The sequence below is a fragment of the Natrix helvetica genome (genome assembly GCF_964273705.1).
Source record: "Natrix helvetica genome assembly, chromosome: 16".
NCBI lineage: Eukaryota > Metazoa > Chordata > Lepidosauria > Squamata > Natricidae > Natrix > Natrix helvetica.
This window is the reverse complement of record NC_138563.1, coordinates 7,875,246-8,314,069: the sequence shown is the minus strand read 5'-3', so window position 1 is coordinate 8,314,069 and position 438,824 is coordinate 7,875,246. Positions and strand designations below refer to the sequence as shown.

The following is a 438,824-nucleotide window of genomic DNA, read 5'->3' as shown; positions in this document are numbered from 1 at the left end:
AAAATGCAACCCCCCCACGTACATCTACACCAACACCAGTAGATTTGGATGTCTTAGAGCAGAGGATGTTTGAGAAAGAGACAGAAGAGCAAAGAATGCAGACACAAAAAGAGGAGGAGGGGCAGGGTGCTGTAGGTGGAGTCGACCCCTCTGGATCTCTGTTGTGCTCCTTCTTGGAAGAAGGACCTTCTAAGTCTCTCACTGAAATGCCGATATTTAAACCTGTCGAACAACGTATTACCAGATCCACGACTAGACAAATGTTAGAATCTCATAAGCGCGTTGACCCTCAAATACAATGTGCTAAGAAAGAAGCTAAGAAGCAAACCGGAGCCATGGGAGGAGCAGGGCTGGAGATTGGTTTTGTGGAGAGAGATCTTCAGCAAATGCTTTCAGCGCTTCAGACCAGATCTAAAGATGCTTAAGCTATTATCTTGGAACGTGAATGGAATGAACTCTCCACAAAAAAGGAAAAAAATATTTTATTATTTGAAGCAATTTAATAATGATGTTGTTTGCCTTCAAGAGACTCATATTAGGCTGCAAGACCAGAAGTACTTAGTGAATTCAAAACTGGGAACATTTTATGCTGCCTCTGATTTGGTAAAGAAAAATGGTGTGGTGATATATATAAATAAAAGATTTTCAACTAAAGTTATAGAGGCAGATGATGCTGGTAGATATATAGCAATTCAATTTGATACAGACTTCGGTTCCATTTTGGTGCTAGGAATATATGCTCCTAACCAATGCCAAGAAAGTTTTTATAAGATGCTCCATTTAAAAATTTTAGACTGGAACTTTAAGAGTATTCTAATAATGGGAGACTGGAATGGAGTGATTTCTCCAAAGATAGACAAGAGTACAAAGACGAAATTCACTACCAAATTACCAAAGGCTTTTTTTGATTTACAAGACGATTTGAAATTAAAAGATGTTTGGAGGACACAACATCTAAATGAGATGGATTTTTCTTTCTATTCAGATAGACATAAATCCTTTTCAAGGATTGATTTCTTTTTGTTAACACCGGATCTACTTCCTAAAGCCAAGAAATCCAAGATTTTCGCCAGGTCACTTAGCGATCATAGTCCGGTGTGGTTACAAATTGAATTAGGGATGAGGCCAAGAAGGTCTTGGAGAGTAAATGAAAATTTATTTAGATATGAAAAAAATGTTGATGAACTTAAAAAACACATGAAGGAATTTTTCAGTTTTAATATGAATAAGGGCACTCCCATTGAAATAGTTTGGGATGCAAGTAAAGCTTATATGCGTGGGGTCCTGATACATATGAACTTTAAACACAAACAAATTAGACAGAAAAGGAGAATGGAATTGGAAGATGAAATAAAACGTAAAGAACAGCTGCTTATAATAAACCCGAATGACCAGGCGCTCCAGATGGCGCTAAAGCTGTTGAAAGATCAATTTCAGATGCTTATAGCAGAACAAACAGCAACCAATTTGCTATTTGCTAAACATAACACCTTTGCCAACGCTAATAAACCTGGTAGATGGTTAGCATATACTTTGAGAAGGAATATGAATGATAGAATTATTGATAAAATTGAGTTTCGAGGGAAGATGGTATATCAACAAGAGTTGATTAAAAAATCATTTGTGGACTATTATACTAAGCTATATGTACAGGATAATATACAGAACAAGTTAATAGATGATTTTTTGGAAGGAAAAAGGGTTGCAAAAATTTCTGTGCTTCAAAAGGCAAATTTGGAACGTCTTATAACCGCTGATGAGATCACTTTAGTTATAAATCAACTTAAATTAGCTAAGGCTCCAGGGACTGATGGTTTGACTGCAATGTATTATAAAACTTTACAACTGGAAATGATTGAATATCTTACACAACTATTTTGTAATATACAACAAGGAGGTAAAATACCTCTCTCATGGAAAGCGGCTTTTATCTCATTGATACCTAAAGATAAAGAGGGCCCTAAGAAACCAGAGGATTACAGGCCGATATCTCTTCTGAACACAGATTATAAAATATTTGCTAAAGTATTAGCCAACAGATTGATGCCGGTTATTCAAGAGATTATTCATCATGATCAAGCAGGATTTATTGAAGGCAGACATATGAAGGAGAATGTAAGGCAACTCATAGATTTAATTGACTATCTTGATAAGAATAAGCAGATCTCTGCAGTGCTGGTTTTCTTGGATGCAGAGAAGGCCTTCGATCGAGTGAATTGGAACTTTCTAACCAAGACTTTGGAAAAGATGGATATGGGACCACGATTGCGGCAGGCGATTGGAGCAATTTATCAGCAACAAAATGCACAACTTATTATTAATGGAAATTTGTCAACAACTTTCGAGATACAAAAAGGCACAAGACAAGGTTGCCCATTATCCCCATTGTTATTTATTTTAACTTTGGAAGTCTTGTTGAACGCAATTCGCGACTCAAAATCCTTAGATGGCATAGCTATCAGGCAAAAGGAATACAGAACTAGAGCATTCGCCGATGATCTGGTTGTTACCCTTTCACATCCTTTGAAATCAATAATCCAGATGAAAAATATCATAATAGAATTTGGCATGGTGTCTGGGTTTAGACTAAATCAAAACAAAACGAAAATGATGGTTAAAAACATGACAGAGACTCAAAGAAAGAGACTTGTAAGTTTAGCAGGTTTTGAAATAGTTTCTAAAGTTAAATATTTAGGAATACAAATTTCAGAATCAAACACAAAACTTTTCTCAAATAACTATGAAGTGTTGTGGCAAAAGATACAGAAAGATCTTGAAGCGTGGAAAAAGTTACAATTGTCTTTGCTTGGAAGGATCTCAGCAATTAAAATGAACATTCTACCTAGATTTATCTTTCTATTCCAGATGATTCCGGTGCTCAAGTCAGATAAAACCTTGTTAAATTGGCAAACAACATTAAATAAATTTGTTTGGAAGGAGAAAAAACCGAGAGTAAAGATGAAGATTATGTAAGATACACGTGAAAGAGGTGGCCTCAGACTCCCAAACCTTCGATTGTATTATGAAGCTGCGGTATTAACGCATGTAGCAGATTGGTTTGGGAAAACAAAAATGGAATTGCTCAATATAGAAGGCCATGATCTTGTTCTGGGATGGCATGCATATCTTTTTTATGAAGACAGGGTGGATAAAGTGTTCAACAACCATGTTCTCCGTAGTGCCTTGATGAGAATATGGAAGAAGCACCGGCCCAATTGGGATTATAAAATACCGCTTTGGTTGGATCTTGCAGACACCATGGGGATTACGAATATTAAGTCACTCGGGGGTTGTTTATATAAAGATGTGCTTATTGCTGATGGGGGCGAATGGAAGTTAAAAACTCTGGAACAGCTGTTGGAAGAAGGAATTACTTTAAATTGGTTACATTACATACAGCTTCAGAAGAGATGGGAAGAAGATCGCAGGGTCGGCTTTATGGATAAAGAAGTGGAACTGATTAAGCAGATAAAAGAGACTGGTCCAAAACAAGTTAAAAGAATATATAATGTACTGTTAGAAAGAGACTCAGAAAGTGAATTGGTTAAGGATTGTATGATTAAATGGGCTCAGAATTTTGGGGAAGTGGTTATGTTGGAAACGTGGGAAAAAATATGGGTTCAGAATGTTAAATTTACACAGTCACAGAATTTAAGGGAGAATTTTTATAAAATGTTTTACAGATGGTATTTAGATCCTAAAAAATTATCATGCATGTACCCAAATGTTCAACCAAAATGTTGGAGATGCGGGTGTCTAGATGCTACCTTTTTTCATGTATGGTGGACCTGCAACAAGGTTAAAGCTTTTTGGATAAAAATATGGTGGGTTATGCAGAATGTATTTAAGAAAAGAATACAATTCACTCCACAAATGTTTTTATTGGGTATAGTTAAGGATTTTACCAAAGGGGAAACAAAATTGGCCTTGTATATGGTTACAGCAGCTAGGTTGTTGATTGCGCAACATTGGAAAAAAGATTTTTTGCCAACAATTGATCAATGGATTCAGAAGGTGGCGGGGTCCGCTGAAATGGCAAAAATTTCAGCTTTCTTAAAAGCTCAGAAACAGGAGGATTACACACAGGAATGGGCAAAATGGATTGATTATATACAGAATAAATATCAGACTAGGAGTTATTATCTAGCCTTTAGGTAAGAATGTTTTGACCGTAGATGATCAGAGTAAATAGTATATGGGATGTTTGGAATTATTAGAGTGGTATACAGCGGAAGTCAGGGGGGTGGGTTTGTGCGGGAGGTGGGGGAGGGTTAGGGTGGAGGGTGGGGCAATATATATGTATGAATAAATTAGAAGATGGGACTAATGAAACATTGTTAGGCTAGGAGAAATTTATATTAAGGGTTATAGATGTTAAATTAGCTTAGAAAATGATCAATGTGTTATTATTAATTTAAGACTAATCTCTATAGTTTTTGTTGGGAGGAGAGGGGTTATGAGTAATCTATTTTAAGATGGGGGGTGGGGAGGGGGTAAAGTGTTTGGTATAATATTTGAATGTGAATTTTTGCGGGGGGGTATAGCATTTGTATGAGATTTATATTGTATGGAGGGGGGGGGTGAAAAGGGGGAAAATTTGTTTGTACAAAACTCTTTTAATAAAAAAAAAAAAAAAAAAAAAAAAAAAAAAAAAAAAAAAAGGAATATTGCATCCAGTTTTGGTTGCCATGATGTAAAAAAAAGATGTGGAGACTCTGGAAAGAGTGCAGAGAAGAGCAACAAAGAGGATTAGGGGACTGGAGACTAAAACATATGAAGAACGGTTGCAGGAACTGGATAGGTCTAGTTTAATGAAAAGAAGGACATGGGGGGACATGATAGCAGAGTTCCGCTATCTGAGGGGCTGCCACAAAGAAGAGGGGAGGGTCAACTTATTAAGAAACAATGGATGGAAACTCATCAAGGAGAGACGCAAACTGGAATTAAGGAGAAACTTCCCAACAGGGAGGACAATTAAACAGCGGAACAGCTTGCCACTGGAAGTTGTGGGTGTCCCATCACCGGAGGCTTTGAAGAGGAGACTCTGAAATAGTATATAGGGTCTTTTGCTTGTGCAGGGGGCTGGACTAGAAGACCTCCAAGGTCCCTTCCAGCTCCGTTATTTTCTTTATTGTTCAATAGTTTCCCAATGATTTTTCTCAGCTGTTCATCGCAGCTTGGAATATCCCAACCAGAACATATGCTCACGTCCCTCTGACCACGCGCAGAGTGCCTCCTACACTGAGCCCTGATATTGACTGCTGGGTTTCAACTGCGGGGAGACCTCGACATGACAATTGAGCCCAAAATTTATGTTGCTAAATGAGACACGTTGAGTTTCCCCCCCCCCCCAGTTTACGACTTTTCTTTGTTAGATGAATCACTGCAGTTGTTAATTTAGTCGCCCGGTCGTTAAGTGAATCAGGCTTCCCCATTGACTTGGCTTGTCAGAAGGTCGCAAAAGGGGATCGTGTGACCCCCCCCCCGGGACACTGCGACCGTCATAAATATGAGTCAGTTGCCCAATGTCTGAATTGTGATCATGGGACTATGGGGATAACGACCAGTGTTGTTAAGTGTGAAAAATGGTCCTAAGTCACTTTTCCCAGTGCCATCGTAACTGTGAACGGTCACTAAACTAACCGTTGCCGCATCCCCAAGGTCATGCGATCCAAATTCGAATTCTTGGCAATTGACTCATATTTATGACGGCCGCAACGTCCCGGGGTGTGTGTGTGTGTCACGCGATCAACTTTTTTTTGCAATTTCCTGAGAAGCAAGCTCAATGGAGAAGACCGATTCACTTAACAACCGGGTTCTTCGTTTAACAACTGCAACGATCCCGCTTAACCACGATGGGAAGAAAAGTCGTAAAATGGGGCGACATGCGCTTCACTTAACCAACGACTCGCTTAGGAATATAAATTTTGGGCTCAATCCAGGGGTAGGGTTAATGCCGGTTTGGTGCGCCAATTTTTTTTAACAAGGTCTGCGCGAGCGCACAACGTTAGAAAAGGGGGGGGATTACATTTTTGCAATGAAGATTTTTCCGCGCATGCGTAGAAGCGAAAATTGAGATGGCGGCGCTGAGGATAGAACCAGTTTGGGCGCGAGTCCAGCCAAGTTACTACCTATTCATCCGAATCGGTTACGAACCGGTACCGATCCCACCTCTGGCTCAACCGTGGTCGTAAGGTGAGGACTACCTGTACGCAAAATGAGTAGAGTTGGGTCATTTGGCTCAGATTTTTCTGCGTTGTTGCAATCCAGATTTGGTTGTTACCGACTGTATGAATTTGAGCTATTGCCCTGCAGCCAGCTAGGAGCTGGGATTGCGATATGAATTTGCATCATCTCCATATTTCAACACATTTTGTGTGCTTGGAATCACGATTTGGAGCGAGAAGGGTTTGTCTCACTTAGCAACATAAATCTTGGGCTCAAGCCGTAACTTGAGGACTAGCTGTATAAGCCCAAATGCTATTGTAAGGTATAAAGCTGTAAGCGATAAAGTAAAATGGAAAACTACAGCTTGAGTAAGAAGAAAATTCTCTACCCTTAGGGATAGACCTCCAGGCGCCCCCAAGCAGCCAAGACAGAGCTAAGCAGTAGTAAAGCAGTAGTAAGCTAAGAAGGCAAGAAACAATGGATGGAAACTCATCAAGGAGAGAAGCAATCTGGAATTAAGGAGAAATTTCCTGAGAAGTGAGAACAATTAATCAGTGTAATGACTTGCCTCCAGAAGTTGTAAATGCTCCAACGCTGAATGTTTTGAAGAAGAGATTGGACAACTATTTGTCTGAAATGGTGTAGGGCTGGATCTCCTGCTTGAGAAGGGGGTTAGACTAGAAGACCTCCAAGGTCCCTATTCTGATTAAGTCAGGCAAAGCACTTAAAATCCCTCTCCTCAATTCTGCAAAACATATGGCTCCCCCTAGGCCCTGGCAGAGATTCTGGTTTTCCAAGCTCTTCTTTTTTTTGGTGCCACCTTAAGGACTAGCAGCTTGATTCAAAACCGAGAGATAAAACTCAAGTTCCTATGGCCTGCAGGTTCGACATTTCTGCTGCTTTTCCGAAGCATAATTACAGGTATCTCGGGTATAATTGCTGGAGGATAATAACCAGCCACCTGCCGATTCGGCCAACGCAGCCGTTGGTACTCACCGCCACTTGATGGCTGGAACAAGAGAACATTTTCTTCATGGTGGCTGCTTCCTTTCCAGCCTCCCCGAAGGATCTTGCTCTGACCGGAGGCACAACGGATGGACAGCTCAGTCCATCTCTGGCCGGAGAGATTTTCCCAGGTGAGGAGGAACCCAAGACCGGTCAGAGTGCATCTCTGGAGCTGGTGCTGGTTGGAGATCCTGATCGGTGTGGCTGGGAGGGCGTGCTCGAGCTGCCTGAGGGCCTCGGCTGTGAGCTGCACCCAGCCTCCCGCACACCTGTTTCCTTGCTCAGCCAGGCCCGTACATGCCCCAGACTCTTCATGCCGGTTAATAGCTCTCGTCGCCTCGGTTGAAAGCGAAACGTCTTCGGACCCACCCACCCTCCTCCTCCTCCTCCTCCTCTTTCGGCTCTCTCCTCCTGGAACTAACCATCATCCAAGAGAAAAAGCCACAATTCACAGCTGCAGCTCTGAAAATCCTCCATCCCGGATGCAGGCAGAGAGCGGGAGAAGATTTGCAAAAGTTTCCAGAGCAAGAATCGACTCTCCAGCAGCTTCTTACCTATCAATCAATCAATCTGTCTGTCTGTGTCTGTCAGTTTGCCCCCCCTTCTATCATCCATCCATTCATCTCTATCATTCATCTATCTATCATCTATCTATTTATCATCTATATCTATCTATCTATCATCTATCTATCTATCTATCTATCTTCTATCATCCATCCACCTCTATCATTTATCTACTGTATCTATCTTCTATCATACATACATACATCTCTCTCATCCATCCATCCACCCATGCCTATCTCTACCTCTACCTCTACCTCTCCATCCATCCATCCATCCATCCCACCTACCTACCCAACCATATCTATCTATCTATCTATCTATCTATCTATCTATCTATCTATCTATCTATCTATCTATCTATCATCTATCTATCTATCTATCTATCTATCATCTATCTATCTATCTATCTATCTATCATCTATCTTCTATCTATCATCTATCTATCTATCTATCTATCATCTATCTATCTATCTATCATCTATCTATCTATCTATCATCTATCTATCTATCAGAATAGAGTTGGAAGGGCCCTCAGAGGTCTTCTAGTCCAACTCTTTGTGCAGGTAGGAGACCCTCTCCTCCTCCTCCAAATAATGGAAATCAAAGAGACCTTGGGGGTCTTCTAGTCCAACCTCCCACTCAAGCAGGAGACCCTGCACCATTTCTGACAGATGGCAGTCCAGTCTCTTCTTGAAAGCCTCCAGGGATGAAGCTCCCACAACTTCTGAAGGCAACTTCTCTTCCATGGGTTGATTGTTCAGAAACTTCCTCCTTATTTCCAGGTTGAATCTCTCCTTGTTCAGTTTCCATCCATTCTTCCTTGTCTGGCCTTCGGATGCTTTGGGAAATAGCTTGACCCCTTTCCTCTTCTCTGGGGAAGTCCCTCAAATATTGGAAGATGCTCTCCTGTCTCCCCTGGTCTTCTTGGCCTTTGACATCCTCGCGCCTGGCCGGAGGCAGTTTCAGGAGCCCTCTGAGATTTCCTAAGGCCTCTGACATCATCTCACTTTAAGAGCTAGAAACTTGGTTTAGAAAGCAAGCCGGGAAACCGGAAGACAAGCCTCAGCTCTGTACGCACCAGACTGGAATGCGTATGTGACGAGGATGGACTATCGGCCAGGAAGATCTTTGCCCGAGGCAACTGACATATCAGAATAAGAGAGCAGAATAAGTGTCGGAAGGGACCTTGGAGGCTTTCTAGTCTAACCCCCTGCTCAAGCAGGAGATCCTAGACCAGTGATGGTACGTAAACCAGTACCTCCCGGGCACACACACTCTGGGTAGACATGCGAGCTCATCTGGGCCTCAACCAGGAAGAGGCGCTGCGCAGGGAACATGTGCGCGCCAGAAAGGAAACTCCTGGTTGCTGGCGCCCACATGCGCGCCAGCCAGCCAGTCTTCCAGTTACTGCCACACATGCCCATGTGCCGATGAGCTGGCCAGCACACATGCTCGTGCGGGAAAATGGAAGCCCAGCGTACACACCAGCTGATAGTTGTGTGCCAGAAACCCAGAAGAGGAACAGGTGCCAGGCGACAAGGCTCCATGCGCCTCTTTGGGTACAAATGCCGTAAGTTCACCATCACAGCCCTAGACCATTCCAGACAAGTGTCTATCCAGCCTCTTCTTGAAAGCCTCCATTGATGGAGCACCCACAACTTCCGGTGGCAAGCAGTTCCACTGATTAACTGTTCTCTCACTGTTAGGAAGTTTCTCCTTAATTCCAGGTTGCTTCTCTCCTTGGTTAGTTTCCATTCATTATTTCCCCAAGTCTCTGTTTTAGGCCCAGTACTCTTCAGCATCTTCACCAGTGATTTGGATGAGGGAATAAATGGGGAACTCATCAAATTTGCAGATGACACCAAGCTGGCAGGAATAGCCAACACTCCAGAAGATAAAGGCTTAAGATACAGAAGGATCTTGACAAACTTGAACATTGGGCACTCTCTAATAAAATGAAACATAAACATAAAATTACTAATAAAAGAAAAGAAGAGAAAAGAAAAAAGAAAAAAAGAGGTGAGAAAAGAAACAATTAAATAAAATAATTAAAATAAATAAAAGAATAAAATAAAATAATTAAAATGAAATGAAATAAATCATAAAGTAAAAGAAAGGAAAAAAGAAAGGAAAATTACTAATAAAAGAAAAGAAGAAAAGAAAAGAAAAAAAGAGAAGAGAAAGTGAGAAAAGAAATAAGAAAATTAATAAAATAAAATAATAAAATAATAAAATAAAAGAATAAAATGAAATAAAATAATAAAAACGAAATGAAATAAATCATAAAGTAAAATAAAAGGAAATTACTAATAAAATAAAAGAAGAAAACAAAAGAGAAGGTGAGAAAAGAAATAAGAAAATAACTAAAAGAATAAAATAAAAGAATAAAAATGAAATGAAATAAATCATATAGTAAAATAAAACATAAAATAAAAGGAAATTACTAATAAAATAAAAGAAGAGAAAAAAGATAAAAGAATAAAAGGTGAGAAAAGAAAAAAATAATTAAAATAAATAAAATAAAAATGAAATGAAATGAATAATAAAAAATAAAAGGAAATAATAAAATAATTAACATAATAAAATTATATTAAAACAATTATATATATATATAATTTGTTTTCGTAGATTTTCACAGGTATAGGTATGCTGGTTTTGTTGTATTCGGGTCTTTTCCCGTGTAAGGTTGAGATTGTCTTTGCAAAGACAATTTCAATCTTACACGGGAAAAGACCCGAATACTGGTTATATATATATAAAATTAAATTAAAAAGAGATTTAAACTATGTCTCAAAAGGAATGTTAAAACATTTCTCCGTCAGCCCTAAAATGCTCTAAAAATGCCCAACTGTGGATCACTCCGCCATCTATTGGTTGAACTAAGTCATTGCAGCTATAAGTCATAGATCTTTTTACTCAAGCCAATTCTAACCCGTTCAACAACAGTTTTGGGCTTAACTCATGGACTTAATTAAAAGAATTAGCAGACTTTTATGCTTCTTCTGAGTTTACATAGTATGCTGAACTATGGTTTAGGTGCTTATGGGATAAGCCTCGATTGACTGACTTCGTTCAGTCCCGTGGATTACAAATGACGTGCCTGACTTCAGATAATCTATAGGTGTGATTGATGGCAGAAATAAAACAGATGATTGACAGAATAGGTACTGTAGCTAAAGCAGCGGTTCTCAAATAGTGGGGCGCGCCCCCCTGGGGGGGCGCGAGGCTCCGTAAAGGGGGGCGCGAAGGCTCCCTTTCCATCTGGGTGCAACGGCGGCGAAGGCGTGGGCGAGGCATAATATATCCCGCCTGGAAGTGGCAGCACTTCGGACTGTGGATTTTCATTGGAGCCGCGGGCTGGAGCTGTGCAAGAAGCCTGCTCGGGCGGGGGTGGGAGGGAGGGAAGCATGGGACCGCCCGTCTTCGCCACCGCGTAGCTCGCCTCCCCGCCAGCAGCTCCACCGCCAGCATTCCGTCTAGAAGCGGAAGCGCAACAGCCGCTGTTGGGGAAGGGACAAAGGGGCGGCGGTCGCCCGATCTTGCCACTGCCACCCCTTTGCCCCTGGTAACGGCGACTGTTGTGCTGCTGCTTCCAGCTGGGATGCTGGAGGAGCTGCTGGCAGGGAGGGAGGGAAGAAGGGGAGGAGGGAGTAAGGATAGACAAGCAAGAGGGAAGAAAAGAAAGCAGGAGGGCAGAAGGGAGGTGGAAGGAAGGAAAGAAAAGCAGACACGCCGGAGGGAAAGAGGAAAGAAGGCAAGCAGGCAGGAAGGAAGCAGAAGGAAGGAGGGAAGAATGGAACTGGAAGGGAGGCAGGGAAGGAGGGAGGGAGAAAGGAAGGATAGGAGGATAGGGAAAGAGGAAAGAAGGCAGGCAGGCAGAAGGGAGGGAGGTGCAAGGAAGGAAGGAAGCATAGATAAGCAGGAGGGAAAGAAGGCAGGCAGGCAGGAGGAAAGAGGAAGGAGGGAACTGGAAGGGAGGCAGGGAAGGAGGGAGGGAGAAAGGAAGGATAGGAGGATAGGGAAAGAGGAAAGAAGGCAGGCAGGCAGAAGGGAGGGAGGTGCAAGGAAGGAAGGAAGCATAGATAAGCAGGAGGGAAAGAAGGCAGGCAGGCAGGAGGAAAGAGGAAGGAGGGAACTGGAAGGGAGGCAGGGAAGGAGGGAGGGAGAAAGGAAGGATAGGAGGATAGGGAAAGAGGAAAGAAGGCAGGCAGGCAGAAGGGAGGGAGGTGCAAGGAAGGAAGGAAGCATAGATAAGCAGGAGGGAAAGAAGGCAGGCAGGCAGGAGGAAAGAGGAAGGAGGGAACTGGAAGGGAGGCAGGGAAGGAGGGAGGGAGAAAGGAAGGATAGGAGGATAGGGAAAGAGGAAAGAAGGCAGGCAGGCAGGGGGAAAGAGGAAGGAGGGAACTGGAAGGGAGGCAGGAAGGAAGGGAAGGAGGAAGGGAGGGTGAAAGGAAGGATAGACAAGTAAGAGGGAAAGAGGAAAGAAAGCATGTGACTACGGTGGGAGACGAGGAAAGACCGGTGTGCTATGTTATGCAGAGGTGTACTTATAACAATTTTATAGACAAATGATACTATTTACAGTCGCGCGCTGGGGGGGGGGCGCGAAATGTTTTCTTCTTCCTAGGGGGGGCATGACAGAAAATAATTGAGAAGCACTGAGCTAAAGGGACTTTTCCTGTACAAATATGGCTTCTGCCTCATTGATCCCACCACATCTTAGAGACTTTTTCTTTTAAGCGTTTTAATTTTAAATGTTTTAATTAAATTGGCTTAAGATACAGAAGGATCTTGACAAACTTGAACATTGGGCACTATCTAACAAAATGAAATTCAATGGTGAAAAGAGTCAGGTTCTACATTTAGGCAAGAAAAACAAAATGCACAGGTACAGTATAGGTGGTACCTTGCTCAATAGTAGTAACTGTGAAAGGGATCTTGGAGTCCTAGTGGGCAACCATTTAAATAGGAGCCAGCCATGCGCAGCAGCTGCCAAAAAAGCCCACACAGTTCTAGGCTCCATCAACAGAGGGAGAGAAACAAGATCCCGTGAAGGGTTAATACCACTTTATAAGGCCACACGTGGAATCCTGCATCCAGTTTTGGTCGCCACGATGTAGAAAAGATGTGGAGACTCTAGAAAGAGTGCAGAGAAGAGCAACAAAGAGGATTAGCAACTGGAGACTAAAATGTATGAAGAACAGTTGCAGGAACTGGGCATGGCTAGTTTAATGAAAAGAAGGACCAGGGGAGACATGATAGCAGTCTTCCAATATCTCAGGGTTTGCCCCAAAGAAGAGGGAGTCAAGCTATTCTCCAAGGCACCTGTGGGTAGGACAAGAAGCAATGGGTGGAAACTAATCAAGGAGAGAAGCAACTTGGAACTAAGGAGAAATTTCCTGACAGTGAGAACAATTAACCAGTGGAACAATTTGCCTCCAGAAGTTGTGAATGCTCCAACACTGGAGGTTTTTAAGAAGAGACTGGGCAATCATTTGTCTGAAATGGTATAGGGTCCCTGCTTAAACAGGGTGTTGGGCTAGAAGACCTCCAAGGTCTAGAGGTGGGTTCCTACCGGTTTGGCCGAGTAGGTTGTAACTCAGCCCGCAATGTCCCCAAACAGGTTCTATCAGCAGCGGCCCCATCTTGATTTTCTGTTCTGCACAATCTTTGTTGGTAACGTAGAAAAGCAGACGCCGACAGGAGTAAGGTTGTGATGAGAAGGCACCCACTCCGAGTATCTCTCCAGTGCTCCCTTTTATTGCCAAGCTTCTCGGAATAGCAAAAGCTCATTGGAAAGAAAATCCACTTGGCAAATACTGATTGGTTTACAAATACATGCTCTCCTCGTGAACAATTCATGATATAGAGACGTGACTCTCTACTAGTTAATATTCTGCTGCAGGGAATTTGATGTCTACGTGTAAATTCCATCGTACCTTCTTGTAAGCAAAGGATTAAGAGCGGAAGAAATGTGGACTTTGATTGATCACAAAGTATGGTTTGCCAGCTACTGAGTAACCAATTAACTCCACAATCTTCATTGCAAAAATGTAATTTTCCCCCTTTTCTAATGTGTGCATGCAGACTTTTTGGGGGAGGGAACAGTGCTCCGTGCGCCTTCGGCGTTGAGAGTCATGCCGGTCACATGACCACGGAAACGTCTTCAGACAGTGCTGGTTCTATCAACTAGTAATAATATATTTTACAAAGCTGAAAAAAACCAGCCACACAGCCAAGGTGGAGATCATAAATGATGTGGGATCACAGCTCTTTGCAACTTTTTTTTTAATTATTATTATTATATTTTTCTCAAAAAAAAAGCATATACACCACAGCTCCAAGTGGATTAAAAAACAAAGAGATGACAGAATAAATAAGCAAAGATTTGGCAAAGCGAGTCGAGTCGCCTCTGAAAGACGGAAAAAAGGGGCCCACTAAGGGCAGGGGTCTCCTACATGGACAACCTTAAGCCTAGTGGACTTCAACTCCCAGAATTCTGGGAGTTAAAAGTCCGCCAGGCTTCAAGTTGCCAAGGTTGGAGACCCCTGCACTAGGGGATTGCCGGGTAAGCATCTCTTCCACCTTCCCAGCCAGCCACTGACTACAAATGGGGATCTTGGTCTCTGCTCCTCCTGGCCCTTTGCCCTGGCCAAGGGTCCTCCGGGGAGACAAAGTGGCAGAGCAGCAGATCGGAGGGCGGTTGTGTATCTGACTACAAACGTGTGTGTGTGTGTAAGGCTCCTGGTTGGGTCTACTCTACAACTCACCGCAGCCGACTTGCCATTGGACGATTTGCTGCGGGACAGGAGTTACGCCCTTATTGAAGAAATAGTGAAGCATGAAAGAAATGGTGCCAAAGGAGGGACAAAATGAAATGCAAATGACAAACTTTAAAGTAATGTTTTCACTAAAATAATTAAATTGAATTGTTGAATTGTCCCTGCAGTGTGCGGTTCTGTGGCAAGTTGGCCATGGGAGTTGGCTGGGAGGAATTGGCCATGGTGAATTGGTCATGGGAGTTGGCTGGGCGGAATTGGCCATGAAGAGTTGGCCATGGTGAATTGGTCATGGGAGTTGGCTGGGCGGAATTGGCCATGAAGAGTTGGCCATGGTGAATTGGGCATGGGTTCTTGGCCATGGTGAATTGGGCATGGGAGTTGGCCATGGTGAATTGGTCATGGGAGTTGGCTGGGAGGAATTGGCCATGGTGAATTGGCCATGGGAGTTGGCTGGGATGAATTGACCATGAAGAGTTGGCCATGGTGAATTGGCCATGAAGAGTTGGCCATGGTGAATTGGCCATGAAGAGTTGGCCATGGTGAATTGGCCATGAAGAGTTGGCTGGGATGAACTGACCATGAAGAGTTGGCCATGGTGAATTGGCCATGAAGAGTTGGCCATGGTGAATTGGGCATGGGAGCTGGCCATGGTGAATTGGGCATGGGAGTTGGCTGGGATGAATTGACCATGAAGAGTTGGCCATGGTGAATTGGGCATGGGGGTTGGCTGGGATGAATTGGCCATGAAGAGTTGGCCATGGTGAATTGGCCATGAAGAGTTGGCCATGGTGAATTGACCATGAAGAGTTGGCCATGGTGAATTGGGCATGGGGGTTGGCTGGGATGAATTGACCATGAAGAGTTGGCCATGGTGAATTGGCCATGAAGAGTTGGCCATGGTGAATTGGGCATGGGGGTTGGCTGGGATGAATTGACCATGAAGAGTTGGCCATGGTGAATTGGCCATGAAGAGTTGGCCATGGTGAATTGGGCATGGGGGTTGGCTGGGATGAATTGACCATGAAGAGTTGGCCATGGTGAATTGGGCATGGCAAGTCGGACCTGGATGACTTGAGAATCTCCACAATCTACAACGCAGTGGTTAGAGTGCAGTACTGCGGGCTAATTCTGCTGACTGCCGGCTGCCAGCAGTTTGGCAGTTCGAATCTCACCAGGCTCAAGGTTGACTCAGCCTTCCGTCTTCCGCGGTGCGTAAAATGAGGATCCAGATGGTTGGGGGCAAGAGGCTGGCTCTGTAAACCGCTTTGAGAGGGCTGTAAAAGCACCGCGAAGCGGGATATAAGTCTGTGCTACTGCTATTTCTTCGATATTAGTGTCCGTCTTGTCCCCGCCACGAGCTGTCCGTGGCAAATTGGGCCATGTTGAGTTGGCCGTGGCGAATTGTCACAGACCCCTGCAGGGAATAGCTAAGAAAACTTCAGCTGTCCTGGAAAAAAAACATTCCCTTTGATTGGAAGGAAGCCGCACAACGCTCAGGCGTGGCTAACCAAGCAGTCTTCAAATTCATCCACAGCGCTTGCAAAATGCAAATTCTGCCTTCGCCACTGGGAAATCATGCAGGAAGTTAAATGTTGTGAGCGGAAAACTTTGCAAAATTACACTTTCCTTCATTCTATCTCACCCCCTCCGACTCCTCTGGCTGCATTGTCCCGTCTTCCCAAAGGTAGGACTTCCACACTGGGGGCTCCACCACCTGGCTGGCTGAGGAGGCCGGAGGGGAGGCTGGGCAGATGGACTCGGAAAGCTTCGAACTGAAAACACACACACACACATACAAACTCGGGGACACATACATAAATATATAAATAAGCTGTGCAACAGATGCACTGCCCCTCGCGCTTGCCCACACGTGGGTGCAAAGGACGTGCAACCTTCATTAAGTCCTCAGAAAAGGGGGCGTGGGGGTGGGGGGAGGTGGAAATACAGAGGAAAAAGATCTTTGGAGTTGCGTTATGTACAAAAACCGAAAATATATATCGTAAATATAGATATATATGTATATATATATAGAGAGAGAGATAGATAAGATTGATAGATCTTTTGTTCTCTGTACAGGGTTGGCTGGAAATACTTTTTAAGAGAGGGGTGGGAAATATGAGATCTAAAGTGTAAAAATATATATATATTGTAACAGCAATAGGCAATCCCTGGAAAAGCAGCCCCCACAGTAAACGAACGCTGGGATTTTTGAGGGCGGCAGGCAGTCGCTTGGTGCCTGAGCCCCCCCCCCTCCCAGGAGGGGGAAACACAGCGTCAAAGGGGAGCCCCCCCCCCTACAAGTCCACCCCGGGCAGGCAGGTGTCCCAACCAAACTCCCAAAAAGTCCACCTAGAAGATCCCCATCCCTCTGGTGGCACGAAGGCAGTTCTGGTTGGATTCCAGAGGCGTTTTAAAAAAAATAATCCGAATTTAGGAGTGTCCGAGAGGAGTCGTCTTCTCGGGGCTGCAGCCCGGCTTCACAGAAGTTGTGGGTCAAGCTTTGCACCTTGCGGCTCAAACCTCTCTGGCAAGGTGTTGTTGTGGCCCACCAGCAGACAGCGGAGCTGGCAGCAGATTCGGACAGTGAGGAGGTTGGGGGGAGGAACCTGGGCCAGTCCTGGAGTCTGGGGAAGGCTCGGACGAGGGCTCTGTGTCGGAGGCAGAGAGGGGGCCAGGGCCGTTTGACAGTTATCAGCTGCCTTCGGAGTCAGACATCAGTGTGGCAGAAGAAAAGCTGGAGCCTCTTCCCAGTGTGCGCATGCGCAGAGCTGCCAGGAGAAGGGAACAGCTAAAGAACAAGACCAGACTTGGGAGTAAAGGCACAGCTGGACGATGAGTGGCCCCTCCCAGAGGAAATAAAAGGGGAGCAACAGGGGAGTGGAGTTTGCAGGAGACCATCAGTTCGCTTCATCGGTTGGTGACTCTCCGAGACTCCTTGCTAGGTTCTGCAGAGATCGGCCTGGCAGCTCTCCAAGCCAGAGAAGGTCTGTGACTGTAAATCCTCCTTTGAAAGACTTTGCTGGATGTGAAGGAGCAGAATTCACAGTCAATTAATAAAAGGGTTTTTTTTTATCGGCACAAGGAGTTTGCTTCAGGCTCTTGGGAAGCCTCGGTCAGAACAGGTCTCCTCTGTAGCTTTATCACCCCCGAACATCCCGTCTCTTGGTAGAGATTTCCAAAAGGGAAGGTTTAGCTGGAGGGAGCCCAGAGGCAGGAACGGGACATTTCCCAGCCTGCTGGTGGGTTTCTGTCGCTCTTCCCAAAGAGCAGGCCTTTCCCCCTGGCTGCCTGGTGGGAAATTCTCCCAAGGATTACCCAAATTCTTTAGCAGACAGATGCTTCTTGCAACATTTCTCTCCTGATGGTGCAGCCTGGATCCTCCAGCGTTAACCCCAAAAGACCCGACAGAAAAGGGGGGAAAAAAATGTTTACATGGGCGGGAATAACTTTTTCGACGAAAGCGGCCAATGAAATCCAAATCAGATTTTGAAATTTAAAAAAAAAACTTTTTCTAAAAGAAAAAAAGAAAAAACCAACTTCGATTTTGAAATAACAAAATCCCAAAACTTTTTCTAAAAAAGAAATTCAAATTCGACTTTGAAATTAAAAAAAGGGGGGAAATTCAAATGAGGTTTCGTTAGGGGCATAGCCGCTTTTGGGGAGCCCGTGGCCCTTCAAAGGTAGCTGGGACTCACCGACTCGGTGTTATCGGCAGCCTGGAAATGCCTCCTGACCCTTCACCGGTAAAGAAACCATTTGTTATAATCATGATTCGTTGGACATACCCCTCTTATATCCTGTTTCCCCGGAAATAAGACCTCCCCGGATAAGAGGCCCAATGGGGCTTTTGAGTTGCATGCGCTAAAATAAGTCCTCCCCCCCGAAAATATGGAAATGCATGCGCGGCCTGTCCCCGCCATTTCTAATGCTTGCTTGCTGCACAAACAACACGAGGGGAGGAGGCAAGGATGGAGGGGGGAGAAGGGAGGGGGGGACATGCCCCAGGCATCCCACACGCCCTTACCTAATGGATACTCCCACCAGCCTGGCTGCCGCGCCCCTTTCTGTCTTGCTAAGGGCCGCCGCAAAAAGAGCGGAAGCCAAGAGCTGACCACGCTCGCCGCTTCCTGAAACCTCAAAACTAAGAAGACCTGCCCGTAAATGAGGCCAAGCGCTTATTTCGGGGATGAAAGGAAAATAAGAGCCACTGGGAAATAAGACCCTGTCTTATTTTCGGGGAAACACGGTAGACACCATCCTGCGTCACTTAGCCCCACCTGAGAACCCAGCGGAGGTTAAATCATAGTACTATAAAAAGGGAGGGAGGGAGAGAGAGATGGAGAGAGTGAGAGAGGGAAGAGAGGGAGAGATGGAGAGACGGAGGGAGGGGGAGAGAAAGGGAGAGAGGGATGGATAGGGAGGGAGAAAGGGAGAGGGAGGGAGAGAAACAGAGAGAGGGAGGGAGGGACGGAGGGAAAGAGATGACAGACCCCAGGAAGAGAGGAAGGGAGAGGGAGAGATGGAGAGAGATGGAGAGACGGAGGAGGAGAGAGGAAGGGGGAGAGAAAGGGAGAAAGAGGGAGAGAAATGGAGAGAGGGAGAGAAAGACAAAGGGAAAGAAATGGACAGACTGAGGAAGAGAGAGAGGGAAGGGGAGAGGGAGGGAAAGAAAGGGAGGGGGAGAGAAAGGGAGAGAGAGAGTGAGGGAGAGAAAGAGATGGAGCGAGGGAAGGAGGGAAAGAGAGAGATGGAGAGACAGGGGAAGAGAGGGAGGCAAATAGGAAGGGAGGAAGAGGGAGAGAGAGGGAGGGAGACAGAGAGGGAGGGAAAGAGAGGGAGGGGGAGAGAGAGTGAGAGAGGGGGGAGAGAGAGAACAGGGAGGAACAGAGAAGAGGCTGCTGGTCTTTTCTAAATACAGAAAATACACATTTAGTGATGGGGGGAAACACATTTTTTTCTTCTGCATCACTTGAGACCTTCAAGAAGAGACTGGACTGCCCTCTGTCAGAAATGGCGTAGGGTCTCCTGCTTGAGTGGGGGGTTGGACTAGATGACCTAGAAGGTCCCTTCCGACTCAATCTGTTGTTTTTTTAAATCTGTTATTTGGCTGGAAGGTTGGCCCAGAGCTTCCATAGGGATAATGGGGGCTCCTATTCCCACAACAGAGCTCTGAAATATCAGAAAAACAGAAAAAACCAACCCTGCAAACATTCCTAAGGGCGTCAATTGGTCTAGCCAGGATCCTTAAAAAAGAATATATCTATTTTTTGTTTTAATACGGAGGAGGAGCCGATTTCTGTGGTCCCGAAAAACGTTCTCACTTCAAAAACATTTTAACTTTCGAACTTCAAGCATGGAGCTTTAAACGCAGCGCTCAGAGTTGGTCAGGAAGCTTTCGACCCAGCGAACCTTGTGCCAAGTTTGAACCTGTGTGGACAACCTGTTCTGAGTTCAAGCCGTGCTGAATTTCAGATGCCCCCGAGGCTTCCCTCATGCTGCAACTGGAGATCATCCAATCCAGCCCACCTTCACTGGGGTTTCCAGATAGCGAAGAAAAAAAATCCGGGAGTTTTCTCTCAATTGGGACCGATTAGAGCGGTGGCTCGGGGTGCTAAGACGCTGAGCTTGACGATCAGAAAAAGGTCGGCAGTTCGGTGGTTCGAATCCCCAGCGCCGCGTAATGGAGTGAGCTCCCGTGACTTGTCCCAGCTTCTGCCAACCTAGCAGTTCGAAAGCACATTAAAAAATGCGAGTAGAAAAATAGGTACCACCTTTGGCGGGAAGGGAAAAGCGTTCCGTATGCCTTCGGGGGCGTTGAGTCATGCCGGCCACATGACCACGGAGACATCTTCGGACAGCGCTGGCTCTTCGGCTTTGAAACGGAGATGAGCACTGCCCCCTAGAGTCGGGAACTACTAGCACATATGTGTGAGGGTAATGGTTACTTTTACCTTTAGAGCAGGTCATTGAATGCCTTTTTAATGCTGGCTTAAGGACCCCATGATCAAAACCTAGCTGTGATTCTTTTGATTTGGAGACGGATCCCTCGGTGATCGCTAGGCTTCCGGGAGAGCTTCCATCTTTTTAAAAAAATGCCATGATTTTCCGTAAGACGGTGGCGCACCCCAAATAAAAACACCACCCATCCGTCTTCTCAGCCGCAGACACGTCGCCTCGGTGGCCGAAATTTCTGCCTTCCTCCGGAGAGGAATGGAGTCGTCCCCGTCCCCCCCTCCAAAGGGCGTCTCCACCTTTAGTCCAGAGAGATGATATCCGGCCGACATCCTGGGAGAGCCGGGCTGCTTCCCATGGCGCCATGGCTCTCCCGCAAGCTGGCCGTGGGCGAAGAGACCACACTGTTCATGCGGCTGCTGGTGGGGGAGCCGACCCCGCTGTGGGATCCCACCACGATGGGAGCCAGGGGGCTCATGAAATGCGGGGAGGGCCCCCGATACTGGAAGAAGTGACTCAGGGAGTCCTGTTCGTCCAGGGAGGTGATGACGGAAGGGTTGTAATGCTGCAAGAGGGAGAGAAAAACATCATTTGTTGCTTCCCCCCCCTCCCCCATCATTTAACGACCCCCATAATCCCTTGCAGAATTGAGTCTTGGGCAACTGAATGGAGCTGAGTGTTTACTGGCCAGATGCCTTTCGTGTCGCCAATGAGGAGTTTTGTTCGGCAGATACATTCTCATTGTGCCGAGGGAGAGAAATATCTGCCGCTATCTAGGACAGGGATGGCGAACATTTTCGACACCGAGTGCCCAAACAGGAATGCGCGTGCATTTGTGCGCGCTGGAGTTCCGGAAACCCGAAGACCAGCTGGCTGGCGCACGCATGCCTGCTTTTTGGCTGTTTTCAGTCTGGTTTGGGGGGGCTGTTTTCAGGCCATTTTTGAGCTGTTTTCAGGCTGATTTTTTTGCGCGCTGAAGTAATGCCGGCAGCAACCCACCCCTATTCCTGTTAGAATGCAGGATTGCAGGCTAACTCTGCCCACTGCCAGGAGTTCAATTCTGACTGGCTCAGTCTTCCCTCCTTCCAAGGTGGGTAAAACAAGGACCCAGATTGTTGGGGGCAAGAGGCTGACTCTGTAAATTGCTTAGAGAGGGTTGTAAAAGCCCTATTCTACTCTATTGCTATCACTACTCTATTCTTTTTTGAGCCAAGGACCCTGGCAATGGCTGTTTTGAACTCTGAACCTTCCAAGTCTTAAAGAACCTAGGAAAATTAGCTTGCTGGGCTATCACAGGAATGAAATACACTACGCTGAGAAAAAAAGACATCTCCAATTTTAATGACCGCTGTTGATTGAAAGGCAGAATGGGTGACTGGGAGATGGAAGGGAGGAGAGGAAAGCATACCTGATTTTCGCTTTGAAGGAAGGAAAACAAATCCAGACCTAGAGAAAGGGAAACGTTCATGGTAAAACGAACGTACTGGACTAGAGGAAAGGATAATATTTAAAAGACAAAACAAATGCAGGAAGTGGTGGGTGGGTGAAGACATTGAAATCACAGCCAAGTGCATACTGTCCAGATTCAACCCTCTGGGGGGATAATGAGCTTCCCCCACCCCCCACCCCTTGGGAAAGGCCAATCAGCTTTCTCTGGCTCCCTGGGTCAGAGTTCATCCTCTCCAGTGGCGGGATTCAAATAATTTAACAAACAGTTCTCTGACCGAATGACTGGCTGGGTGGGTGTGGCCAGGGTGTTTGACAGGCAGCACTCGGTCTCCTGCAACCCCCTGGGAGCAAAAACAGGTTGTGGGGAGGGGGGGCGCCCCACTAAGCCCCGTTTTGGGCCTAGTAGGCCTCCCTGCAGTTATTGAAGGGTCAGCCTGCGCTGTTCTCGCCTTCTCTCCACTCTCCGTGCTCTTGGATCAGGAGGGGGTGGTCCTTGCTCCTCGCCTGAGCTCTATCTCTCCTGTTCACTGCTTATCCTCTCTTGGACATCCTGCCCTGCTCCTCCCCCCGAATTAATTATCTGAAAAATATGGTACCTTGGATGTCCGAAGGGACGGAATAAGAAGGGTGGTAGTCAGACAGCTGGAGGCTGGAGAGGTAATCGCCGCCCACTGCAGCCATTGGAGGGCTCCGCAGCACGGAGGAAGGCTGGTGGTCTGTGTTTAAAACCCTGAAAGGAAAGGAAAGGTTAGCGGAGGCAGAAGGGCGTCTGGGTTCTGGGGGAGAACATTTGCAGCAGCCTTTGGGGGCCCATTCTATTTCTTTCAGGGAGGGGAAATTGAGGGTCAGATGCCTGTGGAAAGAGGAGCTGGGTGGGTGGGTGGGTGGGGTTTCCACTTTCATTTTTCATTGTTTTATTGAATTTTGGAATTTGGGGGCAGTTTTCAGCAATTGTGGTCAGATAATAGAATTATGAGAGAGATAAATTGTCTCTCAAACCTCAGCCACCCCACCCCAGACCGGGCCTGAGACTCCCAAAGACGATTTCATTCAAAACAATGGATTTCAAACTTCCAAAGAATATCAATCAATTAATCAATCAGAATAGAGCTGGAAGGGACCTTGGAGGTCTTCCAGTCCAGCCTCCTGCTCAAGCAGGGAAAGACCCTAGACCATTTCAGACGAGGGCCTGTCCAGTCTCTTCCTAAAAACTATTTATTATTATTATTTCTTGGATTTCTAGACCGCCCCCTCTCCCAAAAAGGGACTCGGGGCGGTGTACAGTCAATGCAGATAAAAATACAATCATAAAACAATTAAATGCATTTGGATGGAGGAGATAGGCTGTACAAGAAATAAATATATTCTAAAACCCTAAAAACATCCCCAATTAAAAACCCAAACCCAATTAAAATAAATCCCCGGGAGGTAAAACTAAGAAAGTGCCAGGCCAGCTGATTGAAATAGGTGAGTCTTTAACTTTTGACGGAAGGAACGGAGGTCGGTGGTGGTTCGAATGTCGGGGGGGAGGTCATTCCAGAGGGTTGGGCCCATCACAGAGAAGGATCTACTCCTAGGTGTCGCCCGCTGACACTGCCTAGCGGACGGCACCAGGAGGAGTCCCTCCCTGTGTGAGCGAATAGGTCGCAGGGACGTGTGTGGTAGGATGCGATCCTGCAGATATCTAGGTCCTATGCCATGGAGCGCTTTAAAGATAGTGATCAATACCTTGAAACGCACCCGAAAGGCCACAGGTAGCCAGTGCAGCTCGCGCAGGAGCGGTGTTACGTGGGAGTAACGTGTACTCCCCATGATAACCCGCGCGGCTGCGTTCTGAACTAGCTGCAGTCTCCGGATGCGTCCCAAGGGAAGCCCCATGTAGAGGGCATTGCAGTAGTCCAGGCGAGACGTCACCAGCGCATGAGTGACCGTGCGCAGGGCACTCCGGTCCAGTAGGGGGCGCAATTGGCGCACCAGGCGAACCTGGTGGAACGCCCCCCTTGCCACGGCTGCCACATGGTCCTCCAGTGACAGCTGGGCATCAAGGAGGACGCCCAAATTGCGCGCCCGCTCCACAGGGGACAGTTGTTCGCCCCCTATGGCCAGCGATGGTGTCAGCTGGCTGAACCGAGGTGCCGGTACCCACAGCCACTCGGTCTTGGAGGGGTTGAGTTTGAGTCTGTTGTCCCCCATCCAGACCCCGACGGCTTCCAAACACCGGGACATCACTTCGACAGCCTCGTTGGGGTGGTTTGGGGTGCTTCTTGTTTAGATAACGCTCCTCCAGGGATGGAGCGTTATCTAAACAAGAAGCTCAATTGTGCCAGGCAGCTGCACGTCCGGGCTTTAAAAATTAATCTATTTTGTATTAAGATTTTTATGGATCAAGGCCACTTCATATGTAAGGATGGGGAAAAGGGAAGGAGGAAGAGGGGGCCAGTGGAAGGAGTGAGGGTCAGAAGACAGGTTGAGAGGCCATTTCTCTCTCTCTTTCTCTCCCTCCCTCCTTCTGTCTCTCCCGTCTCTCCCTCCCTTTCTCTCCTTCCCTCCTTCTGTCTGTCTGTCTCTCTCTCCTTCCCTTCTTCTCTCTTTCTCCTTCTGTCTCTGTCTCTCTCTCTCTCTCCCTCCCTCCCTCCCTCTCTCTCTCTCTCGTAATAAATACATTAGCCTGATCAATTCACCCATGAGACTTAATTTTTTTAAACTCTTGAATCCACGGTATGGAGCCATTATGGGCACAAGCTCGTCTGTTTCACCTTCCTGGTCCTCCAAGAAAAAACGCAAATGATTTTTCTGCGGACTACCCAAGTTTTCTCGCCAACCACCAGATGGGGACCACTGGGCTAGAAGATCTCCGAGATCCCTTGCAGCCCAATGATTCTGTGTCCCAAGACCTCTCCCAACACGAAGTCTGGCTAAAAGAAATCAGCCAAGCCGGAGGAAGGGAAAGAGCACTCCAAGCCCACAGCCCCCCCTACCCTTTTGGTCCGGCTGATGGCGGGATGGCTGCAATGGCGACAGGACAGACTTTCTTGGCAGGGGGCTCCTCTTCGTCTGACGAGCTGTCCAAGGTCAGGTCAATCACCTCCACCTTCTTCTTGTTTTCGGGCAGCTGCTTTCCATCGGAGCTCACTGTGTACAGGGAGGCTGTAACACAACGACGACAATGCTCAAAAGTCGGCATTCAACATTCCAGGAATTCAGTGTTTGTTCATGACAAATGCCCCTCCCCACAGCGTCTCCTTACGTCTCAGTCCCCAGGTGTGCCTTGTGAAGAGGGGCGGGGCACTCTCCTGCCGAGTAGCCGGGTCAGCATGCGCTGTTCTCGCCTTCTCTCCACTCTCCGTGCTCTTGGATCAGGAGCGGGTGGTCCTTGCTCCTTGCCTGAGCCCTGTCACTCATGTTCACCGCTTAGCCTCTTATAGTCATCCTGCCCCCCTTCCTCCCTGCCTACAAGGCATCCCAATCCTGAAAGGCCCCAGCCTGACTGGGCCTGCTCCTCCCCATTTTCCTCCCAAGCCAACAAAGTCGCCCCCTCCATCTCCATCGGCTCCAGTTCCAGCTCGTCTTCCTCTGAATGGGGAGCATGGCACTTCAGATGGCTGGCCTTGCATGAGGCACAAATACCGGGACCCCAAAATGCTAAGTTGCCGGCCATTTAGAAATCACAAAGGCACAGCATGCAAACCTCAAATTGATCAGCCCGCCTTGCAGTTTAAGATTACCATGGTTAAAATAAGCCTTGGTGCAATGCAACTTAGTTGGGTTTCATGCAGTGGTGGGTTACAGGCGGTACACCCCAGTACAGGGGTACCGGCGCCTGCCCGAAGCACTGGGTACCATTCTGGTACAGCGCTCCAGAGAGCCCATCCGCCTGCCCGAGCTCTTTACCTGTGTTTGAGCTCTTGGGCGCTTCCGCATACGCGCACGGAGCCTGTGTGATGCTCCGCCGAGCAGCTGGAGCGTTGCGGAGGCTTGTGGAGGCATTGCAAGACATAAGTACACATGTCGGTCAGAAAGGTCGGCAGTTCGAATCCCTAGTGCCACGTAACGGAGTGAGCTCCCGTTACTTGTCCCAACCTAGCAGCTCAAAAGCACGTAAAAAATGCAAGTAGAAAAATAGGAACCACCTTTGGTGGGAAGGGAACAGCGTTCCGTGCGCCTTTGGCGTTGAGTCATGCCGGACACAGGACCCCGGAGACGTCTTGGGACAGCGCTGGCTCTTAGGCTTTGAAACGGAGATGAGCAGCGCCCCCTAGAGTCGGGAACGACTAGCACAGATGTGCGAGGGGAACCTTTACCTTTTACCTGAGGCCACTTGGAGGTTTATCTGTGTCCTTAGATAAATGGGTCCTTCCACACCCATTTGCACTACTCAGGTGACCCTGAGGACACAGGCAAATCTCCAAGTGGCCTCAAGGACCTTCTAAAAGGATGCAAATGACCAGCTACCTGCAAGGCGTCTAAATCCTTCTATTCCTCATCATCCAGTCAGAGCTGAAGAAGCTCCTTGGACAAGAAGCGAAACATCTTTAAAGACGACACAAATTAACCTCCAAGTGGCCTCAAGGACCCTCTTAAAGGATGCAAATGACCAGCTGTCTGCAAGGAGGATAAATCCTTCTATTCCTCATCATCCAGTCAGAGCTGAAGAAGCTTCATGGATGAGAAGCGAAACGTCTTCAAAAGAAAAAAAAACAAAAACCTACCAGAAAGTCCAGTTGCCTCTGCAAAGCCTCAAAGCACCTTTGGGAAATACTTCCCTGTAAGCAGCAGGTAAGGGGATGCACACATCTACATTTGCACAAGCGGTAGGCACTGTCTTGCACCAAAGACCCCTCTCTGCTCCTAACACCACACACACACACACACACACACACACACACACACACACACACAAATCCAGGGCCCTCCTTCCATGCCCAAGGCCCACGGCCAGCGGTTCAAAGCTGAGCCCTTTGCCTACCTTCCAGTCCATTGTAAGTGGAGGGTTGGCAAACCTCCTGGTTCTCCTTCTTGGGCTTCATGGGACACCAGGAACCGTCCTCCATGAACTGGATCTCATCGCAGTCCGTCACGGAGTTCAGGATCTCCATGAACAGCCTGAGAAGGGAGCGGAGCAATTCAGAAGTAGGGACAGTCTGATGAAAAGAAGGACTAGGGGAGACATGATAGCAGTCTTCCAATATCTCAGAGGCTGCCACAAGGAAGATGTGGGTCAACTTATTGCCCAAAGCACCAGAAGGCAGGAGAAGCAGCAAGGGATGGAAAGTAACCAGGGAGAGAAGCAATCTGGAATTGAGGAGAAACTTCCTAACAGGGAGGACAATTAACCAGTGGAACAGCTTGCCACCAGAAATCGGGGGCGGGCCATCACTGGAGGTTTTTAAGAAGAGACAGGACAGTCACTTATCTGAAATATTATAGGTTCTCCTTCTTGAGCAGGGGATGGATTAGAAGACCTCCAAGGTCCCTCCCAGCTCTATTCTATTCTCCTTCAAATGGGGCAAAACTCAATGAACAAATGTTTCACTTAGCAACCTGGGGCTGAATTGTGGCCATAATAATCGAGGATGACCTGTAGATGGCTCAAGCTTCCTTTTCCTCCAAATCGTACCATGGCATAAGACTGACCCGTCTGAGTGACACACACCCCACACACACCCCCAGATCTCGTCAATGACACCTAAGGGATCCTAGTAGCGATGCTTGGAGAGGGACGGGGGGGAGCTAGGATCTGATTGGCTATGGAGTTTCTGAGGCCCAACCCTCAGATTTCATTGGTTGCAAGTCACATCCTAGGCCTGCCAATTAAAACCGGTCCGGTGGGGACGGGTGAAGAGAGAGCAAAGATCTCCAGGTGGCCTCTTCTCCCAAGGGTCTCGTGAAAGGCAGCAAGGAGGGGAGGGAGCACAGGGTTTTCCCCAGCATTACCCGTCAATGATCAAGCCCTCGTAGGGCGCCTTTTTGTCACAGACGGGGCACGTCCAGGTGGGCTTCTTCTCGTTCATCTGCAGGTAAAGGGCGGCGTCAAAGCACTGCAGGTGGGTGCAGGTAAAGGCACGACAGGGGACGATCAGCCGCATCTTGCCCAGCTGGACGGGGGAGAAAGGGGTGGCAAGGGTCAGTTGCTTAAGAGGGACCAAGACCCCCCGGCCTTCCCCTCCGACGCGGCATCCTCGCCCACACCCGGTTTCCACCTTCTGCAGGCGCTCGCCCGTCCCTCCAACGCTGGGAACTGCCCCCCCCCCCCCCAAGGACATTCCAGTTCAAAATCAAAACAGAGTTATTACATCCGGAGAGCAGAGCAAATAAAAACACTCTGTGGATACCCAGTTAAAAATTCTAGAGCAGGGATGTCAAACTCGCGGGCCGGATGCGTCATGCGGGAGCCATGTCCAGCCGGGGTTTAGCGAAGGGGGGAGGGGAGTGGCGATACATCTCGCAAGGACGATGGGACGATGCGAGTTTGACACACCTGTCTTAGAATGAAATAATAAATAACAGAGAAAATCCTTTCAACAGTTCCAAGAAGGCTCCACAGCCACTTGCACGACTCAGGGGACCCTGAGGATACAGAAAAACCTCCAAGTGGCCTCAACAACCCTCTGAAAGGATGCAAATGACCAGCTGTCTGAAAGGAATATAAATCCTTCCCAGATAAACCTCCAAGTGGCCTCAACGACCCTCTGAAAGGATGCAAATGACCAGCTGTCTGCAAGGAGTATCAATCCTTCCCAGATAAACCTCCAAGTGGCCTCAGTGACCCTCTGAAAGGATGCAAATGACCAGCTGTCTGCAAGGAATATAAATCCTTCCCAGATAAACCTCCAAGTGGCCTCAACGACCCTCTGAAAGGATGCAAATGACCAGCTGTCTGCAAGGAATATAAATCCTTCCCAGATAAACCTCCAAGTGGCCTCAATGACCCTCTGAAAGGATGCAAATGACCAGTTGCCTGCAAGGAATATAAATCCTTCCCAGATAAACCTCCAAGTGGCCTCAACGACCCTCTAAAAGGATGCAAATGACCAGCTGTCTGCAAGGAATATAAATCCTTCCCAGATAAACCTCCAAGTGGCCTCAACGACCCTCTGAAAGGATGCAAATGACCAGCTGTCTGCAAGGAGGATAAATCCTTCCCAGATAAACCTCCAAGTGCCTCAATGACCCTCTGAAAGGATGCAAATGACCAGCTGTCTGCAAGGAATATAAATCCTTCCCAGATAAACCTCCAAGTGGCCTCAACGACCCTCTGAAAGGATGCAAATGACCAGTTGCCTGCAAGGAATATAAATCCTTCCCAGATAAACCTCCAAGTGGCCTCAACGACCCTCTAAAAGGATGCAAATGACCAGCTGTCTGCAAGGAATATAAATCCTTCCCAGATAAACCTCCAAGTGGCCTCAATGACCCTCTGAAAGGATGCAAATGACCAGCTGTCTGCAAGGAGTATCAATCCTTCCCAGATAAACCTCCAAGTGGCCTCAGTGACCCTCTGAAAGGATGCAAATGACCAGCTGTCTGCAAGGAATATAAATCCTTCCCAGATAAACCTCCAAGTGGCCTCAATGACCCTCTGAAAGGATGCAAATGACCAGCTGTCTGCAAGGAGGATAAATCCTTCCCAGATAAACCTCCAAGTGCCTCAATGACCCTCTATAAGGACTCTATAAGCCTCCTAAAGGCTATGCATGCCCTATTTTTGATAAAAAAACAGGCCCATTTTTGCAAAAAAACGGGCCATTTTCGGGAGGTCTGCAGAGTGCAAAAACTTTTTTTTAATTTGCCTCTTCAAAATCTTGGTGCGTCTTATAATCCGGAAAAATACGGAACATGGAAAAAAGGGACTTGTGACCATTTTTCACACTTAGGATCGTTGCCGCATCCCTGTGGCTCCGGGATTTAGATTTGGACGCTTGGCAACCGACTTGTATTTATGACGGTTGCAGGGGGGGAAACCAGATTCGCTTAATGACTGTGTGACTAATTCAACAACGGCAGTGATTCGCTTAAGAAATGTGGCCAGAAAAGTCACAAAATGGGGCAAAACTCACTTTAATGTCTTCCTTAGTGACATACGTTTTGGCCTCCATTGTGGTCATAAGTTGAGGACCGCCTGTGTTTACTTTCCAGCGCTTTGCAAAGCAGTGCTCATAGCAAACCATTGCTTCGCTTAAGGACTGCGGTGTTCGCTTAACAACGGGAGCGGCTGTTTTATGACCACTGCGTTCTAACAACCACCACAAAAAAGGGTACAAAATGATGTCAAGTCAACAACCGTTAAGAGTTTTAAATAGAGGACTACATTTATATAAGGATTCTGGAGCAGAAAACTATCCAACTGTAAATATGTTTTATGGGGTTTCTTCTTGGTATTAAGCAGATCAGATTCCTCCCCCCCCAAAAAAATATTAAGAGATATTAAGAGAGCAGACATTACCGGACACATGAGAGACACTCGCAAACTTGTGGTGGCAATTTCACTGTCAGGATCAGCTGTCAGCTTCTCTTTGACTGCAGGGGAAGGGGGGGAAAAAGCTTTTTTTAATCCTAAGTACAAATAATACACGTAAGAGAGTTATTTCCTGTATGGCATAACATACAGGGACTTATGACACGTATTAACATTTCACCTAGATTAAAAAAACACAATAAAATAGGAATGGCAAAAGGATATAGATAGATGTAGGTAGGTAGGTAGGTAGATAGGATAGCCAGCCAACCAGCCAGACAGACAGAGAGAGAGAGAGATCAATAGACACACTTTAGAGAGAGAATAGGAAGATTAGTAGATAGATAGATGATAGATAGATAGATAGATAGATAGATAGATAGATAGATAGATAGATAGATAGATAGATATGGATGGATGGGTAGGTATGTAGATAGGTAGATTAGATAGATATGAGAGAGAGAGAGAATAGAAAGATTAGTTGATGGATGGATGGATGGATGGGTGGCTAGATAGATCGATAGATAGATCGATAGATAGATAGATAGATAGATAGATAGATAGATAGATAGATCGATAGATATGGATGGATGGGTAGGTATGTAGGTAGGTAGGTAGATTAGATAGATATGAGAGAGAGAGAGAATAGAAAGATTAGTTGATAGACAGACAGACGGACGGACGGACAGACAGACAGATAGACAGACAGACAGACGGATGGCTAGATAGATAGATAGGTAGGTAGGTAGGTAGGTAGGTGGGTGGGTGGGTGGGTGGGTGGATGGACGGACGGACGGATGGACGGACAGATAGATATAGAGATATAGAGATGGAGATAGATAGATGATAGATAGATGGATGGATGGATGGATGGAAGAGAGAGAGAGATAATAGGAAGGAGAAAGAAATATGGATATGGATATAGATATATGTATATGTAGTCCTCGACTTACGATGACAATTGAGCCCCAAATTTCTGTTGCTAAGCAAGACATTGGTTAAGGGAGTTTTGCCCCTTTTTACGACCTTTCTAGCCACCGTTGTTAAGCAAATAATCGCAGCTGTTAAGTTAATAACACCGCGGTTAAGCGAATCTGGCTTCCCCATTGATTTCGCTTGTCAGAAGGCTGCCAAAGGCGACCACATGATGTTGGGACACAGCAACGGTCGTAACTATGAACCAGTTTGCCAAGCATCTGAGTTTCGATCCCGTGATCCCGGGGGCTGCTGAAACGGTTGTAAGTGTGAAAAACGGCCTTGACTCTCTTTTTTTCAGTGGCGTCGTAACTTTGAATGGTCCCTAAACGAACTGTCGTAAGTCGAGGACTACCAGTACCCTTGGCTTTGGCCCGGGGTGCTATAAAGGTAAGTCACTTTGTCTGCCATCCAATGCGGCTCCCATTCTACCGTGAATAGAGTTATTTTGAATGTTTTAAAACAGTTTCCTTGGTAAAATATTCAACAGACGCTAATTTAACAAGGCTTGCTTTGAATGCTTTGAATTCCCGCTGCTTGTAAACGCACACGAAACAAGGGTGGAATAAAAGGCCAGACCGGGCCGGGGGGGCGGGGGGGGGCGCAGAGGAAGCAGGGGTTGTTCTGTTCCAAGCTGGGAAAGTACAAACCGCCACCCCGGGCATGGAATAGCTGGCAGTGGCTTCTCCACCCATTTATGCAATGGCACAAATCATACAGAATACAGAATAGCAGAGATGGAAGGGACTTTGGAGGTCTTCTAGTCCAACCCCCTGCTCAGGCAGGGCATCCTATCCCATTTCAGACAGGTGGCGGTCCAGTCTTTTCTTAAAAGTTTCCACTGCTGGAGCACCTACAAGTTCAGGTGGCAAGCTGTTCCACTGGTTAATTGTTCTCACTGTTAGGAAATTTCTCCTTAGTTTTAAGTTGCTTCTCTCCTTGATTAGTTTCCACCCATTGCTTCTTGTTCTACCCTCAGGTGCTTTGGAGAATAGTTTGACTCCCTCTTCTTTGTGGCAACCCCTGAGATATTGGAATACTGCTATCATGTCTCCCCTAGTCCTTCTTTCTATTAATCTAGACATACCCAATTCCTGCAACCGTTCTTCATATGTTTTAGCCTCCAGTCCCCTAATCATCTTGGTTGCTCTTCTCTGCATTCATTCTACATCTTTATTTATAATATGGTGAACAGAATTGTATGCAGTATTCCAAGTGTCCTCTTACCAAGGGATTATAAAGTGGTGCTAACACTTAATGATGAGATCGTAGCATCCAGCCTTCTCAATTCCTGGCCAATAGATGGGGAAGAAATGGAGGGAGTGACAGATTTTCCTGGGCTCCAGGATCATTGCAGATGGGGATGGCAGACAAGAAATTAAAAGAGGCTTGCTCCTGGGGAGGAAAGTGATGGCAGATCTAGATAGCATCCTAAAAGTAGAGACATCACCCTGCCTATCAAAAGTGCGCCTAGCCAAGGCGATGGTTTCCCCAGTTGCCATGGATGGCTGTGAAGGTTGGGTCATAAGGAAGACTGAGCGCCAAAGAATGGAGGCCTTTGAACTCTGGTGCTGGAGAAGACTCCTGCATTGAGTCCCTTGGACTGCAAGGCCATCCAACCGGTCAGTCCTAGAGGAGATCAACCCCGACTGCTCTTTAGAAGGCCAGATCCTAAAGAGGAAACTCAAAGACTTTGGCCACCTGATGAGAAGGAAGAAGGACTCCCTGGAGAAGAGCCTCATGCTGGGAACGATGGAGGGAAAAAGAAGAAGAAGAAGGGGACGGCAGAGAAGGAGGGGGCTGGATGGAGTCACCGAAGCAGTCGGCCTGAGCTTCAATGGACTCCAGAGGATGGTAGAGGACAGGAAGGCCCAGAGGAACGTGGTCCATGGAGTCGGACACGACTTCACAACTAACACCACCACTTCATATGACCTTGACTTGATGTTAGCCTTCTGTTAATGCAGCCTATAACTACGTTGGCTTTTTTGACAGCTGCTATAAACGGCTGGCTCATATTTAAGGGATTGTCCACTATGACTCCAAGATCCCTCTCACAGTTACTACTATAGGGTGCCACCTATGCTATATACCTGGGCATTGGGCTTTCCTTGCTTAAATGTAGAACCTAACTTTTTTTTTCCACCACTCAATTTCATTCTGTGGGACGGTACCCTGGGTTCAAGTCTGCCATTTTTCAAGACCCCCCCCCCCCCCAGGCAGACCAGTGGAGGGCAGCTGCTGCTAGACCCTCAGTCAAAAGAAGCAGGCACTCACTCAGCGCTCGGGAGTGGTCTGGGTTCCGGATCCCCTTGGCCCTCAGCTTCTGCAGCAACGTGACCGAGGTCAGCTGCTTCACCAGGTAAACGGAGAGGGAGTAATTCTGCGGAGAGCAAACGCAGGATTAGGTCGTGGAAAAGAAGAGATATACTGAAAAGAAGCTGGGCCTGACTCAACGTTGATAAAATGAATGTATTTATTGAAGCAAGAGGCATCATACTGGGTTGGCTAGTTCCTTGAGTCATTTAAAGCAGAGTTTTAGAATAGAATAACAAGAGTTGTAAAGGGGCCTTAAGAGGTCTTCTAGTCCAACCCCCTGCTTAGGCAGGAAACCCTATACCACTTCAGACAAATGGTTATCCAATCTCTTCTTAAAAACTTCCAGACAAACGTAGATTAAGAGGGAAATTAAAGTGCGGCTAACATAATTATATTTAAAAAATTAAGAAAGAAAAAGATTAGATAGTCCTCAATTCACAACAATCCAATTAGTGACCGTTCAAAGATAGAATAGGATAGGGATAGGATAGGGATAAGAATAGAATAGAATAGAATAGAACAGAATAGACCAGACTAGACTAGACTAGACTAGACTAGACTAGACTAGGGAATAGAAAAGAATAGGGAATAGAATAGAATAGAATTCTGAATAGAATAGAACAGAGTAGAATTAGAATAGAAAAGAATTCAGAATAAAATAGAATAGAATAGAATGAATAGAATAGAATTCTGAATAGAATAGAATGGAATAGAATAGTTGGAAGGGATCTTGGAGGTCTTCTAGTCCAACCCCCTGCTTAGGCAGCAAACCCTATACCATTTCAGACAAATGGCTATCCAACATCTTCTTAAAGACTTCCAGTGTTGGGGCATTCACAACTTCTGGAGGCAACTTCTGTTCCACTGATTAATTGTTCTAACTGTCAGGAAATTTCTCCTTAGTTCCAAGTTGCTTCTCTCCTTGATTAGTTTCCACCCATTGCTTCTTGTCCTGCTTTGGAGAATAGCTTGACTCCCTCTTCTTTGGGGCAGCCCCTGAGATACTGGAACACTGCTATCCTGTCTCCCCTAGTCCTTCTTTTCATCAAACTAGACATACCCAGTTCCTGCAACCGTTCTTCATATGTTTTAATCTCCAGTCCCCTAATCCTCTTTGTTGCTCTTCTCTGCACTCTTTCTAGAGTCTCCACATCTTTTTTACATCGTGGCGACCAAAACTGAATGCAGGATTCCAAGTGTGGCCTTACCAAGGCCTTATAAAGTGGTATTAACCCTTCACGTGATCTTGATTCCATCCCTCTGCTTATGTAGCCTAGAACTGTGTTGGTTTTTTTGGCAGCTGCTGCACACTGCTGGCTCCTATTTACATGGTTGTCCACTAGGACTAAGAATACAAAACCTTTTCTGGCTTTGTGGCCTGGCCAGGTAGTGGGCTGTGGCCCGGGAATTGACGATTGGAGACCCCTCTAATTTAAAAATTAAATACCAACCCAGTTGCCAAGGGGCTGAATTTTGATCACCTAACCCGTGGAGACGCTGCCCCGGTCGTAAGTGTGAAAAACGACCCGAAGTTATTTTTTCCCCCAGTGTCGTCGTAACTTTGAACGGCCACTAAACGAACTGTTGCAAGTCGAGGACTACCTGAACGCCCATTGCAGCGTTTGGTGAGTGCCCCCACCGCCACCCCTTGCAGGCTTCCACAGGCCGGCTATGTCGCTTCCCAGCCCCACTTACCCTGCCAAATTCCGATGACCAGTTGACCACAATGGTGTTGGGGACTGTGGCCGAGAGGCGGACCAAGGGTGTGATGTTGATCGGCCGGCTCGGTCGCTTGGGTTCGCTGCCGTTTTTGGTGGGAGGGAGGTAACCCTGCAGGGGCAGAAGAGAACAGCTGCGGTCAAACCTATATGGCCCCACTACGGCCACGCTGACCCTCATCGCGATACACAGGCAGGCAGGATATATATGGCGTCAGGCCTGGAAGCCATCTTTACCTTGGGCCTACCACATTTTCTACTGTGGGAAACCGGGAGGGTTATGCAGAGGGTGGGTGATATGTAGCCATAACAGCATTCTTTCTCCAAAAGTCAAGGTCATCTGGCCAGGCAGCTACAATGAGGCAACTGGGAGGCATCTCCTGTTTTGGATGGTGCCTGATTGCGCCATGTGCGTGTTGGGCAGGGACTTGGACTTTCAACCGGGTGGGGAAAACTGGGAAGCTTTCCGATTGGGGTTTCCCCAGATGTGCCAAGATGACATCTGGAATAAAATGGGACTTGGAGGAAACTCAAGCCTCGGAGTCTCCTTTCGTTGGGGGTGTTCCTTGGAACCCTGGCAAATGGTTTGCTTCATTACGGTTTGTTGGATAAAGGAAAATGGGCTGGGTCCAAGCCTACATTAAGCCATAAATCAGGGTGGATAAAGATAGATTTTTTAAAAAATAAAAATAAAACTCAGTTTCTTAAAATTTACATTGGATTTTTTTTAGATCAAATTGATTTTAATAAAACGCTTTTGGAGTACCTATCTAAAGACGGCCTTCTATTTAAGATGACATTCATAATGTACGTTTATTCCGTGCGAAAGGAAGCTCAGTTAGGTAATCTTGGTAGATTCTGCAACGTTTACATAATTTGGGAAACTCCTTCAGCTGAGATAACACGCCCTGCATTATCGCAGTTTCCCAGTTAACCGTAAGATCGATCATAAAACAAAACTTCAGGAATGTTCCTTTACTCCCCTTGTTTTGCAAAATCTATATGCACTACAAACTCTCTGATTGTTTGAAGAGAAATGCATATGTACCACTGGACTCTTTAAGTGTGAGGAAGAAGGGCAAGCAGTAAAAATGAAAGGGAGACCTTCTAAGCAGATTAGAAATATAATATTAAAGGGCACCTGTCATTTCAGGTCCATCAAGGCAGCCCGTTAGCGGGCATCCGCTCACCTGCTACCCGCGATGTCCCTCCCCTTGTTGTGTCCCTGACGCATCACCAGCCGTCCCATTAAAGCGAATGGGACGGTCGGTGAGTCAACCGCGGGTCAGAGAAGGAGCCACTGTGGGACAGAAATGGCACAGTGGCTCTTTAAAAATTACGATTTAAATCGAGTTGATTTAAATCAAGCCTTTTTACTAGCGATTTAAATTGTGATTGATTGATTGATTTGAAAGTATTTTTACTGTAGAGTTTTCTTCGTTTTAGATCGCAGTTTCAGCTTTGCAACAGCGATATACTGGTTATATTCCACATTTTTTTTACATTATGCATACCATTATGTCTCCTAGTAGACAGCATCTTGTTCATAACTATTGTTTCCATATTTCTAACATAAATCTTTACACAATTTATCATTCTAGGTATTTTATTTTACATTTTTATAACATCTTACCGTAATATTACTTACAATAAATATTATACAATACAATAGCAGAGTTGGAAGGGACCTTGGAGGTCTTCTAGTCCAACCCCCTGCCTAGGCAGGAAACCCTATTCTTCTATCATTATAGTTATACTTATTTCTAAATCATTCATCGCCTTTATTGTTAATTTTCTAATCTTTGCCTCTGCTAACTAACCAATTTATACTATACGTCCCAAATTAAATAGTCCAATTCTCCTTTGTCTTTAATTTCCATTGTCAAACCTGTCCATCTCAGCGCAATCTAATATTTTCTTTATTATCATTTCCTCTGGGTATCTTTTCATTTTTCCAATTTTGAGCATATACAATTCTGGATGCTGTTATTACATGTAGCATTAAGTATTAAGTAAGGGTTTCTTAATTATATTTTTCTGTTAACATGCCTAATAGAAATAGCCCTGGCTTTAAACCTATTTTTTGTTTTACCATTTCCTCTGGCCACTTTTTTTATCCTTATCCAACACTTTTTTGCCGATGGACAGGTCCACCACATGTGGTAGTATGTTCCCTGTGTCTGTTTGCATTTCCAATATCCTGTTTGGGAACATTTTTGCTAGTCTCGCTGGCGGTGGACACCGTCTATAGAACATTTTATATAGGTTTTCTGTTCTGACTCCCCTCTTCGTACACCAAAGCACTCCAAGACAAGAATACTGCTAGACAAAAAAGATTTTTTACCGACAATTGATCAATGGATTCAGAAAGTGGCGGGGTTCGCCGAAATGGCAAAAATTTCAGCTTTCCTAAAAGCTCAGAAGCAGGAGAATTATACACAGGAATGGGTAAAATGGATTGATTACATACAGAATAAATACCAGAGTAGGAAGTACTACGTAGCCTTTAGGTAAGAACGTCTAGACTGATAGATGATCAGAGTAAATAATATATGGGATGCTTGGAATTGTTAGAGTGGTGTATAGCGGAAGTCAGGGGGGTGGGTTTGAGTGGGAGGTGGGGGAGGGTTAGGATGGAGGGTGGGGTAATATATACGCATAATTAACCTAGAAGATGGGATTAATGAAATATTGTTACTTTAAGAGGAACTTATATTATGATTTATATATGGTCAATTAATTTAGAAGATGGGATTAATGGGCTATTGCCGCTCTAAGAGAAACTTATATTATGATTGGTGGGAGGTGAGGGGGTACAATATGTAAATGAGTAATTTACCTTAAGACGGGGGGAGGGGAGGGGGTACAGTATTTGGTACAATATTTGAATGAAAAAAAAAATTTAAGTTGGGGGGAGGGGAGGGGGTATAGTATTTGTATGTGATTTACATTATATGCTGGGGGGGTAAAAAGAGGGGGGAAATGTGTTTGTATAAAACTTTTTTAATTAAAAAGAAGTTCATAGAAATCAAGAATACTGCTAGACAATTTATTCACAGTAAATTAACACAATGACTAGACCTTGGCAGCAATCCAGACTTTCAAGATAAGACACAGGCACGAGAACGCTTGCGGAGCGTCGGTAGGTAAGTTGAACTCCGCAACCAGCCTCCAGGAAAGTCCCTCCTTAAATATTATCTTGAGGAGCCTAATTACAACCACCTGGGTCCAATTATCTCCTGTATCTGCATAGTTGTTCTCTACGTCTATCAGCCCTCCGTTGCCGGGCGTCCATGACCAACTCCCTTGTCTCCTCCCCACTGCTCCAAGGCATGACGTCAGGAGCAGACTCCCTTTGGCTTTCACCGCTGCTCCATGCCTCAGGCGCCTCCTGGTGGCCAACCAGCCTCTCTGATCCCTGCTCGGAGTCGGAACCCTGTCCAGGGTCCTCCACATCTTCCAGAGCTGACTCAGAAGGCCCCTCACTGTCGGAGTCTGGTGGCAGCTCCAACGGCTCCTGCTGGGCCACAACAGTTTTCTCTATATGTTCCTTCCCACAGTTTTTAAATCCGTGATTTAAATCGGCTCGATTGAAATCAAATCCACCCTGCCATAAACAGGGACAGTATCCCTCGGCTTCGGGGTGATCCAGGGTCAAAAATTCCCAGAGTCAGAAGGAGAGTTTTGAAGGAGACTAAAGGACTTGCAAGGAAGACAAGCAATTAATGTCCCCGGTGAATGATTAAAAAATGAGTTGGGCGAATTCGCGACATTGACGGAAACTTTGGATAATTCGCCGGAAAGCATGCTGTGCAAAAACCCGAGGGAGGTTGCATTTAGGCTTGTTTGGAAAACTATTTGAATTTCTTCCGCTGAGTTGAAAAAAGAACAAAAAGGCTCCAGCACCTCTCCACCAGCAATCAGCACCCAGTCTGCATCGTAGATTAATTCCAAGGTTAACTTCAGACCAACCAGCAAGTCAACAAGACCCCAATCAAGGAACTGCCAAAGAGCCATCAGTAAACACCCCAACCAAAGAATCTCTTAAAACCACCCACACAGACAGAATATAAACTGGCAGCAAACAGCACTCTTGCTAACCCTGATGATGTTACCTAGTTGGGTCATGAAACGTCTACACAAGAAAACAAGCAAGCTCAGAGAGCACCCAGGACCCCCTCGGAGGTGAGTGACGGCCCAACCCAACCCCATGGAATTCCCTTGCAAGGGGGCTAGCCGGACAATCTCTCTCTTCCCCACCCCAACCGAGAGAGCCTGCCCACCAAGGAAGGCTGCCCAATTCCCAGCTGGCTTGGGGCAGGTGGAATTGAACAGGGAGTCCCTGAGCTGGCTGCCTCAATCATCCGGTTTGAATGATTTTACTTTCAAGCGTGGGAAACACGAGAGGAGAGAGGATTGGTCTACTTACGGGCAAAGGGCAAAGTTTCCCGTTGATTTTAACAAACAGGTTGGGAGGGAAGTAATCCTCTTGCGGGCAGCTGGTTTCACATAAACAAAACCTGTAAAAGATGTGAAGGCGACAGCAGAAGGGTTAAGGGGAAGAAAACGCCAGGAGAAGCCCAGAGTCGACAGCCAGAATCCATGGAGAAAGCATTGACCAGTCACAGCCCAATAAACCTTGCGCTGTGATGGCGCATCTGGCCAACTGATTTTCGGCCTTGATTTTCGGCCGCTTTTTGCCCTCCGGAGTCTTCCCTGAAGCCTCCGGAGGGCAAAAAGTTCCCAAACCCGTTCCCAAACTTCCGGTTTGCGTGTCGGACCATTTTTCGCCCTCCCCAGGCTCCAAGAAAGCCGTGTGCACATGTGCAGGGCAACCGGGGGGGTGTTCCCCATTAAATTATGGGGGTGGGCTACACTCGCAAGCCCGCAAAAACATATGCTTGCGAACGACGATACGTCCGGGAGACTAAAATCAGACCAATGTGGAAATGGGAAAAATGACACTAGGTAGTAACAATAGAAATCCAACCAACTGTAAGCGAGCAGGGCTCCCTTGCATAGACCACAGAGGGTGGAAGATTTGAAGTATCGGTGTTTGCGCTGCATGATGTGGCTAGAGAAGAAGCAATGGATGGAAACTAATCAAGGAGGGAAGCAACCTGGGACATAAGGAGGCATTTCCGGACAATGAGAGCAATGAACCAGTGGAACAGCTTGCCACCAGAGGTTGTGGATGCTCCATCATGGGAGGCTTTTAAGAAGAGGCTGGACAGCCATTGGTTAGAGAGAGCAATTGCACTTAGACTTATACACCACTTCACAGTGCTTTATAGCCCTCTCTAAGCGGTTTACCAGTTCAGCCTCTTGCCCCCAACAATCTGGGTCCTCATTTTACCCACCTCGGAAGGACAGAAGGCTGAGTCAACCTTTAGGAGGAAGGAAGGAAGGAAGGAAGGAAGGAAGGAAGGAAGGACTAGCAATAGGACTTAGTCTTATATCCCGCTTCACGGTGTTTTCCAGCCCTCTCTAAGCGGTTTACAGAGTCAGCCTCTTGCCCCCCCAACAATCTGGGTCCTCATTTTACCCACCTCGGAAGGACGGAAGGCTGAGTCAACCTTGAGCCTGGTTGAGATTTGAACTGCCAAATTTCAGGCAGCTGGCAGTCAGCAGAAGTAGCCTGTAGTACCACTGCAACATATAGTATCCTTCCTTGGGCAGGCGGTTGGACTAGAAGACCTTCAAGGTCCCTTGGTGACGGATGAGTCAGGATCTCTCCTGCCACTAAATATTTTGCTGCTTTTTCAAACATTCTTTTAAATGAACTCTTTCTTACCTCAATTGCACCTGTACAGTATAATCACATTTGGCACCAGGTAAGATATCTCTGCATGGAGGGGAAAAAAAGAGAAGAGGCTTAAATTTGAGCCGGGAAATAACAAAGCGAATGTTGGAATCCCGTGAGTACGTATCCATAAAAATTAGACCTCTCGCCCCATTGGATGAACTTCTGTGACATCACAGAATGCTAGTGAGATGCTGACAATCAGTAGGTTGGATGAGAGCTTATCAGAACCACTGTAAAGGAAAAATACTGTGTTTTCCCCAAAATAAGACCAGGTCTTATATTAATTTTTCCTACAAAAGATGCATCAGGGCTTATTTTCTGGTTAGGTCTTATTTTCGGGGAAATACGGTACTAAATGCATCCATCTGGCTGATAATCTTAACTGGGGCTTACTTTGCAGAGTAGGGCTTATTTTACGAGCATCCTAAAAAATCACGCCAGGGCTCATTTTCCGGTTACCGTATTTTTCAGAGTATAAGACGCACCTTTTCCCCTCCTAAAAGAGGGTGAAAATTTGGGTGCGTCTTATACACTGAATGTAGCCCCACCCACCCACCGTCCCCCACCCTTTGGCCCCTGCCTCCCAGCAATTTACCTCCTTGCAACAAACAGGGAAAATGGGGCTTTCAGAGGCTGCAATAGGCTATAGCAATCCCTGCAGCCTGAAACAGCTGATGAGCAGGAGGCGCTTAAACTGAAACTTGCTGTTTGCTGCACGGAGCCAAATTGCTGGGAGGCAGAGGCAGATTTTTTTTCTTATGCTAATCAGGCTGTTTGCTAAGGAGGTACATCAATAACTACAAATGCCTATAGAATGTTCAAATTATTAGACTTATTTCTTAAAGACTGCTTTATTATTATTCTAGACAACTTAACAAAATAAAGAAGCTTTTTAAAATAAATGCTTGATCTGAAGAGATGCCCAGTGCTATTACATCTTCTTTTAAACAGCAGAGAATAACTATACTTCCAGAAAGCCACATCAATTTTAACAGCATCTGTACAAGTATAGTCTGAAATGTAACAGCGTCCTGTTGTCTAATTAGACCCTGATTTTGGAGTAGATCTATTTAAATAATTGGGAGGAGTTAGTGTGACATTTGAGAAAACTTTCTGGCATTAATATACTGCGTACATTTTTCCAATTCTTGCTATTTCTATGGGCCAGGCACATATGCACAGAAATATACCACAAACTGTGTATATTATCTGTACCGTTTGCTGTTTGCTGCAAGGAGGCAAATTGCTGGGAGGCAGAAGCGGATTTTCCCCCCTTGTTTTCCTCCCCAAAAGCTAGGTGCGTCCTTCGGGGCGTCTTATACTCCGAAAAATGCGGTATATTACGAGCATCCTGAAAAAAATCATGCTAGGGCTTATTTTCCGGTTGGATCTTATTTTCGGGAAAACTGGGTAGGTGGGTAGCGGCAAAGAGGATAGGAAGGATTGATTTTTTTAAATTTATTTTTTGATGGCTGTTGTTTGACATTCCAAACTTTAAGCCTGAAAAAAAAAAGTGAAAGGGTCAACAGAACGATGTTTCTCAACCTTGGCAATTTTGAAAGAGGTGTGGGCTTCCATCTGGCTGGGGAATTCTGGGAGTTGAAGTCCGCACCTCTTAAAGTTGTCACGGTTGAGAAACACGGCCCTAGAAGGTATTCCTAGAAAAGTCAGCCGCGGTGATGAAGAGGCCGGCCCATTTCTTCTAGGACGACTCAAAGGGTTTCGCACCAAGCAAAGTGGAAACAACACAAAATCCTTTTTCTGGCAGCATCATTGCTCCTGCGGGTTGCCAAGGCAAACTAACTCTTCGTCCTTCGTTGGGTTTAAGATAAGATAATCTTTGTTGTCGCTTTTTTCTCCGAACACGCTGGCACACATTGAAAAAAAAGATGAAATCCTGATGCCAACTCTCAAAACAATCTACCTACCTACCTACTCAAACATATGCTATACAAAGGTAAAGGTTCCCCTCACACATATGTGGTATTTGTTCCCGACTCTAGGGAGCAGTGCTCATCTCCGTTTCAAAACCAAAGAGCCAGCGCTGTCCGAAGACGTCTCTGTGGTCATGTGGCCGGTATGACTCAACACCCCCGAAGGCGTACGAAATGCATTTTCTCCCACGAACAAAAAAATGTATACATATGTAACAATTATATTTTTAAAACACACACACACCAACTTATTTTAGTCTGGAATGTGGACCTGATTGCAATTCCCAGCTATTCTCATCATAATATTGTATAGTTATATAACGATATATAACTATTTGCATCCTTTTAGAGCAGGGGTGTCAAACTACAGAAAAACCTCCAAGTGGCCTCAACGACCCTCTAAAGGGAGGCAAATGACCAGCTGTCTGCAAGGAGTATAAATCCTTCCCTTCCCCACCATCCAGTCAGAGCTGAAGAAGCTTCGTGGATGAGAAGCGAAACGTCTTCAAAGAAAAAAGGCAGAAAGTCCAATTTTTTCCTGAAAAAGCCCCTTTGGGAAAACCAGGACCTGGAGAACAGAGAATCCCCATAACAAATAACAAGAGAGGGGAAAAAGACCCCCTTACCTGGAAGTGAGAATCTGTTGCACCTGCTGAGGAGTGAGAGCGAAGGTGAAATGGGCTTCCTCGAACCTCTGGCTATTCACCGAAGCTGCAAGGAGAGAAGCACAGGTATCTTACCAGAAAAATACAGTAAAGGGACACCCCTGCTCTAGAAAGGATGCAAATGACCAGCTGCCTGCAAGGAGTATCAATCCTTCCCTTCCCCACCGTCCAGTCAGAACTAAAGAAGCTTCTGGGAGGAGAAGTGAAACGTCTTCAAAAGAAAAAAAACAAAGTCCAGTTGCCTCCTGAAAAAAGCACCTTTGGGATAACCAGGACCTGGATGGCTGAGAATCTCTACAGACTTTGAGCTATGTAATTTGGGATGGACACTCTTGGAATGGTGGGGGAGCAGGAATGGATTTCCAGAGGGAAAATTGCAGGCTACAGGAACCATTTGCACCACTCAGGTGACCCTGAGGACACAGATAAACCTCCAAGTGGCCTCAATGACCCTCTAAAAGGATGCAAATGACCAGCTGTCTGCAAGGAGGATCAATCCTTCCCTTCCCCACCATCCAGTCAGAACTGAAGAAGCTTCTTGGATGAGAAGCAAAATGTCTTTAAAGAAGACACAAATAAACCTCCAAGTGGCCCCAACGACTCTCTAAAAGGATGCAAATGACCAGCTGTCTGCAAGGAGGATCAATCCTTCCCTTCCCCACCATCCAGTCAGAGTTAAACAAGCTTCTTAGATGAGAAGAAAAATGTCTTTAAAGAAGACACAAATAAATCTCCAAGTGGCCTCAATGACCCTCTAAAAGGATGCAAATGTCTAATTGTCTGCAAGGAGGATCAATCCTTCCCTTCCCCACCATCCAGTCAGAGCTGAAGGAGCTTCTTGGATGAGAAGCAAAATGTATTTAAAGAAGACACAAATAAACCTCCAAGTGGCCTCAACGACTCTCTAAAAGGATGCAAATGACCAGCTGTCTGCAAGGAGGATAAATCCTCTCATTCCCCCCATCCAGTCAGAGCTGAAGAAGCTTCTTGGGTGAGAAGCGAAACATCTTCGAAAGAAAAAAGAAACAAAGTCCAGTTGCCTCTGGAAAAATAGCAACTTTGGAACAACCTGGAGGACTTGAGAATCTCCGTAGAAATTCCTACCTGGAAACATTCAGCCCAGCCCAAGCCTGCCCAGGTAGAGGACTCACCCAAAGTGGTGGGTTTGATGAGTTCGTCGTAAACGTCGTAGAAGGGCAGCCGGCGCATCTTCACGTCCGGATGGACCGGGTGGATGGGGGGGGACAGGTGAGGCACGTCGGCCTCGTGTTTGGAGCCCAGCATCGGCACGGGGGGCAGCATGCCGGCTGGCACTCCGGACGCTACTCCTCCGTTGTCGTAAGGCAGGTGGCACATGGCGCCTTGCGTCAACGCCGTGGCCGAGGGCAGCTGCCCGGCTTGGAGGTGGAGCATGGACAAGTCCGAAGGGGTGAGGATCTTGCGGGGGAAACGCCTCCGGTACAACTCCTTGATTTTCATCTGGACGGCGGAGCTGCAGCCCGACTTCAGCAACTGCAGCGCCTTGGTGAGTAGCTCGTGTTTCCGCCCGCTCTTGTTCCGCCCGGCGAAGCCCAGAAGCACCTGCAGCTCCGAGACGCGGAAGCTCATAACCATGTGCTGGAGGACAAAGGTAGATTAAGGGGACAATTAAAGTGTGGATAATGTAATTACATGAAAAAATCATAATATTAGATAGTCCTCACAACAGTCCAATTAGTGACTGTTCAAAGAGAATAGAATAGAATAAGAATAGAATTATAGAATAGAATAGGCAATAGAATAGTAGAATAGAATAGAATAAGAATAGAATAGGAGAATAGAATAGAAAATATGAATAGAATAGAATAGAGAAAATGAATAGAAAAGAGAAAATGAATAGAATAGAATAGGCAATAGAATAGGAGAATAGAATAAGAATAGGAGATTAGAATAGGAGAAAAGAATAGAAACGAATAGAATATGAATAGAAAAGAGAAAATGAATAGAATAGAAAATGAATAGAATACGCAAAAGAATAGGAGAATAGAATAGAAAAGAATAGAATATGAATAGAATAGAGAAAACGAATAGAATAGAGAAAATAAATAGAATAGAATAGGCAATAGAATAGGAGAAAAGAATAGAATAAGAATAGGAGAATGGAATAGGAGAATAGAATAGAAAAGAATAGAATATGAATAGAATAGAGAAAATGAATAGAATAGAAAATGAATAAAATAGAATAGAATAAGCAATAGAATAGGATAAGAATAGAATGTAAAAGAATAGAATATGAATATGTAAACATTTAACAATATAATACGATGTTGGTTATGTCATAGTATACATGTGGTTATTTGTTATGTAAATGAAAAAAAAAAACTTTATATTTAAAAACAAGAAACGAGGGGAAAAATTGGGACAGAAAAACAGGGATATGTTAAGAATCGGAAAATATGGTTATTAATACTGTACGATCGGTAGGGATTGGATATGTCTATGTACTGATAGTAACTATATCATGAAAAGGGATTAATGGGTAGGTAATTGGACTGATTATACAATCAGTGTAAATGGACATAAATTGTTGTTGTTGTAAGATCCCCCAAAACCCAACAACTTTATGGCAATGACTACTCCAGAAATGTCGCGCTGTGTCCAACGTTTCTAATGTTTACTTAATAAAAAACTTTTTATATATATTTTTTAAATGGGACAAACAACACACACACACACACACACACACAGAGGAAAGGAGCCAGTGGGGATGAATCCTGCCTGCTGTGAAGAAGCAGGAGAGAGAAAAAGAGTAGGGAATGGAGAAGGCTTGGCTTGTGGGTGAGCCCACTCCAAAAACTTTGGGAAAACCAGGATTCCCGCAGCCCCCCTCCGTATGCTGAGGAAGGACCCTCCTCTGGGGCAGGGTTTCTTCATCCAGGGCTTAATTGCAGAAACAGGGGGAGGGGGAGAGGGGCTGGCAGGGAATCTAGAAAATTCCATCCCTTTAAGGGGGGGGGCAACCAAGAGCCGCCTACGGGGACCCTGCGCAGAGACGACATCCCCCTGGCTTTAAAAGGCTGCTCAGAGGCATCGGTGCACCAACAGGTTAAGTTGAATTTACTCCCACCTAACAACGGGAGTAAACTGCTAGTACTAATCCCTTGATCCTGGAGACAGGTGGTCCTCGACGCTCAACAGTTGGCTTAAAGCTGGCACTGAAAAAGGGGACCTAATCTGACAATTTTTCACACTTATGTCCGTTGCGTCTCCCCACGGTTGTGCGATTTACACTCGGGATGCTTGACAAGGGGTTCGTCTTTATGACGGTCGCAGGGTCCCGGGGTCATGCGATTCCCCAAGCCAAATCAAGGAGGGGGGGGACCAGATTCACTTAACAACAGGATGTCTAATTGAACAACGGCAGCATTTCGTTTTAACCAACGTGGCAAGAAAAGTCGTCAAATGGGGGGCAAGCTCACTTAGCAACGCAGATGTTGGGCTCGATGGTGGTCGTAAGCCGAGGACCAGCTGTCTTCGTCAATCTGCTGAAGCCACAGTTGCCACAGTCACAACCCAAGCCACAACACAACACTGCGGGGATCCTGGCAACAATTTCAGACCCAAATGAAGAAATTGCATTCGGACTTAATGCTCTAACTGACTTCTCTCCTTGCAAGCAGTCCTCGATTTACAACAGTCCATTTAGTGACCGTTCAAAGTGACGACGCCACTGAAAAAAGGGACTTGCTACCGTTTTTCACACTTATGGCCCTCGTAGCAGCCTTAGGATCACCGGATCAAAATCCAGATGTTTGGGAGCCGACTCAAATTTACGATGGTGGCAGTGTCCCGGGGTCATGCGATCTGCTTTTGTGACGTGCTGACAAGGAAAGTCAACGGGGAAGCCGGATTCGCTTAACAACCATGCTACTGCAGTGATTCCCTTAACAACTGTGGCAAGAAAGGTCTTAAAATGAGGCAGAGTTCACTTAACAAATGTTTCACTTAGCAACAAAAATTCTGGGCTCAATTGTGGTCGTAACCCGAGGACTACCTTACTCAAAGGCAATTCGGAGATTCACTTAACAACCGTCACTCACAAATGCAATGATTCACTGAACAACCCCGGCGAGGAAAGTCATTAAATGGGGCCAAACGCACTTAACAAATGTTTCACTTCGCAACAGCAATGTTGGGCTCAATTGTGGTCGTAACCCGAGGACCACCTGTACTCAAAGGCAATACAGAGATAATCTTACCTTCCCTCCATCCTTATCTTGTGCCAAAAATCAAACAAGACCAATGAAACACCTGTTTAGAGGAGGGATTAGCCACTCAAGTCCAAAATTAAATAATGGGGAAACGGACTTTGAGAACTTTTTAAAAAATGGCCTAAACTTTGGGAGCTGGTGGGACACCCCCAAAATCACAGGTATATTTCATAGAGTCAACGGGCTAGAAGGGACCTTGGAGGTCTTCCTAGTGGAGCCCCTGGCAAAGGCAGGAGGCCTTATTCCATCTGGAACAAGTGGCTGTCCATTCCTTTCTCGATCCTGGTGAGAATTGACCAGCGGAACAGCTTGCCACTAGAAGCTGTGGATGGTTCATCACTGGAGGTTTTTAAGAAGAGGCTGGAGAGCCACCTGTCTGATATGGTGTAGGGCAGGGGTGTCCAAACTTGGGAACTTTAAGACTTGTGGACTTCAACTCTCAGAATTCCCCAGCCAGCCATGCTGGCTGGGGAATTCTGGGAGTTGAAGTCCACAAGTCTTAAAGTTCCCAAGTTTGGACACCCCTGGTGTAGAGTCTCCTGATTGAGCAGGGGGCTGGACTGGAAGACCTTCAATGTCCCTTCCAACTCTATTCCGATTGAAACTTATCAAGGAGAGAAGCAACCTAGAACCAAGGAGAACTTTCCTGACAGTGAGAAACAATTAGCCAGTGGGACAGCTTGCCACCAGAGATTGTGGCTGCTCCATCACTGGAGGCTTTCAAGAAGAGACCATCCATTGGTCTGAAGTGGTATAGGATCTCCTGCTTGAGGAGGGGGTCGGTCTAGAAGACCTCTGAGGTCCCTCCCAACTGTCATTCTATTAAAAAGGTCAAGCCACCAGGGGAAGAAATATCAGGAGGTGTATTCAAGTCAGAAATGAAGGGGGTTGAGTGGGTTGGACTAGATGCCCTCCAAGGCCCCTTCCAACTCTTTGTTCTCCTGTTATCCCACCAAGGCTCGCCTTGAACCCCGCTTTTCCCTCCCCCCTGAACTCCTGGGGTTGGACTCTTAAGGGGCGGGGGTCTCTCTCTAAGCCCCTCTTACACCCCTAGCTCTGCCATTTGCCTAGATTCTCCCCCCTCAAAAAAACCCTCACCCCATTTCATCGGAGGGGGGCTTTGTCCGAATCCATCCATGCCCACTTTTCTCCCCCTCCTCTATTCAGGGACCCCAGCCCCATTGAGGCCTCCCACCCCATTCGCAGCCCCCCCAACCCACCTTAACCTCCCTGGAATCCCCTCCCCAAAACACACACAATAACTCACCCCTCACCATTTGTGGGGGCCCTCTGGTCAAATCCATCCATGCCCACCGCCCTCTTTTCTCCCCCTCCCCAATTCAGGGACCCCAGCCCCATTGACACACCCCCACTGCCCCATTCACACACATCCCACCCACCTTAATTTCCCTGGATCCCCCCCCCCCCAATAACTCACCCCTCACCATTTGTGGGGCCCCTCTGGTCAAATCCATCCATGCCCACCGCCCCCTTTTCTCCCCCTCCCCAATTCAGGGAACCCAGTTCCCAGACTTGAGCCCCCCACCCACCTCAGCCTTAAGGTCCCTGGATTCACCCCCCCCCCCAACTCACCCCTCACCATCTATGGGCCCCTCTGGCCAAATCCATCCATGCCCATCTCCCCCTTCTTCCCCCCTCCCCAATTCAGGGACCCCAGCCCAGAGATGAGCCCCCCCCCACATCCCCATTCGCAGCCCCCCACCCACCCACTCCAACCTTAACCTCCCTGGATCCCCCTCCCTCAATAACTCACCCCTCACCATCTCCCCCTCCCCTAAAATCCATCCATGCCCATCTCCCCCTTTTTCTCCCCCTCCCCAATTCAGGGACCCCAGCCCCATTGACGCCCCCCCCACCGCCTCATTCGCAGCCCCCACAACCCAAACTTAACTTCCCTGGACCCCCCCCTCCCTCCCTCCCTCCCGGGACCTTTGCAGCCCCCTCCCCAAATTCGGTGCGAGCCCCCCACCCACGACTCCCACCCCCATTTCCCTCCCCCCTCTCCTCATTCCCCCCCCCGGGCTCGTTTCCCCCTCCCTCTCGGGCCCCCGCTCCCCGAGGATGATGGGCTTTGTAGTCCCGCCCCTCTGGTTTCCCTCCCCCCCCCCTCCCGCCCACCTTCAGCTCAGCCGCCTCCGCCATCTTGAGGCATCGTCGCCCCCTTCGGCCAGGGAGCGGGGGGAAATTCCGAGGCCGAGGGAGAAGCGCGCGACAGGCAGGCAGCCAGCAACGGCAGCGTAGGCCTTGGCCACGCCCCCTCTCCCTCCCTCCCACCTTTCCGAAGGGCGGGGGGAGGGCGACGGAGGAGGAGAGGGGGCGGGGCCTTTGGAAGCGCTGTACGGAAGGCGGCTTTTTAGGGAGCGTGGCCAAAGTGCCCACCGCGCGCCCAGGCGGAGGGAGGGAGGGATGCCCGCTTGGGGAGCAGCAGAAAGAACCGGGTGGCCCCGTTCACACGCGTGTTCGCTTCACGTGCGAAGAGAAAGGAAGGAAGGAAGGAAGGAAGGAAGGAAGGAAGGAAGGAAGGAAGGAAGGAAGGAAGGAAGGAAGGAAGGAAGGAAGGAAGGGGGAGAGAGACAAAGATAGAAGGAGAAAGAAAAAAAGAGAAAGATAGAAAGAGGAAGGAAGGGAAAGAGAGACAAAGATATAAAGAGAAAGTGAGAGAAAGAAAGAAAAAGAGAGAGAAAGATAGAAAGAAAAAGAAAGGAAGGAAGGGGGAGAGAGAAAGATAGAAAGAGAAAGAAAAAGAAAGAAAGAAAGAAAGAAAAGGATAGAAAGAGAAAGGAAGGAAGAGAGAGAGAGACAAAGATAGAAAGAGAGAGAAAGAGAGAAAGAGAAAGGAAGGGAGAGAGAAAGATAGAAAGAGAAAGAGAAAGAGAAAGAAAGAGAAAGATAGAAAGAGAACGAGAGAGAAAGTTAGAAAGAGAGAAAGAGAAAGATAGAAAGAGAAAGAAAAAGAAAGAAAGAAAGAAAGAAAGAAAAAGAAAAGGATAGAAAGAGAAAGGAAGGAAGAGAGAGACAAAGATAGAAAGAGAGAGAAAGAGAGAAAGAGAAAGGAAGGGAGAGAGAAAGATAGAAAGAGAAAGAGAAAGAGAAAGAAAGAGAAAGATAGAAAGAGAACGAGAGAGAAAGTTAGAAAGAGAGAGAGAGAGAGAAAGAGAAAGATAGAAAGAGAACGAGAGAGAAAGATAGAGAGAGAGAAAGAAAGAAAGGAAGGAAGAGAGAGAGACAAAGATAGAAAGAGAAAGAAAGAGGAAGGAAGAGAGAGAGACAAAGATAGAAAGAGAAAGAAAGAGGAAGGAAGGGAGAGAGACAAAGATTTGTTAAGTGACTTTTGCCCCCATTTTATGACTTTTCTTGCCACCGTTGTTAAGTGAATGATTGCATTTGTTAAGTTAGTAACATGGTCATTAAGTGAATCCGGCTTCCCCATTGACTTTGCTTGTCAGCTGGTTGCAAAAGGGGATCGCGTGAACCCGGGACACTGTCACCGTCATAAATATGAATCCGTTGCCAAGTTTCTGAATGTTGATTGCATGTTCATGGGATGCTGCAAAGGTCATAAGTGTGAAAAACGGTCGCAAATCCCTTTTTTCAGTGCCGTTGTAACTTTGGTCGCTAAATGAGCTGTTGTAAGTCGAGGACTGCCTGCATACTGCAAAAGTTACCAGGGATTGATAACCCTCTGTGTTTGCCTACTCAGGACCACGTTCCCTCCTCTTTTAATACAGCTAGCAATGCAGGTAGTCCTCGTTTTATGACCACACTCCAGACCAACATTTATGTTGTTAAGCGAGACAGTTAAACAGGCCTGGTGGAAAATGAAGGTGTTTAAAAAGACACTAGATTTGAGCACCATGTGCTATAAAACACATCTGCATATATATATATATTTATCGTGAATAAGCACCCACAACTTCTGGTGGCAAGCTGTTCCACTGGTTAATTGTTCTCACTGTTAGGAACTTTCTCCTTAGTTCTGGGTTGCTTCTCTCCTTGATTGGTTTCCATTCGTTGCTTCTCTTTTTCCCTTCGGGCACTTCTTTGCGTTTACCCTGTTGTGATAGCTCATGGGTTTGTGTTGTTACCTTAAAAAACACACACACCTTTACCTAATTTGGTGTAATTTACACTCAGGTTTCAGTAGCACTGGGTTAAATTCACCAGGCTACCTGTGAATTACCTCTATCACTATAGGTACCCCAAGACAAATTCCTTGTGTGTCTAATCACGTGTGGCCAATAAAGAATTTTAAAATTCTACATTTCAGCTCCACTTTAAAGGTAAAGATTCTCCTTGCACGTATGCGCTAATCGTTCCCGATTCCAGGGGGCGCTGCTCATCTCCGTTTCAAAGCCAAAGAGCCAGCGCTGTCCGAAGACGTCTCCGTGGTCATGTGGCCGGCATGACTCAACGCCAAAGGCCCATGAAGCGCTCTTCCCTTCCCACCAAAGGTGGGTCCTATTTTTCTACTTGCATTTTTCACATGCTTCCGAACTGCAAGGTTGGCAGAAGCTGGGACAAGGAACGGGAGCTCACTCCGTTAAGCGGCGCTAGGGATTCGAACCGCCGAACCTCTGATCCACAAGCTCAGCATCTTAGCCACTGAGCCACTGTGAACTTTTACTTTTTTCTACTTTTTACCTTTTACACTTTTACTTTTTTACTCTACTTTTTTACTTTACTGTAGGCACACGCAAAAAAGCTGGCTAGAGGATTTTGCACTTTTAAAGCCACGCATGCTCACATACACACATACACACCACGAGAGGCCAGGCTAACCCTTCTGAAAAGTGCTTGGATTCATGCAGGATTAACTTGAAGCCCACCCACCCACCTAAACACACACACACACCAAAAAAAATCCAATTTACATTACGGGAAACCTAAAAGCCAAGGTGCGCCCTTCTTAAGGCAAACCCCAGCTTCGAAAAGTCCCGCAAAGTTGGGCGGACTTTGGGTCACTGTTCCCAAAACGACGGGGCTGATGCTGCAGGATTGATGGCTCTGAATTGCTTCCTAAGTGAAAAATCATATTTTTGGGGGGGGAGGTGGGTTGGCCTGGGCTATTTTCACTTACCCTGTTCTCTTTAATGTCCTTTTTCCTCTTGGCTCCACCTGGCCTCTGCCAAGAAGCCTATTGGGGGACCCAGGGAGCGCTGGGTTTAAGGGTTTTTTGCACACACACCCCTCCAGTTGTAAGTCCACACCTTTTTTTTACCCTTAGCCTGCACAAAAGAGCCCATCGCCCTCTCTCAAGCCAGAGACGCTTTTTAAAGACCACTCCTCCAGCTGGTTCCTCTGTTAGCCAGAAGCAGGAAGTGACAGATCCAGGCAGTTAAAGACACTTTCACACACACACACACACACACACACACAAACACAACAAAAAGGTTTTATTCGCCAGTTGTGCCCCCTGCAGTTTGATTACCACACCAGCCGGACTTCGAGGCAGCTCTTAAATTGAGTTACTGGTTTAAAATATACCACAGCTCTCTTTCTTTCTTTCTTTCTTTCTTTCTTTCTTTCTTTCTTTCTTTTTTTCTTTCTCTCTTTTTTCTTTCTGTCTCTCTTTCTTTCTTTCTTTCTTTCTTTCTTTCTTTCTTTCGCCAGCCTTTGAGGCAGCTCTTAAATCGAATTACTGGTTTAAAATATACCACAGCTCTCTTTCTTTCTTTCTTTCTTTCTTTCTTTCTTTCTTTCTTTCTTTCTTTCTTTCTCTCTTTTTTCTTTCTGTCTCTCTTTCTTTCTTTCTTTCTTTCGCCAGCCTTTGAGGCAGCTCTTAAATCGAGTTACTGGTTTAAAATATACCACAGCTCTCTTTCTTTCTTTCTTTCTTTCTTTCTTTCTTTCTTTCTTTCTCTCTTTTTTCTTTCTGTCTCTCTTTCTTTCTTTCTTTCTTTCTTTCTTTCTTTCTTTCTTTCTTTCGCCAGCCTTTGAGGCAGCTCTTAAATCGAGTTACTGGTTTAAAATATACCACAGCTCTCTTTCTTTCTTTCTTTCTTTCTTTCTTTCTTTCTTTCTTTCTTTCTTTCTTTCTTTTTTTCTTTCTTTCTTTCTTTCTTTCTTTCTTTTTTTCTTTCTTTCGCCAGCCTTCGAGGCAGCTCTTAAATCGAATTACTGGTTTAAAATATACCACAGCTCTCTTGGTTACTTTCTTTCTTTCTTCCTTCCTTCCTTTCTTTTTTCTTTCTTTCTTTCTTTCTTTCTTTCTTTTTTTCTTTCTTTCGCCAGCCTTCGAGGCAGCTCTTAAATCGAATTACTGGTTTAAAATATACCACAGCTCTCTTGGTTCCTTCCTTCCTTCCTTCCTTCCTTCCTTCCTTCCTTCCTTCCCTCCCTCCCTCCCTCCCTCCCTCCCTCCCTCCCTTCCTTTCATTTATTCACAAACATTTTGAATACAGTGTATTGTCAGGGTATATCATTTACAAAAAAGCAAAGAACAAAAAGAAATATTAACACATATATTAAAGATAAAGGTTCCCCTCGCCCATATGTGCTAGTCGTTCCCGACTCTAGGGGGTGGCGCTCATCTCCATTTCAAAGCCGAAGAGCCAGTGCTGTCCGAAGAAGTCTCCGTGGCCACGTGGCCGGCATGACTCAACGCCAAAGGAGTATGGAACGCTGTTCCCTTCCCACCAAAGGTGGTTCCTATTTTCCTACTTGCATTTTTTACCTGATTTTGAACTGCTAGGTTGGCAGAAGCTAGGACAAGTCACGGGAGCTCACTCTGTTAGGCGGCGCTAGGGATTCAAACCGCCAAACTGCCGACCTTTCTGATCGACAAGCTCAGCCACTGAGCCACGGTGTCCCTTGATATATTATATTAATGGAATACATATATATTAATAACAATAATAATAGTGTAACAGAATAATTTTGACGAGATTTCTCCTTATGTTAGCTTTTTGTAATTCTCTTAATTCTGTTAGCATATTTATAATTATAAACCACCTTTGTATTTAATTCATGCATAGCAATAATCTTTCCTCATCTAATTTCTACCTCTTCTCTCTAACCACTGCGAGTTCCGTTACCGCTTCGGGCGAATCGATGCAAACCGGCTGTCGTGTCCCTTTAGACACGGCCTGGAGAGTTTTCCTCTGATTTTGAAGAAATAATAATAATACATAGCAATGGTCGTATTCTGCTAGTTCGCACCGGTTCGAGCGAAGTGGTAGTGGCGGCGGCACAAGGCTCCGCCCACAGACCTTCTGCATGAGCGCTCCCGCTACCGAACCGGTAGTGAAGATAATAGGATACCGTGACTGATACATAGGGTCACATCTGGTTAGGATTTGGACCAGAGGCCACTAGGAAATCCTACGACAGCCTTGTAAAACCAGGGAGGACAGCAAGGCAAGCCGCTTCCTTATTGTTACCGAGAAAAGTTTGTGGTTGTAGCCGGTGGAGCCGCGGGCAGGAAACTGACCTGGGGTGATCCCGAAAAGCTTGTGCAATAGCAAACTTTTTCCGCGATTGTTGTCAAGAAAAGAATCTGAATGAAATCAGCCAGGATCAAAGTTTGTGGCGGGGCGGGTGTGTGTGTGTGTGTGTGTGTGAGGAATTGTTCTCATGGTTTTTCCCTTCCTTTTAGAAAAGGTTCGGAGGAGGTAGTCCTCAACTTACAACCATTCCTTTGGCACGCCCGTTTCTGATCGCTTCTGGTAGGAAAAATCCAGAATGTACCCAGCGGGGCCTGTTCTGTTTCGCCCTTTTTTCATTCGTTCGACTTCACGTTCCCGTTTGCAATCTTTCTTCCTCTGTCCTCCACGGTGTCAGTGAAGAAACGACAGATAGTCCTCGACTTTACAACAGCTCATTTAGTGACCGTTCAAAGCTACACCTGCACTGGAAAAATAAGTGACTTAGGACCATTTTTCACACTTACAACCGTTATAGTATCACGCATGATCATGTGATTGAAATTCAGAGGCTTGGCAACTGGCTCATATTTATTTGTTTGTTTATTCCTTCCTTCCTTCCTTCTTTCAGTTAGTTGTTATTTAGTTATTTAGTTATTTAGTTATTTAGTTATTTAGTTATTTAGTTATTTAGTTATTTAGTTATTTAGTTATTTAGTTATTTAGTTATTTAGTTATTTAGTTATTTAGTTATTTAGTATTATAGTACCTCACATGATCATGTGATTAAAATCCAGATGATTGGCAACTGGCTCATATTTATTTGTTCCTTCCTTCCTTCCTTCCTTCAGTTAATTGTTATTTAGTTATTTAGTTATTATATTTTATTTATACCTTTTTTCTTTAATCAACATAAGTGATTGTTGAACAGTGTATTGTCTGAGTCCATTTGCTTTTACAGGCTGGTATTAATAATGATCCTAATAATAATGTATGATTTACTTATACATAATGTAAGGTTCTACATTTAGGCAACAAAAACGGAATGCACAGGTACAGTATAGGTGGTACCGTGCTCAATAGTAGTAACTGTGAGAGGGATCTTGGAGTTCTAGTAGACAACCATTTAAATATGAGCCAGCAGTGTGCAGCAGCTGCCAAAAAAGCCAACACAGTTCTAGGCTGCATCAACAGAGGGATAGAATCAAGATCACGTGAAGTGTTAATACCACTTTATAATGCCTTGTAAGGCCACACTTGGAATACTGCATTCAGTTCTGGTCGCCACGATGTAGAAAATATGTGGAGACTCTAGAAAGAGTGCAGAGAAGAGCAACAAAGAGGATTAGGGGACTGGAGACTAAAACATATGAAGAACGGTTGCAGGAACTAGGTATGTCTAGCTTAAGAGAAAGAAGGACTAGGGGAGACAGGATAGCAGTCTTCCAATATCTCAGGGGTTGCCACAAAGAAGAGGGAGTCAAGCTATTCTCCAAGGCACTTGAGGGCAGAACAAGAAGCAATGGGTGGAAACTAATCAAGGAGAGAAGCAACTTAGGACTGAGGAGAAACTTCCTGACAGTTAGAACAATTAATCAGTGGAACAGCTTGCCTCCAGAAGTTGTGAATGCCCCAACACTGGAAGTCTTTAAGAAGATGTTGGATAGCCATTTGTCTGGAACGGTATAGGGTTTCCTGCCTAGGCAGGGGGTTGGACTAGAAGACCTCCAAGGTCCCTTCCAACTCTACTATTGTATTGTATAATAATCATAATAAGGGACGCGGTGGCTCAGTGGCTAAGATGCTGAACTTGTCAATCGGAAAGGTCGGTAGTTCGGTGGCTCGAATCCCTAGCGCTGCGTAACGGCGTGAGCTCCCGTGACTTGTCCCAGCTTCTGCCAACCTAGCAGTTCGAAAGCAGGTAAAAAATGCAAGTAGAAAAATAGGAATCACCTTTGGTGGGAAGGGAAGAGCGTCCAATGCGCCTTCGGTGTTGAGTCATGCTGGCCACATGACCACGGAGACGTCTTCGGACAGCGCTGGCTCTTCGGCTTTGAAACGGGAATGAGCAGCGCCCCCTAGAATCGGGAACGACTAGCACTTATGTGCAAGGGGAACCTTTACCTTAATAATCATATTAATATATTATTTACTCATAAATAATAATAATCTTTCATCATTTAATTGTACATAGTAATGATCTTTTATCTTCTAATTTCAACTTCTATTATCTAACCACTGGTAGGACAAGTCCCAGGTTGAAAAAAATCCCGTTTCTTCCTTATCCTTTTTTTATAATGTCTGCCTATCCATCTCCGCACCATCTAGTATCTTTTTGATTTATACTCTCATCTGGTTCGTATTTCTGACGGACGCAGCGGCGAACCTTCTGACAAGCAGAATCCGTGGGGAAGAAGCCGGATTCGCTACGCAACGCTGTTACTCACTTCCACAACTGCAGGGATTCGCTTAACAACGGTGGCAAGGAAAGATGTGAAACGGGGCAACGTTCGCTTAGCACAGGGGTGTCCAAACTTGGGAACTTTAAGACTTGTGGACTTCAACTCCCAGAATTCCCCAGCCAGCATAGCTGGCTGGGGAATTCTGGGAGTTGAAGTCCACAAGTCTTAAAGTTTCCAAGTTTGGACACCCCTGACTTAGCAACTGTTCTCACTCCGCAACCTAAATTTGGTCGTAACTGGATAGCTTCCTGTCCTTGTGTTGGAAGAAATGTCCTTCTGGGCTCCGTTCCAAGTGGGGAGGAAAAAAAACACTTGAAACATGGAGGCTGCTTGGAAAGATGGTTTAATGGTGCTAGGTAGGGCCACGTGGTTTGAGATCCTGGGCAAAATAAGGGAAGAGATGCTGAGAGTCCCTGGGACTTTTGAATTTGAGCTTGTGCTCTGATTGGTTGCCCAACTCCCATGGGGCCATGCGGGGACATCTCTGTAGGCTTGTCCTGAGTCCCAAGCTTGGTTGAGTCTTGCTGGGTGATGGAACAAAGGGCAATGAAATGGCTCTGCCTGAAGGTAGATCTTTGTTATGTAGAATAGACATAACCCTTAATGGCCCATTGACAAAGGTGAGTATCTGCTTTCCTTTCATAAAGGTTTTTTTTTATGTTTTATATTCAAATACATGCACAAAGATACATTCTTTTAGATACTATTAACATCTATCTATTAACTATTAACATTTATCACTATCTTCTTACAAATATAGAAAACGCAGTTGGGCTCACTTTTTCGCCACCCCGTATCTCCATCTTATTTTACAACACATCTACTCCTTTCATCTTCACAACCTCCCTTCTCTGCTTTCTTCTTTCCTCCTGTCCTTCCTCTTTTCCTCTTCCCCTCCTCTCTCCTCCTCCTTCTTACCCTCTCTCCTCTTACGTCCCCTCCCTTACTTACTCTGCTTTACCTTTTTCTTTCTTTCTTTCTTTCTTTCTTTCTTTCTTTCTTTCTTTCTTTCTTTTCTTTCTTCTTTCTTTCTTTCTCTTTCTTCTTTCTTTCTTTCTTCCTTCCTTCCTTCCTTCCTTCCTTCCTTCCTTCCTTCCTTCCTTCCTTTCCCTTCTTTCCATTGTTGCCCTTGCTTATTTTCTTCCTTCTGCCTCCCTTTTAGGGGAAAATATTCTGCCCTTTTAATATTTCCTAGAATACCTCGTTTTCCGAGGAGACGGTTGGGAGCTAACTTCCTACATTTGCAAGCCCCGATCTCTGCCATTCCCCAGGACTAGAAACTTGCTCGTTCTCTTTTAAAGGGAAAGCCAACCAGCCTAGGAAGAAAAACCATTTCCTGTGTCTCGTTTCTCCTGCAGGCCTCTCTCTCTGTCTCCCAGCCAGTTGTTCTGCTTTCTAAATTAGGCAGGTGGCAGCGAACGAGTGTTGGGTTCAAAGCCACCTCTGCCCACGGACAACTCGCAATTCTCCGGTGCCAAAAAAAGGCTCGTGGGATGTCGAATGGATACACATGACGGCTTTTGTTTCCCCTGCACATTTTTTCCAAGATTCCTCACTCCCACAGCCTGGCCAGTTTTTCTACAGCCGGACGGCTGTTTGCCCCATACCGTGTCCGAAGACTGCCCCGATACCAGAGGTAGGTTGCTGCCGGTACGCATCGGTATGGGCATACCGTTAGTGGAAATCGGCCATACGTTTGCGTACTGTTAGTGGCGGCAGCCTGGCCACGCCCACGTACCGGTACCGACCCAGCTTCTCTGCCTTCCCGGAAGGTTCCTTGCTGTGATCTTTCGAGGGGTTTTCCCCCCACCCCCCAATTCCTCCCCAATGTTCTCAGTCTTCGAAATGAGGAATCCCGTCTTCCAGGATGACGTTGGCAGCCTGCCGGCACCGTGGTGGGATCTCCCCGGAGAGGGCCCGTTTTCTGCCAGAAAGGTAAGGAGGAAGAAATAGAACAATTGGATGAATTCTCTCACAATGCAGTCGGTCCTCGGCTAACGACCACAACTGAGACCAAAATTGATGTTGCTAAGTGTGAAGTCTGTCGAGCGAGTTGGCCCCATTTTACGATTTTTCTTGCCCCATCCAGCGGTGGCATTCAGTCAGTTCAGACCAGTTCGGGCCCACTGGTAGTGGTGGCCTTGGAGACCCTCCCTGGCGCCGTGCTGTCCTATTTAGCCACATTTTCTAAGCCGTGCACATGTGTGCAAGCCGCACACGCTCATATTCTCAGTGCATGGCGAACCGGTGGTAAAATTATATGAAAACCACCTCTGGCCACCACATCCGTTAAGTGAATCACTGGTACGGTTAAATTAGCTACCTGGTTGTTAAGTGAATCTGTTTCCCTATTGATGTTGCGTGTCGGAAGGTTGCAGAAGGGGGGGGCTGTCACAGGGGTCCTCGACTTACAGCTGTTTATTTAGTGACTCTTCAAAGCTACAACGGCAGTGAAAAATGTGACTTAGGAACATTTTTCACAGTTACGACTCTTGCTGCGTACCCATAGTAGTGTGATCAAAATTCAGGCACTTGGCAACTCATATTTATGACCGTTGCACATTTCCTGGGGTCACGTCGTCCCCTTTTGCGACAAGCAAAGTCTATGGGGAAGCCACTTAACAACTGACTAACTGAAGTTACCAACAAGTTACGAACTTATCAACTTTGGCGATTCGCTTAAGAACGGTGGCAAGAAATGTCACAAGACGGGGCCAAACTCACTTGACATATGGCCTCTCTTAACAACAGACATTTGGGGCTAAGTTGTGGTCGTTAGTTGAGGGCGACATACGTTGCGTTAAGCGCAGTGACTTTTGCCTTGGTTTTTGTGGCTTTGCATTTTGTGTGAACCCACATTGCTTGGAGGTTTTTTTTTTGTGGGGGTTGTGAATTCAGAACAGCTGATGAGAGTTTGAGAGCTGGCAGAGCAATCTTTAGATTAACAGATAGATTAACAGAGTTGGAAGGGACCTTGGAGGTCATCTAGTCCAACCCCCCAGCCAAGCAGACCCTGCACCATTTCTGACAGAGAGCAGTCCAGTTTCTCCTTGAAAGCTTCCAACTTCTGAAGGCAACTTCTGTTCCACGGGTTGATTGCACATCACCATCTCGGCCCCCCTCTGCCTGGACTGATGGCCAGCTGGCTGGCGTCCCCACTGAAGTTAGACCCATTAGAAGAAGCCACTCTGCTGTCACACACGCCCTGGTCTCCTTAAAGAAATGTTGTTGTTGCGAATTTTTATTTCATTTCCATTGTTTGTCCTGATGCATCTGGGGTCGCCCGCCTGTGTGCAAAGTTTGGTTGAAACTGCTCAAGGCGTTCCAGAGCTATGCTGGGACACACGCACGCATACGCACACAGCCAGTTTTATGTATGTGTATGTACGTACGTACATACATACATACATACATACATACATACATATATATGTTGTATTTGTGCTGATAAATAAATAAAGGGCATACCAGGGGTTGTAACATACATACATACATACATACATACATACATACATACATTAATCCAGTTTTAGACTAGACTAGACTAGAATGGATTGGAATGGAATGGAATCAGAATAGAATAGAATAGAATAGAATAGAATAGAATACAATACAACACAACACAACACAACAGAATAGAATAGAATACAATAGAATAGAATAGAATACAATACAGAAAAATGGGGAATGGGGATAGAATAGAATGGAATGGAATCAGAATAGAATAGAATAGAATAGAATACAATACAATACAATACAATACAATACAATACAGAAAAATGGGGAATGGGGATGGAATAGAATGGAATGGAATAGAATCAGAATAGAATAGAATATAGGAAAGAGAATGGGGTATGGGGATAGAATAGAATAGAATAGAATAGAATAGAGGCAAGAGAATGGGGAATGGGAATAGAATAGAATAGAATGGAATGGAATAGAATCAGAATAAAATAGAATAGAAGAGTATAGAATATAGGAAAGAGAATGAGGAATGGGAATAGAATAGAATGAAATAGAATAGAATCCGAATTGAATAGAATAAAGGAAAGAGAATGGGGAATGGGAATGGGAATAGAATAGAATAAAATAGAGGCAAGAGAATGGGGAAGGGGAATAGAATAGAATGGAATATAATCAGAATAGAATAGAATAGAATAGAATAGAATAAAGGCAAGAGAATGAGGAATGGGAATAGAATAGAATGAAATAGAATAGAATAGAATATAGGAAAGAGAATGGGGAATGGGAATAGAATAGAATGGAATGGAATAGAATCAGAATAGAATAGAATAGAATAGAATAGAATAGAATAGAATAGAGGCAAGAGAATGAGGAATGGGAATAGAATAAAGTTATCTTTGGTGCAGATGCTCTTAGCGTACATAAAGAAAAATAGAATACATTCATCAAGAATCATAAGATACAACACTTAGTGAGAGTCAAGGTTACTAATAAGGTATCAAATCGTATTAGGAAACAATAAAAACAATATAAATTGAAAGATACAAGCAACATGGTTATAGTCATAAGTGGGAAGTGATAGGTACTAGGAAGGAGAAGAATAGTAATACATTCTTTGTAAATTATTGACGGTGTTGTGGGAATGACTTGTTTTTTGGAAATTAGTTGGAATGAGTTTTCATTATTTTTATAAATACTTCGAAGCGGCGAACATACCTAATCCTTCTCTCTTCTCCTATATATTCTCCACAACAACAACAACAACCTTGTAAAGTAGGCCGGGCTTCAAATGACTGGCCCAAAGTCATTTTGCAATGTTCTTCATCCCCAGATTCCATAATTTTTTTCCAAACAGGCTCCCAAATTCCTAGAAAATGCAAAATGGCAGCTGGGGGTGGACACAGACAGACAGACAGACAGACAGACAGACAGACACACACACACACACACACACACACACACACACACACACACGGAGAGAAGAAGGGGGAAGCTCCATTCCTGGTTTTGCCCCACGGCTGTTATGGGAATGCCTGCCCCTTGCACCAGCCCTTCTGCCGTATACCACGAGATCTCAATATTTCTCACCCTGGCTGCCCACCCCATCCCACCCCACTTCCCCCCACCGTCCCATCTTAATTGGCATCGCATGGTCAACAGCTCCAGGCATTAAGAAGGAGGAGGGAAGTGTGAAATTGGAAGAGCTCTTGCAAGCACAGCTGGTTTCTGTTCTGAATTTGGAGTGAGAACATCTGGTTTTTTTTTTCTCGAACGGGATATTGTCTGTCTGGGCATTTATTTTTATTTTTTGCCATATCACGAGTTTTCTTGTTACTACAAGCTTCCTATCAGGACTTTTGATTAGCAGAATAACAGAATAACAGAATAACAGAGTTGGAAGGGACCTTGTAGGTCATCTAGTCCAACCCCTCCACCCAAGCAGGAAACCCTACACCACACGTTACTCCCACGTAACACCTCTCCTGCGCGAGCTGCACTGGCTACCTGTGGCCTTTCGGGTGCGTTTCAAGGTATTGATCACCATCTTTAAAGCGCTCCATGGCATAGGACCTAGTTATCTGCAGGATCGCATCCTACCACACACGTCCCTGCGACCTATTCGCTCACACAGGGAGGGGCTCCTCCTGGTGCCGTCCGCTAGGCAATGCCAGCGGGCGACAGCTAGGAGTAGGTCCTTCTCTGTGATGGGCCCAACCCTCTGGAATGACCTCCCCCCAGACATTCGAACCACCACTGACCTCCGTTCCTTCCGTCAAAAGTTAAAGACTCACCTATTTCAATCAGCTGGCCTGGCACTTTCTTAGTTTTTACCTCCCGGGGATCTATTTTATTTTAATTGGGTTTGGGGTTTTAATTGGGATGTTTTTAGGGTTAGAATATATTTATTTCTTGTACAGCCTATCTCCCCCTCCAAATGTATTTAAATGTATTTTATTGTTATGACTGTATTTTATTTGCATCGACTGTACACCGCCCCGAGTCCCTTTTTGGGAGAGGGGGCGGTCTAAAAATCTAAGAAATAAATAAATAAAATAAATATAGAATAGAATAGAAATAAGAATAAGGATAGAAATAAGAATAGAATAAAAATAAGAATAGAATAAAAATAAGAATAGAATAAAAATAAGAATAGAATAAAAATAAGAATAGAATAAGAATAGAATAGAATAAGAATAGAATAGAATAAAGTCCCTGGAGGTCTTCTAGTCCAACCCCCTGCTTAGGCAGGAAAACCTACAACACTTCAGACAAATGGTTATCCAACATCTTAAAAACATCCAGTGGTGCAGCATTCACAACTTCTGGAGGCAAGCTGTTCCACTGGTTAATTGTTTTCACTGTCAGGAAATTCCTCCTTAGTTCTAAGTTGCTTCTCTCCTTGATTAGTTTCCATCCGTTGCTTCTTGTTCTACCCTCAGGTGCCTTGGAGAATAGCTTGACTCCCTCTTCTTTGGGGCAGCCCCTGCGATGTTGGAAGACTGCTGTCATGTCTCCCCTGGTCCTTCTTTTCAGTGCCTTTATACCTTTAAGCGTTAACAAATGGTTGTAAATTGAGGAGTATCTGCAACAGCAAAAATAAAAACGTGAAGAAAAGCAGGACACCCACGATTAAATCAATCCGGCTTAAGCTGTAAGAGCTTTCAAGAAGAGACTGGACTGCCGTCTGTCAGAAATGATGTAGGGTCTCCTGCTTGGGCTGGGGGTTGGGCTAGATGACCTCCAAGGTCCCTCCCAAGGCTGTTAATTTGTTCATCTGATAAACCTGCTTTCTTTTGCAAAGCCAAACCCAGGATCTGTGCATTTGGGAAAGAGCAGAAGGGTTGTTTGCACGGACCCCCTGGAGGCTGAGCCCATGCACACCCAGCCTCCACCCTGTCTCCTGGCACCTGCGTGTGAGTTGGCACAAAACGTGGCATCTCTCTGAGTGCACAAGACGATGCTTACAGGCCTTATCTGGGCGTCTCCCCAGCCTCACCTGCCTTATCGCTGACCAGGTTTGTGATCTGATTTAACCTCTTGCAGGTGAGCCTCAGTCTGGGACATGCTGGCTCAGGAATTCTGGGAGTTGAAGTCCACCGTGAGTGGTCAAGGGGGCCGTCGCTGCCATCCCACCCCTCACCCCCTAGGGCAGGGGTGTCCAAACTTGAGAACTTTAAGACTTGTGGACTTCAACTCCCAGAATTCCCCAGCCAGCTGGCTGGGGAATTCTGGGAGTTGAAGTCCACAAGTCTTAAAGTTCTCAAGTTTGGACACCCCTGCCCTAGGAGTTGGTGGTGCTTTTGAATATGCCAAACCAAAGGACTGCCAGCCCCATTTTATCCATTTCTAGAATACAGGATATAGGGAAATAAGGGAGCTGGAAGATTTTTGGACAGAGAGGAAATCAGTCCATCAATCCAATCAGAATAGGGCTGGAGAAGGCACCTTGGAGGTCTTCTAGTCCAGCCCCCTGCTCCAGCAGGAGAACCTCTACTATTTCAATGAGAATACAGCTGGAAGGGATCTTGGAGGTCTTCTAGTCCAACCCCCTGCTCAAGCAGGAGACCCTCTACTATTTCAATCAGAATAGAGCTGGAAGGGACCTTGGAGGTCTTCTAGTCCAACCCCCTGCTCAAGCAGGAGACCCTCTACTATTTCAATCAGAATAGAGCTGGAAGGGACCTTGGAGGTCTTCTAGTCCAGCCCCCTTGCTCAAGCAGGAGAACCTCTACTATTTCAATCAGAATAGAGCTGGAAGGGACCTTGGAGGTCTTCTAGTCCAGCCCCCTGCTCCAGCAGGAGATCTTGTACAATTTCAATCGGAATAGAGCTGGAAGGGACCTTGGAGGTCTTCTAGTCCAACCCCCTACTCAAGCAGGAGACCCTCTACTATTTCAATCAGAATAGAGCTGGAAGGGACCTTGGAGGTCTTCTAGTCCAACCCCCTGCTCCAGCAGGAGACCCTTGCCTCATTCCACTCTAGCCTTTCCTTAAAAACCTCCAGGGATGGAGCAGCCACAACTTCTGGTGGCAAGCAGTTCCACTGGTTAATTGTCCTTCCTGTTAGGAAGTTTCTCCTTAATTCCAGGTTGCTTCTCTCCTTGATTAGTCTCCATCCATTGTTTCTTTGCCTTGCCTTCTGCTGCTTTAGAGAATAGCTTGGACCCCCCCCCCCTTCTTTGGGGCAGCCCCTCAAATACTGGAAGATGCTATCATGTCCCCCTTAATTCTTCTCTTCTCCTGACTTGCCCTGCCCAGTTCCTGCAACCGTTCTTCATATGCTTTAGTCTCGGGGACTTTAATAATCTTAGTTGCTCTTCTGAACTTAATTTCCAAGAGAATTTACCCCGCGTTTCTTCTCCTCCAGCTTTCCTCCATTCCACAAAGTCCTCGACTTACAACGGTTCATTTAGTGACTGCTCAAAGTCACAACGGCACTGAAAAAAAGTAACTTGCGACCGTTTTCCACGCTTACGACCGTTGCAGCCTCCCCACGGTCACCCGATCGAAATTCAGGGGGCTTGGCAGCTGGTTCATATTTATGACGCTTGCAACGTCCTGGGGTGACGCGATCCCCCTTACGTGACCCCCGTGTCAACGGGGAAGCCTGATTGACTTAACAACCGTGTTGCTAACTGAACAAACGCAATGATTCGCTTCACAACTGCTAAGTGGTGAAAAGGGATGAAACCCACTTAACGAATGTTTCGTTTAGCAACCTGTTTTGGGGGCGTTTTCGGCTGCTTTGCCGGCCGTTTGCGGAGTCTCTGGTGCCCACAGTTGTTTGAGGGCCGGTTTGGGGGCCGAAAAATGGCCTGAAAACGGACCGTGTCTCTGTGTGTCTGTGACTGGGTGTGTCTCTCTGTGTGTATGTTGTGTGTGTTGTGTGTCTGTATGTGTGTCTGTTTGTGGGTGTGTATGTGTGTTGTGGGTGTGTCTCTCTGTGTGTGTGCATCTGTGTTTGTGTGAATGTGTGCATGTGTGTTGTGTTGTGTATTGTGCGTGTGTCTGTGACTGTGTGTGTTGTGTGTCTGTGTCTCTGTGTTTGTGTGTTGTGTGTCTCTGTGTGTCTGTTTGTGGGTGTGTATGTGTGTTGTGGGTGTGTCTCTGTGTGTGTGTGCATCTGTGTGTGTGTGAATGTCTGTGTGGTTGTGTTGTGTTGTGTGTCTCTGACTCTGTGACTGTGTGTGTCTCTGTGTGTGTATCTGTGTGTTGTGTGTCTGTCTGTATGTAACTGTGTGTTGTGTGTCTGTGACTGTGTGTCTCTGTGTGTGTTGTGTGTGTTTCTGTGATTCTGTGTGTTGTGTGTCTGTGTATATGTTCTGTGTGTGTGTGTTGTGTGTGTGTGTGTGTGTGTGTGTGTTGTGGGTGTGCATCTCTCTCTGTGTGTGAATGTCTGTGTGGTTGTGTGTTGTGTTGTGTGTCTGTGACTGTGTGTCTGTGTGTGACTTTGTCTGTGCCTGTGTGTGTCTGTGACTGTGTGTGTTGTGGGTCTGTCTGTGTCTCTGTGTTTGTGTGTTGTGTGTCTGTCTGTGTGTCTTGTGTGTGTCTTGTGTCTGCATGTGACTCTGTGTGTGTTGTGTGTGTGTGTGTGTTGTGTCTGTCTGTGACTCTGTGTGTGTGTCTGTGGGTGTTTGTGACTCTCTGTGCCTGTCTCTGTGTGTGTTGTGTGTTGCGAAGCGGGCCAATCCACTTGGGGGAGCGAAGAAAAGCCTCCCATCCCGCCGAGGCGCTCCGGGGCTTCGGGCTTCCCCTGGAGCGGACCTTCCCTCCCCGCCTGCCGCTTCCCCGGCGGCGCAGCTGAGCCAGCCCAGCCCGAAGGGTTAAAGCCGCGCCGGGGACGGAGTGAGGCTCCAGCCGGCAGGCAGCGGCGCAGGCGAGGAAGGAAGCGGCGGCCGGAGGAGGAAGGAGGAGGAGGAGGCAGCAGCCTCGCCCGCCCGCCCGTTCGCTCGCTCGCTCGGCCGAGGCTCTGGAGGGCGCCTCCTGGGCAGAGGAAAGCCGGGCGAAGGTAAGGGGGAGCCGCCGGTGGGCTGGAGGGCTTTGCAGCCGGAGAGCCTCGGGGCGAGGAGGCTGGAAGTCCCGGCCCCCGCTCCGGAGACGCTTGCAAGCAGGCAAGGCGCCGTGTCTAGAGTCTCTGAGCACGGACAGAGTTTCCTTTTTCGTAAGGGAGCCGGAATAACAGAGTTGGAAGGGACCCTAGAGGTCTTCTAGTCCAACCCCCTAGTCCTTAGGGAATGGTAATAGGCTGTGGATAGCTTTTACACGCCGCCTCCCCTGAGCATGCACAGAGTGCTTTCCCACCTTGACTTTGAGTGCAGGCCGTCCTCGACTTACAGCGCTTCGTTTAGTGACGTTTCTTGTTAGTGCAGAGCTTCCTATGGGGGCGTTTTGTACCTGCTCAGAAACTATTGACTCCTACCACTCCTGATCCTGGAGACTAAAATAGAGGATAGTCCTCGACTTACAACAGTTCATTTAGCGACGGTTCAAAGTTCCGACGGCACTGAGTAATGTGGCTTAGGACCGTTTTTTTCACATTTACAACCGCCCCTTTTCATCATACGGTCAAAATTCAGATGCTTGGCAACCGCTTCATACTTACGACCGTCGCCGTGTGTCCCGAAGTTGCGTGATCGCCACCATCTGACGAAACCGTTTGGGGAAGACCGATTCACTTAACAACCAGATTACTAACTGACCAATCAGAATGATTCACTTAACAACCAGATTACTAACTGACCAATCAGAATGATTCACTTAACAACCAGATTACTAACTGCCCAATCAGAATGATTCACTTAACAACCAGATTACTAACTGACCAATCAGAATGATTCACTTAACAACCAGATTACTAACTGCCCAATCAGAATGATTCACTTAACAACCAGATTACTAACTGACCAATCAGAATGATTCACTTAACAACCAGATTACTAACTGACCAATCAGAATGATTCACTTAACAACCGTGGCAAGAAAGGCCTTAAAAATGGGGATAAAGCCCTCTTTAAAAAAAGGCCTCGCTTAACGACAGAAACCTTGGGCTCAATTGCGGTCACAAGTCGAGAACTGGCCGTAGTTGTGGATGAGAAAGTGGTATTGGAGGATTAGACCAAACATGGTGTGGTGTTTTTGTTTTGTTTTCCCTGCGGGAACTTCCTGGATCTGAGATAGTTGCCGTGTTTATATTTTTTTCTGTATTTGTTATTTTTCCCCCTAGTTTTTATCCCAAATTTGAGATGATAGGAAGCCTACGGAGGCTTGAGAACGGAAACGAGTTGGCAGGGAGTTTGGAGTTAATCGGTTTTTTCCAGTCTTCCAAATTAGGCTTCGATTTATGGTGTCAGGTGTGTGTTACGTGTGAAATTATTTAGAGGGTTAAACCACAGAGCCCATTGTGCTCAGCCGACGTAATTGCATGGGTGGACTGGCACAGGTGGGAGAGAGATCTAATCCTATAACAAACCTCTTTCTACTTTTTATTTAGCTCTATGAATTGTGTTACTTCTATTCATGCATTTTTACACAGCTGATTTTACTTCTTATATTTATTCTTTAACCATCGATAAAATGATCCCCATGTTGTATAATAATCACTTTGTTCTTTCTCTTTAATTGCCAGCATTAATCTGTTCATTTATGCGCGTTTTAATATTTTCCTAATCACATTCTCCTCTGTGGGAATCTCTTTGCTTTTCCAATTTTGTGCAAATACAATTCTAGCTAGCTGTAACTTTTTATTTTATTTTAATATAAACAATCCATCGTCCATTCAACAGTGTGTCCTCCGGGTACAAATATTTTGCGCAATAACAATTCAAATTTACAATCCTATTCATTATTTTATCCATTCCGGTTTAATACCAATATTTTAAAGATCTAATCCTATAACAAACCTCTTTCTACTTTTTATTTAGCTCTATGAATTGTGTTACTTCTATTCATGCATTTTTACACAGCTGATTTTACTTCTTATATTTATTCTTTAACCATCGATAAAATGATCCCCATGTTGTATAATAATCACTTTGTTCTTTCTCTTTAATTGCCAGCATTTATCTGTTCATTTATGCGCGTTTTAATATTTTCCTAATCACATTCTCCTCTGTGGGAATCTCTTTGCTTTTCCAATTTTGTGCAAATACAATTCTAGCTAGCTGTAACTTTTTATTTTATTTTAATATAAACAATCCATCGTCCATTCAACAGTGTGTCCTCCGGGTACAAATATTTTGCGCAATAACAATTCAAATTTACAATCCTATTCATTATTTTATCCATTCCGGTTTAATACCAATATTTTAAATATCTAATCCTATAAAAAAAACCTCTTCTTACTTTTTATTTAGCTCTATGAATTGTATTCATGCATTTTTACACAGCTGATTTTACTTCTAGTTCTTATATATATTCTCTAACCATCGATGAAATGCTTTCCGTATAATATAATAATCAGTTTGTTCTTTGTTCTTTAACCGATTCATTTCTACACATTCTAATATTTTCCTTTTGTCTTTTGGTCTGTGACCGTAAATAAATATTATTATTATTATTATTATATTTTCCTAGTCTTCTCTGTTGGAATCTCTTCGCTTTTCCAATTTTGTGCAAATACAATTCTAGCTGCTGTTATAACATGAGTAATCAAATATACGTTTTCTTTGCTATAACATCACAATCTATTTCATCACAATTCTACTACATCGCACAAACGAATGGCTGCATGGTTTTATTACAGACTAAGCCGAGACAGGATCAATATTGTGATTTAATACAGGTATTGCTTGACCTGACCACAACTGAGCCTGAAATTTAGGTTACTAAGTGAGACATTTGTTAAGCGACTTTTGTCAAGCTATTTTTATTTGTTGTTGTTAAATGAATTTGGCTTCCCCCATTGACGTTGCTGGTCCGAAGGTCGCAAAAGGGGATCGCGTGAACCCGGGACACTGCGACCGTCATAAATATGAATCCGTTGCCAAGCTTCTGAATGTTGATTGCATGCTCATGGGATGCTGCAAAGGTCATAAGTGTGAAAAACGGTCGCAAGTCCCTTTTGTCAGCGCCGTTGTAACTTTGAAGTTCACTAAATGCCCTGTTGTAAGTGAAGGGCTACCTGTACTCACTAGGCTATTCAATGAATTGTGCAAATCCAAACTCGTGGTTAAAGAAGTAAGTGAGCTGAGGGTGTTGTGATTGTGCTGACTTTTATAGTCTTGGGTGACCATGCAGGCTGACCACTGTGGGATCTGCCCGTCCAGGAGCTCAGCTCTTGGCTGTGCAGATCGAGGCCTACACCGGGGTGGCCCCCAAACTAGAGAATATTTCCTTTTTCTCTCTCTCCCCCCCCCTCCATTCTTCTCTCCTTCTCTCTTTCTCTCCCTCTGTTCCCACTCCCCTTTCTCTCTCTTTTCCTGCTTTCTCTCTCCCCCTCTGCTCTTTCTCACTCCCTCTCTCCCTCTTTCTTCCCCTTTCTCTCTCTCCTTTTCTCCTTCTTTCTCTCCCCCTATTTCTCCCTCCCTCTTTCCTCTCCCTCTCCCTTTCCCTCTCTCCTCCTCTTTCTCTCTCCCTCTCTCCTTGTCTCTCTTCCCCTTTCTCTCTCTCTGTCACTCCTCTCCCTTTCTTTCTCCCTCATTCCCTCTTTTTCTGCTTTCTCTCTCCCTCTCTCCTCCTCTTTCTCTCTCCCTCTTTCCTTGTCTCTCCTCTTCCCCTCTCTCCCTTCTCTCTCTCCCTCTCTCCTCTCCTTATCTCTCTCTCCCTCTGCTCCTCTTTCTCTCTCCCTCTCTCTCTTCCCTTTTCTCTCTCTCCGTCTCTCCTCTCCTTATCTCCCTCTGCCCCCTCTCCCTTCTCTCTCTCCCTCTCTCCTCTCCTTATCTCTCTCCCCCTCTGCTCCTCTTTCTCTCTCCCTCTCTCTCTTCCCTTTTCTCTCTCTCCGTCTCTCCTCTCCTTATCTCCCTCTGCCCCCTCTCCCTTCTCTCTCTCCCTCTCTCCTCTCCTTATCTCTCTCCCCCTCTGCTCCTCTTTCTCTCTCCCTCTCTCTCTTCCCTTTTCTCTCTCTCCGTCTCTCCTCTCCTTATCTCTCTCTGTCTCTCTTACCTGTCTCTCTCTGTCTCGCCTGATCTTCATTCTTTTGCAGGCTCTTAGTTGTAAATTTTAATTGTTAATCGTTTTGATGACTCGCTTTAGGTTTTAATTTGAATTTTGTTTTATTTTGAGAGCCATTGAGAACACTTGGAGGTTTATATGTGTCCTCAGGGTCATCCGAGCAGGGCAAATGGGTGTGGAAGACCCATTTATCTGAGGACACAGAAAAGCCTCCAAGTGGCCTCAATGACTCTCTAAAAGGATGCAAATGACCAGCTGTCTGCAAGGAGGATAAATCCTTCCATTCCCACCATCCAGTGAGAGTTGAAGAAGCTTCTTGGATGAGAAGCAAAATGTCTTTAAAGAAGACACAAATAAACCTCCAAGTGGCCTCAAGGACCCTCTAAAAGGATGCAAATGACCAGCTGTCTGCAAGGAGGAAAAATCCTTCCATTCCCACCATCCAGTCAGAGTTGAAGAAGCTTCTTGGATGAGAAGTGAAACGTCTTCCAAGAAAAACCAGAAAGTCCAGTTGCCTCTTGGGGAAAAAAAATCCCATTTGGAAAACCAGGACCTGGATGGCTGAGAATCTCCATAGAATATTCTTTATTGGCCAAGTGTGATCGGACACACAAGGAATTTGTCTCTGGTGCAGAAGCTCACAACGTACATATAAACAACAAGTAATGGGTTACCTTCACAATTACAATAATTGATCGTACATTACAAACATACAATTGATAAATCATAAGAAACCAAATAGGAGAAGATTGTAGGGAAAAAAATGAGAAGATGAGAAATGAGACAGTGCTGTGGGACTTACCGTATTTTTCGGGGTATAAGACGCTCCGAAGTATAAGGTGCACCTGGTTTTTGGGGAGGAAAACAAGGGGGGGAAAAATCTGCTTCTGCCTCCCAGCAATTTGCCTCCTTGCAACAAACAGCAAACAGTACAGACAATATACACTGTTTTTAGTGTTACATTTCAGATTATACTTGTACAGATGCTGTTAAAATTGATGTGGCTTTCTGGAAGTATAGTTATTCTCTGCTGTTTGAAAGAAGATACAATAGCACTGGGCCTCTCTTCAGATCGAGCATTTATTTTAAAAAGCTTCTTCATTTTGTTAAGGTGTCTAGAGCAATAATAAAGCAGTCCTTACAAAATAAGTCTAATAATTTGAACATTCTACAGGCATTTATAGTTATTGACTTGTCTCCTTGCAGCAAACAGCCTGATTAGCACAAGAAAAAAAAATCTGCCTCTGCCTCCCAGTTTCACTCTCAATTTCAGCAGGGGCCTCCCGCTCATCAGCTGTTTCAGGCTGCCGGGATTGCTGTAGCCTATTGCAGCCTCCGCAAGCCCCATTTTCACCCATTTGCTGCAAGGAGGTAAATTGCTGGAAGGCAGAGACCAAAGGGTGGGGGGACGGTGGGTGGGTGGGGCTACATTCAGGGTATAAGACGCACCCAAATTTTCACCCTCTTTTGGGGGGGGAAGGTGCGTCTTATACTCAGAAAAATACGGTAGTTGTTCAACAGAGTGATGGCACAGGGGGAGAAAAAACTATATGTCTGGTTGTTTTGCCGTGCAATGCCCTATAGCGCCATCCCGAGGGGAGGAGTTGAAACAGTTTATGTCCAGGATGAGAGGGGTCTGTAGATATTTTCTCAGCCCTCTTTCTGACCCATGCAATAGACAGGTCCTCTGTCTATTGGAAGGCAGGCTGGTAGCAATTGTTTTTTCTGCAGTCCTAACTATCCGTCTGTCCCTCTCTGGTTGCAATGCCAAGCCACGCAGTGATATAGAGGGGCAAACGAGAGACTCAATAACTCCTCTGTAGAAAATTAGGGGGGGGTTCAGCCTAGCATAGAAGTGGCTCAAGGGAAGCATGCGAGGAACCCCGAAGAACCAAGGGCAAAGTTGAATCTCCCAGGAGGTTGTTCTCGCTTATCTCTGCCCTTGCTGATTCCACTTTTCCTTCCCTCCCTCCCACTTGGAAGTCGAGAGATTTGCATTCTTGCTGAAGTGAGATTTCTCTTGCTGCATTCTTCTTTTCTGACAGCGACGTGTGATTAATTGCTTTTTCTTTTCACTTCTTTTTTTTTTAATTGTTAAATGTGTTGCAACACAGCTTGGCGGGAGGGAGTTAAAGTCTCCGGAGGGTGAAAAACAGCCGTATGGCCAAACCGGAACTCCATTCCTAAACTTCTGCTTTGCCCGTAGGGCCGTTTTTCGCTTTCCCTGAAGACTCCGGAGGGCAAAAAACGGCCCTACGGCCAAACCAGAACTCCATTCCTGAACTTCCGGTTTGCCCATAGGGCCGTTTTTCGCTTTCCCTGAAGACTCCGGAGGGCGAAAAACGGCCCTACGGCCAAACCGGAACTCCATTCCTGAACTTCCGGTTTGCCCGTAGGGCTGTTTTTCGCACTCCGGAACCTTCAGGGAAGCTCCAGAGAAAGCCTCTGGAGCCTGGGGAGGGTGAAAAAAGGATGCCAAAAGCAGGGAGGGAAGTGCTGGGGTCACGTGCAAAGCATTATGGGTGTGGGTACGCCTGCTCACGACCCCCCTGCGTTCCCTCCGCTTTTGGTACACGATCCAAAAATGGTTAGCCATCACTGTGCGAGTGTAATCAAAATCATCGCTTTGGGGATTGGGTGTTGGGTGCAATTGGAGGGGTAACCAGGTTTAGAGAATATCCCCCCCCAAAAAAAAACAATGGGGATCAAAAAGGGGTATCACATAACTTTGGGGGACACTGCGATCGTCATAAATAGGACCCAGTTGTCTAGATTTTGATCACGCAACCATGGGGATGCTGATAAGGTCATAACTGCAAAATGGTCTCAAGTCACTCTTTTCAGTGCTTTGCAACTTTGGACTGTCACTAAGTGAACTGTGATAAGTCGAGGACTACCTGTATTTAAAAAAAGTTTTTAAAAAGTTGAATAGGGCGTGATATTAATGGGCCCACGCATGCTGTCACTACCTCATTGTCAAGTCTTGTGAAGATGTGGCCCAGATGCTGGCTTGTCCCTCCCAGACTCCAGCTAAGCTGCCAAAGATGCTTTGGGGAGATTTTGGCACATTCTGGCTTAGTTCTAGGATTTAGATTTAGATTTTAGATGATTTTACATTTTAGATTTAGATTTAGATTTTAGAGTAAAGTAGAATAGAATGAAATAGAGATAGGATAGAATGGAAGGGGACAGACTTTCTGTTCTGTTAGATTTAGATTTTAGATCTTAGATTATTTTAGATTTTACATGATTTTAGATTTAGATTTAGATTATAGAGTAAAGTAGAATGGAATGAAATAGGGATAGGATAGAATGGAATGGAATGGAATAGAACAGAACAGAACAGAATAGGAACAGAACAGATTAGGAACAGAACAGAAACAGAAGAGAACAGAACAGAAACAGAAACAGAACAGAATTGAAACAGAACAGAATAGAAACAGAACAGAGTTGAAACAGAACAGAATTGAAACAGAACAGAATAGAAACAGAACAGAATTGAAACAGAACAGAATAGAAACAGAACAGAACAGAACATTAAGGATAGAATAGAATATTGGTAGGATAGGGCAGGGCAGGGCAGGATCTTGGAGGTCTTCTAGTCCAACCCCCTGCTCAAACAGGAGACCCTAGACCATCCCAGACAAAAGGGGTGTCCAGTCTCTTCTTGAAAACCTCCAGTGATGGAGCGCTCACAACTTCTGGTGGCAAGCGGTTCCACCGATTAATTGTCCTCTCACTGTTAGGAAGTTTCTCCTTTGTTCCAGGCTGCTCCTCTCGCTGATCAGTTTCCATCCCTTGTTTCTTGTCCTGCCTTCTGGGGCTTTGGAGAATAAGTTGACCCTCCCCTCTTCTTTGGGGGAGCCCCTCAAATCCTGGAAGACTGCTATCATGTCACCTAATGCAACCTGTGTGTGTGTGTGTGTGTGTGTGTGTGTGTGTGTGTGTGAATCGGTGCACACCTGCTTCTCTGATGGAGCCGAATGGGTCAGGAAGGAAGGCTTGCATGCTCCCCACAGCTCATCCGAGGGTGACGGGGAAGATCGTTGTGCTTGTCAAAATCATATTTTTGAATCAGATTTTCCATCCATGACCGTTCTCTGTTAAAAGAGGACAGAGGAATCCTCCTCCAAGCTACATCCCCTGAAATACCCTTGTATGGTTTTATTCATTCTGTTTCGTGGACTAAACGTTCCTTTTTGGGTGATGCGATCCACGCATCAGACTAAACATGAGCAATGATTTACAGACAGTGCCTCGGTTTCACAACGTTTAGATACAGATACAGATTAACAGAGTTAGAAGGGACCTTGTAGGTCATCTAGTCCAACTCCCCCTCCCCCTGCCCAAGCAGGAAACCTTACACCATTTCTGACACATGGACAGTCCAGTCTCTTCTTGAAAGCCTCCAAGGATGAAATTCCCACAACTTCCGAAGGCAACTTCTGTTCCATGGGTTGATTGTTCTCACTGTCAGGAAATTCCTCCTTATTTCCAGGTTGAATCTCTCCTTGTCTCCAGTTTCCATACATTGTTCCTTCTCTGGCCTTGGAGAATAGCTTGACCCCCTTCTCCTCTCTGGGGCAGCCCCTCAAATATTGGGAGATGCTCTCCTGTCTCCCCTGGTCCTTCTCTTCCCTAGACTAGCCAGGCCCAGTTCCTGCACCCATTCATCGTATTTTAGTCTCCAGGCCTTTGATCATCTTAGATAGATTCAGATTAACAGAGTTGGAAGGGACCTTTTAGGTCATCTAGTCCAACCCCTCAGCCCAAGCAGGACACCCTACACAATTTCTGACAGAGGCAGTCCAGTCTCTTCTTGAAAACCTCCAGGGATGAAGCTCCCACAACTTCCGAAGGCAACTTCTGTTCCATTATCAGGAAATTCCTCCTTATTTCCAGGTTGAATCTCTCCTTGGTCAGTTTCCATCCATTGTATCTTGTCTGGCCTTTGGGTGCTTTGGAGAATAGCTTGACCCCCTTCTCTCTCTGGCAGCCCCTCAAATATTGGAACGCTGCTCTCCTACCTCCCCTGGTCCTTGTCTTCACTGGACTAGCCAGTTCCTGCAACCGTTCGTGATAAACCATGATTTAAAAACCAGTGTGGCTCTCGCCATAAAAGCTGCCACCCATATTGTGAGCAGGGGGTGGTGGCAGTTGAGGGTCTGAAGGATTTGGGGAGCAAGAGGTCGGGCCAGGCCAGGTAGAGCCTCCAGCTTTGGGCCGAAAGCTGTGGGATATTTGGCTCCCTGCCTTGTGGGAAGCCATAAACCAATGGTTTATGGCTTTGTGGGTTGTGGAGAACCCAGCCAATGGTGGCTTGTGTAAAGAACCATGATATGGAAAGCCAGCAATGAGCAAAAAAGAATCGGGATTATAGTTTACGTTGCTGTTGTTAGAAAACATTACATATTAATGTTCTGCATTAAAGGAATGACCGGTCTCAGAAGAATAATTTGTGGCTCCAAAAATAGGAAAAAATAGGGAAATAGATTAAGATTATTACTTGTGCATAATTAATCAAATGAAATGTGTAATATATAAAGTTACATTTGAGGATATATGTTATCAACAGCAAAATAATGGATGGAAATAATATGTTAAACGCGATTAACTTGGAGAGGCAAATAATGGCATTGTCAAGATATTAAGAAGAAATTAAAACTGAGCGATTATGGATATGTAAATAAGATGACTGAAATGTAAAATGGAAATAGGATGTAAAGTGTACTATGCATAAATAGAAGTTGTAAAGTGGGAAGGGGGGGGGAACCTGGACAACCATTTGTTTATAAAGTTTCAATATGTAATAAAAAGATTAAAAAAACTTTGTTTGGAAAAAAAGAGATCTAGAGAGCTGTGAGGAAAGAATAAATATTTATTCCTAAAAGCAATAGAGTTTGCCTTTCAGGGCAGCCTGCCGAGAAATGCGGTACGGCAGCAAAATTTTATAAGGTGAGCTTGTCCAGGATGTGAAAATATTGATGTGCCGATTCTAGGCTAACACTCAAGGTGTGTGTGTGTGTTTATTCTTGTGAACTTGCAGTTCCTAATTTAATTAACGCTGTTTGTGTGTTTGCAGACCTTATCCTTTGATATGCAGATTAGGTCTGGGTAACTTTTTTTTGGGGGGGGTGAGGAAATTCGGGGTGGCTCAGACGGAATTCGGAAAATATTACACTGCAGGTAATGGACAGTTTGACATTAAAAATAAAGGACGCAGAAAGAATATTACTTAACATGGAAATAGAGTTTACAAGTGGTTAGAGATCAGAGGTAGATGAGGAAAGGTTATTGCTATGTATGAATTCAATGTAAAGGTGGTTTATAATTATAAATATGCTAATACAGGGGTGTCCAAACTTGAGAACTTTAAGACTTGTGGACTTCAACTCCCAGAATTCTGGGAATTGAAGTCCACAAGTCTTAAAGTTCTCAAGTTTGGACACCCCTGTGCTAATATAATTAGAATTGCAAATAGGCTAATAGAAAGAGAAATCTAGTTAAAATTATTCTGTTACACTATTATTATCGTTATTAATATGTCTGTATTATATTAATATAATATATCAAGGGACACCGTGGCTCAGTGGCTGAGCTTGTTGATCAGAAAGGTGGGCAGTTCGGCGGTTCGAATCCCTAGTGCCACGTAACGGAGTGAGCCCCCGTTCCTTGTCCCAGCTTCTGCCAACCTAGCAGTTCAAAAGCACGTAAAAAATGCAAGTAGAAAAATAGGAACCACCTTTGGTGGGAAGGGAAGAGCGTCCAATGCGCCTTCGGCGTTGAGTCATGCCGGCCACATGACCACGGAGACGTCTTCGGATAGCGCTGGCTCTTCGGCTTTGAAACGGAGATGAGTATCACCCTCTAGAGTCAGGAACGACTAGCACAGATGTGAGAAGGGAACCTTTTTAAGGAAATTTGCTAACTGTAGTTAGTTTTTAGCTTGACCTTCAATTGTCTAGCGGAGATGATGATTCTCGAGCCATGGTGCATTCAATTCACATTTTAAGGGAAGACGAAAAGGAAAATGCAAAGAATAAAATACGTTTGGATTATAAAACTTCTCTCATCCCGAATCATGGGTTTGCCTTGGAGCGATTTGGACATGGCTTGTATTTTCCTGCTGCTCTCTCTCCACACACCCTTTTTGGCTGCTTTGGGCTAAACTCTGAATCTGTTTATGGACTTGTCAGGATAAAAGCCTTCAAGGTTGCTTAAAGCCGAAGGATTCCTGATTGGAGAATCCGCTCACTCGCACTGAGATTAAGGAGACTCTGGAGATCCAGAGATTCTCCAATGGCCAGACAAGGAATAACGGATGGAAACTGACCAAGGAGAGATTCAACCTGGAAATAAGGAGGAATTTTTTGACAGTGAGAACAATCAACCCATGGAACAGAAGTTGCCTTTGGAAGTTGTGGGAGCTTCATCCCTGGAGGCTTTCAAGAAGAGACTGGACTGCCCTCTGTCAGAAATGGTGCAGGATCTCCTGATTGGGCAAGTGGGAGTTGGACTAGATGACCTACAAAGTCTCTTTGATTTCTATTATTTGGAGGAGGAGGAGAGGGTCTCCTACCTGCACAAAGAGTTGGACTAGAAGACCTCTGAGGGCCCTTCCAACTCTATTCTGATAGATAGATAGATAGATAGATAGATAGATAGATAGATGATAGATAGATGATAGATAGATAGATAGATAGATAGATAGATAGATAGATGATAGATAGATGATGATGATGATAGATAGATAGATAGATAGATAGATAGATAGATAGATAGATAGATAGATAGATAGATGATATGGTTGGGTAGGTAGGTGGGATGGATGGATGGATGGATAGGTAGGTAGGTAGAGGTAGAGGTAGAGATAGGAATGGATGGATGGATGAGAGAGATGGATGTATGTATGTATGATAGAAGATAGATACAGTAGATACAGATAGATACTGGAGCCTTTTAAGAAGAGACTGGACTGCCATCTGTCAGAAATGGTGTAGGATCTCCTGCTTGGCTGGGTGATTGGACTAGATGACCTACAAGGTCCCTTCCAACTCTGTTAATCTGAATATCTAAGATGATCAAAGGCCTGGAGAATAAAACAGACGATGGACGGTTGCAGGAACTGGGCCTGGCTAGTCTAGGGAAGAGAAGGACCAGGGGAGACAGGAGAGCATCTTCCAATATTTGAGGGGCTGCCCCAGAGAGGAGGAAGGGGGTCAAGCTATTCTCCAAAGCACCCGAAGGCCAGACAAGGAAGAATGGATGGAAACTGACCAAGGAGAGATTCAACTTGGAAATAAGGAGAAATTTCCTGACAGTGAGAGAAATCAACCCATAGAACAAAAGTTGCCTTTGGAAGTTGTGGGAGCTTCATCCCTGGAGGCTTTCAAGAGGAGACTGGACTGCCCTCTGTCAGAAATGGGGTAGAATCTCCTGCTTGGCCGGGGGAGGGTTGGACTAGATGACCTACAAGGTCCCTTCCAACTCTGTTAATCTGAATCAGCAGCCAGCCATTGGCCTTGCTGAGGCTTGGCCCCATGGCATCTGCAGTTCCCGCAGACTGTCCCAAAGGTGCTTTTGTAAAGGACTTTTTTAGTTTCCCCCCCCCCTTGAAAACACTTTTTCTTTAATTCTCATCCAAGAAGCTGCTTCATTTCAGCGAACTGAAGAAGCTCCTGGGATGAGAAGCGAAATGTTTTCAAAGGAGAAACAAAACCCAAGGAAGTCCAGTTGCCTTTTGAAAGTTGCCTACCATCAATCAATCAATCAATCAGATAGAGCTGGAAGGGACCTTGGAGGTCTTCTAGTCCAACCCACTCCTCAAGCTGGAAATCCTATAGCATTTCAGACAGGGGGTTGTGCAATCTTTTCTTTAAAACCTCCAGTGAAGGAAGCACCCGCAACTTCTGGTGGCAAGTTGTCCCACTGGCCAATTGTCCTCGCTGTCAGGAAATTTCTCCTGAATTCCAGTTGTAATGACCTGCATGATTGAGAATCTCCATAGAGGATCTGATAGACTGCTTTTGAACAGGGAGGCGTTGGGAGGCGGGGGGGGGGGGGGCTGATTATGCCCGACTGCCAGCAAGGAGATTTGGCCTGAGTAGCAAATGCCATGTGGGATCCAAGAGGCCAAGAAAGGACAGCTTGACCTTTGACAATTTCCCTGGCTGCCAGCTCATCTTTCGCAGCCACATTTTTTTTTTTATTGCAGTTGCTGGCGATAGTTTTATTTTGTTTGTTCGAGAAACTTTCTGGGCGGAGTTGTAAAGGCTCCCCACACCCCCTTTTAGTGCAGGGAGAGGCTGCCCAAGTTGTGCGGGAAAAGGCCGAGCGGCCACGAATCACACAACGTGACAGGCCAAGCCATTTTGTCTTTGCAAAAACCCTGATCTCTCTTTCAGGTCACTCTTTATCTCCAATATTTTTTTTTTTTACGGGTAGTCCTCAACTTATTGAGCCACAACTGAGCCTCACAATTGATAGAAAGAGAAGGAGAGAGGGTAGGAAGGGGAAGAAGAGAGGAGGAGAGGAGAAGAGAGGGAAGGGGACAGAAGGAAGAAAGAAAGAGGAAAGGAGAGGAAGGCTGAAAGATATGTAAAAGAGAAGGAGAGAGGGGAGGAAGGGGAAGAAGAGAGGAGGAGAGGAGAAGAGAGGGAAGGAGTGGGAAGGAAAGAGAAGGAGAGAGGGGAGGAAGGGGAAGAAGAGAGGAGGAGAGGAGAAGAGAGGGAAGGAGTGGGAAGGAAAGAGAAGGAGAGAGGGGAGGAAGGGGAAGAAGAGAGGAGGAGAGGAGAAGAGAGGGAAGGAGAGGGAAGGAAGGAAGAGGAGAGGAAGGCTGGAAGGGATAGAAAGAGAAGGAGAGAGGGGAGGAAGGGGAAGAAGAAGGGAGGAGAGGAGAAGAGAGGGAAGGAAGAGAGAAGACGAGAGGGGAGGAAGGGGAAGAGGAAGAGAGGAGGAGAGGAGAAGAGAGGACAGGGGAGAGAAGGAAGGAAGAGGAAAGGAGAGGAAGGAGGGAAGGCATAGAAAGAGAGGGAGAGGATAGCAGCGGGAAGAGAAAGAGAGGAGTAGGGGAGAGGTAAGGGAAGAAGGTAAGGAGAGGAGGAAGGAAGGAAGAGAAGGGAGGGAGGGTGAAAAGAAAAAAAAATAGGGTGGGGACAATGCAAAATAGATGCATGGTTTGGTAAGAAAAGCAAACGAGAATATCTATTTTAATCCTTTATATGAAATAATAAATATGCAAAAGTGATAAAGATAAATAAGAACAATAACTGTGAATGTACACTTGTACAAGAGAATAAAAAATAAAAACTTATTTAAAAGAAATAAGTTACGAAGTCAGAAATTTGTGAAGCGAGTTTTGCCCCCCTTTTAGCGACTTTTCTCGCCACGTTCGTTAAACGAATCACTGCCGTTCTTCAATTAGCGACGTGGTTGTTAAGCGAATCTGGCTTCCCCCTTTCTGACTGTGCTTCTCAGAAAGGTCGCAAAAGGGGATCACTCCAGACTCCGGGGACGTTACTGCCGTCAGAAGTGCGAGTCGGTGATCAAGCGTCCGAAGGTAAATCCCCTGACCCCGGGGATGCCACGACGGTCCTAAGTGCGAAAGAGGATCATAAAGTCACTTTTCCCAGTTGCCGTCGTAACTTCGAACCGTTGTAAGTCGAGGACTCCCTGTAGGGTAAGCCGCCCAGATGTTACCCTGTGGCCAGTGAAGCGGTCTAGAAGTCTGCTTTTTGCTATTATACGTCGACTCCAGTGGGAGCCAGTTTGGTAGAAGGGCAGAATAAAGATGCTTTTAAATAGATTTCCTCATCCCAGGAAGGATGATTGGACCGCAACTCCCACAGTCCATGCTGGCTCGAAATTCAGGGATTGATGGTGGGTGGGGAAAAGTTTCTTTTAAATAAATAAGGGCAGATGCATCACTTAATAGAAATTCCTCCCCCCCCCAACATATTACTCCATAATATCCCCCAATTAAAATTCTTAATCAGTGGGAGAAAAGAGAGCTTCCTGGGGATGCTACCCACATTCTCTACGTGCTCAGGAAAAAAACTTTATTAGTATATAATAAACTAGCCGATAATCCGGGTATTTATTTATAGGGGGGGGGGAATGTCCGAACCCAACCAGAGCTTGGCATTCAGCAGGTTCTGATCAGTTCAGGATGCGATGCTCCCCTTGAAGTGGCTGGCCCAGGATTCTAATTTAAAGGCAATTTAATTTCTACTAGAGCAGGGGTGTCCAAACTTGGGAACTTTAAGACTTGTGGACTTCAACTCTCAGAATTCCCCAGCCAGCGTGGGAGTTGAATTCCACAAGTCTTAAAGTTCCCAAGTTTGGACACCCCTGTACTAGAGGAATGAAATTGAAAGAGGATTAGGTGAAACAGAATAGAACCGGAAGGGACCTTGGAGGTCTTCTAGTCCAACCCCCTGCTTAGGCAGGAAACTCTATATCAGTTCAGACAAATGGCTGTCCAGTCTCTTCTTAAAAACCCCACTGATGGAGCACCCATAACTTCTGGTGGCAAGCTGTTCCACTGGTTAATTGTCGTCACTGTTAAGAAGTTTCTCCTTAATGCCAGGTTGCTTCTCTCCTTGATGAGTTTTCACCCATTGCTTCTTGCCCTCTGGTGCTTTGGAGAATAAGTTGGCCCTCCCCTCCTCTCTGTGGCAGCCTCTCAATTGCTAGAATAGGTTGCATCGCCAACCACGAAGAGTGGCCCTGTCTTGCTGTGTGTGTGTGTGTGTGTGTGTGTGTGTGTGTGTGTGTGTTTGTCATCCCCAAATGGCATTTTATTGGAGGAGGAGGAGTGTGTGTGTATGTGTGTTAACTTGTCCCATTTTTCCTTTTCCATCTGCCCAGTTGGGCATGGCTGCTTTCCTCTGAGTGATGTTGTCAAAACTTTTCCAAAGTTCCCATGGAAACATTTCCTCTGTTAAGATTTCAGATGACAATCCTTTTTTTTTTCCTCTCTCCGCCCCCTCCCTCAGGTCCCCCCCACCCTGATCACGCATGGGCTAATTTAGAAGAATGACACCGCTTGCCTTCGCCTTTGCAGATTGTCTCCTAGCTCCATTTTTAGACGGCGTTCTCGCCACGCAGCGCCCTGCCTTAGCCAACTTTGCCCACTGGCTAAGCCAGGGTGTAAACTTGGGTTGTTAAATAAGCCACAGCTAGCAGAGATGGCACAACAGTCTCTAAACTAGAAACCCTGGTTTGCAAACTGCAGTGCCTGCTTTTGTGCACGCCAGGCCAAAATCAAATAAATGGTATTATGGGCTAGCAGGTTTTGAATAGAATAGAATTTAGAATAGAATAGGATAGAATTTAGAATAGAATAGAATTTAAAATAGAATAGAATTCAGAATAGAATAGAATAGAATTTAGAATAGAATAGAATTTAGAACAGAATAGAGTAGAATTCTTTATTGGCCAAGTGTGATTGGACACACAAGGAAGTTGTCTTTGGTGCATAAGCTCTCAGTGTTCATATGGAGAATAAAAATACATTCATCAAGAATCATAAGATACAACACTTAGTGAGAGTCAAGGTTACTAATAAGGTATCAAATCATACTAGGAAACAATAAAAACAATATAAATTGAAAGATACAAGCAACATGGTTATAGTCATAAGTGGGAAGTGATAGGTACTAGGAAGGAAGAGAAGAATAGTAATACAGTCTTGGTAAATTATTGACACTGGCGAGGGAATTATTTGTTCAGCAGAGTGATGGCGTTTGGGAAAAAGCTGTCCTTGTGTCTACTTGTTCTGGTGTGCAGTGCCCTATAGCCTCGTTTTGAGGGTAGGAGTTGAAACAATTGATGTCCAGGATGCGAGGGGTCTGTAGATATTTTCCCAGCCCTCTTTTTGACCTGTGCAGTGTGCAGGTCCTCAATGGGAGGCAGGTTGGCAATAATTGTTTTTTCTGCAGTTCTGATTCTCCTCTGAAGTCTCCGTCTGTCTTGTTGGGTTGCAGAGCCAAACCAGACAGTTATGGAGGTGCAAATGACGGACTCAATCATTCCTCTGTAGAACAGAATCAGCAGCTCCTTGGGCAGTTTGAGCTTCCTGAGTTGGCGCAAAAAGAATATTATTTGATGTTCTTTTTGGATGACATTTTTGATGTTAGGTGTCCATTTTAGGTCTTGAGATAGGATAGAACCTAGAAACTTGAAGGTCTCTACTGTTGATGCTGTGTTGTCTAGTATCGTAAGAGGTGGTAGTATAGGAGGTTTTATTCTAAAGTCTACCACCATTTCTACGGTTTTGAGTGTGTTCGGTTCCAGATTGTTCTAATTGCATCACAAGGCTAGTTGTTCAACCTCCCGTCTGTGTGCAGATTCATCGTATCAGTATCCTATTAAAAAATAAATACTCCAGGTAGTAAGTACAGCGTTTGTCAACTTCAGCAACATTAAGATGCATGGACTTCAGCTCTGGGAGCCAACATGTCTTAAAATTTCTCTTGCCAAAATATTTTGTTTGAGGAAAAGCTCCTGGATGCATTTTAGCCTATCACATTTCACCATTAGCTAATTCCTGCACTGTGTAAATAATCCCCCCCCCCCAGTTATATTTTCACAAAGCACTTTAGCATTTAGCATATCTAGGAAAGATTGCTGAGCATTGTGCTATGACAATTACAATGCTCCTTTTAAGGAGGTTTTGTTCTGAGCGGGGAGGCGGTACCGAATAGATCAATCCATGTACTGGAGCTTGAAGAAAGCTTAAACAACGTTTAGTTAGTCCAGCCATCCGCTGGCCTAGGTAATCGTGTCTTACTGAATTTGCCCTGATTGTCTGAGTCCGCATGTGTGAACCTGGCCTTAGGCATAGGGGGTCTAAAACAGCGGTCACCAACTGGTGGTCCATGAGAAAAGTTTGGTGCTCTGCAAAAAAACTATTTGCATTTTTGATATTGCACTAAATCGGGGGTCCTCAAACTACGGCCCCTGGGATGGATACGTGCAATGAATACTTGTGTTGCTGCAGAGATTCTCCCCCTTGGGGGTCTTTTTGTGCAGGTCGGAGGGGGCAGAAATCCCGACTTGGGGTCTGCTTTGGTCTCCTGGTGGGGGGCTTTGGGCGAAGGCTGGAGGGAAGAGCCGCTGGTGGCGAAGAGCCGGAGGGCCTCGTTCCAGTGGGACTGCATCATGGCCTGGAACTGGCTGACCATCTCAGCCCACTGAGCCTCCAGGCCCTGGCACCTGGCCTTGCACTCCTGCAGGTCTTCCCTCTGCTTGGAAAGCCTATGCTGGTAGTCCTCAGTGAGGTGCTTCTGCTGAGCCTCATTCTCGGTCAGATCCAATTTGAACTGAGCTGCCTTGCCAACTCTTTCTCCTGGGGGCTGCTTAGCTCCAGCAACGGCTTCCTGTTGGGGCCCTAAGGAGCCCAAGCGGGGAGGCGAGGAGGGGCTGGGAGGGGAGGGGCGAGTAGTCACATGACTACCTAGCCACGCCCACCCAGCCGGTCATTAGGCAGATCCTATTAGTGCTCCGTGGGATTTAAAATTATGAATTTAGGGGTCCCTGAGGTCAGAAAGGTTGGGGACCCCTGGTCTAAAGCACTCTTGGTTTTCGTCTCAGTCATCCTCCTCCCCAGTTAAATGGAAATTAAGCCGTTAAAAATAGTAGCAGGTTTGTGAGAGAGCCAGGATTGCGATGAGTTTGGGATTGTGCCTAAATCGGCGTGTCTCAACTTCAATGATTTGAGAAGGGTGGACTTCATCTCGCGTGCTGGATGGGAAATTCTGAGAGTTGAAGCCCACCCATCTTAACAATTCACTGAGGTTTTGACGCACTGGCATAAACTGTGCTTTGCAAACCGGAGTAGCTTGGATTCATGCAGCCTGCTAAACTACACAGTTCCAAACTACATTCCTGCTCAATTTAGCTTCATTCACTACCACTAATGATGTTACCTAGTTGGGCCATGAAACGTCTGCAAGAAAACTACCAAGCTCAGAGAGCACCAAGGACTCCTCCTCCTCCTCCTCTCTACAAACACCTCTCACCTCTAGCACTGATGATGTTCCCTAGTTGGGCCATGAAACGTTTGCAAGAAAACCACCAAGCTCAGAGAGCACCAAGGGACCCCACGGTTCAACCCTGTGCTACAGAGATTCTCCTTTATTGTTAGTCTCATTCCTTCTGAATTTTTTCTCTACCGTTGTATGGACCTCACTTTAGTGTTGCTGTGATTCCGATGGTGTTTTTGTTTGTACTGAATGCTTTCCCCAGAATTTAAATCCACTTTTTGGTGTCATATCTATTGCTAGAGATTAAAAAAAAATAGGTGACAAGCATCTTTGCACGTGTTCCAGTGGGGTGCTTGCAATCCCAGATGACAAATAGTAGCTTGTGTCTGACAGTTACAACTCCTTTTGGAGGGGTACGGACATTTATCTGACACTTCCTAGAAATGTGGGGCATAGAAAAACAGCCCTCGTATTAAAGAGACACGGGGAAGCTTTGGGCATCATTGATCCAAGGCCCTGGCACGTGTTCCACTTGTGCAATTCTTTGTTTGCATTGAATTGTGTTGAATTCTGGATGCTTTCTAGGGGCTGAACAAAATTTACAGCTGTTGGAAGAAATGTCCTTCTGGGTTCCATTCCAAGTGGGGGGAAAGACACTGGAAACATGGAGGTTGCTTGGAAAGATGGTTTAATGGTGTTGGGCAGGACCACATGGTTTGAGATCCTGGGCAAAAAAAAGGGGGGGGGGGAAGAGATGCTGAGACTGCGTGGGTTTTATGCCCTCTCTGGGCTTTTGAATTTGAGCTTGTATTCTGATTGGTTGTCAGACTCCCATGCAGGGGTAACTTTGTAGGTTGTGTTTTGAGTCCCAAACTTGGTTGAGTCTTGCTGGGTGATGGAATGAAGGGCAATTAAATGGCTCTGTCTGAAGGAGGTAGATTGTTGTTATGTAGAAGAGACTGGCCCAGGCCCTTAATGGCCCATTGACAAAGGTGGGGGAAGGTGTGTGTGTTTCTGCCTCCCTTTTAGGGGAAAATATTCTGCCCTTTTTAATATTTCCTAAAATATCTCCTTTCCCTAGGAGATAGATGGGTGCTAACTTCCTGCACGAGAAAATGTCATTTAACAGATCTTACAGGATGATCTTACAAATCAGGGGAAAGCTCTTTGCGCTTCCTTTAAGAATGATGGGGATGAAAAAGCTAGCAACCTAGAGGGAGTCAAACTATTCCCCAAAGCACCTGAGGGCAGAACGAGAAGCAACTTAGAAGTGAGGAGAAATTTCCTGACAGTTAGAACAATTAATCAGTGGAACAGCTTGCTTCCAGAAGTTGTGAATGCCCCAACACTGGAAGGTTTTAAGAAGATGTTGGATAGCCATTTGTCTGAAACGGTATAGGGTTTCCTGCCTAGGCAAGGGGTTGGACTAGAAGACCTCCAAGGTCCCTTTCAACTCTGCTATTGTATTGTATTGTATTTACCTGAGGCATAATTTTTGTACCTGTGAAATGCCAGGAAGAGGTCAGGGCGTGATCAAGGACCAATTTTAAGGGTCCTCTTCCCTCCTTCTTGGGTTGTCCTGTCCTCCAAAAGAGACCTCAAAGTAAGACCCTCCAGAATCCAAATTTCTCTGTCCCCTTGTTTCTTGACTTCTGGGGGGAGGGGGGGTTAATGCTGATATCTGGAATATGGAATCCATATGGAATATGGTTATATGGAAGGAAAAGTCCTTTCCAGATGACAGTGCTAGAGGAGGAAAGGGGGAAAAAAGACAGAAAACAGGGGGGGGTGGGGGAGGCATGCTATTTTCTGTCGCTGGGAAGCAAGCATTAATGGCGCAAACTGCAGAGCCATACAGATGAAAATTCAATCATCCAGGCCAAAAGCACCTCAAAAGATTAAATCGTGACTACTGGACCAAAGCTTTATTAAAACTCAAACATTTTGTTACTCATCCGAATAACATCTTCAGTCAAAATAAAAATTTGGATAGTCAGAGAGTCGTTGGAATATCTGGTTATATACCCAGGTTTTTGAACGCACAAGTTCTTAGTTGAGTAACAAAAACATCTCAGTTTTAATAAATTTGGGTCCAGCTGCCATGATTTAAACTTTGGAGATATTTTTGGCCTGGATGATTGAATCTTCGTTTACACATTGCTTTCATTGTGGGGACAAACAGTCTGTACGGCAAGAGTTGGTTCTTTCCAACGATTGTCTATCCAAATTTTCATGTTGACTGAAGAAGTGACTTGGATGAGTAACAAAACATTTCAGTTTTAATCAACTTTGGCCATGATTTAACCTTTTTAAGAAACCTTTTCTGCAAAACTGCTGAGATTGGACTTGGTGATCAGAGGTTAAACCTGGGGGTGGGGGGGAAAGTGGCAGAAGGGAGGGCCTGTGATCTTTGTAGCCTGATCCAGCATAACTACCTGGGGTTTTTTTTGGTTAAATATTTTTTATTGTTTTATATCACACATTCCATTTATATGTTGAACAGTGTGTTTTCTAGGAGTCCAAGGTGTTAACATACAAACATCATCATAGTTATCATAATCGTATATATATATATATATATATATATATATATATATATATATATATATATATATATATATATATATATATATATATATATATATATATAAAAGAAGAAACAGACATTGCTAGTTTTCGTTAGCCACTGCTAACATCGCCAGAGTGCAAAAACCATTAGAGAGATGCATGCCTTTATACACTATTAATCAATTTGGCCATTGCGCGTGTGATAGGCTCATCCACCTGCCTCCCACCTGTAATTAACTTTGTTGTTTTTACATCATGCATGTTAAACGATGCTCCTATTTCTTCCTCCCCTAGTGGATGTGCGTATTATGCGCGCAATGGTCAAATTAATTAATAGTGTATAAAGGCAGGTATCTCTTTAATGGCTTTTGCACTCTGACGATGTTAGCAGTGGCTAACGAAAGCTAGTGAGCAATTTATTTTAAAGTTCCAGAGATCACAATGTCTGTTTCTTCTTATATAACTACATCTGCAACTCGTATTTTTAGGATAATTACACACGCACACACAATAATATACAAACAACTATGCGATAATATCAAACATTATTACAACGTATATTATCTTCCATTATAGTATCGATTACGCAACCATCAAAATATTCACTCATCTATTTTTCTTTCTCATGTAATCCACAATTCACACGAATCCACTCCTTTAACCTCAATATCTGTCATTTTAACTGCCTGGTTTTTAACCGGACTGCTGAATCCTGGAATCAAGATTGATGGTCTGATATGGAGAGAGAAAAGGTCGTGTAAACCCCCCCCCCCCAAACCCTGAGAATTGTTTCTGTTCAGATAGCAGAGTTGGAAGAGGTGGCTTTGAGGAAGTGGCTCGCTGCAAAGTGGGACTTGAAAATAGAAAACTAGACAGGAGGAGGGACAGTCGTGGGAAGTTCCTTAATTGGTTTTCTTTGGCACCGTGTCATGGGTGCATATATTTTAAAGAAAATGGCTTGGGTTAAATCAGGGGTGTCCAAACTTGGCAACTTTAAGACTTGTGGACTTCAACTTCCAGAATTCCCCAGCCAGCTCTGCTGGCTGGGGAATTCTGGAAGTTGAAGTCCACAAGTCTTAAAGTTGCCAAGTTTGGACACCCCTGGGTTAAATACATAAAGCAGTATTCACACATTGCCCTGAGTGCTAATGCAATTTATTTGTGGCTTAGTGTATTGTCCAAATCTAATCAATTAGGGATGGTATAACCCAGGTTTATGCTTTAATTTCAGCAGCCAGCCGGTGAATGATGGCTAAACAAGCCATGGTTTGATGTATTGTATGAACACGACATCGCCCAACATGTCAGGTGGAAATATTCATGGCTCAAATCGTTGGGTAGCACGTTGGGTAAATCTAACCAGTGTGGTTATCGCTTTTTATGTTGCGCAGATATTGGCAATTCAGAAAAGCCAAGTCCATGAAAACTCTGAATGTGTTTATTGTGAATATAGCTAGATATCACAACTCCTGTTCCAATGAACAGTTGTAACTGTTACAGCATCCCCATGATAGAATATAGAATAGGAATAGACAGAGACAAATCAATACACCCGCAGACAAAACAATAATTAGAAAGGTACTCGAATGTGCAGAGATGGGCAAAATGACCATGGAATTAAAAGAAAGAGAAGAATCTGGTTTCTATAAAATAAAAATAAAATTATATAGAATAGAATTTATAAGTGGCTAGAAAACAGAAGCCAAAAGAGGAAATAGAAGTCTTTGTTTGTGTTTTTTTCTAAACTAGTATTGAATAAAAAATAACCAAAGTTTACTAATTACTATCAAACTTAAAAGTATTGACCACAATGTCAATATAATGGTGAAATGAACAATTTATTATATTACAAGTGTTATTACATTATTACAGTTAAGTTAGAACCGATAGGAAGGCAATGTAGAATGGAGAACTACAAAGGCTAAACATGAATGCCGATACAGGAGGCTGTAGAACTATTTTATATTGTTATGTTTGCCTTGTTTTTTTTTCTTTTTTCTTGCGTGGTGTTTTCCCCTCCCCTGTTTTTAAAGGGATAAATGTTTAATAAAAACTATTTTAGAAAAAGAAGGAATAGAGATAGACATAGACATAAACCTTGGACGTCTTCTAGTCCATCCCCCTGCTCAGGGGAGAGACCCTACACCATTTATTAACAGAGTTGGAAGGGACCTTATAGGTCATCTAGTCCAACCCCCCCCCCCCCCCGCTTAAGCAGGAGACCCTACACCAGTGATGGCGAACATTTTTGGCACCAAGTGCCCAAACCAAAACGTGCGTGCATATGCGTACACATGCACGCCAGAGCACTGGAAACCAGAGGAACAGCTGGCCGGTGTGTGCATGACTGTTTTTTGGGTGGTTATGGTCATTTTGGGGCCATTTTCAGGCCATTTTTGGGGTTGTTTTTGACCCAAAAACCAACCTCAAAACAGCCCCCCAAAACCAGCCTCAAAATGGCCTGAAAAACAGCTGGAAAATGCCCCCAAAACTGGCCTGAAAAACAGCTGGAAAATGGCCTGTTTTTTGCCATTTTCCAGCGCCTGTGTATACCAGCTGCCCGAAGACCAGCTGACGGGGGTATGCATGCCTGGTTTTGGGTGGTTTTGGCCGTTTTTGGGGCCGTTTTCAGGCCATTTTTGGTCCCAAAACTGGCTTGAAAACAGGTCCAAAGCAGCCTCAAAACAGCTGGAGAATGGCCTGTTTTTCGGCTGTTTTTGACCCCAAAATTGGCTTGAAAACAGGCCCAAGCAGCCTCAAAACAGCCTGAAAACGGCCTGAAAAACAGCCTGAAAATGACCTTTGTTTGTTTGTTGGCTGTTTTTCAGGCCGTTTTCTGGGCTGTTTTTGACCCCAAAACTGGCTTGAAAACAGGCCCAAAGCACCCTTAAAACGGCCCAGAAAACAGCCGGGAAAACACCCGGACAAATGGGCTGTTTTGGGGGCATTTTCCGGGCCATTTTCCGGCACCTGTGAAAACCATTGGAAACCAGAAGTGTTTCTGGAAACCTGGTGAAGCACCATTTCTGACCAAGTCCAACCTCTTCTTGAAAGTCACAAGCTTGTGTTCCATGGGTTGATTGTTCTCTTATCACTACTACTACAAGTCCCCTCTCATACTTTCTATTTACACACCCATGGAGGGACTTATGCTGTAGTTGTTTCCTCAACCTTCCTTTGTGGGTGCGGAAGCGACAACCACTTCTGTTTTCAGGGCTGGGATTTCTTTCAGTTCTGATAGAAATTCAACCCAAACTGATATTTTTTTTGTCCCTCTCCTCTTATTTCTTCCTCTCTCTGCTGCTGCTGCTCTGCTTCACTGGAGTGGTAAAATTGTGCATTTTTTCCAAAGATGGCTTGGAGTTGCCCTCTCACGGCTTCCCCATCTTAGCCACAGTGACGCCATCTTGGCAATGCTTGGCCGCAGTGACGCCATTTTGTTTCCTCAAGAATGAGGCTTCCAACGCTGACATGAGGGAGGAACCATTTTGCTTTTTGTGTGTGGAGATAATGGCTTAATGTGAAAGCGTGAAACATCAGCCATCCAGAAATGTGATTTTGTTTGCGAGGGGTGTGTGGAAATAAATTCCTTCTTTATCTCAGCTGGGATAAAGTTGGATTCTTTACCCACGGCCATTTTCCACAACGCTGAGGTGGATTTTGGCAAGCTTTTTTTTTTTCTTACTCCCCCTCAGGCCACCGAGGGAGGATGGATTTGGCAAGAAAGTCAAATTATTTCCAACAAGCCTACGAAACCGGGATTTTAAAAGAAAAAAACCCCTAGTTCCTATATACACACACACACTTTAAAAATAGGGATGTGTGAAAGTTTCGTTTGAGGCAGATTTATATCAATTAGTGCTTAAAGTGGAGATGCTGCTGCTATTATTCCTCAGATTTGCCGTTTTCCCCGCATATTTTTAAGAAGCGGCTGCTTCAGTTGGATTTGAGGAAACGGTTTCTACTTTAGTGGCTTCTAAACCTTTCCACACCTTGAGAGGTTGGACTAGATGACCTACAAGGTCCCTTCCAACTGTGTTATTCTGTTATTTCATCCCTGGAAGCTTTCAAGAAGAAACTGGACTGCCATCTGTCAAAAATGGTGCAGGGTCTCCTGCTTGGTCAGGGGTTGGACTAGATGACCTCCAAGATCCCTTCCAACTCTTTTAATCCGTCAATAAATGGTGTAGGGTCTCCTGCTTGGGTGAGGGGTTGGGCTAGATGACCTACAAGGTCCCTTCCAACTCTTTTAATCTGTTAATGGTGTACGGTCTGCTTGGGCGGGGGGTTGGACTAGATGACCTCCAAGATCCCTTCCAACTCTGTTAATCTGTTAATAAATGGTGTAGGGTCTCCTGCTTGGACTGGGGGTTGGACTAGATGACCTACAAGGTCCCTTCCAACTCTGTTAATCTGTTAATGGTGTAGGGTTTGCTTGGGCAGGGGTTGGACTAGATGACCTACAAGGTCCCTTCCAACTGTATTATTCTGTTATTTCATCACTGGAAGCTTTCAAGAAGAGACTGGACAGAACAGTGTCGGATCCCCTGCTTGGGCTGGGGGTTGGACTAGATGACCTCCAAGGTCCCTTCCAACTCTGTTAATCTGTATTTTATTATATTTAGCTTTTTATTTAAAATCCTGCCTTTATTACTCTATGGGTGATTCAAGGGGACAAACATTCACAATACTAGTCCTTTCTCCTCCTATTTCCCCACAACAACCCTGTGAGGTAGGTTGGGCTGATAGAATAAGTAGCCCAAAGTCACTCAGCTGGCTAAGGCGGGACTAGTACTCTGAATCTCCTGGTGATTGGTCCAAAACCTCATGCCTAAGGGTGGATTCACTGTTCCCAGGCTGTTTTGCCCCCCAAATCACCCTCCCTGCCGCTTTATGTGCTCCTTTTGGGATCGTTTTAGCCTTTCACTAAGAGCACATTAAAAGCACACAAATGCACCAGCAGGTGCATTCATCATATAAGCAAAGAATGGTTAAGGTTAATCTCGGCCCCATTTTTGAGACACGGTATATTGTGCAAAACGGACTTCGCTTGGTCAGCTTATGATCTGATATATAAAAACAGGTGTGCGAATACAGGTCTCCTCGACTTTGCAACAGTTCATTTAGTGACGGTTCAGAGTTGAGGGACGCGGTGGCTCAGTGGTTAAGACGCTGAGCTTGTCGATCAGAAAGGTCGGCAGTTCGGTGGTTCGAATCCCTAGTGCCACGCAACGGAGTGAAAATAAAATAAAATATGAATGTGTGCCTGCTTGCTCTGATAAACGATGAACTAGAATAGAATAGAATTCTTTATTGGCCAAGTGTGATTGGACACACAAGGAATTTGTCTTTGGTGCACAGGCGCTCAGTGTACATAAAAGAAAAGATACATTTGTGACAAATCATAAGGTACAACACTTAATGATAGTCATAGAGTACAAGTAAGCTATCAAATTATATTTGGAAACAATCAGTATAAAGCATAACGATAAAAGCAACAGAGTTACACTCCTGCAGTCGAAAATGGGAGGAGGTGGGTGATAGGAACAATGAGAAGATTAATAATAATAGTAATGCAGCCTTAGTGGATAATTTGAGAGTGTTGAAGGAATTATTTGTTTAGCAGAGCGATGGCATTCGGGGAAAAAACTCTCCTTGTGCAGTGCTCTGTAACATCGTTTTGATGGTAGGAATTGAAACAATTGATGCGAGGGGGTCTCTGAATATTTTCACAGCCCTCTTTTTGACTGGCGCAATGTGCAGGTCCTCAGTGGAAGGCAGGTTGGTAGCCATTGTTAGTAATAAGATGTGATGAGTTTGGGGACCTTCAGTGGCAGCTTCATACCTTGGACCTCCAACTAACCACCCACACTGGAACCTAATGTATCCTTGTGAACTAGGCATAGCATTATGCATTCTATTATGTGTTGTGCAAACTCAAAAAGAAAAAAAAAAGAAGCTCCAGGAATAAATCATGATTTAAACCAGCGGTCACCAACTGGTGGTCTGTGGACCACTAGTGGTCAGCGATAAAATTTTGGTGGTCCGCAGAAAAACTATTTGTATTTTTTATATTGCACTCAATCAGGGGTCCTCAAACTACGGCCCCTTGGACGGATACATGCAATGAACACTTGTGTTGCTGCAGAGATTCTCCCCCTTGGGGGTCTTTTTGTGCAGGTCGGAAGGGGGCAGAAATCCTGACTTGGGGTCTGCTTTGGTCTCCTGGTGGGGGGATTTGGGCAAAGGCTGGAGAGAAGCGCCGCTGGTGGCAAAGAGCCGGAGGGCCTCGTTCCAGTGGGGCTGCATCATGGCCTGGAACTGGCTGACCAACTCAGCCCGCTGAGCCTCCAGGCGCCGGCACCTGGCCTTGCACTCCCGCAGGTCTTCCCTCTGCTTGGAAAGCCCATGCCCCTAGTCCTCAGTGAGGTGCTTCTGCTGAGCTTCCTTCTCGATCAGATCCAATTTGAACTGAGCTGCTTTGCCAACTCTTTCTCCTAGTGGCTGCTTAGCTCCAGCAACTGCTTCCTGTTGGGGCCCTAAGGAGCCTAGGCGGGCTCAGGCCAGGAGTGGCTGGGAGGGGAGGGGCGAGTAGAGGCCGGCGAGGTGCCCCTCGACATGAGTGACATCAATGTGGCCATGCCCACCCAGTCACATGACCACCTAGCCACGCCCACCCACCCAGGAATTAGGCAGGCAACCATATTAGTGGTCCGTGGGATTTAAAATTCTGATTTTAGTGGTCCCTGAAGTCCGAAAGTTTGGGGACCCCCCGGTTTAAACATTAAGAGCTGAACCTGTCCTGTGATTTGGGATGGTCTTCCTACTTTAGAAGCAAATGATTGTGAAAAGGGCAACTTGCTGCTCAGCACAATAGCTAAATTTTAACTTGTCACTTAGCCTCAAGACTGCAAAATTCCAGAACCCAAAGGACTGGCCTTATTTATAATGTGATTTTTCTCCTTTTTTTTCTCCCGCCCCTTCCTCTTCCCCAAAGCCTTCTGGTCTTTGGCATCCCTCCCCTTTGCAAGGCATGAACCCCCCCTCCGCCTCGGAAGTGCTCCCCTATGAATGCAACCCGAAACACCATTGCTTGTCAGCCGTGGAGCCGGGCCTCTCTTTGGCAGGAGACTGGGAAGGCCCTGAGGAGGAAGAGGAGAAGGAGGAAGAAGAAGAGAGCAGCCAGTTCTTGAATGTGCACATGCGCTGTCCACAGACCTTGAGAGGATCCTGTCACACTTACGATTCCTTCCGAAGGCATAGTTGGGAGCCCGGGAAAGTGCTGGAAGAAGACACAGATTTTGACCAGCGAAGGTAAACTATCGAAAAGCGGACTTCTCTATATGTTTTATGCTCTCTGAGATAATAACAGAGGTGGGATTAAGCAGGTTCTGACCAGTTCTGGAGAACCGGTAGCGGAAATTTTGAGTAGTTCGGGAGAACCGGCAAATACCACCTCTGGCTGGCCACGCCCCCATCTATTCTCTGCCTCCCGAGTCCCAGCTGATCGGGAGGAAGTGGGGATTTTGCAGTATCCTTCTCCTGCCACGCCCACCAAGCCACGCCCACAGAACCGGTAGTAAAAAATGTTGAATCCCACCATTGGGTAATAGGTAAGCAACATGGCCATTCTAGAGACCAGGGTGTCTCCAGAATAGAATAGGAATTAGAATTAATAGAATAGAGTAAGAAACTTCAGAATAGAATAGATTAAAATAGAATTGGAACTGGGATTCAGAATAGAATAGAATTGCAATTAGAATGAATAGAATAGAATAAGAAAATTCAGAATAGAATAGAATTGGAACTGGAACTGGAATTGGAATGGAATGGGATTGTAATGGGATTGAGAATAGAATAGAGTTAGAATTAAAATTAAAATTAATAGAATGGAATAGAATAAGAAAATTCAGAATAGAATAGAAAAGAATTGGAACTGGAATTGGAATGGAATGGAATGGGGTTCAGAATAGAATTAGAATTAATAGAATAGAATAAGAAAATTCAGAATAGAATAGTTGTGGAAGGGACCTTGGAGGTCTTCTAGTCCAACCCCCTGCTGAGGCAGGAAACTCTGTACCATTTCAGACAGATGGCTATCCAACATCTTCTTAAAGATTTCCAGTGTTGGAGCATTCACAACTTCTTGTTCCACCGATTAATTGTTCCCACTGTCAGGAAATTTCTCCTTAGTTTTAAGTTGCTTCTCTCCTTGATTAGTTTCCACCCATTGCTTCTTGTTCTGCCCTCAGGTGCTTTGGAGAATAGCTTGACTCCCTCTTCTTTGGGGCAACCCCTGAGATATTGGAACACCGGCTGGCTTGCTTGTGTGCGCTTGCGCAATGCTTCTGCCACTCATGAATTTCACTGCCTAGGAAAAAAAATGCTCTATACTAGTGTTTGGTTACCTTCCCCCCCCCCACACACACACTATTGCCCTGTGTGTTGCACCCCTTTCCATGTGTTGCGACAACAGTTCCCAGGTTTCCCAGCTAGCTTGGCCAAAGACTGAGCATTTTGGATGGGAAGGATGTGGGAAGGCTGGTGTCCTGTTTAAATTCTGCCAGCCATTGTTTGCTGGAGGGGAAAAGCAAGGCTTCGCCGGTGACTCAGAATTATCATGTCCTGTGCCCTCTTTTGCTTGCTTTTGTTCCATCTTTATCTACGTGTTACAGCTCTCCCTGATTTATGGCGGTCGGACTCCATTTTGGCTTTTGCCTTGCAAATAATGCAGCAGTTTGGGAGGGCTGTTTCCTAGGATATATTAAAAGAGCGGGCTCCATCCGGGACCTGCTTTCTGCTCGTGCCCTTCCTTTGCAAACATTAAACAAAATCTGACTCGATTGGCAGAGGATGGGGGAAGCTAAATTTATGAGAAGGTGGTGCTAGGATTGACCCTGGGTAAAAAAACAACAACAGCCAGATGGGATTCTGGGCCAGGGGATGACCTCATTCAGGAAAAAGTGAGTGAGAGGAGGTTGAATACATTATTCCATACTTCTGTGTTTGTTCATGGGAATGTGAAAAGGGGATGAAACTCAGCTTTCAGCTAAAGAAAAGAAAAGAAAAAAACCTCCCATGTTTCTAGTCCTTATTCACTCGGAGAATCTCCTCTTTTGATGAACATGCCCAGGAATGTTCAGGAATGGCAGGCAAAAAAGCCAATGCAATCCTAAACTGCATGAACAGAGGGGTACAATCAAGATCAAGGGAGGTACTAATACCAGTCTATAAAGCCTTAGTAAGGCCACACCTGGAGTCCTGCATCCAGTTTTGGTCCCCACACTATACTAAAGAGGTTGAGACTCTAGAAAGAGTGCAGAGAAGAGCAACCAGGATGATGGGACTGGAGACTATAACATATGAAGAACGGTTGCAGGAAATGGGCATGGCTAATATAGGGAAGAGAAGGACCAGGGGAGACAGGAGAGCATCTTCCAATATTTGAGGGGCTGCCCCAGAGAGGAGGAAGGGGGTCAAGCTATTCTCCAAGGCCACACAAGGAAGAATGGATGGAAACTGATCAAGGAGAGATTCAACTTGGAAATAAGGAGGAATTTTCTGACATGGAGAACAATCAACCCATGGAACAGAAGTTCCCTTCGGAAGTTGTGGGAGTTTCATCCCTGGAGGCTTTCAAGAAGAGACTGGACTGCCCTCTGTCAGAAATGGTGTAGGGTCTCCTGCTTGGGTGGGGTGGGGGGTTGGACTAGATGACCTACAAGATCCCTTCCAACTCTGTTCATCTGAGGAGTGAAAGTAAAACATGCATAGCCCCCATTTCTTTGTGGATCCATTTGTTAGATTCTCTCCTGCCTTTAAGTCATAAGTTCAAGGTGTTGTACAGCACATAGCGTACCTTCCTTTCGTTTTCCCCACCACAATAACCATGTGACAAAGGAGGAATTGCCCCATTCCCAAGAGGGCGTCCATGGCTGAGACAGGACTTGAACCCAGGTCTTTCCAGTGCCAATCCAACATTTTAAAGTCTGTACACTGTAAAGGCCTGTTATTAGTCTGGCTGCTAATTCTGTAAACAACACAACCTGAGCTTGTGTGTGTTGTCTGAAACCATTCTATTCTACTTTAAGGCCCTTTTTCATTTCAGAATAAGGCAACCCTCAACTTGCAACCACAATTGAGCCCAATATTTCTGTTGCTAAGAGAGACTACAACCTCCTCTTGCCACAGTTGCTAAGCGAATCACCACAGTTGTTAAGTTAGGAACATGGTTGTTAAGCGAATCTGGCTTCCCCATTAGAAGGTCACAAAAGGGGATCCCATGATCTTGGGACACAGCATCTGTCGTAAATATGAATCAGTTGCCAAGCGTCTGAATTTTGATCACATGACAATGGGGGGGTGCTGCAAAGGTCGTAACTGTGAAAAATGATTGTAATGTTGTAACTGAACGGTCACTAAATGAACGTAAGTCAAAAACTACCTGTACTGTCTTAAAACTATCTAACAAAATGAAATTCAATGGTGAAAAGAGTAAGGTTCTACATTTAGGCAACAAAAATGAAATGCACAGGTACAGTATAGGTGGTACCTTGCTCAACAGTAGTAACTGTGAGAGGGATCTTGGAGTCTTGGTAGACAACCACTTAAATAGGAGCCAGCCGTGTGCAGCAGCTGCCAAAAAAGCCAACACAGTTCTAGGCTGCATCAACAGAGGGAGAGAATCAAGATCACGTGAAGTGTTAATACCACTTTATAATGCCTTGTAAGGCCACACTTGGAATACGGCATCCAGTTTTGGTCTCCACGATGTAAAAAAGATGTTGAGACTCCGGAAAGAGTGCAGAGAAGAGCAACAAAGAGGATTAGGGGACTGGAGGCTCAAACATATGAAGAACGGTTGCAGGAACTGGATAGGTCTAGTTTAATGAAAAGAAGGACCAGGGGAGACATGATAGCAGTGTTCTAATAGCCAAGCTATTCTCCAAGGCACCTGAGGGTAGAACAAGAAGCAATGGGTGGAAACTAATCAAGGAGAGAAGCAACTTAGAACTGAGGAGAAATTTCCTGACAGTGAGAACAATTAATCGGTGGAACAGAAGTTGCCTCCAGAAGTTGTGAATGCCCCAACACTGGAAGTCTTTCAGAAGATGTTGGATAGCCATTTGTCTGAAGTGGTGTAGGGTTTCCTGCCTAGGCAGGGGGTCCCTTCCAACTCTGCTATTGTATTGTAAAACAAAAGCCATTTTCAGATGCTTATTTTAAAATGTTAATAAATGGACGGTAAGTATATTGGCTATCACATGATGATTGCATTTTTTTTCTTTTTAAAAAATGCATCAATTTTCAAAAATGCACAATCAATGCTAATCTAAAAGCAGATTCATGGCTTGCTTTGAAGACGGCATGTAATATGTCTCTGGCTTTAAACCAAACTTAAACTTAATTTTAAGCTAAATAAATATCTCCTTCCTCTGTCTGAGGAAAGCTAGAATAGCTTCCAGCTCTAATCATAGCAGAAAGACTTAAGCGATGGAATGTTTTAGGCTAGGACAAGAAAAAGGAACAAAAATAGGTCACAAAATGGAGGTTATAATGTTACAGTGCATAGAGAGTGAAAGATGATCTCCCTCTAAAAGAGCTGTGGATGCTGTATATAACTATAGAATCTTAGAGTTGGAAAGGGTCTTGGGGGTCATCTAGTCCAGCCCCCAGCTCAAGCAGGAGACCCTGTACCATTTCAGACAAGTGGCTATCCAGTCTCTTCTTAAAAATCTCCAGTGATGGAGCATCCACAACTTCTGAAGGCAAGTTAATTGTTCTCATTGTTAAGAATATTTCTCCTTAATTCCAGGTTGCTTCTCTCCTTGATTAGTTTCCATCCATTGCTTCTTGTCCTGCCTTCTGGCGCTTTGGAGAATTAAGACGACCCCCTCTTCTTTGGGGACAGCCTCTTAAGTCCTGGAAGACTGCTGTCATGCTTCCTTTGTCCTTCTCTTTAATAAGCTAAATATTAGCTCCCTCAATTGTTGGCCATATGATGTATACCAGTGATGGCTAATTTTTTTCTAAGGGTGCCATAATTTGTGTTTCTGCACGCATTATTGCGTGGGGGAGTTTTTGCCCTCCCCAGGCTCCTCTGGAGGCTTTCCTGAAAACTGGGGAGGGCGAAAACGACCTCCCCTGGCTCTTGGGAAAACCAAAAATCAGCTGGCTGGCAGGCACATGCACCCTGGAGCATGCGGGCAAATATGGCTCTGCTTGCCACAGGTTCACCATCACGGCTGTATGCTGTGTCTGTATGTGATACCATAGTCCAGGGGTGTCCAAACTTGGGAACTTTAAGACTTGTGGACTTCAACTCAACAAGGAGAGGGAGAGAGTTGAAGTCCACAAGTCTTAAAGTTCCCAAGTTTGGACACCCCTGCCATAGTCCATGGCATCTTTCCAGTATGGGAAAAGTTTACCTTGGCCTTGTTTATGGACCAAAGGGTTTTGTTGTAGTCTCCGTTGCTGGGATGCTAACCAGAGAAGCGAAGGTTGGCCAGGGGCTGCCTCTTGGCCCAAAGTTGAAAATGTGCTGTGCTTAGAAAGGCTCCCCCCCCTTCCCCCCCCCTTTTGTCAATATAGCGTGACTTCGTGGCATTCAGTGGCTGGATTTTTAAAACCTGATTTTAGTCATCGTGACGGAGCCGAGTGGATAGTATCTATGCCAATGACTCAGGAAGGTGTAGGATGAGAGTAGACCCAGGCAAGTTACTCAGTAACTTAAGTTGTTGGCTGTGCATGGAGGCTGTGCGGATCTGGATGGGGAGGAACAGGCTCAAGCTCAATCCCTCCAAGACTGAGTGGCTGTGGTTTCTGTCATCCCGATTTGTGCATCTTGTTCCATCCTTGACGATAGGGGGAGAAGTTTTAGCCCCCTCAGAGAAGGTTCGCAATCTGGGAGTCCTCCTGGATACGCGGCTTAGTTTAGAAGAACACCTGATGGCCGTGACCAGGGGGGCCTTTTACCAGGTTCGCCTGGTACGTCAGTTGCGCCCCTTCCTGGATCGGGATGCTCTGTGCACAGTCACTCATGCCCTCGTCCTTTCTCGCCTGGACTACTGCAATGCTCTCTACATGGGGCTGCCCTTGAAGAGCACCCGGAGGCTTCAGCTGGTCCAGAATGCGGCCGCGCGGGTTGTCATGGGGGTACCTAGGTGCTCCCATGTTACACCCCTTTTAGGCGGCCTGCACTGGTTGCCGGTTGTTTTCCGGGTGCGATTCAAGGTATTAATTATGACCTTTAAAGCGCTCCATGGCTTAGGCCCAGGGTACCTGCGAGACCACCTACTGCCACCAGTAGCCTCCCACCGTCCAGTACGATCCCACAGAGTTGGCCTCCTCAGGGTGCCGTCGGCCAGGCAGTGTCGGCTGGTGACCCCCAGGGGGAGAGCCTTCTCTGTGGGAGCGCCTTCCCTCTGGAATGAGTTCCCCCCCCGGAGCTTCGCATAATCCCCGACCTCCGGTCCTTCCGACGCGCCCCAAAAAGTTGGCTTTTCCAGGAAGCCGGCCTGGCCTGTTAATTTTATCTCATTTTAAATGTATTGTCTTTTAAATTTGGTTTGTTTTTTGGACTGTTTCTAATTTCCTTTTAACTTTTGTACTATGTGTTTTTTAATGCTGTACGCCGCCCTGAGTCCTTGGGAGAAGGGCGGCATATAAATCCAATAAATCCAATCCAATCTGAAGAAAGGTTTGTTTGAATGTGTTTTTTAAAAAGTTGTTATTAATTTATTTATTAAAGTTACAGGCTGCCCATCTCGTGGTTTGAGACAACTTGGGGTGATTTTTAATAGCCTATTGGAAATATAAGCTGCTTTTTGGGGGGGAGGGGTCTTTTTCAAGAGAGAAACAGAGCAGAAATATTTTGAGGAGCAAAATACCTTTTTGTCATACCTACCTTTTCCTCCTTTGCAATTAGTATCCAGACTGGCTGCAGCCTTGGGAGAGATGCATTATTCTGGTTGGCCCCATTCCCATTGGTCTTTTATAGAAGAGAGAGAGGGGGGGAGAGAGGGAGATAAGGAGAGGCGGAGAGAAAGGGGAAGAGGGACAAGGAGAGAGGGAGAGAGAAAGAGGAGAAGAGAGGGAGAGAGAAAGAGGAGAAAGAGAGGGAGGGAGGGAGGGAGAGGCGAGACGGAGAGAGCGTGGAGGAGGAGAGACAAGGAGAGGGAGAGAAAGAGGAGGAGAGGGAAGAGAGAGAGAAAGCGGGAAAAGAAGGAAAGGGAAAGACAGATAGGGAGAGGAGGAAAGGAGAGTCAAAGGGGGAGAGAGAGGAGGAGGAGAGACAAGGAGAGGGAGAGAAAGAGGAGGAAAGGAAAGAGAGAGAGAAAGTGGGAAAAGAGGGAAAGGGAGAGAGAGGGAGAGGAGAGAGGGAGAGAAAGTGGAGGGGGAGGGACAGAGGGAGAGACAAATAGGGAGAGGAGAAAGGGAGAGAGAGAGGAGGAGGAGAGACAAGGAGAGAGGGAGAGAAAAAGAGGAGAAGAGAGGGAGAGAGAAAGTGGGAAAAGAGGGAAAAAGAGAGAAAGAAAGAAAGAAAAAGAGAAAGAAAGACCTTCCCAAAGTCCAAAAGAGGGTTTTGTGTCTGTGCATTGTAGAAGGAGACCCCCTGCTATTCCATAGGAGCCAAAAATCCGGATTCTGCTTTTCAGATTACTACGTGGCATACCTTTGGGGGAAAGGGTAGCTCAGATCCTCAGATCCAGCTGATGAAAAATCTATACCTTTTGGGAGACTTTGTTAGTCTGAGAAGGGGCTCCTAGGAGACTCCCAATAGTGCTGGCTTGTATGTGATGATCCACTCTGCTGATTTGCAGTGGAGGTTTTTATTTTTTAATGGAGAACTCTCTCTCTTTTCGTTGCTTCGTCTTAGGTGACACCTGCTGGCTAAAAGGAGTTATAGTATCTCAACATAAATTGCTTTGCAGCACAAAGATGGTAGAATTTGGGGATGGGGAGTGTGCAGGCGCCCCACTTGACATTTTGAGTCCAACCCCCACCCCCCAAGCTGGAGACCCTACACCATCCCCGACAGATGGCAGTCCAGACTCTTCTTGAAGGCCTCCAGGGATGAAGCTCCCACAACTTCCGAAGGCAACTTCTGTTCCATTATCAGGAAATTCCTCCTTATTTCCAGGTTGAATCTCTCCTTGGTCGGTTTCCATCCATTCTTCCATGTCTGGTCTTCAGGGGCTTTGAAAAACAGTTTGCCCCCCTCCTCTGTGGGGCAGCCCCTCAAATATTGGAAGATGGCTATTGTCTCTACCCTGATTCTTCTCTTTCCTAGACTAGCCATGCCCAGTTCCTGCAACTCTTCATCATCCTGCATGCTTCTCTGCACTCTTTCTAGAGTCTCAACATCTTTTATTGAGTGTGGTGACACTTATTCTTCTAGGTGTGGTCTTACTAAGGCCACCTTCTTCTTCTTCTTCTTCTTCTTCCTCTTCCTCTTCCTCTTCCTCTTGCCCTCCTCCTCCTCCTCCTCCTCCTCCTCCTCCTCCTCCTCCTCCTCCTCCTCCTCCTCCTCCTCCTCCTCCTCCTCCTCCTCCATATCCATCATTGGACATTGGTGATTCTATTTTTATCAATACTAAGGCTTTACAGAGTGGTATTAGTACTTGATCTTGATTGTGTCCCTCTGTTAATGCAACTTAGAATTGTACTGATTGTTGATTTAGTGTTAATCTTGGTGTTAATCTCTGCTTACCAAGGATCCCACACTTCAACGATGAATACAAATATTCGATGTTTTGTGATGCATTAGTGCCATGTAACAGCCCTGCATCTCAACATGGAGGTTAACCAAACTTATTTTGAATGCCATTTTTTTCGTCTGTTTACGAAATGCACTGAATCACAAACTGTTTCAACCACATTTGAGCCTGGAATGTTACATGTACCCAGTCCGGGAAGTTCAGAGGGCCATTCAAACCCTCAAAAAGGCTCATTTGGATGATTTAACGTTAAGTGGAATCCCGTATTTTTCAGATTATAGGACGCACCTAGTTTGTGGGGAGGAAAACAAGAAAAATAAATCTGCCTCTGCATCCCAGCAATTTGCCTCCTTGCAGCAAACAGCAAACAGCCTGGTCAGCTTCAGCACAGCCTGATTTAGCATGAGGTGGATTGGCGGTTGGATCGGCCTCCTGGAATACCGATGATCAGCTGTTTCAGGCTGCAGGGATCGCCGCCGCTGCGCATCCCATTTTTGGCCTCCGTGCACCTCATTATAGGCCTCCCATTTTTTGAACCGGCCGAAAATTAGGTGCAAGGAGCCGGCGATAGGGGGTGGCAGCGATGCCCACAGCCTGGAACAGCTGATCATCGGTATTCCGGGAGGCCAGTCCAACCACCAATCAGCGGCTCAGGCTCAATCAGGCTGTGCTGCAGCTGATCAGGCTGTTTGCTGTTTGCTGCATGGAGGCAAATTGCTGGGAGGAAGAACCTGAAGGGTGGGGGCCAGCAGGTGGCTGGGGCTTTGGCAACATTGACTCTATAAGACACACAGACATTTCCACCCACTTTTGGGAGGGGGGGAGTGTGCCTTACAGTCCGAAAAATACAGAATATTCGGCAAAACATTTCTGCCTGCCTCCCCTCATTTACAAGGAAGAACAGGAATTTAAACAGTTTTTTTTTTTTTTAGAACGAGGGTACAAAAACTCTTCAGATTAAAAGCAGAAATGTTCCAAAAGCCAGCCAAGACAAATGCAATATTTGAACAGGAGGGGTGGATTGCCGGACTATGCAAAAGTTGCCCACTTATACCCTCCCTCCAAGTGCGGGAAAAACCTGTTCTATAGCTTTTTTTCAGAATGGGGAAAAGCAGATTGTATGCAACAGTCTCTGCTGATGTCACCAAACCCCCTGTGAGGTTTATTTAAAAATAAACGAGGGGAATGGATCAAATATATTTATGATATTTTTTTTGGGGGGGGGGAGTGTTTCACTCCTTAATAGCAGAGTCGCCTGAGTTGTTGGAGGTAGATTAGAGGTACGGTGCTGCCATTGGGATTACACTTTATGCTATGACAACTCTGTTAATTGTAGGGGTTGTGTTTGCACAGTGCAGTCAACTCAAGCCAGTCACGTGGTAGGTTAAGAGGTCTGCTGAGGGAGAAACCTGGGATGGTCATTGTTGAAACGGTTTCTCCCTTTTGCAAGTGTTTTTTTTGCGATTGCTCAGAATTGAGGTGGAAACATTATGGTGGGTCCCAGCGACTGGTAAATTGAAAGGAAATGTCTTGATGTCAATCTGGAAACAAGGAGAAATTTCCTGACAGGGAGAACCATCAACCCATGGAACAGAAGTTGCCTTCGGAAGTTGTGGGAGCTTCATCCCTGGAGGCTTTCAAGAAGAGACTGGACTGCCCTCTTTCAGAAATGGTGTAGGGTGTCCTGCTTGGGGTGGTGGTGGACTAGATGACCTATAAGGGCCCTTTCAATTCTGTTAATCTGTTATTCAGAAGTTGTGGGAGCTTCATCCCTGTAAGCTTTCAAGAAGAAACTGGACTGCCATTTGTCCAGAATGGCATAGGGTCTCTTGCTTGGGCTGGGGGTTGGACTAGAAGATCTCCAGGGCCCTTCCCAACTCTCTTATTCTGTTGGGATGCAGGAACTGGAGACTAAAATATACAATGAACGGCTACAGGAACTGGGCATGGGTAGTCTAGGGAAGAGAAGGACCAGGGGAGATAGGAGAGCAGCCTTCCAATATTTGAGGGGCTGCCACAGAGAGGGAGGAGTCAAGCTATTTTCCAAGGCACCTCAAGGCCAGACAAGGAACAATGGATGGAAACTGACCAAGGAGAGATTCAACTTAGAAATAAGGAGGAATTTCCTGACAGAGAGAACAATCAACCCATGGAACAGAAGTTGCCTTCGGAAGCTGTGGGAGCTTCATCACTGGAAGCTTTCAAGAAGAAACTGGGTAGCCATTTGTCAGAAATGGTGTAGGGTCTCTTGCTTGGATGGGGGGTTGGACTAGATGAGCTACAGGGACCCTTCCAACTCTGTTAATCTGAACTTTGTTGATCTGTTTCAGTTTAAGTTTGAAGGAATTGGCACCCGATGGACTTGACTCCACAGAGCAACTGGATGGGCATTCCTTGGGAAGGAGAGACCCCCGGCGAGCCCCTATTATTCATAGCAACAATGAAATGGGATCCCTCCTTTCTCAGGATGAAGAGGAGGAGGAGTATGGCCAGGGGATGTCTCAGGTAAGTTTGCCAGATTCCAGACAGATAAATTTAGAGAGTAAATTTCATAGGAATACACAGAGTAAAGCACAAAAAAAGCAGACTGAGGTTGATTCTAAACAAACTTGGCAAGTTGTAGAATTCGTCTGCTAGCTTAGATGCTCAGCAGAATAGAATAGAACAGAGTAGAATAGAGCAGAACTGCAAGCTGCAGTTCAGCCGTTCATATCTCACCAGGCTCAAGGTTGACTCAGATTTCTGTCCTTCCGAGATGGATAAAATCTGATATGTCAGGGTAAAGATTTAAGAGTTGATCAGCTGCTACAAGGATGTAATGCTGGGAATGAGTCAGCAAAGTTTTGGGGCTGATAACACTTTAAGAGGCTGTCATAAGGAGAGGCCCTGTTGGGGCGTATCTTTTTCTCCACGTGTGCTTCCGTGCTGTAATTGCTGTTTGTTTGAGGTCTGACTAAAGAATGTGTATGTATATATTCTTTGTAGATAAAACCACTATTTAAGTACAAATCTCCGTTTACTGTATTTGCCCCGGGTTGTCTCACATTATCACGCTGCACACTCTGACATGGTCTTCTCTTCAGGACTGTTGCAAGAGGAAGCAGGTCTACGGCTTGTCTCCGAGTTCTCCCTGCGGCCATCTGCCCAAGTCTGCATCCATGAGTGTCATCGACAGTTTCCCAGATGCAAACGGTGAGTCCCTACTGTAGACGGTCAAGACTTCTGTCCCTTGAGACATTCATCTTTGTTGTCACTGCCTTTAAAATGTTTCAAATCCCTGCCCATTCTAAACCAAGGGTCAGCAGGCTTTTAGATCATGGTTTCTAGGGTCATTTTTAAAATTACTTTTGGAAGTCCACGGACAACCCCCCTGGGGATGTCCCAGGTGGCCCAGCACCTGTAGGTGCCTTGCTACCATCCTGTAGCCTAGTTGGACTAGAAGACCTCTGAGGGCCTTCCCAGCCCTATAATTCTGTGTCCTAATCTAATGCCCACACTGCTTAGGACAGGATATTTAACAGAAAAAAAGATTAACAGAGTTGAAAGGTACCTTGTAGGTCATCTAGTCCAACCTCCCCCCCCCCCAATCCAAGCAGGAGACCTTACACCAGTGATGGTGAAGCTTTTAGACACTGAGTGAACAAACTGCGCATGCATGCCCAAACGGAAAGGTGCATGCACGCGAGCAAATGTGCGCGAACATGCATGTGCAGACAGGAGCGCATGAGCAGCAGAGACCCGAAGACCAGCTGGCCGGTGGGAGGCGGAGCATCCCAACACCAGCAGTGTGGCAAGAGGTCAGATTCTTTTTCTTTCGTGAGCTTCTGTTTCATTGTTTGCAGGGAAACAGAAGCTCACGAAAGAAACGCCACGCGGATCTGAACTGAGGCGTTGGCATGTGAGAGGGTTTGCCATCACGGCCCTATATAATTTCTGACAGATGGCAGTCCGGTCTCTTCTTGAAAGCCTCCAGGGATGAAGCCCCCACAACTTCTGGCAACTTCTGTTCCATGGGTTGATTGTTCTCCCTGTCAGGAAATTCCTCCTTATTTCCAGGTTGAACCTCTCCTTGGTCAGTTTCCATCCATTCTTCCTTCTCTGGCCTTTTGGTGCCTTGGAGAATAGCTTGACCCCCTTCCTCCTCTCTGGGGCAGCCCCTCAAAAATTGGAAGATGCTCTCCTGTCTCCCCTGGACCTTCTCTTCACTAGACTAGCCATGCCGAGTATTTAAAGATTAACAGAGTTGGAACGCACCTTGTAGATCATCTGGTCCAACCCCCACCCCAAGCTGGAGACCCTACATCATTTCTGACAGAGGGCAGTCCAGTCTCTTCTTGAAAGCTTCCAGGGATGAAGCTCCCACAACTTCTGAAGGCAACTTCTGTTCCATGGGTTGATTCTTCTCCCTGTTAGGAAATTCCTCCTTATTTCCAGGTTGAATCTTTCCCTGGTTGGTTTCCATTCATTCTTCCTTGTCTGGTGCTTTGGAGAATAGCTTGACCCCCTTCCTCCTCTCTGGGGAAGCCCCTCAAATATTAGAAGATGCTCTCCTGTCTCCCCTGGTCCTTCTCTTCCCTAGACTACCCAGGCCCAGTTCCTGCAACCGTCCATCGTCTGTTATAGCCTCCATTCCCCTCATCATCCTGGTTGCTCTTCTCTGCCCTCTTTCTAGAGTCTCAACCTCTTTTTCATACTGTGGTGACCAAAACCCTATTTGGAAGACCACCTATTATCCAGCAAACCTTAAAAATCTTATCCAGATGTTTAAAAGGTAAAAAGACAGGTGATTGGAAAGAGCTTCCTTTTGAAGTGGTGCTTATCTCTGGAATTTTCTTCCCCAGCAAAATGGCATCACTGTACTGGAGTTCTCAATTTCAGGTTGAAACATCCCATTTCATTGAAGGTTATTATTGGATGGACACTGTTATTTTAAATTGCAAAGTGCTGGCTTTCTTGAAGTCGTTGGAGATCAGTGCTATTTTACTTAAAACATGATTCTTTTTCCCCTCGGCAGGATTTTCTCTTTATGGTGATAACATCAGTCTGGTCAGTCGGTAAGTCATGATTAGCTTTTTGTTTGGGAGAGATCGATATTTGTAATTAAGCTGTTAATGTTAGAAGGTGTCTGCTGCAGTCCAATCCCTGGGGATCTGCAGATGTTTTGAAATCATAAACACCCATAATTCCTGTATTTCTGGGCATTATACCGTGTTTCCTAAAAACAAGACAGGGTCTTATTTTCTTTTGACCCCTCCCCCCCAAATATATAAGCACTTGGCCTTATTTTTGGGGAGGTCTTAATATTTTTGAGGTGCAGGAGGCGGCGAGTGTGGTCACCTCATGGCAGCTGCTGTGCTGCAATATTTTCAGAGAGGGCCTATTTTCAGGGAAGGGCTTATTTTAGCGCATGCGCTCAAAAGCCCGATTGGATTTATTATCCAGGGAGGTCTTATTTTCGGGGACAGAGGATAACGCCCATGAATTTGCAGGACATCAGAAACTTACATTTTACCAGATTTACCTTCTTGAACTTGAGACTGGAAACAGTTTTACTCAGGGGACAAGAACCCATGAAATCTAATTAAAAGTATTTATTACAAGAAAGGGTAAAATTACGCTGCAAGAATTCCAGCAATGCTGGAACTGAATTGGACTTGAATTGCTTTTAAGTCAGATAACCTATACAGGTATTCCTCGACTTACGACCACAATTGAGCCCAACGTTTTTGTTAAGTGAGACATTTGTTAAGTGAGTTCCCCTCCCCCCATTTTACAATCTTTCTTGCGACAGTTATTAAGTGAATCCCTGCGGTTGATGAGTTAGTAACCCGGTTGTTAAGTGAATCTGGCTTCCCCGTTCACTTGGATTGTCAGAAGGACGCAAAGGGGGATCGCGTGACCTTGGGACACAGCAGCGGTCGTAAATAGGAGCCAGTTGCCAATATCTGAATTTTGATCACATGACCATGGGGATGCTGCAACAGTTGTAAGTGTGAAAAACGGTCATAAGTCCCTTTTTTTTCAGTGCTGTTGTAACTTTGAACAGGGACTAAATGAACAGCCTAACTCTGCTGACTGCCAGCGGTTCAGTTCTGACCGGCTCAAGGTTGACTCAGCCTTCCATCCCTCCGAGGTCAGAAAAAGGAGGATCCAGAGTGTTGCGGTCAGGAGGCCGATTCTGTAAATTGCTTAGAGAGGGCTGTAAATCAGTGTGAAGCGGGATATACCGTATTTTTCAGAGTATAAGACGCATCTCCCCCCCAAAAAAGAGGCTGAAAATCTGGGTGCATCTTATACACTGAATTCAACCTTTTTGGCTTCCTGAAATCCCTCCCCCTTCACAAATATGGATGTGCAGAGGGATTGGGAGGTCTGCAAAATTGCAAAAAGTTTTTTTTTAAAATTTAAGTCTTCAAAATCTTGGTGCGTCTTATACTCCCAAAAAATACGGTAAGTCGTAAGTGTGAAGGATGGTCATAAGTCACTTTTTCAATGCTGTTGTAACTTCCAATGGTCACTAAGCGAACTCTTGCAAGTCGAGGGGTAGCTGTATTGTAAGCCACCCAGAGTTACCTTGTGGTAAGAGGAGTGGCCAGTAAATTGGATAAATCAATGCATAAATCAATATTAGTTAATTTTAAATTCTAGTATAGTTAGACCATGTATAATTGACAGTCCGGATTTTATGAGAGGTTTTATCTGTTATTTTATTCCAGAATTTTTAATTGTATATACTGTATATTTAGGGTTTTTATTTGTTCTGGACTCTGGTCTATGACTATAATAAAAATAATAATTATTCTCCTCCTCCTCCTCCTCCTCCTCCTCCTCCTCCTCCTCCTCCTCCTCCTCCTCCTCCTCCTCCTCCTCCTCCTCCTCCTCCTCCTCCTCCTCTTTCTTTGTTCTCTTCCTCCTTTCTCCCTTCCTTTTCTACTTATTCTCCCTCTCCTCCTCCTCTTTATTCCTCCTCCTCCTCCTCCTCCTCCTCCTCCTCCTCCTCCTCCTCCTCCTCCTCCTCCTCCTCCTCCTTCTTTGTTCTCCTCCTTCTTTCCCCCTTCCTTTTCTACTTATTCTCCCTCTCCTCCTCCTCTTTATTCCTTCTCCTCCTTTCTTCCTCCTCCTCCTCCTCCTCCTCCTCCTCCTCCTCCTCCTCCTCCTCCTCCTCCTCCTCCTCCTCCTCCTCCTCCATCATAAATAAATAAAAATAAAGGGACCGGATGGAAGAAATGGGATGTGAATGTTGCCGAATCTTAAGCTCTTTTCCATCTCTCCGTTGGCTCTGCTAATTTCCCAGAGAAGCTAAGCCAACAGAGATGCTTCTATGTGTCATCTCCCCAGCTGGTAATAGGAGCAGCCATCCTCCTGAGGTCACTGAGGGCTGCCAGTGGAGTTGCTCCCTCCCTGCTTCCTGGCCTGGGGGAACAATGACAACAAAAAGAGGTTTTGTTTGGTGGTGGTGGTGTGTGTATGTGCGTGTGTCTGTTTGCTGGCTTCTTCCATCCTTCTCCTTTCCTCATTTTGCTCTTCCCCCCCCCATGCTTTCAGCTTCAGCAGTGGGAGCTGCGGGCAGCTGGATACCAGCACGGTGGAGGCCGAGGACCAGGCTCACTGGCAGAAGGAAGAGAATGCCCTGGGTCGCACCCTCAGCTTCTTCAAGAAGATGACTGGGAAGTCAAAGGTGGGTCACAGGGGCTTTGCCCAAGCAGCAAAGGGTTGGTGTGTGTGTGTACGATGCCCTACTTTTCTGTTGTCCTAATAATGCCGATATACCGTAAATCAGATAGCAGGATCCAATCTGGGTCCGTCACTGGGACGAAAGCAGAGGTGGGTTCCCATCGGCCGAGCCGGTAGTGATTTCGCGGGCTGGGTAGCTGGAACCTGCAGCGACCTAGGCCTGCCACCCCCCCCCCGAGCCAGTTCTCCTACGGGGCCGCCGTCTTGATTTTCATTTTTGCGCATGCGCAGAACAATCGTAATTGCCCAAATTTAATTCCCCCCCCCCCTTTTTAACGTTTTGTGTATGTGCGGGCCTATTTTTCTGCAAATTTTTGCGCGCACCGAACTGGCAGTAATGCCAGGAGCAACCCACCCCTGGATCAGAGGTTTTGTCTTCCGACAAAACGGACTCGTGCTGGAGCCCATCCTCAGGGAATGTCTCTCTTGCATCTAGTGTGTTTCCCTGAAAATAAGACCCAACTGGAAAATAAGTCCTAGAATGGTTTTTCAGGATGCTTGTAATATAAGCCCTGCCCCCCCCCAAAATAAGCCCCAGTTAGGATGGTCAGCCAGATGGGTGCTTTTAGTACTGTATTTCCCCCAAAATAAAGACCTGACCAGAAAATAATCCCCAATGCATCTTTTGGAACAAAAATTAATATAAGATCCAATCTTATTTTTGGGGAAACACGGTAGCATCCTGCAACGTTATCCTGGGGCACTTATACAGGTAGTCCTCGACTTATCCACAGTTCATTTAGTGACAATCCAAAGTTACAACAGCACTGGAAAAAGTGACTTAGGACCGTTTTCCAGAGTTACGACGTTTGTCCCTTGCCCATGATCATGTGATCAAAATTCAGATTGGCGACTGGTTCACATTTATGACGGTTGCAGTGTCCCAGGGATAAGTGATCCCCTTTTACGACCTTCTGACAAGCAAAGTCAAAGCGGGAGGCCGGATTCACTTAACAACTGGGTTGCTAACTCGTGATCTCCGGCGATTCCCTTCAACAACTGTGGCAAAAAAAGGTCGTAAAATGGGGCAAAATTCATTTTACAAATATCTCACTTAACAACAGAATAGTAATAATAATAATGTTTGCTTATATATAATAATAATATTTCATCATTTACTTATACAGATCAATAATAGTAATAATAGCTATAATATTTGCGATACATTTTCAAATGTTCACTTGAACTGAGTTTCATGTTTAATGAATACAGTTTTATAGTAATAATAATAATGTTTGCTTATATATAATAATAATCTTTCGTCATTTACTTATACAGATCAATAGTCTTTTATCTTCTAATTTCTACCTCTTTTACCTAACCATTGATAAAAACAAATCCCATGTTGAAAAATATTCCGTTTCTTCCTTGTCTTTTATTTTTAATGTCAATCTATCCATCTCCGCACAATCTAATATTTTTCTAATTATATTTTCATCTGTAAACCACTTTCTCTCTGAGCTTGTTTGTTTTCTTGCAAGACGTTTTTCATTGCCTCTTTCTTTTTCTCACCTGTTTCTACCGGTTGGTTCAATCGAAATCAACGGTTAGGTTTTTATTTCACTCTTTGACAGGCTCAACTGGATGGGCCACTTCGTATATGCAAAAAGGTTTTTTATAGAATCAATAAATACAAACGAAAGCAAGTTTGTGGTCAGAAATGGCATTTTTCTGAGTTTTACCTCCAGAGGGCAAAGTAGACCTACTTGTGTCTCCATCCTTATTGTTCACATTTTGTCATAGTTTACTGAATGAATGAGTATTATGGGTCTTGACACATAACCTAAGCCATGGTTTGCTCAATACTTGGTAAAGAAATTGTTTGTTTGTTTGTCTAACATGTACAAGATAACAGGTGTAAGTATAAACATGGACATGAGCACAGGAAATGGGTACAAATAAATGGGGATGGTAGGCACGCTGGTGCGCTTATGCACGGCCCCCTTTATGGACCTCTTAGGAATGGGGTGAGGTCCACGGTGGACAGTTTGAGGTTGAAGCTGTGGGGGTTTGAGGATGTAACAACAGTCAGGTAGACCATTCCAGGTGCTGACCACTCTGTTGCTGAAGTCATATTTTTTGCAATCGAGTTTGAAGTGGTATAGAATAGAATAGAATAGAATAGAATAGAGAATTAGAATTAGAATTAATTGGAATTAGAATTGAATAGAGAATTAGAATTAGAATAGAGAATTAGAATAGAGAATTAGAATTAGAATGGAATACACTAGAATAGAGAATTAGAATTAGAATAGAGAATTAGAATTGAGAATTAGAATTAGAATGGAATACAATAGAATAGAGAATTAGAATTGAGAATTAGAATTAGAATAGAGAATTAGAATTGAGAATTAGAATTGAGAATTAGAATTGAGAATTAGAATTAGAATGGAATACAATAGAATAGAGAATTAGAATTGAGAATTAGAATTAGAATAGAATAGAATAGAATTTTTTATTGGCCAAGTGGGATTGGACACAAAAGGAATTTGTTTTTGGTGTAGATGATCTCAGTGTACATAAAAAGAAAAGATAGATTTGTCACAAATCATAAGTTACAATACTTAATGATCGCCATAGGGTAGAAATAAGCAATCAAATCATACTAGGAAACAATCAATATAAATCTACAAGCAACGAAGTTATAGACCTGCAGTCATAAGTGGGAGGAGATTGGTGATAGGAACAATGAGAAAATTTAATAGTAATGCAGACTTAGTGAATAGTTTGACAATGTTGAAGGAATCATTTGTTCAGCAGAGTGACGGCGTTTGCAAAAAACTGTTCTTATGTCTAGTTGTTCTTGAGTTTGTATCGGTTATTTGCCTGTGTATTATTGAGGTTGAAGCTGAAGAAGTCGTTGAGAGGCAAGACGTTGCAGCAGACAATTTTGTGTACCGTGTTTAGATCGAACTGCAGGCGGCAGACATTGTCCAAGCCCAAAATTGCGAGCCTGGTGGCATAAGGGATTCTGTTGTGAGCAGAAGGATGGAGGAATCTTCTCGTGAAATATACCTCTGGACCCGCTCAATCACGCTAATGTCCGATATACAGTGTGGATTCCAGGGGCACAATGACAAATTAAAAGTGATCAAAGTAAATCATGCAATAAATTCACCCAGTAGTTGGGATCATGCAATAAATTCACCCAGAATAAATCATTTTAGCGCTTGGAATCATATGGAAATTAGCTTATTCAGCTTAGACTCAAACTAGCAAACTGTATTATAATTTTAGTACAATGTGTGAATTCAACCCCTGGCAGCTTTTACGTTCGGCGACAGCTATGTTAAATGTGCCTCTTTATTTTATCTATATTAAATCTGAAAATAAGCCGTTGGTGTTGGAGGCAATAATAATGAGAGATGGAAAATCCTGGGGAGCCTAGTGCCTTATGGCAGGGGTGTCCAAACTTGGGAACTTTAAGACTTGTGGACTTCAACTCCCAGAATTCCCCAGCCTGGGGAATTCTGGGAGTTGAAGTCCACAAGTCTTAAAGTTCCCAAGTTTGGACACCCCTGCCTTATGGATACATCTATCTTCTTTATTTCCACGCCATTTTATCCAAACACATAGATGAAACGGAGTCTGTTTGTGTGTGTATGCACACATGGGAAAATCATATACAATATTTTCATCCCATATTATTCAGAGATTCCTTCCTTCCTTCCCCCCTCCCCTCCCTTTTCTTTCTCTTCCTTGCTTTTCCTTGCTTTTTCCTCTCCTTCCTACACTTTTTCTTTCCTCCTTCCCTTTCTTCCCTCCCTCCCTTTTCTTTATCTCTCTTCCTTGCTTTTCCTTGTTTTCTCCCCTCCTTCGTTCATTCTTTCCTCCTTCCCTTTCTTCCCTCCCTCCCTCCCTCCCTTTTCTTTTTCTCTCTTCCTTGCTTTTCCTTGTTTTCTCCCCTCTTTCTTCCATTCTTTCTTCCCTCCCTCCATTCCTCCTCATTTTCTCTCTTCCTTGCTTTTCCTTCCTTTCTCCGCTCCTTCCTTCTTTCCTTCCTCCTTCCCTTTCTTCCCTCCCTCCCTCCCTCCCATCTTCCCTTTTTCTCTCTCCTTCCTTCCTTCCTCCCCTCCCTCCCTTATTGTACATGATTTAAAAGTTGTGTTTTTGCTGCTTTATCAATATTATAAAACAGGCCTGGCTCCTGAATTTTTGCCGATGTTCAGTATGAAGAAATGAGAGATCAGATGGAATCCATAGCTCACCTTGGCCTAAGACTCCAGTCGTTTAATTTAAACGGTGTAGCTAGAATCACTTGTGCCACTGAGGGAGCTGGGCTGATTTCATGCCACTCAATTCCACTCTCCGTGTCTACTACTCAGAGGAGTTTCTGGGCTCCATCCTGCTGCTTTGATGGAAGAAAATGGGGGGGGGGAGGGAGGGTGTTCCAGGGCTTTGCCTGGTGCCCACCTGGCACCACGCCATTTGACGGAGCGTGATAACCTTCCCCAGCAGTGTGTGGCATTGAGGATTCTGGGAATTGTCATCCCAGCACAACTAAAGGGACCCAGCATGGTTTTGCGCATTTGATAGGGTTGGAAAAAAATCTTCTTGCAAAGATGCTGCTACCTTTGGCTGATCTTGAAAGGCCGAGCGAGGTCACGTTCAGTTAGTCCTTGGGAATCCTCCAGCAAGTCTGGGCAGAGTCTAGACGGAGAAGTGGGGAGGGGGGGAAACACCTCCCCAGCCTCTTGGAAGGAAGCCCTGGCAAGCCACTTAATGGGGGTCTGGCAAGCCAACTGCACAGCTAAGCCTGCGAAGGCTGCAGATTCACCCTTTGCTTCCTTGAAGTGTTAACGGTGGAGGCGTTTCCGGTAAAGAGTTACCAGAACTTAGTTGCTGTGGTTATAGTTTTGGATGGAACATGAAAGTTCCTTCCTTCCTTCCTTCCTTCCTTCCTTCCTTCCTTCCTTCCTTCCTTTCTTTCTTTCTTTCTTTCTTTCTTTTCCTCCCTCCCTCTTTCTTTCCTTTTTTCTTTCTTTTCTTCTCTCCCTTCCCCGTCCCTCTTTCTTTCTTTCTTTCTTTTCCTCCCTCCCTCTTTCTTTCTTTTTCTCCCACCCTCCCCCTTTCTATCTTTCTTTCTTTGTCACTGGACATTTTTAAGAAGAGATTGAACAACCATTTGTCTGAAATATAGAGTTCCTGCTTGAGCATCGGGTTGGACTAGAAGATCTCCAACGACCCTTCCTATTCTATTCTATTCTATTCTATATTCTATTCTATACTATACTATTCTATTCTTAGTTAGAACTTAGAACTTAGTTGCTGTATTTATAGTTTTGGATGGAACATGAAAGCTTTCTTTCTTTTACTTACTTACTTACTTACTTACCTTCCTTCCTTCCTTCCTTCCTTCCTTCCTTCCTTCCTTCCTTCCTTCCTTCCTTCCTTCCTTCCTTCCTTCCTTCCTTCCTTCCTTCCGCAATTTCAGCTAGGAGACCAGTGTGAGAAAAAGTGACACTTTCTTCATTCAGGAGAGGGAGCTGTTTCCTCAGAACTAAAAATGGCAGTTTGATGAAACTTTTTTCCCTGTGGGCAAAATGTGAAATGTTTCCAGAGCCTGACAGGCTTTCTGCCTCCATACGAGTGTCAGCCAGACGGGGTTCATCCCCCACCCACACCCCCGTGCTCTCTTTTCTGATTGGAAGCTCCACTCCTAATTGCAAATTTTATGGCAACTATTTTTCATTAACTCAGATTGTAGAGGAGGGTCACACCAAAAGCTGACCAACAATGTGTGTGTTTAGTTAATTATTAAATTTATATGCCACCCATTTCTCTGTTCGAGGCATCTCCGGGCGGCTTAAAGGTAAAGGTTCCCCTTGCACATATATGCTAATCATTCCCAACTCTAGGGGGCGGTGCTCATCTCTGTTTCAAAGCCGAAGAGCCAGCGCTGTCCAAAGACGGAACGCTGTTCCCTTCCCACCAAAGGTGGTTCCTATTTTTCTACTTGCATTTTTAGGTGCTTTCGAACGGCTAGGTTGGCAGAAGCTGGGACAAGTCACGGGAGCTCATTCCGTTAAGCGGCACTGGGGATTCAAACCGCCAATCTGCTGACCTTTCTGATCGACAAGCTCAAAGTCTTAGCCCCTGAGCCACCATGTCCCTTCCGAGCAGCTTACAGTGTAATAAAATGTTCACATGTATAAAACAATTTATAAACATAAAAACAGACTTAACACGGGTCCATCCCTTTGGTTGCTGGCTTGCAAGTTGGCAGGATTTCACACGGAGACAAGGGAGGAAGAGATTCCCCACCGACAGGATTAGCAGGTCATACAAAGCCTGCTGACTATGTTTGTCTGAATAAATCATGGTTAACAAGCTAGCTAAGTATGATGCATTGAGCTACACAGCAGGTGTGTATTTAATCCTTCCAAGCACAGCTGTTGGACCTGAACAGTGCAGCTGCCTCTGCCAATCGTTGACCGACTTGCCAAGAATTTGCAAGGGTATGTTGTGGCCTGCCAATGGACTGCGAAGCTGGCACCAGATTTGGGTAGGTTGGGGAGGAACCTGGGCCAGTCCTGGAGTCTGGGGGAGGCTCTGGTGAGGGCTCTGTGTCGGAGGCAGAGAGGGGGCCAGAGCCGTATGCCAGTTATCAGCTGCCTTTGGAGTCAGACATCAGTGAGGCAGAAGAACAACTGGAGCCTGTTTCCGATATGTGCATGCTCAGAGCTGCCAGAGGAAGGGAACAGCTAAAGTACAGGGGTCGCCTTGGGAGGAAGGACAGTGAATGATCCTTCCCAGAGGGAATAAAAGAGGAGCAACAGGGGAGTGGAGTTTGCAGGAGAGACCATTAGTTCGCTTCATTAATTCGTGACTCTCTGAGACTCCTGGCCAAGTTTTGCAGATCTCAGCCTGGCAGCTCTCCAAGCCAGAGAAGGTCTGTGACCGTAAATCCTCCTTTGAAAGACTTTGCTGGATGTAAAGGAGCAGAATTCACAGTCAATTAATTTTTTTGTCGGGACAAGAGTTTGCTTCAGGCTCTCGAGAAGCCTGGCCAGACCAGAGCAGTCATGTTGGAGGTAGGATCTCTGAACTTTGAGTCTCTGAGCCTGGGCTGACCCCCCCCTCTTGCGCAATAGAGAGAGAGAAAGCAGGAGAGGCAGGAGAGAGGGACAGAGAGAGAAAGAGGGAGAAGAAGGAAAGAGGGAGAGAGAAACTGGGAGAGGAGGGAGAGAGAGAGAGAGAAGGAGAGAGGAGAGGGAGAGAGAGAAACGGAGAGGAGGGGGGTAGAGAGAGAGAGAAAGAGAGAAGAGATGGAGAGAGAGAAAGTGGGAGAGGAAGGAGAGGGAGAGAGATGAAGGAAAGGGAGAGAGAGAAAGCGGGAGAGGAAGTAAAGAGGGAGAGAGAGAAAGAGAGAGAGAGAGGAAAGCTGCTTGACTACATTTTGCAGCTTTGGCTGTTCTTGGGGCGCAGCTGTTAAAATTCAGACTAGAACTTTCCTTTTTTTTTTTAATGATTAACCAGATTGTTGGGGGCAATAAATTGACTCTGTAAACCAGGGGTGTCCAAACTTGGGAACTTTAAGACTTGTGGACTTCAACTCCCAGAATTCCCCAGCCAGCTGCTGGCTGGGGAATTCTGGGAGTTGAAGTCCACAAGTCTTAAAGTTCCCAAGTTTGGACACCCCTGCTTTAGCCAAACGAAGTCTCCTATTTTGGCCTGCGTAATCCACGGATGGAAGGCTAGGGAAAAAAATGGCTGTATATTGGCCAGGTTGAAAAACTGGGGATGAAGGTGGAAGCTTGAAAAACAAGGTGACAACAGGGGCATTTCTTTTGATGTCATTTCGGCTGCTTGTGTGTGAATCTAGGAGGAAAAAAAATCCAATTAAAAAAACAACAAAGTTTAGCCCTCGGTTTCTACCCCAGTTCCTGTTCAGACACTGAGATCATTCGACACACTCATCATTTCCTTTGAAAAATAGAAACGGCGGAAGAGATTTTTTCCCCCGGGGAAATCCATGCGACGGTCTCCAGGATGCTGCCTTTTACTTCTTAACTGAACACCTCCCGTCACTGTTCAAGAAAGTCAACTCCGCTCTTTCTCCTTTTTCAATAATCAACACGTCAAATGAAACCAACGTCTGGCCTATAATTGTTCTACTTTATTTCTAATTTGGTCAGGGGTCACCTCAAATCTTCTGCCCAGTTCTGGGCATATGAAGGTGGATTCAGAAATATTGTGTTACGCTATGTGGTATGCTGGTGGCTCAGTGTCTGGGCTTGTCGATCAGAAAGATCGGCAGGTGGGTGGTTTGAATCCCTAGTGCAGCATAACGGAGTGAGCTCCCGTGACTTGTCCCAGCTTCTGCCAACCTAGCCGTTCGAAAGCAGGTAAAAAATGCAAGTAGAAAAATAGGAACCACCTTTGGTGGGAAGGGAATAACAGTGTTCCGTGCGCCTTTGGCGTTGAGTCATGCCGGCCACATGACCACGGAGATGTCTTCGGACAGCGCTGGCTCTTCGGCTTTGAAACGGAGATGAGCACTGCCCCCTAGAGTCGGGAACGACTTGCATATATGTGCGAGGGGAACCTTTACCTTTTATGGCATGCTGGCTTAACAGCCGTGCACAGAATGGCATTACAGAGGGGGATGAGCACAGCACCAAAAATTATGGGCTGCCCCCTGACACCCCTGGACGAAATCTCCAGGACTCACTGCCTCAACAGAGTGAGGAAGATCCTCAGGGATGATTCACACCCTGGAGTAAAGCACTTCTTTACTCTCCTACCAATGGGCGGGAGAGATAGAAGCATAGCCAGCCAAATGAATAGGCAGAAAAAGAGCTTTTATCCGTGGGCCGTCAGACTCCTGAATGCAACATAACACCACAATTAGGTTTAATATAATAAACTTTGCAGGGTCAACATGTTCATACCAATGTAGGATAATATAATGTTGGGCCGTCAGCAGATTCACTTAAGTCAGGGGTGTCCAAACTTGGGAACTTTAAGACTTGTGGACTTCAACTCCCAGAATTCCCCAGGCTGGGGAATTCTGGGAGTTGAAGTCCACAAGTCTTAAAGTTCCCAAGTTTGGACACCCCTGACTTAAGTGTTACTAACGCCAATGGATTCACTTAGCAACCATGGCAAGAAAGGTCGTAAAAAGGAGCAGAATCCACTCCCTTCTTGCTTAGTGATAATAATGTGGGGCTCAGTTTTGGTCCAAAGTCGAGGGCAAACTGTAATATGAAAAAAAAAGGTTTCAATCTTTCAGTTTAATACATAATATTAATGTCTCTTCTGTAGTTATTTTTATTTATGAATAGCAGAAAAGCTTTTTTCGTTTCCCAGTCTGACTTTTATACATCAGCGATTTCCCAATGGTCTCCTTCCCAAATGCTAAATACAGGTAGTCCTTAACGTACGGCCACAATTGGGACCAAAATGTATGTTGCTAAGTGAGACATTTGCTAAGGGAGTTTTGCTCCATTTCATGACTTTTCTTGCCACAGTTGTTAAGTGAATCACGGCCGTTGTTAAGTTAGTAACACAGTTGTTAAGTGGATCCAGCTGCCCCATTGACTTTGCTGGTCAGTAGGTCACTAAAGGGGACTGACTGCCGGCTGACTGCAATTTGGCAGTTCGAGTCTCACCTGTTCAAGGTCGACTCAGCCTTCCGTCCTTCCCAGGTCAGTAAAATGGGGACCCAGATTGTTGGGGGCAAAGAGGCTGACTCTGTAAACCGCTTAGAGAGGGCTGGAAAGCAGTGTATAAGTTTAAGTGCTCCTTCCTTCCTTCCTTCCTTCCTTCCTTCCTTCCTTCCTTCCTTCCTTCCTTTCTTCTCTCCCTCCATTTTCTCCTCCCTCCCTTCCCTCCTTCCTTCCTTCCTTCTCTCCCTCCCTCCCTTCCTTCTGTGGTGGTGTAGTGGTAATAATGCAGTATTGGTCCTGACCGGCTCAAGTTTGACTCAGCCTTCTGTCCTTCTGAGGTGGGTAAAATGAGGACCCAGATTTTTGGGGCAAGAGGATGACTCTGTAAACCGCTTAGAGGGGGCTGTAAAAGCACTGTGAAGTGGGATATAAGTCTAGGTGCTTTTGCTATTGCCCTCCCTCCCTCCCTCCCTCCCTCCTTCCTTCCTGTTAGAATGCAGTATTGCAGGCTAACTCTGCCCATTGCCAGCAGTTCGATCCTGACCAGCTCAAGGTTGACTCAGCCTTCCGTCCTTCCAAGGTGGGTAAAATGAGGACCCAGATTGTTGGGGGGCAAGAGGCTGGCTCTGTAAACCACTTAGAGAAGGCTGGAAAGCACCGTGAAGTGGTATACAAGTGCTATTGCTAAACTTCCTGCATAGTTCATACAACCACAGAATTCCTGAGAATTTGAGCTCAAATGTCAAGCCATAGACCTTTCTTGGGTGAAGCAAGCATTTCTGGGCTGCTTGGAACCGCTTTTCGGCGGTCGGTCTTCTCTCTGTAGCTCAGAGGATGAGAAAAACCTCATGGTGGAAACCAAGGGCCTCCTTGATCGCATTTCCTTCAAGAGAACTTTTTTTTTTTACATTTTTTATTTTTTTTATTCTCTTACATACCACTTTAAGTATACATTCACATAATTGTTATTCTTCTTTACATTTGTCATTCTTATACATTTATTATTTCATTTAATAGGTTATAATATAGAGTTGGGTTGCTTTATTTACCATCCCTTCTTCCTGTTGTAGCACCATCTTTCTTTTCTCCCTCCCTCCCTTCTCTACTTTCTTTCTTCCTCCTCTCCTTCCCCTTCCTTCTTCCCTTACCTTTCTCCTCCTCCTACTCTTCCTCTTCCCCTTCCTATCCTCTCTCCTTCTCTTCCTCTCCCTTCCATCCTCCTCTCCTTACCTCTTTCTTCTTCCCCCTGTCTTCCTTTCATTCTCTCCTCCTCTCTCCCTTTTCTCCCTCCCTCCATTCTCTTCTTTCTTCCTTCCTTCCTTCCTCCTCTCCTTCCCCTTCCTTCTTCCCTTACCTTTCTCCTACTCCTGCATTTCCCCTTCCCCTTCCTACTCTCTCTCCTTCTCCCTTCCATCCTCCTCTCCTTATTTCTTTCTTCTTTCCCCCCGTCTTTCTTTCATTTTCTCCTCCTCTCTCCCTTTCTTTTTCTATTGTTTTAGGTGTCTCTTTCAAATCTCAATTTATGTTTCCTTGGGATGGTATTTCTGCAAACCCAAATATAATTTGGTATCATTTCTTATTCCCTTACCTTCCCTAATTGATCCTATTAACACCCCGCCCCTTTATATCTCGCTCTTGAACATATACTTATATGTTTAATATTTTCTTTTCTGTTTTCCCATTGCTTGAAGAGAACTTGATACAAAGGTTTTGGTCCAGAAGCCAGTTCTCAGTTTTACACGTGAGGATGCAACAGCTTCCTAGGTCAGGGGTCAGCAAGCTGTGTGGCTCCGGAGCCGCATGTGGCTCTTTCATCCCTCTGCTGCGGCTCCCTGTTGCCGGTGGGCTCCACAGTTGATAGAGCTTTCAGTTAGGACAGGTGGAGGAAAAAGGATGCTGCGCTAGGAGGAGACTCTATGGTGGGGGAACTGGACTTCCGGTCGGCTCCAGAATTGAACAGGGTCTGTGTGTGTGTACTTCCATTTAGGACCCTTGTGCCTCTTTGAGTGTTTAAGGTTGCTGAACCCCGGCCTAAGTGATAGTGTGAATATGTAGCAGCAGCCCTCTTCATGGGACACGTGGCAGTCTGGAGTGACAGGTCTAGCCAACCTTAAAAGCTGCAGAGCGTGATTTTCAGTGAGGCTTTTGCTGGAAACCGCCTCTTGCCAATGATACTGGCTGCAGATTTTTGGAAAGAGTGGAAATCCATCAATCCAATCAGAATAGGGTTGGAGAAGGGACCTTGGAGGTCTTCTAGTCCAACCCGCTGCTCAAGGAGGAGACCCAATACTATTTCAATCAGAATAGAGCTGGAAATGGGATCTTGGAGGTCTTCTAGTCCAACCCCCTGCTCAAAGCATGAGACCCTAGATCATTTCAATCAGAATGGAGCTGGAAGGGACCCTGGAGGTCTTCTAGTCCAACTCCCAGCTCAAGCAGGAGACCCTAGATCATTTCAGACAAGTGTCTCTCCAATCCTTTCTTTAAAAAAACTCAAGTGATGGAGGAGCACCCACAACTTATGGTGGCAAGCTGTTCCACTGGTTAATTGTCCTCACTGTTAGGAAGTTTCTCCTTAATTCCAGCTTGCTTCCCTTCCTGATTAGTTTCCATCCATTGCTTCTTGTTCTGCCTTCTGCTGCTTTGGAAAATAAATTGATCTCCCCTCTTCTTTGTGGCAGCCCCTCAAATACTAGAAGACTGTTATCGTGTCCCCCCTGGTCCTTCTTTTCTCTAGACTAGCCAGACCCAAATCCTTCGACCGTTCTTCATACGTTTTAGAAATCTCATGGTGCTTTCAGAAATGAAACTGTGGGTCAGTGATGGAGAATTACAGGTAGTCCTCGCCTTATGACCATTTGTTTAACGACATTTTGTAGTTAGGACAGTACTTGAAAAAAGGCAGGGACGTAGAAGGCCCTCGGCTGTTGATGAAATCCAATCTCACCTCCAGCCCAATTCTGACCATTTGCAAGGCACTTCTTCTTAAATGCAAATAAAGTTAAATAATACTGTTTGGGAGCCTCTCGGGAGTGACAGAAAAGTCATAAATTAGGAGGAGAGAGATGAGCTGCGGACCTATGACCCATCCTCAAAGTTATGACTGTTGCGCCCCCTTCCCTGGTCACGAGATTGCAATTTGGGCACTGGGCATTTACACTAGTTGCAATGTCCTGAGGTCACGCAATCGTGATCTCTGGCCACCTCAGATGGCTTCCAGTGAACAAAGTCAAATGGGGGAAGATGGATTCACTTAACAACCACAGTGATTTATTTAACAACCATGGTAAAAATAGTAAAATCGGGAGCGATTATCTGTTGATTTTTTTTAAAATGACCGCATTGCTTAGTGATCAAGACAATTGTTTCCCTTTTAAGGTTGTTGACAGCCTCTTCTCATAAACTGCCAAATTTCTCAAGGGCTCGCATAATTTCTTTGTTGCTATATAGTGTTCTCCCCCTCCCACTTCTTTTATCTATATAAATTTCTCTGCTTTGCTCGCTGGAAAAGTTCTGCTTCGACTTATTTTTTTAAAAATTTTTAATCTGTATAGAAAAGGCTGTATGTATGTATGTTCCAGCATAACTCTGAAACACCTCGAGGAATTTCAACCAAATTTGGTACACAGATGATTTACCCTCTGAAGAGAAATACTGTGGGGGTAAGACACCCCTAACAACCCACAGGGTGTGTGTTCTGTTAAGATACAGCCTGTTGTGCCTTCAAATGGTTTCTACTGTACTGTAAAATGGCTACTGCTGTGCAGCGGAGTTGAGTTGTCATGATAATGGCTTCAGAGTACTCCACAAGGGGGCTCCCTCTGTTAAGGTGGAAAATGCAACATTAGAAATTACGTTTGGTCCGGTCATTTTCCCCCTATAAATAAATAAATACCCGGGCAACGCCGGGATATCAGCTAAAAATAAAATAAACAGCTCTAAAACGTTCCTATTTCAAGTTGTAAATTGTTCTCACCACTTTTGGAGCTGTGATAGCAGGAACAGGGAGGGGACAGAAAAAATATATATGTGAAATTTGCCTTTCCCAGCATTTTCACACAAACCTGCCTCAGTAAAGGAAACCGACAAGTTTCGCCCTGCATTGAATTGTGAAATCTATATTTAGCATTTACAAAATACGAACAGTTGAATGACAAGGTAGCGTTTCTAGGCAGAACTGCAGGGTGCGTTACAAATCCTTGTGCAACTCTTTGGTCCTTTGCTCACTTGTTATTACAGGTAGTCCTCAGCTTACGACCACAGTTACGGTTGTTAAACCAAGATATTTGTGAAGTGAATTTTGCCCACCTTTATGGCCCTTTAAAAAAAAAAACTACAATTATAATTTTGCATTAAAAAATTAAAAACTAGAAGCGTGACAGTACCAGTCAGTTTTACGCAATAATTATACAAACCGCAAAGCCCCCCGTTTCAAAACAGTGAGATGATAATATCACATAACTTTTATTTATGTACATCCTGCCTTTATGATTTTTACAAAGAACTCAAGGCAGCGAACATATTTTCCCCACAAAAAACAACCCTGTGTGGAGAGGACTGGACTGAGAGAGACTGACCGTCACCCAGCTGGAGATAGGCAGAGTTGAAAGGGACCTTGTAGGTCATCTAGTCCAACCCCCTGCCCAAGCAAGAGATTCTACACCATTTCTGACAGACGGCAGTCCAATCTCTTCTTGAAAGCCTCCAGGGATGAAGCTCCCACAACTTCCGAAGGCAACTTCTGTTCCATGGGTTGATTGTTCTCCCTGTCAGGAAATTCCTCCTTATTTCCAGGTTGAATCTCTCGTTGGTCAGTTTCCATCCATTCTTCCTTGTCTGGCCTTCAGGGGCTTTACAATACAATACAATAGCAGAGTTGGAAGGGACCTTGGAGGTCTTCTAGTCCAACCCCCTGCCTAGACAGGAAACCCAATACCATTTCAGACAAATGGCTATCCAACATCTTCTTAAAAACCTCCAGTGTTGGGGCATTCACAACTCCTGGAGGCAACTTCTGTTCCACTGATTAATTGTTCTAACTGTCAGGAAATTTCTCCTCAGTTCTAAGTTGCTTCTCTCCTTGATTAGTTTCCACCCGTTGCTTCTTGTTCTACCTTCAGGTGCCTTGGAGAATAGCTTGACTCCCTCTTCTTTGTGGCAACCCTTGAGATATTGGAAGATGCTATCATGTCTCCCCTAGTCCTTTTTTTCATTAGACATACCCAGTTCCTGCAACCGTTCTTCATATGTTTTAGTCTCCAGTCCCCTAATCCTCTTTGTTGCTCTTCTCTGCGCTCTTTCTAGAGTCTTTGGAGAATAGCTTGACCCCCTTCCTCCGCTCTGGGGCAGCCCCTCAAATATTGGGAGATGCTCTCCTATCTCCCCTGGTCCTTCTCTTCCCTAGACTAGCCAGGCCCAGTTCCTGCAATCGTCCATCATATGTTATAGTCTCCAGTCCCCTCATCATCCTGGTTGCTCTTCTCTGCACTCTTTCTAGGGTCTCAACCTCTTTTGTATAGAGTGGGGACCAAAACTTGATGCAGGAACTCTCAAGTGTGGCCTTACTCAGGCTTGATAGAGTCGTATGACCACGCTGGCTGTTGTGCCTAAAGCAGGACTAGAACTCACTGTTTCCTAGTCCTTGGCTCAAAATCACCCCGCCGGCTTTCCTGCCTAAGGCTAGAACTAGAACTCACCACCTCCCAGTTTCTAGCCTTTAATGTTTTGTTTTTATTCCCACCACGTTTTGGAGGTGCTGATGTCAAAAGTTCCCTCTGAGTTTAGCCTGCGGCCCTGCAGACAAACCGGGATTGAGTGCGGCTCCTGTCACGTCCCCCCTCCCCCCTGGCAAATTCTTACCCTTTTTTGCCCAGTTGTTACTCTCAGATCGGTATCTCTCAGTTTCCTTGAATGTCGCCAACTCTTGTTACGCAGCCTGTAAAATTAAGCACGCTCTTGAGAAGCCCACCAGTCATCTGCCGCCAATTGTAACATTCGCATCCTGCTTTGTGCCTTTGTTTTTGCTAACTTTGTGACCACGAATACATTCTAACTGTTCTCCCATTGGCAAACAAAGACACAGCTCCCCCTTAACCTCCCGCCCCCGCCTCTCTGGCCTTGTCCAGCTGCGGGCCTCCCCGGTTTAGCCCCCCACCCACCCACCCCCACATCGCTTTGTCCTCCTGTTTTAAACAAGTCTCCGATGCCATAAAAGTGCCAAATATTATTTAGTTTGTTAGTTTGTCACTCATGTACAAGACGACAGGGATAAGAATAAACATGAATAACATCCCAGGAAACGGGTACGAATAAAGCAGGCACGTTGGTGCGCTTATTTTATTTATTTATTTATTTATTTATTTATTTATTTATTTATTTATTTATTTATTTATTTATTTATTTATTTATTTATTTATTTATTTAATTTATAAGTCGCTCCCTCTCCACGAAGGGACTCGGGGCGGCGTACAATTAAATACACAAGCATATGGCACAGGAGGAGGTATATATATACATAAAACATTTTACAGTTCATAAATAACAATAGCCACAAAGTTAAAAGACAGTAACAATAAAGTTAAAAGACAATTAAAATACCCTAAAATTTACAATTTAAAATTGCCAGGGGGATTAGAGAATAAAGTTCTAATTAAGCCAGGCCGGCTAGTTGGAACAGGTGGGTCTTGAGTTTCTTTCGGAAGGAGCGGAGATCGGTAGTTGTCCTAATGTCGGGAGGGGTGGGAGGTCATTCCAGAGGGCTGGGCCCATCACAGAGAAGGCCCTACTCCTTCTCTTATGCACGCCCGCTTTACGGACCTCTTAGGAATGGGGCGAGGTCCACGGTGGACAGTTTGAGGTTGAAGCTGTGGGGGGTTTGAGGATGTAACCACGGAGTCAAGTAGAGCATTCCAGGCGTTGACCACTCTGTGGCTGAAGTCGTATTTTCTGCAGTCGAGTTTGGAGCAGTATTGAATGTTTGCGGGTGTGTAATTGAGGTTGAAGCTGAAGTAGTCGTTGACAGGTAGGACATTGTAGCAGACTATTTTATTTACTACGCTTAGGTTCAATCGTAGGCGGCGTAGTTCCAGATTGTCCAAGGCCAAAATTTCGAGCCTGGTGGCGTAAGGGATTCTGTTGTGAGCAAGAGGAGTGGAGGACTCTTCTCGTGAAATACCTCTGGACTCTCTCAATTATATTAACGTCCGATATACAGTGTGGATTTCTGGCAGACGAGCTGTATTCGAGGAGTGGTCTGGCAAAGGTTTTGTATGTGCTAGTTTGCAGTACAATATTACGGGAGAAGAAGCTTTGCAAAATTAGGTCTGCGGGCTGTGCTGTTTTCCACATTTCCGCTCTGCCGTTCCGGTCTTCCCGCCTAGGGCTGATGGATCCAGATTCAGATCTTCAGATAGTCCTCATCGGCCTTCACTCGTTCCGTCCTGCCATGTCCTGGGGCTCTGCTGATGCTCTGCCTGCCTGTCGCAAGAGCAGTTGGAACTCTTCCTCCCTGCAAAAAGGGAAGAATAGGGGGAGTTCAGTGGGAAGGACTAGTATTGTCCCTGGTCTCTGAGCTTGGTTGTTTCCTCACAGACATTTCATGACACAAACTAGGGAATATCATCAGTGCTAGAAGTGAGAGGTATTTGCAAGGAGGAGGAGTGGGGGAGGAGGAAGAGGAGGAGAAAGCACACTGAGAAGCCTGCCCATGCGCAGAGTTGCCAGGCGAAGGGAAGAGCTAAAGAACAGGGATCGAATTGGGAGGAAGGCCACAGGTGGACGATGAATGGCCCCTCCCAGAGGGAATAAAAGAGGAGCAACAGGGGAGTGGAGCTTGCAGGAGACAATTCGTTTGCTTAATTGGTTCGTGACTCTCCGAAACTCCTTGCCAAGTTTTGCAGATGTCGGCCTGGCAGCTCTCCAAGCCAGAGTAGGTCTGTGACCGTAAATCCTCCTTTGAAAGAGTTTGCTGGATGTGAAGGAGCAGAATTCACAGTCAATTAATAAAAGGGTTTTTTGTCGGGACAACAAGGAGTTTGCTTCATGCTCTCGAGAAGCCTCGGTCAGAACAGTAACTTCGAACGGTCACTAAACTAACTCTTGTAAGTCGAGGACTACCGGTATTCCTAGAAGATGCTAAATTAAAATATAGAAAGTCGCCAGAGGAAGGGACCTGGTTCAACCTCCTGCTCGAAACAGCAGTTCAATACCCCATAGCAGCCCTGAGGATTGCCTCTCAAACTTTTAAATGCTTCCAGTGAAGGCATTTCACCCCCATCCTCGCCCCCCACCCCTGTGCCCAGAGGCAGTTTTTTCCATTAGGGAACAGCTCTGCCATTAAGAGATTCTAAAGCCTCCTTCCTTGTAATTTAGATCTCTTTTATTTTTCTTCTTGTCTTTCTTCTGAAACGAACAATTCTGCTCCTGTTCTACACAGCAGCCCTTTTGGTACTTACTTACTTAATTTATTTGTCCAACATATACAAGATAACAAGTATAGTTAGAATATAATCATGAACAAAGGAAGGAAATACAGATAAACGGGGGCAGTAGGACAAGGTCTTAAGATGCTGAGCTGGTCGATCAGAAAGATTGGCAGTTCGGCGGTTTGAATCCCTAGCGCCGCGTAACAGAGTGAGCTCCTGTTTCTTGTCCCAGCTTCTGCCAACCTAGCAGTTCAGAAGCAGGTAAAAAATGCAAGTAGGAAAATAGGGACCACCTTTGGTGGGAAGGGAACAGCCTTCCGTGCGCATTTGGCGTTGAGTCATGCCAGCCACATGACCATGGGGACGTCTTTGGACAGCGCTGGCTCTTCGGCTTTGAAACGAAGATGAGTACCGCCCTCTAGAGTCGGGAACGACCAGCACATATGGGCGAGGAGAACTTTTACCTTTAAGACAGGGATGGTAGGCACATGAAGTATTTGTACCTCTTTATAATGCGTTGGTAATATTGCATCCAGTTTTGGTCGCCATGATATTTAAAAAAAGATGTGGAGACTCTAGAAAGAGGGCAGAGAAGAGCAACAAAGAGGATTAGGAGACTGGAGATTAAAACATATGAAGAATGGTTGCAGGAACTGGGTATGTCTAGTTTAATAGAAAGAAGGACCAGGGGAGACATGATAGCAGTCTTCTAATATTGAAGGGCTGCCACAAAGAAGAGAGGGGTCAACATATTCTCCGAAGTCCTTTTGAAGGCAGGACAAGAAACAACGGATGGAAACTAACCAAAGAGAGAAGCAGCCTGAAACTAAGGAAGAAACTTCCTGACAGTGAGGACAATTAACTGGTGGAACGGCTTGCCTTCAGAAGTTGTGGGTACTACAACACTCGAGATTGGACAACCATTTGTCTGAAATGATGTAGGGTTTCCTGCCTGAGCAGAGGGGTTGGACTAGAAGGCCTCCAAGGGCCACTTCCACCTCTGTTTTTTTTCTGTTATCCTAATTAAAACCTAGCAGGAATGAGGGCTGAGAGAGTTTACTTCTACAATATTCTACAGTACTTCTACAACCAACGGAACATAAGTTGCCTTCGGAGGTTGTGGGAGCTTCATCCCTGGAAGCTTTCAAGAAGAGACTAGGCTGGCATCTGGTATAGGGTATCCTGCTTGGGTAGGAGGTTGGACTAGATGACCTACAAGATCCCATCCAACTCTGTTAATCTGAATCTATCTAAGATGCTCAAAGGCCAGGAGGCTAAAACCTATGATGGACGGTTGCAGGAACTGGGCCTGGCTAGTCTAGGGAAGAGAAGGACCAGGGGAGACAGGAGAGCATCTTCCAATATTTGAGGGGCTGCCCCAGAGAGGAGGAGGAAGGGGCTGAAGCTATTCTCCAAAGCCCCTGAAGCCCAGATAATGGATAATGGATGGAAACCGACCAAGGAGAGATTCAACCTGGAAATAAGGAGGAATTTCCTGACAGGGAGAACAATCAACCCATGGAACAGAAGTTGCCTTTGGAAATTGTGGGAGCTTCATCCCTGGAGGCTTTCAAGAAGAGACTGGACTGCCATCTGTCAGAAATGGTGTCCTGCTTGGGTGGGGTGGGGGGTTGGACTAGATGACCTGTAAGGTCCCTTCCAACTCTGTTAATCTGTTAAATCCTAATCTTCGCCTGTGAAACTTTTGCAGGGAGGCCTCCCTCCTCTGTCTTGCACATTTCTCCTCCCACTCAGCGCTTATCATCCTTGCGGTAGCTAGCAGCGAGTCCTGCATCACAGAAAGGCTTCAAAAAAAAAAAGGGGGGGGGAAGGAGGAGATTGACTCAAGAGACAGCACCCCACTGGTAAACCCCCATCCCCTTCCGGCTTCCATCCTGCCAGCCTGTCGGGGATATAAACAAGATCTCCCGCTGTCTGTTTGTTGTTCCAGCAGATCTGTCCCAGTTCAGGAAGAGTCCAAGCAAGGCGGGAGCCTGATAAGGTTCCTGACACCAGCACAGCTTTGGTCCCAGCTGCAGAGACCGGAGGAAATCCCCCCCAAAAAATGTCCCCAACGGGCCGCAGAGGAAGTTTGGGTGGACCGATTGGGTTGAGTTTCCAGTGGCCTCTTATAAATAGCAGCGATAGCAACCTTGCGGCAGAAAGGAGGGGGAACCTCACCGACATAAGAGAAGGGATGTGTGGGGTGGAAGCCCAGTAAAAAGGGAGTCTCGTTGACTTACGGCCATCATTGGGAATTTCTGTCGCTAAGCAGTTCCTGCAACCGTCCATCGTCTGTTTGAGCCTCCAGTCCCCTCATCATCCTGGTTGCTCTTCTCTGCCCTCTTTCCAGGGTCTCAATATCATTTACAGATTAACAGAGTTGGAAAGGACCTTGGAGGTCATCTAGTCCAACCCCACTTCCAAGCAGGAGACTCCCTACACCGTTTCTGACAGAGGGCAGTCCAGTCTCTTCTTGAAAGCCTCCAGGGATGAAGCTCCCACAACTTCCGAAGGAAACTTCTGTTCCATGGGTTGATTGTTCTCACTGTCAGGAAATTCCTCCTTATTTCCAGGTTGAATCTCTCCTTGGTCAGTTTCCATCCATTCTTCCTTCTTTGGCCTTCGGATGCTTTGGAGAATAGCTTGACTTCCTCTTCCTCCTCTCTGGGGCAGCCCCTCAAATATTGGAAGATGCTCTCCTGTCTCCCCTGGTCCTTCTCTTCCCTAGACCAGCCAGGGCCCAGTTCCTGCAACCGTTCATTGTCTGTTTTAGCCTCCAGTCCCCTCATCATCCTGGTTGCTCTTCTCTGCCCTCTTTCCAGGGTCTCAACCTCTTTTTTATAGCGTGGGGACCAAAACTGGATGCAAAATCATAAGGTGTGCTTAGTTTGTCACACACGACTTCTCCTTCTTGGCTTTCTTTTTGCAAAATAAATGATGACATGGGGGTAATAATGTCACGTCCTGTTGTTTATCTGAAATTGTATTTATCTACTTTTAAGAACGACTAAGGACCAGATGATTTTTACTATAAAACCCGATACATAAAACTGTAGAACTCAAAGCGGTGTGCCTTCTTTTTCACACCACTGTTGTCTTCCCCATTCGGAAGTGCTCTGCTTAATGAGTAAGAGCTACACATACACTTTCTGTCTGGCCCAGTGGACAGCTTTTGCATTGAACCAGTATGACTCCTGTGCTGGCTGTACATCATGGTGATGATTCCCTTGAAAATAATTATGTGTTATGCCAAGGAGAACCACAGCCGCGTCATAGAGTTGGAAAGAACCCAGAGCTCATCTGATTTAAATATATCCAAGGAATGTTGTCCCTCGGTCAAGTTTTTACACATTGTTGTTTTAGTTGCGAAGTCGTGTCCAACCCATCGCGACCCCATGGACCACGTTCCTCCAGGCCTTCCTGTCCTCTGCCATCCTCTGGAGTCCATTGAAGCTCAGGCCGACTTCTTTGGTGACTCCATCCAGCCCCCTCCTTCTCTGCCATCCCCTTCTTCTTTTGCCCTCCATCGTTCCCAGCATGGGGCTCTTCTCCAGGGAGTCCTTTCTTCTCCTTACGTGGCAAAAGTACTTGAGACAGGTAGGTAGGTAGGTAGGTAGGTAGGTAGGTAGGTAGGTAGATGATAGATAGATAGATAGATAGATAGATAGATAGAGATAGATGATAGATAGATAGATAGATGATAGATAGATAGATAGATAGATAGATAGATAGATAGATAGATAGATAGATAGATGATAGATAGATGATAGATAGATAGATAGATAGATAGATAGATAGATAGATAGATTAGATAGATAGATAGATAGATAGTAGGTAGGTAGGTAGGTAGACAGAGATAGATAGATAGATGATAGATAGATAAATAGATGATAGATAGATAGATAGATAGATAGATAGATAGATAGATAGATAGATAGATAGAGGATAGATAGATATAGATAGATAAGAGAGATAGATAGATATGGATGGATTGATGGATGGATCGATAATTATATAGGTAGGTAGGTAAGTAGGTAGGTAGGTAGGTAAGTCAATAGGTAAGCAGGCAGGCAGACAGGTAGATAGAAGTCCCCTTTTCTTTTGCCCTCCATCTTTCCCAGCATGAGGCTCTTCTCCAGGGAGTCCTTCTTCCTTCTCATCAGGTGGCCAAAGCCTTTGAGTTTCCTCTTCAGGATCCGGCCTTCTAAAGAGCAGAAAGGATTGATCTCCAGGACTGACCGGTTGGATGGCCTTGCAGTCCAAGGGACTCAATGCAGGAGTCTTCTTCTCCAGCCCCAGAGTTCAAAGGCCTCCATTCTTCAGCCTTCCTTGTGGTCCAACCTTCACAGCCATCCATGGCAACATTACACACACCCAGATCGTTTAACACAAAGTTCCTCAATCTTTCCGGCTTTGCAGACCAGGGGGGAGGGGAGGGAGAGGGGTGGGTGGGTATGGCTCCACGCAAGCGGGGGCGGAAAGGGGGGCTCCCTCTCCATAGCTTAGGATGTGATACGAGATGAATGCCTGTAAATTTTGCTCAGCTTCTGTCAATATTTTGCAAGAATGATCGGGACCTTAGCTCCCTGTTGGGTTTGTAGTCCTTGAGGCTGCCCGTCCCTCCATCCTCCCTCCCTCTCCCTCCCTCCCTCTCTCGCTCTCTCCCTCCCTCCTTACCTCCCCTCTCTCTCCCCCTCCCTCCCTCCCCCCCTTTCTCTTTCTCTCTCTAACTTCATGTTGAGACACTGCAAAAAAAAAAAAATCCTGAACTCTGTGGGGTAGATGTAACCCAGCACCACAGAGGCAAATTGGCCGTGGCTTCAGGAACATATCTGGCAGAAGAATAGGGATTCCTGCTGTGGAAGAGGGGGAAAAACATCATTTTCCCATCACTAATGCTGCAGTCATGTAGCATTGGGGGGGGGGGGGATCTCCATCAGAGTTGCTAATGCTTCTGCACCTGTTCTGTGGGCTCAAGGGAAGGGACTCTGCCTTGGCAGCATCAGGAATCACAGCTGGACGTGGGGGGGGGGGGACCAAGCAAGGCCCATCCCAGAAGAGGAAACGTCCTAACCCAACCTTGAGCCTTCCAAAGGGTTAAAGATGGCAAAATATGTTTCCCTGAAAATGAGACAGGGTCTTACCCAAAATAAGCAGTTGCCTTATTCGGGGAGGGCTTATTATTTTTGAGGTGCAGGAGGCAGCGAGCGTGGTCCCCTCATGGCTGCTGATGTGTTGCAATATTTTTGGGGAGGGCTTATTTTAGTGCATGTGCTCAAAAGCCCAATTGGGCTTATTTTCCAGGGAGGTCTTATTTTCAGGGAAACAGGGTATCTATATTATATCTATATCTATCTATAATTCTGTCTGTCTGTCTGTCTGTCTGTCTGTCTGTCTGTCTGTCTGTCTGTCTGTCTGTCTGTCTGTCTGTCTATCTATCTATCTATCTATCTATCTATCTATCTATCTCTATTTATCTCCATCCATCCATCCAACTCTATATCTATCCATCCATCCATCCATCTCTATATCTATCTATCTATCTATCTATCTATCTATCTATCTATCTATCATCTATCTATCATCTATCTATCTTATCTATCTCCATCCATCCATGCATCCATCCATCTCTATCGATATCTATCCATCCATCCATCCATCCATCCATCTCTATCTATCTCTATCCATCCCTCCATCCATCCCTCCAACTATCTATCTATCTCTACCCATCCATCCATCTCTCTATATATCTATCTCTACCCATCCATATCTATCTATCTATCTATCTATCTATCTATCTATCTATCTATCTATCTATCTATCTATCATCTATCTATCTATGTATCTCTATCCCTCCCTCCCCCTCTCTCTTATCTATCTATCTATCTATCTATCTATCTATCTATCTATCTATCTATCTATCTATCTATCTATCTATCTATCTATATCTATATTTCTGTCTGTCTGTCTGTCTGTCTGTCTGCCTGTCTATCTATCTCTATCTATCTCCATCCATCCATCCAACTCTATCTCTATCCATCCATCCATCTCTATCTATCTGTCTACCTGTCTACCTGTCTATGTATTGACAGCAGCAAGAATTGTATTTGCACCATATTGGAAAAATGAGAACACCCCAACAGATGAAAATATAATTGGGAAAATATTGGATTGGCTACATTGACATTGAAACTAAAAGATAAAGGAGATGCAGAGTATTATTTGGTGTGGGTTATTTGTCTTCTGGGGTGCTGGCTATTCTTGCCAGTGTCATCTGCAAATCCCCTTCTATTCCCTCATCTAAGCCATTTATAAAGGTATTGAAGAGCTTATGAAAAAATAATAAAAATACAAGCCTTTTGCTGATTGCTTCGCATTTGCAGGTGTTCAGAATTCGTGCCCCTCACTCCATGAGCTAGTTGGCATTCCCTTCTCCTTTCTGCTTTTTGGCCTCTGCAGGCACAGCTGTTCTAGTGTGGGAACAGCCCTCCTTTTGCACGTGGAGGGCCCAGGGTGGCTTCCTCCTTTAGGATCATTTCACAGGATTTTTTACCGACTGTTGGCTGGTATTGAAAACAGATCTTAAAAGCAAGTTGAGAGGCTCCGATTAAGCCGTCTTCTGCCCTCTTCTGCTTCTCAGATCCCTGGTACGTTATTCTTTTCCCAGATGTGCATTTGTGGCTCCTGAAAGGGAGGCCAAGAAGCTGCTGTGGCAGAGAAAGGCCTGGTGACACCACAGATGAATATCTTTTGAGGCTGAGAGATAGTTGATGGGAGACAGCAGGGGCTGCTTCAATTCAAGAGGAGAGCTTGCTTGGCTGGCTGCCACTTAAGCAGGAAGCAAATACTAAATTTAAAATGGTACAAAGAAAAATCAGGGAAGCAACACCTTCTATATTTTGGCTGGTGGGGAGAGGTTGGGAAGGGAAGGGAAAAGCTTAAATGGTTAGGGGATAGAACAACAGTGTTGGAAGGGACCTTGTAGGTCATCCAATCCAACCCCCAGCTCAAGCAGGAGTCATGATACCATTTCTGACAGTCTTTTCTTGAAAGCCTCCAGGGATGAAGCTCCCACAACTTCTGAAGGCAACTTCTGTTCCATGGGTTCATTGTTCTCCCTGTCAGGAAATTCCTCCTTATTTCCAAGTTGAATCTCTCCTTGGTTAGTTTCCATCCATTATTCCTTGTCTGGCCTTCAAAGGTGCCTTGGAGAATAGCTTGACCCCCTTCCTCCTCTCTGGGGAAGCCCCTCAAATATTGGAAGATGTTCTCTTGCCTCTCCTGGTCCTTCTCTTCCCTAGACTATCCAGGCCCAGTTCCTGCAACCGTTCATCGTCTGTTTGAGCCTCCAGTCCCCTCATCATCCTGGTTGCTCTTCCCTGCACTTTTTATAGAGTCTCAATATCCTTTACAGATTAACAGAGTTGGAAGGGACCTTGGAGGTCATCTAGTCCAACCCACAGCCCAAGTAGGAGACCCTACACCATTTCTGACAGATGACAGTCCAGTCTCTTCTTTTTTTTTTTTTCAAAGAATTTTATTGGTTTTTTTAACATTTATAGGGGAAAAGGTAAATGGAAAGGTCTACAAATTTTGGCAGTTGCAAAGTGTGGCAGGCGCCCCCTCCCTCCATACTCATGGAATACATCTGAATATAAAACATTAATACATAATCATATGAAATCAGCATATTAATTCTAAAAATATTTTCAATCAGTTTATATATTGTAATATATGGTCTAGATATAGTTTCATTACTACTTTGGGTCTGTTTATAACAGTGTGATTTTCTATTTCATTTTTGTGATCTGAGCTTTCTTGGTATAGCCCCTTCTCCCCCCGCTGGCAGAGCTCCGGCCCCTCCCGTGTCCTGCATAACCGTTGAAGAGTCTTCTGTTTTTTCTAGGTTCGCTTTGTTTTTTTCCATAAAGGCCTGTGCCTCTATGGGTGTATTGATTCTAATTCTTGTCTCCTCCCAGAATATCAGCATACCTTCAGGCATCAACCATCTAAACCACACCCCCTTCTGGTATAATTTATTCGCCAATTGCGAATAATTTTTCCTTTTTTCCCTAATTTTCTTGGGGATCTGCTTCAGGATGGTTATTTCCCTGTCGTGGTATGTCAGTGCCTGCCCCCTTTGTACACCCAGAATTTCGTCTCTTGTGCTTTTTCTAAGAAATTTAATATGGACCTCCCTGGGTACATTGTGTGTTCTGGCATAAGCTGAATTCACTCTGTAAACCAGATCTATCTCCCATTCCATCTGTTGTTTTTCTTTATGTATGTATTCAGCTAGAATGTTAGTCATAATGTCCCTTATATTTTCCCCATCTGCTTCTATAACATTTTGAAATCTAAGATAAAAGGACATTCTCTCAAACTCTGTTTTCATTTGCTGGATATCAAGTTCCTTGTTCCCCCTCTGCACCGCTTCTACCCCTCCCCTCCCCTCCGCCACCCCACCCTCCACAAGGTCCAGTCTCTGTGAGTTCTTGTAGATTTGGACTTGATTCTCTTTAATTTCTTCCTTCATTTCCTTTAATTGTTTCTTGATTTCTTCCTGGCCCTGTAAAAGTTGCTGCAGCATTTGTTGCAAATCCATCTCTGTGCTCTTAGGTTGCATCAGATCTGTAATCTTTGACTGTGTGGCAGGACTGGATGTTGCAGATGTCGGTGCAGAAGTAGCAAAGCCAGGTTTTCCAGGGGGTGGTCTTTTTGGAGACATAGTTTATAAAGTAGAGAGATCAGTCAATATAGAGAATGGACAACTGGAGAAGTAGAGCAGAGTCCAGTCTCTTCTTGAAAGCTTCCAGGGATGAAGCTCCTATGACTTCTGAAGGCAACTTCTCTTCCATGGGTGGATTGTTCTCCCTGTCAGAAAATTCCTCCTTATTTCCAGGTTGAATCTCTCCTTGTCTCCAGTTTCCATACATTGTTCCTTCTCTGGCCTTGGAGAATAGCTTGACTCCCTTCCTCCTCTCTGTGGCAGCCCCTCAAATATTGGAAGATTGCTCTCCTGTCTCCCCTGGTCCTTCTCTTCCCTAGATAAGCAGGGAAGCACAGAAACAAAGATCATCTTTGCCATAAAATTAAGGGTAGAAGGTGCCCAGTGGGTTATATACCCCACGTACCCAGCCCATGAGAAAATCTATTACTTGGGGCATTTGCAATGAATAAAATGGAGAAGAGTCCTTTGAAATTAGAATTGTAGTTTTCAAAAACGTTGGTTGTTCTAAAGGAAACACATTCAGCAGTTCGATCCTCACTGAGGTCGACTCAGCCTTCCGTCCTTCCGAGGTGGGTAAAATGAGTACCCAGATTGTTGGGGGCAAGAGGCTGGCTCCGTAAACTGCTTAGAGAGGGTTAAACATTGTTCACATTGTAAAACATGGTGAATTCCTCCCTCATTCCTGTTTTCTTCTACCTAATTCCTCTCTATTTTTTCCTTCCTTCCTTCCTTCTTTTTCTTCCCCAATTCCTCCTCCATTCCTGTTTTCTTTTACCTAATTCCTCCCTATTCTTCCTCCCTCCCTCCCCTCCTTCTTTCCTTTTCTCCCCCCAAGTCCTCCCTCATTCCTGTTTTCTCCTACCTAATTCCTCCCTATTCTTCTTGCCTTCCTTCTTCCCTCCCTCCCTCCCTCCCTCCCTCCCTCCCTCCCTTCCTTCCTTCCTTCCTTCCTTCCTTCCTTCCTTCCTTCCTAAGATTTAGAGGCTGCACTGAAGTTAGTTTTGCAGCCAAATGAGCTTAGTGCTCCTGGATCTTCCTTGGCCTCAACAGATAATAAATAAGCCCTTTACTCTGAAGCCTAACAGATGCTCTGGAGAACTTCTGTTGGGCTTCCTGCAGGCAGAAGAATCCTGGCCAGGTGCCGGATATCCATATGGACACTTCTTAGTTATCTTTGAGAAACTGGATTGGTCTTGCTAGCGGGTGGGGCGGGGTGGGGGCTGCCTCCGTGGTCTCTTTGCGACTGAACAGAAGTATGGTGGGTGTCCTCCTCTCTAATGTTCCGTCCCTGAGTTAAATATAGCCCCCTCTCCCCTACGGCTGGTGCCCAACCCTTCCCCCTCCTTAAATGCTAGTAGTTGAGGAAGGCAATGGCTTGATTGTTTATTCGGCAAGAGGAGGGGAATGCCAAATCCCCAGAGTGGGAAAGGAAGGGAGGAGAAGGGAGCATTTGAGGATCCCCCATAATGCCCTTCTTCTCGGAAATTTTATTTGGAAAAAATGACACAGAGCTTGGTCTTTTTTTTTTTTTTTTTTGGAGCCAATCCCGAGAAGTTTTATACCCAAATATATTTCATTCTTTATTCTATTTCCATCGTCCTTTAAAATATCACTGGGAATCCAATGTTGAATGAGAGAATTAGTGTCTCCGCTAGATCACTGACGGTCAAGCTGCAACTAAGTGAATCAATTAAAATGAGCAAACTTCCTCCCACCCCCAAATAAGTTACCTAGACCCAATCCACATATCAAAGGATAAAGTCCGGAAACAGAGAGTTAATTAAAGTATGTCTCCCAGAGGAACTGCATGTTCACAAGAATAAATACACACACACACACACACACCCCTCAAATGTCACCCTCTCGCTAAAGACAAATTGTTTTTCTTTTAGGAATAAATATTTATTCTTTCCTCACAGCTCTCTGCACCTCATTTTTATTTATTCTTGCTCAGCCCACTGTTCCTCTACAAGAGTTTCTCTCCTCTGCCGGTATTCTTCCACAATGGCTCATTCCTTTTCTCTATCGCCCCACTGCTGGGCAATATTCTCAACCAGAAGCAAAGGGTGAGTTTTTTCCTAAGGGAAAAATGCCCATTTTACCAACCTCGCAAAGATGGAAGGCTCAGTCAACGTTGAGCTGGTGAGGATGGAACTATCGAACTGCTAGCAGTTGGCAGTCAGCAGAAGCAGCCTGCAGTACTGCATTCTCACCAGTGTTGGCGCCCCACCTCTTACATGCTCTTACTTGATGATCACGTGTCCTTTTTTTCAGTGCCATTGTCAAATTGGGTGTATAATGAACTCGTTGAGATGTTAAAAAAACGTGTGTGAAACTTTGGAGGGCAAGGATAAGCTAGGCATTTAGAGGGAGCACTCAGACCATAGGAAATAGGAGAGAAGAGAGTAAAACAGTTCACTCAATGAACTGTAGTAAGTCGAGGACTTGTGTAAAACGGGGGATGCTGGGATTGGCCGTCATAGCTATGGCAGAAGATTGGGAGTAGCGGGTGATCGCCAACGGAAAAAGCATCCACAGTGCGATGAGGCTGCAATACAAACCTAGTCAATAGATGAAGAGATGATTTTTTCCATCTTGCAAGAAGCAATTCTTCTGCATCGTTCAGACCTCACACTGAATGCTGGATCCATTTCTGGGCACTGCATTTTAAGAAGACCTGAACGAAAATACAATAGACTGACATTGTGTTAATTTTTATTCTGGTAGTTTAGGAGGAATCGTTCTTACTGTTTTGTAGGGTGCCCAGGGTTGTTACAATATTGGCAGTTACACTATATTGCCAAAAGTATTCGCTCACCCATCCACATAATCAGAGGCAGTTGTGAGCGAATACTTTTGGCAATATAGTGTATGTAAGTCTCTCAAATAAAGACACTTGTAAATGAGCCATAGGGGAAGATAGTGAGGGCCACCAGGGGATTGGCTGTTGAGATTGAAGGAATTCACAATGGTTTTCCAAAAAAAAGTTACCCATTAGCTTGGAGGGAAGCTGCCCTATGCCCTATGCCCTCAGTAAGTCACTTTGCTTAAAGGCCCAGCTAGAGAATGTTGATGATCTGATTGGCAGGTGATACTTTGGAAGAGGACTGGATAAAATATAACAGGGAGAATGTAAAGTCCTTTCCTTGAGAAAGGAAAAAGAATAGAAGGAACAAGGCTGGTCTAGGGAAGAGAAGGACCAGGGGAGACAGGAGAGCATCTTCCAATATTTGAGGGGCTGCCACAGAGAGGAGGAAGGGGGTCAAGCTATTTTCTAAAGGCCAGAGAAGGAATAATGGATGGAAACTGACCAAGGAGAGATTCAACCTGGAAATAAGGAGGAATTTCCTGACAGGGAGAACCATCAACCCATGGGACAGAAGTTGCCTTCAGAAGTTGTGGGAGCTTCATCCTTGGAAGCTTTCAAGAAGAGACTGGACTGCCCTCAGTCAGAACTGGTGCAGGGTCTCCTGCTTGGGCGGGGGGTTGGACTAGATGACCTCCAAGGTCTCTTCCAACTCTGTTAATCAGTATAGGATGGGAGTGAGCTGGCTTGGCAGAGATACACCTGAAAACCTCTGTGTGTTCTTGTGATGCATAAATCCAGCATCAACCAGCAGTACGATGCAAGTACCCAAATGGAGTCACATGTAATGGCCATGCAAAATAACCGGTGAAGGAATTATCTACTCCGCTTTAGCCAGACCTCACCTGGAATAGGGTACAGCCGTGATTCTTAACCTTAGCAACCTTTAAGAGGTCTGGACTTCCACTCCCAGAATTCCTCAGCCAGCTTAGCTCCAGGGGTTCAGGTGACATCCACTTGGGTGGGCAATGAAGTTGCGGGGGGGGGGGGGCATTATTGATTTATTCATTTGTTTTTTTTTGTTTGTCGAACATGTATAAGATAACCGATATAAGTATAAACACGGACATAAACACAGGAAATGGGTACAAATAAATGGGGACAGTAGGGATGGAAGACACGCTGGTGCGCTTATGCACGCCCCCTTTACGGACCTCTTAGGAACGGGGTGAGATCCACAGTGGACAGTTTGAGGTTGAAGCTGTGGGGGGGTTGAGGATGTAACAACGGAGTCAAGTAGCGCATTCCAGGCGTTGACCACTCTGTGGCTGAAGTCGTATTTTCTGCAGTTGAGTTTGGAGCGGTTTACCTTGAGTTTGCATCTATTGTTTGCCCGTGTGTGTTATTGTGGTTGATGCTGAAGAAGTCATTGAAAAGTAGGACGTTGTAGCAGACAATTTTTTGTACTAAGCTTAGGTCAGACCGTAGGTGGCGTAGTTCCAGGTTGCCCAAGGCCAACATTTCGATTCTAGTGGTGTAAGGGAGGGAAGAAGAAGGATAGCAATGGCCCTTAGACTCATATACCGCTTCACACTGCTTCACAGCCCTCTCTAAGCGATTTACAGAGTCAGCCTCTTGCCCCCCTCCCCTCAACCATCTGGGTCCTCATTTTACCCGCCTCGGAAGGATGGAAGGCTGAGTCAACCTTGAGCCGGTCAGGATCGAACTGCTGTCAGTGGGCAGAGTTAGCCTGCAATCCTGCATTCTAACAGGAAGGAAGGAAGGAAGGAAGGAAGGAAGGAAGGAAGGAAGGAAGGAAGGAAGGAAGGAAGGAAGGAAGGAAGGAATAGCTCTTAGACTTATATAGTGCTTCGCACTGCTTTTACAGACCTCTCTAAGTGGTTTACAGAGTCAGCCTCTTGCCCCCAACAATCTGGCTCCTCATTTTACCCACCTCGGAAGGACGGAAGGCTGAGTCAACCTTGGGATTTGAACTGCCGACCTACAGCTAGCAGTCAGCTGAAGTAGCCTGCAGTACTGCACTTTACCCACTACGCCACCTCGGCTCCCGTTCTATAAAAAACAGAAAAGCATGAAAACAAAACTTCAAAGGGACAAGGAATGTTGAAAATTGCTTCAAAGGTAGGGCAAAGGTTTCCTCTGCGGTGAGACCAGCCCCATGGCTCTGGGCACATCTGGGGAGGGGCGCATAGGACAACCCGCCGTAGCCAACTCCCCATGGGACAAAGTCAACACGACAAAATGTGAATCTGCCACTGTGTTTTTCTACATTTATTTGACTGCCTGCAGTTCGGCAGTTCAGATCTCACCAGGCTGAAGGTTGACTCAGCCTTCCGTCCTTGCGAGGTGGGTAAAATGAGGACCCAGATGGTTGCGGGAAATGTGCTGATTCTGTAAACCACTTAGAGAAGGCTGGAAAAAACTGTGAAGCGGTATATAAATCTAGACATTATTGCTATTTTTCCTTCCTTCCTTCCTTCCTTCCTTCCTTCCTTCCTTCCTTCCTTCCTTCCTTCCTTCCTTCCTATCTTCTGTCCTTCCTTCCTTCCTCCCTCCCACCCTCCCTCTCTTCCTTCTCATTCTCCTTCCTGGTGGCACAGTGGTGAGAATGCAGCATTTCAGTCTAACTCTGCCCATTGCCAGCAGTTCGATCCTGACCGGCTCAAGGTTGGCTCAGCCTTCCGTCCTTCCGAGGTGGGTAAAATGAGGACCCAGATTGTTGGGGGCAGAAGGCTGACTCTGTAAACCGCTTAGAGAGGGCTGGAAAACACTGTAAAGCGGTATATAAGTCTACGTGCTATTGCCCTTCCTTCCTTCCTGTTAGAATGCAGGATTGCAGGCTAACTCTGCCCATTGCCAGCAGTTCGATCCTGTTCGGCTCAAGGTTGACTCAGCCTTCCATCCTTCCAAGGTGGCTAAACTGAGGACTCAGATTGTTGGGGGGCCAAGAGGCTGACTCTGTAAACCGCTTAGAGAGGGCTGGAAAACATCGTAAAGCGGGATATAAGTCTTAATTGCTAGTGCTAGTGCTATTCTTTCCATTTTGGTGTATGGAAATCACGGTGAAGGAACAGTGACAGGTAATATACATTGCGTTGAGTTATCCTGCTTGGAATTCTCCCATGGCGAGTTGGCTGCGGTGAGACGGCCACGCCTGGTTGGCCACGGTACAATAGCCGTGGTGAGTTGGCTGCGGTGTGATCAGTGGTGGGTTGCAGGCGGTATGCCCCGGTACGGGCATACCAGAGCCTGCCTGGAGCACCAGATACCGCTCCGGTACGGTTCTCCGGAGGGCCCACCTGCCCGCCCAAGCTCCTTACCAATCTTTTAAGTCTTTAACGCTTCCACACACATGCATGGAGCAGCTGGAGCATTGCGGAGGCTCGTGGAGGCGCTAAGATGCATGCGTGCATCCATGGGGACACCGCCGGGCCCGTTCCAACCGTACCAATTAGAACAGGATACGGAACCCACCACTGGGCAAGACGTCCCATTCCGATCTGTGAGCCCCAGGCAAGACTCCGGAGCCACGTTTTTCTGCCTTTCCAGGAAGCCAAGAGAGTAAGAATGTAATATTTCGATTCGATTTGTCCCCTTTGGCTCTAACTTTGGCTCCTTTACTTTTCAGCCCCCCCCTTCCCTTTTTTTTTCTATTTAAAGCCGTAAATCTGAGCACAAGATACTCTGATAAGAGCTAATGGGTACGTGACCTTGATGTGGATTTAAAAAGGAGGAGCAGGAGGAGGGGGGAACTCAGCCAAAGACCCCAGGCCTGTAACAGCTGCTAGAAGAAACCACTGGTGCGGCTTGACCTCAGTCAATGATAGTCCTGGAAACTCAATGAGAAGGAAATTCCCATTGCACGAATGGCCACAGCCTTTGCAGTGGGGAGAGCCCTGTGGGGTGGACTGGAGATTTTGATCTCGCACCACCTACCCTGTTTCCCTGGAATTAAGACCTCCCCGGATGACAAGCCCAAGTGGGCTTTTGAGCACATGCGCTAAAATAAACCCGCCCCGAAAACATTGCAACACAGCCGCGAGGTGACCACGCTCACTGCCTCCTGCACCCCAAAAATAATAAGACCTCCCCGAAAATAAGGCCAAGGGCTTATTTCAGGGGTGAAAAGAAAATAAGACCCTGTCTTATTTTTGGAGAAACACGGTCGCCGTATGGAAAGTCCAGTTGCTTTTCCGGGCGGAGAAGTTCCCGTCTCTTCCTGCTCGCTCCAGTTTGCCCTAATTTGGGAAATAATAGCGAGGCGGGAAGCCAAGAAACGTTGGCCTCACCATCTGAACAATTTCCAGGAAATGTTGAACTCCGGTAAGTTGTGATGCTTCCTCCACAAGTGGCAAGTCGACCAGCGGTGCTTGAGGAGGTGCGTCAATTGTTTGTTGTGGGTGAAGATTACAATTGCTTTTTAGGTATTTGGGGAAATTCTAGCTTGTTTTATGCCTGTGAAGATTCTCAGTTATCCATAAGTCATAATCTGTTTTCCCGAAAATAAGACCTAACCAGAAAAATTAAGTCCTAGCATGATTTTTCAGGTTGCGTGTAATATAAGCCCTACTCCCCGAAATAAGCCCCAGTTAAGATTGCCAGCCAGACGGATGCATTTAGTACCGTATTTCCCCGAAAATAAGACCTAACCAGAAAATAAGTCCCTAGCACGATTTTTCAGGTTGCTCGTAATATAAGCCCTACAGTTCATATTGCGTTTGTGAAGGACGTGTGTCTGAGCTTGTTAGCCTAGCAATGTGCTACCTATAGTTTTCTAAGACGCCTGAAAATCCCTCTCCTCAATTCTGAAGGCCCTGGTCTCATATCTGCAGGGTTTGCAACTCCAAAAATCTTTTCAAAGTCATCAGACCTAGTTAGAACTTGAATGGAAAACTACCAGGTAATCCCACGGCTATCGGTTAGACTGGGGATATTCCACGTAGCATTTCCAAGAAAATAGCACGGATGCGTCCATGCGTTTTAGTATTATTTAAATGTCACCCGAAAATGGTATTTGTTTACCTTCCCATGTGATTATTGGTGGCATTCTCAGAGGATGGAAACAATAGTGGTTTGCAGATGTGTCTGCTCATCCAGAAAAAAAAGACGAAGGGAAGCTGGGATGGTAGGAATATATTGTGCCATTTTGGTTCCTCGTTATAGAATGAAGAAGGATAGCAGCCATCCTACAGTGATGGCTATGATGGGCTTTAAAAATACCACTTGTGCCCACTAGCTTTAAAGGGAAGCCACACTGGTGAACAGACCAATCCACTCTTTTGTAGTTGTTAGTTGTGAAGTTGTGTCCAACCCATCGCAACCCCATGGACCACGTCCTCTACCATCCTCTGGAGTCCATTGAAGCTCAAACCGGCTGTTTTGGTGACTCCATCCAGCCGCCACCTTCTCTGCCATCCCCTTCTTCTTCTTCTTTTGCCCTCCGTTGTTCCCAGCATGAGGCTCTTCTCCAGGGAGTCCTTCTTCCTTCTCATCAGGTGGCCAAAGTCTTTGAGTTTCCTCTTCAGGATCTGGCCTTCTAAAGAGCAGCCAGGGTTGATCTCCTCTAGGACTGACCGGTTGGATGGCCTTGCAGTCCAAGGGACTCAATGCAGGAGTCTTCTCCAGCCCCAGAGTTCAAAGGTCTCCATTCTTCAGCCTTCCTTATGGTCCAACCTTCACAGCCATCCATTGCAACTAGGAAAACCACAGCCTTGGCTAGACGCACTTTTGATTGGCAATCCTCTCTATATAGCCCAATTGTCTCAGCATCTGACAAACATTGAATCCAGAAATGAAGAAAAATTCATTTTTTAAAAACCTATTTAGTATTTAGGTTAGAAGACCATGAAGAAAATCCCAGCCATGGAATCTGAGAAGAAAAACGCATTGATCCATATTGATAATCTCAGAATCTGGCCTTGGGCGAGTAGCCACCACGACTTTCCGTTCCGTTCCTCTTCGTGCCAAGAGCTCAAAAGATACGCTTGCTTTGTAGGGTCGTTTAGCTTGAGAAGCCGTAGCTGGCGGGCTGAGGATTTGAACCCAGAGCTCATTTGCTTAACCCCCGACCCCACGAGGACGGGCCACGCATCCTCTTTCACAAAGTAAGACTGTGACCTCGAGAGTTGCTGGGGGTGGTGGATGCGGGTTCCTTGCATCTTGCTTCTAAGGAAGCAAACAGTGAAAGTGTGGCGTGCGATGATTGCTTCCCTCTGGCTGCTAAGACGCTCGGCAAGTGTGTGTCTGGGTGTGTTTGTGCGCCTCTGTCCTGGGCAGCTGTGGAAGAGCGTTCCTTGGCTGTGCAGCAGGGTGCCATGAATCACACGGCTGCTTTGAAGATCTGGAGCTGGGCTGCCTTTTGCATTTCTGCATCTCCCTCCTTGTGCTGCTACTGAGCTGCTCTTCCCCTGCCTTGCAGAGGCTGCTCCGAGTAGGAGCATCACTTGCAACGTGGAAACTCCACTGGGTCCCCTCCAACCTCTTGTGTTCTGATGCAATCTGCTCTACTTCTGGAACAGGACAGCCCTTGTTTGCCTCTCTCTTTACTAGGTGGTGTAAGAACAGGGGGGTTCTCCCCTCCTCCTCCTCCTCCTCCTCTGTGTCTGAGAGGAGGAGCAAAGCAGTTTGAATAATCCAACTTTTAGTTTTGAGCATGGCTAGTTAACTTCCTGCTTTGTGAGTTGGCCGTGTACAAAGGAAGGGCAAGCGTGGAAGGGGTCTTTCTCTCCTTTTTCTCTCTCTCTTTCGCTCGGTTTTTTTCAAGGAGGGACGACTTCATTCATCCACTCCTCCCTGCTATTTTCCTCCCGGTTTTTCTGTTTTTTTTTCTTTTATTTTGTTCTTTGGATGCTCCAAACTCCTCCTGCCATCCTAAACTAGCGGGAGACCCAACCCGATCCTTCCCAAGATTGTGGATTATGTCTCGGATAGAATCTTTGGCCAGATCTAAAACCGATCGGAAGAAAGAAAACATCTTGAAGGTTGGTTCCGCTTCTCATGTTGTTGTTGTTGTTGTTGTTTTTGGGGGGGTGTCTTTGTTTTAAGGACCTAAGGGAAGAGAAGCCCAGCTCTGGAGGACTTGTGAATTGTGGCGTAGACTTTCTTGGGGGGGATTTGGAAGCAACTGTGGATTGGATGCTTGCTTCTGGACTTTCCATTAAGCGCGTGTTCTTTCGGGGGTGGGGGGAAAGATCATCGGAAGGGAGGGTGGCTACGGCTTTCCAGACTGCAAAAAAAAAAAGCTTTTGTGGCTCCCCCCCCCCTCCTTCAGCCTTGCAAATGTGTAGATTCTTGGAGAAGTTTTATGAATTCATATCTCATGTGATTTGGGAGGGGGGAGTTGTTGGGGGGCTAGTTCCACTTAAGAGCCAGATTTTTATTATTCTTATTCTTATTGCGATTATTATCCTCTTCCTCCTCCTCCTCCTCGCTATTATTATCCTTATCCGTCTTATTATTCTTATTCTTATTATTCCCCCACACCTCCCCAGCCAAGGATCCTAATTTGGGACGGAAGCTCAAAATAAATGCGAGAGGGGCGAACGCAACAAGCCTGCTTGATTGAATCGGTGGAAAATTTTGCAGGTTGTTCAAAACGCCATGGGATCTCCCCCCCCCTTGAGCTGGATCACCGAAGCCCCCCCCTTGCCCCCACCCCTACCCCTACCCATCATCTGAAAATAAAACGAGTGTCTTTTGTGCCTTGCCCATCAGTCTCTCTCTCTCTCTTTCTCCTCTTGGGTAGCCGCCAAGACACAAATAGACGGATTTCGAAAACGGCTCCTCTCTCTCTCGCTCTCTTCCATGTGGTGCTGAAATCACCCTATAATTTTATTTTGCATTTTGAAAGCAAGGGCCTCTTCCCCTCCCATCCCCCCCTCCACCCCCCTGCTTCTGGTTTCACATCTTGCCTTGCCAGATGTCCCTTTCTTTGAAAGGGTTGCCCCAATTCCCCCAAACAATGGCGTTGTCTGTCGTTAGGCTATCAAAGGATGCCCCTCGCATGGGGGGGGGGGGAGAGTCGCGAAGGGAGCCCCGCAATTGTGCAAAACAGATCCCAGGTTTCCGGTTGGCCTCTTCCTCATTTGACTGTCTCTCTTTCGAGAGCCGGCTTGCGCCTCCTTTGTCAGTCAAGCCATCTTAACGGGCCGACATTGAAACAGATCCTGGTTTGTGCCGCTCAGCCCCTTCCCGCGTGGGACAAGGCAACTGCTGTCTTAACATTGGGCGTGCCGCTTTTAACCTGGAGGCCTTCCAGAAGCGAGCGGTGGAGGGTCTCCCCACCTGTTGGCACATGGGCCCGTGTGTGTGTGTGTGTGTGTGCGCGCACATTCCGAGATTTGGAAGGGGGGAGGTGTAACTCGTGGCCTTTCCCCAGCATCATGTGCTCCAGAGGGAGGCCTTGTGCGGTGGCCCATGCGGGCTGCTTTGTAGTCCCCAGGCTGCGTATCATTTTAGACTGCAATGCTTTTCCGAAATGGAGTAGTAGGTACAGGGAACACTTTCGGAAGTCGCTGCTCCTGGCCCAATGTACCTCTTAACCTCTGTGGTGAAGAGAAAATGAAGGGGGGGAGGGAACCGCATGGGCTGTCTTCAAAACCCTGCAGGCAGTGCTCAAATGATAAGAATAATCAGAATAGAGCTGGAAGGGACCTTGGAGGTCTTCTAGTCCAACCCCTTGCTCAAGCAGGAGATTCTATATCAGCTCAAGTGAATAACAGAGTAACAGAGTTGGAAGGGACCTTGGAGGTCTTCTAGTCCAACCCCTTGCTCAAGCAGGAGATTCTATATCAGCTCAAGTGAATAACAGAGTAACAGAGTTGGAAGGGACCTTGGAGGTCCTCTAGTCCAACCCCCTGCTCAAGAAGGAGAACCTAGACCATTTCAGGCAAGTGGCTCTACTTAAAAACCTCCATTGTTGGAGGCAAGTTGTTTTACTGCTTAATTGTCCTCCCTGTCTGGAAATTTCTCCTGAGTTCTAGGTTGCTTCTCTCCTTGATAAGTTTCAGTCAGAATACAACTGGAAGGAAGCCTGGAGGTCATCCAGTCCAACCCCTGCTCAAGCAGGAGACCCTGTACCAGTTCAGACAAATGGCTGTCCTGTATTTTCTTGAAAGCCTCCAGTGATGGCACACCGAGAACTTCTGGTGGCAAGCTGTCCCACTGGTTAATTGCCCTCACTGCTAGGAAGTTTCTCCTTAATCCCAGGTTACTTCTCCCCTTGATTAGTTCTTATGACTGCAATTGGGACAAGAATTTCTTTTGCTAAGCATGACGGTTGTTAAGTGAAGCATGCCTAAGGTTACAACCCTTTTACTACCACAGTTGTTAAGCGAATCGTAGGGTTGTTAAGCTTCTCTGGGAAGGTTGCAAGTGGCAGATCACGTGACCCTAGGATCCTGCAACGGTTGTAAATCCATCCCCTGGTCACATATTCCAATTTTGATCAGGTGATTGGAGATGGGGCAGCGGCCATAAGTGCGAGGACTGGTCCTAAATAACTTTTCAGTGTCGTTGTAACATTAAACGGTTGCTAAAGGACAGGTTAAAAGTTGTAGGTTACCTATACTAGAAGGTGAGCTATACATACAGTATACTATAAGATTAGTTTTGGAATACAACGGTTCATTTAGTGACCATTTAACGTTACAACGGCACTGAAAAAAGTGACGTTTTTCACGCTTGCAGAATTCCCCGTGATCAGACGCTTGGCAACTGACTCACATTTATGACGCTGTCAGTGTCCCCGGGTCACGTGATCCTCTTTTGCGACCTTCTGACCTTCTACAAAGTCAACGGGGGGAAACCAGATTCACTTCAACGACCGCGTGACCAACTTAACGGCAACGATTCGCTTAACCACCGTGGCAGGAAAGGTCGCAAAACGGGGCAAAACTCCCTTCCCAACAGTCCCACTTATCAAACAGAAATGCGGTCGTAAGTTGAGGACCACCTGTGTCATACTGCAGGGGTCACCAACCTTTCAGACCTCAGGGACCACGTAGATTCATAATTTTAAATCCCGCTAATGTCAATTTTTTAAAAAAGATCAATCGTATTTAGCGCAATATAAAAAAAAGGCAAGTAATTTTTCTGGGGACCACCAAAATTTCTTCTCGGGCTACCAGTTGGGGAGCACTGGTTGTAGCGGATCGTTTGGGAATGCCATTTTTCCTGCTACTTTTGTAAAGTTGGACTAACTCTTCTGTGTCAAAGTGGAATTTTGAATAGTTGTTGTTGTTTTTCCCAGCAGACTGGGACATTTGGAGAGTGGAGGGAAGAGAATCTATTCTCTTAGAACAGAAGGACGTACTGCGTCAATTCTTTGTTTTTTAAAGCATTGCCTTGGGGTAACCTTGTGAAATAGATAGATAGATAGATAGGTAGGTAGGTAGGTAGGTAGATTAGATAGATGGTAGATAGATAGATAGATAGATAGATAGATAGATAGATAGATAGATAGGGAGGTAGGTAGGTAGGGAGGGAGGGAGGGAGGGAGGTAGGGAGGTAGGTAGATTAGATAGATGATAGATAGATAGATAGATAGATAGATAGATAGATAGATAGATAGATAGATAGATTAGATAGATTAGATGATAGATAGATAGATAGATAGATAGATAGATAGATTAGACAGATAGATTAGATAGATAGATTAGATAGATAGATAGATAGATAGATAGATAGATAGATAGATAGATAGATTAGATAGATAGATTAGATAGATAGATAGATAGATAGATAGATTAGATAGATAGATAGATAGATAGATAGATTAGATAGATAGATTAGATAGATAGATTAGATAGATAGATAGATAGATTAGATAGATAGATTAGATGATAGATAGATAGATAGATAGATAGATAGATAGATAGATTAGATAGATAGATAGATAGATAGATAGATAGATAGATAGATAGATTAGATAGATAGATTAGATGATAGATAGATAGATAGATAGATAGATAGATAGATTAGACAGATAGATTAGATAGATAGATTAGATAGATAGATAGATAGATAGATAGATAGATTAGATAGATAGATTAGATAGATAGATAGATAGATAGATTAGATAGATAGATAGATTAGATAGATAGATAGATAGATAGATAGATAGATAGATAGATAGATTAGATAGATAGATTAGATAGATAGATTAGATAGATAGATAGATAGATTAGATAGATAGATTAGATGATAGATAGATAGATAGATAGATAGATAGATAGATAGATAGATTAGATAGATAGATTAGATAGATAGATTAGATGATAGATAGATAGATAGATAGATAGATAGATAGATAGATAGATAGATAGATAGATTAGATAGATAGATTAGATGATAGATAGATAGATAGATAGATAGATAGATTAGATAGATAGATTAGATAGATAGATAGATAGATAGATAGATAGATAGATAGATTAGATAGAGAGAGAGAGAGAGAGAGAGAGAGAGAGAGAGAGAGAGAGAGAGAGAGAGAGAGAGAGAGAGAGACGGATGCTTCCCTTCCTTCAGTTCTACAGAAATGATTTTTGGGGGGAGGGGAGGAGAAATGGTGGAGGTGGGGAGGGGGAGAGATTCTTGGAGCTGTGATTTATTCTGGCGTTAAGGGTGGCAATAAAGTCGGGATGTTGAATTGCAGTTATTTTTAAAACCGCTCCAACTGCCGAGCCTAAAATAGCTTTCCCATCTTCAAACTCTGTTTTTCTTTTGTTTGTTTTTTTAATCCTAAAACTTTTCTTTCTTTCTTTTAAGCTCACGGGAGACGGCAGAATAAGCCATCTCAGATTCAGGCGCGTATAGGGGTTGGAACCCGGGCGTGAAATTTGAGTCGGACGTTTCGGATGGATAAAGGAACAGCGGTTAAAAAAATAAAAAAATAAGCCAACTTTGGGGGAAACGCGTAGCTTGCAGACCTGGTGTTAAAATCCTTACAGGAATGAGGTGGGGTCGATTGTTCCTTTTCATTTTATGGAGAGGGTGGAATTTGTAGGCAAGTTAAACTGGGCTCCAACTATTGGAAGAAAATCTCCTTCTGGGTTCAGTTCCAAGCGGGAAAAAGACACTGGAAACATGGAAGCTGCTTGGAAAGATGGTTTAATGGTGGACAGGATCACATTGTTTGAGGCACTGAACAGGAAAGGGGGATCAGATGCTTCCAGATGTTGGGTGAAGAAGAAAAGAGGCAGAGATGCTGAAAGCCCCTGGTTTTATGCCCTCTCTGGCCTTTGATCTTCAGCTTGTATTCTGATTGGTTGTCAGACTCCCAGGGGGGCCATGCGGGGTCACCTCTGTAGGCTGTGAGTCCACATTTGGTTGAAGGTTGTTTCTTCCCAGGTGCCCTGTGTTGAGATGGGTAAAGGGATAATAGTATCGTGCCTTAATCCCATCACCCTGGAGCTGAAGGGGGAGATCTTTGTTATGTAGAGTAGACTGGCTCAGGCCTTTTAATGGCCCATTGACAAAGGTGGGGGCTATTAAGAGTCTGCTTCCTGCCTAAAAACATGTTTCTCCATTTCTGTTCCAGGGAAATAGAATATTCTGCCTTTTCAATATTTGAAAGTCTTGAGGGGTGGGTTTTAACTTCCTACACAACAAAGTCAGATCATTTGGGGTTCAGTTTTGGTGGGGGAACTAGAGCTACTTAGATGACGGTTGGTTTCTTCTCACAAGACCCAGAACAGCTACAAAGATACATACAGCTATAAGTATAATCTTTATTGTCATTGTACTTAAATACAGCGAAACCTCACTGGTGCAAAATTATAACAGAAATGAAAAAAGAAAGAAAAAGGAAAAAACAATCTAGCATGTGCATGGAGTGATTGTGGTTGTATTTAAAAGTCTCACAGCCCAAGGATAGAAAAAAAACACCTTACAAGAAGTAAGGTTCTACATTTAGGCAAAACAACCCGAAATGCACAGGTACAGTATAGGTGGTACCTGGCTCAATAGTAGTAACTTTGAAAGGGATCTTGGAGTTCTAGTGGACAACCATTTAAATAGGAGCCAGCCGTGCGCAGCAGCTGTCAAAAAAGCCAGCACAGTTCTAGGCTGCATCAACAGAGGGAGAGAATCAAGATCACGTGAAGTGTTAATACCACTTTATAATGCCTTGGTAAGGCCACACTTGGAATATGGCATTCAGTTTTGGTTGCCATGATATAATAAAAGACGTGGAGACTCTAGAAAGAGTGCAGAGAAGAACAACAAAGAGGATTAGGGGACTGGAGGCTAAAACATGAAGAGCGGTTGCAGGAACTGGGTATGTCTAGTTTAATGAAAAGAAGGACTAGGGGAGACTGATAGCAGTCTTCCAATATCTCAGGGGCTGCCCCAAAGAAGAGGGAGTCAAGCTATTCTCCAAGGCACCTGAGGGTAGAACAAGAAGCAATGGTTGGAAACTAATCAAGGAGAGAAGCAAACTTAGAACTAAGGAGAAATTTCCTGACACTTAGAACAATGAATCAGTGGAACAGAAGTTGCCTCCAGAAGCTGTGAATGTTCCAACACTGGAAGTTTTTAAGAAGATGCTGGATAGCCTTTTGTCTGAAGTGGTAGGGTTTCCTGCCTAAGCAGGGCGTTGGACTAGAGGACCTCCCAGGTCCCTTCCAACTCTGTTGTTCTATTCTAAGAGCTTCACAAAGCAGAAGAACCATTGGGCTTCAAAAGAAACCCCAAAAAAGTGTTACGTTTAATATAAATTCACCAAAGAAAGAAACATTTTTTTATATCTGAAAAAGAACTAGACATCGTAAACCACTACCTACTGTATACCTTGGCCAACAATCAAAAGTGATACAATAAAGGAAATTGAACGGCAGGTTGAATGTGGTTTCACGCATTGGGCAAGCTCAACGTAATTTTGAAGAATAACCTCCCCCTATGTCAGAAGACCAAAGTTTTCGATCAGGGGGTGCTACCTGCTCTAACATATGCCGGCGAAACCTGGACACTGACCTCACAACCGACACAAAGACGACAAGGGGCACAAAGATCACGGTAAGGGAAGGGAAGATAAGAAAACGTGGGTCAGAGAAGAAACGAAAGTATACGATGCCGTCAAGAGAGTAAAAGAATTGAAATGGAAACGGGCTGGTCCCATAGCAAGACGAACCAAGGGCAGGGGGGACCGAGGTGGTCGTAGAATGGATCCCACTGGATTAAAAGACGTCTAGACTGGACAGCAAACTTGTCCACAGAGCCTCCTGCTTGGACTAGAAGACCTCTAAGCTCCCTTCCAACTCTGCCCCAGGTAATCCTCGACTTAAAGTTCGCTTAGTGACCGTTCAAAGCTAGGACGGCCCAGAAACAAATGGGACGTAGGAGCGTTTTTTCCCACCGTTCCCAACGGTGGAGAACACGGCGTGTGTTGTGCCAACCTCAGCCACGGCGCTTTAACTCAGGTGGCGTTGCCAGGAAGCGCAGGACTTATGGGAGACCTCAGCTACACAAACACAAGGTTTGTTTCCTTTGTGCGAGGCTCCGGGGACCCACTGTTTTTTCCCCCCCTTTGTGTTCCGCAACAGACGAGGAGGCGTGAAGGGAGAAGAAGGATGCGGAGGTCGGGCCTCCCAGCGGCCATCAGGAGCGATGCCCGGCGGGGCTCCTTTTGACTTTGGGCCTTGTTGAGCCAACGCCTGTCGTGGCAGCGGGCGCTTCCTCTTTTCAGAAACGCTCGGGCGCTGCCCTTTTTGTGGCTTTCTTTTCCCGCCCAGCGTTCTTGCAAAACAATGGCTGTTGAAATCCGTTTCACAGTCTCTCCAAAGTCTTGTTTTTGTCGGGGTGAAGGGAGGGGGGGCTAATTGGACGGTTCCTTTAAGTCAGGGGTGTCCAAACTTGGGAACTTTAAGACTTGTGGACTTCAACTCCTAGAATTCCCCAGCCAGCCATGCTGGCTGGGGAATTCTGGGAGTTGAAGTCCACAAGTCTTAAAGTTCCCAAGTTTGGACACCCCTGCTTTAAGTTGATGGCTTCCCTTCTCGGCAGCCGCAGCTGGCACCCCCCCAATCCTCTCGGCCGCCAACCGGGGTGGCCGTTGATCAAGCAGATGTTTTCCATCCCTTTGGAGGGCTTGACGCGGAGACGGGAAAAGAGGGCCCTCGGACGGGGTGGGCTGAGGAAGCCTTTTGAACCCTTTGCAATTCAATGCGCTTCTGAGAACTTGTGGGCTTAATTGGTGCAATGTTCGTTTTCACACTTTGGTGGCCTTTGAAAAAGCGAAGAGGGGGGAGGGGAGTTGGGAAGGGGGCATCCGGTGCTTTTCTGTTTCTAGACTTTGTTCCTTTGTCCCAGAAATTGGGTCCCTCCAGCCCATGTTGGCGATTCATTCATTTGCCATAAAATCTGCTTTTGATGTAATTATCACAGTTGGAAGGGACCTTGGAGGTCATCTAGTCCAACCCCCACCCACCCAAGCAGGAGACCCTACACCATTTCTGACAGAGGGCAGACCAGTCTCTTCTTGAAAGCCTCCAGGGATGAAGCTCCCACAACTTCCGAAGGCAACTTCTGTTCCATGGATTGATTCTTCTCACTGTCAGAGTATTTCTCCTTATTTCCAGGTTGAATCTCTCCTTGGTCAGTTTCCATCCATTATTCCTTCTCTGGCCTTCAAAGATGCTTTGGAAAACAGCTTGACCCCCTTCCTCCTCTCTGTGGCAGCCCCTCAAATATTGGAAGATGCTCTCCTGTCTCCCCTGGTCCTTCTCTTCCCTAGACTAGCCAGGCCCAGTTCCTACAACCATCCATCGTAGGTTTTAGTCTCCAGGCCTTTGAGCATCTTAGATAGATTCAGATTAATAGAGATGGAAGGGACCTTGGAGGTCATCTAGTCCAGAACCCTGCCCAAGCAGGAGACCCTACACCAGATGGCAGTCCAGTCTCTTCTTGAAAGCTTCCAGGGATGAAGCTCCCACAACTTCTGAAGGCAATGTCTGTTCCATGGGTTGATTGTTCTCCCTGTCACAAAATTCCTTCTTTATTTCCAGGTTGAATCTCTCCTTCGTCAGTTTCCATCCATTCTTCCTTGTCTGGCCTTCTGGTGCCTTGGAGAATAGCCTGACCCTCTTCCTCCTCTCTGGGGCAGCCCCTCCAATATTGGGAGATGCTCTCCTGTCTCCCCTGGTCCTTCTCTTCCCTAGACTAGCCAGGCCCAGTTCCTGCAACGTCCATCGTCTGTTTGAGCCTCCAGTCCCTGTATCCCAACAGAAGAAGAGGACCCTAGAGATCTTCTAGTCCAATCTCCTGTTGAAGCAGGAGACCTTATACCATTCTGGACAAATGGGAATTGCTTGGCTATGCTCTATATTGGGGTGGGGAAAGGAAAGAGAGAGAGATGTCATCATTTTCTGAGTGCGGACCCTTGTTTTCCCAGAAGCCCTTCCATCTTTGCTCTGCTCAGAAAACATGGTTCTTTTTGCTAAACTCTGAACTGTGTAGCAAGTCAAACATGGAACTCCGTCTGCGCGACCCCCCCTAACTTTGATGGTCTTCAACGTAGGACTACAGTAGGGACCAAAATTCTTTGCCGCTAAGCAAGACGGTTAAGATTAGCTGGGCCTTATTTTACAACCTTCTTTGCCATGGTGGTTCAGTGTATCGGTTGAAGTCGGTAAGTGAAACAAGCGTTCGTTAAGAGAGTTTTCCCCCACCCCCTTTGATTTTGCTTGTCAGAAGCCAGCTGGAAAGGTTATAAGTGGGGATTGTTTGACCGCCGGGACTGTGCAACGGTCATAAATTCAAGTCAGTTGCCAATCCCCCCAATTTTGATCAGGTGGCCATGGGGATGCTGTAACGGTCATAAGTATGGAAAACAGTCATGGCGCTTTTTTCAATGAAGAATAGTTGCAAGTTGAGAACTAGCTGTAATTAAATCTCATTCCTGGTTAGTCTGGTAAGTGGTATGAACTCCATGTTTGAGCCTAAACTTCACCACTGAGCAAAGGTTTGGTTTTTAGATTTCATAGAAGGGACCATAGAAGTGCTGGAAGGGACCTCGGAGGTCTTCTAGTCCAACCCATTGCAAAAACAGGAGACCTTCTCCTCCTCCTCCGAATAATAGAATTGGAAGGGACCTTGGAGGTCTTCTAGTCCAACCCCCTGCTCAAGCATGAGACCCTCCTCTCCTTCTCCTTCTCCTCAGAATAATGGAGTTGGAAGGGACCTTGGAGGTCTTCTAGTCCAACCCATTGCAAAAACAGGAGACCTTCTCCTCCTCCTCCGAATAATAGAATTGGAAGGGACCTTGGAGGTCTTCTAGTCCAACCCCCTGCTCAAGCATGAGACCCTCCTCTCCTTCTCCTTCTCCTCAGAATAATGGAGTTGGAAGGGACCTCGGAGGTCTTCTAGTCCAACCCATTGCAAAAACAGGAGACCTTCTCCTCCTCCTCCGAATAATAGAATTGGAAGGGACCTTGGAGGTCTTCTAGTCCAACCCCCTGCTCAAGCATGAGACCCTCCTCTCCTTCTCCTTCTCCTCAGAATAATGGAGTTGGAAGGGACCTCGGAGGTCTTCTAGTCCAACCCATTGCAAAAACAGGAGACCTTCTCCTCCTCCTCCGAATAATAGAATTGGAAGGGACCTTGGAGGTCTTCTAGTCCAACCCCCTGCTCAAGCATGAGACCCTCCTCTCCTTCTCCTTCTCCTCAGAATAATGGAGTTGGAAGGGACCTCGGAGGTCTTCTAGTCCAACCCATTGCAAAAACAGGAGACCTTCTCCTCCTCCTCCGAATAATAGAATTGGAAGGGACCTTGGAGGTCTTCTAGTCCAACCCCCTGCTCAAGCATGAGACCCTCCTCTCCTTTTCCTCCTCCTCAGAATAATGGAGTTGGAAGGGACCTTGGAGGTCTTCTAGTCCAACCCATTGCAAAAACAGGAGACCTTCTCCTCCTCCTCCGAATAATAGAATTGGAAGGGACCTTGGAGGTCTTCTAGTCCAACCCCCTGCTCAAGCATGAGACCCTCCTCTCCTTCTCCTTCTCCTCAGAATAATGGAGTTGGAAGGGACCTCGGAGGTCTTCTAGTCCAACCCATTGCAAAAACAGGAGACCTTCTCCTCCTCCTCCGAATAATAGAATTGGAAGGGACCTTGGAGGTCTTCTAGTCCAACCCCCTGCTCAAGCATGAGACCCTCCTCTCCTTCTCCTTCTCCTCAGAATAATGGAGTTGGAAGGGACCTCGGAGGTCTTCTAGTCCAACCCATTGCAAAAACAGGAGACCTTCTCCTCCTCCTCCGAATAATAGAATTGGAAGGGACCTTGGAGGTCTTCTAGTCCAACCCCCTGCTCAAGCATGAGACCCTCCTCTCCTTTTCCTCCTCCTCAGAATAATGGAGTTGGAAGGGACCTTGGAGGTCTTCTAGTCCAACCCATTGCAAAAACAGGAGACCTTCTCCTCCTCCTCCGAATAATAGAATTGGAAGGGACCTTGGAGGTCTTCTAGTCCAACCCCCTGCTCAAGCATGAGACCCTCCTCTCCTTTTCCTCCTCCTCAGAATAATGGAGTTGGAAGGGACCTCGGAGGTCTTCTAGTCCAACCCATTGCAAAAACAGGAGACCTTCTCCTCCTCCTCCGAATAATAGAATTGGAAGGGACCTTGGAGGTCTTCTAGTCCAACCCCCTGCTCAAGCATGAGACCCTCCTCTCCTTCTCCTTCTCCTCAGAATAATGGAGTTGGAAGGGACCTTGGAGGTCTTCTAGTCCAACCCATTGCAAAAACAGGAGACCTTCTCCTCCTCCTCCGAATAATAGAATTGGAAGGGACCTTGGAGGTCTTCTAGTCCAACCCCCTGCTCAAGCATGAGACCCTCCTCTCCTTCTCCTTCTCCTCAGAATAATGGAGTTGGAAGGGACCTTGGAGGTCTTCTAGTCCAACCCATTGCAAAAACAGGAGACCTTCTCCTCCTCCTCCGAATAATAGAATTGGAAGGGACCTTGGAGGTCTTCTAGTCCAACCCCCTGCTCAAGCATGAGACCCTCCTCTCCTTCTCCTTCTCCTCAGAATAATGGAGTTGGAAGGGACCTTGGAGGTCTTCTAGTCCAACCCATTGCAAAAACAGGAGACCTTCTCCTCCTCCTCCGAATAATAGAATTGGAAGGGACCTTGGAGGTCTTCTAGTCCAACCCCCTGCTCAAGCATGAGACCCTCCTCTCCTTCTCCTTCTCCTCAGAATAATGGAGTTGGAAGGGACCTCGGAGGTCTTCTAGTCCAACCCATTGCAAAAACAGGAGACCTTCTCCTCCTCCTCCGAATAATAGAATTGGAAGGGACCTTGGAGGTCTTCTAGTCCAACCCCCTGCTCAAGCATGAGACCCTCCTCTCCTTCTCCTTCTCCTCAGAATAATGGAGTTGGAAGGGACCTTGGAGGTCTTCTAGTCCAACCCATTGCAAAAACAGGAGACCTTCTCCTCCTCCTCCGAATAATAGAATTGGAAGGGACCTTGGAGGTCTTCTAGTCCAACCCCCTGCTCAAGCATGAGACCCTCCTCTCCTTTTCCTCCTCCTCAGAATAATGGAGTTGGAAGGGACCTTGGAGGTCTTCTAGTCCAACCCATTGCAAAAACAGGAGACCTTCTCCTCCTCCTCCGAATAATAGAATTGGAAGGGACCTTGGAGGTCTTCTAGTCCAACCCCCTGCTCAAGCATGAGACCCTCCTCTCCTTTTCCTCCTCCTCAGAATAATGGAGTTGGAAGGGACCTCGGAGGTCTTCTAGTCCAACCCATTGCAAAAACAGGAGACCTTCTCCTCCTCCTCCGAATAATAGAATTGGAAGGGACCTTGGAGGTCTTCTAGTCCAACCCCCTGCTCAAGCATGAGACCCTCCGCTCCTTCTCCTCCTCCTCAGAATAATAGAGTTGGAAGGGACCTTGGAGGTCTTCTAGTCCAACTCTCTGCTCAGGTAGGAGACCCTCCTCTGAATAATAGAGTTGGAAGGGACCTTGGAGGTCTTCTAGTCCAACCCCCTTTTCACAAAGGTGGCCACCCAGTCTCTTCTTAAAAACCTCCAGTGATGGATCACTCACAACGTCTGGAGGGAAGCCGTTCCATTGTTTCTCCATTTTCTGGGACAAGGAACAAAGGCCAGACCTCATGTCTACAAACAGAAAAGCACCTGGTGGCTCCCTTCCCAACTCTGTAGATCCCAAACCAACAGTCTATTTGTGATACAGGTAGTCCTTCACTTACGACCGCAACGGGCCCCAAAATTAATGTTGCTAAGTGAGAAATGTGTTCCGCGGGCTTTGCCCCGTTTCACGACTGCTCTTGCCACTTTTGCTAAGTGATTGAGTGCAGTTATTAAGTGAGCAACCGTTCAGTTGTTAAGTGAATCTGGCTTGACCCATTGACTTGACTTGTCTGCAGATTGCAAAAGGGGAGGATTGCGTGACCCCAGGGGAATAAAGAGACCCCGTGGATTCAGTTGTGGTGGGAGATGTTGCTGTCTTTGTTACACCACCCAGTTGCAAACTTTTGTAGCAGAAGAAGAAGAAAAACAGTGGGGATTCCCTAACTATGGAGGGCTAACTTTAATGGGCAATCTGACCTTTATTTGGCTTTAAAAATGGTATTTCCTCCCTCCCTCCCTTCCTCCCTTTTTTCCTTTCCTTTTTCAACTTCTGTTGAGTCCTTATTTTTTATTTTCATTCCCCTCCCTTTTCAAGAACCTGGGAATGGTGCCATCTTCCCAGCCAGCTGCCACGTCATTTCACCAGTCATAAACCCTCAAAAGTCATTGTGGTTTTTGCCGGACAGTTGATAGAGGTGCATGCTTATGTATGGGGAGGGGTTTTTTGGGGTGGGGGGGGGGTGAGAGAGCAAGGGAAAATGGGCTGGGGTAGCCCCCATCTGCCCTGGCATTCAAATCTCACCCAGTGCCCAATGTTGCTTGGGGGCTGCATAAGCTCCCCTCTGTGTCTGTTGTTTTGCCAACTCTTCTTTCTCTCTGTTCTGACCGACGCTTCCCGAGAGCCTGAAGCAAACTCCTCGTTGTCCCGACAAAAAACCCTTTTATTCATTTTCTGTGAATTCTGCTCCTTCACATCCAGCAAAGTCTTTCAAGGGAGGATTTATAGTCACAGACCTTCTCTGGCTTGGAGAACTGCCAGGCTGACATCTGCAAAACTTGGCCAGGAGTCTCGGAGAGTCAGGAACCAATTAAGCAAACTAATTGTCTCTCCTGCAAACTCCACTCCCCTGGCGCTCCTATTTTATTCCCTCTGGGAGGGGCCATTCATCGTCCACCTGGGGCCTTACTCCCAAGTCGACCCCTGTTCTTCAGCTGTTCCCTTCGTCTGGCAACTCTGCGCATGCGCACACTGGGGACAGGCACTAGCTGTTCCTCTGCCCCACTGATGTCCGACTCTGAAGGCAGCTGATAACTGTCAGACGGCCCTGGCCCCCTCTCTGCCTCCGACACAGAGCCCTCCTCCGAGCCTTCCCCAGACTCCAGGACTGGCCCAGGTTCCTCCCCAACCCTCCTCACTGTCTGAGTCTGCTGCCAGCTCTCCTGGAACTTTCCCCTTCAAAAAAAGCATCTGTGCGCCAGGAAAGTAAATCTATTTTTTAATCTGTGAGTAAAGAGGTAAAGAATCCGTGTTGCTTTTTGGCCTGGGAATTATTTACTTTAGTCAAATAATCGCCATCCTTCTAGCCGTTGTCGATTTGCTGCAGGATGAAAGCCACTTCCACATGTTTCCAACCAAAGCGGGTCCTGAGCTTTCCTTTGCCAGTTGGGCCTGAAGAACAGGGAGTCCTCAAATTACGACCAGAGGGGAGCCTCAAATCTCAGTTGCTAAGGGATACATGGGTTGAGTGAGTTTCTTATCGATCGGAAAGGTCAGCAGTTCGGCGGTACGAATCCCTAGCACCGCGTAACGGAGTGAGCTCCTGTTACTTGTCCCAGCTTCTGCCAACTTAGCAGTTCAAAAGCACGTAAAAATGCAAGTAGAAAAATAGGAACCACCTTTGGTGGGAAGGTAATAACAGCGTTCCGTGCGCCTTTAGTGTTTATTCATGCCGGCCACATGACCACGGAGACGTCTTCGGACAGCGCTGGCTCTTCGGCTTTGAAACGGAGGTGAGCACCGCCCCCTAGAGTCGGGAACGGCTAGCACAGATGTGCGAGGGGAAGCTTTGCCTTTACCTTAGAACAGGGGTGTCCAAACTTGGGAACTTTAAGACTTGTGGACTTCAACTCCCAGAATTCCCCAGCCTGGGAGTTGAAGTCCACAAGTCTTAAAGTTCCCAAGTTTGGACACCCCTGCCTTAGAACTTTTCTCGCCACAGTTGCTAAGTGAATCACTGCCGTTGGATAAACTGGTAACACGGTTGTTGAGTAAAACTGGCTTTCCCGTTGACTTCGCTTGCCAGAGGTTCCTGGGACATGGCCACCGTCGTAAATATGAGTCAGTTGCCGAGTTGCATTTAGTTCTTTATCCCTGAAGAGTCAAAGGATCCAGGAAGCAGGTGAAGGCTCTCTGTTCCCAAGGTAACAAGCCTTGAGGTTGATCCCTAATCTCATCTGAAATCGGGGAATGGCATCTCTGCTAATAGAGAAGCTGCTAATGGAGTGCAGACTCCTGACAGGGAACGATCTCCACATGAAGACACCTGAAAGCTGAAAGCTAAAAAGAAATAGTGAAGAATAAAGAATCTACTACTGGTTGATTACTAGGTGATCACAAGGACAAGCACCCCCCCAAAAAAATATACAAAGAATGATCTCCTTCCTAATGTCACCTTCTCCTGGACCTGGAGAGAAGGACCAGGGGGGACAGGAGTATCTTCCAATACTCGAGAGGCTGCCACAGAGAGGAGGGGGTCAAGCTATTGTAGATGACCTACAAGGTCCCTTCCAACTCCGTTAATGTGTTAAGGAACTGGGCCTGGCTAGTCTAGTGAAGAGAAGGACCAGGGGGGACAGGAGAGCATCTTCCAAAACTCGAGAGGCTGCCACAGAGAGGAGGGGGTCAAGCTATTGTAGATGACCTACAAGGTCCCTTCCAACTCCGTTAATGTGTTAAGGAACTGGGCCTGGCTAGTCTAGTGAAGAGAAGGACCAGGGGGGACAGGAGAGCATCTTCCAATACTTGAAGAGGCTGCCACAGAGATGAGGGGGTCAAGCTATTGTAGATGACCTACAAGGTCCCTTCCAACTCCCTTAATGTCTTAAGGAACTTGGCAAGGCTAGTCTAGTGAAGAGAAGGACCAGGGGGGACATGATAGCATCTTCCAATATTTGAGGGGCTTCCCCAGTGAGGAGGAAGGGGGTCAAGCTATTCTCCAAAGCCCCTGAAGGCCAGAGAAGGAAGAATGGATGGAAACTGACCAAGGAGAGATTCAACCTGGAAATAAGGAGGAATTTTCTAACAGGGAGGACAATCAATCCATGGAATAGAAGTTGGGAAGTTGTGGGAGCTTCATCCCTGGAGGCTTTCAAGAAGAGACTGGACTGCCAACTGTCGGGGATGGTGCAGGGTCTCCTGCTTGGGTGGAGGGCTGGACTAGATAACCAGAAGGCAGTAAGGGGGGGGCGGGAGGGGATATTTTATTTTGTGAAAAACACGTAGGTTGGCATTTGAGTCATCCACCCTTTTTGCCATCTTGCCCGAATTGAAGAACTGCAAACAGAGGCGTTATTTGACCAGGCCAGCTGCCTAGAAAGGGCCAGGAAAGTAAAGAAACCCCATCCCCACCCCACCCCTCTATCATCCTACTGCTTGTAGACATTTGTGGAAGTTACAACTTCCCCTTTCAAAATAACAAACTTTCTTGGAACGTCCTTTGTTTCCCCATCAAGTCACTCTTGACCTTCTCCAAAGACGCTCTTCTCTAAAATGGAGCCTTTAGAATCGCACTGTTAAGAGGAGTGAGACTCAAAGTGGATTAGGTCAATCAGAATAGAGCTGGAAGGGACCTTGGAGGTCTCCTAGTCCAGCCTCCTGCTCAAGCAGGAGACCCTACACCATTTCAGACGAGTGCCTGCCCAGTCTCTTCTTCAAAACCTCCAGTGATGGAGCAGACGCAACGTCTAGTGGCAAGCCTTCCCACTGGCTCGTGGTTATAATTGTCAGGAAATTTCTCCTTAACGCCAGCTGGCTTCTCTCCTTGATGGGTTTCCATTCATTGCTTCTCCTCCTCCTGCCTTCTGGGGATTTGGGGAATAATTTGACCCCTTCTTCTTTGTGGCAGACCCTCAAATGCTGGGAGATGCTATCATGTCACCTCCAATTCTTCTTTTCTCTAGGCCAGACATAGAGGAGGCCACGCAGCTCCCGTGTTGCCCTCGATCCATGTGGCAAAGCAGAGACTTTCAAAAATACCTCTTTTTTTTCCTCTTAAAGAACAGTTTGAGCGTTAAAATATAAACAGGATGTCACTGGGGTGCATCCATTGTTTCTTGTCCTGCCTTCAGGTGCTTTGGAAGATGAGTTGACCCCCTCCTCTCTGGGGCAGCCCCTCAAACACTGGAAGACTGCTATCCTGTCCCCCCTAGTCCTTCTTTTCTCTAGAGCAGGGGTGTCCAAACTTGGGAACTTTAAGACTTGTGGACTTCAACTCCCAGAATTCCCCAGCTATTCTGGGAGTTGAAGTCCACAAGTCTTAAAGTTCCCAAGTTTGGACACCCCTGCTCTAGACTGTCCCTATCCAATTCCTGTAATTGTTCTTCATACGTTTTAGTCTCCAGACCTTTAATCATCTTAGTTAATCTTTCTCTTCTTTCCAGATCCGGTTACTTGGCCTGGTTTTATGTTTTATTTCTCTTTCCTGCTTTCTGTCTGGGCTCAGGTGATGTTGGTGTTAAAGATGCTGAAGATCAACGAGGTTTGAGCTCTTCTTCCCATCTTCTGCTTATGGCATCGCGGATTGCGTCCCCCTGTGTGCTCGCTGGATGAGAGCAATCGGGGCTGGTGCTAAGCCAGTGTTTGCTTAACTCCAGCAGTTGTTTGCTCAAAGAGCTAGACTTGGCTGGGTTCCCACAGCTACACTGACCCACCAACCATGATTTACAATCCACAGTGGATCCGCATTCACAAAGACCAGCAGCAAACACATGCAGGCTGGCTTATTGTGATGCCTAAAGCTCCCCTCTCCCCCTCTCTCACACACACCCACACACTTCCCCCAGAGCTCTTCCTGTCCAGTTCACTCTAAACGACGTCTTTCACTGCCTGGCTGCCTTCCCAATTGGTAGCCGGAGATGAACTGGAAAACACCGAACAACAATTGTGTTTGAGTAGTCCAAGCATTGGCGCCCCTTTCTCAGCAGGGGACATTAGGCAAGGGGGTGGGAGGTAGGCTGGAATGGGTGGGAGTCTTGCTTCTTGCACGGTTTGTGAGCACATGCTGGGGTGTGTGTGTTGCACCCTTTTTAATGGGGGAGGTAATGCCTTGGGGCCTGGCTGAAGAGTTGAGCAAACAGCCAGAATAGTGACTGTCTTACATACGTCCTTGTGTGCAGAACGTGTGAATTTCTCTCTCGCTGTGTTCGCACAACATACTTTGCAGAGGAACTTAGGTAATTCATAGGTAGCCCTCGACTTATGGCAACAATTGAGCCCCACGTTTCTGTTGTGAAGTGAGACGTTTGTAAAGTGGGTTTTGCAGAAAGAAAAGCGAGAGGGGGCTTCTACAGCTGCTCGATCGATGCTTCCCTTCTTCTCATCCAAAGGAGAGACTCTCCTTCCTGGAACCATTTCTTCATAAGTCTGTTCAGTTTGGCTTTATCCTTCGGGAATTTAGTATTCCGTTTTACCCGTTCCCCTATTATCATCGCAGCAATCCTAAGAATTTGACATAGAAAGTAACAGGCTCGAAGTCTTCTAGCACACGGCCAGCTCTGAAAAATTGAGCAGGGTCCGTTAATATTAGTACAGGAGACCCCCAGGAAATGCCAAAGTTGGAGGACAGACTAGGAGAATGAAGGAAAAATATACTCATCTTACTGTTGCTAAGAAAGCTACTCCTGTACCTGTACCTGAAGTCTTCAGGAATCGAACTGGGCACTGCAGTGCTTGGAGAGCATAATGCCAGATGGCTGGGTTTGTGCGATGGATTTGATGAAGTGTTTGGGCTCAGTCTGCAGGAGCCCATCCTGTGTCTGGGCAGGTTGTGTGAACCAGCCTGTCACCTTAGGAGTTTTGGTGGCTCATTGGTTAGATTGCAGTACCGCAGGCTCCTTCTACAGAGTGCTGGCTGCCTATAATTGGGCAGTTCAAATCTCACCAGGGTCAAGGTTGACTCAGCTTTCCGTCCTTCCGAGGTGGGCAAAATGAGAAACCAGATTGTTGGGGCAAGAGGATGACTCTGTAAACCTCTAAGAGGGCTGCAAAGCAGTGTGAAGCAGTATATGAGTCTAAGGCTATTGCTATCCTTCTCCCGCTCTCCCTCCCTCCCTCCCTCCCTCCCTCCCTTCTTTTCTTCCTGTTAGGATTGCAGGCTAACTCTACCCACTGCCAGCAGTTCAATCCTGACAGCTATTGCTATTGTTCCCTTTCTCCTTCCTTCCTTCCCTCCTTCCTTCCTTCCTTCCTTCCTTCCTTCCTTCCTTCCTTCCTTCCTTCCGTGGTGTGCAGTGGTTAGAATGAAGTACTGCAGGCTACTTCTGCTCCCCGACAGCTGCTTCCAATTTGGCAGTTCGAATCTCACCAGGCTCAAGGTTGAACGATTCAGCCTTCCGTCCTTCTGAGGTGGGTAAAATGAGGACCCAGATTGTTGGGGGCAAAAATGCTGACTCTATAAACTGCTTAGAGAGGGCTGGAAAGCATTGTGAAGCGGGATATAAATCTTAAGTGCTGTTGCTATTAAGCCAAAAGCCAAACCGGATGGTTAATATATTTGGACATTACACTCACAACAGTTACGCTTTGCAAAGTGAGGCTTAAAGCTGAGTGTGTTGTGTGTTGAGTGGGGTAAATGCAAATGCGGGTGCTAATACTCTGTGGCTTACAGAGAGCGTGTAAAACTCACCACGCTTTCGTAGGCCGGTTGGAGCCTGGCCAGAATGCCTATGGAATCATGCCATTCACCCTGTGGGTGGCTCACATCGGGAAAGTCTGCAGTCTCCTCTAGTTCTCTAGAACAGGGGTGTCAAACTCATCTGGCCCGCGGGGCCACCCTGGAAACAGTGAAGGACCGGGCCACGGCGCCTCTGCCAGCAAAAACGGAGCTCAGGTGGGCCACAGAGGGCTGCAGGAGGCCGTCGCAGCCGAAAACAGAGCCTAGGTGCCCTTTTTCATTGGCAGAGCACTTGGGCTACCCCAGGCATCCCTGGTACGAGTGACGTCGAGCTGGCCACGCCCGCTGGCCACACACACACCCTGGCTCCTGTGAGATCAAACACAATCCCGATAGTGTTCCTCAATGAAATCAAGTGAAGCGTGCCTCACATCAGCTCTTTTGAAGCGTTGGCAGCGTTTGGGCAATCTCTGCCCATCTGGAAAAACTGGCAGCATTCGAGCCAGTCCATGCCTGAACATCTCAGGGTGAGTTTGCCAAGCCGGCTAACAAGTCAGCCCGATGGAGACTTTCCCATTTACAAATCCTCGCGCCCACCCACAATCCCCTCCCGACCATACCTTCTGTTCTTATTACTCTTCTGACCTAGACTTCCCTAAAAAGCAGGAGGCAGAGTCCTGGTCCCGACAAAACCCCTTTTATTAAATGAATGTGAATCCCTCTCGTTCACATTCAGCCAAGGCCTGGCAAACAGTCTTTGAAAGGAATATTTATGACCACAGACCTTATCTAGCTTGGAAAGCTGCCATGCGAATATTTTTCCAAACTTAGTGCAAGGAAAGACTCTGGGTACAGAGTCTCTGAGATTCACGGACAGATCTTCACACTCCTGAAACGAATCTAACAACCGAACGAAGGAACTGTTTCCTGCAAACTCCCCTCCCCTGTCGCTCCTCTTTTATTTCCTCTGAGAGGGGCCCTTCATCGTCCACCTGTGGCCTTACTCCCAAGTTGCCCCCTGTTCTTTAGCTGTTCCCTTCGTCTGGCAGCTCTGCACCTGCGCACACTGGGAACAGGCTCCAGATGTTCTTCTGTCTCACTGATGTCTGACTCTGAAGGCAGCTGATAACTGGCATACGGCTCTGGCCCCCTCTCTGCCTCCGACACAGAGCCCTCCACAGAGCCTTCCCCAGACTCCAGGACTGGCCCAGGTTCCTCCCCAACCCTCCTCACTGTCCGAATCCACTGGCAGGCCACAACAACTATGATCTATCATGACATTTGCTTGCTGTGATATTGGACACTAGATTGAAACACATCCCAATGGCCTCCATCGGCCAACAAAGAGGGATCTTGTCCTCTTATCAGTGGATTCCTCCAGAAAGGATAAAAAGTTCTCGAGATATTGTTTTGTTGAGAGGGATTTGTTACAGAGAGCTTGTCTGTACAACAGTTACAACAGTTTGCTTACTGACCATCCGAAGTTACAACGGCACTGAGAAAAGTGTCTTATGACCATTTTCCACACTTATGACCGTTGCAGCATTCTCTCCCCCCCCCCTCCCGGGTCAGGTGATTTACATTTGGATGCTTGGCAGCTGGCTAATATTTACCACGGTCGCAGTGTTCCGGGGTCACGTTTTACGACCTCCGAACAAGCAAAGTCAAACGGGGGGAAACCAGATTCACTTAACCACCGTGGGACTTACTGAACAGCTGCAGGGGGCTCAGTCACCATAAGGAGAGGACCACCCGTGCATGCTTTTCTTTTAAAGATGATAGATCAGCCAAGTTGCTAGAGAGTTTTATTTACTTATTTTTTTTTCTGTCCTGTTCTTTTTGGGGTATTCTTTGATAGTTATAACTCATGGCTGATCTTTCACTTAAACATTTATTAGAATAGAAGAGCAGAGTTGGGAGGGACCTTGGAGGTCTTCTAGTCCAGCCCCCTGCTTAAGCAGGAGAACCTATACCAGTCATGGCAAACCTTTTCGGCATAGAGTGCCGAAACCAGAACGCCTAGTGCATGCCGAAGTGCCGGAAACCTGAAGACCACCTGGCTGGGAGCACATGCCTGCTTTTTGGGCGCTTTCATGGCGTTTTTTGGACCATTTTCAGGCAATTTTCCAGGCCGCTTTCAGGCAGTTTTTTGGCCCATTTTCAGGGTGTTTTTGGGGCGTTTTCAAGCCAAAACCAGACTGAAAATGGCCCTAAAATCAGTCTGTTTGGGGGGCGTTTTTCAGGTCATTTTCTGGCTGACATGGGTGGCATGCGTGCCATAGGTTCACCATCATGGGTGTAGGGTTTCCTGCTTGAGCGGGGGAGGGGGGGGTTGGACTAGATGACCTATAAGGTCCCTTCCAACTCTGTTAATCTCTTAATCTGAAACAAGATCTCTTCGCAACAGAAATTTTGGAGACTCCATCGTGATTGTGAGTCGAGGTCTACCCTAGTTAGAAGCTTGCCTATTGTGAATTAACTTCCCTCTGAACGTCGTGCCGGTGGTCAAACTATTCCACCTGGGTAGGGAGGGTGTGTCTTTTGCAAAACACCTTCTTTGCAAAATCTCCTGCGACTCTCCAGTACGGGAGATCTCTCCCCAAAGTAGTGAGGATTCGAAAACTGCTGGCTGCATTTTTCTCCAGTTGCTAGGCAGGGAGGGAAGGATGACAAAACAGCCAGCTTCTTCACAAGCTTCGCAGAAGAGCACAGCTGTGCTTGCCGAAATTTGTGTGGCTTCTGCTGCTGCAGCCCTTACAGAAGGGACAACTTCTTTTTCTCTCCCTTTCCCCCCCCCCCCCTTCGAATATTTGCTGAGACACATGACTCTTAAGTCAGCTCTTGTCAAAAAAATAATAATCAGCTCTCAGGACTGCATTATTGCACAAATATTTGGCAACAGGAAGTCCTCGTCTTCTTGCTTCTCCTTTCTTAGGGGAAGCTGCTGGGACAACCTTTCAATTTACTGAGCCCTTATCTGATCATGTGGGGCGCGGTGGCTCAGGGGCTCAGACGCGGAGCTTGTCGATCAGAAAGGTCGGCAGGTCAGCGCTTCAAATCCCTAGCGCCACGTAACGGAGTGAGCTCCCGTGACTTGTCCCAGCTTCTGCCAACCTAGCAGTTCGAAAGCAGGTAAAAAATGCAAGTAGAAAAATAGGAGCCACCTTTGGTGGGAAGGTAATAACAGCGTTCCGTGCGCCTTCGGCGTTGAGTCCTGCCGGCCACAGGACCACGGAGACGTCTCCGGACAGCGCTGGCTCTTTGGCTTTGAAACGGAGATGAGCACCGCCCCCTAGAGCCGGGAATGAATAGCACAGATGTCCAAGGGGAGCCTTTTCCCTTTACCTTTAATCTGATCACTTGGAGGGCTTGGAGATATTTGAATTCGGGGGGCATTTCTAACTAAGATTTTCTACCATTTGGGTTTACTTGCAGATCTACCGCAGTTTGGTGGTGGGTCTGTTTCGGCTGTTTCGGCTTAGAAAGTTGCATTCTTGGCTTTCTCCCTATTCTAGTTGGTTTCTGTGTCTGCGTCTGTCAACCAAGGATGTGGTCTAAATTCTTGGAGCTCCTAAATTGAATATATGATTTGTCACACTTTAAGCCAAAGACCACAGCCTGAAGATGGCGAGTGCGATCTCGCTGAAACGTTGCAAAGACAATCTCAATCTTACACGGGAAAAGACCCGAATACAACAAAACCAGCATATATATATATATATATATATATATATATATATATATATATATATATATATGTGTGTGTGTGTGTGTGTGTGTGTGTGTGTGTGTGTGTGCGTGTGTTGTATTTGTGCTGATAAATAAATAAAGGGAGACTAGTATAGATCCATTTCAAGCTGTTTATTTATCAGCACAAATACAACACAAATATAGAAAGGCAACATTAAAAATAAAAATATGGTTTTCTGCCTGGATGGTTTTCTGTAATGAGCCGAAGGACAGAAAGAGGGAGTAGTGAGCTTCCTCCCATATTTGGGCATACCAGGGGTTGTAACACAAATACATATGTAAAATAAAATAATAATAATAAATATGTGTGTGTGTGTGTGTGTGTTTTACAATCCCTGGTATGCCCAAATATTTATTTATTTATCAGCACAAATGCAACATACATACATACATACATACATACATACATACATACATACATACATATATACATACATATATGCCCACGCTTGAAGAACGTTGCAAAGACAATCTCAACCTTACACGGGAAAAGACCCGAATACAACAAAACCAGCATACCTACACCCGTGAAAATCTACATATATTTGTGCTGATAAATAAATAAAGGGAGACTAGTATAGATCCATTTCAAGCTGTTTATTTATCAGCACAAATACAACACAAATATAGAAAGGCAACATTAAAAATAAAAATATGGTTTTCTGCCTGGATGGTTTTCTGTAATGAGCCGAAGGACAGAAAGAGGGAGTAGTGAGCTTCCTCCCATATTTGGGCATACCAGGGGTTGTAACACAAATACATATGTGTGTGTGTGTGTGTGTTTTACAATCCCTGGTATGCCCAAATATTTATTTATTTATCAGCACAAATGCAACATACATACATACATACATACATACATACATACATACATACATATATACATACATATATGCCCACGCTTGAAGAACGTTGCAAAGACAATCTCAACCTTACACGGGAAAAGACCCGAATACAACAAAACCAGCATACCTACACCCGTGAAAATCTACATATATTTGTGCTGATAAATAAATAAAGGGAGACTAGTATAGATCTATTTCAAGCTGTTTATTTATCAGCACAAATACAACACAAATATAGAAAGGCAACATTAAAAATAAAAATATGGTTTTCTGCCTGGATGGTTTTCTGTAATGAGCCGAAGGACAGAAAGAGGGAGTAGTGAGCTTCCTCCCATATTTGGGCATACCAGGGGTTGTAACACAAATACATATGTGTGTGTGTGTGTGTGTTTTACAATCCCTGGTATGCCCAAATATTTATTTATTTATCAGCACAAATGCAACATACATACATACATACATACATACATACATACATACATACATACATACATATATACATACATATATGCCCACGCTTGAAGAACGTTGCAAAGACAATCTCAACCTTACACGGGAAAAGACCCGAATACAACAAAACCAGCATACCTACACCCGTGAAAATCTACATATATTTGTGCTGATAAATAAATAAAGGGAGACTAGTATAGATCCATTTCAAGCTGTTTATTTATCAGCACAAATACAACACAAATATAGAAAGGCAACATTAAAAATAAAAATATGGTTTTCTGCCTGGATGGTTTTCTGTAATGAGCCGAAGGACAGAAAGAGGGAGTAGTGAGCTTCCTCCCATATTTGGGCATACCAGGGGTTGTAACACAAATACATATGTGTGTGTGTGTGTGTGTTTTACAATCCCTGGTATGCCCAAATATTTATTTATTTATCAGCACAAATGCAACATACATACATACATACATACATACATACATACATACATACATACATACATATATACATACATATATGCCCACGCTTGAAGAACGTTGCAAAGACAATCTCAACCTTACACGGGAAAAGACCCGAATACAACAAAACCAGCATACCTACACCCGTGAAAATCTACATATATTTGTGCTGATAAATAAATAAAGGGAGACTAGTATAGATCTATTTCAACCTATTTAGGTCTCATCAGCTAGCTATACCCTTACTGGGAATCGAACCAGGGCTGTATTGTATATTAGACCGATGTAATTGCCACTAAGCCACAGGCTCTCTTCCTTACCCCTTTATTTATTTATCAGCACAAATACAACACAAATATAAAAAGGCAACATTAAAAATAAAAATATGGTTTTCTGCCTGGATGCTCCTCTGTAATGAGCCAAAGGACAGAAAGGGGGAGTAGTTCCCTCCCATATTTGGGCATACCAGGGGTTGTAACATACATACATACATACATACATACATACATACATACATACATACATACATACATACATACAAAACAAATTCTTGGAGCTCCCATTTCTGGTGTTTGCATCAGCATGGTTTTTTTGGGCCGCAGCCAGATCACGCCATCAGCCCTGCGCAAGCAATAATGCTGTAATTATTCTATGAATGCCTTGGAAGAGCATTGTTGAGTCTGAGCAGGCATATTGTCAAGTGACTCATGTCATTAGTTCAGAATAGAATAAAGAATGCCAGAGCTAGAAGGGACCTTGGAGGTCTGCTAGTCCAACCCCCTGCTCATGCAGGAGACGCCATTTCCATGTCAGGCAAGGCTATCCAATCTCTTTTTTCAAAGCCTCCAGCGATGGAGCACGCACAACTTGTGGATGTAAACGAATCCACTGGTTCATTGTCAGGAAATTTCTCCTTAGCTCTAGTTTGATCTTTCCTTGCTTAGTTTCTACCCATTGCGTCTTGTCCTGCCTTCAGGTTCTTTTGTTGTGGCCCACCAATGGCCAGAGGAGCTGGCAGCAGATTCGGATAGTGAGGAGGCTGGGGAGGAACCTGGGCCAGTCCTGGAGTCTGGGGAAGGCTCGGAGGAGGGCTCTGTGTCGGAGGCAGAGAGGGGGCCAGAGCCGTATGCCAGTTATCAGCTACCTTCAGAGTCAGACATCAGTGAGGCAGAAGAACAGCTGGAGCCTGTTCCCAGTGTGCGCAGGTGCAGAGTTGCCAGGCGAAGGGAAGAGCTAAAGAACAGGGGGCAACTTGGGAGTAAGGCCACAGGTGGACGGTGAAGGGCCCCTCCCAGAGGCAATAAAAGAGGAGCGACAGGGGAGGGGAGTCTGCAGGAAACAGTTCCTTCGTTCGGTTGTTAGATTCGTTTCAGGAGTGTGAAGATCTGTCCGTGAATCTCAGAGACTCTGTGCCCAGAGTCTTTCCTTGCACCGCACTGCGTTTGGAAAAATATTTGCATGGCAGCTTTCCAAGCTAGATAAGGTCTGTGGTCATAAATACGCCTTTGAAAGACTGTTTGCCAGGCCTTGGCTGAATGTGAACGAGAGGGATTCACATTCATTTAATAAAAGGGGTTTTGTCGAGACCAGGACTCTGCCTCCTGCTTTTTAGGGAAGCCTAGGTCAGAAGAGTAATAAGAACAGAAGGTATGGTCAGGAGGGGTATGGTCGCTACAGTGGCTCATTTGGGGCCAGCTGCCCGCCCGTGTCCCATAGCTGTTTATAACGCAACTGGCCAATTGCACACGCGTGCACAGCGCCTGTGCGACCACTGCCGAGCAGCTGGGTGTCGCAGGGCGGTGGCGTGTGCATGCATGTGCAGCGCACAGGCCCCACCAGGATGCCCAGCCCTTTGCGCAGCGTAGCAGTAGCGACGGGATCGGGAACCCCCCTTTGCTTCCAGCCCTGGGATTTCTATGAGCCTTTCCCCAGTCTCACCCCTTCTAGGTAGCTTGGGGCTCAGCTACCACATCTGGAGGGTGCCCGGTTGGGCGACGCTTCCTTGCGTTTGAGTGCCGAGGCATGCACGACAGGGACGGGTGGTGGGATTTCTCCGTCAGACCCACGGTTGTCATGGTTATTGGAAGCAGAGAAGGTACCGCAAAAGATGAACTGCCTGGCTGTCTTTCTTTCCTTCTCCCCCCTCCCTCCTCTTCGTTTTTCTCTCTCCGCCTCCTCCTCGTCGCATCGCCTCTTATCTGGGCTTTCCAAGCCGACTCACAACGTGGTGTGTCGGTTTTCTTTGGTGCCGTTCTCGGGGGTTGAGTCAGGCAGGAGGCTTCGGATGATTCAGTCGAATCCTCCTTGGGGCTAGGATGAGCTACCCGAGAGGTTATGAGGGGCAGCTGGCCCTTGGGATTTCGAGACCCCCTGGACACCCCCCTCCTGGCCCAGGGGGGGGCAGGAACGGACAGCGGCTGAACCAGAGCCAGCGAGGGACCGTGGGAAAGGTGTGTTGGGGGGGAGGGAGCGTGGGAAAGGTGTGTTGGGGGGGAGGGAGCGTGGGAAAGGTGTGTTGGGGGGGAAGGAGCGTGGGAAAGGTGTGTTGAGGGGGAGGGAGCATGGGAAAGGTGTGTTGGGGGGAGGGAGCATGGGAAAGGTGTGTTGGGGGCTTTTTCGTCTGGACTTTGGATGTGAAGAAGAGTCTGGAAGGAATTGGGGCTGATTAATTTCCTTAAGCGACTCGTTTCCACCGAAAGTTTGGTTCAGGGTTTGTTTTTTTTTCTTTTGAAGTATTTATAGCTTAAGTTGCTCCTTTGACTCATCAAATGTGCAAGAGCACATTTTTACCAGCCGAATTTATTTCTACTTGTGATAAAGAGGTGGGATTTGGCTGTTGGCTGGTTGGTTGGTTTTTAGGAGTTCATTTTCGGCTCGCTTGTTTGAGTCATTTGCTGAAGTTGGCCAAGCTTTTTGGCTTTCTTCCGAATTCCATAAATTCCATACGTAGATGTGGAAACGGGAAGTTGTCCCCGCTTTGGGTCAGTGGGCTGGTGCTGATGATCTTAGGGACCTTGGTAATTGGGGAGATCCCGTGTCTTTTACTGTACAGCTTTAGTTCCAGCAGCTAATTCTTTCCGGGCGAAACGGGAAACGGTAAGCATGATCTTGGATTGAAAATTATTTTAAGCAACGTTTCTCTCAAGTGAGTCTCTATATAAGAAGAAATGTGCTGCATAAAATTTGGATGATGAGATAGATCCGGAAGGTGGCTGTATTTCTGACCTCAAATACTTTCAGACGTTGGGGTTTGGGGAGAAAAGACCATAACATATTTTCATGTTGATCTGTTGGTACTTCACCCAATCCCAAAGGTAAAGATTTTACGTGCCCCCTCCCCAGGTGTGTCTGCTTCAAAAGGTATCTGCAAAATTAAATGTGTGGGTTTTTAAAAAATAGAATAGAATTCTTGATTGGCCACGTGTGATTGGACACACAAGGAATTTGTCTTTGGTGCATACAGAATGGAATAAGAATAGGAATAGGAATGGGATAGAATAGAATAGAATAGAAATCTTTATTGGCCACGTGTGATTGGACACACAAGGAATTTGTCTTTGGTGCATACAGAATAGAATAGGAATAGGAATAGGAATGGGATAGAATAGAATAGAAATCTTTATTGGGCACGTGTGATTGGACACACAAGGAACTTGTCTTTGGTGCATACAGAATAGAATAGGAATAGGAATAGGAATGGGATAGAATAGAATAGAATAGAATTCTTTATTGGCCACGTGTGATTGGACACACAAGGAATTTGTCTTTGGTGCACAGGCTCTCAGTGTGCATAAAGAATAAATAAAATAGAATACATTCATCAAGAATCAAAAAACAACACTTAGTGATAGTCAGAGGATACTAATAAGCAATCAAATCATACTAGGAAACAAATAAAACAATATAAATTGTAAAGATACAAGCAACATGGTTATAGTCATAAGTGGGAAGAGAGAGGTACTAAGAAGGAAGAGAAGAAGAATAGTAATACAGTCTTAGTAAATTATTTGACAGTGTTGTGGGAATTAGTTGTTTAGCAGAGTGATGGCGTTTGGGAAAAAACTGTCCTTGTCTCTAGTTGTTCTGGTGTGCAGTGCCCTATAGTGTCATTTTGAAGGTAGGAGTTGAAACAATTTATGCCCAGGTGTGAGGAGTCTCTCTGGTGTTAAATGCAAAAGGCACTCACCTGTGTGATGCTGCCCTACGTAAGCGATGGGGTAACAGAATGTGGGAATGCTTTTGGGGTGGCGGGAACCATCAGAATCCAGCAATTCAGGTCAAGTGAATCTTGTTCACCAGTTCCCTCCTGATAACCCCCTTTTTCTCTTCATTTCCTTTTCTTTCAGAACAAAGAGAAAGAAAGGATGAAGGAAGGCAAAGATAAGGACGCCCGCTACACCAACGGGCACCTCTTCACTTCCATTACGGTCTCCGGCATGACCATGTGCTACGCGTGTAACAAGAGCATCACCGCAAAAGAGGCGCTGATTTGTCCAAGTGAGTAAGCGTCTCCCGGGTCAGATTTTGCAACGTTTTCAGCCGAGCAAAAGTGTGCGCTCAACACTTTTGTAGGGGGGAACCGTTTCCCCAATTCTTCCTCCCCACTTAAATTTCCCTTAAGTAAAGATAAAGGCTCCCCGCGCACATCTGTGCTAGTCGTTCCCGACTCTAAGGGGCGGCGTTCATCTCCGTTTAAAAGCCGGAGAGCCAGCGCTGTCCGAAGACGTCTCCGTGGTCATGTGGCCGGCAGGACTCAACGCCCCCGAAGGCGCACGGAACGCTGTTCCCTTCCCACCAAAGGTGGCTCCTATTTTTCCACTTGCATTTTTTACCTGCTTTCGAACTGCTAGGTTGGCAGAAGCTGGGGAAAGCCTCCAGAGCCTGGGGAGGGTGAAAATGCCACACACACACACACACACACACACACACACACACACACACGCACACGCTGTGGTGCAGGAGGCTGAGTAGGCCACATACCTCATGGCTACTCCCACTGAGCAACTAGGCAGAGAACCGGTTTCTAAAACTTTTCAATCCACCATCTACTGTTTTAAGTGGGATGAAAGAGTGCGTTTATTTCCCCCCCCCCCCCCACTGTCCTTCAAAAGATATTTTAGCAAACTCAGCATCCGGAAACGCTGATTAACATCGGCTGTTAAGCCCTAAGCCAAGATAACAAGCCTGGTCACATACGGTATGTTTGCTTTATGTTAACACTTTTCTTCCCTGGAGACTGCAGGGAACGCTTATCCTATGACCCCAAGGGAGCCCAAAATTTCTGTGGCTAAGCGAGGCTGTTGGGAAGTAAGTTTTGCCCCGTTTTGGGACCTCGACAGAAATGTCTCACTTAACCACAGATATTTTGGGGCTCGGTTGTGCTGGAGGGATACTTGTATTTCTGGGTGACTTTTGCTGGGAAATGCAAATGCTTTTTAAGACCTTCATATGCCGGTCTTCTGTTACTTACAATCAATCAATCAGAATAGAGTTGGAGGTCATCTAGTCCAGCCCCCTGCTCAAGCAGGAGACCCTATACGCTTTCAAACAAGTGGCTGTCCAGTCTCTTCTTAAAAGCCTCCAGTGATGGAGCCCCCACAACTTCTGGTGGCAAACTGTTCCACTGGTTAAATTGTCCTCACTGTTAGGAAGTTTCTCCTTAGTTCCCGGTTGCTTCTCTCCTTGAATAATTTCCATCCGTTGCTTCTTGTCCTGCTTTCGGGTGCTTTGGAGAATAAGTTGACACCCCCTCTTCTTTGGGGCAGCCCCTCAAATCCATCCATCCCACCCATTTTCCTTCCTTCCTTCCATCCATCCATCCATCCATCCATCCCACCCTTTTCCTCCCTCCCTCCCTTCCATCCATCAGTCCATCCATCCATCCCACCCATTTTTCTTCCTTCCATCCATTCCACCCATTTTCTTTATTTCTTTTTCTTTCTTTCTTTCTTTCTTTCTTTCCATCCATCTATCCCATTTTCTTTCCTTCTTTCCATCCATTCCACCCATTTTCTTTCTTTCTTTTTCTTTCTTTCTTTCTTTCCATCCATCTATCCCATTTTCTTTCCTTCTTTCCATCCATCCAACCCATTTTCTTTCTTTCTTTTTCTTTCTTTCTTTCTTTCCATCCATCTATCCCATTTTCTTTCCTTCTTTCCATCCATTCAACCCATTTTCTTTCTTTCTTTTTCTTTCTTTCTTTCTTTCTTTCTTTCTTTCCATCCATCTATCCCATTTTCTTTCCTTCTTTCCATCCATCCCACCCATTTTCTTTATTTCTTTTTCTTTCTTTCTTTCTTTCTTTCTTTCTTTCTTTCTTTCCATCCATCTATCCCATTTTCTTTCCTTCTTTCCATCCATCCAACCCATTTTCTTTCTTTCTTTCTTTCTTTCTTTCTTTCTTTCTTTCTTTCTTTCTTTCTTTCTTTCTTTCTTAATCCTGCAATCTGTTCTTAGTATTAGTCTGCAGGCCTTTGATCATCTTAGTTGCTCTTCTCTGCACTTTTTCCAAAGTCTCAACATCTTCTCTTTTTTTTTGTAACATGGCAGCCAATACTGGATGCAGGATTCCAGGTGTGGCCTTACTCAGGCTTTGTAAAGCGGTACTAAGACTTCACCTGATTTTGATTCTATGCCTCTGTTTATACAACCAAGGGTTGACTTAGCCTTTTTGGCCACGGCCTCTCTGATGGGCCTGCAGGATTCCAGAAGCGGCGCTTCAAACAGAGCCTGGACAAGGTGAAAAACGTAAATTTTTTGGCCTCCTCCTTCACTCTGTTAAAAGGGATTTTCCAGTTGTTGCTGTTATTGTTTCTAGCTCTGGAGAAACCCGTGTTTTGGTGCCAGGATACTTCCTCCAGCAAAAGGGTTGGCTTTTTGCCACGTTCGACTCTCTAAGGTAGCCCTCGACTTAACAACGGTTCGTTGAGCGACCGTTCGAAGTTGCAAAGGCGCTGGGGAGGAAAAAAAGGGACTCGGGACGGTTTTTCACACTGACGGACTTTGCAGCGTCCTCCCATTTTCACGGATTCAAAATGCAGAGGCTGGGCAACTGGGCCTCACACACACACACACACACACCAGCAGATCAAGAGGTTGAGGGAGAGAAGGACCTCCAGGGACAAGGACAAGGATCCCTTTGCAGGTCCCACTGGTAACACAGTCAACCTGTTGGGCTGTGACCGGGGAGATGCGGGTTCATATCTCCAGATGGTCCTGAAATGCCTAGAATGGTTTGGGATATCTCTCCCCCTCCCTTTCCCCTCTCTCTCCCTCTCTCCCTCTCTCCCTCTCTCCTTCTCTCTCTCTCTCTCCTTCTCTCTCTTTATTTTTCCTTCTCTCTCTCTCTCCTGTCTCCTCCTCTTTTACCCCTTTCTCCCCTCTCTCCTTCTCTCTCTCTTTCCCTCTCTCTGCTCTCTCTTTCTTTCTTATTTTTCCTTCTTTCTCTCTCCTGTCTCCTCCTCTTTTTCCCCTTTCTCCCCTCTCTCCTTCTCTCTCTCTTTCCTTCTCTCTGCTCTCTCTTTCTTTCTTATTTTTCATCTCTCTCCTTCTATCTCTCTCCTCTCTTTTTCTCCGCTCTCTCCTTCTCTTTCCCTCTTCTGCTTCTCTCTTTCTTTCTTATTTCCCATTTTCTCTCTCTCCTTTCTTTTTCTCCTTTCTCCCTCTCTCTTTCCTTCTCTCTCGCCCTCTTCTCCTTCTCTTTCTTTATTTCCCATTCTCTCTCTCTCCTGTCTCTCTCCTCTTTTTCTCCTTTCTCCCTCTCTCTCTCCTCCCTTTCCCTCTTCTCCCTCTCTCTCTTTCTTTCTTATTTTCTCTTCTCTCTCTTCTTCTCTCACTCCTCTCTTTTCTTTCTTATTTTTCCTTCTCTCTCTCCTGTCTCCTCCTCTCTTTTTCCCCTTTCCCCCTTTCTCCTTCTCTCTCTTCCTCTCTCTCTCTCCTTTCTCTCTCTTCCTTATTTCTCCTTCCCCCCCTCTCTCTCCTTCTCTCCCTCCAGCCTATCTCTAGGGCTGTTTACTAAGCCTTCCCTTTATATCGAGTAGTCAGAACGAAGGGTATAAATGCAATAAATACCAGTAAGATAAGAACCAGTGATTCACAGGCCCTCTCTTCCTTGCCCGTGTTTATTTTTCTTCTTTGGGCCCTTTCTGAGATCTGTGCCGAAATTAGAGTCTCTCCCAATGCCTGGTCTCAGCTCTGTAGGCAGGAGAGAAAGAGTGTGAGAAACTGTGTGGGTGCCTCCTAATCCCAAACTTCTGTGTGAGCTGCCACAACATGGCAACGGCTTCTTCCTAAGCAGATAGCGCTGTTGGGATTTGATATAAAATCAGGATGGACGGGATTTGGGAAGGATGGATCTTCAGGGAGTAATTTAGGATGGAGGTGCCAGGTGGTGGAAAGGTGCTCAGAGATTAATCATTACTATGTTTCCCCGAAAATTAGACAGGGTCTTATTTTCTTTTGACCCCCTGAAATAAGCCCTAGGCCTTATTTTTGGGGAGGTCTTATTATTTTTGAGGTGCAGGAGGCCCCTTAACCTCGGCCAGTGGCCCGCAGCTCAACTGATCCAGAGATGGCCAGAAGTTCTGTCTCTGTTTCTGGCACACTCTTGCCAGCCCTAGCGTCCCTGCGCCTTCCGCTCTGTTTTTGCGGCCGCCACTAAGAGAAGGGGTGCGGTAGCAAGGGTTTGTGGGAGCAGCCTCCATGAGGCCGTTCCATGTGGATAGCAGGTGCTTGTGGGGCGTGTGGGGCATGTTGCCCCCCTTTCCCCCCAGGAAATAGCAGGGACTAGCTGCACATGCATTTAAATATTTTAGGGGAGGGCTTATTTTAGCGCATGCGCTCAAAAGTCCGATTGGGCTTATTATCCGGGGAGGTCTTATTTTCGGGGAAATAGGGTAGATTAAAAGTGACCTAATATAAAAAAAGAAATTTAGTATTTAATATTACATATAATTACGGCGGCGAGGATTGCCTTTGCCCAGAAATGGAAAAACAAATTAATTCCAAGCGAAGACGAAATAATAAGAAAGGTTATGGACTGTGCCGAAATGGACAAATTAACAAATGAAATCCAGGGAAAAGAAGAAACTGAATATTACCAGATATGGGATAGATGGTATAGGTCAGGGGTGTCCAAACTTGGGAACTTTAAGACTTGTGGACTTCAACTCCCAGAATTCCCCAGCCAGCTTGTGAAGTCCACAAGTCTTAAAGTTCCCAAGTTTGGACACCCCTGGTATAGGTGGATGGAGGAAAGAAACAAGGATCAATGAAGGAAGTCCATAAAGCCCAAAAATAGTAGTTAAGGAGAATTAACACATATTTATGTATCCAAGTGGTTTAAATTTACTAGAGGTAATCAGCCAATATAGCAGACAGAGGAGTAAGATAAGAGGGTTAAGAATGGTGAAATGCAAGTGAAATATAATAGAACGGGAAACAATAGAGCGATATCGATGACCAATATTTATCCTAAGCCCAGCTAGGTGGCAACAGATCATCCGTTTTTGGCTGAACTTAAAAATTAAGCAAATGGTTTGAGGTTAGTCAGGGGATCACCAGGAAATCCAGAGCTGGAGAATAGACAGATAGTCATAAAAATATCTCAGAGGAAGTCAAAAGTGGGAGAGGAGGGGAAGAAGAAAGGAGAGGACAGGGGGAGATGAGCAGAGAAGATAGGAATGGAATGGAATGGAGTGGAGTGGAGTAGAGTAGAGTAGAGTAGAGTAGAGTAGAGTAGAGTAGAGTAGAGTAGAGTAGAGTAGAGTAGAGTAGAACAGAACAGAACAGAACAGAACAGAATAAATAGAATGGAATGGAATGGAATGGAATACCAGAGTTGGAAGGGATCTTAGAGGTCTTCTAGTCCAACCCTCTGCTTAGGCAGGAAAACCTACACCACTTCAGACAAATGGTTATCCAACTTCTTCTTAAAAACTTCCAGTGTTGGAGCATTCACCACTTCTGGAGGCAAGCTGTTCCACTGATTAATTGTTCTCACTGTCAGGGAATTCTTCCTTAGTTCTAAGTTGCTTCTCTCCTTGATTAGTTTCCACCCATTGCTTCTTGTTCTACTCTCAGGTGCTTTGGAGAATAGCTTGACTCCCTCTTCTTTGTGGCAACCCCTGAGATATTGGAAGACTGCTATCATGTCTCCCCTAGTCCTTCTTTTCATTAAACGAGACATACCCAGTTCCTGCAACCGTTCTTCGTGTGTTTTAGTCTCCAGTCCCCTCGTCATCCTGGTTGCTCTTCTCTGCACTCTTTCTAGAGTCTCCACATCCTTTTTACATAGTGGCGACCAAAATTGGATGCAGTACTCTAGGTGTGGTCTTACTAAGGCTATATAGAGTAGTAATTAGTACCTCTCTGGATCTTGTTTCTCTCCCTCTGTTGATGGAGCCTAGAACTGTGTTGGCTTTTTTGGCAGCTGCTGCACACGGCTGGCTCCTATTTAAATGGTTGCCCACTAGGACTCCAAGATCCCTCTCCCAGTTACTACTATTGAGGAAGGTACCACCTATACTGTACCTGTGCATTTGGTTTCTCTTGCCTAAATGTAGAACCTGACTCTTTTCACCCTTGAATTTCATTTTTGTAAGAGAAATATCCGAAGCGCCGGGCTAGGTCCAGTCTTGCAGAGAGCTCCACGGCTGGGTCTGTGCCTTCCCCTTGCTTGTTATTTCACCATTGGTCTCAAGCCAGATTTGGCTGATTTCCCCTTGTTTTAATCAGTTCGGCTTGCGGGGCAAAGTTGCTTTTGTGTCCCAGGGGCCTTGGCAGCCAGGGGCCTCATCGTCTGGCTGAATGGCATCATTGTCTCCCTGGGCCCTTATCTGGGACAGTTCTTGGCTGGAGTTATAACTTTCCCCTTTTTCAACGGTGGGGGAGCCTCCTCTATGGCTGGAAAAAAACGGATCCTGTAGCCAGCATGCTTTAAAACGCTTCGCTTTCCCAACTGAAAAGCCCACGAAAATAAGCGATAGCTTTTGCAAGTGCCGTGATGTTATTAGCCACAGCAATAGCCCTTAGACTGATATACCGCTTCACAGGGTCTCTAAGAGGCTTACAGAGTCAGCCTCTCCCCCACCCCCAACCATCTCGGTCCTCATTTTACTGACGTCGGAAAGACAGAAGGCTAAGTCAACCTTTGTCCTTGCTGAGTTGACCCTGCAGTGTGTTGACCCTTGAGTTGGTTGCAGTGAGTGGGCCGTGGCAAGTTCTTGTGTAGCAGGTTAACTCACTGCTCATTGTCAGGAGTTCGTTCGTGGCTGGCTCAACGTTGACTCAGACTTCCGAAGTCGGTAAAATGAGGACCCAGATTGTTGGGGGCAAGAGGCTGAGTGTGTAAACCACTTAGGAGGGCTGTAAGGCACTGTGAAGCAGTGTATAAGTCTAAGTGCTATTGCTATTTTCCTTCCTTCCTTCCTTCCTTCCTTCCTTCCTTCCTTCCTTCCTTCCTTTCCATTCGACACTGACCAGCTCAAGGTCGACTCAGCCTTCCCTCCTTCCGAGGTGGGTAAAATGAGGACCCAGATTGTTGGGGGCAAGAGGCTGACTCTGTAAACCGCTTAGAGAGGGCTGTAAGGCACTGTGAAGCAGTGTATAAGTCTAAGTGCTATTGCTATTTTCCTTCCTTCCTTCCTTTCTTCCTTCCTTCCTTCCTTCCTTCCTTCCTTTCCCTTCGACACTGACCAGCTCAAGGTCGACTCAGCCTTCCCTCCTTCCGAGGTGGGTAAAATGAGGACCCAGATTGTTGGGGGCAAGAGGCTGAATGTGTAAACCACTTAGGAGGGCTGTAAGGCACTGTGAAGCAGTGTATAAGTCTAAGTGCTATTGCTATTTTCCTTCCTTCCTTCCTTTCTTCCTTCCTTCCTTCCTTCCTTCCTTCCTTCCTTTCCCTTCGACACTGACCAGCTCAAGGTCGACTCAGCCTTCCCTCCTTCCGAGGTGGGTAAAATGAGGACCCAGATTGTTGGGGGCAAGAGGCTGAATGTGTAAACCACTTAGGAGGGCTGTAAGGCACTGTGAAGCAGTGTATAAGTCTAAGTGCTATTGCTATTTTCCTTCCTTCCTTCCTTCCTTCCTTCCTTCCTTCCTTCCTTCCTTTCCCTTCGACACTGACCAGCTCAAGGTCGACTCAGCCTTCCCTCCTTCCGAGGTGGGTAAAATGAGGACCCAGATTGTTGGGGGGCCAAGAGGCTGGCTTTGTAAACTGCTTAGAGGGGGCTGGAAAGTACTGTGAAGCAGTATATAAGTCTAAGTGCTATTGCTATTTTCCTTCCTTCCTTCCTTTCTTCCTTCCTTCCTCTCCCTCCCATTCCCTCTTTCCTTCCTCTCCTTCCCATTCCCTCTTTCCTTCCTTCCTTCCTTCCTTCCTTCCTTCCTTCCTTCCTTCCTTCCTTCCTTCCTTCCCCTTCGATTCTGACTGGCTCAAGGTCGACTCAGCTTTCCGTCCTTCCGAGGTCAGTAAAATGAGGACCCAGATTGTTGGGGGCAAGAGGCTGAATGTGTAAACCACTTAGGAGGGCTGTAAGGCACTGTGAAGCAGTGTATAAGTCTAAGTGCTATTGCTATTTTCCTTCCTTCCTTCCTTTCTTCCTTCCTTCCTTCCTTCCTTCCTTCCTTTCCCTTCGACACTGACCAGCTCAAGGTCGACTCAGCCTTCCCTCCTTCCGAGGTGGGTAAAATGAGGACCCAGATTGTTGGGGGGCCAAGAGGCTGGCTTTGTAAACTGCTTAGAGGGGGCTGGAAAGTACTGTGAAGCAGTATATAAGTCTAAGTGCTATTGCTATTTTCCTTCCTTCCTTCCTTTCTTCCTTCCTTCCTCTCCCTCCCATTCCCTCTTTCCTTCCTCTCCTTCCCATTCCCTCTTTCCTTCCTTCCTTCCTTCCTTCCTTCCTTCCTTCCTTCCTTCCTTCCTTCCTTCCTTCCTTCCTTCCTTCCCCTTCGATTCTGACTGGCTCAAGGTCGACTCAGCCTTCCGTCCTTCCGAGGTCAGTAAAATGAGGACCCAGATTGTTGGGGGGCCAAGAGGCTGGCTCTGTAAACCGCTTAGAGGGGGCTGGAAAGCCCCGTGAAGCAGGATATAGTAAGTGCTACTGCTAGTGGGAAGTGTTATTTTCATCTTGGCTATTGTTGCCTTTGAAGTGCTCCAATGCCCTGGCCTTTTGGCAACTGGGCTATTCTCCCGTCCATCCGTCCGTCCCCCATGCTAATGCAGCAAAGCTAGGATGGGGCAGGACAAGAGGGGGGAGGGCAGCTTATGTATGTTGTGAGAACTGGGTCAACAGCACAATTCATCTCGTGCCTGAGAAAATATTTACAGACCCCTCACATCCTGGACGTAAACTGTTTCAACTTCTCCGCTCGGGATCCTGCTGTAGGGCATTGCATGCCCAAACAATTAGACACAAAGAGAGTTTTTCCCCCATGCCATCACTCTGCTGAACATTTCATTCCCACAGCTTAGGCCTAAAGATTTTTTACCCACGTAGTAGGGCTGTATTGCTTTTATCCTTCTCATCTGGTCTTCTTTCTCATCTTCTCATCTTTCCCTTTCCCTTCTCCTGTTGGAATCAATGATTTATCACGTGTTGTTGTATCTTATGATTATTGATTGTAACTGTGATCTATAATATGACCTATCACTTTCTTGTTTGTATGTACACTGAGAGCTTATGCGTCAGAGACAAATTCCTTGTGTGTGTCCAATCACACTTGGCCCCTAAAGAATTCTATTCTATTCTACTCTATTCTATTCGGAATCCTATTCTATTCTAATTCTATTGTTCTATTCTTATTCTATTTATTATTCTATTCTATTCGGAATCCTATTCTATTCTAATTCTATTATTCTATTCTTATTCTATTTATTATTCTATTCTATTCCATTCCACTCCACTCTACTCTATTCTACTCTATTTCTATTTCTTATTCCATTCCATTCTTATTTATTTTCTACTTTATTCTGTTCTGTTCTATTCTATTCCATTCCATTCCATTCTAATTTCTGTTCTATTCTTAATTCTATTCTATTATTTATTCTATTCTATTCTTAATTCCATTCCATTCTATTCTATTATTATTTCCATTCTACTCTATTCTTATTTCTGTTCTATTCTATTCTTAATTTCTTTCCATTCTATTCTATTCTATTGTCCCCAACCAATGCAAGCAGTGATTATGCTGATTCTATTCTATTCCATTCCATTCCATTCCATTCCACTCTACTTCTATTTTTATTTCTATTTCTTATTCCATTCCATTCCTATTTATTCTAGTCTAGTCTAGTCTAGTCTATTTCTATTCTATGGATAGAATCAAGATCATGTGAAGTTTTAATACCACTTTATAATGCCTTGCTAAGGCCACACCTGGAATACGGCATTCAGTTTGGTCACCACGATGTTGAAAAGATGTGGAGGCTCTAGAAAAAGTGCAGAGAAGAGCAACAAAAAAGATTAAGGGTCTGGAGGTTAAAACATATGAAGAACGGTTGCAGGAACTGGTTATGTCTAGTTTAATGAAAAGAAGGACTAGGGGAGACAAGATAGCATTCTGATATCTCAGGCGTTTCCACAAAGAACAGGGGGTCCCCTTATTTTCCAAAGCACCTGAGGGCAGGACAAGAAGCAATGGGTGGAAACTAAGGAGAGAAGCAACTTAGGAGAAATTTCCTGACAGTGAGAACTATTAACTAGTAGAACAATTTGCCTCCAGAAGTTGTGAATGCTCCAACACTGGAAGTTTTTAGGAAGAGATTGAACAACCATTTTTCTGAAGTGGTGTAGGGTTTTCTGAAGTGGTGTAGGCCTAAGCAGGGGGTTGGACTAGAAGACCTCCAAGGTCCCTTCTAACTCTGGTATTCTATTCTATTCTATTCAATGTCCACTCTATTCCATTCTATTCTTTCCCCTTTTCTCTTTCCTTTCCTTTCCTTTCCGAGACCAAGTATGTTGTTTTGGATTTTGCTCTTGGCATGTGTGACTGTGATCATGGCACTGAGCCATAAACCATGACTGTATCCCCAATGGACAGGTCAGCTTGTGGGAGAGGGGGGAGAGGGGCTTGCAGCGTCTCTTACTTGGCTGCATCAGGTTCTTCCATCTTCTCTTAAATCCAACTGGCAAATCACAGGGCCAATATCATTTACTTGATTTTATTTTATTTTATTTATGGAGCCGTAGTGGTGCAGAGCTACTTCTGCTGACTGCCAGCTGACTGCAATTTGGCAATTCAAATCTCGCCAGGCTCAAGGTTGACTCAGCCGTCCGTCCTTCTGAGGTTGTAAAATGACTCAGATTGTTGAGGGGCCAAGAGGCTGACTCTGTAAATCTTTTAGAGAGGGCTATAAAGCACTGTGAAGTGGTATATAAGTCTAAGTGCTATTGCCCTTCCTTCCTTCCTCTCTAATTCTCCTTTTTTCCTTCCTCTCTAATTCTCCTTTTTTCCTTCCTCTCTAATTCTCCTTCCTTCCTTCCTTCCTTCCTTCCTTCCTTCCTTCCTTCCTTCCTTCCTTCCCTCCTCTCTTATTCTCCTTCCTTCCTCTCTAATTCTCCTTTTTTCCTTCCTCTTTAATTCTCCTTCCTTCCTTCCTTCCTTCCTTCCTTCCTTCCTTCCTCTCTAATTCTCCTTCCTTCCCTCCTCTCTTATTCTCCTTCCTTCCTCTCTAATTCTCCTTTTTTCCTTCCTCTCTAATTCTCCTTCCTTTCTTCCTTCCTTCCTCTCTAATTCTCCTTCCTTCCCTCCTCTCTTATTCTCCTTCCTTCCTTCCTTCCTTCCTTCCTCTCTAATTCTCCTTCCATCCTTCCTTCCTTCCTTCCTCTCTAATTCTCCTTCCTTCCCTCCTCTCCTATTCTCCTTCCTTCCTTCCTTCCTCTCTAATTCTCCTTTTTTCCTTCCTCTCTAATTCTCCTTCCTTCCTTCCTTCCTTCCTTCCTTCCTTCCTTCCTTCCTTCCTTCCTGTTAGAAGACAGAATTGCAGGCTAACTCTGCCCACTGCCAGCAGTTTGATCCTGAATGGCTGAAGATTGACTCAACATTCCGTCCTTCTGAGGTCGGTAAAACGAGGACCCATATTGTTCGGGGCAAGAGGCCGACTCTGTAAATCGCTTAGAGAGGGCTGTAAAGACAATGTGAAGCGGTCTATAAGTCTAAATGCTTTTTGTTGTTCCTTTTATTAAATGTATATGTCACCTATCTAAGAAGGTGATTGTGGGCAGCTTACAAACAAAGAAACGGTTTTATGTCAACGCGAGGATGAGTGGAGAGCTTGGCAGTGCGGAAAAGCCCAGGGAGACTTGTTTTAACTCAGTTGGCAGCCAAAGGAAGAGAGATGTAACCAGGAAACTTCACATCCTCCAGGTACACTTTGGTGCACTGAGTGGCAGCCTTAAAGCCATTGCGGCAAAATGCATTTGACTCTGTTAGGTGGGAAAGGCTTTTTGCAAAGACATTCTCACTTCCTTTTAATGCTTGGAGTTCTGCCCCATAGTGGGGAATTAGCTTCCTCAATCTCAACTTTTCTTCTTCCGCAAAGAGAACATGACATCACTTCCTCTTCTGCTGTTGCCATGTGATTTTCCCAAACAGCTGCTTTGGCTACAGCTGCTTATTTTGAAAGCTTCAGCCTTGATCAAGAACGGAGAGAGAAGTTAGACTGCTGTTCAAAGTTGAAAACAACTTGGCAGTTGAAGGGAATCGGTTTAGTAAGCTTTCAAATGTGTTTACAAGAACTTAACAAAAGTTTAAAAATAACCAATATTTATACTGAGCCCAGCTAGGTGGCAACACATAATCCGCTTTTGGCTGAACTTAAAAATTAAGCAAATGGTTTGAGGTTAGTCAGGGGATCACCAGGAAATCCAGAGCTGGAGAATAGACAGATAGTCATAAAAATATCTCAGAGGAAGTCAAAAGTGGGAGAGGAGGGGAAGAAGAAAGGAGAGAGCAGGGGGAGATGAGCAGAGAAGATAGGAATGGAATAGAATAGAATAGAATAGAATAGAATAGAATAGAATAGAATAGAATAGAATAGAATAGAATAGAATAGAATAGAATAGAATAGAATAGAATAGAATAGAATAGAATAGAATAGCAGAGTTGGAAGGGATCTTGGAGGTCTTCTAGTCCATCCCCCTGCTTAGGCAGGAAAACCTATACAACTTCAGACAAATGGTTATTCAACATCTTCTTAAAAACCTCCAGTGTTGGAGCATTCACAACTTCTGGAGGCAACTTCTGTTCCACTGATTAATTGTTCTCACTGTCAGATAATTTCTCCTTAGTTCTAAGTTGCTTCTCTCCTTGATTAGGTTCCACCCATTGCTTCTTGTTCTACCCTCAGGTGCCTTGGAGAATAGTTTGACTCCCTCTTCTTTGTGGCAACCCCTGAGATATTGGAAGACTGCTATCATGTCTCCCCTAGTCCTTCTTTCTCTTAAGCTAAACATACCCAGTTCCTGCAACCGTTCTTCATATGTTTTAGCCTCCAGTCCCCTAATCCTCTTTGTTGCTCTTCTCTACACTCTTTCTAGAGTCTCCACATCCTTTTTATATGGTGGCGACCAAAACTGGATGCCATATTCCAAATGGAGCCTTACCAAGACATTATAAAGTGGTATTAACCCTTCACGTGATCTTGATTCTCTCCCTCTGTTGATGCAGAGCTGTGTTGAACTTTGTTGGCCTTTTTGGCAGCTGCTGCACATGGCTGGCTCCTATTTTATTTATTTATTTATTTATTTATTTATTTGAACGTATTAGTCGCCCCCTCTCCCCACAGGGACTCGGGACGACGTACAAAAGCAACAAACAAAACAATATCATATAGAGGAGGTAAAAATAAATAAATAAATTACAGTGCTTAGAAAAAGTTAAAACCCCAATAACATTAAAAATTTAAAACTAAAATTAACAGTTAAAAAATGACCAAGGGGTGGAGAAGTTGTAGAGTTATGCCAGGCCGGCTAGTCGAAACAGGTAGGTCTTCAGTTTCATACGGAAGGAGCGGAGGTCGGTTGTTGTCCTAATGTCTGGGGGGAGGTCATTCCAAAGGGTAGGGCCCGCCACAGAGAAGGCCCTACTCCTGGGCACCGCCCTCTGACACTCTCTGGAGGACGGCACCCGGAGGAGTCCCTCTCTGTGTGAGCGAATGGGTCGCAGGGATGTTTGGGGCAGGACACGATCCCGCAGATAACTAGGCCCTGTGCCATGGAGCGCTTTGAAGATGGTGACTAACACCTTGAAGCGCACCCGGTAGGCCACAGGAAGCCAGTGCAGCTTGCGCAGGAGAGGTGTTATATGGGAGAACCTCGATCTCCCCATAATTACCAAGGCCATACAAAAATGATGTTAACACTTCACATGGTCGTGATTCTAAAAAAGAAAAGGAAAGGAAAATGAGCAGAGGGGAGGGGAAAAGAAGAGAAGGAAAATGAAGGGAGGGGGTGGAGAAGAGAAAAAAAGAGAAATGAGAGCGGGAAGGGAAGAGAAGGAAAATGAGGGGGGAGGAAAAGAGAAGAGAAGACAAATGAGAGGGGGAGGAGAAGAAAAGGAAATTGAGGGGAGAAGAGGGAAGGGAAGAGAAGGGAAGGGAGAGGATCTCCTTGACTTTCAATCCATGTAGTAACTGTTCAAAGTTTATAATGTCACTGAAAAAAGTGACTTACAACTCGTCTTTACACTTAATGAATGTCTCCAACCAGCTTATATTCACACCAGTCGCAGCATCCCAGGGTGAGGTGTGATTGCAACCACTTGCAACCTTCCCAGCTGGCTTCTGACAAGCAGTGTCTATGGGAGGGAAGCTGGATTTTGCTTAACGTCTGGGGGGGGGCGGGGGTTGGACTAGATGACCTACAAGGCCCCTTCCAACTCTGTTAATCTGAATCTATCTAAGACAGCTACAAGCAATGGGCTTTTGAGAGCGGGGGAGGGGGAGGTTTGGCAAAGACATTGAGCCTCAGCCCAAATCTTCCCACCCTCTCAGCGCAGTCCGACATCCGTAAGCAGCTGTTTCTTTAAAACGCCACAAAAAACTGTCGGCAGCTCTCCCCCCCCTCCTGCCCTTCCCTTCCTTTCCCAGGACAGACATAATCAGGAAATGCCTCTCTGAACAGTCAAATTTGCTTCCTGTTCACATCGCTTCCTGCCAGCCTTGTGTTTCTCGACGGACGTTCTCTGAGTCACTGAATTGGTGACGGTGCCACGTTTCTCTCTCTCTTTTTTTTGAATATATATATTTGTGTTGTATTTGTGCTGATAAATAAATAATGGGAGACTAGTATAGATCTATTTCAAGCTATTTAGCTCTCCTTACGGGCATACCTTACTGGGGTTGTAACACACACACACACACACACATACATACATACATACATACATACATACATACATACATACATACATACATATATTTGTGTTACAACCCCTGGTATGCCCAAATATGGGAGGGAGCTCGCTACTCCCCCTTTCTGTCCTTCGGCTCATTACAGAGGACCATCCAGGCAGAAAACCATATTTATTTATTTATCAACACAAATACAACACACACACACACGCACACACATATATATATATATAATTTTTAAACACAAATAAGGATTGAGTACATGAACAGTGTGACACACACACACACACACACACATATATATATAATTTTTAAACACACATAAGGATTGAGTACATGAACAGTGTGGCATCTGGGTATCGTTAGTTTTGATACAAAAGAATAGAGAAGATATTGATAATATTAGTTATGTGAATCATACTCACATAATTATAATGACATTATCAATATTAAAATGAATGTTATTCTCATGTTAGTATTTGCTCCCCCATGTATATGTAATCCTTCATCATTTAATTAGTCAATATTTTAATACACATTAGCAATAGCACTTAGACTTATATACCACTTCTTAGTGGTTTTTACAGCCAGCTCTTAAGTGGTTTACAGAGTCATCCTCTTTCCCCCAACAATCTGGGTCCTCATTTTACTCGGTAGGATGGAAGGCTGAGTCAACCTTGAGCCAGTGAGATTTGAACTGCTGAACTGCAGCTAGCAGTCATCTGAAGTCACCTGCAGGGCGGCACTCTAACCACTGCGCCACCTCGGCTTACAATGCTAATAAACATAGTAATATTATTTAAGTATACATAATAAAAGAGGGACACAGTGGCTCAGTGGCTAAGACGCTGAGCTTGTCGATCAGAAAGGTCGGCAGTTTGGCGGTTCGAATCCCTAGCGCCGCGTAATGGAGCGAGCTCCCGTGACTTGTCCCAGCTTCTGCCAACCTAGCAGTCTGAAAGCACGTAAAAAATCCAAGTAGAAAAATAAGGACCACCTTTGGTGGGAAGGGAACAGCGTTCTGTGCGCCTTAAGCCACATGACCACGGAGACGTCTTTGGACAGCGCTGGCTCTTCGGCTTTGAAACGGAGATGAGCACCGCCCCCTAGAGTCAGAAACGACTAGCGCATATGTGCGAGGGGAACCTTTACTTTTTAATAAAACTACCTTTCAGCTTCTGAACTTTACATCTACATATTAATTTTGAAATATTATATAGGAACATGCATAATATTTTCCCCCTTTCTAGTTTCTCACCTCTATTCTAATGCTTAATAGAGCAGGTCTTATATTAGGAGGCATTCTATTTCTATGCGTCATCTCTTGCCCGCTTTAGAATTTCAGTTCTTGTTGATGTTTCCCATACTCCTCCCTTGGGATTTTGTATCTCCATACATCATTCATATTTGATCTAAATATTTCCTCTACATCTAGTGAATGGTACCACGTTTCTTTAGGCTACAACTGGAAATGCAGGACAGTCATATTCTGAGTGCTGAAGAAAAAGTAGAGATTTCCTAAACACCAATTGGATTGTTAAACCCTCTAATTCCAGGGATAAATCAAGGACAGTCTTAATCTTCCTTCCTTCCTTCCTTCCTTCCTTCCTTCCTTCCTTCCTTCCTTCCTTCCTTCCTTCCTTCCTTCCTTCCTTCTTTTTTGAACTATGGATTGGGGTCTTAATTCCAAATGCCACTCACTTGGTCTTCAGTCTTCCTTCTAAACTACCAATGAAGTAATGTACAGGTAGCCCTCAACTTACGACCACAATTGAGCCCCAAAATTCCTGTTGTTAAGTGAGATATTTTGTTAAGTGAGTTTTGCTCTGTTTTACGACCTTTCTCGCCACAGTCGTTACGCTGATAAGTTAGTAACATGGTTGTTAAGTGAATTTGGCTTCTCCATTGACATTGCTTGTGGTGCAGTGGCCTAGTGGTGGAGCTCTCGCTTCACAGTCAGAAAGCTGTGAGTTTGATTCTAGGTAGAGACAGATACCTCTCTCTCTGGGCACAATGAGAATGTACAGTATCTGCTGAACAAAACTCCGCCGTGGCAACAGGAAAGGCATCTGGCCAGTAAACCCTCAGCTCTATTCAGTTGCCCAGACTCCACCCCACAAGGGATTATGGGGTCGTTAAACAATGATGATAAGTTAGTAACTTGGTTGTTAAGTGAATTTGGCTTCCCCGCTGACTTTGCTTGTCAAAAAATTGCAAGAGGGAGTTGCATTACCTTGTAACAGAGCAATGGTCATAAATACGAATCAGTTGGCAAGCGTCTGAATTTTGATCACATGATCATGGGGATTGTAACTTTGAAAAACAGTCCCAAGTCACTTTTTTCAGTGCCGTTGTATCTTTGAACGGTCACTAAATGAACCATTGTAAGTCGAGGTCTACCTGTAATTTGGAAGGGAAATAAAATTCGTTTGCCTATTACAGTTTTCTCTAAGAAGCTGGTAGGGGTCTCTAAATTGGAAGGGATTATAACTCACTGGAGCCAACTCACCATAGGACCCTCGCAGCGGGACAGGAGTCATAATAATATCGAAGAAATAGTGGGATAGAATCATGAACGAAAGGATGCCAAAGGAGGGAGCGAATAAAATGTTGAAAGTTGAAAGTCACTTCTTTATTTATTTATTTTCTTTTTCTTTATTATGATTTTCTTCTTTCTTGCACTCCTTTCTAATCTCTTGATTTAAGTTTAGTTTATTTTACCTTTTACTACTGCTATCAAAAGGACGCGGTTGCTCAGTAGCTAAGACACTGAGCTTGCCAATCGGAAAGGTTAGCAGTTTGGCGGTTCGAATCCCTAGCGCCGCGTAACGGAGTGAGCTCCCGTTGCTTGTCCCAGCTTCTGCCAACCTAGCAGTTTGAAAGCACGTAAAAAATGCAAGTAGAAAAATAGGAACCACCTTTGGTGGGAAGGGAACAGCATCATGTGCGCCTTCGGCGTTGAGTCATGCCAGCCACATGACCCCGGAGACGTCTTCGGACTGCACTGGCTCTTCGGCTTTGAAATGGAGATGAGCACCGCCCCCTAGAGTCAGGAACGACTAGCACAGATGTGCGAGGGGAACCTTTACTGCTATCGAAATCCTGAATAAATTCCAACAGCAAATTTCATCAATCTAAATGAAAAATTCCATTCTAACTAAGTTTGTACTTCTCAGATCAATTGCTAATGATGCTTCACAGAGCCCTCCCGACTGCTATGCAAATATATTCTCAGCAATATATTCTCAGCAAAATATTTAAAAGAGAACCCTCACCCTGTCCAGATTTAAATTTGACTTTAGCCGCATATAAAAGCCACATATAGATGTTGAGACTCTAGAAAGTGTGCAGAGAAGAGCAACAGAGATGATGAGGGGACTGGAGGCTAAAACATACAAAGAACAGTTGCAGGAACTGGGCCTGGCTAGTCTAGGGAAGAGAAGGACCAAGGGAGACAGGAGAGCATCTTCCAATATTTGAGGGGCTGCCCCAGAGAGGAGGAAGAAGGGGGTCAAGCTATTCTCCAAAGCCCCTGAAGGCCAGACAAGGAATAATGGATGGAAACTGACCAAGGAGAGATTCAACAAGGAAATAAGGAAAAAAATTCTGACAGTGAGAGCAATCAACCCATAGAACAAAAGCTGCCTTCGGAAGTTGTGGGAGCTTCATCCCTGGAGGCTTTCAAGAAGAGACTGGACTGCCCATGTGTCAGAAAGGGTGTAGGGTCTCCTGCTTGGGTGGGGGTGGGGCGGGTTGGACTAGATGACCTACAAGGTCACTTCCAACTCTGTTAATCTGTTAAACTGTTCATATGTTATAAAAACACTCTGCCAGACAGAAAATGAGGACAGAAATTTCAAGAAGGGCTATTTCTCTTCCTAAGATTGATCGATAGACATATTTATTTATTTTTACACACACACACACACCTCTTCCAATATTTGAGGGGCTGCCACAAAGTGGAGGGGGCCAAGCTATTTTCCAAAGCCCCTGAAGGCCAGAGAAGGAATAATGGATGGAAACTGATCAAGGAGAGATTCAAGTTGGAAATGAGGAAGGAACTTTCTGACAGAACAATCAACCAGTGGAACTACCTGCCTCCAGAAGTTGTGAATGCTCCAACACTGGAGGTTTTTAAGAAGATGCTGGATAACCCTTTGTCTGAAGTGGTGTAGGGTTTCCTACCTAAGCAGGAGGTTGGACTAGAAGACCTCTAAAGTCCCTTCCAACTCTATTATCCTATCAGCTAAAAATGTTAACTGTGACCTAGCATGATCTAATGTAAGGTGTAAAAACAACAGGTGGACAAATGCAGGTATTATTTTATACTGAACTCGAGATGTGTATGTAGTCCTGGGAGCCAATCCTAGCCAATTAGGTTTTGCGGGGATGGATATTTATGGTTTCATGTCTGAAGGCACTCCTTCAAATCGCATCTATACAGCCAAAAAATCGCATCTATACTTCTTCTTCTTCTTCTTCTTCTTCTTCTTCTTCTTCTTCTTCTTCTTCTTCTTCTTCTTCTTCTTCTTCTTCTTCTTCTTCTTCTTCTTCTTCTTCTTCTTCTTCTTATTATTATTATTATTATTATTATTATTATTATTATTATTATTATTATGTTAATCTTTGGTGAGATTCGCAGCCTTTGGAGCTGGTTGGTAGCTCAACAGCTCAAGTACTAAATGGACAGCTCAATTATTATTATTGTTGTTGTTGTTGTTGTTGTTGTTGTTATTATTATTATTATTATTATTATTTTTATTATTATTATTATTTGCCTTTCCAGTGTAACTCAAAGGTGCTTTTTTTTCAAGAGGCAACTGGACTTCCTGGTTTTTCTTTGAAGACGTTTCTCTTCTCATCCAAGAAGCTTCTTCAGCTCTGACTGGATGGTGGGGAATGGAAGGATTGATCCTCCTTGCAGACAGCTGGTCATTTGCATCCTTTGAGAGAGTCATTGAGGCCACTTGGAGGCTTAGCTGTGTCCTCAGGGTCACCTGAGTAGAGCAAATGGGCATGGAACTGCTAAGAGGACTGTATTGTAGATTGGAGATAGAGGGCGTACATTGGGGAAACAAAACAGCCACTTCAAAAACACATGGCACAACATAGGAGAACAAACCCATCAGGACAAAATCCAGCAGTCCACCTGAATGTAAACAACAAAGGACTTTGAAGACGGCAAAGTCCACATTTGGGACAGAAAGGAACGCTGGTTTGAAAGAAGAGGGGTCACAGAGGCCATCTGTGTCAAAACGGAACAGCTCTCCTTCAAGAGAGTGGGAGGGATACGACAACACCCGCCTCCAGTCTACAATACAGTCCTTAAGTGACGACTATGTCTTCAAAGACAAAACAGAAAGTTCAGTTGCCTCTTGGGGAAAAAAAAACACCTTTGTGACAGCCTGGATGACTAAGAATCTCCATAGACATTTTCCAGGGTATCTTATGGCCCTGGGATTTCCTGGTGGTCTCCCACCCACCTGCTGATGAAGTTCAGCTTTAGGAGATGAGTCACGCACGCCCATATCTGTGTGTGTTTGTGTCTGTGTGCAACTGGATGTCCTTTGAGGTCCCTTTCTCAACCCCCCCTTTGTTTTTCCTTCCCAGCCTGCAATGTGACCATCCACAACCGTTGCAAAGACAGCCTGCCCAACTGCACCAAGGTCAAGCAAAAGGTAAGCAGGTAGAGAGAGAAAAAATGGAGAATCACCAGACGGACGGGGACTGTCAGGGGAAGTTCCACCCTGAACTAATGAGGTGTGGATCGTTGGCTTTCCAAGCAGCATATTTCGAATAAGCAGCAATAAAACCCGGAGCATAGTCTCATTAAAAACTACTTTCATATAAAAGAAAATAATAATACAAAACTTGCTATCTAAATCTTACGTTTTGGCAGAGTTATGTTGCCCACCCTCTCGGCAGGCGAGCGGAAGATCAGAAGGAAAGGAAAGAATGTGTGACGTATTATGTGACATGCGCATTAATCATTGTCAGATAAGAAACAATTCAGTCTACTGTATAACTCAGAATATAAGCACAAGCTGGCAAACTAATTAACGCAGTGACAGGGACTGCCATCTGCCCTTCCCATTGCCTCACCCCGATTGGACTTGGGAGAGCTAACTCCGGTTTTTAAATAACATACTCAAGTTTCAAACCCCTCCAGAAAAGTTTGGAAAAGGATCCTAAAACTAAAGACAAAGGCTAGATGGAAATTTCACAAAAGGACTTCATCGTTCTTTGAATTATCCTTAAGCAGAGGTGCATTCTTCCCTTGGCTTTACCATTGGAGAGGGTCGGGGATGGGAAAGGCTCTGTAATTCATTTGGCAAATCACAGAATTTATGTTTTAGAAATAATTTCTGTCCGGGAGCTTCCAGAGGACCTAGGAGGAATGAGGGCTGAGAGACAGGCTGAGCTTGAGAAAGTTTACTTCTACAATATTCTACAATACTTCTATAACCAGTGGAACAGCTTGTCTACAAATGCTTTACCTAATAATACCACTCTGTAAAGCCTCACTTAGAATCCTGCATCCAGTTTTGGTCACCACCTTACAAAAAAGATGTGGAGACTCTAGAAAGAGTGGAGAGAAGAGCAGTCAAGATGATGAGGGGACTGGAGGCTAAAGCAGACAATGAACGGTTGCAGGAACTGGGCCTGGCTAGAATCCACATCCTGTCCAGATTTAAATTTGACTTTAGCCACATCTAAAAGCCACATCTAAACGCTGTGACTCTGGAAAGAGTGAAGAGAAGAGCAACTAGGATGATGAGGGGATTGGAGGCTAAAACATACAAAGAACAGTTGCAGGAACTGGGCCTGGCTAGTCTAGGGAAGAGAAGGACCAGGGGAGACAGGAGAGCATCTTCCAATATTTGAGGGGCTGCCCCAGAGAGGAGGAGGAAGGGGGTCAAGCTATTCTCCAAAGCCCCTGAAGGCCAGACAAGGAATAATGGATGGAAACTGACCAAGGAGAGATTCAACAAGGAAATAAGGAAAAAAATTCTGACAGTGAGAGCAATCAACCCATAGAACAAAAGCTGCCTTCGGAAGTTGTGGGAGCTTCATCCCTGGAGGCTTTCAAGAAGAGACTGGACTGCCCATGTGTCAGAAAGGGTGTAGGGTCTCCTGCTTGGGTGGGGGTGGGGCGGGTTGGACTAGATGACCTCCAAGGTCACTTCCAACTCTGTTAATCTGTTAAACTGTTCATATGTTATAAAAACACTCTGCCAGACAGAAAATGAGGACAGAAATTTCAAGAAGGGCTATTTCTCTTCCTAAGATTGATCGATAGACATATTTATTTATTTTTACACACACACACACCTTTTTTATTTTTTTATTTTTACAAATAACTCATTTATTGGTGGGCATACCCAACGTATCTTCCTCCTCCTATTTTCTCCACAAAAATAACCCCTGCTGGCTTGGGCTAAGAGAGCGATTTGCCCCAAAGTCACCCAGCCAGCTTTCACAGCTCATCCCTGAATTCCTCGAATAAGCATTCCTGAAACATCGCTGGGGGACTTCTGAGCTCCTTGGTCTGAGTTTTGTCTCCTTGCTGTCTTTCTGATTTCTCCTTCCTTCCTTCTCTTGCCGTCCCCTGCAGCAGCAAAAGGCCGCCCTCCTGAAGAACACTTCGGCCTTGCAGACCGTGTCCCTCAGGAACAAAAGTGAGTGTGGGCTGGGGATTGCCTGCTTGCAGAACCATGTTGCCTAGCATGTGTGGCGTCGCCCATTTCTCTTCCGGGTTTCTGGCACGCATGCGCACGCAATGATCAGCTGGCTTTGTGCTTGCGGCAGTGCCAGAAACTAGAAGAGCTGGTGTTCTGTTTTCCGGCGTGAGCATGCGCAGCTAATCGGCCCATGCGCATGTGCAGCAGTAACCAGAAGACACGCTGGCTGGCATGCATGCACGCGCTGGAAACCGGACGTTCATTTTCCGGCATGCGCTTGCTCCCAGGGCAGCTCCTCTTCCAAGTCGTGGTCCCGACGAGCGCGCCCAAACCCCTTTTCAGCATTCGGTGCCGAAAAGATTTGCCAACACTGGTACGGACTGTTACAAAGGTAGTCCTCAACTTACGACCCCAAATGAGCCCAAGATTTATGTTGCTAAGGGAGAGTATGTAATGTAAGCTAAGCATATTTGCAGGATATGTGAATTTTTACGCCCCATTTTACGCCTTCTCTTGCCACTTCTGTTAAGTGAATCACTGCAGTGGTTCCAATTATTTATCACACGGTTAAGTGAACCAGTCAGAAGTCGCAAAAGGGCCCCCGGGACACTGCAACCGTCATAAATGTGAGTCAGTTGTCAAGCATCCGAATGTAAATCATGTGACCATGAAGGGGATGCTGCAACGGACGGTCATAAGTGTGAAAAATGGTGGTAAGTCCCCTTTTCCAGTGCCGTTGTAACTTTGAACGGTCACTTAAGTGAACCGTTGTAAGTCGAGGACTACCTGTATATAAAACCTTTATTGTGGTCATAGACCAGGGGTGTCCAAACTTGGGAACTTTAAGACTTGTGGACTTCAAGTTGAAGTCCACAAGTCTTAAAGTTCCCAAGTTTGGACACCCCTGTCATAGACCAACATAAGAAGGATGGGATGTAAAGAGTTTTAAAGCTAGGAAATATAAAATAAACAAAGAATGAGAATGGGTGCAAATTGAATTTTCCAATTGGGTGCAAATCGAAAATTGGGTGTTGAATTCCCTTCTCATCAGCTCTCGGGATATCTTGCCAACTCTTGAATATCAGATTGCCTTTCCTTTTTTTAACCACATCTTCAGCGTTGCTCTGCTTGGGTCCAGAAAAGGGAGAAAGGTTCTAGGTTTCCTTCAGCCACAGGACTTCTCTTTATTGTCACCCAGAGTATTTTTTTCCCCCCAGCTTGAAAAATGCAAAATAGCTTGAGTTTCAAAAGAACAGAAGTGTGTCTTCTAACCCTCACGGAATTATCTGTCCGTATTTTTTAGCCATCACAAGAGAGCGTCCCAATTCTGCCATTTACCCATCGGAGAGTTTTCGGCAGACCTTGCTGGGATCCCGCAGAGGCCGTCCCACCTTGTCGCTTTCCAAAAGTGTCTCCACTACAAACATTGCAGGGTAAGTTAATAAATTTTAAAAAAAGATAGTTTGTCTATGAAATTCAAGGAAAACACGTCTATAGACTGCTCTGAAAGTTGTAGGAAGTGGGCGTGTCTAGCCTAACAAAGAGAAGGACTAGGGGTGAAAAAACAGCAGTCTTCAGGGGTTGCCCCAAAGAAGAGGGAGTCAAGCTATTCTCCAAAGCACCTGAGGGTAGAACAAGAAGCAATGGGTGGAAACTAATCAAGGAGAGAAGCAACTTAGAACTGAGGAGGAATTTCCTGAGAGTTAGAACAATTAATCAGTGGAACAGAAGTTGCCTCCAGAAGTTGTGAATGCCCCAACACTGGAAGTCTTTAAGAAGAAGTTGGATAGCCATCTGTCTGAAGTGGTGTAGGGTTTCCTGCCTAGGCAGGGGGTTGGACTAGAAGACCTCCAAGGTCCCTTCCAACTCTGTTATTCTATTCTATTCATCATAGCAGTCTTCCAACATTTATGGGGCTGTCACAGAGAAGAGAGGGTCAACTTCTTCTCCAAAGCACCTGAGGGAAGGAGAAGAAGTAACAAATGGAAGCTTATCACAAAAATATCCATCCTGGAACTAAGGAGACATTTCCTGACAGTGAGAACAATTAACCAGTGCAATGGCTTCCTTCCAGAAGTTGTGGGTGGTCCATCAATGGAAGCTTTCAAGGAGAGATTGAACAGCCATTTGTCCAGAATGGCATAGGGCCTCCTGCTTGAGCAGGAGGTTGGACTAGAAGATCTCCAGGGTCCTTCCCAACTCTGTTATTCTGTTGGGATGCAGAGACTGGAGGCTCAAACATACGATGAACGGTTGCAGGAACTGGGCCTGGCTAGTCTAGTGAAGAGAAAGACCAGGGGAGACAGGAGAGCTTCTCCCAATATTTGAGGGGCTGCCACAGAGAGGAGGAAGGGGGTCAAGCTATTCTCCAAAGCCCCTGAAGGCCAGAGAAGGAAGAATGGATGGAAACTGACCAAGGAGAGATTCAACCTGGAAATAAGGAGGAATTTTCCGACAGTGAGAACAATCAACCCATGGAACAGAAGTTGCCTTCGGAAGTTGTGGGAGCTTCATCCCTGGACGCTTTCAAGAAGAGACTGATCAGAAATGGTGTAGGGTCTCCTGGTTGGGCAGGGGGTTGGACTAGATGACCTCCAAGGTCCCTTCCAACTCTGTTAATCTATATAGCTCACCTTCCACTGATGTCCTCCAGAACATCTGCCGGTTGGCCAGGGAGGATAAATGTTTTGTCCGCTGCACCTTGAAAAGATAGCTAGCAACAACAATCACTTGCGGTCACGCATTTTGCTTTCTTTTTCAGATCGTTCAATGACGAATCCCCTCTGGGCATCCGGAGGATCCTCTCCCAGTCCACCGATTCCCTGAACATGCGCAACCGAACCCTGTCCGTAGAATCCCTGATTGATGAAGGTGAGAAGAGGAGGGCTCAGATACAGTCAAACTGTATTTATTTCCATGCGCTTCATAAAAGTAGTTCAGGAAACACCCGAGGCATCAATCTGATTTCCTTTTTTTTTTTCCACACTAGAGGAAAGCAGGTGAAATACTAAAATTGGAAAGGTCAGTGGAGGCCACCTGGTCTGTCAGGGGAAGTTCCACCCTGAATTAATGAGGCATGGACCGTTGGCTCTCCTAGCAGCATATTTCCGAATAAGCAGAAATAAAACGCGAAGCAGGTTCTAATAAAAACACTTCAATATAAAAGAAATCTTGCTAACTCAATTAACTACATTTTTGGCAGAGTTATGTGCCTGCATCCTCTTGGCAGGCGAATGGAAGATCAGAAGGAAAGTAAAGAATGTGTGACGTATTATGTCTGACATGCGCATTAATCATTGTCGGATAAGAAACAGTTCAGTCTACTGTATAACTCAGAATAAAAGCACAAGTTGGCAAACCAATTAACGCAGTGACATGGTCCACCATCTGATCAGTGCAGGAAGCCCAATGAAAGCATCCCAAACAAGAGGGGGGACTCGAATAGGGGGACTTCCCCTCTTTCTGGACCCTGATTCCTTCATCAAACGGTCCTTACCGGTAGAGACAATTAAAACTTCCAAAGATACAATGGGAATCTGGTATTTATTTATTCATGCATTGATAAACCTCTTCAAGGCTGCTTTAAGCAGTGTCATACCTGCCCAAAAGCCGAAAACCTTTCAACGAAAATACACCCTTAGTTGGAAAAAAACGATGAAGCAGCATATTGATTTGAAACCTGAGATATTTTTGTTGGGCATCCTACTGGAAAAACATGACCCAAAAGATGATATATCTGGTTTGACATATATTAACTGTAGCTAGAATTGTGTTTGCGCAACAGTGGAAAAACGATGAGATGCCATCAGATGAGAGTGTAATTAAGAAAATATTAGAATGTGCAGAAATGTACAGGTTAACGCTCATTATTAAGGATAAAGAAGAAACTGGGTATTTCTTGACATGGGAGGATTTCTGCCGGTGGTTGGACAATAGAAACAGAAGTTAGAAAGGAGGAGATATAAAAAAAGAGGAAAAGTTAATGTGGATAGAATTGGATGATGACGATGTGATGTACTATTGTAATATTACAATATTACTAATATTACTATTATTATTATTAATAGTATTGTGATGATTATTATAACAAATATGTGGATTTTGATTGCCTAAAACCAAGATCTCACACTGTTCAGTGGAAATGGACATTAATACCCTGTTTCCCCCAAAATAAGACCCACCCGCAATTGGACTTTTGAGCGCATGCGCTAGAATGAGCCCTCCCCAAAAATATTGCAACACAGCAGCAGCCACGAGGTGACCACGCTCGCCGCTTCCTGCACCCCAAAAATAATAAGACCTTCCCGAAAATAAGCTTATTTCAGGAGGCAAAAGAAAATAAGACCCGGTCTTATTTTGGGGGGAAACACGGTATAAATAAAATAAATAAAACATGAAAAAAGAAAGAAAGGAAGCCTCCCAAACAGGAGACCGCCCTTCCTGTGCTTGAATAGGGGGACATGCCATCCTTTCTGGTCCTTAGTTCCTTCATCAAACAGTCCTTACTGGGGTAGGGGTGGGGGGGTCTTCCAAAGATACAATGGGAATCTGGTATTTATTTATTTGTGCGTTTATAAGCCTCTTCAAGGCTGCTTTAATGGGAATCTGGCGTCCAAAAGCTGCAACTGTTTCAATCAGAGTAGCATAAAGTAATGCAAGATTTAAAAAAATAGAATAGCAATTACAATCAAGACCACATTCCTAGTGTTACAGCATTCAAAGCCCAAAGGCTTTCCAGATCTCCAAAGTTTTACAAGTTTCCAGAAGGCTCCAGGAAAGTAGGGATTTCTCCTTGGGGGAAAACTCTTCCAGCCCCAAGGCATGGTTCAGCACATTCTCCTTGTTCCTCTTAACATTCGTTCGTTCGTTCGTTCATTCATTCATTTAATTTTTAACACACTTTTATTACTTTATAAGTAGCTCAAGATGGTAGACGTAGCTAATACTCTTCCCTTCTCCCATTTTCCCCACATGAGGTGAGTTGGCCTGAGAGAGAGTAACTGGCCCAAAGTCACCCATCTGGTTTTCATACTTAAGGCAGGACTAGAACTCACTGTCTCCTGGTGATTGGCCCAAAGTCACTCATCTGGTTTTCATACTTAAGGCAAGACTAGAACTCACTATCTCCTGGTGATTGGCCCGAAATCACCCAGCCGGCTTGCATACCTAAGGCAGGGCTAGAACTCACTGTCTCCTGGTGATAGGCCTGAAGTCACCCAACTGGCTTGCATGCCTAAAGCAGGACTAGAACTCACTGTCTCCTGGTGATTGGTCTGAAGTCACCCAACCAGTTTTCATGCTTAGGGCAGGACTAGAGTTTACCATCTGGTGATTGGCCCAAAGTCACCAAACTGGCTTTCATGTCTAGTGTGGCACTAGAATTCACTGTCTCCCAGTGGGAGCATCTCCCAGGCCAGCATTTTCACAACTACAATTAAACCGTCTCACTTCCTGCAACTTCAAGCCATTATTGTGTGCTGTGGAATGACAGAGAACAGCTTGTGACGGTCTCCTGCGTGGGATATTTTCACGTTTGAAGAAAGATGTAAATTCTTCGCTTCCTTCAGTCTCTCTTTCTCAGATCCGTCTCTCTCGATAAGACGGTGGCTCTTCTCTCAAACCTGCTCAGTTGGCCTGAATCCTTGAAATACGGAACCCAAAACCGGCTAGCGGGCTTGAATGGGGAGTTAAACAAACCAGAATCAGTGGAAAGTCTGTCTTTTCAGCTGGTGTTGCCACCCCAAAGATGCTCCCCCCCGCCCCTTCCAGAGGCAACTGAACTTTCTGGAGCTCACACCTGCCCAATGTCTGATTGTAGACCATCCTGTCCTTGAATGGCCAGATGGACTGGACATTTGAACTACTATAAGTCCATGTGTTTGCCATACGCTAAATCAGGGTTGTCCAAACTTGAGAACTTTAAGACTTGTGGACTTCAATTCCCAGAATTCCCCAGCCAGCATGGCTGGCTGGGGAATTCTGGGAGTTGAAGTCCACAAGTCTTAAAGTTCCCAAGTTTGGACACCCCTGCGCTAAATAAATGCATTTATTTAACGAAGAACTCTACATTTGCCTCTTCTTTCATTTCCTTCTTTAGGGACACGGTGGCTCAGTGGCTTAAGACTCTGAGCTTGTCGATCATAGAGGTCGGCAGTTCGATGGTTTGAATCCCTAGCGCCGGGTAACGGAGTGAGCTCCTGCTCCTTGTCCCAGCTTCTGCCAACCTAGCAGTTCGAAAGCATGTAAAAAATGCAAGTAGAAAAATGGGAACCACCTTTGGTGGGAAGGGAACAGCGTTCCGTGCGCCTTCGGCGTTGAGTCAGCGCAGCCACATGACCACAGAGACGTCTTCGGACAGCGCTGGCTCTTCTGCTTTGAAATGGAGATGAGCACCGCCCCCTAGAGTCGGGAACGACTAGCACAGATGTGCAAGAGGAACCTTTACCAAAAATTTCCTTCTGCCACTTTCAAGCCATTCATCTAATCCAGGGGTGTCCAAACTTGGGAACTTTAAGACTTGTGGACTTCAACTCCCAGAATTCCCCAGCCAGCTTGTGAAGTCCACAAGTCTTAAAGTTCCCAAGTTTGGACACCCCTGATCTAATCAGATTGTTTCAAACTTTCTGTCTGTCTTTGAGAGAATTGGAAAGCCTGTTCAAGGAAGAGTACAAACAGATAATGCAGAGCAATCTTGCAGGGGAAGACTTGGCAGGTTTCCTAGGGAAGGGCTGTGGGGAAAAAATAGAAGGCAGAGGTGGTATCTATAGAAACGTGGCACGTTGAAATCTCGCTGGTATATTTTATTTTTAATTTCAGTAACTTAGACTTTAGAAGGGGCCTTTGCTCAAAACACCCCCAAGCGAGGTTATCCAACCTTGGCTGGATAGCAACAGCGCTTAGACTTATATACCTCTTCTTCAGCTCTATCTAAGCGGTTTACAGAGTCAGCCTCTTGGCCCCCCAACAATCTGGGTCCTCATTTTACCCACCTCGGAAGGACGGAAGGCTGAGTCGACCTTGAGGTGGTCAAGATCGAACTCCTGGAAGTTGGCAGAGTTAGCCTGCAATCCTGCATTCTAACAGGAAGGAAGGAAGGAAGGAAGGAAGGAAGGAAGGAAGGAAGGAAGGAAGGAAGGAAGGAAGGAATAGCAATAGCCCTTAGACTTATATACTGCTTCACAGCCCTCTCTAAGCAGTTTACAGAATTGAACTGAATTTTGATCACATGATCCTGGGTCGTAGGTGTGAAAAACGATCCAAAGTCCCTTTTTTCCAGTGTCGGCGTAATTTCAAACGGTCGCTAAACGGACTGTTGTATCTCGAGGACAACCTGTAGACACCCTTGCTCTTTCTTTCTCCCCCCCAGGAGCTGAAGTCCTTTACAGCCAGTTGATGAGCGACTTTGAGATGGACGAGAAGGATTTCGAGGCCGATTCCTGGAGCCTGGCCGTGGACAACAGCTTCCTTCAGCAGCACAAGAAGGAAGTCATGAAGCGGCAAGACGTCATCTATGGTGAGCTGCTCCCCCCCCCATCAACATACGCCCCTCCCCAACGACAGAGGCCAACCCCCATTTTCCTAGGAAGCTACAAGAGGAAGAAACACCAGACAGTCCCCAAGCCATCAAGACCACAGCAGGGTTTCGTCCCATGCCTTCATTACATTTCTCTACCATGCTCTACATCAGTGTAAGCCTTGGGGAAATGAGCGCAACATTGAAAAAGTGTTGTAAAAACTTAAGCAGAGGAATGGGGGTGGTGAGTAGTGCAGTAGTAGTAGTAGTAGGGCGAGTAGTGAGGGTCCAACAACACCACTCTTTAACTTTAATGTTTACAGATTAACAGAGTTGGAAGGGACCTTGTAGGTCATCTAGTCCGACCCTCCCCACTGCCCAAGCAAGAGACCCTACACCGTTTCTGACCGAGGGCAGTCCAGTCTCTTCTTGAAATCCTCCAGGGATGAAGCTCCCACAACTTCCGAAGGCAACAGTGAGAACCATTAACTAGTGAAACAATTTGCCTCCATTTGTGAATGCAAAACAAGAAACAATGAAGCAACCTGGAATTAAGAAGAAACTTCCTAACAACAGCAAGGGCAATGAACCAGTGGAACTGCTTGCCACCAGAAGTTGTGGATGCTCCATCCCTGGACATTTTAAAGAGGAGATTGGACAATCATTTGTCTGGAATAGTACAGAGGGATGGCCTCCCAGGTCCCTTCCAGCTCTATTCTGATTGAAACTAACCAAGGAGAGAAACAACTTGGAATTAAGGAGAAACTTCCTAACAATGAGCACAAATAACCAATGGAACAGCTTGCCACCAGAAGTTGTGGGTGCTCCATCACTGGGGTTTTTAAGAGATTGGCCATCCATTTGTCTGAAATTGTACAGGGTCTCCTGCCTGAGCAGCGGGTTGAACAGGGGTCGACAATCTTAAACACTCAAAGAGCCACAAATGTCCTAACCGGAAGCCCCCTGTTCAATTCTGGAGCTGACCGGAAGTCCGGTTCCCCCACCATAGAGTCTCCTCCTAGCACGGCGTCCTTTTTCCTCTACCTGTCCTAACCGAAAGCCCTATCAATTGTACAACCGACTTGTGACAGGGAGCCACAGCAGAGGGACGAAAGAGCCACATGCGGCTCCAGAGCTCTGGACTGGAAGACCTCCAAGGTCCCTCCCAACGCCGTTATTCTGTTATTCGGGACACACGTGTGGTTATTCAGTTGCGAGATCCTCTCCTGTCCTTTATAGGGGGTTCTGGGCCTCCACCCCAGCCCCCCGTTTGTTCCCCGTCCGACTCTCTTCCCCCCCCCCGTCTCTCCCTCGCAGAGCTGATCCAGACGGAGCTGCATCACGTCCAGACGCTGAAGATCATGACCAACCTCTTCCGCAAGGGAATGCTGGAAGACCTGCAGATGGACGCCGCGGTGGTGCAGAGCATGTTCCCCTGCGTGGACGAGCTCAGCGAGATCCACGACGGCTTCCTGGCCCACCTTTTGCAACGGCGGAAGGAATCGCTGGCGGACGGCAGCAGCAAGAATTTTGTGATTAGCCGCCTGGGGGACCTCCTGATCCAGCAGGTACTGGAAGGGTCCTCCTTGGGAAGAGCTTCCCTTGCCTCCTTCCCCCCTCCTTTCTTACTATTCATTTGTACCCTGCCTGCATGATTATGTTATAATCAAGGCGGCAAACGTATCTACTAGAGGTAGTCCTTGACTTACAGCCGTTGGTTCAAACTTACAACGGTACTGAAAAAAGGGATTTACGACTGCAAGCCTCCCCATAGTCCTATGGTCAAAATTCAGATGCTCGGCAACTGGTTCATATGTATGACTATTGCAGCATCCCAGTGTGTGTGTGTGTGTGTGTGTGTGTTCCTGTGAGTCCCCTTTTGCGACCTTCTGCCGAGCCAAGTCAACAGGGAAGCCAGATTCCCTTAACAATTGTGTTAGAATTGAACAAGTGCGGCCATTCGCTTAACCACTGGGGCAAGAAAGGTCGTAAAATGGGGCGAAACTCAATCAGGTTTTCAGCAACGGAAAGTTTGGGCTCAATTGTGGTCGTAGGTTGAGGACCACCTACAACAACAACCCAATGAAATGAGTTGGGTGGAGAGATGGCGACTGACTCCAGGTCACCCAGCCAACTTACGTGTGTAAAGCAGAACTAGAATTCACCGTCTCCTGGTGATTGGTCCCAAATCACCCAGCTGGCTTTCATGCCTGAGGCGGAACTAGAACTCACTGTCTCCTGGTAATTGGCCCCAAATCACCCAGCTGGCTTTCATGCCTGAGGCGGAACTAGAACTCACTGTCTCCTGGTGATTGGTCCAAAATCACCCAGCCGGCTTTCATGCCTGAGGTGGAACTAGAACTCACCGTCTCCTGGTGATTGGCCCCAAATCACCCGGCCGGCTTTCATGCCTGAGGTGGAACTAGAACTCACTGTCTCCTGGTATTTGGCCCCAAATCACCCGGCCGGCTTTCATGCCTAAAGCAGAACTAGAACTCACCATCTCCTGGTTATTGGCCCCAAATCACCCGGCCGGCTTTCATGCCTAAAGCAGAACTAGAACTCACCATCTCCTGGTGATTGGTCCAAAATCACCCAGCCGGCTTTCATGCCTGAGGTGGAACTAGAACTCACTGTCTCCTGGTTTCTAGTTTGGTGCCTTTAGCACTACACCAAGCCAATCCTGCCTTCCAGTTTTCAGGCCCCGCTGCTGAGCAGATGAAGAAGGCCTACTCAGAGTTCTGCAGCCACCACACCAAAGCCGTCAAGCTTTACAAGGAGCTCTTCACCCGGGACAAGCGGTTCCAGCAATTCATCCGGGTAAGGTCTTCCCCTGTTTCTCCCGCACCCTTTCCTGATCCCCAGCCTGTTTCTGCAGCGGCCTTCAGCGGGGTCACAAACCAGAGGAACCCTTGCGCATCCTCTCCTTGCCTCCTCCTTCCTGGCAGCAGCTATTTTTACCTGCCCGCCAGCCTGCTTGCAAATCACCTGAGGATTCTCCCAGCGATTTGGTTGTGGGAAGCCGACAACCTCCCCTATAACCCTGGCATTTGGTTAGTGCCGAAATCACTGAGTCAACCGTCCCACCTGACAAAGAAAGGCTTGTTTTTGCCCAGAATAGACTTTACAGAAGCTTAAATGGTTGCAGAAGTAGCAAAGCCGAATCTGAGGTTTTCCCGTGCAAACAACGCAAAGCAAATTTTTTCCCGGCCAGTTATCTGCAAATATCCAATCAGGCTCTTGCATATTATTTAGTAAACAGGTTCTCAGTTCCCAGCTCTGCATAACCAATGGTTGTCCTTCACTAGCTGGAACTTCTCACGAGGCTAGGCTGGCCTTCCACCCCCCCATCTTTCTTACAGATCAACCTTCCCCTCCTCAGTTGCTAATGTCAGGCTGTCAGCTCGTGAGGCTTGAATAGCAGAGAGACAGCTTCTCTTAGTGACTGAAATTCCAGTCCCACTCGAGGACTACCTGTAGTCCTACGCGCAACCCTTTCAGGGCTTGTGCACGTCCTCATTTTATAGCGGTGACCGAAGCTTTGGGGTTCAGATCTGGCGTGAGATCATGTGGGTGAGATGGTGTACAGTCGTGGGCTGCATATCTTGTGGAGGGATTCTGGGTAATCCTCCTCCTGCCTCAATGTTTCTAGAAATTGTCACGCTCGACGGTGCTTCGGCGGCACGGGATGCAAGAATGCATTCTCCTCGTCACTCAGCGCATCACCAAATATCCTGGGCTCATCGATCGAATCCTGCAAAACTCCAAAGGTACCCGAGAGAGTGAGGCACAGGCGGCCTTTTAGTGTCTTGTTATGTTTTTTAAGGGAAAAAAAAACTTTCATTAACAGTTAATGACATCTATTTTTCAAATTTGTACTATGGGCTGTTTCTATCACCTAAGAAATATATTTCTAATATTTAAAGTATGGAATATGTAGTGTGTGTGTGTGTGTATAACATACATACGTGTGTGTGTGTGTGTGTGTGTTTAGTATATTGTGTGTGTGTGTATAGAGGTTAAATTAAACATTGCAGTAATCTTCAAATCCCTCTGTTAATCCATCTGATAGAAGCTGTTTTTCAGCCTATTTGTCCTTGTTTTTATTATCCTGTACCGGCTGCCGGATGGTAATAGTTCAAAAAAAAAAGGTTGCCCAGGATGAGATGGATCTTTAAGAATGCCTTAATTTATTATTTTCATTCTTTAAGAAGGAAAGCCGTGTGTCTGCCCCTCCTGGGCTGCGCAGCTGCCTCTGAATTGCCTGCAAATGTTGCTTTTCTCTCTTCTCCCTTCCGTCCCTTTCCGAGGCTCTCTCAGTGAATCCGCTAACGTTCTCTTTCTCGTCCCCCCCCCATCTTCACACCCCCCCCAGGGAACGAAGTGGATCAGAAAGACCTGAGCACAGCCCTATCGCTGGTCAAAGAGCTGATCTCCACCGTCGACCAGGAAGTCCACAATCAGGGGAAAAACGCGCGGCTGCAGGAAATCTACGGCCGGTTGGATGGACGGACCAAGGCCCACCTGCCCCGGGAGCGGGGGCCCTTCAGCAAGGAGGAGATGCTGCGACGGAAACTGGTCCATGACGGCTGCATGCTCTGGAAGACCCCCGCCGGGCGCTTCAAAGGTGGGACGGTGTTCTTGCTCGAGGGGCAGGAAAGACCCCCCCCTCCCCACCCCCCCACCCCCTCCCTGCCGTGGTTTAGCTTCTGAACTAAGGAGAGGCAGGTTCTGCAAACAGATTAAGCGAATTAATATATTGAGCCCAAAATTTCTTTGTTAAATAAGACATTTGTTAGGGTGAATTTTGCCCCGTTTTTATGACCTTCTTTTGATGACCTTCGTTGTGTTGTTAAGTGAATCACTGTCATTGATTTGTCCGTAACTTGGTTGTTAAGTGATTCACTGCAGTTGTTAAGTCAGTAACCTGGTTGTTAAGCGAATCTGATTTCCCCATGAACTTTGCTGGTCAAAAGGTCACAAAAAGGACCATATGACCCCGGGGACCCTGCGACCGTCATAATTATGAGTCGGTTGGCAAGCGTCTGAATTTTGATCGCATGATCGTGAGGATGCGGCAATTGTAACAACTGTAAAAAATAGTCATGTCACATTTTTCAATGCTGTCGTAACTTTGAAAGGTCCACTAAACAGATTGTTGTAAGTCGAGGACTACCTGTAGATATTTTGAGTTGAGTTCTATAGTGCTGTCTCCTTCTGTGAGGCTTTCTCTCTCTCTCCGTATTTAGGGTGAAACATGGAATAATCATGGCCGCTATCATTTACTCCTTCGTACGTCTATTTGACCCTGTCTTTTATTTATACAAATCAAGGAGATGTGCAGAAAGTCTTCAGCTATGCAGCATAGGTAGTCCTCAACTTATGACCACAATTGAGCCCAGAATTTATGTTGCTAAGTGAGAAATTCAGCAATAACAATAGCCCTTAGACTTATATCCTGCTTCACGGTGCTCTCCAGCCCCCTCTAAGCGGTTTACAGAGTCAGCCTCTTGCCCCCAACAATCTTACTGACCTTGGAAGGAGGGAAGGCTGAGTCAACCTGGAGCCAGTCAGGATCGAACTGCTGGCAATGGACAGAGTTAGCCTGCAATCCTGCATTCTCACCACTGGGAGGGAGGGGGGGAGGGAGGGAGGGAGGGAGGGAGGGAGGGAAGGAAGGAAGGAAGGAAGGAAGGAAGGAAGGAAGGAAGGAAGGAAGGAAGGAAGGAAGGAAGGAAGGAAGATAGCAATAGCGCTTAGACTTATATACCTCTTCACGGTGCTTTCCAGCCCTCTCTAAGCGGTTTACAGAGTCAGCCTCTTGCCCCAACAATCTGGGTCCTCATTTTACTGACCTCGGAAGGACGGAAGCCTGAGTCGACCTTGAGCTGGTCCAGATCGAACTCCTGACTGTGGGCAGAGCCTGCAATCCTGCATTCTCACCACTGGGAAGGAAGGAAGGAAGGAAGGAAAGAAGGAAGGAAGGAAGGAAGATAGCAATAGCACTTAGACTTATATACCGCTTCACAGTGCTTTTACAGCCCTCTCTAAGCGGTTTACAGAGTCAGCCTCTTGCCCCCCCCCCCCAACAATCTGGATCCTCATTTTACTGACCTCGGAAGGACAGAAGCCTGAGTCAACCTTGAGCTGGTCCGGATCGAACTCCTGACTGTGGGCATTCTAACCCCTGGAAGGGAAGGGAGAAAGGGAAGGGAAGGAAGAAGGAATTGGGAAGGAAGAAAAATAGCAATAGCACCTAGTCTTACGTTCCGCTTCACAGTTCAGCCAAACCAGACCGAACTGAGAGGATTTCACCCCTGATCTCCTATATTACCTTGTCCCCCTCTCCCTTGCAGACGTCTTGGTGGTGCTGATGACGGATGTTCTCATCTTCCTGCAAGAGAAGGACCAAAAGTATATTTTCCCCACCCTGGTAAGTGCCCTTTTATTTTTCAATCACCTTTTCCTGTGGTGAGATACCCAAGTCTCAAACTGGATGCCCCCTTGGCGCAGAATGCCCAGGTCTGTGGCTGTATTTAGAGTGTCAGGTTTCCGAAAGGTGCCCTAATTAATTCATGAGCCTCGAGCCAAGTTTCAAAAGAAATCCAGTCATTTATTAGGAGCACCATTTTGGCAGTACCCCATTGCAGTCAGATCTAAACCTCATTTGAATTAGGGCTGAACTTTGCCCCCGTTCCTTCCTCCCCTCAGTCTGTAGTAATCTGAGTAATCTGAGATCCGCCTCTAGCCGAAGGTGTGCGTGGAATGCAGTCCCCCCCTTTCCTCACTGTGGCAACTTTATGAGTTGACATAGAGGCGGGGGGGGGGGGCCAGCAACAGACCTTGTGGGATCTGGGATCGTCTTTGCTAGCAAGCGTTACAAACATTTTTAGCCTAATTGTGGTTGATCTGAAGAAGCTAAGGAGAAGTCGGTGATTTTGGATGGAAGACCACCAGGAAATCCCAGGGCTCTAGACGACCTTGGTAAAGAATGACGGTTGCTGGGGAAATTACATTGAGGAAACCAAGGATGGCTTGAAGGGGGCCTTTGCCCAGAATCCAAACAAACAAGGATCTGGGGATGTTGCATTTCACTTTTGAACAAGGGTGATGAATGAATGCCTCCCGGAGTGACGGGTGTCCCATCCCTGGAGGTTTTGAAGAAAAGATTGGACGGCCATTTGTCCAAGATGATATATGGCTATGATGGCAAACCTATGGCACGCCTGCCACAGGTCGCACACGTCAGAGGCATATTTGCTGGCATGCCAGCCGTCAGCCCCGGCGTGCGTGTGCCGGCCAGCTGATTTTCACCCTTCCAGAGAGTCAGGGGAGGCCGTTTTGCCTTCCCTGGGCTTCAGGAAAGCCTCCGGAGGCTTGGGAGGGCAAAAAACAGGTTCAACGGGCCAACGAGAACTTCCGGTTGGCTTTCCGGAGACTCTGGAGTTTTTCCTGGGGAGGGTGAAAAACAGCCCCAAAGAGCCAACTGGAAGTTTGGAAATGATCTGTTTCCAGCTTCTGGAGGGCCTCGGATGGGGGTCAGGAAAGCCTCCGGAGGCTGGAGTGGGCGAAAAACAGGTACAACGGGCCAACCGGAACCTCTGGTTGGCTTTCCGATGCCTCCGGAGGCTTTCCTGAAGCCTGATGAGTGCGAAAAACGGCCCCAAAGAGCCGACCAGAAGTTCAGAAACAATCCGTTTCCGGCTTCCGGAGAGCCTCCAGGGGTCTGGGGGAGGCCGTTTTCACACTCCCCAGGCTTCAGGGGGGGTTGCTCGGGCATGTGCAGGTGGGCGGGGCAGATTGAATTGGTGTGGGCACAGGCACGCTATTACACACCTGCACGCAATTTTGGCATGCTGTAAGAAAAAGGTTTGCCATCCCTGATATACGGTTTCTGGCCATGAGCAGAGGGTTGGACTGGAAGACCTCCAAGGTCCCTATGATCCTACCGATCTATCGACGCGTGGAGAGTCCGAAGGTGCTTCTTTCCTTTCAGGACAAGCCCGCGGTCATCTCCATCCAGAACCTGATTGTCCGCGATATTGCCAACCAGGAGAAGGGCATGTTCCTGATCAGCAACACTCCGCCCGAGATGTACGAGGTCCACGCTGCTTCCCGTGATGACCGCAACACCTGGATGAAGGTTATCCAGCAGAGTGTCAAGCTGTGAGTGTGTGTGTGTGTGTGTGTGTGTGTGTGTGTGTTGGGGAATCTTGCTTGGGCAGGTCATCTTTCCTCACATCCTCCCTAGGTTTGGCAGTAGGACTCACAGTTAAGCCGCGCAATTGTTGCAAGCTTTTTTTTCCCCTGCCAGTTCACCCTCACCTTTAAAAGGGTTAAAAAGCGGGGGGGGGAAGCTTCCGAGGATCCCGCGGCTGACAGCTGAGCTGCGCGATCCTCGGTAGCTTTTTTTTTTTTTTTACTACCGGTTTACAGAACCAAGGACAATTGTCCCTACCGGTTCTAGTTGTAGTTTGAACTATTGTAAGTTGAGGACTGTCTGTACTAGAGCTGGAAAGGACCTTACAGGTCTTCTCGTCCAGCCCCCTGCTTAAGCAGGAGACCCTGTACCCTTTCAGACAAGTGTCCACAGTCTCTTCTTTAAAAAATCCCGTCCCTTTATGTCCCGATTGGTTAACCTGATGTCCTTCCTGCTTGCCTCTCCTCTGCAGCTGCCCTGACAGGGCTGGCTTCCCCTTCATTGAGACCGAGAGCGAAGCCTCTCTCAGGAAGCTGAAAGGTAAGTCATTCCCAGCTTCCCCGGGCAGACTTTGTTTTTCCCTCCTGCACCTTGCCCTGGCAGTTACTGTTGTGGCTCACCAGCTGGCAGCAGAGTTGGCAGCAGGTTCGGACAGTGAGGAGGCTGGGGAGGAACATGGGCCAGTCCTGGAGTCTGGGGAAGGCAGGCTCTGTGTTGGAGGCAGAGAGGGGGCCACAGTTATATGTCAGTTATCAGCTGCCTTCAAAGTCAGACATCAGTGAGGCAGAAGAACATCTGGAGCCTGTTCCCAGTGTGCACATGCGCAGAGTTGCCAGACGAAGGGAACAGCTAAGGAACAGGGGTCAACTTGGGAGAAAAGCCACAGGTGGACGATGAATGGCCCCTCCCAGAGGAAATAAAAGAGGAGCAACAGGGGAGTGGAGTTTGCAGGAGGCAATTAGTTCATTCCTGCATTCTTCCCCATCTGAAAGATATCGGCCTGGCCACTCCCCACGCCTGAGAAAGGTCGGTAATTGGGAACTCTCTTGAAAGACTGTGGGTGAGGAAAGACTTTGCTGGAGAGGACTTCACTGTCAATGAAATAAAAGGGGTTTATCGGGACGAGGACGAGGCTTCGTGCTGCTGGGGAAGCCTAGGTCCGAACAGTTACCTTCGCTTCCTTCCTTCCCACAGATAAGATTCAGCAGTGCGACCATGAGATCGGGGCGCTACTAAGGGAGAAAACAGAACTCTTCGCGGAGCTCGTGGCCCTTCAGAGCGGCAGGGAAGACAACCCCTCGCCCTGGGGGAACCCCCGCGCTCTCTTCCGCACCGAGTCCTCAGACTCCTTGCATGGCGAGAAGCTGATCCAGGAAGCCATCAGGGAAGGTACCGTTCTCCCCACGCCAGAACATTGCAAGGGGGAGGCCTTCGTTTTTGAAGAAATGGGGCTCTAGATCAAGATGCTTACGGAGACTTACTCACTTTTGTTGCCAGGGGTTTAGACATTCATGGCTGTGTGTTGTGTTATTTTGAGGGGAGAGCACTTTTACCCTGTTATACAAGCTGTATACTCACTACTTTACATTGTAGCCAAGTGTCTGTCAGGGTTCCAAATAGCATCCAAAATTAAATCAGAGTCCAAGGCAAAGTATTGCTCAAAGTTCCAATTTATTAAGAGAGCCGTGTTGGGACATCTGGGAAACCCCGAATCTGAAAGCTTCCCGGTTTTCCCCACCCAGTTGAAAGTTCAAGATCTTGCCCCCCACACCCACAAGTCCATCGCATGGTCCAATCTCCCACTGCCACGCTGGCAGCTTCCACCCATCCAGATCCGGTCAGGTGCAGAAACAAAGGATGACCTTGGTTTTCTAGATGGAATTTTGTTTTGGCTACGTAGCATCTAACTCCGTATAATCCCCCCCGTCCCATTTTCCCACCACAGAAAAGGCATAGTAAAATAATAGAAAGTGTGGCAGGCCAAAGATCCATAAAGTATATGGCTGCAGGCCTGACAGTGTCATTTCTTCAGTGTTGTCACATGAAAGGATAGACTTAAATATTTACAAACTGTGAGAGGGTGTACTCACTTCTGTGATATGCTCTCTATATAAAACCACATGTTATTACAGAACAAGAGAAAGAGTATCTGTTTGTTAAATGTGTGTGTGTGTTTGTTTGTTTGTGTGTGTGTGTGTTCTGTCTCTCTTCACCGACAAAATGCATCTCCAGTGGAAGTTTTGAAAGATCTCGTCGCGGGACCCGCCTGGGATCCAGAGCAGAATCACACGCAGACTCCCGGCAGCTGCTCCAGCCCCAACCCCAATTACTCCGCAAGTAAGAGCCCCCCCACTTTCTTCTTCAGCCCACAGCTAAATCAAATCGCCATGGCTAACTCACTGGGCCAACTAGCCACAGGGCAAATCACTGTATTACAGGGGTGTCCAAAGTTGGGAACTTTAAGACTTGTGGACTTCAACTCCCAGAATTCCCCAGCCAGCATGGCTGGCTGGGGAATTCTGGGAGTTGAAGTCCACAAGTCTTAAAGTTCTCAACTTTGGAAACCCCTGCTGTATTAGCATGACTATCTAGCCCAGCGGTTCTCAGACTCGGCCCAGTGACGTTTCCGATTTATCTGGGAAATGGGTGCGTTGGCGGACAGCAGCCGAGGGCAAAATGGGAGCGAAACGGAACGCTCTGGGGGAAATGCGTCACTCTTTATTTTAGCGCTCAAATAAGATATTTTGCATTCATTTCCCTGGAACTGAACTCCCCTCTCCCTTCTTCTTCCTACAGACGGGGAGACTCGAATCATGAACGACGCTCTCGAGTTTACCAGGGTAGAGGCGGAGTCAAACCATCGGGTGAGTTTCGCGAAGCAGCTGGACAGCCGACGAGCCCCTTTCCCCGTTTCAGTGCTGCAGCCGGGCACGGCAGCTGCCTTCCTTGGAGAACTGCTGGGTCAGTTGGCCAGACTTCAGCCACTTTGGGGAACGGGCAGAACCTTCCACTGGCCATGCGTTATTTGCCCCGCGCAGAAGGCTTCCTGGGCTTTTTACGCCTTCTGCAAGAGCTCTTTTAAAAGAAGGCCAATTTTTTTTTTAAATCATTTTTTTTTTAACCAAGGAAGCTGATGGAAATCGCACCCCTTGAAATTCCATTAGCAACGCTTTCTCCCATCTTGGCGTCAGGGTAGTTGGGAAAAAAAGGCTTGTTGCTAGGAAGATTTGGGGCTTCTTCTGTTCGGATCTAGGCTTCCCGCAAAAGCACGAAGCAGAGTCCTGGTCCCGACAAAACCCCTTTTATTAAACGAATGGGAATTCTTCTCATTCACCTTCAGCCAAGGCCTGGCAAACAGTCTTTCAAAGGCGCATTTATGACCACAGACCTTATCTAGCTTGGAAAGCGGCCATGCGAATATTTGCAAATAAGGGGCTGTGCAAGGAAAGTCCGGGCACAGGAGAGTCTCTGAGATTCACGGACAGATCTTCACACTCCTGAAAGGAATCTAACGAACGAATGAACGAATTGTTTCCTGCAAAAGCCCCCTCCCCTTTCGCTCCTCTTTTATTCCCTATGGGAGGGGCCATTCACCGTCCACCTGCGGCTTTACTCCCAAGTCAACCCTGATTTCTTAGCTGTTCTTTTCTTCTGGAAGCTCTGCACATGCACACACTGGGAACAGGCTCCAGCTGTTCCTCTGCCTCACTGCTGTCTAGCTCCGAAGGCAGCTGATAACTGGCATATGGCCTCGACCCCCTCTCTGCCTCTGACACAGAGCCCTCCTCAGAGCCTTCCCCAGACTCCAGGACTGGCCCATGTTCCTTCCTAACCCTCCTCACTGTCCGAATCTGCTGCCAGCTCTGCGGGCCACCCCTGAGATGTTCAGCAGCTTTCTGTGGCCTCGCTGGGATGACTGGGAAATTGGTGGGTGGGGCGGGTGGTGGGGATCCAGCCGGAGGGAGGACCTGTCCTTGGGCCCATCGGGAACTGGAGAGGAGATCCTCACTCTTCCTGGTAGGAGGGGAGGGGAAATCCTCGGCCACCCTTCTGTTTTGAGCTGAGCTTTCGGTCCGTTTTGGCACTGTGGCCTCTCACGTGGCTGATGCCTTCCTCTCTTAGGACGGAAATGGCAACCAGCTGCAGGCCAGAGGAGTGCAGGAGGTGAGTTGGAAGTGTGCCTGAGGGAAGGGAATGCTGCAGGGATGAGAGGGAGGATGTGGGGCTTTTGCGGTGGGGTGGGATGCGGGAGGGAGCTTGGCCTGAACGCAGCCTTCTCTCCCCCATCTCCAGGAGATGCTGCAGCGCCTCAAGAGCCTCTATTCTCTACTCCATGGATTGCAGGTTAGACCCTCCTCTACTAAAGGGTTATTCAACTTACCTTCAAGGAATGGAAGGCCGTTAAGATGATGGCTCTCCCTTTAATCCCATCAAAAGCTGTACCCACGGGGCAACGTCTCTGAACTGGCACGCATGCCAAGCAGAGCAGCTGTCATGGCTGCCTCTCTCCTATCCAAGCTTCAGAAACTGACAGCCTGACATTAGCAACGGCGTTGGGGGGAAAATTGGACTGAGATTGTTGGGGGCAAATAGGCTGCCTCTGTAAACCGCTTAGCGAGGGCTGGAAAGCACTGCAAAGTGGTATATAAGTCTAAGGGCTATTGCTGTTGTTTAGGAAATGGACCCTCTGTTCACACCTTCTCCATCTCCGCATTCTTTTTGGCTGAACTTTTGCTGGATTGGTGCGACTCCCTTTCTGGGCCGGGCGCAAACGGTCCCCTTCCCACATCCACCCACATTACAATCCCTCCACCCTCGTTGCTAATGTCAGGCTGGCAAGATGTGAAGCGAAGCTAGAAGCAGAACGGCAGCCATGACAGTAAAGGACAGTTGGTTGGGGAGGGGAGAGAAGCCGCCTGCTGCCCTCTTCCTCTTTCTCCCCCAGGGCGTCGTAGCGCATCAGGACACCCGGCTGGCCTTCCAGGCGCCCGAGGCCGGGGAACGGCGGGAACGGCTGAGCCGCAGCAACTCCTGCAAAGAGGCCCCCTTGGCCGACCAGCAAAGCACAGAGCTCTCACTCTTGCAGAAGCAGCATGCCCTCTTGCAGCAGGAGCTCAACCGCTGCCGGCAGCTGGGCCAGGAGAAGGCCCAGGAGGTGGCCGTCCTGGAGGCCCGGCTGCGGGAGAGCGAGGGGGAGAGGCAGCGGCTGGAGCGAGAGGCGGACGAGGCCCGGAGGCAGCTGGCCACGCCCCGGCTGACTATGGAAGCCGTCTGGATTCGGAAGGGAACTGAGCCCCGGAGGCGCAGTTTGCCGGCTGGAGATGCTTTGTACCAAAGTTTCACCCCACCTCCAGTGAGTGCCAAAGGCTGGGGGGGGGGGAATCTTCCTCCTGTCCATGGGGCTGGCGTGGGGAGGCTCTGGGCTGCATTTGATCCTCTCCAGCTCCCCCAGGTTTTTCCAGCCAGGGAGCTGCGATCTGCTGCCAACTGCATTCTAGCTGCGGGCTCTGCCCTAAGGCCCAGCTATGGTGGTGCAACTTAATTTATTGTGCTTACATTCTTTCTGTCAGATTCTTTTTAAATTTGCCTTCAAAAAAAGACACTTGGAATGTCAAGGCAGCTAGAAGTGTGGAGTTCTTTAAAGAACAAAAAGACTGACTTTAATAGATTAACAGACTTGGAGGGGACTTTGTAGGTCATCTTGTCCAACCCCCACTCAAGCAGGAGACCCTTCACCGTTTCTGACAGAGGGCAGTCCAGTCGCTTGAAAGCCTCCAGGGATGAAGCTCCCACAACCTCTGAAGGCAACTTCTCTTCCATGGGTGGATTGTTCTCCCTGTCAGGAAATTCCTCCTTATTTCCAGGTTGAATCTCTCCTTGGTCAGTTTCCATCCATTCTTCCTTCTCTGGCCTTCGGGTCCTTTGGAGAACAGCTTGACCCCCTTCCTCCTCTCTGGGGCAGCCCCTCAAATATTGGAAGATGCTCTCCTGTCTCCCCTGGTCCTTCTCTTCCCTAGACTAGCCAGGCCCAGTTCCTGCAACCGTCCATCGTATGTTTGAGCCTCCAGTCCCCTCATCATCCTGGTTGCTCTTCTCTGCACTCTTTCCAGAGTCTCAACCTCTTTTTTATACTGTGGTGACCAAAACTGAATGCAGTACTCTAGGTGTGGCCTTACTAAGGCTTTATAGAGTAGTATTAGTAACTCTCTTGATCTTGACTGTATCCCTCTGTTAAATATTGGAAGATGCTCTCCTGTCTCCCCTGGTCCTTCTCTTCACTAGACTAGCCATGCCCAATTCCTGTAACTGTTCGTCGTCTGTTTTAGCCCCCAGTCCCCTCATCATCTTTGGAGGGGAGGGGAGAAGGCTGCTCAATGCATCAAACTCTTGGCTGAGCGGTCAAGAGCTGCAGAATCCTTCTGGGGCCAAAGGGGAGCGTTGCCTGGGGGGGTAGGAGAGGCCCATGCCCCCACCTTTCAGCCTCCCAGAGAAGCCGGGGCGTTGTACTTTATTTTTCATTCCTCCCGATGGGAGGAATTTGGAACAACCGTCTCAAGAAGGGATCAAAACCAAAACCAACTTTAGGAAAAGTTGATTTTTAGAAAGTGGGCCTTTAGAAAAGTGCCTATTCAACTCTATTCTGATGTATTTATTTATTTTCTGCCTCTGTTCTGCCCAGCAGCCCTTTTGGTACTTCCTTCCTTCCTTATTTATCTATTTGTCAAACATGTACAAGATAACAGGAATAAGAACAAACTTGAACAATAACGCAGGAAATGGGGTACAAATAAATGGGGATAGTAGGACAGGGACGGAAGGCACGCTGGTGCGCTTATGCACGCCCCCTTTACGGACCTCTTAGGAACGGGGTGAGGTCTACGGTGGACAGTTTGAGGTTGAAGCTGTGGGGGGTTTGAGGATGTAACCACGGAGTCAGGTAGAGCATTCCAGGCGTTGACCACTCTGTGGCTGAAGTCGTATTTTCTGCAGTGGCGTTTGATGGAGGGAAGCTGTTGAAGGCCCTTCAGCCAGACGGTTCTTCTCAGGCGCAGAGGGGTGGGAACGCATTGTAACTACTGAATCTCTTCCTTGGGGGGGCTTAACTCAGGGCTCTTCTTGCCCCTTTACTTCCCCACAGCAGAACCGAGTCGGAGAGCCCCTCTCGCCCGGCTGCCACTCCCTGCACCGGACCTTCCCCAGTGGCCAGCGGGAGGAGGTGGCCTTCCCTGGTCAACTGCAGGAAGAGGCAGAAGAACATCTACAGGTGCTGATGGAGGAGGAGGGCCTGGGCAACTCCCGCTCTCCCCCATCCAGCCCCAGAGGTGAGTCGGAGCACCTACCATGAGGCTGGCCCTCTTACCCAACCAGGTGAAGCCAGATACAGCTAGTCCTCGACTTACAACAGCTCATTGAGTGACCGTTCAGAGGGCGCTGAAAAAAGCGACTTAGCACTTTTTTTTCACACTTAACGACCATCGCTGCATCCCCGTGGGCACCTGATCAGAATTCAGAAGCTTGGCAACTGGCTCATCTTTACGACGGTCGCAGTGTCCCCGAGGGTCACACGATCCCCTTTTTACGACCTTCCGACAAGCAAAGTCCACGGGCAGGCCAGATTCACTTAACGGCTGGTTTACTAATTAAAACAAATGCAACGATTCCCTTAGCAACGGTGGCAAGAAATGTCTTAAAATTGGGGGCAAGACTCACTTAACCAATGTCTCACTTAGCAATATAAATTTTGGGCTCAGTTGTGGTCGTAAGGTGAGGACTTCCTGCTGCTGGCACAAGCCGAGAACCGCCAGGGGGCAGCCAGGTGCCACTTGGTTCCCTTAGGCAGGCACTTGGAATCTCGTCCTCCTGCCCCTCCCCCCTTCCCAGGTGAGTCCTGCTGTCCTAATGGTTTTTAAATCCCATTCCAATGAGTCACATAAATTAAATTTATCTGATAAGGAGACTGAGGATGAGTGACTTACTGGAACAGACTGTCTGTTTGCAGTATAATCTTCCATTCTCTGTTGCTTCAATGGCTTGGGTGAAGTGCTGTCTCCTTCCTTCCTTCCTTCCTTCCTTCCTTCCTTCCTTCCTTCCTTCCTTCCTTCCTTCCTTCTTTCTTTCTTTCTTTCTTTCTTTCTTTCTTTCTTTCTTTCTTTCTCCTTTTCCCCATTCTTAAAAATCCTGGCTTGGAGTATTGTTAAGATATATCTAAATAGGTAGCCACACTATAGGTGCTTGTGTAAAAAGTTCCGGTGTACATAAATTATATACATTATATTTATATATGGGAGGGACCATACCGCTTCCCTTTTTGCCTTTTAGCCCCACTCCAGGAGCCTTCCGGGCAGAAAAACCATTTTGTGTTGCATTTTTGCTGATAAATAAATAAAGGGAGACTAATATAGATCTATTTCAAGCTATTTAGCTCTCATCAGCTAGCCATGCCCTTACTGGGATTCGAACTTGGGCTGTTTTTACATGTTAAGTAGTTATATTAACCTCTAAGCCACAAGCTCTCCTCCCTTATCAGCTGAGCCAGGGGAATGATTAAGTGTTTTGTCAAAGCACTTTATATATATATATATATATATATATATATATATAGATAGATAGATAGATAGATAGATAGATAGATAGATAGATAGATAGATAGATGATAGATAGATAGATAGATAGATAGATAGATAGATGATAGATAGATATAGATATAGATATATATAGATATATATAGATATATATAGATATATATAGATATATAAATATATAAAGAGAGAGAGAGAGAGAGATCCCACGATGCATAAAGGCGTATATCTCTTCAATGGTAGTTTTTACACTTTGACGACGTTAGCAGAGGCTAACGAAAACTAAGTGGATAAAGAAAGACCTGTTCTGGATACTAAGATGGGGACCGGGGATATACATTTAATTAATTAATTAATTAATTAATTAATTAATTAATTAATTAATACAGAACGGGACTTTCTACGTTGTACACAAGGCAGAAGCACTGCAGTCTCGGCGAAGGCAGCGCTTCCACCACCCAGGAATGCCTCTTGCTGTTTTTTCAGATTTCCTGAGGATGCAGGATATTCCAGAGGAGGTGGAGAGCGTCCAGGAAACCAGCGCCGGTGACGGAGACCTCCTGGGCAGTTAGATGGCCCCAGATGTGGGGAGCTGCCTAGCACGGCCCGAGCCACCCAAGGACCTCTTGCTCCCCTGCCGGTCCCGTCCCTCCCTTTTCTTGGATCGAAGCCACATGCCAGGATGTTTCAGGGACGCGGGAGACCACCCCATGTGAACCTTGGGCTGGACTGGGGGAGGGAGAGGGAGGGGAGAGGGACACGCGTGTCCCAAGAGTGGGTGAAGTGCGGCCCGTTGACTTGCACATCCCCAGGGACCGTCGCCGGTGGGTCAACAAACGGGGCGGTAGGAACCTTCCTTTCTCTGGCTTCGTGTTACTGGATTCTGGGGACCATAAATGCCCGCCGGATCCCGATGAGTCGGGACTGATTGGAGCCCCTAACCCCACTCCTACTGTACTTCCTGCGGTTTAAGTTTTATTTATTTTGGAAACGGGTGGAAGCTGCCCCATCCTGATGGAAGATATTTTAAATTATTTTTTTTTAAGTTGTTTCTGCTTTTGTTTAACACTTTCAGGGGTTCTCTATGAACATTCAGGGCGGAGGAGTAGTGAGATTGCTGGTCAGCCCCTCCACCCCAAAAGAACCAGGAGAAGACCTTCCAATTTTGACATTAGGTGTGACTCGGTCAACTTGGGGAATCTGGATGTGTTTTTCGGCTTCACAAGCTACTTTGCCAGCCTGGTTTAGTTGAGGGAAGCTTTTTCCTTTTTTGAAATCCACGTTTGCCCACAAAAAAAGAAGGAGTTTTGACTGACTTCTCGCTCTTCCCCCAAGAGAGAAATAAATCGCTTTGCAAACATCCAATTCAGACTTCTTACCCACAGCATAAACTTGGTTAGCTTTAAGGCCTGTGTTTTCAATCTCTTAATTTTACTAAATGAGTTTTTGGGAAAATAGAGAGATTTGGGGGTCTGTAGAAATGCAGATGTTTCCACCTATGAGCACTCAATACCTGTGTGGAAACAATGTCATAATAAACGGCCGGTTAAAAATAAAAAAAACTAGAGATCTTTTTTTGCAAGCTAAATTGCAGTGAAGCCCCTTTTTTTCCACCAGGGAAGGAAATGTTTTCTGCCTGCAAGCCTGAATTCACCAAATTTGTGGAAACCTTTGTGGGGGAAAGTGTATTTTTGAGGTTTGATGGCTAATAACACCATTTTCTTTTGGAGTAGTACCATAAAATTATGTATCCATGGTATATATATTGATATATAATTTTATGGTACTATTTCCCTCTCCCCCCTCCCCAAAAAAGTGGTGTTATTAGCCATTAAATCTAAAAAATACACTTTCCCCCCCAAAAAAGATTTCCACAGTTTTGGCCTCTACTGTATATGTATTGCTGGTATTGCAGACCTATAAAAATCTGAATTTTCATAGCACAATCTCAATTGCCAAATAGAGATATTTCTCTATTTGGGAATTGAGATTGTGCTATGAAAATTCAGATTTTTGGGTGTTTTTTTTTAATTGGTGGGGGAGAGTAGGAGCAATGCCACAATTTTCAGGGGGGGTTTAGTGACATTTTTTAAAAATCAAAGCTTAGGGAGTTTTTTTCATTAAAAATACGTATCAGGGAAAAACATCAGGGATTAGAAATTGATTTTGAAATTGGCCTGAGTTCTAGCTTGATTGGAAACAAAGCTAGATGTGATTATTATTATTATTATTTACATTGCCATCGACACAACTTGCACACATGCTGAGCGTGGATAGCCCGAGTGTGCCTGGTTCGAAACAAATACCAAAAAATAAAAATAAAAACCCCAGGAGACCCTTTTCTAAAGATCTACTTTCTAAAAACCAATTTTTCCTAAAGTTGGTTTTGGTTTTGATCTCTCGTTGAGACGGTTATTCCAAATTCTCCCCCATTGGGAGAAATGAAAAATAAAAGTACAAGAAGGAAATGTGCAAATAGGGGGGTCTCTTGTTCTCTCTCTCAATCCTTGTACAATTTTTAAAAAATCACATCTCTCTAAGCTGCTATTTCGGCCAATTCCAGTCCCAGTTTCTGCAGAGAATAAATGTGTGAAAAAATGAAAAAAAAACTCAGCTTGGTGATGGAAATTGTCCGAGGCCTCTTCGGATGGCCAACAACCTTCGCCTTTATTGACGGAAACGCCCTCCAATCCGTATTTCTCTCGCTTTCGCCGTTTTTAAAATTCCTTTTCAACCCTTAAAAAAGAGATTTTTTTCCTTCTTTGATTGATTAAAACAAAAAAATCCCTGCGATTCTGACCAGTAACACCTCTTAACAGAAAAGGTTTAAAAAAGAAAAAGAAGAAGAAAAAAAAAAAGAATGTGCCACGAAGGACTTTTTTTTAAATAACAAAGGAGAGTGATTTTTTTTTTAATATAAATGTATATGAAGGAGATAAAAATGGTTTATTGTTTTTCCTGTTGATTTAACTTGTAAAAGAAAAAAAAGGGGGGGGGGACCAGAAAAGTTTAATTAAAAGATATCAAAACCGAGAATGCGTGTCCGCTTTGCTGAGGGGAGGGGGGGGATGCAGAGGGTTGGCGGTTGGGTTCAGTTTTTTAAAATGATCAGTTCTGTGGGCGTGGCTTGGTGGGCGTGGCTTGGTGGGCGTGGCAGGGGAAGGATACTGCAAAATCCCCATTCCCTCCCGATCAGCTGGGACTCGGGAAGCAGAGAATAGATGGGGGCGTGGCCAGCCAGAGGTGGTATTTGCCGGTTCTCCGAACTACTCAAAATTTCCGCTACCGGTTCTCCAGAACCGGTCAGAACCTAATGAATGCCACCTCTGTTTGGGTTGTTTCCTCCCGCAAAGGCCGAGGAGGACTGTGCGGCCCTTGGTGCTCTCAGAGCTTGCTTGTTTCCTTCCAGACTTTTCATGACCCAACTAGGTAACCTCATCAGTGCTAGAAGGCGAGGGGGCATACACCACGAAGTACATTCACCTTTTGACTGATCAATTTGGGGAAGGCAGGTTCGGCCTTTCAAGGAAGTGCAATATTGTACAAGAGAAGCAAAGCGTTGCGGGGGAGATTCTCCGGGGAGGAATGTGGCATCTTTGAGCTATAGAATTGTAGAGTCAAAAACGTGGCGTTGGTACCTTGAGGGTCATCTAGTCCAACCTTGGGGGGAAGTCTAGTGTTCTGTCCTCCATTGGGGTCATCCCACTTCAGAGCCTTATTTCTTAGGTCTCTTTCCGTGTCTCCCAGGGAAGAAATAGGGAAGGAAGTCTTCAGTATTTTTCTTCAGGAAACTCCAGGCTGGAGATGAAAACATTTGAAGAACGGTTGCAGGATTTGGATCTGGCTAGTCTAAAGAAAAGAAGGACTAGGGTGACATGATAGCAGTCTTCCAGTATTTGGGGGGCTGCCACAAAGAGGAGGGGTTCAACTTATTACTTAGAACAGGGGTGTCCAAACTTGGCAACTTTAAGACTTGTGGACTTCAACTCCCAGAATTCCCCAGCCAGCAGAGCTGGCTGGGGAGTTCTAGGAGTTGAAGTCCACAAGTCTTAAAGTTGCCAAGTTTGGACACCCCTGACTTAGAATAAGAGTTGGAAGGGACCTTGGAGGTCTTCTAGTCCAACCCCCTGTTTAGGCAGGAAACCCTACCCCACTTCAGACGAAGGAACATCATCTTAAAAACGCCCAGTGGAATAAAAACGTATTCTGCAAAGCACCCCGAGGGCAGGACAAGAAGCAACGGATGGAAACTAAGCAAGGAGAGAAGCAACCTGGAACTAAGGAGAAATTTCCTGACAGTGAGGACAATTAACCAGTGGAACAGCTTGCCACCAGAAGTGGTACGGGCTTCATCACTGGAGGTTTTTAAGAAAAGATCGGACAGCTACTTGTCTGAAATGGAGTAGTAGCCATGGGGTTTTATGGCAGATACTGGAGTGAGTTGTCATTCCCTTCTCCAGTGGATCATGTTTTGTCACCGAAGCAGTCGGTGTGAGCTTAAATGGACTCCAGAGGACGGTAGAGGACAGGAAGAATGTTATCCATGGGGTTTGCAGCTAACAACAACAGGCTCTCCTGCTCAAGCATGGGGCTAGACTAGAAGACCTCCAAGGTCCCTTCCAACTCTGTTCTATATTCTACTGTAGATATGTGTGACAAAAAAGCCAACTTCCCCCTTTTTAGAGAAACGTGGATGAAATTCTCACACTGCCCAAAGAGTAAGGCAGAGACCTAGGGCCTCTCTCTTCAGGGGAAGGACACTGCGGAAGTGTTGCAAAAGTTGTGCAGAAAAGCCACCGATGGTGGAAAGGACCAAGGCCTCGCGGGGAGACACGCCTGGCGTGCAAGATTATCTTCAGAAGTGGGGGGATTGCAAGCTACCTTTGTCGGTTTGCTGTTGTGCAGTATTGCAAGGAGATTGCAAGCGAAACCAATTTCTCCTTGAAGCATCAAAGCAGGCTGGGGAAACCAGCTGTGCTCCACTTCCTAAGTTTCTCTTCTCAGCTGTGTGAACTATAAAAGTTGAGGAAGAACCTGTCAGCCTGATGGACTTTGGTCTGTCATATCAAACACTGGAATCCAACATCGCTGACTGATTGGGTACACCGAGTTCAGCTTAGTTTGGTAAATACCGGACGATACTTATAAAAGTTTCCCGTGTGAACAGTTGTGGATGCAAAATTATAAATTAACCATGTCGGCCTCATACAAAGAAAACTTACATAAAATATTTCCTCGTTGGCATCTAGCACCAGCCAGACTGGCAAAAATTTACCCAAATGTGAGCCCCAGATGCTGGAAATGTAAACATGGCCACGGTCCATACTTCCACATGTGGTGGACTTGTCCGGAAGCGAGGAAATATTGGAGTAAAATCAGAATTTGGGTGCAAGAAATGACAGGCCTTCAAATCCAATTTAAAGCGGAGGTGTTTTTGTTAGGGATAATTAGAGGAACGTTTGGAAAGGAAATCAGTGATATAGGTGGTACCTTGCTCAGTAGTAGTAACTGTGAAAGGGATCTCGGAGTCCTAGTGGGCAACCATTTAAATAAGAGCCAGCCGTGTGCAGCAGCTGCCAAAAAAGCCAACACAGTTCTAGGCTGCATAAACAGAGGGATAGAATCAAGATCATGTGAAGGGTTAATACCACTTTATAATGCCTTGGTGAGGCCACACTTGGAATACTGCATTCAGTTCTGGTCGCCACGATGTAAAAAATATGTGGAGACTCTAGAAAGAGTGCAGAGAAGAGGAACAAAGAGGATTAGGGGACTGGAGACTAAAACATATGAGGAACGGTTGCAGGAACTGGGTATGTCTAGTTTAATAGAAAGAAGGACTAGGGGAGACATGATAGCAGTCTTCCAATATCTCAGGGGTTGCCACAAAGAAGAGGGAGTCAAACTATTTTCCAAGGCACCTGAGAGTAGAACAAGAAGCAATGGGTGGAAACTAATCAAGGAGAGAAGCAACTTAGAACTGAGGAGAAATTTCCTGACAGTGAGAACAATTAATCAGTGGAACAGAAGTTGCCTCCAGAAGTTGTGAATGCCCCAACACTGGAAGTCTTTAAGAAGAAAACACTGGAAGTCTTTAAGAAGATGTTGGATAGCCATTTGCCTGAAACGGTATAGGGTTTCCTGCCTAGGCAGGGGGTTGGACTAGAAGACCTCCAAGGTCCCTTCCAACTCTACTATTGTATTGTATTGTATATCATAATTCACAGATGGACAGCAGCAAGAATAACAGACGCCCAAAATTGGAAATTAGACAGCATACCCTCCGAAAACACGATAATTAAAAAAATAATGGATTGCATGGAAATGGTCAAATTAACTTTTAAACTGCAAGATAAAGAAGATAAAGAATATTATACAGCATGGGATAAATGGTATCAGTGGTTAGAGAATAGGAATCACGAATGAAAGTAGAATATTTATATATGTAAACATTAGGTTACAGGAGTTATAAATGTAAAGAAGAAATCGGTAAATGTAAAACGAATGGGAAGTAGGTAAGATGATAAACAAAATGGGATATCCTGATGTCTTAGGAATGGGAAAAATGAATGTTGAATTTGGTTTTTTACGTTTTGTTTTGTAAAAAGTTTAATTACAATTACTTATTCGAAAAGAAAAGAAAAAGTCTTCCATGCATGTTCCTTGGGCAAAATCTGCAATTTATTCCGAGCCAATGCATAGCGCATAAACTATAGCTATAACAACCTCTCTTGGTTGTTTCAAATATATTTCATTCGATTGATTGGTTTATTCATTTATATAGTAGAGCTGAGCCTTCCTTAGCAACGGGTGCTTCATCCTTAGATGTATTTTTATTAGGACTGAGGCTGTATTTGCACAATCTGTTACATTTTTATTAACTTCAGACTTGGTTCGTTTGCTGGGCGCTTGGAGTGTGTTGTGCAAATGGAGCTCACCGGTTGTTTTAATGAAATATATTGTGCAAACACAGAATTCGATTAATTCACTAGCTGAGTTTAAATAATGTCTCCCAAACAGACCAAAGTCAGGAACGAATTAACGAATTAATTTGTTCTAACAAGAAACTAAAGAAGCATACATTAGGTTTAGCTTTCAAATGGGCTGATAGAAGGATACGCCTACGGTGGGACTAGAACTCACCATCTCCTGGTGATTGGCCCAAAGTCACCCAGCGGGCTTTCATGCCTAAAGCAGGACTAGAACTCACAATCCTCTGAAATTCATCGTCTCAGGCCAACCCATCACTAGTGGGTTTAAAGATTGATGACCTCCAATGTCCCTTCCGACTCTGGAAAGTTAACTATATTTGGCCCTCTCTAACAAAATGAAATTCAACGTAGAGAGAAGTGAAGTCTTACACTTAGGCAAGAAAACCCCAAAGGACACATATAGAGACTGGGTGAAACCAGGTTTAATAGCAGTGACTGGGAGAGGGATCTGGGAGTCTTAGTGGACAACCAGCTAAATAGGAGCCAGCAGCCAAAAAAGCCAATGCAATCCTAAATTGCATTAACAGAGGGATACAATCAAGATCAAGGGAGGTACTGATACCACTCTGTAAAGCCTTAGTAAGGCCACACCTGGAGTCCTGCATCCAGTTTTGGTCCCCACATTATAGAAAAGAGGTTGAGACTCTAGAAAGAGTGCAGAGAAGAGCAACCAGGATGATGAAGGGAGTGGAGACTATAACATATGAAAAACAGTTGCAGGAACTGGGCATGGCTGGTCTAGGGAAGAGAAGGACCAGGGGAGACAGGAGAGCATCTTCCAATATTTGAGGGGCTGCCCCAGAGAGGAGGAGGTGGTCAAGCTATTCTCCAAAGCACCTTTGAACGCCAGAGAAGGAAGAATGGATGGAAGCTGAACAAGGAGAGATTCAACCTAGAAATAAGGAGGGATTTTCTGACAGTGAGAACCATCAACCCACGGAACAGAAGTTGCCTTCGGAAGTTGTGGGAGCTTCATCCCTGGAGGCTTTCAAGAAGAGACTGGACTGCCCTCAGAAATGGTGTAGAGTCTCCTGAAGGGAAGGGAGGGATGGGAAGAGAAGGGAAAGGAAGAGAAGGAATGGGAAAAGGAGGGAAGAGAAGGGAAAAGGAGAGAATGGAAGGGATGGGAAAAGAAGAGAATGGAAGGAATGGGAATAGGAGGGAAGAGAAGGGAAAGGAGAGAATGGAAGGGAAGAGAGAAGGGAAGGGATGGGAAGAGAAGAGAAGGGAAGAGGAGTGAAGAAGAGGGAAGGGAAGGAATGTCGGTGTCCCTCCCACCCACTCACCCAGAAATCTATATTTCTGTTTTGACTCTCATAACATTTTAATTAACTCTACAAAGGTAACCAAAAACTGGGTTTATTGTGTTTGCTCAAAACCGGATTACGGCTGTTTCTCCCTTGGGAAGGCCCAGGTTGTGACTTTGGCCTGGGTGGATCCTCCCCTTAAGTGCTCCGCAGTTCACAGCAGGCAGCCATGTAAAAACAAGTTCTGTTTTTAATTCCTCTGCAACAACACGGAACCTGGGAGAGCCATTTTCCGACCCGTCACCGCCACTTACAAGCCTCTGTGAGTGGAGCCCAAGCGGAGGCATCTGAGAAAGGCACCAGCAATAGAAATAGCACTTAGACTTATATACCGCTTCTTCAGCCCTCTCTAAGCGGTTGACAGAGTCAGCCTCTTGCCCCATACAATCTGGGTTCCTCCTTTTACCGACCTTGGAAGGACGGAAGGCTGAGTCAACGTTGAGTTAGTCAGGATGGAACTCCTGGTAGTCAGCAGAATTAGCCCCCAATGCTGCATTTTAACCACTGGGAAGGAGGGAGGGAGGGAGGGAGGGAGGGAGGGAGGAAGGAAGGAAGGAAGGAAGGAAGGAAGGAAGGAAGGAAGGAATAGCAATAGCACTTCTAAACCACTTCACAGTGCTTTTCAGCCCTCTCTAAGTGGTTTGCAGAGTCAGCCTCTTGCCCCCAACAATCTGGGTCCTCATTTTACCAACCTCGGAAGGACGGAAGGATGAGTCAACCTTTAGGAGGGAGGGAGGGAGGAAGGAAGGAAGGAAGGAATAGCACTTAGACTTATATGCCGCTTCACAAAGCCTTTATAGCCCTTTCTAAGTCAGCCTCTTGCCCCCAACAATCTGGGTCCTCATTTTACCCACCTCGGGAAGACGGAAGGCTGAGTCAACCTTGAGTCCTGGTGAAATTTCAGCTGCCAAATTGCAGGCAGCCAGCAGTCGGCAGAAGTAGCCTGCAGTACTGCACTCTAACCACTGGGCCACCAAGTCCAAATAGGGAGCCATTTGCATCCATCTACTAGATGATTTGCAGGTGGACTGTCCCAGAAAGTGGAGGTTTCATTTACAGATTTACAGATTTGGAAGGGGACCTTGTAGGTCATCGAGTCCAACCCCCTGCCCAAGCAGGAGACCCTACACCATTTCTGACAGAGGGCAGTCCAGTCTCTTCTTGAAAGCCTCCAGGGATGAAGCTCCCACAACTTCCGAAGGCAACTTCTGTTCCATGGGTTGATTGTTCTCCCTATCAGGAAATTCCTCCTTATTTCCAGCTTGAATCTCTCCTTAGTCAGTTTCCATCCATTATTCCTTCTCTGGCCTTCAGGGGCTTTGGAGAATAGCTTGACCCCCTTCCTCCTCTCTGGGGCAGCCCCTCCAATATTGGAAGATGCTCTCCTGTCTCCCCTGGTCCTTCTCTTCCCTAGACCAGCCAGGCCCAGTTCCTGCAACCGTTCATCGTATGTTTTAGCCTCCAGTCCCCTCATCATCCTGGTTGCTCTTCTCTGCACTCTTTCTAGAGTCTCATATTTAGCTTGGCTAATGTTCACAAAAGTCCAATCAACACACCTGAAATTTCTGACTTTTGGCTTCCTTGAAGCTTTTGTGTCCAAAACCGTCCTGGCAGGTGGCCTGGCCTGGCTCTTCGGCGATGGGTGTGGTGTTGTGTAAATACCCAGCGCATCCTCAACACACACATCCCTGCTGTACATTGCCCCACCTTGCCAAAGTCCTTCCTGACCCTTTTTTTTTTGCCAAAAGCAAAGATGTTGAACTTCAGCAGCATCAGGTGAGTTTCCCACCCAAGCATCCTCCTCCGAGGGAAAGGTATGGAGAACGTGTCCTTCCTTCCTCTTGGGTGCAGTTCAGAGATGCCTCTGCACACCTGGACAGCAGGAAACAAAGAGGAGCGTGTGTGTGAAAGATAAGCAGGAATTGAGAACTAGACTGGATCACAGAAGAGCAACAAAGAGGATTAGGGGACTGGAGACTAAAACATATGAAGAACGATTGCAGGAACTGGGTATGTCTAGTTTAATGAAAAGAAGGACCAGGGGAGACATGATAGCAGCCTTCCAGTATCTCAGGGGCTGCCCCAAAGAAGAGGGAGTCAAACTGTTCTCCAAAGCACCTGAGGGCAGGACAAGAAGCAATGGGTGGAAACTAATCAAGGAGAGAAGCAACTTAGAACCGAGGAGGAATTTCCTGACAGTGAGGACAATTAATCAGTGGAACAGAAAATGCCTCCAGAAGTTGTGAATGCCCCAACACTGGAAGTTTTTAAGAAGATGCTGGATAGCCATCTGTCTGAAGTGGTGTAAGTTTTCCTGCTTAAATAGGGTGTTGGACTAGAAGACCTCCAAGGTCCCTTCCAACTCTGCTATTCTATTCTATTCTATTCTATTCTATTCTATTCTATTCTATTTCTATTACTATTCCTATTCCTATTCCTATTCCTATTCCTATTCCTATTCCTATTCCTATTCCTATTCCTATTCCTATTCTATTCCATTTCATTTCATTCCATTTCTATTTCTATTTCTATTTCTATTCTGTTCCATTCCATTCCATTCCATATGTCTGGGAGAAGAGGAGGCCATGACTCACTGCAGGAGAAAACATTCATTCATTCTTGCACGCTTAAGAAACTGAAGCTGAGTTCCAATTCTAACGCCTGTCCCCAGTTGCACAGTTTTCATAAAGCCCCTTTGGAATTACGATCATGGGATTTGGCTCAGGTCCGAAGCAGCCTTCCTCACGGTCCAGAAGATGCTACTCCTCCAGCTGCAGCAGAGTCTGCTTTCTCCGCTACCAAGATGCTAGAGAAGGCCGTATCTTCCTTTGCTCCGCTTTGAGGATGGTGGGGGAGATTGGAGGGGCTGAGAGGCAGGACCTCCAGCGCCCCTTCCTCCCAGACCTTGTGGGAGGAGAACAGCTGGTAGGAGGCGATGGAGGACAGCCTGCGGAAGGTATCCTTCATCGCTTCTTGGAACTCCCGGCGGATGAGACAGTAGAAAATAGGGTTGAGGCAGCTGTTGACGTGAGCCAAGCAAGTGGTCAGCGGGAAGACGTAAGTGTGGAGGTAGTGGAAGGTGTCGTCCATGGGCAGAGCCCCGAATTTCACCAGAACGCCCCAGAGAGTGACCACGTGGTTAGGGACCCAGCAGACAAAGAAGCAGCTGACCACTAGGCGGACGGTGGAGGCAACTTGGTTATGCCGCGTTGGGCTGCGGCTGGGAAGGTGGTGACGTTTGAGGAACTGGAGGAGCCGGAGGTAGGAAGTCAAGATGACCACCAAAGGGATGACAAAGGCGAAGACCACCCTCTGGAGCTGGTAGATCCCCAAGTGATACGGGCTGGGGAATTGGAAGAGGCAGAGTTCCACCCCAGCAATCCGTTCCACTCGGGCGTAGATGGTTGTCGGCACGGTGGCTCCCACTGCCACGGCCCAAAGGCCGGCCGTGATGCACTTGGTCGCTCGGGGTGTCATCCTGAGCCCTTCCTTCATCGCGGAGACTACCGACCAGTAGCGGCTGACCGCCATGGCGGTGAGCAAGAAGACGTTGGCATAGATGCTGAGGAGGGTCAGGGAAGGGACGACTTTGCACATGGCGTGGCCGAAGGGCCACTGGAAATCCAGCGCCACCTCTGTGGCCCAGAAAGGCAGCATTAGGGAGAACTGGAAGTCGGCGGCGGCGAGCCCAAAGACCATGATGTTGATGGTGGCCACAGACCTCTCCTTCTGGATCCAGATCAGGTACATCACCAGGCTGTTTCCCAAGAGGCCCGCCGCGCACACCAACAGGTAGACCGTGGTGATGAAGATCCGTAGGCCAAATGAAACCTCCGGCGAGACCAAGGCGACGTCATTGCTGAACAAGTCCAATGTCCCCATCGGGGTGCCGTTTGCGACACTGACATTCCCAGCGGGATCCCCAAGCCCGTTCACGGTCATCTTGGGAGCCGAAACGGATTCCCTGAAAGGTGTTTTATCACAGGCCCTCTGATCATCGCACAGCTGACGCTGGGATGAAGCTGTCGTATTTTCCCAAGAAAGTATCTGTTCAGATCTTCCAGAAGGAGACTCTCTCCGGAGCGGCCCGCCTGCCTCGCTTGCAAGGAAATCGGAGGCGTGAGCACAAGGAGAGCAATAGCCCTTAGACTTATATCCCGCTTCACTGGGCTTCACAGCCCTCTCTCAGCGGTTTACAGAGTCAGCGTCTTGCCCCCAACCTGAGCAGAGTGGCGTGTTCTTCGCAAGCCCCGGCCTCTGGGACCTCGCGAAAGGCCCGCAGGAGACCCTGCTCGCTGACGGGCGGACGGGAGCCGGCCCTTTTGCGAAGGCTGGCAAAGAGCTTGTGGCCTCGGTGGCAAAGGTGGGAGGGCAGGAAGCAATCCAGCTTCTCTCTAGGAAGGAAGGAAGGAAAAACAAAAATGAAAGAAGAACAGAAGTTACCCCTTGGCCAGCGGTTCCCAGTTCTTGCTCCCCCTCCCTGCTTTCAGAAGAGAACAGAATCGATAGAGGTAGTCCTCGACTTACGACCACAGCTGAGCCCAACATGTCTGTTGTTAAGTCAGACATTTGTTTAATGAATTTTGCCCCATTTTATGTTCTTTCTTGCCTCCGTTGTTAAGTGAATCACCCCTGTTGTTAAGTTAGCAACAGCACTTAGACTTATATCCCGCTTCATGGTGCCCTCTCTAAGTGGTTTACAGAGTCAGCCTTTTGCCCCCAACCATCTGGGTCCTCATTTTACCCACCTCGGAAGGACAGAAGGCTGAGTCAACCTTAAGCCTGGTCAGATTTGATCTGCCAAACTGCTGACAGCCAGTAATCCTGGGGAAGGAAGGAAGGAAAGAAGGAAGGAAGGAAGGAAGGAAGGAAGGAAGGAAGGAAGGAAGGAAGGAAGGAAGGAAGGGGAGAGGAAGGAAGGAAGGAAGGAAGGGGAGAGGAAGGAAGGAAGGAAGGAATGGGAGAGGAAGAGAGGAAGGAAGGAAGGAAGGAAGGAAAATAGCAATAACAGACTTATATACTGCTTCACAGTGCTTTGCAGCCCTCTCTAAGGAAAGAGGGAGGGAGAGAAGGAGGAAGGAAGGAAGGAAGGAAGGAAGGAAGGAAGGAAGGAAGGAAGGAAGGAAGGAAGGGCAATAGCAGTAGCACTTGACTTATATCCCGCTTCACAGTGCTTTCCAGCCCTCTCTAAGCGGTTTACAGAGTCTTCCTCTTGCCCCCCCCAACAATCTGGGTCCTCATTTTACCCACCTCGGAAGGAGGGAAGGCTGAGTCAACTTTCGACCTGGTGAGATTCGATCTGTCAAACTGCTGTCAGCCGGTGATCAGCAGAAGTAGCCTGCAGTTATTGCACTCTTAACCACTGCGCCCCGCAGGCTCAAGGGTGCTGCTTCCAGGCCTCCAGTCTTCTCTTCCTTTTCACCCTTTTGATAAAAAAACAAAACCCAAGAAACTCCAGCTTTTAGCTTTCCTTTCAGTATCCAAATCCTCGCTGGAGCCGAAGCCGAGGACTTGCTGGAAAAAAGAGAAAGGGACCGTCAATCTGAGTCCGGGACTCGCTCGCCACACCTCGCTTGAGACCAAGGACGGCCTTTCTGCCAAGTGGGCAGGGCAAGGGAACTGCTTGTCCTTGCCTGGCACGCCCGTGGCACTCCCCTGATCTCCAACTGGACAGGCAAGCCGTTAATGGAGCGAGCTTCGGGACGCTAACCTGAAGCAAATATTTTCTAGGCGGGTTGATGCTGGCTACAGGTTGGTGCACAATCTGTTGTTATGACGTATGCCGGCGAAACACAAGACACTAACCTCACAATCGATACCGAAGCTACGAGTGGTGCAAAAGGAGATGTACGCTTGGCATCCCAAGACAAGATAGCAAGACCTCCATGTGGATTAGACCAGGGGTCACCAATCTTTCAGACCTCAGGGACCACTAAATTCATAATTTTAAATCCCAGGGACCACTAATACGATCTGCGTAATGACCGGGTGGATGGGTGTGGCCAACTTGATGTTTCTCAAGGTATTCCAAGCCCCCGAAGGCCAGAGAAGGAAGAATGGATGGAAACTGATCCAGGAGAGATTCAACCTGCAAATAAGGAGGAATTTTCTGACGGGGAGAACAATCAACCCATGGAGCAGATGTTGCCTTCGGAAGTTGTGGGAGCTTCATCCCTGGAGGCTTTCAAGAAGAGACTGGACTGCCATCTGTCATAAATGGTGTAGGGTCTCCTGCTTGGGCGGGAGATTGGACTAGATGACCTCCAAGGTCCCTTCCAACTCTGTTAATCTGTAAGAAACCAGATGCTGCCTTTAACCCAACAACTTCCATATTCTAGCCTCACTTCTTCTCTTGAATTTCCAATGGTTTTTTTTCTTTTCGTTCATGTTCATTCCACGTGAATCATATACAATTTACTTTCCACCAATGCTTTAATTTTCTCAATCTTAGCTTTTTAGGATTGTAACCAATTTTAGAAATAAAAGTCCCATTTTTTAATTAAATGGAATATACTGGGCTGCTTCTTCCTTTAGCGTGTTGAATAGCACCCTCTAGTGGTTAAAGAGAATAAGGTAAAGGTTCCCCTTGCACATATCTGCTAATCGTTCCAGAGTCCTGACTCTAGGGGGCGCTGCTCATCTCCTTTTCAAAGCCCAAGAGCCAGCGCTGTCCAAAGACGTCTCCGTGGTCATGTGGCCGGCATGACTCAATGCCAAAGGCGCACGGAAGGCTGTTCCCTTCCCACCAAAGATGGTTCCTATATTTCTACTTGCATTTTTTACCTGCTTTCGAACTGCTAGGTTGGCAGAAGCTGGGACCAGTCACGGGAGCTCACTCCGTTACGCGGCGTTTGGGATTCAAACTGCCAAACTTCCAACCTTTCTGATCGACAAGCTCAGTTATAATGTGGAATTGGCTAAGTGGGAAAAACTTTGGATATTTAATCGGAAACTAACAATGGCTACGGCGTATAAGAAAATCTTTATAAGATGTTCTACAGATGGCATCTCCCCCCAGCACGGCTCTCCAAAATGTTTAAAAATCTGGCCCCAAATTGTTGGAAGTGTAAAAAAACACCAGGCACTTTTTATCATATGTGGTGGACATGCAATGAGGCAAAAAGATATTGGAAAATGATTCAATCATGGTTGGAGCATGTACTAACTGCGGCTCGCATAACCTATGCACAATATTGGAAAAAAGAAAATACACCATGAGAGCCAGATATAATCAGAAAAAATTTGGCCTGTGTAGAAGCTGATAGGCTCACTCTTGAACTTAAAAATAAAGGGGAATCAGAATATTCTGAAGTCTGGAACTGATTTTATGATTGGTATAAGACAAGGTGACAAGACTGGAACAAACTGTAAATACTGTGATTGGACAGAAGGATAGATAATGCACTAAGTAGGCTAATAATCAATGGATGAGACTAATTGCATATAATGTGATTGTATGGTCACTTTGACTTCACGGTACTGCATTGTTTTAAATGTAAAAATAATAAAAATATATTTTTAAAAAATGAAATTTCTCCTTAGTTCTAAGTTGCTTCTCTCCTTGATTAGTTTCCACCCATTGCTTCTTGTTCTTCCCTCAGGTGCCTTGGAGAATAGTTTGACTCCCTCTTCTTTGGGGCAACCCCTGAGATACTGGAAGACTGCTATCCTGTCTCCCCTGGTCCTTCTTTTCATTAAACTAGACATACCCAATTCCTGCAACCGTCTTCATATGTTTTAGCCTCCAGGCCCCTAATCCTCTCTGTTGCTCTTCTCTGCACTCCTGTTTTCTTGAACAAGCCATAGTGTCACCGTGCTGTGGGTGTGAAAATTGGAAGGCTGGGTGGGATTTAGAGAAGAAAGGAATACACGCCTGGACATACGTGATGATAGCTTTATTAAGACTAACCGAATTAACAAAATCTTGATTCGTCTTCCCGAAGAGGATAGAAAAGAGGACGGAATTGAGGAGTGAGACAAAGGGACCCCATGTATGTCATGGAACAATTCCAGAAACTCAGAAAAGGTGAATTTGGACTTCAATGAACCATTTCATTCATGATTTGCAAACGGCCATCCATGGGATCTTGATTGGAAGAAACCAGGCTGCACCCATGAGGTTTCTTGGCAGCTGGACCCACGTTCAGAAGGATTTGCCCACGTTGTTCTCGGCCCGTGAGGTCCACCTCAGTCATCCAGATTAGAAACAGCTCGAGCTCAACACCTCCATCTCCTTCAGCCAAGGACGGGACCAGACCTGAAAGTTGCAGGTCAGTTTCTGGAAGGGAACAAAAGAGAAAAACCCAGAGAGTCAGTGCTTAAAGTAGGTTTCGTTAAAAATCTTGGAAACAAATTGAATGTGCTGACAAAAATGCTGTCCATTCTGACCCAAAAAGCAGGAGGCAGAGAGAGTCCTGGTCCCGACAAACCCCCTTTTATTGAACGAATGGGAATTCCTCTCCTTCACCGTCAGCCAAGGCCTGGTAAACAGTCTTTCAAAGGAAGATTTATGGCCACAGACCTTATCTAGCTTGGAGAGCTGCCATGTCAATATTTTCCCAAATGAGGCGCTGTGCAAGGAAAGACTCTGGGCACACAGTCTCTGGGATTCACGGACAGATCTTCACACTCCTGAAATGAACTAACGAATTATTGGACCATAAGGAAGGCTGAGCGCCAAAGAATGGAGGCCTTTGAACTCTGGTGCTGGAGAAGAAGACTCCTGCATTGAGTCCCTTGGACTGCAAGGCCATCCAACCGGTCAGTCCTAGAGGAGATCAACCCTGGCTGCTCTTTAGAAGGCCAGATCCTGAAGAGGAAACTCAAAGACTTTGGCCACCTAAGGAGAAGGAAGAAGGACTCCCTGGAGAAGAGCCTCATGCTGGGAACGATGGAGGGCAAAAGAAGAAGAAGGAGACGGCAGAGAAGGAGATGGCTGGATGGAGTCACGGAAGCAGTTGGTGTGAGCTTCAATGGACTCCGGGGGATGGTAGATGAGAGGAAGGCCTGGAGGAACGTGGTCCAAACTTGGTTTAGAGAAGTGGTTGCTAAGCTGAGACGAGGCAGACTTCCTCAATCCAGCTGCAAAAATAGAACCAGCATTTTGGCATCTAATCTCACCTCTTGCTCATCACGTGGCGCCAGCTCACATTTCTGGATCTCGCTGAAGGGCATTGGCCCACTGCTCTTTTCACACACGGTTTTCCCCACTTCCACCGTAAGATAGTATTTCATGCCTGAAACCACCTGGATTTTAAAAATAGGTACCATGAGAATTAGGTAATTACAGCAAAAAGTAAGAAGGATACATACCTTATGAACCCTGCTTAATTTCATCAGTTGCAACCTTGGAAGGATTATGTACCCTGTTTTCCCGAAAATAAGACTTCCCTGGATAATAAGCCCTCCCCAAAAATATTGGAGGACAGCAGCAGCCATGAGGTGACCACGCTCGCCGCCTCCTGCACCTCAAAAAGAATACGACCTCCCCAAAAATAAGGCCAAGTGCTTATTTCAGGGGTCAAAAGAAAAGAAGACCCTGTCTTATTTTCGGGGAAGTAAGGTAGTTTGAGAGCAAGAAGATCAGTTCAGCAGGAAATATTCTGTTATCAAACAGACCGTTTACAATTTTCAGTTTACAATTTTCTCAAGACACTTTAGAGCAGAGGTCCCCAAACTTGGCAACTTTAAGACTTGTGGACTTCAACTCCCTGCTGGCTGGAGAATCCCGGGAGTTGAAGTCCGTCCCTGCAACCCCTACCCCTAAACCTCCTCCAGCCCCCACCCTCCATTATCCCCTCCATCGTTTCCAGAGCTCTTTCCCAAAACCAGTGCATTGATGACGTTATCTAGCTTGGTAATGAAATGTCTTCAAGGAAAGAATCAAGCTCAGGGCCTATCAAGGACCCCAGCGACCCACTGAGGCTGCCCACCTACCCCGATTGTATCAGGGACACACATACCTGGGCCTCTGCCTTCATAATTCTCAGCTCCTTGAAATAGTTGGCGTTTTGGCTGCCCTCGTTGTATTGCTGCACGGCAAAGGCGGCGGCTTCCTTCACCCCCTCACTTGTGACGTCCTCGGGGAAAAGGCCCCCAGGTATTCCCACCTCCGCCAGCAGCATCGAGGGCAGCAGCAGGAGGGAGCAGAGGAGGAAGAGAGGGCAAGGCAGCTGGGAGCGCGCCATGAGGCTGGTGAGAGAGCAGAGAGAGAGACTGGCAAGGGCACAAGTAGAGCAAGCAGTCAACCCCGACAGTCGCACTGAACCAACCTGGCACGGTGGGCACAGATATAGTCCAGGGAGGGCAGCGAAGCCTGGGAATGTTTGCAGATCGTTATCTGACTCTTATTTGCCCATCATGATTTGCCCAGAGATCAAATATGAATTATTAAGTCAATAATGGGGAGATAAGAGCTGTGTTCATATGACCTGCTGATCCAACCCTGATATCGCCAACACACCCAACCCATAACCCCATTCCACCTCTTTTGCTGCCTTAACTGAGATTAGACTAACCATCCTGCACCCTGGTGAGTTGCTAGCCAGTTCACTACCAGTTCGCTCGTGCTCGCCTGCCCGCTCATGGGCAACGCTTCTGCGCATGGGCAGATGCGTCCGGACGGGTGGGCGAAGCCTCCCGCTGCCCCCACTACCGGTTCGGCTGAAGTGGGACAAACCAGGATCAACTCACCTCTGATTCTGCATGGTTTACATTTTACAACAATCCAACGTAACACATCTAATAGTCCATGGCAGTGCTTACACTAATTCACAGTAGTGAGCAGGGGGGTTGGACTAGAAGACCTCCAAGTTCCCTTCCAGCTCTATTCTGGCAAAGTCCCTGTAGATATTATTGCCTGATATTATTGATGGGCTGGCTGCTAAAATAAAGCAAGATCATGGCACACACTTGAAAGTAAATCAGGAAGACTGTAATTGGGGAAGGGTCTGTCTGCCAAGAACAAAGAATGCCAAAATATCGGCAAATACATCCCCAAAATGTTGGAAATGCGAATCAATACATGGAACATACTATCATCTATGGCGGACCTGTGAGGAGGCTAAAAAGTTTTGGAAAAAGATCCAAAAGTGGCTGGAGGCAATAACGGGATTTAAAATAGATTGGAAACTGGAAATTTTCTTATTAGGATTACTCCCTACAAAATACAAAAAAGAAATCCAGTACTTAATATTGCATATAATAACGGCGGCAAGGATTGCCTATGCCCAGAAATGGAAAAACAAGCTAACCCCAAGTGAAGAGGAAATAATAACAAAGGTGATGGACTGTGCCGAAATGGACAAACTAACTAAAGAAATCCAGGGAAAAGAAGAATCAGAATTCTATCAGATATGGGATAAATGGTATAGGTGGATGGAGGAAAGAAATAGGAATCCTAGGCGATAAATAAACAGAATGTGGTAGCTCTTATAGATTGCTGTCGGTGTTAAAATGTTTCTCCATTGAATAATATAAATACAAATGATTTTTGATAAAAGTACTTTCAAACAAATGTAGCTAAAGGAGAATGTGGGTATCGTCTTTGATTTAAAACGCACAATTTAATGTGAATGAAGTATAAAAAATGATTGTAGTAATGCACAGAACTCAAATGTAACCAATTGACATGCTAGCTGGCAGTTGTATTGAAGAGTGTTTTGTGTGTGTGTTATTCGTCTAATTAAAACAATTTAAAAAAAAAGAATGCTTATCAACAGGAAATATGCATGTGTAAAGCTTGCAGCAATTATGGGTAGTTAGAAAGTTGAGAAAAGTAACAAGAATTAGACAACTTGCAGAGCTAAAATAGAGAAAGCCTGCAGCAAATGAAATTTCTATTAGATAACTCCTGGGGCATTCATTAGCCAAGGTTTAGGAATGGAACAGCTATGGACCAATGGAGCAAATTGTAGAATTGTTACTAAAATGTTTACTAGATGTTATTTCTTGTTATCTCACCTTCACCCACCTTCTCCTTTAGTGAAAATGTATAAAGCTCACTTAATCCTTTGTTCTGGGTTCTTGGCCTTATTGACCAGGAAGACTTTTCCTTGGAGTTCTCCCATAAAAAGCAATCAGAAAACCTGCACCTCGTCTCTGGCGTCCATCATTGGCTTCGGCACCAGGCTCAGACCCGAATTGGGGACAACAATCTTGTCCCCCATCGCCAAAATGGTGTGTGTGGGGTGGTGGTATTAGGAAGCTTTGATTAAACGTGAAATAGCCGGTGGAACATGAAACCATGAAATGTGAAACAGCCTGTGATGGAAGAAGGAGGATCTGAGTTCCTGAAAACATCCCTGGTGAATTGGGTGGATGGTGCCACTTCTGGGTTAACACTTGTGAAATAGGCATATTGGCCTCTTTCCGTCTCAAAGGACGATGGGATCGTGCTCTGGAAAGAGGTCTTAACGCAGCATCTGGTGTGGCTAAGAAGCCCAATTGGGGAGTGGCGATCCCTTCCGCACGGAGGGCAGATGCATTCTGTCCCCTGCCCAGCGCCCAGATTTCGTTGGTTCCGGGACGGCCTCCTTGCCTCGGCAAGCATCTCTCCGAATTGGAGAAGGCCATGCTGTGTCTTTAGCCTCCAAGCTGAACTATCAGAGGTCAAAGTTTCCCAGCTCTTCATGTCCATTCCCAAGGCCTTTAGATCCCTCTTGCAGATATCCCAGTAAGGCAGCTGTGGTCCCCCTCTGGGGCGCTTTCCCTGCACTAATTCTCCGTAGAGGAATCCGACCATCGGCCATTCTCACAACATGCCCAAGCCAGCGTAGACGTCGCTCTTCCAATACTGTGGAGATGCTAGACATTCCAGCACGTTCCAAGACTCCTCTCTTTGGGACTTTGCCATGCCAGGAGATGCCAAGGATACATCGGAGACAGCACCTATGGAAGGTGTTCCACTCTCTCTCCTGCCAACATAAAGGCTCCAGGACTCCCTGCAGTAGAGGAATAGGCATGTCCTAAATAAATCAGTAAAAAGTCAGTAAAACCAATTCAATATCCCCCTTATTGTGGATTTACTATTAGAGCTGGGGTCTTTCTCCAGAGAGGTGGGGGGGAGACCTTCCTTCATAAAAAGAAGATCCATTTTGTGCGTCATTTTGGCAGAAAATGGCAGCACCGAGAGCCAGAATGAGTTTCCTACAGCATCTTGAGCCAAGTCATGGCATACATAGAATCCTTTCCAAGTTCCGGGCACGAATCACAGTATTAGGAAAGAAAAGAGCCATTGGCAACTTCAAATATTGTTATCAAGGTATTTTATCATCCAATATTGCCCGAATAACACACTGGAATGATAAATATTGCCTAAGAAGTATCTAATAGTAAGTACAGGGCGCTTGCTATGATTTACCCCCACCTGACCTGCTTTATGACCATGATTGATGGGAAATTGGAGGAGTCTTACAATCCTTGCCAAGTTTCAGGCACAAATTACAGAAGTGGAAAAGGCCATTGACAACTTCAAATATTGCGTTAATCAACATATTTTAACATCAAATATTGTCCAAGTGAGAAATATTGGAATGATAAACATTACCTAAGGCGTACTTAAATTTAAAAGTTCACAATTATTGGTTCAGGCCAAACCCCTGTGATTTCCCCCTACCTGCATCAGGTGTGTGATCCTGCCCGAGGTGAAATTGAAGGCACCATCCTTCAGCAACCTTAGAACTGTGAGGGGGGTACATGTTGCTGGCCCCCAGCAGCCCAAAGCTCAGGAGGAGAGAGCTGTCGGTGGGGGGGGGGAGTGCTTTTGCTTATCTTCATTTTGGGGGAAACTTCAACTTTGGTTTATCCCTTTGGAGTGAGATTCAAAGGGAGAGCAGATGATGTCATAGAAGTCCTCTGAAATTCATTGTTCGTCTTTAGAGGAATTGATTTCAATTCCCACCATCCCTTGACGAATGTATCTTGTCTTTTTATGCACACTGAGAGCTTATGCATCAGACAGATTCCTTGTGTGTCCAATCCCACTTGGCCAATAAAGAATTCTATTCTGCTCCTATTCTATGCTTCTCCTATTCTGTTCTGTTCTGTTCTGTTCTGTTCTGTTCTGTTCTGTTCTATTCTATTCTATTCTATTCCATTCTATTCCATTCCTAATCTATTCTATTCCATATTTATTATTTTATTCCTATTCTATTCTGTTCCATTCCATTCCATTCTAATTTCTATTCTATTCTATCCTATTCTAATCCTATCATATTCTAATCTGTTCCATTTTTACTATTCTATTCAATTATTATTTCTATTCTATTCTTAATTCCATTCCATTCCATTCTATTCTATTATTATGTCTATTCTATTCTACTCTATTATTATTTCTGTTCTATTCTATTCTTAATTCCATTCCATTCTATTCTATTCAATTATTATTTCTGTTCTATTCCATTCCATATTTACTATTTTATGCCTATTCCTATTCCATTCCATTCCATTCTATTCTAATTTCTATTCTATTCTATTCTATTCTATTCTATTCTATTCTATTCTATTCTATTCTAATCCTATCCAATTCTAGTTATTATCTAGCTATTCTGGAACAGCTTGGCACCAAAAATCTTGGGCGCTTCATCACTGGAGGTTTTAAAGAAGAGATTGGACAATCCTTTGTCTGAAATGGTACATGGTCTCCTGCTTGAGTAGGGGGCTGGACTAGAAGACCTCCAAAGTCCCTTCCAGCTCTGTTCCGATTGATTTCTTAGCCTGCATAGTCCTGCTTTTCAAGAGTAGGTTTTCCTCTTCTCCTTTTCTTTCCCTTCCTGGAACAAACAAACAACCAACCAGAATAGAGCTGGAAGGGAACTTGGAGGTCTTCTAGTCCAACCCCCCCCCCCCGCTCACTACTGTGAATTAGGATAAGCACTACCATGGATTATTAGATGTGTTACGTTGGATTGTTGTAAAATGTAAACCATGCAGAATCAGAGTGAGTTGATCCTGATTCGTCCCAGTTCAGCCAAACCGGTAGTGGGGGTTGCAGGAGGCTGCCCATGCGCAGAAGCGTTGCCCATGAGCGGGCAGGCGAGCACGAGCGAACTGGTAGTGAACTGGCTAGCAACTCACCAGGGTGTAGGATGGTTAGTCTAATCTCAGTTAAGGCAGCAAAAGAGGCGGAATGGGGTTAAGCGCTGGGTGGGTTGGCGATATCAGAGTTGGATCAGCAGGTCATATGAATGCAGCTCTTATCTCCCCATTATTGACTTAATAATTCACATTTGGTCCCTGGGCAAATCATGATGGGGAAATAAGAGTCAGATAACAATATGCAAACGTTCCCAGGCTTCGCCGCCCTCCCTGGACTATATCTGTGCCCACCGTGCCAGGTTGGTTCAGTGCGACTGTCGGGGTTGACTGCTTGCTCTACTTGTGCCCTTGCCAGTCTCTCTCTCTGCTCTCTCACCAGCCTCATGGTGCGCTCCCAGCTTCCTTGCCCTCTCCTCCTCCTCTGCTCCCTCCTGCTGCTGCCCTCGCTGCTGCTGGTGGAGGTGGGGGGCCTTCTCCCCCCATGCCTGTCACAAATGAGGGGGTGAAGGAAGCCGCCGCCTTTGCCCTGGAGGAATACAACGAGGGCAGCCAAAACCCCAACTATTTCAAGGAGCTGAAAATTGTGAAGGCAGAGTCCCAGGTATGTGTGTCCCTGACACAATCGGGGTAGGTGGGCAGCCTCAGTGGGTCGGTGGGGTCCTTGATAGTTCCCGAGCTTGATTCTTTTCTTGAAGACGTTACATTACCAAGCTAGATAACGTCATCAATGCACTGGTTTTGGGAAAGGGCTCTGGAAACGATGGAGAGGATAATGGAGGGTGGGGGCTGGAGGAGGTTTAGGGGTAGGGGTTGCAGGGACGGACTTCAACTCCCGGGATTCTCCAGCCAGCAGGGAGTTGAAGTCCACAAGTCTTAAAGTTGCCAAGTTTGGGGACCTCTGCTCTAAAGTGTCTTGAGAAAATTGTAAACTGTCTGTTTGGTAACAGAATATTTCTGTTACCAAAGAGATCTTCTTGCTCTCAAACTACCTTACTTCCCCGAAAAAAAGACAGGGTCTTCTTTTCTTTTGACCCCCCGAAATAAGCACTTGGCCTTATTTTTGGGGGAGGTCTTATTCTTTTTGAGGTGCAGGAGGCGGCGAGCGTGGTCACCTCATGGCTGCTGCTATGTTGCAGTATTTTTGGTGAGGGCTTATTATCCAGCGAAGTCTTATTTTCAGGAAAACAGGGTATATAATCCTTCCAAGGTTGCAACTGATGACATTAAGCACCGTTCAGTAGGCATGTATCCTTCTTACCTTTGCTGGGATTCCCTAAATCCAGGTGGTTGAAGGCGTATTTAATTATTTAACTGTTTTATATATGTATTTTATAACGCATTTTAGTGACTGTACACCGCCCTGAGTCCCTTTCGGGAGAAGGGGCGGTCTATAAATACGAATAATAAATAAATAAATAAATAAATAAATAAATAAATAAATGAGATACTATCTGACTGTGGAAGTGGGGAAAACCATACATTCACATTATACGCAATTAGTCTCAACCATTAACTATTAGCCTACTTAGTGCATTATCTATCCTTCTGTCCAATCACAGGATTTACAGTTTGTTCCAGCCTTGTCACCTTGTCTTATACCAATCATAAAATCTGTTCCAGACTTCAGAATATTTTGATTCCCCTTTTATTTTTAAGTTCAAGAGTGAGCCTATCTGCTTCTGCACAGGCCAAATTTTTTCTGATTATATCTGGCTCTGATGGTGTATTTTCTTTTTTCCAATATTGTGCATAAGTTATGCGAGCCGCAGTTAGTAGATGTATATTTAGATAAAGTGTTGCTTTCTTAAACCCCTCCGGTATTATGCCTAGGAGAAAAATTTCTGGTTTGAACAAAACGTTTTCTCCCACCATTTGCTTGAATCATTTTCCAATTTTATTTTTTTTTGCCCCATTGCACGTCCACCACATATGATAAAAAGTGCCTGGTGTTTTTTTACACTTCCAACAATTTGGGGCCAGATTTTTAAACATTTTGGAGAGCCGTGCTGGGGTAGATGCCATCTGCAGACCATCTTATAAAGATTTTCTTTATACGCTGCAGCCATTGTTAGTTTCTGATTAAATATCCAAAGTTTTTCCCACTTAGCCAATTCCACATTATAACCGAGCTTGTCGATCAGAAAGGTGGAAGTTTGGCAGTTTGAATCCCAAGCGCCGCGTAACGGAGTGAGCTCCCGTGACTTGTCCCAGCTTCTGCCAACCTAGCAGTTCGAAATTACGTAAAAAATGCAAGTAGAAATATAGGAACCACCTTTGGTGAGAATGGAACAGCCTTCCGTGCGCCTTCGGCATTGAATCATGCTGGCCACATGACTATGGAGACGTCTTTGGACAGCGCTGGCTCTTGGGCTTTGAAAAGGAGATGAGCACTGCCCCCTAGAGTCAGGACTCTGGAACGATTAGCAGATATGTGCAAGGGGAACCTTTACCTTATTCTCTTTAACCACTAAAGGGTGCTATTCAACACGCTAAAGGAAGAAGCAGCCCAGTATATTCCATCTAATTAAAAAATGGGACTTTTATTTTTAAAATTGATTACAATCCTAAGAAGCTAAGATTTAGAAAATTAAAGCATTGGTGGAAAGTAAATTGTATATGATTCACGTGGAATGAACATGAATGAAAAGAAAAAAAACATTGGAAATTCAAGATAAGAAGTGAGGGTAGAATATGGAAGTTGTTGGGTTAAAGGCAGAATCTGGTTTCTTACAGATTAAGAGAGTTGGAAGGGACCTTGGAGGTCATCTAGTCCAACCCCCCCACCCAAGCAGGAGACCCTACACCATTTCTGACAGATGGCAGTCCAGTCTCTTCTTGGAGGCCTCCAGGGATGAAACTCCCACAACTTCTGTCTTTTAGAATAACAGAGTTGGAAGGGACCTTGTCGGTTATCTAGTCCAACCCCCCACCCAAGCAGGAGACCCTACGCCATTTCTGACTGAGGGCAGCCTCCAGGGATGAAGCTCCCACAACTTCCGAAGGCAACGTCTGCTCCATGGGTTGATTGTTCTCCCCGTCAGAAAATTCCTCCTTATTTGCAGGTTGAATCTCTCCTGGATCAGTTTCCATCCATTCTTCCTTGTCTGGCCTTCAGGGGCTTTGGAGAACAGTCTGACCCCCTTCCTCTCTCGGGCAGCCCCCGAAATATTAGAAGATGCTCTCCTGTCTCCCCTGGTCCTTCTCTTTCATAAGACTAGCCAGGCCCAGTTCCTGTGACCGTTCTTCATGTTTTAGCCTCCAGTCCCCTCATCATCCTGGTTGCTCTTCTCTGCACTCTTTCTAGAGTCTCAATATCCTTTATAGATTAATGGAGTTGGAAGGGACCTTGCAGGTCATCTAGTCCAACCCAACCATTTCTGACAGAGGGCAGACCAGTCTCTTCTTGGAGGCCTCCAGGGATGAAACTCCCACAACTTCTGTCTTTTAGAATAACAGAGTTGGAAGGGACCTTGTCGGTTATCTAGTCCAACCCCCCACCCAAGCAGGAGACCCTACGCCATTTCTGACTGAGGGCAGCCTCCAGGGATGAAGCTCCCACAACTTCCGAAGGCAACGTCTGCTCCATGGGTTGATTGTTCTCCCCGTCAGAAAATTCCTCCTTATTTGCAGGTTGAATCTCTCCTGGATCAGTTTCCATCCATTCTTCCTTCTCTGGCCTTCGGGGGCTTGGAATCACTTGAGAAACATCAAGTTTGCCATGCCCACCCAGCCGGTCATTATGCAGATCGTATTAGTGGTCCCTGGGATTTAAAATTATGAATTTAGTGGTCCCTGAGGTCCGAAAGATTGGTGACCCCTGGTCTAATCCACCTGGAGGTCTTGCTATCTTGTGTTGGGATGCCAAGCGTGCATCTTCTTTTGCACCACTCGTAGCTTTGGTATCGATTGTGAGGTTAGTGTCTTGTGTTTCGCCGGCATACGTCATAACAACAGATTGTGCACCAACCTGTAGCCAGCATCAACCCGCCTAGAAAATATTTGTTTCAGGTTAGCGTCCCGAAGCTCGCTCCATTAACGGCTTGCCTGTCCAGTTGGTAAGAAGTTCAGTTAAGATGGTAGTCTTTCCGTCCTATACCTGATCTTTAAAACACACAGACACACACACACACCCAAAACAGTAGTGTGACCAAGGTATCAAGCCCGCCTAGCTCAACAAGTCAGTAAAATAAATGAAAGAGAATTGGCTTTATTGTAAAATTCTTGCTCATGGTGACACAATTTGGAGAGGAGAAGATACAAAATGAAGTGTATGTGTAACACCATAAACTTAACACCAGTAGAGATGAAAATTCATTCATTGTTCACACCAGTGTCAACAAAACAAAGTGATGAATCTCTAGGGCCTTTAGAGAGCCTATGAAGAGCAATTGAGAATATGGTGAAACAAGATCGAGGGCTAAATGTTAGGCAATATGTGTAATTTTTCCTTGCAGCCCTAGCTATTCATCGAAACTGAAGGAATATATCAGTAAATGTTTGTTCCCAGTCATTTGAGATGACCCATGGTTGCCAAATTTTTGAGATAGTTAATGTTCTCAAATCGCTAAGGCAAATTTTAGCAGAAGTTGGGTACACTTTAATGAAAATCACAGAAGAAAATGATGTTTTATCCGATTTCCGTCCATGCAACTTTTTATTTTATTTTACAAAGCTTCCTTTTGAGGAATAGCAATGTGTTTATTCATCCCCCTCCCCCATCTGTAAGTAAATAAGAGAGCTAAAAAAATATGAGATCCATCTTCCACTTTGGATTCAAAGAGAGAGAAATCTGCTTTTGCAGACATTGCTGCTTCTGAAGAGCCAAAATTGTGCTTTTTTTGTGCAAAACTTCACTTTAGCAGCAGCTCGGAATGACTTCAGTGTGAAAAGAAGCAGAAATAAACATGTAGTCCTCGCGTTACGACCACAATTGAGCCCAAAATTTGTGTTGCTAAGTGAAACGTGTTGAGTTTGCTCCATGTTAAGACCTTTCTAGCCACCGTTGTTAAGCGAATCATTCAATTTGTTACGTTAGTACCATGGTTATTAAGTTACGTTAGTAAAATGGTTCCCCCATTGAGTTTGCTTTTCGGAATCAAACTATGGGCCTGTTGCCAAGCGTCCCAATTTTGATCCCATGATCACGGGATGCTGCAAAGATAACTGAAAAATGGTCGTGTCACTATTTTTCAGTGCTGTGTCTTTCAACAGTCACTAAATGAACTGCCAATAGTATGAGAGGTTCCTGGTGTCCTATTCGTGCTGATGAAGAATTTTAATTCACCTTTATTTTTTTGGGTAGGACTTTGTTATGAAGTACCAATAGCCTGTAATTCATTTTCCAGTGGTTTTTAAGGCTGATCAGGGCAGGCACCGAGCGTTTTTCCTTTCCAAACACAACTACTTCAGAATTATTGCCAGTTGTGCAACTTTAATTACTTTGTGGTTAAGGATCAAAATTAACAAAACAATGATTTATTTATTTTTAAAAGATCGGAAAGTTTGCTTTTGAGGCTTGGCCGGTTTTCTCCTCTCTTCTTTTAAGTTCCAATGTAAATATTGACTATCGCTGAATTATTTGCATGGGTTGTTTACCCCGTTTTGTAATTATTTGGCCCTTCCTCAACTAAAAAAATATATTGGCTAAGTGGCGTTTATAGGTATAACAAAGGATCAGATTAGAAAGAGGTCCTGCTGGAGAAAATCTATTTGATCGCTAAAAGTTGCCCCCATGTTAATGGCAGATTTAAAAAAACAGGACTTTTAATCTTTCTTTAGCAAGGAAGTAATGTCTTATTGCTAAATTACATTAGCTGATAAAACAACATTGTAATTGCTGGAATTAAATTCACTCCCTCAACATGGCAAATCATTTTAAAAATATAAATACAATATTTACAAAAAGAGATACTTATGAAAAGGACTACTTCTTTTAAAAACTCAAACCAAATCATTTCCTTGTTTCACATATTTTTCTCTTCCACAAAGTTGGGATAGTCATGGGTTAAAAAGGACCACATGATCTCAATGGTCCCACTCAGTCACCTAGCAGAGAAAGACTCCTGGCCATTTGTTTTTGCCAAGAGTACGGAAGCTTAAATGGTTGCAGAAGTAGCAAAGCCAAATCTGAGGTTTTCCCGTGCAAACAACATAAATGGCAGTTCCCTTTTCCCTTCCGGCCATCCCCAGTTATCTGCAAATGTCCAATCAGGTGTTTGTATATTGTTTAGGAAACAGGTGGTCGGTTCCCAGTTCTGCATATCGATAGTTTAACTTGGCTGGCTGGAAATTCTCACAAGCCTCAGCTGGGCTTCCATCCCCCCCCTTCTTTCTTAGAGTCCAATCTTCCCCTCCCCAGTTGCTAATGTCAGGCTGTCAGCTTATGATGCTTGAATAGGAGAGATGAGGCCATGGGATTTAGAGAAGAAAGGAATACACGCCTGGAAATACATGATGATAGCTTTATTAAGACTAACCGAATTAACCAAATCTTGATTCGTCTTCCCGAAGAGGATAGAAAAGAGGACGGAATTGAGGAGTGAGACAAAGGGACCCCATGTATGTCATGGAACAATTCCAGAAACTCAGAAAAGGTGAATTTGGACTTCAATGAACCCATTTCATTCGTGATTTGCAAATGGCCATCCATGGGATCTTGTTTGGAAGAAACCAGGCTGCATCCAAGAGGTTTCTTGGCAGCTGGACCCACGTTCAGAAGGAGTTGCCCACGTTGTTCTCGCGCCATGAGGTCCACCTCAGTCATCCAGATTAGAAACATTGCGTGTTTATCAAGTGCAAGTTATTTCTCACTTTCAAGAGATGAAAGTTGCAGACCAGTGTCTGGAAGGCAACAAAAGACAAAAACCCAGAGTGTCAGTGCTTAAAGTAGGTTTTGTTAAAGTTCTTGCAAACAAATTGAATGTGCTGTCCAAAATGCTGTCCGTTCTGACCCAGGAGTCCCAAAAAAGCACGAGGCAGAGAGAGTCCTGGTCCCGACAAAACCCCTTTTATTGAACGAATGGGAATTCCTCTCCTTCACCGTCAGCCAAGGCCTGGCAAACAGTCTTTCAAAGGAAGATTTATGGCCACAGACCTTATCTAGCTTGGAGAGCGGCCATGTCAATATTTTCCCAAATGAGGGGCTGTGCAAGGAAAGACTCTGGGCACACAGTCTCTGGGATTCTTGGACAGATCTTCACACTCACTGAAACAAACTAACGAACGAATGAATTATTGGACCACAAGGAAGGCTGAGCGCCAAAGAATGGAGGCCTTTGAACTCTGGTGCTGGAGAAGAAAACTCCTGCATTGAGTCCCTTGGACTGCAAGGCCACCCAACCGGTCAGTCCTAGAGGAGATCAACCCTGGCTGCTCTTTAGAAGGCCAGATTCTGAAGAGGAAGACTTTGGCCACCTAAGGAGAAGAAGGAGAAGAGCCTCATGCTGGGAAGGATGGAGGGCAAAAGAAGAAGGGGATGGCAGAGAGTGAGGTGGCTGGATGGAGTCACTGAAGCAGTCGGCCTGAGCTTCAATGCACTCCAGGGGATGGTAGAGGACAGGAAGGCCTGGAGGAACGTTGTCCATGGGGTTGCGATGAGTCAGACACAGACGCAACTCCCAACAACAAATGAATAAAAATCATCCATGGTAAGCATTAAAACCTGGTTTAGAGAAGTGGTTGCTAAGCTGAGACGAGGCAGACTTCCTCAATCCAGCTGCAAAAATAGAACCAGCATTTTGGCATCTAAACTCACCTTTTGCTGATCAAGTGGAGGCAGCTTACATTTCTGGATCTCGCTGTATGGCATTGGCCCACTGCTCTTTTCACACACGGTTTCCCCCACTAGCATCATAAGATAGATTATTGTGTCTCCAATCGGCTGGATTTTAAAAATAGGTACCACGAGAATTAGGTAATTACAGCAAAAGTAAGAAGGATACGTGCCTACTGAACTGTGCTTAATGTCATCAGTTGCAACCTTGGAAGGATTATATACCCTGTTTTCCCGAAAATAAGACTTCCCCGGATAATAAGCCCTCCCCCAAAATATTGGAAGACAGCAGCAGCCATCAAGGTGACCACGCTCGCCGCCTCCTGCACCTCAAAAAGAATAAGACCTTCCCAAAAATAAGGCCAAGTGCTTATTTCGGGGGTCAAAAGAAAAGAAGACCCTGTCTTGTTTTCGGGAAGCAAGGTAGTTTGAGAGCAAGAAGATCAGTTCAGCAGGAAATATTCTGTTACCAAACAGACAGTTTACAATTTTCAGTTTGCAATTTTTGCAAGACACATTAGAGCAGAGGTCCCCAAACTTGGCAACTTTAAGACTTGTGGACTTCAACTCCCTGCTGGCTGGAGAATCCCGGGAGTTGAAGTCCGTCCCTGCAACCCCTACCCCTAAACCTCCTCCAGCCCCCACCCTCCATTATCCTCTCCATCGTTTCCAGAGCCCTTTCCCAAAACCAGTGCATTGATGACATTATCTAGCTTGGTAATGAAACGTCTTCAAGAAAAGAATCAAGCTCAGGGCCTATCAAGGATCCCACCGACCCACTGAGGCTGCCCACCTACCCCGATTGTGTCAGGGACACACATACCTGGATATCTGCCTTCAGAATTTCCAGGTCCTTGAAATATTTGGCGTTTTTGCTGGCCTCGTTGAATTGCTGCATGGCAATGGCGGCGGGTACCTTCAGCCGGTTATCTGTGGGGTCGATGGATACCAGCAGCACCGAGGGCAGCAGCAGGATGGAGCAGAGGAGGAGGAGAGGGCAAGGCAGCTGGGAGCACGCCATGAGGCTGGTGAGAGAGCAGAGAGAGAGACTGGCAAGGGCACAAGTAGAGCAAGCAGTCAACCCCGACAGTCGCACTGAACCAACCTGGCACGGTGGGCACAGATATAGTCCAGGGAGGGCAGCGAAGCCTGGGAATGTTTGCAGATCGTTATCTGCCTCTTATTTGCCAATCATGATTTGCCCAGAGATCAAATATGAATTATTAAGTCAATAATGGGGAGATTAGAGCTGCGTTCACATGACCAACCCTGAGATAGTCAACACACCCAGCCCTTAACCCCATTCCGCCTCGTTTGCTGCCTTAACTGAGATTAGACTAACCATCCTGCACCCTGGTGAGTTGCTAGCCAGTTCACTACCGCTTCGCTCATGCTCGCCTGCCCGCTCATGGGCAACACTTCTGCGCATGGGCAGCCTCCCGCCGCCCCCACTACCGGTTCGGCTGAAGTGGGACAAACCAGGATCAACTCACCTCTGATTCTGCATGGTTTACATTTTACAACAATCCAACATAACACATCTAATAATCCATGGCAGTGCTTACATTAATTCACAATAGTGAGCTGGGAGGTTGGACTAGAAGACCTCCAAGTTCCCTTCCAGCTCTATTCTGGTTGTTTGTTTGTTTGTTTGTTTGTTCCAGGAAGGGAAAGAGAAGGAGAAGAGGAAAAGCTACTCTTGAAAAGCAGGACTATGCAGGCTAAGAAATCAATCAGAACAGAGCTGGAAGGGATCCAAAACTGGATGCAGCATTCCAGGTGTGGCCTTACTAAGGATAATAATGGCTCTTGTTTTGGCCAAGGCCAACCTCATCTGCAGCTGCCATGGTGTTGCAGAAAATCAAGAAGGAAAGGGGCCCCTGAGAGGCTGTCCAGCCTGACCCAGTAAGTTCACTCCTAATGTCCAAATCTCACTTTACGTCCTACTTTAATGGTACACCTGGGCCGCCTTAGCCAACGTGTTACCCCCATTTTTCCATTTAAACCTCAGTATGTTCTTTATGGTTTTCAGATCAGAATCCTGCCTCTCTTCCATGAAACCGGACCATGGTTTGTTTGAACCCAGCCATTTGCCTTTGCAATCCATGGTTTACAGCTGTCTGGTTGGAGTGGATTAATACAGTGAAATGTGGTTAGGCTGGAAAGTCCTGCTAATAAAGTGATGGAGCCAATTACTGTAGCTAGTTGAGATTAATTGAGAAACCCACATATTAGCATGAGGTGCCAAGCGGATATTTCAGCCAGCAGGAATAACGTTCTCGCTGTGCAGAATATCTTTTTTTCCACATCCTATTGTCCTTGATTTTTACACCACATTACAAAAAAGATGTGGAGACTCTAGAGAAGAAGGAGAAGAGCAACCAAGATGATTAGGAGACTGGAGAGCAAAACATACGATGAACGGTTGCAGGAATTGGGTATGTCTAGTTTAATGGAAAGAAGGACTCTATTTTTCTACTTGCGTTTTTTACGTGCTTTCGAACTGCTGGGTTTCCAGAAACTGGGACAAGTCACAGGAGCTCACTCCGTTACGCGGCGCTAGGGATTCAAACTGCCACACTGGCAACCTTTCTGATCGCTCAGTGTCCTAGCCACTGAGCCACCACGTCCCTGTAAAGAGAATAACTGAATCATAAAACATCGGTAATTTATCCACCATCCAGTCCGAGCTAAAGAAGCTACTTGGATGAGAAGGGAAACGTCTTTAAAAAACAAACCAACCAAAAAATCCAGTTGCCTCTTGAACTAAAAGCACCTTTGGGATGGCACTGATGATGTTCTCTAGTTGGGCGATGAAACGTCTTGAAGAAGCCTAGCAAGCTCAGAGAGCACCAAGGATCCTGATGGAGACCCTCCACCTCCCAGCTGGTCACTCACCAAGCAATGGCAAAAAAAACCCTCAATTTTCTGACCCTCTTGTAAATGCCACCAGTTTGGAGGGCATTTGGGTCAATTTCTTGGATCCTCTTTCCATCCGGAGAATTCTTCAGGCTCCAGAAACCCACTTGGGCCCTGAAAAGATAGCTGGGTCTGCCAGACGCATCACACAACGGCAGAGTTTCCAGAACTCTGGAACAGAACCAAATTGCTTCCCCCTTCAGCATCTGGCAGCTGTTGCAGTTCCAAGCAAGAAGAATTAACCAGAGGTTGTGAGGGCTCCATTACTGGAGGCTTTGAAGGAGAGATTAGAATGGAATGGAATTAAGAATAGAATAGAAATAAGAATAGAATAGAATGGAATGGAATTAAGAATAGAATAGAAATAAGAATAGAATGGAATGGAATGGAATTAAGAATAGAATAGAAATAAGAATAGAATAGAATGGAATTAAGAATAGAATAGAATAGAAATAAGAATAGAATGGAATGGAATGGAATTAAGAATAGAATAGAAATAAGAATAGAATGGAATGGAATGGAATTAAGAATAGAACAGAATAGAACAGAAATAAGAATAGAATAGAATGGAATTAAGAACAGAATGGAATAGAATAGAAATAAGTATAGAATAGAATGGAATTAAGAATAGAATAGAATAGAAATAAGAATAGAATAGAATGGAATGGAATGGAATTAAGAATAGAAAATATGGAATAGAATAGAATAGGATCAGCATAGTCACTGCTTGCATTGGTTGGGGAGAATAGAATAGAATGGAATGGAATGAAATTAAGAATAGAATAGAACAGAAATAAGAATAGAGTAGAATACAATAGAAATAATAATATAATAGAATAGTAAATATGGAACAGAATAGAATACGGTTAGGATGGAATAGAATAGAATATAAATTAGAATAGAATGGAATGGAATGCAACAGAGTAGAATAGAATAGGAATAAAATAGTAAATATGGAATAGAATAGATTAGGAATGGAATGGAATGGAATGGAATGGAATGGAATGGAATGCAATAGAATAGAATAGAATAGAATAGAATGGAATGGAATGGAATGCAATAGAATAGAATAGAATAGAATAGAATGGAATGGAATGGAATGGAATGGAATGGAATGGAATGGAATGGAATGCAATGCAATGCAATGCAATAGAATAGAATAGAATAGAATAGGTGCAGAATAGAATTCTTTATTGGCCAAGTGGGATTGGACACACAAGGAATCTGTCTGATGCATAAGCTCTCAGTGTGCATAAAAAGACAAGATACATTCGTCAAGGGATGGTGGGAATTGAAATCAATTCCTCTAAGGACCAACAATGAATTTCAGAGGACTTCTATGACATCATCTGCTCTCCCTTTGAATCTCACTCCAAAGGGATAAACCAAAGTTGAAGTTTCCCCCAAAATGAAGATAACCAAAAGGACTCCCCCCCCCCCGACAGCTCCCTCCTCCTGAGCTCTGGGCTGCTGGGGGCCAGCAACATGTACCCCCCTCACAGTTCTAAGGTTGCTGAAGGATGGTGCCTTCAATTTCACCTCGGGCAGGATCACACACCTGATGCAGGTAGGGGGAAATCACAGGGGTTTGGCCTGAACCAATAATTGTGAACTTTTAAATTTAAGTACGCCTTAGGTAATGTTTATCATTCCAATATTTGTCACTTGGACAATATTTGCTGTTAAAATATTTTGATTAACGCAATATTTGAAGTTGTCAATGGCCTTTCCTAATACCATGATTTGTGCCCGGAACTTGGAAAGGATTCTATGTATGCCATGACTTGGCTCAAGATGCTGTAGGAAACTCATTCTGGCTCTCGGTGCTGCCATTTTCTGCCCAAATGGATCTTCTTTTTATGAAGGAAGGTCCCCCCCCCTTCTCTGGAGAAAGACACACAGTGACCCCACGTCTAATAGCAAATCCACAATAAGGGGGATATTGAATTGGTTTTACTGACTTTTTACTGATTTATTTAGGACATGCCTATTCCTCTACTGCAGGGAGTCCTGGAGCCTTTATGTATGGCAGGAGAGAGAGTGGAACACCTTCCATAGGTGCTGTCTCCGACGTATCCTTGGCATCTCCTGGCATGGCAAAGTTCCAAAGAGAGCAGTCTTGGAATGTGCTGGAATCTCTAGCATCTCCACAGTATTCGAACAGCGACGTCTACGCTGGCTTGGGCTTTGCGTGGGATGGTCGGATTCCTCTACGGAGAATTAGTGCAGGGAAAGCGCCCCAGAGGGGGACCAATTTGGCTACCAATAGGATGTGGAAATAAAGTTATTCTGCACAGCGTGAACATTATTCCTGCTGGCTGAAATATCTGCTTGGCACCTCATGCTCCATCACTGGAGGTTTTAAAGAAGAGATTAGACAGTTGTTTGTCTGAAATGGCACATGGTCTCCTGCTTGAGTAGGGGGCTGGACTAGAAGACCTCCAAAGTCCCTTCCAGCTCTGTTCTGATTGATTTCTTAGCCTGCATAGTCCTGCTTTTCAAGAGTAGCTTTTCCTCTTCTCCTTTTCTTTCCCTTCCTGGAACAACCAAACAAACAAACAACCAGAATAGAGCTCGAAGGGAACTTGGAGGTTTTCTAGTCCAACCCCCCTGCTCACTATTGTGAATTAATGTAAGCACTACCATGGATTATTACAGGTGTTACGTTGGATTGTTGTAAAATGTAAACCATGCAGAATCAGAGGTGAGTTGATCCTGATTCGTCCCACTTCAGCGAACCGGTAGTGGGGGCAGCGGAAGGCTCTGCCCACCCGTCCGGACGCGTCTGCCCATGCGCAGAAGTGTTGCCCATGAGTGGGGAGGCGAGCATGAGCGAACCGGTAGTGAACTGGCTAGCAACTCACCAGGGTGCAGGATGGTTAGTCTAATCTCAGTTAAGGCAGCAAACGAGGCGGAATGGGGTTAAGGGCTGGGTGTGTTGACTATCTCAGGGTTGGTCATGTGAACGCAGCTCTAATCTCCCCATTATTGACTTAATAATTCATATTTGATCTCTGGGCAAATCATGATGGGCAAATAAGAGGCAGATAACGATCTGCAAACATTCCCAGGCTTCGCTGCCCTCCCTGGACTATATCTGTGCCCACCGTGCCAGGTTGGTTCAGTGCGACTGTCGGGGTTGACTGCTTGCTCTACTTGTGCCCTTGCCAGTCTCTCTCTCTGCTCTCTCACCAGCCTCATGGCGTGCTCCCAGCTGCCTTGCCCTCTCCTCCTCCTCTGCTCCATCCTGCTGCTGCCCTCGGTGCTGCTGGTATCCATCGACCCCACAGATAACCGGCTGAAGGTACCCGCCGCCATTGCCATGCAGCAATTCAACGAGGCCAGCAAAAACGCCAAATATTTCAAGGACCTGGAAATTCTGAAGGCAGATATCCAGGTATGTGTGTCCCTGACACAATCGGGGTAGGTGGGCAGCCTCAGTGGGTCGGTGGGATCCTTGATAGGCCCTGAGCTTGATTCTTTTCTTGAAGACGTTTCATTACCAAGCTAGATAATGTCATCAATGCACTGGTTTTGGGAAAGGGCTCTGGAAACGATGGAGAGGATAATGGAGGGTGGGGGCTGGAGGAGGTTTAGGGGTAGGGGTTGCAGGGACGGACTTCAACTCCCGGGATTCTCCAGCCAGCAGGGAGTTGAAGTCCACAAGTCTTAAAGTTGCCAAGTTTGGGGACCTCTGCTCTAATGTGTCTTGCAAAAATTGCAAACTGAAAATTGTAAACTGTCTGTTTGGTAACAGAATATTTCCTGCTGAACTGATCTTCTTGCTCTCAAACTACCTTGCTTCCCGAAAACAAGACAGGGTCTTCTTTTCTTTTGACCCCCGAAATAAGCACTTGGCCTTATTTTTGGGGAGGTCTTATTCGTTTTGAGGTGCAGGAGGCGGTGAGCGTCATGGCTGATGCTATGTTGCAGTTTTTTCGGGGAAGTCTTATTTTCGGGAAAACAGGGTATATAATCCTTCCAAGGTTGCAACTGATGACATTAAGCACAGTTCAGTAGGCATGTATCCTTCTTACTTTTGCTGTAATTACCTAATTCTCGTGGTACCTATTTTTAAAATCCAGCCGATTGGAGACACGATAATCTATCTTATGATGCTAGTGGGGGAAACCGTGTGTGAAAAGAGCAGTGGGCCAATGCCATACAGCGAGATCCAGAAATGTAAGCTGCCTCCACTTGATCAGCAAAAGGTGAGTTTAGATGCCAAAATGCTGGTTCTATTTTTGCAGCTGGATTGAGGAAGTCTGCCTCGTCTCAGCTTAGCAACCACTTCTCTAAACCAGGTTTTAATGCTTACCATGGATGATTTTTATTCATTTGTTGTTGGGAGTTGCGTCTGTGTCTGACTCATCGCAACCCCATGGACAACGTTCCTCCAGGCCTTCCTGTCCTCTACCATCCCCTGGAGTGCATTGAAGCTCAGGCCGACTGCTTCAGTGACTCCATCCAGCCACCTCACTCTCTGCCATCCCCTTCTTCTTTTGCCCTCCATCCTTCCCAGCATGAGGCTCTTCTCCTTCTTCTCCTTAGGTGGCCAAAGTCTTCCTCTTCAGAATCTGGCCTTCTAAAGAGCAGCCAGGGTTGATCTCCTCTAGGACTGACCGGTTGGGTGGCCTTGCAGTCCAAGGGACTCAATGCAGGAGTCTTCTTCTCCAGCACCAGAGTTCAAAGGCCTCCATTCTTTGGTGCTCAGCCTTCCTTGTGGTCCAATAATTCATTCGTTCGTTAGTTTGTTTCAGTGAGTGTGAAGATCTGTCCGTGAATCCCAAAGACTCTGTGCCCAGAGTCTTTCCTTGCACAGCCCCTCATTTGGGAAAATATTGACATGGCAGCTCTCCAAGCTAGATAAGGTCTGTGGCCATAAATACTCCTTTGAAAGACTGTTTACCAGGCCTTGGCTGACGGTGAAGGAGAGGAATTCCCATTCGTTTAATAAAAGGGGTTTTGTCGGGACCAGGACTCTCTCTGCCTCGTGCTTTTTGGGGGAAGCCTCGGTCAGAACGGACAGCATATTGGACAGCACATTCAATTTGTTTCCAAAAACTTTAACAGAGTTGATATGCCCCAAACGTACTTTAAGCACTGACTCTCTGGGTTTTTCTCTTTTGTTCCCTTCCAGACACTGGTCTGCAACTTTCATCTCTTGAAAGTGAGAAATAACTTGCACTTGATAAACACGCAATGTTTCTAATCTGGATGACTGAGGTGGACCTCACGGGCCGAGAACAACGTGGGCAAATCCTTCTGAACGTGGGTCCAGCTGCCAAGAAACCCCTTGGGTGCAGCCTGGCTTCTTCCAATCAAGATCCCATGGATGGCCGTTTGCAAATCACGAATGAAATGGTTCATTGAAGTCCAAATTCACCTTTTCTGAGTTTCTGGAATTGTTCCATGACATACATGGGGTCCCTTTGTCTCACTCCTCAATTCCGTCCTCTTTTCTATCCTCTTCGGGAAGACGAATCAAGATTTTGTTAATTCGGTTACTCTTAATAAAGCTATCATCATGTATGTCCAGGCGTGTGTTCCTTTCTTCTCTAAATCCCATCCAGCCTTCCTATTTTCACACCCACAGCACGGTGACACTATGGCTTTTTCAAGAAAACAGGAGTGCAGAGAAGAGCAGCAAAGAGGATTAGGGGCCTGGAGGCTAAAACATATGAAGAACGGTTGCAGGAACTGGGTATGTCTAGTTTAATGAAAAGAAGGACCAGGGGAGACAGGATAGCAGTCTTCCAATATCTCAGGGGTTGCCACAAAGAAGAGGGAGTCAAGCTATTCTCCAAAGCATAGGAGGGAAGGACAAGAAGCAATGGGTGGAAACTAATCAAAGAGAGAAGCAACTTAGAACTAAGGAGGAATTTTCTGACAGTTAGAACAATTAATCAGTGGAACAGCTTGCCTCCAGAAGTTGTGAATGCTCCAACACTGGAAGTTTTAAAGAAGATGTTGGATAACCATTTGTCTGAAGTGGTGTAGGCTTTCCTGCCTAAGCAGGGGGTTGGACTAGAAGACCTCCAAGGTCCCTTCCTCTGTTCCGACCACCTGTTTCCTAAACAATATACAAACACCTGATTGGACATTTGCAGATAGCTGGGGATGGCCGGAAGGGAAAAGGGAACTGTCATTTGTGTTGTTTGCACGGGAAAACCTCAGATTTGGCTTTGCTACTTCTGCAACCATTTAAGCTTCCGTACTCTTGGCAAAAACAAATGGCCAGGAGTCTTTCTCTGCTAGGTGACTGAGTGGGACCATTGACATCATGTGGTCCTTTTTAACCCATGACTATCCCAACTTTGTGGAAGAGAAAAATATGTGAAACAAGGAAATGATTTGGTTTGAGTTTTTAAAAGAAGTAGTCCTTGTCATAAGTATCTCTTTTTGTAAATGTTGTATTTAAATTTTAAAAATGATTTGCCATGTTAAGGGAGTGAATTTAATTCCAGCAATTGCAATGTTGTTTTATCAGCTAATGTAATTAGCTGATAAAGGAGGAGAAATTTCCTGACAATTAGAACAATTAATCAGTGGAACAGAAGTTGCCTCCAGAAGTTGTGAATGCCCCAACACTGGAAGTCTTTAAGAAGATGTTGGATAGCCATCTGTCTGAAACGGTATAGGGTTTCCTGCCTAGGCAGGGGGTTGGACTAGAAGGCCTCCAAGGTCCCTTCCAACTCTACTATTGTATTGTATTGTATTGTATTGTATTGTAATTTAGCAATAAGACATTACTTCCTTGCTAAAGAAAGATTAAAAGTCCTGTTTTTTTTAAATCTGCCATTAACATGGTGGCAACTTTTAGGGATCAAATAGATTTTCTCCAGCAGGACCTCTTTCTAATCTGATCCTTCGTTATACCTATAAACGCCACTTAGCCAATATATTTTTTTAGTTGAGGAAGGGGCAAATAATTACAAAATGGGGTAAACAATCCATGCAAATAATTCAGCGATAGTCAATATTTACATTGGAACTTAAAAGAAGAGAGGAGAAAACCGGCCAAGCCTCAAAAGCAAACTTTCCAATCTTTTAAAAAAAATAAATCATTGTTTTGTTAATTTTGATCCTTAACCACAAAGTAATTAAAGTTGCACCTCTGGCAATACTTCTGAAGTAGTTGTGTTTGGAAAGGGAAAACGCTCTGCCCTTATCAGCCTTAAAAACCACTGGAAAATGAATTACAGGCTATTACTTCATAACAAAGTCCTACCCAAAAAGTAAAGGTGAATTAAAATTCTTCATCAGCACGAATAGGACACCAGGAATCTCTCATACTATTGGCAGGGAAAGAAACCAAATATATTTGTGGGTTCTTTCTTTGAACCATTCCAAATTTTCTCTGCAAACCCCCCTAAATGCAGTGGCAAAATATGTGGCAAAGACTTTGAACTTCCTTTGACTGCAACCTTTCTCTAGGTAATTTCCTAGATGGGAAAGAACATTGTTGAATAAGGTCGCTAGAGCCTGTGGTTGTGGCCCCAGTTGGCATCCCTCGTCTCGAAGGTGGACTGATCTTTCCTTGGCTGGGTAGGGTTCCTGCAGCACCATCTTCATGTCCTTGGCTGCCTTTGAAGAGCTAAACAATGTGAGGCACGAAACTATGGTGGTATCCCAGATTGGGAGGCTGGAGAGGAAAATTGGAGAAGAAGGAAGAAGGAGGAGGAAAGAAGGGAGGAGGAGGAGGGATAGAGAAGTTGGAGAAGGGACAGAGGAGGAGGAAGGATAGATAGGGAAGTTGGAGAAGAAGGGAGGAAGAAGGAAGGAGGAGGGATAGAGAAGTTGGAGAAGGGACAAAGGAAGAGGAAGGCTAGATAGGGAAGTTGGAAAAGAAGGAAGAACAAAGAAAGAGGAGGAGGAGGAGGAGGAGGAGGAGGAGGAGGAGGAGGAGGAGGAAGAAGAAGGCTGGGCGGGGAAGTTGGAGAACAAGGTAGAAAGAGGAGGAGGGAGAAGGAAGAATGAAGGAGGAGGTGGAAGCCTGGATATGGAAGTTGGAGAAGAAGGGAGGAAGGAGGAAGAGGGATAGAGAAGTTGGAGAAAAGATAAAGGAAGAGGAAGGCTAGATTGGGAAGTTGGAAAAGAAGGAAGAACGAAGAAAGAGGAGGAGGAGGAGGAGGAGAAGAAGAAGGAAAAAGAAGAGGAGGGGGAGGAGGAGGAGGAAGAAGAAGAAGAAGGCTGGGCGGGGAAGTTGGAGAACAAGGGAGAAAGAGGGGGAGGGAGAAGGAAGAATGAAGGAGGAGGTGGAAGCCTGGATAGGGAAGTTGGAGAAGGGAGAAAGAAGGGAGGAGGCTGAGGAGGAAGAGGAAGGAGGAGAAGGAGAAAGAGAAGCAGGAGACAAATCAACTTGCTAGCTGGCCTCCCTCACGCCTTTTCTTCTCCTGCTCTCAGTTCCCCACTCATCCTCCATTCCCATTCCAAAACAGACGCCTCCTCTAAAACATTTGTGCAGCCTTTAGAAGCAAAGAGCGCCAAGTAAGTTGACGATTTTTAAGACGTGAAGTTTTTTCTTCAGGGATACCAAGAAGATTGAGAATCCTTTGAGGGGGAAAAAGAGACGATAGGCATCTCAGAGAAGAAGATTTTGTCGTGCGAGGAAGGGCTCCAACTTCATCTACAACTTTTAGCAGAGCAACTGTGGGACTTTTTCCCCCCATGGATATTAACACGGCTGAGAGTTTCTGGAAGAAAAGAGACAGACATTCAAGAGAAGAAAAAGACTTTATACTATGAAGATAAGCTGGAGGGAGGGATTTAAAATTAACAACTTAATTAGTTCGGATGCATTTTTATAAGTTTGATATATGTATTGAAAGAAAGCTCTAGGGCAGTTTTGCATTTATAAAGTAAAGTAAATGTATGTTTTGCATCCTATCCCACCTTCCATCTAAGCCACTTTTCCTTCTCTCTCTCTCTCTTCTAGGTTTATTCCGGATATTAATTTAGTCTCCTCATGAAGAGTTTGTGGGAAATCACTCTAAACCTTTCAATGATTTCAATCAAGGCATTAATTTCAATTTTTGCTGTTTTAAGTTAGGTACATACACCTCCATATTTCACAGATTTTAGTACTGTATCTATGAATATCTGTGGAGTAGCAAGAAATGGGGACTTGAGCACTTTAAATTCAAATATTCAGTTGCAAATGATTTTGTAATGTGCTTATTTATTTAAACCTACGCAGGTAGTCCTCAATTTACAGCAGTTCATTTAGTGACCGTTGAAAGACACAGAACTGAAAAATAGTGACACGACCATTTTTCAGTTATCTTTGCAGCATCCCGTGATCATGGGATCAAAATCTGGACTCTTGTCAACAGGCTCCTAGTTTGCTTCTGACAAGCAAACTCAATGGGGGAACCATTTTACTAACGTAACTTAATAACCATGGTACTAACGTAACAAATTGAATGATTCGCTTAACAACGGTGGCTAGAAAGGTCTTAACATGGGGCAAACTCAACACGTTTCACTTAGCAACACAAATTTTGGGCTCAATTGTGGTCGTAACTTGAGGACTACATGTATATTTCTGTTTCTTTTCACACCGAAGTCCCTCCGAGCTGCTGCTAAAGTGAACTTTTGCACCAAAAAATGCACAATTTTGGCTCTTCAGAAGCAGCAATTCCTGCAAAAGCAGATTTCTCTCTCTTTGAATCCAAAGTGAAAGATAGATCTCATATTTTTTAGCTCTCTTATTTACTTACAGATGGGGGGGGGGATGAGTAAACACATTGCTATTCCTCAAAAGGAAGCTTTGTAAAATAAAATAAAAAGTTGCATGGACGGAAATCGGAGAAAACATCATTTTCTTCTGTGATTTTCATTAAAGTGTACCCAACTTCTGCTAAAATCTGCCTTAGCGATTTGAGAATATTAACTATCTCAAAAATTTGGCAACCATGGGTCATCTCAGATTACTGGGAACAAACATTTACTGATAGATTCCTTCAGTTTCGATGAATAGCTAGGGCTGCAAGGAAAAATTACACATATTGCCTAACATTTAGCCCTCGATCTTGTTTCCCCATATTCTCAATTGCTCTTCATAGGCTCTGGAAAGGCTCTAGAGATTCATCACTTTGTTTTGTTGACACTGGTGTGAACAATGAATGAATTTTCATCTCTACTGGTGTTAAGTTTATGGTGTTACACATACACTTCATTTTGTATCTTCTCCTCTCCAAATTGTGTCACCATGAGCAAGAATTTTACAATAAAGCCAATTCTCTTCCATTTATTTTACTGACTTATTATATTATATGTGGTGGACGTGCAAGAGCAGAGGTCCCGAAACTTGGCAGCTTTAAGACTTGTGGACTTCAACTCCCTGCTGGCTGGAGAATCCCGGGAGTTAAAGTCCGCAAGTCTTAAAGTTGCCAAGTTTGAAGATCTCTGCATTAGAGTCCATCCCTGCAACCCCTACCCCTAAACATCCTCCAGCCCCCACCCTCCATTATCCCCTCCATCGTTTCCAGAGCCCTTTCCCAAAACCAGGGCATTGATGACGTTATCTAGCTTGGTAATGAAACGTCTTCAAGGAAAGAATCAAGCTCGGGGCCTATCAAGGACCCCACCGATCCGCTGAGGCTGCCCACCTACCCCGATTGTGTCAGGGACACACATACCTGGGACTCTGCCTCCACAATTCTCAGCTCCTTGAAATAGTTGGCGTTTTGGCTGCCCTCGTTGTATTCCTCCAGGGCAAAGGCAGCAGCTTCCTTCACCCTCTCATTTGTGACGGGCATGGGGGGAGAAGGCCCCCCACCTCCACCAACAGCAGCGAGGGCAGCAGCAGGAGGGAGCAGAGGAGGAAGAGAGGGCAAGGCAGCTGGGAGCGCGCCATTAGGCTGGTGAGAGAGGAGAGAGAGAGAGAGACTGGCAAGGGCACAAGTAGAGCAAGCAGTCAACCCCGACAGTCGCACTGAACCAACCTGGCACGGTGGGGACAGATATAGTCCAGGGAGGGCAGCGAAGCCTGGGAATGTTTGCATATTGTTATCTGACTCTTATTTGCCCATCATGATTTGCCCAGGGACCAAATGTGAAGTATTAAGTCAATAATGGGGAGATAAGAGCTGCGTTTATATGACCTGCTGATCCAACCTTGAGATAGTCAACACGCCAAGCCCTTAACCCCATTCAGCCTCGTTTGCTGCCTTAACTGAGATTAGACTAACCATCCTGCACCCTGGTGAGTTGCTAGCCAGTTCACTACCGGTTCGCTCGTGCTCGCATGCCCGCTCATGGGCAACGCTTCTGCGCATGGGCAGACGCCTCCGGACGGGTGGGCGGAGCCTCCTGCTACCCCCACTACCGGTTCGGCTGAACTGGGACAAACCAGGATCAACTCACCTCTGATTCTGCATGGTTTACATTTTACAACAATCCAATGTAAGACATCTAATAATCCATGGTAGTGCTTATCCTAATTCACAGTAGTGAGCAGGGGGGTTGGACTAGAAGACCTCCAGGTTCCCTTCCAGCTCTATTCTGGTTGTTTGTTTGTTTGGTTGTTTGTTCCAGGAAGGGAAAGAAAAGGAGAAGAGGAAATGCTACTCTTGAAAAGCAGGACTATGCAGGCTAAGAAATCAATCAGAACTGAGCTGGAAGGGACTTTGGAGGTCTTCTAGTCCAGCCCCCTACTCAAGCAGGAGACCATGTGCCATTTCAGACAAACTGTCCAGTCTCTTCTTTAAAACCTCCAGTGATGAAGGGCCCAAGATTTTTGGTCCCAGTTCCGCTGGTTAATTGTTCTCACTCTTAGGAAGTTCCTCCTTAATTCCAGGTTGAATCTCTCTTTGATTAGTTTCCAACCATTGTTTCCTGTCCTGCCCTCTGGTGCTCTGGAGAATAATTTAACACCCCCCCTCTTCCTTGTGGCAGCCCCTCAAATACTGGAACTCTGTTATCATGTCCTCCCCTAGTCCTCCTTTTCTCTAGAGTAGCCATACCCAAATCCTGCAACCGTTCCTCATACGTTTTAGTCTCCAGGCCTTGGATCATCTCAGTTGCTCTTCTCTGCACTTTTTCCAAAGTCTCAACCTCTTTTTTGCAACCTGGGGACCAAATCTGGATGCAGCATTCCAGGTGTGGCCTTACTAAGGATAATAATGGCTCTTGTTTTTGCCAAGGCCAACCTCATCTGCAGCTGCCATGGTGTTGCAGAAAATCAAGAAGGAAAGGGGCCCCGAGAGGCTGTCCAGCCTGACCCAGTAAGTTCACTCTTAATGTCCAAATCTCACTTTACGTCCTACTTTAATGGTACACCTGGGCCGCCTTAGCCAACGTGTTACCCCCATTTTTCCATTTAAACCTCAGTATGTTCTTTATGGTTTTCAGATCAGAATCCTGCCTCTCTTCCATGAAACCGGACCATGGTTTGTTTGAACCCAGCCATTTGCCTTTGCAATCCATGGTTTACAGCTGTCTGGTTGGAGTGGATTAATACAGTGAAATGTGGTTAGGCTGGAAAGTCCTGCTAATAAAGTGATGGAGCCAATTACTGTAGCTAGTTGAGATTAATTGAGAAACCCACATCTTAGCATGAGGTGCCAAGCGGATATTTCAGCCAGCAGGAATAACGTTCTCGTTGTGCAGAATATCTTTTTTTCCACATCCTATTGTCCTTGATTTTTACACCACATTACAAAAAAGATGTGGAGACTCTAGAAAAGAGTGCAGAGAAGAGCAACCAAGATGATTAGGAGACTGGAGAGCAAAACATACGATGAACGGTTGCAGGAATTGGGTATGTCTAGTTTAATGGAAAGAAGGACTCTATTTTTCTACTTGCGTTTTTTACGTCCTTTCGAACTGCTAGGTTGCCAGAAGCTGGGACAAGTCACAGGAGCTCACTCCGTTACGTGGCGTTAGGGATTCAAACTGCCACACTGGCAACCTTTCTGATCGCTCAGTGTCCTAGCCACTGAGCCACCACGTCCCTGTAAAGAGAATAACTGAATCATAAAACATCGGTAATTTATCCACCATCCAGTCCGAGCTGAAGAAGCTACTTGGATGAGAAGGGAAAGGTCTTTGAAAAACAAACCAACCAAAAAATCCAGTTGCCTCTTGAACTAAAAGCACCTTTGGGATGGCACTGATGATGTTCTCTAGTTGGGCGATGAAACGTCTTGAAGAAGCCTAGCAAGCTCAGAGAGCACCAAGGATCCTGATGGAGACACTCCACCTCCCAGCTGGTCACTCACCAAGCAACGGCAAAAAAACCCTCAATTTTCTGACCCTCTTGTAAATGCCACCAGTTTGGAGGGCATTTGGGTCAATTTCTTGGATCCTCTTTCCATCCGGAGAATTCTTCAGGCTCCAGAAACCCACTTGGGCCCTGAAAAGATAGCTGGGTCTGCCAGACGCATCACACAACGGCAGAGTTTCCAGAGGTTTGGAACAGAACCAAATTGCTTCCCCCTTCAGCATCTGGCAGCTGTTGCAGTTCCAAGCAAGAAGAATTAACCAGAGGTTGTGAGGGCTCCATTACTGGAGGCTTTGAAGGAGAGATTAGAATGGAATGGAATTAAGAATAGAATAGAAATAAGAATAGAATAAAATAGAATAGAATGGAATGGAATTAAGAATAGAATAGAAAATATGGAATAGAGTGGAATGGAATGGAATAGAATATAATAGAAATAAGAATAGAACAATAGAATATAATAGAAATAAGAATAGAATAGAATAGAATAGAATGAAATGGAATGGAATTAAGAATAGAATAGAATAGAAATAAGAATAGAATGGAATGGAATGGAATTAAGAACAGAATAGAATAGAAAATATAGAATAGAATAGAATAGAATAGGATCAGCATAGTCACTGCTTGCATTGGTTGGGGAGAATAGAATAGAATAGAATGGAATGAAATTAAGAATAGACTAGAACAAAAAATAAGAATAGAGTAGAATAGAAATAATAATAGAATGGAATGGAATGGAATTAAGAATAGAATAGAAATAATAATAGAATAGAATAGTAAAAATGGAACAGAATGGAATAGAATAGAATAGGAAATTAGAATAGAATGGAATGGAACAGAATAGAATAGAAATAAAATAGTAAATATGGAACAGAATAGATTAGGAATGGAATGGAATGGAATAGAATAGAATAGGAGAAGCATAGAATAGGAGCAGAATAGAATTCTTTAATGGCCAAGTGGGATTGGACACACAAGGAATTTGTCTTTGATGCATAAGCTCTCGGTGTGCACTCCCCCCCCCCCCCCCGACAGCTCCCTCCTCCTGAGCTCTGGGCTGCTGGGGGCCAGCAATATGTACCCACCTCACAGTTCTAAGGTTGCTGAAGGATGGTGCCTTCAATTTCACCTCGGGCAGGATCACACACCTGATGCAGGTAGGGGGAAATCACAGGGGTTTGGCCTGAACCAATCATTGTGAACTTTTTAATTTAAGTACGCCTTAGGTAATGTTTATCATTCCAATATTTCTCACTTGGACAATATTTGATGTTAAAATATTTTGATTAACGCAATATTTGAAGTTGTCAATGGCCTTTTCCACTTCTGTAATTTGTGCCTGAAACTTGGCAAGGATTGTAAGACTCCTCCAATTTCCCATCAGTCACGGTCATAAAGCAGGTCAGGTGGGGGTAAATCATAGCAAGCGGCGTGTACTTACTATTAAATACTTCTTAGGCAATATTTATCATTCCAATGTGTTATTCGGGCAATATTGGATGATAAAATACCTTGATAACAATATTTGAAGTTGCCAATGGCTCTTTTCTTTCCTAATACCGTGATTCGTGCCCGGAACTTGGAAAGGATTCTATGTATGCCATGACTTGGCTCAAGATGCTGTAGGAAACTCATTCTGGCTCTCGGTGCTGCCATTTTCTGCCAAAATGACGCACAAAATGGATCTTCTTTTTATGAAGGAAGGTTCCCCCCACCCTTCTCTGGAGAAAGACACACAGTGACCCAAGCTCTAATAGCAAATCCACAATAAGGGGGATATTGAATTGCTTTTACTGACTTTTCAAGACCAGATTCGATTAAGATTAGATTTATTTAGGACATGCCTATTCCTCTACTGCAGGGAGTCCTGGAGCCTTTATGTACGGCAGGAGAGAGAGTGGAACACCTTCCATAGGTGCTGTCTCCGACGTATCCTTGGCATCACCTGGCATGGCAAAGTTCCAAAGAGAGCAGTCTTGGAACATGCTGGAATGTCTAGCATCTCCACAGTATTGGAAGAGCGACGTCTACGCTGGCTTGGGCATGTCGTGAGAATGGCCGATGGTCGGATTCCTCTACGGAGAATTAGTGCAGGGAAAGCGCCCCAGAGGGGGACCACAGCTGCCTTGCAGGGATATCTGCAAGAGGGACCTAAAGGCCTTGGGAATGGACATGAAGAGCTGGGAAACCTTGACCTCTGATAGTTCAGCTTGGAGGCTAAAGACACAGCATGGCCTTCTCCAATTCGGAGAGATGCTTGCCGAGGCAAAGAGGCCGTCCCGGAACCAACGAAATCTGGGCGCTGGGCAGGAGACAGAATGCATCTGCCCTCCGTGCGGAAGGGATCGCCACTCCCCAATTGGGCTTTTTAGCCACACCAGATGCTGCGTTAAGACCTCTTTCCAGAGCACGATCCCATCGTCCTTTGAGACGGAAAGAGGCCAATATGCCTATTTCACAAGTGTTAACCCAGAAGTGGCAAAAATCCACCCAATTCACCAGGGATGTTTTCAGAAACTCAAGTCCTCCTTCTTCCATCACAGGCTGTTTCACATTTCATGGTTTCATGTTCCACCGGCTATTTCACGTTTAACCAAAGCTTCCTAATACCACCACCCCACACACACCATTTTGGCGATGGGGGACAAGATTGTTGTCCCCAATTCGGGTCTGAGGCTGGTGCCGAAGCCAATGATGGACGCCAGAAACGAGGTGCAGGTTGTCTGATTGCTTTTTATTGGAGAACTCCAAGGAAAAGTCTTCATGGTCAATAAGGCCAAGAACCCAGAACAAAGGATTAAGTGAGTTTTATACATTTTCACTAAAGGAGAAGGTGGGACAAGGTGAGATAACAAGAAAAAACATCTAGTAAACATTTTAGTAACAATTCTACAATTTGTTCTATTGGTCCATAGCTGTTCCATTCCTAAACCTTGGCTAATGAATGCCCCAGGAGTTATCTAATAGACATTTCATTTGCTGCAGGCTTTCTCTATTTCTAACTGTCTAATTCTTGTTACTTTTATCAACTTTCTAACTACCCATAAGCATTCTTTCTTCTTTCTTCTTGGCAGACAGACCCTTCCCCAATTACAGTCTTCCTGATTTACTTTCAAGTGTGTGCCATGACCTTGCTTTATTTTAGCAGCCAGCCCATCAATAATATCAGGCAATAATATCTACAGGGACTTTGCCAGAATAGAGCTGGAAGGGAACTTGGAGGTCTTCTAGTCCAACCCCCCTGCTCACTACTGTGAATTAGTGTAAGCACTACCATGGACTATTAGATGTGTTACGTTGGATTGTTGTAAAATGTAAACCATGCAGAATCAGAGGTGAGTTGATCCTGATTCGTCCCAGTTCAGCCAAACCGGTAGTGGGGGCAGTGGGAGGCTCCGCTCACCCGTCCGGACGCGTCTGCCCATGCGCAGAAGTGTTGCCCATGAGCGGGCAGGCGAGCACGAGCGAACCGGTAGTGAATTGGCTAGCAACTAACCAGGGTGCAGGATGGTTAGTCTAATCTCAGTTAAGGCAGCAAACGAGGCGGAATGGGGTTAAGGGCTGGGCGTGTTGGCAATATCAGAGTTGGATCAGCAGGTCATATGAACGCAGCTCTTATCTCCCCATTATTGACATTGATCAAATGTGAATTATTTGACCATCATGATTTGCCCAGAGATCAAATAATTCACATTTGATCCCTGGGCAAATCTTGATGGGCAAATAAGAGGCAGATAACAATATGCAAACATTCCCAGGCTTCGCTGCCCTCCCTGGACTATATCTGTGCCCACCGTGCCAGGTTGGTTCAGTGCGACTGTCGGGGTTGACTGCTTGCTCCACTTGTGCCCTTGCCAGTCTCTCTCTCTCCTCTCTCACCAGCCTCATGGCTCGCTCCCAGATGCCTTGCCCTCCCTTCCTCCTCTGCTCCCTCCTGCTGCTGCCCTCGATGCTGCTGGCGGAGGTGGGAGTACCTGGGGGCCTTTTCCCCGCGGACGTCACAAGTGAGGGGGTGAAGGAAGCCGCCGCCTTTGCCGTGCAGCAATACAACGAGGGCAGCCAAAACGCCAACTATTTCAAGGAGCTGAGAATTGTGAAGGCAATGTCCCAGGTATGTGTGTCCCTGACACAATCCGGGTAGGTGGGCAGCCTCAGTGGGTCGGTGGGGTCCTTCATAGGCCCTGAGGTTGATTCTTTCCTTGAAGACATTTCATTACCAAGCTAGATAACGTCATCAATGCCCTGGTTTTGGGAAAGGGCTCTGGAAACGATGGAGGGGATAATGGAGGGTGGGGGCTGGAGGAGGTTTAGGGGTAGGGGTTGCAGGGATGGACTCTAATGCAGAGATCTTCAAACTGTGGACTTCAACTCCCGGGATTCTCCAGCCAGCAGGGAGTTGAAGTCCACAAGTCTTAAAGTTGCCAAGTTTGGGGACCTCTGCTCTAAAGTGTCTTGAGAAAACTGTAAACTGTCTGTTTGGTAACAGAATATTTCCTGCCAAACTGATCTTCTTGCTCTCAAACTACCTTACTTCCCCGAAAATAAGACAGGGTCTTCTTTTCTTTTGACCCCCGAAATAAGCACTTGGCCTTATTTTTGGGGAGGTCTTATTCTTTTTGAGGTGCAGGAGGCGGCGAGCGTGGTCACCTCATGGCTGCTGCTGTCTTCCAATATTTTCAGGGAAGTCTTATTTTCGGGAAAACAGGGTATATAATCCTTCTAAGGTTGCAACTGATGACATTCAGCACAGTTCATAAGGTATGTATCCTTCTTACTTTTGCTGTAATTACCTAATTCTCGTGGTACCTATTTTTAAAATCCAGGTGGTTTCAGGCTTCAAATACTATCTTACGGTGGACGTGGGGAAAACCGTGTGTGAAAAGAGCAGTGGGCCAATGCCCTTCAGCGAGATCCAGAAATGTGAGCTGGCGCCACGTGATGAGCAAGAGGTGAGATTAGATGCCAAAATGCTGGTTCTATTTTTGCAGCTGGATTGAGGAAGTCTGCCTCGTCTCAGCTTAGCAACCACTTCTCTAAACCAAGTTTTAATGCTTACCACGGATGATTTCTATTCATTTGTTGTTGTGAGGTGCAAAGTCGTGTCCGATTCATTGCAACCACATGGACCACGTTCCTCCAGGCCTTCCTCTCATCTACCATCACCCGGAGTGCATTGGAGCTCAGGCCGACTTCTTTGGTGACTCCATCCAGCCACTCCTTCTCTGCTGTCCCCTTCTTCTTCTTTTGCCCTCCATCCTTCCCAGCATGAGGCTCTTCTCCAGGGAGTCCTTCTTCCTTCTCCTTAGGTGGCCAAAGTCTTTGAGTCTCCTCTTCAGGATCTGGCCTTCTAAAGAGCAGTCAGGGTTGATCTCCTCTAGGACTGACCGGTTGGATGGCCTTGCAGTCCAAGGGACTCACAGGAGTCTTCTCCAGCACCAGAGTTCAAAGGCCTCCATTCTTTGGTGCTCAGCCTTCCTTATGGTCCAATAATTCGTTCGTTCGTTAGTTTGTTTCAGTGAGTGTGAAAATCTGTCTGTGAATCCCAGAGACTGTGTGCCCAGAGTCTTTCCTTGCACAGCCCCTCATTTGGGAAAATATTGACATGGCAGCTCTCCAAGCTAGAAAAGGTCTGTGGCCATAAATACTCCTTTGAAAGACTGTTTACCAGGCCTTGGCTGACGGTGAATGAGAGGAATTCCCATTCGTTTAATAAAAGGGGTTTTGTCGGGACCAGGACTCTCTCTGCCTCCTGCTTTTTGGGTCAGAATGGACAGCATTTTTGTCAGCACATTCAATTTGTTTCCAAGATTTTTAACGAAACCTACTTTAAGCACTGACTCTCTGGGTTTTTCTCTTTTGTTCCCTTCCAGAAACTGACCTGCAACTTTCAGGTCTGGTCCCGTCCTTGGGTGAAGGAGATGCGGGTGGTAGGCTCGAGCTGTTTCTAATGTGGATGACTGAGGTGGACCTCACGGGCCGAGAACAACGTGGGCAAATCCTTCTGAACGTGGGTCCAGCTGCCAAGAAACCCCTTGGGTGCAGCCTGGCTTCTTCCAATCAAGATCCCATGGATGGCCATTTGCAAATCACGAATGAAATGGGTTCATTGAAGTCCAAATTCACCTTTTCTGAGTTTCTGGAATTGTTCCATGACATACATGGGGTCCCTTTGTCTCACTCCTCAATTCCGTCCTCTTTTCTATCCTCTTCGGGAAGACGAATCAAGATTTTGTTAATTCGGTTACTCTTAATAAAGCTATCATCATGTATTTCCAGGCGTGTATTCCTTTCTTCTCTAAATCCCATCCAGCCTTCCTATTTTCACACCCACAGCATGATGACATTATGGCTTTTTCAAGAAAACAGGAGTGCAGAGAAGAGCAACAAAGAGGATTAGGGGACTGGAGACTAAAACATATGAAGAACGGTTGCAGGAACTGGGTATGTCTAGTTTAATGAAAAGAAGGACCAGGGGAGACAGGATAGCAGTCTTCCAGTATCTCAGGGGTTGCCCCAAAGAAGAGGGAGTCAAGCTATTCTCCAAAGCACCTGAGGGAAGGACAAGAAGCAATGGGTGGAAACTAATCAAAGAGAGAAGCAACTTAGAACTAAGGAGGAATATCCTGACAGTGAGAACAATTAACCAGTGGAACAGCTTGCCTCCAGAAGTTATGAATGCTCCAACACTGGAAGTTTTAAAGAAGATGTTGAATAACCATTTGTCTGAAGTGGTGTAGGCTTTCCTGCCTAAGCAGGGGGTTGGACTAGAAGACCTCCAAGGTCCCTTCCAACTCTGTTATTTTATATTTTATATTCTAAAACCTCTCACTAGAAAGACTTTGCTTTGTCCAGCTGGGGGAAATAGAGGTCTTCCATGGGCTTTTGCTTTGCTCTTCCATATGTCATGGCCTCATCTCTCCTATTCAAGCATCATAAGCTGGCAGCCTGACATTAGCAACTGGGGAGGGGAAGATTGGACTCTAAGGAAGAAGGGGAGGATGGGAGCCCAGCTGAGGCTTGTGAGAAGTTCCAGCCAGCCAAGTTAAACTATCGATATGCAGAACTGGGAACCGACCACCTGTTTCCTAAACAATATACCAGGGGTGTCCAAACTTGGGAACTTTAAGACTTGTGGACTTCAACTCCCAGAATTCCCCAGCCAGCTATGCTGGCTGGGGAATTCTGGGAGTTGAAGTCCACAAGTCTTAAAATTCCCAAGTTTGGACACCCCTGCAATATACAAACACCTGATTGGACATTTGCAGATAACTGGGGATGGCCGGGAGGGAAAAGGGAACTGTCATTTTACTAACGTAACAAACTGAATGATTCTCTTAACAACGGTGGCTAGAAAGGTCTTAACATGGGGCAAACTCAACACGTTTCACTTAGCAATACAAATTTTGGGCTCAATTGTGGTCGTAACGCGAGGACTACATGTATATTTCTGTTTCTTTTCACATTGAAGTCCCCCTGAGCTGCTGCTAAAGTGAACTTTTGCACAAAAAATGCACAATTTTGGCTGTTCAGAAGCAGCAATTCCTGCAAAAGCAGATTTCTCTCTCTTTGAATCCAAAGTGGAAGATGGATCTCATATTTTTTAGCTCTCTTATTTACTTACAGATGGGGGGGGGGCGATGAGTAAACACATTGCTATTCCTCAAAAGGAAGCTTTGTAAAATAAAATAAAAAGTTGCATGGACGGAAATTGGACAAAACATCATTTTGTTTTGTGATTTCCATTAAATTGTACCCAACTTCTGCTAAAATTTGCCTTAGCGATTTGAGAACATTAACTACCTCAAAAATTTGGCAACCATGGGTCATCTCAAATTACTGGGAACAAACATTTACTGATATATTCCTTCAGTTTCGATGAATAGCTAGGGCTTCAAGGAAAAATTACACATATTGCCTAACATTTAGCCCTCGATCTTGTTTCATCATATTCTCAATTGCTCTTCATAGGCTCTGGAAAGGGTGTAGAGATTCATCACTTTGTTTTGTTGACACTGGTGTGAACAATGAATGAATTTTCATCTCTACTGGTGTTAAGTTTATGGTGTTACACATACACTTCATTTTGTATCCTCTCCTCTCCAAATTGTGTCACCATGAGCAAGAATTTTACAATAAAGCCAATTCTCTTTCATTTATTCTACTGACTTGTTGAGCTAGGCGGGCTTGATACCTTGGTCGCACTACTGTTTTGTGTGTGTGTGTGTGTGTGTGTGTTTTAAAGATCAGGTATAGGACGGAAAGACTACCATCTTAACTGAACTTCTTACCAAATGTAAGCGCAACTCCTGGACTTGAGTCTTTCAGACCTTCTTTAACAACAAATTAGCAAATAAGTCAGGAATTCATACATCTTGTTTAGTCTGTTTGGCTCAGGATACAATACATCCCCTTAACAAATAAAACGAATAGATTTTGTCTTTTGTAATGCAAACAAACCCACATTTGCAATGTCCCCGCAAAAGAAGACATATTTGTAAAACAATCTTCATGTTTTGTCTGTAATATTTGTATAATTTACAGCTGCGTTTCGGTAACGATCCTACCATCCAACAACCTCAGCCTACAAAGCATCTTCAATTTTTACAATGTTGTGCTTTAAATTGTGTGCAATGCATTCCTTCAAACCTTTTATTCTGCCTGTATAGCAAAAAAATGCAGAAGGACTCCAGAAACTTGGTATAGAGCCCAAAACACCATAGGCAGGAACAGGTTAAAAAATAATAATACATGTGATTTTTTTTTAAATATATCACACAATAAAGCATTATACAAATTCCCAAATACTGTAAACTAAAAATAAAATAAAAAACACTCCCCCAATATTTTTCTGTTTCTTCTCAGTAGATACATATGTATTTCTTGTTAGAATATACATTTCTCGTTAGAGGAAACAGCTATCTTTCCAATGGGGGTCTCTAACATTTTCTTTTAGGGACAGAAATTGGCACCGTTGTCTACGAGAGTTCCACCCGACAGAAGAAGTGCTCAGTATTTAGACTGTGGGAGGGGATTGAAAAGAAAACCTGCACCATTTTTAAGAGTTCTGAATAGCATTCGGCGACTTTGACATTCAGAAAATACTTGGTCCATTTTTCGTTGGAGAGCAGGTGCTGGAACTCTTCTTCATCTCTGGAAGCTTCCACAAATTCTTTCAGGTGGTTGAACTGGATGAAGCACTTCGTACTGTCGATTTCCAGACCCTTTGCACGTAAGTACGATATACAGGCTTCCACGTCACTCCAGCTGGGCGTGTCACTCAGGGCCATCCAGGCGAAGCAGGAAAACTCTTGCAGAGACGCCATCCACATCTCCAGGTAGTCTATGCAATGACTGTAGAGGCAACGCACGGCCTCGGAGAAGGCATCGCACCCGGCCTCCAGGCCCTCCTTGCGCTTGTCGGCAAGCATCCCCTTCACCGTCAGGGACATGAAGTTCTGGGCTCGTCGGTCAAGTAGGATGGTGTGCACCGAGTCCAGCGTCTTCATCACTTCCACCAGGGAGTTGTTTTCCCGCTCCATCTCCTCGATGTGCAAATGGAAGGCGTTCATCAGGGAGTGCATGTGCCAAAGGTAGAGCTCGCCAAACTCGTGCTCAAAGAAGCTCTTGAGCACGGCGGGCGGGTTGCTCTGGCCCAAGAAGAAGGCCTTCAGGGCCGAATGCATCTGGAGCAACTTCGTGATGCCAGGGAACAAGGAGAGCCAGCGGGTCCTGCTGTGGGAGAGCAGCCGCTTGTATTCCACCTCCACAAAGTCGCAGTACTCTCGCAGGGGCTCCGTCCGCACCGCGTAGATGTGGAAGTACTGGTAGATCTTGAGGATGATGTTCTCAACGTCCACCTCGAGGGCGTCTGCCCCGTGGTGGATGCAGTTGTGCAAAACGTGGGCAGGGCAGCGCACCCCGATCAACGTCTCTCTCTGGAGGGATTTCTTCAGCCGGGCGAACACGGCCCTCGCCTCCTCCTCTTGCCCAAGTTCACCAAACATGGTGTTGCAGTTGTCGCCCGCGAACGCCACGCACTTCTGAAGCAACCTGTGTTTCTTAAGAGCTTTGACAAGGGAGTCGGAAAGATCCGCCTCGGTGGGAGTTTCCTGGAGTTCCAGGAGTTTGGTCTTCAAGCCGCCGTTCCTGTAGTCATAATATTGGATGAGTACCGGGACCATTTTCAGGGCCCTGTGGCTGCTGTCATCTATAGCCACCCCGCAGAAAGGGATGCCGTATTCCTCCAGGGCCTTCAGGTCAATCATGTCTATGTGTGGAGCAAGCATACAATGTTGAATCCCCTCTCTTTGGCTTTGGACGTTGGGAAATGTTTGCGCTAGCTCTGCCTCAGAAAACAACTTTCTCAGAAAGTCCGAATTGTCGCCCGCCAATTTGTCCGCGTCGCGATTCATGACGGCGCGGAGGGCTAACTTGCTGTCGCTTGCCGTAACGGCATCCTCCGTTTCGCTGTCCGGATCCACAAAGAAGTCTGTTTTTGCACACCAATTGTCCCGCCGTATCGCTTTGTTGCGCTTGTACGCTTTGAGTGCTTTCTTGTGTTTGTCAGAGGACATGTGATACTCCAGATCCCCGGGTCCTTTGTGTGCGACGGACACAAACGTGCCAGGTTTGCAAACCAAGCACTCCGCTTCATAGTCATCTCTACCTTTGCGAAAATCGGGATAATTGCGCCTCGTTTTCTCGGTAAACAGGCATTTTCTTTTGGACATGGTTTTATCTTCAGGATGTGCCTGGGAATCCTGCAGGAAACAAAGCGCAGAGACAGGTTCGAGCTTGGAAGGAACGCAATATTGAATCGTTAGAAGACATAGGTCTTCTAATCCAACCGCCCACCTGATTGTCCAGTCTTTATTTTTAAAAACCTCCAGTGATGGAGCATTCACAATTGTTGAGGATTACCTGTACAATACATTTCACTAGGTCACTGTAAGAATGGGCACAAGGAGTGAGGCCGTGGCCTACAGATGGCGCTCTCGTCTCACAATCGGGAGGTAGACCATCTACCACTGCATTATAGAGTATTTTAACTTACTGCACCTGTGTATGGTTTGCCAATTGCACAGCGGCAGATAGGACAGCGCTCCGGAGGGTCAACGTCATGGCCCAGAGGACCATGGGTTGCCCTCTCACCTCCTTGGAAGAGATTCAGAGCTCCTGCTGCCTTGAGAAAGTTCAAAACATTCTTGAAGATCCATCTCCTCCTGGCCATCCTTTTTTTTTAAACTATTACCCTCTGGCAGCCGGTACAGGACAATAAAAACAACGGCAAATTGGCTGAAATACAGCTTCTATCCCAGTAACTATACTGAATTCTACTGTATAGTGCAATATTAATGCAATTTCAGGGGTTTTTAATTCAATTGTATAGAATGTGAAGGAGGCGTGATTGTGTTTTATTTTTATAGTTATACTGTACACTGAAGAGGGCATTTAATTTTGTTGTACGAGGTGCAATGCCTGGACTACTGTAATGCTCTCTACATGGGGCTCCCCTTGAGGTGCACCCGGAGACTGCAGTTGGTCCAGAATGCAGCCGCGCGGGTAATTATGGGGAGATCGAGGTTCTCCCATATAACACCTCTCCTGCGCGAGCTGCACTGGCTTCCTGTGGCCTACTGGGTGCGCTTCAAGGTGTTAGTCACCATCTTCAAAGCGCTCCATGGCACAGGGCCTAGTTATCTGCGGGATCGTGTCCTGCCCCATACATCCCTGCGACCCATTCGCTCACACAGAGAGGGACTCCTCCGGGTGCCGTCCTCCAGAGTGTCAGAGGGCGGTGCCCAGGAGTAGGGCCTTCTCTGTGGTGGGCCCTACCCTTTGGAATGACCTCCCCCCAGACATTAGGACAACAACCGACCTCCGCTCCTTCCGTATGAAACTGAAGACCTACCTGTTTCGACTAGCCGGCCTGGCATAACTCTACAGCTTTTCCACCCCTTGGTCATTTTTTAACTGTTAATTTTAGTTTTTAAATTTTTAATGCTATTGGGGTTTTAACTTTTTCTAAGCACTGTAATTTATTTATTTATTTTTACCTCCTCTATATGATACTGTTTTGATTGTTGCTTTTGTACGTCGCCCCGAGTCCCTGTGGGGAGAGGGGGCGACTAATAAGTTCAAATAAATAAATAAATAATAATAAATAAATAAATGACAATAAAGTAAACTAACTAACTAACTAAAAAAATTTGGTTCTTAAGCGAGACATTTGTTCATTGAGTTTTGCCCCGTTTTACGACCTCTCTTGCCACAGTTGGCTACGGGTGGAGTTCTCACAATCAGGAGGCTGTGAGTTCCAATCCTAGGAAGAGGCAGATATTTCTCTCTCTCTGGGCACACTGAGGATATATCTGCTGAACAAAACTCCACATTGGCGACAGGAAAGGCACCCGGCCATTAAAACACTCTGCTCATTCAGTTGCCCAGATGCCACACAGATGCAAGGGATTATTACGGGAACGTTAAATGAAGAAGACAGTAAGAACTAGCACATGCATTCTCAAAAGTTTGCTCCTTTTAACCTTGGTTGCAAACCATCCAGTAATAAATAAATAGTCGTATTCTAAAAGCCCAGCCATTCATTCATTCATTCATTCATTCATTCATTCTCTCTCTCTCTCTCTCTCTCTCTCCCTCCCTCTCTCTCTCTCTCTCTCTGGCTCTGCACAATCGAGGGCACCCAAAAAAGCTTTTGCTGAGTTCAGGGGTATCCAAACTTGGGAACTTTTAAGCCGGTGGGGGAATTCTGGGAGTTGAAGTCCACAAGTCTTAAAGTTCCCAAGTTTGGACACCCCTGGCTTAGTTTATGGTTCAGGTTGTTTTATGAACCCAGCTTGGCGGATTGAATAAAAGGCTAGTTTAAAAACAAAAAAAGAGCCTTTATCTTTGTTTCTTGGAGGTCTGTTTGCATAAACCCGGCTGGGGTCATCAAGTGACAGCGGAGCTTTACTTGGTGGATTCCCCCTGCAGAAAAAGGGGCAATTCAGCCACTGGGTTTCACGTGTTGTGCGAATGCAGGCCAGTCCGGGGAAGCGTGGGCTCATTAAACGAGTTCAACGTACCTTTTAGGACACCGATCCTCCCGGGAACCTGCAAAAGCCGAGCGGAAAGGCGGGCTGCTCAGCTGCTCATTGGCAACCGGAGCATCTTTTTTCCCCTTTTGGGTCTCCAACCTGGGCCACTTTACGGTTTGTTGGACTTCAACTCCCAGAATCCCTGAGCCTTGTTGGAGACGGGGCTTCCTATGGCCACCTGCGGGCCGAGGAATTCTGGGAGTTGAAGTCCAACAAGCCGTACAGTCGCCGAGCGGCTTTTCCAAATCCCCGCCCCGGAAGCTGCCTGGAATTCAAGGAGGGAGGGCCCAGACTAGCGCATGCGCGCTGGCCGGCATCGGCTCCTAGTTTTTGCGCTGAATGGATGATGTCAATATATTGAAGGGGGGAGCAGAGCAAACCAAAGGGGCCCGCCCGGATTGATTCTCAGGGCGCCGGAGAGGGGAGGTGGGCAGTTCTTCAATTTAACAAATAAAAATAAATCATAACTAAAGGGTAGATGTTAAAGGGTGTCCAACCGTAGCCACTTTAAAACTTGTGGACTTCAACTCCCAGAATTCCTCAGCCAGCAGGTTGCCATAGGAACCCGGTCTCCAGCAAGGTTGAGGGATTCTGGGAGTTGAAGTCCACAAAGTCTTCCAAGTTCTCTGTAGAAGTAAAACTTCCTGTTTCTGCACGGCTCTTCCTCCCTAAGTCCCGCCCAAAATGTCGTCATTGGGCAGAGGAGGAGAAGGGGGGGAGGAGAGCAAGGAGCGCAGCCAATGATTTAACCGGGAAAAGGGTGACGTCATGTTGGGTAGGGTGGTGTCTATGGGTAGTTTCAGAAAAAGTTAACAAGGAAGCGCGGAGGAGGTAGGAAAAGTTTGGGCTTTTGTTCCTGGGGGTCTTTGGAGAACTCTGAGCTGGGGGGGGTTTCTTGCAGGCGTTTCATGACCCAACTAGGGAACATCATCAGGGCTAGGAGGGAGAGGTGCTTGCAGACAGGAGGAGGAGGAAGAAAGCAGGGCTAGAAGGGAGTGGGGTTTGTGGAGAGGAGGAGGAAGAAGGAGGACGAGGAGGAAGAAGAAGGAAGAAGAAGAAGAAAAGGAAGAAGAAGGAAAGGCAGCTAGGTAGGGAAGTTGAAGGGGGGAGGGAGGAGGAGGAGGAGGAGGAGAAGAAGAAAAAGAAAAGGAAGAAGAAGAAAAGGCAGCTAGGTAGGGAAGTTGAAGAAGGGAGGAAGGAGAAGAAGGAGGGAAGAGGAGGAAGAAGAAAAAGAAGAGGAGAAGGCAGCTAGATAGGGAAGTTGAAGAAGGGAGGAAGGAGGAGGAGGAGGAGAAGAAAAGAAGGGGGCTAGATAGGGAAGTTGAAGAAGAGAAGGAGAAGATGGCTAGATAGGGAAGTTGAAGAAGAGAAAGAGAAGAAGAGAAGATGGCTAGATAGGGAAGTTGAAGAAGGAGGAGGAGGAGAAGAAGAGGATGATCAGGGCTAGAAGGGAGTGGGGTTTGTGGAGAGGAAAAAGGAGAGGAGGAGGAGGCGTCCTTGGTGACCTCTGAGTTTGGTGGTTTTCTTGCAGACGTTTCATGACCCAGCTATGCAACACCATCAATGCTAGAAGGGTTTTTCTTCCATCTGGTTTCACTCTCCCCTTTTCTTAGGATGAGACCTTTATTGCCGTTCAACATTTTTATTTGATCCCAGTATATGTGGAAAATAGTTTTCTTAATTCCTTAATTAGTTTGCCTTGCCTTTAAAGCCCCCACTTAGCTTTGTTACATCATGGGTATTCCCTTGCTCTTAATACAGGTAGCCCTCGACGTACGACCACGACGGAGCCCAACATTTCTGTGGCGAAGCGAGACGGTCGTTAAGTGAGTTTGGCCCCAATTTTACCACCTTTCTGGCCACCGTTGTTAACGGAATCACTGTGGTTGATAAGTGAGGACCCCGGTTGTTAAGTGAACCTGGCTTCCCTTATGGACTTTGGTTGCAAAAAGGGATCACATGACCCCGGGACACTGCGACCGTCATAAATAGGAGTCTAAATATCGGGAGATGCTTCCACGGTCCTAGGTGTGGAAAATGGTCATAACTCGCTTTTTTTCAATCCTGTGCTAACTTTGATCACTAAATGAAAGTCGAGGACTATCTATAGTTGGAATTGTGGGCAATGCAGCCCTTGTAGCAGGGGGCATAGGTTTTTATGCCGCAATGTCCTGTTAAGCCATGTTCTGTTAATACCCATTTGAGCGTGACACAAAAACCTCTGCCGTTGGCTAGGCTTAGAAATGAATACGTGCGCATGTTTAATTTTGTTCTCAAGCGTGCCATTTCTTTTCCTTATCTTTTATTTTTTTTACAGTTTTCATTTTTTTAAAAAAGGGGCTTTTATTGAACATTTTACCTTTAAAAAACAGAAAAACACACACACAAACACACACACACAAGAAAAAAACAAGACAAACATAACAATATAAAATAGTTATGCAACCTCTGCCAAAAAAGCCAACACAGTTCTAGGCTCCATCAACAGAGGGATAGAATCAAGATCACGTCAAGTGTTGATACCGCTTTATAAGGCCTTGGGAAGGCCACACTTGGAATACGGCGTCTGGTTTTGGTCCCCACGATGTAGAAAAGATGTGGAGACTCTGGAAATAGTGCAGAGAAGAGCAACAAAGAGGATTAGGGGACTGGGGGCTAAAACATGAAGAACGGTTGCAGGAACTGGGTATGTCTATTTTAATGAAAAGAAGGACTAGGGGAGACATGATAGCATTGTTCCGATATCTCAAGGGTTGCCACAAAGAAGAGGGAGTCAAGCTATTCTCCAAGGCACCTGAGAGTAGAACAGGAAGCAATGGGTGGAAACTAATCAAGGAGAGAAGCAACTTAGAACTAAGGAGAAATTTCCTGACAGTTAGAACAATTAATCAGTGGAACAGAAGTTGCCTCCAGAAGTTGTGAATGCCCCAACACTGGAAGTCTTTAAGATGTTGGATAGCCATTTGTCTGAAATGGTATAGGGTTTCCTGCCTAGGCAGGGGGTTGGACTAGAAGACCTCCAAGGTCCCTTCCAACTCTGCTATTGTATTGTATTGGAGTGAGCCTCCTGTATCGGCATTCATGTTTAGCCTTTGTAGTTCTCCATTCTACATTGCCTTCCTATCAGTTTTAACTTCTGCAATAGTGTAATAACAGCTGTACTAACACTTGTAATAATATCAATTGTTCCTATCATCATTTTATTTTCATTGTGGTCAATATTTGTTTTCTTATCTTTTGGGTTACAGATGGAGGCGGACAAACTTATGGTCCCCCCCAGTGGGGGCCAAGGCTCTCAGCGAAGTAGCGTCTCTTCCACCGGTCCTCGCGGTAAGTGAAAAGAAAATGCCCCCCCCCCCCCAAAGGATGTATGAGTAAAAATCAACATGTTCCTAAATGCATTTATTGTACGGCATATTCATACACGGACTAGCGATATATGTTACCATTTCACTTAGATTGGTAAAACACAAAGCGTGTTAAAAAAGATCTATATTCAAAATCCAATGTCTAGGCCAGGGGTGTCAAACTCAAGGCCTGCATGCTGGCTGCGGCCCACGATGTGGTTGGATGCGGCCCACGGGCTGTCCCGGGCCACCTGCGTCGCTTTGGTCCAGTCCGCCCAGTGTGAAGAGAATAATAGAATGGAATAGAATAAGAAAATTCAGAATAGAATAGAATAGAAAATAGAGAATAGAATTAAAATAGAATAGGAATGGAATTGGAATGGGATTCAGAATAGAATTAGAATTAATAGAATAGAATAAGAAAATTCAGAATAGAATAGAATAGAAAATAGAGAATAGAATTAAAATAGAATAGGAATAGGAATGGAATTGGAATGGGATTCAGAATAGAATTAGAATTAATAGAATAGAATAAGAAAATTCAGAATAGAATAGAATAGAATAGAAAATAGAGAATAGAATTAAAATAGAATAGGAATAGGAATGGAATTGGAATGGGATTCAGAATAGAATTAGAATTAATAGAATAGAATAAGAAAATTCAGAATAGAATAGAATAGAAAATAGAGAATAGAATTAAAATAGAATAGGAATAGGAATGGAATTGGAATGGGATTCAGAATAGAATTAGAATTAATAGAATAGAATAAGAAAATTCAGAATAGAATAGAATAGAATAGAAAATAGAGAATAGAATTAAAATAGAATAGGAATAGGAATGGAATTGGAATGGGATTCAGAATAGAATTAGAATTAATAAAATAGAATAAGAAAATTCTGGATAGAATAGATGGAATGGAACAGAACAGAACAGAATTAGAATGAATAGAATAGAATAGAATAGAATAGAATAACAGAGTTGGAAGGGACCTTGGAGGTCTTCTCGTCCAACAGTTCAAAGCGTGGTTCATTCTTAGTGACAGGTGGATTGGTTTTTTGTTCCTTTTGTGGTCGTTGAAGGAATTGTGTGAAAATTAGGAAATTAAGCTAGTCGTCCGGTTGTTGCGATGGGTGAACACCGCAGCAAGTGTCCTTTTTCCGCTCTTCCCTTCTCTCCACTTTAGCCCAGGACGTCCTGGTTTATCTGGTGGATGACACCGTGGTGCGTCTGACGATGGACAACCTGCCCTCCGTCACAGCCCACGAGTTGCAGCGGATGGTGTTGGATGTGCTGAAGCTGCCCGAATGTGCCCAAGAGATCTTCTCCTTGTGGATCGTCTCCCCCTTCCTTGGTAAGAAGACTCCAAAGGCCTCCCCCTTCCCCTTCCCTTCCCGGAGCTGCACCCCCAGTGGTGCTTCAGCAGCCTTGCTGGTTGAGATGGCTTTGTGCTGTGTGCTCACCTTGGAGGTCATCTAGTCCAACCCCCACCACCACCCAAGGAAGAGACCCTACACTCGTGAGGGCGAACCGTTGGCCCCAAGTCAGATCCGCGTGGCGTTTCTTTCGTGAGCTTCTGTTTCCTGCAAACGACGAAGCAGAAGCTCCCGAAAGAAAAAGATCTTGCCGCGCTGCTGGTGTTGGGAGACCAAGTGGCCTCGAGTCTCTGATGCGCATGTGTGAATGCCTGGTTAACTGTTAGGAAGCTTCTCCTTCATTCCAGGTTGCTTCTCTCCTTGAATAATCTCCATCCGTTGCTTCTTCTCCTGCCTTCTGGGGCTTTGGAAAATAAGTCGACACCCCTCTTCTTTGGGGCAGCCCCCCAAATACTGGAATGGTGTTATCATGTCCCCCCCCCCCCAGTCCTCCTTTTCTCTAGACTAGCCAGACCCAAATCCTGCAGCCGTTCTTCGTATGTTTTACCCTCCAGTCCCCTAATCCTCTTGGTTGCTCTTCTCTGCACTATGCTCAAAATAAAATTGAGTGTAATTCATCTGCACTTTTTCCATTATTTTTTAATAATGTGGTGACTGTTGTGGCCCACCAGTGGCCAGCAGAGTTGGCAACAGATTCGGACAGTGAGGAGGGTTGGGGAGGAACGTGGGCCAGTCCTGGAGTCTGGGGAAGGCTCTGATGAGGGCTCTGTGTCGGAGGCAGAGAAGGGGCCAGGGCCATCTGACAGTTATCAGCTGCCTTCGGAGTCAGACATCAGTGAGGCAGAAGAACAGCTGGAGCCTGTTCCCAGTGTGCGCACGCGCAGAGTGGCCAGACGAAGGGAACAGCTACAGAACAGGGGTCGACTTGGGAGGAAGGCCAGACGGTGAATGCCCCCCCCCCCCCCGAGGGAATAAAAGAGGAGCGAAAGAGGAGTGGAGTTTGCAGGAGACAATTCCTTCGTTCGTTCGTTTCAGGAGTGTGAAGATCTGTCCGAGAGTCTCAGAGACTCTGTGCCCAGAGTCTTTCCTTGCGCAGCCCCTCATTTGGGAAAATATGGACATGGCCGCTTTCCAAGCTAGATAAGGTCTGTGGTCATAAATACGCCTTTGAAAGACTTGTTGCCAGAATGGGAATGAGAGGAATTCACATTTGTTTAATAAAAGGGGTTTTGTCGGGACCAGGACTCTGCCTCCTGCTTTTTGCCTAGATCAAAACATTGACCAAAACTGGGTGCAGAATTCCAGCTGTGGCCTTACTAAGGCTTTATAAAGCACTCCTAATACTTCATGTGATCTTGGTGCTGTGCCTCTGTTTACACAACCAAGGATTGTAAGAGCTTTGGGGGCTGCTGCCGCACACGGCTGGCTCACCTTTAAGCGATCGTCTGTCCGTCCCCCGTCCCGTCCCCGGATTCATTGTGCGCTGCAAAGTCGTTTTGGGACCCAATGGAAGGGCGTGGTGATAAGCCCCACCCTCTCTTTCTGTGTTGCAGAGGTTCAGCTGAAACCCAAACACCAACCGTACAAGATCTGCCGGCAGTGGCAAGAGCTGCTCTTCCGCTTCACCGGCTGCTCCGTGGATGAGCTCGTGGAAGGTACTTGCATCTCCCTGGGCAAACGGGATGCGTGCAGGAGGCCTGGATCCAATCCTTCCTTGGAAAAAGACAAAAGAGCTTTCACGCCAGCTCTGCACCTACAAGCCCAGAGCAGGGGTGTCGAACGCGATTTCATCCAGGGCCACATCAGGGTTGTGTTTGACCTCGGGAGGGGGGGAGGGGGGCGTGGCCGAGAGTTCGATATCACTCATGTCAGGGACACCTTTGGTGGTCAAGTGCTAAGGCAAGACTTCCCTCAGACCCTCCCTCCCTTCCTTCTTCCCTCCCTCCCTCCCTTCTTTTCCTTCCTTCCAACCTATCTCTCCTTCCTTCTTCCTTCCAACCTATCTCTCCTTCCTTCTTCCTTCCAACCTATCTCTCCTTCCTTCTTCCTTCCAACCTATCTCTTCCTTCTTCCTTCCAACCTATCTCTCCTTCCTTCTTCCTTCCAACCTATCTCTCCTTCCTTCTTCCTTCCAACCTATCTCTCCTTCCTTCCAACCTATCTCTCATTCCTTCTTCCTTCCAACCTATCTCTCATTCCTTCCAACCTCTCCTTTCTTCCTCCTTCCCTTCCTTCCAACCTATCTCTCCTTCCTTCCAACCTCTCCTTCCTTCCTCCATCCCTTCCTTCCACCCTATCTCTCCTTCCTTCCTTCTTTCCTCCCTCTCTTCCTTCTTTTCCTTCTTTCCAACCTATCTCTCCTTCCTTGCTTTTTTCCTCCCTCCCTTCCTTCTTTTGCTTCCTTCCAACCTATCTCTCCTTCCTTCCTTCCTCCTTCCCTACCTTCCACCCTATCTCTCATTCCTTCCTTCTTTCCTCCCTCCCTTCTTTTCCTTCCTTCCAACCTATCTCTCCTTCCTTCCTTCTTTCCTCCCTCTCTTCCTTCTCTTCCTTCCAACTTCTTTCCTTCCTCCATCCCTTCCTTCCAACTAACCTATCTCTTCTTCCTTCCTTCCTCCTTCCCTTCCTTCCACCCTATCTCTCATTCCTTCCTCCTTCCCTTCCTTCCAACCTATCTCTCCTTCCTTCTTTCCTCCCTTCCTTCCTTCCTGCCACGGTCGTAAGTGCGGAAAACGGTCACGAATCCATTTTCCAGGGCCATTGGAACGTCACACCGTCACCCAATGAACGGTTGCAGAGTTAAGTCGGGGATTACCTGTGGCTGATACGGTTGGAGGTTGATGGAGCATATTTACAGATAGTCCTCGACTTACGACAACGATCTAGCCCAAAATGTCTGTGGCCCTCACTTGTCCAAAGATCACATGACACACACACACACACACACACACCCGCCCCAAGGACACAGCAACTGTCCTAAATACCTAGGGTCTAAGTTTTGATCGGAGGGCCGTGGGGATGCTGCAGTGGCTTTAATTCACAGCCTGTCCCATTTTTTTCTCCCCTGACTTTCCCTTAGATGAACCTTCACTTCAATTCCGCAGAAATATCTTTTTTTTGAGAAGGAAGGAGCTGCAGGTGAGTCCAAAGCGATTCCGGCTGATCCTTGCAAAATCCATTTATGGGTTTAGGGCAGGATGTGGCCCTTCAACCCTTGCGATATACCAGGACCCCATAGGTTGAGCAGTTTGTCAGTTCGAACTACTGTAAAGTTTCCTAACGACGCCGTAACTGATTCCTCATAATCGAGCCAATGTTTTAATACAAAACCCAGTGATGTATTAACAGCTTCATTCATTAGGCAAGATTCGTTCGCAGTCATTTCTTTGCTTCGTCTATCTGCTTCTGAACTTTGCCCCTCTTCCTTTCCTCCCCTCAGTCTGTGTCACAAATCACGTTACCCAATAGTTACACCCATCTCAAACCAGGTACTGTAATCTGAGATCCGACTCCGCCGACGGTATGCGTGGAAAGTCAACACGGAGAGTTGACATCTACAGCAGAAAGTGTCGACGCTTCATTTCAAAAAACCCAAATATCGTTTAATCCTGGCTGAATAGAGCTTCATTTTCTTCGCTCTTCGAAGTCTTTTATTGATTTATTTTGAAGAGTTTTATTATTTTTCAATTGCAAAAATAAACGCTCCATCTTTCCTTAGGCAGTGCGTCGTCTGGGTACAAACACCTCTGTGCAACATCGTTCCTCTTTTGCCACATCTTTCACATTCACATTATTTCCCTAAGTTTAGTATTATGATATATTGAGCATTTAAAGGTTATAGAATTCTCCATTTTTCTTCTTTCTATCTTCTAGTAATAGTATATATTGAACATCATTATTCTCATCATATACATACTAACAGTTTTATATCTTTATCTCAGTGTGTTGTCTACTTATTTTTTAGCTTTCTTCATTTCCTAACTCTTTTTTTCCCCCTCCAACCATTGGTAAAATACTTCCCAAATCATGTAATATTCAGTTTGCTCTTTCTTCTTAATTGCTAATGTTAGTCTGTTCATTTCTGCACATGGTAATGTTTTCCTCATCACCTTCTCATCAATTGGGATTTCTACACTTTTCCAATGTTGTGCAAATGTAATTCTAGCTCCAGTTAATACATGAATGATTACATTTTTTTAAAAAAGAAGTCTTTTAGAAAAACCAGGAATGGCATGGGTAAAGGACGCGGTGGCTCAGTGGCTAAGACGCTGAGCTTGTTGATCAGAAAAGATCGGCAGTTCAGAGGTTCGAATCCCTAGCGCCACGTAACGGAGTGAGCTCCCGTGACTTGTCCCAGCTTCTGCCCACCTAGCAGTTCAAAAGCATGAAAAAATGCAAGTAGGAAAATAGGAACCACCTTTGGTGGGAAGGGAACAGCGTTCCGTGCGCCTGGCGTTGAATCATGCCAGCCACATGACCAATGGAGATGTCTTTGGATGGCGCTGGCTCTTCGGCTTTGAAACAGAGATGAGCAGCGCCCCCTAGAGTCAGGAACGACTAGCACAAATCTGCAAGGGGAACCTTTACCTAAGAGGTATGGGGATTTGGGTTATTCCAAAAATTGGGGATTTTTCTACCCAAATCATTTTGATCGTCCCTTGTTTGTTTTGAGGGTGCAAAGGGGTGTGAGTGACAGGGGTAAAGAAAACTCATGCTTGTATAATTTTGGATTGTCTTTTTGCCATTATGGAATCGTTAAAAATCTAAATTTCACGATTCTTTGTATGACGAGAATGCAGAGAAGGGATGAATTTATACGTAAAGGATATGTAGATATCTCTTTCACTTTTGATTGAACGCAATTCATCCTGCGTTTAAAAGGTCAAGTTCCCCTCACACATATCTGCTAGTCGTTCCCGACTCTAGGGGGCGATGCTGCAACTTTGGACGGTCGCTAAACAAACTGTTGTAGGTCGAGGACTACCTGTGTTCACCTGGCTTGATGTTGTTAGCTGATAACTTTTGAGATTCTGTATTGATTTTTTCCCCTCCAGATTCAGGATGAAGACGTTCTGCGGCTCTTGTACGAAGAGGCCAAGCACAACGTCCTGGAAGGAAGGTTTCCGTGTGACCCGGCCGATTGTGACGCATTGGGAGCCCTGGTTTGCCGAATCAACTTAGGCCCCTACAACCCGGAGCAGCACACGCCTTCGTTCCTGAAGTAAGTGGAACCCAAACAGCAAGTAAATTCTGTATTTCTCAAGAAAAGTTTCTTTGACGCAGAGGGAAGCAAGACTGGTGAAAAATTAAGTTTACTTTATACTTTACTTTATACTTTACTTTTTACTTTACTTTATACTTTACTTTATACTTTATACTTTACTTTTTACTTTACTTTTACTTGTTGGGGGCAAGAGGCTGACTTTATAAACGGCTTAGAGAGGGCTGGAAAACACTATGAAGCGGTATATAAGTCTAAGCGGTATTGCTATTGCCCTTCCTTCCTTTCTCTTTCTTTCCTTCCTTCCTCTTTCTTTCGTTCCTTCCTTCCTTCCTCCCTCCCTCCCTCCCTTCCTTACTCGGGGTTAGAATGCAGGATTGCAGGCTAATTCTGCCCACAGCCAGCAGTTCAATCCTGACCGGCTCAAGGTTGACTCAACCTTCCGTCCTTCCCAGGTCGGTAAAATGAGGACCCAGATTGTTGGGGGCAAGAGGCTGACTCTGTAAATGGCTGTAAAGCACTGTAAAGCGGTATATAAGTCTAAGTGCTATTGCTATCTTCCCTTCCTATCTACCTACCTGCACAGTAGTTGGAATGCAGGATTGCAGGCTAATTCTGCCCATTGCCAGCAGTTCGATCCTGACCGGCTCAAGGTCGACTCAGCCTTCCGTCCTTCCCAGGTCGGTAAAATGAGGACCCAGATTGTTGGGGGCAAAAGGCTGACTCTGTAAACCACTTAGAGAGGGCTGGAAAGCACCATGAAGTGGGATATAAGTCTAAGTGCTGTTGCTAACTTAACAACTGCAGTAATTCACTCAACAACGGAGGCAAGAAAGATCATAAAATGGGGCAAAATTCATTAAACAAATGTCTGACTTAACAACAGACATGTTGGGCTCAGCTGTGGTCGTAAGTCGAGGACTACCTCTATCGATTCTGTTCTCTTCTGAAAGCAGGGAGGGGGAGCAAGGACTGGGAACCGCTGGCCGAGGGGGAACGTCTGTTCTTCTTTCATTTTTGTTTTTCCTTCCTTCCTTCCTAGAGAGAAGCTGGATTGCTTCCTGCCCTCCCACCTTTGCCACCGAGGCCACAAGCTCTTTGCCAGCCTTCGCAAACGGGCCGGCTCCCGTCCGCCCGTCAGCGAGCAGGGTCTCCTGCGGGCCTTTCGCGAGGTCCCGGAGGCCGGGGCTTGCGAAGAACACGCCACTCTGCTCAGGTTGTACCACGCCTACCTGCAAAAGTGCCACGAGCTTCCTTATTACGGGTAGGTTTGGGTGGCTGCGTGGAACCAGGAAGCCCAGGAGAAGTTTGGCAAGGTGTCATTCGGTCACGGATCACGAATGATGCTCTTTTGTCCATCTCTCTCTCCTCTCTTTCTCTCCTCTTTCTCTCTCTCTCTTTCCTTTCTTTTTCTATTTCTCTCTTTTCTCTCTCCTTTCTTTATCTCTCCTCTTTCTCTGTCCCTTTCTTTTTCTTTCTTTCTCCTGTCTTTTTCTCCCTTTCTCTCTCTCTCCTCTTTCTCTCTCCTTTCTTTTTCTTTCTCTTCTTTCTCCTCTCTCTCTCTCCCTTTCTTTTTTTCTTTCTCTTCTTTCTCTCTCTCTCCTCTCTCTTTTTCTCTCTCTCCCCCCTCTCTTTTTCTCTCTGCAGCTGTGCCTTCTTCTTTGGGGAAATAGACAAGCCGGTTCAGGGATTGCTACATCGGGCCGGCCGCAAAGCCGTGACGGTGGCCATTAGCCTGGAGGGCGTCTATATCATGGACACCAAAGAGAAGGTAAACTGGGAAGGGCTGTGTGAGGGTTGGCCAAGCCGTTTGGGAGTCTTCACCCTTTTTATTGATTCGATTTACCAGTTAGATGAGATGACCTTTTATTAGATTAGATGAACAGAGTCAGAAGGGACCTTGTAGGTCATCTAGTCCAACCCCACTTCCAAGCAGGGGACCCACACCGTTTCTGACCGAGGGCAGTCCCGTGTCTTCTTGAAAGCCTCCAGGGATGAAGCTCCCACAACTTCCAAAGGCAACTTCTGTTCCATGGGTTGATCTCACTTATTCAGTACAGGGGGATCCTCAACTTATAACCCGTTCATTTAGTGACCAAAGTTACAACAGCACCGAGAAAAGTGACGTAGGGCCGTTTTTTAACACCTACGACCCATTGCGGCATCCCCATGGCCACAGGATTAAAATTCAGACCGTCTGATAGAGGTGATCCTCAATTTACAAGAGTTTGTTGAGTGACCGGTTACAAAAAAAAAGTGAGTTAGGGCCGTTTTGCACACTTACGATCCATTGCGGCATCTCCATGATCGAAATTCAGACGCTTGGCAACTGACTCATATTTATGACGGTGGCTGTGTCCCCGGGGTCACGTGGTCCCCTTTGCGACCTTCGAACAAGCCAATTCAGTGGGGAAACCAGGTTCACTCAACGACCCTGCTACTAACTTAACAACTGCAGCAACTCGCTTAACAACTGTGGCAAGAGAGGTCGTAAAACGGGGCAAAACTCAATGAACAAATGTCTCGCTTAAGAACCGATTTTTTTTTAGTTAGTTAGTTTACTTTATTGTCATTGCACCTCGTACAACGAAACTAAATGCCCTCTTCAGTGTACATTACAACCATAAAAATAAAACACAAACACGCCTTCTTCGCATTCTCTACAATTGAAATTAAAAACCCTTAATATTGCCTTAATTTTGCACTATACCGTAGAATTCAATATAGTTTCAGCTCTGGGAGAGAAGCGGTTTTTCAGCTTATTTGTCCTGGTTTTTATTCTCCTGTACCGGCTGCCAGATGGTAATAGTTCCAAAAAAAAAAAAGGGTGCCCAGGATGAGATGGATTTTTAAGGATGTTTTGAATTTTCTTAAGGCAGCGGGAGTTATAAAGCTCTTCCAAAGAGAGGAGAGGGCAACCACTGAACAAATGTCTCACTCAAGAACCAAACCTCTGGGCTCAATGGTGGTCGTAGGTCGAGGACTAAGGGTTTTTGTTTACATTTGGATGGCTACAAAGGCTGAGATCCTAGATGGGACAAAGTTGATGAAAGGCCCTTCTGTCGTTTCGCCTCCCGGATAAAACATTTCTGCCCTTTTTTGTAGTATCTTCTGCTGGGCCTGAAGTTCCAGCAGTTATCGTGGGATCACACGTTTCCAAGCGAGGAGGAACATATCCTGTGGTTGGAATTCGATGGGGAAAATGAAGGCCGGCAAGTGAACAAGTTGCTCAAGATTTACTCTAAGCAAGTATGTGTCTGCTGGGGGAGATATTTGAACTTTGATGGGTGCGTTTGTGTTTCCCATAGTAATTTATGTTATAATTACCGTATTTTTCAGTGTATAAGACGCACCTCTCCCCCTCCCCTAAAAAAGGGTGAAAATATGGGTGTGCCTTATACACTGAATGCAGCCCCACCCACCCACCGTCCGTCCCCCCCCCCCCCCGTTTGGCCTCTGCCTCCCAGCAATTTACCTCCTTGCAGCAAACAGGGAAAATGGGGCTTGCGGAGGCTGCAATAGGCTACAGCAATCCCTGCAGCCTGAAACAGCTGATGAGAGGGAAGCCCCTGCTGAAATTGAGAGTGAAACTGGGAGGCAGAGGCAGATTTTTTTTTGCTTGTGCTAATCAGGCTGTTTGCTGCAAGAAGGTAAGTCAACAACTATAAATGCCTGTAGAATGTTCAAATTATTAGACTTATTTTGTAAAGACTGCTTTATTATTGCTCTAGACAGCTTAACAAAAGGAAGAAGCTTTTTAAAATAAATGCTTGATCTGAAGAGAGGCCCAGTGCTATTACATCTTCTTTTAAATAGCAGAGAATAACTATATTTCCAGAAAGCCCCATCAATTTTAACAGCATCTGTACAAGTATAGTCTGAAATGTAACACTACAAACAGCGTAGATCGTCTGTACTGTTTGCCGTTTGTTGCAAGGAGGCAAATTGCTGATTTTTTTCCCCCTTGTTTTCCTCCCAAAAAAACTGATGCGTCTTATACTTCGGAGCGTCTTATACTCCGAAAAATATGGTAAACCTATTTCTTGGGCTCAGTTGTGGTCGTAATTTGAGGACTGCCTTTATCCTTTTTCCTTTCTGGCATTCCACTTTTCTTCACTGTTCTCCCAACAGAGTGCTAGAATATACAGGCAGTCCTCGACTTACAACAGTTCGTTTAGTGACCAGTCCAAGTTACAGCAGCACCGAAAAATGTGACAACAACCGTTTTTCGGGCTTACGACCGTTGCAGTCTTCCCGGGGTGCACGATCAAAATTTAGGTGCTTGACGACCGACTCATATTTATGACGGGAGCAGCGTCTTGGGGTCACGTGAGCCCCTTTTTTTGCGACCTCCTAACACGCAAAGTCAATGGGGAAGCCAGATTCACTTAACAGCCGGGTGACTAACTTAACAGCTTGCAGTGATTCGCTTAACAACTCTGGCAACAAAAGTTGCAAAATGGGGCAAAACCCACTTAACTGATGTCTCGCTTGGCAACATAAAATGTTGGGCTCAATTGTGGTCGTAGGTTGAGGACTACCTGCCACTAAATGGACCCCGTGTCTCTCTTTTACAGGCCGAACTGATGAGTAGCTTAATCGAATATTGTATTGAGCTGAACGCATCTGCCAGGGGGCTGGATTCGGAGCCCGCCACGGCCGCAGTGCCCACGTCTGATCAGCAGCCCCCCAAAATTCAGCGACAGAGCAGCGTGCTCTGTAACCGGATGCAGCGCTTAGCCACCATAGACTACGTTGAGGAAGGTAAGCTGGGGGATCTGTGGGTAGCTTGAGAGGGATCTTGCAGTCTTAGTGGACAACCAGCTCAATAGGAGACAGCCATGTGCGGCGGCAGCCAAAAAAGCCAATGCAATCCTAAGTTGCGTTAACAGAGGGATAAAATCAAGATCAAGGGAGGTGCTACCACCACTCTATAAAGCCTTAGTAAGACCACACCTAGAATCCTTTATCCAGTTTTGGTCACCACAGTACGAAAAAGAGGTTGAGACTCTAGAAAGAGTGCAGAGAAGAGCAACCAGGATGATGAGGGGACTGGAGGCTCAAACAGAAGATGGACGGTTGCAGGAACTGGGCCTGGCTGGTCTAGGGAAGAGAAGGACCAGGGGAGACAGGAGAGCATCTTCCAATATTTGAGGGGCTGCCAAAGAGAGGAAGAGGGGAGTCAAGCTATTCTCCAAACCCCCAAAGGCCAGAGAAGGAAGAATGGATGGAAACTGACCAAGAAGAGATTCAACCTGGAAATGAGGAGGAATTTCCTGACAGGGAGAACAATCAACCCATGGAACAAAAGTTGCCTTCAGAAGTTGTGGGAGCTTCATCACTGGATGAAGAAGAAGAGACTGGACTGCCATCTGTCGGAAATGGTGTAGGGTCTCCTGCTTGGGTGGGGGGGTTGGACTAGATGACCTACAAGGTCCCTTCCAACTCTGTTAAATCTGAATTTTTTTTAAAAAAATGGAAACCAAATTTGTAAATAGGCTGTCAAAAATCCCAGTGTGCTCATGGGGCTAAACTTTTTTATTTGGCAATTGCCTGATTCCTGCCAATAGGATTTGTAAATTATAGTTCCCAGCTTTGCGCACTAACCGATACGTGGTCAACAAACCCTGATTAGGCTGTGATGTGTGTTGTAGGGTTGGTATGTGGTGTGGTGGCACAGTGCCTAGAATGTAGCATTGCAGGCTACTTCTTCTGACTGCCGGCAGTTCAGTTCTCACCGGCTCAAGATTGACTCAGCCTTCTGTCCTCCAAGGTCGGTAAAATGAGGACCCAGATTGTTGATGGCAAGAGGCTGACTCTGTAAACTGTTTACAGAGAGGGCTGTAAAGCACCATGAAATGGTATATAAGTCTAAGCGCTATTGCTTATTGCTCTGCTATAGTATTCATGCCATGGTGGCATAGTGGTTAGAATGCAGTATTGCAGACTAATTCTGCCCACTGCCAGCAGTTCGATTCTGACCGGAGCAGCCTTCCATCCTTCTGAGGTCAATAAAATGAGGGCCCAGATTGTTGCGGCAATATGCTGATTCTGTCAACCCCTTAGAGAGTGCTGTGTTGCAGACTAATTCTACCTACTGCCAGCAGTTTGATTCTGACCAAATCAAGCCTTCCATCCTTCCGAGATCCCAGGTTGTTGGGGGCGATGTGCTGAGTCTGTAAACCGCTTAGAGGGCTGTCAACACACTGTGAAGCGGTATATAAATCTTAAGTGCTATTGCTTCGGGCTCTTATCTCTACTTATATGTGACTCTGCTTCTTCCTTGCTCCAGGGAAAGAGATCAAGCGGGTGAAACCTCGTCGTACGACATCCTTCTTCGGCCGCCAGCTGTCAAACGCCCCTACCTCCTACTCAGCGGTACGGGCAGCTGAGAACTTAGAACAGGGCTGATCCCCATTTTTGTTCCTGGGGTAGAAAGGGGACCAGACCACTTTGGGGGCAAGGTGACTCAAGGGCCAGTAGCCTTGGACTCTGCCTTCAGGGGTTACTTGCTGCTCTACCTCCAACTCCCCGTGCAGATTTCCTTACAGTGTCTGACTTCATTCCTGCGCTCAGTCTTACAAGGGTTGGGGCTGTCAAGAATGTACCAAGCTACCTTAAATCCAGATGTTTGAGTTTGTTCCTAGCATTGCAGCAGAGCTGCCGTAAGAGATCCGTTCTCCCTGCTTGCATAAGTGCCACGGTTACATTTTTTCCCCTCCAAACTCATTTGGCCACCAGTCATAATCCTCAATTTCTGATTTCTTCCTGCCTCTGTATGATTTTTTTTTTTGGGGGGGGGGATTATCTCACAATCCCCATCTTGTGTGTGAATCACAGTTGTTTGTAGCTCAAACCTTTGGAACGAGGCTCTGTTTGAGGGGAGGGGAGGCATTTTGAGGTCTTTTGGGAGGCAGAATGATAAAATGACCCCTTTTTTTGCAATGGACTGTATATTTGAGGAGGGTCTCTTTCCTCTGTGTCTGGAAATTTCTGCACTGTTGGGGGGGGGGGCTACTGGCTTCTCTTTTGTCCAACACAGAAATGCATCTGGGTGATCGCTGGTTTGTATCCCCCTCTGAATTTCTGTTTCGGGAAAAAAAGTGCCCCCCCCCCACTGTTTAAAACAAACTGACTTCCATTTTCAGGCTCTTGTTTGTCCACCTATTGACTTTTACCTAGGGGGGGTGTTGCAATAAAAACAAGAATTAAAAAAACGCACCTGCTCGGCATTCCTTTGAATTGATTAAGTTTCCCCTAAATTTAATTAGCTGGCACTAATTAAATTCATGTTTGGCTAAACCACAATTAATTTTGGCGGCTCAGATTAACAGAAAGGTGTTTTAAAGGCTGATTGTGTGACGTGACCTTCCATTGCATTCACGGGAAGTGGATAGGCGTATATCAGTGGTTCTCAACCAGTGGGTCGCCACCCCTTTTGGGGTCGAATGATCCTTTCACAGGGGTCGCCTAAGACCATCCACCTCCACTGGCATCGCCCATGCTCAGAAGCACATCCTGAAGTGGCAGGTGCAGGAAGAGCGCCAGGTGGCGAAGCAGCCTGCTCCGGGCGCAACCCAGATGCCGCCCTGCCCGATGGTCACGCCAGGGAAAGGCCGAGTCGCTGAAGGGGGAGAGAGACAGGTTCTTCTGGGTGACGGATCAGCCTCGGCTCTGACGGACGTCTGAAGTGAGCGCTGTCGGCGATGCCTCTCAGCCCAGCCACCTGCACAGGGGATCGAAGGCGCCCAGAGAGCAGGAGACCGATGGGGCAGTCGGGCCACCCGCTTCAGCAGGCGGGACAGGCTCTCGCCCAGGCAGGCACATGCCGGGATTCAAGCCGCCTTGGTTCTGGAAGCTCCCTTTGCTGCCCCTGCCGCTGGTCCTGTCCTGCGAGCTAAACTCGGAGGCTTTTTGGTCCCCAGGAAGGGCTAGCAGGAAAGGCTGGAGGGAAGGACAGGCCCCGCCCACCCATTCCTTCCGTCCCGAGGAACAAAGCACAGTTCAATGTATCTTAAGCCTCTGTTTAAAATCCCATTTAAAGGGCAACTTCTTAATCTGTGTTTAATCGATTGCTCGCACGAATTAACCACTATGTTCTCCCACGCCTGGTTGTAACGATAAGAAAGAAAGAAAGAAAGAAAGAAAGAAAGAAAAGGGAGGGAGGAATGGAAAGAAAGAAAGGAAGGAAGAAAGAAAAGGGAGGGAGGAATAGAAAGAAAGAAGGAAGAAAAGGGAGGGAGAAATGGAAAGAAAGAAAAGGGAAGGAAGGAGGAATGGAAAGAAAGAAAAAGAAAACTGGGTGGGTGGGTGGAACGGAATCCTGCTTAAGCGGGGTGGGGGGTTGGACTAGAAGACCTCCAAGGTCCCTTCCAGCTCTATTCTGGCATTCTGATTAATCCTTTTGACCCTTTAGGTCTAGCCTGCTTTCGCTGCAACCAATAACGCTTCGTAAAAGAACCTTCAACCACTGGAGTCGAGGGTATTTCTTTTCTAGTGACCCAGCTGGGGCAGGTCTGACACTTATTTTGAAAAGGATCAGGAATCATGCCACTAAGGGGCAGCTGTGATTGGCATTGCCGGGCACGCTGCAAGGTGAAGTCCAACTGTTTACAAACACTTGATGGGTAGGGATCCTTGTTGCTGTTCCCAATCTGGTCCACCAGAGGGGAGGGTGAGCAGCTGCTACCAATTTCTAGACTCTGCTAAAAGTCCGTAAACCTCTGGAGTTTGCAGTTCTCAGGATTGCCAAGCCTTCCGTTTAATGCTTAAGACAAGTTTGAAAAAAGACTAGTATTGCTTTGGGAAATCCGCTTATAACCTGTGGACTTCGTGAAAGCAAGATGGTTGAGACTTCGGGAAAAGTGCAAAGAAGAGCAACTAAGACGATTAAGGGCCGATAAAACCTATGAAGAACGGCTGCAGGAATTTAAAGAATTCTTAGTTTAAAGAAAATAAGGATTAGGGGGTGGGGACATGATAGCAGCGTCCCAATATTTGAGGGGCTGCCCCAAAGAAGAAGGGGTCAACCTCGTTTCCAAAGCACCAGAAGGCAGGATAAGAAGCAATGGATGGAAACTAATCAAGGAGAGCAGCAGCCTGGGATTAAGGAGAAACTTCCTTGCAGTGAGAACAATTAGTCAGTGGAATGGGTTGCCACCAGAAGTTGTGGGTGCTCCTGCTCCATCATTGGAGATTTTCAAGAGACTGGACAGTCACTTGTCTGGAATGGTGGTCTGCTTGAGCAGCGGGATGGACTAGAAGACCTCCAAGGTCCTTTCCCTCTCTTATTATGATTAACCTTTTGCGCAGGAAGGCAGAGCTGAAGAAGCATCTTGGATGAGAAGCGAAACATCTTCAAAGAAAAACCGGAAAGTCCAGTTGCCTCTTGAAAAAGCACCTTTTGGGAGGTGCGCAGCAGTGTTTGTGACGCTCAGTTTAGGGGAGGGATGCAGACTTGGCAAAGATAATTGTGTTCTTCCTGCTTTGTGGAGCCCGGCTGCAGCCAGTAGCTCAAGGTACGGCTTGCAGGATGGACAGTCATCACTTCTGCAGATCACCTGGTGGTGACTCACCCAGAGGATGCAGAGCACGGGGCAGCATTCCTGATCTCAGCTGAGGGCGACGTGACCCATAATTCACCTCCCAGTTTGCACGTCTCTCCCTCTGTAGATGATAACGATGACTGGGGTGTGACAAGAGAGCTAGAATGGGTAGGATGTTGGAGAAGGCTGCCCAAACATTAACCGAAGCAAGATTTCCAAACCAAATCACTGGTTTCCCTTGACAAGGGTAGGTTTGCTCATAACTAGGTTAGTCCAATAGGGGCGTGGTGGCTCAGTGGCTAAGACGCTGAGCTTGTCACTCAGAAGGTCAGCAGTTCGGCGGTTTGAATCCCTAGCGCCGCATAGCAGTGTGAGCTCCCATTGCTTCTCCCAGCTTCTGCCAACCCAGCAGTTCAAAAGCACGTAAAAAAATGCAAGTAAAAAAATAGGAACCACCTTTGGTGGGAAGGGAACAGCGTTCCGTGCGCCTTCGGCGTGGAGTCATGCTGGCCACATGACCACGGAGACGTCTTCAGACAGCGTTGGCTCTTCAGCTTTGAAACCGAGATGAGCAATGCCCCCTAGAGTTGGGAATGACTAGCATATATGTGCAAGGGGGGAACCTTTACCTAGGTTAGTCCAAGACCTAAAAAGCTGCATTCACAGGTCAGGCTAATCCTCCCCAGTTTTAACCAGTATTATTAGGTTGAGTGTATAATTTGCAACCAGCTCAGTCCAGTTTGTATTGGGCAAAACCAGAAAATGATGTAACACAGGAACAAGGTTGGATGGGTTATAGGAACTTAACCCGTGAATCAGAAATGAATTTTTGTACAATTTTGTGTAGCTCACTTGCCAGAGGTACTTTCGACACAGAAGAAATTAGACTAGATTAGCAGCAGAGGTTGGTAGCCAGCAGGTTCTGACCAGTTCTGAAAAACCGGTAGTGGAAATTTTGAGTAGCTCTGAGAACGGGTAAATACCACCTCTGACTGGTTCCGCCCCCTCCTGAGTCCCAGCTGATTGGGAGGGAAAGGGGATTTTGCGTGGGCACCTTTCCCTGCCACGCCCACCAAGCCACACCCATAGAACCGGTAGTAAAAGAATTTGAACCGCACCACTGGATAGCATAATGGTCTCTTCTATGGTTCTCTTTAAAATAAGATTGTATCATTTTTGATCCAGCATATTGTAGGAACCAGTTCTCAGTACAGGTAGCCCTCACCTTACGACCTCAATTAAGCCCGACATTTATGTTACTGAGAAATTTGCTAAGCGAGTTTTATCCCGTTTTACGACACATTTCTTAACTGCAGTTGTTAGTCACAATTGGCTGTTAATTGAACCTGGCTGCCTTGTTGACTTTGTCAGGTTACAAAAGGGGATCAGCTGATCCAGGGACACTGTATGACATGAGTCAGTTGGCAAGCGTCGGAATTTTGATCACGTGACCAGGGGATGCTGCAATCGTCCCGTGAAAATGTCACTTTTTTTCAGTGCTGTTTCGAAACCGTGAATGGTCAGTGTACTGTCAAGCCGAGGACTACCTGAATTTAAGCCAGTATGTTATTTACCTGGGACGCGTGACGTGTTCTGGGAGCAGAAGCCGCGTTGCATTTCAGCCGCCTGGATTTCGAAGTTAGGATATTGTATGAATCCATCCATTACCTGAAGCCAAGCAGGAGAAACCAGTCAGGGGTTAAACAGCGTTTGTTGTTTCCATTCAACACACACCACTTCCTGTTGGACTGTGTCACAGGCAGGCGGGACCCGAGTCCCAAATAGCATCAGAAGCAGCAGGTCTGGCCTCATCACAGAGGCCCCTGGGGAGCCCGTGACTCATCCTCCGGATCAGCCTTGCTAGAAGCAGCTCCCATACAAAATGTGCAAACTGGCTTCATCCTTTTGTATGATGTTTGGTGTGGAAACAACATCTGCTGTAAAGGATTTTAACACAAAGGGCTAGCGTTTCGGCTTTTCAGCTTGCTCTTCCTTCTCCCCTTCCCTCCCTCTTTTGATTCGTAGGAAGAGAAGTCATCTTAAGCCGAAATGATCAAATGTATCAGGGCTCAAACCAGCTTGCAAGTCCAACTGACGCCCGAGTCAGCTACCTTGTGGTCATAAACATCCATAAAACTTAGTATAGGTATTTGTTCCCTGCTTGTACAATGCATTTAACCCAATAGTATAGCCTTTATTGTCATTGTATATCATGGATACAACGAAATTGGGGTTTTTGTTTTTTTTTAAAAAATGAGATTAGGTTAGAAATTTAATCTCCAATCAGATTAGAGTAGGGATTCACAGGTTAAACTTGATTTGTGTCTCTCTTGGGAGCACTTTTTATGGTTTCCTGTTTATTTTCTATAAAGCCACATCAATAGGTTTAGTCAATAACTGAGCTAGGAAAATTGTACACACACGACATACGAGAAACGATGCAGAAAGGATTCATCCATCCTACAACAACCACTCTTTACATTACGGGGTTAAAACACAGTGATGTGTGTTCACCAGCCTCTTTAATTAATACACAATCTTAACAGCCCCACTGCCTTCCAAATGTATAACTCCCATGGCCAGAGGAGCAAGGACAGAATCGTCTATCTATCTAAAAATGGCTGTGTGTTTGAGTGTGCGTGTTCCAGCATAACTCTGGAACGCCTCGAGCAATTTCAACCAAACATGGTACACAGATGACTTACTCTCTGGAAACAAAGAACACCCCTTGGTGTGTGTGTGTGTGTGCGTGTTTCAGCATTACTTTGACTTGACGTTACGGATATAATTCATTCCTTTTCCTGACTAATTCAGGATTAGCATAAATAAATACCTGGGTTATCAGCTAGTACAGAACAGAATATCAGAATTGGAAGGGACCTTGGACGTCTTCTAGTCCAACTCCCTACTCAAGCAGGAGACCCGACACAAATGCGAGACAAATAAATGGCTGCCCAATCTCTTCTTAAAATCCTTCAAAGATGGAGCGCCCACAACTTCAGAAGGCAACCCGTTCCAACTGGTTCATTGTTCTGTCAGGAAATTCCTCCTTAGTTCAAAGTTGGATCTCTTCTTGACAGGTTTCCACCTGATATTTCTCCTGCCTTCAGATGCTTTGGAGAAAAGGTTGACTCCCTCTCCTTTGTAATGACACCTGATATTGGAAGGCTGCTATCATGTCACCCCTAGTCCTTCTTTTCAATAGGCTACCCAGTTCCTGCAACCGTTCATCGTAGGTTTTAGCCTGCAGTCCCCTAATCATCCTGGTTGCTCTTATAAATAAGCTATTTATAATACCTTATACATAAGCTATTATCCCCAGATAATAAGGCCAATAAGTCTGATTGGGCTTATTATCCGGGAAGCGCTTACTTTGGGGGAAACAAGGTAGCATGTCCACTTTATCCATCAGTTCAGCTATTAAGAAGTGAAAGAGCTATTAAGCTTGGAAACGAAGTCTCAGCTCCTAAAAGACTGCTGCTTTTCGGATGCTATTAAACCTTTCCAGCAGAGCTCAGGCAGAAGATTCCAGATTGCAGAACATCTTGTTCTGCACTACCCCGCGAGGCTGCCAACTTCGTGACATCGCAAAACTGCCTTCGAAAGTAAAAATAACTTGAGAAAAAGAGTTTTCCCCCCTTCAGTTTTGCTATCCGTCCCAAATCTGGCTCAATGGAAAGATTTATGAATCAGTAATGAGGTTAAAGGCCACGACTAACGACAAAAGAGAACATTTGTTACTGATACTAATTATAGATGATATTCTAAGCAGGAATCTTCAACCCCACCCCACCCCAGTCCATGGAATGGCATCGGTCTGCGGCATGCCAGTAACTGGGCGACACAATCAAGCAAAGCCCCATCCACGGATGTAGGAAGCATGTGAAACCATACCCACTTCAGTCCACGGAAAAACCATTCTCCCCGGAACTGGTCCCTGAAGCCTCCAGGATGGGGGTTCACTTCAGGTTACGTGGAACGCCGACACCCAAAAGGTTGGGGGGCTGCTGCTACCCTAAAACTCTACTGTGCACAGATGTTTCACCCCAAAAGACACATAGCCTTTCTCTTTAGAGCAAGGCATGCACAAAAAATGTTTCCAACAGTTATTTTTAAAATTATACGGTGGGCCATTTGAACAGGCCCTTTCCTTGCCCCACAGGTCTCGTATCAGTGAAAAGAAGTGCTCCATTCCATATTTATACTGTGGGAGGGAATTGCGAAGAAGAACTGGGCAATTTTTAACAGTTCTGAATAGCATTCGATGGCTTTGGCCTTCAGGAAGTATTTAGTCCACTTTTGATGTGAAAGCAGATGCTGGAACTCCTCTTCATCGCTGGAAGCTTCCACAAATTTTTTCAGGTTGTTGAACTGATCAAAACACCTGATGTCATCAATCTCGACGCCTTTCTCAATCAAATACGTGATGCAGGCTTCCACGTCACTCCAGCTGGGCGTGTCACTCAGGGCCATCCAGGCGAAGCAGGAAAACTCTTGCAGAGACGCCATCCACATCTCCAGGTAGTCTATGCAATGACTGTAGAGGCAACGCACGGCCTCGGAGAAGGCATCGCACCCGGCCTCCAGGCCCTCCTTGCGCTTGTCGGCAAGCATCCCCTTCACCGTCAGGGACATGAAGTTCTGGGCTCGACGGTCCAGCAGGATGGTGTGCACCGAGTCCAGCGTCTTCATCACCTCCACCAGGGAGTTGTTTTCCCGCTCCATCTCCTCGATGTGCAAATGGAAGGCGTTCATCAGCGAGTGCATGTGCCAAAGGTAGAGCTCGCCGAACTCGTGCTCGAAGAAGCTCTTGAGCACGGCGGGCGGGTTGCTCTGGCCCAAGAAGAAGGCCTTCAGGGCCGAATGCATCTGGAGCAGCTTCGTGATGCCGGGGAACAAGGAGAGCCAGCGGGTCCTGCTGTGGGAGAGCAGCCGCTTGTATTCCACCTCCACAAAGTCGCAGTACTCTTGCAGGGGCTCCGTCCGCACCGCGTAGATGTGGAAGTACTGGTAGATCTTGAGGATGATGTTCTCAACGTCCACCTCGAGGGCGTCTGCCCCGTGGTGGATGCAGTTGTGCAAAACGTGGGCAGGGCAGCGCACCCCGATCAACGTCTCTCTCTGGAGGGATTTCTTCAGCCGGGCGAACACGGCCCTCGCCTCCTCCTCTTGCCCAAGTTCACCAAACATGGTGTTGCAGTTGTCGCCCGCGAACGCCACGCACTTCTGAAGCAACCTGTGTTTCTTAAGAGCTTTGACAAGGGAGTCGGAAAGATCCGCCTCGGTGGGAGTTTCCTGGAGTTCCAGGAGTTTGGTCTTCAAGCCGCCGTTCCTGTAGTCATAATATTGGATGAGTACCGGGACCATTTTCAGGGCCCTGTGGCTGCTGTCATCTATAGCCACCCCGCAGAAAGGGATGCCGTATTCCTCCAGGGCCTTCAGGTCAAGGCTCACTGCATGTTGGGCGAGCACAGAGTTCTCGAGACCATCTGTCCTGGTCCGGGTGTTGGAAAATGTTTGCGCTATCTCTGCATCAGGAAACATTTTTCTGAACAACTCCGACGTGCGGCCTGTTGTTTTGTAACTGTTGCAACTTGGGATGGTGTGCAAGGGTAGCGTGCTGTCCGCTGCAGCAAGAGCATCCTCGGCTTTCGTGCCTGGAGTCCCCAAAAATTCGGTCAGTTTTGCAGACCAACTGTCTCCTCCAAGAGCTTTCTTGTGCTTTTCGGAGGACATGTGGTACTCCAGGTCACTGGCACCTTTATGTGCAACTGACACAAACGTGCCAGCTTTGCAGACCAAGCACTCCGCTTCATAGTCATCTCTACCTTTGCGAAAATGAGGATATTTCTGCTTCAGTTTGTCAGTAAAGACGCATTTTCGTTTAGGCATTTTCTATGTTCGGGGTGGCTCACCAATCCAGCCTGGGAACACTGCAGCAACAAAGTACAAGAGCAAAATCAGAAAAGGTAGATAAACGCTAACAATCAATATATTCAATCGACATATTCTATTTCGTTTTAAATATTTATTCTACACACATTTAGTATGTTTATAATTAGAAATAAATGATTGTGCTTACCAAAACTGATTTAGGCTGAAGGAAGCCGCTTATTTAAGGTTAAGTCTAGCAGCTGTCTTAATTTTGATATTCAATGTTCAGAGAGTCATTCTTGAGACATTGTTGCTCCTCAGCTTATTCTGATCAGTTTCAATTTTGAAGAAATGTCTTTTTGTTGTTCTTACTGTCACTTAAATAGTTACAAACAGCAACAAACATTTCACATATCTAGGGGAATAGAAGACAGATCAAATTCTCTAGTAACAGGAAGTGTTTCTGGCCTGTGCCCTTTTTGGTGAATGGATCTCATGATTCATCTATAGAGGTTGAGTCTAAATACTGTTGGGTACATTCTGTCAAGCATATTGTAGGGATACAACTATTGTCTTAACACTGTATTATACGTGTACATAATATGCATAGTATGGATTGTGCTACCATGGTTTACACACAACCATGTTATATAAGGCAAGGCAGTGTCATATACATTATTAGTTCAAGGAAAATTAACTTCATTTTTGTAGGGAGTGAGATTGGGTTGCGTTTAAAAAGGGGTTGTAGGAGTGTGAGAACACAAGGGACTGCAGTCAAGGCCTTTCTCATATAACAAGCATGCGTCCATCCCAGACTCATGCCAACTTCTGCATAAAGAAAACAAAGTTGAGTGGATAAGTGTCACATTAAGCCAAAAGGAGGCTCCAACCATCTCCTCTACAATATTTGGGTTTCCATACCTCAGAAAAAAAGACCAACATGCGTAATTCAGAAAAAAAGTGCACAAGGACAACATATCATTAGCTTGTGGAAGTCATTGCCACAAAATGTGAAACCGAATATATTAAAGGAAGAGGCTCTATCAAGGACTATTGCAACTGAAGAGTGGAGGAAGGGACCCCCAAGGCCACATGAAGGACCAACACTGCCTTGGCCCAATTCAGCACAGCATCTCCTATGACTGATAACCAGGGGTCCCTGGGAATAAACTAATGCCAGGCTAGTCAAATGACACAGATGTTGCTAAATGGTCCAATTTTGGGTCTCGGGCCACCCCTACCTGCTCCTCAACCCATCATAAAGTATTGGGGTGGGGAGGGGAAGGATTTCCTTGGGGAAAAAATCTTCCTTTTTCTTGCAACAGCTGTTTGGGATGGAAGTTGGGGAAAGCTGGGTCAGGCCCAGAAAATGCTAAATAAAGCGTCCCTGATAACTACCCCAAATATCTTGGTTTTATAGAGATAGGAGGAGTGGATTTTCCATCAGAAAAAGGAGCCACAAATACAGACTTTCTACTGCTCTTTGTGCTCCTGTACCCCTCCTCCCCAAATGCCATTATCTTTTATTCTGGGGTAAATGAATTTCAGACACAATCACGCTGAGATTTTAGTTACTACATTTACGAGGCAGTAAAAAAACAGAGAAGCAAAGAAGGTGAGGACAATGAAGAATGTTTTATGTTTGAATGGGTGTGCAGAGAGCTTTCTCTCCCCCCACCCCCATAAAGTTCAAGCTTTCCAGCACAAATCCGCTGACGTTAACAAATTCTGATCAGTTTGGCATTTCTGTGAGCTTCCTCCTTGCTTATGAGCAAGTGCATGTATTTGGCCCTGCATTTTACATCCCATCTGCTTGGTTTCTCTCATTAAAGCATATGGAACTGCCTCAATAAACACATCTTGATCTTAGCACTTCCTAACTCTAGGATCTGGCTGGAAACTGACTTAAGATTCTCTGCTCCAAAACTGCAGACCTGCACCAAGCCACCCTGTCCTCCCACTCTTATCCTAATATAAGATCCCACCTTTTTATTGCTAACATGGCCGTGGATACAAGCAGATACTGCACTGCACGTGTAGCCATGGAGGAAAACATTTAGTTAAGGACTGGACCTTCCTTGGCCAAATGCCTAGTTTCCCAATGGGTATGCCTTGGTGTGATCATCTTTATTAGGATTTATTGTCTGCTTTTTTTACAGGGGGAAAAACAGCACTCATAGCTACTTAGGTAAAAATATTCAATGAAGCACAGTATGCATCGGCTCTCTTAAAGTTTGTTCCACGCCTTTAACCCCCTCTATGACATTCCTTCTGTCCTGGCCTCTTTTCTGCTTTGTGATCCTTGGGGCTGACTGGGTTCTTTCGCATTGACCATCAAAGAGCTTTTGAGATGTTTTACGACGGTATTATTGCTAGACTCTCGAACAACAATGAATTAACGCAACACTGGACAACCACACCAAATAGAAAAAAGGAAAGCCACATCTGGCTGCAAACTCCAGACCATGGAACAAGGACACAGGGCTTTCTGTATTCTGTTTGCTGGCCACTTAGTGGCTGTCTGGATTCTTGCAAGCTAGTTAGGGCAGTCCCACAGATCCAGGCACTCCTAAAGAGGGGTGTCCCTCTAGCCAACCCCATTACGCCTGTTAATCTCACCTCATAGAAGGCAGGTACACAGAGAAAGCTCTGGGTACCTTCTTTCCTTTCGGTGCCCTCCAAAAATCCTGGAATTGCTCTCTCACGCATCCACACACTCATCCCACGCACAAGCCCGGATGGAGGAAAATTCCATGCAGCTCCAGGGAGGTGATGGTGATGGGGGGGAGAGAGGGGGGGGGAAGAGGAAGTAAAACAAGATCCGGCTGCTGATTCGCCATTTTGCAGATCCTCCCCCTCCAAGCCACCACAAATAGCCACAATGCAATCAAAAGGGGGGGGGGGAGCCACCACCCTTAGGGTGAGTTTGCACATTTATATAATTCTGCGGTTGCTGTTGTCAGAGCAGGCGAGATGTTCTGTTTGGAAAAGCAACACATGCGCACACGGGGTTGTTTTTTCCCCCTGGATGTATACAACACAGCGAATCTGGAACGAAGGGCGAGAGGCTGGATTTCTAAATCCCTCTAAATAAACAAAAGAACAAAATATTGACTGTCTTTCTTTTTTACTTCTTACTTGACTCAGTCTTCCAGATGCCTTGCGCAACAGGTTCCCATCCCCCATCACAGTCACAGAAACTGCACGCCCCACATCAATTAAGCATGGCCTTTAACCCTCCTCTGTGTATTATGCTTAGGCATCTGAACGCCATTGTTTGTGCACAATGACACAAATAGACATTTGTGCAGGCATACTGATTTGTAAGCCACGATTTAGGGCCTGCAGGAACATAGCTTCACTATTTGTTTAACAGATGAGGATAAAAACATGTGACGGCTGAATTCAGAATGCGATGCGGTATCTGGATTTAGATACCCTGTATGCCCCACTATAGTTCACTTGGTTTTACTTTGGTATTTTGGAAGCCGTGGCTCCTGGCTGACCATAGTATAATTTATCAAGGGAGGTGGGGCGAAGTTTTGTGCAGACTCACAATTGTCAGCAACGTCATGGCCCAAACGCCAGCTTCCTTAATCTTCTGTAAGTTCAATCATCTCCAGGAACCTCCGTCTGACACGGTTGCCCTTTCCTTCTTAGGACTCGGACCGCTGAAAAGGCAGAGCTTTCCATGACAGTGGAAAAGCACAAGCAATGAATCATCATTTTCTGCGGCCATTTCTTTACAGCTAATTACCACCAAGAAATTAAAAGACGCTTGCTCTTAGGGAGGAAAGTGATGGCAAATCTAGACAGCCTACTAAAAAGCAGAGACATCACCCTGCCAATCAAAAGTGCCTATAGTCAAGGCTGTGGTTTCCCCAGTTGCAATGGATGGCTGTGAAGGTTGGACCATGAGGATGGCTGAGTGCCACAGAATGGAGGCCTTTGAACTCTGGTGCTGGAGAAGAAGACTCCTGCATTGAGTCCCTTGGACTGCAAGGCCATCCAACCGGTCAGTCCTAGAGGAGATCAACCCCGACTGCTCTTTAGAAGGCCAGATCCTGAAGAGGAAACTCAAAGACTTTGGCCACCTGATGAGAAGGAAGGAGGACTCCCTGGAGAAGAGCCTCATGCTGGGAACGATGGAGGGCAAGAGAAGAAAGGAATGGCAGAGAAGGAGGTGGCTGGATGGAGTCACCGAAGTAGTCAGTGTGAGCTTAAATGAATTCCAGAGGATGGGAGAGGACAGGAAGGCCTGGAGGAATGTTGTCCATGGGGTTGCAATGGGTTGGACATGACTTTGCAACTAACAACAAAAATTACCACCTCTGAGCTGCAATCGTCACAGAATATAAAACTGGATAAAATAACAAGTGATAAAACTGAAGACAGAAAACATAAAGGAGTAAAATCATCCAAGTGAGAAAACTCATTGGCACCAATCCAATCAACCTCATAAACATCCAGGAAGGGGATTGAGATTTCTAAGGGAGGCCACCTCACAAAACTCTACACCCTTCTTAATCTCCCAAATGGAGGGGACTAAAAGGATCTCCAATAATGACCAGTATTTGCAAACAGTGGTCTGAAAATACTTATGGAGCCTAATCCAATGAGTGGCTCTAAAAGGTCAAAACAGCCTTCTGAATTGAAGCCGGAAACCTACCGATAGGCAATGGAGTACCCACAACATGGGTGTCCGAAGAAGCATCCAAGTAGCCACGTTTCTGTGTAATCTTCAGTGGCACATGGTGGCGATCTGATCAGGTGGTCATAAGGTCCAGCTCCAAATAAAGCAGCTGCAACTGCTGCACCAGGCAGAGTTGGGCAAAGGACTCCTGCCATGGCCTCCACCGTCCATCCAGCAGGATTTCCATTTTGAGGACTTGCTGACAGCGACACCCCATCTGAAGTTAAGGCTGGAGCACACAGGTGATCTCTAAACAAAACGTACACCTGGTTAATATTTACCTTCAGCCTGTTTCATCCCATAGAAATAGACAGCCTATCTGGCCTCTACAGCATACCTGGCCCCATCCAGGTGGAAATATTGATATTGAGGTGCTTTTTCAGGAAGGCAACTGGACTTTCTTGCCTCCTGAAAAAACACCTTTGGGAAAACCATGACTGAGAATCTCCATAGAGATTGCTATTGATGGTAATGATCCTCAAAGCAACTGCTATCCTGTTAAAGTAGGGGTGAGGGAACTGACTCTTGCAGGACCCCCTCCCCCAAATGAGCTACTAGGGTAACCTCTTCTCACCTTCCCCACCCCCACCCCACAGGTACCACCCAGTTAGGGAAGAACAGTGAGAGCAATCAACCCATGGAACAGAAGTTGTGAAAGTTTCAACACTGGAAGGCTTCAAGAAGAGACTGGACTGCCATCTGTCAAAAATGGTGGAGAGTCTGCTTGGGCAGGGGGGCTGGACTAGATGACCTGCAAGGTCCCTTCCAACTCTGTTAATCTGTAACAAACCTTCTACCAAGACGGTATGCCTAATCTCCAACTGTCATGTGAGAACAAGTACATCGTGGTGTATGGTGTGAAAAACTATTCCGGACTCCCCCAATTCCTGTTCTAGATCCCAATGAAGGCCATCCACCTTCATTGGAGAAGAAGGAATCAGAAGAACAGCAAAAACTGGGAAATGCACCAGCTGAAGTGTATTTGCTCAGGGCCATGGTCTAGATCAGGGATGGCAGACCGAGGGGCCAAACTGCATCCCAAAACCCGCTTATGTATCGTAAAGTGCCAACACAGCAATTTAACCTGAATAATGAGGTTTTACTACCTAAAACAATGATAAAGAAGGCAGTTCAGCTAATTGTTCTAAGGAAAACGTCATAAATACACTTTTGTGCCCCTTCATTTTTTTCCTGCTTGTGAAATATTATGTTTAGCAACAATAAAAAAGAAAATTTTTGTAACATCATTCCTCTCCCTCTTTCCTCCCTTTCTCTCCCCCTTCTCTTCCCCTCCCCCTTTTCCTCATCTCAGTTTGTTTCTCTCCCCTCTTTCTCTTTCCCTCCCTCTCTTTCTCTTCCTCCTTCTTTCCCCCTTTTTCTCCCTTCTTTCTTTTTCCCTCCCTTTTTCTTCCCCCACTTTCTCTCATCTCCATTTGTTTCTCTTTCCCTCCCTCCCTATCTTCCCCCTTTCCGTTTCTTTCCCTCCCTCTTTCCCTCCCTTTCTCTTCTCCCCTTTCCATCCCTCTTTCCCCACTTTCTCATCTCCGTTTGTTTCTCTTTCCCTATCTTTCCCCTTTCCCTGCGTTTCTTTCCCTCCCTCCTTCTTTCCCTTCTTCCCTCCGTTTCTTTCCCTCTCCTTCTCCTCTTCCCTTTCTCTTTCCCTCCCTCTCTCTTTCCCCACTTTCTCTCATCTCCGTGTTTCTCTCCTTCTCTCCCTCTCGCTATCTCTTCCCCCTTTCCCTCCCTCCCTCTTTCCCTTCGTTTCTCTTTCCCTCCCTCTCTCTCTAGACTCTATATAGATCCTTCCAAAAGGCCTACCATGAAACATCAGAGACCTCAACCAAAGAAACATCACTTTTTACATCACTAGGAGAATAATACAAGCGGGGAATAATAATAATGGAATAACAGGAGTTTAAAGGGACCTTGTAGGTCATCTAGTCCACCACCCCCCAAAGCAGGAGACCAAAATGCTGTTGCAACCAAAGGTGCTTGTGAGAACTGGGGTGCATTGACCCATAAGAAGGAAGATTGCCTGGAACGGTGGTTACAAACCTGGGGCCCAAGCCCCAGGGGGGGGGGGCAATTTGATTTTTAATGGGAAGAGTTTGAACCTTGTTTAAACTAACCTAATGGCCTTTTAGGCTTCACTTTTTAAGTAAAGTAAGAATGTCACAGGTGGGTGGGGGCATCAGGATTTTAAAGATGCTTAGCTCTGGGCCTAGAGAGACCTAGAAAAAAGTTGGGAGCAGGGGGTTGGACTAGATGACCTCCAAGGCCCCTTGCAACCTATCCCGATTCCGGACAAACGGCTGTCCAGTCTCTCCTGAAATCACTTCCAACCCTTCGCCCGTTTTTTTTTTTTTTAATTTTATCCCTTACTCTTCTCCGGTCACCCAAGTGCGAAGGCTACAAAATGAGCGGTGAATTCAGTCACCAGGTTCTCTACGTCTTGTGTTTACATAACCCGAGAAGTCACCGGGGGGCCTAACGGAGATATACCAGCCCCGGTTTTAAATACGTAACAAACATTATTCCCTCATATATTGTGACTAAAGTTAAAAAGTGCAAAAAAAAAATCTCCTCAGAAAAGGCCCGAAGCGGGGGGGGGGGAGAATGGCGTAGCAGAGTTGCGCATGCGCGCTGCGGCCCTGCGGCATCCGGAACCTTCTCGGCTGCCCAGAACTGGTTTGAGCCGGTTAGAACCGCCCGCTCCTGCTCCCCCCCGCCCCTCCCTTCGCCTGGCTGAGAGGATTCTGCTGCGACATAAACGCCTCTTGTCCATTTGCCGTCCTCCGCTCAGGGTTATCCCTCCGCGCCGCGTGAGCCCCGCCCTCCTCCCCCCCCCTCTCGACGTTAAGATGGCGTCGGCGCCGACGGGCGAACACAAAATGGCCGCCGAGCTGTGTCGTCTCTACTGCTGCGGGATCGGGGAGGGGCTTCCTTTTGGTTTCCCCTCCCCCTCCCCTTCCCGGATTGGATTTCCATGCTTGCTATTGCATGAAGTTAAAATGCAGCAGGATTTGAAGGCTAAAGCAACTAAAAGGATTTAAGGACGTGCCATTGCAAACCCATAGGATTTAATGCAGGGGTGTTCAAACTTGAGAACTTTTGAGACTTGTGGACTTCAACTCCCAGAATTCCCCAGCCAGCTGAGCTGAGCTGGCTGGGGAATTCTGGGAATTGAAGTCCATAAGTCTTAAAAGTTCCCAAGTTTGGACACCCCTGGTTTAATGTGTATTTGGGGGTGGGGGAGGACAGGCAACCTATATCTTCACAACACAACATGCTTTTGCCGTATTATTAAGCATGCTTTGCAAAACCCACAGGGAAATTGGGTCAAATCCTGATAAGCCGGAAAGGTCTTTGATTGGCAGTTCCCCAGCTGGTCTACTCTGCAGGGCTGATCTGGGGATAAACATGGGGACGACTTTTTCTTCTAGACTAAACTGACTTAGGTGGCTCAGTGGCTAAAACACAGCTCAGAAAGTTCGGTGGTTCAAATCCCTAGGACAGGTCTCCTGCGTGAGCAAGGGGGTTGGACTAGATGACCTCCAAGGTCCCTTCCAACTCCGTTACTGTTTCTTGTGCCCTATCGGTCATTGGATGTTGGCGATCTTATTTTTATCAACAGCTGCATTTGATTTTAGCCCAAACTGGTCCCTTAGATTTTGAAGCCATGATGTTCTTTTTCTACCTGGACCTCATTTTGCCTTCAATCTTTCCCTGGAGGATGAAGTGAAGGATGCCGTATTTTTCCAGGTGTCGCATCCCAGGTCCAAAATATTCCAACTTTTGCTTTTTTTTTTTAATGATTTTGATGATTTCCCTTGGCTTTCCCAGTTGGCTTATCCCCTCCTCCTTTCTGATTTGGCCAACCCAGCTTATATGTAAAAGTCACCCTGTAAAATCCACATTTCAAATGATTTTAGTCTCTCCATGGAGACTGCCCTGCAGTATTGTGCCTCAAAAAGAACAAAGCAGCATATATAAACACCTTTTTAAAATCAAAACAAAAGCTAACTTAAAACCTAATAGTGGCATTTGGGGGGAAAAGCAGTACCTGCTCTTTATAGCTTAACATTTGGGGCATTTTCTGTAACTACATTACATAGGAATCATTGTATTCTAGCTTAGAAACCAAATATGCAGTTTCCAATTTAGTCTCACACTTTAGGTACAGGTAATCCTCAAATTATGACCACAATTGAGCCCCAAAATGTATGTTGCTCAGTGGGGAAAAAAGGTGTTAAGTGAGCTTTGCCTCATTTTACGACCTTCCTTGCCACCGTTGTTAAGTGAATCCCTGCAGTTAGCAACATGGTTTTTGGTTGGATCCATTTGCCTGTTTACAAGGTTGCCAAAGTTGACCCCGGGGCATTGTGACTGTCATAAATGTGAATCAGTGGCCAAGCAGCCGAATGTAAGTCACATGACTCTGGGGATGCTGCAATGGTCATAAGTGTGAAAAACGGACTGTCACTAAACGAACCAGTATAACTTCCTTGTATGCATTATAAATGATCTGTTGGGGCCAAATATAGGAATGATCTTGCATAACGTTTCCTAAATTGTTTTGTACTTAAAAGGTTCAGCAAATTGTGGTGGGAGGGGGCAGCCAACACAAGAAACAGTATGAAAATTAACAATGTTTTGGGCAAGTTGTATTAGTTTGGGAGGAAATAACGAATTAACGAACGAATTAACAAGTCCTCGCCAGTAGGGGGCCTTTGTATGCAAGGGACTATTTTTTCTGAGGTAGGCGGTGGAAGGAGCTACAGATTCCAGGATGTGAGACGTCCACCTATAAATAGTGGCTCGAGGCGTTCCGTCGTCAGAGCTGCAGGGAGGCTAGGAGAGACGGGAGGGTGGTTTTTGCTGAGATAACTAGACTTTAAAAAGGAAACTAAAACAGACTAAAATTCTTTAAAAGGGATAGCTAAGGGTTTTGCTTTAAAGCAACTGAGGCTTTTCTTCGACTAAAATACTTATTCAGCTACTTAGTGCTTAAAAAACATAGACAACGTAGGCAATTCTAAATTAAAGCAGAAAATAGAAGACGGAATAGAATTGAAGATTTCTTTTAAAATCTGAGGGACAAATCCCCGTAAAGGGGCTTTATTTAAAAAAAAAAAACTCCCTCGAATCTGAAATGAAGGCAAACTGGAAGGATAAGGGAAAAACAAAAAGACGCTCCAGGCTTTGATTGAAAGATCAAGAAAACGGAAGATAGAAAACAAGATAGAAAATTTTTAAAAAACCAACACCGTTCGACGTTTCAGCTTTAGAAGTTTAAAATTTAGCCGTAGAGGTTAAAGAAAATAAAAGCTCGGATGCGAAGTCTGCTTCAAGCAGAATTGACAAAAAAGGAAGGGAACAAAATGGAGGGTTTCTTTAAAAGAAGTGGCAACAAGGTAATTATTAAAAAAAAGATGAGCGCCTTGTTGCTGAAGTAGGAAAAACAAGACTTGGAAGATTTTCTACAGAGGCAAGACTTAGAAGAGAGAATTTTAGAAGATGGAAGAGAGAAGGAAAAAAAAGACGGGTGGGGAGAGAGAAAAAAGAAGCGAAAATCCAGGCTAAAGAAGTAGGAAAAAAATAGCGAAGAGGAAGGCAAAGAGAGAGAGAAAAAAAAGGACTTTTAAAGTAGTCTAAACTTACTTGCTCAATGCTAGCTTCCAGCTAAAACCGTGCTGGTGAACCAAAAGAGGGCTTTGGTTTAAATTTGGCTTGCAAGATCACAGGTTTATATTGGTCAGGATGCTGTTTAAAAGCAGCTTTGAAGATAGACGCCAAAAAAAAAAGACTTTAAAAGCTGTTCTCTCAACTGGCGTTGAAAACGAAGAAGCTAGGAAGGCAGTAGACCCCCCCCACCCCCCAAGGAAGGAAAAACCCATTGGGTGAAGCAGGGAAGGCAAAGCAGGAAAAGCAAAGTAGAAGAGATCCCTTTAGAGATGCTTCTAGAACAAGCCAAGAATAATCCTGTTTTAGGGGATCCACGAAGACCACCCGTAAAAGGCCCCGCGTTGTTGTGTATCGTAGTTGGTAACCGCCTCCATCTTATTGGCAACGTCTTTCTTTAGAGCTGCGCTGGTCGTAAATTGGGTTTGTCGGTAAATTTGGGGGGTTTATTTATTCTTGGAGCTGCAGGGGAGGGAGGGGGGGTTGTTGGTCTCTCTCTTTACAGGTGTACCGTAATGTCCTTAGTCGCTGGGAAGCTAATGGGCGGTCTTCGCAAGCCAACCGAGCCGGCAGTTCCTGTGCTTAAAAAGTAGCCATTGTTTCTCCTTGCTCCCTCTTCTCCCCCCCCCTCCTCCTCCTCCTCCACCAGAAAATAGCTATGTGTAAACCACCCTCCCCAGAATGGGTGAGTTGAAATCCCCCCCGTGGGACCGACAGGATTTTTTTGCAGGTAGAGGTATAAAAAGGGTGAAAAATTGTCTTAGATTTGTAGCCATTTGCCGGGTGGATCGTTATTCTGGGTGGAGGGGTGGGCAATTTGCAATGTTGTGTTGAGATTTTGTCCCTTCAGGTGTGTGTAGAGCCAGAGGAATCCGCAAAAAAGTCCCCGCTGTGTTTCATAAGGACAAAAAAAAAGGCCGAGGAAGTGACTTGAATAACTCCAGTGTAAACAAGCAAAGGAAGGAACATAATGAAAAACCAGGCGTGGCGGATGAAAACGTTTAACTCCTAGGAGGAAGTGGCTCCTTGGAATCTGTAGTGGGGCAGGAACTGCGCAGGACCATAAGTCCCAACCTCTTGGTTGTAACCACACTTTTTTTTATTCCCTACAAGAGGGTTAAGTATGCAGATGTTGATAGACAGCAAACATTTCATCTGGGAGTGTGTTTTTGGGGGGTGGGGAGGATAAATGCCAGCTTCTTTCTAGCTTCTCTGCAGGTACTATAGCATCCTCTGGTGGCTTGACTTAGGAGTTGCTTGCTGTTCTTATGGCAAAGACCGCCACCCTCCCTCTGAGGCTGGACCTCACTTTCCTGGGAAGAAAGGACAGACAGTGCCTAGAATTGGAAGTTGTTGTGGAATTGTGATCCGTTTACGCAGCATTTGCAGAAGAGCTGAGAAAGCTAAGTTCTTAAGAGGAAAAACAAAACCACGTAGTGTTGGATATGAAGTGGAGGGGAATTTTTAACTAACCAGTATTGGGGTGGGGAAGGGGAGAGAATAATTATCTGTGTTTTTCTTAGATTATTTCTCCAGGATATCCGTAATTTTTAGGTCTGGAAAAATAGCCTAGTCTGGCAAGTAATTTTCTACAGTAGAAATTGAGACAATTGGAGGAGATTGGCCTTTAATGGCAAATGCTTATATGCAAGTAATTTCCAGCTAAAAAAAGCTGTGTTATGACTGATCTGTAAAAAAAATAGATCCCAACTCCCACATTCCCTATTAAGGGGAGGAGAGAAGGAAAGCCCCTGAGGAGTATACAGATGTGGATTTTTCTGAAAGGAGGAAGGCTTGGCTATTTAAAAAGTCTGGGGCTGCAATGCCCAGGTAGGAAACTGACAAGTGAAAGAGGAAATCATAATCTTTAGATATAGTAGTTTGTGGTTCTCTTTTGGCATCTTTTCCAGGTACTTAATATCTCTTAAGAGAGACTTCAGGGAGAAAAGACAACTGAATGATCCTGTGTGTGTATTCCTTCCGGGGTAGATTGTATAATTTTGCAAGTAAGATTCTGCTTTTGATTGTTTTCCTTTTTTTGTAATTCAAATCATTGGTTCTAAGAATGAGTTGCATTAATTATGTTAAGAGCTTTAAAAATTTTTTGAATGATTAGTGATTATTGCAGACTTTTTTGAGTACCTAATTAATACAACAGTAATCATAACCTCCGTTGACTGCTCATAGCTCATGATGTATCTTGTATTGGGGGTGGGGTGGTCTGGGGAACAACTCTTGTCTAGACCTTTTTCAGATCCGTCCTCTCAACATTAACCTGCTGAAAAAAAGCTTTGGCATCATAAAAAGCAGAGGGAGCAACAGAAACACCCTAGATGGAAAAAGGTCCCAGATGTTTTAACAGGTGAAAAAGCCAGAATCTCTGCCAACAGGGGAAAAAAAGATCCACAAAGCTATAAGCAGTGAAGCAGGCAAATTTGAAGTGTATGAAATCAAATGTGAAATTTCTAACCTTATGGAAATGAGGAGGAGCACAACACATTAAAACCCCCAGTGCATGAAGGCCTGTGTCTACAAATGCAAATATTAACCCATTAAGAGAATCTTCAGGGGAAACAAAATGGCAAAAGGTGCTTTCTCTACCCAGCTGGCTTCAAAATATTTGATGTGTGAATGATTTCCTAAATCTTAAGATGGAATTGAAGAGAAAATAATGAAAAAAAAGCATGGTAGAATTGGATCAATCTTCTTTGGGACTGGAGATCAGGTGATTTGTGTTGGTTGTTTTGCCTCAGCAAAGGTTTGCCTCGTGTTCCGTCTGGGAGCTGAACTGGTAACAGATAAGTTTGACCATTTCTAAAAGAATTGCATGTTAGGGGAAAAGTGAGTTAGTGTTTATTTTCAGGGCTTTAGGAATGAAACCTTGGAATTTCATAATGCATTATACCCCCTTTTAGGTTTTAAGATGCTTCCTGGGTTGCCTGTGGCCCCCAGGTACCTTCTACATGAACTACTACTCAGTTTATAAGGTCTCTCTTATCATATTCCTTGGCCTCGACTGCCTTGCCTCCTTGTGCCTTCAAGTGGCCCTTAATTGCTGGTCCTTGCACACAAAGAAGGGCATTTTGTGTAGCCCTTGAGAACCTGTATAAAATCTTCAACATATCCAATTTTTTTGTACAGTAATGAAAATGTTCAGTATTTGCCAAAGGGCTAGGAAGTTGTAATCTTGTTCACTGTTCAAATAAAACATGCTGTTTCTGGGTTCGTTTTTAATTGTTACTGTGAATAGTTGGCATTTGGTGTGGGTGGGTGTGGGGTATTCTTCTTGATCTTTCAGAATCTTTCTCCTCCGTGAAACACCACCTGATCTCTATTGGACAAGAACAGGAAAATAGAGTTGAAGACTCTAAATCAGGCAGGAGGTTTTCTTTGCACAATGTTTTCCTCTCTTCCCTCCGTCTAAAGTATAAAATCCAGGCGCTTGGCAATGCTATGTAGTCCTCTTCTAAGTAAGTGATCTTCTCGTGGGACGATTTCTAAAATACTTAAAAACTAGACAAGTTGGGGAAAAATACTTAGAGGTTTTGGGGTAAGTAACAATATGCCTTTAACATATGTATGCTAGCTTTTAGGAAGCTCCTTTCTACCCAAAAGTTTTTACCCTTTGCTCAGCTAAATCTGGTGACCCCCTAAATTCATAAGGATCAAGTTTGTGCTTTAACAGTATGAATAACACACAAGCTTCTATATTTAGAAATCTGCATGCCACTTAAATCTGCTTGCATCAGTCTCTTGTAGCACTAGTGACATCTGTTCCAATTCCACCCATGGAAGGGTTGGGGGGGGATTATAGGGGCAACCATTTGTTTGGTGTTATGTTTCAGAGGCTTCTGTTTGCAAAGTTCTCCAGGGTGCGATGTACGCAACTTTTGCTCCCACCCTTTACGCAGTGCTTCCTGTGAAGGCCTTGGCAGTGAGTTAACTCATGTAATCATGGCACAATGTTTTGGTGGCAGCTTGGTGTGTGTAAGGGGGAGGGGGGGCTCACTGTTTTCTTCCAGTTCTTTTTTTTCAGACTCCACCAAGAGAAAAAAAAAACACACTCTGACGCCCGTCTGTTCAGTTGGCAAGTAATGTGATGCGCAGTGTGCTTGATCTGCTTGTGTAGAGCATATGAACCCGGCTTTTCTTGGGCAGAGTAATAATACTAGTTGAAAGAGAGAATCCAGTTGAGTGACAGAAAAAAAAAATGCCTGTGGTTTGAAAGGAGATTTCTGAGCATCCCATACAAATCCTGCAGTGTAGCCAGTTCTTGTTTGGCTGAGAGACGAGTGCAGTTGGCGGTACTGCTTTTTAGGTAACCTGTGTGACTTTTTCTTCCGGGGGAGGGCTTGGGGGGTGGGTACTGAAGCCTTTAGTTTTTTTCCAGATGCACCTTAGGCTCTAATTGGCACAAGAAATCACAGCTCCAGGAAGCTTAACTGGCAAGTCACCTTCACATTTCTACCCAATTCCTGACCCCCAAGTGGAATGCTTTGTTGTGTGGGTTTCTTCCTGTTGTATTTTCTTAACAGTTTTGATTCAAGAACACAACAACACTCCAAAAAAAAAAAAAAAAACCACCAGCTCCTCACGAGGCGGCACAGAAGCCACTCCAGTAAGAATAGCCTTCCTGAAGACCCATTTTCTCTCTCCCTCCTTATGTGATGGGATTAATGGGAGGAGCTGTTGGGGGCACCCTTGAGGGGGGGGGGTCTAGATTGCTTTTCACAGATCAGTAGAAGGAACCTCCTCCTCCAGACAGGACTCTCACACTGCAGTGGACAAAAATGAAACAGGTGAACACATTTTTATTTTCCATGCTGCGATATTACAAAGGTAGGAAAAACTGGAGACGTTAACTGGTCTCCATTCTGCCTCTGTAGTTTAACCCAGCTTCATGCTGCTGAGTGGAGGGCATCTTAAGACTGGCTCTGTAAGAACCCCACCCTTTGGGTGTGGAGGTATGAGTTGAGAACCTGGTGTACTTAAAAGTCTCCGGTATCCTCATCAACAGGTACTCCTTAAAATGGACCCTGTAACAATATTACAACAGAGGCAGATGTTTTAAAATTTACAAAAAAAAAATGGAGTGAGACCGGCTTGTTTGGAATAATCACCAAACTTGTGCAGAAAAGATGTCTCTGGACCAGCCATCTTGCAGTTAAATGCAACAGGTGGTTGTCATCCTTTGATTTTGCCCCCCAATGCCTAACGGTCCTTTAAAACCATGGTAGTAATTGCCAGCCTCGCAGGGTGAAGGAGGGTAGGGGGTTGTACTGCAACCAGGTTTTTTTTGCTAAGAATTTTCCAGGAACAAGCTGTTCAACAACAGGTAGCTCAAAACACCACAAAAAAAAACACAAAAAAGCAGTTGACTTCATGCTAAAACTTGGATCCGGCCCAGGGCTGCTGTTCACAAGGTAATCTGTTAAAAACATATTTGAAAACATCAGAGCAAATGTTGCCACTTGTAACTTGTAAAGTTGGAAGCCAACAGCGCCCAGTTCGAGGAAGGTAAATTTTGTTTTTTACACTTTTCCTACGATGTTCGTTGTGCCAGGCACAAATTGAGTAAAATCTCTTATAAAGTGTGTTAGCAACAAAGAAAAGTAACGAAGAAATGCTGTACCTTTTGAAACCATAGCAACGAAGCCATCGGTGTTTCCTGTCTTTGAGGGACATAATGCGGGTGGTGGTGGGGAGCCTGTTGGCCGACCTAGGGCTTAGGCAGTGTAGGTGGCCGTGGGTGGGGAGGGAGGGAGGGTGTTTGCAATTCTGCTAAGACTCTTTCAGGTCGTGGTACCTACGTGGTCAGAAGTGGAAGCAGGAACAAAAAAACGCAAAAAAGGTTTTTCTTTTCCTGAGAGAACAAGTTGTTGTTTTCTCAGGTTTTGCTTTTCACCTTGCTGCATGGCCCAAACCAAAAAAAAAAAGCAAAAGGCATTGGTGGTTGGCACTCCTGGATTCCAGGACGGGGTTCAAGTCCCTGCGATGCCCTTGCTTTTTCATCCAGATGCAGTAGGGTGGGTGTGTTTTGGGGTCCTTTTTTGTACGCTTCTGAAGTAAAAGACTCACTTCAGTTCTGCTCATCGGGGCTAGAATCCCCACGCAAGAGTTTCCGGTTGCATCTTGAACACCAGCAAAAGAAACACCCGTTGGAACTGGGATAATTCATGCCTGGGAGGAGATTTCGGCAAAGTTTGCCACAAGAGCAATGATGTGGCCTGAGATTTTTTTGGGGGGGGGGTTTGTGGATTAGCTGCAGAGCTTTTGAAGCAACACTTGAAGAGTCCCATTAGCGTGGCCTCACCATGCTTGGTCCAATAATGCCGGTCCACCTGCAGTGATATTCTTCTGTAATGTATTAATAATCTTATTAATCGGTTGGAAAGGGAAAAAATTGAAACGACTGTAAAAAGTTTGCTTTTGCTTTGCTTAGCTATTTGTTCTTTTGTTTTAGGAATGCCACCTAGTTCTTAAAAGATGGATAAAAGGAAATGCAGGTAGCCCTTGACTTACGACCACAATTGAGCCCAAAATTTGTGTTGCTAAGTGGGAGAGGTTTATGTTAAGGGAGGTTTGCCCCATTTTTATAAAATCTCTTGCTGCAGTTAAGTAAATCACTGCAGCTTTTAAATGAGTCACACAGCTAAGTGAATCTGGCTTCTCCATTGATTGTCAGAAGGTCGCAAAAGAGAGGATCCTGGGACAATGCAACTGTCATAAATACGAATCAGTTGCCAAGTGTCAGAATTGTGATCCTGGGGTATGCCAAAATGGTCGCTTTTTTTCAGTCCCCGTTGTAACTTCAAGCAAGTCACTAAGTGAACTGTTGTAAGTTGACAACCTGTATTGCCTTTTTGTCAGCTTGGTCAGCCATGGCATAAAATAACAAAACTGCAGAAAAATTGGGCAATGGGGAAATAATTTGCCTCCCAGAGTTGGTGCTCCATCATTGGAGGTTTTGAAGAAAAGATTGGACAAGTATTTGTCACAATGATCTATGACCTTGTCCCTTGGGTTGGACTAGAAGATCTCTAAGGTCCCTTCCACCCCTAGGATTCCATGCAATAGGATTGCTAACTCCAAAACCTGGATTGCAATGGGATTTTAACATCATTTCCTAACAGTTGGGAGGAATGGGAATCCTTCCACATGGAATTTCAGAAGGCTTGCCGTAATACTTGTGTTCATTAAATTAACTAAATTAATTAAAATTAATTTTGCTTTTTGTGGGTCTTGTTAGGGAGAGGAAAAAAGACACCCTTTCAAGTTGCTCATATTGGCCGAAGAGGATCCCAATATAATGAGGCACATCAAATCTGTGGCATTTGGGAATGTTTTTAAGGGAAAAAAATCTTTGGGACGTGAGAGAAGTTGGCAGGAATTGCAAAAATACTTGGATTTATTTGAGTGATGATCTTGAATTGAACCCTCAAAAATATGCATATTAAACAAAAGATATAGGTAGTCCTGGACTTTTAATGACCGTTTAAACTTACAACAGCACTGAAAAACGTGACAATTTTTCACATTTCAGACTTGCAGCATCCCCATAATTGCATGTTTTACATTTGGATGCTGGACAACTGACTCACATTTATGACGGTTGCTGTGTCCCAAGGACACGTGATCACAAGTCAGTGGGGAAGCCAAGTCCTAAATGAGCAAAACTGACTTAACAAATTTCTCACTTGGCGTTGTATATTTGGGGCTAAATTGTCATAAGATGAGGACTACCAATATCAGTTTTTGGTTACTGTATTGAATTTAAAGCTATTTTTAAAAATTATAAAAAATAAAACATGTTTTCAGATAGATTATGGTTCTTTTTGTAATCCTTTGGTCAATGAAAGTCTGCATTCACATGTTTTTATTAAACTTGGTGTTTAACTCTGGATTAAATGAATTCAGCCTCTTTCGTTAGTGCCGGATTGAATAATTTCTGTGTGCCCCAGACACTTGTCTCCTTTAATAAAGTTAAGTGTGTTAACAACCAGTGAGTGAAAGGAATATCTTGTTCGAAGTGAAAGGGGGGGGGGGCAGCATTCAGGTTTCCTAAATTTATCATTTGATCATTTCAAGATTTGTCCGTGGGGCAAAGGAGACTAAAAACTCTGGTATTAACACGGCGTTTCTTTGATCTGATGCTTGTTTATGATTCACTAGCCGATAACCTGGCATTGCCCAAGTATTTAGAGGGGGGGAAATGTACCAGAGGAAGCCTTGTGGAGTACTGTGAAGCTGTTACCATGGCAACTTCACTGCTGTACAGTAGAAACCATTTTATGGCAGTACAGTAGAAATTTGAAGGAACAACAGGCTGTATCTTAACAGAACACCTCCCCCAAGGGGTGTTAGGGGTACCTTGCCCTCACAGTATTTTTTTGCAGAGAGTAAGTCTGTGTACCAAGTTTGGTTGAAATTGCTCAAGGTGTTCCAGAATTATGCTGCAACACACGCATACATAGAGCATTATGTGTGTATGTATACATTGTGTCACAACCCCTGGTATGACCAAATATGGGAGGGAGCATACTGCTTCCTTTTCAGTCTATCAGCTCACCCTAGGAGCCATCCAGGCAGAAGGCCATTTTCTTTTTATGTTGCCTTGTTACCTTTGTGTTGCATTTGTGCGGATTAAGGGAGACTAGCATAGATCTATTTCAAGCTATTTAGCTCTCATCAGCTACCCATGCCCTTACTGGGAATTGAAGGTTGAATTCCCAGTAAGGGTATGGCTAGCTGATGAGAGCTAAATAGCTTGAAATAGATCTATACTAGTCTCCCTTTATTTATTTATCAGCACAAATGCAATATGTGTATATGTATATGTATATATATACTCCTTGACTTACAACAGTTCATTTAATGACTAAGTTACGATGACACTGAAAAAATGACTTACAACCATTATTCCCCATGCTCCCGTGTTTTACTTGACAACTGGTTCCTATTTATGACGATTGCAGCGTCCGGGGTCATATTAGTTACAGCCTTAGTTGTATACACATCTTTTGTGACCTGACAAGCAAAGCCAATGGGGAAGTCAGAGTCATTTAACCATGTTGCCAATTTAACAACTGCAGTGACTCACTTAACAAATATGGCAAGAAAAGTCAAGTTTGAAAGAAATGTGTGGACAGTCACTTAAACATGAGCCAACTCTGCGGCAACAGCCCCAAAGCTAACACAATCCTTAGTTGTATACACAGAGGGATAGAATCAATCACACGAAATAAAACCTTAGTAAGGCCACACCTGAAATATTGCATCCAGTTTTGGTCACGTTACAAAAAGAAATTGTTGAGACTGGAAAAAGTGCAGAGAAGAGCAACTACGATGATTCAAGTGGAGACTAAAACATGAATGGGTTTTAAAGAAGAGACTCGACAGCCATGTCTGAAATCGTATAAGGTCCCCTGCTTGAGTAGGAGGTTGGACTAGAAGACCTCCAAGGTCCCTTCCAGCTCTATTCTGATTGATAATCTGCTGAAGATGCTTAAATGCTTTAAGGGGAAAAACATACAACAGTTCTACTTGGAGCAGTATTGATTTAATTCTGATTTACATCAAAACAAGTAACATTCTTGGGAAAATATTAAGAAACTGGCTAGACAGGTATTCTATATAAAATTGTATTTTGAAAGTCTCTAGAAAGCAGTATAAATTTGAGAAGCTTGTACTAAACCTTATCAAAATATCCTCTTTCTTAGCAGTTTATAAATAGGAATTGACAGCATCCAAGTACAGAATATGAGATAGAGAACAGAGACAGAAAAGGGATAAGAATTGGCTTTTCCGAAAGTCGCAATTACATTTAACTGCCAACAAATTGCAATTTATCTGCTCGTATTAACAGTCAGGAGTCTACATCATCAGGAGATGGTTTTTCTTGAATGGACACTTAACACGTAATGATTTATACTAACCGTCTGATGAGACAGCTGAACAAATTTTAATTCTGAAATTGAAGGGAAGGCAATTCCCCTGAATAGATTTGCTGGAAGCAAAATGCTGAAAATGTTAAAACAAAACAAAATCTCTGGATCAAATTCGACCGAACAGTTCAATTGTTTTGAAAACAGCGTTTTAAATTCCATGATTTGAACTGTAGGCCTGAACTAAATCGGTTTAAAAGGCCTTTGCGTAAAATGAACGATTTAAACGGGAGCCTCGTATAAAACTCACCTTTAAAAATAAAATCAAATAGAAAAGAACCCTTGCATTACAACTATTGCGTAATGCCCTATTTTTGGAAGATCCCAAGAATGTCGCTGGATCGGAGTTAACTTTTGCAAGATGTGGACAAATCTGGGATTTTTGTCTCTCTCGGTTTTAAAAATCCCATTTTGGTTGCCTCTATCTTAATTCCCTAGGATGAAGACAAGACAGATAACAAAATTGAAAAAGGGGGTTATTTCACAAGGCCAAATATTTATACCCGACTGTCGTCCATCCTTGCAAACATCAAAAAAACCAAGAAATGGGATTTTCAGATTTTGGATTTCCAATTATTCCAAGTGGAATAATTCTCCGGCCCCGAATTACAAAACTTTAATAGATCAACAGCTTTACTGTTTTAACTTGAAATGTGCACCTCTTTGAAAATTTATTTTAACGAATGCAACTTTTCTCTAACCTGGTGCTTTTCCAAAATTGCTTGTCTGCAAACCTGGAAACTCCAGCTCGACGCACGACGGGGTAGCACCAGGGTGGGAAACGGTGAGTAAACTGTGTGTGTCCTGTGTCCCCCCCCCCCCCTCCCCAAACCATGCTTGTTGCTTCCATGGTTGCGGGGATGTTCCGATTTTTCCTTTCAAACGGTCCTTTGGGGTAAACGCTGCTTGTACATTCCTGCGATGGCTTTGGCTGCGCTGTAGATCATCTGTTGGCGCGACATGCCCGTGAAGGCCACGTGCCAGTCGGTACGGCTGACGGGTGGCATGTTCCTGGCGATCACCTCGCCCACCGTCACCAACAGCCCCGACCACCGGAGGTTGTAGTCTGTGGGAGTCAAACTTTGCGCCTGCAAAAACGAAGGGAGACGAAGGGTGAGCGGAGAAGCACGCTGAGGGCTGTGGGTTCCTCCGTGTGTTTTACTCTGCGACGGTATTTGTGGGAGATGGGAATGAGCAACCTGTTGGTTAGAGGGGAATGTTCTTAGTACAGGAAGTCCTCAATTTACAACCACAATTGAGCCCAAGTGTTGTGTTATTCAGTGAGACATTTGTGAAGTGAGTTTTGCCCCAGTTTACGATTTTTCTTGGCACAATTGTTCAGTGAATCCCTGCGGTTGATAAGTTAGTAAGGTAAAGGTAAAAGATTCCCCTCGCACATATGTGCTAGTCGTTCCCGACTCTAGGGGGCGGTGCTCCTCTCCGTTTCTAAGCCCAAGAGCCAGCGCTGTCCGAAGACGTCTCCGTGGTCATGTGGCCGGCATGACTCAACACCAAAGGCGCCCGGAACGCTGTTCCCTTCCCACCAAAGGTGGTGCCTATTTTCCTACTTGCATTTTTATGTCCTTTCGAACTGCAGAAGCTGGGACAAGTAACAGGAGCTCACTTCCTTATGCGGCACTAGGGATTCAAACCACTGACTTTTCTGATTGACAAGCTCAGCGTCTTAGCCCCTGAGCCACCGTATCCCTTGGTAAGTTAGCAACCTGGTTGTTAAGTGAATCTGGCTTCCCCCATTGCCTTTGCTTGTCAGAAGGTCGCAAAAAGGGATCATGTGATCCACAGAGAAAGTAAATATGAATCATTTGCCAAGCTTCTGAATTTTGATCATGCGACCATGGGGAATACTGCCCCATTGTTCAGTGTGAAAAATGGTCATAACTCACTTTTTTCCCCAGTGCCCTGGTAACTTTGAACGGTCACTAAATGAGCTGTGGTAAGTCGAGGACTACCTGTCTTGAAACCTTGGGAGCAGACAGAGAATTTGGTTTATAAAAAAAAGCCTGACCAATTCCAGCTGCTGCTGCTGCACAGAACGTGTTGTTAAGTTACATCAGGGCTAGCAACTGAAGGCAACACGATGGCGTGGAATTGTCCAGTTGGGGAGTGTGCTAACAATGAGGTGTGTATATGTGTGCTCAGTGGTTTTGGGTGTGGCCAAAGTCACAAAGTCTCCTGAGCCAGCCATGTGCTGCAGCCACCAAAAAAGCCAACGCAGTCCCAGGTTGCATTACTACAGGAGTAGAATTAAGATCACCCCTGAAGTGATTGGGACACTATATACTGGACTGGTGAGGCCAAACAAAGTTTTGGTGGCCATAATATTAAAAAGATGTTAGAAAAACAGAAAAGAAAATATTGAACATATAAGTATATATTCAAGAGCGAGATATAAAGAAGGGGGGATTAGATTAGTGAAGGGAATAAAGAAATGATACCAAATTATATTTGGGTTGGCAGAAATACCATCCCAAGGAAACATAAACTGAGATTTGAAAGAGACACCTAAAACAATAGAAAAAGAAAGGGAGAGAGGAGGAGAGAATGAAAGGAAGACGGGGGGAAGAAGAAAGACTCACCTGTTGTATGTATTCCACAGGTATCGGTGTGGCTTGAGTAAAGCTTTCCAGGTGAATCCCATGGACCGGATCCTCCAGGATCAGGCAGCTAATATCAAACCATCTGTAAATATTTTTTTGGGGGGGGAAAGATTTTAGATTGCGTTCCATCATTTAACTCCCAATGATTCCCAGCTGTGTTTGAACCCCTTCATCTTACTTGTCAGGGAGCAATTCTGCGATGAAGCTCTCCACGGACACAGCTGGCTGCTTCTGGTGAATGACCCCGGTTCTGCGTAAACCGTCCAGCCTCTCTTGGGCCCCCTAGAAGTCAAGGAAAGAACCAAATCAAGACAGAGCTGGCCACTTAACTTCAGACCAACCACGTCCACTAAACCAAAATCAAGGATTGGAAGACACCAAATCAAATTGCGATCCTGTTAACGTGCTGCCCCGGGACCGAAACTGCCCAGCTGACCGCTGGATTTATTTCCATTCGGCATATTGTGTACAATTTAAACTTTATAGAAGACACCCGAGGACTTCCTTGTTTTTATTCTTTTGAAGACGTTTCGCTTCTCATCCAAGAAGCTTCTTCAGCTCTGGCTGGCTGGATGGTGGGGGGAATGGAAGGATGTATGACTTTCAGGCTGAGTTTGCACAAAATGCTCAGCTAGGCTCAAAATGTGATTCAGCAGCCGTGGGAATCAAAGTAGCCCCGTTTGTCTTGGCTTAACATGTGAACCAGTTCCTCCCATTAAGATCTTATCTGGTTTATTTGTTGGCTCAGTAAAAAAAACAAAAACATTGCCTTTTCCCAAACTGAGTTGAGAATTCAGCATATTGTGTGTACCCGACTCTTTAAGTGCACGCATGGCTTATGATTTATGATGTTTATGATGAACGTATTTTATGACTGTGATCGTGATTTATCACTTATATCTTTTATGTACACTTGAGAGCTTATGCACCGAAGACAAATTCCTCCTGTGTCCAATGACACTTGGCCAATAAAGAAATTTATTCTATTCTAATTCTATTCTATTAATTCTAATTCTAATTCTATTTCTATTCAGAATTCTTCTATTCCATTCCATTCCATATTTTCTATTCTATCCTATTCCCAATTTTTCTATTCTATTCCTTATTCTATTCTATTCCTTATTCTATTCAGAATTCTTCTATTCCATTCCATTCCATTTTTCTATTCTATCCTATTCCTAATTTTTCTATTCTATTCCTAATTCTAATTCTATTCCATTCCTTATTCTATTCTATTCTATTCTAATTCTATTCAGAATTCTTCTATTCCATTCCATTCCATATTTTCTATTCTATCCTATCCTATCCCTAATTTTTCTATTCTATTCCTAATTCTAATTCTATTCTTTATTCTATTCTATTCCTTATTCTATTCTAATTCTATTCAGAATCCTTCTATTCCATTCCATGTTTCTATTCTATCCTATCCTATTCCTAATTTTTCTATTCTATTCCTAATTCTAATTCTATTCTATTACTTATTCTATTCCTTATTCTATTCTAATTCTATTCAGAATTCTTCTATTCCATTCCATTCCATATTTTCTATCCTATCCTATCCTATCCCAAATTTTTCTGTTCTATTCCTAATTCTAATTCTATTCTATTCCTTATTCTATTCTATTCTATTTCTATTCAGAATTCTTCTATCCTATCCCGATTCAGAATTTTTCGATTCTGTTCCTCATTCTAATTCATTCTAATTCTATTCTATTCTAACCTTAATCTTCTATTCTTCTCCAAATCTTTGGAAATTCCAACCCTTTCCCAAACCACTCACTTTCAATCCAGCTGCGTAGCCCACAGGCTGGGGAGCTATGTTGGAGTGGCCGTCTTCCCCCGTTACGGTAGCCATACCAAAGACATCCTGGAATGCTTGTCTCACTGCAGCGACCTTGATCTCCTTCAGGGAGGTGACCACGATGTCCAACTCCCCTCCAGATTCTAAAAAGCAGAAACACCCAAAATTACATTGGTGCCCAAGACAAGGCCGAAACAGGCTGGCCACACCCTAACTTAAGAAGGTAGCCTTTATCGCGAAACACACTTGAAAAACCTTGCCAAGAAATGTTCCTAGAGTCAAAGCGATGGTTTTCCCAGGAATAATGGATGGCTGTGAGTGTTGGACCAGAAGGAAGCCTGAGTGCCAAGAACGGATGCTTCCAAATTGTGCTGCTGCAGAAAACAGTTTCTTAAACTAAGTGCCTCCAACCTTGGCTACTTTTAAGATTTGTGGACTTCAACTCTCAGAATTCCTCAGCCAGCCATGCTAGCTGGGGAATTCTGGGAGTTGAAGTCCAGCAGTCTTAAAACTGCCAAATTTTCTAGCTAAGGAATTCTCAGAATTGAAGTCCAGGAGTCTTAAAGCTGCCAAGTTTGCTGGCTGGGGAATTCTGGGAGTTGAAGTCCAGAAGTCTTAAAGCTGCCAAGTTTGTTGGCTGGGGAATTCTGGGAGTTGAAGTCCAGAAGTCTTAAAAGTTTCCAGGTATGCTGGCTACAACTAGCAACCTTTAGTAAAAGAACCTATCACTTCACCTAAATTGGGGTCCCAACCCTTAGTCCATTGACCAGCACTGGTTTGCGGCATGCCAGAAACTGGGCCACACAACAAGGGAAGCCCCATCCATGGGATGCAGGCAACGTGTGAAACCACGCCCCTCCAGTCCATGGAAAAAGCTCTCTCCATGGAACCACTCCCTGTTGCCAAAGGTTTGGGGTCCATTGAACTAAACGTAGTCGAGAGTCTTTCTTTCCTAAGGGACTTGATTGGGGCAGGACTGACAGTAAAGAGCAGGCAAAGTCCTGGTTCAAGGGGACACAATACATTGCAGCTTCCCTTACTGATATACGGGGCCATGCCAGGATCCAGTGTTGTGATCACCGTTTCCACCGAGTGTTTGGTTTTATCCAGCACTGACTTGACCACAGGATTGCCAGCCACGCCCTGGAGGGAACAAATATGGAAGTCACCAAACTTGGCTTGTCTGCCAGGCAAACATGAGCCCCGAACATATCGTATTTTTCGGAGTATAAGACGCTCCAAAGTACAAGGCACCCCTAGATTTTGGAGAGGAAAACAAAGGGAAAAAATCTGCCTCTGCCTCCCAGCAATTTGCCTCCTTGCAGCAAACAGCAAACGATATACGCTGTTTGCAGTGTTACATTTCAGACTATACTTGTACAGATGCTGTTAAAATTGATATGGCTTTCTGGAAGTATAGTTATTCTCTGCTATTTAAAAGAAGATACCATAACACGGGGCCTCCCTTCAGATCAAGCGTTTATTTTAAGAAGCTTCTTCATTTTGTTAAGCTGTCTAGAGCAATAATAAAGCAGTCTTTAAAAAATAAGTCTAATAATTTGAACATTCGATAGGCATTTATAGTTATTGACTTATCTCCTTGCAGCAAACAGCCTGATTAGCACAAGAAAAAAAAATCTGCCTCTGCCTCCCAGTTTCACTCTCAATTTCAGCAGGGGCCTCCCGCTCATCAGCTGTTTCAGGCTGCAGGGATTGCTATGGCCTATTGCAGCCTCCATAAGCCCCAATTTCCCCGTTTGCTGCAATGAGCTAAATTGCTGGGAGGCAGAGGCCAAAGAGTGGGGGGACGGTGGGTGGGTGGGGCTGCATTCAGTGTATAAGACGCACCCAAATTTTCATCCTTTTTTAGCCGGGGGAAAAGGTGCGTCTTATACTCCGAAAATATACGGCAGTTACATCTGTCCTTTGCTAGCATTCCAGATGGTTATTTGGGGGAAGAAATGGGATCTTCAGCATCTCCTGAATCAGTAACAGCAGGATAGATTGGCCAGTTTCTCTATCCCGCCAACTTTAAATCAGCATGCAGTTCCAAAAATTCCAACCCCCAGTAGAGGTAGTCCTCGACGTACGACCACAAGGGAGACCCAACATTTATGTTGTTAAGGGAGACATTCGTAAAGCGAGTTCTGCTCCATTTTACGACCTTCCTTGCCACGTTCTTAAGGGAATCACTGCAGTTGGGTTTAGTTAGCAACTTGGTTATTAATTTAATTTAATTTTAATTTTATTAAATTTATAGACCGCCCCCTCTCCCCAAAGGGACTCGGGGCGGTGTACAGACCACAATAAAAACAATATACAAAAATTAACTATTTTTAGGAACCCATAAAACCCATAAAACACATTAAATAATAGGCTGTACAGTATATTATTTAATGTGTTTTTATGGGTTTCAAAAATAGTTAATTTTTGTATATTGTTTTTATTGCGGTCTGTATGAGTGACCTCAGATGCAGCGATGGTCATAAATACAAACCCGAGGCCGAGAGACTGAATTTTGAACATGGGGATGCTAGAAATGGAGCTGGGAAAAAATGGTCATGTCAATTTTTTTCCAATACCGTTGTAACTTTGAACGGTCGCTAAATGGGTTGTTGCAAGTCGAGGACTACTGGTATGAGTTGGACAGGCCGGCTGGGGAATTCCGGAAGTTAAAAGCCCACATTTCTTAAAGTGTGCAATTTTGGGTTAACCCTTGTATTAACCTTGTTGTTCGCTTCAGACTTTATAGTACAGGTGTAGTAGTCCTCAACGTACAGCAGTTCACGTGCTGAGCTGCGAGCACATGCGACGGCCTGCCCCTCACGCAGCGCGATTCCCCTCGCCTCCCTCCAGCCGGCCACCAAGCCGCCAAACCTGGGGACCACTGCATTATGTGGCCGCTAGAAAAGCACCGCTTACTTTTATAAAGCCCCAAAGTCCTCCCGCGGCTGCTTCGTTGTGCACCCCGATGTTTTGGGGGTCTCCGTGATCCTCTGGAAAAGTGATGGAAGAGCCGCTCGGTAAGGCCGAGGTAGACATAGGGACGGGCTGTGACAGAGGGCTTGCCAAAGGACCTGAAAAATCAGAATATATGCATGTTAAGCCATGACATCCAATGTCTGTAGAGATTCTCAGCCATCCTGCTTGTCCCAAAGGTGCTTTTTTTTTCAGGAGGCAACTGGACATTCTGGTTTTTTTTCTTTGAAGACGTTTTGCTTCTCATCCAAGAAGCTTCTATAGCTCTGACTAAATGGTGGAAGATGGAAGGATTTATACTCCTTGCAGGCAGCTGGTCATTTGCATCCTTTTAGAGGGTCGTTGGGGCCACTTGGAGGTTTATTTGTGTCTTCTTTAAATACATTTTGCTTCTCATCCAAGAAGCTTCTTCAGCTCTGACTGGATGGTGGGGAAGGGAAGGATTTATCCTCCTCGCAGACAGCTGGTCATTTGCATCCTTTTAGAGGGTCGTTGAGGCCACTTGGAGGTTTATTTGTGTCTTCTTTAAAGATGTTTCGCTTCTCATCCAAGAAGCTTCTTCAGCTCTGACTGGATGGTGGGGAATGGAAGGATTTATACTCCTTGCAGGCGGCTGGTCAATGACCACCATCCACCATCCGGTCAAAAGCTTGTTGGATGAGAAGAGAAACATCTTCAAAAGAAAAAACCACAAAAGTCCAGTTGCCTCTTGAAAAAGCATCTTTGGGATAACCATGATCTTGGATGATGGAGAATCTTTACCAACTTTTAGCTATACAATTTGGGATGGACACCCTTGGAATGGTGGGGGAGTAGGAATGGTTTTCCAGAGGGAAACAAATTGCAGACTACAGGAACCATTTGCACCACTCAGGGGACCCTGAGGACACAATAAACCTCCAAGTGGCCTCAACGAACCTCTGAAAGGAACCAAATGACCAGCTGTCTGCAAGGAATATAAATCCTTCCCTTCCCCACCATCCAGTCAGAGCTGAAGAAGTTCTTGGATGAGAAACAAGTCTTTAAGAGCACAGATAAATCTCCAAGTGGTCTCAGCGACCCTCTAAAAGGATGCAAATGACCATCTATCTGCAAGGAATATAAATCCTTCCCTTCCCCACCATCCAGTCAGAGCTGAAGAAGCTTCTTGGATGAGAAGAGAAACATCTTCAAAAGAAAAAACCACAGAAGTCCAGTTGCCTCTTGAAAAAGCATCTTTGGGATAACCATGATCTTGGAGGATGGAGAATCTTTACCGACTTTTAGCTATACAATTTGGGATGGACACCCTTGGAATGGTGGGGGAGTAGGAATGGATTTCCAGAGGGGGAAAAATTGCAGATTACAGGAACCATTTGCACCACTCAAGTGACCCTGAGGACACAAATAAACCCCCAGGTTGTCTCAAGGACCCTCTAAAAGGATGCAAATGAACAGCTGCCTGCAAGGAATATAAACCATTCCATTCCCCACCATCCAGTCAGAGCTGAAGAAGCTTCTTGGAGGAGAAGGGAAATGTATTTAAAGACACAAATAAACCTCCAAGTGGCCTCAGTGACCCTCTAAAAGGATGCAAATGACCAGCTGTCTGCAAGGAGGATAATCCTAGCGTTCCCCACCATCCAGTCAGAGCTGAAGAAGCTTCTTGGAGGGGAAGCGAAATGTCTTCAAAAGAAAAAAAACCAGGAAGCCCAGTTGCCTCCTGAAAAAAGCATCTTTGGGACCTGACACCCCATGGTTTGAGCCAGGCACTGGTGTTTAGAACCCAGAAGGCCAAAGAAGGCATTTCTTCAATTTCCATCATCTTTGGAAGCAAGGAAAGCTTTTCTGCGTACCTGTGACTGGCAGAGCTGTGTAGGAGGGCATCAGAGGGGTCTGGGGCGCTCGTCCCGCGTGGCCTTTCGTGATGTCATAGCTGGAAGTCATGGAAAAGCCGGAGATCGGAGGCCCAGTGGGAGGCACGGAAAACCCCGGCGGCCCGGGAGCACAGCTCGGCGGAGGCGAAGCTGCTGGAAACTGAGTCACGGGGGTACCAAAAGCGGAGGTCATCGGAGTAGCGATGGGGGGCAGGCCGGCGGGCCCAGGAGGGGGGTTTGTGCAAATGGCTGCCGGAGGCAAAAGGGAGGCGGGGGGTGCAGAAGGAAGGGAGGAGACCAGAGGGGGTGCGGCGGGAGAGAAGACGGGAGAGGGAAAAAAGGAGGTAGGGGGATCCTTTGGGACAGGGGCTGCGGTGAGGAGAGAAAAAAAACAGACAAAGAAAGGGTATTAAAATTGGCTCCAGGAGACCCTTCCTTGAAGGGAGTATAGACATGGGAAATAGAGGCAGTCCTCGGGTTACGACCACAATGTATGTCGCTAAACAAAACATCCGTTGAGTTTCGCCCCATTTTACGACTTGGCTTGCCATAGTCCTGAGGTAAATCCACTGCGTTTAAGATAGCAACACGGTTGTTAAGGGAATTCGGCTTCCCTATTGACTTGGCTTGCCAGAAGGTGGCAAAAAAAAAATTTGATTTTGTTATCCTGTACTCCAGCTCTGCTGGCTGGGGAATTCTGGGAGTTGAAGTCCACAAGTCTTAAAGTTCCCAAGTTTGGACACCCCTGCTGTACTCCATTCATTGATTTGATCCATTTGGGCTAGTTTTTATTGTTTTAAATTGGTTTTATATTCCCTTAAGAAGCGTTTCACTTAGCAACGTAAATTTGGGGCTCCATTGTGGTCCTAACTCGAGGACTATCTGTTTTCAAATTACCGCAGCACGTCTCTTGTGTGCGTGTATGGAGATGGAAAGACTTAGGAGATTCCCACAACTAAGGAATGGATTGGCCAAGAGGGTGAAATGGAATTACCGTATTTTTTGGATTATAAGACACACTTTTTTCACCCCCTAAAAGAGGGTGAAAATTTGGGCGTGTCTTATATACCAAATATAGTCCCGCCCACCCACCGGCCCCCACCGTTCAGCCTCGACATGCCGCATTTTAGACCTGTTCCAGGCTGCAGGGATTGCAACAGACCATCATCCCCTCCGTGGCTGGCGTTTTCAGCCTCTGAATGCTCCGTTTGAGACCCATTCAAGGCTGCGGATCCCCAGAGCACCTTGCCGCCGATCGCCACCTCCACGCATTGGCGTTTTCGGCCTCTGCGCATCGTGTTTTCGGGCGGCGATGTGCTTTGGCGATCCCCGCAGCCTTGAACGGATCTCAAGCGGAGCGTTTGGAGGGTGAAAAACGCGAGGCGCGGAGGCCAAAATGCCAACCAGGAACGGCTGCTGCCTTGTCTGACCGCTTCCGTGCTTTGCTCACTGGAGTTCCCTGAGACCATCAGCTGTTTTTGAAGCTTCCCATCAGCCCAATGTGTTGGCATGGGGAACGCGCGGGAGCTCACAATGAGCGAACTAATGTGCTGAAGCTGACCATGCTGTTTGTTAAGGACACTCGCCAGTTGAATACTGATGGATGCTGGTAGGTGTTGTGGCAGCCGATTCGGACAGTGAGGAGGGTTGGGGAGGAACCTTGGCCAGTCCTGGAAGGCTCTGAGGAGGGCTCTGTGTCGGAGGCAGAGAGGGGGCTACAGTTATATCTCAGTTATCAGCTGCCTTCGGAATCAGACATCAGTGAGGCAGAACAACAGCTGGAGCCTGTTCCCAGTGTGCGCATGCGCAGAGCTGCCAAAGGGAACAGCTAAAGAATACGAGTCAACTTGGGAGTAAAGCCACAGGTGGACGATGAAGGGCCCCTCCCAGAGGGAATAAAAAAGGAGCGCCAGGGGAGTGGAGCTTGCAGGAGAGACAATTAGTTCGCTTAATTGGTTCGTGACCATCCGAGACTCCTGGCCACATTTTGCAGATCTCAGCCTGGCAGCTCTCCAAGCCAGAGAAGGTCTGTGACTGTAAATCCTCCTTGAAAGACTTTGCTGGATGTGAACGAGCAAAATTCACAGTCAATTAATAAAAGGGTTTTTTGTCGGGACCAGGAGTTGGCTTCAGGCTCTCGGGAAGCCTCGCTCAGGACACCAGGGTTGAGATATAATTTTTCTTCTTCTTATTTCCCTCCCCAAAAACTAAGGTGTGTCTTAGACTCCGGAGCATCTTATCCTCCAAAAAATACGGTACCTTGCTGAAAGTTTACGAATTTGTCTAGGGTGGGTGGTGTGACCCCCAATTGTTCAACCACCCCACCCCACCCAAGTTATTTTGCAGGGAAATCGGGAAACGTCTGGGTGCCAACATGGGGAAGATGGGACACGGTGGGAGAAGGGATACCTCGTGAGACCGGGGGTGCAGGAGGAGAAGCCGCCCAGGCTGTGGTGGGTGGGGGGGTCGTGGGGGGCGTGGTCTCTATCCCGCTCTCTTCCATCATGTTGTTATTTCAGGAACACAATCCTGGGGGAAAAGGAACAGCATAGTGAAGATAAGGAGAATCGCTGAATCCAACAAGGCACAACCAAATCAATCGATAAACGAGGGACAGAACAGGCAGTTCCCGACTTACAACAGTTCACTTAGTGACTTGGAAGTTACGGCGTCAATTAAAAAATACGACGTTTTTCACAGCGGCGTCACCCTTTTGCGACCGTAGGATAAGCTGAGTCGATGGGGAAGACCGCTTCGCTTAACAACCGGGCGACTGACTTACCAGCGGCAGGGATTCACTTAACAACAAGGAAGGTGGTAAAACGGGGAGGAATTCCCATCGCAAAATTCCTCATCCAAATATTTAGCATCAAAAAGCCAGTGACCCAAGTTACGACGTCACTGAAAAGGGTGACTTATGACCGTTTTTCAGTTCCAACTATTATAGCATCCCCGTGGTCACGTGATCAAAATTCAGATCCTTGGCCACTGACTCATGTTTACGACGGTTGCAGCGCTTCGGGATCAACTTCTGACAAAGGGTCAGAAGCGAATGGAGAAGCCAGATTCACTAAGCAAGCCTATTACTAACTTAACAACTGCAGTGACTATTTAACAACCCATGTCAAGAAAGGTTGTAAAATGGAGCAAAACTCACTTAACAATTGTCTCGCTTAGCGGCAGAAATGATGATCGTAAGTCGAGGACCTTTCTTCTGATATAATTCTTTACAAGATGGTCTGCTTTTAATCCTGGAGACTCTGCAGGTAGTCCTTGAGTTACGACCATAATAACAGATTAACAGAGTCGGACGGGACCTTGTAGGTCATCTACTCCAACCCTCTGCTCAAGCAGGAGACCCTCCACCATTTCTGACAGAGGGCAGTCCAGCCTCTTCTTGAAAGCCTCCAGGGATGAAGCTCCCACAACCTCCGAAGGCAACTTCTGTTCCATGGGTTGATTGTTCTCCCGGTCAGAAAATTCCTCCTTATTCCTAAATTGAATCTCTCCTTGGTCAGTTTCCATCCATTATTCCTTGTGTGGCCTTCAGGTGCTTTGGAAAATAGCTTGACCCCCTTCCTCCTCTCTAGGGCAGCCCTCAAATATTGGAAGGATGCTATCGTGTCTCCCCTGGCCTTTTCTTGACTAGCCAGGCCCAGTTCCTGCAACCATTCTTCATATGTTTTAGTCTCATAGAGACCACCCACAACGGTGAAAAGTCACAATAGGAGTAAAATGGCCGCTGGTCACACAACTGACACAATTTTACAGGGCTTTTTTTTTTTTGCAGCGGTTCATTAAACGAATGCTATGGTCATTAAGTGAATCCATTGCTCCCCTTGGCATAGTTGTGCCAAAAAATTGGATGTGCCTGGGTTTGTGGTCATTGGAAGTGACCACATGACACTCCAAATGGCTGAAAATGTGGTTGTGTTGCCAGGTGCCCAAAATGCAGTCACATGACTGAGAGGGGAGGGGATGACAGTTGGAATGAAGAAGATAACAGAGTTGGAAGGGACATTGGAGGTCATCCAGTCAAACCCCCTGCTCAGGCAGGAGAGGATAATCCATTTCGGAATTCTGGATCTGATCGTAAGTCCCCTTTCTTTCCAGATAGGTTTTAACTTCAACTGATCACAAAGTGACTAAGTGAAGGACAACCTGGACTTAACTGGATGGATCACTCACCTGCCCTCCTGCTGGTTTCCCTCTTCACAGGACGACACCTTCCATTGTGCTTCAAAATTTGTCCTGGAGGAGAGGAAAAGAAATAAAAAAGAGGGATAGCCAATCATCTTCTTTTAATGATCCCATAATCCCTTGGGGGGGGTGGAATCTGGGCAACTGAATGGTTAAAGCCAGACGTATTTACTGGCCAGATGCCTTTCGTGTCGCCAATGCGGAGGTTTTTTTTTAGCAGATATATTCTCAACATGCCCAGGGAGAGAGAAAAATCAGCCTCTACCTAAGGATTGAACTCACAGCCTCCTGATTGTGAGGCGAGAGCTCCACCGCTAAGCCACCGCGCCACTCAAGTCATCTTTTAGGCTTGCAGCTGCATACTAAAGTAGGACTAGAACTCAGGTCTCCCATGTTTTTTTTTTAGTCTTCTGATGCTTTAACTACTAGACCTGATGGTGGGACAACTAAAACACCCCCACCCCACCATTCGCCGGATGCCAAAAATAACTTCTGCACTTCTGGCAAAGAGTGAAATTATTTCACAAAGAGAGAGAGAGAGAGAGGGAGGGAGTGAAAGACAGAGAAAAAGAGAGAGGGGAGAAAGAGGGAGAGAGAGGAAGGGAGGGAAAGTAAGAGAGAGAGAAAGAGAGTGAAAGAGAGAGAGAGAGAGGAAGGGAGGGAGTGAAAGTAAGAGAGAGAGAAAAAGGAAGAGAAAGAAAGAGAAAAAGAGACTGAAAGAGAGGAAGGGAGTGAAAGTAAGAGAGAGAGAAAGAAAGGAATTGAGAGAGAGAAAGTGGAAGGGAGGGAAAGTAAGAGAGAGAGAGAAAGGAATTGAGAGAGAGAAAGTGGAAGGGAGGGAAAGTAAGAGAGAGAGAGAAAGGAATTGAGAGAGAGAAAGTGGAAGGGAGGGAGAGAAAGAAAGTAAGAGAAAGAAATGAAGAAAGAAAGAGAGTGGAAGGGAGAGAAAGAAAGAGATAAAAAGAAAGAGAGTGAGTGAGTGAGAATTAGGCCAAAAGGGGAGGGGGAAAAAACCAGCAAAGAAAAAAAAGAAAGAAAGAAAAAGCAAAGGTGGGAGAAATAAAGAGAATGAGTCCCAAAGAAAGAAAACATGAAAAGGCAAAAGAGGAAAAGAGAGAAGAAGAAAACAACGAAGCCACAGAAAGTTGCAGGCCGCCCAAGAGAACTACGACTCCCGACATGCCACGGGGCTACGGGAGGGGTGGGGCGGGGCGGCTGTTCAGGCCGACTTTGCCGCCGTGTGCGCAAGCGCCGGCCGGCATTGCCACGTCTCGGCGATTCGCCCCGTCGGCCGGCGCGTGTGCGTGCCCCCCCTTCCCCCTCCGAGCCTCCCCTCCCTCCCTCCCTCCGCGGCGCTGAGGCCCCAGGCGCGTGCTCGCGTGAAACGGGCGGGCGCGAGGGGCGACACGAGCCCTCCGTGAGGGGAACTGCGGGAGGCGGGGAAGCGGCCGTGAGGAGCCTCCCTCCCGCCCCCTCAAAGTTAAAGCCAGACGCGACCCTCACCCATAATAAAAATTATATATCGTAATGTGTGTTTCTCTCCCCCCCCCTCAGAGAAGACCCTTCCCCCCCCTCCCTGTGAAGGGAAGCCCCCCACGCGCCGCCTCACCTCAGCCTCCCGCTCTGCGCCCGGTGCAAAATGGAGGGGCGGGAAGGCTCGGCCGGGGGGCCTCCTCCGCCGGCTGCCACGTTCGCTCGCCCCGCCACGAGGAGGAGGAGCCGCCGCGGCCACGCCTCGATGCCTTCCCACGTTCAGGGAGAGGGAGAGGGAGAGGGAGAGAGAGAGACGTGCGTCAGGAGGCTGACGAGAGAGAGAGAGAGGGAGGGAGGGAGGGAGGGAAGGGGAAGACGACGCCACAGGACGAGCAGTCCTCGATTTACGACCGCCATGGAGAGCCCCCCCCAATATATTACAGATCAGAGTTAGAAGGGACCTTGGAGGTCATCTAGTCCAACCCCCTTGCTCAAGCAGGAAACCCTTACAGTATAACAGAGTTGGAAGGGACCTTGGAGGTCATCTAGTCCAACCTCCTTGCTCAAGCAGGAGACCCTTACAGTATAACAGAGTTGGAAGGGACCTTGGAGGTCTTCTAGTCCAACCCCTTGCTAAGCAGGAGACCCTTACAGTATAACAGAGTTGGAAGGGACCTTGGAGGTCATCTAGTCCAACCCCCCTGCTCAAGCAGGAGACCCTTACAGTATAACAGAGTTGGAAGGGACCTTAGAGGTCTTCTAGTCCAACCCCTTGCTAAACAGGAGAGACCCTTACAGTATAAGAGTTGGAAGGGACCTTGGAGGTCTTCTAGTCCAATCCCTTGCTAAGCAGGAGACCCTTACAGTATAAGAGTTGGAAGGGACCTTGGAGGTCTTCTAGTCCAACCCCCTTGCTAAACAGGAGACCCTTACAGTCCCTTTTGGGAGAGGGGGCGGTCTAGAAGCACCAAATATAAATAAATAAATAAATAAGAGTTGGAAGGGACCTTGGAGGTCTTCTAGTCCAACCCCTTGCTAAACAGGAGACCCTTACAGTATAAGAGTTGGAAGGGACCTTGGAGGTCTTCTAGTCCAACCCCCTTGCTAAACAGGAGACCCTTACAGTATAAGAGTTGGAAGGGACCTTGGAGGTCTTCTAGTCCAACCCCTTGCTAAACAGGAGAGACCCTTACAGTATAAGAGTTGGAAGGGACCTTGGAGGTCTTCTAGTCCAACCCCTTGCTAAGCAGGAGACCCTTACAAAATAACAGAGTTGGAAGGGACCTTGGAGGTCTTCTAGTCCAGCCCCTTGCTAAGCAGGAGACCCTTACAAAATAACAGAGTTGGAAGGGACCTTGGAGGTCTTCTAGTCCAGCCCCTTGCTAAGCAGGAGACCCTTACAAAATAACAGAGTTGGAAGGGACCTTGGAGGTCTTCTAGTCCAGCCCCTTGCTAAGCAGGAGACCCTTACAAAATAACAGAGTTGGAAGGGACCTTGGAGGTCTTCTAGTCCAGCCCCTTGCTAAGCAGGAGACCCTTACAAAATAACAGAGTTGGAAGGGACCTTGGAGGTCATTTAGTTCAACCCCATGCTCAAGCAGGAGACCAATGATTGTCCAGTCTCTTCTTGAAAGCTTCCAGTGATGGAGAACCCATAACCTCTGGTGGCAAGCTGTTCCATTGGTTAATTGTTCTCTCTGTTGGGAAATCTCAATAAATAACCAGTAAAATGTGTTCCATGGCCATTTTGAGCCCCCCTAAAATTAAGAAATGGGAAATATGTACTGAAATGAATAAAAGCAAGACACATATGCAGCCGGTCAGCCTCCACGGCCTCAGCTGGTCCCCATTGGCCCACTTCGCAGGGCTGTTGCATTGCAATATAAGATGTTTGTTAGGGGAGTTTGGCCTTTTGGATGACCTTTCTTGCCCCGGTCATTAAAGGAATAGTTGCAATTGATAAATTAGACTGTGGACATTAAGCGAATCTGGCTCCCCTTTAGATTTTGCTTGTTAGAAAGTCACAAAAGGGGGTTATGTGACTCCCCCCCCCCAGAAGACTGCAATGGTCATAATTGTGAGTCAGTTTTCAAGTATCTGAAAATTGATCACGTGAGGGGATGTTCCAATGGTCGCAAGTGTGAAAAATAGTCATAAACAATAGCACTTATATACCACTTCACAGGGCTTTCTCTAAGCGGCTTACAGGGCCAGCCTATTGCACCCAATAATCTGGGTTCTCGTTTTACCGACCTCGGAAGGACGGAAGGCTGAGTCAACCTTGAGCCGGTCGGGATCGAACTGCCGACAGTCGGCAGTCAGCAGAAGTAGCTTGCAGTACTGCATTCTAAGCACTGCGCCACAAAGTGGGAAAAAGTCGTAAGTTGCTATTTTCAGTGCCGTTGTAACTATGAATCATCACTAAATGAACTGTTGTTAAGTCAATTGTCTGTCACCACAAGCAAAACCGAAGGAGCAGCCCATATTCCCAGAGGGAGACTGCCTTCCCACGACCGGCTGCACCCAAGTTGGCCCAACACCCGGGGCTCGCTCCATGGCCACGGATGTGCGATGATGGGTCCATTCCCACGACACTGGAACCCCAAGTCCAAGCAGGGTCTGTTCAGAGAAGCTTGTTACAATCCCAGGCAGGGAAGTACAGGTAGACCTCGGGTTGCAACAGTGCAGGGATTCACTTAAGAGATGTGGGAAGAAGTTCGTGAAACGGGGCAAAACAACCAATGTCTCACTTAACAACATATATTGTGGGCTGAATTTGTGGCCGTACACATGGTACATGTTTGAAATGGACTCATGAACAAGGAGTCGTAAGTGTAAATCATGTTTATGCCATTTAGGGATTGATAATAATAAAGGTGCCTTTGGCGTTTAGTCATGCCGGCTACATGACCATGGAGATGTTTTTAGACAGCGTTGGCTTCTCGGCTGAAACAGAGATGAGCACCGCCCCCTAGAGTCGGGAACGACTAGCACATATGTGCGAGGGGAACCTTTACCTAATAATAAAGGCCAAGGAATTAAAAGAAGCTTCCTCCTGGGGAGGAAAGCGATGGCGAATCTAGACAGCATCCTAAAAAGCAGAGACATCACCCTGCCAATCAAAAGTGCGTCTAGCCAAGGCTGTGGTTTTCCCAGTTGCAATGGATGGCTGTGAAGGTTGGACCATAAGGCAGGCTGAGCACCAAAGAATGGAGGCCTTTGAACTCGGGTGCTGGAGAAGAAGACTCCTGCATTGAGTCCCTTGGACTGCAAGGCCATCCAACCGGTCAGTCCTAGAGGAGATCCACCCTGGCTGCTCTTTAGAAGGCCGGATCCTGAAGAGGAAACTCAAAGACTTTGGCCACCTGATGAGAAGGAAGAAGGACTCCCTGGAGAAGAGCCTCATGCTGGGAACGATGGAAGGTAAAAGAAGAAGAAGGGGACAACAGAGAAGGAGGTGGCTGGATGGAGTCACCAAAGCAGCAGGCGTGAGCCTCAATGGACTCCAGAGGATGGGAGAGGACAGGAGGGCCTGGAGGAACGTTGTCCATGGGGTTGCGATGAGTTGGACACAACTTCGCAACTAACAATAATAAAGGGTTAATACAGTTTAAAAAAACATAGCCTTTTATTCTGAACTCTGCTTCAGAAATCCTTTACACCAGGGGTGTCCAAAACTTGGGAACTTTTAAGACGTGTGGACTTCAACTCCCAGAATTCCCCAGCCATGGCTGGCTGGGGAATTCTGGGACTTGAAGTCCACGCGTCTTAAAAGTTCCTAAGTTTTGGACACCCTTGCTTTAAACTGTTTGTAGGCTTTAAACCAGAATTATGTTTACAAACGCAGAAAAGAGGGCGGGGTTCAAAGGGTGCAAATCTCAAGTCACTTGCTACGACAGTCCAAAGAAATAAAAAAAAACGATTAGGCAAATCCAAAATTAAAACAGGTGGCAATTAGGGCAAATAAACCAGAACCTCTCCTTCCCTTTTGCCAAGACTACATGCTTATAGTAGCATTCCCCCAATTGTGCCTGCCCACGTCTGAATCCAGTCTGTGAGTTAGGAAGGCGGTGACTGAGGCACACACCGACGGAGTGGCCAAATGGAAGGCTTCGTTCAACGTCGTCTTCGGTCAGGACTCCGGCTTCTTCTACGGCTACTCCTAGGCAGAAACGGACCAAGAGAATGTTAAATGGAGCTCGGTCTCTTGATACAATACAATACAATACAATACCAGAGATGGAAGGGACCTTGGAGGTCTTCTAGTCCAACCCCCTGCCCAGGCAGGAAACCCTATACCGTTCCAGACAAATGGCTATCCAACATCTTCTTAAAGACTTCCAGTGTTGGAGCATTCACAATTTCTGGAGGCAACTTCTGTTCCACTGGTTAATTGTTTTCACTGTCAGGAAATTCCTCCTCAGTTCTAAGTTGCTTCTCTCCTTGATTAGTTTCCACCCATTGCTTCTTGTTCTGCCTTCAGGTACTTTGGAGAATAGCTTGACTCCCTCTTCTTTGTGGCAACCCCTGAGATATTGGAAGACTGCTATCCTGTCTCCCCTAGTCCTTCTTTCTCTTAAGCTAAACATACCCAGTTCCTGCAACCGTTCTCCATATGTTTTAGCCTCCAGTCCCCTAATTCCTTTTGTTGCTCTTCTCTGATATTTGGGAAAGTTTTGTTTTTGGGATAAAAACCAACCAACCGACCTTCGTTTTCCTTTCGGAGGCCCTCTGACAAAGCACCAATCCACGCTGATGGGCTGCCCCATCAGATCCTGTCCGTTCAGGCCCTCCATCGCTGCTTGGGCTTCTTTGTAGGTTTCGTATTCCACCAGCGTGTAACCCTGTGAGACGTTTTGGGAAAAGAGATAAAGGTAAGCACTCACAAATGCCCATTCCTCGTTTGGCACAAAGGACTCATTCACGCATACCTTACTTTGTAGGTCACTCCATCCTGGCAAATCTAGGACTTATCTTTTGACTTCCTTAGCCAAGGCTTAAGAGAATAAGTCACAGACTTGGCCACAAACAAGGAAAGCCAAAGTTGGCTTAGTACAGGCAGTCCTTAATAAAAGGGGTTTTTGTCGGGACAAGGAGTTTGCTTCATGCTCTTGGGAAGCCTCGGTTAGAACATCGGGAGGGCCGCGCGGGCACGGACCTGTTTTCGCTGGCATGGGGCTGCGGGAGGCTGTCATAGCTGAAAACAGCCCGGGAGGGCTATGCGCGGGCTGCAGAATGTCAAGCTGGCCATGCCCACTGCGCCCGTGCCGAGGTCAAACAAAACCCTGATGCGGCCCTCAATGAAATCGAGTTTTGACACCCCTAGCGTCGAGAAATCAGCTAATGGTCATTTAAACTCAGCTCGGATAACAAACACAACTAAGATTGTTGGACGAGCAGGGACAAAAACAGCCAGGGAAATGATTGAAGACTAGGAAACGGGCACCTCGTCCATCGACAGGAGTGCTGATTTACCACCAGCCAATCCAGTACTTACAAGGCGAGGGCTGGGTGAGCAGCAGAAGGAAACAATAGCCAACGACTTAAAAGTCAGCCATCAACACACCCCAATCTCTCTCTCTCTGTCTCTCTCTCATCTCTCTCTCATCTCTCTATCTATCATCTATCTCTCTATCTATCTATCTATCTATCTATCTATCTATCTATCTATCTATCTATCATCTATCTATCTATCATCTATCTATCTATCATCTATCTATCTATCATCTATCTATCTATCTATCTATCTATCATCTATCTATCTATCTATCTATCTATCTATCTATCTATCTATCTATCTATCTATCTATCTATCTATCTATCTATCTATCTATCTATCTATCTATCTATCATCTATCTATCTATCTATCTATCTATCTATCATCTATCTATCTATCATCTATCATCTATCATCTATCATCTATCATCTATCATCTATCATCTATCATCTATCTATCTATCTATCATCTATCTATCTATCTATCTATCTATCTATCTATCTATCTATCTATCTATCTATCTATCTATCTATCTATCTATCTATCTATCTATCTATCTATCTATCTATCTATCTATCTATCTATCTATCTATCTATCTATCTATCTATCTATCTATCTATCTATCTATCTATCTATCTATCTATCTATCTATCTATCTATCTATCTATCTATCTATCTATCTATCTATCTATCTATCTATCTATCTATCTATCTATCTATCTATCTATCTATCTATCTATCTATCTATCTATCTATCTATCTATCTATCTATCTATCTATCTATCTATCTATCTATCTATCTATCTATCTATCTATCTATCTATCTATCTATCTATCTATCTATCTATCTATCTATCTATCTATCTATCTATCTATCTATCTATCTATCTATCTATCTATCTATCTATCTATCTATCTATCTATCTATCTATCTATCTATCTATCTATCTATCTATCTATCTATCTATCTATCTATCTATCTATCTATCTATCTATCTATCTATCTATCTATCTATCTATCTATCTATCTATCTATCTATCTATCTATCTATCTATCTATCTATCTATCTATCTATCTATCTATCTATCTATCTATCTATCTATCTATCTATCTATCTATCTATCTATCTATCTATCTATCTATCTATCTATCTATCTATCTATCTATCTATCTATCTATCTATCTATCTATCTATCTATCTATCTATCTATCTATCTATCTATCTATCTATCTATCTATCTATCTATCTATCTATCTATCTATCTATCTATCTATCTATCTATCTATCTATCTATCTATCTATCTATCTATCTATCTATCTATCTATCTATCTATCTATCTATCTATCTATCTATCTATCTATCTATCTATCTATCTATCTGACTGTGTGTATGTGTGTTCCAGCATAACTCTGAAACATCTTGAGCAATTTCAACCAAACTTAGTATACAGATGACTTACTCTCCGGAAGGAAATACTGTGGGGGTAAAACACACGTCTGTTCTGTTAAGATACAGCCTGTTGTGCCTTAAAACGGATTCTCAGTGGAGTTGCCATGGTAACAGCTTCACAGTACTCCAGAAGGGGGCTCCCTCTGGTAAGGGGGCAAATCCAACATTAGAGATTACGTTTGGCCTGGGATTATATTTGAGGATAAATGTATGGATTAGAATAAATAAATACTCAAGGCAACACCGGGTTGTCAGCTAGTCAATAGCTAAAAAGCCACATGCAACAGGTAAATACCACGCATGGAACAGCACATGCTCAGCTCAGTTCCCTGAAGATGGGCTCCAGCACGAGTCCAAACCCCGGAAGGCAAACTCTCTGATCCCGGTTGAGCGACCCATATTGGATCCCGCGTACCTTCAGATAGCCTGTCCGCCGGTCAAGATTCAAGTGGAGGTTCTTGATCTCCCCAAATTCAGCAAACTTGTCATGGATGTCCTCCTCCGTAGCCTCCTCGTGGACCCCCGTGACAAAGAGGATCCAACCTTCTACCGCTGCGGCAACACAAGGGGCCAAAAGTGAGTCTCGAGCCAAAGGCCCATTTAAAATAGATAAAAACTTTCGACATGCTGAAAGGAAGGGGGGGGGGGGGAAACAAGGGTATCATCTCACATCTCTGAGGTCCCGGTTCGTCCCCATCTTGCTCCACACTGTCGTAGTCCTCGCGAACTCGGGCTCTGGAACCTTCCTCTGTTGGGGAATGACGATTAGCAAAAAAAGAGGAAACAGGTTTTAAATTAAAAAAAGAGAAACAAAACTTCTTTTCATTAATTTTTTTAAAAACTTGAATATATCATCTTCCATTAAACAACGTGTCGTCTGGGTAAAAATGTCTCCGTGACATTACAATCAAGATTTACAACGTTCATTGAATTGAGGATAATTCTCTAATATTAATCATCAGCATTACGACTCTATTCATTTCTCCCTCTTAACTTATCTTCTACTGAAAACCTAATATTATATTGAGTAGGGTCATCTTAACAATCATATATAATAATAATCTTTACATCTCTATCTTAACATACATTATTTCACTAGTCTCCATTTATTCCTCACTTCTATTTTTTTCTCCAACCATCCATAAAATAACTCCCATGTCATATTTCGTTTTTCGTTTTTTATTGGATTTATATGCCGCCCTTCTCCCAAAGGACTCAGGGCGGTGTACAACATTAAAAAAACACACATCCAGAAAAATATAATATTCAGTTTGTTCTTTCTTTTTTATAAAGCGTTAAATCTATTCATTTCTGCCCATTCTAATATTTTCCCAGTCACAGTCTCATCTGTAGGACTCTCGTTACTTTCATTGCCAGTTTTGTGCAAATATAATTTTAGCTGCACTTAATATATGTATAATTAAATATGTATTTGCGGTAAAAACATTTGACAAACTCACAGTGTGTAATTAAATACAAGTAGCAACTGTACGCGTTCTGGTTCTCACGTTCAGAGAATAGTAAACGAGAAAACTTATATACCGCTTCATGATGCTTTAACAGCCCTCTCTAAGCAGTTTACAGATTGAGCCTCTTGCCCCCCAACAATTTGGGTCCTTATTTTACCAACCTCAGAAGGATGGAAGGCTGAGTCTACCCTGAGCCGGTCAGGCTCAAACTGCTGGCAGTCGGCAGAATTAGCCTGCAATACTTCATTCTAATCACTGCGCCACCACAGCTTCAGGAATGGCAAAAGCAGTTTGATTTTTCACAGCTTGGCACAGGAGAGGAATGTGCCTTAGGAGAAACTCACAGGGACAACGCAGACAAGCATTTATTCTGGTCTAGAGTTGGCCGAGCATAAATTTTAGCTCTCTCCATCCTGCCTGTATCTCATGTAGGCTGGGAAGGAACCTGTCACAGGCAATATCATTTATTCATATTTATTTATATTCCACCTTTACCAGCTGCCAGTCCGATCTCTGCACAACGTGGCCAGGAGTCTCCGAAAGTCACGAACCAATTAAGCGAACTCATGGTCTCCTGCAAACTCCACTCCCCTTTCGCTCCTCTTTTATTTCCTCTGGGAGGGGCCATTCATTGTCCCCCTGTGGCCTTCCTCCCAAGTCGACCCCTGTTCTTTAGCTGTTCCCTTCGTCTGGCAGCTCTGCACATGCGCACACTGGGAACAGGCTCCAGCTGTTCTTCTGCCTCACTAATGTCTGACTCTGAAGGCAGCTGATAACTGGCATACGACTCTGGCTCCCTCTCTGCCTCTGACACAGAGCCCTCATCAGAGCCTTCCCCAGACTCCAGGACTGTCCCATGTTCCTCCCCAATCTCCTCGCTCTCCGACTCTGCTGCCAGCTCCGTTGGCCACTGGCGGGCCACAAGAATAACCACTCTGTGTGGGTAAATTAGGCTGAGAGAGTGTAACTGGCCCAAAGTCACCCAATCGGTTTTCATGCCTACGGTTGGACTGAAACATGCCATCTCCTGGTTTCTAGTCCTCATGAACAGCTGCAGCTAAACCGAAAGAACAACTTACCTGACCCAAAGCCTCTGCCTTTTCTTTTCTTTGCTTTTTCCTTCAATTTGTGGATGCTTTCTGAAGAGAAACCAAATAGAGTTGGATCAATTAACAACAGCAACCAAGAATGGAAATCATTTAGCAAAGTCACTTTGAAAACACAATTCACAATACAGGTAGTCGACGTATAACCATTCATTTAGTGACTGTTTAAAGTTACGACAGCACTGGAAAAAGGAACTTATGACCATTTTTTCACAAAATTGTGACCATTGCAGCATCCCCATAGTGATGTATTTATATCTATCCATCCATCCATCCATCCATTTCATGCATTCATAATCATGTTTATACATATCTTATCTAATTCATGCTTGACAAAATAAAATAAATAAAAGTAACTAAAATAAAATGTGATTTACATTCAGATGCTTGATCAACTGGTTCATATTTATGACGGTCGCATCCCCCTTTGTGACCTTCTGGCAAGCAGAGTAAATGGGGAAGCCAGATTCATTTCACAACTGTTACTACTTTAACGGCAGTGATTCACTTAGCAACTGCGGCAAGAAAAGTTGCGAAACGGGGTAAAAACTCTCTGAAAAATTTGTCGCTTGGCAACATAAATTTAGGGCTCAATTGTGGTCGTAAGTCGAGGACCACCTGAAATAGGAAACAGATTAGAAGTAAATACTAGGAAAAAAATTCTTAGTGGTAAGAACTGAACTGAGCTAAGAAAAGGGCCATTTGCCCTACAATCACAGGACACCTTGAAAGAAAAAATCTTTGGTGGAAAGTAACAAAATTCAGAATAAGCCTCTTAACTGTTAAACGCAAAATAGAATAAAAAGGAAGACAAGAACCCAGAATCCACAGCAAAAAATAAGCCCATCCACAGAAGAGCAGGGAGAACAGCTTTTTAACTGTAACGTGGTTTTAACCTCAATATATAAAACATTAATAATTTTAAACCTTGGCATTACATTTCCTTTACTTATTCCCTATTTATATTTCATATTTCTCAACCTTCCTCCGAGAGGCTCTGGGTGAAGTACAATATACTCAGATGAGAGGAGAATAACAGGGTTGGAAGGGACCCTGGAGGTCTTCTAGTCCAATCCCTTGCTGAAGTAGGAAATCCAAAAGCCTTTCAGACCAATGGAGGAGCCCCCCAAGTCAAATCTGACGACGTTTAGTCTGGAGAAAAAAATCACTGAGGGAGGTGCGATCACTTTTTTTCTTCAAATTAACCAGTGGAACAGCTTGCCACCAGAAGTTATGGGTGCTCCATCTCTGAAAGCTTTCAAGAAGAGACTGGACAATCATTGGTCTCCTGCTTCAAGACTCTTCTTGAAAGCTTCCAGGAATGGAGATCCCATAACTTCTGGTGGCAAGCAGTTCCACTGGTTCATTGGGAAATTTAAGTAAATAACCAGTAAAATGTGTCCCATGGCGCCTTAAGCCCGGGCTAGCAGCGCGCATGCGCAGATGGCCAGCCTCCAAGGCCTCAGCCGGTCTTCTCCGGACCAGTTCGCAGGGCTGTTGCGACGCGGGGACGGGCTAAAAGGGAATGGCGTGAGACTCGTACCGTCGCCGTCCTCGTCCATGGCGAAGTCCTCGCCCCCCGCCTCGTGAAGGTCCAGTACGTCAGCCATGGTCGGTCCACTAAGCGAAACTCCTCCAAGGCGGCCGTCGAAATCGCTGCCTACAAATTCGCAAGGCGGGACGGGATAGCTTCCGGCCGGGACAGGAAGTGCCAACGCCTTCTGGGAAGAAGGGAGAAGGCGCTCCCACCAGCCATTTAGAGAAGGTCGACGTACAAGACGGCAACTGAGTCTGCGCGGCACCTTCGGAGGGCGTGGCTCCTGAGAAGGAAGCGCGATCTGGCGCCGCCACTTTGAGGCGGATTGTAATCGGAGTAAGAGGGAACGTCGCATGCTGCCCCTTGCGGCGGCGGCGGTCATTACAGCGTCAAATTCCTAATGGCCGCTTGAATTTGACTCGCTTGAAGTCAACCAAGAGTTAGAACAGAATAACAGAGTTGGAAGGGACCTTGGAGGTCATCTAGTCCACCCCATGCTCAAGCAGGAGATCCTATACCATTTTAAGGCAAATGGCTGTCCGGTCTCTTCTTGAAAGCTTCACAATTGGCAACTGGCATGTATAGGTGGTCCTCCACTTGCAAAAGTTCATTTAGTGACCATTCAAAGTTACAACGGCACTGAAAAATCGTTTTTCATGCTTACCACTGTTGCGGCATCCCCATGGTCACATGATCAAAATTCAGACACTTGGTGACTGGCTCATATTTATGACGGTCGTAGTGTCACTGGGTCATGTGATCCACTTTTGCGACCTTCCGAGAAGGAAAGTCCACGAGGAAGCCAGATTCGCTTAACAACTGTGTTGCCAACTTATCTGCTTAACAACCGGGTTACTAGCTTAACATCTGCAGTCATTCACTGGACAACGGTGCCACCAAAAGTCGTAAAATGGGGCAAAAACTCACTTAATAAATAAGTTTCACTTAGGGCAACAAAGAGTTTGGGCTCAGTTGTTGTTGTAACCCAAGGACTACCAGCTGCAATAGAGGAAGAGGCTGCAGGCATCCTGGAGGGTTGGAGTAACCCTTGAGTAACAAGGGCAAGACGCCAGGCTTCTGGATTTTTCCCCAAGAAGACCACACATATAGAAAATATAAAATGACTGGCTGGATAGCCGTGCTTCGCGACGAAACTATGTGATCGGGCAATGCAGGAGAAATCTGGTTCACTCCGGTTAAATCCTTTGGCTCAGTGATGGTCGGTGATTGAAACAGATAAGGGAATATCGCTCCTTCCGTCTTGAGTTCGGAAGCAGTTCCACAGGTGGAAGATGTAGACATTTTGGTGAGGTACCAACGTTTACTACTATAAGGAGTCCCAGACTGCTCCTGAGTGAAGGAGTGGAACGTCTGCCAGTTTGAACTGAGGTAACGAAATGTGAAACAGCTGGCAGTTGGAACAGAGTTCTTTTCAGGTGGGGAGGGGGAGTAGAACGTCTAACTCCTAACATCAGAGCGTGTTAATAATAATAATATAAGAAATACTAATGATCTGAGGGTCATTTCGAAAAAATCCTTTCTTAGCGAGCTCATAGAAGCCAAGAGGACACATACAGGCCAAATTTCCAGTTTGTAGGCTTTACGGTTCTGGAGATTTCGTGATGAGTGGGTGGTACTTGGCTTTTATAGATCTAGATGAGTGATGGCTTCACTTCTAAGCAATGGAATGAACAAGAGGAAGAACTTTTCCCAAATCCTGTTTATTACAGAAAAACTACGCATTACAAACGAAGTCCTAAAACACAGAAATCGTGAAAAAAGGACAAAGCGCCTAGGGGAGGATATTGTAGGCAATACTGCATGGATAATCTGGAGATTGCCAATAGTTACAGAGAAGGAAAGCCGCGTGGTCGGCAGCAGAAGAAGCAAGTACAGGATTCACATTTGGGTCGTGTAAAAAACCGACACTTATTCGAACTCAGTCTCTGGACCCGTTCAGGCGAGACAAATAACCCAAATATAGTAACCTACCGGTTAGCCGGGCTAGTATGAACAATGCAAGAGACATTCATGTATTCAAAGAATTTAGTTATAAGCTAACTTTATAAATGCTTTCAACATTAATATTGTGTAAACCATAGCTATGTATAAAATATATAAATATATATATATATATAAAAGAGGATATTGTTTTATTATTTCATGTATACAAACGGCAAGATACTGAAGGCATGAAGACCAAAGGAAAACTTTCTTAACCCCTGATCACCGGCTAATATTTCCACCAATCAATCAAATCTTACGATAATCATCGACCGGGACAGACCAACATTTTGCAAATTGCTCTGTTTACCTTACCTCTGTTTTTCATCTCTTATGCCAAGTTGGGGCTTAGAAGCTTGTTTATACGTGACCAAAAAACCAGCTAAGAATCACACTAACCTGGCATGCAGGAGACTAATGCAGGGGTCTCCAACATTGCTGGATGAGGAACTCTGGGAGTTGAAGTCCACAAGTCTTAAAAGTGGCCAAGGTTGGAGACCCCCTGCCCTAATGTGTCCTAAGACTTTGAAAGTAAAACCGCAAACAACAACAACATAAAATTAAGTCACGGTCAATAAAGGTAGTCATTGGTTTACAATACTGGTGTAGGGACTGTTCAAAGTTAATGCCATTGAAAAAAAAAAGAACGACCAGTCCGGTTAAAATAGAATACTGGTGGTTGGACAGTAATGGAAATAGGATGTTTTAAGTGCTCTACTTATAAGTGATAAGCAAAGATGGTGTGTCTATCAAACTACTTTAACTGTAGGTACACATCTGAGTAGCATATAAAAGGTAAAGATTCCCCTCGCGCATACGTGCTAGTCGTTCCTGACTCTAGGGGGGCGGTGCTCATCTCCGCTTCAAAGCCGAAGAGCCAGCGCTGTCCGAAGACGTCTCCGTGGTCATGTGACCAGCACGACTAAATGCCGAAGGCGCCCGGAAGGCTGTTCCCTTCCCACCAAAGGCGGTTCCTATTTTTCTACTTGCATTTTTTACCTGCTTTCGAACTGCTAGGTTGGCAGAAGCTGGGACCAGTAACGGGAGCTCACTCCGTTACGCGGCGCTAGGGATTCGAACCGCCAACCTTCTGATCGACAAGCTCGGCATCTTAGCCCCTGAGCCGCTGCGTCCCTGTGTAGCATATATCAATGCATTATACCCTAATAACAAACACTGGCATCCTTTTGTGGCAGTGTTACTTTTCTACTTAATACTGACAACTGTACAAATACCTGGATAGAATCAAGATTTGAGCAAAGATCTATTTCTCCCCCCCAAAAAAAGTTACATTATTAGTATGTTCTACCAAAAGTTCTTCTGCAGAGAGAAAAGACAACCAGGTATAAAATCTATACAGAATTTTCAACCATCTTTTTTTTAAAGTGTGCAATTTGATTCTCTGTTCTTGGAAAGCAAGGCATTGGAGGCTGTTTGATGAACTGGACAAACTCTATGTTTGCTTGTTTTTCCCCCCCAAAAGGTTAATTCAGGTTTCGTTCTCTAAGGGGAGGACACCTTTCACTTCTTAGAACTAAAAATTAAGGCAATTGAGATTATTTTCAAATCCTGCACTCAAGTCTCCCGAACGCAAACATCACCTTGCACAATACAAATGAGGAAAAATCGGGTTCCTTCGCACCGGTAACATTCTTTCTGACTTCTTTAGCAAACTACTGTGGGAAGGGAGAGTAGTTAAGAGGGGAGAGAAAAGAGCTACATGGGCTCTCCTAGCAGTTGGAAGAATGCATGTTCCCCAGCTGGCCAGCAGCCAACATCAGGATGTCTTTCTTCTCCTTGTGAAATCTCAGCTCCTTTCCGGCTAGCCGAGCTTCGTCCAGTTCGCGCTCGGTCGAGGCCAGCTCCCTGGTAAGGGCCCCTGGGATGTTCTGCTCCCGGTTGACCCAATCCGTTGCCATCTGGTTCCGTATATCATCATCCAGAGCACGATGGGAGTAGTGTGACAGCACCTCCTGGTGGGGGGAGGAAAGAGGACATGAATGAATGAATGGGGAAAGGAGGTTTTCCAGAAAGCAGAACCAGCTGTTGCGGCCCACCAGCGGACCTGGGAGCAGATTCGACAGTGAGGAGGTTGGGGAGGAAGATGGGCCTGTCCTGGAGTCTGGGGAAGGCTCTGTGTCAGAGGCAGAGAGGGGGTCAGGGCCATCTGACAGTGATCAGCTGCCTTCAGAGTCAGACATCAGTGAGGCAGATGAACAGCTGCAGCCTGTTCCCAGTGTGCGCATGGGCAGAGTTGCCAGACGAAGGGAACAGCTAAAGAACAGGGTCGACTTGGGAGTAACGCCACAGGTGGACAATGAAGGGCCCCTCCCAGAAGAAATAAAAGAGGAGCAAAAGGGGAGTGGTGTTTGCAGGAGACAATTAGTTCTCTTAATTGGTTCGTGACTCTCCGAGGCTCCTGGCCAAGTTCTGCAGAGATCAGCCTGGCAGCTCTCCAAGCCAGAGAAGGTCTGTGACTGTAAATCCTCCTTTGAAAGACTTTGCTGGATATGAAGGAGCAGAATTCACAGTCAATTCATAAAAGGGGTTTTTGTCGGGACAAGAAGGAGTTGGCTTCATGCTCTCGGGAAGCCTCGGTCAGAGCATCAAGAAAGAAGTCTCTCTCTCCAGTCAGGCAGACGGCTTCGTGCCGTAAACCGCCCTTCAAATAACTCGTACAAAAATATGGAACAGTGAGTGACTGTCATGGCTGCCATTCTGGTCTTGTTGCTGCTTCGCTTTGCCTTTTGCCGGCCCGGCATAGCAACGGTGGGGAGGGAGAGAGAAGAGATTGGAATGTGGGTGTTTGGGGAGGGATTGGGATCGAAGCAGAGCCGGCCCTGAGATGAGGAGCACAAGCCCAAGGCCAACAAAAGGAACGTGGCGATGGGAAAGGCTCGCACACTGCGTTCGTTTCCAAAACAACAATTGAGGATTTTCAATTGGATAGTGACGGATTACAGAAGGGGGGGGGAGAGGAGGGGAAAAGGCAAGTTAACTGTAGAGTTTTTGTGCCTAGCCAACCGATTCTGTCTGCTCTAATCTCTTAACTGCTTTGTTGTCAGTAAAATACAGGTAGTCCTCAACGTACAACCCCAGTGGAGCCCAAAGTTTCTATTCAGTGAGACATTTTAAAGGGAATTTTGCCCCGGTCTTTTCTTGCCGCGGTTGTTAAGTGAAACATCGCAATTGATAAGTTAGCAGTGCGGTTGTTAAGCGAACCTGGTTCCCCCATTGATTTTGCCTCTTGGAAGGTCGCAAAAGGGGATCACATGACCTTGGGACACGCAGCAACGGTCGTAAGTATGAACTAGTGGCCAAGCATCTGAATTCTGATCAGGTGGCCATGGGGATGAGTCAACGGTTGTTAAGTGTGAAAAACGGTCCTGAGTAACTTTTTTCAGTGATGTTGTGACTCTGAACAGTCGCTAAATGAGCTGTCGTAAGTCGAGGACTACCTGTATACTCCTGGAAAAAGAAAGGAACCCTTTGCTGATTACTTGAAGCAGGATGGATGACGCTGGGTGGAATCTGACCGTGACGGATGGAGGCTCTTGATAAAGGAATTGGAGCCACGTTATACAAAGAAGAGGAAAAAAAGTAGTCCCTGGGCAAGTAAGTACAGGTAGTCCTCGACCTACGACGACAATTGATCCCGACATTTGTGTCGCTAAGCGAGAAATTTGTTAAGTGAGGTTTGCCCCATTTTACGCCCTTTCTTGCCACATTTGTTAAGCGTTATCATTGCAGTTGTTGTATCAGTAACGCCGTTGTTATGTGAATCTGTCACAAAAGGGGACCTTGGGACACTGCAACCGTCATAAGTATGAATCAGTCATCAAAAGCCTGGATTTTTGGATCACGTGACCACGGGGAGGCTGCAAAGGCCGTAACTCTGAAAACCTCACTTTTTTTTCCAGTGCCGTCGTAGCTCTGAATGGTCGCTAAATGAACTGTTGTAAATCGAGGACTACCTGTCCCTCGTCGCTAAAACCCTATTCTCAATCTTTATTTCCATCAAGGATTGACAAAGGGAACTACGTCCAAGCTAAAGATTCTTCCGGCTTAAAGAAAGGGAGTAAAAAAGCACAGTTTCTTGATTTTACGCGTTTCTCCAAGCCGTAAGAATCTCCCTCTGGTTGCTTGGTTTTCTACAGAGACCAAAGTAGCTTTTGTTCGTGCTGCTTTAAAGCAGAGAGGGAGGAGGACATGCGGCTTCCCTCTCCAGGTGGTCCTGGGTTCCAACAGTTTCAGGAAGCTGAGGGCAAAGATGCTCAGCAATGCCCAGAGGTGCTTTGTCTCTTCTGTCCACCGCCAGTGACAGGCACACAAAAATCTGCAGGACCTTGGAACGACCTACCTGTCGTGAGCACTGCCTCTCTCGCATGGCTTTCAGGCTACCGTTCCAGTGGAGCAGCTGGAAAACTGTCATCAGTTCCTGCCAAGGGAAAGCAGGACAAATCTGAGCATTGTTATCAGCAGACAAAAGGCACAGCTAAGCGTTCCCAAAGCCATTCCGTCTCCCCTTGAGCGTTGCTCCCCTTAATATTTGTGCCCTTCAGGTTGTTAACCTAAAAGCTACTGGGTAGATTCATCGTTCAACAATATGGGGAGGTTTCCCTTTTTTAAAAAAAAGAAAAATCCAATTCTGATAATGTCAGAAACAGATTTTCGGTTTTCCATCAAATGAATCCACTGTTAATTCCTGGAGCATTTATTATAAAGCAGAGGTGTTAAACTCTCTTGTGGCCCGCTACTGGGCAGCAGATTCGGACAGTGAGGAGGTTGGGGAGGAACCTGGGCCAGTCCTGGGGAAGGCTCTGTGGAGGACTCTGTGTCGGAGGCAGAGAGGGGGCCAGGGCCATCTGACAGTTATCAGCTGCCTTCGGAGTCAGACATCAGTGAGGCAGAGGAACGGCTGGAGCCTGTTCCCAGTGTGCGCATGCGCAGAGCTGCCAGACGAAGGGAGCAGCTAAAGAACAAGGGTCGACTTGGGAGGAAGGCCACAGGTGGACGGTGAATGGCCCCTCCCAGAGGGAATAAAAGAGGAGCAACAGGGGAGTGGAGTTTGCAGGAGACCATTAGCTCATTCCTGCATTCTTGCATTCCGAGAGATATTGGCCTGGCCTCTAATCCTGACAAAAGTCGGTAATTGTGAACTATCTTGAAAGACTGTGGGCTGGAGAAGAATTCACTGTAAATTAAATAAAAGGGGTTTATCGGGATGAGGACTCAGCTTTGTGTTGCTCAGGAAGCCTAGGTCAGAACAAACTCGATTTCATTGAGGGCTGCATTAGGGTTGCGTTTGACACCCCTGTTATAAAGGCCTTTTATCTTAGGCTGTCTGATGATATTTCAGAGTCCCGAGTTGGTCAACAGATTAGCAAGAGCAATACCAATCCTACATTTCCATGCCAATTCCACCTCTCCTGCACATTTTGCCCTTCCTCTTCACAAACAGTTACTCGGAAATTAAGTCAATAGGTCAGGTTTTAGCAGCAAAAGTCTGGATCGCATAATCCAATTAAGAATACCTGGAACTCTAACATGGATTTCCCTTTGTTGGACTCCAACATGAAGCGGAAAGCACCAATGCCCGTACTTGGGTTATCTGCTTCTTCTCTGTTGCCCTGTTGGAAAGAATAACATTGTAGGTTAGATTGGATGAGAGTAAAAGGATCCTCTTTTTTGTGGAAGAAAGATTCCCTACTTTAAGAAGAGTTTTCACAGAGCCGCCGCAGGTTTTGGAAGTTAGTTGTATAAATATATGAATATTCCATAGGCTGTGATGGAGGTAGTGCTTAACTTATGACTGGTTGCTTAGGAACATCCTAAATTACAACTGACACCCCCCCCCAAAAAAAAGGGGACTTACAACCTGGGTCTGAAGTTCGCTTAACAAATTTTATGGGTTCACTTAACAATTGTCAGGTGGAAGAAGTTAGGAACTATGGTAGAATTCAAAATACTACAAATTGATTTCATGCTATTGATACGTAAGAATCTGAACTACTAACGGTCAAAGCAAATTGGAACCAGATAACAGACTTCGGAGGGTGGGGAGGGACTTATTAGAGCTCTTAAAGCAACAGAGAGACTCCAAACTGCATTTGACCCCACCTGGTCATCTCCTGCAACAACCACAGCATTTGCTTAATCTGCCATGGTGGCACAGTAGTTAGAGTGCAGTACTGCAAGGTAATTCTGCCGACTGCCAGCAGTTCGATCCCGATCGACCCAAGGTTGACTCATCCTTCCGTCCTTTTGAGGTGGGTAAAATGAGGAGCCAGATTGTTGGGGGCAAGAGGAAGACTCTGTCAACCGCTTAGAGAGGGCTGTAAAGCACCGTGAAGCGGGATATAAGTCTAAGTGCTGTTGCTATGTTTGCATAACGACCAACACAAAAGTTTGCACACTGAGCCCAGGTGTACGATGGCCACTTTATGATCATCACAACATACGAATGAATTTGTCGTCTCAATTAGTGGCGAGAGAAACCCACTTCTAAAAATCTTGTCGATGCAAAAGGATGTTGTTAGGAATTTTAAAAAAGATATTGAATGGGCCAAGGGTAAATATTGTACACACACTTATAATTGGGAGAAGTACACAACAATGGTTAAGCGACTTATTTTCATTACACACCTAGAGAGCTGTTTAGAGGCCTTGCCAATAAAGGATTCCAGAAGGATTCATCAAGATTTTTGAATTTTTTCTACAACTGTTTCCCTACTAATTACAGGACCTTCAAAAGCAGCGGTCAGCAACTGGTGGTCCATGGATCACTGGTGGTTCCCGAGAAAACCTTAGTGGTCAGCAGAAAAACTATTTGCATTTTTTATATTGCACTAAATCAGGGATCCTCAAACTACGTGACGGATACGTGCAATGAACGCTTGTGTTGCCCCAGAGATTCTCCCCCTTCGGGGTCTTTTTGTGGGGGTCAGAAGGGGGCAGACATTCTGATTTTTGGCTCTGCTTCAGCCTCTTGGTGTGGGGCTTTGGGCAAAGGCTGCAGGGAAACATCGCTGGTGACGAAGGGCTAGAGGGCCTCGTTCCAGTGGGACTGCATCATGGCCTGGAACTGGCTGACCATCTCAGCCCAGTGAGTCTCCAGGGGCCGGCACCTGGCCTTGCACTCCCGCAGTTCTTCCCTCTGCTTGGAAAGCCTATGCTCCTAGTCCCGAGTGAGGTGCTTCTGCTGAGCCTCCTTCTCGGTCAGATCCAATTTGAACTGTTTTGCCAACTCTTTCTCCTGGTGGCTGATTCACTCCAGCAACTGCATCCTGTTAGGGCCCTAAGGAGCCTGGGCAGGCAGGCGAGAGTGGCTGGGAGTGGAAGGGTGAATAGGGGCCAGCGAGGTGCCCTTTAACATTGACTTGCCCCCCCCCACCCAGTCACATGCCCACCTAGCCACGCCCGCCCACCCAGTCATTAGGCAGATCATATTAGTGGTCCGCGGGATTTAAAATTATGAATATAGTGGTCCCTGAGGCCCAAAAGGTGGGTGACCCCTGTTCAAAAGCACTTACGTTAAAACATGCCAAAGCCTCCAGGACACTTTTCTCAATAAAGTCATCCGTGATTCTACGGGATGGATGTTCATTGAAGACTGAATTCATCAGTGCAATTTTGGCAGCACTTCTCCTGGCTTCTGCTTTCGTGGGACAAAACTGAGGTTGGGGTTGGAGAAGAATACGAGGCAGACGTAAGAATGTAAACTACCAGAGTAAGTTAACAAAGTTATCCCTAAATTATGCTTCAAAGGGCACTATAGAATTGCTGGTCTCTTTGATACGTTGCAAGTATCAGAAAGGTTTGAAAGCTCAGCATCCTAGGAAGAACCTCACGGGATGCTGAAAGTCAGCCCATACATTTACAGGGGGGGGGGGGGGGGGAAATGCCACAATAATATTTGTCAGTAAAATTAATTGGTTTAAAACCAAACTGTGGGCACTTGATCCTAAAGTCCAGTGCTATTTCCAAGGGTTCAGGCATTCCTGTTTATTTCGGATACCTGCTTCAAATCCCACAAACGGAATAATTTACCCCTCAAATCTCTGCGGCTTTAGGTCCTAACCGTTAAGGCCAGGATTTGGAATAGCTGGAGATGACAGTATTTCTGAAATTTATTGCTGATATTATCCAGTTTAAAAGTGGCACGCACTTTGAATTTTTCACATTTATCCTGCAAAGCATTACTACAACTCATAGCTTGTCTTTTCATGGAAAGAAAGGCTGTTCAAAACTATAGATATTTTTCATCAATTCCACCTGACTAGGATTCCATATTTTTCCCCCTTTTTATGACCCTGTAATCCCTTGCTTTGGGGCGACTGAATGGAGCCGAGCATTTTACTGTCCAAATGCCCTTCCTGACGCCTACATGGAGCTCACAGCAGACATTTTCTCTTTGCGCCGTGATGGAGAAACATCCGTCACCAGCTAGAATTGAACTCTCAACCTTCCGAGTGGGAGATGAGAGTATTTAGTTCAATTCCATAAGTAAGGCAATCTAACCTGAAAACTGCCAAAGCAACTTCCTCCTGGCAACGTAACATAGCAAATGTAAGGAGGACTGTTGGATGGGACCATCTCGTAAACCACCAGAGCGCCATTTTTCAGATCAGCACCACGGGATTGCTTCATCTGCCAGAATTCCTGAAGTGCTTCAACAACATTGACTGGAAATAGAAAAGGAGAGAGTCTGTGAGAATATTGACAATTATTTACACACACATCTGCAGCCAAAAGCTTTCCCGATCATTGCTGCAACTGGAAGATCCAGAGAGCTATTGCAGATACTGATAGTCCTCAACTTACAACCACAATTGGGTTCACTCTCATAACTGCGGAATCAGGTTGCAAATACCCCTAGGGAAATTCATCACAAACCGGAATGATGGCTAAGCGATCGGCCATAAGTCAAGGACTGCTTATAGTGTAGAACACTCTTCTAGAATGTCCACACAGCTTCTACAATTAATACACAGAGACTACAATTTTTAAATAATAACTAGAAGATATTAGTACAGTCTTTTGGAATCAAACAGAAAAATAAGGATTACTAATCAACTGGAAAACGCTGGACATTCAGGTTGTTCACGATGTATAACCACAATTGAGGCCAAGATTTCTGTGGCTAAGTGAAACATTTGCTAAGTTAGTTTTGCCCCATTTTACGATTTTCCTTGTCACTGTTGTTAAGTGAATTGCTGCAGTTGTTAAATTAGTAACAGGATTGTTAAGTGAAATCTGGCTTTCCCATTGACTTTGCTTGACAGAAGGTCGCAAAAGAAGATCACGTGACCCCGGGACACTGCGACCGTCATTAATACAAACCAGTTGCCAAGCATCTGAATTTTGATCACGTGACCATGGGGAAGCTACGACGGTCGTAAGTGTGAAAAACAGACATAAGTCATTTTTTTTTCAGCGCCGTTGTGACCTTCTGACCAATTTTGGGCTCAATTACGGTCATAAGTCAAGGATTACCTGCATGCTAAATATTTATGAATCCTAAGCAACGGAAGAAACACTAGCCTTTAACTGGAAAGTACAGCTCCTCCATCTATGAAAATCGCCATGTGAAGCAAGAAAGCTTTTGATACCAAAAATAATCATCTAAAAATGCTCCTGAAAAAAAGCATTCCTTTTCTACCCTTCCTGCTACCAAAGTGCAAATGCTTACAGCCAGAAGTCAAACTGTGTTATTTATAAACATTGCTTACTCTCTTGGTCCCAAACTCTGGTCTTTGCCTTGCGTATGACACACATCTGACTTGGGTATTTAAGAAGAAAGAGTAAATGATTCCATATGGCCTTGCAGGATTTCCAGAGCCAGAAAAGCAGCTCTAAGCTAAACTACAGATTGCTTGGCAAGCATTTGCTGTTTAAAAATGTACAAAACGGCATCCATTGGGATGCTACCCAACAACAGCCACTCCAACAATTATAGCCAATGACCTCAAGATGGAAACAGTGGAAGTTTTTTTTCTCCTTACAATTGTATAAAACATTTTAATATATATTTCCTCTATTCTTACATGCATTTCTTTAAACAATTTTGAGAAAATAATTTGAGAGAACTTTACAGAACAAATAGTTTGCAGTCCAAACCTGTTCCAAACTTGAATAAGCTTTCTTGTAGCCGAGTATAAACAGAACAAAGGCTACCATAAAATAAGGCTATTTTGAGAAAAGGATTTTATTAATAGAGAATTCTGAAAGATAAAAACAGCCTCCTTTTGCCAACTAAAATATACATAAAACTTTCAGGCATGAAGTCCCAGAGGTTGAATTATTAGATTCCAACAAAGTATTATGTTTTAGCTGGTATAATTTTTGTGTGATGTTGAAGATACAAAGAAAATGTTCATAAATTATGCTGATAACAAAGTTAAAACCATCCACTCCTTTAACTGGTTTCCATCTTCAAAAAACTAGAGACCAATCAGCCTGACTTCAATACCTCGGAACATCCTGGAAAAGATAACCAAGCAACAGAAGCAAGCAAAGTTATAACCAGAAGCCAACATGGGTTTGTCCAAACACAGATCAAGCCAAACCTTATGTCATTCTTTGACAAAGTGACTAAATTAGTGGACCAGCAAAATGTAGTGGATTTCAGTAAGGCACTTGATAAAGTAGACCACAACCTACTTCCTGGTAAGCTAAAAAAATGTGGGATAGACGGCATCCCCACCAGATGGATTTGCAACTGGCTAACCAACCACACTCATCAACATGTAGCTTAATGGAACTACATGGACATAGAGATAGCGAAGAAAGCTGCCGGGTACCTAAAGGAGAGGAAACGAATCAAGGAAAGGAGCAAACTAGAACCCAAGGAGAAATGTCCTGATAATTAATTAGTGGAACGGCTTCCAGAATTGTGAGTGCGCAATCACTGGAAGTTTTTAAGAACAGATCGGACAGGCATTTGTCTGTAATGGCATAGGGCAGTGTTTCTCAACCTTGTCAACTTGAAGATGTCTGGACTTCAACTCCCAGAATTCCCCAGCCAGCATTCGCTGGCTGGGGAATTCTGGGAGTTGAAGTCCAGACATCTTCAAGTTGACAAGGTTGAGAAACACTGGCATAGGGTCTCCTGCTTGAGGTGGGGGTTAGACCAGAAAACCTCCAAGGTCACTTCCAACTTTGTTTTTCTACTATTTTGTTAACTGAAGGTTTTTGCTCCAAACTCTCAGGAGTAAAACTCACGCAATTAATTGTCAGGCGCAAAAGATCAGTTCCACACGTTAAACAGATTTATTGTTACCCATGCCTTATTCACAGGGGTATTTTCAACTATAGGTAGTCCTCGATTTACAACAGTTCACTTAGTGACCATTCAGAGTTACAACGGCGCTGGAAATAATGACTTAGGACCACTTCTGGTTTCTAGCACACCTGATGATCAGCTGACCAGCATGAATGTGAAGGCCGGTTTTGGGCACTGCCGCACACATGAAGGGATCCTGCTCCCGAAAAGCCAAACTTCGGGGTTCTGGCACTCAGCTGGCCTGCACCCATGCGCACACCAGTTTTCGGCATTGCTGCATACGTGAAGGATAGCTGATCATTGCACGCTCATGCAAGCCAGAAACCCTGAACACAAACAGGCAAGGCTGTGTACGCCGGGCGACATGGCTTCGTGTGCCACTTTGGGCACACGCGCCACACTGCTCTCGGCTGCTCCTCCTTTTGCCTCTGCCACGGCTACATGTGGATTCAGGATTCATAACAGTTTCCAAGCCTCTTCTAACAATTAAAAAAAATCACACCTGATTTTTTTGAACCCAATATGACAATTCCTGGGATGCTTCACCAGTTCCCTTATGGTTGCCCACCATGTTTCAGGAAGTACAAGTTTTTAAAGTATGGTTAACAGCAACAGCCTCAACAATTTGGGTCCTCATTTTATCCCCCTCGGAAGGACAGAAGACTGAGTCAACCCTGGGTGAGATTTGAACTGCCAAATTGCAGGCAGCCGGCAGGCAGCAGAAGAGCTTACAGTACTGCACCCTAACCTCTGTGTGACTGTGGCTCTCTATGTATATGCCTGCATTCCTCTAGCCAAGTAATCTTGTATTGAGTAAATCGTCGCTTCCTTACTAAGTCATAATCATGAAAACATAACAAATAGGAAAACTACCCCAAGTCAATAATGCAGTCTTGTTTCACAATGACTCGCATGAAAGCACTGTTATTAAAGCCAGATCTCACATCAGATTGACAGAAACAAAAGCCTTTACTCAGAAGCACAGAGCTGCATCAAACAGCCTGCCAGGAAAGGAAACCTGCAATTACAATACAATTTTTTTTAAAAAAAACTCACAATTATAGGGTCCAACGTTCTGCAATCGTCAGTAAAAACAAACAAACTATTCTTGAGATGGTCCTCTTAAAAAAAACTACAACGATGAAGAGTCACCAAAAATCAACTTGACAGGAGTGAGTCCATACCTGCTTACCCCTCTATTCTCATCTCTGCTGCCTTTATCACCAACAATGAAATTCACCCTACTCTCCATCTCAGGAGAATGGTCTCTGCATTTGATAGCCCTATGTTCAGAAAAATGCTCCACGTAAGATCAGAAACGCAGCACACCTATTTAATATTGCACACGTTGAGAGCAGCAAGAATTGTAATTGCACAATATTGGAAAAATGAGGAAATTCCTACAGGTGAAAACATAATTAAAACAAAATTAGACTGCGGAAATGGATATGTTAACGTATAAACGTATAACAATAAAGGATAAAGAAGATACAGAATATTTCTTAATATGGGATTTGTTTTACAAATGACTAGACTATAAAGATAGAAATTAGAAGTTGGAAGAATGCCATCTAATACAAGTAAATATTGTTACTATTATTGTTATTATGTATAAGTAAATTGACCCACACAATACAATGTTTATTAAGCACTCATTTATGTTAAAGAAAAACGTATAAATAAAATTCATGGGGGGGGGGAGAAGTGCAGCACACCAATGAGAAAAGCACTCTGCGTATGTTCAGAGGCACAGCCTTCATAAATAAACCAATGACCCTTGCTCCAGGTCTACGACAACTCGCCATGGCCAACTCACCATGGGACAAGACTTACACTAATATCGTAGAAATAGTCAAATAGAATCGTTAAAGAAAGGATGCCAAGAGGTGCCAAATAAAATGTGAATGACAAAATCTAAAGTATTTTTAAAAACATGTTAAATGATTAAATTGTTGAATTGTGCTGCAATTGAGTTGTCCCATCCCGCCCTGCTCCCACTTCTCTAAGGCTAAGCCATTACACGTAGTTCATGACTTACAACCATCCGTTTAGTGACCAACATGGGGGGGGGAAAGCAGCTAACCCCTTTTTACATACTTCTGACCATTGCAGCATCCCCACAGTCCAAATTAATCCAAATTCAGAAGCTTGGCAAACTGGTTTGTACATATGACCGACCGTTGGTGTGTCGTAAATGAAGAATTATCTGTAGGCAACGTAGAATAGAAATAGAAATAAGAAGAATAGGAATAGGATAGGATAGAATAGAAATAGAAATGGAATAGGAATGGAGAGAATAGAATAAAATGGGAATAGGAATAGAATAGAATGCAAAGTAGAACAAAACAGAATATAGAATAGAGTAAAGAATAGAATAAAATGCAGAATAGGATAGGACAGGACAGGACAGAATAGAATTCTGAATAGAATAGGATATGGAATGGAACGGAACAATATATAGAATAAATATAGAATAGAATCAAATTCTTTATTGGCCAAGTGTGATTGGACACACAAGGAATTTGTCTTTGGTAGAAAGAATTACAGGCAGTCCTTGACTTACGTTTCATTTAGTGACATTCAAGGTTACAACGGCACTGGAAAAAACACGACCCTTGCGGCATACCACGAGGTCATGGGCATCAAAATCTGGACGCTTGTCCACCGGTTCACATCTATTGACAGTCGCAATGTCCTGTCCTCACCTTTGCAGACCGCCAATGTCAGAAGGGGGGAAGCCAGATTCACTTAACTAGGGGATCAATGTGTGTGTGTGTGTGTGTTAAGTTGAAGACTACAGGTATTTGACGGTTCTCCAGACTTTCCCCCCTATGTGTGTGTGTGTGTGTGTGTGTGTGTGTGCACGCACGCCCTCATGTATGTGTGTGTGTGTGTGTCCATCGCTGTCATAATTACAGGACTACTGGTATCCAACGATTCTCCAAACTGCAACCCCCGTCCCCGGGGTTCGAAATGTGGTTGGGGAAACAGGAGGATTACACACAGGAATGGGCAAAATGGATTGTTTATATACAGAATAAATACCAGACTAGGAGTTATTATCTAGCCTTTAGGTAAGAATGTTTAGACCGATAGATGATCAGAGTAAATAGTATATGGGATGTTTGGAATTATTAGAGTGGTATACAGCGGAAGTCAGGGGGGTGGGTTTGTGCGGGAGGTGGGGGAGGGTTAGGGTGGAGGGTGGGGCAATATATATGTATGAATAAATTAGAAGATGGGACTAATGAAACATTGTTAGGCTAGGAGAAATTTATATTAAGAGTTATAGATGTTAAATTAGCTTAGAAAATGATCAATGTGTTATTATTAATTTAAGACTAATCTCTATAGTTTTTGTTGGGAGGAGAGGGGTTATGAGTAATCTATTTTAAGATGGGGGGTGGGGAGGGGGTAAAGTGTTTGGTATAATATTTGAATGTGAATTTTTGCGGGGGGGTATAGCATTTGTATGAGATTTATATTGTATGGAGGGGGGGGGTGAAAAGGGGGAAAATTTGTTTGTACAAAACTCTTTTAATAAAAAAAAAAAAAGAAATGTGGTTGGGGGTATCGCGGTCGTAAGTCGAGGACTACCGCTATCTGACGGGTCTCCAGACTTCCCCCCTCCCGTGTGTATGCCTAAGTCGTAAATCGAGGACGGCTCCCCCAATTCGGCCCGTGTCGCCGTCGTAAGTCGAGGACTACCGGTATCTGACGGGTCTCCAGACTTCCCCCCCTCCCCTCTGCTCCCCGTTCGGCCCCTCAGCAACCCAGCCAGGAAGCGAAGCTGAAGAGAGCCGGCCTTCGGCAGGAGGGTGTCGACTCCTCACCGCGGCCGTATCCCTGCGTGTGCTTAGCGAAGCTCCGCACCACGGCCTCCACGGCCTCCCTCAGGACGGCCGGAGGGCCCCCCGCGGCTCCCGGGGGGCTGGCGGGGGCAGCGGCGGCCGTCACTCCGGGCAAGAGGGAGGGCGGGAGCGGCGGCGGGGGCGGCGGCGGCCCCAAGGTGAGCGTCAGCCCGAGCGGCGGCGGGGGCGGCGGGAGGGGCGGCGCTGAGGCGGCCGAGGGAAGCGCCCCCGTCGTCACGCCGGGCCGCAGCGAGCGCAGCGTCCCTCCGACGCCCGGCTGCAGCCGCTGGACGCGGAGCGACTCCATCCCCTCCGTTGCCGACGACCGAGGCGAAGAGACGCGGAGTCGCCTCACGGGCGAGCTGTCAGTCAAGCCCTGGCCGGCGACCAATGGCAGAGCGCCTTCTCAGGCAGGAGGCGGGCCTTCCCGCCCTCTTGCCCAATCGCCGTCGTGAGTCTCTCGAAAGCCAGGAGACGGACGGCCCGAGTTGGGGTTGGGAGGCTCCTCGACGAAGGCCTTAGCCAATGGGGATCGAGGACAGAAGCAGGCGGACGCTCCTGGCTCACGTCACATCTTTCATCAGCGGAAGCCAATCGGAAGCTTCAGATAAATTTGACCCGCACGCGCTCCCGTAACGGAGGCGGAAGTGGAGGTGTTTACCTCTCCTGCGAGGGCCCGACAGACGGGCGAGGGTTCAGGCCGACGCTGCCCGGTTCGGTCCAGCCTTTCCCGCCCCTCGGCCTCCGCCATGGATTCCTGGGTCCGTTTCAGCGCCCAAAGCCAAGCCAAGGAGCGGGTCTTCAGGTTTGCACGAGCAAAGGGCGGTGGGTGACAATCCCGGGGAGGACTTTGCAGGGAGTCCTCGACTTACGACCGCCATCGAGCCCAACATTTCTATTCAGGGAGACGTTGGAGTGAGCTTTGCCCCGATTTAAGACCTTCCTTGCCACGGTTGTTAAGTGAATCACTGCAGTCGTTAACTTAGTAACACGTTTATTAAGTGAATCCGGCTTTCCCCATTGACTTTGCTTGCCAGGAGGTCACAAAATGGAAACACGTGATCCTCAGACTGTGACCGCCATAAATGTAAGTCGGTTGTCAAGCGTCTGACTTATGATCACGTGACCACGGGGATGCTGCTATGGTCATAAGTGTGAAACAACAGACGTAAGTCCCTTTTTTCAGTGCCGCTGAAATTTCGAACAGTCACTAAACGAATTGTAAGACGGGACACTGCAACCGTCATAAATATGAATCGGCTTCCAACTGTCTGAATTTTGATTACATGACCATGGGGGTGCTAAAGCGGTCATAAGTGTGAAAAATGGTCATAAGCTGTTGTCACTTCAAATGATCACTAAAAGAAATTGTATGTCGAGGACTATCTGTAGTTTTAAAATCCAGGGAAAGCATTTGGTTTAAGTTGAATTCATCTCAGCAGGTATCAAGTAAAAGAGAATATTTGTAGCTCAAGACTGAACTTTCGGGTGAATTTGGCTGTTTTTCTGCAGAAGTTTCGTTACCAAACTACTTTAAAGCCGTTACCCCACTTTTCATGGCAAATATGGGCTTGCAGATAACTAGGTCATAATTCCGGCAACATTTTCCACTTGCATTTTTCCTCTTGAGGTTGTTGCTATCCTCACCCCATGGGTGAAAAAGGCGGTGCCCTTAACTACGTCATCTAAATATTTACCTCTTGCCCCATTCACCCTCTGTTGCTTCTTCAAAGAGAGCTTTTGGGTGTCTGTGGTTAATTGGAAATTGAGGCAATGAAGACAGCATAAGGATCAGTAATGAGGCCATCAAACCTTATGCTCATAGATAGCAAAAATGCTGCATTTCGTTCCTAAAAGTGGGTCCTTAATTTCCTCCTTTCCGCAGAGAGGTGATATTGTTTACATATGTGCCCAGAGGGCAAGAGAATAAGAGAGAATTTAAAATAGAATTTAAGCAAACCATATGCTGAATTTTCCTTCTATTATTAGTCATCTATTGTGGCAGGTATGTGAAAGGCAAATCTATTATGCCATGTCTTTATTAGGAAAATTGCTTTTCCCAAAATTGCTTTTTCCATACTACACATGACTGATTTTTTAAATATCTAGAATCATATTTGTCCAATTTCTCAGAATAATTCTTTTAGCAATTGCAGCAGAGGTGGGTTTCCAAATTTTTTACTACCGGTTTGCTCGCTCGCGCTGCTTCTGCGCATGTGAAGTGCCCGCCTCACCCAATCTGGGAGCAGCCCATCTCTGAATTGCACATACCTTATGCAACTTAAGTTCTTGAACAAAACTCCAATTCTATATTTCTGAGGGGGAAAGAATAAATCTCATTCTTACTTCCAGAGACACATAGTAAAGGATGCCCTGTTTAAGGTCTGGGGAAAAATTAAAAAATAAAAACATCACATGAAAATCCCAATCTGGTTATCAACGATGGAGGCAATGACATATCCAAATACTATAGATCTTAGCAAAATGGTAAGTTATGCAGACCTCTTAGATGAAAAAGGAGAACTAAAATCAGGACAGGATCTGAAAACACAAGGAGTAAATATGGAATGGTGGCCCTATTTACAAATTAAAACAAGATTTGAAAAAGATCGAGAACATGGAATGGAATGAGATAAAATATTATTAGGAATGGGAGGAAAAATGATTACTAGTTTATATAATTTTCTTTTAAGATATAAAATGGAGGAAGAGACGGTAAAGGAGACAATGATTAGCTGGGGAATAAATTCTGGCCATAATATAGAGTTAGAAAAATGGGATAAATTATGGGAAAGAAATTATAAATTTACAACGGCAGCAACATATAAAAGAGATTTCCCTATAAACCTACTTATACATTTATTAAAATATTGTTCCAATTTATATAGTTCCAAAAGGACACCCCCTCAATTTTTTTTATATTGCCACTAAGAATATCTGACATTTATCCTTTAAGAACATTCTTTGGTGCATCCAATAAAATCAAAAATACTTTTTTTTTTTGCTAAATAGTTTTCAGTTTTAAATATGACGAAACCAGTTTACAAGTCTTTTTTAACATTTGCTATCATTGATGTTCCATTATCAGATATATCTTTTTTGTTTTTGTTTCCATACATAAATGTTAGTGATTTCAGTTTTCAAACTACTTTGTTTAAATTTTGGCTGGAAACACAATGTTGATTTGGTTTCAGAAATGGGAGCTTAGCAGAAGAGGAAAGATCACAGGTTTCCTTGACGCAAGTGAAGTATCTGTCCGTATTGAGCTTGTCAAGACATGCTTCAGTTGCAATTATATAATCACTGCAGTAAATTGGGGAAGCAAAAATTTCATCCAAAGTCAAGAGAATTCCTTGAAGCAGCAGTCACCAACTGGTGGTCCGTGGTCTACGAGAAAATGTTGGTGGTCTGCAGAAAAATTATTTGCATATTTTATATTGCACTAAATCAGGGGTCCTCAAACTACGGTCCCCTGGGACGGATACGTGCAATCGACACTTGTGTTGCTGCAGAGAGTCTCCCCCTTTGGGGTCTTTTTGTGGGGGTCGGAGGGGGACAGAAATCCCAACTTGGGGTCTGCTTTGGCCTCCTGTTGGGGGGCTTTGGGCGAAGGCTGGAGGGAAGAGCCGCTGGTGGTGAAGAGCCGGAGGGCCTCGTTGCAGTGGGACTGCATCATGGCCTGGAACTGGCTGACCATCTCAGCCCAGTGAGCCTTGGGGCGCAGGTACCTGGCCTTGCACTCCCGCAGGTCTTCCCTCTGCTTGGAAAGCCTATGCTGGTAGTCCTCAGTGAGATGCTCCTGCTGAGCCTCCTCCTTGGTCAGATCCAATTTGAGCTGAGCTCTTTTGCCAACTCTTTCTCCTGGGGGCTGCTTCGCTCCAGCAACGGCTTCCTGTTGGGGCCTTAAAGAGACCAGGTGGGCAGGCAAGGAGTGGCTGGGAGGGGAGGGGCGAGCAGACGCTGACGAGGCGCTCCTCGATGTGAGTGACATCGAGTTGGCCACGCCCACTCAGTCACATGCCCACCTAGCCACGCCCAGGCGGTCATTAGGCAGACTGTATTAGTGGTCCGCGGCATTTAAAATTATGAATTTAGCGGTCCATAGAGGTCCGAAAGGTTGGGGACCCCTGCTTTAGCTGACAGATCTTGGTTGGGTCTCTTTACTGTTTTCCCCCCCCCCGTATCCTGCCCAGAGCCGCCCAATATGCCTGCACCCTACTAGGCTACGCCCTGCAGAAGAATGGAGCTGGGCCCGATTTCCTCGCTCGGATCAAGCAGCTGGAGGCTCATCTGAGTTTGGGACGCAAGCGTAAGTGTGAAGGGGATTGACTGGGGCGGGAGGACAGAGATACAAGCGGGCGTTTTGGCGCCGGCAGGGCAAGAAGGTGGGTGGAAGAATTGAAATTATAATTTTAAAAGATTCTTTTGAAATTATCAAAAGAAAATTGGTAATTATAATAACAACCCAAAAAAAGCAATTGCTTGCCAATCCACCCAGTATATTTCAAGGACTGCCCCATCGGCGAGCGGTGGAAATAAGACAGGATGGATTGTGCCCGTCCGTGACTTTGGCTTTCCTTTCCAGTATTCCGGCTGGGGAACTCTGCGGATGCTCTGGAGGCGGCAAAAAAAGCCATCCACCTGTCAGATATCGTCCTCCGTTTCTGCATCACCGTGAGCCATTTAAATCGAGCCATGTACTTCGCCTGCGACAACATCTTGTGGGCGGGGAAATCGGGCCTCGTCCCACACATGGACCATGAGAAGTGGAGCCAGCGGTCATTCAGGTAAGGTGCAATTCCCCTCTCCACCTCCCTCCCAGAGAGATTTGTCCTCTGCTTGAGGGCTCCGGGTTGCGGAGGGAATGGCTAATCCTGAGAACACCAAGCTTATAACTTGGCGTTGCCCGGATATTTATTTATAGGTCTGGACCAAACGTAATGTTTCTGATTTTGGATTTTCCCGCTTACCAGAGGGAGCCCCCTTGCGGAGTACTGTGAAGCCGTTACCATGGCAATTCCACTGTGCTGTACAGTAGAAGCCATTTTACGGCAGTACGGTAGAAGCCATTTGAAGGCACAACAGACTGTATCTTAACAGAGCACACACCCCGAGGGGTGTTACGGGTATCTTACTCCCACAGTATTATAACACATAAAAGAGGCCTTGGTAAAAAAATTTAATAATAAAGCTATTGTTTTTTTAAATACAAATAACATATTTATGAACAAAGGCTTGTCCAGGTTTTTTCTTCTTCCATCCTCTTTTGTACATAATCCATTTTACATCATAAATCTATTTCCAATTTCAGCTCTATTATTCTCTCTCCATATTTTCCATCTTAAACTTATTTTCTCCTTATTGCATAAATAATATCATTAATCGCCCCTTCAGATATACCAGATTATCATGTCATGATTCCTCTTTTCATCTATTTTACCATAATGAAACCATCCAATTTTTTTTTCATTTTTAGTGCCTTTTTCTTCTATTCCTGTTCTTCTATTCTTGTTCTTCAATTAAGTCCCATCCATAATTCTAATTTAACCAAATTAACAGGGTTTCTCCCCCTCCCCCCATTTTTTCATCTTAAACTTATTTTCTTCTTAGTACCCAAACAACATCACCAATTCCCCTTTCAGATTTAAGCCAAATTATCCTTTCCTCTTTCATTAGCCTATTTTACTGTAAATAACGTAGATACTCAATCTCAGTTTTTACATAGAAGACATTTAGCTTAACAATTAGCCTCGGTCATTTTGTGCGAGGATTTTAAAATATTAGGTTGACTTTGGGAGAAAAAAAAATCCACCTAGGATTTCAGGATTTTTCACTCTTTGCGCTTTCCCCCGCAGGTATTACCTCTTCGCGCTGATTATGAACTTGAGCCGGGATGCCTACGAGATCCGTCTCCTGATGGAGCGCGAGACCGACGCGAAATCTCAGAAAGGAAGCTGCAGAAACGGCCCATCCAGCCCCGGGGAGGACCCCAACCATCGCTTCCAGCAGCTGGCCCTGAAGCTGAGGCTGCAGCTCGCTCTCCTGGCGCAGGTGCTTCGCAACAACCCTCCCCTCCTCCTGGACCTGATGAAAAACGCCTGTGACATTTTCATCCCCTTGGACAAACTGGGCATGTACAAGACCAGCTCGGGCTTTGTGGGGCTCTGCGGCCTGACCTCATCCGTCCTTTCCATCCTCGCCATCCTCCATCCGTGGCTGAAGCTGAAACCTTGAACGGTGGCGAGAGGGCTGGCTAAGCTGAGCCGCTTCCTCTCCTAAATTCCCAGCTCCGGAAACTAGCTTGCGGGGTGCTAGTAATGTGGCGGACTCAGCCAGCTGGGGATGCGGGGGTTCCTCTGAACTTGGGGGGGAAAAGATGCAGGGGGAGGGTCTCTTCTTTTGTCACTCTTTGAGCCCAGCAGGTGGACAAGCAACTCTGGTAATGGACTTTGTGGGGAGCCGTTAGTATGTGGGGTTATCGGGCCGGGGATAGCTGGAGTAACGGTCTTTCCGTGTCTTATTTATTTAGGAAGAAACAAATAAATGAAAACTACATCTTGTAGATGAATGATGATCTCCCCTGGCAGCTATGACAAAGTTTTGAGCCTTCTTACTTAGAGAGTGGTAAAACCCAGTTTCTTCCTTGTTGTACAGGGCCTTTCGGCTTTTAATAGTTGGGAGTGAACAGAGGTTTGAGGACATGAACAATGTTTGGACACAAGACTGACTCACGTTTGTTAATGGGGATATCTGACTTGCAGGTCAATTTTGGGATCTATGCCACTGTTTACTCACCTTGCATTATTTCCCTTGTTCAAAAAAAGAAAAAACATTTTTAAATAAAGGTAACCACTGAAATCTAAGCAGTTAAAGAGTTAAAGGCAACCCATTTTTTTTCTCATCAAAGGTAAAGGTTCCCCTCGCACATCTGTGCTAGTCGTTCCTGACTCTAGGGGGCGCTGCTCATCTGTTTCAAAGCCGAAGAGCCAGCGCTGTCCGAAGACGTCTCCGTGGCCATGTGGCCGGCATGACTCAACGCCCCCGATGGCGCAACGAACGCTGTTCCCTTCCCACCAAAGGTGGTTCCTATTTTTCCACTTGCATTTTTTACCTGCTTTCGAACTGCTAGGTTGGCAGAAGCTGGGACAAGTCACGGGAGCTCACTCCGTTAAGCGGCGCTAGGGATTCGAACCGCCCAACTGCCGATCTTTCTCATTGACAAGCTTAGCCACTTAGCCCTGTTTTTTCCTTATATAGATTTTGTTTTTAGATATGTTGATCACAAGAAAATAAGTTCCAGTTGTCATGGCTAAGCACTTCTTGACAACTTTACCTGGATGGCTGAAGATCTTCACCAACATACTTTGTAGGGTACAGGCAGACCTCGACTTACAACAGCTTGCTTAGTGACCAAAGTTACATCATCCCTGAAATAAGTGACTGACTGTTTTTCACACTTTACAACCATTGCAGCATCCCCCTGTGGCCACGTGATCCAAATTCAGACATTTGGCAACTGACTCACATTTATGACGGTCGCAGTGCCCCGGGGGTGTTCACGTGATCCCCTTTTGCGACCTTCTGACAAGCTAAGTCAACGAGGGAAGCCAGATTCCCTGAACGACTTGTGTCACTAAATTAAGATGCGCGCCGTTTCACTTAGCAACTGTGGCAGGGAAGGTTGTAAAAGAGGGCAAAATTCACTCCACAAATGTCTCGCTTAGCACCATGCCTTCTGGGCCCAATTGCGGTCATATGTTGAGGACTACCCGTATTTGGTTAGGGAGGGTATAAAATTTGATCCATGGGGGTTTTTTTAAGCCAGATTTTCACAACTGTCTTTTTAAGGTGAATGATAGTGAATCTATTGTCACAAAATGACCTAAAGAAACTCAAATGATAAAATGGCTCTTAATTGCTCCTAAATCAGGAGTCCCCAAGCCCCAGACTGTGGCCCCTTCACAACCGCGCCCTGCAAGTAGGAGGCGAGCGCGTGTAGCTCCCTTTGAGTGAGTGGCGGGATCCATTTGTGCGAGCAGCGGGCTTCGCCTGATTTACAGCCCTGTGATGCTGCCACAGTCGTTAAGTGTGAAAAAGGGTCACGTCACTTTTTCCAGTGCCTTTGCAACTCAACCGTCACTAAATGAACCGCTGTAAGTTGAGGGGCAGGGTTTCCGACGGATACCCTAATTAAATCATGAGCCTCAAGCCAAGCTTCAAAAGAAACCCAGTCATTTTATTAGGAGCTTCATGTCGGCATGGTCCAAGTGAAGCCAACTCTGACCCCACGTAATTTACGGCCCAATTATGACCCTGTTTTCCCCCCTCCCCAGCCCCCAGGGTGTGTCATTAATCACATTCCCCAACCGGAGCAATTTTGTGGATTGTAGAGATCACTCCCCTCTGGACGCTGTGGGTAACCCTGGGAGACAGCCTTGAGAGAAATATGTCTGGAATGTGCTTCTGTTTGTGGCTGCCATCGGTTCCCCATCCCCCTCGCCTATGGCAACTCGAGAGCAGGCCAGAGATGATTTGCGAGTTGACACTGAGGATTAATGGGAAAGGCTAAATAAGAGTCATTATCTTTGTTTTTAGATATGTTGATCACAAGAAAATAAGTTCCAGTTGTCATGGCTAAGCACTTCTTGACAACTTTACCTGGATGGCTGAAGATCTTCACCAACATACTTTGTAGGGTACAGGCAGACCTCGACTTACAACAGCTTGCTTAGTGACCAAAGTTACATCATCCCTGAAATAAGTGACTGACTGTTTTTCACACTTTACAACCATTGCAGCATCCCCCTGTGGCCACGTGATCCAAATTCAGACATTTGGCAACTGACTCACATTTATGACGGTCGCAGTGCCCCGGGGGTGTTCACGTGATCCCCTTTTGCGACCTTCTGACAAGCTAAGTCAACGAGGGAAGCCAGATTCCCTGAACGACTTGTGTCACTAAATTAAGATGCGCGCCGTTTCACTTAGCAACTGTGGCAGGGAAGGTTGTAAAAGAGGGCAAAATTCACTCCACAAATGTCTCGCTTAGCACCATGCCTTCTGGGCCCAATTGCGGTCATATGTTGAGGACTACCCGTATTTGGTTAGGGAGGGTATAAAATTTGATCCATGGGGGTTTTTTTAAGCCAGATTTTCACAACTGTCTTTTTAAGGTGAATGATAGTGAATCTATTGTCACAAAATGACCTAAAGAAACTCAAATGATAAAATGGCTCTTAATTGCTCCTAAATCAGGAGTCCCCAAGCCCCAGACTGTGGCCCCTTCACAACCGCGCCCTGCAAGTAGGAGGCGAGCGCGTGTAGCTCCCTTTGAGTGAGTGGCGGGATCCATTTGTGCGAGCAGCGGGCTTCGCCTGATTTACAGCCCTGTGATGCTGCCACAGTCGTTAAGTGTGAAAAAGGGTCACGTCACTTTTTCCAGTGCCTTTGCAACTCAACCGTCACTAAATGAACCGCTGTAAGTTGAGGGGCAGGGTTTCCGACGGATACCCTAATTAAATCATGAGCCTCAAGCCAAGCTTCAAAAGAAACCCAGTCATTTTATTAGGAGCTTCATGTCGGCATGGTCCAAGTGAAGCCAACTCTGACCCCACGTAATTTACGGCCCAATTATGACCCTGTTTTCCCCCCTCCCCAGCCCCCAGGGTGTGTCATTAATCACATTCCCCAACCGGAGCAATTTTGTGGATTGTAGAGATCACTCCCCTCTGGACGCTGTGGGTAACCCTGGGAGACAGCCTTGAGAGAAATATGTCTGGAATGTGCTTCTGTTTGTGGCTGCCATCGGTTCCCCATCCCCCTCGCCTATGGCAACTCGAGAGCAGGCCAGAGATGATTTGCGAGTTGACACTGAGGATTAATGGGAAAGGCTAAATAAGAGTCATTATCTTTTGGCAACTGAACAATGACTGGAAGAGTTTCTTCTGGTCTCCAAAACAAAAACCAAGAATTTTTGATTCGTTGGAGCCAAATATTGCCAAGTTAACTCGAGAGGCATCGGCTGCCCAGGGATTGATCCTCTTACTTTCCAGGCGTTTGAGCACCCTCGACCATTCAGAGGGAGGACTTGTTCAGCCATTGCCGGAGGGCGAACTTGGTCCCGGTGCTGACACGCTCCACGTTTTCCCCTTGTGCCGTGGGCAAGAAGGCGGCGGTGGGGATCACCAGGGTCTTGGCCGAGCCCTTCTCCAGTTCGATGATGCTGCTCAAAATGAAAATTGAGATGCCTGAAGATCTTTATTGGTGGGGAAGGGGACCAATCTGCCCCTCTTCTCCTCCACCCCAAATCTCTTGCTAAGAAAAAAAGAGACCCGTCCACCTTTGTTCAAACGAGGAGTAAGAAGCTATTAATTCAGCAGAGGTCCCAGTGTGGTGGCCTAGCGGCTGCCGAATCACAATACCCCCCCAAAAAAGGCATGGGAGTCAAAAGTCAGCATCAAGGCAACCTGAGAGTTCCGAGGGGGACGAGGGAATTGAACTGGCAGAGAGAGAGAGACAGAGGCGGAGCCTGAGCTGTCTGTCAGCCCTCAGATGCAGAGTCAACAGCCCCCAGGTCTGGAGGTGGCTGATGAGGAAGAGGAGGAACAGCTGGGTCAAGTGCCTGATAGATGACAGGCAGAGGAGAGGAGGGCAGTGGAAATCTATGGGCTGGTCCTTGGGATGGAAAAGCCACCACTGCTAGCAAAGCCCCACCTGAGCTCTGGGGATAAAAGGCAGGGGACGGAGATGAATAGATGTGACAGAGGAGAGGAGAGCAGTGAAAAACTATGGGCTGGTCCTTGGGATGGAAAAGCCGCCACTGCTAGCAAAGCCCCACCTGAGCTCGGGGGATAAAAGGCAGGGGGCGGAGATGAATAGATGTGACAGAGGAGAGGAGAGCAGTGGAAATCTATGGGCTGGTCCTTGGGATGGAAAAGCCACCACTGCTAGCAAAGTCCCACCTGAGCTCTGGGGATCAAAGGCAGGGGGTGGAGATGAATAGATGTGGCAGACGACTATCCATCTCCCTGCCGGATGGACTTGTTAGCCTGCGGTGAGAGAGAAACATTTTGCCGGGGCTGCCGGCGGTCCTAATAAAGGAATCTTTTGCGTTCACTTCAGAGGGTTTGTTGTGTTTGGGGAGCTGGGTCAGAAGACCGGGGTACTCTTCCCTGCCACCTACCTGACGGTGGATGGGGCTTCCCTGCCCGCCCCTGGGGTCTCCCCTTCTGCTCCATCCTCTGTAGCCGCAATGGATGCTACTGTGGGGCGGTCCAGCCAAGCGACAGCAGCGACCTCAGCTTCATTGGGTCTCAGCCTGGCCTGGCAAAAGATCTGGATCAATGTGCAATTGAGGCAGGCTCCCCTCACCCTTCCCATCAACACATCTGCATTGCAGTTGTTAAACAGAGAAACCGGTAACAATATGGGGACATCGCAGATGGGGAAAAGGGAGCTGGATTCCCATGCTGTCAGACCTGCAAGCCATCTTTTCTTTTTGGGCTTCAAGCCTGCCACACTTTCCACTGTGGGAAAATAGGAGGGAGGATTATATGGAGTTGGGTGATAAGTAGCCATAACAACATTCTTCTTAGAAAACCAAGGTCATCCATTGTCTCTCCACCTGGCCGGAACGGGATGGGAGGAATCTGTCTTCGTAACACTGGAAGATGGGACCATGGGATGAAATTGTGGGTGTGGAGGGGCAGGATCTTGAAGTTTCAACTGGGTGGGGAAAACCTGGAAGCTTTCAGATCCGGGTTTTCCCAGATGTGCCAACATGGCTCTCTTCATAAATTGGAATTTTAGGAACCTACCTTTCTTCCTTTCCTTCCTTCCACCCTCACCCCCCAGTGGTTAGAATGCAGTATTGCAGGCTACTCTGCCCACAGTCAGGAGTTTGTCAAGGTTGACTCAACCTTCTGTCCTTCGGAGGTGGGTAAAATGAGGACCCAGATTGTTGGGGGGCAAGAGGCTGACTCTGCAAAACTCTTAGAGAGGGCTGTAAAGTACCATGAAGTGGGATATAAGTCTAAGTGCTATTCCTTCCTTCCTTCCTTCCTTCCTTCCTTCCTTCCTTCCTTCCTTCCTTCCTTCCTTCCTTCCTTCCTTCCTTCCTTCCCTCCCTCCCTCCCTCCCTCCCTCCCTCCCTCCCTTCTTGCCTTCCCTTCCTTTCCTTTCTTCCTTTCCTCCCTCCTTCCCTTCCTGTTAGAATGCAGTATTGCTGGCTAACTCTGCCCACTGCCAGCAGTTCGATCCTGACCGGCTCAAGGTTGACTCAATCTTCTATCCTTCGGAGGTCGGTAAAATGAGGACCCAGATTGTTGGGGGGCAAGAGGCTGACTGCAAAACGCTTAGAGAGGGCTGTAAAGTACCATGAAGTGGGATATAAGTCTAAGTGTTATTCCTTCCTTCCTTCCTTCCTTCCTTCCTTCCTTCCTTCCTTTCTTTCCTTCTTTCCTTCCTCCCCAGTGGTTAGAATGCAGTCCTGCAGGCTAATTCTGCCCATTGCCAGCAGTTCGATCCTGACCAGCTCAAGGTTGACTCAGCCTTCCGTCCTTCCGAGGTGGGTAAAATGAGGACCCAGATGGTCGGGGGAAAGAATCTGACTCTGTAAACCGCTTAGAGAGGGCTGGAAAGTACCATGAAGTGGGATATAAGTCTTAAGTGCTGATGCTACTAAGAGCAAGAAGACGCTTCTGCGGCAGAGACCCCACGACTGGCACCTGGCCAACCTGCCCCACTCACCTGGAGCTGCTGGTGGCTCTCGCGCAAGGTCAGGTGCAGGTAGACCACGATGTGATGGCGCTGGGGCAACCCCTGGCTGAGCCGTGGAGGGTACACAGACTGCGGGGGGACGACAAGAAAAAGTCGGACGGGGTTGCAAGTGTGGCGGATATATCGGCAGCTCCAGTGAAGGAGGAGGAGGAGGTTCTTGTGGGCCGGTTTCCAAACATTACGGAATTACGGAACAATGCAAGACCCAATTTGATTGGAGGAAGAGGAGAACCATCGGCCACGCTGCCACCCGCCACGCTCATGAGTTCATTGACGCTGGTGCTCCACAAGCAATTCCATCCACGGACACGTTGAGGTCAAGGTCAAGGTTCCCCTCGCGCATCTGTGCTAGTCGTTCCCGACTCTAGGGGACGCTGCTCATCTCCCTTTCAAAGCCGAAGAGCCAGCGCTGTCCGAAGACGTCTCCGTGGTCATGTGGCCGGCATGACTCAACGCCCCCGAAGGCGCACGGAACGCTGTTCCCTTCCCACCCAAGGTGGTACCTATTTTTCTACTCGCATTTTCTTATGTGCTTTTGAACTGCTATTTTGGCAGAAGCTGGGACAAGGAACGGGGGCTCACTCCGTTACGCGGCGCTAGGGATTCGAACCACTGAACCACCGACCTTTCTGATCAACAAGCTCAGCATCTTAGCCCCTGAGCCACTGCGTCCCTCGACCTACAACCAGCCTATGAAACCCTCCGAATTCAACCACAGCCAACCAGGGACGGCATCGACTTTCAATCAACCCACGCAAACCCCCCACCCCCAAAAACCAGCACTTTGCTTCCCAGTGACCCTCCCCCGACTTGACCTCCCCATCCCAAGACCCTCCCCTGAGTCATCCCAAGACCCATCTTGGGGGTCCTCTTACCTCCCAGAGGGCCAGCATTTGCCAGGAGAATTGCCCCCCATCCTTCAACTGCAAGCCAGTCTCCTCCTGCAGCTCCCGCAGACCAGCATCCAGCAGCTGAGGACAAGAAAAGGAGAAAAGGCGGGTCCCGAAATCGGTGGGCAATTGGGGCAGCTGCAACTCAGAAGAGAGCCCCCTGGCCACCGGTTGGGGACCCCTCTTCTGACCCACTTGGAATCCTTTTTTTTAAACAAGTTTTATTATTTCAAACACAAATGTTTTGAAAGCAGTGCATTGTCAGGATACAGAGAATTAAGGTCAATATATATAGCAGGGTTTTATATATGTGTGTGTGTGCGTGCGTGCGTGTGTATGTGTGTTGTATTTGTACTTATAAATAAATAAAGGGAGACTAGTATAGATCTATTTCGAGCTAATTAGCTCTCATCAGCTAGCCATACCCTTACTGGGATTTGAACCTGGGCTGTATTATATCTTAGGCAGGAGTCTTAGCCACTAAGCCACAGGCTCTCCTCCTTATCAGTTGAGCCAGGGAAATAGGTATGTAATACAGCCCAGGTTCAAATCCCAGTAAGGGTATGGCTAGCTGATGAGAGCTAATTAGCTCGAAATAGATCTATACTAGTCTCCCTTTATTTATTTATCAGTACAAATACAACACAAATATAAAAAGGCAACATTAAAAATAAAAATATGGAACAGAAGTTGTGGGAGCTTCATCCCTGGAAGCTTTCAAGAAGAGACTGGACTTCCCTCTGCCAGAAATGGTGTAGGGTCTCCTGCTTGGGCGGGGGTTGGACTAGATGTCCTCCAAGGTCCCTTCCAACTCTGTTACTTCTGTATTTGTATGAGTTGGCCGCAGCTATTCTTTTTTTTTTTAACCTTTGGCCAAGGTAGAATTCCTTCCCCTTCAGGCCTTCTCCTATCAGGCTTCCCGGACTGCCAGTGGGTTAGAAGCTTGTAAGATACTGGCCAGAGTCCCACCCACCCACCCCCACCGCTCAAAGGCTCCATACAGTCATTTCTGGCTTTGGATTCCCTCCGGATTCTCCCTTTTCGATTTTGATTTTTAAAAAATGCCTTACCTCTTCCTCCGGTTCAATATGGCCGCCTGCAAGGGGGGAAAAAAATAAATCCAGTTTCTTCCCTCACCGGGTGCTTCTAAAAACCCTCCTTGTGATTAGAATGCAGTATTGCAAGCTAACTCTGCCCGCAGTTAACAGTTCGATCCTGACCAGCTCAAGATCGACTCATCCTTCCCTCCTTCCGAGGTGGGTAAAATAAGATTGTTGGGGGCAAGAGGCTGACTCTGTAAACCGCTTAGAGAGGGCTGTAAAGCACTGTGAAGCGGTATATAAGTCTAAATGCTATTGTTACCTTCCTTCCTTCCCTCCCCCCATCCCTACTTCCTTTCTTCCTTCCTTCTTCCTAAAGGTTGACTTATCCTTCCTTCCTTCCGAAGTCGGTAAAATGAGAACCCAGATTGTTGGGGGCAAGGGGCTGACTTTGTAAACCGCTTAGAGAGGGCTGTAAAACATGGTGAAGCAGTATATAAGTCTGTTATTGTTACCTTCCTTCCTTCCTTCCCTCCCTCCCTCCTTCCTTTCTTCCTTCCTTCCTTCCTTCTTCCTAAAGGTTGACTCAAAACCTTCTTGTGGTTAGAATGCAGTATTACAAGCTAACTCTGCCCACAGTTAACAGTTCGATCCTGACCAGCTCAAGATCGACTCATCCTTCCCTCCTTCCGAGGTCAGTAAAATAAGGACCCAGATTGTTGGGGAGAGAGGGGGGGCAAGAGGCTGACTCCGTAAAACCGCTTCGAGAGGGCTGGAAAACACCGTGAAGCGGAATATAAGATATTGCTATCCTTGGGGCTACGGGGGTCTTTGCAACCTTCCCATCCTCTCGTCCCCGATTCTGCCCCCCCCCCCCCCCCGATTTGGTTCTTCTTACCAGGAGGCACCCAAGTATTGGGGAAGAGGCTCAGCGTCCTTGCCCGACGGGTCAACAAAACCTTTCCGTTGGCCGACTCCAGGAGGACGGCCACACCGACATCCACTCCCTGGCGCCGAGTCTCTGCGGGGAGGGAGGCCCTTTGCTCTGGGGTCAAATGCTTGATGGGGCAGAAGGGGGGACGCTGGGAAAGAAAAGAAAAAAGGAAGTCTGGATCCTGAAAGTGGAAGATTTCACACTCATAATACAGGGAGACCTCGACTTATGACCGCTCGCTAAAGAACTGTTCAAAGTTACGATGGACCGGGGGGGGGGGGGCGGGCGATCACATCTGAGGCTCTCGTCAAGCAGTTCACATTTACAACCAGTTGTTGCACCGTCCCACCATCGCATTTTGCAACTCCTCTTGACGTTTTTCCCGCCATTGGATAAGGTGGATTAGCCTGACTAACCTGTGATTGATTTAACGGCCATGGTAAGAATGGTCATAAAATGGAGTCCGGTCAGGTGGCGACTCGATTTACCACCACAGTGACTACAGTTCGCCCTTGCCTTACGACCATAATTCAGCCCAGGATTGATGCTGCTCAGTGAGAAATTCGTTAGGTGAGTTACGGCTTTTCTTGCCGCATTGGTTAACTAACTGAATCATTGCAACTGTTAAAATTACCAACCCGGTCGTTAAGTGAATCCGGCTTCCCCACGGACTTGGCTTGTCAGGAGGTCGCAAAAGGGGATCACGTGACACACACACACCTCAACATTGCAACCGTCGTAAAAGTGAGTCAGCGGCCACGAGTATCTGTAAGTAAAACGCGCGGCCAGGGGGATGCTTGCAATGGTCGTAAGTGTGAAAAATTGTCCCCTTTTTTCAGTGCCGTTGTAACTTCGGGCGGTCACTAAATGAACTGTTGTAAGTCGAGGAGTACCTATATAAAATTCTCCGGGCCATCAAAGGCATGACAAACCCCCTCGTACCTTCAAGAGGAGTCGCGTGGAGCTCGGAAACTCCCGGTCAGAAACGAGGAACTGGAGAGATTTCAATGCGCAGTGAACGACAGTGGCGTCTTCGTGGGGCGGACAGTAGTGGCCGACGATGCTCTGGAAGCCAAAGAGAAACTGTGCTCATTCCTGAACCTACTGCCTCTCTTCTGACCTGAAGCCGAGTCCTTGTCCCAACAAAAACCCCTTTTATTAATTGACTGTGAATTCTGCTCCTTCGCATCCAGCAAAGTCTTTCAAGGGAGGATTTACAGTCACAGACCTTATTTGGCTTGGAGAGCTGCCAGGCCGATATCTGCAAAACTTGCCAGGAGCCTTGGAGAGTCACGAACCAATGAAGCAAACTAATGGTCTCCTGCAAACTCCACTCCCCCTTTGCTCCTCTTTTATTTCCTCTGGGAGGGGCCATTCACCCTCCACCTGTGGCCTTCCTCCCAAGTTGACCCCTGTTCTTTAGCTGTTCCCTTTGTCTGGCAACTCTGCACATGCGCACACTGGGAACAGGCTTTTAAAGTTTTTGAGTTTTTAAAAAGTTTGGACAAGCATTTGTCTGAAATGCTATTGGGTCTCTTCCTTGAGCAGGGGGTTGGGCTGGATGGCCTCCGAGGTCCCTTCTGATCGATACTTATCAAGCAGAGAAGCAACATAGCAGTGCTTCGATATTTCAGGGGTTGCCCCAAAGAAGAGGGAGTCAAGCTATTCTCCAAAGCCCCTGAGGGCAGGACAAGAAGCAATGGGTGGAAACTAATCAAGGAAAGAAGCAACTTAGAACTGAAATTTCCTGACAGTGAGAACAATTAATCAGTGGAACAGAAGTTGCCTCCAGAAGTTGTGAATGCCCCAACACTGGAAGTCCTTAAGAAGATGTTGGATAGCCATTTGTCTGAAACGGTATAGGGTTTCCTGCCTAGGCAGGGGGTTGGACTAGAAGACCTCCAAGGTCCCTTCCAACTCTGTTATTCTATATTCTGGAGTTGAGGAGAAATTTCCTAACAGTGAGAACAGTTAGCCAGTGGAACAGCTCGCCTCTAGAAGCTGTGGGTGCTCCATCCCTGGAGGTTTTTAAGAAGAGATTGGGCAAGCATATGGGTCATAGTTACAATTCTCAATCATAAAATAGAATAAATGGTAAATCATAGATACCAATAGGAGAAGGTAGTAGGAAGGATGACAAGATGAAGAAGGATAAAAGCAGCACAGCCCTACTACACGGGTAAACCTCTTCAGGCCTAAGTCAAAGCTGTGGGAATTCAATGTTCAGCAGAGTGATGGCAGGGAGGGGGGGAACTATCTTTGTGTCTAATTGTTCCAAGGGGGAATGGTGTAGGGCAGGGGTCCCCGAACTTGGCAACTTTAAGACTTGGGGACTTCAACTCCCAGAATTCCCCAAGTCTTAAAATTGCCAAGTTCGAAGACCTCTGCTGTAGGGTCTCCCGCTTGGGATGGGGTGGGGGTTAGACTAGATGACCTCTCAGGTCCCTTCCAACTCTGGGAGTTGAAGCCCCCAAGTCTTAAAGTTGCCAAGTTTGAAGACCTCTGCTGTGGGGTCTACTACTTGGAGGGGGGTGGGACTAGATGACCTCTCAGGTCCCTTCCAACTCTGGGAGTTGAAGCCCCCAAGTCTTAAAGTTGCCAAGTTTGAAGACCTCTGCTGTGGGGTCTACTACTTGGAGGGGGGTGGGACTAGATGACCTCTCAGGTCCCTTCCAACTCTGGGAGTTGAAGTCCCCAAGTCTTAAAGTTGCCAGGTTTGATGACCTCTGCTGTGGGGTCTCCCGCTTTGTGGGGGTGGGTGGGGGTTGGACTAGATGACCTCCCAGATCCCTTCCAACTCTGTTAATCTGAATCTTTAAAAAAATCAAGGCGTTATAAAGTGATATTATTCCAAACCATTGATGGGCTCTTGAGGCTCTCCCTCCCCGCCCCTGCTACCTGCTCGAAGCGGGCCCGTTGCGGGAAGCCGCCCCCTCTGCAGACGTGCACCGCCACCCTCCTACCGGCCAGCATGCTGGGGGAGCCGATCGGGGCCCTTCGGAGCAGGAAGGACGAGACGCCGCTCCGACTCGCCTCCCGCGGGAATCCCGCCTTGCTACCGGCGGGCTGGGAGGGAGGTGGCCCTCTAGCGGCGGTTCCCAGGCGCTACACAGCCTTTCTCCTGGTTTGGAGAGCGCCCTCTAGCGGCCCACGACGACTTTCTTTTTGCGATCGGTTCGCTCAGCCAGGTTTTTTTGGGGGGGTGGGGTGGGGCACGCCAGGTTGATTCCTGGGGAGTTGGATGGACCCCTGGGGGTAAGGCCGCTTGCTGGAGCAAAGGGTTGGGCTAGATGACCTCTAAGGTGCATTGCGAGCTTGTACGCTCAACGTCCTGCGTGGTTTTTTTCTCCCTTGACCATCGTTTCTGCATTTGGCAGCACCGACCGGTCGTTCTCGACTTACAACAGCTCACTTAGGGACAACTCGAAGGGACAATGGCCATGAAGAGGATGAGGGGACCGGAGACGAAAACACACGAAGAAGAACGGTTGCAGGAATTGGGTAGGCGTGGTTTAATGAAAAGGACTTTGGGGGGGGGGGGTGTCACGTGATAGCAGCCTTCCAGTACTGGAGGGGCTGCCCCAAAGAAGAAGAAGAAGAGGGGGGGGGGTCAACTTATTTCCCAAAGCACCAGAAGGCAGGACAAGAAGCAATGGAGGGAAACTAACCGAGGAGAGAAGCAACCTGGAACGAAGGAATAGTGAAGAACAAATGAGCCACTGGAACAGCTTGCCACCAGAAGTGGTAGATGCTCTTATGTCAGGACAGCCACTGAAACGATAAGAGACCCGGGCTGTCAAATTCACAGAGTCGCATTGTCGTCGTGTGACGTATCGCAACTTTTCCCCCTCCCCTAAACCGGGGGTGGGCCTGGCCACAGGTTTCACACACACACCCCACCCCAGTATAGACTCTCCTGCTGGTGGAGGGACTTGGGACTGCAATTGTAAACGTGAGAGCAGCCAAATTGTGAGCAAGTGACCACAGGGGTAGTGTAGTTGTTAAGTTGTTATAGTTGTTAAGTGCGAGTACAGGTTATACCTGTACTTTTTCCAAGGCCCCTGGAACTTTGAGCAGACGTTAAACGACCCGGCGTAAGTCAAGGACGACCTTGATGCTCTCAAGTCACACATTTCCTTCGTCAAAAATGACCACCACACGAAAGCTGGACTTTAAATACGTATATATATATATATGAAAAGAAAACCAATCAGACTTTAAAAATGAGAAGGCAGGATTTCCCCAGCTCCAGCCGATGGCTCAGTGCCTGATGGTGCTGTTGATGTAGGATTCCAAAATAAAGATGGTTTCGTCCACTTGATTTTCACTGGCGTCGAGCCTTGAATAAAAGAAGGATATACAATTTAAATGAAGGGAGCTCCTAATACCACTCTATAAAGCCTTAGTAAGACCACGTCTAGAATCCTGCATCCAGCTTTGGTCCCCACACTATAAAAAAGATGCTGAGACTCTAGAAAGAGTTGCAGAGAAGAGCAACAGAGATGATGAGGGGACTGGAGGCTCAAACATACAATGAACGGTTGCAGGAATTGGGCCTGGCTCGTGTAGGGAAGAGAAGGACCAAGGGAGATAGGAGAGCATCTTCCAATATTTAAGGGGCTGTCCCAGAGAGGAAGAAGGGGGTTAAGCTATTCTCCAAAGCCCCTGAAGGCCAGAGAAGGAAGAATGGATGGAAGCTGAACAAGGAGAGATTCAACCTGGAAATAAGGAGGAATTTCCTGACAGGGAGAACAATCAACCCATGGAACAGAAGTTGCCTTCAGAAGTTGTGGGAGCTTCATCCCTGGAGGCTTTCAAGAAGAGACTGGACTGCCCTCTGTCAGAAATGGTGTAGGGTCTCCTGCTTGGGCGCAGGGGTTGGACTAGATGACCCACAAGATCCCTTCCAACTCTGTTAATCTGTAATCTGAAAGGTTGCCCCTTTTCATCATTGAACCAGTTGGACTGATCAATTGAGCGACTGCCATGCACTTTCTGGTGGAAAGCAGTTCCACGGGTTGATTGTTCTCACTGTCAGGAAATTCCTCCTTAATTCCAGGTTGCTTCTCTCCTCAATTAGTTTCCCCCCATTGCTTTTTGTCCTGCCCTCAGGTGCCTTGGAGAATAAGTTGACCCTTCCCTCTTCTTTCTGGCAGCCCTTGAAATATTGGGTAACTGCTATCATGTCCCCCTTAATTCTCCTTTTCTTTAGATTAGCCAGAGCCAAATCCTGCAGCCGTTCTTCGGCTGTTTTAATCCTTTTAGTTGCTCTTCTTTTCACATTTTCCAAAGCCTCAACATCTTTCCTGTAATGGGGGGACCAAAACTGGATGCAGTCTGCATTCGTGGTCGGTGTCTCCCCCCCCGCCCCCGGGGGCTGAATTTGGAGAATGGAATTCGGTCAACTTTGGCTTCTGAAAAGATTGGGGGAAATCCCAGGCTGGAGACCCCGTGGATGGAGGGGCTTCAGAGGCCCCCGACCCACCCACCCCTACCTGGGCCATACTCACTTGTTGACGTTGTGCTTGAGGGCCTCCAGCTGCTGCCGTTCGGGTGCTGTGATCATTTCCTCAATCTCCTGCAGCTGCGCCTGCTCAGCCCCCGTGGCTTGGACCGAGGCGAGGATGGCCTCCACCCGCTGGCTCTTCTCCAGCAGACGCCTGCCATGAGAGAAAGGCCCACGGTCAGAGAGTCCCGTGGCTTCGCTTGAATCGCCGACACCGTAAGGCCAAAGGCTTCAGCAAATGTCATTTAATGACTCCATAATCCCTTGTAGAGTGAAGTCTAGGCAACTGAAGAGAGCTGCGTGTTTCCTGGCCAGATGCCTTTCCTGTCGCCAGTGTGGAGCAGATATATTTCTTATTGTGCCCCGAGAGAGAAATATCAACCTCTTACCCAGGATTGAACTCACAGCCTCCTGCTTGTGAGGTGAGAGCTCCACCTCTGGGCCACCGCCCTCCTCAGGTGCTCCAGAGATACGAAACATTTCGTGAGAAACTTTGCTTTTGTGACTTTGCTTTTGTGGATCAGATAGATTTGTCGTTATCGAAACGGCTAGTTATATACTAATATGTAAAAGCAAAAAGTTGGGAGTATTTCTTCTACTTTGCTAAAAAGAGTCAGAAGTCAATGCCTTTTTTTTCTCCCCCCCCCCCCTTGTACCTTACACTTTCTTTTCTCCTCTCTTTCTCCTTCCCTTAATTTCCTATTTCTATTTTTCTTTGTATTTTATATATAAAACTAGCCGATAACCTGCCGTTGCCCAGTGTTTATTTACGGGGGGCAAATGTCCGCACCGAATGAAATTTCTAATGTTGGATTTTCCCCCCGACCAGAGGGAGCCCCCTTGTGAAGCCGTTACCATGGCAACTCCACTGCGCTGCACAATAGAAGCCATTTTACGGCAGTACAGTAGAAGCCATTTGAAGGCACAACAGGCTGTATCTTAACAGAACACACCCCTCGAGGAGTTTTAGGGGTGTCTTAATCCCACAGTATTTGTTTCCAGGGGGTAAGTAAGTTGAAACTGCTGGAGGAATTGCTCTATATATATATATGAAAGTTAATATAATATATAAGAATAAGATAAGAAAGGAGATGATGATAAATAAATAAGATTACTTAAAAAAAATTAATGAGAGCCCTAACAGCTTTCCCAGATACAGAATTCCAAAGGGGAGTGTGTCAGCCCTCCCAAACTGTCTCTCTCCCAGTTATGGATGGAGAACTCTTATGGCTTCAACCATCACCACACAGACTTGGCTTCAAAGGTCTGAATTGTATCTCCGGCCTCCCGATTTACCTGTTCTCCTTGGTCTCATGGAGTCGCCGTTCTATCAGGTTGGCCACACACTGAAAGGGAGGGAAAATAGGACAGAATAACAGAGAGGGACTCCTCCGGGTGCCGTCCACTAGGCAGTGCCAGAGGGCGGCGCCCAGGAGTAGGGCCTTCTCTGTGATGGGCCCAGCCCTCTGGAACGACCTCCCCCCAGATATTAGGACAACGACTGATCTCCGCTCCTTCCGTACGAAACTCAAGACCCACCTGTTGCAACTAGCCGGCCTGGCTTAATTAGAACTCTCTAACCTCCCTGGCAATTTTAAACTGTAAATTTAAATCTTTGGGGCATTTTAACTGTTTTAATTGTTGTAATTTTACTGTTATTTATCTTAACTTTGTGGCTTTTATTTCTATTTGAATTGTTAAATGTTGATGTATTTACCTCCTCCATGCCACACGCCTATATATTTGATTGTACGTCGCCCCGAGTCCCTTCGCGGAGAGGGCGCGACTGATAAATCGAATAAAATAAATAATAAATAAATAGTTGGGAAGGGACCTTGGAGGTCTTCTAGTCCAACTTAGGCAGGAAATCCTATACCATTTCAGACAAATGGTTGTCCAACATCTTCTTAAAAACTTCCAGAATTGGAGCATTCACAACTTCTGGAGGCAAGTTGTGATTAATTGTTCTCACTGTCAGGAAATTCCTCCTTAGTTCTAGGTTGCTTCTCTCCTTGATTAGTTTCCAGAGGAAACCAGAGGAAGTTACTGTGTCAGTACAGACCCGTAAAAGGTCCGTACACGACAGGTAGTCAACCACAATGGAGCCCAAAATTCAGATTGCCGACTGAGATATTTGTCAAGTGAGTTTTGCCTCACTCTACAAGCTTTTCTCGACCCAGCTGTTCAATGAATCATTGCAGATGTTAGTTTAGTTAAAACACGGTTGTTAAGTGAACCGGGCTTCCCCATGGACGCTGCTGGTCCGAAGGTGGCCAAAGGGGATCACGTGACTTCGCGACACGGCAACGGTCATAAATGTGAATCGGTTGCCAAGCATCTGGATGGTTGCCACAAGTGCCGCCTGGCTTAAGAGAAGCTTAAAAATAGGGATAGCGGGATGCCAACCTTGTAACAGCGCTGGAGCAGCAGGCGAGCAGACGAGAGAGTATTAACAGTGTACAAGTAGAAAGTCCGGGACGGTGCGTGATCTGGAGTTTTGGGGATTTCCTGGTTTGGGAAGGAAAGCAAAGCCAGATAAAAGAGATTAAATTTTGCTAGCATTGATGCATCGCTACAGATAGTCCTCGACGTCCAACAGTTCATTTAGTGACTGTTCAAAGTTACAACAGCGCTGTCAGGTTTCCTAAAAATGCCCTAATTGATTCATGAGCATTGAGCCAAGTTTCAATACAAAACTAGTCATTAGGAGCCGTAGGCAAGATCTTTTCGCAGTCAAGTCTAAGCTTTGTTTGAGTTATAGCTGAACTTCCCTCCTTCAGTCTGTGTCATAAATCACATTCACCTATGAGGTGCACCCCTCCCAAGCCTGCTGCAGTAATCTGAGATCCGACTTCAGCCGACAGTATGCGTGGAATGCGCTTCCCCCTCCTTCTGTCACTACAACTTTAGGAGTTGACAGGCGCTGAAAAAAGGACCGTTTCTCACATTTACACCGAGCCATGGTGGTGCAGTGGTTGGAATGCAGCATTGAAAGCTGGCTCTGTCCACAGCCTGGAGTTCAATCTTGATGGGATTAAGATTGACCCAGATTGTTGGGGGCGATAGTCTGCTTTTGTAAACCGCTTAGAGAGGGCTATAAAGCACTGTAAAGTGGTATATACCGTAATTTTTGGAGTGTAAGGCACACTTCCCCCCCCCAAAAGGGGGTGAAAATTTGGGTGTGTCTTATACACCGAATGTAGCCCCGCCCACCTGTCAGACCCCACCCTTTGGCCTCTGCCTCCTTACAACAAACAGCCTGTTTCAGTTTCATCTTCAGCCCAGCCTGATTAGCACAAGTAGCTGATTGTGGTTGGATCGGCCTCCCAATGATCAGCTGTTTCAGGGATTGCCATTGCCTATTGCCACCTCCGCACATCCCATTTTCGGCCTCCGCATCCCATTTTCGGCCTGTGCGCACCCCATTTTCCGCCCGTTCTGATCCCCGCCATCTGGAACAGGCAGAAAATGGGATGCGGAGGCCGAACATGGGGCGTGCAGAGGTGGCAATAGGCTATGGCAATCCCTGCAGCCTCAAACAGCTGATCGTTGGGAGGCTGAATAATCAGCTGCTTGTGCTAATCAGGCTGTGCTGAAACTGAAACATTTGCTGCAAGGAGGCAAATTGCTGGGAGGCAGATTTTTTTGTCTTGTTCTCCTCCCCAAAAGCTAGGTGTGTCTTATACTTCGTAGTGTCTTATACTCTGAAAATACGGTGAGTCGAAGCGCTATTGCTGTCTTGCTTCCTAAAAGTTGCCCCCAATAAAAGCAGCATCAATTTGGCTCCCACATACAATTTCAAGATGGGAATCCAGGGCAGAGTCCATGCTCTCTCTTTCATGACAAGGGGCACTGACCTTCACTCAAGAACCCCCTGGCCAATTTCCAGGTGAACCCTCTCGCAGCTGGGCGATATGGGGGAGAGCCTGTACCTGCAGAGCGACGATATTGGCCGACAACATTTTGTACATCATTTCTTTTGCTTCTTTGGCCGGGATCATGGCAAAGTCCTCGATCTGCTTCTGTTCCAGGTGCCTCTTTCTTAATAAGAGGCGGAAGATGCGGGCACAGCGGGACCCAAATCTGTATCCAGGAGGGAAGTGAAGAGGATCCAGGGCAGTGGAAAAGTAAATGAACCCGTTTTCTCCTACACTGGAAACTTTCATAAGCTGGAGGACATGTATCGTGTTCTCTCTCTCTTTCTCTCTCTTTCTTTTTCCTCTCTCTCTTTTTCCCTTTCTCTCCCTTTTCCTCTCGTTCTCTTCTCTCTGTCTCTTTTTCTCTCTTTCTTTTTCTTTCTTTTTCTTTCTTTCTTTTTTTTTTTGCAGATTTTAAAATTATTTTTCCCTTCTGCAACTCATTAGTCATTATATCAACATTGTTATGTCATCATATCTGTACATGTATATAGTATTTCGCTTCTATATTTACACACCTGTATACACAGTTCTGTATGTATTTATAGATGTTTTTCAGCTTAATTAATTTTCTTGTTTTGCAGCCATTTGTACCGATTGTTCCAAATTTCATAATAATCCGACTCTTTATCTTTTAATTTATAATTTATCTTTTTCCTTTCTTTTTCCTCTCTTTCTCTATTTTTGCCCTCTTTCTCTTTTCCTCTCTTTCTCTCTCCCTCCCTCCCTCTTTTTTGCTCTTTTCCTCTCTATTTCTTTTTCCTCTCTTTCTTTCTTTTTCCTCTTTCTCTCTCTTTTCTTCCTTCGATTTCCTTTTTTTTTTCTCTCTCTCTCTCTTTTTCCTCTCTCTTTCTCTCTTTCTTTTTCCTCTTTCCCTCTCTCTTCTTCCTTCTCTCTATTTCCTTTTTCTCTTTTCCTCTTTCTCTCTATTTCTTTTTCTTCTCTTTCTCTTTCATTTTCCTCTTTCTCTCTCTTTTCTTCCTTCTATTTCTTTTCTCTCTCTCTCTCCTTCTTTTTCCTCCCTTTCTCTCTCTCTCTTACACACTTACACACAGCTTTCTCTTCAAACCATTTCTTGCCAGTCACATCCACCCAACCCACTAGAGTGGGGAGGTGAGGAATGCTCGGGGTCACATCCCTTAAGGAAACATATCTGGTGGGACCCAAGAGAAGGGCCTTCTTCGTGGTGGTTCCTTCCCTCTGAAACATTATCCCTCTGAAAATTAGACTGGCCTCCACCCCAACCCTCTTTCAGAAGGCCCTGAAGACGTGGTTCTGCCAGCGGGCATAGGGGACGCAGAGTGGGATGGTGCCCATTAAATGGTTGAGATGAGTTTATGCTGTTGCCAAGAGGGGGGAGGAATAGGGGAATGTTACTTATTATTTTACTATTTTTCATTATTTTTATTTTTTCTACATAGTGTTTTTATGATCTGTAAGCCACCTAGAGTCGCTGTGAGCATGTAAGCGGCCGTATAAATTGTCTTAAAATAAACTAAATAAATAAACAAACCTCAATAGTCCCAGGCCCAAAGATTAAGTGAAGTTACCAAAAAGCTACCTCACTAGCCCACTGCTGTAGCCGCTGGCTATGATGTAAACACAATCAGTATTTGAAATCTGTGATGGGAGAGGAAATATTAGGCAAACTGGTTTCCTCCCCAAAAAATATAGCTTTACAGGTTAAATTAGAAGGAATTTGTGCATTATGTTCCCCACTTCGTTCTCTTAAACAGACAAGTAAGCACTAATAATTAATTTCCACAACACTGTCGAACTATTTACTATTTATATCTTTATTTAGTTTCCTAGTACGATTCATGTTGATTGCTTATTTAGTATCCTCTGACTATCACTAAGTGTTGTGTCTTCTGATTTATGATGATTGTATTTTTAGGATGTCTATGTTCACGATTTATCATTTAGAGCGTTTATGTCCACTGAGAGCTTATGCACCTAATTCCTTGTGTGTCCAATCACACTTGGCCCATAAGGAATTCTATGCTATGCTATGCCATACCATACCATTCCATTCCATTCCTGTTCTATTCCATTCTATTCCATTTCATTTCATTCCATTTTTTCTATTCTATTCTATTCCATTCCATTCCATTCTTCTATTCTATTTCATTCCATTTTTTCTATTCTATTCCATTCCATTCCATTTTTTCTATTCTATTCTATTCTATTCTATTCTTCTATTCCATTCCACTCCATTTTTTCTATTCTATTCTATTCTTCTATTCCATTCCACTCCATTTTTTCTATTCTATTCTATTCTATTCTATTCTATTCTTCTATTCCATTCCACTCCATTTTTTCTATTCTATTCCACTCCATTCCATTCTTCTATTCCATTGCACTCCATTTTGCTATTCTATTCTATTCTTTCTATTCATTCCATTTTTCTATTCTATTCTATTTTTCTATTTCATTCCATTCCATTCTTCTATTCTATTTCATTCCATTTTTTCTATTCTATTCTATTCCATTCCATTCCATTTTTTCTATTCTATTCCATTCCATTCCATTTTTTCTATTCTATTCTATTCTATTCTATTCTTCTATTCCATTCCACTCCATTTTTTCTATTCTATTCTATTCCATTCCATTTTTCTATTCTATTCTATTCTATTCTATTCTATTCTTCTATTCCATTCCATTCCATTCTTCTATTCTATTCCATTCCATTTTTTCTATTCAATTCCATTCCATTCCATTCTTCTATTCCATTCCATTCCATTTTTTCTATTCTATTCCATTCCATTTTTTCTATTCTATTCTATTCTATTCTATTCTATTCTTCTATTCCATTCCATTCCATTCTTCTATTCCATTCCACTCCATTTTTTCTATTCTATTCCATTCCATTCCATTTTTTCTATTCTATTCTTTTCTATTCTACATGAATCCTGCTGAATTATTTACTTGTGTGCTGGTTGGATTGCTGCACACTCTTACAGGCTTTGCAGAATCTCAGTCTCTTGGACGAACTGAAATCTACCGAATGAGCAGCTTTGGAGATCAAAAGAAAAGAAAGGGAGAGGACACCCGAGACGGGCTCCCTGGATATTAGGAGGAGTGCGGGGGGGAGGGGGGGTAGAGAGAAAGCTTATTCTGAGAAACTTGAATCAGCAGAAAAAGAAAAAAAACCACAGAAGAAAAACTTTCCGGTGTGGGAAGATGAGCAAAGAAAGACCTTCCCTTACCTTTCCTGCACAATGGATTCCAGTGTTGCGGTGGCTAGAGAGGCAACGCCCTTATGAAGATCTGTTTGGAAGAACGTTAGGAAAAAAGATGCCGCAAGAATGACCCTCACCTTCCGCATTGGCTGAAGTTTAAAAGAGAAAGGAGAACCTCAAAAAGTATCTGCCCCATTGTTGAGTAATAGCTGTTCTGACCTGGGCTTCCCAAGAGCACGAAGCTGACCCCTCGTCCCCTATAAAACCCCTTTTATTTAGGTTAAGGGGAATTCCTCTCCAGCAAAGTTCCAGCCAAGAGTCTTTCGAGAGATTCCACAACTGCAGACCTTTATCAGGCTTGGAGAGCTGCCAGGCCGATATCTTCTAAACTCCAAGCTGTAGCAGCAATTCCTTGGCAAGAAGTCAGGAACAGATCTTCACCCTAATGAATTGAACTAATGGTCTCCTGCAAACTCCACTCCCCTTTCAGTCTTCTTTATTTCCTCTGGGAGGGGCCATTCACTGTTCACCTGTTGCCTTTACTCCCAAGTCGACCCGTTCTTTAGCTGTTCCCTTCTCCTGGCAGCTCTGCTCAAGCACACATCGGGAACAGGCTCCAGCTGTTCTTCTGCCACACTGATGTCTGACTCCGAAGGCAGCTGATAACTGTCAGACGGCCCTGGCCCCCTCTCTGCCTCCGACACAGAGCCCTCATCAGAGCCTTCCCCAGACTCCAGGACTGGCCCAGGTTCCTCCCCAACCTCCTCACAGTCCGAATCTTTCTTTGCTAGGTGACTGAGTGGGACGGTTGACCCTGGCCGTCTGGCATTATTACCCACGTGGCTCCCTCCGGAGTCCGAGACTGGCCCTTATGGTACAGAAAGGTCCCCAAAGGATACTGATCACATACATCCCTCCACCGCTGTCGCCCGATTTCCCAACGAACTCCAGCTGCGGAGAGAATAAAAGGCTTGGCGATAAAAGGTTTGAATGAAGGGAGATCCAAAAGATGCAATGTTCCTGATGCGTTTTTCAAAAAGCTGGTAGAAAATTTCATTTTCTTACCGGGTCATCTGCGAGTAAGGTTAGGTACTGATCAAGAATCTGCTTGGAGATGTTGTAACCGGTCGGAAGTAATCGGAATATCTAAAAAAAGAGAAGAAAAGATGGAGCTGTCAGATCCGTGAATCTGCCGTTCTTCAGGGGAAGGGGCCACCCGTGCTTACATTTAAATTTTATTCCTTTCTCCCCCATGTATCCTGTAGTCCAGTGACGGCTAACTTCATTGTCTTTATGTGCCGAAAGTGCGCATGCCTGGCCCCCCCATGCCCGCAATACAATGAGTGCGCAACACACACACACACAGTGCGCTCCTCCCCCTGTGCCTGAGCTGAAACTTGCCTCCTCTGGCCGTACAATTAAACCCCCTCGACTTGAAGTTTAAACGGCGGCTCACCTCATTGGACGAGAGCGGCTGGGTGTAGGGGGCATTTGAAGAGGTTGTGACTTCACTCATTCGCAACATCGTCCGGACAATTTCGCTACTGGTCTGTGGAGGCAGAAGAAAAGTCAGGAGGTGTGATCGAGGCCATTCCCTTGTCAATCAATCAGAAGAGAGATGGAAGGGACTTTGGAGACCTTCTAGTCCAATCCCCTATATCTGCGGCTCTGCAGCCGCATGGGGCTCTTTCATCCCTCTGCTGCGGCTTCCTGTCGCCGGTCGGCTCCATAATTGATAGGGCTGTCCATTAGGACAGGAAGAGAAAAAAGGATGCTGTGCTAGGAGGAGACTCTATGGTGGGGGAACCGGACTTCCGGTCAGAAAAGGGAAAAAAAAGATGCCACACTAGGAGGAGACTCTACGGTTTCAGTTTCAGTTTCAGTTTATTAAATTTATAAACCGCCCCCTCTCCCCGAGACACTATGGTGGGGGAACTGGACTTCCGGTCAGCAAAGGAAAAAAAAAAAAGATGCCACACTAGGAGGAGACTCTATGGTGGAGGAACCGGACTTCCGGTCAGCAAAGGGGGAAAAAAAATGCCACACTAGGAGGAGACTCTATGGTGGAGGAACCGGACTTCCGGTCAGCAAAGGAAAAAAAAAAAAAGATGCCACACTAGGAGGAGACTCTATGGTGGGGGAACCGGACTTCCAGGCAGATCCAACGTAATTTCTAATGTTGGATTTTCCCCCTTACCAGAGGGAGCTCCCCCTTGTGGAGGACTGTGAAGCCATTACCATGGCAACTCCACTGCGCTGCACAGTAGAAGCCATTTTAAGTCAGTACAGTAGAAGCCATTTTAAGGCACAACAGGCTGTATCTTAACAGAACACCACCACCTCCGGAGCGGCGTTAGGGGTGTCTTGCACCTCCACCCCAGTATTTGTCTCCAGGCAGTAAGTAATCTGTGTAACAAATTTGGTTGAAATTGCGCCAGGCGTTCCAGAGTTATGCTGGGAACACAGACACAGACAGAGAGAGAGAGAGAGAGAGAGAGAGAGATAGCCATTTTTATATATATAGAAGAAGTAATGAATAATTTGAGGAAGATGCTACTCACCTGGTCCATCCTATTGGCCACAGCGCTGACAATTGCTTGATCCCGGAAGTGCTGATGGAAACGATCGATGTTGACCTGCCAGAAGATTCCACTGTCTGCAGAAGGCTGAAGTGGGTCAAGTGGAGATTAAAAAGCAGAGTCTCTTAGGGAGGGTATCAGCAAGCCTAATCCAATCATCGCCCCAGTCCAAACCCTTTGATCATCGTCATTTAACGACCCCATAAATCCCCTGTGGGGTTGAGTCTGGGCAACTGGAGTCAGCACAGCGTTTAATGGCCAGATGCCCTTCCTGTCACCAATGCGGAGTTTTGTTCAGCAGATAGATTCTTCTAAGATCCAAGACACAGCGTCCTGATTGTGAGGCGTGAGTTCCACCTCTAGGCCACTGTACCACTCTAGTCCAGACCCTCTGATGCAAACTCTTAATTTGCCAATTTGCACATACAGGTAATCCCCGAGTTACGACCACAATTGACCCCAGACATTTATGCTGATAAGTGAGGCGTTCGTTAAGTGAGCTTTGCCCCATTTCACGCCTTTCTTGCCATAGTTTAGAATATAGAGTAACAGAGTTGGAAGAGACCTTGAAGGTCTTCTAGTCCAACCCCCTGCTTAGGCAGGAAACCCTGCACCACTTCGGTTGTTAAGTGAACCACAAAGGTCGGGGACCACTGCTTTATAGCAGGGGTGTCCAAACTTGGGAACTTGGACTTCAACTCCCAGAATTCCCCATGCTGGCTGGGGAATTCTGGGAGTTGAAGCCCACAAGTCTTAAAGTTCCTAAGTTTGGACACCCCTGCTTTATAGGATGGTTCCCTCTGCTATCTGCCATTGGAATCGATCCATCGCTTATTCTGGCATCTGCATTCTACCACCCAGTTTTCCTCCCATCTTAAGTTGCCCTGGCCACGCTACCTCTTCGCTTCCTGTGTCTTGTTTGAATCGCTTTCCCCCTCTTTCACCATCCTCCTTGGTGTTGTCTGAATGCTTCCGTTTTCCCTTCCCTGTTGGACCGAAAGAGAAAGTGTATTTCTTGCAGCACGAAACGCGTCTCTTCCTTCCCTCCCCCAGGAATCCTGTAGGCTTGATCTGCATCTGTTACTCTCGGGTGAAATTCCTACAAGGGGAATCCTTGGTTGCAAAGATGAGGTCCTATCTTTATTGTGGGGAAGAAAACAGGAACTGCGGACTGGATCAATGGTGTCAGCCCAGTCGTATAATGATATTTGCAGGATTCTTTGTGTGAGAGACAGAGTAGTACGTATAAGATTAACAGAACTTAGATGATAAATTTCGCTGTATAAGGCAGAAAAGACAAAATTCAGTGGAACAGAACACAAAGCAGTGGAACAGCTTGCCTTCAGAAATTGTGGGTGCTTCATCACAGGAGGATTTTTAAGAAGAGACTGGACAGGCATTTGTCTGAAATGGTATAGGGTCTCCTGCCTGAGTACAGGGCTGGTCTAGAAGACTTCCAAAGTTCCTTCCATATTCTATTCTATTCTATTTCCTATTCTATTTTCTTTTCTCTTCCCTTCTATTCTCTATTCTCTTTTTCTATTTTATTCTAGTCTATATTTTCTATTCTATATTCTATATTTTCTATTCTATATTCTATATTATTCTATTCTATTCTATTTTCTGTTCTCTTCCATTCTATTCTTCTTCATTCAGAAGATTTTGGAGAACCATTTGGTTTCCTATCTAAGCAAAGGGTTGGAGTTGAAGACCTCCAATATCCCTCCCAACTCTGGATCTGTTCTGTTTTCTGTTTTGTTCTGTTTTCTGCTCTGCTCTGCTCTATTTCTATTCTATTATTTCCACTGCACTCCACTCTTATTCTATTCTATTCCTTATTCTGTTCCCTATTCTATTCCTATTCTATTCTGCATTCTATTCTATTCTGCATTCTATTCTATTCCTTATTCTGTTCCCTATTCTATTCTATTCCTATTCTATTCTGCATTCTATTCTATTCCTTATTCTGTTCCTTATTCTATTCTATTCTGCATTCTATTCTATTCCTTATTCTGTTCTTTATTCTATTCTATTCTGCATTCTATTCTATTCCTTATTCTGTTCCTTATTCTATTCTATTCTGCATTCTATTCTATTCCTTATTCTGTTCCTTATTCTATTCTATTCTGCATTCTATTCTATTCCTTATTCTGTTCCTTATTCTATTCTATTCTGCATTCTATTCTATTCTGCATTCTGTTCCTTATTCTATTCTATTCTATTCTATTCTATTCCATTCCATTCTTATTTCATCTCCCGTTGCCTCTAAAATATTCCGAGAGGCTCTCAATGCCAACTGTACCTCGCTGGTTTAATTCCACCATCGCATGCTACCTAAACAACTTAGCTCCTCACCTATCAGGTTCAGCTTTGGGACAGCATACATATCCTTCTCATTAAAGGCCATTGTCGGCGTGGGAGAAGGCTGTGTTTCGGTAGACTCGGAAGCTTTGGGCGGCGAAGGGCATCTCTGAACAAAATGCGTATCTGCCAGGCACGTAAAGGTGGCAGAGACTTCGCTGTAATCCATTGTTTTCCCATCTGTGAATAAAGACACAAGGAGCCTTTTCAGGGGGGGCTTCGCAAGCAGCGTTTTTCCCTATAAAGAAACCCACCAGATGTTCTGACCGAGGCTTCCCAAGAGCACGAAGCCAACTCCTGGTCCTGACAAAACCTCCTTTTATTAATTGACTGTGAATCCTGCTCATTCACCTCCAGCAAAGTCTTTCAAAGGAGGATTTACGGTCACAGACCTTCTCTGGCTTGGAGAGCTGCCAGGCCGATCTCTGCAGAACTCTCTGAGAATCATGAACCAATTAAGCAAACTAATGGTCTCCTGCAAGCTCCACTCCCTTTTTGCTCCCCCTTTATTTCCTCTGGGAGGGGCCATTCATCGTCCACCTGCGGCCTTATTCCTAAGTCGACCCCTGTTCTTTAGCTGTTCCCTTCGTCTGGCAACTCTGCGCGTGCACACACTGGGAACAGGCTCCACCTGTTCTTCTGCCTCCTGACATGACTCTGAAGGCATCTGATAACTAACATATACTTTGGCCCCCTCTCTGCCTCCGACACAGAGCCCTCCTCAGAGCCTTCCCCAGACTCTAGGACCAGTTTCCTCCCCAACCTCCTCACTGTCCAAATCTGCTGCCATCTCCACTGGCCGTTGGTGGGGCCACAACGCCAGATCCACTCGCCTTCCATTGTCTCAGTCAGTCGGTCCGCCACCTTCTTCACTAGGGCACTCATGGTCATTTTACCATTGAGCAGCAACTCCTCCACAATCAGTTCCCCTGTGTCGCTGTAGAGAGTTTTAGCTGTGTAGATGTAACGGGGGTAGCGAAGGATCCGCAGCATTCGGCTGCACTGGGCTTCATACTCGACCTGGCCTCGCTTCTGCTGCTGGAATATCACCAAGTTGTGTTGGATAAGCACACAAAGCCCTTTCCGGACCTGCAACAAGGTAGAGGGCAGGAAACGTGAGATGTACTTTTCTACAGAATGCAGGACACATCCGCGGCAACCACACCAAGATTTCAAAGCTGCCTTTCCTCTCAAAATGGAGAGAAGTAAGCACAAGGTTCCATCTTAGGCCCAGGACTCTTCAATATCTTTATAAACGGCTTAGTTGAGGGAATAAAAGGGGAACTTACCCAATTTGCAGATGATACTAAGCTGGCAGGAGTAGCCTAAACGATAGGCTCAAGATCCAGATGGATCCTGACACTTTTGAACCCTGGGCCCTCTCTAACAAAATGAAATTCAATGTAGAGAGAAGTCCTACACTTAGGCAAGAAAAACCCAAAGTGCACATACAGAGACTGGGTGAAACCAGGCTTAATAGCAGTGACTGGGAGAGAGATCTTGGAGTCTTAGTGGAAAACCAGCTAAATAGGAGCCAGCAGCCAAAAAACCCAATGCAATCCTAATTGCATTAACAGAGGGATACAATCAAGATCAAGGGAGGTACTAATGCTACTCTATAAAGCCTTAATATGGTCACACCTAGAGTCCTGCATCCAGTTTTCGTCACCACGCTATAAAAAAGATGTGGAGACTCTAGAAAGAGTGCAGAGAAGAGCAACTTGGATGATGAGGGGACTGGAGGCTAAAACAGACGATTGCAGGAACTGGGCCTGGCTAGTCTAGGGAAGAGAAGGACCAGGGGCGACAGGAGAGCATCTTCCAATATTTGAGGGGCTGCCGCAAAGAGGAGGAGGTCAAGCTATTCTCCAAAGAAATAATTCAAACAGTCCAGAGGAATGCCAGGAATGTAGGCCACAACTCACAACACTATAGGAATTCAGCATTTGTTCCCGATAAACGCCCCTCCCAACTGTCTCTCCTTTAAAGTCCATCCCCAGGTGTGCCTTGTGAAGGGAATCAGGGCCCTTCCCTTCCTGGTAAGCTCTCTGGGAAGTTCCCAAGAGATGACCTAATTAATTTATGAGCCTGGAGACAAAGGTTAAAAAAAACAAAAACCATTCATTTATTAGGATCAACATCTTGGAAGGATCTTCTGTGGAGCCAAAACTGGCTTCCGCTTAATTGCGTTTGAACTTTACCCCTGTGTCCCCCTCCCTTCTGTCTGAGCCATAAATCACATTCACCAACAAGGTTGTAGAAATATGAGATCTGACTCTGGCCGAAGGTATGCATGGAGTCCTCCTTTGAATGCCAACCTGGTTAATAGTCATGGCAACTCTTTACAAGTTGACACCACGCAACCCCCGTTGCTCTCTTCTGCGTTCTTCCCTGCGTGCCCGAGGATGAGGAGGGGGTGGGCCTTGGTCTTTATGTCAACTTCCTCTCCCTTGTTCTATCTCTTCCCTGCTTGGGCAATCCTTCCCCAGTTTCCTCCACAGCCAATGGAGCCATTCTCCTGCTCTCTGTCAGCTGCAGGACAATTCCACTCAGGATTGCTGAGTGGGAGTGAGACCATGGGTATTTAATCAGTTTAATTTAGGCTAGCCTATTGTGCAAAAATAAAAAATAATAATAATCAATCTACCTGGTCAAGCGACATGCCGGTGTTTTGGGAAATCATCCATAACGTCTGTCCGCCCATACGGATGAGTTGCATTCCAACCTTTTCCACAATTTCTCCAAAATGTTCACAGAGCAGGAGAGAGCAAAGCTTGATTTCAGCCTGGGTCATCTTGCTGGACGACGATATCGGTATGTATAATTGACGGCAGTAAAATGTATGAGCCACTTCCGAATCGGTAAACAACTAAATGAGACTCAGTGGAAGTCATTGGTTCTGCATCTGAAAAGAGAAAAGCTTTACACATTCAGAGTCTAATAATTGGATCTCAGTGACAGAAGAATAGAAATACAGAACTGGAAAGGACCTTAGAGGTCTTCCAGTCCAACCCCGTTTACGCAGGAAACCCTACATCATTTCAGACAAATGGTTATCCAATCTCTTCTTAAAACCTTCCAGTGTTGGGGCATTCCCAACTTCTGGAGGCAAGTTGTTCCACTGATTGATTGTTCTAACTGTCAGGAAATTTCTCCTTAGTTCTAGGTTGCTTCTCTCCTTGATTAGTTTCTACCAGAGGAAGTTACTGTTTCAGTACAGGCCCGTAAAAGGTCCGAACACGACAGGTAGTCTTCAAGTTACGACCACAATTGAGCCCAAAATTCATATTGCTGAGTGAGATATTCGTTAGGTGAGTTTTGCCTTACTTTACAAACTGTTCTCGCCCCGGTTGTTAAATGAATCACTGCAGTTGTTAATTTAGTTAAACACGGTTGTTGAGTGAATCGGGCTTCCCCATGGACTCTGCTTGTCCGAAGGTGGCCAAAAGGGATCACATGGCTCCAGGACACTGCAACGGTCATAAATATGAATCAGTTGCCATGCACCTGAATTTCGATCGTGGGATCATTCATGGGTATATGCAGCAACAGTCCTAAATCCCTTTTCGTCAGTGTCGTTGTAACTTTGAACGGTCACTAAATGAATCACTATAAGTCGAGGGCTACCTGTACAAAAGGGTGCAAAAGTGTTAGACAGGTGTGCAAAAATGCTGCGAATTGAATGCTTTGAGAAAGAGAAGCGAGAAGAAGAAGAATGGAGAGGATGTTTTCTCCTGCCTTTTTTTCTATCACAAATGCCACCCAGGCCCCCTCTTCCAGCCCTACAGAGCCTCCCCTTTACAGCTAGTCCTCGACTTGCGGCCACAACGCAATCCTGACACTTCTGTTGCTAAGTGAGACATTAAGCGAATTTTGCCCCTTTTCACAACCCTTTTTTTTTGCCACATTCGTTAAGAGAACCCCTTCCGTCGTTAAGTTACTCACACGGTTGTTAAGCGAGTCTGGCTTTCTCCATTAACTTTACTGGGGGGGGGGGAAAGGGGGGGTCACGTGACTCTAGGCCACTGCGGCCGTCATAACTACGGGTCACTTGCCAAGCGGCTGAATCTTGATCACGGCGTGACCACGGGTCGCAAGTGCGAAAAAAACGATCCTAAAGTCCCTTTCTTTCAGTGCCGTGGAACGGTCACTAAACGAACTGGCGTAAGGCGAGGACTCCCTAGAGTCACCTTCTCCTCGGTTTTTTCCTCGGCCGGAGACCTTCAACGTGCAGGCGGGGGGGGGGGGGAGAAAAAAAATCCCCCACCTTTTTTTCGCTCGACGTTTTCTCCGCCTAGGCCTCAAGCCTTTCCCTCGGTCCCCATGGCGACGGAGTCCCCGCCGGAAGCGCCTCCTTACACGCTGGCCTATCGCAGGGCTCGGCTCGACAGGGGAGGCGGGCCCGGAAGCGACGCGGCTAGAGCGGTCTCACCCGGCTTCGCCGCTGGCCGCTCTAGACCTACGTGGCTCGGTGGCCGTCTGTCGGCCCAAGCGGCGCTGTTTGGCTTTTCCAAGCCCGGCGAAGGCTTCGGCGGGGCGGAGGATGGCGGAGGCCTCTTCGGCTGCCGCGACGGCCGCCGTCGCCCAGCACCGCTTCTTTTGCCACAGCTGCAAGGGCGAGGTCAGCCCCAAGCTGCCGGTGAGCCCCGGAATCCCCCCCCCGCCCGTTGCGGGAAAGACCTGGTGGGGGAGGGGTGACACGGGTTGGTGGGGGGAGGGGAGGGCTGGATCCCCCTTGTAAACGAGGGGAGGGGCGACGGGGCACCCCCCCACCGAATTCCCCCCCCCTTAATCCCGCTCGGCTGCGCCCCAGGCCGGTGGGGGGGGATTAATGGGTGGGTGGAGGGCACAAGCCTCTTTCCCCAACCTGGCGCCCCCCACATTGGGGAGGGGGATGCTGGGGGTCCGAAGAATCCGAAGGCGGCAGCAGCAGCCTGGGAAAGGCGGAGAGTTTTTTGGGTAACAGAGCAAGACTAACAGGGTGGGAAGGGACCCTGGAGGTCATCTAGTCCGAGCGCGCTTGCCGAAGCAGGAGGCTCCAGGCAGGTAAGTCCTCGATTTACGACCCAAACGTCTGTTGCTGAGTGAGACCTGTCTTAAGTTGAGTTAGGCCCAGGCTTTCCTTGCTTTGTTTTGTGAAAGCGAATCACCGCAGTTGGTCAGTTGGTAATAATAGAATAGAATAGAATAAGAATTCATTATAATAAGAATTAGAATAGAATAAGGAATGGGATAGAGAATCGAATAGAATACAATAGAATAAGGAATAGAATAGGATTCAGAATGGAATAAGGAATACAATGGAATGGAATGGAATACAATAAGAGGAAAGAAGAATAGAATTGAATAGAATAGAATAAAATTGAATTGAGTTCTTTATTGGCCAAGTGTGATTGGACACACAAGGAATTTGTCTTTGGTGCATAAGCTCTCAGTGTTCATATGGAGAATAAAAATACATTCATCAAGAATAAAAAGATGCAACACTTAGCGAGAGTCAAGGTTACTAATAAGCAATCAAATCATACCAGGAAACAAATAAAACAATATAAATTGTAAAGAAACAAGTAACAGGGTTATAGTCCTAAGTGGGAAGAGAGAGGCACTAGGAAGGAAGAGAGGAATAATAATAATACAGTCTTAGTAGGTAATAATACTTAGTAGGTGAGTAAGTAAAACTCGGTCGCTAAGTGAATCTCGCTTCCCCATTGACTTGGCTCAGTCACAAAGGGGATCGCGTGACCCCCCAGGACGTTGCAACCATCATAATAAATAGGAGCCCGTTGCCAAGGATCTGAATTTTGATCGCGGGACGATGTGGGGATGCGACAAATGTGAAAAACGCTCCTGAGTCACATTTTTTTCGTGGCCACGTTGTGCCTTTGAACGATCACTAAGCGAACTGTTGTAAGTCGAGGACTACCTATGGCAGAGTTGGAAGGGACCCTAGAGGTCGTCTAGCCCAACCCGCTGTTGAAGCAGGGGTCTCCAACCTTGATAACTTTAAGGCTTGTGGACTTCAACTCCCAGAGTTCCTCAGCCAGCAAAGCTTGTGGACTTCAACTCCCAGAATTCCTCAGCCAGCAAAACTGGGAGTTGAAGTCCACAAGCTTTGTTGGCTGAGGAATTCTGGGAGTTGAAGTCCACACGTCTTAAAGTTGCCAAGGTTGGAGACCCCCGCTCTATAGCACCCTGGACCAATGGCTGTCCCATCTCTTCTTGAAAAACCGTTCTTGAAGTACGGTTGCAGGAATTGAGTATGGAATCTTCATCGTCCTCATTCTAACCGTGGTCTATCCATGGCAGGATGAAGGCTTCTTCCACGTATTTCCAACCAATAATGGTCCTGAGCTTTCTTTGCCAGTTGGGTCCACCCTACTTGCTGATGTCTCCGATCCGTCTTGCTTTAGATCTCTTTCAGGGACTCTTATTAATCCAGGGGGATCCATTCCGCGACTGCCTTGGTCCCCCTGCCATCGGTTCTTCCTGGTATGGGACCGCTCCATTTCCGTTTCAACTCTCTTACTCTCTTGATGGCATCGTATACTTTCACTTGTTCTGTAATCCATGTGTAGGTCTTTCTATCTTATCTTGTGTTTCGATGGCTCATTATGCCACTTGCAGTTTTTATGTCGGTTGTGAGGTTAATGTCCACGTTTCACCAGCATACGTTAGAGCAGGTGGCACACAGTGATGGAAAACTTTTCGGGCATGTTGTTAGTTGCAAAGTTGTGTCCGACCCATTGTGACTCCATGGATTTCATTCCTCCAGCCCTTCCTGTCCTCTTCCATCCTCTGGAGTCCATTTAAGCTCAGGCCAACTGCTTCGGTGACTCCATCCAGCCCCCTCCTTCTCTGCCGTCCCCTTCTTCTTCTTCTGCCCTCCATCGTTCCCAGCATGAGGCTCTTCTCCAGGGAGTCCTTCTTCCTTCTCATCAGGTGGCCAAAGTCTTTTGAGTTTCCTCTTCAGGATCTGGCCTTCTAAAGAGCAGCCAGGGTGGATCTCCTCTAGGACCGATCGGTTGGATGGCCTTGCAGTCCAAGGGACTCAATGCAGGAGTCTTCTCCAGCACCAGAGTTCAAAGGCCTCCATTCTTGAGCCTTCCTTATGGTCCAGCTTCCACAGCCATCCATTGCAACTGGGAAAACCAGAGCCATAGGCTTCGCGAGAGGTGGTTCTTGAAAATTACCTTTAGCTTGTTGAATGCTTGTCAACCACATTTAATTTCCTTTATTGTATCACCTTCCATTGAGATCCAAAAGAAGCACCAGGGTAGACATCCCAGCAGTATTCCAGTATTTGAGGGTCCCTCTTTTCCGAAGCACTAGAAGGCAGGACAAGAGCTAATGGATGGAAACTACCCAAGGAGGGAAGCAACCTGGAATTAACTCCCTAACAGGGAGGACAATTAGCCAGTGGAACAGCTTGCCACCAGAAGTTGTGGGTGGAGGTTTTTCAGAAGAGACTGGACAGCCCTTTTGTCTGAAATGGCACGGAATTAAAATCATGGAAGGCTGACAATGCAGCCCTGTTAATGTAAGACTCTATAATTTCAAAGCATCCCGTTCAATTATTGTCTAATCTGGGGTTTCTCAACCTTGGCAACCTTTAAGATGTGTGGACTTCAACTCCCAGAATTCCCCAGCCAGCTTAAAATTGCCAAGGTTGAGAAACAGTGGTCTAATAGTCCATTGATGGCGAACGTTTTCGACGCTATAGGGCACTGCACACCAGAACAACTAGACACAAGGAGTTTTTCCCCCGAATGCCATCACTCTGCTAAACAACTAATTCCCACAACACTGTCAAATTATCTACTAATTCTGTATTACTATTATTCTTCTCTTCCTTCCTAGTACCTATCTCTTCCCACTTATGACTATAACCATGTTGCTTGTCTCTTTACAATTTATATTGTTTTTCTTTCTTTCCTAGTACGATTTGATCGCTTAATAGTAACCTTGACTCTCACTAAGTGTTGCATCTTTTTATTCTTCATGAATGTATTTTTATTCCCCTTATGTACACTGAGAGCATCTGCACCAAAGACCAATTCCTTGCGTTTCCAATCATACTTGGCCAATAAAGAATTCTATTTTCGGCAACGAGTGCCCAAGAGGCTGCACGAAAACATTGCACGCTCGTCGGGGAAAAGCCAAACTTCCAGGTTCTAAAGCACATGCGTTCCCAACCATCAGCTGGCGGAGCGACATGGCTTCGTGTTGCCATTTTGGGCACACGTGCCATAGATTCATAGATTCGTCGCCACGGGTGTACCCTGTGCTTGGAAATGTATGCTTAGAGTTCTCCCCGTTAAGGCAGGATTTTTAAAAACATTTCATTGGAACTGCCTGTCCGTAGTACGTAGGATTATCTCATGTCCCACATTCCGAGATGGTAGACTCCCAGGGCCCAAGCAGATAAGGCGTATACGCCGGTTTAATCTGATGACCTAGTTCACGGGGTCAGCGACCTGTGGCTCTGGAGCTACATGTGGTTCTTTCATCCCTCTGCTGTGGCTCCCTGTCGCTCAAAATACGCATCACAACCGCCAGTGTGTGACACCCGCCGAGCCGATGGATTCTACCTTGCTCTGAAATCTGTGACCTGCTTTGTCCTCCTTGAAAGATACTCCTGGAAAAAGCAATGAACCAGTAGCCTTCCTTTGCCAATTGAAACTTAAGTGGGATGGGGGACGCGTGGTTATTATGGGCTGAAATCTCATGGCCCCATTTTTAATTTCTTTCTTCCTTTCTTGGCAGGAATACACATGTCCCCGATGTGAATCTGGCTTTATTGAAGAAGTAACAGATGATTCCAGGTAATTTTCCTGACAAGCAGCAACAGGATGCCCTTTTACATGTGTCCTCCTCTCTTCTTCTGAAGGGACTTTGTCAACCTCAGCCAGTTCAAAACCAGGTGCAATTCCGGCAGTTGAAATCCAGGCTGCTGGTCGTCCTCAGCTTATGGCCATGTTTCAGCCCAAACTTTTTGTTGCCGAGTGAAACACTTGCCCAGTGAACGGTGCTTCATTGTATGACTTTGCCTGCCACGGTGGCTAAGTGAATCATTGCAATTTTTTTGTTAGTCACACGGTGGTTAATTGAATCTGAGATCCCCATAGACCAGGGGTGTCCAAACTTGGGAACTTTAAGACTTGTGGACTTCAACTCCCAGAATTCTGGGAGTTGAAGTCCACAAGTCTTAAAGTTCCCAAGTTTGGACACCCCGCCATAGACTTTGCTCGGGCGGGAACCTGCGCAGATCGGGGAAGGCCCCGCTCCCCTCACATACGTGCAGAGACCCCAAGACTAGCTGGGTGACGGGAGGCGCGTGTGCATGCATGTCCTATCATGGGACAACCCGCTGCAGGGACAATTCGACAATTCAATTTAATTATTTAAATAGTTAAAGCGTTATTTTATTATTATTATTATTAGCTTTTTTATTATTATTATTATTATTTTACAAACATACAAAGCACACACACAAAACTTAGACGTACACTACATTTACACAATACAGTACGAACAGGAATTTTCTAATAGCAATTACAAATCGGTACAATTCTCCTTATTTCCCCTTCTAATATATTTCATTTGCATTTCACCATTTTTAACCCTCTTATTTTGCTCACCTATCTACTATATTGGGTGATTACCTCTAGTAAATTTAAACTCTCTTGAGTGCATTTATATATATGTTAATTTTCCTTAACTACTATTTTTGGGCTTTATGGACTTCATTGATCCTTATTTCTTTCCTCCATCCATCTATACCATTTATCCCATATCTGGTAATATTCTCTCTCTTCTTTTCCCTGGATTTCTTTTGTTAATTTGTCCATTTCGGCACAGTCCATAACCTTCCTTATTATGTCATCTTCGCTTGGTATTAATTTATATTTTTCCATTTCTGAGCGAAGGCAATCCTCACCGCTGTAATTATATGTAAAATCAAATACTAGATTTCTTTTTTATATTTCGCAGTCATTATTCCCAGCAGAAAAACTTCCGGTTTCCAATCTATTTTGACTCCTGTTATTGCCTCTAGCCAATTTTTAATCCTTTTCCAAAACGTTATTTTAATTTTTGCCATTTGCCTTTCGTTCTGTCCCTCCTTGGGCATCCTTCCTTTCATGATTCTATTCCACCATTTCTACGACATTAGTCTTAACTCTTGTCCCGTGGCGAGGTATTCTAGACCCCTACTAGTTCGTTCCCTGGTAAGTTGGCGACCAGGGAAGTGGGAATTTCTGGGAGTGAAAGCCCACACATTTTTAAAGTCCCCAAGGTTGAGAATCCCTGTTCTTTCTAATGTCCTGGCGTTCTCCTGCAACCTGTTTTTTTCCCCCCTGTCTCTCTCTAGTTTTTTAGAAGGCAACAGCAGTGGCAACGATGAAAGTCCTTCCACCCCATTTGCAGAGGTGAGTTTACCTGTTCTTTTTTTCCCTTCTCTTCAGCTTTCTACCGCTGTGTCGGGGAGGGGTCCTTCCCTGTCCATTCCCACCCTTGAACTACATTGATCTGGTTTTGTCTGTGGCTCTTTTGGGGTGACGTAGATTTCTAATTTGAAAAAGACAGGGGTGTGAAAAAGAAGCCATTGGACATTTGAGGAAGTGTAACTCTCAGTGTGATGCTTAAAACTAGATAAAGCTTTGGATCATTTTCCTTAATAAATCAGTCAATAAATACGGATAATGCTCATGATATCAGCCAGCCGTGCGCAGCAGCTGCCAAAAAAGCCAACACAGTTCTAGGCTGCATCGGCAGAGGGATAGAATCAAGATCACGTGAAGGGTTGATACCACTTTATAAGGCCTTGGTAAGGCCACACTTGGAATACTGCATCTAGTTTTGGCCGCCACGATTTGCAGCACCACTGCAAACTTTGATATCTCTATATATAAAAGCGAAATACCACTCACCATCATCATGAAATCTCCAGAACCGTAAAGCACCACTGCAAACTTTGATATCTCTATATATAAAAGCGAAATACCACTCACCATCATCACGAAATCTCCAGAACCGTAAAGCACCACTGCAAACTTTGATATCTCTATATATAAAAGCGAAATACCACTCACCATCATCACGAAATCTCCAGAACCGTAAAGCCTACAAATCTGAAATTTGGCCTGTATGTGTCCTCTTGGTTTCTAGGTGCTCGCTAAGAAAGGGTTTTTCGAAATGACCCTCAGATCATTAGTATTTCTTATATTATTATTATTAACACGCTCTGATGCTAAGGACTTAGATGTTCTACTCCCCCTTCCCACCTGAAAAGAACTCTGTTCCAACTGCCACTTGGGCGTGGCCAGCGCGTGACTCATCCGGCCTGCGGGCTGGGAGTTTAGACATTCTACTCCCCCTCCCCACCTGAAAACCGCTCTGATGCTAAGGAGTTAGACTGAGGGAGAGAAGGGGAATAAGACAAGAGAGGCCTCTGTGGAGCAAGCCTGAGGGAGAGAAGGGGATAGGAGAGGATCAATGGGGCCATCTGAGGGAGAGAAGGGGATAAGATAGGAGAGGCCTCTGTGGAGCAAGCCTGAGGGAGAGAAGGGGATAGGAGAGGATCAATGGGGCCACCTGAGGGAGAGAAGGGGATAGGAGAGGATCAATGGGGCCACCTGAGGGAGAGAAGGGGATAGGAGAGGCCTCTGTGGGGCAAACCTGAGGAAGAGAAGGGGGATAGGAGAGGCCAATTGATTGTAACTACCCATTAATTTTCTGTAAGCTGTAGTCGATTTATCAAACCCGATCACCTAGTTTCGTAGCGGAGCACGAGTATCCAGCTAGTAAAAAAAATATAGGCAATTTTTAGCAGGAGCCGAGCATACGAAGTGCATCTTAAAGGAAAGAAGGGCTGACTCTCGGCTTTTGCAAATGCATTGCAAGTCAGACTAAGTATAGCGTTAGACCCAAGACGCTTTTTATATTTAGATGGGTGACTTGGTCACCCCAAGTTCCTGTTGTGTGAGACAAGCTTTTGAGTGGGCAGACGCTTGGAAAAGGGAAGCTATTCAGAGACATTTCAGCTGCCAGTCTGCCTCCCACTACCTCTCAGCCGAGGCATTGCTGGCTCTCCCACCTGTGCTCTGTGGCCAAGCCTGACAGGGACGACCGAACAAGCCAGGTGTGACACATGCTTCCCCAGGGGATAATCGTCCCATCCTGGCCTCTGCTGCAGGGTGAGGCAGTCATCCTGCATGGATGGAGGCTGACTGTCTCTGGGCTAGGCTGCCCCTCTCCTTGGAGGCTGAGTTTGCAGACCTCCGTGGGGTGCCCAGGTGGCTGGTCGGTGGCTTCATGTGTGGCCAACTGATGCTTCCGGTGTCGTGAGAGCCCAGGCAATGGGGTTAGCTCCGTAAGCTGAGTCCCTTCACAAGGGTTTAGAGGGTTGTGAAGATGCTGCTGGCGAATAGAATATAGAATAGAATGTCAAAGACGGAATAAAATAGAGAGTAAAATATAGAACAGAACAAGAATAGAATAGAATGGAACAGAATAGAATAGAATATAGAATTGGGTAGGATAGAATAGAGTTAAGAATAAAATAAGAATAGAATAGAATAGAATAGAATAGAATAGAATAGAATAGGAAAAAAATAGAAGAACAGAATAGAATAGGATACAGAATTGTATAGGATAGAATAGAATAGAATAAGAATAGAATAGAACAGAATAGTATAGAATACAGAATTGGATAGGATAGGATAGAATAAGAATAGAGTATAGAATAGAATGTAAAATCTAGAATAAAATAGAGAGTAAAATATAGAACAGAATAAGAATAGAATAGAATGGAATAGAATACAGAATTGGATAGGGTAGAATAGAATAAGAATAGAATAGAATAAGAATAGAATAGAATAGAAAAAAATAGAAGAACAGAATAGAATAGGATACAGAATTGGATAGGATAGAATAGAATAAGAATAGAATAGAACAGAATAGTGTAGAATACAGAATTGGATTGGATAGGATAGGATAGAATAAGAATAGAATATAGAATAGAATGTAAAATATAGAATAAAATGGAGAGTAAAATATAGAACAGAACAGAATAAGAATAGAATAGAATGGAACAGAATAGAATAGAAAAAATAGAATAGAATAGTATAGAATACAGAATTGGATAGGATAGAAATAGAATAGAATAGAATAGAATAGAATAAATAGGATGGAACAAAATAGTATAGAATACAGAATTGGATAAGATAGAATAAGAATAGGATAGAATGTAAAATATAGAATAGAATAGAATAGAATAGAATATAGAGTAGAACAGAAGAGAATAGAGTAAAATATAGAATTGAATAGAACAGAATAGAATGTAAAAAGTACAATAGAATAATATAGGATAGAATAGAAAGTAGAGAATAGACGAGTAGAATAGAATAGGAGAGTAAAATATAGAATAGAAAGTAAAATACAGAATAGAATAACTTTATTGTCACTTTGTACAACAATCGACGTACATTAAAATGGAATTTTGTTGCCTCCAGCTCGCAAAGGGTTAACCACCTCTAATATAGGCTACGTAACCATGGCAGAAGAAAGAAATACGAAATTACGCCCCTGCCCACCTCTATGATAATTATATTATAATTAGCGGCCTGAGCTCACCCAGCCGCTTTGGTTTGAAACGTATCATTAGTCCTGGGTGTTTCTTCTGCTGTGCTTTGGAATGGCCCGCGTGGCCATCGCAGCCGGGGTTACCTTTGACGTTACCTACTCCCGCAGACCCTGCGCCTGTCTCCCTTCCAATTGTGGAATTCAATTTGGAATCTTGTTATTTCAATATCGGTTCTATCCTCTCGGACGGATCTGGAAGGCCCGCTGAGCGTTCACACTCGTCGAGGTGGCTGCCAACCGCGGGTGCCAAGGCCAGCTGGGTCGTATGAGTGGCCGAATGTCACCTTACGGCAGGAGTGTCTAAACTTGGGAACTTTAAGACTTGTGGACTTCAACTCCCAGAATTCCCCAGCCAGCCATGCTGGCTGGAGAATTCTGGGAGTTGAAGTCCACAAGTCTTAAAGTTCCCAAGTTTGGACACCCCTGCCTTACGGGGTCTTATAGGGGGAACCCCAGTGGGTCAAAGGATGAAGGCGCCTCTTCCTCCTCCTCCCTTCGGTCTTCAAATCAACCACGGGCCCCACCTGAGTTGGATTGCAGGCAGTCCTTGACTTACGACCACGCCGACGCTCGAAATTTCTGTTGCTAAGTGAGACATGGGTTCAGTGGGTTTTGGCCCCTTTGATGACCTTTCTTGTTAAGTGAATTGTTGCGCTTGATAAGTTAGTAGCATGGTTGTTAATTGAATCTGGTTTTCCCCATTGGCGTTGCTGGTCAAAAGGGGATCACATGACCCCGGGACACCGTCATAAATAGGAACCTGTGGCCAAGCATCTGAATGTTGATCCCGGGACTGTGGGGATGCTGTAGCAGTGTGAACAACGGTCCTAAGTCACACTTTTCAGTGCCGTTGTAACTTGAACAGTCACTAAATGAGCTGTTGTAAGTCGATGACAACCTATAATCAATGCCAAGCTATATAATCTATATATCTATATCTGTCTCTGTCTGTCTGTCTATATCTATTTATCTATATCTATATACCTATCTCTATTTCTCTGTCTATCTATCTATTTCTTTCTCTACCTATCTATATGTCTCTCTCCTCCCTATCTCTCTATCTCTCTATCTATATCAATCAGTCTATATCTATCTATATCTATCTATCTATCTATCTATCTATCTATCTATCTATCTATGTCTCTCTCTCTCTCTTGTATCTATCTATATCTATATCAATCAATCTATTTCTACTGTATATCCATATCTATCTCTATCTCTCTAACTCTATCTATCTCAATCAGTCTATAGCTATCTATCATCTGTCTATGTCTCTCTGTCTCTCGTATCTATCTATCTTTTTTATCGATCAATCTATATCTATATCCATTATCTATCTATCTCTATCTATCTATTAACTATCTATCTATCTATCTATCTATCTATCTATCTATCTATCTATCTATCTATCTATCTATCTATCTATCTATCTATCTATCATCTATCTATCTATGTCTCGTTTCTATCTATATATCAATCAATCTATATCTATATCCATTATCTCTATCTATCTATCTATCATCTATCTATCTATCTATCTATATCTCTATCTATCTATCTATCTATCATCTATCTATCTATCTATCTATCTATCTATGTCTCTCTCTCGTATCTATCTCTCTATATCAATCAATCTATATCTATATCCATTATCTATCTATATCTTTATCTATATTCATCCATCCCTATCTATCTATCTATCTATCTATCTATCTATCTATCTATCTTTAAAATGCATATATTTATGTTGCATTTCAGTTCTTGTTAGTTGCTCAGCATCTTACTGGTCAGAGGGACCAATATCCTATCAATTGAAATAGATTTATAGTCCCCTCTAGCACACACACACACACCCTTGGAATAAGCATACTGGAATAATTATTTCAGGCTATGATGTCTTGATCCCTTCGGGAGTTCTGGCTCAGAGCAATTCAGATATTTGGATCTGTAGGCAATTCTTTTAAAAATAAAGCTATTTCCCTCCACCTCCATCTGTTGATTCTGAATTTAGCCCTTGGACTCAACGTATCAAGCCACGTCCCTCTTGACCTCCAGCCACTGCTTTGCCCGAGCTCATCTTTCATTTGAACTCAACTGGTTCAGTCGCATTGCTTAATGTCGTCTCGGTCACAAAAGGGGGAAACTCCCTGGCCCTCCCAGCCTATCTTAGGCGAGGCTGTAAATTGATTGACGGATGATCAAAGTTGGAAGGAACCTTGTAGGTCATCTAGTCCACACACACCCCAGCCCAACCCTACACCATTTCCGACCGAGGGCAGGCCAGTCTCTTCTTGGAAGCCTCCAGGAATGAAACTCCCACAACTTCTGAAGGCAACTTCTGTTCCATGGGTTGGTTGTTCTCATTGTCGGAAAAGTTTTCCTTATTTCTAGGTTGAATCTCTCCTTGGTCAGTTTCCATCCATTATTCCTTGTCTGGCCTTCAAAGGTGCTTTGGAGAATAGCTTGACCCCCTTCCTCCTCTCTGGGGCAGCCCCTCAAATATTGGAAGGCTGCTATCCTGTCTCCCCTGGTCCTTCTCTTCCCTAGACTAGCCAGGCCCAGTTCCTGCAACCGTTTATCGTCTGTTTTAGCCTCCAAGCCTTTGATCATCTTAGATAGATTCAGATTAACAGAGTTGGAAGGCACTTTGTAGGTCATCTAGTCCAACCCCCCTGCCCAACCAGGACACCCTACATCATTTCTGACAGATGGCAGTCCATTCACATGGTTGGGCTTTGGGAGGGCTCCAGAACTGTATCTTCCTTCTGCTTATGGAACACTTCTGCCCTCTGGCTTTAGAGTCAGGGTGAGTCAATCAGAGTAGAGCTGAAAGGGACCTCAGAGGTCTTCCAGTCCAACCCCTGCTCAAGCAGAAGACCCTCTACCATTCCAGACAAGTGGCTATCCAACCTCTAGAATTCACCATAATACAGTCAAAGGTAACTAGTGTTTTAGACTTTAAGCAAGCCGACTTCAACAAGCTTAGAGATTAACTAGGAAGGATTCCATGGGTGGAAAACGTAGAGGGGAAAACAATGCAGGATGCTTGGGATAGTCTGAAAAACAAGCTAATAAAAGCCCGACCAAAACAATACCACAGAAAAAGAAAAAACAGGAGACTCCAGAGAAGACTAGCATGGCTACACAAAGAGCTGATTGGCAAGTTAAGGGACCAACGGGACACGTACAGATTGTCCTTACGACCACAACAACACACTTATATGGTTAAGTGAGAAATTAGTTAAGTGAGTTCGGCTCCGTTTTGCGACTTTTCTGGCCACATTTCTTAAGTGAATCCCTGCAGTTGATAAGTTAGTCACTCGGTTGTTAATTGAATCTGGCTCCCCCATTGACTTTGTTCTTCAGAAGGTCGCAAAAGGGCATCGCGTGACACCTCCCCCCCCCCCCCGGGAAGACAGCCATGGTCATAAATACGAATCCATTGTCAAGAGTCTGAATTTTGATCATATGAGGATGCCACTGTGAGAAACGGTCATAAGTCACTTTTTTTCAGTTCCATTGTGACTTTGGACGGTCACTAAACGAACTGTTGAGGATTACCTGTATAAAAATTTGCTTTCTGGTAAAGAAAATCCTGCTTTTCCCCTCAGGTGGAGTTTTCGTTATGCCTCTAAGCCGGTTCTGACTCTTTTCCTCAACTTTCCATCCCTCTCCCTCAGTTCTGGGACCAGCTGGATCGTTCCATGGTCTTCCCATTCCTAAGCAGCTCTCTGGACCACAATGGCCGGGACAACGAGAGGGGCCACCAAGCCCACGCAGATCTTTGGGGACCAAGCCGACCCCCGCGACTGCCAATGACCCGGCGGTATCGGCCCCGCCTCAGCACACGGCCCGATCGGTCGCCGGCCATTGAAGGGTAAGAACCAAAGGGGCGAGTTTTTTCTAGCCCAGCCCTCCTGCTCTAGCAAAAGCCCACCAAAAAAGGATCATGTGACCACCCCGGGATACTGCAACCGTCATAAATGTGAACCAGTTGCCAAGTATCTGAATTTTCACCACATAATCATGGGGTTTCTGCAAAGGTCATAACTGTGAGAAATGATCCCGAGTCACTTTTGTTGTGCTGTTTTGACTTCGAACGGCCACTAAATGAACCGTGGGAAGTCGAGGACGACCTGTCGTTTTCATTGCGATCCTACCTGGACTCTGACAGCCAGTTCAGCATTGTATATTCAATATTCGTCATTTTGGTCTTTGTCAAAGAGTGTGAGTGTGTGTGTGTGTGTGTGTGTGAGTGACACTTCCTGCGTGGCATAAGGTGAACTTGTTTGGCTGCCAGAAAACCATCTTGTGGTATCAGCAGATTGGGCTTCCTCTCGGCCAGGTGGCAACGTCCGTTTAGTACAGCTGCTCCTCTCTTACCTGTGACTTTTTTTATCTGTTGTTCCCACTTGACAAATCATCACACATACTCCGGAGCAGAATAATCCAGCAGATCTTCGCCGGCTTCTTTGCAAATTCAGCCGTTCCTGGATCGCCACCTCCGTCTTTCTCCTGGTGAGTGGCGTCCACTCTTGGCGACAATTGTGTTGCCCTCAAGTGCTTGCATGCAGGGGTGTGGGGAACATGTGAAGTTGGGGTTGTCCTGGGACCTTTTCAAGCCACTTCTCAGGTCTGACCCCCAGAAGGGAGGGCTGGGAGCTTCAAGAGGGAAGATGGTTTGAAACTCAGGCAGGCAATTTCCCTCCTCTTCGTCTCCGGGTTTTTGATCCTGCTCCCGGCCTGCCTTTGCAGAATGGGAGGACAACTCGCCATGGCCAACTCACCCCACAGGATAACTCGCTGCGAGACAATTCAACAATTCAATTATTTAAAATATTTTTTAAAAAAACATTTCAATTTTTGTCCTTCACATTTCATTTTGTCCCTGGAATGGTGCCGTGGCCTAAAAGTGGAGCTCTCACCTCAGGAGGCTGTGAGTTTGATCCTAGGTAGAGGCAGATATTTCTCTCTCTCGGCACAATGGGAATATATCTACTGAACAAAACTCCGCGCTGGCAACAGGAAGGGCATCTGGCCATTCAAACACTCTGCTAGCTCCAGTCAGTTGCCCAGACTCCACCCTGCCAGGGATTATGGGATCGTTAAGCGATGATGATGATGATCGGTGCCTTTTCCCTGGAGTGGTGCGTTGGCCTAGAGGTGGAGCTCTCGCCTCACAATCAGGAGGCTGTGAGTTCAATCCTAGGTAGAGGCAGATATTTCTCTCTCTGGGCACAATGAGAATATATCTGCTGAACAAAACTCCGCACTGGCAACAGGATGGGCATCCGGCCATTCAAGCACTCTACTAGCTCCATTCAGTTGCCCACACTCCACCCCGCAAGGGATTGTGGGGTCGTTAAATGATGATGATTTCCTTTTTGTCCCTCCTTCGGCATCCTTTCATGATTCTGCTCGCTATTTCTTCGATATTAGTTTGACTCTTGTCCCACAGCGGGTTATCCTATGACGAGTTGGCTGCAGAGTTGGCCGCGTAGCCGTAGACCCGGAACGGTGGGCTGGAAGCTTGTTGAGGGAAGATGGCTTGAATCTCAGCCAGGCAATTCCCTTCCTCTTCCATTTCCGGGTCTTTGGTCCTGCTCCGGGCCTGGCTTCGAACTGGACAACCTCCCCTATTTCACAGTTCCCGCATCCTAGTTATCCTTGGAGAATTGTGCTGACCATTGCAGCTGAACCCCTTCTCCCTGGGCCCTGGAACTACTTCTCCTATCCTGTTTCCCCGAAAATAAGACCTCCCCGGATAATAAGCCCAGTCGGGCTTTTGAGTGCATGCGCTAAAATAAGCCCTCCCCGAAAATATTGCAACACAGCAGCAGCCATGAGGTGACCATGCTCACTGCCTCCTGCGCCCCAAATATAATAAGGTCTCCTGGAAAAGAAGGCCAAAGAAGGCTTATTTCGAGGGGGGTCAAAAGAAAATAAGACCTGTCTTATTTTCGGGGAAACACGGTAGTGTCTTTTTCTTACTAGGAGTTGCAGAAAACTTGGCGGGGGGGGGGGGCAGCCAAGAGGGCTGGAAGTCCTTGTCCACCATGTGGGACTTGTAAGCTGAGTGGGGGGAAAGCAGCTCTTTTCCCCCAGGCCCCCCCGTTGAGCTCCCTTTTCTTTCCCTCCCTCCAGGGGAGGCATGCAGGGCAGACTGCATTCTAGCTTTGGGGACTACGCGTGGGACCAGAGCGGCCTCGATGCTGTCTTGACCCAGGTAAAGGCACCGGCCAGCCGGCCTCGGGCAAGGCTGCCCTTCTCCTCCGGCAGGGACACCTGTGGGGCAACGCTGGGCCTTCTCTTCCCTTGTCGCAGTCTCCCTTTGCTCAGCCGGTCCATCTCTCTTGCCGGCCGTTGCAGCAAACGGGAATGAACCTGAGTCATTTGGAGCTTAGCGTTGAAAGGAGACTCGCTGTTCTGAGCGAGGCTTCTCGAGAGCCTGAAGCCAACTCCTTGTCCCGGCAAAATTTTATTAATTGACTGTGAATTCTGCTCATTCGCATCCAGCAAAGTCTTTCAAGGGAGGATTTACAGTCACAGACCTAATCTGGCTTGGAGAGCTGCCAGGCCGATCTCTGCTGAACTTGGCAAGGAGCCTCGGAGAGTCACAAACAAATTAAGTGAACTAATTGTCTCTCCCGCAAACTCCACTCCCCTTTTATTTCCTCTGAGAGAGGCCAGTCATCGTCCACCTGTGGCTTTACTCCCAAGTCGACCCCTGTTCTTTAGCCGTTCCCTTCGTCTGGCAGCTCTGCGCATGCGCACACTGGGAACAGGCTCCAGCTGTTCTTCTGCCTCATTGATGTCTGACTCGGGAGGCAGCTGATAACTGTCAGACGGCCCTGGCCCCCGCTCTGCCTCCGACACAGAGCCCTCCTCAGAGCCTTATGCTTATTTCTAATTTGGTATGATAAACAGACTCATCTATTTGGGCTTAGTGTTATGTGACAATCAAACCACTGGTTGTTTAACTAACTAAAACCATTCTGGTTTAACGCTGCCCTTTAAGGCAATCTGGGTCGCTGCAGGTTTTTTAAGATCAGATCTTAAAAGGATGGCTACAGTCAAATTCCCTTGCAATGCAGGTAGTCCTCAACGTACAACCACAATTGAGCCCATAATTGAGAAATCAATTAATCAATAAGTGAGAAATCGGTTAAGTGGGTTTTGCCCTGTTTTACAACGTCGCTTGCCACGTTTGCTAAGTGAATCGTTGCGGGTCTTAAAAATTAGTTACACCATTGTTAAGTGAATCTGGTTTCCCCTTTGACTTTGTCAGGTCACATAAGGGGATCAGGGTGACACGCACACACCCCCAGGACACTGCAGCCGTCACAAGTGTGAGTCAGTTGTCAAGCATCTGAATGTTAAACGTGGCCTTGGCGATGCTGCAGTGTGAAAAATGGTCACAAGTCACTATTTCGGCCCTGTCGTAACTTCGAACGTTCACGAAGTGGACTGGGGTAAGTCGAGGACTACCTGTACAATTTTGATCTGCTGGGAACAATGTTGAGGGGACGTTGGTTCGACCAGAACCAGAGTCTTTGTCTGGTTAAGTCCTACTTGATTGTTGAGACCCAAAGATCAGGAAGCTTCTGGACCAAAGATGCTTTTTGTTTTCAAGAGGTAACTGGACTTTCTGTTTTTTTCTTTTGAAGATGTTTTGCTTCTCATCCAAGAAGCTTCTTCAGCTCTGACTGGATGGTGAGGAATGGAGGGATTTATATCCCTTGCAGGCAGCTGGTCATTTGCATCCTTTTAGAGGGTCATTGAGGCCACTTGGAGATTTATTTGTGTCTTCTTTAAAGACGTTTTGCTTCTCATCCAAGGAGCTGCTTCAGCTCTTGACTGGATGGTGAGGAATGGAGGGATTTATATTCCTTGCAGGCAGCTGGTCATTTGCATCATTTTTAGAGGGTCGTTGAGGCCACTTGGATTTGTGTCTTCTTTAAAGACATTTTGCTTCTCACCCAAGAAGCTTCTTCAGCTCTGGCTGGATGGTGAGGAATGGAAGGATTTATACTCCTTGCAGGCAGATGGTCATTTGCATCCTTTTAGAGGGTTATTGGGGAAGGGAAGGATTGATACACCTTGCAGACAGCTGGTCATTTGCATCCTTTGAGAGGGTCATTGAGGCCACTTGGAGGTTTATCAGTGTCCCCAGGGTCACCTTAGTGGTGCAAATGGGTGTGGAAGGACCCATTTATCTGAGGACACAAATAAACCTAGTGCCCTCAATGACCCTCTAAAAGGATGCAAATGACCAGCTGTCTGCAAGGAGGATCAATCCTTCCCTTCCCCACCATCCAGTCAGAGCTGAAGAAGCTTCTTGGATGAGAAGCGAAATGTCTTCAGAGAAAAACCAGGAAGTCCAGTTGCCTCTTGAAAACAAACAGCCCCTTTGGGACAACCATGACCTGGATGACCTGAGACTCTCCGTAGACCTCCTGCCTTCTGAAGGAAGGTGCATTTTTTAAAAGCTTTGGGCAAGTGCCTGATTCCCACGCTGATTCTCCGGGAGGAGCCCTCCGCCAGCTCTTCCCAGCCCCCTCAGCCTTAAGGCCTCTTCTCTTGCGTAACCACCACCTCCTCTCTTGCAGCTTATGGGGCACTTGGAAAATACGGGGCCTCCCCCGGCTGAGAAGGAGAAAATTTCCTCCCTCCCAACAGTGACCGTCACTCAGGAACAAGTGGGTAAGTTTTTGTCCCTTTTGGAGAGCTTCTCCAGAGCCACTTTGACAAGGCTTTCCTTTCCTTTCTCTTTTTCCTTCCCTTCCCTTTCTTTTCCTTTCCCCTTTTCATTCCCTTTCCTCTTTTCCTTTCCTTTCCCTTTTTCCTTCCCTTTCCTCTTTTCCTTCCCTTTCCCCTTCCCTTTCTCTCTCTCTCTCTTTCTTTTCTTTCTATTGCATGCGATACAACACACCAGTCATTTTCTGGGAGGATGTCTTAAGCAGGGGTGTCAAGCTCGATTTCCTTGAAGGCTGCATCAGGGTTAGGTTTGACTTCGAGGCGAGGGTGGCCAGGATGAGCGTGGCCAGTTCAGCGTCACTTGGGGGTGCCTGTGGTGGCTCGAGCTCTCTGCCAGCGAAAACAGGTCCCCGGGATCCATTTTTGGCCGCGACAGTCTCCTGCAACCCTCTGCCAGCGAAAACGGAGCTCAGGAGCAACCTGTGGGCTGGATCCGGCCCCCAGGCCTTGAGTTTGACACCCCTGGTCTTAAGGGCAACTCCAAGGCTGCGTTTCAAAGGAAGTGGGCGCTTAGGACCCCTTTGAGGATAAGCAGCTCCACCCGACCCCCCAATTGCAGATTGCTAAACTTTATCACTCAAGTGTGACCGTCCAAGATCTTTCCTCTCATCGAATCCTGGACCTCTTCATTCTTTTTCTTTCCGTATCTTTTCTCTCTCGGGATGCTTTGCTTTCTCTTGCTTTTCCCGGGAGTGACAGCCCCAAAGCCCCATCGTTCCCCCCGCTTCCCACCACTCTCGCTTTCGGTTTCCTGAGCCTAGGAGAAACTCCCTCCCTCTGGCCGCTGGCACTAACGTTCCACCCTCCCGCAGATACGGGCTTGGAGTGCCCCGTGTGCAAAGAAGACTACACCGTGGCGGAGCAGGTCCGGCAACTTCCGTGCAATCACTATTTCCATAGCAGCTGCATTGTGCCATGGCTGGAACTGGTGAGTCTCTGCTCGGGCAGATGGGGTCGGGGGTCGGGGGGCATTAATCCTGGCTCTGGGGCAGGAAATCTGAGGTGCCACCACAGCAAATAGCAATAGCACTTAAGACTTATATACCACTTCACAGTGCTTTACAGCCGTCTCTAAGCGGTTTCCAGAGTCAGCCTCTTGCCCCCAACAATCTGGGTCCTCATTTGACCCACCTCGGAAGGACGGAAGGTTGAGTCAACCTTTAGGAGGGAGGGAGGGAGGGAGGGAGGGAGGAAGGAAGGAAGGAAGGAAGGAAGGAAGGAAGGAAGGAAGGAAGGAAGGAAGGAAGGAAGGAAGGACGGACTAGCAATAGCCCTTAGACTTATATCCTGCTTCACAGTGTTTTCCAGCCCTCTCTAAGCGGTTTCCAGAGTCAGCCTCTTGCCCCCAACAATCTGGGTCCTCATTTTACCCACCTCGGAAGGACGGAAGGCTGAGTCAACCTTGAGCCAGTCAGGATCGAACTGCTGGCAGTCAGCAGAGTTAATCTGCAAAACAGCATTCTAACCACCGGGTCACTATGCCTTCCTTCCTTCCCTCCCTCCTTCCTTCTTTCCTTGCTTCCTTCTCTCTTTCCTTCCTTTTTCTTTCTTTCACAAGCAATAGCTCTTATGCTTATATACTGCTTCACGGTGCTTTTCAGCCCTCTCTAAGCGGTTTCCAGAGTCAGCCTCTTGCCCCCAACAATCTGGGTCCTCGTTTTACTGACCTTGGAAGGACGGAAGGCTGAGTCAACCTTGAACCTGGTGAGATTCAAACTGCCAAATTGCAGGCAGCCGGCAGTCAGCAGAAGCAGCCTGCAGTACTGCCCTCTAACCACCGTGGCTCTGTATCTGAACCACTAGAAGGCACAAGAAGACAACGTTCCTCCCTCCAGTCGCTCACACACGTGCTTTTTTTTTTCCCTTTCTCCTTCGTCAGCACGACACGTGTCCCGTCTGCCGGAAGAGCCTGAATGGGGAGGATTCCGCTCAGCGAGCCCCAACCACAGAGGCCTCCACGAGCAACTCCTTTAGCAGCCCAAGCCACCTGCATGACCGATGGACTTTCTGAAGGCTTCCCCAAGGGCCGCTGGGAGAGAGAGAGAGAAAGAAGGGCAAGCAACGGAGCCTGTCGCCTTCTTGGCTACGGATGTAAATTGTACGATAACTCAGCCACACCAAGCGAGAAGAGGGAAAGCGGGGCCCGAGCGGCCTTCAACACCCCCCCTCCCCATCGAAGCTTGCGCCTCCTCCCCCCCCCTTCTGAAAAAAAAACGGTCACCGAGGAAACACCTCTTGAACTTTTCAGGTCTGAAGAGGCCACGTTTAGTGGTTGCAGGGTGGGAGTGGCGTCTATTAAAGCTTGTGGACTTTTCCCCCCTCTGATATCTGTACTGATTGCTGGCTGGCTGGCTGGCCGTCCACATAACGTCCTTTCCTGGACGTAGAAAGGGAACACAAACCTCGGAAAAGAGCCTGGAGGGCCTGGCGTGCTTTAAAACGTGGCATGGTTGGAAGGGGCTGGGTGGGGCTCCCTCTACATTTGGCCGATGGTGTCTTGGGTTCAGAAGGGGGGGAAGGGAAGGGGAGCCTTCCACCCACCCCTTCCCTCACTCCAGGTTTCTACGGACGCAAACAGGCCAGGCTTCGAGGAAGGTGTCCCTGTGGCTGGATTCCTTTGCTTGGACTGAAATATCCACTGGTCCAGTTTGCCCCTCGCGGTCAAACGGACTCCATTTGTCTTTCACACCAGAAGTGATTTTGCCAGGTATTCCTCAATATCGAAAAACGCAAATACCATTACTTAAAATATCAAGAAAAATGGCTTGTCTCGTTTTGTTTCGTTTTTTTTTGTCCTCCCCTTCTCTTCCAACTTTCGTGCACCGCCATTGTTTTCTCCCGGGCTTTTAAACCTCTCGATCGTGTCCAAACTTCCTTCCTTCCTACTCCACCAACCCAAGGGGGGGATGGGGGGGAAACCCCTCCTTAAAAAAAAAAGCCAGATCAGTGTCTCGCCTTCCAAGGGCAGGAAAGTGAGGCGGGCAGGCGACTTAGCTGGGTCACGTTGGAAAAGAGGAAAAGATTTTTTGTAAAGACGAAACCCACACAGAGACAAGGAAAGAAAGACTCATCGTCGGCAGCTTCACAGTTGTAAAAGTGTGCCTTTTGCTATCGAATAAAGTCTTTAATAAGAAACAAGACAGTGAAGGTAATTTTTGGCAGGATGTTTGAATGGAGATGTGTAGGGCAGGTGGGCCGCTGGGCCGGCGCCATTAAGCTCATGGGAAAAGGGCCTCTTAAGACCCAGAGAAAGTTGCAAAATCCTTTGTCGCCCTAGAATTTTCCCCGAGTCTTGGTTACCCATGAAGGTGTCTCTCTGTTTTGGCCCACCAGCAGCCAGTGGAGCTGGTAGCAGATTTGGACAGTGAGGAGGGTTGGGGAGGAACCTGGGCCAGTCCTGGAGTCGGGGGAAGGCTCTGATGAGGGGTCTGTATTGGAGGCAGAGAGGGGGCCACAGTTATATGTCAGTTATCAGCTGCCTTCGGAGTCAGACATCAGTGAGGCAGACGAACAGCTGGAGCCTGTTCCCAGTGTACGCATGCGCAGAGTGGCCAGACGAAGGGAGCAGCTAAAGAACAGGGGTCGACTCGGGAGTAAAGCCACAAGTGGAGGATAAATGCCCCCTCCCAGAGGAAATAAAAGAGGAGCGACAGGGGAGTGGAGTTTGCAGGAGACCATTCGTTCGCTTAATTGGTTCGTGACTCTCCGAGACTCCTGGCCAGGTTTTGCAGAGATCGGCCTGGCAGCTCTCCAAGCTAGATAAGGTCTGTGACCATAAATCCTCCCTTGAAAGACTTTGCTGGATGGGAATGAGCAGAATTCACAGTCAATGAATAAAAGGGGTTTTTCTCGGGAGGAGGAGTTTGCTCCAGGCTCTTGGGAAGCCTCGGTCAAAACTACAGGACGAGCCTCTCTTCGTGCCAGTTCAGAAAGGCGTACAGCGACTGGCAGAGATACCTGCCCATTTACCCCTTCCAGGTGTTTTTCCATTTGGCTGCAGACCACCGCTTGCCCAGGGAACCAAGAGGCTGCCGTTGAGAACTGGAGGGCCTGGCTGGAAATTGGCTGGTGATTGCAATTCCCCTTATTCTTGTTGGCTGAGGCTGATGGGCGTTGGGGTCCAGCCACGGGCTCCTCATTCAGGTTTTGATTGTAACTCGAGAGGAAGTCTGCCTTCGCTCCCGTTTCTGTTATCCTTGAGGGAGCCAAAGATCGTGATCTCCCAGGCCTTTTCTTAACTTTTAGGACTTCTGGATACGGAGAGCCAATTGTTTAGCCAAAAGTGGGGGGGGGGACACCCAAATACCACCACCCTGGGTTTTTTTTGCTAACATTGGGCGGCTGAGAACTTAACCCTCTTCCACACGATGCGTTAAAAAAAACAAAAAAGGACTTTCCCGATTTATAAAGCGCCCGTTTTCATTAGAATAATGTTTCAGAAAATCTCGCGATCAGGAGGGGATGACGTACCCCAATTTGTGTGCCAATTTGTGTAAGAAAAGAGCCACAACGGACTCTTGTTGCGTACAGTTTAACAAGACGCCCTGAAAAGGGATACACCCGACAAGCCAAAGGATACCAACACCCTGTAATTTGTAGGGAGAAAACCACGCACGTCTCAGCTCTTTCTCTTGGAGTAAAAGTCCAAATTCAGCATGATTCTCAAAAGGCAAGTCCCAGCAGCAGCTTCTGGTGCCATGTGGCCACATTGCAAAAGCAAAAATCTTCCTCTTGGGGAGGGGGAGGGGGGAGAACATCTAGAATATAGGATTTCCATGTGGGGAAAGGTGTGACCCGCTTAAAATCCACCTGCTTGATTATCTGTCGTCTTCCATCCCTCAAATCTTGCAGGCCAATGTGGCTTTTGATCTGCCTGAATAACCACCCGAATATCACGTGGTGGCGAAGACGCTGAGCTTGTCGATCAGAAAGGTCGGCAGTCCGGCGGTTCGAATCCCTAGCGCCGCGTAACGGAGTGAGCTCCTGTGACTTGTCCCAGCTTCCGCCAACCTAGCATCTCGAAAGCACGTAAAAAATGCAAGTAGACAAATAGGGACCCCCTTTGGTGGGAAGGGAACAGCCTTCCGGGCGCCTTCGGCACTGAGTCATGCCGGCCACATGACCACGGAGACGTCTTCGGACAGCGCTGGCTCTTCGGCTTTGAAACGGAGATGAGCACTGCCCCCTAGAGTCGGGAACGATTAGCACAGATGTCCGAGGGGAACCTTTACCTTTATTGAAATACACAGAAGGGGAGAAGGAGGTTGTGCTCTTGTTCCCAAAATGCAAAGACGCTGCCGTTAAGATTTGGAGGAAATTCTTGTGGAGCAGCCTGAATGTCTCCGGTCCGAAGGTGGTTAGGACAGAAAAATCACAGCTCCCCTTCTGGGTTTTAATCCACAGATGCTCTTCCATCTTGGGCGAAGAGTCTTGGTTCGACTGGCTTTTGGTTTTATTCTTCTTTTTCGTCTTCCCCAGGTTTTTTGTGTATAAAAAATCCAACCTGGGATTGGGATGAAGAAGGAAGCAGAGAAAAGAGGTTATTACATTGCGGAGAATTGGAGGTTTACAATCTTTCAGTTCTGAAATTTCAGAATCCAGCTGCAACTCCGTTTTAAGCTTTGTCCCCCGCTTTTCAAGTGGGAAAAACGTCCGTCAATTATCTGCTAAGAAAAAGTTTTTATTCCCACTCTTAGAATTAAGAGTGAGGAATGGCATTTCCCCCACATTCTCTCAAATTTAGACCGCGATAAGTTAAGTGCACAATTAACACCACGTAGCCCTCGACTTACAACCGTTCATTCAAAGTTACAACGGCGCTGGAAAAAAAGTGACTTAGGACCGGTTTTCACACTTAACGAGCATTGCAGCATCCCCTTGATCATACAATCAAAATTCAGACGCTTGGCCATTGACTCATGTTTATGACGGTTGCCGTATCTTGCTGATCACTTTTGGTGACTTTTCTGAGAAGCCAATGGGGATGCCAGATTCACTTAACAACCGTGTCAATAGCTGGCTGGGGAATTCTGGCAGTTGACGTCCACAAGTCTTAAAGTTGCCAAGTTTGGACACCCCTGCACTACAGTGATTGGCTTAGCAACTGCGTCAAGAAAGGCGAAATTCACTTAACAAATTTCTCAACAGAAATTTTGGGCGCCATTCGTTCTAAGTTGCTTCTCTCCTTGATTAGTTTCCACCCATTGCTTCTTGTCCTTCCCTCAGGCGCTTTGGAGAATAGCTTGACTCCCTCTTCTTTGTGGCAACCCCTGAGATATTGGAAGACTGCTATCCTGTCTCCCCTGGTCCTTCTTTTCTAGACCTACCCAGTTCCTGCAACTGTTTGTCATATGTTTTACTCTCCCCTAATCCTCTTCGTTGCTCTTCTCTGCACTCTTTCTAGAATCTCCACATCTTTTCTACATCGTGGCGACCAAAACTGGATGCCGTATTCCAAGTGTGGCCTTACCAAGGCCTTATAAAGTGGTATTAACCCTTCACGCGATTCTCTCCCTCTGTTGATGCAGCCTAGAACTGTGTTGGCTTTTTTGGCAGCTGCTGCACACGGCTGGCTCCTATTTAAATGGTTGTCCACTAGGACTCCAAGATCCCTCTCACAGTTACTACTATTGAGCCAGGTACCACCTATAATATTGTACCTGTGCATTTCGTTTTTCTTGCCTAAACGACTGCTTGCTTCGTTTAACAACTGATTCCTGGTTTGTATTATCGTATGTCAGGGGTGTCCAAACTTGGGAACTTTAAGACTTGTGGACTTCAACTCCCAGAATTCCCCAGCCAGCATGGCTGGCTGGGGAATTCTGGGAGTTGAAGTCCACAAGTCTTAAAGTTCTCAAGTTTGGACACCCCTGTCGTATGTGGTGGACATGCCAAAGGCAAAAACAAATATTGGGCAAAAATGCACACGTGGTTGGAAAAAAATGATAAAACAATATATAGACCTGAAACCTGAATGCTTTTTTGTTGGGCATGCTACCGGAAAAAATGCGATAAGAGGGGAAATATATTTGATTTTACATGTACCAACTGCAGCTGAGAGATGCCTGTCTGGGTGGATCCCATCAGATTCTTACCTTCCATAAGAAAAGGATGACCACGGTGAGCAGCAGGAGGCCACCAAGGATGCTGCCAATCAGAATCCAGAGGGAAAGAGGGACCAGTTTGGACTGGATTATCTCTAAGACAACCTGCAGGGAGATCAAACTCATGAAAAGGCAGTGATTCCGAAGACATTAGCAATAGCATTTAGAGTTATATATCGCTTCATGGTGCTTTCCAGCCCTCTGTAGGCGGTTTACAGAGTCTGCCTCTTGCCCCCAACAATCTGGGTCCTCATTTTACTGACTTTGGAAGGATGGAAGGCTGAGTGAACTTTGAGCCAGTCAGGATCGAACTGCTGGCAGTGGGCAGAGTCAGCCTGCAATACTGCATTCTAACAAGGAAGGAAGGAGGGAGGGAGGGAGGGAGGGAGGGAGGGAGGGAGGGAGGGAGGGAGGGAGGAAGGAAGGAAGGAAGGAAGGAAGGAAGGAAGGAAGGAAGGAAGGAAGGAAGGAAGGAAGGATAGCAATACCACAGAAATAGCACTTAGACTTAGATACCACTTCACAGAGCATTACAACCCTCTAAGTAGGTTACAGAGTCAGCCTCTTGCCCCCAACCATCTGGCTCCTCATTTTACGGACCTCGTAAGGACGGAAGG

The 438,824-nt window shown here is 45.8% G+C and overlaps 18 protein-coding genes across 35 annotated transcripts in view; 6 read left to right on the top strand and 12 right to left on the bottom strand.

Moving 5' to 3' along the window:
* Window positions 1–19,302: 19,302 nt before the first annotated feature.
* Window positions 19,303–53,354, bottom strand: PIAS3 (protein inhibitor of activated STAT 3). 2 transcript variants are annotated; one of them, XM_081968531.1, is made up of 14 exons: window positions 53,141–53,354; window positions 44,944–45,409; window positions 43,754–43,838; window positions 41,182–41,232; window positions 39,817–39,907; window positions 35,365–35,499; window positions 33,628–33,733; window positions 30,364–30,437; window positions 27,855–28,015; window positions 26,887–27,023; window positions 24,899–25,067; window positions 22,517–22,650; window positions 21,880–21,917; window positions 19,303–21,036 (listed from the first exon to the last, which is right to left on the bottom strand). In XM_081968531.1, the coding sequence occupies exons 2-14, from the start codon at window positions 45,404–45,406 to the stop codon at window positions 20,773–20,775; spliced, it is 1,908 nt and encodes a 635-aa protein (XP_081824657.1). In that variant the 5' UTR covers window positions 45,407–45,409; window positions 53,141–53,354; the 3' UTR covers window positions 19,303–20,772. The 2 variants fall into 2 exon arrangements, with proteins under 2 accessions (XP_081824657.1, XP_081824656.1); XM_081968530.1 differs by lacking the exon at window positions 53,141–53,354 and adding an exon at window positions 50,182–50,309.
* Window positions 53,355–64,588: 11,234 nt separating this feature from the next.
* On the top strand, window positions 64,589–229,285 carry ARHGEF2 (Rho/Rac guanine nucleotide exchange factor 2). 8 transcript variants are annotated; one of them, XM_081968502.1, is made up of 27 exons: window positions 64,589–64,866; window positions 96,512–96,828; window positions 107,564–107,738; window positions 108,317–108,425; window positions 110,248–110,287; window positions 112,779–112,911; window positions 179,386–179,536; window positions 200,001–200,068; window positions 202,006–202,069; window positions 203,376–203,505; window positions 204,834–204,943; window positions 209,439–209,585; window positions 210,903–211,153; window positions 212,280–212,405; window positions 213,238–213,355; window positions 213,961–214,212; window positions 215,942–216,018; window positions 217,582–217,751; window positions 218,258–218,325; window positions 218,980–219,174; window positions 220,018–220,122; window positions 220,582–220,649; window positions 221,908–221,949; window positions 222,079–222,129; window positions 222,731–223,138; window positions 224,924–225,107; window positions 226,851–229,285. In XM_081968502.1, exons 2-27 carry the CDS (start codon window positions 96,548–96,550, stop codon window positions 226,934–226,936), a joined length of 3,609 nt encoding a protein of 1,202 aa, XP_081824628.1. In that variant the 5' UTR covers window positions 64,589–64,866; window positions 96,512–96,547; the 3' UTR covers window positions 226,937–229,285. The 8 variants fall into 8 exon arrangements, with proteins under 8 accessions (XP_081824628.1, XP_081824629.1, XP_081824630.1 ...); XM_081968503.1 differs by having other exon boundaries at window positions 64,778–64,894; XM_081968504.1 differs by lacking the exon at window positions 64,589–64,866 and adding an exon at window positions 67,574–67,859 and having other exon boundaries at window positions 224,927–225,107.
* Window positions 126,232–315,769, bottom strand: LOC309400166 (uncharacterized protein). Of its 5 annotated transcripts, none has more exons than XR_014176618.1 (3): window positions 314,692–314,846; window positions 308,922–312,131; window positions 126,232–126,251 (listed from the first exon to the last, which is right to left on the bottom strand). XR_014176618.1 is itself a non-coding variant. In XM_081968544.1 (3 exons), exon 3 carries the CDS (start codon window positions 312,088–312,090, stop codon window positions 310,369–310,371), a length of 1,722 nt encoding a protein of 573 aa, XP_081824670.1. In that variant the 5' UTR covers window positions 312,091–312,131; window positions 312,281–312,487; window positions 314,692–314,846; the 3' UTR covers window positions 308,454–310,368. The 5 variants fall into 5 exon arrangements, 3 of the variants coding, with proteins under 3 accessions (XP_081824670.1, XP_081824671.1, XP_081824669.1); XR_014176619.1 differs by lacking the exon at window positions 126,232–126,251 and adding an exon at window positions 308,454–308,716 and having other exon boundaries at window positions 308,751–312,131; XM_081968544.1 differs by lacking the exon at window positions 126,232–126,251 and adding an exon at window positions 312,281–312,487 and having other exon boundaries at window positions 308,454–312,131.
* Window positions 237,341–240,072, bottom strand: RXFP4 (relaxin family peptide/INSL5 receptor 4). Its single transcript, XM_081968561.1, has 2 exons — window positions 239,914–240,072; window positions 237,341–239,057 (listed from the first exon to the last, which is right to left on the bottom strand). Exon 2 carries the CDS (start codon window positions 238,603–238,605, stop codon window positions 237,406–237,408), a length of 1,200 nt encoding a protein of 399 aa, XP_081824687.1. The 5' UTR covers window positions 238,606–239,057; window positions 239,914–240,072; the 3' UTR covers window positions 237,341–237,405.
* LOC309400200 (cystatin-like) lies at window positions 242,544–244,947 on the bottom strand. Its single transcript, XM_081968595.1, has 3 exons — window positions 244,626–244,947; window positions 243,784–243,909; window positions 242,544–242,941 (listed from the first exon to the last, which is right to left on the bottom strand). Exons 1-3 carry the CDS (start codon window positions 244,848–244,850, stop codon window positions 242,864–242,866), a joined length of 429 nt encoding a protein of 142 aa, XP_081824721.1. The 5' UTR covers window positions 244,851–244,947; the 3' UTR covers window positions 242,544–242,863.
* On the bottom strand, window positions 256,147–271,272 carry LOC309400199 (cystatin-like). 2 transcript variants are annotated; one of them, XM_081968594.1, is made up of 4 exons: window positions 271,033–271,272; window positions 258,294–258,495; window positions 257,453–257,578; window positions 256,147–256,539 (listed from the first exon to the last, which is right to left on the bottom strand). In XM_081968594.1, exons 2-4 carry the CDS (start codon window positions 258,489–258,491, stop codon window positions 256,468–256,470), a joined length of 396 nt encoding a protein of 131 aa, XP_081824720.1. In that variant the 5' UTR covers window positions 258,492–258,495; window positions 271,033–271,272; the 3' UTR covers window positions 256,147–256,467. The 2 variants fall into 2 exon arrangements, with proteins under 2 accessions (XP_081824720.1, XP_081824719.1); XM_081968593.1 differs by lacking the exon at window positions 271,033–271,272 and adding an exon at window positions 267,817–268,258.
* LOC309400202 (cystatin-like) lies at window positions 261,583–265,921 on the top strand. 2 transcript variants are annotated; one of them, XM_081968598.1, is made up of 4 exons: window positions 261,583–261,956; window positions 263,680–263,786; window positions 264,475–264,600; window positions 265,530–265,921. In XM_081968598.1, exons 1-4 carry the CDS (start codon window positions 261,875–261,877, stop codon window positions 265,599–265,601), a joined length of 387 nt encoding a protein of 128 aa, XP_081824724.1. In that variant the 5' UTR covers window positions 261,583–261,874; the 3' UTR covers window positions 265,602–265,921. The 2 variants fall into 2 exon arrangements, with proteins under 2 accessions (XP_081824724.1, XP_081824723.1); XM_081968597.1 differs by lacking the exon at window positions 261,583–261,956 and having other exon boundaries at window positions 263,255–263,786.
* On the top strand, window positions 277,436–279,886 carry LOC309400194 (cystatin-like). Its single transcript, XM_081968584.1, has 3 exons — window positions 277,436–277,728; window positions 278,441–278,566; window positions 279,488–279,886. Exons 1-3 carry the CDS (start codon window positions 277,504–277,506, stop codon window positions 279,563–279,565), a joined length of 429 nt encoding a protein of 142 aa, XP_081824710.1. The 5' UTR covers window positions 277,436–277,503; the 3' UTR covers window positions 279,566–279,886.
* LOC309400104 (uncharacterized protein) lies at window positions 282,593–286,841 on the bottom strand (the record flags this gene model as incomplete). Of its 2 annotated transcripts, none has more annotated exons than XM_081968425.1 (2): window positions 286,700–286,841; window positions 282,593–284,377 (listed from the first exon to the last, which is right to left on the bottom strand). In XM_081968425.1, the coding sequence occupies exon 2, from the start codon at window positions 284,345–284,347 to the stop codon at window positions 282,593–282,595; it is 1,755 nt and encodes a 584-aa protein (XP_081824551.1). In that variant the 5' UTR covers window positions 284,348–284,377; window positions 286,700–286,841. The 2 variants fall into 2 exon arrangements, with proteins under 2 accessions (XP_081824551.1, XP_081824552.1); XM_081968426.1 differs by lacking the exon at window positions 286,700–286,841 and adding an exon at window positions 286,588–286,695.
* FRMD8 (FERM domain containing 8) lies at window positions 287,417–304,803 on the top strand. 2 transcript variants are annotated; one of them, XM_081968550.1, is made up of 12 exons: window positions 287,490–287,542; window positions 288,473–288,537; window positions 289,960–290,041; window positions 291,243–291,410; window positions 292,986–293,087; window positions 294,512–294,570; window positions 296,487–296,653; window positions 297,696–297,917; window positions 298,301–298,424; window positions 299,759–299,902; window positions 301,231–301,417; window positions 302,946–304,803. In XM_081968550.1, the coding sequence occupies exons 3-12, from the start codon at window positions 289,960–289,962 to the stop codon at window positions 303,062–303,064; spliced, it is 1,374 nt and encodes a 457-aa protein (XP_081824676.1). In that variant the 5' UTR covers window positions 287,490–287,542; window positions 288,473–288,537; the 3' UTR covers window positions 303,065–304,803. The 2 variants fall into 2 exon arrangements, with proteins under 2 accessions (XP_081824675.1, XP_081824676.1); XM_081968549.1 differs by lacking the exon at window positions 288,473–288,537 and having other exon boundaries at window positions 287,417–287,542; window positions 302,946–304,802.
* A 16,221-nt stretch (window positions 315,770–331,990) lies between the features above and the next one.
* PRRC1 (proline rich coiled-coil 1) lies at window positions 331,991–347,561 on the bottom strand. The gene is made up of 10 exons (XM_081968551.1): window positions 347,455–347,561; window positions 345,834–345,896; window positions 344,055–344,174; window positions 341,625–342,014; window positions 339,733–339,887; window positions 337,851–337,953; window positions 336,790–336,953; window positions 335,188–335,291; window positions 334,989–335,091; window positions 331,991–333,479 (listed from the first exon to the last, which is right to left on the bottom strand). The coding sequence occupies exons 3-10, from the start codon at window positions 344,149–344,151 to the stop codon at window positions 333,270–333,272; spliced, it is 1,326 nt and encodes a 441-aa protein (XP_081824677.1). The 5' UTR covers window positions 344,152–344,174; window positions 345,834–345,896; window positions 347,455–347,561; the 3' UTR covers window positions 331,991–333,269.
* Window positions 347,562–350,922: 3,361 nt separating this feature from the next.
* Window positions 350,923–358,548, bottom strand: RBM8A (RNA binding motif protein 8A). The gene is made up of 6 exons (XM_081967799.1): window positions 358,388–358,548; window positions 356,818–356,877; window positions 354,940–355,017; window positions 354,685–354,821; window positions 352,026–352,162; window positions 350,923–351,480 (listed from the first exon to the last, which is right to left on the bottom strand). The coding sequence occupies exons 1-6, from the start codon at window positions 358,452–358,454 to the stop codon at window positions 351,435–351,437; spliced, it is 525 nt and encodes a 174-aa protein (XP_081823925.1). The 5' UTR covers window positions 358,455–358,548; the 3' UTR covers window positions 350,923–351,434.
* Window positions 358,549–360,082: 1,534 nt separating this feature from the next.
* LIX1L (limb and CNS expressed 1 like) lies at window positions 360,083–375,888 on the bottom strand. Its single transcript, XM_081968569.1, has 6 exons — window positions 375,503–375,888; window positions 368,906–369,069; window positions 367,918–368,058; window positions 365,920–366,015; window positions 364,746–364,823; window positions 360,083–362,358 (listed from the first exon to the last, which is right to left on the bottom strand). Exons 1-6 carry the CDS (start codon window positions 375,825–375,827, stop codon window positions 362,116–362,118), a joined length of 1,047 nt encoding a protein of 348 aa, XP_081824695.1. The 5' UTR covers window positions 375,828–375,888; the 3' UTR covers window positions 360,083–362,115.
* Window positions 375,889–376,135: 247 nt separating this feature from the next.
* PEX11B (peroxisomal biogenesis factor 11 beta) lies at window positions 376,136–382,383 on the top strand. Of its 2 annotated transcripts, none has more exons than XM_081968581.1 (4): window positions 376,136–376,325; window positions 379,714–379,829; window positions 380,106–380,307; window positions 381,376–382,383. In XM_081968581.1, the coding sequence occupies exons 1-4, from the start codon at window positions 376,270–376,272 to the stop codon at window positions 381,752–381,754; spliced, it is 753 nt and encodes a 250-aa protein (XP_081824707.1). In that variant the 5' UTR covers window positions 376,136–376,269; the 3' UTR covers window positions 381,755–382,383. The 2 variants fall into 2 exon arrangements, with proteins under 2 accessions (XP_081824707.1, XP_081824708.1); XM_081968582.1 differs by lacking the exon at window positions 376,136–376,325 and adding an exon at window positions 376,395–376,688.
* A 133-nt stretch (window positions 382,384–382,516) lies between these two features.
* On the bottom strand, window positions 382,517–394,214 carry NUDT17 (nudix hydrolase 17). Its single transcript, XM_081968576.1, has 8 exons — window positions 394,060–394,214; window positions 392,104–392,226; window positions 391,126–391,309; window positions 390,258–390,283; window positions 389,173–389,268; window positions 388,268–388,366; window positions 386,703–386,842; window positions 382,517–385,742 (listed from the first exon to the last, which is right to left on the bottom strand). The coding sequence occupies exons 1-8, from the start codon at window positions 394,132–394,134 to the stop codon at window positions 385,595–385,597; spliced, it is 891 nt and encodes a 296-aa protein (XP_081824702.1). The 5' UTR covers window positions 394,135–394,214; the 3' UTR covers window positions 382,517–385,594.
* Window positions 394,215–395,360: 1,146 nt separating this feature from the next.
* On the bottom strand, window positions 395,361–412,999 carry POLR3C (RNA polymerase III subunit C). Its single transcript, XM_081968546.1, has 15 exons — window positions 412,652–412,999; window positions 411,354–411,611; window positions 409,540–409,795; window positions 408,701–408,886; window positions 407,243–407,331; window positions 406,328–406,432; window positions 405,223–405,315; window positions 404,832–404,912; window positions 404,666–404,717; window positions 403,794–403,854; window positions 400,600–400,750; window positions 399,074–399,175; window positions 397,964–398,013; window positions 396,672–396,821; window positions 395,361–395,500 (listed from the first exon to the last, which is right to left on the bottom strand). Exons 2-15 carry the CDS (start codon window positions 411,498–411,500, stop codon window positions 395,422–395,424), a joined length of 1,602 nt encoding a protein of 533 aa, XP_081824672.1. The 5' UTR covers window positions 411,501–411,611; window positions 412,652–412,999; the 3' UTR covers window positions 395,361–395,421.
* A 187-nt stretch (window positions 413,000–413,186) lies between these two features.
* Window positions 413,187–433,418, top strand: RNF115 (ring finger protein 115). Its single transcript, XM_081968574.1, has 9 exons — window positions 413,187–413,345; window positions 417,470–417,528; window positions 419,076–419,133; window positions 426,028–426,224; window positions 426,791–426,865; window positions 428,492–428,573; window positions 430,957–431,050; window positions 431,917–432,032; window positions 432,984–433,418. Exons 1-9 carry the CDS (start codon window positions 413,250–413,252, stop codon window positions 433,113–433,115), a joined length of 909 nt encoding a protein of 302 aa, XP_081824700.1. The 5' UTR covers window positions 413,187–413,249; the 3' UTR covers window positions 433,116–433,418.
* Window positions 433,419–435,619: 2,201 nt separating this feature from the next.
* Window positions 435,620–438,824, bottom strand: part of ITGA10 (integrin subunit alpha 10) — a 69,671-nt gene continuing 66,466 nt past the window's right edge. Inside the window, exons 28-29 of the mRNA XM_081968600.1 lie at window positions 438,199–438,328; window positions 435,620–436,607 (exon numbers count right to left, since the gene is read on the bottom strand). Coding sequence (XP_081824726.1) covers window positions 436,557–436,607; window positions 438,199–438,328 — 181 coding nt within the window. The 3' untranslated portion in view covers window positions 435,620–436,556. The remainder of the gene's footprint in view (window positions 436,608–438,198; window positions 438,329–438,824) is intronic.

Excerpts from the sequence above, each read along its gene's own strand:
- PIAS3 (XM_081968530.1), bottom strand. The coding sequence starts at position 50,205 with ATGGCGGAGGCGGCTGAGCTGAAG. Across the intron at positions 39,908-41,181 it reads ACTGTACAGGTGCAATTGAG|GTTTTGTTTATGTGAAACCA; the intron begins GTAAGAAAGAGT and ends CATCTTTTACAG. Across the intron at positions 21,918-22,516 it reads CGTCCCTTCGGACATCCAAG|GTCTGGATTTGTTTTCCTTC; the intron begins GTACCATATTTT and ends CCCTTTCTCTAG.
- ARHGEF2 (XM_081968502.1), top strand. The coding sequence starts at position 96,548 with ATGAACCCCCCCTCCGCCTCGGAAGTGCTCCCCTATGAATGCAACCCG. Across the intron at positions 107,739-108,316 it reads ATGGCCAGGGGATGTCTCAG|GACTGTTGCAAGAGGAAGCA; the intron begins GTAAGTTTGCCA and ends TCTTCTCTTCAG. Across the intron at positions 200,069-202,005 it reads GCACCAAGGTCAAGCAAAAG|CAGCAAAAGGCCGCCCTCCT; the intron begins GTAAGCAGGTAG and ends CGTCCCCTGCAG.
- RXFP4 (XM_081968561.1), bottom strand. The coding sequence starts at position 238,605 with ATGACCGTGAACGGGCTTGGGGATCCCGCTGGGAATGTCAGTGTCGCA.
- LOC309400200 (XM_081968595.1), bottom strand. The coding sequence starts at position 244,850 with ATGGCGCGCTCCCAGCTGCCTTGCCCTCTCTTCCTCCTCTGCTCCCTC. Across the intron at positions 243,910-244,625 it reads TTATGAAGGCAGAGGCCCAG|GTGGTTTCAGGCATGAAATA; the intron begins GTATGTGTGTCC and ends TTTAAAATCCAG. Across the intron at positions 242,942-243,783 it reads CGCCACGTGATGAGCAAGAG|AAACTGACCTGCAACTTTCA; the intron begins GTGAGATTAGAT and ends GTTCCCTTCCAG.
- LOC309400202 (XM_081968597.1), top strand. The coding sequence starts at position 263,589 with ATGGCGTGCTCCCAGCTGCCTTGCCCTCTCCTCCTCCTCTGCTCCATC. Across the intron at positions 263,787-264,474 it reads TTCTGAAGGCAGATATCCAG|CCGATTGGAGACACGATAAT; the intron begins GTATGTGTGTCC and ends TTTAAAATCCAG. Across the intron at positions 264,601-265,529 it reads CTCCACTTGATCAGCAAAAG|ACACTGGTCTGCAACTTTCA; the intron begins GTGAGTTTAGAT and ends GTTCCCTTCCAG.
- LOC309400199 (XM_081968593.1), bottom strand. The coding sequence starts at position 267,899 with ATGCCAACTGGGGCCACAACCACAGGCTCTAGCGACCTTATTCAACAA. Across the intron at positions 258,496-267,816 it reads AGGAAATTACCTAGAGAAAG|CCTCATGGCGTGCTCCCAGC; the intron begins GTTGCAGTCAAA and ends CTCTCTCACCAG. Across the intron at positions 256,540-257,452 it reads CTCCACTTGATCAGCAAAAG|ACACTGGTCTGCAACTTTCA; the intron begins GTGAGTTTAGAT and ends GTTGCCTTCCAG.
- LOC309400194 (XM_081968584.1), top strand. The coding sequence starts at position 277,504 with ATGGCTCGCTCCCAGATGCCTTGCCCTCCCTTCCTCCTCTGCTCCCTC. Across the intron at positions 277,729-278,440 it reads TTGTGAAGGCAATGTCCCAG|GTGGTTTCAGGCTTCAAATA; the intron begins GTATGTGTGTCC and ends TTTAAAATCCAG. Across the intron at positions 278,567-279,487 it reads CGCCACGTGATGAGCAAGAG|AAACTGACCTGCAACTTTCA; the intron begins GTGAGATTAGAT and ends GTTCCCTTCCAG.
- FRMD8 (XM_081968550.1), top strand. The coding sequence starts at position 289,960 with ATGGAGGCGGACAAACTTATGGTCCCCCCCAGTGGGGGCCAAGGCTCT. Across the intron at positions 293,088-294,511 it reads CGTGGATGAGCTCGTGGAAG|ATGAACCTTCACTTCAATTC; the intron begins GTACTTGCATCT and ends ACTTTCCCTTAG. Across the intron at positions 294,571-296,486 it reads TGAGAAGGAAGGAGCTGCAG|ATTCAGGATGAAGACGTTCT; the intron begins GTGAGTCCAAAG and ends TTTCCCCTCCAG.
- LOC309400166 (XM_081968545.1), bottom strand. The coding sequence starts at position 312,090 with ATGCCTAAACGAAAATGCGTCTTTACTGACAAACTGAAGCAGAAATAT.
- PRRC1 (XM_081968551.1), bottom strand. The coding sequence starts at position 344,151 with ATGATGGAAGAGAGCGGGATAGAGACCACGCCCCCCACGACCCCCCCA. Across the intron at positions 335,292-336,789 it reads GCTACGCAGCTGGATTGAAA|GGGGCCCAAGAGAGGCTGGA; the intron begins GTGAGTGGTTTG and ends CTTGACTTCTAG. Across the intron at positions 335,092-335,187 it reads GCAGAATTGCTCCCTGACAA|ATGGTTTGATATTAGCTGCC; the intron begins GTAAGATGAAGG and ends AAATATTTACAG.
- RBM8A (XM_081967799.1), bottom strand. The coding sequence starts at position 358,454 with ATGGCTGACGTACTGGACCTTCACGAGGCGGGGGGCGAGGACTTCGCC. Across the intron at positions 356,878-358,387 it reads CATGGACGAGGACGGCGACG|AAAGCATCCACAAATTGAAG; the intron begins GTACGAGTCTCA and ends GTTTCTCTTCAG. Across the intron at positions 354,822-354,939 it reads CGAACCGGGACCTCAGAGAT|CGGTAGAAGGTTGGATCCTC; the intron begins GTGAGATGATAC and ends GTGTTGCCGCAG.
- LIX1L (XM_081968569.1), bottom strand. The coding sequence starts at position 375,827 with ATGGAGTCGCTCCGCGTCCAGCGGCTGCAGCCGGGCGTCGGAGGGACG. Across the intron at positions 369,070-375,502 it reads CACGCAGGGATACGGCCGCG|TCAATGTTGTTGAAGCACTT; the intron begins GTGAGGAGTCGA and ends TTCTATTTCCAG. Across the intron at positions 368,059-368,905 it reads GTTGCTTTGGCAGTTTTCAG|TTTTGTCCCACGAAAGCAGA; the intron begins GTTAGATTGCCT and ends CCCCAACCTCAG.
- PEX11B (XM_081968581.1), top strand. The coding sequence starts at position 376,270 with ATGGATTCCTGGGTCCGTTTCAGCGCCCAAAGCCAAGCCAAGGAGCGG. Across the intron at positions 376,326-379,713 it reads GCCAAGGAGCGGGTCTTCAG|AGCCGCCCAATATGCCTGCA; the intron begins GTTTGCACGAGC and ends TATCCTGCCCAG. Across the intron at positions 379,830-380,105 it reads TCTGAGTTTGGGACGCAAGC|TATTCCGGCTGGGGAACTCT; the intron begins GTAAGTGTGAAG and ends TTTCCTTTCCAG.
- NUDT17 (XM_081968576.1), bottom strand. The coding sequence starts at position 394,134 with ATGCTGGCCGGTAGGAGGGTGGCGGTGCACGTCTGCAGAGGGGGCGGC. Across the intron at positions 392,227-394,059 it reads AACGGGCCCGCTTCGAGCAG|AGCATCGTCGGCCACTACTG; the intron begins GTAGCAGGGGCG and ends TTTGGCTTCCAG. Across the intron at positions 391,310-392,103 it reads CCACGCGACTCCTCTTGAAG|CGTCCCCCCTTCTGCCCCAT; the intron begins GTACGAGGGGGT and ends TTTCTTTCCCAG.
- POLR3C (XM_081968546.1), bottom strand. The coding sequence starts at position 411,500 with ATGACCCAGGCTGAAATCAAGCTTTGCTCTCTCCTGCTCTGTGAACAT. Across the intron at positions 405,316-406,327 it reads TGGCCAATAGGATGGACCAG|ACCAGTAGCGAAATTGTCCG; the intron begins GTGAGTAGCATC and ends CTGCCTCCACAG. Across the intron at positions 400,751-403,793 it reads GAATCCATTGTGCAGGAAAG|ATTTGGGTCCCGCTGTGCCC; the intron begins GTAAGGGAAGGT and ends TCCTGGATACAG.
- RNF115 (XM_081968574.1), top strand. The coding sequence starts at position 413,250 with ATGGCGGAGGCCTCTTCGGCTGCCGCGACGGCCGCCGTCGCCCAGCAC. Across the intron at positions 426,225-426,790 it reads CGGTCGCCGGCCATTGAAGG|AATAATCCAGCAGATCTTCG; the intron begins GTAAGAACCAAA and ends ACTCCGGAGCAG. Across the intron at positions 431,051-431,916 it reads CGTCACTCAGGAACAAGTGG|ATACGGGCTTGGAGTGCCCC; the intron begins GTAAGTTTTTGT and ends ACCCTCCCGCAG.